At 42.4% G+C, this 487,587-nt stretch overlaps 7 protein-coding genes and 1 pseudogene across 29 annotated transcripts; 5 read left to right on the top strand and 3 right to left on the bottom strand.

Annotated features, from left to right (window-relative positions):
* The first annotated feature begins 15,147 nt into the window (after positions 1-15,147).
* On the top strand, positions 15,148-251,562 carry PRKAG2 (protein kinase AMP-activated non-catalytic subunit gamma 2). Of its 14 annotated transcripts, none has more exons than XM_074574045.1 (16): positions 15,148-15,504; positions 91,424-91,495; positions 102,846-103,125; positions 176,225-176,439; positions 198,069-198,153; positions 218,350-218,459; positions 234,675-234,756; positions 236,274-236,332; positions 238,730-238,775; positions 239,572-239,626; positions 240,753-240,879; positions 241,641-241,806; positions 242,132-242,169; positions 244,914-245,060; positions 247,470-247,563; positions 250,435-251,562. In XM_074574045.1, exons 1-16 carry the CDS (start codon positions 15,409-15,411, stop codon positions 250,464-250,466), a joined length of 1,704 nt encoding a protein of 567 aa, XP_074430146.1. In that variant the 5' UTR covers positions 15,148-15,408; the 3' UTR covers positions 250,467-251,562. The 14 variants fall into 14 exon arrangements, with proteins under 14 accessions (XP_074430146.1, XP_074430149.1, XP_074430151.1 ...); XM_074574050.1 differs by having other exon boundaries at positions 15,345-15,504; positions 102,846-103,203; XM_074574047.1 differs by lacking the exon at positions 15,148-15,504 and adding an exon at positions 76,658-77,269.
* On the bottom strand, positions 47,798-50,191 carry LOC141738192 (acrosin-like; annotated as a pseudogene).
* A 6,448-nt stretch (positions 251,563-258,010) lies between the features above and the next one.
* On the top strand, positions 258,011-299,921 carry RHEB (Ras homolog, mTORC1 binding). 2 transcript variants are annotated; one of them, XM_074574043.1, is made up of 8 exons: positions 258,011-258,409; positions 277,592-277,663; positions 284,465-284,532; positions 287,582-287,664; positions 291,943-291,999; positions 292,100-292,147; positions 292,678-292,759; positions 299,411-299,921. In XM_074574043.1, the coding sequence occupies exons 1-8, from the start codon at positions 258,358-258,360 to the stop codon at positions 299,501-299,503; spliced, it is 555 nt and encodes a 184-aa protein (XP_074430144.1). In that variant the 5' UTR covers positions 258,011-258,357; the 3' UTR covers positions 299,504-299,921. The 2 variants fall into 2 exon arrangements, with proteins under 2 accessions (XP_074430144.1, XP_074430145.1); XM_074574044.1 differs by lacking the exon at positions 291,943-291,999 and having other exon boundaries at positions 258,043-258,409.
* An 8,293-nt stretch (positions 299,922-308,214) lies between these two features.
* CRYGN (crystallin gamma N) lies at positions 308,215-316,883 on the top strand. The gene is made up of 4 exons (XM_074573412.1): positions 308,215-308,235; positions 308,687-308,935; positions 310,536-310,681; positions 316,748-316,883. Exons 1-4 carry the CDS (start codon positions 308,215-308,217, stop codon positions 316,881-316,883), a joined length of 552 nt encoding a protein of 183 aa, XP_074429513.1.
* Positions 316,884-333,798: 16,915 nt separating this feature from the next.
* WDR86 (WD repeat domain 86) lies at positions 333,799-358,293 on the top strand. 3 transcript variants are annotated; one of them, XM_074574041.1, is made up of 7 exons: positions 333,799-334,115; positions 335,068-335,379; positions 338,165-338,306; positions 339,840-340,272; positions 349,533-349,668; positions 354,602-354,705; positions 356,692-358,293. In XM_074574041.1, the coding sequence occupies exons 2-7, from the start codon at positions 335,217-335,219 to the stop codon at positions 356,908-356,910; spliced, it is 1,197 nt and encodes a 398-aa protein (XP_074430142.1). In that variant the 5' UTR covers positions 333,799-334,115; positions 335,068-335,216; the 3' UTR covers positions 356,911-358,293. The 3 variants fall into 3 exon arrangements, with proteins under 3 accessions (XP_074430142.1, XP_074430143.1, XP_074430141.1); XM_074574042.1 differs by lacking the exon at positions 333,799-334,115 and adding an exon at positions 334,244-334,356; XM_074574040.1 differs by lacking the exon at positions 333,799-334,115 and adding an exon at positions 334,413-334,587.
* Positions 358,294-360,495: 2,202 nt separating this feature from the next.
* Positions 360,496-377,364, bottom strand: NUB1 (negative regulator of ubiquitin like proteins 1). Of its 3 annotated transcripts, none has more exons than XM_074574038.1 (15): positions 377,306-377,364; positions 373,576-373,693; positions 373,321-373,482; positions 371,243-371,301; positions 370,587-370,657; positions 369,530-369,712; positions 367,899-367,987; positions 366,372-366,478; positions 365,306-365,492; positions 364,827-364,934; positions 364,502-364,654; positions 363,398-363,544; positions 363,018-363,116; positions 362,104-362,296; positions 360,496-361,177 (listed from the first exon to the last, which is right to left on the bottom strand). In XM_074574038.1, the coding sequence occupies exons 2-15, from the start codon at positions 373,690-373,692 to the stop codon at positions 361,014-361,016; spliced, it is 1,839 nt and encodes a 612-aa protein (XP_074430139.1). In that variant the 5' UTR covers position 373,693; positions 377,306-377,364; the 3' UTR covers positions 360,496-361,013. The 3 variants fall into 3 exon arrangements, with proteins under 3 accessions (XP_074430139.1, XP_074430137.1, XP_074430140.1); XM_074574036.1 differs by having other exon boundaries at positions 377,125-377,315; XM_074574039.1 differs by lacking the exon at positions 377,306-377,364 and adding an exon at positions 376,911-377,198.
* A 5,338-nt stretch (positions 377,365-382,702) lies between these two features.
* C2H9orf152 (chromosome 2 C9orf152 homolog) lies at positions 382,703-388,540 on the bottom strand. The gene is made up of 2 exons (XM_074573411.1): positions 388,312-388,540; positions 382,703-383,701 (listed from the first exon to the last, which is right to left on the bottom strand). Exons 1-2 carry the CDS (start codon positions 388,538-388,540, stop codon positions 383,130-383,132), a joined length of 801 nt encoding a protein of 266 aa, XP_074429512.1. The 3' UTR covers positions 382,703-383,129.
* A 10,035-nt stretch (positions 388,541-398,575) lies between these two features.
* On the top strand, positions 398,576-481,231 carry XYLB (xylulokinase). Of its 5 annotated transcripts, none has more exons than XM_074574031.1 (20): positions 398,606-398,768; positions 401,254-401,336; positions 402,251-402,320; positions 403,948-404,028; positions 405,762-405,848; positions 407,046-407,174; positions 408,456-408,521; positions 410,251-410,277; positions 411,329-411,401; positions 416,490-416,608; positions 417,810-417,891; positions 418,905-418,945; positions 419,368-419,483; positions 421,522-421,637; positions 423,994-424,067; positions 425,458-425,554; positions 466,697-466,755; positions 470,611-470,698; positions 472,955-473,049; positions 480,948-481,231. In XM_074574031.1, the coding sequence occupies exons 1-20, from the start codon at positions 398,724-398,726 to the stop codon at positions 481,029-481,031; spliced, it is 1,632 nt and encodes a 543-aa protein (XP_074430132.1). In that variant the 5' UTR covers positions 398,606-398,723; the 3' UTR covers positions 481,032-481,231. The 5 variants fall into 5 exon arrangements, with proteins under 5 accessions (XP_074430133.1, XP_074430132.1, XP_074430134.1 ...); XM_074574033.1 differs by lacking the exon at positions 398,606-398,768 and adding an exon at positions 398,883-399,089; XM_074574032.1 differs by lacking the exon at positions 410,251-410,277 and having other exon boundaries at positions 398,576-398,768.
* The last annotated feature ends 6,356 nt before the right edge of the window (positions 481,232-487,587 follow it).

Here is a 487,587-nt window from a genome sequence, read left to right as displayed (position 1 = left end):
CATCAGTATAAACCGAGATGTAATTTAGATTGCCAACTTAAAAAATAGCATTGTAGTGGTGACCCTAAATCTCCAACCCCTTCACTGCTTGCCAAGGAGATGTGGACTAGAACTTGCTAAGCAAGTGTTGCTTTTCACCCCAGGAACTTGGGCGTCTGTCTGTGGCTCAGACCTTGCAGCTCAGTGGCAGATCTCCCTCGTGACTTGTGGGAGTCCCACAAGTGCTATGTGGTAAGTATTCAAGGAGTTTGCCATTTACCCACCAAGTAATAGATTCACGATGCTGAAAGGAGTGCTGTATTCATATGTCAGATATGTAGAATCTGCTTTACCACTAGAGAAGATTTAAGGATAAAACAATACTTGAGAACACACGATTTTCAATAATGGAGAAAATTACAAAAAGATACAAGATGGGTCACTAAGATTATGTTTGGCAATAAAGTCCTTTCGTATCTGCACTGACATCTCATCCAGTAAGAGGCTGAGAGACTGGTTAGTTTCTGCTGTGTGTGTCAGACTTGATTCACCTAGAAAACTTTAAAGCTCCATCTTTCATGTTCTAGTGATAAAGAGGTTACTTAGAGTGTCCTGGAACAGCTGTCTCAGTCTAAAGCAGACTGTCTTGTCACCTACCCCTGATAACACTTTCCCTTCTTATATCTTATAACAGGACACTCAGACTCATGTTAATGAAGGAGATCAGGTCATTTACGTACACTACTCTCTTTAAAGTGCCTAATTAATTCTTCTGTTGTACACTTTGATGTGAACACATTCCTGGCTTCAGTTTTGAATTGGTTTTGGTTTGTTTTTTTTTCCTTTACAAGTCCCTTCAGACAGGATGCTAAATTTTGCAAATCATAACTTATAAATATAAAATGTGCAATTCATAAATAATAGATAATTATTATAATTCCACTTGAAAGTGCAACTGAAGTGAGCTCATTTTTAGCAATTTAAATGCAATACTTGAAGATAAATGGATGGCAAAACTGGGAATTGTAGTTCCTAGAAAGAGAGTTTCAGGAACTCTTAGTTATAAGGGCCTTTTTCCTCCTGAGCTGCTCATACTTCTACAAAGAGATGGGAGAGTTTAGCCACTAGATATATTGAATGCACCACTCAAGAGTTCCGTGTGGTTTTGTGCAGGGTTGTGTATAGGAGTGTACAGTCCTCAGTCCTTTACACCTCTGGTGTAACCTTTTTCAGGTGTTTTTACCTCTGTAAGACTTTGAACTTGGTACAGAATAAACGTGGTCTCAGCAGAGTATGATGATCTCCTTGCATTAAAACTGCCTGTATCTGACACAACAGTACAAAGTTCAGGCAGTTTGTTGAAGGCTGAACTGGACTGTTCTGATACAATTTTCTTTATCTTATCAAAAGTCCTCCAATGAGCCAGGTGAGTCCAGACTACTTCTTGTTCTCTGGTTCCTTGGCTCAGTCTGTGACTTCCTGCTGCATGAGTCAGTTTGCTGTTCTCCGGCTATCATTCTCTAATTTTCTGTCTATTTTTTTCTCTGGTCATTTTTATCTGTGACTATATGTTAGGAATATTTTGGTTCACAAAACTCTGACTTGCCTTAATCTGTCTCAGAGTAAAACCTTTGTCTCTCACATTTCCCTCATTCGCTTTCTGAACATAGCCTCAAAAATTTTGATTGCTGTGTGTACTTTGCCTGACCATTTCGGGTTCCCTGCCACTTAATTTCCTGTGCACAAAATCACAGTAAACTTGTTTGCTGTTTCCCCACTTACCATTTCTACATCCTTAAAATGATGATCGTGTATTAAATAGCAATTGTATCTTCACAGGGATAGTCACAACTGTGGTGGGCACTTTTTCAGTAGCCTGAAAAAGTAGGTTGTAAATTTGGTCCACTACATTTATTACATCTGTCTGATCTGAGAAGTGTTAGAATCTGTTTAAAACCATTATGGACAGTTCATCCAGACTTAAGTGAGGCTGGTAGCTGCATGACAAATTCCAGGCTGGGACTGCAACAAAATGAAAATAATTTTCCTGTTTAGCTCCAGTTGTATTTCTCATTATGTGTAGCTAGTGGCTTATTTTTCTGAAAGACCTCTCTTTGGTCAACTGACTTTCCAGCTGACCTTATAAGATTGCAATATGCGTCTGAAAAATCAATTAAAAAAGAACTGAAATACACTTCTATTATATATTAACATGTGTCCTTGTAAAGAAAGGCCATGATCTGGGTATGCAAAGGCTAATAATTGACCAGCTTGCGGTGCCATAATATTTGTTCTATTTATTTTCTTTGCAGAAAGCATGCAAACACTTTGGAGGGACACTAAAAAAAAAAATCTGCAGAATACCCATTCTAAGTTTAAATAGGCGCATTTTAAAATGTTGAGCCATTATCAATGTTTATCACCAAGGGCTCCAAAACTCTTCTGTCTAACAAAAGAGAAAATGTAGATTTTATAGGTTAATGGTAATACATGAAAAATAGGTTTACTTTGTCTCGTTGTAAGGCTACAAAAAAAGTTGAAGATATAATGTGATAAAGGCACATGAAAAGACTGGTTTGTGGTTTTGTGTTACTCATAAGAGGCACGTTCAGCATTTGATTTCAGGAAGTTTCTGAGGGCTCCAAGAGGTGCTCAGCATTTACACAACTGTGTCTGCAAACCACTGTAAAACTGAAGCTTAACCGTGGCATTTGACTTGGAGGAGGTGGTCTCAGTGACTTGCAGTGTTTGGGGGAACAGAGAGGACAACGTATTCCTGTGTCAATACTAGCAGCAGAGGGCATGTAGTCAGTGACTCTCATGTCCAGTGGCAGCTGGGAACTGATTTGGCCGCCACCTCTGTTTGCCTTTCTTAACTTGTGTGCTTTTTTTCATTACTCACTGATTGTACTCCTTTTCCTTCAACTAGAATTGCTTTATACAACGGAAGTATTTCACTTCCACAGATTTCATACCACAGGACTATTTCTTCCCTAAAAAACTCTGAGCTGTTACCAAAAAATTTAATTTCATTACAGTAATCTTTACCAGGCTAATTGGTATTTGGTTTAGGAGTCATTTTGAGTTGCTACACTTATGAAGCCTTCTATGGCTTCAGGGTACTTCCAGGAGATGCCAGGACCTCTGAAAAAGTCTCGTAATGCTAGAACTATCTCCAGTCTGTAGGACTATGGTAAAATAAGTCACTCTTATCCTTTCCCAGTGAATTCTGGGAGAATTCACCTTTCCTTCTGGGCAAGCACATATATTCTGGGAAAACTTCAGAGACTTGGAGCATTTGACTAGTTTAGCTTCTATCCACGTGATTCTAAGGGAAAAATGGTCTTTCACTCAAATGAGTAAATTCTTTAACTTCAGTTTATAACTCAGAATGAGCTTGACAGATGAGCTAATCTGTGGTGCTTTCAATATAGCCTTTCTAGCCCGAGAGCACCAAGATTTTAGGGTTACTTTTTTTTTCTCTGAATAAGAGGTAAACTGGGGGCTATATCTGAACAATATCATGGCAGGGTAGACTCAGTTGTGGTATCCAGCTGGGAATCTGACACTAATGTCTTGCTAGTCAGATGTTGTTGGGCCTAATTCTGAGATTAATATTTACATTCTGCATGGGAACATATTCCAATCACCTGTTATTACCCATATCATATTGTATATAATGCCTTTCATTAATGTATTGCAGTTGAGGTTTTTTTGGCCCAGTTTCTTATTGAAAATCCATTCCAGAACTTGCTTGCTCTTAAATATAAAAAGCTTCTAATTCCTGGACTAAATGTATACATGCCTTTTTTTGCCCTTTTTTTTTTTTTTACATTTGTTCTTGAATCAACTTTAGATTTCAGCTTAATTGATTTGAGTTGGAGCCGAGAACACTTTCAGAGTCAGGCTGATGCTTTTTGAAAGAGCTTATAAATCTGTAATTCCAGTGCTCTCCAGATTTCTTCGAGGAGAAAGTACATGTTCCCTCCTGCCCAGCAATGCTTTGATATCAAGAGCTTTTTATTTGCTTAGAGCAATTCTTCCATTTTGGGAGTTTGTTTTAATTTGGCTTTTATGACTTGAAGTATCTGGTGTCTCGTAGTAGATATTAAAGAGAAAACCAGCATACGCTACTTGGGTTTAACTTTGTTAGTAATTGCTTACCCAGAGGATAAATAATGAAACAGCTTTACTCTGAAAAGTATTAATGAGAGACATAATTTTTTACAGATAAGAAAATGGTATCCTTGACTTAACATTACCATTGAGGCTGTAATTTTTTATGTGATTCAGTGATAAATATTTGTGTGAACTTTGGTATATACTTGCTAGGGTATTGGGATTTCCTCAGCTTCTCTTTTAGTGCTAATGAGCAGAATGTACTAAAAATATTTTTTCTGAAGTTGCCCTAATTTCATGGGGCATCTGGGTTCTGGTAGGACTAAGCCCTTTGCTAAGGGATTACTGTCAGATTCTGAAGAGATGAATGGGAAAATTTGTCCCTTCGTCTCCAAACAGCTTAAAATAAAATGTCCGAGTTTCCACTTCCAGGAGTCAAGTCTCAGTGCTGAGGTGAACGATAGCAAACCTTAGGGATTTGAAGAATAGTGTAATTGTTAGTCCAAATACCAAAACGTAAATTCTGAGTGTCAAGTGCCTAAGAGTGGCATCTGAATAACAAATCTGAATATTCCATTAAATCAAACACATTGTACCAAGTGCTTTGCATTTTATTTTGGCACTGAGATAGTATTTGTTTAATATGGATTCTGAAGTCCTGATAAAAGCAAAATTTCCGTTATGATAAGATTGCAGGATTAGCCCCAACTTTAGTAATTATTGGCCTGCTTCCAGCAAAAACTATCAACACTTTTTCCTCGCTAGAAAATATAGTTACCTTGGGGCCAATTTTGTAAGGAATGCTTGAGACCGGTTTGAGATATATATGCCACATATGCACATATGTTTATGTCTACATATTAGCAATTCTGTATCTTCACTTTGGCATTGCCTTTAATATAAAATTAGACCTGTTTATACTGATTTTTGCATATGGATGGTTCTCCTCGATTCTTAATTAATTATATATTATTTAATTACTCTTGTAGTATATGCTAGTCAAAATAACAATGCGTTACAGTTCTAATTTGGAGTCCCCAGGCACAAAATGCTTGCCATTATAATCTCCTAGATATTAAATATCAGTTCAGATATTCATAATTCTGAATAACTGGTAATTCTACTGTCAGTTCAGATAATAGAATAATGCTCAGTAGAGCTTACGACTGTGCAATAAAAAAAAATCTTCCACATGATCAGCCTCATGCCATCAGGATTAGTGTTGATGAGCAGGAAGAAATTTGACAGGAGAATGGCTGCTCTCTTCTTCCTTTCACCCAAGCTGTTGTGGTCCCATAACAGCTACCAGGACACACTGGAGTGGGGCACCTCACCTCATGATCATCTCCCAGTGGAAACAGGTCTTACGTGGACCACAGTAATGCTGGGACATAATGAAAATATTACACTCCCACATTTCCCACCCACATTTTTATGTATAGCAGAAAATAAAAGAAAATAAATTTATATTTAAAAAGAAGACCATAAGTTCCAGGTTATACATATCCTGTCATCTGGAAGCTTGCAGAGATGCTTGCAGAAACAGATGCAGAAATTGTTTGCATCTCACCTGACACAGGACTTTAATCTTCTTGTTTCTATCTTCTTGAATACTATTCATTCTTGTCCAATATGTAGGTTCGGTTCCTCTCCTACAAGTGTTTGCTGATTTTAGTCTGCTTTTTCACACTAGGAAATCCTGCTTTGTGGCAGGATTTCACTAGTTCATGACATGAAGCATTGCCAGATCTAGCTGCTCTGTGGATAGGGAAGGGTGCTGGAAGAGGAGGAGACGTGGCCCTTTGCTTGGCCTCAGCGTGATCATGTCACCACGTGCAAGTGTCTGATATTAGTGGTGCTAAGGGGATGCTACCGTCCTTTCAGCCATTTAACTTTCCACCAGTTGTCTCTTTGTCTCTAAATTATGGCTGAAGCACACACTCCCTTCTCGGGTTTGCTGTTAGTCTGTAGGTGGGGAGCTCTCAGGGCTGGCATCAGGACATTTTAGGACTTTATTATTACCCTTTACATGCTATTTTGCAAGATTTTTACCAAGAAGCTGCTTTTCTTTCAGTCTGGTTGGCACCTATCTGTCACATATGCCAGCTGGGAGAGCTTCCTGTATTGATTCTTGGCCAGTTTCCTTCCCAGCATCTGACCCTGTCGCTCTCCCTTGGAAGTGTGACTTCCTTGTAGAAGTGGATATGACCTAGACATCTGTTCTTTCCAAGCAGATCTTTTGTATCTCATCCCTTCATGATTCCTGCAGGCAATTGCACTGTATCGATACTTCCTATTGTCTCCCATGCTTTCCCAGCACTTTGTTTGAACTTCTGTCCATGCCCTCATTCGCTAAAACAAGAGGTATTTCTGCTGGTTGCTTCTGTTTGTTTGACTCTGTAAACTGATTGCCAAACAAGGAGTAAACAGCACAAATTGGGAAGTCAATTTGACTTAAAATAACATAAATTCAAGACACTGCTCTCCCTGCAGCGCTGAGTACCCAGAGAGCTGGGAAGACTGACTGCTTTCTGTTGAAAATAATTAAATTGGCCCAAAATGGGGACCTGTCAGTTACCAGTTACAAAAGCAAGAACTTCTTTTTTTTCATGTTGGTTTTCTTTTCATTTTATGGAGGACAATGAGTAGAAAATACTGTGATTGCATGGCCAGCATACCTCTGAGGGTTCATGTTAACTGTACCTTGTGCCTTTCATATGTTATTTCGTGCCCTACCTAGGACATTGCAACTATAACCTCTTCTATCAGTGACAGAACACAATCAGTTAATGACTTTTTGATTTTTTTTGGTTTTGTCTTCTATCTTCAACACCTAGAATATCTCCTTGAGCCATTCTTTTCCTTTCACTTGTTTTTTATCCTACATGTATCTACTGAGCTTTAGACATCTCTAGTGTTAGCTTTTCATTTTTCATTTGAGACTCTGAAGTCCAGGTACTTTGCAAAATAAGACATAATCAAAATTTTAATCGAGAAAAAATTAATAATCTCAATGAAGTTACACTGAATCATGCTAACTAGCATCTGTTGGGAGCTCTTTGGATCCAGGGTAGGGAGCACCTTGACATTCCAGCGTCATCTCTAGACATTTGCTGCTTCTAAAACTTCTGATAAGATTTTAGACCGTCATCTTAAGAAAAATGATGCGGTTACTTTGAGATATTTCAAAACAAAAGTTCTTCCTGACATCAAGTTATATTACCATAAATCTTCCCTTATTGTCATTTTCACCATTTTCGAATACTGTTTGAGAGATTTAAAGCCATTCTCCTGGCTTTAAAATCTCAGATAGAGATGAAAAATGAAATGTGCTAAATCTGCGCTTGCTACGTTCTAAATACATACTTCTTTTGGAATTCCATTGTTGCTATGGTAATGCGCAATCTGCAGTCTTTAACTGGATATATCCATTGCCATTCATGTGTCAGAATGATGTGCTAATAATTACGACGCTTGCTACCTTCAGCATTATACAGCTCAGTGCAACGTGAAGAGCATTCCCCCTTGTATTGCTCATTTGCTGCTGAATACAGTAGTAGTAGAGTAGGACATTGTGTTTGTCTCTTCCAATGGAAGTGCTCTGCTGACAGGCCGTGAAAAGGCTGAGAAGCAACTTCAGTTTTGTTTGCAGAGAGCCCAGGCATGCAGGGGAGCCAGGATCCAACATTGTCATTCTCCTGGCACAGCTCCAGAATACAGACCTCAGATGGCTTTCTTGCCCTGAGGCCAACTGGTACAGCAAGGCTCGTAATAGAACTCTGAGACAGAGCAGCCATATCCGAGCTTCCCACTGGGAATGATCATTGACTGGTGTTAATTCCTGAACCATGCCTTGGCAGTGTCTTGGAGAGCTGTAGCTGGCCTGAGACTGTGTGAAAAATTTGGCGATATGGACAGTTGCAGGACAGTGCTCACACCTGTGCCCTGACGCTGTTTGGGTTGCTAGTGTAGATGAAAGCGCTGTTTCTGAGCAACCTTTCTAACATGTCACCTTTTGTTCTGGGGAGGTGGCGTCTTGGATCTGCATTAATGCACACTTCACACTTGCTCATCATGCTTGCCTGTGCTCTTCATGCATGGAGAAGCACGAAAACAATCTCTGCAGCACTTCAGTTAGACAGAATTGCTATTTGGGGATTAAATAATATGTTGGCATTGTTGCAAGCAAGACTAGTTTGGAAAGACTGGGCTCTTAGTACAAGAGATATACAGTTTATTTATGAAAACAAGGAGAAGTTGCCATTCACCTCTCATGGTTTTCTAATGTTTGTATCTTGTTGGATGCATAGGTCCTGCCAAGCTGTGTAGGCAAGCAAAGTCTCAGTGTGTATTCTGATCCTCTGGAAGCCATTGTGTTGATGAGGTTTCATATCACTCTGTGGTTTCTTCCTTTTTTATTCACTCCTCTGTCTCATCCATAAATAATCATCTTCATTGGTTCTCCACACATAATGTGATTTCTGGTGCTCTGCTGTTATTAGTTAATACCATGTGAGAAAACACATTTGAATTGTTTTATGCAGAAAATACACTTGGTAAGTGCAATTTTGCTTTCCCTACACATAGCCTAGCCACTGGCCTTGGGTGGAGGTCAAGTGGAAGAGCATTGCTACAAGTATGTTCTGGGACACCTTGCCACCAATACTTCGCAGCATAATAAATTTGAATTTAAACATGCAAAAATTATTTTCTGTGTGATCTTACAGACCATCCTGGAATCGACTGCTTATGGTTGCTTTTGGAAACCTCACCTCTTTTTACATCTGCACCGCCAAGCAGTAACAGGCTGATGTTTTGGGGCAGTTGCACTTTGCTCCAGAAGGAAGGCGTTGTTACTGCCTACTGTACTGTCTGAGGCCCAACACACTCTATGCCAAGGAATAAATTCTGAGATTAGCACACAGAGAAAGCTCACAGAAAGTGCATTTGTAATTTTTCAGCTCTCTGAATTCTTTCCAGTTCAAGGGGAAGAACATGGAAATATTTTCAGATTTTTACTGCTGAAAACGCTTTTTGTTCTTGTGCCCACACATATCTGGTAGAACTATGTCTCTGCCTCCTTTAAATGCTCTTCTAGCTAATGTACTGCATTACGCATACTATTGCAAAAGAAAATGAAAAGCAAACTCCTCTTGAAGCCTATTCATAATTCTCTGTGTTAATTTGCAGGACTGACAAAAATCGCACTATATGGGAAACAAGTATCTTTCCACTATTTTTGCATATAATCTGCTATATTAAATTTTGATTGAGGTTATCTGTCTAACTTGTAGGCCTATATATGCAAATCAAAAGCACTAAGTGTTGTGTCTGGCTAACAGCCAGAAAGTCTGAATCACAATCAGTTGAAAACACAAAAGAAATTTTCCTGTATCAGTAAGGAGGAAATGAGATGCTTTACAGGCCTTTGTCTATTTCTTCTGTGATTCTTCAGTACTAAGAAAACTTGAGGCTGAACAGTATCATTTCAGTCAATGGAAATCTTTTTGTATATAGAAATCAATATAAAAACAAAATATTTATCTCAGAAGATATTTTGATCATTGAAAGGCTCTCCTGGGTCTTAGAGTCAACAGAGGTTGTATGAACCTTGAATAATCAGCTTCAAGGTCTTTTATCAAGCTGTTGTTCTTCAAAATAGAAAATGTGTTTTTCATGTTTGTATCTAATCAGGTCTCCCAGACACTTACTTTCTATGCAGAGATGACACTGAGAGCATTATTGTTATTTCACTCTTACACTATAGTGATGCAAATGAGAATCTGAATTTAGCTCTCACCATCATCTACAGCACAGTGCTGGCACTAATGTGAACCACGCAATGGAGTTCAGGTCACATCATCATGCACCCATCTGATTTACTGGGGTTGCATCTGTTCTCGTGGTGTCCATACCATGGAGTATGTGGGCAACTGCAGAAGGACTATGTCTGTGGAGCTGTGAAGATGGGAGATAGTGAGGCAAGCCTTGCAGCTGGCAAAATGGGGACCCTCCTGCCAATCCTTGCACCAGTGCCCTGGCCAAGATCTGCAGCTGAGACACTTTTAGGAAAGAAAACTAAAAAAACTGCCCCTGCCTTTGGCTGATTGGAGGGAAATGAGCAGTCAGATTACATTAGAGAAACAGCCTAGAAAGTTCCTATGACACTGCTTCTTTCTCATTTCCTCTCCTCTGCATTATGGTCCAGATGAGAAGACACCTTGCTGACTCAGTGGGTGAATGAGTGCAGCGGCTCTGGAGTGACCAGCACACCAGGAGAAGTGGTGTGAGCAAGAGGGAGTGCTGTAGGGCAGAATGTCTCCACCAGAGCATACAGCTTTAAAACAGCACCGTTACTGCTGGGCTTCAGGTGAAGAGAGAGAATTTATTTCAGTAACCACTCATGTACCAGAAGGCATCTGACAGCCTGGGGAGGAAGCACAGCCACCTGACTACACAACCTCTCTCCTTCAGCATAAACATTTGTCTTTGCTGCTGTTGTGTTCCTGGGGACCTTCTGAGGACCAGAAGTTCTTCTCTCATTAACCTCATTATCTCACCATACTTCAGCCAGTCAGGCTTTCCTGGCAGGCTTGCAATTTCCCCAGCAAATTTCCCCATGGAAGACCATTTCAATTGCAGTTTTTCTGCAAACAATGCAATTTATCTCTCTACAGGTATTTACTCATCTTGACTGTATTCTACTTGAGTTGAAAACTGCTCCCTGCACTGTGCTGAGCGTCAGCGTGTCACAGGTGAGAGTGTGAGGATGGGCAGACAGATGTAGAGGTGTGTGTCCTCTCTGGCCTCTGCAGAAAAGACTTGTGCAGGGACTACTGCATCCTGATACTGCATCGTGTTAATTACATTGTACTGGTGATTAAGTTAAGGACCCCTATGCAGCAGGATCGAATTCAATCTAATAGATGTGTTGAACAGAAACTGAACAATTGACATAATGCATGCTTAGGAAAGTGAGTGGGAGACTGGAGAAAAGAGAGAGATGGAGAACAAAAATGGAAAGATGATAAAAGGTGGAATATGAAGCAGAGCAGAACGGGAGAGGTGGAAGAGGAACTGCAGAGACCAACGTGGACAAAAGTTAGCGTGATAAGAAAATAAAGAGAAAATTAGCTATGATGAAGCATAGTAGGTGCTGGGATACCAGATACCAGTAACAGTCAGACAAGTTCGCGGGCATCCAGATTTCAAAATATATTTATTTTCAAGGATTTGTCTTTAAACCCTGGAAATATTTGAAAAAGGTTTGAGAGTCACAAATAAGAACATATGTATACACATACCTAAGAAATAATGTAGTTGATCTGAGAAATTACAGTATTTATCCTGGTGTAATATAGGCATTACTTATAGTAGGAAATCTAGTGCCCAAAAATGAGATTTCTGCAAGTTTTAGTGGCTGAAAAATAGTTATAGATTGCATGTGTGAAAAATCTACATGAAGTGCTCGCAGTAAGATTTACTGTGTAGCCTGAAGAGAAAGAACAATAGTTATTTCCACAGATTTTTTTTTTCTGTAATAAAATATATAAGTGCTTGGCAATATTACTAACAACAAACTTTAAAGCACTAGCAAAACGTACTGGTTTTAATAAAGATTTTTAAACTTCCAGCAACTCACCAAATTCTCCCCATGCACCACTTCTTTTAGACACACTTTTAAACTTAAATTTAAAGTCTTAAAAAAAATCTCTACATATTGCATGTAAAATTTCAGCACAAAAGTTAGCTGGTGACATATTATTTTACTTATGGCAACTAAAATTGATACAACCAAGGCTCAAAGCAAAATTTTATAGCCATTTTATAAACTTAGGAATGTACTCTGGGAATTCGTCATGGAAAAATTGACTCAAACTGTATTTAAGTAATAACTAGGGCAAATCCTGTGACGGAATGTAGTCCAAAATGCACGTGGTGCTTGTGCTGAGCTCCAGGTATGGCTTGGGACTGGGGACCACTGGGGTGGGACTGGGGAGAGGCAAAATGTGTCTGCTGTGTTTGAGATCCTCTTCTGCTGCCCCCAACTGCCCCCCCGCGCCGAGGGTGCATGAAACCTCTAAGTACTTTAGGGTGGTATTCACAGAAGTATTTTGATATTCATTTGTCTGTGAAATTAGTAATTTCACAGTAGCTGCTTACATGCCTCTGAAAACACATTTGTTTGTAGTCAAATTGACAGGATTGAACATGGAAAAAATAATTTTAATTCACATGAAAAGTATTTGCGATGCTCCTTGTTCATGTGATGGCTGCATTTCTCCCCAAAAGATAAAAAAAAGAAGATAAAAACATGACGCCTTACTGTCTGAAATAACTGGTGATTCCTTTATTTTATATCAGAGTCTTATTAACACTTTATGAGGAGTCAAACTCCTGAAGTCTAGCAGCTGTAGGAGGATTTTGACTTTGGTGGTTTGGGGTTTTTTTGTTTGTTTTGGTTTTTTTTTTTTAAATGTGTCTCTAATCCTCAGAGCTGCAATGAAAAGTTTAAAAATATGACTGGAGGATCAAAGGTCATATTTGTCATCTTAGAGGATCAAAGGAGAAAAATAAGAATAACCCCACATTGTGGTATTAATAAAGTTATAAATATGCTTAAGTCAATGTCATGGGGTGGGGGGTGGGGGAAGCTGATCATGGGGGTTTTTCAGGTTTGGGAGTTTGGCCATACTGCCTTTGTTACTTCCTAAAAATTATTTCACATTATCCACCATTATTCATATAAATAATCTGCAAGAAGAAAAGGAATTCATTTAGATTTAAAATACTAAATGTGGAGAATAAGAATAAATGATAATATTGTAGGAAGCAATTCTGCATAAACAAGAGAATTGATTATATCTATGGTAGATTTTATTCCACCTCAAATGTTTGTTAATTTAACAAAGAACAGCCAGGAGATCTGCTTACTTAGGATACCTAGTGCTAAAATCCTTCTAAAGAAATTCTATCTTTTTTTTTTTCATTATTTTTTAACTTTCAAGACCAATACTAGCAATGAAAAATGTCATGACAGTTTTTTGATAGACTTATTCATTAGTAATTTTCTCACTTCTTGATTCCAGCGGTCCATCATTCCCATATCCCTTGGCAGCAGCACTTCGTTAGTGGAAGAGTTTTATATAAATGTTGGGGGGAAGTGTGTTACAGACCCCACTCCTCTTTTCCGGGGGGACTCCCAGGCTACCCCAGGCACCGTTTTCTGTCTGCGGGAATTCTGCTTCTCTGTCCCTGTGCTGTTAATGTCCTTTTCTGACTTGGTGACGATGTTGCTAACTTCTGTGGTCTCATTTCTGGCTCTGTTTCCTTCCATGACATCCTATAGGAACCTATAAGACAGTTATATATAACATTAAAGAAGAGGGTTCGTATTTTTATTTGATTCTGTATGGTTTTAGGGAAGTGGCTACAGACTTTATAATTGACCTACCTTTGCGCCTGTTAAATCCTGAGAATTCCATAAAGAGGGAGATAAATCTGAATTCTTGTATTTCTTGAAGATCGCCGTCGCAATCCTATATTTTTTCAGAAGATAAGAAGATTTTCTTGGAAAACACTTCCTTCAATGCTTATAAATCATTGTTTCATAGAATCCCGTAAGATTTGATAGAGGTAATTATGGTGTAGATGGTGAATGCACACATGCACGGCTTTGAGCCCAGTGAAAAGCTGTGTTTAAGTGATGTGATCGAAGGTCTGTGGCTGTAACGGCCTTGGTCTAATTGTCAAATTCACACAGTGTAAAACAGTGCAGAGATTGTCAAGGGAAGAGTCACTTTCTAAAACAAAAACCTCACTTTTTGATCCAGAATGTATGTTTGTTTGTATGTGTATGAAAACCAAAGACATCTCTCTCTCATTGCTGTTCAAAACCCTCATCCTTGGAATCCTGCCTGGCAGCAGGGCTGGTGTTGGCGTGGCTTTGCTCTGTAGCTGCCACACAGCGTGCCCCGAAACACAGCAACCGCCGCAGCCACAGGTGGAGCGGATTCTGAAAGCTTTTCATTTTCTGATACTCTGTAACGCCAAAATCGTTTGCCCGGGGGGTGTGATCTGCCTCTGTGCTCGGCTGAATTTGCATTGGCGTTCGAAGGCTTTTTGGAGGGAGGGGGCGGAAAAAAAACCGTGTTCGAGAATGGACCGGGGCCCTCTCGGGCTTGGCGCAGGTTCCCCGGCAGCGAGGGGGTGGTTTTGCCCGGCGGGAGCGAGCCCGGCAGGGACGCCGGGCTGGTCCCCGTCGCCAGCGCCGTCCCTCGGGCCGCGGGCCCATTGCAGCAGCCGAGTGTCGCAAGGGTGCTGCGGGCCCGGGAGCGCTGCGGGGACGGCGGGGTGGAAAGGGGGCTGCCTCCCGGGGAAGTAACGCTCCTTTAGGGGCACGGGCCGGGAGAAATCCCGGGAAAAGGGAGGAATCAGGCGGTGAGGTCGGGAGGGAAAGGGACCGCGCCGCTGTTTTGCGTTTTTCTGGCAAGGTGACACCCAGCCTGTTCGCCCGCCCCCGCGCTCCCGCAGCCCGGGGGATGCGGGAACAGCCCCGGCTCCTCTCCCGGCAGGGCGGCCCGCGGCGGGGGGAGCGGTGCGCCCCGCACACGGGGAGGGCTGCGGAGCTCGCCCCGGGGGGAAAGTTGCGTTGTGCCGGTTTTGCACTTCCTGACGAGCCCGGCCGGGGCTCTCGGCAGCCCCCGGACACCTCCTCCCGCCCCGGCCGGGCTCCGCCGGGCAGCGCTCGCCCGCCGACCTGCCCCCTGGGCGCGGAGCCGGCCCGCCGCGGGACATCCGCGCTCTCTCCGCGGGCCGCCGGTCTGCCAGGAGCCTCCCCCGAGCGCCTTCCCCTTTTCGTTTTTTTGCGGCGTTTGGGTGTTTTTTGGGTTGTTTTTTTTTTTTTTTTTTTCTTTTTCTCTCTCTCGGGGAGACTGCGGCCGCGCTGGGCGAGGGGAAGGAAACTTTCTCACCCCCCCAGGATGCTCCGGATATTTTTGAAAGGGCGGAAGAGTGAGAAAGCGAACAGCGTTCGTAAAGGCATCTCATGCTCTTGAGAAGGTCCCTCCTGACACCTCGCTGCTGGGATTAAAGGCCGGAGCTGGATAAACTCCTCCCCTTCCCTCTGCTTCTCCCATCCTCCCCCCCCCCCAATCCTTTCCTAAGGCCGTTTAAAAAAAAAAAAAAAAAAGAAAAGAAAAAAGAAAATAAGGAGCCTGGAGTAACTGCGGCCGGTGGGACGGTGGGGAGAGGTGGAAGAGGAGCCTCCCTCTCCAGATCCATCGCCCAGCACCGCGCCTGGGTGAAGGGATGGGAAGCACTGCCATGGACAAGAAGAAAGACGCCTCCAGCAGCAGCAGGAAAAGCTCCAGCCAGAAGAAACTCATGTTGCGAGTGCACATCCCCGTAAGTGGCTCCTTGCTCTTCCTCCCCTTTGGCAGCTGGCGTGGCTTGGTCATGTTTTTCTCTGACATGTAGCACAGTGAAAGGCAGAGAGAGGTGTTTCCTGCCGCTGAGGTCTGGAGTTTGGTTGATGCTGGGCTGGAGGGTGCAGCCCGTGCAACAGGCAAGTCCTCCACATCTGGGGTGGGCTGGGGCATGGGGGGCTCCCCTGGTCTCTGCCCCCCGTGCGGTGCTGGGAGCTCCAGGTGCCATGTCCATGGCACAGAGGAGTGAGGATAACTCCAGCTGCACCACTGCTCCCCTGCCCTGGGCTGTGGGTTTGGTTCAGTATGTCTCATCCAGTTCACAGGCAGACTCGCAGTGTGGTTTAGTGAAAGGTGTTCACCCCAAATGCTGCTCTCAACATCCCCAGGTTTGGCTCTGGGAACTGTCCGTGCCTTGTGGCTGAATCAGAGTGTTTAATCTGACTCTTCTCTCTCTCAAGACTAATCCATATCTGAATTTCCCTGGGCTGGAGAATACAGAGCTCGCTTAGATTTGGACACAAGCAGTCTGTTTATTGCCAAAAGAGCAGGGACAGTTGTATTGCCATGGTGGAGCACACTAGTGCGTCAGGCAGTCTGTTCACTGATTCTTGTTTTGTATATTCACACTATAAAGAAAGAGGCAAGAAACTATAGCATATAGATACAGAATAACCTCAGACCAAAAGTTTCTCACTATTCCCAGTGAGTACTAAAAGGCTGGCTGTCTCTGTCTTCAGAGTTTACGTGCCTTTCAAAACTCTGGTTATTGTTTTTCTTTACTATTAGGATGTTCTTTGTTATCTATGGAACTATTTAGGTTTTCATTCTCAGTCACTATGTGCTTTTGGTTTCAGTGCTTCTGGCAAGAAATGGCAGAGTCTCTTTATCTTTTTCTGTGCAATCTGGTGGGTTGTTTTTAAAATCTCATTATATAAAAGTGGGAAACAGTCCTACACGTGTCTCTGCCAGGCCACTAGGGAGCAAAAAGATATTTCTGGTTCTAAGTTTTTCCTTTGTTTTAGGGAAGAATAAGAAGTCAAAGCAAATTTATTAGGTGTCTTGAGTGTGTGGAATAAAATGGAGGAGAAATACATGGCTCTTCTGCAGATTTCATTTTTCTCTGGAGAGGAATGCAAGCCCAGGAGCCTAAGCCAAACTTCTGGAGCTCTGAGTGCATTCAGTACTAGGATAAAAGGGTCTGTTTCTGCTAACATGGGTGTTGCCTACGCTTTTGTGACTGGAGTTTTTAGGCAATAATCTTTGCCATGTTACCAGTAGTATTTCACAGTAGGGATGTAAAATGAAAACAAAATGTACCATACCAAAGCACCACTCACCCTGTGCACCTTATTCCTTTCCACCCTGCCTGCTGCATTGTCTCTGCTGTCTCTTTCCATAGCCCCCCCACCTCTGACTCAGTCTAGCCAGGAACTTCTGTGCAGCTGGATCTCTACCTCTGCTCCAAGAAGCTGCACTTTCTGCCGGCTGAAGAGCTGCAGGTAGTATGGGAGATGCTGTGGTTGTTGCAGAATTTTACAGGATCCATCTGGTGCTTTTGAAATACCTTCTGACCAGCAGATAACTGGCCACACTGGTACTTAGAGCAATTTTCCCCATTTTATGGTTGTGAAGTTAAGGTGGAAAAAGTGCCCAAATAACTTGTTTGCACTTAAGCATTGTTGACAGAGGAAGGCTAATCCTTTTTCCTAATTGCCTCCCTTTCTTCATGAGTGTTGCCTTAGTTCTGTCTTGGATGGAAGATCATTAGTAGTGGGGCATAATTTTTTATGTTCATTAATCTCTTGGCTTCTTTGCTGTGCAGTTCATCACCTAGGTAGTGGTAGTTATTCAGATACAAGCCTGCAAATGCCTGATATTACACTGAAGTCGATATGAGTTTTATTGTTCACCCAGTTGGAAGCAATTCAAGATTTGGTAATGAGATAACACGTTCCATCCCTCCTCTCCATCCCCAAAGTATGATCCTTCTGTTCCATTCTGCATCATTCTAGCATTCCTGAAATGGACTATTGGGCCCAGGATCTTTCAGATTGTACTCACATTTTTGGTCGTTTTCTGTTATCTAGTAGAATTTAAATATGACTGTGCTGTAAGAAAGAACATTTTTCTCATTCTCCTAATTTGACAGTGGAATCTGCATTTGAAAAGATCCATTTAGACTGTTTTTTTTTCTCTTTCATAACGTTTCCTTGGCTGTTGTTTTGAAGCATCGTTCCTATTATTTCAGTGGCGCCTGTCAGTGTAGCTGTAGTTGTCAAGGGAGCTTTCACCAGACAGTAATTTTTATTTTGTTCGTCCTCTTCTTTGTTTTGCTGTGAGATCATGTTTATTGCTGAGACATGTAATTCTTGCTCATTGAGATCTTCAAATTAGGAACAAGAGAAGGACTAACAAGGTCTGAGTAGGAGGGGAGAGAGGAGTCAATTCTGAAAGAGAAAGCAGTGGGAGAGAAAGGTACTGTTGTGATGCAGGCGACCCTAAAATATATTTATTAGTCACACAGAAATGCTGACTGAAAAAGTAAGACAAATATTGTGCAAAAAAAGAATAATGCAAAATATGCTACAATTAGGTTAGAGGATTATGGAATAATAGGTATGTCTGAAAAGAAAGTTGTATGCTTTTCTTCTCTCTCCCACATATTTTTCTATTTTTGGGGTTTGCCTGTGACAGTGGGAAAAAATGGATCTATTTAAGAAAGATGGTTTTGTGTCTTGCAACACTCTAGGGCATTTCTCAGGTACATCTTTCTCAAGCAAGAACAAAACGTGATACAAAAAGTCTGGAAACACTCTTATTTTCACCTTCTTTCTGTGCTCAATCTCCTTTGGCGCAAGTGGGTGGTGCCCAACCTTTGCTTCTGGGAGTAGTGGTAGACCACTAAGTTCCTGCCAGTTGGGTTTCCTGGCTGCTCTCAACTTGTCATTGAGTAGCCAAGAGTAAAGTGAGGGCCACTGTGTTCTGTTAGCATGGCAGGGAAGTATTTGCTAAATTGCTGGACTGATTGATCAACTTTCTGCTTGGTTTGTTTGTTGTTTTCTTTGCAAATACACAACTGACTAACAAACGTAATTTAGATGAACCATAATATCATTGCAGGAGCCTTTGTGAAGCAGAGGTCAGGTCAACCTCCGTCTTTCCCAGCAGCACGTTCTGAAGTCTTGAAATTAGAGATGCCTAAATGGAAATTTCTGGTCCAAATATCTTTGAAAGCTGCTTCAGATTTGAATAGAAACCTTTGCTCTCGAGATGCATCAGATCTATAATATGAAGACATTAGCATTATAAAATTCCTTTTTAAGCCATTAGAAGTTAATGCTTGCACGCTGCTTTGAACATTTTAAAACCTCTATTCTGAGATGGTACGTAATTGTCTGCTGAGTAGGAGCTCACAGCAGTGAGATCAGTATGTTCTTTTGTCATCTTGCAAAATTGATCTGTTCTAATGTTAATGTTACTGTTGCAATCCCATGTTGCTGCAAAAACAAAAAAAAAGAAAAAAAGGGAGAGATTCTGCTCTTGCTTACTTTGAATTTCATCTGGGATAATTCAATCAGTGCCAGCAAAGTTATGTTGTACTTACGCTAGCATAACTGAGGGCAGAACCTGTCTCAAGAGCTTCACCATGGCAAGTGCCAAGCACCTGCTGCTCCCAGCAGGTGGAAATTGCAGAACCTTGGCACTTCCTTGGATTTTTCCCAAATACATCACAAGGTGACTTTTAATTCAAAAGAACAAAGAGATTTTTTCACAATAAGGACAAGAATAACATCTGCAAATGAATATAAAAACATCTTTCAGTCCAGTGAAGTGGCTGTTGCCTCTGGTACTTCAGCCCCCACAGAAGAGTTGAAGCAGTAGAAGGATGTTTTGGAGATCATGATCCTTTATTTTCAGTGTCACACAAACAAACATCTCTGCACACTTTCTCCCATTTCTTTTGTCATCCTCTATGATTTTGAACAGACTCCTCAATGTGCAAATTTATTGCTGTTTCCAGGCCTGTTGTTATGTCGGGATGCCAGGCTGAAACATCAGATGGCTTAAATATTTCTAAGCCGATAGATGACAATGATGTTCTGACAGCTAGTGTTGGCTCGGGCTCTGCCCCTCCATCTTGCTTTCCACACTTGCAAAGTCATTAATGGCTGCATGCCTGATAAATCACTGTGAAATTACTTTGTTCTGTCACAGTTTTTACAGGGTGCTTCTTGCCTCCCAGTAATTGCTGGGTGGGCTGATGACAACAGCACTTCAGTCTAGGGATCACTTTAGGAAGCTGCAGATGAGGAATAAGCTGGTCAATTGTTTCAAAGGAGATGAGGGAATCAGCTTCCAGTGTGATCTAAGAATGAAAAAAATGTTTGTTTTCTTGGGAAAATGAGGTGGGGGTAGAGGGAGACAGAGGAGAGAGAAATGTTTCCCTAAAATTAAATCTGCAACTGTCCTCCCCCTTGCTGTCATAGGGCAGACTCTGAGTTGTCCTGAGCCTCTGTGGCCTGGAAGTTTAAATTTGGATTCCTCCCTAAAGGGCTGATATATTAAGGATCTGAAAGGGCAAGAGGTATTTGCTCAGGAGTGTTGAGATTGCGCTTTGAATGTACCTGAAGGAAAAAATAAAAGGATTCATGTTTGCAGTCATAATAGCTGCCACTGTAATTAGGCAAGCTCTTAGTCTTTTTTGTTTTAAAGCTTAACACAAACTGATCATCAGCTTATTGAAAAGTACTGCTTCTTAAAAACATCACTTTTTCTGGTAGGAGATTCTGCTCCTAAATGGTCTTGTCTAACCTCCTTTATTTATACCTGTGAGCCTGTGAGGACTGTGGGCTCAGAGGAATGTGAATTTCCTTGGAGGAATAAGTCATGAAGGTGGAAAGAATGTCCCAGAAATGTGGATGGTGAGATTTTTGGCCTCAGGAAAGGTTACTCACACTGTGCTTGTATTGGGAATTACTGAAACAGAAGGAAATGTCATACTTCTAGAGGGATCAGGAGTGAAGTGGGAAGTAGTGATCTCCACCTGGAAGGTTCCAGTGCCTGTTCGCAGACCTGCAAGGTTCAGCTTATGCCCAGTTTCACATTGGCACCACATTGCATTCAAGGGAGCTGCTCAAATGTGACTGAAAGCAGAATTTGACCCTGGAGACAGGATTGAACAATCATTTTAGTGGTGATGTACAGACAACCATGGAAGTAGGTTGGTGTGCCTGTGTGCTGGCTTGGCAGGGCTAATGGCAGTAGAAAGGAGCCAACGCTGTGTCAGCATGGCTGTTGGTAGACCAAATTATGGACATCCGTGCTGAGTGAAGTAGCACATATAATCCTCATCCCATTGAAGAAGAGCTGAATTTATATCAAAAGTCATCCCAGGCCTTGGGAATAATGAAAGAGCAGAGCTGGTTACAAGACAAATGAAGCATCAAGGAAGACATCAGTAGCAGAGAGGAGATGTCACAGAATAAGTCTGTCTGGCATAGAAATAGCCTGTTTGGGGGCTATGTTACCTTAGACTGATCATCAGGCTTTGACAATTAGCCTGCTGTCAGGGCCTGATCTGGTTGCAGAGGACTGCTGTTTCAATGTTCTACTATTGTTTGCACTGTAGACACACAGGAAAACATGTTATGGCCTAACAAATAGGGAGAGTTATGCATGTCTTCAAAGGCAAAAAGAAGCAGCAGCTTGAATGTATCTTGAATGGAGTATGTTTTTCTCCTGGAAAGCAGAACTTACATATACACATGAATATAAGATGCCATCAATAAATATAAAATATTATTGGTGGTTGGGTGATATAGTGCTACGCTACTACTGAACTATTTCTAATGCTAGCAGTGAACAGAAACAGTGATGTGTGTGACAAATTCTGCTGCAGAATTACTTTTGTGTTTATTCTTTAGGTAGTTGTAGAAACTAGAATATAATGCATCAGTTTAGTGTTTGCTTCTGTAATACTGTCTCTCTTAAATTGCTTGCATATAACTACATATGAAATCTTCAAAGCATGAAAGCATTATTTACACAGTAGAGAACTAAAACAACACAGTTCTTCAGTTTTTGACATTGAGGATTCATAGAATGGTAGACAGCATCCTTTAAATTTTCATATAATTTAGCATGACAGTAAATTACATCATGTTAGCATGACTTAGTGGGATGCATGGCAAATGCATTTCAGTATGTGTTTTATGGTTGTCATTTATATCGAACATCGTGATTGTTCAGACCTTATGGTCATTATTGCAAAGGGCGACTGTGACCTTGTGCTCTAAAACCAGAACCAATGTTATAAGTTGAAGACTTAATCTATTTTTGCAATCAGGGTGATATATCTATATGCCTTTTTTAAGCTGCTGGACAACACATTCATAGATCCAGAGTTTCATTAGGAGGATGTGTGTGCATTATAAGCAATATCTACCATGTTATGGTACATTTATCATAATTTATTCAGAACAGGCATTGTGCAATTTTCAGTCATCTTTTCATGTTGGTAATGCTGCTGGGACAATGAAAATAAGAAAATATTCTGCTTCTGCAAGCTGAAAAAAGAAAAGCTATCAGAGTGGTCAGAGTGCTGGCTTATGGCACTAAAAAACACAGGATTTTCCTGCTCTGTTGCAGACTTACTAGTGGTCTTTTACAAATGACTGAAGTTTGGATCTGGTTTGTGGAAGCTACATGCCTCTTGATTCCTTTAGAAAAGTTTGGAAACATGTTTTCCATGGAATTAGAGAAATCAATAGTTGGTGTGCTAGATTAGGGGTAAAAATTGAATCCAAGCATGAAGAAACATTTCAATGAGGACAAGCTCTCCATAGAAAAGGTGTAGTTGTAAGAACGTGATGGACTAAACAGGTGCTGTTAGCATTGCCTATGGCTGTCTAGTGGAAGAAATGGATTGTTACCTTCATGCCACTTATTTTGAATGGACTCTATATGGAAATCTGGAAAGACACCTGGAATTATGCACAGAATCCTGAAGTATATCATGGTGACTCTACTTTTGACAAGTTTCAGAGTCAGGACTTGTTCTGTTCCTTTAAATAGTTGTGCATTTAATATGTTTGCTAAGCCTGTGTTGTCTTGTTTTTGGTGATGTGGCCTTTAAAAGGTGTAACTGCTAACAAGTGTTTCTACAGAATCATGGAATAGTTGAGTTTGTAAGAGGCCTCTGGAGATTGTCTAGTCCAATCCTCCTGCTGACCCTGTGGTCAGCTACAGCAGGTTACTCAGGTCTGTGTCCCATCAGATTTTGAATATCTCCAAGGGTGGAGACTGCACAACTTCATTGCTCTGAAGGAATGCATTTGGGCAAGTGAAAGTTCCTTGAGACTAAATATTGTTCAGTGACTACACAGGCACATTGAATTTAACTCCACAGTTGGTTGGATCTTGTCCCAAAAGCATAGTATCCATCTGGGGAGTGAAATTGGATTTGTCCACATAGTGTAGAGAGCATGCTCTGAGACGGGAGTTGAAACTGGAGGCACAATAGTCCCAGCAAGGTTGGTGAAAGAAAGGGACAGTAAGGAAGAGATAAAAAAAGGTGCTTAGTCAGTGTTAAACGCAGTTGTTTGGGAGTTTGCCAGCTTCTCAGTAGAGCACTGCATCTTCTGGAATGTGGTTTTCATCATGCGTTGTCATTCCTTTTGCATAATTTAATTAGAGGGGGATTTGCTGTTACTGAGTATTAATCATGGCTTCTGTGTCGGAAATGTGATCTAAACCAAGAGGCATGAGGGAAGACAGTTCAGGGATAAGAGCACTACATCATCATCTGGCTGTCGGAATCTCTGCCCGCTGTATTGCCTGAGGTTGGGCAGAGGAGAGTCCTTGAAGTAAGCTTCGTATTGCTGAATGGCTAAAGCTTGAGGTCTGCAAAGAATAAACTTTTAAAGTATCAGTGTGCCACACTGAAACACTGAAACATTGAAACACCTTATGGGATGTTCTTTCCATCCATGACTGAATGCTGTTGAGCTACATGTCTATGGTTGGACTCGATGATCTCAAAGGTCCTTTCCAGCCATGAAGGTTCTATGATTCTATGCATGCATAAGGATACATATGTCAGTACAGACGAACTCACTGAAGAATTTAAAGCCTTAATAGATGTTATAGACTTGAGGCACATGAGAGGGAATGATGTCCATGCAGTACTGATATTCAAGTAGTTGGTTGGAGTTTAAGCAACTTGCCCCATGTTGTACCAGAGTGTTGGACTCAAAGTCTTGAGGCCTAGTTCACTTATCTTATCCATAACCCCAACCTTCTTCCTATGGTATTTGTCCCATCAGGATCCCACCTAAGTCAGCAGAGATGGAAAGTATTTTTCCTTTTGCTTTTCGGAAGTACATGTGAAGCGAAAGGCTTCCAGTCTAATGTCTCTGGACAGTCATGCTGTGTCATAAAATAGCACTGTTAGGACTCTGGTGGTCTGATCAGGAAAACCAAGGATTGAGGATATTAGATAAATTAGAGAAGACTATATTAAGTTCCAGCATCAAAAGTAGTACTTCAATGAGTGTGCCTAATTATCACATCCTCCATGTGGTTCATGTGGTTGTTGAAAGTTGTGAAATGTTAGTCTTTTTTTTTTTTTTCTGAATACCTGGTGGCACATCAGTTGCAGAGTTCTTCAAACAAGGCACCTGCAGTTGTCTAGCAAGTAGTCACCTATACACTCAGGCAGATGGGGTTTGGGACACCCGAATCAGCACTTTACTAGCCATGTTCAACCTACAGCACCCTCCAAAGAGTCTGCAGGCATCCTGTCTCCATTCCTGCAGTCCTCTGACTTGTCCTTCCAGTTGCTGAAGCTGGGCATTCCCCAATACTACTGCCAGCTAGTGCAGGAGAGAGAATACCGGCATGGTCTCAATGCTGTTCTTCTTGGATACTCCTTCCACTAATGCTAGATCAACTCCACATTTTCATAGGAAAATGGAGAGCTTCTGCCGTCAGAAAAGTTGAGCCAACATTATTCATAAACATAAGATTTATAGCCTGAAATGAATGGGAGGTAGAAGATGTTATTCAGCTATTCTCTTTGTCCTTTTGTTTAGCTAGTTGATGTTTAAGGTAAATACTAATTTAATAGACTCCTTTTAGTTGGGTGACAATTAATTATACATTTTCCTTACATTTTTTATGTTTTTGAGAATGACTACATGCTCTAAGCTATGCAGAGGCAGGAGGGTACATGCCAGCATTTTTCTTTTGAAAGTAATACCAGTAATTAAAAAACTGCAGTTACTTCAATTCTTTTTTCTGTATTGTGTACTTAGAGATATAGCTCCTTTCACGGTAGCAGACCTGTGGAGGCATCATCAGTTGGCATGCAAAAGTTACTGATTTTCAGCTGTAAAGCACTGAAGTTAGTAAAAGAGGAAACATGCCTTACTTAACCATGTACAGTAGCAGGCTAGTCTCCATTACTTAGTAAGACAAAAATGTTCTTCACACAGTATTCAGCTGTCCCGGTGGACCTCAACCAATAGTTACCAAGGCAAAGCAAGCTGCTGTTCACCAGTTGGCTTCATTAACAAACTATGTGCATCCTCCTGTCCCACCGCAACGCTGAATAAAACATGTTTGCCTTACGATGCCTTCTTAGTTAGCCAACGTGTTTTATTTTCATGGTGTACGTTGTCGGATAAAACAAGTGAATGGTAACTTGGTAAGCCTTGGTAACTCATTCACTTTTGATGTCCATCTGTCTATAATCTGAGATACAAAAATCCGAGAACAACAGTTGACTCAAGTTTACTTGAAATGCCATTCACAAGATTAATCCCTGGGGGGAAAAAAAATAAAATTGCTAAGAAGCCTAGTAGTTCAGAGAGATGTGATTTTCAAAAGAATTGAGGCAAATTAGGTCCCTTTGCAGTATTTGAAGGTGTTACTAGTCCACTTGCATTAAGATGTCCTTAAATACATTTGAAAATCAAGCTTTACATCTTTCAAGCTTTCAAGATGCCATCCTTCCCCTTCGGCTATTTATATCTGTATGACGAAACAGAAGCTGATTTTCCTACTTTTCCACTCTTGTACAACATTCTCTTGTACCTGATAGCTAAAATGGAAAAAAACCAAAGCCCCAAAACCCGTCAGAAGCTTGTTTTTTATGGAACAGAATTTGAAAGTAATACTAGGAAGTAATTTGGGAAGAGATAAATATCAGCTGTTCTCTTGATGATGAAGACTGAAACTAATACTGATACTTGGTGCAATGCAATCCATTGTGACACAATGTCTGTGTACGACCTTATGCTGAACTGAGAGTAACCAAGTATTACGTACGATAAAGACTTCAGAAAGAAACTACTTTTCTGTTCCCTTCAATTTTTCAATGTAACTTGAGAAAAAGCTGCAATCATTTAACATTTGAGAGGATTTTTTATTTATATGTTTTTTACCTGTGTAAACTTTTAAAGTTTTGTGAACTACTGTAGCCATTTAATCTGTTTAGACTCACTGTGGATAGTAATTTCAAAATTACTTTCAAATATAAATGGTTTAAAAGAAAAAATGTATTTCACTGCCATAATCTGCATATACTTTTTGTCAAGATGTTTATGAAGCAGAGCCGCTTGGGTTTAAAGGTATTTGGAGTTCTGCAAGTCAGTGGCAATAGTGCTTTGTGGGCTGCTGCTGGTTGAGGTCACTGGAGACAGACAGGAGGACACAGGTGAGCTCCTCAGGTTGTGAGAAGCTGATGGGGTAACCAACTTAGACTCTGAAATGTAGCTATACATATCAGTTGTAAAGCAAGCTTTTAGCCTTGACTGTATTTGGGTTGAAGTAAAGCGAAGGCTGGTAGTATCAACGGTAGTGATCAGTATATGCACTTTAATGGACGTGAGTTGGAACACACAGGCTGAACATTTGGGGGATCACCCAGATGTTCATCACAGAACGTATGTCTGGGGATCACCTTGTCTTGGAGGAATGATAAAATTTAATGTCTCTGGACTTTAGCAACAAAATGAGAGGTAATATTAAATATACACTCTAAAGAAACATCTATTTTCAGAGAAGATATTTTTAAGAGTTCATTTCCAGAGAGCAATAGGTACCTTTGATTATGTTTTATGGTCTTGAATGTTCTGTGCACTTGACTAGGTTAATTTAAAAAACATGTGAGGACACAAGTGCAGAGGCTGTGTGTTTGAAGAGAAGCTGCCCTGTGTGCAGCTGTTTACTATAAACCGAATACCTTCAGTGTGTAGGTACAAGCTGGCAAATTGCTTGTGTTGCAGAGAAATGAGCTGTGATGGAAAATGCAATAGATATTTAATTATTTCAGAAAAAACCACATTATGAATATGCTTCTGCCTGATGTTAAACATCTGGATTTAGTTTCTAGCTGTGCTAAGATTATTTTCAATTTCATATCCTGTGTTTTAATGTCGCAAAACAAATAAAACAACGAGCTGACTTTGTATCTTGACCTTTAGGCTGTTTATATTTCTGGTGGCGTTTGGGTTTTTGTGGTTTACAAGACTAAGGCTAAGTAATTTAAAGTCCAGTCACCTGGGGTATTGTGCTAAGAGATTGACGTGTGTTAATTTGAGTCCTACTGTCCCAGATAGTGTAACCGGGAGTAACTTTCTTCTTCCTTGTCTCTGTCTGCTTCCCTGCATGCGGCCGTTGCTGTAGAAGGCCTCCAAGTCATGTCATGTCAGATAATACATGGTCTTCAGAGCTCACTGGGGGAGAGAAAAGTCTGGGAACAATGTGAACAGGCACAGCCAGGCACTTCCACTAATTGTTGATGTGGACGATGGAATACAAAAGCAGAAGGAGGGAGGGGGGAATGGAAATGCGTCTTGGTGTGGAAACGACTGTGTAAAAACAAATATGCCTGGGCTTGCTCATTGGGAATGTGCATGTTGCACAGGAGAACTCCCACAACAGGAATCCTCTGCTTTAGTCTGCCCCTGCCAGATAATTTTAGAAGGTTTCGGGTTTTTTATTTATTTACCTCTAGGGGCTTTCTTGGCTATGTGGAGGTGTGGACTTCAGCAACCATGAATTGTAACATGTAGTGGCAATTTACTGCTGAGCTGTCTTGAAATTCCCTGTTAATTTTTGGTTCTAGTTATGTGGTATTGCCTAAATATTGGGAATGGGAAATTTAACTGGATTAATTATTAATGTAACATGCCAGTGGCATTTCAAAATATATTCTGCTGAAGTGGAGTTATAGATCCAAGTGACTGTCTTCCATACTGTGTCCTCTGACCCAGAGCAGACTGAAATGCTTTGCAGATCAATTATATAGGATGAATAAAACAGAATAAAATGACATATTTGGGGTTTTTATTCATAATGAAATACAGAATTTCCTCTCAAGAACTGTTGTGCTGAAATATCTACACTGTATTTTGCTTAAACGCTGAAAAAAATCAGGTAAAGACAGTGATGAATGGATGATTATTTGGTATGATGAGCCTGAAAATGGAATGTTTATCCTATAGGAGGTGAGCTATATGAAATTACAAGCAATTGAAAATGAAGTTAGTAAAATTAGTGAGATTCATAAAGTAAAATGAGTAGATTTATACTTTATTACACAGTGGAACTTTAGCTACACAAGGAAGCTACCAGCCCACGCTGGGATTCATCATCCCCTGGAGATGAAAAGACTTTTTACATCAAGGAAACAGAAAACACAAGTTATACATGGGACGCTTGCGTATTCACCTATGCCTGAAAAATCATCATACTTATGCTGAAAAGTAGATATTGCTGCAGTGAAATGCAACAGCTGCAATTAGTAATCAGCATGACACAACACAATTGGTAAAAATTCAAATACTTGCTTTATCCATTTACTAAATTAATCACAAATGTCTAATTGAACCAAGAGCTATTATGGAGGCAAGAGGAAAAGAAATAGCCAGCAGAAACACCAATTTGTTGATTATATAATGGACCTGTCATTAGTAACTTGATTATGCCAATGCAATCGCTTTGTCTCCAAGACAGATATTTGTTCCTACCAGGGCTGACTGATCTTGAGAAGCAGTCTGATTATGCCAGAGTGTGTTTTAAATGGAAAACAATAATAGAGTTAAGGAAGATGGAAAACTATTTGCTGGTAGAAATACGATTGCTGATAGTATTGCAGAAAAGTGAGAATGCAGAAAGATAGGATGGTTTATCCAAGGAGTTAGATTTATCCCTTTTTAGTTAAAATATGTCAATTCAGTACTGTGAAAGTTATCATGAGGACAGCGCTGAGGATTGATTGTGACTCAGAGCGCAAATCAAGTTCATCGTATAAAATTCCTCACAACAGTCCATTATGGCGCTTCTGTTTTGACAGGCAGGACTGGCCTTCCAGCAATTACCACTGCAGATATTTATCATTGTAGTGTGGAAATCCGACTTCCTGGCACTAGGTTGGGAACTTCATTTCACAGCGATATTTCCTAAACATCTTTGCTAACTGAGACTGATTTTCAGCATGTTGCCAAAAGATCTTAGTTTCTCTGTGTTCTTCCCAGTCTTCCAGTTTTCACATCAGATTTCTCTTTATTATGTGTTCCTATTTTTGTAATCCCGTGATTTCTGAAAGCCACTGTAACCTCCACGCAAATAATATTCTCTTAGCAGTTTTCCCCCAGGCAAAAGCACTAGCTGCTATCTCTAGATAGTTTCTAAAACCCACCACAATCACAAAATACGAAGACCACAAAAATCAGTCTCACAGAATTCCATGTTGTGTCTTTATGGAAAGGATTTTTAGTTTTGTTTACATCCCTGAGATGTGGCCAAACTTTAGGGATGAATATCAGGTTTTTCAGAAATTTTGATGACTTTGGCTGCCCAAGGGTGGGATACTTCATGCTAATGGGAGCCACAAGGCTCCTGCTGTTTCATGGAGGATACCCACAATTTGCATTTTAGGGGATTTAAACAATATTCTTTTGGCTTTAGTGACCTCTTCAGTGCAGAGCAGGGAGCAGCTGAACCTGTTGGAAGAAGATTTCCAGCTGTGTGAGCTGCTCAGCACTAGATATGCTGGGTGTGATTCTGGTGTTACTGGGTTTAACAGGAATATTCTCCCTGTCATCACTGAAACCGCTGTCGTCAGTGGGGTTGGAGCTGGAGGCACTAGTTCTGCATGAGATGAAAATGTTAAGATTTTGTTATGGCTTTCTGCAGATGAGAGAGATGGGAGAAGGAAACACCTAAAGCTTGTAAGTGTATAAAGCATAAATGAGCAAAGTATGGTGTACTGGTAAATACCTCGTCAATGGATACCAAAATATCAGGGTTTTTTTTTTTCAATTTTGCAATAATTCAATTTGATGAACGTCTAAGTTTCTTCTGCATGTTCTGCTGAGAGCTTTCTCTCCTTGCAGACTTTTACAGTGCTGCTTACCACAAATCTGACCACATTTAACAGGTCTGTGCAAAATGCCTGATAGAAGAGATCTGCGATGGAGATGGGAGAGTGAAACCAGAGTAGAGTGGTAATATATGGCTAATGCTATGATTCACCCTCTCTGCTATTCTGGTTGTGTTACAGATGTAATTCTGTAGCTGTGGTTCCTTCCAGCGGTCTAAACAGGGAGGCAGGTAAACGGCTGAACTCACTGTGAGCCAGAAAACCTAAAATATCTCTGTGGGTATTGGCAAGGTGCCCAGACCAGAATAAATACGTTCAGCCTTTCTCTTTCACATCCCCCTTGTAGAGACAAAATACAAAAAAGCCAAACAGAATTCTGACAGGCTATATTTTGTTTAAATAGAGGCCTGGTAACTATATGAGATCAAGAGACAGTTATAAGGCTAAATCCTGTACTTTATATGGATTTATAACAGTAATTTAAATAAAGTATGCCTTTGTGCACAGGCTGAGGATTTGTAAATTCAAACAGTTTTATGTATGTTTGCATAACATATGAGGGTTTTTATGTGCAGTACATACACTTGGCTAGATTTTTTTTTGTTGGAATCATCATGGTGATTTAGTTAATGTTGTTTTCTTTTCTGAGCATAGTGTCAGAATTTATCACGATCTGTTTAATAGTAAAAAACCTTCTTTCATCTGTCCCAGTTTACACATAAGGCTAGTTCTGAGGAAAGCTTGACTTTTCCGAGAAGCTTCCAGAATTTCCAAGAAAGGTTCATTTCCATCTGGTAATTAATTAAAAATAGGTCTTAAGAAGTTCATATTTTCCTTTCTAGGATATTCTGTTATATCAGGCTTTTCAGCACTGCTGTCCATGAGTCTGACTGTGTGTCATAAAATCATAGAATGGTTCAGGTTGGAAGGGACCTTAAAGATCATCTAGTTCCAACCCCCCTGCCATGGGCAGGGACACCTCCCACTAGACCAGGCTGCTCAAAGCCCCATCCAGCCTGGCCTTGAACACCTCCAGGGATGGGGCATTGACAACTTCCCTGGGCAACCTGTGCCAGTGCCTCACCACCCTCACAGGAAAGAATTTCTTTCTAATAGCCAATCTAAATCTACCTTCCTTCAGTTTGAAATGGTTACCCCTCGTCCTATCATTACACTCCCTGATAAAAGAGTCCCTCCCCATCTTTCCTGTAGGTCCCCTTTAGGTACTGGAAGGCTGCTATAAGGTCTCTCCAGAGCCTTCTCTTCTCCAGGCTGAACAACCCCGACTCTCTCAGCCTGTCTTAGTAGGAGAGGTGCTCCAGCCCTCTGATCATCTTCGTGGCCCTCCACTGGCCCTGCTCCAACAGGTCCATGTCCTTCTTGTGCTGAGGACTCCAGAACTGGACACGGTACTCCAGGTGGGGTCTCACCAGAGTGGAGTAGAGGGGCAGAACTGCGCAGAAAAGGATCTGTGATACCAATGGAGGGATAGGACTTGCCTCCAATGGCTGGAGCTGGAGTTCTTGGTCTTGCACATTGATTGGGCTGCACAGGAGGTTATAACTTTGGGAAGGAAGTTTAATTATGTGTTTTGTCAATAGCCTTAACATTTTCTTGCTCTTGACTTTTTATTGTTGGAAAATTACATGTAAAGCAACTGCAACTACTGCAACAAATTTGTATATTTTATGTATAACTTCAAAGCAGAGTGACTATGAATGTTCATCTTGATTAGGTCTTTTCCAAGTATATGTATTCATTAAACTGACAATAGAAATGCAGTCAAACATAATCTCAACTATTGCTGGCAATTCATTAACAGATTCGTCTAAAACTTTGTCCAAAGCTTTAGTTTCTGAATCAGGTCATGAATGTCTCATTTCCTCAGCAGTCCAAAAATACACAGGCAATTTGGTGGTTAAAGCCAAGTCTAGCCAGACTGCGAGCAACAGCATAACCTCCTAACCACAAGCTTGCTTTATCTTGGATCCAGCTGTGCTTCTCCTTCCATGTGTCAGGGCTGTAGAGGAAGAGGATATCCTTGAAGTATGAAACATGGCAGTCTCGACCTTAACACCCTGGTGGCTTTGTTCTTGATCTTGAAGGCAGTATGTAGCCCAAACCAAGCGCTTGCTCCATTGATCTTCTTGCAGTTAGTTACTTGCCTGGGTACAGAGTATGCAGGGTAAACTCTGGAACCGATACAAACCTTCTCATATGTAAAGCTCTGAAGTGCTTTAGAAGTTATGTTTTTCCATATATGGCTGATGTAGATAGATCTGGGACAGCGATCACTAGGTGTTTCGCTGGTGCTTAGCAGTACTAGGAAAATGTATGCAGGAATCCAAGAAAATTACTTCATCTGGAATATCTGATAGGGAGGACTGACAAAAAATAAAATGTGCGGAACAGAGTTTGGAGTCAAAATTCATTTTCTGAAGGAAAGTGTTGTGAGAACATGAATGGACACAAGTGGTTTACTTCTCTTTGTCTGGAGAAAAACATGTTTTTGTTCATTCCATGTAAACTCAAGTGCCTCTGTAGCACTTTGCCTGCCTGCATTGACCCTGGTTTGGAGGGATTCCTAGTGAGCAAAATGATATCAATGCCCTAATTACTATGAATCTGAAATGTAAAATGTCACCAATCATCAGACTGTCGATTCTCAGTTAATTGCAAGATCCTGATATTCCCCAGTCTCATCTTGTTATCCATATGCTATTGAGTTTATCCTCTGTAGATCACAGCTCTTATCAGGCAAGTGTACCCTCTAATGTCAACCTTCTGTTCATTCAAGTTTGCACTTACACCTTAAACACAGGGAGACCTGCTTTATTTGAACTTGCCAAAGAAGTGGACTCTTGGAGGATATCCAGGATTTTATTGATGGGGTATTTGATCCAAGTATTTGCTTTAAAACTCTCCTCAAAAGGAAGCCTGGTGAGAGAGCCAACATAACATAATAACCCTAACGCACTGCCCTCCTCCATCTCCTTCCTTGTGCAAATTTCAAAATGTTTAGGAGGAATGGTTGAGTTAATCATACCCATCTTGCCCTGAAAGCATCATTATTTCTGATTTAAATCTTGGAAAGCAAAAATATAACAAGTTACTTGCCCAAGTCTATAGCAAGATGGAAAATAGAGCTCAATGGCTCCCTGGTCTTTTACATAAGCTAAAAACCCCATTATGCTTAAAGCCGGACCGTTCTAGGTAATTCAGCACTGGCAGAGGTCTTGGCCCACTCTACTCCTGATTCTGCACCTGGAGCTTTTCATATACAAGATCAACTCTAATGAGGCTCCCTTTGGCCTCAGGAGCTTACCTGGGATGAGGTCTGTTGCCAGACTCCAGTGTCAATAGATTTACTGCCTTCAGTTGTGGATGAAGTCACTTTGACCCAGTTGAGGCAGAATCAGATAGCACCATGAGCCTATAGTTCCCCATAAAACATCCCTTCTCTGCCATTCGTTGTTGTTAAGGCTGATGGAAACAAGCCAATGTTAAATAAGGGGTGGGAAAGTATAGCCTTGCCTTAAACTGAGTACAGCTGGTCTTTTGTCACTCGAGCTGTATGCAAGGGCAAGCAGTGTTTTGGCATGCTCTTGGCTCCATAAAAGCACTGCTGAGGGAGCAACGGAAGTTACTCCCACTATTTTAAAAGACAGGTCACCAGACTTCCAAAGTTCCAGCAGCTGATGCCTCTGGAGAGCCGGCTGTTCCCTAAGCCCTGGGGAGAGCTGAGGAAGAGCATATGCTGCGAAGGACGCCCTCACCGTGGGAACTGTGGTTTGAACCTGGAAAGAGGGTGACAAATCAGTTCAGCATTCTCCCAGTGGGGGTCTGGTTTTTCTAGATGTCATAGAAGTAGTCTTCTAGGCAGCTGAGACAGGTGAAAGTAGGGACCATCGTGGTGGCTGGCCAAATGCTTGAAATACCAGTGCTGTATATTTCTATGTTCCCTTTCCCGTCCATTTTCAGGAAGTTTTTTTTCTTTCCTTTTCTTTCTCTGTCTTGTTTTACCTGTAATTTCACTTTTAAAGCATTTCTTTCCTCTTTCTGAGCTTCGCTTTTAAATCTCTTAAAAAGAAATTTCTTTCAGATTCACAGAAATAGTGTTTGCTTGCTTGTTTGTTTTTCCAGGCTGTTCAGTAGATTATGGAGATAATTTCTGCTTGAGGTTAGTTTACATAGGTAGGATTATCTTGATTCCCCTTTGGAGTCATTATACAGCTCTTCCTCAAATCTTGGGGCATTTGAAACTCTTGTATAAGCAGATGATATGTTTTTATGAGTATTATCCCATGTTTGCATGTATATATGTATATGGGTGTGCCTGCATACACTCATATTTCCATGTGTATTTTTGCATATAAGCCTTCAAGCAGATTTGACGTGAGGTTTTCAAGAAGGACCAGAAGCATGGCATTAGGAAGCAAGGACTTCTTATAACAAGTTTAGCATGTTTTGATGCAGGTTTAGCAAAATACCATGGTTGGCATACTCTGAACACTGAGAAGGTCGCTCTCTGACATGTAGCTACATGTTGTGGACCAGTCTCTTTCCAAATTTGGAAAACAGTTCAGAATTAACCTTTCTGAATCATCCTATATTTTTATGCCAACCTTCACTTTATACATAGAATGACTCCTTTCCAGATGTCCACAGCCATTCCTGATCTTCCAGTCATTAGACAGCTGAACCGTTTCTGTTCTGCAGATCTGTCAGCTATTGGGTCTCCACAATAGGAGCAGAACTTCTTCAGCCTAGAAGAAAATGTTAGAAATAATTATTTTTCCTTTCCTTTCTTGCTCTAGAAGATGCATAAAGCAAGAAGGAGCCTTCTTTAACCTGCCATTTATTTCCATTTCCTGCTCCTGTAGTAAAATTCTGTAGGTAGCCCCATTGTATCTTCCCTTCATCAGTCTGAAAAGAAGTGATATTTCTTGTTCTTATTAGAGCTTTCCTCCAGAATTTCACTCTTTTTGCTTCCTAATTTCCAACCTAAATTTATGCACAATCAGTTTCCATTTTCTAATTGCACCCACAAAGTGTCCCTTGTCCCTCTGTTCTCCCTTGTTGGTGTTTATCCACCTTACGTAACTTTGGAGAAGGATCGCATCCGCTCTCAGCTGTCAACTGTGAAACGACACGAGCCAAGCCCTTTCAGTCACATCCCGCAAAAGAGACTCTGTGTTCCTCTCATCAGCAAAATAGTCTTTTGGTGCACCTGTTCCCAGCTGAATTAACCTTTCCTGAGAACAGATGACCAGAACTGTACACGTTATTCCAGATGAGTTTTCACAGTGCTAATATATATATGGTATTAAAGCTTTTTATCTGCTCTGGAGGCTTCCTGACGCATGCTTTAATCACACGTGCTTTACTCATAGAAGCATTACAATGATATCTCCCAGTTAACCTTTCGAGACAGGTACACTTTGGTTCATCTCTATCTAGCTATTGAATGCTTGTTTTAGACAAAATTATAATCCATAAGTACGTAATTTAGGGAATAAACTAAATTCATTGAATTAAATTGATTAAATAAACCTGATTTCTGTTTCTCCGCTCATTGATGTTATCCAGTCCTTCCTGTGAGATATCCTGGTGCTTCTGTTAAGGAGTGAGCCCAGTAGCTTGGTATCATCACCAACGTGCCTGGTTTAGCTTAAACATATTAAGGTTGTTTACCTAGGTTTCAGTAAACTATTTCATGGAAAGATTATTGCTTCTCTTTGCACTGAGGACTTGAAATTCCTAGTTGTCCTCTGTGCTGCCAGGCATGCCGGCAAGAGAGAGCATTCTCAATTCTCGTAGCTGGCACTTGAGTGGCCCAATGTGGCAAAGAGAAACAGAAGGAGGATGTACGGTGGGTAACAGAGGGTTTGCTGTGTACAAACTAAATCTTGGATGAATTTACTAAGAAATTGAGATCTCTCCCACAGCTGTCTGGCTTATCACTAGGCCTGAGTTGGGCAGTGTCTCACAGAGATGGCACAAGACAGACCTGTGTTACCCCAAGACTTCACGGTATTAGCAACAGTGATAGCTCTTTTCAATTAAATGGTATAAATATTTTTTTATTTGACAAAAAATTTCTTTTTCTAACTTTGCCATTTTTATCCTGATTTTAGCTAAAACCTAGCTTGAAAAAATGTTTATCTGAGGGGAACATCTGCCGAAGTTTATCAAATTATAGCCCACTAAAACAGGGGTTGTGTTTGCTAAGTATTTGCGTTGTGTTTGCTATAGGTTTTATAGCCTATAGACCTCTTGTTGCAGAACTATGAGTGAAAATAGATCAGTTTAGTGCAGGAAGACAAACTAATTATTTGACCAAATTTTTAGGACAGAATTAAACGTCATCTGTTTATCTGTCATCCTTGTAGCAGTTGTAGCTGTCTAGAGCTTTACATTTACAGTAGAGAGAGTGATTAGGGGAAGCAGATGGGGTAGCTGTTTGGGGGTTTGGCTAAAACAACACGACCTTTGGAGCTAAGCCTGCTTACACTTTGGTCTTCCTCTGTTTAGGGTGACCTGCTTTTCACACTTCTTTTATTGGCGGGGTATGTAGTTCTTGAGAGAAGCTGAGTTCATTTGAAGTAGAAGTTGCTCAGATTCTTCTACAGTGTCTTCTCCAGCTGGCTTGAGAGGCTGATAATGCTTGGAATAATTTTTAAAGCTTTGTTTCTTTTTTCTTCTGCTACATTTTATAAACTTTTCTAATCTTTTTTTTTTTCCCCTCCTCTTTTTCTATCTGTTTTCTCTGGTCTCTTTGCAGAATGTGAGCTGTGCTTTTTTCAGTGGTGATATTAAAGGGAAATAAAAGGTTAATACAAGACCTGGGCAAATAATGAGTCCTTTCCAGCAGCGCTACCAGCCGAATTGGCTTTCAGCTGCATTGTGTGCTGAAAACTGATGACTTACAATTGGCTAAAGCTGACGGTGGGGCTGGAGCAGCTGTGGTATAGCAGGGTGGCAGAAAGTTGCAGAAACAACTGTTTTCATTAAAGCTGAAAAAGAATGTCGTTTTCCCCCCTTCTTGTGTGAGTAGGTGCTCTGAAGGTTTTCTTGTGCTGTTAGATACCTGATGAGGAGCAGCAAGATTTCAAGAGGAAAGCTGTTTGCATGTATGTAAACTAATGTTGTGAAGTGTTTAAGTAATTTATTTGGTAATGCTTATGCTTTAGTAAGGATTTTGTTTTTCTTTTCCTGTGGATTTAGTGCTTCTGGAAATGTTGCTGGATTAACAGTCCTGTAGTAGTCCATTTATCCAGAAAGCAGGTACTGCCTAGCCCCTGGCCTGGCATTGCCTTTGGCTCACCTGCCAATCTGGATCCCCTTGAGAAGGTGCTGGTGTCCATTTTGGTGTCTGTTCCCCCAGCCACCATCCTGTGGAGGTCTGAGAAGTTATGCTTTGCTGAAAGCTGTGATAGTTTTTTGTTGCGGACTGTGGACCATTTGAAATTCCACCAAGTACAAATTCATCTTGTGGCAGTGAAGCTGATTTATGAGGGCACTGCCTGGGAGGGCTGCATGGCATTTGCTGTGCCAAGGGAACTGTGTCTCTGTGGCTGGTGATTCTGGAGAGAAATCAGCTGCTGCTCTCTCCACTACTATTCCTACTAGCTCCTCTTTCTGCTCTGCTGCTATTGGGACCAACGTAGTTCCTCCAGAGAGGATCTTTTTCTGGGCAAATGTGTTTTCATACTATTACCTAGAGTCTTTTCATCTGTCCTAGCAATGTTACTGCTGCTTCCCCTGGGGCTGCGGCGCATACCCTGAAATGCGTCAATGTGTTGCCGTAAATGCTGAGCGCTTCGTTGTTTCCTTAATCCGTGCTGACTCCATCATTTCTGGGTATTACCAGAAAAGTGCTCACATAGTAATTGCATATGGTCCACTAGACTTCGTGTTCTTGCCTGCATCATCACATGAAGTGGCATTAGAACTGGGTAGATCTTCCCTCCAAAGCGAGGGGAAAACAAAGGGGAAGGAAGAGCCTAAGTGTCTCTTCTTATCAGCAAAAAAGAGGATTTGTTTTCGCAGACTAAGCTGCTAATGCTGAATGACATAAAGAAAGAGATAAGAGAGCTGCTAAGTCTTTGAGGAGCGTTGTGGGGACAAACTATGCTCTCCAAGGAGAATACAAAAGACAAAAAAAAGCAAAACCAGTGCAATTATGGAAAGGAAAAATAAGCCCCTCCAAGAAGAAGCTTAGCAGAGAAAAGGGGCAGCAGGCAGCAAAGTTATGATGTCTATGTCAAGGAAGCCACGGCCAATAGAGGCTGGTGAAGATCATCTTCCAAGTAACAGAGATCCATAAGCAACAGAAGAGAAATGTAAAAGGGTAAGGGGCCTAATTTGCTTTACCTTCCTCTAAAATAATTTACCATAGCTGCACTGCTTCAAAGAGTTACTGCATCAGGATGGGGTTTTCCTGTATAAACTCCCCCTTCTTCCATTGATTGGTAAAAAATAAGCTTCCAAGGCCAAAGGTGAAAAATGACTTCTACTTATGTTGTAGTTATTTCCGGAAAGAGAAGTATATGAAATACCAGAGAAAGATATCCAAGGGAGAGTGTCTTTCTCAAAGAAAGGTACTGAAGGACCAATAAGTGGGTTTGAGTTTTTAGCTGGGAAGCCTAAATCACCTTCACAAAACATTGAAAGCAAGAAAAAATTTTGCAGTGTGATGAGATTAGGTGAACAGACTGCAACAGAGGTGGCAGAAAATCTGACCTTTGCTTTTGTTTAAGTACTCAGCGGATTACCTATGGAAAGAGAAGCTCCCAGTAAAAGGTGTGATGAGATACCTTTGTGTTCTTGACAAATTTGAGAACTTCATAAGAGTCAAACAGGATGTCCTGAGTATTGTGCAGATCTTTGATGTAGTCATGAGTGGGACGTGGTGGAAAAAAAGTTATCGAAAATGCAAGACCAGCTTGCTTTAGGCATTCAGCAGGCTTTCAGGCATTGGTGATGTCTGTTAATAAGCCATTTTACCTGGTTTCTTAACTTTACCTAGTAATAGTGGAAATGGAGATCCGAAACAGCACAGCCGTACACAGCCTTGTGTATTTTGGTATTTCCCCCAAATTAAGCTTATTTTAGTGAACTGAAATTTTAGCATTTTAGAGAAATAGAAGTGCCACTGATTCCTGGCATGATCTACCCTTACTTCTTGCCACGGGTTTTGCTATATTTGCCATCCGAGTGTCTCGTGTGCTGGACAACACAAAGCAGGGCTGCTTCAAAACAGAACAGTCGACTTCTTATTAGTAGTTTGTTTGTTTGTCCTCAGGCCTATTTATAAAAACAGCCCCAGGCAGGGAATTCTGCCAGCAGCCCAACCGCTAAACAATTACAGATCTTTTCTCAGAGCAGTGTGTTCAAATCTATGCAATAATTCAGCAGCAAACGATAGCCCCTGCTCACATGTGTATGAAAGTAGCTATTTTTGTGTGACACCTTTTTTTTTTTTTTTAAATAAAAACAGTCTCAAAAAGTATCCATGTTAATGCATATAAAATTAAAAAATCTAACTTACAGGGATCACTGACAGTTTAGTGAAACCAGGCCCACAATGATATGCAGAACTCAGAATGAAGTCAAAATGGTCAAATAAATATTAATCAAAAACTATACATAGGCTGCACACTCAGACAAGCAATTCAAGGGACTGGTGCTCACAAAGGGCCAGGCTTTCCAGCTCCCTCCAGTTAGGTTTAAGCAAAAAATAAAAGGAAACCCCTTGTAAGGGAGAAGATTCATCTTATTTTGAAAGGACTCGGTAAAATATGGTTTTATTGGTGGTATGGTACTTCACAGATTTCAGTTTATGAGTGTGATAGATGGTTGGTTGGTTTTGCATCACAGATGAGATGCCGTCTTTTATTAGCGGATGTAGAACTAAAGGGACCAAATATGCCAGAAGTAGAAGGAGGCTTAAACGTTTGGATCTGACTTTTGGTTTTGTTCAGACTGCTGTAACAGCATAGCAAGAGGATTTTGTGAGAGTAGCATGTTAAACCACAGACAGCAAACAAGTCTAGTAAATCTTATGAAAGGAGTGAGCATCCAAATGAGACTCTGGGGGGAAGTCCTCTCCAATGGAGGCTGCAAGCTGCACAAGGCTGGATCACTTCTCAGTATGAAGTACAGAAGTAATGAACCATCTCTGCTTGGAGAACGTGTGTTTGTTAAGCAGCGTGGTTGTATTTCAAGGGTTTGAAATGTTCTTTCTGAACTTGAAATATGTGTCTGTGTTTGCTAGGTGTGACGCAAGCTTTTGACAGTTTTGCATTTGATTTATAACTTAAGCCTTAAGGAAGACTTGGAATTTGGGATTTAACTCCAAATTGCTATGGAACTTGTTAGGTATTGTTTAGATATTGGGCTTTTACAAACTGTTATTTTATTATTATTTAATTTTATTCTTTCTTGGAGGGAATACAAAGCAAACCTGCCTGGCTGCTGCCCATGGAGAGGTGTGGCAGGGACAATCTATTCCTCAAATAGCTTAGGCCCGGATTATATAAATACACCCTTGAAACATTTAATCCCTCCATTGATGTCTGAAGATTGAGGTATATCCTGAAGTAGCTCAACTGCTGTGCACAGGACAAGAGTTGGAAACTCAGAATCCTCGTCTCCTTTTCCTGTGTACGCATATTGCTGGAAAACATGCTCTATTAAAGGTATGACGAGGCCAAGTCGCTGCATCTCCAGCACATACAGCAAATTGGAGGGATATGGCACATGGATGGAGGATGCCCACAGCATTGTCTGCTTTTCCTCCTACACAGCAGCCTGGTAATGTGAATGAGAAAGATTGTATTTCAGGATGCATGCTCTGTCCCTCTTTGCTTTTCAGGTTAATGACAAAAGACTAAAGATGTCAAACTTTGGATGCCATGGTTCAAAAATGAAGTCATACAGTATTAAAAGTGTGTATACCTCTTGAACTAGGAGGGGAGGGAGTTGGAAGGAGTCTTGTAGAATTTGTATAAGCTTTTTTCTTATCATTTGTTTACTTTGTCATGTGCAACCTAATATGTAATATTGGATTAAGGAGCAGATGCAGACTTTAAAGTGTTGAGTTCTGCAAAGTTAGTGACTTATTGTTTCTTTTATCTTTTTTTCTTTTACTGTTTTCCTATTTCTTCTTTGTCATTACAGTTTAAAAAAGGGGAGCTGAGCAGAAATGTAATTCTCAGTTTCTGTTCCTCCTTTTTGCCCAGAGCCCGTGTTGGATTGCCCTGGTCTCCCTGCCCTGCAGATCATTCAGCCACTGTTCTTTATATAAAGGGTTAAGATCTGATGATGTTGAAACCAGTCTCCTGTTTACAATCATTGCAGAACTGTAGTATGGAAATTTCCATCTGCAGCAAGATTTAAAAAAAAAAAAAAAAATCCCTGCTGATTTTGTGAACACTTAGATCCAAATAAAGAAATAGTGGCTGAATCAAGCATATTAATTCTGATTAGCACATACAGTGTGTTCAGCCAAAGAGGTCTAAGCTAATAGCTTGCTGTTAGCTTGCTCTGCTACTGCAGCCGGCAAAAGTTTTTCACTTGCAGAGGTACCTAAACTGCTCAACTCTGATAGTCTCTGTATTGAGGTCTTCTAAAGTGCAGTGCTTCCTTCTTTACTGAGATATGATCAAGGTAAAAAATTACTGACTTTGTAATTATTGCTAGCAGTGGTTTAACTTCTCGTTATTTAGCTCTTTCATCTGTTTGGTCAATGACGAGTACAAGGATGTTGATACTTGTGGAGAGTAGAGTTCATAGTGCAAGATGTCTGTGATAGATTTAAGTCTATGATATGATTATTTTTGGCAGGAAAAAAAAAATTGTGGATCCTACAGGCCTTTTGAAGAAACTAGACAGTTGTTTAGCTTCTCTAAAAGCAAGAGCAGTGCTGCCTCTGTTTCACGTGTTGTGTTTTACACATTTCCAGGCTTACCAGGGGTGTAATTTTACATAGAAATTGTGTTGGACTTTCCATATCAGTTCTGAGCACACATTAATAAAGCACCTGTCTCCCTGCATCCACAGCTGCCTCTCCTGCTCCTTCCACAGCCCAGCGCTGTAACAGTCACATGGTGTTTGCAATGTGCACAGAAGAGTACACTGCTTGTATTTAAAGCACTGAAAACTTTAAAACTTGCATTGAAGACTCTGATATTTTCTACTAACCACAAAATTGAAATTATTATTGCTGTGTTAAGTTTCTGACAGTAGCAGATTACAAAAAGCAAACTTTATGACAGAATGCACAGCTGGGCTTTTGGGAAGAGGTTCTTTCCCAAGTTGATGCTTTTCAGTTGTGTCCGTGTTAAGGTTTGTCACTGGGCCAGACTGAGAAAGAGCATTTGATGTTTATGAAACTGTATTGCTGGTCTGTGTGCCGCTGAGAGGCAGGAATCAACCGATCTCTTTCTTGTGGGCTGTGTGCTTAGTGCTCACTTGAGCACTCTTGTGCGCTGGCTAATGAGCTTGGTGATCTCAGCATCTTCAGGCTGCTCTAAGTGACTGTGTTTTTTCATGAGAGCAAAATTAAGGGTGTTCCACTTCCTCCTATTTTGCTTTTAGGACAAGTTATAATTAATCTTCTCTTGCCTTTGTAAACCCCAACCCAAAGTTCTGCATAAGCAATAATAAGCAAGGTTAATAATTGAACAGTATAGTGATTTATATTTTCAGAGGCCTTTACAAGCATTATACAGTTAACTGTCACAACACTTTTGCTGTAAATGAGCATTATGCTCATTTTGTAGCTGGGGAAACCTCTTGCTGAACTGCAGAGCTGTGTTGAAAGCACGAGTGAAACAAATGGTAGCATTGGGATGGATTCCCAGCAATGGAAGGTGGGATACCTTGGGTTTACCTGACAGGGCAGAATATATGATAATGCAAAACCCCTATGCTTGCTGGGGAGAGCAAGTATCCCCAGACAGCATCCGAGGGGGCTATACCATGCGTGTTTTTAACTGTGCACTGACAGCTGCGGGTGATCTCCTGTTGGATAGCACGGAAGGTGGCTGGGCCTCTCTCTGTTGCTGTATTGGTTACGTGTAGAGTTGTTGGCCTCGTGCTTGCTGGTGCAGGGCACGCTGGAACAGTCAAGTGGGATTTGCCCCAGGGAATGAGGAAACACTGTAAGAATCAGGATCTGAATTTTTTTTTTTATTCTGTTTGCCTTTTGGCTGCCAGTCTCCACATGAAACATCATCTATAGCACAAGGAACACTTCAGTGATTGCTTTTAGGCTGTTTTTTCAGTCACGGTCCCTGGTAGTGTCCTTGTGGTTAAAGCAGGTGGACATTAAAAAGGAGAACATGGATGAGCAGATGAAATGCTGATGTGAACAGTATTCCCAACCTCAGTGCTCAGCTGGGTCTCTCAGGCACTGCCCTGATCTCAGGGTGCTTTTCTAAAGGATGCTCTGCAAGCTACTGTGTGTCAGGATAACACCCTTGGGCCATTACTGAAGATGGAGCATGGTCTCCCCAGCATCACCAGAGGTGGGAAAGGCTGTGAAATGGAAGGCTTCTGTGCTCCTTTTCCTAAAGCCATGGCTTGAAAGAACAGAAAAATCTGTTTTATAGCTTTTTTTGCCCAGACAGTTCCATTGTTTTTGCTTGCATACACAGCCTTCCTAATTTGTATAGAAAGAAAAATCTGCAGTGGAAGAGAGAATATCTTAAAAATGAGACAAAACCCACATACAGCTCTGGGGGAGATCACAAAAAGTTGTCCAGGCTTTATTGTTGCAGAGAGATGCACTCGTAGGATACATCTTGGGTGGGTGGGTTTTCATAGTAAAACATGGGCACTTCAGATTAGAGGTGAAATCCTGGCAGTGGTCAAGCCAGTGGGATTTTTGCCAGTGATTTTAATCAGAGCCAGAATTTCACCCTAGGTCTATAATCTTGTGTAATCTCCCTTTGAAGTCACATGGATTTTTAACCAATGTCTTATATAACACCAAAACAATTCACTATCCACCCAATATTGTCTGTTTTCCTGCGTAACCGAAACTGAATGTTCTAAATGTGTTTTCCAAAAAACTGAGATGATGCTGAATTAAAAATATGATTTTTTTTTTTTCCTTTTTTGAAATATGGAGTGTTTGTAGAGTCACTTTGATGGTGTGGCAATATTTTTCTTTTGAACCCCTGGTCTGACCTCATGGCTGACCATGCTTTAAGCTTGAGGTTGGGATAAAGATTTATGTAGGACTCTTCCAACCTGAACTATCCTCTGATCTTATGGTCCTGTTTTGGATCTTAGAAAAATGCCTTTTAGACTCATCTGCTGGTTAAGAAACTGATAGGCTGCTGAAAATGCAGTTTGTCTCCTTAAAATTAATGTAATAATCAACCATCATTCAGAGCAAGAATTTCTGAGTTTAGGTTCACATCTCTGCATATCTGGGGCGCTGTAGCCACGGACTTGCTCTACTGAAACCTGAGGAAATTCCATCTCGCTTACATTTTTCATTCAGAATTTCACTCTATGGTCAATGCAACTTCTGGTGTTTTTAGGGCTGCAGATGTCTTTTGAGCCTTCTGGGCTAAAAGAGAGAAGGTGAGATGGAAACACCTTCAGTACGATAGTAAAATGCTTCCGTGTCAGAATGAATTAGAAGAGCATCACACAAAAAATTATTTTGAGGCCAGAACTCCTGTGTTGTTTTGAAAGGGGTGGTTTATTTCAGATCATCAAAGATTATGAATCTTTGGAGGTTTTCAAGACAAGACTGACTAAAGCCCTGTGCAACCTGGTTGGAGTTCACTGTTGACCCTGCTTTCAGCAGGAGATGGGACTAGAGACGTGGAAGTCCCTTCCACTTTGAATAATGAACTTGAATCATGCACAAATCTCCTTGAATCAGCGTTAGTAGATCCTTGTCAAACACAGACTACAAATTATCAGGTGACAGTACATCAGACTGTCTTTCTTGTGCAGATTGTTTTTAACTTCTGTACTCATGGGAGGACTGAAAGCTGGATTTTTGCTTTACATTTAAATTCCTCATCAGATGTTCTACCTGTAATTAACTTATTTGAGGCTTCAGTGACAGTTATGTTCTGAACCGGAGATCACCAGTGGAAGGGATACACCAGGCCAAACACAAGTGCTTGGATTAATGGAGAAATTTCTGTTTAACATTCCTTGGCCTCTGCTGCAATCGAACTATGTGGGAAGAACAGCCTTTGAGGGATTTACAAATCTCTTTGTTACTGCTTGCTTTAAGGTAAAATCCTGGTTCCTCTGGGTGCTAGACCCTATATAGACATACAGTGAAAGAAAAATTTTGCTATGAGAAGTTTATATTATTTATAGTAAACGCTGAGGAGGGCTTCAACAGAACCAAACACAGGAGAAATGACTTACTAGAAGTCAGAAAGTATGTCAGCGACAGAGATGGCTCTTAATTCAGTGTTCTGTTGTTTCCTAAATCTTCCAGGATTTAGGAATTCTAATCTACATCTGAGAAGATTTTATACTCCCCAACAACAGCATCTTAATTCAGGAATAAAATTGCTGTTGACCTGGACAGGTTTATATACACATATTTTAATTTACAAACAGTTAAGGAAAACTTTCTGCTATATTAATTCATTTATATTGTCAGTTTAATGAGTTACCTTTTTCAACCTCCTCGTTATACCTTGGTATTTTGGGTTTTGTTAAAAATTATTCACCTTGTAGTTCCTGTTTCTTTGTGGCTTCTTCATTTGCATTATTTTTATCTTAATCCATTTTAACCTTTAATTTCCTTTCAGTTCTTCCCATCGTAAAAGATAAACCTCTGCCTCTACAGATCACTCAGCTTTGAATGAACTTGCACGCATCTGACTCAGGCTAAATTTGTTGTAGAGCACATCTTTTTAAAGCTATGAGTTTTCTTTGGTGAGGGTTAACTTCATATTATTTTGAGTTGAATGTTCCAGCCTGGGAATTGTTTCAAGTGGCAGATTAAGGGATTTATGAAGAGGTTTGTCTAAAGTACTTAGGAATGCAGGATTTGCAATAGCAGGTGAAATAATTTGTCAGTTAAGTCTGGTAACCTGCCTCCAGCAGTTGTCATCTCTAATGCCATGGTGAAAATGTCTTTTCTTAGCCTCCCTTGTACAATTGAGCTGGTTACTTGTATAATGCAGTATAGGATAACTGTGGGAAAACATAGATTGTGTTTTAAAAGAATAATTAAGCTCCTTACACTACAAATTTGACCCATATTTAAAAATTTTGAAGGTGATACAGAAAGTTTCAGACTGTAAATCTGGTTTCTGTTCTCCAAAAAAACCAAAACAAACAAACAAACAAAACCAAACCAAACCCAACCAAAACAAAAAAAAAGGGACAGAAAGCTTTACCCGGGGCCTGTTCTCTAATTTCTCTGAAGTAACATTTGTTTTTCTATGGAGGTCAATATAGTTCAGAGCAAAAGAATGAATTGGGCTTGGTGATGTCCCCAAGGACTACTTTAAGACAATAATTGCAAACAAGAGATGACTAGAATTAGAAATTGGGGATCAAAATTTGTTTGGTGGAAATAAGGTCCTATTTCTAAATGAGAAGAAGACCACTACCACTTCCTGGCATCTGTCATTGGTCACCAGAGATTTTAACAATCTGCATCTGATATCTGGGGAGTTGGGGGCCAAAGGAAGCATGTCCTGCTTTTGTGACTGCCAGCCGCCTGTCCTCCACCTGCCCAACCTGTCACCACAGCGGGCCTTTCTTGTTGTCATCCCAAGGAATGTCTTTATCCATCTGGGACAGAAAGATGGACATAACGTAACAGTATATTCTCTTTGTCTAATTCTTAAACTCCACCTAAACAGGAAGGTTTGGGGTTTTTTTCCCCCCATCTCTCTTTTATTTTGTATTTCCAGAGAGAGAGCATGTCATCAGTCATGTGGCTTTTCTTTTGCATCATGACTGTCAGCACCTGAAGGAAAACCTTAAATTGCCAAGCACTGCTGTAAATTGGACAGGTTGCTGCATGGCTGGTTGGGCATTGTACCATGCCTGTGTTTCTCCAGCTAAAAGCAAAAGGAATAAAGAAAGAACTGTGTTGAAATAAAAGCTTTACATTTTTGTCTGCTTTAAATTCTCCTTCCTCACTTCTGTACTCATAATAGAACACCTTTAAAGATGGTTGCTGTCCTTGCCCAAACCGTTTTGGATCTTCCCAAAATGACCCCAACTCTTCCTTCAATTATCTGTGAAGTGTGGCCACCTCCCACGTCAATCCCCCTTAACTACCTGTGAAATCTGGGTATTCCTTATGGCGCTGTAACTCCTGTCAGCTTCTCACTCTGTTTGCTATGACCAGCAATTTCTCTTGTCACGCTGGGGAGTTTCCATGGTCTGTCCAGTTAGCTAAGGTTTACACCAGGCCCTGGTCATCAGCTTGTGTGCCTTAATGCAGACCCCCAAAGTTGTCTGCATGTCACATCACATCAATTTTCCTATCCTCTTTCTAGCTTAATGTGCCAGTCTTCTCCATCGTGTGGTGGCCCTGAGCACCCTCCTCTCTGACCAGGCACGATTTCAGCCCTTTTGAGTGACTCTTTCCCTTTGTGCCCTACTTTTCTGCCTGTAGCCTCATTTTGCGGGTGCCGGGCATGGAAGCTCTTGCCTTGCACAGGAGACTGAATTGAGCTGAAGCATGGTTAGCTGTGAAAATTGGCAACTTTATTTCAAGAACTAAGTCAGCTTCAGCATTTGTGTGCATTCAGAGGAGTGTGGGCAGGACAGAGCAGACCTTTGACACTGAAGGTGCCTTTGGATCAGCAGGCATTGCCCCAGAAGGAAATGGTTGTGGAACACTGCAGCCTGTACTGGATCCTGTTCATCCTGCTGCTCCAGCCTTTTTTCCCCTTAGGACCTGCAAGAGCTCCTGCAGCTGAGTAAAGAATTCCACCAGCTTCTGGAGCGGAAATGGGCAGGAGCTAAACCTGCTCAATTGTGTTGATATTGTCCTTGGCGTCTGAAAGGTGGTTGAAGCGGTGAGAAAATGACTCCATGCCCGTGATGCTGGGAGTAGCCCTTACTGCTGGGTGCAGTCCCACCTGTACCAGGATCCAGTCATAGAAGTGCTGAGTGGAGGTGTAGACTCTGGGCTGGTTTGCTCTGGCACAGCCTTTCCCCCAGCTGGTCACTCCAGCCAGCCAGAATTGGTCAGCGTTGTTGTGTTTGCACACAAGAGGACCACCGCTGTCACCCTGCAGCAGAGGAGAGAAGACTGAGGTGGTGTTGGGTGGCCACTGTCGCGCTATGGCTGGCTCCTTCTCTCTCACAGCACCTGCCAGAGCTCTATTCACTGCACAGAAAGGCTCTGCTCAGGTGCTGAAGCCTACAGAACCTTGTCTGGGGGGGGTTATGGGCCTGCAAGGTAGATCTTTCTCTCCTTTCTGCCCAGTGATTGTGATGTGTGGAAGAGGGATGTTCTGGGATTGGGATCTGGACCTATGGGCTGCCAAGAGCACTGGATGGGCTTTCTGTGCAGAGTTCCCAGCCTCTGGGACAAGGGGGACACTGGGCAAGGACCTGCAGTTGGGGAAGGGGAGGTGAGCCCCAACAGCAGTGAGGACTCAGCAGTGGGAGGGTGACTTGCCAGGCAAAGCATGCACCAGGGTGTGTTTGGGTGGTTGTGGTGGGACTGCCTGTGCTGCTGGGGCTTGACTTGTAGCAGGCTCGTACCTGGCAGGTGTTGATGCCACCCTGCGGACAGCCAGCACACAAGTTGTGGGTATGGATGGCCCCTCTGTACCATCGGCTGCAGTTACAGAGGTTGACATCAATGAGGTGAACCTTGGCCTTCTGCAGAAGATCAGTTGATCCTCCAGCTGTGAGCACAGAAAGGAATTAAAACCTAGCAGCTTGTTGCCAGTTCTCCTCCCCTGTCTGGGTGAACCCGTTCCCTAGGGCTTGGCTTTGCATCTTGAAGGCATTGTACTGGTGTTTCCCTTCTGTCTTGCTTTGGGTAATGGGTCAGGCCCATCTCTGAGGTCCCTCCAGCCTGACTCTGCTGTCAGGAAGCCCAACATATCTCCCCAGTGTGCCAAGCTGGCACTCAGGACTTTTTGGGAACTCACATCTTGCAGTCGTGGAGCCCCAACCACTGATGTGGCAGGTTCTCAGCTCTGACACTCTCAGTGGGGCATCAGGCACGTAGGTGAGCTGTGTGTAGTAGCTTACTGGACAGGCTGGTCCAATTCCAGCAATGCAATGTCGTTCCTCTCTGAGATATTACTGTAGTGTTCATGAACCTGCTTAATATTGCGCACTTGGGCCTCAGGGCCTAGCTGAGTCAACTGGCCGACCCTGATCACCACCCACCACATCGCGACATGCCTGGAAGATGGAGAGAGGGGTCAGAGGGAGCAGAGCCACGTGCTGCGGTAGCCCAGCAGTTCCCTGCCTTCTGCTTCACAGGGGAGAGAGGAAAGCAGCACTGTGGAGGGTGCGACTGCCCTAGCATGCCTTAGGCACAAGGATTATTGAGCTGGGGGCTGCTAGGAAGCAGGGGCATGAGCCCAGCCTTCTCCTGAGCAGTCTCTATGCTGGGCACTGAGCATACGGCAAAGAACCGAGATAGGAGCGGCACATGGTGCTGCAGACAGGGCACCTGCTGGTGTTGTGGGACTATCCCCATTCCCTGATCCTCCTTACCTGGCCTCGATGAAGCAGTGGGCTGCTGTGAGTCCACCACTGTGAGCTGATGAGGGACCCTCCACATATACGCCTTGTGCCTGTTTCCCAGGGATCCTGGATGCTGACAATCCAGGGCCAGGCCCCCAGCTGGGCATCTGTGCCACCTGCAATGCATGAGGTGCTGCAGTAAGAAGCCATGGGCCGGAGCCTACAGGTCCCTCCGTAACCAGAAACTCATTACTGTCCTGTTCAGGCTGAAGGCCAGCCTTTTTCCTTCCCCACAAGGCATTGCATGGACAACAGGGCCAGGGAAGCCCATGGGGTGTGCGTATGTACGGCCCTGTTTCTGCTTTAGCCCAGTAGATGAGTTGTAGCAGCCACTTGGCTGCTGGCAAGGAACTGAGGCTACCACAAAGGGTTTGGGAAGATGTGGCACAGCCACGGGGGACAAGCGGACACCCTCCAGTGAACCCCATAAGGGTTGCCCAAGCTCCCTCCCAGAGCCTTGGGCTGCTTACCCACAGTTGTCCCATGTGCCGTGCATGGGCCAGCACATGGCCAGCAGGAAGAGGAGGGGAAGAAAATTCATCGCTACCAGTGGCATGTGGCAGCTGCAAGAACCAAGGGTTCATCATCACCAATGCAGCAGCCAGCGCAGTGCCTGCAGTACTCGTGGTGCCCTTGTTCCTGGGGCTGATGTCACAGAGTTGCTGGTTCCAGGTGCTGGGCACGGTGGCCTCCTGAGAGGGAGGCAACATGGGAGGTTCCAAGCAGGAGGGGAGGCAGAAGCTGTGAGTGGACACCCCCAGCAGACCCCTGGCTGAAGGCTCTGCTTGCAGGATGAGGATGTGTAGACCCCGTGGCAGGGAGCAGCACTTGGCTCCAGCACTGCCTGCTAACAGCTAGCAGGAAAAAGCAAGTGTGGCATCACAGCCTCTTTGGGAAGTTCACTGCCACCCTGTTGTCTGCAGCTGTTTGCCACCAGGTCCTTCCCAAAAAATGTACGCCAGAGAACAGAACTACTGTTTGGGTGTTGAAGAACCCATCAGGTTACAGCCGCAGCAGGCAAGCAGTGATGTGCAAGCCAAATAAGCCAAGCACACCCAAGCAGTGTCAACCGTCCTGCACAAAGCATGGTGAAAGGCACAGCAACACCCTCCGCCAGGCTTCATGTCCTTGCTGTCTATGAGTTATAGTGCCATTCTGGGCCAACACCAACAAGGGCAGTTGTGCCGCGTGCTATGCGTGGCCAAAGACATGCAATTTTAAGCTCTAGGCAGAGAAGGATGCTCCTGCGCTCAGCCCTACATGCCGTTCTCCATGGCTTTGGGAAATCCTGTATCAGCCTCATCTCATTGGTTTGCCTTCTGCAGCTGTATGGGGGAGCCTTGCCTACATGCTGGAGTGCAGAGCAGTCATGAGCGAGAAGCAGGAGCCAGCCACGTGCGTTGCATTTGCTGAGCAGAGCTTGGTCCCTGGAGTGTCGAGAACAGTGGCTTGAAGAATGGCAGCCTCAAAGCTCATGAAAGGTGTGGGAGCAACCTGGTCCCTTGGATGACACGGCTGCTTCAAATTCCCTTTCCTCGCTTCTGCGCTTGTACTAAACCACTCTCAAATATAGTATTTACTGCTTTGACACTAATCAGTCCAATGTTTCTGTACCTTGAAGCTCCAAAACTTGATTAATTATTAAATGTCGTACCATGCCTGGGTCATATTTCACCCGTGCACTCTCAGCACTTACGTATTATATAAATATTATCACAGCAAGCCCACTATGGTGGAACAGGGCTTTCATCAGTGTTTCTGGTTTCATCAGTGTTACCCAGACCGCGTATGAAGAAACATCCATAAGCAGCAAAGCAAACAAGGACAATGGTGTGACTCGGTGTTACAGAAGAGTGACAACCAGTTCACCTTTCCCAACTCCAGTCTTCATCTTCTCATGGGTTATGGAGCTGATTGCAGAAAGGTGTGTTGGCTGAGGAACATTAATGAGTCAGGACGCTTTTTGCTCTTGAATCTGTGATTGACTTTATGGGCAGTCTTTGTACTGCGTTCTCACCATAAGCAAAAGGGAAGGTACTCGTGTATTTTGCAAGAATGCTGAGATGTAGCTAAAGTGTTTGGTGGACAGCTTGGGAGGAATTTTAGCCTGGTTGGAGCATTTTGCAATGTAAAAATAGAATAAAAAAAGACCTGGTCAGAAAATCTACTTGGCCTGTTTGTGAGTTAAACTTTGTACTTTTTCTGGAGCTCTCTTTTCCCAAAAGTGATCCCTGGGTTTTGCTGGAGGGAAGGGGCAGTTTCCGCCAAAATAATGCCATGTTTCTGGCGCCAAAGAATAGGGGACTGTGCAGACAAGAGAACTTGAGAGACAAAGAGGCTGGCACCTACAGGACCTTGGCCATTCACTGTGGGAGTAGAGGACTGGCTAAAATCCACTGTCCACCAATCTCGGTTAAAGTTCTGAGTGCACAGGGAAAATGGAGTTGATGTGGTTGAAGGGAGAAACAAGAATGGGTATCAGTATCTGCGTGTTTGTTCCTGTGCTTCAGGGGTTGTTTTCTCTGTTAATTATGTAATTTGTTGAAAACTATAGAATTTGCATAGAATCCTGTTTGTGGAAAGTTGTTCTCTAGCATGAATAATTTGGACACATAGGCACTGAATGAAAGGGAAAAAAATGATTATAAATTTTGTGATTGTAAGACTGTAGCATGTGAGAGAGCTATTAGAGCCACGTAAGACTGGGACTATTCAAATATACGTTTCTCTTTCCATTTGTGATGTGTGGTGAAGGGAGCCAGGTCTGATGTTAGGAAAACTATATTTAATCCCTGGTGTGTATCATCAGACAGCTCATAATTATATTGTCTGTTGTGGTAGAAAACAATTGAAACTAAAATGGATTCAGCCTTTATGAAATCAAAGCCAAGGTCTTAAGCCCCATCTCTGTGACACACCTTCTGGAAGCGCTGGCTTCCCATTCTAGACCTTAGGAGACGACTCAGTTCAGCCTCTTGCACTAAAGCAGGATGGGTGTAGCTGGACTGGATTGAGGTCCTGGATGGCCAATGGGTCACCCAGAGCTGGCAGGACCGATGAAAAGAGGGACCACCTGCTTAAGCAACATATGGTGCTCCCACAACCAACTCTCTCTTCCTGGTCCTGCATACAGACAGATGTACAGGTTGAAGAGCTGCCTCTGCTGAATCCACATGGGAGGAGGAGATGATACTACGGCCTTCCTCATCCAAGACCACCCTTTCCATGAAAGTGGAGTTTGTGGGATGTTACAAAACTCGGATCCAGCCTCTAAAGCTAACGAAATCAGGCCGCCTCTAGCTAAACTGTTTTTGATAGATGTTCTTACTAGTAGGGTATGCCACCTTCCAAAGCAGTAGGTTCTGCAGCATCCCCTGGTAGTCTCTTAAATTATGTTGTCATCCTGACAGGAAAGTATCCCTAGTGTCTAACCTAAAACTTATTTCCTGAAATTTAAGTTAATTTATTTTTTGTTCTTGGCTTAGTGACCATGGAGACTATTTGAGCATTGACGTGTTATTTCTTTTCTTCTCTTTCCTAGTCTTGAAACCCCAGTTCTATCAACATACAGGCCATATTTGATAATCTTCCTCTTGTTCTCTGGACTGTTCCATTTTGGGGCACTGTGGCAAAAAAGATACAGAAGGGGACTCATAAAAGTCTTATGAAGTGGAAAAATTGCCTCTAATGCTGTCTGACAGCTCTCCTAGTGTACCCATTGTGACGTTTGTCCTTTTTTGCAGTAGTTTCTTGTCACTGACTCATCCTCAAGTAGTTATCCCTTTCAGCAGCCCGGCTAATGGCCAGCTGTTCCCTGCTTCATATTTAGGCATTTCCTTCCTCCTTTCTCTAGCACTTTGTAGTTTACAGAGTTTCATTTCACGGATGAGGATCATTTCCCAGTTTGCAAGATCATAGTGGTTACTCTTGCTGTCCCTAAGAAAGCTCAGAAACTTCATGCAGTCTAAATGAAATAATTTCATAATTATTATGAAGTATCTTCTCTAATCTCTTACGCAGGTAATAAATAAAAGCACTGCCTATAACCAGGCCAACAGTAATGCTATGCAGGAGTCTTCCGACCTTAGTGGCAAGCCCTCTTGAGGGCTTTTTGAGTGACAATGTAAGAAGCTTTACAGAATTCAAGGCATATTGTATCTGCAGTTTCTTTTTGACTCAGAGGCTGTTCACTGCTTCAGATATTAGATTAGTTTGTGATTTATTCTTAACTTACCCATGTAAGATGTTTATCTTATCCTCATCTGGGTAGTTGCCGTAATTAATCGATCCCCAGAAGAATCTTAAATTGTAGAATAGAGTTATGCCTCCTGCTCTGTTATTCCCTCATTTGGATGATGAAAAGTACTAGATAGAGAGAAAAAACACTCCAATGCAGTCATATTTTTTTATATATATATATATATATATATAAAAATACGTATTTTTGGATGTTTTTGTTTACTACCTGTATACAAATTAAGAGAAAAGAGTTAAAGATTTCCTCTGCAGACCTTGGTGGTCACATAGGTGACAGTATGGCTATTATTTGAGTGGGTAAAAAGTGCTTCTTGTGCCGTTGGAGAGCAGTGTTATTTCCTTTGGCGACAGGAATGTTTCAGAAGCTACTCTACACAATTTTTTTTCTCTGTCTGTGCTTAAAAATGACTGAGCTTTGTATTATTGCCAATCTTAAGACTGTCCTATCATGTAACACATCGTACATCTCTAGAAATATTCCCTAATTTATGTCAGCTCTGGCATCTTACAGCATCTGTGTGCAAACCATGTTTTCTTGGCTCACTTTATTTTTTAATTCTTGTGTAATACACATATGCCATTTATAAGCTTTCACTGGGCCCAGGTAAGCAGCGAAGGGTCTCGAAAAGACAGCCTTGTCTGTTGATTTGGGGTCTGGAGGTCTGGGATGTGGGAGCAAACCTGGCGAGGGGCCGTGGTGGGCGGCGGGGAGGAGAGCAGCCTTGTGCTAAGCAGGTAGGCAGAGTGGGGTTTGCGGAGTCAAAATGCCAAGGTGTAGTCCTTCCCTGGCTTGATTCTAGCTGGTTTTGGTAAAAAACCAAACACAGCTCTTGGTTGTTAGTTTGAACACTAGTTTAACTGTATATGTTTGTGTGTGTGAGATATGAACTGCTGAGCTATCCTGGCTCTGAAAATAGAGTCCTGCTGCTCAGGAAGAAAGTTGCCATTTCCCAAAATCTCCTGGTGCGCTTTTGCCATGTTGAACGGAGAAATAAGGAACATAAGTACATCTTCATGCCTCTGGGCATTTCTCAGCCTTCACTGAATTACGAGCTTTCCTCATAGTTTTGTTTGAAGTCCTTAATTCTGTAGCAGTCCCTAATCCTCGCCTTCCCAATTATCCAGGTGTGACAATTTCTACTCATAGAGGCAGCCCTCTTAGCGATGCCAAACACAGAATATTTGCATTTCTCTAAGAAAAATCGTTGCAGAAAGAAGAATACAAGTACAAATAAACTTCCTTGGGAAAGCAGCATCAGTGTAGGCAGTAAAGAAGTTGTTGAAGTGGAACAATGTAGTAAACCCGACTTTGATTGGATTTAAGGCTCTAATCGCTTTGTCTTGTACATGAGTCTCATATCTGTTGTTAGCTTTAATGAGACTTATGTGCCAAGCCTGCAAGGAGAAGTGGTCCTTAATTCATCTCGCTGCTGAACTGTTTCATTAGAAAGTATTCCCGTGTCTTTCTGTTGAAATTTCGGTTGACAATATTGACACAGGCACAGACCTTGCAATGAGGAATTCGCCTCAGATCTGGTAGCTGTGGTGAGAAACGGTGCCCGGGTAGATCCGAGACATGCGCCGACTAGTGCGTGACTAAAGATCAAAAGCTCGTTAGCTCCTGCTCACCCCTGTAGTGGCTCTGGGTAAATGACTTTCTCTGTTTTTCTCTCCTTAATTTCTAAAAAGGGGGATAATTTGTCCTTATCTCCTCGATAGAGCTATTGTGAAGATGAATTAGAACGTGTTTGTAGAGCTCTCTAGGCTGAGGAGTTTTGTTTACATGCTATTGTAAACTCCACTCCTTATTAACCCGATCAGTGTTTCTCTGAACTTTGGTGTTAAACTTTGGCCTACAAATGCCGTATGCGATTCCATAAAAACGAATACCAGGTGAGCAGCTTCAACAAATATTTGCAGTGGCTTAATGAGTATATTTATAGTAACAATCCTATAAACCCAGAATAACTGACGAACAACCCACAAATCAGTCACAGGTTGGAAAATCCTAATTTGTGACCACTTTCTGCCTTCATCTTCATAGCATTTTTAATTTGTTGCACTTCTTTTTCATGCTAATTTGCCCTGTGTGTTGCAAAAGTTACTTCAGCCTGTTGGCAGCTCAGGAATGGGTGCAGACCTGTTGCTGCTTGGCAGCAGGTGAATGCTTTGTCCCTTGAAGAGCCGTCCAGATTCACGTTTCCCCGGCAGCCAGCAATTCAGCCAGGCCTGGCTGCAGAGCCTTTTTGGGGGAAATTCACAACTTATTTTCAAACTTCTGAATAGCATTTTGGCTTCAGAATTTCTTTCTGCTCTCGGCACCCTGAGGGTTTGCCTGCTGGGCTGCCTTCCTCTAGAATTTAGACTTCTTTGGCTTGAAGGCGGCATTATTTAGGAACTGCTCAAAAACCTTACAACCATGTAGGACAGGCAACAAAGAGAACCAAATTACCACTTTAGGGTGTTGAGGTACTTGAAGAGGTTCGGATGTTTTTCCTGGAGTCATTCTTAATTGCTATAATTGATGTAAGTACTTCCTAAGTTTTATGTAATATGTATTTGTGGTCAAAAATATTCACGGAAATCAGCAGGGAAACATGACCTGTGGAGACTGCTGTTGTTAGCAATGTAATGCACATTCTGGACTGTTGTTAGTATTAATATATGATATTTGTTAACAGTACTTGAGAGTCATCAGACATTGGAAGGTCTGCTGTGGGTTGTTTTGGGCTGGTTTGGCTCTTTCACTAGCAAAGCTTAGGAGCGTTATCATTTGGGACAACATTAAATTCCATTCTCTAAACTAACCCTGCACTCTTTCAACTGAAACTACAGTTATTTTGAGTTGAATTGGTGATAGCTCTTTGGGAAAAAAAAATAATTTATTTTTCACTGATTACAAGGCTCTGAGATCTCCTAAGTGAAATTAGATTGAATTATATATGGACTATCAATCATGTTTTCTCTTTCCTGTACTCTTGCTGTATTCCTACTTAGAAAAATAAAGTAAATTATAGATTGTCACTTCCTTTTGTAGATCTTACAAGAAATGTCTTCAGTCAGTAGTGCAAATTTCAGTTGCTTGTCCTCTGGCCAGTAATGATGCCTGTAAAGGACTACGTGGGTGCTTGGAGTGTTTCTCTCAGCTCAGATTGATTTTGTGTATGTGGATGACAAGATGGGGGTTTTGCCTTGTTCTTCTCATATACAACTTTACTGGGGTGTTTGGTTTAAACAGCCATCAAGAGGCAGGGAAATTCTGAGAGCATTTCTGTGCTAGCTGTTGGCACGTACATATTGGAGAAAATGATAAATGTGGTCATTTCTGAATGGTTTTGCTCTCTTGGCTTACATCAGAGTAAATGGTAGATGGGGATATGTCTCTATGAAGACAAATTCAACTGGTTGGGTTAGTTTTTCATCAGGATGCAGAAGGAACCCCTAGAATCACTGGGAGATATTCTAGAACTGCTCTAGCACTCCCTGGAGTCCCCAAGAAGACTCTGAAGGCAGGAGCACCTGGGATGCCACCAGCAAGGCCTGGCACACGGCTTCCATGGGAGCCACGTAGGGTTTTGTGCTGTTGGCAGGCACTAACTGGACGTGAGTCTGGCTTAAGTAGCTGATGACTCCCTGAGCTTTTTTTGGTCCAGTCGGATGTGCGGACTTCCAGTGTCCTTTCGGCTTTTCTGTAGGTGGGTCTAAGAGATGGACTGGGGACATGTGCTTGTTTGGGAATGCTCTGTGTGGGCTCACACTGGTGTGTTGGGCCAGGTCGCAATTATCTTCAAAGCTTTTCTTTTGCTAGACCTGTGTCTGGGGAGCAGCATGTTTCAGCTGATCGTGTTCTCTCCTCATAGTCCTCTAGAAGTAGGTGTGTGAACCTGAGATTTTTAGCAGAGGTGATGGAAGCAGAGGATGAGAAAGACTGAGATTAAGCAGGATAATCCTAACTTTCAGCCCCTCAAGGGCAAAATGCAAAATTTACTTCATAGGCCCAACCTTCTGCACTGAAAGAACGCTGAAACTGATAAAGGATGTAACCAAGTTGAAATACGTGTATTTTAGGATGTGTTTGGGAGAAATTGTATCCTATATGTGAAACTAGAGAGCCTAAGAGATAGGGAAGTGATATGTAGTGAGGACAAAACTTAAATACTTTGTATTTTATATGTGTGTTATCTGTCAGAACAAAATGATGAAAGGACAGAAATAAGAGGGAGCAAAAGAAGTGATAATAAGAAATGCAGGCAAATGTGTTAATACCAAAATCAGCCAGCTGAATTGATAGCAGCGTATCAGTAGATTAGCTAGATAAAATGAAGTACTCCTTAAGGTTACATGGTTTAATAAGCTGCAGTGCACCATAATCAGACGAAGGGCATCTGTGCATTCCCTCTTAGGGGATCTGGCATGGAGCTATGAACTTCTTATTGAAATGTTGTACAGTTAGTTACAAAATTGCACCTAAAAAGCTGAGGTTGTTAGGATGGCTTTGATTTAACCATTCTGTATGTATGATACCTATAGCAGAAACTTAAAACTGTGTTATTTGTGAAACCTGCTTGTTTCTGACTCTTCTCCTTTTGTTCTCCATCCCCTATATCTTGTCTCATATTTTCTCTGCTTTCTGTCCATTTCTGTGGACATTCTCCTAGACACAGTGCCATTTTTATGTATCTCTGTGTTCTCCTGTTCTCTTGCCTGTATTCCTGTCCACTCTTTTCTTCTGTCTCTCTACACTGTTCTGCTATTTGCTCATCTGTCCCCTTCCCTTGCCCTTACTCTTTGACTCTTATGATATCTCGGTGCCTCTTTTTCACTCCTATGCTTTCCAGTCAGGCTTTATCTTCCTCCTCTTTGTCTGGGATCAGCAAGGGAAACATAGAGAAAAGATCTTTTTGACCTCAGTTTCTATGTCTGGGACTCCACTGATGACAAGAGATGCAAAGAGCAATTTAGAAGTAAGTCCTGGCTGAGTTTTGTGTTCCTAGGCTGGGATATGCAGAGTAAACCAAATGTTAAGGTATTTTTCTCTTGCAGTTTTCTAATGAGTATGTGTGAGCTATGTTTTTTTCTCATTGGAGATTTTTAGCTTCTCCTTTTCTGAAATGTATGATTTATTCTAGCTTTGGGTAGATCACCAACATAAAGCATCTCAAGTATTTTCTACGGTTCAGGCCAGAGGTGGCAAAAATACAGTTGGGTACAGTCTGGCAGAACATTTTACCTGCTGCTTTTCTTAAGGGCTTCTTCAGCCTAGATGTGTGCTGTGTCAGATCCCCTGAGCGTGGAGAAGGTCATTTTGGTGCTCATTGTGTGAGCATGGTATGTCTGATGATGTGAAGAAGTGCACAGATACGTGCCCCTTAGTGTGATGGGGCTGCCTATGTGTTGGTCATCTGACAGGAGAGGGACTGGGACAGACTGCCCTTTACTGGCTCTTCGAAGGTCTACGTAGCCCATCCCTGCTGAAAAACATACAGTGTCCCCTTGCAGGGGAGAAATTTTAGCTTCTGTTCCCTTTCACGATTAGTTTCATAGACTCTTAGGGGGCTTCTTTTTGCCAAAGTAAACTGGTAAGCGATAAATCATCTCCATCTTTTTTCCTTCTTTTTTTAAAGCTAGCTGACAGTTGATTTCCTTCCTCTTTCTCTTTGAAGATCTGAGCTCTTCTTTTGTAGCTGTTTGTTGAACCGTTGGCCCGAGGTCTAGTAAAGTTCTCAAACCTTTGCAGTTCTGTGGTTACAGAGTGTATTATAAGATCTCAGGAACTGCGAACTCATGCCAGAAAGTAAACAGCTGTAACACCAGTACAAAGAGCAGGGTTTATTCTTTTGCACACAGATTGGTGATTGCCAAGTATCCACATCAGGTTTGGGGCCTTGCTTGATCTTATGTTTGAGATTTCAAACAAAAATTGTTTGTGGTTAACATAGTGTGAAACATGTATGTGTTTCCAGTTGTTCTCTTCACTAAGCTTTTTGCGGTGCTTTGAGCTTCCTCTTTGGTCTTCACAAGTTACATAAAGAATTTTCAGTGAGTTTGAATTCCTCAAGCAGAGAGAATCAGGAGGCAGAGAAATCGTGCTAGTCTGGCCTTGCTCTCAGTGGCAACCTTGCCTTGCTATTGGCTTTCAGAAACCATTTGTTTGACCATATTTGTCTTTAGTGCTTGGGAGAACTAGCTCTGGGGTTGCTTTAGTCGGCAAAGGTGCCTATCAGTAGGGAACACGCTGTGTATCATGTATGCATGGTGCTGTTTTATTGACTGTTACAAATCAAAGAGGGTTTGTATCAATTTCATTAGACGCTTCTCACTATCCCAGTCCAAATTAATATATAAGGGCTGTATATAAGCATACGCAAGAAGTGTTGAAAGACTACTGGTAAGGTTACAAAGTCAGCACCTCAAAAGTTAGGAAATGTTTGGATACAAGTAACTTGTCCAACTTAAATTTCTTTCTTTTCTACAAGTGCATTAAGATGTCCATGTATAAGCCTGTAATATACCATTGGAGTTGTGCTAAGGTACCCTGACAGGCCTTCAGCTTCCTTGTTGCACGTGTATTGACATTGGGCTACCAGCTATCCTCTCTTTGGAGAGGATATCATGTCAATCACAAAGAAGAATAACATATTTCTTGCAAATGGATGCCAGGCAAATTGGTGAAGTGTTCTCCTAAAGAGTGCTAGATGCATGTGTAGATGCTGTGGCAGGTGTCAGCCCTGTGTCTTGTTCTCTGTTGTCTCAGATAGCAATCGGGATTTCTGCTTAGGCAACTGAATGCCACCCTTCATATCCGTTTACTGTCCTATGAGTTTAAACACTAAGTAATATGTAGACACCTGTGGTGAGACACCTCAGCTTAGGTGTCCTAATCTTAGCTGACTCCTGCCCATAATGTCAGATAACCCAGTCCTGTATCTTTACTTTCCTCAGGACAAATCAATTCTATTTAATGTTTTTGGAGGTGGGCAATAGTGAACAGACTCTTCTGCTCATTCCCAACAAAGCTGTCTCACTCCCATCCTATGCCTTCAGCCTGTCCCCCACTGAGCACTGCCTCTACCTCATGATTGCTTCTTAATCACAGTTTTTATTCTGTGGGCCTCTGAACTCAATTTCAGTCCTTTGCCCAGTAAGTGTTAGATTCTGTCCTCTACCTCAGTCCCTTGCTCCTTTTGAGATATTTCCAGACACCGTAGCTACTTACTAGCTAGTCTGGCCAAATTCTTTCCCATACTCCTTCCCCTCTTCAGTCTTTTGAGGATGTCAGTTGTTCAGTCCCATTGCTGCCATTGCTTGTCCAGTGTCAAAGTTCCTGTATAAAGTAGCTGAATTTAGGTGTATTTTTGTAAGAACAGAAATGTTTGCCTGATGCAGTTTGCCCTGCCAAATCAAAACTCTTTGACCCAAACCAGGGAGCTAGAAAACTCCCTCTAAAATTCATCAGAAAATTGTTTCTTAATCAGAAATGACATATCTTCTGCAACATTTTTTGGAAATGTCTTAAATATTTTGGCTGAAGTTTTCCCAGCCAGTTCCTGTTTGGGGCAGACGCAGCTTGGAAAAATTCTGCCCTTTCTCACTACAGTTTGGCAAGGCTTAAAGGCAACTTAAAACAGGTTGTTAAAATAGGAATTGCCAAATAGTAGATTCAGATGTAATCCGTCTTTTGAGCACGTGGCCGTAGCTGAAGCCATATATCAAATTTATGACTTTACAACTAGTTTTGTAAGGTATTAGAGCCGCTGACTTGCTGTGCAGCTTTCTGAGTAGCTGACACAAGAACTGCCTCCTAGTGATTTATATAAACTGAAGAAATTTAGTAAGGGGGTAAGATCACTATGGACTGCTCTGTATTGTCCTGTTACCTCATTTCCTCAATGAAAAAAAGAGATGAATTTGGCCTGAGAGCTTAGTTCAAGCAGCTGCATGTTTGTGGTTACATCTGGAGGAACAAGCTGATCTGGTGGTTGCTTAGAACAACAAATTGAGTTTCTTAAAAAGATCTGTGTGCAATGGCACTTGTGGCCAGTGAGTATATTGTTGTGGGTATTGTTGAGTATATATGTGTGTGAGAGATGGAAACTTGAAGATACATTCCCAAAGTGCTGTGCTTGCTTTCTGTTCAATGTGAATGACTCCAGTTCTTTCCAAGATGTGCTCATCTGTCAGCATTGGTACTGGACGTCTCCAGAGGTTTCATGCTAGAAGGATCTACAGAATATTTATTACATCCTGTACACAGAGACAAACAACCGTCCACAGCACATTTCACAGCTTCCAGTAGCAGGGCTTAGACCTGTCATGAAAACCAAAAGCCACCACCATAATGTGCTACAGGAAACGGACTGAAGTAACCAAGAGTGCTACCAGCTTTTTACTTTGAAACTTACTTTTCCGGCAGAAAGAATTTGTTAGATAAATTTCCCAGGCAGCCCTGGAAAAGGGACCACACATAAAAAAGATGAAAACAAACCAAACAAAGCACTTTCACACTGGGACAGGAAGGAAGGAAGAAGAGGAAATCCCTCCTGTCCCAAAGCCCTCCATTTGTTTTAACCTTGAGTGCATGAATCACCTCTTCTTCTCCCAGTCATCCAATATTGAGTCCATGGAGGAACATAATGTTTGTCCTTACAGTACAAGAACCTCAAACTCTAGCACTAAGTTAGATAAACCTATTTAGTTTTGTAAAATTGAAGTGAGAAATGGATCCAGGAAGAAGGTTGGCCATGTAGTAAATTAGTGGATGTTGCTGGTGTTCAGTTTTCCCTGGATGGCTCTGAATCACTTGTCTGGGCAAGCCATGGCTTTGAAGACCACAGCTGAAGTTATCACAGAGAGATAAGTAGAGGCTAGGAGATTTTGGGGATACTGGCTGGGCTGGCTTTCAGCTGGGTTGTAATCTAAAGTCTGACATGATACCCGAATCATCGACTGGACTAGCTGTTGGTCTTGGCCCTGGGGAAGGAAATCACGTTGGAAATGCACTGCTAACATCTCTGTGGTGGTAGGAAAAAAATAACAGATCTTGACATTCCTGTAGACGGCCATATAGCACCATAGTGCGCCCCTGTCGATGTTAGAAGTTGCCCTGGATCGCTCTTTGTACAGGATGCCTGTTAGGAACAAGTTTGTCCAGAAGAAAGGGGAAAAATTATTATTCTTGCCTAAAAATAAGCACTGTATTAAGCTTCATATTACATTTAAATATAGTCCCAGTCAGTGGCCACTTCCTTCCACGACCTTGAAATCTAGCATTTGAAATGGTATTTTCCAGGCAGTTATAGGGGTTTAATTTTCTTCTCACAGTTTCTTTCTGCTTCCCTCCTTCCTGCCCTAGAGAAAATAAACCAAGATAGCTCTGTATCTACCGATGTTTGAGATGTTGTCACTGTATTACACAAAAATCTGACTTCACAGTCTAGCTTCCAAAAGCAATGAAAGATTATGCTGCAAAGTTCAAGTTAGAGATATTTCTCTTATTCCTTTCCCAGAAATAGTGTCTGCTGATAACATTTCAGTGGAAATCTGTACTGAGGGTCCTAAGAGAGGTAATCGGGCTCTAACACTAGGGAGTGAATTCTGTAGGGAAAAACCTTGCATAAAAAAGCATTAGCTGAGGTGCAAGACAGTTTATTACACATGCCTGTGTGCTGTCAGTTTCAGCAGGAGGTCCCCGAGGACCTCCTGCAACTTGTTAAACATGGGTATTTCAGGAGCATTAGAGTGGAAGGCTGAAGGACAGGGAAATTTGTTTTCAAAAGCTGCTTTGCAGTCAAGAAGAGAGGCAATGGTCCTGGAGAAACAAATATCTCAAGCTGTACGTGGATGGGAAGGTTTATTCTGTTTCGGGACATCATAACTGGTATATTATGCCACGCTCATAATGTTTTCACTTCAAGTGCTAGGAGAGAGCAATGCAGGAGTATTTTGTAGCTGTGATTCCTCCTTTCTTTTTTTTTTCCAAAATAGCTGAAACCTTGTGCATTCTTGAAAAAAGTGCTGCTAGTAATACATACATACAGCAATTAATATATTCTTAAGTAAATAAAATTCTCTCTTCAGAATATGTTAATGAACTGTAGGGGAGAATTATCTTTGGCAGGAGCACTGCAGAGGTATCCAACAGCCAGGGCAAGGTTGAAAGACTTTCTGGAGTGGTTTGCATAGCCCTCAACCACAAGCTGTTTGTTGATCAAGATCCAAAGGTGCTCTTTGTCACACTTACCCCTGGTGTCCTAGCCAAATGCTTCCTTAGGTTTCTTGAGTCTGCTTATTTAATGCCATATTATTATCTTTATACCATAATCACACTAAACAATACTTGTTACTGTATAACATTCTGTAAAAAGGAGGTATGTGTGAATAGCATTGAGTCTAAAGAAGCAGCACAGAACAACCAGGAGGGGAGAAATGAGAGAGGTAAGGAAAAAGATCCAATATAAAGAAAAGTTGTGAGAACAGCCCTCAATGATTTTTCCTTTTTCATGATAAATACAAATAAAGAAGAGTTGTGGTCACGCTGCCTTGTTCTAAATTGATACTCCTGCCTTTTGCAAAAGTGGCTGTGCAGCCTGGTGTGGAAAAGTGATTCTTGCTGATAAATCAGTGGAAGCAAATAAGATCTGCCCGACTGAAGGACGCTTTTTTCCCATGGTCATGGAGGCAGGCAGCTTAGAGATTGGGACTGGGACCCACGTCCAGCACCAGCTGCCTGCTGCAGTTGGAGAATCTGTATAGACTCATAAATACTAGAAAAGGAAGGAAAAGACATTTTATCAAAGACATAAGAATGTGCTTTAAATTACTGAATGTTGCCCAAGAATCAAGATTTCAGTCTCCAACCTTCAAAACAGATGATCCTGCTGTGTATGGGACTTGTTCCTGTTCAGAAGCTGATCTAGTGCTGACAGCTGGAAGGAAGTGGTTGGGTGCTTGCAGGGTGATTTCTGTGAGCTCGGCAAGCTCTTAGACCTATGTTATCCAGCACAGCACTGTAACATAGTGATTAAAACAGACATGATACAACAAAGTGATATTTTGAGCTATGGAAATGGTCTTGCCAGGAGGTTTTCAAAATGCGATTGGACAGGGCGCTAGTTAATCTCATCTAGGCTCCCCTTCCCTGAAAGGTTGGACCAGATCATCTTTTGAGGTCCCTTCCAGCTTGGACTATTCTATGACATGGGCATTGTTGGATCAAATTGGTTAATCTTTTTAATTGATATGACATAATTTAGTGTTCTGATTGCAGCCTTCAGTATTTTTGCGGCATAATTATAGAGGTTGGTTTTGTTAAAAGTGATGATAGATATGAAAGTGGGACATCTCTGCTAACTTCTGGTTTTCTTCAGGGCTGGTTCTTCAGCTGTACTGCTTGATTTCACTGAGGTGAGGTGCAGCTGGAAATTAATCTCAGATGTCTACAACTTAACAATGTCAATGAAAATATTCTTGGTGGGATTTTAATATCAGCACACCTTGTAATCACAAGTGCTATCCTGGGAGAATTAAAATAAATGCCAGGAATCTTCAGTCAAGTAGGTTGGCTGGATTATGTCTGCAGGTAATCAGAAGTAACTGTTGAGTTGTAAATTGAAAATAGTGAAGCCTGAAAGTCAGTAGATCTTATGAGCAGAAAATGAAAGGGCCAGACGACTCAGTAATGTTGGTTATTTGCCAGTTCACATAAACTGATAGAGATGTCCCAAATTTGTTGCAGTAAACAATAAATGATAGATAAATAATGAACAAGAATGTTGAAATAGAATTTTGAAGGGAAAAGGCTCAACTAGATAGCCAGGCTCTGAAGCCAGTGGATTCGAAATGCTGCTGGTACCCTGTCAGCCTCCATGCCCCTGCTAATTTGAAAGGTTTTAACATTGTGTTTTCTTCTTCACACATAAGCTCCGCCCCCCAAGAAGACACTGACAGTACAATTATTAATATCATGGTGTATCCCTTCCTTAGGTAGGAGGATGGGGTTTGAGCTAGGAGAGGAATTTAGTAACATTTACTGAATTGAGGCCTGCCAGTGCAATAATGAATGATGCGTTGGGCCAGTTTGCTGAACGCTGTGGGTTTGGGGCTTGTAGTGCTGCCCCCAGTTGAGACTGGGGGGTGTTTGGGGCGTGTCTAGAAGCCCAGGGGCCTGTGGAAAAGGACTTCAGTGTGAGGAGTTAAACAAGCCATGCTTCATTTGTGGTTGTAGCTGTCGCTGCTATTTGATTTGCAGGTTTAGGCCAATACCGTGTCGAATGTACAAGGTTTTAAAAAAATACATTCCGTTTTCTTCCAATTCTATGTAAATGCTCAAAGTATGTTAAAAAGAAAAATAAAATTGAACTCTTCCTAGCCAAGGAAGCCAAGATTCGATTGAGAAGAGAGACCCATCAGCGTTTTGCTGGCTCCAGCCTTCGGGGCTTGCCGGAGTTTATCCAAGTGGTGGCTGGGAATAGAACATGGATACCCTGCCAACCTCAACCACAAAGGCATCTTTCATCGCTCTGAAATATAGATCTAAGAGGGAGTATGGACCATGGGAGGTGGGAACACCTAAAAATATTCACATGCAACACTAGCTTTTGTATATGTATCTGTATCTATATATAAATGTGTATATTTTCAGGTAGGTATATGTATTCACACAGATTATTACTCCTATTGATCAGGATCAGAGTATGAGTAAGGTGAATCCAGTGAGAGTTTACACCCTTTTCTTTGTAGGGTGCAAAGGTTACAGCCTTTAAAAGGCTTCCCCTTTTAAATTATTTCATGAGCCTTTTAAGTGAAAAAAAACCTTTTTTGTATATGCCTTAGTTAGTGCTTTGTGTACAATGGTGTCTTACCTTTAAAAAACCAACCAAATAAACAAAAAACCAAATGAAAACAAAACCAGAATACTAAAAAAACAGACACAAGCTTTTCTTCTGCAATGATCGTTTGTACTTTTATTTGATTTTTAAATTTTTTTTGCTGGTTGTTTATTTGTTGGGTTCTTTAAAATAAAATTGTATTCACTTTTCTTTAGGTAAATTTTGTTTCCAGGATGTATTCAAAGTGCTGTTGCCTGTGGTCAGAGAGTTAGAGAGCATACTTTTCTTTCCGGTGTGGGTAGATTATTTTAAATTATTATTGACATGGTAAAATTAGGAAGTAAAACCTAAACTCTGTATGTGCTCTTATTTGGGGTGGGTTTTTGTTTTATTTTTTGTAAATAAGTCCCTGTGTTGGAAATCAAATATTTAATCTTAAAATAACTGCACTCTCACTGGGTGAGAATATATCCAGAATTTCTGTTTGCAAGGTTCTGCCCATTAAATAAACACAGAACTTTTATCATAAATGGCATCTATTTCAGAGCTCGTTACCACGTGGCTTCCACCGAGCTAGCAGATGCCACAGTAAAACAGCGGGGCTTTGCCTCTAAGCCTCTTGCATCCTTCTGGGGAGGGAACATGGCTCCAGTGAGGGGTCCCTGAGCTCCAGCATCATCAGAGAGGAGCTGGGCACCCCGACCGCTGGCCCTTTCCCTTGCGGCTGCTCTGCCGGCAGCCCCAGCCCACACTGGAGCATCCTTCCTGCAGAGCTGGGGAACGCGCGGGTGTTGTGGCGGCAGGTGAAACAGCCTGGCTCTCAGGTAGATGGTCCATCTGTATTCCAAAAACCCCTGTGATCATCTGCGGTTACAGTCTAAAAGTCTGAGTGCTCTTTCCAACGTGAACTAGCATAATATTGTGGATGTAGCTATTCCTAAAGTGTTCATGCCAGTCTACAAACTTCCGTGTTGCTCGTACCCATTACATTCAGCCCCAAACCGCAGCACGCCTCTGTAAATGAAAATGAGTAGAATCATAGAATCATAGAATCATAGAATTGCTGAGGTTGGAAGGGACCTTTAAGATCATCAAGTCCAACCTTTAACCTACCCTGACAAAAGCCACTTCTAAACCATGTCCCTAAGTGCCCCATCTACCCTTTTTGTAAACACCTCCAGGGATGGTGAATCCACCACCTCCCTGGGCAGCCTATTCCAATGTTTAATAACCCTTTCAGTGAAAAAATGTTTCCTAATATCTAATCTAAACCTCCCCTGACATAACTTGAACCCGTTTCTTCTCGTCCTATCACTTGTCACCAGGGAGAAGAGGTCAGCCCCCATCTCTCTACAACCTCCTTTCAGGTAGTTGTAGAGGGTGATAAGGTCTCCCCTCAGCCTCCTCTTCTCCAGGCTAAACAACCCCAGCTCCCTCAGTCGTTCTTCATAAGGTTTGTCCTCCAGACCCCTCGCCAGCTTTGTAGCCCTTCTCTGGACACGCTCCAACACCTCAATGTCCCTCTTGTAGTGAGGGGCCCAAAACTGAACGCAGTACTCGAGGTGGAGCCTCACCAGTGCCGAGTACAGGGGGATGATCACTTCCCTAGTCCGGCTCACCACACTATTCCTGATACAGGCTAGGATGCTGTTGGCCTTCTTGGCCACCTGGGCACACTGCTGGCTCATATTCAGCCGGCTGTCAACCAACACCCCCAGGTCCTTTTCTGTCGAGCTGCTTTCAAGCCACTCTGCCCCAATCCTGTAGCGCTGCATGGGGTTGTTGTGACCCAAGTGCAGGACCCGGCACTTGGCCTTGTTGAACCTCATACCATTGGTCTCAGCCCATCGGTCCAGCCTGTCCAGATCCCTCTGCAGAGCCAACCTACCCTCAAGCAGATCAACACGCCCACCCAGTTTAGTGTCATCTGCGAACTTACTGAGGGTGCATTCGATCCCTTCATCCAGATCATTGATAAAGATATTAAAGAGAACCAGCCCCAGCACCGAGCCCTGGGGGATACCACTTGTGACGGGACACCAACTGGATTTAACTCCATTTACCACCACTCTCTGGGCACGGCCATCCAGCCAGTTTTTTACCCAGCGAAGAGTACACCTGTCCAGGCCATGAGCAGCCAGTTTCTCCAGGAGAATGCTGTGGGAAACAGTGTCAAAAGCTTTGCAAAAATCCAAGTAGATAACATCCACAGCTTTTCCCTCATCCACTAAGTGGGTCACCTTATCATAGAAGGATATTAGGTTTGATAGGCATGACCTGCCCTTCACAAACCCATGCTGACTGGGCCTGATCACCCTGTTCTCCTGCATGTGCCGTGTAATGGCACTGAGGAGGATCTGTTCCATGACCTTCCCAGGCACCGAGGTCAGACTGACTGGCCTGTAGCTCCCCGGATCCTCCTTCCGGCCCTTCTTGTGGATGGGTGTCACATTTGCTAACCTCCAGTCAGCTGGGACCTCCCCGGTTGTCCAGGACTGTTCATAAATGATGCAAAGTGGCCTGGCGAGCACTTCCGCCAGCTCTTTCAATACCCTTGGGTGGATCCCATCCGGCCCCATAGATTTGTGCACCTCCAGGTGCTGAAGCAGGTCCCTCACCGTTTCCCTTTGGATTAGAGGGGCTTCATTCTGCTCCCCATCCCTGTCTTCTAGCTCAGGGGTCTGGGTACTCAGGGAACAACTGGTCCTACTGCTGAAGACTGAGGCAAAGACTGCATTAAGTACCTCAGACTTTTCCTCATCCTTGGTCACTATGTTGCCGGCCCCATCTTCTAGAGGACAGAGATAATCCTTAGTCCTCTTCTTATTGCTAATATATTTATAGAAACTTTTTTTGTTGTTCTTGACAACAGAAGCCAGGTTTAGCTCTAGCTGGGCTTTGGCCCTCCTGATTTTTTCCCTACATAGCTTCACTACCTCTTTGTAGTCCTCTTGAGTGGCCTGCCCTTCCTTCCAGAGGCCATAGATCCTCTTTTTTTCCCTAAGTTGCAACACTAGCTCCCTGTTTAGCCAGGCCGGTCTTTTTCCCCGATGGCTTGTCTTCTGGCACATGGGGACAGCCTGCTCCTGCGCCTTTAAGACTTCCTTCTTGAAAATCATCCAGGCTTCCTGGGCTCCTTTGCCCTGGAGGACTGCCTCCCAGGGGACTTTGTCAACCAGGCTCCTGAAAAGCCCAAAGTCCGCTCTCCGGAAGTCCAAGGTAGCAGTTCTGCTGACCCCTCTCCTTGCTTCTCGCAGAATCAAAAACTCTATCATTTCATGGTCACTGTTCCCAAGACAGCCTCCAACCTTCACATCCCCCACAAGACCTTCCCTGTTTACAAACAACAGATCCAGCAGGGCACCTTCCCTAGTTGGCTCTCTCACTAGCTGTGTCAGGAAGTTATCCCCAGTACATTCCAGGAACCTTCTAGACTGTTCCCTCCCTGCTGTATTGTATTCCCAGCAGATGTCCGGCAAATTGAAGTCCCCCACGAGGACAAGAGCTCACGATCTTGAGACTTCTCCCAGCCGTTTATAGAATATTTCATCTGCCTCCTCATCCTGATTGGGCGGTCTATAACAGACTCCTGCTATGATATCTGCCTTGTTGGCCCTGCCCCTGATTCTTACCCATAAACACTCAGTCTCATTATCACCATCATTTAGTTCAAAGCATTCAGAACACTCCTTAACATACAGGGCCACACCCCCGCCTCTCCTTGCTTGCCTATCCTTCCTGAAGAGCCTATAGGCATCCATGGCAGCACTGGAGCTATGTGAGTCATCCCACCACGTTTCTGTGATGGTGACTACATCATAATTATCCTGCTGCACAATAGCTTCCAGCTCCTCCTGTTCGTTGCCCATGCTACGTGCATTAGTGTATAAGCACTTCAGCTGGGCTATAGGTCCTGTCTCCTTTTTACCGGCGGGAGCCGAAATTCTGCCACCCCCAGACTTATTCCTAAGGAGCCTGGTTATGCCCCCTATCTTTTCCAAGTCTAGAGTAGATAAACTGGTTTACTTCAGTAAGCTGACAAATACATTTACCACATTCTTTATGGCGAATTTGTGACTCTGTGTCATTCTGCATCGCAATATATTTATTTAAAAGTATTTATTTTCTGGCAATGCTGACCTACTTTAAATGCTGTGGGGTGCTGTTACCTCCATTTTTTTTCAGCAGCCAGCAGAGATCTTTATACTTCAGCTTCTAAACCTTTGACGACATTTTAACTGCTCATTACTGTATGTAGGCAGCCACTTTATCCTTTTCTAGGTGGGCTCTTGCTTCAACTCAGAGTTAATGGTTACTATTTATTGCATACTTTAAACCTGCATGCAGCAAAGTTGCTACGTGCACGTAGTGCCTTGGAAAACCCAACATGAAGAACATGCCGTCCCTAGCCAGGCTGCGCAACAGTGTGAGTACGTGGGTAATTCACCTGTGCCCTGGAGTCATGGGGACAGCTGAGATGAAATAACTCAACGTCCAGCATGACTGAATCCTAAGATGGGTGACAAATAGTCGTGAGGTTCAAAGAAAAAGAAAACATGCTGTGCAACATGCAAGAGCATCTTAATTCCTGGATAGCTTTGCTGTGCTGTTATTGTAGTGGGATGTTTTCTTTTGGGTAAATAATTAGTGCTCTCTGGAGAGCTGCAGATGTGCTGTAGCATTATATGTACTCAGCCAGAAACTCTAAGTCAGGCTTGAAGTATTATAGACAGTTCAGGTGTGGCTGGTTTTATGTGGAGCTAATTGCCATCACCTTTTTCTCCTGGCTGCCTCGTTTTTCCACCCCATTTCCCTGGCTTTTTTGGCACTGCTTCCCCCATCCCTGTTGCTGCTGCAGCCCCCCAGAGCAGTGCACGTTGCCGAGGGAGGGAGCACGAAGCAGCCTGAAGGCAGAGGGATCAAGGAGGCAGCAGCAGAGCTAAGGCATCTCCATTCATCCATGCTGCCATTGCCGAGTCCTCATGGAAGTGCTGGTCCTTAGAGGTCCCACTCTGAGTCCAGTGAAGCTGAAAGGTCATATTGCAGAGTACACGGCTTCATAGATCCCAATAAAGAGTCTTGGGTACGCACACAGATATACAAGAATTTTATGCTGAAGCCTGTAGTTGGAGCTTTTATTCTCTACCCACCAGTTCCTACTCCTGTGTGATTTTCTCCCATTTCTAGATGCTGCAGTATCATCCTCCTCCTCTTGTTTTGTGGGACTATTTCTGTTCCACAAAGGGTGTTTCTCAGACAAGCCCTTAAGGGGTATGTTAGAAACAGGGTAAGACCCGTCTCCTGTCTTTCAGGACTTTTAAAATTCAGTGCCTTTGTTAGAGAAGGAAAGTGCTGGGCTCTCTGCGCTGGCCTACAGGGTGTAAATCAGGTCATACTGAGATCGCTACCCCTGAGTTTTGCGCAATTCTGATGCAAAACTTCCCGGAGCATCGCTGATACCAATGTTGCAGCCCCTCTGAATGCCTCAGGCAAGGCTGAATGGGGGACCACCGAGTCACTGACATTAATTTTGCTCTCTGATTTATTCATCCCCTGAGATCAGGACATCTCTGAGGGACTTCACCCCCATCATGGAGATTACAGTCCAAAAGTGTCAGTCCTTTGCTCCGTGAGTTATTGAACACCATGTCCTAGCCCAACCCTCATAATTCTCCCCCGTCGCTCAGAGACCTTCGCTGACCCCAGACACAGCACAGCTCTGCGCTGGCACCTCTCCAGGAGCGTCTCCAGCCTCCTCCTCCTCGCCATGATACAAGAGAGAGGCTGCATCCCTCCATCTGCATAGCTCTTGACAGGGGGACAAGGTGGGAAAGGCGGTGGGAAAGGCCAGTGTGGAGCAGGGCACAAGGCTGCTATTGTGCAGCCTCCAATACTGTTATTGTATGAACACCTAATCATTTCAATATCATTTGCATTTGGGTATATATGTAAATACAGAGAAAAAACCCACCCCTCTGCTTTAGTCCTGCTGAAGCACTAGACGTATTAATTCGATCATGCAGCTATCCTGCTTTTGGTACCCGGGTGGCCAAGGCACCTCTGGTGCTGCAGTGTGATCCAAGTGGCTGAGTCACCATCCCTGGAGGTATTTAAAAGACGGGTAGACATAGTGCTTAGAGATATGGTTTAGTGATGTTTTTTGTCAGTGTTACGATGATGGTTGGACTAGATGGTCTGAAAGGTCACTTCCAACCTAGGCGATTCGATGATTCTATGATTCATCCCTACCTCTTATTCTTGGGTCTTAATGCTTTTTTTTCTTGTATTTCCTTTTCCAACCCTTGCAGATCACAGCTGTTCTTTGCCAAAAATGAACTCGAGAGACTCCTTTGTGCGTCCTACTAAGAGCTGGTATAGTTTATGGTTCAGTTCAGGAATTTTTCCTCCCCATTTCATCTTTCCATTGGCCTCTGCTGGTCTTCCAGCTACTGCTGTTGCTTTTCCTGCCCTTCAAGGAGTCACTTCTCTCACCTGTGCATCCCCCAAGTGCATTGGCTTCTTGGCTGCAGGCTGCTGTGGTGCACATCTGTATTGTGCATCGCTTTTGGTTGCTGCTCCCTGTGCTCAGTAGAGGGCCAGGGATAGGGCAACTGTGAACATGACGACTGCGTTCCTCATCAAAATATGAAAAATCTTTCTCATTTATGTACTGAACAAAATCTCTGCCCGGCCATGCAAAGCTCTGGCTCACCAGGTGCTTCAGTAATCACTATATGCTGCCATGTTTCTAAGTGGTATCTTCACAGAGAGTAGCTCCATTGATTTCATGCCACTGCTTGCTTAGTAAGGAGGAGGAAATTATAATGGAAACAGACCCCGTGAACTCATCTAATTTTACTTACACAACCACCAGATCTTTGTGGAAAATTATAGAATATAAATAACACCAACCCATAGCCAGGCATTTTTAGTCTCCTCTGGAAAATTGTGGAAGGTTGCTGTACTACCAGTTTGAGATTTATGATACTTTAGGCTTGTTCTTGGACCAAAAAGATGAAATAGAGTTGGTGTTTTGGAACAGCTCGAGGGAGTTGTGCAGGAATTTTGTGCAACCAAATCTGAAGCTGTTTGAGGGTCTGTCTCTGAATTTTTGCAAACCAGAATTGTTAAACTCTTCAAATGGAAAAACAAGAGACAGCTGGTACAACACTGACTGTTTCAGTTGGGCAAGTAGTTTTGTAGCTTTCCACGGTCAAAGATGTGATAGTTATGAATGTGCCTTCCTCATAGTTTGGTCTTTGGACCATAAGTGAGTGTTTGATTCACTATCAAAGGCACAAGTGGGTTTTGGTGATTTTTCTCCCTCAGTGTTACTGAAAGTGTGAAAATCATACGCTCAGTCCAAGTATGTGAATGACCTAGAAGTGCCCCAAAATTAAATCTTTTTTAATGACATGTATTTATAAAATGAATAATGACTGCTAAGCTTGAAATGCAAAGACTTAAGAATTTGAAGAAAAAAAAAAGATAAGAAATCTGAAAAAGCTATTTGCATGGAAAGTTGATTATATAAAGCGTTTCCTGGAGGCTTATAAATTGTCCTTAATATATAAGGAAACTGCTAGAATTCTGGATCATTTTTCATACGGACTCCTAGAACTTGTCAATAAGGGACAGTTGAAAATATAATTTAATAACTTTCTTTGGGTGATTTCACATGTCACACCATCTTGTGCAAGATGATGTACAGTAACTCACTGCTGCTTTTTGTCACCGAGGCTGCTGCATTTCAGTCCTGAGCCTCAGCATCTCTGATAGAGAACGTGCACTTGAAATCCCAATTTGAAACAAGGTATTTATTCAGAAATCAGTTTGGTTTTTCTCAGATCTTCACTAGTTGCCTAGCCAGCCACATCTGAGCACAAGTATTTGGTCTGGGAATATTTCTGTCATAAGAGAGTTTTTAATTAATTAATAAGGAATACATAAATATTTACATCAATGTGATTTGGACACCTCAGGCCTGTAGATCTGAGAATAGCTTGGGCTTCTTTGGCAGGATGCATCAACATAAATGCGAGTAGTCATTAAATAATGGTATGAAATCATAACAATAAAACCTCCCTGCCTATTTTTCATCCCAGAAGGGTGAAAGAAAATGGCAAATTATTCAATGTTTTTCATGGATGTCAGAAACTGGACAGAATCCAAGAACTAGTTCAGCAAATATTTATGAAACGGTATCTAAACCATTAACTGTTCTGCTTATCTGAGATGTAGTTGTGCAATCTGTTTCTCCTGATTCGTACTCCTTATCCAAAGGTGGGGGAGGAAAAGGCATGTTTTCGAGGTAGAATTTGTGCCAAATGAGACTTTGAGATGAGAACCAGTTTTGAAGATTAATTAAAAAAACCCACACCTTAATAGATCTGTGTGATTCTTGACATTGGCTGCATCAAACTGAGCCCATTGAGTGATTTGAAAGGGATGATTCAGGCATACGGGACATTTTCCTGGCTGTTAATACCCCTTTTATTTGATCTGATCTCTAATCAGAATAATCCTTTTAAGTTAGCTGTAGGGGAAGCATTTGAGCTGAACCTTGCTTTGCAGTCTGGCTTGTAGGAGAACCTCTTTTATTCCAAGATTAATCCAGTCTTCCCTTTTGCCCTCTCTAGGTCAGCCACAGATGCCTACCTTTGTCCTACAGCTCAAGGAAGAGAGATACAAATATGTTTTGCTTGCTCCAGCTGGTTGACTGGTTTCTCTGGTACCCTTGAAACAGAATTTAAGAGGAAGCTTATTTGTTTTCCTAAACTGTTTGTATATTCTGCATGCATAAAATACTTATTTAGCTGGGGAAAAAACTTCTAAATATTTGTTCATTTTTGTGTTAAAAAGGGCTGCCACTGAGCTTGTCTTAAAATGGTTCAAGTAATAGCTGCCATTTGTCAGTGAACAGTATGTACTTTTTCCAGCTTTTTTGCTCCAAAGGGACTTGTTTTATCAGATGCACTTAGCACGGCCAGGGAATGGACGGCAGCGGCCGTTTCCCAGGACATGCTCTCAGCCTGGCACAGGAGGGGCATCAGCTGAACCTCACCCCTGTTGCTGCTGAAAAAGAACATACTGCCTGGCTTCAGTGATATTTATCATTTTATTTAGACAGAATTAAGGGCAGTGTTGGTTGTACCCAGTTGCAAAGAGCGCAGGGTCCTGCAATGAATAGGATAAATAGATTGAGAGTGATGTGTAAGTCAAGCCCACCTCACTGTAATGATTTACTGACCGGTAGCCATTAATTAAAGCAAACCCTCCATGTTAAAGAGTATTTCAATACATCATCACAAATGTTATTTCGAAATGGCCAAGAAAGGGCTGGCAATGCTTCATGGCTTGGGATGCGGCCACCTGTTTCTCCAGAGAGGTGTCAGTTCATCGCATGAGTATTTTGATGCCTTTTGTTTAAAATACTGGAAGCTGCAGAGGTGATCTGTCTGGCTTCATGTTAGCTTTGTTCTACCAGAGGTGACTTCATCTGTGGTAGCCTTTGATAGCATCTTGGCCAAGGATATGGCCCCATGGTCTGGTGAGTTATTTCTTTGCCAGCAAAGGACACGGTGAGATTTGTTTGGTGGAATAATCAAAGCTGAATGTGGTTATAAACAGGGATTTTTTTAAATAATTCTGGATGAAGAAGAAAACTCAGATCCTCACCATTCTTCAGCTCCTACCGGGAGAGTTTGCATTGCTCTGCTGACACTTGTTCACATTATACCCTTTCAAAATCTCTATTATCTTTATTTTTAATTGTGATGTTATACTTTGTGCTTGGACACTGTTTTTTCCCAGTGAGGTCTTTATAATAAATTACAAAGTCAATTAAGTCTTCCTCTTAAGTCAAGAGGGAGAAGTTAAGCCTGGAGAAATAATGTGACTTTGTACAGCTAGAAAGTGAACTTGTGGTGAAGCGGGGAACAGGGCTGTTATGGTGCAGCGGATACTCCAGCAGTTGAAAATGCATCCGCTGCTCTGTGCTGCCTTCCCCCAAGTATTCGACACTGATGCAGACGCAGCCTCAGTGATCTGAAACTTCTGCTATTGAAAACAGGATCTTTTTTTCCTTCTGATCACGTTAAAAACATCTGCGGTTATTCGAACTCTCAAACTTCCCCGGTGTACCCGTGACATTTAGCTAATGCACCCAAGACGGCGCTTAATTACCTGCTTGTACCATCCGTGCATGTCGCCGGCCCCCGTCAGAGTTAATGTGGCAGGTTGCTGCAGTCGCGTAATCGAATCTTGCGATGCCTAAAGCAGTTTTGGCAGGGAGCCTGCAGCAAGGGAGAAAACCATCATCGCCTGCCTTCTCCCGCGTTACCTACCGCTCCTGCCATCCTCTCGCAGCGCCGCGATGGGAAGGAGGAACACACCCAGCCCTGGTCCCCATCTGTTGCAGCATCGGCTTCAGTAGCAGAGCCCAAGATGTTTAAATGCGCTTGCCTTTAGGGAAAAGCTTTGAATGCAGTTCTTCAATGGACGTTTCCAGCCAGACTGCAGGATTTTTCAGAGCTGTAAGTCAGAACGGGGCTTGATTGTCTGTGGGTTTCTTTGGATTTGATTCTTTTTCTTTTTCTTTTTTTTAAATTCATTTATCTTAGCAGGGGGAATAGGTTTCGCATTCATTTAGGTGGACACCCGAGTGCACTGCAGGACTCTGCCGAGAGGCAGGCATTCTTCAGGCTGTGTAAGAAATGCGTGTGTTGGAAGAAATTTTGGTGTTGTTTTTTTTCATCGTGTTTTGTCTCTTTTGTATGCATGGCTGGCACAGGGCTGTTGTCCTGTTTTTAGAGCATTTAATTACAATAGATACTCCAAGGCTGAACAAAATGTTCTTTATCTAGTTAAAGAATGTAGCTTGGAGGGTTTTTTTTTCCCTTGCATAACTTTTCCTTAGTGTTTTGGAAAGAGAGATTATCTTTTTGGGGGGTGTTTATTAATTTCAGCCTAAAGCCATCTGCTCTTTGCATCCTGCAATGCCTTGTTTCTCATACTGCTCATCTCAGAGCAGCCTGAACTGCTGGGCAACTAATTGCCATGGCTAGTCATTGCAACCCCCAAACCGCAGGTTTTTGGGAACTCCTCTTCGCTTATTGATTTTAACTTGATATTTGACGAGATTTGCCAGGATAAAGAGGCGTATTTCAGGCTTCATGCATTCTTTTTGCGTTTTTTCCTTTCTGCTACCAGACTTAATGCTGAGCACGCGTAGTTTGTGCTGCAATTAATGGACCTGTGAGATAATGAATGTCCAATAATGACGAGGCTGACTCTTTCCTGGGATCAGACCTGAAGCCAGAAGGGCTTAAAGGTGCTCCTTTAGTGGGGTGATGGGAGGGGTTTGGTGAATAGCAAATGAAATTTATTCTAGTATAAGATGCAGGGTATTTTGCCAGCATCTTGTGTGTTTTGCTTGTTGATCGGTGTGTTTTAGCTGCTGGTACAGGCCACAGGAGAGATTGGGGCGTCTGCCTTTGGGGAAGAGATTTCTCTCTCAGCTACATCCCCCATACGGGCTGAGGAATCGGGAGGCTAGCAGAGGCTGGAAAGCAGAGACTGCGCTGACTTCCAGCAGCCCCGGGAGGTGAGAGAAACCTCAGGTTGCTGAAACTGGGAGTCTGAGGGGCAGGAGCATCTGTCAGAAGAGGGAACGTCGGGCTGCAGGATGAAAGGATCCTGCTGACATGGGGCCAACCCTCAATCCAAAGGGGGAAACCCAGCAAAAGAGGACTCTCTTGCGCTTCAATTTAGTTCATTTTTATTACTGGTAGTGGAATAAAAATATATTTATTTTTAAAAGTGCCACAGTTTGAAATAAACACCAAAAAAAAACCCCTCAGACCCCACCTCTTCAATCTGTGCTAGGATGTCTTACAGTCATGAAGAAGAAATTAGGAGAATTAAAAGAAATATTGTACCTTTAAAGGCAAACCACAGAGTTGGTGGAAATCACCTGTAGCCAGAGTTTGCTTCAGGCAGCAAACAGCCACTGGTTTTCCACCCGGAGCAGAAAATCCCTGTGTCATTTCAGCATGTTTGGCCACTCAAATAAGTCCAGTGATGAACTGATTCAGAGCCAAGAAATACGTAATCATCTCAAATTTAAAAGAAATGACAGTTAAAAGACTGAGAGCTTTTTATCATGTCTGTATACACACAGTATATGTTTATTTAAACTTCTGGCATATATATTGTCCTATATGAGACCATGTTTTATATATAATTATAGATATAATTATATCTATTAAATTATATATAATTTTTTAATAAAAAAAATTATGCCCTGTGAGATAAGCTCTAGCATGTCACATGTGGGAGGACATAGTCACCAGTGACAGTCTCTTTCTCACTGTAGGTGCTAAAATGCTTTTGCTTTTACAACTGATAAAATGGATGTGTTTTGATAAACTTATCCTCTTGCTCTGATGTAAAAGACAGTTTTCTAATAGGTTATTTAATGACCTTTAGTGCCTGATTGCAGTTCTAAGTCCAATATCTATTCCTAATAGAGCTCAAAATACATATGAATAAAACTTCAATTTAAATGCATACCAATAGTTGTACAGCTATTTAATACATATAGGTAGAAATTAACATTCATGATGAAAAAAACACAACATTTTTTAGGGACATATTACTTGCATGAACTTAATTTTCAGCAGTGAGGAAAAATCAGTATTTTTCTGTGAAAACAAAAAGAGAAAGCAAAGCAACACTTTAAAAATGTTATTCTGAATCAAGATTTCCTGCTTGTGGATTTAATTCACCCTGAGGAAAAAAAAAAAAAAAGGCTTGGTTGTCTTTTGCTTAGCTTTGTTTCCTGCTTGTGTGCTTGTTTCTTTTGCAGGAGGTTTTTGGTGATGCTCCTTGGCAGGGCGGGTGTCCGTACTGGGGTGAACCGCAGGCAGAGGCTCTCCCTGTGCCTTGGTTTGGTGATTCCAGTGTGAGCTTTATTTTTTTGGTGACAAATGGGTTTGGACTGTCTGCCACATGGCTTGGAGCAACAGCCAGTTATAAAATGGCCTCTCCCGCGCCAGGCTTGTACTCTGCCCATCTGTCACTGTGTCCAGGGTGTCCTGCTAATTTGGAAATGTTTCCCACACTCTCTGAGCAGGATCAAATCCTTCTTGACGCATTTTGATGCACAAAGTGCCAGCCAAATCAAATGCGGATTTGCCTGTTTCGGTTCACCAGTGTCTGCTGGGTTTCAGAACCGTTGCATAGGGCAGAAGTGACTTTTGGCGTCACGCGTATGTAGATGTCAAGCTTAAGTTTTCAATTGGATTTACCTAAATGTAAGTGTGTTTGCTTGTCTTTTCTCCACAGTCTATTCGGATAGGTCCTATGTAATCATGATGCTTACATGGGCACATGAAGAATAAGATGGTTAAAATCAGAAGGAGACAGAAATTAATATGGCTCATTTGGAAGGGTTTTTTCCCCTGCACTGTATCTGAAGTAGGAACAATTACTGGGAAAAAAAATAGTCGATACCAATGAAAGCTGTAGCCCTTGAAAGAAGCCTGCAGTTTATTTGGGGAAATATCTGCCTTAAAATTTTAGCATTGCATGTACAGTAATTAGAAAAAAACCTCAGTGTGTGTTATTTCTGTCCTTCCCTTTCCATATGAGGATTATTTCCAAACTGGACTCACTGCGAAAACTTATTTTCAGTGATGGCTATTTCAAGTAAGAGTGAGTAATCCTTTGTTGTGCTCTTCCATTTGTCTCATTGTTCACAAGATTTTCCAGGTGGGTAAATATTTTATCCATCTTTCTTCCAGAGATGGTCATTGGTGTCTTCTAAAAACCTTTTCCGAGCAGAGCTGTGGTGCTTTTTGAAACACATCCCATGAGAGAGCCTTAACGAGTGGTCAGGGCTTGGTGTGAGGAGGCCTGGAAGTGCGAGATAAATTATCCCTCGGACTTTTCCCTTAGATCATTCCAATTCTTTTAACAAACATGCTTTTCTCAGAGGTTGTATAGTTGGTCTGTTTTCTTAAAATTTAAATTCTAGTTGTTTCAATTGGACACAGTGGCTCTTTCGTTCTCACTCCCATGGGCACTCACCCTGTCAAAGAGTTAACAGTGTTTTCTACATAGCAGCCCAAGCCCTGTAAAGAAAACGTACATTTTAGTAACACTTAGAAATGCCAACAGAGATTAGGACCTCATTGTGCTACCCTTTGTATGGATGCTTATAGTGTGTCTAGACTGCAAGTAAAGACGTGATTGAAGCTGGGCTTAAATTAGCCCAGCTGAGTCCTGAGAGCCGTACAACAGCAGGATCAAGGAGCTTGAAGTGAGCTAAATTGCCGGAGTATTTACTCAGCCTCCCGCGGGGATTTTGCAGCCTACGCTAACCCGGGTGTTGTCATGGCTACACTTTTATCAGTGCTGTGCAGAGCTGGGTGAAAGCGAGCTGGTGTAAACCACACTCACCATTGCTGTGTAGACATGCCCTTAGTAAGATGCAATCCCTTGTCTGGACAGCTTGCTTTCTAAATAGAGGGGAGAAAAGGGAAAATATGTGATTTTATTCCCTTTAGAGGCAGTAAAGTGGGAGAGGTAAGAGGCAGGGTTCGTTTATCCTGTGTTGGATCATGCAAAGTTTAAGCAAATTGTCTAGCCTCTCCCATACCAGGGGGAGAGGAAGGTGGTGCCATTGGAGATGCTGGCTTTTTCCAGCTCTCTAGGATGGACAAAAAAGTGTGAGGCAGACGAATAGTGTTTTGGATGGCTGAAGTTAGGTGCCACATGCCTTGATACCTTCCCAGAGGTAAACCAGAAAGCCAGAGGAGGCAGTGAAAGTCGCATCACTTAAGTCCATCCGTGAAGCTATTCTGGACTGGATATGCAGTTTGTAAAGCAGTTTGGGTTCCCACAGGGTGAAAGATGTAATGTAATTACATGTTCAGCCTGGAGGAGAGAAGGCTCTGGAGAGACCTTATAGCGGCCTTCCAGTACCTAAAGGGGGCCTACAGGAAAGATGGGGAGGGACTCTTTATCAGGGAGTGGAATGATATGACAAGGGGTAATGGTCTTAAACTGAAAGAGGGGAGATTTAGATCGGATATCAGGAAGAAATTCTTTACTGTGAGGGCGGTGAGGCACTGGAACAGGTTGCCCAGAGGAGCTGTGGATGCCCCATCCCTGGAGATGTTCAAGGCCAGGCTGGATGGGGCTCTGAGCAGCCTGGTCTAGTGGGAGGTGTCCCTGCCCAGGGCAGGGGGGTTGGAACTAGATGATCTTTAAGGTCCCTTCCAACCCGAACCATTCTATGACTCTATGATTCTAATTTATTAGTATTGCATGGCATTGCTAACTGGAAAAAATAATAATGGTACCAAATTTCAGCATCTCTCAGCTCAAAGCCAAGGGTGGAACCTGAAGGACATACAAACTGGATTTAGGGCGGAGTGCTGTACTATGAATGTGATAGTGGTTTATCTCTGAGAAACTGAGCTTTCTTCTGTCCTTGAGGGCTTTTTATGTTGCCAGCTTCAGCAAAATGCACCTTTAAATAAGGAGTTCAGAGGGTGGAGAATGAAGTCATCCATTCATTTGGGAAAAGAAAAAAAGTAGTTTAGCCTATGAAATAAAGCATGTTGTATATATTGGTCTCTTTTTACATGTGGTGCTAAAACTGTAAGAAAAGCTATAGCAAAGTGACTAAATTTTGTAGACATGAAATTGTTCTCTGCAGCTGCAGAGTGACGTAGGAAAATGCAGCAGGAAAGCATCAAGAAGGGAATCTTCCCACGTCTGGGCTCCATGTGTTGTCCCCTTTGACCTCCCCATTCAGGTCTTCAGCACACCAAGCACAGAGCCATCCTCTTCTTCCTTTCCTTGCCTAATTTCCTCTTTGCTTCTACTTTTTTTTTTTTCTTTCTTTTTCAGTTGAGAGACTACTTGATCAGAGCAAGTCCCTCACTTGCCTGGCTTTCCAGCTATAAGCTTGCTTCTAATTGTTAAGATTATTCGCGGTTATTAACTGACGAGAATGTAAAGAAGTGGCAACAGGCAGCTGTCTTCCTAAAAGCAGTGAACTGGAAAAAATAGTGGCAGTTCAAGTATTTATGGCAGAGATTTTCTGCCTGGTGTGAATGTCACCTTTTTTAGTCTTATACATGCTAGAGAAAACCCTGCAAGTCCTTCTCAGACGAGGACATCAGCTGGACGTTTTCAGTTCTGATTTTGTTTTGTTTTACTCTTCCTTGAGGAAATGGTTTCCGAAGACATTTGGCCTATAGAGAGTGGGGAAAAACATAAAAAATGCAAAGCACGGTGACTTTTAAAGTAGCTGAAGTGCGGAGATGATTTAGAAAGCCTCACGATGATCCTTGCTTTGAATCCCCTTCGGATTGCCCCCATGCTGCAGTCTCTCAAGTGTTTTCATTACATTATGGCAAAATGATCTTTTGTTTCCTGCGGTTCTGCTATTTCACTGTGGCTGAAGTTATGCTTTATACCAAATGCGTGCTTTTCTCTGCAAATACATTGGGATCCTGTGTCTCTTTTATGTAAGACAACCGTGTAACTATTGGAAAGCAATTCTGTTGGCACTGAGTATGTGCCATCTGAAGGGTTACTTTTCCAGCCTCCTGTAGTCCCTCCCTGTAGTCATGTCTCTTGGTTGTTTCTTAATTCCCTCATCACTCATCTGACCACATTTCCCAGGCCTGAGGTATGTTATCTTCTGCTTTCACCTTGTGTCTCTTAACTTCGGGTGCTTCTTTAAGGAAATGTCTCATCAGAGAAAGGTTGTCTCCAGCTGAGCACCCAGGAATAGCACTTAATGATGAGTTTGTGTGTGGATTGTGGTGTCACAGGGAGTATTGAGAATTTTCTTTTCCTCCCTGACTTGCTTTCTCTGCTGTTCTCTCACTTTCTCCGTCTTTTTTTTTTTTCCAATGACATTTTGTTATTTACACTTTTGCTAGGTTGTCCATCTGCCGTTGTAATAAACATGCTGCCAGTCACTGTGCTGTGTGGTTCGTGGTGTGAAGGAGCTGACAAACCAGGCTGTCGTGTGCATGGGGATCGTATTCAGGCTTCGTCAGAGAGCCCCTAATGATGTTCTGGGATTTACTGCTGAGTGGAGAGCAGTTACCTTCATCACAGCATTTCTGTACACCCCTGAGCTCTCTGCACGTTGTAAATATTCTGGGACTCTGGGCAGAACTGATTGCATCCCACCCCAGGCTCTCTGTGCTCAGCTCATCTGCAAAGGCTGAATCACCAAGAAGATATGGTGGTGTTTCCTGGCAGGAGAGCACAAGACTTGAAAGAAAATGGCATTTATTTTTTTTTTCCATGAACAGCATAGGAATGTGTTCTAGTGGTTTAAGTCTGAAATTGAGAACAAAACAAAAAAACAATCCACAGTCTCTTGGCAGTTTTTGTTGATGAACCGTGTCTACAGCCTCAGAAGAAAAAAGGTGAATTCCCTGTACGCTGCTGGAGATTAATGGCTGTCAGCATCAGTCAAGAGGTTTAGAAATGAAGAAGGGTGTGCTGAAGGCTGACAGTATCCCATGATCAGGATAACTCGGGAAGAACAGCTTGGAAGATAGCCGTTTTTAGGGAAATATCAAGGCCTTATTGGTTTTATGGCTGTCTTTATCCCCGTCCCCTTGAAATACTCAGCTTTAGTAGTTCTTTCTGACCAAGTGGTGGCAAACCAAACCAGGTGACACATGGGTAAGACCAGGGGAGAAGTGGCTTCAGTAGCTCTTCTGTACGTTGCCTGTTTGTTGTTGCAGCTGAAAGAAATGCCTTGAAATTACATGAGGGATGATTTTCTTATGCAAAGTTTTTGCATGCAATTTTTTGGATAAAGGTCATTGAATAATCACCAGAAGGATGGTGATTTTCACATACCAAGATCTGGGTTAGATCTCAGACAGCCATAACCCCCTAACTTTTTAGATTGTGCCTCTTGGGACTAAATATTTCCCATTTCTTCCAGGCATGTCATTTAGGTGATTTACCCTGTTATTTCAAATCTGATGCTGTATCCACCTTGACATCAAAGTGCACACAGCTGGTCCTGCACGGTCACCGGGCTGACTCCTGGACCACGCTGCCTCTGGCATCTTCATGCCGCAGACAAAATAAAGCCTCTGTATCTAATTTCTACCATCTCAAACTCTCCAGACCCACTCAATTGTTCTTTTTTAATATGAATAGCCTTAAAAGTAATAGCAGACAACTAAATTGGAATAGCCTTGTGCAGTACAAAGCTGGCTCGCACAAATCTAACCAGCTTTGTACATCTGTTACTGCCCACTCCCATTGAGTCATACTGAGACTTAGTCACCCGCATCCTCAGTCTCTCGGTACGACTTATATATCTGCCTCCAAAACACATGCTGCAGTCTAGATGGCATGGGGGAGGGAGGAAAGCAAAGCAATGAGCAACCTACTCCTAAAGGAATAAAGCGATGTAGCAAGTCTTATGATACTATACTACCACTAATATATCAAAACAACAAAAACAAAAGGACAGAAATTCCTGTGTATGTCGGTTTCGAATCTTTCCTTGTGCAATAACGGAGTGATTTGATATAAATCCTCAAAGACTTCTAGATAGGATTGTTCTCAAAAAAAAGGAATTTTTCTGTTCAATCAGAGCTACTGAGCTATGCCCTCTATTCCACAGAGTTCAGCCTTTGGATTCTCCTTGCAGGCTATTAGCATATGTAGCATATTTGCTATTCAGAGTTTTACATAGGCTTGTAATAGGTACAAATCCAAGGCTGATCTAAAAAAAATCTGCTGGTGTGCAGACTGAGCTGAAAAACCGTTCACAGCTAACGTTAATAAAAATCCTGTCTTTCTTTGTCCTTGGTAGGATAGTTGAAGTGCTCATAGCTCAGTAACGTTAGTGGAGGAGGAGACCCCGAGAGCCCTGTTAAGGTGTGATGCTGAGGAGTGCAGCTTTTAGCAATTTTTTGTGAGCTCAGGGCTCTTGTCAGCACTCGGCTTAGTTTCTCTGTATCTTGTTTTCTTTGTTTATTTTATTAAAGGAGCTGTCTCCCCATATTGAAAAGCTGTCTTAGTAAAGTGTCACCTCTTGCTTGAGTTATGTTGTAAAAAGAAACTGTAATGTCTGGCAGGCATTTCACATCCTTAAATTTGGTGCAATCCTAGCACATATATAGAACTTAGTGAAACAGAAAAATACTGTCTCATAGGTGACACCATCAGTAGTCGGGCCTGTGTGATGCTACCTACGCTAGGACTCTGAAGTTGCTTATAGCTGAGGAACGCAGCCTTTCAGCAGAGGTGGGCCATGGGACTGCCATGAAGTCACTGTGACCTGAGTCACCTTGGAAACACTGCCAAAGAGTTGGCCACATCTGGAGTACTGTGTCAAATTCTGGGTTCCCTAGTTCAAGGCAGACAGGGAACTGCTGGAGAGAGTCCGGTGGCGACTATGAAGATGATCAGGGGACTGGAGCGCCTCTCTGATGGGGAAAGGCTGAGAGACTTGGGTCTGTTTAGCCTGGGGAAGAGAAGACTGAGGTGGGATCTCATCAATGCTTATCAATATCTAAAGGGTGGGTGTCAAGAAGATGGGGCCAGACTCTCTTCAATGGTGCCCAGTGACAGGACAAGTGGCAACAGACACGAAATGGAACATGGGAAATTCTGTCTGAACATAACGAAACACTTCTTTACTTTGAGGGTGCCAGAGCACTGAAACAGGCTTCCCAGAAAGGTTGTGGAGTCTCCTTCTCTGGAGATATTCAAAACCCACCTGCACGCATTACTGTTCAGACTGCTCTAGGTGAACCTGCTTTGGCATGGGGGTTGGACTAGATGATCTCCAAAGGTCCCTTCCAACCCCTACCATTCTGTGATTCTGTGATCCTGTGATCCTGTGACCATGTTCATGGGTCATTGACACACCACCATGGGCACAGGACTTCACCCAGCCATGTTGTTCATGGCCATGTCTTGCATTTGAAGGGACAGTTGCAAAGCATGGCAGCAGGGAGCATTTTGTGAAACATTCTTTTGATACCCAGCCCTGAAGTTTTGGACCAGTGTTAAGCGGGGCCATAAAAAGGTCCTACTTCCATCCAAAATACCTTGGAAATTGGTCTCTGACCTGTCAATCGCAGCGTGCCCCAGCGTGCCTTGTTGGCTTCTTGGCTTCAGCCATTGCAGAGAAGCTTTATCAGCCTGGCTGCCAAAGTAGCCTTGAAACAAAACAATAATAAAAAAAGAATCCTTTTTATTCTGTGTTGTTTACTGGATTCAAGGCTTTAGTGCTCTATTATTTAAGCTTGCAGCCTCCACAGCAGAATTGCTGGAAACCCTCTTCTGACACCAAGGTCTCCAACTACAGCAGCATCCAGACCAGCGTGTCTGGGCAAGTCTTTTTGGCAGAAATCCTCCCCAGTAAGGAAAGGAACAGTGAAACTGGCTTGAAAAGGTGAAAAATGGCTTGGCTAACCATATCTCGCTCCTGTTGCTATTTGGCTATGCTATGCCAGCCAATATATCCTAAAATGTGGTTTTCTTTCCTATTCTCCAAAACAGTTCTGAGAATTGGTTCTTTGTTTTCCCAAAATATCAAAGAACAAGAATTTTATTCTTCCTTCTTTTCACATAATCCCAAGTATTCTGGTATAAGGACTGTCAAAGAAGAAAGAGCTGGCATTAGGAAGGATCACCCTCTAGATGTAGGGGTAACCCAGACAAGAATCACCTTGGAGTTAGTCTCACCTTTGGAGGAGAAATTAGCGTGAAGAATCTGTAACCTTCCAGGTATCTGTTTTCCCTCTGGAGGAAATAGGGAAAGAAGTGGTAGAGAAGGCAGGAGTGCTTGCAGACAGAATCCTCCTGACTTACACCCTGCAAAAGCCAAAAAGCACTGTTGACAAGCCTGTTAAAAACAATAAAGTCGACTTAGTTGCTTTTTTAGATCTATTAACCCCCTGTGCTATCAAGAAGAAAAGTCGTGGAAAACTGCCTGTTGAGTCACTGTTGTGGGAGATTGCCCTCCCCAGGAGGGAGCCTGGCTGGTAGCAGGAGCACCGAGCTGTGGCTCTGCTGTGTCACAGCTCTGCTGTCCTCTGGAAAAGGCTTTGGTATCCCTGGGGCCGTATTCTTCAGTGAATATAACAGGAGCTGCCATGACAACCTCTTGTAAATAAAAGTGGATTGAAATCAAAATAAATCTGAAGCAGCTTTGTGGCTGTAAAGTAAATCTAAACTGCTCAAGAGGTCATTTTTTCTAATTGGGGATGACAGGAGTGATGTCTGGCTGTCAGATGGCACTGGGTGATGTGAAACACTGACTGAGGATCAGGAGCACAGCAGGGAAGCTAACAAAATTTTACAAAACAGACTTTGCATACTGTTATTCCAGGTTAGCAGCACTAGGAGCTGCAGTTTCTGGTGGCCTTTCTTCCTTACAGCGATGGTCATAGACTGGGGTATTCACAGAAGTTGTCTGTCTGAGGATGGAATGCAGGACGGGTGGATACAGGGAGTGATGCCATTCGTTCTTTAGCCAGGGCTCTGCAGTCTCAAATGAGAAGGACTCTTTCTCGTACCGAGATGTTACTGAATGCCTTTGACAGAAGTTTTTTAATCGTCTCTCCAGAACCACGTGATTTTCCAGGGCACTTATTCCAAGCACAGTAAAGCAGAGCTGTGGAGCAAGAAAACTGTTTTAAGAATGGTTTCAATCCCAGGTTAATGGCAGGGCGAGCCTTCAATGTGTATCTGTTGGCATAAGATCAGAGCAGTCAGGTATGTGAATAAGGGCTAGGGTTGCAATGTTGGCCTGTCAAGAGTAGTGTGCTGTTTTGCAACACTTTTGGAGCTGTTTTGTTTTGTTTTGTTTTGTTTTTTTTAAAGAGTTACTGTATCATCAACCGCATCAACACGTGCTTCTGGAAGAGGAACACAAGAAATAAATAGCTATCTAGTCTGTATTCTAGAGAGATACACGCAAAGAGAAAATAAGCATCTAATATTTCCTTGTTTAACCAACAGGTTGGAATTGAGAGGGAAGTATTTGCGGCCTGGCATTTGATATATGTATTTTTTCCTTCTGTAAATGGATGCCTTCACATACAGAATCCTGTGAAGAAGTGAAAGATGAAAAAATTGTTAGGTAGCAGCTGCAATTACAGGCTTTGTCACAGAACTACAAGCACAATTATTACCTGTTTGAAATGCTCTCCAGCACTGTATTAACAAAGAAAGGTCTCATGCTGTCCAGAGAGATATAGCTCCAGTTATTTCTGCTTACAAGTAGAGATCTCCTCTTCTGCACGTTAGATGAAGTTAGCGTACCACCATATCTCAAAGTTACATAGAATAGAGTCATCAGCTGGGTTTCATGATACTTTTAGACTTTAGAATTTAATACATATATGTTTTTAAGCTTGGCATTGTGACTGGGAACCGAAATTTAGCTCCTAGAAAAATAGCTTTACCTACCTACCCACTCCTCTTTTTGAAGGTTTCTGATCAAAAAAAGAAGTTATGGTTTCATTCTCAGCTGTTCCAGATTTTCTGAACTGTTTTTTTTTAATCTGATTACTAGATATGGGTCCCCTTAAACCCAGTTTCTTCCATCCAGTCTCCAGCTTTCTTAAACAGCAGGTTTTCTCCCTGTGGATTACAACAAGCAGTAATATAGGGACGCTAATATGTGGAGCTCAGAAGAGGTTATTTCCTTGATTTATTCCATGGAAAATAACTTAGCACACATCAGATCCCAGCCTCTGGGAGGGTAGATGGGTAGAGGAAAATATCGGTAAATCCTTTGGCTAATTTAAAGTAAACACAAGGGGATATGTTTTTGTGTAACTTTCCATTAGGCTTTTAAACTTCTTCACAGAGATTCTTCACTTAAGTCCTGCAGTAACATATGAAGTAGGAGTAACAATAATAATGATAATCTATTTATTTACAGTGTTTATAAATGCCACTTATGGATGAATAATTGTTATATGGAGTGTGTAAGTCATTTTGAACTTAAATATTTATAAGAATAAGCAAATTAACACAGAAGCTTTTCTTTAAGGTCCTGCAGTGCCTGGTTCAGCCTCCGTCCAATCTTGCTAACAGTCGAAATCTAAACCAAACAAATTGCCTCTTCTTTTCGTTTTGAGATGTTTGCTTACATTTTCATTTACAAACAAAGGCGATATGAAACAGAGCCGTCAAGGCATAGCGAAGAGGGTGACATTGTATAGCTGGGTTGGTGCTTTGTCATTTGGGCCTTTGTAGGTAGTTCCCATTGAATGTGCATAGATAGAGCCGGGAGCATACTAATGGGTCATGAATACTTTGGTTTGTGGCCTAATGATTTGGGGCCAGCTTGGCCAAGCCTGGCTGCTGATGCTTTTTTTTTTCTCCCTTTCCAACTTGGCATGAATTACTCCCATGTGCTTCAGTTCCAGTAATTCAATATTTTGTTCCTTATTTTTGTTGTTCGTTATGTAACCAGAATATTTTCAAACACTTGTAAGGATTATGCCTGAGTTATACACATTTTTGAGCATATTTTGGATTTAGTATGATTACACAATGTGATGTGATTAGACCTGTGGCTGCTCTGAATTCTGAAGGCAAGCAAACCTTGCAGACTTCCCGGATGGTGCTAATTTTTAATTAAGCTCTATTTAATCTCAAATTAAGTTTATGTGAAATTGCTATTTATTTATGTTTTGAACTATTTTAAATGGGATGCAGATGTGGTGGTAGAGAAGCACTGAATCATTACATGGAAAAGGTGATGCCTTGCATCTGGGAGATTCTGCATTGGGGAGGTATTCCTGACATTTAGATCAAGGTTTGGGATCCAAGCCTCAGTTCTTCACCACACGGCATTAGGCAACTCCTTGCTTTTGGTCATAGAATTACTCATAATCTACTTTTCTGATCAAACAGATGCTAAACTTGACACTAACATAATTTCCTTATGCATGTAGAAAGGAGCTCTAAAACCCCTGTGGCTGGAACACGAAGTAGCATAAACAGAACAGATGGCAGGAGGTAGAATATAATTGCAGTTTGTTTTTATTAGTTAAAGATGAGCATGTGTGCTTTTCTTATGGCTTTATTGTCTTTAGTCACACAGAATTGGGTGCTCCTCTCCAATCTGTGCAAGCGAATTGGTTATTTCCTCCCTGAGCACCGTGTCACAGTTTTCTCCCTCTTTGTTATATATATTACATATTTTTCAGAACATCGACATATTCTCATTCAGGGTTTGTTTATTGCCATAAATACTCTTTTAACCAAGATTATACACCTCGCTAAAGACAAGGTAGACCATTTGCTGAGCAAGTGGCTATATTTAAAATGTAATTTCCTACAATTTTTTCTGTGGGATTTGAGTACCTCCCCTTGAAAGTTTTAGCACAGGACTTCTGACTTTGTGTCTGCAGGTGCTTTTTCATGGTGAGGTAGTGTAAGCGCTGCTAAGGGCTCCCTATTCACTTGGTACATCTGCCATTGGTTTCGTAGCTAAGGAGAGCGATCAGAGCCTGTGTTACTGCTTACCAGCAATCGCTATGTGTAAAGCAGTGGGCACTTTGGAAATAAAATCATGGGCTACAATCATGGGATGCTCTGGTGGAAGGAAGAAGATATTAATATAGGACATCAATTTTTCTTCTCTGTCCTGGCAGGATCTCAGCTCATTTGCCATGCCCTTCTTGGACGGTGATGTGGAGAGCACAGACAAAAATGCTGCTCGCAAGGTAGGATATTTCCAAAGCTTCAACTTCGCTGTGGTGGCTGAGTCCCTCGGTGGTAAACACAATTTATTAGGTTTAAAAAAGCCTGAGGTTTTAGTCTTTCCTGGTGTACCATTAGCCTGTTGAGGGTGATCCACTAGGGCAAATATAAAACTTTTGCAGACCGTACCATGACGATGCTTATGTGGTATAACCTGTAAATGATGCTGACCTTTGGTGGTATTGCTATAAATACTGCAGATGTTGTAATTCAACGAAGTGACATTGCATAACTTTATTCTCAGGAATATAGTTAGCTAAGAAAATTTGTGGTGTTGCTACAGAAATACAGTGCCCAAACAGGCATTTGTGGCTGTTGGTATGTTTTCCTGGAATTCCCTCCTGATGGTTGCCCTCTGGCTATGGACGTTTTAACTGTTCAGTGTCATTGATCTATCTGTCCTTGGCACTGGAAAAGTGCACTGCCTTCATTTGCTGAAGCCATAGTGATAGGGTCTTCCTTTAGACAAGGTGGAAAGGTTCTTCCTTGGAGGATGCTCATGTGGGATGAACTCAAGGTTATCCTTCTGGAGGCATTGCTGCAATTTGTTTTTCCGATGGCCTGCTGTTAAATTATACTAATATATTCACAGAGTTTTCTTGCTTCAAAATGATCAGGTGGGCATATTCAATGGATGACATTAGGGATAGTTGTACAGTGCCTACACAATCTTCAAAGCAATAAAAATTGTGGGTGGGTTCTGCTGTCTTCAGGTCCTGGCCTCATCATTTTCACAAAGCGTTGAAGTACAAGCTGGTCTGCTAAATGTAATCCTCCTACCAGCCAAGTTACGGGCTTGGTGAAAAGAGTTAGATAGATACTCCTCCGAACAGTAGATAACCCCAAAAGCTGATCTACAGCTACACAGCGGACCAGTTTGACTTGTCACAGTATTTACAAGGCTATGTACCTCTGTGAAGATTAAACCTGCTACAGACCATTTGTCAAAGAGTCTGCAGTTATAGTTCAAGGCAGGTGAAGCAATAAATATCTCCTTAGTGAAGCTAATCTGCATCTAGAACAATAATAATTTAGCTCTGTTGACAGCACGAGTTTCTAGTCCTTTGCACCTCGCAGGAAGGGACAGTTGTTTAAAAAAATTCTGCAGTCCTTCAGCAACCGAATATGTTTATAACGTTGGCCTTGTTCCTTTCTGCATTGGACCTTTTAAGACTGACGTAGGAGTCACTGACGCAGAGGAACTCTTGTAGATGCCAGGGAAGCTAAAATATACAGTGTTACCAAAAGGTGCTTGTTTGGCGGGTTTGAATAAAGTGAACAATGTGATGTTTTTGAAAAGGGTTGTCATGCTGCATGAAGGCAGAGGTTTCTAGCCAAAACTTGATTTTTCCATTTATCACCTCGTTTCCTCAAAGAAAGGTGAGAAAGCTGCATGAATCTGTCCTGAAGAAAAAAATATACCGAAGCTAATCTTGCTCATGTGTAGTATTACATGATATCATTTAATGACTTCCACTTTACCATTTATGAGGCCCTTGTTTTTCCTCTTACTGGTCTTGGGACTCTCTTTTGATGAGTGCTTGTCTTAGGGACAACTGCAAGAACATTTCAGTAGTTGCCCCTTTTTACAGCTTCAGTAAATGCTGGGTTTTTTTTTCCCCAGACTTGGGTCAAAGTGGAAGTCCAATTAAATTTGGAATAACCATGCAACTGGGACTTAACGTCTGAAATTGCTTTTTTAACTGACCTCTTTGATTGAGTGTATAAGAGCCAGATTTTTTTCTAACATCATACTTGGAGCTCTGTTCAACATGTGCAACAAAGTGGTAGGAAACCAACCAGAAGTGGCCAACTTCTGGTAAGAAGGAGATGGACTAGGAAAATCCATTGCCACACATCTCATCCTAAATATTGTTTTCCTCAATGTGAAGGGTGTGATCTTTGCTGCAACTGAACGATGGGTAGCATCAGACTGCAGTATTTTATTTAATTCTAACATTTGCCAGTCCCTGCTGGTGCTACATAAAGAAGTTCCCAAGCTGCTGTTCACTTTCAAGTGAGATGGGTTTTTTTCTTTGTTCAAGTTCAAAATCGTAGTATGATGTGTAACTTTTGTATATTAAAAGTCAGTATTTCATCAGTAGGATGGCTTTTCCATTCACCCGTCATATTGGAGACTGGCAATTCATCAGAGATGTCTCTTCCTGCACTTAACTCTTCTGTCGCCTGGGCTAGAGATCAAGGTAGAAAAGAGTATTTCACAACCTGTTGTTCCAATCTGCCATTAATTTAATTTTCTTGTTCTTTGTGAAACGCTTTCAGAAATGGAATTAACATTTTTCACAGAGATCCTCAGCACTTTACCATGCAAGTGTCTCTCAGTCATTATCCTGTGACAACAATCCTCATTCCACAGCTAGGAAACTCAAGTGCAGAATTATTTGTTAAAGTTCACATAGGAATTTTTTGGCAGTGCTGAGAATGTGACACTCATTTCCTGAAGTTTAGCCTTAATCACTTCTCATTAACATGCCTACTGTTATAAATGAGGTATTCTTTCCTCTATGACCGATGGCAGGAAGGGGATAGGGATAGTTTTCACCTTCCTCTCCTGAAGATGGAGAATATAATATTCTGAAGACTTGTGTAGGAGTTTTTTGTGTGATGCGATGGAGAAAGGTACCTCTTGTGCCTGTGGCAGGTATTCCGTCCCTTCTTGTTGCCTGACAAAGTGCCTTAATACTTGTACTGGTATTGCTGGTCTAAAACAATTGGTATTGCTGGTCTAAAACAATTGGTATTGCTGGTCACCCCATGCTCAAAGCTAGGACTCTCCAGAAATGGCTTGAGTCCTTCTTGCAGAGAGGCCTTAGAGGACCATTAAATACAGCAGTATAGACACAGATAACTGGGAGCTGAGAAGCAGTGAGATTTACTGGACTTCTCAGTCTGGGAAAAGCCAGTGGAAGAGGGGCAATTTAGAGGCCTGGAAAATCATGAATGATGTGGAGCATCATTCAGAAAATAATTCTGGTATGGTGTGGCAGGGCAGCGGTCAGGGATGAGTGCCTCTCTGCACCCAAGCGTCTCTATCAATTTTAGAGGTCTTAGCACCTTGAATGCTTATAGATCCTTCATCTAAAATGTAGGTTAAAGCATAAGGTGTGGAAATTATAGAAAACCGATAGCCATTGCTTTCAGCTGAAAGCACAGGATTGTGAATGATCAGAGAGAAGAAAATGCCACGGGAAGAAAATTGTCCATAGGGAGGCAGCTACCAAATTATAGATGGAGGGAAGAGGAGGAAGAAGAGAAGTTTGAAGAATAATATCGATCCATTCCTTTATGGAAATAATAGAATTGTCATAAAAATTTAACAGAAAGATTGGAAAAGAAATGTGCTTTAGATGTTCTTTTCTGTACGTGGGGAAAAAGCTGGTGAGATGTTTATCCTAGGTGATAATAGTGACTGTCGTATTAATGAGTGAAGTGTATTTAAAGCAGAAGATGCTAAAGCTAGGCATTTTAAAATTAAATCCAAGCAACTCTGATAAAACACCCTTGAATGAATTGGCACAGCATCCTCTGACTAGTGCTGATTTTGAATAAATCTTGGAGCAGAGATGAATTTCCAGAAGACTGCAAAAAAGGCAATTACTGTGTTAATATTTGCAATGTTTGCAATTAGGATAATTTACAGGTTTGTCAGTCTAACATTAGTCCTGGGCAAAACAATGAAGTATCTAATATTGGATAGTTAATGATGCTATTATAATAGACTCATTTGGATTGGAAATAATGATAAACAGTTTTTATTGAACAAACGTGGGGGTTTAAGTGAATTATAAATTTGATTGGAAAATGTCACAGTGTTGGTGTCATGTATATAAAAAAGTAGCACAAGACATTTTGATTTAAGAAACCGGAGTGATAGTGAATAAACATGGAGCCTATTAAATGAGTAGAAACCTGTCTGATAAAATAAATTGAGACTCATCAGTGGAAAGTTCTGTTTCTAGGCAGACAAAACATTCTGTTACTGTACTATATCATACTTTATCAGTGACTTGAAAGAAATACAGACTTATTACTGATATAATTTGTAGTTCATGCAAAAATGAGGGGGAAGAGAGGGGTAAATTGTGACCAGGAAACTCTCCAATGCAGAATGACGTGAATCATTTAAAACACATTTTGCAAACAAATAGCCCATCTCAGTTTGGCCAAATTGTGATCGGTTATACCTAGGAGCAAATAACACAGACTTTGTTTTTGGGAAGTCTTTCACTTTGATTAGATTTTGAGAATAGCTGTAGATAATCAGCTGTACATGGCCCCTAGATGTGACGTGGTGGTTACAGGATTAGTTTGGTTCTTTGGTGTGTGAACAAAGGAATAGGGTGAAAAGTAGAGGGTTTGTTATGACTGCATTTGGCACCAACTCACAGTTCTGCTCTCAGTGATGCAGGAGGACGTTGATGAACTAGGATCAGAAGACACCGGAGGAGTGACTCCATTATTGAAGGACTTCAAGGAGCGCTTTGTCCTGCTTCTGGTCCCAGCATTGTTTTTGTTTTGTTGAGTGACTCATGGGAACTGCATGAGCAACCCCTGGAACAGGGAGGAGAAATAAAAAATATGCCATTTTTGCCCCTGCCCCCCCAAAGAAATCTCCTCTTGATTCATTTTTTCCTGGTCTTTTAATTGTCCGTTTCTTTATGAGCAGTGAAGTGGCCTCAGCAAGGAGGATGGGGAGCGTGTCCTGGATGGTGTCACAGCCTTGGCACAAGGCACCTGCAGTGGATGCAGTGAGCCTCAGGGCAAGGATACGTGTGCCAACCACTGCACTGCTGTGTGCATGGCTCCTTCTCATCCGCTGCTGTAAAATAAATGCAGTTAAGGGTTAGGAAGTGGACTGGGAGGCAGCCCTGCTTTCACCCTTCCTCAAGCCTGCTTCTGCCTTTGAGCAGCCCGGCTCGCTGCTGGAAACCTAACCCCGACCATCCGTACAGCAATGCCGGGCTCTCGGAGCCTGCCAGAGCAGCCAGCCGCATCCCATTGTATTTTCATTTGGGAAAGTGTCATTGTACTTTAGTTTTGGGAAGTGACATCTCTGATCCTGTAAAATATGTTGTCGTCTCAATTGTTACTGCTCATGCAGAACCAAGGGAACTGGTGGTGGTGAATGTAACCATGTGGTGCCTGGGAGAGTGAGTCCTTCATTACCTTTCAGCCTAATGAAGTCAGCTCTTGTGTTTCTGTGAGCTCTTTTATTCCAGCAGAATGAGAGAATCATCCAATTAACTTTATCAAAGGGCTTTTTTATTAAGATTCAGTGGAAGGGCAGGAAACAAGTGCAGACGTCTATCTGGTGCATCATCTCTAATTGTGTTTGCTGTCCCTTTCTGTTATTTGCCTTTCAAAATTTTTTCTAAGTGAAGAGGCAAAATAAAGGTCAAATAACTCACAGTTGTAAAAGCAAACAGAACGCAAATGCTCCATAAATGTCCTAAATATTTGGAGTTGTAGAAAAAAGGAATGGAGCTTAGGAGTGTTTAATGACTTTCACTTAAATTCAGAAGCATTTTGAAAGGCTGTTTAGCTTGAGCCCATTCATATTCTAGACAGATTGTTTTTTCAGACTGTTCTGAGAAATTAATCTAAATTCACCAGAAAGTGAACCAGAGCCAGAGATCTTTCAGGGAGGGCATCCTCTGGGGAAGGCTGCGTGCCCAAGAAAGGACCTGTTGAGGGAGCACCCTGGCAGGGGACCAGCGAAGATGGCTGCAACAAGGTGCTGTGGCAGGGACACGGGCAGCGCCTGGGTTCCCCCGGCTCCGACACAGCCTCTGCCTGTTCATGGGCAGGGTCTTCTCAGCAGAACTCCTTCATTTTTCTGGGCACGTCACTTTGGCAGGACACTTCTCTTCCCCGCAGTTCAGTGGTCCTTAAATTCTAGGTTGGGAGCAGAAATGGCTTCTTAGGGAGGACTTTATATTATGGTAAAAGGGAGGGATCATATTTTCAATACAAAGCATGGGAAAGAAAACAAAAAGATTGAGAAAATTTCTGCCTGTGAGTGAGAAGAGACAGGACTGAGATGGATGGTGTGTGGATGACGAGAGACTAGTTTGTGGTGACGTATGAATAGTTTGATCTCTTAGCACGTTGTGATGGGTATTATCATATAGTAGTGATTAAATCTTTAATCTTTCTTTTAAAGTAAGATGAAGAATTGCAAGTTGGGTAAGAAAATAGTTGAAGGGAAAGATGGTGGGCTGGTATTGAAAGGACAGCTATTGGATGGAGGGACAGAACTGGCAGGGTTTCCCCAAGCCCAGTCCTTGGACTGATCTTTGCTAGTAAGGCTGAGATGAAAAATAGAAGCAGACTAGCCAAATTTGTTGATGATGCAAAGAGAGGTGTTTTTTTCATCATAGGGAAGGACCTTATACAGGAAGACCTGGATGACCTTCAAGATGGATAATTCTTAACAGCAGAAGATACAAGGTTGTTCACTTGGGATATGTTAATAGGAGCAATAGGAGCAATAAATAAGAGGTTAAGGACTGTTCTCTTGGCCCAGGGCTTGAGCACAGTCCTGTAGCGGATCCAAACTCTTGCACACAGTAGAGCAGCGTGGCCACATGCAGCCTGGGACTGTCCTTGGCTTGTGCTCCCCCCGAGCCCAGGCGGCACCTGGGGGTGCTCATGGCACAGACTAAATCCCCATCAGATGGTGAGTGAGCAGGGAAGCCGTATGGATTCAATGGTTTGAGCCTGTGTCCAGCTGTTTCATTCACTGGCGTGGGGTAGGCTGGGACTGGTGATAGTTTATGTTGGGATTTTTCATTTCATTTTTGAAAATGAAGGTGTGGGTCTACTGGTCTGTCACAGGATGGCTCTGAGCCATTAGTGTGTGTAGCTGGAAGAAAGGAAGAAGAGCTTAGGAAGAGCCCTGTATCTAGGTGAAATGACAAGGGGAGCTTTGAGGATGCTATTTCTTGATTTGAAATCTTCTAGAGCTGCCCAGCTCAGGACAAGTACCAAGACAGTACTTTATGTTTAATTCAAAAAATTTAAAGAAAGTCTGCTAGATGCCAAGCATTGTAAGGCATATCTCATTTTGTTGATTTTAGTGACCAGTTCTGGATGTATTTTAGGAGCCTGCCTGAGATCATTTGGTGTATACAACAGGGCAAAGTCTCTCCCTGGTCCCCAGCTGAGGATTCTTTTGTGCTCTGAAGCATGAAAACTGATAGTGTCTTACAGCATTTTAGGATATATTTACTCAGTGCTATGTAAGGTAACCGGTTTAGCCTTGAACAAGTGAAGTCAGACACTAGAAACAGCACATCTGATGTAGCACGGGGCTCTGCTTGGTTGCTTAACCTCACTGGGAGCACATTGCCGTAGGCTGAGGGTAGGGTTGCACTGGCACTATTACCAAGCTGCTAATTTAGCCGTGTTCCTTTGCAGACATAGGGTCAGGAGCTGAGATTCCTCTCCAGCATAACCAGTTTTAAGGCTTAGGGAGTCCAAGCTTAGGTGTAGAGCTCAAAGATCCCATATATGCTCTGCGCAAAGCCAACCCAGGGAATGTTTTGTTGTTGGTTGGTGTTTTTTTTTTAATTAAGTGGACAGTCTTCGTACTTAGAGGAAATTTTTAATTTGTTTGATTAGACCTTATTTGTACATTGATTTGTATTGTACTTGCATTGTGTGTTTGGACTTTTTATCTCCAAAAGGCCAATTAACCAGTCCGGGTCAAACGAGCCGTATCAACATGTGCGTTTATTAGGTGCATTTCATATTTCTGCCCATTCTTACTTCACTGCTTCTCCTGGACTAACACAAACTGATGTTATTAATGTGAGGTTAATAAATAATAAACTGAGGTTATTAATGTGAGAAACCAGGGTGCGCAGTACTTTTTTTTTTTTTTTTGCCGCTACAGCTCAGCTGGAGGAATAGTTATTTTTCCAAAGCACATGTGGGAGTTTTGCACCCACCTGCCTGTCATAGCTTCAGGAAACGAGTCCAAAAAGCATGAAGAACAGGCTGATGATCCATCTAGCTGTGTAACCTGCCTCTAGCACCACTGCCGGAGTCGTCACACCGAGTCTGCAGAGGATGGTGGGGTTTATTCCACAGCAGAGATTCTTCCGCATTCCCAGCCAAAGCATGAAAATTAGCATCACCTTGTGACTTTTATATATGCTGTGATAACTGTTGTTGCTGATGATTTTACTCGTAGAAGTGCCTAATCATCTTTTAAATCTTGCTATTCATTAGCCTGAAATAATATTCTAAGAAAGCAATCCTGTTGTAATTCCCAAAGCAAAATCACAGGTATTTATCTGCTTTGATAGTAGGTGTAACCTGTATATAATTAACATGTGGAGTGGCGGAGGAAGAATTCAATGTAGTAATTTCCTTTAATTTAGTAGCACGCACATGTGTATTTAGCAGTGTGCCCCTGGTGCTCCAACAATTAGCTAATTCATCTGCCTGGCACGATGGAGAGAAAGCAACCGGTTGTGATTGCAATAAATAAAAACATCCCACTGCTTCTGCTCGGAATTCGAGAACAATTTGCTTTCGTGTCTGACTCGTGCATAGAAGGGAATACTGACGTTATTTGACAAATTGTTGCTTGACATTTTACATTTCTAGAATTGCTTTAGTGCATGAGGATACCATAGTCTTTTAAAAGTGTCTCCTATCAGTGTGTCGTTATAACCGAATAAGCATGCAGAAAAGATAACAAGAAATATTAAGGGAGGCACCAGAATGACGTCCTTCTCTTAGCTTTACAAATGTCATGGTTTGTCGCTTCAGAAAAAATTATAGTAAAATTACCATTCTGGAAACAGTCCTAAATTACAGTCGTAGTGGCAGATTTGTATTATGATTAGAATGAAATGGAAAATACTCTTATTCCCCACTTGCAGGCAGTAGATTTGGCAACAGAACTCTTTAAATTGCAATGCAAAAGGAGGTGCCGTTGTGCTACTTGGTTGTTTCCTGGACCAGGTAGTTGTGAAGAGAACAATGTATAAGTAGTCTCAGATGATTTACAGATGATATTTTAGTAAAGTTAATTAGCTTTTATGAAAAAGCTGCCACTTTGGGTCTGTTTACCCGTGAGAAAAATGCTATTTGTTTATTAATTTACTTATAGCGTGGTTATTATACCAGTTCTCAGTTGAGGGATTGTGCCTTATTGTTCTTGATAAATACTCACTGGGAGACGGTCTGTGTGCCAGGGGACTTAGACTGGGAATAAAGGAGATATGGCAGAATAGATGTGTAATGTCAAATGAGTTTCCAAGGTTGCACACAGAATCTGTGACAGAACTGGCAAGTAAACCTGAGGCTCAAGCCACTGCATTAAGCATGAAACACTACTTTTTTCTTCTCTGATGGATACTGCCAAGAGTGTTTGGTACCCAGTGCTTCAGTTAGGATTGATTTATCCTTTCCAAAAATTTCCCCGTGAGGGCAACTGCTCCCCTAATTCATCTGCAAAAGGACAGGTATATTTTTGAGATATTTTTGTCCACGCTGTCAAAAATAAGTGTACAGGTATAAAAAGCAGTTGTGCCTCTTGTCAGACATCTCTGTGCTGCACAGCAGAACACAGAGCAGAATTCATCAGCTGTCCAGGGCTGTGCCAGCGTGGCTCCATGCCCCTCCTAGTGACCCATGCTGTTTGTGTCCGTCTCACAGATCAAGTGCCTTTTAGGTTAGAAACCTTCCCAAATGTGGGACCACACTCTTTCCAGTTCCTTCTGCAATTCTCATGGAGCAAGACCCATTCCAGCTCTGTCCCACCCCAAGTGGAAAGAGGAGCTGGTCCAAAGTGCATGTGCAGGAGACAGAAAGGATTATGAGAAGTGGGATCCTGTCTTATGGAGGGAGCAGCTAGTTGGCCATCATGCTGCTCATGCATATTTATACAAGTATTTTGGAGCTGTAGCTGAGCATTATTTTGAAAAGGGAGTTAATTGCATAAGTGTTTTAAACTCAGCTGACCAGTTTTAGCTGGATTCATGTACACAAGCCCTTTACTGACCTGAAAGAAGGCATAGCTACCAATGAGGCTTTATTCTTTCATTTAAGTCATTCTAATAAAAGATATTTTTCTCTACAGTGACTCCTGTGGCAACAAACCCCATACCTAACTAGACTGGCACATATCAGGTGTACCTGGCATCTTCACAGGTAGAAGTTGCTGTCTGCTGTGTACTTCCCTGTTTGTTTTGCATAGCTGGGAAGAGAGAAGCAGGCGTGCAAGAGGCTTGAAACTCAGCAGCACACCATGGCCATGGGCACATACACCGTGGCCTTTGCTTGTGTGTCCCCTGGAGACCTGAAACCCACCGCTGCCTTTTGCCAGGAACAAGGCCCTTCATTCATGAGAATTGCCCCCAGCTAAAAAAGCAGCCTCGTACCCACAGAAGTGCTTTGTGCATCCAGAAGGAAATAAACTCTATGTATACCCAGGCGCAGGCAAATCCCACAGAGTTTTTGAGTCAGCTTCTATTAATTTTATGTGGGAAGAATTTCATCTTTGCTCCTTTTTTTTTTGTTTTTCTGGATTTTTATCCCCCTTCGCTGGGTGAGCCTGCACAGTGCAGGGCTGTGTTGTGCACAGATATTCACGCTAGCTGGAGAGCCAGCACAGGTCCCAAAAGAGGTACAGCTGCTAGAAAGGTCATAGTCAAGCTCAAGGCTGGGGTAATTAGCAGGAACGTCACCACTCTAAAAGGGTTCCTCTATTTTGGGACTCCAGTCCCACAGTTGTGGCTGTGTCTGGTGTTGTAGAGACCTGTCAGGCACTTGGGAACTTGTGCACTGTGCTGGGTCGTGCGATGTCTCCATTGCGCATTGGAGATTTAAGTACCGTAGGTGGGTGCTTAAATTTGGGAGGAAGACTTTGGGGAGCTCTGTTTCCTCAATGGCAGTCATTCATTGCCTTAAATAAATTCATTGCCAGTCATCTTTCAGTTGTCCAGGGCAGGAAGATGGATGCGTGGCAAATAAAAGTAGTAAAAAAAATCCCACACTATATGTGTAATAATAAAATGTAAGCACACATGTTGATTTTTTTTTGGTGAAATTCAGCGCGTCTTTAAGTGCAAGGGGCAGCACGGAGCCCAGAGCGGTGGCACACACGCATCTGCGTGTCAGTGCAGGCAGGCACTGGGAAAGGTGAGGTCTGGCTAATCCACCAGCCGAATAAACAGGAGTTGACTGTGTTGAGACAAGTTCAGAGATCCTGATGGCCCAAACTGAACTGAATTAATGGTGATTTTTCTTTTTTCTTCCTTTTTCTCTCCTCCTCAGGTGGAAGAAAGCTACTCTGCCGGCAGCCCTTCAAAAGGCCTTTTCTCAAAAGGGCTTCAGAACCGACCTTCCAGCCCCGTTTCTGCCCCTGTGAGATCCAAACATAGCCCCGGCTCACCCAAAACAGTGTTTCCCTTCCCCTACCAGGAGTCTCCCCCACGCTCTCCACGCCGAATGAGCTTCAGTGGGATCTTCAGGTCCTCCTCCAAAGAGTCCTCCCCCAGTTCTAACCCGTCTACCTCTCCTGGGGGCATCAAGTTTTTCTCCAGATCAAGAAAAAGTAAGAAATTGCTCATGTTATTTCAGGAAGATACACGGTACCTCTGGGCTTGGCCCATTCTTTACCTGCGGTAGTGAAGTAAGTGCAGATGAGGCATGTGCTAATTGTTCGTTATCGCTTTCACTGACCATGTGTTTTGGGTTTCTGACATGCTGGATATTAGGGTATGACCTCTGCAGGGCCACGGACACCTATGCAGGGTTGAGGAGGGAAATCACGCTTCAAAGCTTTGCATACAAATCCTGCGTCCACATTAGTGGGAATTTTCTGGGTGATGTCACCAAGGCTGGTTGGACATTAGTGCCGGGGCTCGAGAGCAGTTGGAGATGTTTGTGGGGTTTGTGGTGGAGGTGGGCACAGAAAGGACATCATCTCGGGAGCTAAGGGAGACTCACTTTTGTAGGCTCCATAGAGAATTTCAGCCGTTTTTTTTATTTGATATTTCTTTGCCCTATTGTAGGAGGGGAAAGAGACCTTTACTGGATAGAAGTAAATGATATGTGTTTCCAATCAAATGACCATTAAGGGAGTGTTTGAGCTCCTCTGCCAGAATATGAAAGGCATCGTAGACCTCCATGGTTCCGAGCACTTGCCTGCTTTATATCAGGCACGAATTACCTCTTTAGCAGCCCATGGGCTAACACACCATTAAGACTCAGAAATGAGCAGCATTGAGAAGAGGCTTCAGTTTTAAAACTTACTTGCTGAACAAAGGTTCCCAGTGCTGGTCTATAAACCCAAGGGCTTAGTGGCTATAGGATGGGGACAGAGTTACAGGGGAAAGAGAGGAATAATATCTTGCCACTGGGAATGCTGGATTGTGAGACCACAGTGAGTTTTCCTTCTGTGAACAGGAGAAATAACTCAATGATAAATTGTTGTCAGATCTTCTGTGACAACATAGGTACAGAATTAGTGGTGCGTATACCTATGTTTGGCTATATGTTTCCTGCAACATACTGATAGCTTTCCGTGACTTTTAAATAGTATAGAGGGACCTTCTTGTTTCTCTTCATCAGAATTTCCCTTAAACGTGTTGGTTTTAATCAGAACAAGTACATTCATAGTGACTTTTGTGCACAAGAACAGAGCTATACAAACCCATATAGCATTTTCTTTATGTTTATCAGAAGTTCTGCTGCAGCTTAATTAAAATGGCATCTTTTTCAGTCCTTGCCTCTCTCTAAAACACCTTCAGGAGAATGATAATAGGAGACTCAGTGTTTCTGAAGGACTCCAAGTAGACTCCAAGCATCATTTCTATTCAAGGACATTTGTTCTCTCCTTAAAGTTCAAGTATGCTTTTTACGCTTCTCTCTTTTTCAAGCCTCACAATAGTCAAAGTCCGTTTAGGTCCATAGGTTTAAATATTGCATAGGCAAAATGCTGCTGATTGAGCACACAATGAAGGGCTCACTGCTGCGTGAATAACAGCAATATACACTGCATAGCAAAACCATCTTGTGACTTTTTAAGCAAGTTACCCAAGAAAACAGCACTGTTTAAGTCCTAGCTAGGTACAACAGAATATTAAAAAAAGGAATCTTCCAGTAGTCAGCAAAATCCTGTTGATAAGGTCACATCACTGTCACAGGAACAGGCTTGGAGCGGGGCCACGCTATTTTTGAGCTAACAGAAGATACCCATGACCCTGCTGCTCCAGAGATGGTTGCAGGAATTGCTCTGGGCTTGGGTGTTTGTGGTCTTTTGTTTTTCAGGGAGGAGGGACAGCCTTTTGGAAAGGGCGTGATGATTAAATTTGGTTCTTAAGTTGATAACTCTTCCCATTCTGCAGCTTTCTGCAAAACAGAGCATTTCTTACCAGGTGCTTTCCCATCGTTTAACTCTCTTACAGAGAGACTAATGCAGATACATACCCTTCACTACCATGTTAAAGTTGTTTTTATTCAGAATGTGCTAAACAGGGGTCAGTAATGAATTACACTCTTGGGGTTTACTATATTTAACTAAACTTTATTGGATTTTATTTAATAAAACCTTTTCAGGACTTCAGGAAATGTGTGGATAACCATTTCTGTTGTATTATGTAGTTTTTCACAAGCAAAAGTTTTGCATTCTGCTACTTTTCAAATAAAGAATGACCCCATGTATTACAAAACACTAAGTTAATTGGTTACATCCCACTCAAAACAAAGTCTCTGTGGCTTGAACAGCATATCCTGAGTGACAAGACTTCTCAGAGGCTCCTCAGACCAGATATCTCAGACCTTTGCGCAGATGCTGCGCTGAAGAACTCTGAGAAGAGCTAAAGCAGCACGTGGCTCCCCGTTTCTGGAGGTGCATAAATGCTTCACTGCTCAAAATTGTCACAGCCTACGTGATTAAAATCCCATTTTCTCAAGGAGCTTGGGATAAAAGTGAATGGGACTTAAGTTACTTTATCAGTTCTGAAACTGTGAGTGCATCGAAATCAGATGGACTTGCCATGCTTGCCTGCCTTTACAGCCCTGCTGGTGCTGGGTTAGTAGTATTAAAATGATAATTAACTGTGTGCTGGGCTGCATTAGGAGGATCATCACCAGCAGGTCAAGGGAAGTCATCCTCCCCCTCTGCTCAGCACCTGTGAGACACATCTGCAGTGCTGGGTCCAGTTCTGGGCTCCCCGGTACAAGAGAGATGGGGACATACTGGTCCAGCGAAGGGCCACTACATTGGTGAAGGGCTGGGGCATCTGGTGCAGGGGGATGAAGAAGGAGGAGAAGATCTTTTTGCTGTCTTCAGTTACCTAACAGGGTTATGGAGAAGGCAGTGCTGGGCATCTCAGAGATGCCCAGCAAAAGGGCAGGAGGCTGTGAGGGAAACTCCAGGCAGATGCAAGAAACGTGTTCTTGATGGGGGTGACACAGCATTGGAGCAGAGGTCCTGAGGGACTGTGAAATTGCTGCCCGTGCAGATTTTAATAAATCGATTGGGCAAGGCTCTGAGCAGCCCCGTTTAAAGTTGAAGCCCTGCTTTGAGGAGAGGTTGGACCAGGGAGCTCCAGAGGTCCCTCTCAGCCTCGGCTCTTCTGGGAAACTGCACTGGAGCCTTCCCTTTGAGTTTATAGCTAATCTGTATTTTATCCAGGCAATCTGCAATTTAAAAAAAGGGCCAGGTAAAAGTTGACAGGATTTGGGGGGTGGGTGGGGGGTTATACCCCCTGTTTACCTGAAATGAGGCTGTGCTGCACTCATTTCCCTATCATCATGGAGCAATATGTGGGGGAATTACATGCAGTCTTTGTTTTAAATAACATACCCCATCTTCCCTCCACTTCCTCCTCCCACGCATTGTTGAAAACACAGACTAACCTGTTACTCCGCATATTCCTTGTTTTTCTTGGAAGCAACTTCTTTCTAGCTTGTTTTCATTTTAAAGGCTATGTGTGGTATTCGCAGCGCTTTCTTTCCCATGTAGTTGCTGTTTTCCCAGCTCAGTTATTTTGCCTTTTGAATATATGCAGTTTAGGAAGGGCATTAATGGTTCGGGTAGGACGATATTAAAGCAGAAAGTGATTTGCAGACAAGAGGCTTAAAACATTTTCCACTTAAGGCTGGGAGTTTAAAGCTCTTTCTCATTTTTAATATTGTATCACTTGTTTTGGCAATAGCCAAAAGCTTGTCTTTGTGTCTTTTCCCTTTGGTTACCCCAGTTCAGCATCTGGTCACAACCCCAAGGCTCTGATCTGACAAAAGATTTGCCTTTAAAGGAAAAATACCTTCCCACAACGTGTACTTGGCTGCCAGCCACTTCAGGTATTTTGTAAGTACAGCTTCAAAACAGTGAACTGCTGGCTGGGGCTCCATGTCCAGTGTCCCACCTTTGAAAAGGCAACAAATCCACCTTGGGCCCCTCCTGACAGAGGCTCTGCAGGGACTTTTTCAACTCCTTCAGTTTGGGAAATTCACCGCAGAAAAGTCCAAGACAGCTCTTTGTGTGTTGGGTTTCTGTACAAGTGTTTTTACATTTAATTCTCAGCTTTCGATTTCTTTTTTGCCTGAGAATTTCTTTACAACAGCACCGTTAGAAGGATAATTGAAAACTGAGTATGGATTTAGGATGAATTAAGCTTGGCTTTGAGCTGGTGCAGATGACTTGCTAATGCTGATCCCCCGTGCTATGAAGCTTGGTAGATGCAGTCCCACCCAGCACTGCCCACTTTACACCTCCCAATGCCAGGCGCCTTCTGCAAGCAGAGACGTGGCTCTATGAGATGTAGAGCTCGGTACCTGGGTTTACCCGTCATCGTGGGCAAGTGAGTGGCTGTGGAATATTGAGCAATTACATTTTAATTGTTTGTAGATGATTGAATATGAAAAAATGAGTAAATTGCAGTGACCTGTAGCTAACAGGAGGCTTCTACAGAGCTGACACTGATTTCCTAGACGTTTTGCAGGGACAACAGGAATGAAGGATGAGTGAAGAGGTACAAGTTGAAGTTTGAGGTGCTGTGAAAAGTGACTTCAAAATTGACATTGTGGAACTGTTTCTTAGGTTTGCTCAAAACTACAGGAACTGCTGTCATGAGGAACAACTTGGGACCTGGTGCTCTAAAACGTTTTTGAGTCTTAGCTATGACGGGAATGCCTGTCTCTTGTGTGTCAGTTTGCATGAGCAGGTATGATGCTAAGAGAAAGAAGAAGTGGCACAAATTTACTCTCAGTAAAGCAAACTAAGGTGATCCAAAGTAAACATGGGAGACATTCACTGGGGGAAAACACAATTCAGATTGCACTTTTCCATGGTCTTGCAAGAGCTCTCCCTTCAGAGCCAATACATACGCAAATAAATGAGGAGACCTTTATTTTAGTGAGTGGGAATTACAGAGCTACCCCTGCAGATAGGCTAAAATCAAGTACCCTGAATATTTTATTCAAAGTACATGGTTGTATGAAATTTAAGTCATTAAAATGTAGTTTTTTCCATGGCGCTGAATGCCCTGTTTGAAGGGCAGCAGGGCATTTTCCAGTCCTGCTTCCCCTTCCAAAAACATCAGTTCAAGTAACAGCAATACTCAGGACACATTGATGGTGCTGCCAGTTTTAACAGCAAAGGAAATCAATTAAAAGGCTTCCATTGACTTAAAGCTTTGGGTTGCAGTGAATGGGATCAAAAGATAAATTTAGCTCAGAATTAAAGGTTGTTTACAGAACTTTGAATCAAAAATTAGGCAGGTTTCAAATTGCTTGAAGCTGGTGATCAGATTTGAATCACAGTGAACTTGCGCTATATTTGAGGAAAGAGATGATTTTCAATGTAAGGTTTTAATTTTCTGCCCTCTCTTAGTAATTTTTCTCCTTCTGAAATTCAATACTACTAACTGTGGTGCCTAAAATAATGCAAAAGGAGGGCTCCTGGTCCTCTAATAATAAAGACCCAGATTGTAGTTTTTCAGAAGACTGTGAGAAGCAATACAGAAAGGTTGTTATATTTTATTCATTCTAATAATTTATTTTCTTGGAGAAGATTTTGTGGTTAGGCTATGCCCTCTATAAGAAAAGCTTATGACTGTACTAGTTTTTACCCATAGATGGAGCAAGCAGCTCTCATTTCCAATACCTCAGGGAAGAAATGGGGAAAACCCTGACGGGTTTCATGTTGCCACATTCAGCCCTGCTCCCCTGAAGGCCTCCTGACTGTGGCTGATCAGTGCTAAGGCTTTTCTTCAAGCTTTAAACAAAAATTAATTTCCTCTCGGATTTTAATACGTATTCATGTCATTTAGGTAACAACTTGCAGTGACGTGGGGTTTAGTCCGAGACAGGCTGTTGTGGAGGGTCGGCAGCTGAGTGCACACATTTCATGTACCATTGGCTCAAACTATCGCCCACCGTTACTCTTGAGGAATACCTTCCTGTGACACTTGGAGCCATGTGATGGGCTGTCCTCCCTCATGCCAGCTGCTGGAGTCTGTGTTTGGATTTTTCTTTGGTAAAGTCTTGGACTCTCCCAGCCTTTGGACCACAGCTGTAGAGAATCATCAGTTATAACCTGCATTGGGATCCTGGATAGCTGAGGCCACTTTCATAATCATTTTTCCATCCATGCTCACAGTTCCCCTGCCTTCTGAATGGACGGGCAGGTGGGATGCCGGAGGGAAAGGCTGTGGGGCAGCTTTGATTTCTGGCTGTGACTACTCTCGCCATGCAGGACAAGTGGAGCAGGTTGCGGAAGGACAGGGCTGCTCGGTCCAGTTACACCTTGGGAGGGTGGTGTAGGTTCTTCCACCGTCATCCCATGAAAGCTAGGAAAGCAGCAGAGCCATTTGTCTTGCTTTCTTTTCCAGTGCTGCTGCACAAAACCATCTAATCATAATTTTTCAAGCTTGCATTGCCTGGAGAGACAGACAGGGGGACCAACACTCTTCATTTTGGTCTCGTCTACACTAGAAAAATGACTTTTTGCAGGCAACATGTGTCAGCACGGCTGCAGCTGAGCTGGTGCCATAGACAGCTTTGCATAGCCAAAGACCAGCCACATTCAGGACCGTTTCTCCTGCCAGTTACTGACATCTGCTATTAGCAGCAGATGATTTTTCCGGTTAAAATGTGCCCATGGTGATTGGTCTTAGTTTATTTGGAGATATCTTTCAATGCGCTTGCCATTTCACCTTAGTTCCCCATGGTCAGTGTTATCTGCATAGGTGGAGTACATCCGGTGTGCTTTTATATTCCTTACCACTATTTCTAGGCAAGAAGGATTTTTCAGACTCTCTTCAAATTGCTAATGATTTAGATGCAATGATGCAAAGAAAAAGGGAAGATTTTCAGTCTCTAATTTTCATCTGTAGGGTATGGGACAGAGCTGTGACCGGATTCATTCCCATCTTCTATCTCATTCCTGGGGTTTAAACTATGGAACGTGCTATAAATGATCATAATTTTAAATAACAACCAAGTTACTATTCCTTGTGATCTATAGACAAGACCTCAGTCTCTTTTAGAGACTGCTGCTGGCAAGCAGAGGAAATAGAAACTGCAGTTTGAACATCTCCAAGGGTTGATGAACCCTGGTGGCCTTTTGCTGCGTGTCTTCTTTGTGTCCTTTGATAAGAGAGGTCTGCAGAGCGGTGCTCATGTGCAGGTGACTTTGTTCCCCCACAGGTAGTAACGTAAGCAACAGTAAAGTTAAAGAGATAGTTTTGAAGTCTCAAGCTGTCTAACCACAGCAAACCATTTGGAAATAAGTTGGGGGGGATTTTTTTGTGGCTGTGGGTTGTTATGTTTTTTTAAATTACCTGTAGTTTAAAAATCCAGGAATACACGTAGGAGCAGATTTTCAAACATATTTAGGTGTCTATTTTCCATTTAGATCAATCATTTCAGAATTTGGTCCCTAAGTATTTGGTTAGAAGTGCTGGAGAAATCTTGTTGATTTTAGTAGGTTTGTTCACACATTTAAAGTACATTGTTTTATCTGAATCTTGGTGAATACTTGTCGTCATCCCATTGAAAATGCGTTGTGCATCTGAGCTCTTTTGATACGTGGTTAGAGTCTGAAGTATTATTAATCACTTAAGGTATCAGATCCAAGCTTTCTCAATATCATGGGTTGTCACTTTCTTAGATAAAGTCCATGGAAAATACCTCAAAAATGGGCTGAATAAATGTGATAAATGTTGAGTCAATCAGTTTTCTGATCTGCAAAAATACAGAATGAAAGGACCTGACTACGATGCAGAAAAATGCGTAGGGTTGGGAATATGGTATGTGTAGTATTTTAAGTATAGTTAAATGCCAGGCTCGATCCAGCAGCCTGTAGTTCTTTTGTAGCCCTTGTTGGATCAGTGTGAGTTTTGGCTGAGCTGGGACCAAATAAAACCATTGTTTTTAAAAAGGAAATAAAACCATAATAATGATGGTAAATCGCTGTGAATTGTGAGAGTCAATAGGGCGAGGTGCTGATCGCTCCCATGTCTCACGTTTGCAGGGCTTAATGGAAATGAGCTTTGCTTTATGCAACCTTTGGGGCTGTGAAAGCATCTCGAAGGAGAGCCCTGGTGATAATCAGTGATTAAACTGAGGGGGTTTTAAAGACTTCACACGGACTCTGCTACTTGCCTGCATGGATGATTAGATTTGTTCCCTGCTTTCACTTGTGTATTTTGTTGTCCCATTGACCTTAAAGCCAGCCGAAGGCAACAGCCCTCTTTTGGGCCGCAGGGCTGTGAATGTGGGTGGATGGGGAGGGACTCGGGAGCCAGCAAGGCTCCTTGGCGGGTTGAGCAGGGCACTGGCCACCTCCAAGCAAGGCAGAGGGCTCTGCAGCCTCTTCTGGGAGAGCTCACGTGCACTAATTATCACCTCACCTGGTAGTGACTGAGTAGTTTGAGGAGATGAGATAGGACTTTTAATGGACCGTAATGAATTTAAGGACTCTAATGCCTTCAGAGACCCTTGTAGTCTTCTGTACTAGCCCAGGAGTATGAGAAGGGCTGTTCACATTTGATTCATTCCATTCTAATTCGGTCAGTTGTCAGGGCACTTCACAGCAACTTTGGAGTTGTCGTTGGCCTATTTGATGTGCACAGCAAACTTAAATGCAGGTTGGTTGTTACTGGGAAGAGGGGATGTAGAAAAGCACAGATCTCTCCTAGTACAAAGCTGTGCATGGGACCAGGTTTAGGATTTGTTTTCCTCACTGCCATAGTAAGTCAGATAAATATCAGGCTGGATTAGGAGATCTAGGAAGAATCCTTTTGTACTTGCAGTTTGACAGAAGTGAAAGGAAATTGTGTAATACCAAGGTTACATTAACTTCACTGATGTGACTAATTCCCATACTCCTGAATCTGTGTAGCAGAGCTAAGTCCTTCCATGCTGCTCTCTATTTGACTAAAGTCAGATCACGTTTCCTTTGTCAAAGCAGAGGAGAACAAAGATGCCACTTTTTAAAATTAATTGGTTTAGGATTTTCTAGCCCAGTGAGTTAATTGGTTTGGATTTTATTGTGCTTAAAATAATCAACACGTCAGCTGGAGGAGGCTAGAAGTCATGTTCTTAGTTTAAAATAAAAAGAGGACAGGCAAGGTCTTCTACTCATGTCATAAAATGAGTCTCAGGTCTAATTTTTGGACATTGACCCATTTGTTCCCAACCATCAGAACCTTTACAGAAATTTGTTTGAGTAATGTATCCTGAATGGATAATATGTGTATTGGGAGGGAGTAACTGTCATTGCAGATGCTTTGATAGTCCAGCAAAACTTCTGACAAGGTTCCCTGGCGCAACGTGAGACATACTGAATGAAGGATGACACCATGCAGAGGACCCAAGTCAGGTTCGGGAAAGCATTTTATTACTCACAAGCACACATATGCACATTAGCTGGAGGACCATGCTCCCCAAGGTTTGCACCCTTTTTGGACTTGCAGGATGAGGGTTGTAAAATGCTTGGAAGCCCTGGCTGTGCTTTGCCAGCTGGCACATGAGGTGGTTTGTGCTGCAAAGTGGGCGTGTGTGGATGCTCTACAAATTAAAGTGCAAAGGATGGGGCAGAGAGGTGAGGATTCGTGGTGGGTAGAGTGAGGAGCTGTGATAAGTAAAAATGTGGTAGTGAATGTAAATTTGAGAGTAATGTCCTGAATAGCGACCTTTATGAAGGGGAGATTTTAGTCTCTAGAGTCAGCTGTATACCACAAGCAATAATCTGTAGCTGGTTTTCTCCCTGGGTTGTTTCTCTTTGGTCCATTTTCTGGATGTCAGAATTTGTTATCCAGCTAAACAGCTAAACCAGCGCATCTACAGAGCATTGCTGGAAAGGTTCAAATGTCAGGAACTAAGTGATTTATGACAATCCTAAAACCACTGAGCCAGCAATGAGCTTACAAAGGTCCCTGTGCCTGGGATCTCTGGGGTGGATCAATAGACTAACTGCCCGCTCCAGGGCTGGCTGGTTCTGACATGGAGCGCTAAGTGTTTAATAAAATCTAAACAGGATCTTTCTTAGTTTATTTTTTAAAAAATAAAGGGGGGCTGTGGATTGTTTGGGAGTTGTGGGTTGTTTTTTTTTTAAAAAAAGAAATTATTTTCTTTCTTCATGAGTTTTCTGCTATGTTCATCTATGTCACAGTTCATCCAGAAGACCCTTCTCCATCTTTAATAAATTCGTATCTTAGATTATGGAAAAATATTAATCTGTGTGTACTTGATATGCGAAACAATTACCTAGCATCTTTGATGATCAGCCATCAAAACACCTCGATTTCTTAGTTAAACTATTTTGAAGCTTGCCTCGGTGTTTCTATAAGCACATTTTATTGATAGGCAACTCCAGTGGTTTCCAACAGGGTTTCTTTGTAGTTTGCTTCTTGCAGCATCGCCTGCCGCTTGCGACTCTCAGAGCCTGAAATGTAAGTGCAGCTTCGAAAGCCCCCACGTAGGTGTGTGACACAGGACTGCGGTGACAAGTGCGTGTGGGTAGCTACGCCAGACAGAGCCGCACTGTGTGAACCCAAACTGCATCTCCCTGGGAGCTCCTACACGACTGTGAAACATAGGTGCCCTCCTGTGGGCATCCTGCTGCTCCTCCTGGCTGTATGGAGGTGCCTTGCCTGCCTGGAGATGCATTGATTTAGGTTTTGAGCAGGATGCTAAGGACCTTTTATTATGCCTTTTTTTTTTTTAGTGCTTCTAAACCCATTCAAACTGCAGGGGCTAAAAACATCCCTCCCTCCGACATGTGTAAGAACAATAATTTCAGCAGTTGTTCAGGAAACCAACTTCTGCCCTCATCCCAGGAGGGTTTGCCATTGCCCCCGGGTGAGGATATGGCCCTCAATATGATGATAGACATTTAATTGTGTTGACAAATACATGGACCCTCATGCAACTAATTTCTGCTGGGGAAGGCATGTGGAGATTAGCCGTTAATGATATGTTCTTCAACAGATGCCATTATTTGGGAATCCTGAGCGTTTTGTTGCAGGGTCACTGTGAACGTATCTGCTTTATCGCCTGCCTGAGCTGGGCGGAAGGTTTGGTGTCAGATTTGTTTGCTTAACCTCAGTATAAGGTTTCCATAGCTCTTCATGTTCACGGTCTTTCCATGGATCTGTTTAATGGTGAGTGAACTGCACTTGGCAACCTGAGCCGTAACTCCAACAGGATGATGCTGTTTGCAGTTATGCGGCCGCTCCAATTCCTCTTGCGTGCCGATGTGCCCCCCATAGCACCAAGCAGCCAGAGGCCAAAACTGGCTTTAATCCATGCAAAATAAAAAATGCATATCTAAATGCTATGAAGGTCAAAACTTTCTGGAGAGGAAGTGACAGAATTGCAGATGGACTAATGCTTAATAGTGAAATGAGAGTAGCTACACATGACAAATAGTGGCCATGTTATTTTTTCTGTGTTTAGCATTTATATTAAACGCTTGACTCTTTCATGTGTCATGCAATCCTAGAATCATAGAATAGTTTCAGTTGGAAGAGACCTTTAAAGGTCATGTAGTCCAACCCCCCTGCAATGAGGAGGGACATCTTCAACTAGATCAGGTTGCTCAAAGCCCTGTCCAACCTGACCTGGAATGTTTCTAGGGATGGGGCATCTACCACCTCTCTGGGCAACCTGTAAAAAGTAGAGTTTGCTAGAGAAATGCTGAGCTTGGCCATATTCAGTGCACCTTGAAGAATTTCTGAAAGACAAGAAGCACGAACGGCAGATAAAACACGTAGCCAGGTAATAAAAATGGGGTTTTGGCAGAGGAGTCTTCAGCAGCAGCGCTTGATTGCAATGGAGCACTGGCCTAAACTTGTTCAGGAGAGCGAACCTCAAAAATGAATTGACGTGAACATTAAGATGAGCGGGTAGCTGAATTTTTTCATCTTTTAGAAGAAAGTACTGCTCCTTCCAGCAAAGCTAATTAAAATGTGGCTTCTGCCCACACAAAGATCAAATTCTGCTATATTATGTGTATTTAAACACATCTGATTTACTACATCTGAGTTTTTCAGCATGACACCAGGGAAGATTTGACCATTGGGCTCTGAATGCAGTGAACAATTTCCAGACTTGAATGCCTGAAGTTAATCCTTGCTGAGACACCTAAGACAGTTGACTTGGGGAAAAAAAAGGACATTCTTAACTAAAAGAAAAGAAAAAGAGAAGAAAAAAAGAAATATTTTGGCTAAGTTCAGCAATATTTGCTAGTCACCCCTATGAAGGTGGTGAGCATTAAGGAATAGTTTCCTGCCTGGGCTTCTAAGTGTTGGGTTTTGTCCTTCAAAGCCAGAGGAAAGCCCTTACTTCCAATGCGATCAAAGGCACTCTCGTTGACAAAAGCCTAATTATGACCCTTCCCTCCTTAAAAACGTAAATAGTAAGTAATGAGGATTATTGCCGATCTGACATCTCGTATGTTCGCTGGCGTTCACAGAAAGCTTTCAAGCAAATGGTGGGGATTAGTGCAAACCAGTTTGTACAGCTGTCTAGATTTTGTTGCATCAGAAGCCCAGTCTGCAGAAAAAATACGTGGATTATCAGCAAATACTTACCTAGTGGTAAGGGAAGACAGGCAGGGACAGATGTTCTGAATTTAGAGAAATGGTCAAAGTCATGGCTATGAGGTAACAGATAAGGGCTTCGTTGCAGTAGTTAGGAACATTTTTCTTTTTCCCTGGTTTTCTTTATTGTAGAAACAAAGGCCAAAAAAGAAACTGAGATTTAGAATTTTTCTTAATTGCATTAATGTATTTAATTAATAGCCATCTCTTTGGTATTCCTTTGTGATGGGCCATAATTCCTTCAGATTTGCTTAACAGAAGTGGATTTATGTGCTCATATTATCCAGGCCATTGGGGCAAAGACTGTGTAAATGAAAATGCAAAAAAAAATAACAACGTCTTATTTCCGCATGTTCTGTGGAACATCTCCATGTAACATATCCATGTAACATGCAGTCAGATAAACCCTGAAAGACAAGATCCCCCCAGATTTGGGGTTGTGGTGGTGATGGTGGGCTGGGGTGGAGTTTCTGTGTGGAGGAGATGTCAGGGTGGTTTCTGTCCCTGGCCCCAAGCTCATGTTTTGCTTTTTCCTTTAACCAGAGAGTTTAGAGGTGATGAAAGGAGGTGAAATCTCAGAATTTTTTTTTAGAGAGTAAGCCCTGGTGACGACTTGAGGATGGTGGCTCCTCTGGGATTGTCCCCAACCTTGGAGGATGGTGCTGGAGGAGCATGCGGCCATCACAGAGGGTGAAATTCAGAGTAAGGCACCTCGTTATGTGTGGAGGAGATCTGGGTGGCTGCAGCCACCTCAGTGACCCAGGAGAATTTGTGTAGCACCAGGGGATCCACAAGTTAGAGGAGGGGGAGAGTGAGAACCCTTGGGAAACTGGCCTTAGGTCAGCTCTTTCTCCAGCTGTAGTTTCTTGGCATGGGTTTTGTTAAGGCATGTCACTGCAATTAAATCACATTAAAGTCAAACAAGCTGCTGATGAGCACTGGTCAGAAGTCACACTGCTGTTAAACTGACCCATCATTTCGGGATGAACTTTGAGGCAGCGTGGCTGGAACTCAGTTTGGAGTAGCTGGAAGCCACTGTGGCAATCACAGGAAGCCCCCATCGCCTCTCCACTTGGAAAGCCGGGATATGGAGAGAGTGAATATTGTTGGTGGAGGATTTTACAAAGCAGACAGCTGTGCTGCAGAACGGGAAACTTAAATCTGCTGCATGCAGCTGCTTCCCTGGGGAGCCCAGCTACAAAGCAAGAGAGCGGGAACGCCGACAGAGCACGGACCTGCACCAGCTGTGCTGCACCTTTAGCCATAGTTTGGCTCTAGTGCAGCCGAGAGAACCAAGAGAGGGTCCAGCTGCCATGGGCTGGGCTCAGGGTCTTGCCTGCGCTTGGAAAAATGACCTGGAGAGCATGATCTTCAGGATTCACACCATCATTTTCACTCTTTTATTGGATTTTGTGTTTAAGAAGAGGTGTGCAGTTGGGAACTGGTGAGTCTCTCTCATACAGTTGTGCGTGTTCAATGTGAGCATCCTCGCACTGCCTCCATGCACCAGCTTTTGCATCTTCAGACCATCCAAACGCTCTTACGGTTCCCAGCCACAAGAGGCTAGGGGAAGGCAACAGCAAAAGGCATCGCCACAAGACAAGACTGTTGGGTCATCTCCATCTTTCTTTCCACTGTGTATCACTTTGTCCAGTCCAGTTTTAAAGCTGAAAAGAAGAGACGTGGTATTTTTAAGGGCTTGTTTCTGCTTCAAGCTTTCCATCTGTTTTTTGACAGCGTCCATAGAGTTCCCATGTAAATTTTTTACCAGTCGTTAAATTGCAGGATTGGGAGTGCCATGGCAGAAAGGTGTCTCCTCTCTGCAGAGCTGTCAAAGTTGGCACAGTGTCTAAAATCTCATCACATCATGCTGTGATGAAAGGGGAAGCAGAATTATGCTGCACAGATGAACCTCACGTGTTCACCACTTTGTGGTTGACATCCCTTGGAAGGAGTTACGAGGCTGTGTTCCATGTTCTTGTTGTGTTCAAACTTTATTTGCTCTCTTGAAGTGATGTTGTCATGATGTTTAGCGTATCGATAGGTGGATTTTTTTTCGGAGGAGCAATTGCAAGGAGCAGGAGAGTATGCCCTTTGCTTCAGTGTGGCTAATCCGAGTCATTCCCCAGTGCAGAAGGGCTCTGCGGAATGGGGCAACAATCTTTATGATGGGATTGTTAAAAAGAGAGTTGGCTGCTTGCGTATTCAAAGCCTGTGACATTATTAAGTAAATAAAACAAGCGGCAGTGAAGAAAGTATCTGAACAGCACGTCATTTCCTTTGGAAAATAACCCCGCAGGGTGCTGTAACCTGCTGCTGTGGAGCACCAGGATAACTGTGCATTGTTCCTCACTTAGGAACAGTGTCAGGGACCAGACTGGAAAAATGATCTGTAATGGATTTTTTAATTCTCTGTCATCCAGCTGCCAGGAAGGGAGTTCTGTGCTGTATTTTGTATATTCACTTTGGTCCTGTTTCTGTTTCTGCCCGAAGCTCTCTCTCAAGTCCTTCCAAATTCTTTACCATAAAAGATAATAAAACACTACAGCCCTTCACTAACTGGCAGCCAGAACTGTTTCTTCAAACACTGAGGCACAAGTCAGACTGGGAGCACGACAGCAATAAGAGGAAAGACCGGGGAAAATTCGCTTCCCTTCAGAGTAGCTGCATTTTTGCCATCAGTGAAAAGCTGGAACCCACCCACTGGAATGAAAAATTAGCAGGTACTTAATAATGCTCTTTTTTTTCCCAAGACTCCGTGGACACCTACCAGGAATGATTTACTGTAAGCACCCCATGAAAGCAATGTTAAATCTTGCTGCCTTCTGCTTTGGAGGTCACGGAGAGATGGCTGAGCAAACCTCAGCAGGGGCAAATGAAAAGCATAAAATACTGTCACAGGCCACAGTAAAGAAGGAGCCAAGTCTTAATCACATAAACAGATTCTCATATACTTTCCCCATGCTATTTTATAAAGTGCTTATATAACTGAAAAGATTAACCTTGGAAAAAGAAGGCTACAAAAATATTTTTACGGCTTCTTATTTATGGCTTTACTATGGTTGAGGAATTAGTTTGCATTTTACAAAGCCAAAAAGTGGGGGAGGAGAGAGGAGGAGGGATCTGAATAAGGAGAGATATTTGCACGGCTCTCAGAATATTAAAGAAAAACTAAAATCCCAAGGAGTTACCGCTGTCAAATGCAGACACGCAGGCAAATCCTAGACTGGAGCGGGACTCAGTATCCAGGCAACGTCAACATTTTTTGCTAAGCTACTGCCAGCGCTGCTGACAGCTTTTGCCACTTTATGGTCACATTAAAAAAAGAAAATGCCTGACATCACTGAAGTTCTTTCTTAGAAATTAATTTCTCATCCGTCCAGCAGATGCAAGGCTCAGCAACACGGGGCACATGCACGTCTTGCAAAAATTCCAAGGGAAAAAACCTTTGATGAGTTCACGGCTGGGAGGGTGTGTGGTTCCTTGTTTCTCTCTAAACCTGGCACTTCGTTCCCCCCAAATTTTCTTATCCTCTCCTTTGGACACAGTTACTTACTGTGCATTAGGGAATGGATCACGTTTGATTAAGCCATTTGTAGGCAACTTCTGCCACTGCACTATGGGTTGCAGGATTAGAGGAGCCCTTTGCTGTGCTAAGAAAGCCTCCACCTCTTCTTTCCTAGTTCCCTTTGCATGATGCAAAAGCCAAGTGGGTAAATGAGGCTAGGAAGTTCATTAGTATGCTACTAATGTTAATATGTGAAGGGGAAAAGCTCTTGCATTTGCAAGGGGTGCAAAGATGCACCCAATCTTACAGGGGTAAGGTGGGATAGATGGGGGCAGAACACACACAGCCCGATGGGCTCAGTGCCACCAGGCTCTGGGGACCATGCTGCACGGTAGGTAAAGAAAGGACACCAGTTCGCTGTGTCCACTTACCGAAATGCAAGTATTTTCTCTCTGGAAGTGTTAAAGCTGAACCTTTTCTTGGAGCTGAGAAATTAAAACTGTGTTGAGGAGCCAGCCTCGTTGTTTGCAGTGGACCAACACAGGGAGCACTGCGCACTCCCCAGGCACGGCGGCACGTTTTGTGCTTTTGGAGTAGAAACAAAACCATCGTTCACCTTGGGAAGCGCCTTGTGATGGCAACCAAGAAAAGGTTGGTAAGACATACAGAGCTTCCTGATCATTTCATTAAGGTCAAGTAACACAAAACCCCAGTAAAACTTGTTGCTAAACATGAAGATGTTTAGCTCGCTGCTCGCTAAGTAGCTAAGCATATTAGGGGGAGGTGCAAGGGGAGCTGCTAAGCTGCAGAAAGTCTTTCAGACTCTGCTGGTGCCTCACTCCATCCCTCCCATGCCCGATTTGTGTGGGCTGTGATGTGGCATGTTTGTGCGGGCAGGGAGGGTAAAGGCTGGGGCAGGAGCATCCCCCTCTGCTCCCGGCTCCCCCAGAGCTCCGTGTGTGACTCTGAGCGGATCTGCTCCAGGTTTTGGTGAAGTTCTTTTAATTACTGTAGTTTAAGAATGTGGATTTTGTAGCAGGTGACTGTAAATAGGGAGGGCTGAAGGGTGCAGGGGGAATGTGAACGACCTGATTCAGGCTGGCGCTGCTGAGGGCTGTGACTCAAAATAAAGACCAGCAGGACCTTCCTTGTTAGTGCTGTGCTTGACACAGGAGCTTGTGTTACGTCTTTTAACATGTGCAGGGAAAAAAAAAACTTGGAAATTGATATAAAGAGTTCTTGAGAAGCTCAGTTTTGCTGGTGATGAGCCCGATTTTTGCTACTGAGGCTGGTGGGAGTTTGGTCTCTGGGGCTGGGGGTTGATGCTCTCTGCCCTGCGTTTGCATTGCCCCACTCCGAGCAATTCCTGAAGGCACGGGGATTTTGCCATTTGCCTTTGAACGCATTGTCTTGTAATGGATGTAGGCAGCAAATAAACAGGAAGGAAAGCGAGAAACCTGTGGTCACTGTTAAGTATTTACTTCATCTGCTGTAGGTCTTTGTTTAAGATTTTTAGTTATCTTTCTGGTTAATAGGGGCAGAAAAGGGATTGGTCTAAGCATGAGACTCTTGCAGTGCAGTAATGCACGGCATCTGAAGATGGCATTTCATGTGAAGCTCTTGCAGAGACGATGGGAGTTATCCCTGGTTGTGCAGTGGCCCAGCAGCAGAGCTGAGAATAAAAGCGAAGTCTCTGAACTCCTTACTCAGCCCCTCCTCTGCCCTATCAGTATTTTACTATGGCTAGAAACAACCTACCTGGTTTTCAGCAATACGTAGTTTGGAGCAGTAGTTTCTGTTCATGTCTATTAGCACAGATGTTTTAATATTTTTTGCTGCAGTGACGCACTTGCAAATACGATGACTGTCAGACTTGCCAGGCCTTATTGCTAGCTGCCAAGGTGATGACGGAGGATTTTTTTTCCACAAATATGTACTATGTAATAATAACAAAAGTATTCAGTTGGTACCACTGATGGGTTTCTACAGGCTGTTTCAGGCAACCTTGACTCTGAGAGCCAGAATTGCAACAGGCTGCATTATGGAAAGCTCACAGGACTGTGTTAGGAATGTGCCCCTGAAAATGAAGGACTAAGGGTGCAGGATGCTTTTGGGGCAGACCAAGAAATTCAAGAGTTGGGCTTTGTGCTGTTGGATATATCCAGAGCTCTGTAAACATAACGCTGAGTCTCTGCTTTGATTCTTGATGTGGAATTTAAACTGATTCATGATGTTAGAGCTACTTGGCAGAGTGCGTTCTAGGGTAAGCACTGAAGCCACTACAAGGTGCCAACCTTTGACAAGATTTGGGAATCTTGTTCAACAAGTTCTGCTCAGCCTTGGTATTAGTTTAGATCATTTTCGAATGACTTTACAAGATACAAATAGTAGTGTGATTGGCCCGATGCATTGCTAAGCTAAATCACCACTAAAAGAGATTTCCTGGTTCCAGAAGTCTCTCCTCAATTTGAGGCTTGATGTGTTTTGATGAAGTGAACAGGGAAAGATGCTGGCTGCAAATTAAGTGTCAGCCTGAGAACTGTGTCAAGCTGGGATGTGCGTGATCATTGGCACTTGCCTTCTGATTCACAAGGGTATCCTAAAACCTAAATAACCAAGGAGGTGTTGTGCAAGGAGTTACCGTGAGGTGCCTCTTCCCCACTCCGTCTCTGGCTTTCAGGCAGTCCCCCCAAGCACACGGTTGACAGCCTTTTCAGTCTCTTCCTCTATCATTAGCTGTTGTGAAAAGGTTTCAGAGTATTTTTTCTACTGCCAGGTATTGTGTGTTCAGGCTGGCAGGGTTGGCTTTTCCAGGAATATTCTCTTACTGCCTTGGAGCTCCCAGGTTTCCAGCTCTTCTGTCATCTAGGCATAAAGACTCAAAAAGCTTTCTTGGGTTCGTGTCTGCATCGGTCCCAACCAACCCACTGTGATTTTTCACACAATCCTAAATATAACAGCTCTGAACTTTACAGTGTTTAGTGTTTTCACTTGCGCAGTGAATGAACAGGGAAGTTTTTATCACTCAAGCCGTCCCACACAGTCCCTTGATTCACTCCCATCATAGGCTTGTGGCTCCTGCAGTCGCAGCAGCTTCCCAGCTGGATGCCATGGATGTGTCGGATGCTTTTTTCTAAGTTAGCTGTCTGCCAGTTACATGAATTGGTGGAATCATCAAGAAATGGGAAATATTTGGGCTTGGGTGGCTTCTAGCTGATTGCAGATATTAAAACAATGCCAGTTTTCCCCTACATGTCCACTGTCTCCGTCTTTGTCCCGTCTGTACCCTGGCAGATTGCTAAGGTACCTCTGTCACCATCTCAGTAAGCTGCAGGGTCTGTCTTTCTCACTGTGCTTTCATCTCTCTTAAAAAGTCAGTAAAGTTTCTTTTGCTAACAACATTGCCATGTTTGATCTGGGTGCAAAAATCTCAAAAAAAAAAATCCCCCAAAACAACAACCCAAAAAACCAACCTGGAAAGAGAAAACAGAGAGGTTTTGAATGATTTCTCTTCCAGACTTCATGTATGTGATAACGAATGTTTCCTCCTCTATACTCTCGTCTGCTCTGGCAGATCTTCCGTAATCTGGGTGACTAATTCTGGTAATCTCTTTGGAGCTGGGGCATGTGAGACAGCCACCTCACGCACACAGTGGTTTAACACAGTGTGAACAATATGTCATGTTCTTGCAAAGGAAGGAGCGGAGCCGTGGAATCCAACAGATTTCCATCTCGTTCTGTTCCTCACTGGGCTCGTGCCAGCCTGACGCACTTCTCCCTGTGCAAGAAAGCTACAAACCATGGTATTTACTTCCCTTCTGCTGAAGATGAAAAGGTGCTATATGAGATCTAGCGGGTGGTGGTTCCCGAGGTGTTTATCTTGGGAAGTTAACAGAGCTGGTTTGCTAGATGTTTGATTATTATGACATTAAAGTATGCAATGTACTTGGGTTTATTCCTTTGCTTACAACTAATGATGCTTCAGAATTATTAATTCATAGGAAAAGTAAGGGTGGAAAATAAAGATAGATCTTGGGGGGGGGGTTGTGCATTTATTTTTTTTAATCCCTTGCATTTTTTCTTAACCAGCAGATGAAGGTCTAGTGCATTTGCTGGGGGTGGCTTTAACAAGTAGCCTGAGAGAGCTGGCCGCAATGCAAAGAGGTTGTGCAGCGGGCTGGATTTCAGTGCAGTCCCTGTCTGCGCGGGGTGGATTCCTCCCTTTCTATTGCCATCCCCTTGCTGGAGCAATCCCACTTGTAATGACAATGCCGTGTTGGGTGATCCTTTAGGAATTTTCCCCCTTGGCATTACGCCTGTGTTTAGTTCATCAGATTGGGATCCAGTCCTGTGCGATGTCCTTAGTCATTCGTGTAAACGTACTGTCAGTGGCTGTATAATAAGGAGTTAAAGCCCTTCCTATAGATACGCCGGCTAGGCATCGGGATTTTGTGAGCTTTGAGTTTGAGTTCAATGAGCAATTCGGCTCACCGCTGGTCTAATGCTACAAGACGCTGCTTTCCCTGTCAACAAAACATTTGCAATAGTTCATGGAACATGTCCATTCTGTGTAAATGCCTGCATTAGATACCCCTATAGGTAACCTGAACATAGGCCTCACGTTCTCCTGCACCATCACAGCAGCTAAGAGCAGCAGAAGCACGTGTAGGCAAACTCCTTCATCCTTGAGCTTTGGGAGACTTGGGTTAGAGTTCACAGGGAATGATTCATTCTTCTGGAAGTTGCAGTTGAACCAAATGAGGTCCCTCTTTCATCACTGAAGAACTTCGTCAGTGAAGTTGCTGGAGCCAGGAATGAGAAAAGCTTCTTCACCGTTAGCTAAGCATTTAGCTTTTCAAAGTGTGGTTCAATTTTATCTTCTGCCAGCATTTCTGCATTGGCTCACATGTCTAATAGGATGCTGCTGACCACTGTCTCTAATTTTCTATTTATAATATATATAGCATATATGTCTTTATTATATCCACTGGTGCATAAGAGTAGGTCATTTGTGGGATGACCGTCAACCCCAAAATTGCACTGTTGGCATTTTTTATTGTTAAGGAACACTTAAGATTATTTTCAACCAAAAGTAGCAGATAATAATAATACTGAGTCAGGAGAAGAGTCTCTTTGTCGTCTTATTTTGTGTGTAAGCAAATTTCTTGGCTTTAGCTGTCAGATGCATCTGCTCGTTGTGGGGAGCAGTGGGATACAGAACCTGAAATTACTTTGAAATCTCATCATCCCATCTAGGATGAGGGCATTGCTTCCAATGTGCACGTTGGTCACTAGGGTTGTATTTTATGATAACTGTGCCAGTGTGAATGTTAAAACTGCAGTAAATGTGTGTGAAGCTGGTTTACTGCTAATGCTCTTACTAGCTTCTGAATTGCAAATGTGGTGGCTGTGGCTGTGCAACAAAGGGATGCTGGCTGGGTTTGTGTAGGGCTGACATCTGAGGACAGCTGAGGATTGGTGCAAACCGTTGCTAATTCAGTGAGTTTTCATCATCTCTCCAAATAAATCTGCTAAGGCAGAATCAATGGAAGACTATGTTTCTGTGGAGCCATGGTGCTCTGATTCTTAGTCTCTTGTATTTTGGGGTGTTCACTATGGGGCAATTATATGAATTTCGCTCTTCAGGTACTGGCCGTCCCTAATGTATCACTTTCTTGGAATAATTTCGGGCTTCATTCATTTGCTGTCATTCAGTTTGCAACCCATTCAGTGCTGGTTGAAAGACTTTTTTCTTTAATTTAAACTGAAGGGGATATTTTGTTCAGCCCTACAATGCCCATCACAATTTTAACATCACTGAATCTCTTCCAATCCTGCATGAGAAGTGAGGAAGAGGGAAAGAAAGAACAAGAAGAGGATGGAAAAGAGATACGTCATGTTCCAGTGAATCCTGTCTCCTTCTCAAGGTTTTGTGGATGGATACGGTTGAAAGACTTGATAGAAGCAAGAAGAAAGAGAAGGCAGAAGAGATGAGAAAAGCACAAGTGGAAAAATACTTGGAAGTATTTCTAGGAGGAACTTTATTGCCTTTACTATTTTTTTGTAAAAGTTACGGCTGAGATGTTTTCCTTAACTGAGAACTTATTAAATTTTAGGAGTTGTGTTGTCACACCAGACATCCTGTACTTGCTGGATCAAATACCGTTTTGCTGTTTTGAGCACAGCCAGATTGCGGCATACATAAGAAGGGCTCCATTTTTCACATTGTGAACTGAAATTGCTAAAGAAGTGAGTGCTGGAAACATATGCACCACAGTTTATTAGGAGGATGTGGGGAAATGATAAAATTATCATTTGGATAGGATCATAGTCATCAGTCCCAGCTTATCAGTCTTTTGGGGTAGGTGCTCTGAGCCTGAAGGATAGTGTTTTTCTTACCAGAAATCACCAATATGCCAACACTGCCATCGCCGTTACTCCTATTCCTGCTGGTTCATATTATAAGCTCTGGAAAGGTAGGATAGAAAAACATCACAAAGACGCCAGGATGTAATTTATAAGTAATTTACCAAGAGTTCTGGGGAATCTAGTGCGCACCTTTGGGAATGCTAAAAAGATGTAAAATTAAACTTTCAGATTTTTCAAAACCAATTTAGTGTAAGCCTGACAGCTTCAGAGATTGAAATCTTTCTTAATGCACAGTGAAAGCAGCATGAAGCAGTATAAAAAAGGGGGATAAAGACAAAAACTCATTGCAGTGAAACACTTGGTTATGATTATGGGAAGTAATTCAGCCCAGCTTGGAGTCATAAACTTGCAATTCTTTTATGGGGTGTGAGCTGGACTTGGACCAGATGGAGAAAGTGGTAGTTTGTATTTCCCTTTGAAAACGCAGGCTGCGTGCTCTGCTCAACCAGCCTGCAAATGGTGCTCAGGCAAAACGGGCTTTTTGTTGTTGTGCATTGCATCACTTGTAGTCTCGAGCGTTTTCTTTTTAAAGCAAAGACCACTTTTACATATTTATTTGCGTGTTACTCCAAAATATTTTCCAAGTTTGCTGTTTATATGAAATACAGTTGCAGTTAAAATCAGTCTGGTATTGTGAGGCTTGTAAACATGTCCCAGCAGCACTGACAATGATAGAAAACGTTTAATTTTGCCAACATCAGTCTGTAGAATCGAGAAGAGAAATTTAGAAAAATTCCAATTTAGGGAAATTTTTAGGGAGAACAAGGCAGAGAAACATGATCCATACAGAAATGCAAACGTGATTCATGCTTGACCCTTCTAAGGGTGGATCTGAACTTTACTTCTTTGAGTAATGGCAAATATAGAGGGAATTTTGAACAAGCAAATTCTTAGCAATGAGGAAAAGGAAATACTTGATTTTGCTGATTTGCAGTCTGAAGCCAGTTGAAGCATTAATTGTTGCTAGGGGGATACATATTCATTTTAGCCTTCCTGTTTGGTGCTAAAAAAGCTCTTAAATTTGAAGGAGGAAAGTGTTTGTTTTCTCCATTTTCACACCAGAATAAAACCAGATAGGACTAACTGGTCACTGTTGCTTGCCCCACACTCTGCTGCTCATTTGTACATCAGGTTAAATCTCCTATTAAAAAGGCAAGTGAGGAAATGGTTCAAAATGGCAGCATTTGAAGTATTTTCACCACAGCACAGAATTTACACCTCTGTGAGATGGATGAATCAGTTTGTGTTTCAAAACTCTGACAGCTGGGTCAGGCACCCTGTGATCACTGTGATGGCATCTTCCAAATTTCCTATCTGGAGACCAAATCTGAACACTCAACCCCCAATTCTGCCTTGTAGAACAAATCTTCACATCGCATCCAGAGAAAGGAAGATTTTTTCTTATATTTGTGCCTGAAGAGTCCTGTTAAATCACTGACGGGAGGTACAAAAGGTGCTTTTATCCTGAGAGGTGGAGAACTGAAAAGCAAGAAGCATCGAGAAGAGGGAGCCCGACGACAGATGGGGCTTTTTGGGGTTGGATTGGAGATGACTCCTGCCACGAGACTCTTCTCCTTACATGGCCTTATGAATTAGTGAAAAATATAGCAGAAGGAGGTTTATCTTTTCTACTTCGTGTGCTCCAGCCTCCCTTTTAAAAAAAACCAACAGGTGACTTAGGGGGATGGAGGGCTGGGATGAGCAGGGGAGGACATTGCTGGGTGGGCTGGGCACACAGACAGCTGATGGGATAAAGGCAAGAATTGGTGTAAGGGAGATTTCCAGGAGATGTGGGTCTTTTTTTTTTGCTCTAGAGCCTTTTTAGGCTCCTTTTTGGACTTGACACTAGGCCATCAAAATAAAACTGTCAGAGGAACAGCTGACTTGGGGCAAGAGGGTGCTGGGGCTGGAGGCAGGTTGGTGAGTTGTCAGTGTAGAGGCTGCTCCAAGGCCATGAAATGGCTCAGGTCCGTCCAGCTCAGCAGATACAGCGGGACTAGGGAAGCTTTTCACACACATGCACAAGTGTTTGTTTGCTTCTTCCTCCCAAATAATTTTATTAAGCTGTCCAGTGCTTGGTACCTCTCAGAGCAAGCCTGCATATAGCTTTTGGAAGGGGATGGTGTTATCCTTATGCAGCTCTAGAAACATAATATGCTATAACTAATTTGGGAGACTTTAAAGTAATCTGACAAGAGTCCATTTCACGGTTGTTTGGAAGGGATTTGTGTTTTCAATCTCCAGAACATAGATGGCCCTGAAGGAGCTCTTTGAAGCTCAGCTTTTTATTAGTAGTTTTATAAGATCCTTCCACTGGAATCATTAAGAAGATGTAGTATCAGGTGTAAATGTGCTAGTATCTGTTAGACCATTAGCTGTGGGAGACAAAATGATTATATTGAAAACACTTAGTGCTTTTATTAACAAATCACTGTGAAAGTCAGTTTTTAAACAGTGTTGTTTCGATTTCTGGTAGCTCTGCGCAGAAACAGTAGGGTCTTGCTGCTTTCCTTAATAAGGGGAAATGAGCCCTCCTGGTGCAATGGCCCTGCTTGAAAAGGTCATCTGCTATTATTTATCCTTGGCCTCTGTCAAAAAGGGGGCTGTTTCCGTCCTGAAGTAATACCAATTTTTATCTCATTAAAAAGGGATTTAAATTTTTTGCTTTCCGATGACATTAAGTCATTCTCAGGAGTCCGTTGGCCACTGAAGAATGAGGAATGCTTCTCTAAGGAGGGGAAACCTGAGGTCCAGATTGCATTGGTGGTGTAGGCAGCAATTCTTGTGTCTTTGGCCAAGTAAAGACTGGAAAGGGAACTGGATAACTCAAATATGTCAAGGGCTGCTCTGGGGCAGAAGGAAACAATCTGTTCTCCATGTGCATGGTGAATAAGACAAGAAGCAGTAGGCTTAAACTGCAGCAAGTGAGATTCGGTTTTGCTGTTGGGGAGCTGTTTTTCAAATGGGAAGGACTGTGAAGGTTGTGGGTCTCATGGAAGTAGGTTGAGAGCTGGCTCCTGACACGTGCTTATGGGGAGAGCCACAGCTTGTCCCACTACAGCTACTGTCTCAGTCGCAGTGGCATGAGCATGGCAGAATAACGGGAAGGGACAGTGAAGATGAAGCTTGCAGAGGTAGATGTGGTGGTCACACAAGGCCAGATGGGGTGTGAAGAGCTTGACACTTCCTACAACTATGTTAAAACAAATGTTTAAGTAACACTGACACTTTCCCCTGTCAATCGCTCAACATTTCTTATTGCTCCACCTGCTTCTCCTCTGCGCTGCGTGAACAGTGAGCCTCAAGGGACGGGTTGGAGAAGGGGCTTTCTACGAGCACTGTGCTGACAGGCTGCTTTATGCCAAAGATTGTTATTTGTTGGAAAGCACTGGAATCTTCACTTGCAGAACTGAAACAGGGCCACAAAGATGGGGATAAAAGAAACTAGGAGGACAAGTCAGGAGGGGAAAGGCTGGGAATAGCCTTAAATGAATCATTGTTGTTCCTCACTTGGATCTCGTGAGAGCCCTGTCTGGAAGGTAATTAAATATCTTGTTAATAATTTGATTATTTTGGTCACTGGGTGGAAGAACAAAGGTGCCCTCTGTATTGTCTTCTTCCATGTTCTCCATAGTAGTAGCTCAGGATGGCAGAGGAACCTGCTGTCATCTCTGCATCTTTACTCGGGGTCCCGGAGGTCCTGGGACATCCTTGCGTTGATGCTCTGGTGACAGCAATCTTTCTCAGAGACCACAGCTTGCAAGAAATCTGTGTTGATAAATGTCTTTTCTGCAGTATTCATGACCTTTTTCTTTTCTTTTCTCATGACATTAAGTCCCAGGAGAAATCATGGGCACAGAGAAAAAGACATGCTTCTTTGGAGGGCAAAAAGGTGATATGACCTTTAATTCCTCCTAGGAATTAAAAAGATAAGACTTTCGTTACTCATGTAGGGTTTGATTTTTGAAAGATCTGAGCCTCAGGTTCCAGCGGTGTCCAGAGAAAAGGCTGGTGCTTTGTGACTTTAAAAAAAGCTTTTGATTTAACAGAACATTTACTGTAATCTCAGGAAGGTTGACTACGATACTTTGACCATGCCTTGGTTTGTGCTTGCACCCCTTTCCATCCGCTCAAGATCTAGCCCACGCTAGATCCTAAAATAAACAGCTCTAAATGTACAGACTCAGAGCCTAACATAATACACCCCGGCTGGTCGGGATGAGCAACAGTCCTGTGAATGTTTGTCTCATCGAAAAGACCACGAGGTGGATTTCAATTGTGTTACAAACAGCTGTCCCGGGTGCCTTTTGTTTTGCAGACAGCAAATTTGAATGGAGCAATCTATGCAGAGCATATAGATATACATAGCATGGGGAGGGCACGTGCTAGGGCAAGTCCAGCCCATCGCCCCGGCTAGGGTTTCCAGAAAGTATCAGCCTTCTTTTTATGAATTGGCAGAAGCTCGTTGCCATTAATCCATTAGTCATTAGTCGCAGAGGGCCAGGCGTTTCGGAGCTCGTCGATAGGCAGCTGGACTATGCTGTCGCTGCGAAGACCCAGCACACATGAATCAAAATAGTTGGGTGATGTCATGTCACGGTGCGAGTGTGCCCAGGACACTCGCTGCCAGGAATTGTCTGTCCAGGGGTGGTTTCCTTTTACAGCCTTTTTAAAGAGTCATCATGCCAAGCTGCACATGACGATTCCCTTCAAGAGGACTTGTGGCTCCTTTGCATAGTTAGTATTTTTTAAACGAGGGAGCTTATCAGGCGGTTCCTGACCTTTTTCCGCATGAGCTGATCCGCTGGGAAACGTTGCTTTGGTCTCCGAGGCTTCTGACGGCTGACGGATAAGAGCTCTGCAGCTGCAAGCTGGGCAGACTTTGAACTTCTCTCCGTGTCCACAGATACTTGCAGGCAAGTTACTGTATGCTGGAATTAAGGCTGGAAGCACCCAGCGTGCGAGGTTTGGCAGCCTGCTGTGGAGCCGCTCTTCACGAAGACCACAACCAAACACCTCAGAGCTGAACTGCCAGCGAGCTGGACTTACTTGCAGCCACACGGTCTTTCTGGAGCTTTATTTTCTTGCACCTGGGCAGTTGATGTAAGCAACACCTTTCCTTGCCCCTCGTGCTGCTTTTTTTCTTCAGTCCTGGGCATGACCGACAGCTGCTGCCGCGTGAGCGCATGTTGCAGCTCATGAAGCGTTTTGGTAGCTTTAGAGGGAGCAAGAAGAGAAAGGAGCAGTGCAAAAGCTCGGAGAGACGCCAGTCTGATCCTCGTGGCCTGTTCGGTAGGGACCCTCTGTGTTACCCATCCAAAAAGGAGGGACACTGGTCTTTGGGAGAGGGCAGTGAGTGGGGGATAACGAATAATCGAGTAACAGTGTTGTGCTTCCCAATTTCATTGACTGAACCGGGCAGTTGTTGTGTGGAGTGTTGTGTGTTCTGTGTTGGTTTGCACCAGAGATGAACATCAGCTGACACCTGTAACACACGTCAGATATAACCTTTAGGAAAAGGGTGCTGTTACGGGAAGGTTTACAGTAAACGCTATCGAATAGATTCAAAAGGGACTGTTGACTAATGTTGCTTTAATTGAAGTATGGTAACTAAATGCTAAGTTAGGGCTAACATCGTATATGGAAAGATGAATTTTAAGTAGAGAAAAATTGCATATCGATCAGGTAAGTAATGCATTTAAAAATATATCTTTCTGATACTGCAGTTGTCATTATAATTGTGGTTGAGTTGCAATTAAGGACCTTTCTCTGTTAATCAAAAGCTTTTCCTGGTCAGGGAGTGTTAACTCTCATCCAGTTGCTGAGCTGTGTGTGTCAGAGAGTCTGTGTATCATGTAAGGATCAGCTGGCCAAGAGACAAGGGTTATTCCAACAAGATCTGGACTTATTTCTCAAGAATAGTGAAGAAATGTAATGTTTAATCCATTTCCTATATGGACTAATGGTAGCTGTTTTACAACTCTGTGGTTCCCCGAAGACCACGAGTGCTGCTGAGAGATTCTGTCCTGTGACTAAGAGGTTTGAAAGTGGTCTTACACTGAATCAGCCGGATAAGGCACAGTTTAGAGAGGCTGACTCGTACAGCTGGTGGGCTAGGCTCTTTTTTACTCTCCATCAGTCAGGAGTCACTGCGTTAAATCCAGCAGAGTGACGAAGGTATGAGTAGTGTTGAACCATATGGATGGTGCGGAGAGGTACATACAGATTGAGTGATGGAGACTTGCTATTGATGGGTGGGTGGTTACCTGGAAAGCTTGTTTTTCTATTATTTAAGGTTTTGCAATTTATTTAGTGGTCAGTTGTGTTGTTTTTAAGGTGTCTTTCTTGCAAATGCTTCTTCTTTTTTTCCTGTTTTGTACAGTTAAGTGTTTTTAAATCTAAGATACTGTGCCTTGTTCTGCATTCCCCTAAACCCATCTGAGGGTTTCTGCTGGAGTGGTAGTGTAAGGTCAAGGTGATGTGAATGAGATATGACCCAGGTCTTTGGAGTTTCACACTGTCAGCAAGATGCACAAAGACGGTAACAGAGTTTATGCAAGAAGAGGGGAAAATTTATATTATAGATTGCCCAGTGGGAAAATTTGTTCCAAATTTCTAATTAAAACCCCTAAATTCTCACCTAGGCAGAAACACGTGTGATTTGTTGATTGAGTGATTAATGGCACTTTGAACCACGAATGCACTCTCTTCTTGAGGTTTCATCAAAGAGATGGGAATAGCCAACAGAAGGATTTGCTGCTGGAAGAACCACACATAGTGTTGCAAGTCTTCCTCGGCACCTAACTCTGAACCCCATCCCTACCTTCCTCCCCAGAGAAAATAATTTGTCTTCCACCAAGATTACTGGCTATATGAAGCGTAATGTTTGTGACAGAGTTATAAAATGCCAAAAATATTATTCTCATTCCCGTTAATCCACCTCTGTAGCCCTCGCCGGTGGCGCACAGCGATCATTAAGCAGAGTTTTCTGCCCAGTATTTACTCTACAGACTTTGCAGATGCCATTCTTGTAAGAGTGTGGCCTGCTCAGCTCCCTGCATCACGTTTTCATTGTCAACAGAGAGCTACCAAGTCACAAGAGTGAGAAAAAGCAAACAGGATGTGTCTGTGTTACTGCCTTCCTCGGATGTGCTCCGGGGATTGTCTCTGCCATCCCAGTGGAGTCTGGATTCCTTCTGGGAAACAGGTCAACACTTGCAAATGCTGCTGCTTCCCCCCCCCCGAAATGGCCTTTACCATTTGCAGGGAAATGTCAAAACAAAAGCTTTGCATTATTTGCTGGATTTAATCTGTATCTTGTAGCTCTTACGCCTTACTAAACACTTTCTGAGCAGCTCTCAAGGGAACCGCCGGCGCTCATCAGGTTCTATGATCAGTATTAGTGGCGTGTAGGAGTGATGGTAGCAACCGGGCTTGGTGGCTTATCAGGTTTGGTCACGCACTGGTGCATCCTCTTTAGTTGCTGTCTGTCATCAGGGGTGAAAAATGAATGAGGACAATCCAACATGAGCTTTCCCACCCCCTTCTCCCGGGGTGGCTGTGCTGCCATGGTGACCTCCCTATTGCTAAATGTGCTTGGATTGTATTCAGAAAGGGGTGGAAAAGGAAAGAAGAGGGAAAAAAATCCCCTGATGCCTTGCAAAGGGGTGCTCTGTCACCTGGACTGGTTGAATCTGGAATTTCTGTTTTTTCTTGGCCATCTCTGTAAGTCTTTTTAAGGAAGAATCCTCTTGCATTTGTAAATAGGATTGGGCCAGTGCAGCTTTTCATCTTTCCAGGGGAGATACCATCAGGCTACTGCAACTAAAGTTATCAAGAAGTACTTTCTTTTGTGTATTAGTTGAGCTAAACCCCATCCTTCCTTTCACCGATGAAGAGGTTCGCATCCTGGTAGAGAAGTGCAGAGTGGCATTGCCAAGGATGGGCATAGCTGTAGCTCCCTGGTTTTGGAGCCTTACAGTCCTTTTATGTCAAGTGAACAGCAAGAGGAGACCTTAGTAAGGCCAAACAGAAGGAGAGAGCACACAGAGAGGGGAAGGAGAAAAGTGTGAACAAGCACCAGGAGCAAACGAGAGCAGGGAGGGCTGCAGGGCAGAGGCAGAGAGCCCGCAGCTTTGCTCCGGGAGAGGAGCAGCCAACAGAGGGACCCCAAAGCTTCAGCTATCCTCCAAACAGCAGGGACGCTGATTTATGCAACGTGATTTTGGCAGGGCTGAGGACTGGGATTATCCAAAATTTCTCCAATATCTGGATCACCACTGCGGAGTTTCCTCCTTCTGCTTGCAGTTGGTGCTTGCCCGTGAGGGCTGCTGCCAGCTTCTCTGCCTGCTGGGTCCTGCTGCGGCCCGGTGTCTTGTAAACGGATAGCCTCTGTGGCATTTCTGAAGGAGACAACATTTTGGCCCCAGCGAGGGTAATTGCTCTGCCCTTTAAAGGACACCATCCATTCTGTGAAGGATTGAATGACACATGCAAAAGGTATAAAGTTAAAAGCATTTCTTCCCCACCCGAGCCATGAGCGCCCAGCGAAGGAGCCACTCTGCAGCACACATGGCTTCCATGACCCCCGGCACTGCCTCGTGCCCAAGCATTTAGCCTTGAACCGCTCATTTTGGAGGCTTTTAGCCACATGGAAATGCCCAGGAGCTTCTCCTTGCCCACACTGCCCCTCTTGGGATTTGTTGCTGTGGGTTTTAATCAGCAGTGGCCAAAGCGGAGCCCCAACAAGCTGAGTCCAAGGGGCTCCAAGCAAACCTCAGTGCTGCCCCTCAGCCCCTGACCTGTCCCCCTTCAATAACACTCTCAAGAACAATTTACCTACCAGCTGTTATAATTAGCTGCAAATTAGGACTACATTAGCAGTAAACCTGCTGAATGACTCAGACCCCAATACATACACGTGCAAACATGCTTTGTCCCCCGATGTACACGAATCAGGCGGTGCTCGTGCACAGGGCAAGGGCTTGTCACCGGGTTGTTCCGTAACTTGCTGTATCTAGACTGGTGGCACTGAGTGCACGTGTTTTATCTCATGTCCCTGCTAACTGCCATGGGATGGAGGGCTGCTGAGGCGCTAGAGCAGATCTGGGAGGTGCCGTATTTTAGAGTATCTTTAAATAATCAACCCAAGGGGAAATGTCTTCCCCTCTCAGTGAAAAGGGCTTCTTCCACAGCTTGCCATTATCCTTCCCAGACCGCTGGAGCTGGGAGTAAGTGTGGATTGTGTGTCAAGCAGAGAAATTATACTCTTCCTTCCCGATAGCAGAGATGTGGTGGCTCCATCAGTGATCACCACGATGAGTTAAAGTGCCATGGGATGTGACCAGCTCAGACAGCAGTCCACAGGCAGGGACTTACACCAAACCGAAGAGCAGGTGGTTCACAACCTCTCCAAGTACAAATGGAAATCCAGGGCATACTTCAGCCTGGCTCACACCATTGTTTATCACCACAAGCAGGGTTGCGGATAGTTGCACTGAGAAGGAGGGACAGAAAATGTGTGGGAGGACAGAATCATAGAATCATAGAATGGTTCGGGTTGGAAGGGACCTTAAAGATCATCTATTTCCAACCCCCTGCCATGGGCAGGGACACCTCCCGCTAAACCAGGCTGCTCAAAGCCCCATCCAGCCTGGCCTCGAACACTTCCAGGTACGGCGCATTGACAACTTCCCTGGGCAACCTGTTCCAGTATCTCACCACCCTCACAATAAAGAATTTCTTCCTAATATCTAATCTAAATCTCCCCTCCTTCAGTTTAAAACCGTTACCCCTCGTCCTATCATTACAGTCCCTGATAAAGAGTCCCTCCCCATCCTTCCTGTAGCCCCCTTTAGGTACTGGAAGGGGCTGTAAGGTCTCCAGTCTTCTCTTCTCCAGGCTGAACAACCCCAACTCTCTCAGCCTGTCTTCATAGCACAGGTGCTCCAGCCCTCGGATCATCTTCATGGCCCTCTGCTGGACCCGTGGCTGCAAAAGGAGACAGGACTTGATCTCCTGCTCCGCAAGCCTGGGGAGCTGCAGCTCATCTGGTGCTTCGCCCCAAAGTGGGTAACGCTGCTTGTGGGAGGACCAGAGCTATTTATTTTTTTTCATTCTGGTGGGATGTTTCTGTTACGAGGCAGTGGGGGAGAAACCATGGTGAACATTTCTGGAGAAAAAAAATGAAAGTGAGGAAGTCGCTGCATATTCCAGCAGCTGCCATAAACCGACGGAAAGATCAAAATCCTGTTGCTTCTGAAAAGCAGCTTAAAACCACCAGCATCAGAGAGTGGGCATGAGAAACTGAGACCGCTTTGGTTTGTTAATGATTTTCTCTACTGGTTTTCATGCTCTGGTGAGCTGACAGTGATTTTAGAAAATGTGCAGCCCTGGCTGATCAGTACCGATTAATCTTGTACTACAGAGAGCTCTGAGACCTGAAAGCTGTGAAATTTCTATGGATGGTTGTGAGGAAGAAGAAAACCAGTGATGAGCCTGATAAAATGTTTGAGACTTTATTTTGCTATTTTCTGCTTCCTTATAGTCTCTGCTCCCTGCTGCTGTTTTCTGGCACATCCCAGCTTTGCACACAGCTTTGAAGCATTCTGAATGGGGGGAAAAGGACGGCGACTGTGAAACAATAAAATCGGCGAGGTATTTTCAAGCAGATAGCGGTAAATTCAGATAGTAATAAACCCCAGAAAACCTCCAGTGATGTGGTGGAAATTGAAATGGAGGTACATTGAGCAGAGTGTTTTGCCCCAGACTCTTCCTTCGCTCCCTCGCTGGTGCAGAGCCCAGCAGCATCCTTCCTCTGCAGCCCTCTGGGGGCTTAAAGAAGATGTAGACTCTTTGCTCTCGCGGTGAGTTGTCCGAGAATGCAAATTCTCCAAATAATTGCTTTTCAAAGACAGTTATTTTTGTCTGAAATATTTTTGTCTGTATTTTATACACATAAAAATACAGTGCGTTCTCTTGAGGCACAAATTTACAGATCGGTGCTGCAAACGAATCTGCCCACTGATGCTTCTTCCTGGTCCTGCTCCAGGCAGCTCCATGCATCTCATCGCAAAGTTTGATTAAAAATACCCGTATTACTATAAATGACTGAATTACTCAGCATTGACGTGCTGTTGTCAACAACGTGGCGGGTGAGACCAACAGGGCCAGTCTCCCTTTTGGAACGCTATTTTACAAACTGTACAGGTTTGGGGCAGGGAGAGCTCCCATCTGGGAGGAGTCCATGTGGTTACGGTCCTTGCTGGTGTTTGGGTGCAGGTATTCGTCCCCCAGGCCCAGCAGCATCATAGACGCTTCATTTTTTCACCATCTTAAGGTTACTTTAATTCTGCTGCTATTCAAATAGTGTCATTTGGAACAGTAGGATGCATTCCTGAGAGACAGAGAGAAAACAAAAGCAAATCTTGGGATTGATTCTAGGCAGAGCTGTGAAATGCAAATATGAGGAGGGGCTCATTGAGGTAGAAAAGGAGAAACTGAGGCAGGAAGAAGCTGGGCACTGACTGCCAGCAAAAGCGGACACTGCCTGTTTCTGAAAGCAGACAATGCGTATGGATTTATCAGGATTTCCTTTTTCCGTCCTTCACTTCTGTTACCTTCAGGTACCAGGTCACTTCTGATGTGTAAATAAAGCTGGAAAACCATCTCAGTTACCTTCTGATATAATATATTACTATCATCTGATTCATTTTTGAGGTGAAAAGAAAATAACGTAGATAAGACTTCCATATATGACATCTCAGTTTAAAGAATGCAGCTTGGAGTATCTTCATGCTGTATGCTGGAGGCTTACAACCTACATGCCAAAAATCACTGGAATTACTGATTTCCATGTATGATCACAACTGCGCTCTCAGCCTTATTGCACCAGGGTTTCTTCCTCCTTTCACTTGTACTTCTCAAGGGCTCTGACATTCAGAAGAGTGTCTGTGTAAGTAATTGTTGTCCTAGTCTGACTTTCTGCTTGATTTGAATGTGCTAAGCTAGACCGCAATTTATTTATATTTGCATGCATCTATATTACAAATGCTGCTGCCAGGCTTTAAAAGCAAATTTCAAGCCCAGAACTGTTTTCACAGCCTAAAATTCCACTCGACAGTAGCATTTCGGTAGGTGTGTACTTTTGTTTAATTAGAAATCAATGTTTTGGACTATTGACTCCTTGCTCAAAGTTTCAGTGAATTGCCCAAGGGTGCAATTTCAAAGGCAGTTAAGGCAGTTTGTTTGTCAGGTTTATTGGATCAGCAAATCCCAGGAATTACCAGGATTCAGCTGTTTTCTACTTTCACCTTTATTCTTGTCCAACCTAAAAGCAATTCAAGGACTTAAAAGTGCTCAGAGCGGTGGGGTTTTAACGCCTCAACATTGTTTTAGCCATTTTATTGTCATTACAGGGCCGTACTGAAATGCGAAGGCTTAGGTCTCGAGAGATGCAGGGCTGCTCTCTGAGATATCATTGTGTGGCTGGCAGGCTTGGCTTAGAGGCTAGAATTCTCCATGCCGGAAAGGTCACGCAGCCTTACTGGGCTTTAGGACAGAGCCTCATCACCCACTTGCACTAAAGAGTTCCCCATCCTGTCCTTTTTCTGCTCCTCCTTTGATAAAGTTGGGGCGATTTAACTGGAGGAGGGATGATAGGATTAGCTGACATTAATTAAGAGCATCCTGTTGTTTCTTCAGAGATTTTTCCAGGCATTGGAAAACAGCTGCTTCCCAGTGCTGTGTTCTCCATGGGGTAACAAGGACCCTTTTGACACGCTCGGAGCTACAGTCACCGGATTGTTTAACAGATCCTGCCCATCTGGCCCCATGGTTTTATTTCAGTCAGTTCAAGAATTACGACAGCATACGCAGGATTCTTGTGACAATCCCGCCTTTCCTGGCGGGCGATGCTCCTGGAGAGGAACAGATGATTTGTGATATCTCCGCTGCTTGTACACAGTATAATTAGAGATAATAAATAAGAATAGGGCAAGAAATCAATGTAAGAAATATAGAGGAGGGAGAAATGAGATGGAAAATCAACCAGAGACATGAATGAGATGAAGCGTTTGCAATGGAGACGTTCTTGTGGCAACAAATGTTGGGTGGCTGTTCAGAGGTGACGATTGTAGCAGCCGCCTCGAGAGAAGGAGAGTTGAATGGATGAGAGGCTGGAATAATGTTGACATTTCCTGAGGGACATACTTGAACTTAGGGATGGTCAACACCCAGGGATCAGTATGGGGACTGATGATGTTCGTTAGTGACGTGGATGGTGGGTGAGATGAGCCCCTGCAGCAGTACGCACTTAGCACTGATGACAGACTCTCAGTGAGAAGGACTTGGGGGTTGTGGTGGATATCATCTGGAAAATGATCCAAAAATGTGCTGTCGTTGCCAATAGGGTGAACCACATACGGGGTACATTGGAAGGAATGGAGCAATCCAGTCAAGGGAGGTTGTTATTCCCCTCTACCTGGGGCTGGTGGGGCTGTGCCTGGAATAGGGTGTCCTCTTTCTGGTCCTCCCGTCAGGAAAATGCTGGGGAACTGGAGAGGGTTTCCCCAAAGGACTGCCAAGATGCTTTGAGACCTAGAGCAGATGTTTTGGGATCTGTGAGGAGAGGTTGAGGAAACTGGTTTGGATTTTTGTCCAGCAGGGAGAAGGCTAAGGGGCAATTTCATAGCAGCCTGCAACTACCTGAAGGACAGTTTCAAAGGTGATAGAGCCAAACTCTTCTTGGTAGGGGCAGATGGTAAAAGAAGGAGTAAAAGATAAGAGGTTTTGCCAATAAGGGTCAGGCTGGATGTTAGCAAAAACTCCCTCAAGAGGGTGGTGCAGCACTTGGCACAGGCGACTTAGAGAGGCTGTGCCTCTCCATCCTTGGAGGTTTTCAGGACTCAGCTAGCCAAAGCCACGGCTGACCTGGCCTTAGTTGATACCAGGCCTACTTTGAGTGTGAGATTTGAGAAGAGGCCTCCAGACGTCCTTTCCAACCAACATTTCTGTGATGCTCAGCTGTTCAGTTGCAAGGAAAGCTGAAGCTGCAATATCCTGATTGTGCATCTTTTCCCACCCAGTTCTCATCGCTGGCATACAACTGTTCTGATTTTCAATAACAGAGTGACTTCTCAGGTAGAGGCAGCTGGAGCTGCGTGTACAGCTGATTTGTATCAGTGGACCAGTCGAAGGAGACCACTGCAAAGCCCAGGACAAACACCAAAGTATTTATTGGGCCAACAAAGGCAGCGAGATGTGTGTTTCATACAAAAGGCACCCAGGCTGCCTTCTGGCTATTTCATATACATGAAGCGTGACCTTGAGAGTCCCGGGCAGTTATTACGGCAGCCCTGAGCTGAGCGGTGTCGGGGCACCCCCGGCCGCTGCCCCACTTTGGGTAGTGTTCATTTACCAGCCGGAGGAATTGCAGTGGGACTGGGTTTGTATCAGCTATCTGTCACTATAGCAACTCTTCACTTAACCAGTCCCTGCACTAAAAATAGATCACCTTGATCTCAAGGAAAGAAAACCAAAGGAAATCAAAAGGGGCAATGACAGCAAGAGCTGTAGAGTCAGCTATTCACTGCAGGCTGGAGCATTTGAAACCTCTTATAAATAATCTATCATGTAAAATAAATATTTGAGGGGAATTTATTTAATCCAGAAACGTACCATGTCAGTGGGTTTGAAGCTTTAGCAAAGGGCATGCATTACTTTTTTTCAGAGGGATGTGTTTGCAGTCATCACCCAGCACAAAGGGGATGCTGAAAACCATGTGGGATGTTGCTTAGATTGGTTAAGACGTGTCAGGGATCTTATCTTCCGAGTAAGCAGATCTGCAGCTCTGTCATTAGACCTGATAGCCCTCGATGCTCTTGTATGTAAATTACCAAAATCCCTGCTCATTAATGAATTTGTTATTGGTATCTGCAGAAATCTGTGAGGGACCCAAGCCTGAAAAAAAAGCTGAATGCTGTTAGCGAAGTTGCCGCTATCTCACGTTGAAGTTAATGAGAGCTGAGTGTCTTGGCACCTGATAGGGACAGGGTCCTCTGTAGGGGATGTGCAAATGATACTTGATCTTATTTTTCCTCCAAACCCAGCTATTGCTTACATCTGAAGGGAACGGAATAAATCCTTGTGAAGGTAGGGCAGTAGGTGTGAAGGCAAAATAGCAACAAGATGAAAAACTTGTTAAAGAGCTACAGAATTAACTGACAACGCCTTTGATGCAAAAAGAACCAAATTTGCACAAAGATAGCTCATAGATCACAGGCAGCATGTGTGATGCTTAGGAAAGGGTTAAATTAGCTTCCCGAGTGGCTGGAATTAGCATCGTGTTTTCAGCATTATCAGTCAGCAAGAGTTTGCTCTTGATAAAAGGCCAGATTATTTTAATGACCTTTTTGGGCTGGCAGTTTGCAGACAGAGCTGATATTGAAATGTGTAGGCACTTAACTGCCCCTGCCCTGTATATTCTAATTCTTATTTTTATTTAGTATTGTGAATTGTATTTTTGACGTTTAGTACATCTTCCTAAAACTCAGATAAACAGGTTTCGGTGGTGACATGCACTGTGCAGAGGGGGAGTGGTGGGAGACAGTGCTGACCCCCAACTCCCACCATTCTTTTCAAGCTTGAAGCACGTTACTACAAGGAAAAATGTTAAAGTAGAATTAGTTCTTATTACGTTTTTTTACCTCACTTGAGATCCACTGCTTTTGTGCCATCCAGGGATCTGACCCATATTCTTCACCTCTTCACTGGGTGCTCTTTTTAATCAGCTTTGGAGCTATGAAGGAACTGGAATGCAAAGTAATTAGAAATCCTAAGTGTATTCCCAAACAGGAGGCATGGAGATGTGAAAATAGAAATGTAGGGTTTTTAAACCTTCATGTCAGATACTTTCTTAAATGGAAGAAAATGACTCGTTGAAAAGGTCCAGTGATGCAAAGCCCATAAGCCTACCCTGGACATGAATCTGGCCCACTGTGACTGTTGCCTGGGGAGTGAGGACTTCATCAACGTGCGTGTTTGGATGAATGTCTCTAATACACAGACATTAATGAGAAGGAGATGAGAGAAAATGAACTGTGGTCACTGCACATGCTCATTCAAAGACTTGTGCATTCATAGTCAGCCAAGTCTCCTGGAAATGTTAGTTGCCATTACTGGAGGTGATAGTGCTATATACACCAAAAGGCAAAAATTCCCCCAAATTGCAGGAGTTATTGCCAGCAAATGCCCTTTTTAGTGCTTTTACTCCCAGCTTCAACCTGGCATGGATTTGGCAGATTTGCTCCCAGCTTCATCAGATTTGGCACGGATACGACATTTGCTGTTGGAATGAGCAGAGTTCCCACGACTGGTATTCTCCCCATACGATATTTTCATGACAGTAAACTGGTTTTGTTCCTCAGTTAGCTGGCAAGGCGGTTAGAAGTGCTGCTTCCATCTCTATAGAGACTGCTGCTTCCACTGAGCTACAATGAAAATCTCCTTCTTACCCCAGAGCGGGTGACAACTCTCTATTGCTGTCAGATTTGGGTTTATTTTCTTCCTTCCTAAAAGGATAACAGGGTTTTCTTTTCTATCAGCCAGGTCCTTCTTTAAAACTTTATGGAGATCCTTCCTGGCAGCGGTAATAGGAAAACTGGAGTCTATTTGAACTTAAAACTGAAGGGCTGTAAAACAAGGCTCTTATTGTAAATCATTACAGATCTTTCCCAAAATAAACACCAGTCTAACACAGAGCACAAAACGAAGAAGCAAGTTCCCTACAAGAAATCCCAACAGCGTAAACTAACCTTGAGATGCAGGAGACTAATAGAGAAAAACTGTAATACTCAAGATTGACAAAACGAATCCCAACTGAGGAGACTCGTAGAGAAACGATTATGTTATGGGAGTGAGCCACCGGCTGAAATGAAAGCCTACTACAAAAAACATGAGTGAGCAGCACTCTTTAAAATTTAATTACAAAACTGTCTGGGAGATCGAGAGATGCTGCTTCTGTTGGAGGGAGCTGGTGGCTGGTCAGGACCTGGAACGATACACTTGGTGCTTGCTCTCAGCTGAAAATTAGAGCTGTGAGGCTACACACATGGAGGAAAAGCCAGTTTAAACTTGAGAAGAATTAGACTGAAGAAATCATAGTAGCGGAGGTTTTTTCTCTGTGCAGGGATGGGTAATAGCGTGAGTCTCATCGCAGCTGAACAGCTGCCAAGGCAGGTTCACAGCACTGCCCCACCTCTCGGTGACCACGTAGACGTGAGAGTGCCTCTACGGCAGTCCCTGCTCTGCAAAATAACCCTACAGAAGGCAACTTTAAATTAGCTAATAACTAATTTAAAGGAGAATAGTAGCTTCCTAATTGCCCTGTAATGGAGTTCGTAATTTTCCTTGCTTCCCAGGCGAGTTTTGCAGCGGTGCTGACACGGCTTATCCAAGTGTTGTGTTTAAAGGTGACTTGGATAAACCTTCTCTCCATCTCAGGCAGTGCAATTCCAGCTTGCTGTTTCCTCCCCACCTTCTTTCCTGACAGGACTCAGGAATCCACCGTGTTTGATCCTCTCATGGGTGTTGCAACATCTCATAACCATAAACAGGCCACGTAGGTTTGGACTTGACTCTTCACGCTTCTGAAAACAGCAGCCCGAGCCCCCCTGTTCTAGATTCCAAAATCAACACAAAAAGGAGAATTTGACCTCAAAAGGCATTAAATACTCAGCAACAGTTGGTGCTTCTGAATATCAAATTTAATGCCTGATGTCTTTTTACATCTTGTTTTAAGGGTCACAGACCCTTGACTTTTTGGACTTGAGCACCAGCACACGCTCAGGTGGCTGAGAGGTTTTTGTTAATAGCGTGGGTAACTCCTGTCATTGTATCATTTGCTCAGTTGTAGATCTTGGAGTATCTTTAAAAGATTGACACCATTAGTATCATTTTATAAATGGTAAGTTTAGGATATAGAAAATTAAGTGTTTTATCATAATCATAGTGTGGATGGCACTAGAATAAAGGCACGTTCTGCTCAGGTGCAAGGTTACATTACTGTTTTTACAGCTTTGAAATTCTTTTCTAGTTAGCACACAACAACAAATGTACCAGGTCAGGCCAATTATCCATCCACATCAGACTCCTTTTGTGCCATCAGCCAGTAACACAGGTACAGGGAGGAGTATAAGAACAGGACAAGAATGTGACGATGTTTCCCATTACGCTCTCCCAGCCTCATGTCCTGAGCTAAAGCTAGTGTTTGGTAGACCTTGACTAGTTTTTCTTCCATGATCTCATCCAATTGCCTTTCACAATGAAACCTCTAGCGCCTACAACAGCACCTGTTCTGCTGTTTAAGAACGTAATATATCAGAAGTATTTCCTTGTATTTGTTCTGAGCCTCCCACCTGCTGCATTCATCTGATTCTCTCTTCCCTGTTTCCCATCTCCATCCCACGCCTGATTTTACAGACCTCTGTCATATCCTTTCCCTGCAGTCATCTTTTCCTAAACCAAAAAATTACTCCATTCCTTTGATCAACCTTGTCAGCCTTTTCTGCATCTTTTCTAGTTTTATTGAGTCCTCTTTGAGGTTGGTCAGTAGAAACCCATGGTCACCTATTGCAGTGTGTCGCCTGGACTCAGTCTGCACCTCCGCATTATGAAGCTGCCTTTCAGCACAGCCCATAAGTGACCAGTTAGACAGGACAATGCAACCACTGATGCCACTCTGGGGCCTGACCAGTATAGCTCACTCCAAGACCAGGCTACTTTTATTCTGCAACCCATCCATTTACCTGTGTAGACTGTCCACTCATAGCCAGACCCCTCTGGCATGTAACCAGAAGACTTCTCTTGGCCACCCAAGTGGCTGCTTACCTGAAAAGAAGCGTGCTTTGCCTTGGTGGTGGAGTTTTCTCCTACACTGATTACAAGGAATGGCTACATTGGCAAGGTGGGACATGTGTGTAAGGTGCAGAGCATTTCTTTGCCCACTGATAAGGTTAGGTAGGTAGCTTTGTAAGAGCTGTAATAAGGATAGTCCAGTTCACTGTCTAACAGATGGGAAAATGATAAACCTGAAGAATATTATGATGTGATTTATCTATCTGGAAGATTTAACTCAATAACTGGAATTTTTTTTTGCTAAGAAAGGGCAGAGATCAAACTCTGAAGACGAATTCAACTGTGCACACAAGAGCCTATAGTAAAACAATTCTCTGAAAAGTGGAGTTGCACATTTATTATTTCCTTGGCTTGTGTCTAACTATCTAATCAGTCTTTGTACATGTCAGCAGCACATCCATAATAAGAAAGTGCTGTGGGGATTGTGTGAACTGGAATTAGAGATGCGATAATCAGCCAAACCGTTGGAGATAATGTAAAGGCTGCATGGCATTTGCATTCCTCTAGCTGAGGAAAAAAACCTTATATGTGCAAATGAGCTGTTGGGTTGGGTTTTTTTTCTCCTTCCTGGTATGTTATAACCATGGGCAAATTACTCTCAGAGCAGCGCTTCCCTGACAGCATGCCAGTTCACTCTGGGGTGCCTCCATGCCTGATTAGACCTGTTCCAGTATGGTGGTGACAGCCGTACTATATTCATTTATTAAGCGAGGTGATGTGGCAAATGCAGGCATATAGATGCATATATGCTATGGAGAAAATTGCTGATGTATGGTAGGCCCCCGTAGTCCCCAGACAGAACAAAGGACAGTTTTATGATGAAGGGACCATAATTGAGATAGATAACCTATTTTCCCACCTGCACAATTCTGATAATATTGATCCATCTCATCAAGATGTTGTGAAAGTAACTAGTAACTACAAAGGGAGCCTCACTTCGTGATCCTCATACTGCCTCAATGTTCTAAATTGGTATCGATTCCTTAAGTAAGCAATCTGCCTGTCGCCTGGTTATTCTTCTGGCCAGCCTCACGGTTTTCTGTCTAAATCCTCCTTGACTCTTATCTTCCCATATTCTGATTAGCATCGCAGTTATCAAGGTATAAGGAGAGACTGAAAGCAAAAGGCTGATGTTGCAGAGGGAAGGCGTGAAGTGCTGAGCAGATAAAAGCAAGGTCAGGAGTGATGAGTAGGACAAGTTCAGCAAAGTCTGATCCTAAATTTAATCGCAGCCCTGTATGGCTGCCGTGCCTTTCCTGCCTGGAGGAGGAGAAAGGCATGGGTAAGCCACTGGTGTGTTGCAGTTCAGTCCCTGTGTTCAGCCCCTGCCCATACCCAGTGTCCCTTCTTGCTGTGGCAAGAAAATGAGGCAGAAATAGGTGAGACTTGAAATAGAGAGCTTGTTCATGTTAAAGGTTTTTGTGGACAAGAGCTGTCCTGATATACACCCTAGGGCAGACATTAGCTAATCGAAACTATTCTTTAATGTATATAGCTTTAAGCTGTTCCTGGAAAATAATTATCTATATTTTAAAAATATATTACTCTATACATTAAGAGCATTCTCCTCCCAAAAGCCATTAATCAGCTAAATGGAGGTGGTAGAAGTTCTGCCTGCTTTAGCGTTTCAGATAACTAGAAGTTAGGTTAAGTGCCAGCTCACCTGCAATGAGCAGACTTCTGTCCCGTGTTGGGTTGCATGACCCAACACCTAGACCCTCCTGCCACGACAAGATGGATGTTTAAGTTGTCAGGCCTACAACTTGAGAGAGGGACATGGAAAAAAAAAAGTCCTATATGCAGGTCTAAAGGCACGTGGGACAGTTCTGTATCCCTTTTCCTAAAACCGAGGCTCGTTATCCCAGACCAAGCCTACTCACCGCTTAGACCGTACCAAATGCTGCGTTTAAGTGGCAGGTGTCAGAGCTCATCCCAGCTCAACTGGCATCTCGAAGAGCAGGGAACATGAAGGGAGCCTCAACGCCTGCAATTTAGGAGACAGCTTGAAGAGCACGTAGTTAAGACACGAGAACACACTGTTCGCCAATGGACTGAAAACAGGAACTCGCATGGAAATCTTGGATTTATTCCATTATCCAGCAGCAAAAGGAATGTTTCAGGACAAGAAGGTGCAGGGGAAGCTGATTATGTTCTTTGCAATAATATTCTTCATCAAAGGCATGGAGGAGATGCCTTCTTGTTAAACAGAAATATGAGATGAGAAATGTAGTAATACATGGAAAAAATCAGCAAGTCTCGGCTCTGTGTTGCTTACTCGGGCATTGTGAAGGATGTGAGAACAAAACAGCTGAATTGTATTCAAGTGCAGTATTTTGCATTTGATGATGCAGGCTGACTCCCTCCTTGCCCTCAGTCTCCTGGACCTCTTTTGAACCTTGAGAAAAGACTTGACAAAAGAAACCTGACTGGTGCAATTTTAAAACCCCTTACGGGAGGCTGTTCAGGAAAAGGAGTTGTTCCAAGAAGAGGAGTTATTGCAGCAGATGAAAATCGGAGTTGTCCTTGCTGCACCGGTAGCTCGAGTGTCACCCCGGCTGACTCGCTCTCGCACGCAGGGGTTTCTAACTTAGATTAAGAGGTGCTTTAAAGCTGAGCTGCTTTGCTCAGCGGGGAGGGGGGGTTGACATTCAAACTGTAGCAGGGAGGGTGCAGCTCAGTCACAGGGGTGCTGCTGCTGCTGAAGTCAGTAGGTCTTTTTTTTTTTTTTCTTTTTTTGCTCTCATTCACAGGGAAGAAATCAAACATAGTAAATCCTGGCTACCAGTGAAGACAGCCCCCGTGAGAAAGGGCAAGGAGCACAAATAGTCCATTTTCAATAGGGTAAGATGGTAACAAAGGGGGTTACGGGGGACTGTAGCAGGACTGGTGTTAATAATAGGAGAGGTTGAAAAAGGCTAATTGCATCTACACGTAACATTTTTAGTGTTAGTTACCCTAAACAAGTTTTGCATAATATATTTCAATGTTGAGGTTTTATTGTAGCAGTTCTAACGAGTCTTTATGATCCATTTTCTCTACTGCCGTACAGTACCATGATCTGGGATAGCTATAGCATGTTCCGTCTTCATTCCACCTTTTTCCAGAAGATGAGCCTGAGATGCAGAGAGACGAAGGAATTCAGATGGGATGGATTCAGTATCAAAACCAGAAGTGAAATTTTAAATTTGCTATTTCAAATTGCACTTCTCTGCTCAGCTGAAGGGGACCTTTCTCCTGGCTGGCTCACCTTCGACAGTGCAGTTTATGTGGAATAAATGCTCCTATTTAAGTTACCATTGCTGATCTCCCGCTTTCTCTTGTGCGCGTTTGCATCGTGTAACTCATTTGCCCTACTTGTTGCTCGAGAAGACTTTTGAGGGTAGGCCAGACGAACTGTATCTCCTTACAAAGCAAGTAACCCAGGGGCTGATTTGCTCTAGGATGCCTTCAGCTGTATCAGTGTCAGTTTTCTGTCTGTGTATCTAAAGACGGTGTTTTGTGCTCAGTTATCTTTACCCACGCGGCTACCTTCAGGTCTCCCATCAGGATGGTTTCACGGGGGCAGGTGCATTTGCAGAGGTCTTTGCTCATTTTTCCAGCTGAAATAGTTTTATGAAGGGTCAAGGGACAAACTCTGACTTCCTGCTGAACAGTGATTTAGTTACTAGTGGTAATATTTTGATAATTAAAAGATTCTTTTTATTAATTTACAGAATCTTTAATAACTACGTGCTTTTGTAAGTAATCTTTTTAGCTTTACCCACTTGTGGAAATGACATTATTTCAAATAATGACTAACTATAGCATTAAATGGAGAGTATCTTAGTTGGTTCATTTACTTTGTTCAGATTATTGTTATCTTCCAACAACACTATATGGGTTTGGCTCTGTAAAACATCACACACTCTGACTCATTTGGTCCCGTTCACCATAGTGGGATTATGTTCATGTGATTGGTCTGGTCCCAGGAGTGCTCAGCACCTTGAATGAGAATGGGAACATATATATCCAGCTGTCCTATAGCTCCAGAAAATTCACTGGGGGTATCCACAGTTGAATTTAGATGAAGCTTTTCATTTCTGTGCAGATCTTTTCTAGAAATATTGAACACGTTCGGCATTTGTGCAAGCCCAAGGCTGTTTCAATCTGTCTCTGCATATTCATAAGCTAGTGATCTGTCATGGCCGTACCTGGCGTGTGTGTGTACACACACATCCTCACACATGGACTGCAGCTTGCGTGCAGAAAGAGTTACGCATATGGGAACTTCTCATCGTTGATCAGCAGCTGCGAAAATGATGACTATTTCTGACCATGCTGCTTTTTAGAAGATAGACATGAACACATACGAGAAATGAGATAAACAGTGTAACTGACTTGGATGGTAGTAGTTCATGTGTAAAATATTTTAGAATCATAGAATCATAGAATGTGTGGGGTTGGAAGGGACCTTTAAAGGCCATCTAGTCCAACGCCCCTGCAGTGAGCAGGGACATCTTTAACTAGATCAGGTTGCTCAGAGCCCCATCAAGCCTGGCCTTGAATGTCTCCAGGGATGGGGCCTCCACCACCTCTCTGGGCAACCTGTTCCAGTGTCTCACCACCCTCGTTGTAAAGAACTTCTTCCTAATGTCTAATCTAAACCTGCCCTGCTCTAGTTTAAAACCATCGCCCCTCATCCTATCGCTACATGCCCTTGCAAACAGCCCCTCCCCAGCTTTCTTGTAGGCCCCCTTCGGGTACTGGAAGGCCGCTATTTTGTATGTGAAGGGTCAGTGCCTCATCTCCATAAACGCAAACCCGTTACAGATTCACATCCAGTGGATTCACATTTGGGTCCCTTATTGTTAGGCTCTTTTTCTCAATTGTCTCTTGAGACCTTCATCCAGGATATTCAGAGTAGAGATTTTTTATAAATTTGAAAAGACTGAAACATCTGGATGTTCTAGATGCTCACCCAAATGCTTTGCCTGTGTTGTGCTCCCGGCTGTATGGGTGTCTCCACAATCTGTTACTGAAAAGGGCTTATTTTTATTTCTAGGACCTTATCCACAGTCCTTGCCCCTGGTCTGAGGAGCTCAGTGGGAAGGACTGGAGAGCCAAATGCCTTCCCAGGGCAAGCAGCCTAATAACTACAGTCCCACCTGCAGCCTCTGTAAGGGATCTAAAACCTCGGAGAAGTACTTGGAGACACTCCGTCCCCTACACAGCTCCTGGTGTGTCACAACACCTTCCTCCAGCTGCCCTGTGAGGACACAGGCAGGACGACCTGGCAGCCACTCTTTGGCCAGCCAGGATTTCAGCCAGCTTTCCTTGTTGCTGTTAAAACCTCATCAGTCGTAGCTATGAAAATTGCATTTATTTTTTGCTCATCTGTTTCAGGAAGAGATTTTGAGCAGCAGAGTGGAAGCACTGCAATTAGCATCTGCGAGAAAGATAAAGCCAAGAAATAATGAGGCCTCCCTTGAAACGAGAGCACATGACTAACTCCAAGATGAGCTCGCACTTCTCTCATCCCCATAAAGGCCACCCCTACTTGACCAGCCACTGCTGCTCTCTCGTAGAACGTGTGTCTAGGACGGAAAGCATTAGCAGAAAGCCCATCTGCCCCTTGTGATTCCATTGCAGTCACCCGTCTTTCACAGAGGGGTGCAGTGATTTCTGTGTGTTTCACAATTAAAGGGACAGCCTGGAGTCTAGATACTCAGGACAGAAATGATGTCTCTGTTTTTGGAATGGTTTCAAATCTTCCAGGTAATTTTTGGGGGGGGTTTCCCACTTTAAAGCTCTTTCTGTTTCTGAGTCCACACAATCAAAGGGGAAAACCAGCAGGATTATACTGGGGAAAGGGGAAGAAAGTCCAGAATAAGTAAACTGAGAAGGCGTGTTTCTCTGTACTGGCTTCTGGTTGTGTCAGAAGGGAGAAGGGTGAGTAAGAAAAATTCAGGCAGAATGGGATTTTTGTGGGTGCTGTATCCCTTTAAATGTGAGATTATATTTTGTGTTTGAGAAAACCAAACGGACACGTAGAACAATCCTTGATTTTACAATGATTCCAGATATTGCTGAGCATACAGAGAGGAAGCCAGCACAATTTTCATTTGGTTAGGTGGCCCGCTCAGAGGAAATCTGATGGACTGTGTGAGCGTGTCTGCCTCTGACGCGGTGTGGTTACATACAGCCACCTTGCAGCTGCGCAGAGGAACTTCGTTAAAGCAGGTAACCCTGTGGCAGGGAGCTTTCAGCCAGCCACCTGCATAAATACCCCAAGGTGTTTGCAGGCTGGGTGGCCGTACGGTTCCAGTTTCACGTCTCTAGGTTGTGGTACAGGCATGCTCTTTATTGCAGTCAGCATGTTGTTTGCCCAGATTTTTCTTTTCTATTGTGAGTTTTAAAAGGATGCTCAAGAAAGTGCGCGGCTGAATTTCAGATGACTAGGGTTGCCATATCAGATTGGGGTGTTAATGTGTATAATGCTTAGAAGGAGAGAGATTTTAGATTTTGTTCTTTGATCAGAGCGTGCTGAGTGATCCTGGATAAAACAGATAAAAACATTCCCATTCAGGTGCTGGCATTCCACTTCCTAAAGCCCTGCAAAGACACCGGAACAATTTGCAGTGCTACAGGGTGTTCTCAACGACCTGTGAATCCAGTGGGTGCTCAGTGCCTTAGCTAAGCCAGTGGAACAACTATTTAAATTACTTCTACGGATTTGGATGTCAGGTCCAAGTTTACAATTCTTCTCTTAACCTGTCTGTTTTCCCAGCTGGCAAAACCCGTGGAAGTCAGAGCTCCCTACTGCACCGCTGCGTTTGGCGAAAGCGCTAAATCTGGAGGGAGAGTCTCATTTTGCAAGAATCTCACTATATTCACCATTACCACCAATCTTCCCTAATTTAATTTATCTAAATCATCACCATCTGATGCGCATTAACATAGGACGATGATTTGAAGATTCATTGATCTGAGATGAATAGGAAATGCTGGTCGATGCATTGTAAGGCTTTCAGAAAAGCAGCTCTGTATTTGCTCTGGTATTTGCTCTCCCACGTAAATCTTTGCTGCATCCCCAGTGAGTTTCGGATCATCTTGCGGTTCTGGGAATGAGTCTGGAAACACAGTGTCCTCTGCCGTAGGTATTTCCTTAGGTGGGGGCAGCTGTGCTGGAGCTCGTGGACTTTATTTTACCAATGGAGTCACTGAGGGAGAAGCAGGGTGCACAGCCTAGAGTCCAGAAGTCAAAGGTGTACTGATACTTACGGAAAGGAGGTGTTGGTAGCACAAGTAGTAATGCAATGTGTCACCAAACAAGAAAAAAACCACCAAGAACAGGTTATCTCTCCTAGAAAACAGGTTTCTGAGTGTTTTCTGAAAAGGAGGAGGACGTGTAAGGCTCTTAGAACCGGAAATAAAGGAGCAGAGACTTTGAAAGTTGGGTTTTTTTTTTGCTTTCTATTTCCGTGTATTTCATCCTAGTGATTTAATGGGTTGTGGAAGGTACGTGGGTGAGTTCTCACATCTAATCCACCTGTAAAAATCTTAACTGGTCCTGTCAGAGCTCATTAGCTGACATACAGCTTCCTTCATTGCAGCTTTTCATCTCCAGATAGAAGATGTTTCCAGGTGGGGCCTCTGGGTTGGTTTCCTGTCCTGCCTCCTCTGGCACATGCCGAGCGTGACTATTCCAAAGCAGTGGAACTGTCTGGATCCAGAGACAACATGATTCAAGCTCAAATGATGCTTGAGCACTGGTGGGAACCTGAAATACATGAGCTATGGATCACAAACTTGTAGGCTTTCAAGCTCCTATGGTTTTATTTTATGCATAAAATATATGCAGCTACTCTTTCCTGTTTTCTCATGATTTAAACACAAATAATATGCCAGGTTAGGTACGTAATCTCAGAAGTGTTCAAGAAATGGTGCTTTAACTTGTCATACACACTAGTCTAAAGCAATGTGGCTGTACACAAGTTACTGGTGATGGTCTACACCACCTAATGATGTGACCCGTTGTGCTTTTCGATGAGTTCTTCTGCATCCATGTGTTATTAATGCTGTAAGTATATGTAGGTTTTCATTGTATTAAAAATCAAAGCAGAATTTCTGGGCTTGGCTTTTAATGCCCTGTAAGTGCTTCCTCATGTGAATAACTCACTGAGGGACTATTCATAGCAATAAGTGCTTTTATCAGCTCTAAGCATTTCTGTTTTATTTGGCATAAACCTTGCCATACAGACAGGACAGGGAGCAAAGCATCCCTCCTGCTAACATTACAGAATTCAACTTTTTATAGGGGATAATACTGAAATACAGGCGTGGGGGCAGGTGAGCCCAGCGGTGGCAACTGGCAGAGAGACTTCAGGTCAGAAATGTACGGCTATTTCTTACTTACTTACCAGAATCACATTTGCCTGGGATTGCTGTTACACGTTTTTCCCCACAGAAGATATAACAGGAGCTGAATTTAATTCCCTGCTTGCAAAGCATTAAACCACACTTTTCCTCCCACATTCCCTGTGTTTAAAACCAGCAGAGTTACTTTAACCTTCTTTTTTTTCCAACCCTTGCTAAAAGCACAGGGGCTGGCAGACAGACAGGCTGGGTTTCAGCATTTTGTCTGACCAAACATTAAATTATTGGTACTGTTTGGAGTACTCGAGCCTGGCAGTTATCTGTAGATGTCTGACAAACACTAGCTCGTCTTCAGCTGCTCTCACAAGCAGTTTTGCGTGATTTCCATGAGGGGTTTTTTGGCAGCCATTTAGATCTAAGAATACACTATCAGTCTCTGTCCAGATCCCCGTAACTGTTAAACCAGCCTTGCACCCAAGCTATCTGGAGGGAGTAAAGGGGAGAATCTCCTCTGCGGGCTGTGGAGCAGAAGCAGCAGTGATGATCCAGGGCCGTGGTGAGCATTTTGGTGTCTGTGGTTGTCTTCACCCCTTCATGAGAGCATCTGCAGCCCACCAGCATGGACCCAATGCATCCATAAAGTTGATGGAAGGAAAAAAAGATTTGCCAAGGGAAAGCTGCTCCTCTGTCCCGGGAGCATGAGCACCCAAGGCTGGCGCTGGGGAAGAGAAAGGTTTGCCCTGGCCTTCAGCCATGCTTTGGCTGGTTTAGCCCATCTCTGCCCCTTGTCCTCGCTGCTGCAGAGGGCAGCGATGTCCCTCGCAGAGCTGCTCTGTGGCCTGCCCTCCCCATGCTGCATTTGCCCGGTTTTATGGAGACCTTTCACCTCCGTGTTCGGTGTGTTTGGTCGTGGCATGAAAGTATGTGCTAAGTTCTCAGTGTAGAGCAAGAAATGTAAAACTCAGACATTTAACCTCAGGGTGCTTCACCTGGGCTTGCTCTAAGCCCAGGTGTCTCTTTGCTATTGAATGGCATATTTGTCCTGCTACAGCAAGGCTGCTAAGCCATGTGGCTTGGTGATCAGGCACGCACGTGGATTATTCTTTGCCATATTTAGAGAGGCAGACCTACCAGGCATCGTGTTTGCCCACGTTTGAAATAATCTTGATTTAAACAAGAGGGATTACAACATTCAGTTTTCAGTCTCAGGCTGCAGGAGTGATTTCAATTAATTAAATGGCATCGGGACAAGTTTGGGCATTGTGTGAGTGTGTAAAATCAAATATAAAGCAATCATGGAAAGGCATCTCAATGCAGCTGTGAATTGAGTGAGGCACCTTCACAGCCTCATTCTTTTATGCATTTGGTGGTAAGGATTTAGAGCAGTGCAGTTATATGTAGTGGCAATCAATTAGATACAGATTGTATGAATTTAAAAGTTGTTTTTAGATGAATTTAAAAGATGTTTTAGATTAATTTCTGTTGTTTATAGGATTCCTCTTGCTGACTTCTTATGGAGCTGAATTCCATAGACCTTCCACTAACGCACACAGATATTCTGTTTACTGGCTGGTGGGTCTGTGAGTGTGTCTTCTTGTTTGCCAGTAACGGTGTATAAATGCTTCTGTTTCCACTGGTGATGGCTGGGGTTTTTTTTAATATCATTTCTACTTCAGTTTCTTTAATACAGCTTATGGGACATCAGAGAGAATGGCTTTGTTTTTCTCTTTTTCTTGGACGTGGCTTTATACTAAAGTCCCCCAAACTAACTCTTCTAGGACGCAGTATAGTTTTACTCATATGAAGTCTGGAAGGTGTCAAGCCTGGGTTTTTACATGTAATGGTTGCAAATCTGGGCTTTAAAAAGCCAAGTCATGTTTTTTTTCCCCTAATTTGCTTATGTCCGTGTGTATACATGTACAAATACACACAGGTACAAACAGCTGGAAGTTGGCCTGTAAGTCTAGTAATTAATCAAATGTCACAGCCAAATGAAAATACTATCCCTGGCCATAAGCTAGGTAACAACACGCATTGCTATAGAAACCTAATGCATGCATGGAAAAGACCAACTGTACTTACGGAGAGGAAAAAAAAAACCCAACCCTGAATACAGTAGTTCTTTTGAATTTTAAAATATTGGGGAGTAAAAGTGGCAAAGGCTGTGCAAGTCAGATACGAACAACACTCTTTAGACGTTACTCTAAGGCAAGGACGCATAGAATAAGTTGCTAACTTATTTGGAGTCAAGGCAAGGTTCACTGGAAGTCTCTCTATTGATTTTTATTGGGAATTACATCGAGGCCTTTGCTTGTGGGTGAAATGAGACGAGGAATCAATCACAAACCATTTCCCCTCTCCCGAAGTACAGCTTCACTTATGAACAACAATGATTAAACATATTAGCCTATTGCCACTTGTTCCATCAATTTTGTAGACATGGAGCGCATATTTCAATGTTGCTAAGGTGATTTAATAGTCTATTTTACATTTCCCCAATATTTTTTGTGTAAAATTCAAGAGGCTTCATATACATTCATAGCGTCACATAGCAAGTCATAAATCACTGCTGCGTAGTAGGCAAGAAACGTCCCTAGCACTAGCAGAAAAGGAAGTGGAAACAGAGGAACCAACTTCTTTGCTTGAGGAGCTGGTATCCTCTTTAATTTCCCTTCTTTTTATCACCTATGCCATTATTTCAATTAAACATTTACAGGTATTTGTGATCAATGACTTTTGTGATCATAACTCATAAATACTTGCTGGTTTTATGATTGTATTATGTACAATATGAGTCTGATTCTTGCTTTGTAAATAGGTACAGATCAGGAGTAAGTTGAGATATTTCTTTTTCATACGCATGTATAAATGAGAAAAGAAGTCAAAAGCAATTCATGAATCAGAATTGCCAAGTCTAAATTTATTGCAACTTACTGAACCTGTAGTCTCTAACATCCTGGGCTTCTGGAATCATGTTACTTTATAAAAGAATTCATTTTCTTCCTTTAAAAAAAAAAAGGAAAAGAAAAAAGAAAAGCTTTTCTTTTTTCCTTCCTTGGAATTTTATAGCCCCTTCTGGGTGCAGAGAAATATTGGGAAGACTTAATGTCTCAAAAAAGAAAATGCAGAGAGGACGTGTGTAGGTTTAAATACCGTGACACTTTGAGGGTTTAGCTGGTGATTTTTTGTGGCATTTGGAACCAGTATTACTGATGAATACAATATGTACATACAAATGTTGTGTTCATTATGGTAGGACCACATGCATTAAAATAGCTGTGTAGGTACAGTGTAATTTTGTTTGTTTAATCCTGGGACACATCAATGGAAAATCAAGCACCTAAACCAGAAGTTAGCTTCATTACCAGGGTTGCATTACATTGAATTTCACATGCATGGCTTTAGGCACGGTACTTTGAAAATATTGGCTCTTGTTCTTGGTTGTGCAACATTCAAGCAAGGCAGCTGAACTGTGTGTGATGCCAATAAATGAATGAGTTAAAATTGGATCGGCTTGTAAAACATCTACGTCTAATCCAGTGTTTTGGTTGCTGTGCTGTGGCCATATCAAGACCACTTATAATAACACGGCTATTGAAATGCTGGGTTATATTTACATTCTAGAGAAGGAAGGGTTTGTTCGTGTTGCTATACCGCACTCGGAGCGCGAGATGCAGCCTGCAGATCTGAACATACCCTGAGCAAAACAAGGCATTAGGGAGCAAGGTCAGACTGGCCACTCTATGGTGTTACGGCCAGCAGAAGCTAAAGTATTCGGGCACGATGGGCTTCCCTTCTGCGTGTAGTAGATCCACACAGCCTAAGAATCCGAGCCCACATTAGTTGCATTGCCTTATTAACATATAAATGACCCCCTGTGAATTCCAGAGGGAGTTTTTTTGGAGAAGCGTTGAAAAAGGGCAGCAGCTCAGTTTGGTAATGAGAGAAAAACCCATCCTTATCTGGAGCAGAGTGGCTGGGGAGATTTTTAGTCCTCCTCACAGAAGTGGAGATGGACCCCAGCATCCTCAGCCAGAAAGGATAAGGTCTACATTAGAGGCAAGGCATAAAAATCCCCTGGAGGTAGGACTGGAGCAGGGAGAAATGAAAATAGCGTACGCGCTTTATTTTTGAAATGTGTATGTTTTACAGATGCTAACGTAAGGAAGAAAGTTTCAGGACATCTCAATAAAATTCAGACCATCTGTTTCTGTCTGCAATGCCGACCTGTGCGCTGCGGCTTCGCGCTCATGTGGGAGAACTGGGAAGCCAGGCTGCCACTTGGAGTAAGGAGGAATCAAATCAGAATCTGTTTCATTATCCACGTGGGACAAAATTTATGGATGGAGAGCAGATCAGATTTGAAAGTTCCCTGAAGTGAGAAAGCTTGTCCGTAGGGGAAAAAAAAAACAAACAACAAAGCCATGATTAGCCACATTGCAGGCTAGAGACATCCCATGTGCTACCATCATGATAAGCACGTGCTTTTCCCATGAATTTCTGTGCTACGTTCTGTTTTACACCTTATCTCCAAGTTGGCCTCTCGTGAAGCTAAACATCTGAGCGGGAGTCACCTCCATGGTGTTAGAGGGGTCCCATTAGCAACCGAAGTGCAAGCGGGAGCAGCTGAGTCAATGGCAGAGGCTGACCCCAGCAGCCTGCCAGGAAGGGGCAGCTTCGCATTCCAGCTTGGCGCGGTGGGAACTCGGCCAGCTCTGGCTGCCCAGGAAAAGTCATTAATTAATGCATGTCTCTGCCGAGGAACGGGGATGTGCTGACGGCATTGCTGGGGCCTCTCGGAAAAGGGAGGTGATGGACCAGTTTGTGCTTTTGCTCCCTATTTGAAGAGCAATTTTTAACCATTGGGAGCATATAAATCACAGTTTAATAAACCGAAATGTGTAGGTTGTTATTTTGGTCTGCATCTTATTGCAGGTAATGGTCTACATATTTGATGTAAATGATACAGTGGGTCTGACTCTAAAGGCGAGGGTGTAGCTCAAGGGATAAATTGCATCAGTGTTCTCAGGGGAATGAGAGATGCTGTTCTGATTAAGTCTAATGGAAGCTAATTTCTGCAGAGCCCCATATACTCTGCTGCTGATGTCTTGCCTTTGTTGGGTTTTGTTTTACATTATTAATTAACCATACTGCTGCTTCCAAGCACTTGAGACCCCTTTGAAGTCGCAGTTTGATCAATTGATATGCAGTGTGCTACAGGTATAAACACCTTATTGCATTAAATTGACACTTTAAGTAGTTCTGTGGCCGGAGAACTTGCTTAGGAAGAACTTCTCAGTGCCGAATCATGACTCCATGTTGCTTTAGCAAAGCCTCCACCACCAAATGTTGGTCTTTAAAAATGCCTGTTGTTCTGAGCAAACGTATTATCACTTTCAAGTGATAAAACATGCATTGCCAAATGTTTTAAGGCTGTTGTATTGGCAAATAACTTTCTCCACACAGAACAAGTAAACTGCAGCCTGGAAAGGATCTATAGAGTGGTTAATAATCTGCTGTAGAAGAGCTCTATCCTGAGGTTTTTGGCTTTTTTTTTTCTGCAAAGTGCTCAGTAGTTTGGGATGGCGTAGCTGATCCGTGGTGATACTGCAGAGCTGAATGGACATACTTGTATTTCATGACAATTCTTCTGGGATTTGCAGAAATCTGGCTCTGTGCTTTGAGCCACCTGACCTTCCCATGCTTTGGCAAGGCGAGCTCACGCGTAGGCACTGGGACCAGTTGCAGGGAGGGCGATGATGATAACACACGGTGCTCCTTCATCCTCTTCCCCAGCAAATCATGGGAGCAGAAGCCCCAGGAGTGCGGGGACGGTCCCAGCAGAGGAGAAGGAGGAGGTTTGTTAGTAGAGTCCTGTAATCCCCACAGGGATATAGGAGGAGAGAGCAAAGTCAGCATTTTCAGCACAAATCGGCCCTGTAATCTTCACGAGGGAATGAAATCCCCCCAAGGACAGCACCTGGCTCCCAGCAAGGTCCCCGTCTCTGCTACTGATGTTGTCAAAGATGCCTGTTTCCTGCCGGTGCAATTGCATGATTATTTCCAAACTCAGTCCTGAATTTGGGTCCTGTTTATTGGGTTGCTGGAGGAGGGATCGACAGATGAGGAGGAGGGGCAGGAGAAGAGAAGAACTGGGCAGAGTGCTACTCCTGAGAGAGTGGGAAGAGAAAAGAAAAGCCTGCAAGCAGCAGGAAAGGAGACCCTCGCCCTCCTCAGCATCATTGCTCAGTGAAGAAGAAGGAAAACTTTCTGGGGAGCCAGAGATTTTAGATCTGCCTGAAAGGTCTCTGGGAGAGCCCGGAGCTGAGTAAAGCAGGGATGAAGTGGCCATGGATGGCTGTGAATGTTGAGGCGTTTCCTGCGCCCTTCCCTTCATATATGTTGCTGGCAGATAGTTTCCTTGTGTTCAGTGTGCATTTCTCCTGTCTTGGTTTAATTTAATTGAGGGAAATCCCCAGTATCAGCCAAACCAAATGGCTCCAAGAGAGGAAAGCCGACAGCTCCTTAAGGATGGGGGGGAGGAGAGGAAAGAGATTGAGGGAAAGGACTGAGCCAGTTTTCCTTGATCACGTTGTGGCACGTGACCGGGAATCACAGGGTCCCTGGTTGCGTGTCCCCGCATCTACAGCAGCCGTCCACATGTCTGTCACACTCTGACACTGGATCTGCAGCAACTGTTGCTTCAGCTGGCTGCTGGCATGTATTTATCATCAGTGGTGTTGAAAACAGAGCCAGAGCAAAATGTCATTAAAACTTCAGCTCTAGATGTCAACAAGGAAAAAACGGAAAAGGGTTTATCAATGCGAATGAAAGCAATGTGATACATACCTCTTAGGCACAGGTTTGGGATATTTTATTTTTGATTTTGACTGATTTCAAGTGACAGATCAAAGGAATGAAACAAAATGTAGTTAGCAATGTGTCCTGGTTTTCCTGCATGGATTTATTTCTACCCGTTTCTTGCACGCTGCCGTAGAACACAGGCGTGCAGTGGCCGGGAGCACCTTCATCACTGGTAAGACACGGTTCATGTGGAAGCAAGGTCATTGATTAGCGCCATCGTGTCTCAGCAATGACAAAGTTATGTAATTATGCGATCCTTTTTCTAATTGCATATTGCTGAGGGACTAGCACAGATTGTGCCTTGTTTACCTTGGCCGTTTTAGTGGCTAAGCCCGCTCTGGTTGATATCCTTTTTGTTGCTGTAGCACTCACCTCCTCCTGCGGCCAGCTGTGCCCGAGCCCCCTGCCCAGGTCTGATTATTTTCCTTCACACTAGATAGTTTTGATTCACTGTCAGAGCCCTTTAATTTCATTGCGGCTTTGTTTACTGAGATGAAGCAATGCACTCAGAGCACACAATAACACAAAAAATTGTAATTTTGGTGAAACTGACACCCCAGCTCCTGAGCTCTCAAACCTTCCTGTTCTGCCTGCGCGGTACCAGTGCTACCAGCACACCCAGCTCCCTTCTTGTCTTGGTTTAGACCTTCTACCACTCTTGCTGCTCCCACAGTTGGATGGAAGTCAGTGCCTTCTCCAAAAACTGTGTTTGCTGGTCTTAACCCTGTAAAGTTTCAAGTCTGTGGTAGGAAGTTCCTTTCACCCAAACTCCAGGACTTTGTGTGGTGGCAGAAACTGGTGCAATCTGTGCTTGGAATAGGGCTGAGCTCTCCTTTTGCATCACTGGGGTGGACGGGGCTATGGCAAACACTGTCAGAGATCCTGCGCTTGGCTCCACGCAGAGTGAATACCTTGGACGTACGCTCTGTAAGGCTAGTGGCCAGCCATGTGATGGTCCGGAGGCCTCAGCTGGCCTGGGCTGGTGTTCAGCTTGTACCGACCGTGGTCTAACACCGATAGGGCTGAGTTGCTCCAAGGTGGATCGTGTTCAAGTTCAACCAAACTTCGGGGTGATCCTTCATGTTCACTAGCAACCTGATCTAGTTAAAGATGTCCCTGCTTACTGCAGGGGGGTTGGACTAGATGACCTTTAAAGGTCCCTTCCAACCCAACACATTCTATGACTCTATGATTGATTCTATGTTTCACTTCTGCATCAAGAAAAAAGTGTCTGCTAAATACCATCTATTTTCCACAAAACAGTGATTGGGTTGATTTTACAGTAGTGAAACTTTGGCAGCTTGTATCTGTTTAATCAATGCAATAGTTAAAAAATAAAAAAAGCTTCTTGGGGCCACAACTTTACAGTGTGATGGAGCGAGTGGTGCAAATGAACTGCTGAAGTTCCCTGATGTGACAAGAGCCTGTAAGGATAAATCTTAGGGAAAAATCTGGAGAGCCATGAGCATTATTAAGTAATAAACTGTCCTCTCTTGAAAGGAGAACATTGCAGAACTTCCTGATGTTCTTTGCAGCCAATCTGTAAGCTCTTGGTTGGTAGGAGTTAAGGATCGTACGTTCATGCTGTCTCTGCAGTGTCATCTTCTATTTTTCTGGAGGTGGCAGGAACGTAATCAGCTGTCAGAAAAAATAGAGGCTCAGGAAAGCAAAGGATGTGGTGTTCTTGGCAGGTAGAATCTCTGCATCCTACGTCCTCTGAATCTGGACTGGAAGGATTAGACACCAGTCCCCTTTCTAGACTGGTTTTTGCAAGAACTGGCTCAGCTAATGAGCTGTCAGCCATGAACGCTTGTCTAGATGGCTCTTTAATGCCAGCTGGTCTTTCACCATCTGACTGATTCATTTGTGTTGAGTGGCAGCAGATGACTCTCAGCATCAAATACAGTTTCACCAACGTTCAGTAAACCGGGGTAACGTATAGTGGTTTTCAACTTGCAGAAGTGCCCCAAAACTTGTCACGGTCTGTTTGTGATTCAATTTTTAATTCAATCTAAATGGCTTTCTGCATGGGAGTCCTGGGTATGTAGGGGATATCAGGGTAGTCCAGCTCTTGTCCTGAGCTGCCCGTGCTTCGAGGAACAGGTTGCAGCACTGCCTTGCTTTTAACAACTGAAAACAACCAGCTTTCCAGTGCAATAGTTGCTTGTTACAAGGAGAAAACAGCTCATAATTTATTTTCAGAAATGAGGTTAAAATAGTGCAGCTGGGGAGGGAAGTGACTGGCGCAGCGGGTTGGTAATAAGATACAAAGCCTTTCCCTGCTAGGTTTAAGTCCAGCTTCAGTCAGCAGTGACTGAAATCTTTTATCGTTTGACAGTTGTTCACCGCGGCCTTTGCAGTGTTGGCTTTGCTCCGTGACATCTGAGTCAGTACTTGCATAACCGGCCCCCTGCTCGGCCGCCTGTGCATCCCACCCACCTGCACAGGGGCCGGGCCAGGTTAGCAACGAAGCATCCTCTCTTCTTGCCGGGATCACACTTGTCCTGTGGAGAGGCCTCCTGCTCCTCAGAAGGTTTTAGGTTGAACATACTTTCTTCCTGGTTTGAAGCCCCGAACCCTGTCTGTTTCCAGCTGTGTTGGTGGACAGGGCGGTGGGGTGGAGGTTGTAGTAATCACCTATTCCGAGCTGAAGAGCAGCATTAGAAGGGCTCTGCCAGGGCTGTTGCAGCAGACTCACTGATTGCTCGATCTGGTCCTGGCTGGTGGAGCCATTCCTTCCCCAGAAGGTCTAGTCCTGCCCTTGGGTTCCCACCCTGCAGCCTCTTCTTTAGGCCCTCTCCACTTCTGCTCCTGTGTGCACAGATTCTTGAGGGGTTAAAACTTTAAATAAAAGGGCATAGGTGTCTTCTGTACATTTCCTTTCCTTGACCATTGTAGAATCACAGAAGACAATAGGGCAGACAGTCAGATCACTGCCCACAAATTGATCTCTAATGCAGATCTTCTAGTAATTGATGTAGCTTTCTTACTGTTCCATCTAGGGAAGGAGATACTGAGATCAGGTATTTAAAACCTGTCCATGCTTTTCTTCTCTTCTGGGGCCAGTTTTGTTTAATATCTTTATCAGTGATCTGGGTGAGGGGATTGAGTGCGCCCTCAGTAAGTTTGCAGATGACACCAAACTAGGTGGGAGTGTTGATCTGCTTGAGGGTAGGAAGGCTCCACAGAGGGACCTGGACAGGCTGGATCGATGGGCCAAGGCCAATGGGATGAGGTTTAATAAGGCCAAGTGCCGGGTCCTGCATTTCGGTCACAACAGCCCCAAGCAGTGCTACAGGCTTTGGGAAGAGTGGCTGGAAAGCTGCCTGGGAGAAAAGGACCTGGGGGTGCTGGTGGATGGGCAGCTTAACATGAGCCAGCAGTGTGCCCAGGTGGCCAAGAAGGCCAACAGCATTCTGGCTTGTACCAGGAATAGCGTGGCCAGCAGGAGCAGGGAAGTGATGGTGCCTCTGTACTCGGCACTGGTGAGGCCTCACCTCGAGTACTGTGTTCAGTTCTGGGCCCCTCTGTACAAGAGGGACATTGAGGTGCTGGAGCGTGTCCAGAGGAGAGCTATGAGGCTGGTGAGGGGTCTGGAGACCAGGGCATATGAGGAGAGGCTGAGGGAGCTGGGCATGTTTAGCTTGGAGAAGAGGAGGCTGAGGGGAGACCTCATTGCCCTCTATAACTACCTGAAAGGAGGCTGTAGAGAGGTGGGTGTTGGCCTCTTCTCCCAGGTGAATAGTGACAGGACCAGAGGAAATGGTCTGAAGTTGCAGCAGGGGACGTTTAGATTAGATATTAGGAGGAATTCCTTTACTGAAAGAGTGGTCAGGCACTGGAACAGCCTGTCCAGGGAGGTGGTTGAGTCACCATCCCTAGAGGTGTTTAAGAAACGTCTAGATGTGGCACTTCAGGGCATGCTCTGAAGGGCAGAGATTGTAGGTTGTTGGGTTTTTTTTGTTTGTTTGCTTTTGGTTTTGTGTGTGTGTGTGTATGGTTGGACTCGATGATCTCAAAGGTCCTTTCCAACCACGAAGATTCTATGATTCTATGATTCTCTGGCACATTAGCCAGTAGGAGTTGTTTCTGCGTTTTCCTCTTGTAGTATATTAAGTTCATATCATAGACTTTGGCTGCATCTCTGATGTCTGAACTTTCAGATGCTGCCTTGTCCTAGTCAGCAAGGGAGCAAACTTGGAGGAAGGGCCTCTGCGAACGTGCCTGCTTGGAGATGCACTGTGCTTTTGCCTGATGCAATGGAAGCACCAAGCACTCTGTTCGCCTTATGTGATTTTTATGGCTGCGGGATTTGCCTGGCTTCTTCAGTTTAGGGTGTGCTATTCCTCTGCGTCTGTCACTCAGCTGCCTTGTAGGTCAGTAGACATGGCTCAGTCTTCCTGCGTCTGAGGCTGTGAAATCCCCGCCCTGCTGCAGAGTATGAACTGGAGTATGAGGGTAGTTGGAGCACCAGTGTGAACTGCCTGTCCACAGTTGATGCCGATGGGCAGGAATGAGACCTGCCTAAGTCTCCAGGGATTTAGGGAGATACCTGCAAAAGGATGAGGACTGGTGCAATGGGGGGAATGGTGGAGTGAAAGGGCGAAGGTAGATCTGCTTAAATAGATCAGCTTTCCACACTGAGTGGGCGAAATCTCTGTCATGAAGGTGTCCCCTGCTCCAAAGAGTCTGCTGTTGAGGTACCCGCTCTCAAAATGCTGAGTCCTTTTGGCTCCTATGTTTTCATATGCTTTATAGCAGGATGACAGCTCTGAGGAGTAGAACAAGCCAGGAATGTGACTGCTGTCATGTGCTGGAGGCATGCTGTAATAGTGACCTGGGATGGGCTGTGGGGTGAAGCTGGGGTTGGATGACAAGGGAGGGGAAGGATTTCCTGGAGAGGAAAATTGCCTGGCCAGCCCTTTGGAAAAATGTAAGCGCGCTCTGCTGAAGGGCACTTGCGGTCTTTCCTGACAGAAGCTTGCAGCACCGCAGAGCTGGGTGTTGAGAGGAGATATCAGCTGCAACCTGTTGTGCAGCCAAGCAAAGGAAGGTACCCTGCAGTGTGCTTTTGGGGACTGGTCTTGCAGGTGAGTAGGCAAGTGGATGAGGAAGGTTTAAATCAGCCAGCAAACAGGAGGTGAAGTAACAAGAAAAAAGGAAATGTGTGAGGAATTCCTCTAACTTAATTCTAATAGCATCTGTCTCTAGTGGACCTGAAGTGAAGTGTTAGGTGTAACATTTCAGCGGAAGCGTAGAGAGGAGAGGAGATGCTTCATCTGCAGAAGAAAGAGGTAGATCAAGAGTCAAGAAAGTGTATGTGGACGGGAAGGCACAGACCAACCTTGTGTCATGTAGTTGGCACAGAAATACCAGACATGTGTGTGGTCAATATAAACACTTGGCAATATAGTTATAAAATCAGACCAAGTGTTGGTTGATCCAATGCCATGGACATCACTGAAGTCTAGTCCCCTCCCATGAGTCTGAATTTTACTCATGAGCAAGCAAGAAGAATAAGATGAAGGAGTTTAAGGGGACCTCCAAAATGACAGGATCACTGAATATCCCAAGGTGAGTGCTTGTTCATTCCATGTGACTGTTATTTAGCCAGGTATGTGTTTAAAGTTCCCTTTAGGCTTATGTTAACAAAGTAGGGATTCATTTGTGGTTGAACTCTTTCTTTAAGTAGGAGGGACCCAAATGTTCATGGCTCTCTTGAGCATGTAGTGTGCTTGCTAAGTGTGTTCGACTTCCATAGTTGTGGCAACACCAGCATCTAAAAACTTTGTAGACATACCTTTTAGTACAGCTCAGATAGATAGCCTCTTCGGGTAACTCCATCCTGAAGGTTTAACGTACAGATGTGATGTCGCTGCTTTTCAGCCTCATTTCATTGCTGGGTGTCATGGCAGTACTTACTTTACTGCCAAGAGTGTGGAGAATCAAGAGGACAGGGCTTCATTTGATTCTAAGCTTACCCAGCTTCTGTGCTGGGAGAAGAAAATAAGATGGTAACTGATTCCTCATATATGGGAAGCACGGACTTGCCATTGGTAGAGAAGTACATCCCAATTCAGGGCACATTTTAAGTCTTCTGATATAGTTGTGGTTTTGGTACATGGCTGTGCAGCTGCCTTCCCTTTTTTCTCCCTTGTGCCCTCAACCAGACCCTAGATGGACAACTCTGTTCATAGTAATTGTTAGAAGAACTTGGGCTGTTGTTTTCTGTACACTTCAAGTGGTACAATCCAGCAATGCCACCGTAGAAAGTGGTTCTGCTTTCTTCCTGGCCCCTTTCCTGCTGCCTTCATACTTGTGCCAGGACGAGTGTTTGTACTGCATCGGGAAACCAGTCCAGATGAGAACTAACCAGAAGGACAGAGATCTAGCGTTAATTGTAATCTACCTCGCTTCGTGACCTAATTGTGAAAGGCAGAAGAAAGATGGTGCTGGGTGGAACATTTCATGGGAAGGAGAGGGTTAGCCTCTGAGCAGGGTACTGTCTGGAGAAAGCACTCATTTACTGCACTAATGTTCAACTAAAAGCATGGTCCAGTACCAATGAAGGAATGGAAATTATACTACCAGGTGGCATAAGGAGCAGGAGCGGGCCCATAGCAATTTATTTTCAATCAAACCAGAGCCATGAAGTCATTAGTTATTTCTTCAGAAGGCTTTGGTAGGTGTGCTAGAGAGCACTGTGCCGTCTCCGCCGTGCCATATGTGCACAAAAAGATTAATTCCCAGGTTAGCGAGATGGGAATTATGATGAGACAGAAGTCTGAGTCAGGCACAGTGGGGAGAGGCAAATGCAGTGCTTGGACTCCTGCTGAATTTTGAAAAGAGCTGGAACGAGGGAGATTTTTTGTTCTTTTAATAAGAGAAGAACAGAGGGTTTGAAAAACATGGATTTCAGAAGCAAAGAAATTGCAAATTACGACTTCATTCTCTAGCTACAGCTTTCCTGAGGATTTGGAGTACTTCGCAAATGTTTAATTACTCTCACCCCAGTGCCCTTGTAAGCATTGCAGAAAATAAACAAAAGTAAACTGTGCTGGGAGACTTGCAATCCAGCTGTAACTCTGATGCCTTTGCTAGCACCTCTAGGGCTGTTCTCTTCCTTGTAAGAGTAGGAGAGTGAGGCTCATATAAGCTGATAAATTAGAGAGTAAGTCCCAGCACCCGACTCTTGAAGAGTCTGCTCCGACAGCCTTATAACCTGCTATTCCGAGCCTCAGAACGTGGCACAGTCTAAACTCTCGCCTTCTTGCTGCGTGCGGCATTCCAGTGTGCATTCCCCTGGCGCCAGCCCGGGAGCCCTCATGCGTACGCTGTAAATGGATATCCCACTGGTCTTTATGTGCATTAATATTCTGTCTCTGGGTTACACAGAGAGTAGATGTACTGCGCAGATGAAATCACCCACAGCGACTTCAGTGGGGTTCTGCAGGCTCGGATTTAGACTGTTCTCTTCATTAACTTGGGCCTCTAATGACATATTTGTAAAATGTTTGGCTTGTTTTTGAGTTTCTGCAGGGTGTTCCTCTGCTTTAGCGTGTTACGGAAATGAAGGTACATGGTCAAGGCACTAATTTAGAGCAAGCAAGCTAAGAAAATCTTTGCCTCAGTTCCCTCGTTTTTTAAATTTACATCAATGAGCACATCATAAACCATAGGAGAAGCAACACCTTCCCTTGTTCCGCAACCCCCCCAAGCAGCTGCTTTTGAAAAGCTGACATTTAGTGCAGTGATTAAGTATGAAATCGGTAAGTGTGAAATTAAGCATCAGAACAAGCAAGTAATTACTTCCAAACTTGTCTTTATATGTTGTGCATACAACACTCCCCCTCCCACCTTTCCACCCCGCTTAATTTTCCTCCTCTTTTCCTTTGCCTGTCAAAATGCAAACCCTGCAGGTGGGGGCCCCTGTGATCTGTTATGTGTGTGAAGCATGTTGCACGCAGTGGGTGCTACCAGAAGCAAAAAGGCGAAGGATGATGATGTGGTTTGGAAGCTTTGCTGTGCAAAAGCAGGGAGAGGGGGGCAGAAAGCAGTTACTGCAGCCTCTGGCAGAGGACAGGGTGATGGAGAGACAGGCAGTGCTGGCCACTCAAGTGCCACCAAAGACAGGCAGTTTGCGGCTTTCTCTAATAGCAGGGGAGCATTTAGCTCAGTTTGGCTCAAAACAGCAAAGAGCCTAGACAGGACAAGTGAGGTTAACGTGGAAAGAGCCGTTAAATGCTAGCTTTAGCAGCCAGATGTCTTTGCTAGCATAGAAAACAAAAGTTATTTCATTAAAGCCTCTGAACACAAAGTACTCTGTGAAAGTTTAAATGCCAGGTGGTGTATTAAGTAAATAAAGTAGCCCCGCTGTAGGCATCGTTTCTCACAGCAGCCGGCTATAACCAGCGCATAGTATAAGCGACCATGTGAATCTCTGCCATGTGATGTAGAGCTATGCCTGGCTAACGTGCCGATACGGGGCTGGGAAGCCAGAGGAGAATTTTCTTTCAGCGGTTATCAGTATGTTGATAAGGGCCAAGTGTTGCACGTGGCTTATTTGCATGGATTGGCTTACGCTCATTAGTCATCTGGTTTGGATCAGAAAAAGAAACTCGGGGTTTGCACAGATGTCATGTGTCTTTCTAGCGCAGTTTGAATGAAGAGGGGTGATTGATTTTCATTTTGGTGACTTTTTTTAGATTGGTATCGTGGTAGCGCACAGTTAGCTTTTGTTGTAACCCAGCAGTTGCCCCCAGGCAGCGGCTGCAGAATGTCATATCCCGTTATCGGCAGTCCTGGGCTTGTGTACAGCAGGAGCCATTTGGAAGGTGGCACTCTTAAACTCCTCTTGCTCTGCTGTCAGTGGCAGGATTGGAAAGTTAGCCAGGTGATTCCCAAAGTGAAAAGCTGGTATTTGCAAGCTTCTTGACCCCATGCTCTGTGGCAGATGGATGCACGGAGGATAAAGCATTCCTTGCTCACATCTGCTTCTCATAGAGGTGCCTGCCCAAACCTCCTCCTTCTGCTTCTCGTGGTTCTACAGGATGTTTCCCCATCGTGCTGTTACCTGCTGAGCATCACTCTTAATACTCTACCCCCACCGCTGGCACTCAGGTGACAAGGTACATGTTGCCTGTGTTTTTGACAGCGCGTGCTGGCCACAGCCGTGTGGCCGTGTGTCTGCTGGCCACAGCCATGTGTCTGCTGAAGTCTTGGTTCTGAGTCCCTCAATGTAATTGCCATGCTGAGCTAATTGCTCCTGCCTGGCTCAGGCACTTATTCAGTGGCTACTTCAACCATTACCAGGACCTCTTCATTTATCACACATCAGGCTGTCAAACAGCAGTGGCATTTGGCTGTCTCAAAAAAAACCAAAACCAAAACCCACCATTCTTCGCCATCAAGCTCATGGCTGATCTCTGTTTCTTTGCTATGAATCATTTGCCCGTAGTATTCTTTCCAGTATTTTGCAAGACAAAGGAGAAAGGGTGGCAGAAAATTGGGAGTTAGAAACCAGGCTGGAACCTTCCTGCCAACGAGAACTAGAAAAGACCTATTGAGAGGGATGCTCTACGCCAGGATTTCTGTCTACACCAGACACAGCAAGGTCTCTGCTTGCTGTGTTTGGATCCCATGTATTTGTTGCTTTAAAAGCAACAAATTCATAATTGTCTACATCTCTGGATCCTATATACTACTCCTAGCTTGCCTGTAGGTGGCCCTTGACGGCCACCTCTTTCCTGACAGTCAAGCGCCCTGGTCAACTCTTGTACTCTGATAGAAATTTGTCTGCTGGATAAGGGAAAAATGCAAGTCTGTTGAAAACAGGCAATGCAAAACCAAAAGTGATGAAACTCATCTAGTTTCATCTAGGCTCATTGTGGAGGTTTGGATCTCTAAAAGGTGCTAAGCTTGGGAGAAGGCGAGGGTAGAATGCAGCGGTGAGGGTGGTTGCGCAGTGGGAGCGGGGCTCTGCAGGGTGGATCCCCCGCGTGTGACGGTGGAGCCCGTCACACAGATCCAGCCTGACACTGCAGAGGTGCTGACTGCTTTGGTGACGTATCCAGAACCTCGCGGCACACTCCGAAATGGCAAAACAAGACAAAGCCCAAGCCTCCCAAGGTCTGCAAAGCCCCCTTCACCTGAGGCTGGAGGTGTAGCCTGCTTGCAGTTCCCAGATGGTGGGTATTTGAAAAGCTGCTCTAAGGAAATGAAATACTATTTCAGTCATGTTCTGTAAGCCAGGCCGACATCACACGTGAAGCCTTCCCAGATTTGTCAGGTACGTTTAACTGAGGTAAGATAACCAATGTACCAGTCTGGGCAAGGCGGAAGATCCTCTGTCTAATCAGCAGGGCAGGAGAAACCTGCAGAAAACCCTTTAAAGGATACAGCGTTGGGAAAGTGTTTCTCCTCATCAGCCTTTCCTCATAAAGGGGCCTTGAGATCTTCAGAAAGAACAATTCTCACAACTTTACTAATTAAACTCTTCAGCTTCTGATTTTCTCAGTTTTATGAGGAAAAGGTGTTATGTTGCAGATTCCACAGATACGAGCGTTGTTTAGGCATGTAAATAGACCACAAGTGGAGCAGAACAGGCTGAATCCTGGAAACTGATACGGTTTTGTCTTCAGTTTTACAAAGTGAAATAGCTTCTAAAGCAAAAGTTGGAGCTTTCAGGTTCAGGTATTTCTGTGGCTGAGACCCCTTAAGGAGCGGTTTCCTTTACTGTGTTTGAACCAATGTAAAGAAATCAGATTTTTACTGCAAAAAAATATACGTTTCCCTGTGAAACTTTTCGGACAATAAGATTTTCAATAATAATATACGATTGAAGATGTGCTTACTAATGCAGCTAGGAGAGATGCTGCTCAGCTGGAAGCAGGGAGCTTAGATGAAGGACTGGAGGGCTGGCTGTTACGGGAGTGACGCGCTGCTGATCACAGATACGGGCCCTGTGGTTGAAGAGTAGAAGCTGTAGTTCTGGTAGGGTGGGAGGCATCCTGAATAATTGGTGTGTAAGTGAAAGTGATAGCCAGGAAATTTCCTGGGCAGGATCTACTGTATTTTTGGGTACAATAACTCTTCAGACTTAATTTTATTTCATTTTTTTGACTAGCAGGTATTTTACAACATTTAGTGTCAATATCACCAGTACTATTTGAATAGAAACAGCCAGTAGCCATTTACCTGCTTATGGATTCATAGTTTTACTGTCATTAAGTGGCATTAAACTTAATTTCACATAATTTGCATCAATTTTGTTATGTGTCAAAATTAACATAGTATTGTGTCTGAAGAGTGAATCAGCTTAATGAAGAGCTGGCTCGACTCAGCTTCGCTTGTGCTGCTAACTACTTAAAATTCAGCAGCCACAGCCGGCTGCCTTCTCTGTTTCACGGCCAGCTGAAGAATGGAACTGAAAGGACAGTATTGTCCTGGGAAGGAATCAGACAAAAAGTGTCACATGGAGCCACTGCAAATGGAAATTCCTTTTGGTTTCTTTTTCCTGGGAAGTTTCAGTCTAAATGGTATATGACCATATCCCTATATATAAACTTGGAAAGCTATTTTGGCAATAGGTTTATATGTTAGCAACGACATTATCTGCTTGATCAGGTACAGGACAAGAGAATACTGAAGTGTGATTCCTCGGAGGAGGTAAACTGCAGAAGTGATTTATTTTTCATGGCCAGTAACTCTCATCGGTTTTAGCAACTTCATCTTAAGCGCACAAATACAAAAGTAGTTTGAGAGCAGGCTGCTGGCTATAGCGTCTGGGCCCTTGCGAGGAGGGCGCGACTCTATTCCAAGCCACCCGAGGACAACCTTTTGTACTGGAGCATTCCCAAAATCCCCAGCAGCACCATCTGTGGGCAGGTGGCTCCAAAGGTTGATGGGGGCAGGGGCTGTTTTCCTTTCTGAAAAGGGGTTAATTTGAGCTCCGGGCAGAACTACATGTAGCGGAGCTGATGAATAAAAGGGAGGCTTTGGCAGGAACCGCGGGGCTGTGAGCATCCTTCCTCCCAGACACCAACAGATGCATCCTGCCAGGTCAGGTGTGAAATGTAGGTGACAGAACTAATTGTGGGTGTCACCCGGGGAACGTAGGACATTTAGGAGGGCAGCAATCCTTCTTCCCTTGGGAGTACGCGAATGACAACGTGGCGCTTTATCTTTTCCTGTTATGTATCAGTAGAGGGCTGGTTTGGATCAGAATGGCCAAGTCAGTGGGTGGAGAACTTAACGCCGTGCAAAATAAGGGCTTTGTTTAAAAGAAATAGTTGCAAACACCTAGAGAAACAAGCAAAGGTAGCAACGTTATTTTTGTATGTTTGTGACCAAGTAAATACCAGCTAGAGTTGCGTGCTAGCGTGGGTCAAAGCTGTGGGCTCTGCTTGTGCAGCAGTACTTTCTCGGGGCTCTTGCATCCAGCCTGCGATGGGCAGCTGGATCCCAGCTGAAGCGGCTCGAATACAGGCCCAGAACTGAATGCTGGGCCATCGCTGCGTGCCATCGGAGACAGCACTGGCACGGGAGAAGGGCACTGGAATGTCATGGTTTGGGCAGGATTGGCCAGTGAGATAATCCTGTTTTGCTCGAAATGAAGCCTGGTGCTATTTAGTTCTGTTAGGATCTCACACACAGGTTTTGAGTAAAGAAACGCTATAATACAAAAGTTGCTGCTTTACATTAAAGCAATTTTTCACCACATATTCATATATTCTTAGGAGTATTTTTATTCATATGCATATTCAATTATGCAAATGTAAGGACTTATGATTCGTCAGTACGGGGACCACAAAGTTATCGTCTTTGTTTGCTCTTGTTTTGCCCCCAGAAAGGAAATGTCAGGATGAATCAGAACAGAGCACAACTCTTGGAGGGTTTTAAAACTGGACAGGGATGATCAACAGAAAACAGAGGACAAAACCTTGAGTTAGCCAATGACACAGTGACTGATCTGCTGGATTTTTTCTCTCTTTTTTATTTTTTTTTGGTCTAAAATTCTTGTTTTATATTATGGAAAAAGGAAGAGCTATTTAGTTTCTTAACATGAAAATATCGCATTTCATTATGCATTTCACTGTCTGATGAAAGAAACGGTAGCATAAGAGATAATTACTTGCCATATCAGTTTACCTTGTTACCAGAACCAGTAGAGTTTGCAGCCAATCTCAAAGATTGTTTCTTCTCCAAAATCCCACGTACATACTGAATTTTTGCAGCTTCAGTATAGAAGACTTTAGCATTGTTGGCTAGTTTTCACTGCTTAATTGTTTTCTGTGTACTTTCTCCAAAATGAACTGTTTTCAGCCTTGGGATATAGCTGTATCTTGCCTCTTCGATGGACTTCTTTTGTAGTAGACCAGGGAAACTACTGCGCATGTATGTAACTATTTATTTACACCAGTGCTGCCTGTTCAGATGGCAGTCCAACAGGATTAAAGTTAATACAAAATTCTGTTACCCCTGAACTGATTTTGGTTTGGGGCTGTATTACAGATTTTTATTCTTTTATGTGGCAGTTTTTTATAAAATCCTTTGTCAGGTTTAGGATGTTGAGCTGTATCACAGCAGCCAAAAGTCTTTTGTTTTAATAATCATAAAAATATTTAACATTTCCTACGGGGTTACACCTTCAGTCTCAGTATTGTACAAATGTAGATAACACAGATATCATAATAATGCTATGAGGTAAGCTTTTAATTACCAAAGACTGAAAAACTTAATTGCATAATTTAATCAAATTCCCTGCAAAATAATTATAATTTTCCCTCCACCTCTGTGTGGAAACTGAGTCACAGAAAAAAACTGAGTCACTTTATGTTTTAAGTGCCTCGTTGAAACACACAGTTCTAAGGCTCAGAGTGCTCCCCGTAAAGTGGCTGGAGTCACAGATTCTCGTCAGCCATAAAAACTCAGGCCAAGCATCCAAAGCTGGCATCCAAAAGGAGACTCGCCACCAGTCAATGTTCTTATAAAATGGAAACGGCGCTGTCTGTCCTGGCTGTGCTGTTACACATCTGTAATGAGGTGGCAATAGTTTTCATAGGATGTAAGAGATGTTGCTTCCTTGGTCTCCTTTGATCCACATCTTTCTGTGTCCTACAGATGTCCTCTACACTTGGCAGGCCGGCCTTGTTAGGACGGTGAATATGTGGTTTCCTTATGTCTGGTAATAGCTCTTTTGGCAGAGCTTGTTGATACTGGAAATGGTTTTTGTAGACTTGCTGAATATATTAGCGCACAATGAACACATCCCAGCAGCAAGACTTGAAGACCTAATGGTGTTCTTCTCCCTTTTAGTGGTTTTACATTTGCATCAATTACAGCTGCCATCCACCTCAAACCCCAATCGGAGTGCTCAGGAAACATTTGTACGTCCATAAAAACACAGAAGATAAGAGCATTTTCCCCAGAACTGTTTACTTAAATTTGTCTGTAAGCAAAAACTGAACAGGCAAGTCAGGTGTCCTTTTAATCCTTCAGGATGTGGAACACTCTCTGGTCCCACTGGAATCAGCAGAAGTTGAGGACATTCAAAACGCCAGGGTTATTCTTCTTGCTTCACCCTGTGGCATGTCACATTAGCCAACATTTACATCTGCCTACAACACCCGGTCTCCACTGGGTCTGTGGTTATTGCTGCTTAATTGGCAGAGCCGCAGGTCTCTTTATGAAATGAAATGGAATGGAATGGAATGGAATGGAATGGAATGGAATGGAATGGAATGGATCCTTGGAGGACAGCTGCAATTCTGGAAAAGGACTGAAGAGAGGGACTGAGTCAGGGGTCCTTTTTGATTCCAGCAAAGCTAAATTTTTTGAGAGTTAGGATTTTCTTAGAAAGAAAGAAATACATTACACTGCACCACTAAACCCACTACAAATAAGACACATTAGAGCTAATTATTTTGCAGGTTTTTTGATGAGTGATTCTATATTCTTAAAATTAAGTCTCTTCATATGTAAAAGCCATCAAGAAAGGTTGTTTTCGATGAACAATGACAGCTAAAGAACAGTTACCTAAATTCCTCATTAATTCCTCTATCATAAGATATGGTAACTCTTCCCCAGGTATGTAGGAGTAACAGTTTCTTCAAGTAATAGATCTCTCCCCAACTTGTTGGATTTCTAGTCTTCTGAGTCCAGCATCTTCATTATTACCGAGTTTTATACTTACTTTCCATCAATACAAAGTCTTACTTAGAAATGGCGTCTGTGAGGTAAAACGGGGCACTGAGAGGTAATGAAAAGTGAGTTGTACTAATGCACTTTACGCAGGATTGAAAGGAAGGAGCAGTGGAGGCTGCGTGTCCACCAGTGCAAAGCTGTTGAATGGGAAAAAAATCTCTGGTGCAAAAATCTCTGGTGGAGCCATGAAAGCTCACACCAAGAAGATGAGCTAGATTTATCATGAAGATGCCTTATCATGGTCTCAAACACTGTTTGAATTGCTTGGGATTTTAGTCTTATTAAATGCTATCTTATCTGCACCCTTTTGGTGGACTTCAGTCCCCTCTGGACAAACTGATTATCTACACAAATCTCTGGAAATTGAAGAAACGAACCAAATTCAGACATCATAGAGGTGCCAGCAGCCCACTTAAAAATATGTAGCTCTGTTCAGCCTCACAGTTTTTCTGCATTTAAGTCTGTCCTGATTTATGTTGGCATAAAAGAATCATCCTTTGTTTGCTGACGTACATATAGATGTAACAAGAAACACAGATGTTGTAACTTGAATTTTCTAATTGGATGTGAATGTCTGCTGGTTCTTAAATGGGTAATAAATAATAGCCTCAATGATCTGTTTGATCACAATTCAGAACTGCCCTAAGAACGTAACCTAAAATACAGCTGGGGTAGATACATGTGTCAAATAAAAACAGGATGCTCACAAGAGAAAAGATCTGCTGCTGATATAGATTTTCAGCACAAGATAGGAATAAACTTTCTCCTCAAAGGCTGCTGAAAACAATTCGAGTTTGTATAAAGGCATTGCCAAGAGCCTTATAGAAAGCAGACTGAGGCTCGTGGGAAATATGCCCTGTTTCTTTTTGCCTCTGCGCCTAATTTTATTCTATCTGCTGGCCAAGATACTGTTAAAACAATGAAAAAGAAGAAAAAGCAGCCATTCAAGCTCTTGAGCCATTTGCCATGAGATAGAGGTGATCCTGAGACTCACAGGAGTATTAAAATTAAAACAATAAATTAATACCACTGCTGGGGATCATTTTAGAAATAAGCAATCAGACAGGAGGTTAACACAGCACAAACCTCTAGTGCTCTCGTCTCGCCACTATGCCTCCCTGTAAATGGATCAGACGCTTCAACCAGTTGACTGATTAAAAGAGATCTAACGGCAAGGTGGAGCAATTCCCCTTCATAAACGAGGAGGTGAGATACCTACTTTTAGCCTGGGGAAATGTGAAGAAAAATACAGGTTCACTGTAAAGCTGAGATTTCTGTTCTGCTTTTCTTCTGAACTGATCCTTGGTAATTATTCTTGTTTACAGCCTCTGGCCTCTCCTCTTCTCCATCCACCCCAACACAAGTGACCAAGCAGCCCACGTTTCCTCTTGAATCCTATAAGCATGAGCCTGAGAGACTAGAAACACGGATTCACTGTTCTTCACCTCCGGACACAGGGCAGAGATTTTCTTTGCCTCCATCTCAAAGCGCAGCCAAGCCTCCTATTATGACACCAGCTCCCTGTGCTACCTCAAAACCAGTAAGTAAAGCGTGGACAGGGTGGTGCGTAATGGTTTCTTGTATTGCAACCGATGGGCTGGAGCATGCGTGTCCATACCGTGGAACAGAACGACAACAATTTCATTTGCCTTTTACTTCAGACTTGTCTCAGCTTCTCCCAGTGTTCAGCTGACGAGGCACTAGGAATCCAAAGGTGGTAGCTCCCCTTCTCATTTACCCAAAGAGCAACCAATTTTTGCACTATTCTCAAGCGAGTTTTTCAGTGGCTACAGATGCCAGCATACATTGCTGAGGAGGTGCCCTTTAGAGAAGGATAAAATTTTATTTAGGATTTGTCTTTGATCTCCCTTAGGAAGAGCTGATGAGAGAGCCAGCAGCCAAGGAGAGCATATCAAAAAGAAATTCGCAGTATGAGCTGCAGGGGTTTTGAGTTCCTGCTGCCCCTGGAGTCTGAGATGACTGGGACAGCTGGTGACTGATGGCACTAGTTGCCGCCATGCCTCCTGCCCCAGCTCAGAGAGCAGAGTAAGAAGGGCAGCACGACCAGGGTATTTATCCAGCCCCCCACATAGCAGAGGTATCCTCAGGAGAGTGTTTTTTTCAGCTCCTGGGAATGCATGAACTCAGCGGTTGCTGGGAATGCAGGAATTCCAGCCTCTGATATTCGCCACCACATCATCCGCACTGCATGCCATTGTGCCTCCTCCCCTCTCCCTTGGCCAGCCTCCGCGGCATCCGCGGCATCGCTGCTCTCTCTTTTTGTGCTCCTCTGCCTTTTTGCTCCGTCTTTCTTTTTCATGCTAATTCCTTCGCAGTAACTATCTTTCCCTTCACAGTTCCCCTGTGTCACAGAACTAGCAGACTGTGATCTGTCACCAGAGTTAACTGCCCTGCCTCTGTCTCATTTGTCTTTCACGGCTTTTCTTCTTCTTTTTTTTTTTTTCCCCCCCTCAGAATATAAAATCTTTGACGTTTTCTGTATCTAGAAATATAGAAGTGTAAAGGACATAAAGGTTCATGAGGTCTGCTTCCCTGTTGAACAACTAGAAGTTCTGTTCCATTCCAGTTCCCAGTGGTTTATTTAAAAGCAGGAAGTCTCCTCCCACTCGCCCATGGAAAGCTGTTCCAGGATCTGCGTACACTGAGGCAGCGATCCCAAACCCGTCTGTGTTAGGTCCCTCCACAGCAGCAGCAGCCCTTGTTACGCTGAAAGTGTTTAGGTACTGCATCAGTATTCACGTACTACTTCCAAGTCGTTGTCCATGCAACATCCAGTAAAACACGTGCCCTGTTTTGGGGACCCCTTCTGTAATGGTTAGGAAGTCTCTGATTTTCGACCTGATTTTTTTCATGGACGTGTTACGACCATTTGCTCGTATAATTAACAGCCATTTTCATTCATTGTGTGTTACATCCTGTTGTACCTGTAGCCAGCCTTTGTTTCTCCAGATTAAGCAAGCCAAACTCTCCCTACAAAACACAAACTTTCTGTTCTGCTGCTATGCAAAAGTGAATAACTAAAGTATTAAATAGCATAAATCCTACATTTATAGTTAGGGAACTCCAGCAGTAACTTTTCTCCAGGCTGCCTTGCCATGTAAATAGTAATCTTGGGATACATAAATTATGAAACTCAAAGGCTTGTAGGACAGAAAAATACTTTTGGTAGGTTTCAGTCCATCAGTCATATTATTTGCATATGAATGTGCTTATTTGTGTTATGCAGCTACAGAGGAGTATTTTGTACCTGTTAGATTAGAAACGGGGAGACAACATAATCTTAGCACGTTCCACTGACAGAAAGACTGAAAGGTTTGTTTTGGTTTTAATTATATGTTGATTTGGATAATATGAAGTTGAGTAGAAGATGCCAGAATAAAAAGCCAAAATTCTCTGTGCGTATTTATCAACTGTTGTGGCTGTAGATACGTACAAGAGAGGGTCCGGATGGAAACTCAGTATGCTGGACTCAATTATCTCCTGTTCAGAAGATAGAGAAATACATATATATATATAAATGCATATGTAGAGCTCCTGATTATCTTTGGTTTGTACCCTCTGTACTCATTTATATCTGAGTGCAGTGAGCATGCAGGGCTGCCAGTGAATCATTAGTTTTTTGGTTGACTTGGGAACAAATGGCAGCAGCTACCAATCTGTGAGGAACAAAGCCCTGGATATTTAATTTTCAACAGAAACCAGAGAGAGAGGTTTGCCAGGCTCTTCTAGCAGGAGAAACTGTTAGAGGAGAGAAAGGGTAAGTTTCTGCAGAAGGGTGTGAATCTGAAGCTGATGGGTGTTCACTCAGGACCATTGTGTCTTTCGATCCCTCTAAGTTATTCCTTTACAAATACGGCAGCATGAGACCAACATTCTTGATTTGAGTACTGTATTTCAAACATTTCATTTATTCCGAGCTGTGTGTTAATAAATGCATGTTTTCACAATGCACATGCCATAGACAAATCTGTAAAAGGCAAACTCATTTTCTTGTTTATTGACATCACCATTTCTTGGCATAACAATTCCAATTATCTTAAAAACACACTATAAATTATATGATAAATGGTTTCATAGTGGCCGTGCTGTTAGATGATCCATTTAATGACAGGGAAGCTTCTATGTTGACATCTGAAACGAGAAGTTGACTCTTATCTACAGGGCTCTGTCAGCTTACATCTCATTTACTTATTACATTGTTTAACTAGTGATGATAATGTGTGAGATCCCAGAACTATTACAAATGATTCGTGATCGCTATATATATATATTGCAGTAGCCAAGAGGGACCCTTGGACCCAGAGAAGGAAGTATTATTAAAAAAAAACACAGAACAGTAGATAACTATAGGAAGGCGCAGTGTCAGGACTTGGAACTAATCTTAGTCCGTTTTTATAATTAACTGCCTTTGAAGCTGATTGTGTACTTGGCTTTTATCTGTTTGAGACTATGACACAGATTGGTTAAATCTGTTCAGTGAGAGTGAAGGCATGGAGGAAAAAATAAAAATATTTATCTGCCAGCAGATGTAATCAAAACCTTTCATGTTTTAGTAGCACTTGGAAGAGTGTATATTTTAATGTGATTTTTCAGCCATAGATTCTGGCGAGGGGAATAAAAAGTGGGAGACAGTTCCTGACAGAGGAAGATCCTGCTGCAGCGAGTATCATCTCAACACAGTATACAAACCTAAGCAGTTAACCCCCTGCTAAATGGGTGTCTGTGATAATCACTAAGGTCTGGATTTATCCCACCTAACTTTAGAAACCTATCTGAGCTGCTTACGTCGGGAGTGCAGTCGCTCTAGTTGTCTCTGTATCCCACGGAGAGGCATTTGCAGGGGATGAATCCGATCTTCGGTGGGCTGCGCAGCCTCTTGCACTGATTAGAAAGGAAGTGACTCCGGGAGTTGCATTTCTAACCCGGGCACCTCTGTTAGGTGCCCAAAGCTGGATGCGATGGGGCTGTGACACACCATGGCAGCAGCTCTTGCAGACTTTCCCCTGGGTGCGTAGCTGTTCCTACTGGTTGTGTTAGAAGGTTATAACGAGCAATTCAGCTGATAAGAGATCAAAGCTGTACCAAAAGATTACTGTGCGCTGCATTAAATGGGGAAGGAGCAATCTGATTTTTCACAGTACAGTTCATGACTCTGTACTTTGGCCTTGTGTTGTTTGGACTGTGTAACCTTCAGGCAGTAAGTGGTAAATGATAACTCTTCTCTAATGTGACATTACTAATCATGAAAGGAATGTAGAGAGGTTGCAAATTCAATAACGAACATGTTCGCTCTGTTTCCGCTTTGCCCGTATTTTAAAGTGGAATGTAGTATGTTGAGCTTAATGTGGTTGTATCCTTTCCGTTTCATCCTTTCTTCTTCCAGTGATGCATAAGACACTGTGAAAACAGCAGTATTCCCTGTCTCCTGCAAACACAAGCATTTTTGTGGTACATCGTTTCCTGGCCTTTGTGGCTTTCCCCTTTCCCGGCATGAGAGGAGTCCGGGCCAGAGAAAGAAGAGGCTAGCTCCAAACTGAGGAGTTGCCTTTGAGTTCTCTTTTGGTGAAAAACAGGGTTAAGGCTTCCTCTGCTCAGAAGAAGTGATAAAGGCAGAACATGATAAATGGACTTTTCCATATGATGGTGTAGTTAACCACCATTCTCCAAATAATTCCCAGAATGTTCTTAAAAAGAGGGCATCTCAGCCAGAAGGTAGTCTGAGGCTTACTCTAAGCTTCTGTGCGCAAGGCCTGTTAAAACTGCAGATACAGCACACAAGAAGGACTCAAAGAGTCCGGTCTGCATCCATTTTACGCAGTCCTGGCCACTCCAGCACGTGGAAGAGGAGAGATGCAACGTGCAGCTGGGATTCTCTCTTCCAATCCTAGATACAGAGGGGAACACAAGTTTGTTTCTGCAGCTACCTGCTCGTTAAACAGTCGCACTTCCCGCAAGGCTATTCATGCTCTTTCTTAGCCAACATGTAATAAGCTCCAAACCAGGGCTGTTAACTTGTTCGGCGTGAAAGGCTATTGCATCACAGCCTGCCGCTGGCAAGGAGCCTGGGAACCAGGACATGTGCAGCAGGTCCTTCGGTTTGGCTCTCTCCAAAAAACCATGCCACCTACCAGAGCTCCATAATCTAGCTGGCTGATGAAAGAGATTTACATCTGATGAAGCAAACAGAAAAGTGTTCTTGGATTCTGATGTTGTCTCAGAAAAAAAAAAAAAATAGTACAGGCTGGGAAAAAAAAAGGAATCCAGCCTGCAAATGTACAAGAACTCCCTGTTTCAGCATTCATGTGGTTTAAGGCAATATATTAGAGTGCCAAGACATTACTGTGATTCAGCTTTGACTTACACCACAGTAAGCTGATCAAGAAATTAGAGCCAGAAAGGCTGTCATTTACCAGTGAAGAAAGCTCTTGCAGTGTTGTTGTGTCCGGGCTAGTCTGAAGTGCCTTAATTCCAGCACTCCTTTTGGGCAATGATTCTGTTCTCTAACAGATCCTATGGGCTGTAACAACCCATCATTGTTAAACGTTTCCCCTACTGGAACTGTTGCTGTCCACGTGACAGTGTGTTTAATTTGAAAATCATAGAATCATCGAATCGCCTAGGTTGGAAGGACCTTTCAGATCATCTAGTCCAACCATCAACCTAACTCTGACAAAAAACATCACTAAACTGTATCTCTAAGCACTACGTCTACACGGCTTTTAAATACCTCCAGGGATGGTGCCTCAGCCACTTCCCTGGACAGCCTGTCCCAATGCTTGACAACCCTTTCAATGTAAAAATTTCTCCTAATATCCAATCTAAACCTCCCCTGGTACAACTTGAGGCCATTTCCTCGGGCCCTATCACCTGTCACTTGGGAGAAGAGACCAACCCGCACCTCTCCACCCCCTCCTTTCAGGCAGTTGTAGAGACCGAGAAGGTCTCCCTCAGCCTCCTGTTCTCCAGGCTGAACACCCCCAGCTCCCTCAGCCGCTCCTCATCAGACTTGTTCTCCAGACCCCTCAATCAGCTTCGCTGCCCTTCTCTGGACATGCTGCAGCACCTCAATGTCTTTTTTGTGGTGAGGGGCCCAAAACTGGACGCAGCCCTCGAGGTGGGGCCTCACCAGTGCTGAGAACAGGGGGACGGTCACTGCGCCAGTCCTGCTCACCACGCTGCTCCTGATGCTCTCCAACAGTCAGCATGCAACTGACTAGTTGCAAACCTAGTAAAACAATAACTTTTTGATGAACTATGTAACAATTCCATACAATATTAATGGCAAAATGTTTTGAGCCCACCAGATTTGATTTCAGTCTCCTTTGGCAGAGCATCATGGTAGCTCCGCTGAGTTTGAATATGGGCTCACAGGAGAATTATTTAATATGGTTAGAACGTCTGTAATGAGATTCAGTGGGACATAAAGAAGAAATGAACCAGTAAACTCACTTGGAACTGAACGGTATAAAGATTAGAAAGTTTCAGCTATACCACACTACTTCTTTTTAATTACAACTCCCATTTAATTAATATTGTTTTCCCACTTCACCTTCTCCCTATTAGTCATATCTTTTGTATCATATTTGGTGTTTTCCTCCCCTTTTAGTATTTAAAATATGCATCAAACACCCTGCTATCTATTTTCTACTGGTTAATTTGCCTTTTTTTAAAGCTACTTATTTGGTTTAGAAGTGTCCAGTCACGACCTCCCGAAACACTGGTTTCCTAATGTATTTGTATTCTGGTTGCCGTGTTCAGATTCATGGCAAGCAATCTTAGGATGCAGAGAAATTGTATTGCATAAAGATGATTTTTTCTGCCCTAAGGAAATGTGTGTCTGTGTCAGCTTGTGGCTTTTTCTGCAGCCACAGAGATAATTTAATCAACTATCTATGGATTCACTCAGTGGAGAATTTATTTTAATGGCATAAAGTCCTACAATTCCTGTTCCTCCTGGTCCTAGATCAAAAGGAGAAAGGCTAGGTGGAAAGTATGAATAGCCAGAATGCTGAGTCCAATCAATTCCCAGCTGCTTTGACAGCTCTTATAAGGCTATAAGTAGCTAAGGCAATTAAAACTAGAGCATCTATGAGTCTTTTTTAAGATACACATAGGTACGAAAATCATGACCCCAGCATCCTGAAGACAGAGTTAGTGGCTTAAAGCTAAGTTACTTTTATCAGCCTAAGTGCAGCACTAGGCATGGTATAAAAAGGCTAAACCTAAGGATCCGGCCTCACGTGTCCATATAAATAGATATCTTTGGAGTAAGTAACATGACCTAAGAGGGTGCTTTAATATTGGCAGCCTGGTTTTACCCATTGAACTGATTTCTCACGGCACAGCTTATTTCTGAATTTTAGACTTGTTAATTTAATACACATCCTGTTATTTTGCTAGATTGTAACTTCTCGTAAGAGCAAGCTCTGTTAGCGATTGGAAGCCAGATACATACTCTCTGATTTAATGTAATGCTGCAGCTTAATATAGGATCACTGAGGGTTTCTTACCGGCCTTATTGGGGCAATTTTGGAACGCAAAAATTATTTACTGTGTAGGCTGTTTATTCACAAAGCAGTGGGGATTATAGGCCAAAGTCTTTCCATGAGAATGGAGGAGAGATGCACAGTTTTGAACCTGTTCTGTCGCACCACGCCTGCTTATGTATTGGACTAGAGGGGGAATACACCTAAGAATAAGCAAAACATGTTTACAGGGTGGAACTCTATGAATTCCTCACCATCTTCATCTCTCTTAGCCCGGTTTTGTCTATATTGTATTTTTCGATAGACTGTCTTTAATGGCCAACAGATCTTTAAAGACTGTAAAAAGCTGGTTGATACCAAAAGCACACGGACTACATAAAGCAGTGCTATTCCTTTCTCACTTCCTCGCAACGTTCCCCCGTCCCTTCCTCAGACTGGACGAAAGAAAGTGTTGAAGTCGGGAGAAATAAGGGGGACATCACAAACAACCCTCACTTCTGTACGGTGTATTTTCCCCAGCTTTCATATTTTATAGTGTCACTACCTGCTTGTGCATGAGGAGAGCAATACAGCTCTTTAAAAATACAGCTTGTGCCTGTGTTTTTTTCTTTTAAGATTACAATCAAGCAAGTTGGGCCATTTGAAAGTCAGCTGCATGGGCTGCTGACTCAGAAGAGGACTAGATACCATCTTGGCAGCAGCCTGGAAAAATGTTTCCATTGTGCTGGTGAAATGAATGCAAAATATTTATTCTTTGAGCTTGTTCACAACAGCGTTCTCAGCTGGAACTGAGGGTGGGGCCATGTGGAAGACATTCGCAGGAAGACAATGGTGATTTGTACAGTGCCCAAGGTGCGCAGTGTCTTATTTTATGATTAACAAAGGACAAGGCTCCTACCATACGGGGCTGAAGTGTAAACCGGTGAAGTAATCAACAGCAAATAAAAGAGAAAAGGTAACGGAGGCAGAAGGTCAGCAAAAGGGAAGGGAGCAGAATTCCAGGGCGGAGGTTTTAATTTAGTCTTTTTGCATGTTTAGTGTTGCAGTAAATTGCCAGTGATAAGGTTAAAGCCTTAAACTTTTGAAATTTTTATACATCATACTTTTTCACTTACAAGTGCACAAGCCAGGGCATCTGTGGCATATAGAAAGTCTTCTTCCTTGTACCTCAGAACAAAAAGTTACTAATTGCTATTTTGTGGTATTTGAGCACATATGATTCAAGCAGAAAAATAAACATGATTCTTGCCCTGAGGACCTCATTGTCCAAGAGCCTGATCTAGCAAAACAGGCCAGGCAAATTCTAAAACCGTAAGAAAGCATTGGCTTAAACAGGATTGTTCCTAAGCGCCACTTCCAGTATATGCTTGCAGAAGAGATGTTAAGTGTAGCCATGACACAGCTGGCAACGACAGAAGGCACTGAAGAAAGGTAACCTGAAGGTTACAGCCCTGAGTCTGGTTGAGGTTGCTACGTATTTATGTTGCTGAATCTCAGGTGCTGTTTTGTTTTGGTTAATGTCAGTGCGGTGATGGCCTTGATCCAGGAAAGCACTTAAATTTAATTTTAAGTATATTGGTAATCCTGTTGGAGTCAACAGTACCAGAGCACTTAAAGCGATGTGCATGCCAAGTCACTCTGCTGGGTCAGGGTCTTTGTACAGTTTTTATTGTCTACTAAAACACTTAAAAATGACTAGCACAAGTACCGAAGATGAGGAGGGAAGCTGATGGGCACACAGAGTTGGGGAAAGCATTAAAGGTTCAGAAAAGATTAAGTGAGGGAAAGAGCTTGGGGAATCAGAGAAGAGAGCTCCTGGTGACAATGGAAAATAGCTGATCCCTGAGGGGCAGGGAGAGCAGCAGCTGCAAGATTGCTGTCTGCCTGCTGGGGTGTGTTTGGCCTTTCAAGCTTTGGGTGTTGGGATTGTATTTACTTGGAAACATTCGTGGTGTGTACTACCTCAGGATCCAGCTCGTTACATAAATGGAAACAGCTATCGATGAAAGCTTATGAAAAAAGACAACAGATTCCTCTCCCTTGGGCGTGCTGATAATGACTCCCAACAGACCTGTTCCACACAGGGACAGGCTGCTGCCAAAACCGATTTCTTAGGGAGCACTGTGAGGAACAGTTTCCACGGAGAATGCACAACTTTCTTTCCTGGAATATGTCTTCAGAAAGAGAGAGCAAGATGCCACTGAGCACCACTTTGGTACAAAAGGACATAATACAAACCGGTCACCAAGTAGTTTCTTCCATTATCCAAGATTTTACAGGTACAGAGGTTACATTCTGGAGAAAAGGATGCCTTCCTCAACCTTCCTTCTTTTCCTGATGGCCTCAAGCATTTGGCTGTTGCTGTTTTAGAGAATAAATCTTGGAATTCAAAGAGCATTTCAGTTGCAGAGTCATTAAGGAAAACAAGAGTTTAGAAGGGAGAAAAATATAGTGCCAGTAGCTAGAGATCAGAGAGAGCTGGCTGCTACCATCTACCCTTTCGGAGATCACTTGTGCGACTCTAAGTCTCCCAGTGCCTCAGTTTCCCATATATAAAAAAAAGGGGGTAACCCTTCTCTAAGTCAAAGAGATGTTGTGATGATAAATACACAGAAAAGTTCTACAGAGCTCAGATATTTCTAGAACAGGAGCTGCAAGTGATTTAAGATAAGTTAACCATAGATAGCGTGTGTTGTGTTTAAAGTTTATAGCAACAGGCTTTTACACGGCAGACTGGAATAACGTATAGGAAGCTAGCGTGTTTTCAGAGCACATCAAGATTTACACAAAAGATCACTGTAAAGTTGGCCACTCTTCTGAGTTGTATGTTTATTTTAGAGCTTCCTTTAAAACAGTTCAGACATTCTCAAGAACTGTTAATTTTCAGAGAATTACCATAGGACATTGTCCTGCACATTACATAAGGATTAGTATATATATAAACATTCCCAAAAATTGATGTTATGTAATGTAGACTTGCTCATTTTAATTGTTTTTACCACAACTAGACATGAAATTACTTTAAAACCATGAATCAATGTAATGTCTACCTAAGCCTAGTAATGACCTTAAATAAATACTTAATGTTTTTCTAGAGGTCCATAGCCAAGGCATTTATTCCGAACTCGGTGTGCCTTTCCCAAGAGCTTAAAATACCATCAAAACAAACTAAAAATGAATGTAACAGCCCCTGAAATGTCAAAGCCAAATCAGCTCTCCTTGCAGGAATGTCCCATACTGTCCCTCACAAGGCCTTACTTGGTCATCTCCTGAAAACAACCCAGCTGAAACGCCAATGGCCAAGGTTAGAGAGCGCTCTTGGGATTGCCCGGCCAGCAGCAGTTTCCCTTCTGTGCTGCCACTGCTCCTCCATGAGCCCTTTCACTGGCTCCCTCTCTGGCAGACGCCACAGGACACGTAAAGTCTCCCTGAGACAAAGGTCCAAAGCTCTGAGAACTCTTAACCTCAAAAGATGACGCTCCTTGTCTCAAAAGTTGATTAACTTTGATATATGACCACTTGGGCAGGAACAACCACTTTAATCTCCAACTACTGACTGCATTATTTAATTTAACATTCAACTGTTTTGCTTTTTTTTTTTTCCATTTAAGTTAAGCTGACACTGAATTTCCATTCTGCTACTTGAGCGTGCTTCAGAAGCAAAGAGGCATCTCCGTAGGGCTTATACACAACCTAATGTGCAGTAAATAGAATTTAATCCTGACTCTACTGAAATCAGTACCAATTTTTCTATTTACTTCAGAAAGGCTACATTCTCTAATGACTCAACTGTTACCTTACCTTGTAATGACAATTTAAACAGTCCATTTTCATACCGGTGTTAACTAGGAGGTACCACTCTATGTTAATACAGATGTCTCCTCAAACAGGCTGTTGAATATGGAATGCAATGTTTTATTTCCGTATTTTGAGAGCCTGTGGTAAGCTACAACAAAAAGCCCTAGGGAGGCACGTCAAGACATAATTTCAGCCCTTTGTGGACATTTAGCTACAGACTGAATCTCCATCTAAGTTTATGTGCTTGTGAACCCAGTCTTTGCCCTATCCCCACTATAAGCATCCGCTGCCCAGGAATACACTTTGGTATCGGCATCTCCACAAGCTCTGCAGTAACATGAGCGTGGTGGCAGGCTTGCTGGAGCTGCGTCCCTGGTCCTTAGCATGGAACTAATTTGAAATTTTTTCAATTCTGGTTCCTGGAGTATAGGGAAAATCCTTACCAGTATTCCCATGTCTCTTTACGATATTGTTTGTAGTCATAAAACATTTAACTTAGACACTTGATATGCTTCTTGCTTAGCACAGTCCTTGCTTCATTCCTCCCGGAGGGTGTCAGACCACAGAACCAGTACAGAGGATGATCTGGTTTCACCTGCAGTGTACCTGAAATGAAGGAAGGATATAGTTAGAGGCTATCAAAAGGGAAAGCACACGTGACAGAAGGAAGGTATCCATTGCATGTTGTTGTCATTGCAGATTTCTTTTGTTCATAACAATAAAAAAGAAGCAGTCCACAAAAATTAGGCCTATGGTGATCAGCAGTAGATCTGGAAGTAATTCAGGAAGAGGGTTATGTTCCTCAAGCTATGCAGATCCAGTGCCATCTGAAAAACAGCTTTTTGTCAGGAAGTAATTTATTTGCAGATTACAGGTCAACCATAGGCTCTGTGTTGAAGGAAGTTTATTAATATATTGGTTTGTCTACACATAACAGTCGCTACTCTGAGATAACAGACTTCTCAAGCCTGAGCGGGGCCACTGATGGCACTCATGCCTGGAGGTTGTCAGGCTTGAAATCTAATGCAAACATACAACCCCCCAGTGCTACGAGGAAGTCCTTCTTAGGACGAGGAAGTCCTTCTCGAACTGCACTGAAAAACACTTCATTACCTTCCCCTGCCTCTTTGAGATAGCCTTCAAATACTCCTTCTGGAGCCCTACTCCCTGTTGAGACCTCAGTCACGATAAACTCTGCAGAAAGTGGTCGCCTGTAGCGCAGCCCGTTTGCTCGGCGTTTAGCCTGCCGTTACCTGCTTCTTAGTGCAGCTTGTGCCACCGAGTGAATTATTTGTTCAGTCCAGGTCTGTGTAAATTTCTCACAGACGTTTTGTTGAGACCGTGGGTGATTCAGCTCTGAGCTGAAGGTTGTCTCTATTTTTCAGTAAACCCCCCCTTGTAACTCTGACCTGCATCATCCTGCTCATGTCTGGGCTCAGCGGATCTGCTGCCAGCCTTTCAAAACTGATGATGATCACAAAAATTACATTTTAATGGTAAACTACTAATAGGTTACTAGAATTTTGCATAGGTTACTCAAGCCTGAAGTGTGGTGTCAATTAACTTCAGTCTTTGTTAGGCGAAAGGTGCTTCATTTTAAGTTTAAAAAGTATCATCATTGAAAGCTGGTGTAATAAGAGTTTGCACAGTGAAGTCACTATCCATGACCGAGGCTTTGAAATATAACACTTAGATGAGGAAAGCGAAACAGTGTATCATAAACGTGTTTATTTAAATCAGAATTGGCTCTGAGCGGGTTTTTTTTTTTCAAATTTGTTCTTCTCGGTGGCTTCTGTTCTGCAGATTATTCCTCAGTACTCTGGCCTCAATCCAGCTAAAGTATTTAAGTAAGCGCTTTACTTTAACTAACACAAATAATCCTCTGTTCAATGCCGGTGAATGAAGACCCATGTAAACGTGGGCTCACGCTTATTCTTCTTTTCCATTCACTTTAAATTAGTGGACGCTTACCTGTTTTTTACCACTAGTATTATCTTAATCTGTTCTTTGGGGTTTTTTTAATGTACCTTTGTCACAACAAAATACCTGCTGTCACCAGGCTCATTACCTGAACGCTGCAGCTTTCTCCAGCAGTAATTTCCCCTTGCCCTTAACCGTGCCCCTCGGTGTGATAAGAGATAGGTTCTATTTCAAAGAGACTAAGGAGCACTCAAGCATATGTGTGAAAACAGCTAAAGCATAGCTTTTTGAGCATATACGATAACAAACATTTAAGACAAGAACACTTAAAAACTCCGGAACAGATTAAGTGGCATCCCTGTGTTTGCAGAATCAGGTAGTGCGCTTGTAACATCAGTATTCTTAACAAATACAGGTTAGTTCCTCGCAAGCACTTAACTTTTTTGAACTTTGCATTCAAAAGGTCAGAATTCAAACTGTTGGGCTGTTTGATTAATAATGTGCCACGCTGGTAATATTGATTTGGACTCCACCTGTATTCTACAGGAGTAATCTGAGGAATGAATGTTGGCCACAGAGGCTTATATAGAGAATGCCTCTGATATTCCGGACTCAAAGCTCTGCCTCCTCTGCGGTGCAGCGATAGAGGCTCAGACACACGGCTAGAGATGAGGCGTTACATGAACGAATCCTGCCTCTTCTCCACTTGACTTCTCTCTACGTCTAAGAATTTAGCTGGGGATCTAGACTATTCCTTGGTCTTTTACTTCCTTTGAAGTTTATTTTTTAGAAGTGCTTAACTCTTCTGCTACTGGTACCATTTTATTTTTTTTTTGAAGTGAGGTGCTGCAGGCCACCGTGTAAAAGAGAAGTTCTTTGTTTCTGGTGTTAGATCAGAGGGAGTTTTGTAAATCTCTTCTGTTTCTCAGTTAAGTCAGTGTCAGAACTCACTGGGATTAAACTGCAAGTTCATTTCCATACAGAAATATTTAGGAAGGACTAGGACTCTCCACTGAAAATGCGACACCACTCTGCGCATTCAGTTCCCAGGTCTTCAGGGTAAACAGATCTCACGCTCAGTACTGTCACCGCAGGGAGGATTTAGTAGAAATGCAAGTTGTCCATTTCATCATCTTTCCTACTGCTGAATGCACTCCTATATTCCTTTTTTTTTTTTTTTAGGATTTGGCTAAAATTGACTATTGTTCCATTTATGTTATCCATTTAACCTACTAAAGATCCCCAACTGTGACTGCTTATCACTAATAATTAACTCTGCAAAGTAATTAATATTGTAGCTACTGTTATGTGGGAGGATACCTGCAGTGGGAGACTAGTTACTAGCTATAAAATGTAAAAGCAATATAGAGGTGTTCTGTTTTCCATCTCAAAAGGCTCCTGCTTAGGACCACTGGGCGAGTCATATTCTGATGATACTGGGATGAAGAAAAAAAAACCCTTTCAGGGTAGAGTTCTTAGCCGATGGCAAACTCTGTTCCAGCTGTTTTAAAATTAAACCATTAGAGCCATCTTCAACCTCACCACACAGTATTAGAGATACATATAGGATAAATACACTGGCTCCATCACTTTCATACCTGCTGCAGGACAGTTGTGTGTAATTCATGGAGGGCTTTGGATTAGAGACAGGGCACTGACCTGACACCAGTAAGGATCCAGTGGAGAACATACAGTGCCAATAGAGTGCATTGTCAATGCCAGGTTTTGTTATGGATTTGGTTACTGTGTTCTAAACAAACTGTTATTTCTGCGTTGTCACCACCTTCATTTTTACATGCTACACACTGACACAATTATAGCATTTCATATTTCAAAAGCCTTTTAGGACTAGAGCAAATTTTATTGCGTTCCTTCCAGGTACAGGAAGAAAAAACTTGAGTCCAGGGAGGCCGTGGCTGCCCCATCCCTGGAGGTGTTCAAGGCCAGGCTGGATGGGGCTCTGAGCAGCCTGGTCTAGTGGGAGGTGTCCCTGCCCAGGGCAGGGGCTTGGAACTAGATGATCTTTAAGGTCCTTCCAATCTGAACTATTCTATGATTCTATGATTCTATTTTGTATGAGACCTCCCCTTCCTTCCTGGTTTGTTTGGTGCTGGAACAGGGGGTTCCGCAGAATAAATGGTAGAAACTACAACTGCACAGCTGCTCTGTTCACTCCAGCTTTTCGAGGTAAGGACTTTGCAGCAGAACCAGGCCCAGAGCTCTTCACTGGGACTGACCATGTTCTCTGGCCACGCCACAGCAGCCTTTTCACCACACAGTTACCTTTTACATCCAGAGGGATCCAAGGTGGGATCCTAACCTCAGCCTCGCCGATTCTACTGTTCTCGGCTGCTGTGAACCACTGCTATCAGTTATCACACTCCAGCAGAAAACAAGTAGGAGTTTAATTTACAGTTTAACCAGCAGATGAAACCTTTTTTTCCGGTAACTTCTGTCTTTTTCCACTTCATGAACCACACTGAATTAAACCAGAAATAAGCAGTAAGTAACCAAAAATAAGCAGTTTTTAATTTTGCATAAACAGATTGCAACAGAATAAGCGTATCTATGACATACATTTGGAAAAATTCTGAGTTGTTCATTGACTGCTCATCAGGAGAAGAGCTGTTACCTACTGGCGTTGTATAGAACTCTAATTGTAGTAAGGAGCACTAGCAAATGGTGGGAAAATTACCATTTGTAGTTTACTCTTGCATTCAAAATGGGTTTGCCTTGATTTGCATTTAGATGGGAATTCCTTCTTGTTGCTCTTCAATCCATTAGCTTTTATAAGGTGAGTAGCTTTTTTTTTTTCCTTCTGAAGTACTTGGAAGGACATTCAGTTTTACTGCTGAGCTGTGAGCGGTGCAGGTGGCACCCCCGGCATATCAGTATTGAGCCATCATTGATCAGGATGAAAGGAGGGGTAGAAAAGTCAGGAAAAGCTCTGAGAAAGGTAGCCTGGAATTTACCTGGAAATGCCTACTTCTAAATAAAGCACAGGTAACGTTTTTGATGCAATGCCTGAGTAAGTCTGTTCCGCGCAGACTGTGATTTGCAGCAGCATTTCTTTTTTTAGGTTGTTCTTGCTATTCCTACCCAGTCATCAAAGACTAATACCTCATCTTTATTATTACTCAAAACAATATTTGCTTTAGAATTTTTCTAATTTAGAATTAAGGTTATTTGTTGGGGGGAGGGGCAAAGCAAATTTACGTTTGTATTTGATTGTTAGTCAACTGGCTTTTGTACAAAACATACATGTACTTTTCACTGAGTTATCATACCAAGACTAAATATATTTTTCTAAAGATTGGACAAAAATAGAAACAAAGGAGAGTCTGGAAAGGACATTAAAAATTCATTTTCCCTCACAGCACAATCAACTATATGTAAATAATTTCCAACAAATGGGGTTTTTTCAACCTGTGGCTAAAAACCTCCTGCGACAGATTTTACAGTTTCTTTTCAGCAAAGCTTGCTGGTGCTTCACTGCTGTGTTCAGAAAGTTCTCCCAAAGTCCAACCTAAGGCTTCCTTGCTAAAGGCTAAGTAGATAACTTCTTATCCCATAACCAGTGGACCCAGAAGATAGTTTATCACTTTCCTTCTTGCAAACACACATTATATTTGGAGACTGTTATTTTATGTTCCTTCAGTCCTTTTTTTTTTTTTTTTCTTTCTAGACTAAGAAACTGGGAGGTTTTAAAGTCCTTCTTTACAGATTATGTTTGCTGAACCCCTGGATCATTGTTTTGCTTTTCTTTGGGCTCGCTTTGTTCATTCCTGAGTTCAGTGCTCAAAGCTGAATGCAGTATCCCAGCTGGCATCTAACCAGGCAATGCGTAGAACAGATACTCCATGTCTTACCTATAACACATTTGTAATGTGATTTTTTTCCAAGAATCTGACATTGTTGTCTGACATTTAGTTTCATTCTCAGGTCTTTTCCTTGCATGACTGCTGCAAGCCAATCCTTTCCCATTTTACTTTTGCATTTGATTATTGTGTAACATGCTCTACTTACCCATATCAAAGTGCATCCTGTTTTTCAAAGCATTACGGCAATTCTCAAGATTATTTTAAGTTCAAAGGCTATCCCTAAAAAAGCAGTATCTTTTAGCATTGAGTCATCTGAAAATGCGATCGGGTTATTCATTATTCCTTCATCATCAGTGAAAACACTGAATGGTATTAAATAGAACACAGACTTTTGTGGAACCCTCTCTTAAACCCTTCCAGTTAGATACAGAAATCTTACCACCTTCCTTGTGAATATTGTTGTGACCTTTAGCAGTCATTTCATCTTGACTATCTGGCTTGCTTGCGTGAGTGTCATGCAAGATAGTGTCAAAAGTCCTGTTAACTCTTGCTGCATCTGCTGACCACATTTACAGCCTATTATTAAAGTGACTGAAATTGGCGTGGCATTGCTTATACACGTTGGCTGTTACTGATGATCCTTCTTTCCTCCAACTACTTAAAATGGGTGTATTTGTTCTCTTATCCATCTTGGAATCAAAGTTACACTGGTTAGTTTATAGTTTCTTGGCTCCCTCCCCCCACCTTCCCTTACAGACAGCTATGCTGAGCAGAATGAACCTGACCAAGTGGAGATGTGGAGATCTGGTGACTGCAAATCATTTTATCCCAAGTAGTTGTCTAAAACAGGCTATGTGAATAATGTCTTAGAAACGTTTGTTTCTCCTGCTGCAGAAGCAGCAGCAGCCGCCTAGGGTAACCCGTTAAATATGAAAAGCTACACAGTAGGTGTTGTTCAAAGCATTTTGATGTAGCTGGTCTGATGACTGCCACTGATAGATCCCTATCCCAATGGATGCATTCCTGCTAATTCAGGGAGGCAAGATGTCAGGAAACAACATCAAAAATAATCTTCTGCGGATGTTAATTGCTGTTCACATCGCTGGACCATCCCTACAATTTAAATACTTAGCGTGTTCTTATGAAAATAGGACATAGGACTAAAAGGACTCCTAGATTATCAGATAGGTTTTAACATATTAATTATAAGTGCATATATAATTTACAGTACTGATTTTACTTCTACAGAGTATTAGTAACTCTGTTTACCCTTGAAAGCTAAAAAACCCAAAAAACCACACAGCGACAAAGCAAGCAGTTACCTATGAAAATTTATGTTCTAGCCTTCCCAGAAGTCCTAAAGCCTCTTTTGTTTACATCCACGTTTTTATGACTTTTGCTGTCGTATCAACCTTGAGTTGTTTTACGTTGCCTCTACAAAGATTGCTGGCACTGCTGTATTACGCTTCTGTATTGGCGTTACGTCATAGCTTCATGTTTTTTGGCGTAAGTAATGCTCCTGTAAAAACCGAACTGAAACCTGGCAAAGAAGAAATGTATTCAGGCAGTTTTGGTTTTGCATATATTTCTCTTCTAAACTTTTACATGTAAAATTTATTTTGCTTAGCAGTATTAATTATACGAAGTATATATACTGTCTTGTCGCATTGGGTATCTCAAACAGTTAAAATGGGTTACCTGACATGCTCTGATAGCAAATATTTAAACCATAATCTAGACAAATCCCTCAGTTATAGTCTTGTGGCAGTAAACAAATTGTCACAATAGACAGATACTGTAATGTTACAATATAGGATATCATCTTGGTGGGAATTACAGGTCCTTTGAAAGACAAATCTTTCCCCTGTTTTTAACCAGTTATCTTTTTGTAAAATGGCAGGTGGAGTTTGTAGGAGAGAAGCAATACCTACGATGGTTGAAAATATCTGCTAATTTGTCTAATGCTGTAGTAGTTCACAATGAACATGGCAGTGTTTTCACAATTTGCTGTGATTTAAGCAGACTTGAGAGGGTTGTTTCCAGAAGGTGTGGTCCCACTGTCACTCTGTCCCTTGGCACTCCTCATGCCAGTGCTAGCTGGTACAACGGCACAGTGAGTTGGATCAGGAACTGATCTGGACAAAATACAATCTTTTCTTTTGGTCCATTTGGTTTTCGGCGGCATCAGTTTCCTGTTCTGACTCACTGCGTTGCCTACAAGCCAAAAGGAGCTAGAATGCAAAGCGAGGAGCAAAATGAACACCGTGATCAGCAGCTTGTTCCAAAATTGGTTTAAACAAATTGTAAGACTGCAGGCAGAGTGAGGCATGGAGTATCAGCCTTTATTTCTCAATTTCCTTTGGGGTTTTTTGAACAATACGGATGTTACAACATAGCTATAATCTCTGTTATATACTAAATTACTGCCTTTGTATTACCTTGTGTTTCTCATAGTACTCTTGGTCTGGATGTAGATTCTGCCGCTGTAAAACCTGGATCTTGCCATAAGCTCTGACGTTCACAGTGCAGTGTAGCTCATTGCATGAAATAGGCTTAACTGACTTCTTATAAACATATCTGTATGGTGACATATCTAGCAGGTGAAATGCAATGCACACCTTTGAAGACTCGGTGTCACTTCCAGCTACAAACAACCTGAGAGTTGTATTTCCTCGTGGCTCGTGCTTACTACTTAATTATGGGGAGTAAATACTTGTTGTTTTAAAAAAAGAAACAAAATCAGGACAGTTCTTTCCAATCAGATATGCCATCTTATTCTTTTATTTTGGGGAGCAAAAGAGGTTAAAAACTCTTATCAGTATCAAGGTACCTGGCAGGGATGGTATATTATTTAGAGCTTTTAAAGATAGCCCCCAGAGATAATTAAAAGCTTCCAAAGCATTTTAATTAGTAGACTGAAAATATTATAAATTAATATGAATCACTTTGGTATCTTCTCTGGCTGGTCAGTTAGAGTATTTATTGAAATCCTTGAAGTCTTTAAAAATACAACTAAAAATGAAATATTTCGGGATTTTCTTTCCAAAGGATTTTACATTAAAGAAGAACTGGATATTGTTAACATCCCAGTCTATCCTTAAAAGCGTCCCTGGAAAGAGGCAGCTTGGGAAAAAGGAGCTGTTACCAGTGGTTAGCTTCCTGGCTTGAAATGTCTCTGGACTTGAGAAATAAGTCAGCTTTCTGTTTTCCCGTAATTTTTGGCGCTCTCCTCCCACCATAGCTTTAATTCTAATTATCTTTCATACTTCCCTATGTTCTGTGCACATTACTGTGCTATGCTAGATCTATTCAACCTTCCCTCCTTGAAGGACTTGCTGAACTTTTGAAGCTTGAGCCTCTCCTTAGGGACCAATACATTTTAAATGTTCTCTAATGGCTTCTGTGACTCGTTTGGGGCAGCATGCATGTGTGTCTGCCCACAAGATCTGTTGCCATTGCCAAAGAAATTATCTTTTTATCTACCTCTACAGCATCCATGTCTGAACAGGTCCTGCTGGGCTTTCTGAACAATCGGGAGAGAACTATTCATTATAGTAAAGGAAGCCTAGATATAGTTTACCACATCTCACTGTCCAAATAGATCTACATGATGAATCTATTTTAAATACTTCGTTATTATCATTGATTCTTCTGTAGCCTGGTTTACAAGCCCAGATGCGGACTTGTAAAGCTGGGGTACAATAAATCTCACTCTTGCTGAGCAGAAGCCTCCCATGGTGTCACCTCCATCCTTCAGGCACTGCAGGCAGTTTGGGCTGTCAGCATTAGGGCTCAGGGGCTTGAGGGCAAGCTCGGGGCCTTCAAGCACCTCACACCCAGCGCGGCTGAGGAGAGTTCTGAAACACTGCTCTGTAGTGACAGCCATGGTGGGGCAGTCTATTTTCAAGAGTGATTTTTAAAGTAGGATCATCTAGTCTGATCTGCTACACAATGTAAACCAGAATTTCACTCACTAATCCCCGGGTCCCGTCCTCCCGCCCAGCTGGCCGAGCCGAAGGGCGTTACGAGGAGGGGGCTCCGCCGCCAGGCCGCCTCCCTCCTCCTCAGCACACCGCTCCGGCGGTCGGGCACCAGCTCTGAGACAGGCGGGCGACTTACAGGGAAGACGCCGACATTCGGCTAATCCTGACTTGTAACTTCCCGAACGCTTTAAATGGAAACGAGCGCGTCTGTTCCCAGAGCGGGTACACCGGGATGGCGGCTCGGCGCAGCGCGGGAGCTCCCTGTCACACACGGGGCAACCCCCAGCTCCCTCGCCCCCCTCGCCCCCCCCCCCCCGCAGGGCAGTGGAACTGTCGGCTTCCCAGCCGCTGCCTTGCAGGTGAACGTGCGGGACCATACCAACCCCGCCTCGCGGGGGGGAGCGGAGGGCTTTCCCCTCCTCCGCCTCCTCTTGCACCGCTCCACTCAAGGCAGCGAGGCGAAGGGCCGAGCCGGCGGACCGGCTGCGAGCGGCGGTTGGCCTGGCGGAGCTCCCGGGGCAGTGAGCCTCTCCCTCCTCCCCCTCCCTTTTGCGCGGGGAAGTGGTAGTTACCTTCCCCTCCCGCTGCCGGCCAACGGGCTCGACTGCAGCAAAATGGAACGTACCAATCCCCCCGCCGGGGGAGGGGGGGGGACGGGCGAGAGGCGGCGGCGAGGTGTGGCGGGAAGCGCCGTCCGGCGAAGGGGCGCCCGGCCTCCCCGTCCGTCCAGCGGCTGCCGGCGGCTGCTCCCTCCGTGCGGGACGGAGAGGCGGCACCGGCCGGAGGCACGGCGGCGGGCAGCCCGGGGGCCGCAGGGTTAATGGGCTGGGCGCAGCCGCCGGGAGCGGGGGAGGAAGGGCGAGTCCCGGTTCCTCCCCCCGCGGTGTGAGTGAGTGAGTGTGTGAGGGGCAGCGCACGGCCAGCCGCGCCTCTGCCTGTGTGGGAGGCCGAGGGGCAGCCGCCGCCCGGCCTCAGCGCCGTCCCGCCCTCCCTCCACTCAGCGCTCGGCGGGAAGCGCGGCCAGCCGCCCCCTTAGCGCCGCCGCTCCCCTCCGCCGCGCCGCGCTGCTCCGATGCCGCCGCGGGGCCGGTGAGTCCGTGCCTGGATGCTCATCTCCTTCTCCTCTCTTCCCTCCCGCAGGCGGCGGCGGCAGCGGCTCCGGCTCCCTCGCAGCTCCCGGCCGCCTCCGAAGGGATGCTGGAGAAACTAGAGCTCGAAGATGAAGGTAAAAATTCAAGGAAAGGGGGGTGGAGGGTGTCGGTACGCACCCGCACAGCTAGCGGGGTCTGGGCGAAGGGAAGGGAGCGGGGTGTCCCCCGAGGAGGTGCCCGCCCGGGGGAGGGGCGCTGCGCCGTGCCCGGGCCGGGCGGGTGGCGACCTTCCCCCGCCCCGGCCCCTCGGCGGTGCCTTTGTCCCGGTGGTTGCAGCCCCTCTCGCCCGCCGTCCCGTAGCCGGTGGAGAGCACATGCCTGCGCCCGCCGGGCCGGCGGTGCCCGCTTTTAATCGGCCGTTCAGTCAGATGGGGTCCCCGGCGCTGGGGGGAAGGAGCCTTCATGGCATCCCCTCCTCCTCCCCCTAAACCACTCATTCTCCTCGAATACGTCTGCCATACCAAATATAGACTTTGAGAGTGAGGTGCGAGCAGCGATGGAGAGCTTTTTCAACTAAAGCTTCTCCTCCTTACAGATATGCATGCATCTGTTTAAAGCGGACAGCTGTAAACTACGTTTTCCTTATGTGGCTGCTCTCTCGGTTCTTCGCTGCCCTATTACGAGCTGCAGTTTTAACAGAATGTGCTGTTCCTGATAGGAAAACTTGCCAGGAGTTCCCCTGTCTTGCAAGCACTAAACCGTGCTGTGGAGAAGCATGAATGTGTTTTCTCGAATTTGCCCAAAGCATTCGCTTACCTCTGAAAGATCCGTATTGAAGATCCTGAGTTTTTATTTTCAGAAAGGATTAGATTAGTAGATGCAAATGTGGATGCATAGCTAATCTCTCTGTGTGGTATTGTGAAGTGGCTAAGACTTTATGGGATTTGTTTTTCTGTAGTTGGTAACTGCTATTGTAAAATGTAGGACAAATATTTAAGGAAAACTTTGAAAATAGTAGGCTGAGTCATTCTGTGAGAAGAAATACCTAAGCTGATATGCTCATAAACCGGCTTCTTGGTTACTAGCCTGCTGCCTACAGTTGTGGGACTGGTCTGAAAAAGTAACACCTTTTATTTTAAGCTTTCTGTGTGTGGAAAAAGGAAGCTCTTAACAATTGGATTCTTGGAGCTTTTTTTTGGGAGTCCAGACAGAGTTTGAATTGCAATGAAATACTTGCGCCTTTGTGAATCTTGGAACGTGATTAAATATCAATATTTGGTGCAAGGGATTTGTTGCTAACCTATAGTGTTTTTTTTCTCGCACTGTTTAACTGTTTTTAGTTAGGCCTTCATTTTATGCTTACGAAGAGTCAGAAAGTTACCGACTTATGTATTTCTTCTTACAGAAAGCATCTTACTGCCAGATAGGAGATTCTAAAACCTGCTGAATCACTAAAGGTTAAGCCATTTTAAAAGGTATCCTAATATAAAATTATAAATTTAGATATCTGAAAAGGATGTCTAGGTTAAAAAAAGAAATCAGTTTTGAAAACCCTTTGTAATTTTAACAGTGTAACATTATTTGGAGTCTCTCAGTGAGGCTGAATCTCTGCATATGTCCTCTAAAACACTGCAATAAGATAACCCGAGTTCTTCAGAAAGTTTGGTAATTTTTTTAAATTGTTTTTTTCTGGTTTTCAAGCTTCTGTTTCGCTTTGTCTCTTGATTCATTTAGCTTTAAAACTAAAGCTTTGTCTGTGGGTACTCAGGCTGAGTGGGTGAGAGCAGTTCAGGGATCTGTCAAAAGGTAACGCCCAATAGCAAACCTGTGACCAGTTTAAAGTAGTATATGAATTTTCAAAGGAAGCAGTCGCCTTACTAGCCTTTCAGACTTAATGAAAACCTAGTTTTATGCCTAATTTTAAAGCCAAGTGGAAAGGATGTAGAGTACTGTATTCAGAAGGGAAGGTGTAAGTAAAATTAACAGTGAATGTCAGACCAAAACTTAACTGTATGGAATGCTTCCATATGAGGAGACCTATAGAAGGAGAATTACAGAAAATTAAGATGCAGATGGAAATGCAGCAGCTTAGTGGCAGTACGTGTTTTATGACCTAAATTTTTGCACTAGTTGCTGTAGTTGTATTTGTGCTAATATTGGGGGTGGGGGAGTAAAATGACATCTGACGGTGTTCACTTTTTTGTTGGACGGCAAGTAGTAAGTGCTCAGAAGTTGAGAAACTCCGTTGAAACCTCGATAAGATTTCATTAAGTGGCTGTAGCCACGCTGTAACTGATGATATTTTGTCAAACTTAAAATCTCTCCACTGACACCTGAAACTGTGAGTTAAATGAGAAATTTGGAGCTTATTTTGAAACTGCTTTTCTGACTGCCTCTACTTTTGAGTATTTGCTCTTGTTAGCTTTCCAGTTTCCGTGTCTGTCAACAGTTGCTAACTATCTTGTGTATCAAATTATGCTGCAGTTTTCTTGAAACAGAGACCTTAATAAAAAGAGCTGAAAAATGAGGTTCAGTGTGTGCACTGAATGCCATCCAGTATGCTGAAACAGATTTTTGTTTGTCATTCTCCTCAAAGGTTACACAAATGAGAATTTGAAAGCACAGAAGGCATTAATTTAATTTGGATTCTAATTAAGGGGGCTAAATTGAAAAAATAGTATTAGAAAGATTTATAGTCTTGGTACTGTAATGAAGTATGTAAAATCTAGCCTGGTGATGTGATTTTTAAATAAAATGGTACTGTCAACTAAAGGGCATGTTCTTTTATTTATATGCATTATATACAAAGAATGTACATAAACTATTTTGTGCATAGTTAATGTGGATGGTGTTGCAGAAAGAAGTGCTGGTCATCTTTTTGCTTTAAAATGTCTTTACTTCATATATCTGTCTGGATTCTCTAGGATCAGTGCAACTTCTTGGTGGGTCACTGGTTCTGTCTAGCATTGACTTATTAATACTGCTCTTGTGATGTGTAAGGGGAAATCTTAGTGAGATGCTGTTAAACAGCATCAACTTCACTACAGCCGAAATAGGATGGGCTGGAGGCTGATTATGTGCACAGAGGAGAAGCACTGGATCGGCCAGTGGATATTTATTTTATTTAGGACTCCCTAAAGGACCTTTTTCCTAACAGGAATTAGAGCAGGAAAGTAACAACTCTCATGAAAGACATCCAGAGCCTCTTTTTAACTGAGGGATGCTCCAGAATAAAATATTCTGAACTCATCCTGCTCAGTATTCCTTGGGTGGCAATGACCTACGTACGTCTCCTCAAAAAGTATGAAAGCTACCTGTTGATGGGTGTGGAGTTTCTCATTGTAGCTTGAAATAGATAGTGCTGAGGGACCTCTCATGAATATATATAAACAACCAAAAACTGGTGGTCTTCATACATATTGTGGGTTTGCTGTTCAGCTCTAGTGTTTGTGCTGTCATGTTTCTATATTAAGGTTGGTTTTACTTCTGATCAATGTCAAGAGTAGTTCTGGGTTTTATTTTATGGAGGATACGATGAGCTTGGAAAAGAGCAAGGAGAAATTATTGTGAAGATCTAATATGAAAAAGGGCTTGAGTTAACGATTTAGACTTACTAACTTTAATTTGTTAAGCTGTAATTCCAGAAGTGGTTGTGTTCCAACAGCTACCTGTGCTGTGAGAGGAGAAACTGGATTAGAGTAGCAAATGAGCGGCAAATGTGTGCCTATCAATTGTACTGATTTAATTGGTATAGTTTTAGCATGTTATTTTGGAAACTAGTTTTGTTGCAATGTTGGCTCTCATCCATGCTGATCTCTTCCATTTGCTCAGCGCTGGTAATAAAGTAGTAGTTACTGGAAGCAGAATTAACTACTTTTCGGTAGCATCTGCTAACTCGGGGAGTCTTTCCAAAGTATTTTCTGCAGACAGAGTTAAGTTAATTGCAGGGTTCTCCTGTATCTCTGCTCAATTCCTAGTCTGGAAAAAAGAATTCTGTAAAGTGCGTGCAGCAATTGTAGCATCAGCGTCATGGGACTGATGCGCTCGCTCTTGAATGCTCTACTTCTCTGGATTGTTGCACAAAGCAGCATTTAGACAGTTATTTGATAAACAGTTTGCATTAGAGTGGAATCTCTCCTAGTAATGCTCTGGCCTTCATCTCGCTCCTCCTATATCATCCATCTCTTCTGTCACATGCTTGTTTCTGGCCGTCTGCTGAAACACACTTTCACCAGCAATTGCATCTCCTCGTAACTAATTGTTCTGTCTGGGGTCATTCCTTCCTTGCTCTGCAGATCTTATTGTTTCTTATTAAAAGTAGTTTCTTATTGAGCTCTTCCTGTCTGTCAGCCTCCCACTGTCAAGTGAATATCTGAATCAAGGTATGAAAACAGATGTCACTTTGGGGATAAAAGTAGTCAAAAGAAGCTTGTAATAAAATGCATGTTAATGTGCATACTAGATTTTTCTTAATTCTTAAGACCGAAGGATCATGTGCTCAGGTTAGGACATAGTGAAGTTAAAGCATTCTTTTGCAACTGCAGTTAATTTCTAATAAACATTCATTATGTGACTGTTAAAGCTGATGCTCTCTGGAGTACAGAACAGCCCACAAGATGTGCTTTGAGATATCAGCATACATGGTGATGGTGATAGGGGGTGTTTTACATGAACTTTTCTGCAGATAAAAAATTGTAAGTGGACACAGCACGAACTTACTAAGCAGAGATGGTAATTGGTGTTAATAGACGTCATATGGCCTTAGAGTTTCAGATTATTTTCCCTTCCTGCTTTGGAGTTACTTTGTGGTGTAACATAAGGGTCATAATGAGAGATTCTAAAAAATCTTAGTGCTTTTTCTCCTGGCTAATCTGAGATGATACTGAACACTTGCATCTCAAAGTATAGACAATAGCTAATTCCACTGAATTTACTCAGCTTATATTTTCTGTCATCTTGCAAGAAAGAATATCAAGGAGACGATGGGTTTTTCTGTGATGTACTTTCCAGAGTTGTTAAAGAATAACATATCTGGAGTATTCAAATGTTCAGCTTCATAAGTTTATGCAAGAAATTACGACTGTCCGGGGCAATCTCATGTCCTTTGTCTGCTGGTTTGCTATATAGTAGCATCATAGATTTATTTTTTTTTCCTCCTGGAAATTTCCATCTTCAAAGTTGAAAATTATGTTTAAATGATAGGTAACTTAAAGTACAAAACTTTAATTGAGCAGTGCAAAAGAAGCTATTGGGAGTTTTGTTGTCTTAGATGAAGACTGTTCCTGCAGTCCACACGTATATCTTGACATTGTGCAAGTATTGCACATGGTTCTTGCCAGCCCAGCGTTCACTGTCTCCAAACAATCCTAACTCTTTTCCTGCTCCTACGTAAGATACGACTGTCTTATTCTTAACATGGTATTTATTCTTACAATGAGGAAAGTCCTGCTCTGTCTTGACTAGGAAATAACCAGTTTGTAGCAGCTAAAGCATGCAGTCTTTCTCAGGAAACAAAATTTTTCAAGCCTTACCGTCTGGGAAGTGATATTTTAGTAAGCAAATGATACAGCCCTGTTACACAGGGTGTGCTCTGAAACTTTCTGTGTTGGGTCTTGGGGGATGCAGGAGCTTCTTGATGGAAAAGCTTCATAAAATTTTAATGTCGTCAAAACGTTTTCCCTAATTTGTTCTTGGAAACAGTGAGACTACTCTGGCTGAGACTTCCTAGAGAAAAATCTATGGAAAAACGCTTACCATGGCAATGAGTCCATGTAATTGCTTTGGCAAAGCTGTAAGCAACTGAAAACAGTTCTACAGGAAGTGTTGGGGCTGATAGTGGCCAGGTAGTGTTGCACCTGCATGATTTGCAAACATTATCTTCTGAGTGAAAGGCATTATTGGCCAGCAGCTTTCTTGAGGAACATTAAGACAACGTGGTATTCTTCTACACTTGAAAGGCATTACTGCTTCATGTGTATGTATACATGTTAGTATCGGGTGGCCAGTGTGAAGTACTGTTTTGCAATAACCTTTACTGGCCACTCTTGCTCGTGCTGTCACTTTCATCTGCATCAGATGAGGGATGATGTCAACTCTGTTAATAACTTCAGTGGAGAACTTCCTTGATCCAGAAGCTCTTTGGTTTGGTAGTGGGCTATCACAGTTGTTAAGCAATTGCTTGATATAAGGTCAAAGGCTTTGGACAATATCATCTCAACTTCCAAGTGTCCCAAGAACTCCCTGATTTAGAGATCCTGAGTTTACAGTGTTGTGTGCTTGAGTGATGATAGACATAGATGATGTGATGATATCAGTGTTGCCTTATAGATGACTACAAGATGATGTTACTTGCCTGTGTCTGCTTTCCCGAGCATTACCAGGATTGAGTAGGGTGCCTATACAGTCCTTTCCTCAAGAAACTTCCTAGGTAGTGGTCTGCAGTGGTCTATCTGATAGACCTCTACGATGCCCTGCATATACAGGGAAGGACAGTATAGATGAAACAATATTATTGTTGGTGGTTTGATAACCTCAACTGTTAAATTTGTCTATCGTGGTCAAATCAGTGCTCTTGGAAAACTTGGTGCCTTGGGGCATGACTGCGTACTAAATGAAGGTGAGTTGCTTTGAGATGAAGTAATGCCAATGTGACAAGAATTATAGACTAATATCTGCATAAGTTGGCTCAATGTAGCTGTTGCTAAACAATCATAAGAAATGTCTCTGCTTACTAGTCTGCAACAGATGTGACTGTCCTTTAAGATAGGAGGTTTTGTAATGTATACTATGTTTTTCGAGAACTTGAGGATGGAAGATCACAGGGCTTTGTCTGTGGAACATTTCTTCAAGTCAGGTCACTTACATCAGCACTGCTTTTTGTTAGGAGCTTGCTCTTTGGGTAGCACTTAAGCTGTCTGCAGTTACTTTATTGATTTGAATATTTTGACTTCCAGAACTTAAAACAACACTAGCATTGCATGGGTTTGGGGGAAGTAGATAAGTCTGAAACATCTTAAGGACTGTAGCATTTCCAGCATAAGTACAGGAGTTGATGGTACTGTTTTTCATAACAGTTCTTGCATCTGAAACAAAATGTACCTCTCCATACAGTTTGCCTTTGGATGCAAGCTGTGGTGGGCTTTACCGTGGCTCTTCTGTGAGTAGAGCAAGCTGACAAAAGGAAAATCTGGGAGTGTAGGGGAAAATCCTTCTGTGGAAGAGTTGCGCCAAGGGCTAGGATTAACACATAGCCAAAGCAGTTTAATACAAACACAAGCATAATTAGGTTAGACCAAAGCTGAATTTGACTTTTAGGTGTCCAGCTTGGCATCTAGATGGAGCTCTGGAAAGCCTAAATAACCCTATCCTTCTAAGAGCGAACCACATCTAAGAGGTTTTTGGATGTGATGTGGCTATCTTCAAGGTAGCTTTCAAATACTATTTGAATAAATCTAGCTTGTTTTTAGATTCTTTCCTTCTCTGCTGAATTTTATATGAATTTTGCTGTTTTATGTGAACCATTTTGGTGAATTTGACAATATTGAAGTTAAATGGCACTCCTGCATTTTGTCTAAAAGCAATTTTCATACGCTACAGACAAGCGGTTTTATTTGTGATGTGAATTTTTTTTTTGCTTTTAAGGTTGTTTTTTTAATTTTTTTTTTTACAAGATTATTTTGCTTTTCTCTGTGTATTGTGATGGGGTATTTAGTTCCAACAATGGACATTTTAAGAAACAGAATCAAATTTTCTTTTTTTTTTTTTTTTCCCCCTACCATTCCTTTATACTATGGTATTCTTTTCTGGTGCTTTGTTTGTTTGATGAATTTCTTCTGAGCTAAGACACGGAGGAAGAAGATATCTGAGGTGCTGGAGAAGGGACCAAACTGAGATAAGCATAGAAAAGGGCCGTTTATGACACCAGGAATACAGAACTTGCATTAAAGGAGGAAACTAAAAGGCTTTGCTCATTTAGCTTAGTAAAAGGAAAGCCAAGAAGGGATGCGATAACACTGTATGTATGAAAACATCCTGTAAAGGGTGGGAAGGGGGTAAACACCAAGGAGGAAAATTAACTGAAGAACAACATTGGCACAAGAACAAATGGATATAAACTCTTCCTGTATAAGCTTTGAAAAAGTATTCTGGCTTCCAGCATAGTTACTATAGGAGTGAGTTTGTAGGACAGACTTAGAATGCTTTCAGTCACTTCAGGATGGAGCGGAATCGCTCAGTGAAAGGGGTTATGTGGCTGCCTTTAATAGAAGACTCTGAATGCCATAGTGCAAAAGGTGAATGCTCTGCTCTGTACAAGCAGGTGCACGTATATCTCCTGCCATAGTCTTGCTTGAACTCCCTAGTATTTTTTGAGTCAGTTCCTTAAAAAAACCTCAAACAAAAAAACCACTAATGGTGCTCTCTATGGGCATCATATGAGTTCAGAGGAAGATCACCTTTGGGTGAAGTTGCAGTTTGCCTGTGATAGAGAGAATGGATCAATAGAACTTCTAAACTAGGTTCCAGAAAACTGTATCTGAGTACAGTGTATTGAATGTGTGTTGGATCTCATCTGCTTTAGTTAGAAAACTGCTAATTCTTTTTCTGTATAGCTTCAAGCTACACCTGCGATTTGATAAATCTCTTAAGTGGTATATTGAAACAGAACACTTCATAATCTATTAGCGTGCATACAGATTCATATAATAGCAATAGTAGCTATTTAGAAAATGTTGGCATGCATAGGGAGGGAAGGAGAAGAAATTTGTAAGGGGAAACTGGAGAGAAATGAAAATGTAAATACTGAATTGTTAAGTTATTGTAAGTAGTCATTCAGGGTTTGAGACCAACAATTTATTAGACCTGACAAAACTTCTTCTCCAGCAAACATAGTCCAAAGTCATTAAGACTTAAACCTAAAAATTTGTTTCTTCCTTAAAGCATTATATAAATGAAGCTTTGTGTCTTCAGTGGCAGTTCTCCTAAAGGTTAGGTGCTTGCCCTGTTCAGGAAGGGTATGCGGCTTGTGAAGATGCTGTGTACTCATTTTGCAAATGGCTTGTCTTGTGAATAATACTTTGCTTAAGCTCCTTGTTTAGGTTTGATCTTAAACTAATTCCTAAGAGACTTAAATAGCTATCTGTTTTCTGAAGTGTGTGCTAACTGTGTGTAGCAGGACTTATGCTTGCTTTGAAGAAATAGCAAAAGTTCGAATTGTTTACCAATCTTCTAGTATAAATATTAAGGATACGGGCCTTGTTTATTCTTTCATTAATCGCATACCTTAAACCTTCCTGGAATTCAACTCCAGCGTATGTTTACTGATATTAATATTCAGAGGCTTAAAACCATTTTTAGTGTCTTGTGTTTTGTGGCCTGCATCTTGCAATCTTGAAGAGCATGCCTGCATTCCAGACAGGCGACATCTTAAATTAGATCTTTGTTTGGGATGCTTAGGGAAAAATCATAGTGCTTGTTGTCAAGGGAAGATCTTGAACATGTTTTAGAAAATTCTTCAGGTCAACTTAGTCTTTATTGTGGTGAAAATCTTAGAAGCATGATTAGGTTGCAGGCTGAAGTTCCTACCTTTATTCAGAAAACCGCAATGATGTAGTGTTCCTCTAAGTACAAATCTTTAACTTTGACCGAAAGTTGATTTAAGTGATAGTGGGCTGTTTCAAAAGCATGGTTGGACTTCTGACACTGTTTACCAGTTAGTCGCTAAACAAGGCAGGTCTTGCTTGTAAACAAATAAGTTTCTCTGCCTGCCTGGGCAAGAAACTTAAGAGTTACTATGATTAGCTCTGGAATGTGAAGTTTCTTAAGCAGCTCATCACTTTTTTTTTTTTTTTTGTCTGCCTCAAATCTCATGTAATCATTTGCTTATCCACATTGCCAGTGGAGCGCTGCACTAAAAAAGAAGTGTTAACTTCTCAGCCCATTTTCCAGGACTTACTTACTCCAAAAATGAGAAACAAAATTCAGTGCAGGATTTTGAAGTGTGCTATGAATACAAGGAAGATTGAAAAAACAATCTGAATCTGTTTCAGGCAGCTATTTGTTTTAATTTTCTCTTACAAGTCTTCACTACTACTGAAGTTTGAAGAAGTGGAGATATTTAAGCCTTCAAACCAGAAGAGTGGATCTTTTGAAGCATATTCAGGAGCTAATAACCTTTTTTGTTCTTTGCTAAAGCAGGATATACTTATGCAGTTGCAGACACTTGTCCCATTCCATGTTTAGGACCTTTAAGGAAGGAGACTGTACAATGTCCTGAGATTGCTTTGTTCTGTCTAACCAGCTTCTGGAATGCATTAATAGCTCTTTAACAGCTGGGGTGGTTTTTGGTTTGCTTGTTACTGCGCTTAAGCAAACTGTGCTTTTTCTTCCCTATTTCTGCTATAGCAAATCAAATTAATAGCAGGGTAGTTCTCTCACAGTATTAGTGATATTTAGTCACTCCCCTGATTTGCACTCATCCAATTGAGTATTCCTTTCAGATTCCGGTATTCTATGACAGATCACATTAACTGCAAACCACTTATGAATTCAGTTTGAAGATATCATGAGGTTTAAAGTATTGCAACCATTTCTCACTCTTACTGCAAACTCTTTGAAATGTGTTCTGTTCCTGCTTTAAAGATCACTAAGGAGAATGATGAATAAAATGAAGCCCCGATTCTCTGAGACTCTTGCAGTGTTTTCTCTGTGAAATACCAAGCTATTGATAAAAGCTCTTTCACAGTGACTTGTAGAAAACTAAAAGACATGTAGCATGAACCTGCATGCCATTCTGTACTAGCTGATTCGCATAACACGGACCATGAAAATGTTTCAACTTTGAGAGGAGTTTGGACTGGAGTTCATATCTTCTGCAAAACACAGTTGTCATCCAGTCTTGCAAATCCACTGGAAAAAAAAGAAGTCATCTTACTAGTTTTGCTGAGTTATGCAGCTACCTTGTGGTGATTCTACCATATCTTTTCTACATGTAGTAATATCCAAGCTTGCTTTGAAATCAGTGTCTCAAGCGTAGTATGATTTTTTTCATTTTGTGTCCACCCTCTTTTTTTTCTTTTTTTCTTCATCCAGTTGATCATTTTATCCCGAGTAAAAACTGATTAGACTGAACTGTTCTTGACACAACCGTATTGGCTTTCTTCTTTGCATCTGATGAGCATCTCTTGTAGGTACTTTCAAATAGAAACAGGTTTTAATAACTTGCTCAATACATACCTAAGAATTCTGACTGGTTTTGAATTTGTTTGTCTCTCCTTTTGACTGGTACTGAACTAGCAGAGTTTGGAAATGGTTGCTTTTATCTAGATCGACTCCTGTTTACACATCTAATAACCTGCTGTCTCTGCATGAGGCAACTCCTTGTGACAAGGAGAGAAAACATCTCAATTACCTTAATGATCTAAAGTGACTGAACAGTTGCACGAGCTCTGTAATTCAAAAGACATACTAAAACATGTGCAAAAAAAAAAAAAGGGGGGGAGTAGATGCAAGCAATCCTGAATGTTATGTTTGAAAGCGTCTTAAGCAGTTGCAAACAATTCTTGAACTGAAATGTTTTACAGTGTGTTAGGTTTCTTTTAGCTTGTCACTGTTACCAGAAGTGATTAATCTTTTCCTGAAGACTTGAGCAACAAGACAGTGTGGACTTAGTTCTCTTCATTTTTATTTACCTGTTAATGTACCTATTGTCTGCTCTTATTTTGTGTACCTCGACCCTCTTCCTGTTTGTAGGATAAGGTACAGTTTGCAGGGTAGAGCTTGCTTACTCTAATGTCCCTGTGTGCTCATGCTTCTTTAAAATCCTGTTCTTCCTGTCATGTCATGTATTCATGCTGTAATATGTAATTGAATTAATCTTGGATCACTGAAGAAGCTTCTGATACTGATCTCTAGATACACTTCCCATCGCTTCTTTGTATCAGAGTATCTTACATCTGTAAACTTACTATGATCTTTCTTTAGCTGCCAGCTCCTGCATTCCTTTAGGTCGGGGTGGGAAATGTTCAATCTGCAACATCCATATTAAATAGCCTGTGGCTGCATGAATAATACTGCAGTGTGACTTTAATGTGTGGTCTACCAGGATGTTTTAAAGCTCTTCACCGCTTTCCAAAAGAAAAAACAACAAATTTGTCTGTGTCTCTACATCCTCTCTTTTTGGTTCCTTGCATTTGAAATCCTTTCAGCTTGTGATGGAATAGTCAGCTCCTATCACTGTCATCATATTACTTCCTATGTATTAGACTTTAAACCTGTTTGGGTTTTTTCCCCTCTCTAAAGTTGGAAGTAGTCCTTTGCTAGTCTTGGTTGCCATCTCTGCAGCAAAGTTGGGCTGAGCATGTTCTAAAAACTTAATGATGATTTATCTCCTGCTGCTTAGAGTAGGCATCCTTGTAACCATCTCTTCCCACTTTTTACATCCTTTTTTTACCACTCAGTTTTATCCTGTGACTGGTGACATGGGTGGTTATTTTGGTGGAGTATTTTTTCTTTTTCTGAGAAAAGTTTCCTCTTGAATAAACAGAAATCAAATGATACAGTACAACATAACTTCTTTTTTTCTGTGCTTGTCCTTCTTAAACTATGTTAGTATTCTTCCCTACCAAGTCTGACGTTGGTTCAGCTTTTGGTGTCTTGTTTCTTGTCCGCTGTTTCCAGTGTTCTTGGCTTTTTAGCAGACAGCGCAGCAGACTGAAAAGTCATGCCCTCTTACTGCATTATTCTGTGACAAAATTGCAGTTTCTTGTTCTTCTCTCCCAGTCCCTCAGTTCCCATGCTTTTCATGGGATATACCATGTATGTTTTGTCTGTGTATCCTTCAAACCCATCTAACAAATTAGTCATATTTCTCTTAGAGAAAGTAGGTTGAAGTCAAGCTGTTGCTCGTGATCACAGCAACACACTGTACACAGCGTAGGACTGGATTCCTTTTCAGAATCTGTTCCTGTCTGTCCCTTAGCTGAGGAATACTGATAAAATCCTACCTGAACATTTGATTCCTGAAATGTTGTTCTTGAAACTCACTTCTTCATTCAGATGCCTCCATTTCCCTTAAAAGTCATGTTTCGGGGGTTGTTGGTGGGCTTGTAGAAACATCTGAGGAATAGTTTGTGGTTCTTACTGTGTAGTGTCACTGTTGCTCTTGGAGTGGATTAACTATATCCATTCTGGATGTTTTTTCAGCTCTATTAGAGGTGTTGGGTTAATGACTTACACTAGAACTACTACCATCTCCTGCACTGTGAAAGTTGTGGGAGAGGTTATCAAGCATATTAAGGAAATCATTCAGTAAGTTCAGACTGGAGGGGAACTGAAACTTTATAGCCAATTTTGGTGACAACTTTGGGTAAAAATGCAGGCAAAAGAACAATTTGCAAGGTTAATGATGTCTTTTACCTATTGTGTACTCTGCCAAGGGTTATCTATAACAGTAGGGAGAGAGGGTAACTCGTGCTGGCTTATTCAAGTGATCAGTCACCCTGGTGTCTTCTGGCACGATTTGACATAGCTAAGCTGATCTGATGGCTAGCTGCCACAGCAAGGATGGTGTCCTTGTACTGTATAGCTTCTAGTGTAAGCAAAGGGCAGGAATCTGCTTGCCACAGGGCTAGATATGGGAGCTGAATAGCCTTAAAACTGGCACTATTGGGAAGTCGATAACTTCTGACAAATTCAGCTTTTCCAGCCAACTTGGGGATTTTGTTTTGTATAAATCCAGAAGCAGTGTGACAGAGGGAATGGAGCCACAGAGCCCATGCAGAGGGATCAGTGGCTGACACTACTATGCAGTGCTGCTGCTTATGCTGCTGTGGAGCCACATTTTAGAACTGGCCTTTGAAAAGGTGGAGTTATTCTGTATTTGCTGACAAAGGAGTGTTGGCTAGGGATGTGAAAAATTACTCTGTTAAATGGCAGCTTAAGCTAGATGTATGTGAACAGTTCTCCAATTCCTGTTTTCACTGTAATGATATATGTTTGTTGAAGTTGTGGGTTTTTTTTTTATTTCTATGTTAACAAAAGACTTAATTATTTTACTCGATTAAGTGATATAAAAGAGAGTAGTACAGGGTGCTTTTGTTGGTCTAACATCCCCTTCAGTAAAGTTTATCAGTGTAATTGTACCAATAAATTTCACCTAATACATTGCTGTTGGATCAGTTCTGTAGTAAACACTGGGATGAAAAATATCTTTTGTCTCTCACATTTTAATTCTCTAGCATCTGAAATGTGATACTCAACATATTACTTGACTTTTTTTAAAGTAGGAGTGTGACTTGGAGTAACCTAAAGTACAGATATGTATGTGTGCAGTAACTGAAAGGAAGATGTTTTTTCCAGTAACTAGATTTAGTACACGTGAGAATATCACAAAGTCCGTTTCTATTCCCTTCCGCATTTTCTTTTATCCACCGTCTGAACTGGCTGAGGTGGTTATGCTAATAGTAGTCAGGCTGAAGTGTCTGGTGCTGGGAGCGCTTAGCTCCTGCTGCTGTAAGAAAACTCCAAGGTTTTAAAGTTGCACAGTTTCCCAGACTGATGCTAATTAAAAATCAGGGAGGATGGTGGAATTCTTGTGTATATGTGGTTTCTGTCTTTCTCTAAGTTGTTCACCTAGCTAGACAATTAGCTAAGTATATCTTTTACATACTGCTATCGGCTGTTTTTTCCCTTCTTTTTAAAGGGCTTTTAAAATTTGGTAGCTAATTTCATAGTAAACTTAGAAATGTCCGTTATACAAACAGTTGTTTAGGTCCCTAAGAAGGGTTTTTTGTGTTCCTCAAATGTTTGAGAATTACTAGAGCTACTAGCTCTCAATCTAACCACGAGGAGCAGGGGTTCTACAGAGAGCTGCAGAGGCATGATTGTGGTCTGTGGTGGAATTAATGCTTTAAAGCAGATAAGGGAAAGCAGTCTCTGTGGAACTCTGTCTTCCTTTCAAAAGCTCCTCGAACCACAGACTAAACTTGAAATGTGACTGGATACCAGTGCAGAAATACAAGGACCCTAATATAGCTGTAATATAATATATAATAGGAAAGGCCATGATTTTGTATTGTTGAAATTGGGAAGCATGTATGGTCCAGGATCTTGTTGTTGGGTCAGCCCAGTATGAATATAGCACAGAAATAAGGTCTGTGGTTTGCAGTAAACACTTCTGGGGAACTTTCTGTAGGCTTTTGTGCCACAGGATTTGGAAGCTTTTCAGTATGTGTAGACTATATGTGTTACTGCATGTTGCTGTTGTCCGTCTGCAGGCGCTTTTTTTTTTTCTCTTTTTTCTTCATTTGAAGGCCTTGAAATTCTGAGGGGGAAGCTACAGCAGAAAAGCACCCTGCGTGGTGGCAAAAGGATGAGTGGAACTGAAGGTATCTGTAGATCTCTGAGGAAGTTTCCCTTTCATTTATGAGGAATATTCAGATGATAGTTCTACCTTAGAGCTCTCTAAATAGACAGTTATACTTAGTACCAAGTCCCACTGCAATCTCTGAGTCAGTATCACTGAATAGTTAATCTGTTAAAAAAAAACGCTGTGATGTTTTTGTTAAATAATATTAACTGCCTGAAATAAAAAATTAAAGCGTATCTCATGGTACAGTGAAGGGTGGGAGAAAGGAAAGGAGTAAGAATCGCTTGGTCTTAAGTGAATAAGACTGGGGAGTAGAGTGACAGAAATACAAATAGATTGATCTTCCACTCTGTAAAGGATCTCCACCGGTAGGAATAAATAAAATGCCGATGCAGACAGGGAATTTACTCTGTAAAAGGCTATATGAGACACTTTCAACTTCAGGTGTTAAACTGTCAAAAAATCCTGTAACATTTCAGGTGACTTCTGTTGTGCTCTACTAAAAATTGCAGAAAACAGCACTGGGAATTTGGGGGGTTTTGCCTTCACCTTTCTGTTTTTTGCCAAGAAAGGTTTGACCAGATGATCCTTGAGGTCTCTTCCAATCTGGGATTCTATAATTTGGGGAGAGGGGCTGCATGTGGAGAATGTTCACTTGTAAAATAACTTTCAGATAAATCTTAAAGATAGAAGCTTTCATGAGTGAACACCCACATGGAAATACACATTTAACCACTTATTAGTGGACTCTTCTCTTCCCCTGATCCTGCACTAGATTAAGATGTCTCTTGCTGTGAATCTGCTCTGTCTGTGAGCCAAATAACTTCCAGATCATGAGGTGAGAGTTCGAGGTTTGAAAGCTGAGGTTTGGCTGGAGGCAGTGTCCTAAGTCTTGGTCTAGGCCTAAGCTAAGGTGCAGCAAATGTACTCCATAAGGCTTATCTGCAATTGCCTTTGCCATGCCAGGGCAGTCGTCTAGTGCCTTTCCATCTTTCCACTCCTTACAAGAGTTGGTGCAGAAGCGATTTGAGAAAGGCATACATGGGGCATCTGACCAAGGGAGAAGGAATACTATAGACAGGAATGTCAAGGACGGATGGTGCTTAGCACAGCTGCAGCTCTGGTTCAGCTTCCAAGGAGGAGGACTTGCTTAGGAAGTCCGTGATCTAAGAAGCTGAGCTGTAGCATGTAGTTCTTCTAATCTGTGGCCCATCAGTGTGACATGGCTTAGGACATTTTAAGCATTAAGTTAGTGTAACTGGGACTTCTGCAGATGAGGCTTCTTATGCAAATCTAATTTTGGATACCTCAGTCACTTCCTCAAGCAGGAGCAGAGATTTTATGTCACCTCTTGTTCATGTAGTACACCATTGCCATATCAACATCTGAATAAGTTACTGACTTTATGGTGAAAGAACAGCCAGTTGGGCAGGTGATCTCCTATGCGTATCAGAGAAGACAAGCAGAGACTGAGTGAAATTTTAAGTCAAGCTGAAAGGTATCTGTTCTTGTCCATCCGAAGGGAGTACTACTTTGCAGGTACTGGATAAAACTGCAGAAGGTTAATAGTAGCCAGAAAGGATGAGCATTTATCGAAAAAACAAAGGTGACTGGAACTAGAAAATAAATAGGTAATAAAGTAGTAATATCCTAATGGAGATTAGGGTCTTTATATTTGATTGATTGTATTTGCAGCACAGTGGTGGTTGGATACAAACGAAAGCAGCAAGTTTGTCCTCTGGAAGGTGAGAGGAACTATAAAGAAGACTGTGGCCTGTCCACTTGTGCCATGCAGGAAAGACGGGTGTGAGCACGCTCCTGGGATGTCCTAAACCTTCAGCTTGAGAGACCTTTTCTTCTTCTTTGAGCAGCTGTATATACATAATGGACATACAATACCTGTACAATGTACAGAGAATTTGGTTACGGCATCTGTTCAGTAATCCCAAGTAGTTGAAGGCGTTAGAAGGTCTTAAATTTCCTTTCCAACAGACATTTGATGAAGTCATGTAGGCCATATGAGTTAAATCAGTGCTGCTTATGTTTTGCATGTTTAGTTAGTAACTAATAAAGCAGTGCATTATATTTACAGTATAAGGATCTTCTGTAGAAATAAACTTCAGTTCCAGCTGGACAATTGAATCCCTTGTTCAGGTCCTGCTAGAGTTTCCTAGCTTTTTATATGAGTGTTAAACAGTGCTTACAGATAGCTGTCTCATGCTTGTGAACACGTGTAACTTTCCATTGTCAGTTTGGGAAGCAGTTTTGTGGTGCCACCTCTGAGTTGGAAGACAATGTAGGGTGAGATAGCACCTAACAAACCCATGTACCCTGAGAGGGTGAGGATTGTTGAGGTCCAGCTGAAATTGTGTTTGGAGAGTGGGAGTGTATGGCAAGTGAGAGGAGGGCTTATAGGCGCACCTTCGCTGTGCAGGTCAATACAGAGTTCTTGACTGTGGCTGCCATTAACATCCTCACCTGATTACATCTGGCAACATGTCCTGCTTTATAGCTACTGCCCTTGCTATTGTGATACGTTAAATTTACATAATTGTTGGTAAGTTGGCACGATGGTATTGATCACTGATGTGCTCTGCTAAGAGTGTAAATTTTTTTCAGCTACAAATAGTTGCTTGTTTTCTAGTTTATCAACTTTTTGAGGTGTTTCTATGCTTGTTTCTACCTGTGGTATACTTAATTGTATATAAAGTCACATTGTTAAGACTACAGAGTCAATAGGAAGTACAGATGTGGAATTAGAATAGTAACTTCCCTGGGTACATATGCTTGTAGTTTCTGGGTATGTGGGGAAGGTTTTGGAGAACCTGTGTTTCAGTCAGTGTGGGGAATAGCCTTGGTCTGCTGGTGGTTCAGAACTGTTGGACGACTGTCTTGCTTGCTGCGGTAATTTGAATGTATCTAATGAAAGAGGCAGGGGACTAAAATTTGAAGAAATCGGTTTCGTCCTGTTCTGTGGACTGATTGTTGTTGTTTTTGTAGTGCGGAGGAAAGACATGATAGTGCAGTGTCTCTCTAATGGTTACTGATCATGTTAGTAGCCAGTCTTATTTCCTGATGATTTGACTTAGCATTTCAAGTGCAGTTCTCATTGTGTACTGTCCCATGGAAAAAGTAGAAGTTAAAGTAAATAAGGCCTCCAATACTGCACAAAGGGACTGCATTTATGGTTGTAGAAGCAACCTTAACTTCCTGAAGACCGGAGTTCTTCAAGTATCATCTAAATGTTCTTATAATAATGTTTTTAATGCTTAGTGTCTTGTCCCCTCCCTGCTTCCAGTTTGTGTATTTTAAAAAAAAAACAACAAAACCAAAAAACCCAACAAAAATCCCCAACAGCTCACTCTGTCGCAGGGTCATTAAATTAATTTTGTACAGACAGTAGCTGCTTATGCTATTGCAGAAGTTAAAGGATGATAAGATGTTAGTATATTACAGAGTTATATAAAGGTTTTTCTGTCCCAAACTACCCTTTTTAATGTCCTCTATACATGCCCTTGATGAGCCAGTACCAGTTCCCTTTTGGGATCATCTCATAAAGATTGCTTCCCACCAGCATTGTCAAAGTCTGACTGCCTAGTCCTTTCCTTATCAGTTTGCTCACATGGTTTCCTAATCTCTTATCAGTTTTTCCTAGCTCCTGCTATTTTCACTTCTGGACCTGACCTTTATAGGAATATTAATGCAACAAATTATTATTATGTTTTTCTTCTGCTTCCTCCCTGTTGGATTCTCTCGTCTGTATTCCTATGGAACTTCTATTTCACATTGCTTGCATTTCAGTGGGGAAAAGGCTTTTTTTCTTTTTTTCATTTAAGAGTAGCGAGAGTTGGAGATGAAGGACTTGCTTAATACATAGAAGAGACTGCCTGTGTCCTAGAGTAGCCACTTGCAGGGGAGGTCCAGCTTTGATGCTGTAGAAATGGACTAAAGAAGCTGTGTTGAGCCACTTTGTTAAAGTGACAAATAATTTGTCCAATGCTGGGTGATTGATTTTGAGCAAACCTAGCAAACTAGGATTTTGAGTTTTTTACCTTCCTAATATGAAGTTTTTCAATGATCAGTAGGTATTTCAAGGGGGTTTGTTTTTCTTTTTTCTCCACTCTTCGAATGTTTAACACATGGCCAAGTTTCTGTGCATTATTACAGGGTCTAAAGTCTGATGTCTGATGGAGGGGTTAACCTTGACTAAGTTCTAGGTACCTCCTGTAAAGAGTGGAGGGCCAAACTTTTTTTAAAAAAAAAAAAAAACAAGCCAAAAAGTAAACATAGCTGAGTAGATCAGAAGGATGTATGCGTATGCATCTAAATTCAGACAAATGCAAAGTAAATTTAAGTTAATATGGACTGGATTGCATGTCCTTGCTACAGATATGCCGCGCTAAAACCATTCCAGCCAAGTGCATCCTTTTTTTATAAATAAATTGTTGGGTTCATGATGTCGTGTGTGAAGTAGCCTGAAGAGAACAGAACTGATTATGTAACTTGTCTGCTGCCTCTTTAGAAAATAAAAAAATTACTATATGAAAAGTGGACTGGACAGAGATTGGAGAAATATTAATTTAAGGAGTTTGAGTTAGTTGAGCCTGACACTACATAAGTTTCAAACTGGCTTCCTCCATACATAACTAGAGTTCAGGTGCATATTCCGATAGTGTGCTGTTAGAAAAACAAGATTATTTTTTTTTTAAATATAACTCTTCAGTACAGAAGTCCTTTCGCATCAAGGAAGAACAGTGCGTTTTGTCTTTGTTGTGTTTAATTTGAAAGGAAAGATGAGTCTGAAATGTAAAGTGCAAAACTATGACTGTCTGTCCAGATCGGAAAGTGTGAATTTGAGTTTTCCTGAAGGGTTGTCCTTCTGCAGTGGTGTTCAGTTGATTTGGCATGCTTTTTATTTTTTTTTTAAGTTTACTTAAATAAAACAACATAATATTTTTACTTACAGCACTTGAAGAATCGGAAAGTGACATTTATGTGCGATTCATGAGGTCACACAAGTGTTACGACATTGTTCCAACAAGCTCTAAGCTTGTTGTTTTCGACACTACGCTACAAGTGAGTATTCTCCTTTCAGTCTGCCTTTGCTTGCAGTTCTTGTTTTTTTTTTTTTCTTCTTAATGAGTGTTTCCTGAGTGTTAAATGAAAAAAACTTTCAGATGAACCCAAATTTACATTGGCTTCTTCATGACTGTCAGAATTTACATAAAGATGCTTTGTGTAAGGATGCCTGTGCAATAGCTAATGAGTATCCAGGTGTTTCCTGTTCCTGCTGTATTGGTAGGACAATTTAGGACTAAAATGGATGGCTTAACTATGCAAATTATTACATTCTCCAGAAAATTTTTGTTTTCAGTTTCTCATTTTGCTTTTAATCAGTAAATCATCTGCTAGACTCTTGGCTGTGTCTGAAGAGTTTTTTTGCCAAAAGAAGGCATTAGCTGCCTGCTATAGAAACTGACTAATCTGTTCTGCAGTGTGGTAGAACACTGTGGCTTTCTTTTGTTTCCTGGATTTTGCAATTGGTGTTTTTTGGCTTGCTTTGGTTTTTGTTTGCTTCGGTGTGTTTTTTCTTTTAAAGATGCTCCAATTCTGGCTTATCTAAGCCCATTAAGTAATTTTGGTCTGGAATGTACTGCTCAATTAGACTTTAGCTTTCCACAGTCAGAGGCAACCATGCAATAGATACGTAGTCCCAAAATGTTCACAGAACCGTCTTGTGTGTCAGATAATAATATATAATGCTAGACTGAGTGCTGTGATCTTTTAGATGGTGGAAAGCCTGCATTGCACAACAAGGCAAGTAATGGCGTGGATCAAGAGCGCTGCACGCACATTAGTCTATTCGTACAATGACCAACAGCATCTTTCTTGGGTTCTGCAGCATGGCTAAAAGCACTGAAGCTTCAGTTACTGCTAAGTACAAAACACAACTTTTAAACTTCAGCACTTGACTTTTTTTATTACTTAGGCATCTCCCCAGTGAGGGAGTTTCCTTCATTTCTTGACTCAGTTTAGACTTTGAGCACACTGAGGCTTCAATGCGTTGCCTCTGATACCTTGGCTGAGTCCTTACAGGTAAGTACCCTGTGCAGAAGTTGAGCAGGGCTGTGGTTAAGGCTCTGCCTGTGTGCTAAAGGACCTCCTGCTGCTAGCTGATATGGTAGCCAAGAAGGGAACACTGAATGTAACGGTTGATCACCAGTGTCTCATGTCAGATTATTTCCTCCTTTACCCAGAAGGCCAGACTTCTGTAAATTTTCGATCCCTAAGCACCTTGTTATCAATGGAACAGTCATTTTTATTTCCTTAGGGTTTTTCCATCTGCTTTACTGGACACTGGATTTTGTAGTGAAAAGACACCCAATCTGTGATAAGTGTTGGAAAAAGGTAGCCTGTAGTCTTAGAGGAAGAGCTTTCAAGCACACAGACATTAGTCCTACAGAGTTTAAACGTTCACGTTGATTTTTTTTGTATGTTCCACTTCTTGACTGTTTTGATACAGTCTTTCAACTGCATGTGCCCTTCCATTTCACCAGTCACATGGACTCGATTGTGCAAGCACTGTAAGCTCTAATGAAGAGTATCTGTTACATTTAGGTATAATACTAATGAATAGTTTTTGCCACATTCCTTTCCAGAGATTTCTTTCTCTGTCTCTCAGAAGCTGTCTTCTTTGGGAGGTTGATTGTGTTGGCGACTTCACCAGCTCATTGGTAAAAAGTCCTGCAATTTTTCCTTTCTTCTGCCCAAAAGAGAATGACTGTCAACTCCGGACTAAAGAATTCAGACTCCTTTGACTAGAAAGGTCAAATTTGGGATAGTAATCTTTACTGTTGCTCTTTCAGCTCTTCTCAAGGACTATTAGCTTCCTTTCGATTCCAGGGAATATTTATGCTCACACTGAGATAATCTGTTGGGAGTTGGTACCTGCAGCTTGTTGGCATGACCCACAACCTGTTGAGTTGTCAGCTGTCAGTGGTCACCTGGGTCAAAGGCTTGAGCTCGGTCACTGTTGCAATTGGAGAGATGAATTTTCTTTATTCCATGAACTAGTTAATCTTGGAGCCATTAGGGCAGGTCATCCATTCATTTTGGATTTCCCAGATCTCTTGATGAATTAAATAAAATCATGCCAGATACCAGTTTTCATTGCTGGAGGCATGTGGAGATAATGCTGTTAACATAAAGAAGTTAGAGTTTCATCTCCAGTTGTTGAGCCTGTGTGAGGTAATACTTGGAGAAGCAGAGTGCGAGTGAATAAACCTTGTGAATATTCACCATAAGGAAAACAGGTGACTTAATGGTGATGGAAAAAAATTTCACCAACACCACCAAAATCCCTGTCTTACTTGTAATCCATGACCATCGTTAGGGTTCCCAACTAAAGAAGAACAAGGCATGCCTTGGTCTATGATCCTGGTGTCATATTTTCAGTCTGCTTCTCCAGGTATTTGAAAGCAGTGGTGCTAGAAGAGGAGCCTGTAGTTATTCATGCAGACTCTGATATAGGAGAAATGTAGACCATATCTTGAACCTGGATTACTGGTGAGGGGGCTGTTTGATTTTACTTTTCTTTTTTTTTCTCCAAACTGCAGGTTTTGTACCATTACATTTAATCCCAGTTGCCTTACTCTTAATTTGTAAAGTCATAATATTATTGTAAAGCTGTAGTCCTCATCCAGCGTTGACACTGTCTTCCAACTTTGCAGGTTTCACAAAACTAGTAAATTAAAGGGTTATTTAAGAAAACATTAAACAGGTTGATTTGAATGCTCATCCTGGGCTACACTGCTGGGAGGTTTTCTGAATACTTCTCTTCAGTATTCCCCTTTGTAGTTCTTTACCTAGCATCTTGTATTAATGTTTCACCTTCAGTATCTTCAAAACACACTATGTCAGGTTGATCAGTGTGCCTGGTGCACATACATGTGTCTGGAATATGAAAACAGAATAGTTTGTTGTTTTTTTTTAAACAGCAGAGTAAGTAAATGGTGGAGACCTAACAACAACCTCCTCTGAGTAGACCCAGATGGAGGACCTTGCACTTGGTCTTGTTGAACTTCATGAGGCTGGCCTGGGCCCACCTCTCCAGCCTGTCAAGGTCCCTCTGGATGGCATCCCTTCCCTCCAACATGTCAGCTGCCCCACACAGCTTGGTGTCATCGGCAAACCTGCTGAGGGTGCACTCAATGCCACTGCCCATGTTGCTGACGAAGATATTGAACAGGGCTGAGCCCAGTACTGATCCTTGAGGGACTCCACTTGTCACTGGCCTCCACCTGGACATGAACCCATTGACAGCCACTCTTTGGGTGCAGCCATCAAGCCAGTTCTTTATCCACTGAATTGTCCATCCATCAAACCCATATTTTATCAGCTTGGAGACCAGGATGTCACGTGGGACGGTGTCAAAGGCTTTGTTCGGGTCCAGGTAAATGATGTCAGTTGCTCTCCCCTTGTCTCTTGATGTTGTGATCTTCTCATATGGCCTCCCTCAACATGCTGGCCATGCTTCTTCTGATGCAACCCAGGATGTGGTTGGCTTTCTGGGCTGCAGGTACATGTTGCTGGCTCATGTTGAGCTTCTCATCAACCAAGACCTCCAAGTCCTTCTCCTCAGGGCTGCTCTCAATCCATTCTCCACCCAGCCTGGATTTGTGCTTGGGATTGCACCGACGTATGTGCACTTGGTCTTGTTGAACTTCATGAGGTTTGCATGGGCCCACCTCTCAAGCCTGTCAGGGTCCCTCTGAATGGCATCGCTTCCCTCCAGTGTGTCGACCGCACCACTCAGCTTGCTGAGGCAAACTTGCTGAGGGTGCACTGAGTCCCATCCAGCAGATGGGGTGTTAAACAGCACCAGTCCCAGTACTGACCCCTGAGGAACTCCACTCATCACTGGTCTCCGCTTGGACATTGATTCATTGACCGCAACTCTTGAGTGTGGCCAGTTCCTTATCCACTGAGTTGTCCATCCGTCAAATCCATGTCTCTCCAGTTTAGAGACAGGGATGTTGTGTGGGACAGTGTCAAATGCTTTGCACAGATCCAGGTAGATGGTCAGTTGCTCATCTCTTATCCACTAATGCTGTAACACCATTGTAGAATGCCACCGAATTTATCAGGCATTATTTGCCTTTAGTGAAGCCATGTTTGCTGTCACCAATGTTCTTCGTGTTTTAATTTTTAATATATATAAAACTTACGTATTTTTTTAGTATATAAATTACTTATCTTCCAGTACTTCAGGACTTTCTGTCAGTTCTTGTGTTTAAAATGTAGTACACAGCTTTGAAACATTGACTGTCTGTGAATCCTCTCGAGCTGAGAGGATTTTGCAGGTATTTGTCTTTCCTGGATCTGTTTCACCCCTACCCACATCAGTGTTTCTCTTAATTTAAAACAAAAAAAAAAGCCTGGTTCCTTGAAAAAGTTCTCCAGAGATTTGAATTCAAGTTTTTAATAATGCTAGAGCTAAAGCAGAATATCTAAGGGCTCACTTTTTGCCTCCCTTAGTATAAGCTGCATTGTGTTCTAACAGCATCCTTTGAAAGATTCTGCTGTTGGATTTTTTTCTATTTGACTACAGTATCCTGTCTCCCTCTACTGGTCAGCAGTCACAGCACACATGACATGTTTGCACCTGGAAAATTATTCATGAGATACTGTGGAAAGTATTCTAAAACTGTTGTTAGCTGTGGGAAAACTGGAGTTGTTAACTTCAATAACGCGGCACAAGTCATACCACTGAAGCAACATCTGTTAATAAAAGTAAATGTTTAGTCTCAATGTCTTTGAGAGATTTAGTGTAAAGATTTGTAAGGAATCTTGTTTTAACCCTGAATAAGAGAGGAGACAGTAAGGTACCATTATATTGGAAACAGAAAGAAGGCCTTAAATAGCAGAAGGAGCAGCTAATAAAGAGCAGGAATGGGCTGATGCTCTCTTCAGTCCTGCTTATTTGTCAGTCAGAAGGTATGAGGGCCTCTCGATTCCAGCATCTACCAAACATCTTGCTTCTAGTGCTAGCACTTCAGTCTGGTTTTGTGTGTCAAGAGTACACCTGTGCAACTGGCACCTACGCTTGGCTGCTGTGAAAGCAGTGGTGGATCTCAGGCACTTCCGTTAGGCATCAGATCATATGGTAAGGGAGAGATGTGCTGTGCTTCAGCTGGAGAATGTGTCGCTTGGCACAGACTTGAGCAACATCTATACTAAATAAATAAAATGTACCGAGCCAAGGTCTGTTTACCTGCCTGAGGCCAACTGGCACAGCTCAGTTTGCTGTAATATAGCTTAGTTTATATTTTCCCCAAAACAGAGAATCTGCATTTAGTCTGCCTACCTGAAATGGTCCCTAGCCTGTACTGAACCCCGAGAAGTGACAGATATTGTCTGGGAGAGTGCTAGCTGGCACAGTTCCCTTGATTCAGACTGACGGTGGACTGTTTTTTCACCTTTTTAATCTACTAATACAAATGTTACCTGTAAGTATTTGGTCCTCATGAACATTTATTGAATCGTATTGAAGTCCACTTCAGTGCTGTGGCTTTCCCTTGCCTGTGACCCGCGAATGCTCCTTGTTTGTGACAAGCCTCAGCCTTTTGCTTTTCCTAGAGAAGATGCTATCTTTGCTTGACGCACATTAAAAGCTTCTTAAAGTCAGATCTGACCAGGAAGGGAGTCCAGAGACAATTAGATGTTATGAGCTATCCTCTGAAGTTTGGGAACTTGACTCTGTGGATGGTGGGGAAACTGGGCAAGTTGCAACAGTGTGCAGCTCACAGTGGATGAACTGTCTTTCTAAACTCTTGCGCATCTCCCAAGATGTAAACAACAGGAGAACAAGCACTTCACAGCCCCTCTGAGGGGGTTAGAAGGGTTGTCCCCTGCAGAGCTACTCTGGGAATGAGTGTTCGCTTATTGCTCTTCCTCATTCTAATTATTCAATAAATTGACTGGATTACCTTTATAGTAGACTCCAGGAAAACACCGAGCTGAATGCAGATTTACTGGTTACCAGCTTGTGTGCTCAGCACAGTACTTGGGTACTCTACAAGTGTTAATGCATTTAGTGTGGCAGTGATCTGGGGAAATAGTGACATCCAGTTCTGTCTTTACTTTCTTTTTGTTGGTTTTAACTTGTATCAGGTACACAGAGTGACACACTCTCTGGTCTTTTCCTTTGAAACTGGTATTAATGGCTTGAAGGAAAATAGGAATTTTAGTAATTCCTGTATTAAATTCATGTATCAACAAAATGTAGCACTTTGTTCACATTCTGTCAGTCGTTATTACTTTTGTCTTAACTAGCATCATCTACTAATGTGGTTTCGTTTTTTTCCTTGTTACTGCATATGTTTGACTTTGATGTTTTCTGTAGAGACCAATGCGTTCCCCCCCTGTCATCCTGAACTCTTTGAATTTTTAAAGGAAATGAGTCTTACCTAGCTTACAGCAGTCTGAAGCTTAGCTCTCTAAGCTTACTTAAGGCCAGATTTTTGTCTGGCCTTCAAACAAATTTATTACTTAATTTGTTTTGACTTTGCCCAGCCTACGTAAAGATGAGAAGCATTAGCTTATTTTGTAGCACAGAGCAATTAACCCTCCAAGAGGAATGTAAAAGGTAACTATAAGACAGGGACTTCACTGCTCCGTATCAAGCAGCAGTCCCAAGAATGGTATGTTAGCAAATGTAGTGTACAAAAGCCTTGTAAAGTTTGTACAAGCTCTTGCAGGGTGAAAAGCTCTACCTAACCTTTGGCCAAATGATATTTTTACCTGTTAAAAGTAAACTTAAGTTTTAATACTAAAACATATGTAGCTTTTGCTCCCCATGACTTTGAAGCTGTTCTTAAAGTATTTGTGCAGCACTACTTCATAAACTAATAAAAATCATGTTTATGTGGAAACAGTCATCAAAATAAGCTTTCGGAATTCTAAAGACTTTTATATTCTGAAGAAATCTTGGACAGTTGCGTCGCTTGAAGATTAGATTATTTAAGCTTTCTATTTAATGAATTATCTGAGTTGGTAATGGACCAGATGTTGTTATCACTAATGTAGGCTTTTCTCAGTAACTGTCACATGCTAGTAAGAGCTCAAATACTTATTTTTCTACCACGTAGCTAGAAAAATACTTGGAACAATCTTCTGGAAACTTCTTTAGTGGTTTAACAATCTGGAATAAAGTGTAACTTCTGCAGAGCATGCAGTGGTTTCCACATTAGAAGAGTGGAAGAGGATTTGGATTTCTCTTCCTTATGCTGACTCTATTCAGTAAATGGATTTATTATTCTTGTTCCCTCCAGGTCATTCTTGACAGGGGTGTTGCCTCTCTCCAAGGTAATGAGATAGACCAGGCTTCCAGGAAGAATGCTCTAGAATCTCTTGCTTCCAGAAAGACACAGCAGACTCTGGGTCTGCTGTCGCAACCGAGTTCTCACAGCTTTACAAAAGGATTGACTGTCTGTTCCTTAATTGGCTTTGAGGTTTTCCCTCTTCAAAGTTGCTAAATTTAAACTAATGTACTCTCTGCATTTCTGAGGAGTGTGAACGCCCCTCCTTGCTTACCCATCCGACAGAACTTGAGAGAATAATGTAATTTAGCTTCTAACTGGCATGTGGGCTGAGGCAGTTGAGCAGGCCACATAAAAGCTCCTTTCATTGAGATCAGGCTGAAATCAGTAGCATAATACAGGAAGACTTCTGTTTTTTTTAGAGCTGCTGCTGTTGCTTGTATACAACAGGCATAGGAGCGTAATTCCTGCAGCTCTCAAAACCAATACGAAGCACTTATTCCTGGATCTTGAAGGAAGATAATGCCAGTTCATTGTTGCAATTAAGCAGAAACTTTTTAGTCTACACAGGGTGTAGGGAAGGTATTTGTGCTTGGCTGAGTGAAAGTCATGCATCATTCTTCTTGCCTTCCCCACCCCACCACCACTGTTTCTGCAGAGATCTTTAAGATCTGTGAAGGAATTTCTGTACCCTTCCCAATCCAGCTGGTCCCAGTGGCTCTGCCTGTGAGGCTTACCTGATGTCTTACCCATAGCCCATTGTGGCGTGAAATCTAGCAGAAGAAATTCTAGCTTGGAGTGATTTTAATTTTTTTTTCCCCACAGAAGACAGAGCTTTGCCTTTTTTCTCCTTTTTTTTTTTTTTTTTTTTTTGTGTGTGTGTGTATCCTAAATGCTTAGGCTCAAACAGCAGGTGGACGTAACTATCAGCAGAGTACCTTATTGAGACGGAATAATAGAGTTGACTGTAATCATGGACCAGTAGCTATCTAGAAGAGGTCCTGATTAAATCAGCACACGTGGTGTTAGAGGGAGGAGGAGAGCCCTTAATTACCATCTACAATATGGGCATATTGATGTGTAGTATCAGTCCAGGTCTCATTTTGGTGTCTTCGGTTGGATTGGGACCTTTTCATGTGGATGTGCTGTGGGGAAGACTTCTGCATGTGGACATAGTACCTGCTCTCTGGGGAAAAGTCTAGAACACGATTCTACTTTAACCTAAGACACTACCTATTATTTCTGGGGTTTGGCTTGGATCTGAAGGGCAGTACTCAGTCAGCTCTTAAGTTTTACTAAGTACTCTATGGCTGTTAGTAGTGCATCATCTCCCAGGAGTGTTCCCTTTCCATCTCTTGTGAATGGAGAAGAGACCTGAATTTTTATCTTGTTTCATGCAAGCTTTCGGAAATTCAGCATGAGCTAGAGGAGCTGCTTGTGGATGGTTGTTGGTTGGTGCTTTTCAGATGTTAAAGCAAATGTAACCTCTCAGTTAATAACAGGTTTGTCCAATTTTTATGTACTTTACTTGAGGGTGTGAGAAGGAAATTCTTCTCTTCAAGATTTGCTTGGCCCTCGCCCTAGGCAAAAGTCTTTATTGTTAAGTCCTTAAGTAGCCTTTTCTTTCTTTTTTTTTTTTTTTAAGGCATAGTCCTTCAAGGTGGAAATGCTTCTACAGAATTCATAGACCAAAGAAGAAAATAATTGGAAAATAAATTTGAATGCATCAGTCATCCCGCTGAGTTGGTTGGTTGTAGTCTTGCATGCTGGTTTAGTCTCTCCAGACAAGCCAATTTATAAAAACGCTGAACTGTATATATGCACTACAAAAGAGGTTTTTAACTTTTCAACGGTATATATGTACTACAAAAGAGGTTTTTGACTTTTCAAAATAACTCCTTTACAGGACTGTAGTTTTCTATAACTTAAAAAGGTGTCTGGATTGGACATTACAGCTTTATTTGAAGAAAAAAAAAAAAAGAAATTGCAAGTTAATGTTTAATATCCTTCCAAATGTTTTGGTGGCCCCTCTTTAGGAAACTTAAAGACAAAGCAATTAATGATCCCCTAAAAAAGAGAGCAGTTCCTGTGAGAACTTCAACGGATTCCTTATAGTAGGCGTCATCCCTAGATTACAAGTTAGGAGAAGTGTTTTTCAGTTTCCTCTTGACTGCTTGGAAAGTTGGTGTGGAGAGTCTCTGGAAAATTGGTCCAGCTCTGTAAAATGTCGTTACTTCAAATCTTGCATTTGGGAAGAATTACCTTCTCCTAAATTGAAGGTGTTTAAATGTCATTGCCATCTGGGTGTGAATTGCTGCAAAGCAAAAGTGCATGACGTATTTGGAGAATATTTAGCTTGTACTGCTCTTGTATTATCAAGGTGATGATTGCTGGAGTCCTTGCTTTTGATTTAGTTCATAAAAATTTTCAGGTCGTGGAAATAAATCCTTTGAAGGTCATGCTGACTGTGTGGAAGAGGAGGATTGCCCAAAGAGCTTTCTGTGGCAAAGTAGTATTTTGAATTTAGGATTGTGTTTTTCCTATGTTCTCCAATTGTTCAGGTGAAAATTGGGTGCTTAGCCTTCTCCAGGGGACTGTATTGCATTACCTGGGATCTGAGGACTTTCAGTAGCAGCTGAGAGTAAATACGGAGGAGAAAACGCAGTGTGAGCACCTCCAGTTGTTGTTGAAGAGTACTTTTCACATAAAAAGAGACTATAACTTGCTGGATGTGAGAGTGGGCTTGCACCCTATTTGACACTGTTAGTATGACTCGAGTAGTTTGTTACCTTGTTTTGCCTCTTCTCTGTCTGGGTTATCAAACAAGTACACAAACGCTGTCATGAATTCCTTGTATGAGATTTGCCTTACAGCCCCTGATACAGAAGAAGCACTACCTGAAATGTGAGGGAGTAGCAGGGGAGACGTGTTACAAACCTGTCTTATTGCAGCTAGACTGTCAGGCTTGCCTTTCCCTTGTACACAGTAGTTGGGATTCTTCATTTTTTTTTTTTTTTCCTCTTTTGGAGATCTGCCAAGACTTGGGCAGCCAGAGAACTTGCCATGCTACTTAAAGAAATGTAGTCCTGTTTATGTTGGGCTAGAAACTGTTGCCTCATTCCTCACATCTTCACATCAAAAGCGTTTGAGGGTCAGTCGGCTCATAAACACATTTTCGTCCCAGGGTGTAAAGTGGAGGTTGCCCAGTTTTCATGCAGTACAAAGGTCACAGCAGAGGCCTGATGGTTTTCCTTTTACAACAAAGACCAGTTGTACTACTCTTGGTTGTCTTTCTTGGTAAGAACTGGTGAAATGCAAGTGTTTAGCGTCTAAAAGAGAAGTCTCGGGGTAACTTTTTCTTGTACCTTCTTATTCTAACAGTGAGAACAAAGACTGTATTCTAGAGTGACTTTGTCGTATTTGCTTATATTGTGAAGATATATACGCTGTTACCCCTTGAAAACGGAAAACTTTTTCCCCTTTACAAGGGACCCATTGAGAAGGTACTCCATGCCTTGCTGTTTCATACTTAGAGCATATGAGCTTATGAGTTTAACCTTCAGCTGTTCTTACCCAATTTGCTGAGTGCCTTCCTCTTGCAAATTTCTTTCAACTACGTATCACACTCTATTTTGTCATGCCAGGAAGGGTTATTGTTTCTCAGTGATTGCCTGAAAGATTTGGTTTTGATACTGCTGTCCACATGTGAATTTTCTGAGGCATGTGTTCCCTCTACATTTTGTAGCCCTTAAAAATCATCAAGAGACAAGACTGGGAATTTGTCAACTTTTTCAGTGAAAATCATGATGAATGTTCTAGCTCAGCTTTTGAGCATCCATCCATCAGGAATCAGAGATGATAAAAGTGTCAATGATCAGCTGGGTCTGGTGCTGCTTTTATGGGAGCTGTGTGCCAGAAAATAAAAGAAGGTGCTTCTTCCTTTCTATTCTGATCTGATTAAATAGACATTTCTTGGGGTTACATTAGAGGCCTTTCAGGCAAGTAAAGCTAATGCCCTGGTATTGGTTTATACAGTGAAAGATGAGTCAAGAGAGGTACACGTTTATCATCTTGCCCTTGGATGGCAGCCTTACCGACAGAAGTTCTGGCAGATCTTTTAACACTGTCTATGCTACTAGTCGTTTGCATCATCCTCTTGCTTGGTACTGGCATGTCTGAAGGTGTTCCATAACTATGTTTCTTACTTCTGTTACCTTCCAGCTTTTCCAAGTTAACTTTGGCATTGAGACACTAGTGCTGCATTGTGTGTCTTTCAACACAGCAGCATTCTCTGTTCTGCGCAGCACCGACCTTTCAGTGCCAAGAACTGTGATCACAACAGTAGCGGTCACCCTCCTTACCTTACGGGACAGTCCTAGAAGACAAGTTTGAAACTCACTGGTCGCTTATGCATGTAGTTATAGTTTTTATAACATAGTGTGAGGTAAAACAAGATACAAGCGTGTGTGTATGCACACGCTGAATTTTTGGAAACAAGCTGATCCTTAGTTTTCCTTTCAGATGCTTCCCTCATTCACAGATATTTACTTGAGAGAGCATTTCCACAAGGGCTCGTGAGATTACTTGCCTGATAGATCATAATGAGGAGTGTCCCTTTCAGTATTTTACATCACTGAAGAAAAGCTTTTTCTGTACTCGGGTGAAATTTTCTGTCTGCTACTGCCATTCCTGGTGTCACTGCCTGATAGTCAAGCTATTTTGGAGCTTACTAAGCATAGGGGACAAGGTTTTCCAAACATTCCAGTACCTGAAGAACAGGGCTTCCTATGTATGGGTTTAACTCAGTCGTTCTTGGTAATGACTGTTACATTGGAGGAGGCTACATCCTCCTTAAGGCTTACAGTGGAAGTATATGGATGGCCTACAGAAACGATGACCTCCAGAAGTCCTGTCTAACCTAAATTAGCCTGTTCTCTTATTCAGCACATTCACAGTTGGTGTAATGAGTTCCTGTAGTAGGAAAAGCTTGTTCCTGTTCTGCTCACGGTGGTATAATAGCACCTATTGTTGATGTGATCTATGAAGCATCTAGGATTTCAGTCACTGTGTCCCTTTGCTATAACATGACCCTTCTACTTACGGGGCAGAATGTTGGAGAAGACAAGTAGTCACATAAAGTAGGATTCCTCATCTAATTGTAAATGCCTAGACATCTTACAGTCAGTGAGAGGGGAAATGGCGTCTGTGGGATACAACTTAATCTCCGTTTAAGGCTGGTGAGTCATGCCACAGAAATGACTGTTTCCCCTGGGTGGCTATGAAGAGACACAGTGAATGTGCAAAGTCAGGATATATGTCAGAACAACCTCTAAATTTGGGTAGATGAATCCCATTCTTAATGGTTCATTGTGTTTGTTAGGACCACTACATGGTTAATAAGAACAAAAGTGCTTTGTTTGAGGAATGTTTGTACATGGTGTTGAACAGCAACAATCTATGGGATCTGGCTGACGAACAATGGTTTCGTGAAGGTCAACTCAGTCCAACACTCGAGATCAGAGAAGGAGCAACAGTGGTGGGGTCGAGAATTAACAACGCTGTTGGAGACCCAGAGATGGGACATGGTAGAAATCTTCAAAGGCCGCAAACTATATGTAATCTGAAAGGAAGGTCCTTGTGGGTATTTTCTGCATGAACATCACTGAAACATCTAAATGTGCTGGACGGAAGCCGAGCTCCACACCCCAGTGCTTTGGCTGGCCACCAAGTAGTACTTTGGGCAACTGGAATTGGTAAACCACAGAAACTAAAGGAAAGTGTGAGTGGATGAGTGTATGTTTGTGCTTGCAAGCAGTTTTTGCAAATAAGAATTAAGTTGTTTTTTTTCCTTTGTAATTACCTTACTTAAATAAGAGACAAGTATTAACAGTAAGAACTGACGGTATTGTTATTTTATTTAAAGGTAAGTGTATAACACTTTCTACTATAACACTGAATAAAACAATAGGAATGTCACTTAAACTGTGGTTTAGGAGGACAGCCCAGAGGGATGCGTTTGAGTATTTCTTCGCTAAATTTTAGTAATTTATTACATCAAATGTTTAATATTGTAATACCCAAGCTGAACTCATTGTCTTTTGTGAAGGATTTAACTCTGAGCTATCTTAGTAGCTGTATCTGTTCAGCAGCCCTCAGTGCCTCCAAAATCTGTCTTTTAAAGCTAGACAAGATGGCATCTAACTGAAGATTCTTGAGATTCTTGGAGACGAATAACTTGCAAATAAATCAAACAGATTCAGTGCAGGAACTGATCCTATGAGGAAACTCTCTTTTCCTTCTGGATTGTCTGCAAGCTCAGCTTCTTCCCTAGTATATCTTTGGAATTGTCTTTGTTGAAGTGTCATTTCTGAATCTTAAAAATACGTATATTTTACCATCTTGCCCATCTGAACATTGTGTTAGTTGGTGTTCTTTGCTGCTGCTGCGTCTGAGGGAGAAGTAGTAGCAAGGATTTAGAGGTTGCCTGAAGTCCTGTAGTTGCTGTCCTTATCTGTTGTGGGCATGCTTCTTTTCCAGGTTACCAATTACAGAGTTTATAAACTTGCTTGAGGAGTTTTGTTGCATGACTATTACCTGGAAGAAAGTAATTTTCCTCCTGTTTTTAATGGATTAGCTGTTGCCTTATTGCTCTGATACAGCTTGAACATCTTACTCTTGTGGAAGGTTTGGGACGTGAATTGCCAGTGACCGTTGACTCCTGTGATAGCTGTTCTTAGAAAGATACCAAAGCTGAAAGCTCTCAGTTTCAGGCAGTTTGAGTGTACTTTCCTCTTTTTTGATGAAGAATGGTTAGAACTAACTGACTTTGCCCCCAGATGGAGTTAGTCTGTGTGAACTCACTTCTGTCTCATATCTGCTCCCCAAATAGCTCCCTGCTGTTAGCTTTCACTGCGTTAGCTGTAAGCGTGATGCTGTTATGTGGGAAGACTTCATGTGTCTGCCTGGAGGGTTTCTTTGCGGTTTCAGTCTTCCTCATGAGTTAATACGCCCCTGTGGTGGATTTGGCAATGTTTGTTTTACCTGACTCCTCCCTGTGTCAGTGAAGTGGCCGAATACCTCTGGGACCTTTCCGTTTAACCGTTTTCTAGGTAAATACTACGTGGTGTGTATCTTACAGTCTTATTTATGGTCCTGGGTATTTTTTTTCCCCACATGGCTTCTTCAGTTCTGATGCAGTTCAGGGGTGGTGGTTGTTAAGCAGATCAGAGAAGCTGTGGATGCCCCATCCCTGGAGGTGTTCAAGGCCAGGCTGGATGGGGCTTTGAGCAGCCTGGTCTAGTGGGAGGTGTCCCTGCCCATGGCAGGGGGGTTGGAACTAGATGATCTTTAAGGTCCCTTCTAACCCAAACCATTCTATGATTATTGCTGTTCATTGACAATATGGCAGAAGCGTCTGTGAAATCCGGAGGCAGCTTTGAGAACTGTCATCTGCTGAGGTCAGGGGAGTAGATTTGCTTTTCTGGTCAGAGAGAAAGCAGTGGGGCTGCAGAGAGGTCATAAGAAATATGATTTGCTTTAAAAAATCTAATCTTAAAGACTGGAATTCATGTAGAGTAGGATAACACCAGGTATCTGAAACACTCGCTGCAAATCACTGAAGTAAAGACAGAGGTGATGTGTTCTGGTGCAGAGTAGAAGTCTTACTAACTTTTAGAAATTTAAGCTGCTACATCATAACACTAAGCAGAGCCTAAATGGAGGTTCTGTCAAATGTCAGAGGACACTGGCTATCATATGGATAGCTTTGCAGGCTCTTCCAAGGTTGTAGCTAACAATGGCTCCTTTTTCTTTTTTTCTTCTTACCTGTACTTTTTGTTTACTCCCACTTTTTTGGATGCTGATTCCATCGACTGTGAAACCCTTTTTTATTCCTGACTCTGCTGTGGGGAGGAGCCCCTTGGCACACAATTTAAAGTAGACACTTAAGATACCACTGCGTAATGGCGGTCTGTTCAGATTGCAATTGCCAAACAGTTGCTGCTTCTGTGTTATTTGGACCGAGGGCCAGTTTCATGGATGTAGAGATACAGCTTGGCTATGTCCGAGTTTTGTACCAGGTCAAGACCTGGACAAGAACCGTCAATTCTGTATCGTGTTTTCCGTGTGAATGCGCTTTAGGGGTGTGGGCAGGACAGGAATGATGACGTGCTCAAGTGTATCGCCAAGGGATCAGGATTTTGAGGTGCACTAGAGCCCAACTGGTTCATGCTTCAGAGAACTAGTGTTCACAGGGAACCTTTTCTTTTCTTTTGAGAATGACACTCTAACCTTGTAACCTCTGATTCAGAGACTGGGGAGGGCTAATTAATTAAAAAATGAAAGGATTTGGTTACATTTCTTAAGCAGCAAAACAGGCTAGCTAGTCCTTTCAACTTTCAGTCATATTTAAAGTAATCAAACAACACCTTTTAATTTGTATAAATCCTGAGTCTAAAATCTGCAGAGGAAATGAGACTTTTATTGTTTCAGTCTTTTTTTTTATACAACTTGTTACAGTGAGCATTAATTAGAATATAGCACAATCTTCAAATGTTAAGCTATATCCGTAAACTGGACATCTGTGAGAATTATGTTCATTACATATTTATTCAATGTCATGATTTAGGGTGGTATAACTTCTGTGGGTAACGTCAAATGGGAATAAATTTGAGTTTAGTTGAGCGTGTCTTTTCATCTGTATCAGCTTACCTCCTTCATCAGAGGGTTTCACATAAAACACATAATAAAACAAAAACAGGTCTGGTTTTGCTAAGCTTTTTTCTAAGCTTTTTAACTATTTTAGAAGTAAAAGGCTGAAGGTTTTTGTTTGTGTGTGGGTTTTGTTCTGTTTTGCGTACCAGCTACCTGTTTATACTGCATTTTTTCCTAATAACTGGGGAAACCCTTCTGTTGATGTTTGGTGTGTTAAATTAAGAGCAAAGGTTTGTTAAGTTGTGCATTTTTTTTGCAGGTGAAGAAAGCCTTTTTTGCCTTGGTGGCAAATGGTGTGAGAGCAGCTCCACTGTGGGAGAGTAAAAAACAGAGTTTTGTAGGTGAGTAGTTCAACATTATTCAGGATTACTTGAATTTCCAGGGTGCTTTACTGTTGCAGAAGGCGGTCTGGGGCCATGGTCTAACATCCTTAAGAGATTCTGGCAAAGAGGGTTTCTTTTTCTCCTTGTCAGGAGTGAAATGTTGCCAGCTTTCATGGTGTTGCTCTGATTTGAGAATTATGATTCTTTTAGGTCCCGACTTTCTGAAATGTATTCTCTAATATGTGCACTTCACTGTGTATTTAAAAATAAACATAATGGTCACAAAAAGAAAATTTGAAAATAGGAACTATAAGAAGAATGTAATATTACAGTATCCTAATATACATGTGATGTCTTTCTTTGCGCGTTCTCACTAAGGTGCACTGAGAAATCTTTACATACCAGAACTAATGTTGAATGCTACAGATATGTCCCATATTGGGAGACAAACATTAGATCATGTATTGCTTTTGTAAAAATCATGTAATCAATTGCCACAACCATACTCTTCCAAAATTAGATCTCCGTTGCAGTTAAAAAACAGGGTTATAGTGACAGTTAGAAATATTATTATATGTACTTCTTGTGATCTGGAATGTAGATTGAGAATTCTTGGAAATTAATGGTAGATACTTTATAAAGCATTTGTTAAAATATTTTAAATCCAAGGGGGGGGGAGCAGTAGTTTCATGCAATACATAATAAGAATGCTGTGTGTCTTTTATACTTCATTTTCTGTCTGTAACTAAGCTCTAGTAATTTAAAGCTGACCTCCGGATTAATTTTTCCCTTCCCCGTGTCTTAGTTTCTTCAGTTTAGATGTAAGAGTAGTAAACAGTGGAGCAATTACATCTTCTCAAATTTAGAACTTGAGAGCTCAAAAAAAATTAATCTTTTCAGGTAACTAAAATAATCATCAGCATTACATTACATAGTTTGGTGTTGGTGGTTTAAATGCATATACTATGGATGTACTGTCTCTTTAAAAAAAACGAAAAAACCAACACATTTCAATACAGACATTGAGGGTTACCGTAGAAATGACTGAATGAAGTTCTTTAAGTAATAGCCAAGAAAATGGATTATACTGTTCCCTCATTTGAGTCAGAGTCTGCGGGACTTGGCAGGTGCCTAATGAGAGCGTGTCTTATTTGAAAAGAAAACAAAAGGCAAGGATAGATCTCCAACCTTTAAAGATGCTCTAAACTCTTTTCTTTCTGTGCTTTTGGGGGTAGATGCAGTCTGGATTCAAGGTTTTCTTTGAGTCAGGTTGAAAGAAGAGGAGAAGCACATAGGTTATCATTTCGAATATTAATTCGGACATGTGTCTTTATTCTGAAGTGTTGTATCAATGTGAAAGTGAATATACATAGTTTGGAATTCCACTGTTGATTAGTCCAGTACAAGTAGTACGTTACATGGATTTAATGTTTATTAAATTATATATTGTGAATATAAATAGAGAAAATAACTGGAAGTTCTATGTGTTAAGTATCTTATCTGAAGAACTTTTTTTTATGTATTATTTGTTACAGGAATGTTAACAATTACAGATTTCATTAACATACTGCATAGATACTATAAGTCTCCAATGGTAAGTATGTTGTTAAGCTATACTTTCATACAGTACAGAGACTGAAATGTCAAACTGAAAGATTGATGATGATTGTTACTGTTATTTAAGTCTTTGGAAGCTTAGATACGTCATGGGTATACTCGCTGCAGGAGGCTTTTTTTGAATGGAAAGATGGCTTGGTGAGCAAGGTAGTAGAATGGTATCTGGATACCTGGGTTCAGTTCCCAGCTTCAGCCATGAAGGTCCTTGGGCAGGTAACCTCGTCTGTCTGCTTCAGTTATACGTGTATAAACATGAGGAATTTCCTTAATGAGTACTACCGTGTATTATGTTTTGTGTGGTGCTTACCATAATGATAGCCTTCGTTTTGGATACAAGGCTCCACTTAGTGTTGCAACTAATGAATTTGGGATGAAGGACCTGACTTAACGTACTTACTAAAAACTAGATGTGATATAAAAAGTATGAAGGAAAATACTTGATTATGGATCACTGTATTTATTTGTGTTCAGGTTGTTTCAAAGCACACATTTCAATAGTAATCACAGCTCTATATAAATGGCAAATATCAACCAACAAGCATTTGTGGAGGATGTCTTTAAGTTAACATGAAAAAGTTAATTGTATTTAAAAATCAAGTATGTAGCTATGCGTGGTTCCCATGTTTATATGATCATCTTTGTCTCCTAACTGTGACAGAGCTATTCCGAAAGAATAGTGCAGAGTTAAGCGAGATGCTAACTTACAGAGGCTTGGATGCGTTAAAAGGTTACTCGGTTCTTGGAGTGATTGTGTAGAATAAACAATTTAAACTAGTTAAATATATGCAAATATTCTAGTTACATGGCTGAGTTGCACAATCAGTTGGAGATCTGTTGGCTTCAATTAACTGTAATTTAAAATTCCCATTGGCAGTCAGTTGATTAAATTCTCTAGCTTGCATGTTCATACAAACATTTACATCCCTTTCTTGTTCCTGTCAAGTCACAATTCCCCCTCTACCATTTAAAAGACACGTACTATGTTTTACTAGCTAAAGAAATCAAGCACAGTTGGATGAAGCAGAGATCTGATGTACTGGGCTTCTCAAAGCTCATGTTAATTTCTTAAATTTATAGTGAAATTCTTGTCAGATGCCAATACTGTTGTGTCCTCTCTTCTTGTTAAAGAATTATTTTCCTCCCCTGGGGATTTACAGGGGGTGGGGGGAGAAGCAAATGAAAAGTGATTGTGCACTGGTAACTTCCTTAAAACGGTTTCCATATTGTAATGACCCTCAACCTCAATAGTTTCTCCATGTAACTTTACGTAAGGTCTGACTGTTGTCACTCTGTTTGCATCGTCTAACATCCTACTCCATAGGTTGTGCTTAAAATGGCAGCAATAAGGAGAAATAGCTGAGAAGTGGCAACATTTGACTTAATAGAAGACAGCATCAATCACTAAAAAAAAAAAATAAAAATTACAATAATGTCCCAACAGGGAGCTACTGTAGGAAGGTTATACATTCTTTTGATAATGAACTTTGTGAAATAGCTGCTGAACAGCAGGAAGTTGGTGATGTGACTGTGTCTTTTTTTGGTTTTGGCCTTTTTTAAACTTCAAAGACTGGACTCTTGAGGGTGATTTGATGTTATTGCTGATCTGATCTAATGATAAGCTGCCATCAAAAGGTGCAGACTTGCCACATCCTTTGTCCAGTGTCATTTGCTTGTCCTTCTTGAGAGCCAGTTAAGGAAGCTAAATCAGCAGAAAACTAACAACATTTTTGTAACTTTTTTTGCCTGTTTGGTTCCCGGGCCCAGCTGAACTCAGGTCAGATGAGCAACATTGCTGGCACAGGAGAAATGCTGAGAGCCTGCATGGCTTAGATGCAGTCTCTGAAAACATTTGAAGAATGTAACAGTAAAAGATTAAACTTGAGGGTGGGAGGAAATACAATGTTGGTTCTTCTGATTGAACTGAGCACAAAACCAAGTGCTTCTGCTTGTTTGTAATCAAGTAGCAGTAAAATTCATCTCTGTTAGCATTATGAAGTCAAGTGATCAGGGTAAGCTTTTTACTGGTTTGGGGGTGTGAGGAATCATTGTAGGGTTTACTCTGGCGTATTGTTTTAAGGTGAGATAAATTACCGAGGTGATGCCTTTGAGTTTATGAGATGTAGACTAGAAACCTAGGCAGGTAAAAGATCTTTCCTGTCCCCTGAAATGATAGGTCCAGTATGGTACGCTGCACTGAGCAGGATTCCCCCCCTTCTTCTTGCTATTGCCAAGAAGTGTTACTCTGGACTGTTGTTACTCTGTTAGATTGCCTGCAATGAAACATTAGGAAATTATTCAGATATTTATAATACTGTTAATGATATTGGGTTTGAAATCAATACCTCAAGCTAAACTTTCCATCTACCCATTATAGGTTCAGATTTATGAATTGGAGGAGCACAAGATAGAAACCTGGAGGGGTAAGAATATTTACTACTTGGTTGATAATTTAAAATATTCTAATGTTTTTCAGCAGAGTGGACTTTTAATTAATCATTGACATAGCTTGCCTCTGTCCATATACTTTTTAACGAAAGCAGAAATAGTAAAAGCTTGTCTTTTACCTCCTGCTGCTTATTTTGCTACTTGAAACTGTACATGGACTAGAGTGATCTGGGCTATGTACTACTTTACCACTTGTTCGTGATTAGTACTTGCTTTTCAAGAAAGAAAAAAAGAAACTGGAGTATGTATGGCTGTAGAGTTGATGAGGATATGTGGAATGGAAATGTATCTGAGCCAGGATGCAGAATGAATAGACAACCCAACGTATTGAGTGAACCGATGGACGAGCAACAAGCTGTGCCCGAGTGAATGGCGTGATGCGACTAGAAATTCATAGAACTTTCTGGGTGTGGACAGAAGTGCTGAATGCCAGGAGGAACTGTTATGTCAAAAATAGACCGTATGCCATGAAATAATATATAGAAGTACTCTGTGCGGCAGACCCTCTCAGAAGAGGAACTGGTATAGAATTATTTGCTGTTGTTGCAGTGACCCCTGCTGGTAATCAGTTTAGTCCCATTTTTTTAAACTTCTGTCCTTTTAATGTCAATACAGAGGAATGTGCATAAGTGGTAGACTCTCTAAAGTAACTGTATATATTGCTGTCTGTCTTCCACTTAATTTTGTACAAATGACTTCATAAAATGCTTTCATAAAAAAGCTAATGTTTTCCTATAAATTGGTAATGGTCTATTCATTTTCTATACGCAGAGCTTTATTTACAAGAGACGTTTAAACCTTTAGTGAACATCTCCCCAGATGCAAGGTAGGATTTTGCTTATCGGTCTGCTTAACTTGAAATAAGCTAACTCCATCTCAACACTGAACTTAGGACTTCTTTGTGTAATAGGAAACAATTTACATTGTAAACTAGAGTACAGTAATGAAGGACTGTCTTTTAATATAATCAACAAGATGTAGGAGCTTTTTATTGTGAGTGAGGACTTGTTTTAATTATCCAAAAAGGGGAATTTCTGGTAGATGAAATAGACATGGAGCAAAATTAATTGCCAAAAAATATGCAAAAAGGCAACATGATGACCCTTCAGGCTAGCCTGCAAGGTGTATTTATTTCATGAAAATCAAAAACTATACAGAGCCTTTCAGCTGTCTCGTTATCAGGAATCAGAGTAAATGAAAACTTACAGTATTTTCCAATGAAGTAACTTTCCTTAACTAAAGGACAGTATCTGTGTGTTTTGTTCTGCTCTACTCCTAGGTTGTGTTCCTTAAAATATAAATGACTGTAAAATATAAATGACTTTTTTATTCTTGATGGAATTTGAAAGAAATGGTTTTAAAACTGTCATTATACCTTATTTACCAAAGGTAACTTGAGAGGGAGCTCTAGTTCATCACGTAACAGCTTGAGTACTACTGAACTTTTTGACAATCCCTAATAACTAAATGATTAGATAATTGTTTAGGCTTAATAGCATATATGCACTTAGCCATAAAAATGCTCTTCCTAGAAAATGTTATAGAAGTTTGGGATTGAGATGTATTATGGGCAAGAACACTCTTGTTTTCCACTGTGTGTCTGTCTCTGAACTCTGAGCGCAGGGATACCGTGAGCACAGCACTCGCTGGAAAAACAATTTTCACTTGTGCAGAAATATTCTGCTATTCTTTCTACCACAGTCACTTTCTATCACATTTTCTTACCGGTTTTAGATGTTATGGGCATATTGTTGCTGATCTGTTTTACCAGCTGCACAAGTTATTTGAAATTCCTTAACTTCTTTTTTTCTATAACATTAAAGATCATACAAATAATTTCTTGTGATATGTACTTCATGGGTGTTTGTAAATATATGTATATATCACTTGACTTTACTCACTGTCAGCTAAAACTAATTTTAAATAAAAAAAATAAATGTTTTTCTCCTCAGCCTTTTTGATGCTGTATATTCATTGATCAAAAACAAAATCCACAGATTGCCAGTTATAGATCCCGTCAGTGGAAATGCACTTTATATACTTACCCATAAAAGAATCCTCAAGTTCCTCCAGCTTTTTGTAAGTATTTAAAGCTATGCTTTGCTTAACTGATTTTTCTTTTTTTCCCCAGTAGACATGTTAAATTAAAGACTTAATATAGGAATTTGCACGTTCTTTGTATCTGTGCATATCTCTTCTTGATAACAGAGAGGTTAAAGCTTGATATAGGACCTGTACATTACCTTTACTTTATTTCAGTCATTTAAAGAAACCTGAACACCTCAAACGGCCAAGGCATGTCCTTGTAGTTTGCTGTCCTTTCTGGAAGATCTGCTCAGCTTCAGAAGTTCATTTACATGACTAGAAAAACGAATTGTCTCCCAGAGACGAGGTTATCATTGCTCACTGTAGCTTATGTTAGTCACAGGAATGAATAGGAGGCCAAACAAAGCAACAAGAGTTCAAAATGAGCATTCATCGTATAGTATGTTCTGCTGTCTTCTCTCTCCAGTTTCAGCGGAAATCATATAGCTTAGGATCAAAAGCTTTTAGTGATGAGTTACTACAAAGATAAATAACTGAGCAAAAAACTTAGTTATATAGTCTTAATTTAGAGCTTCTTTGAACAGAAGTAATGTCTCTAGATCTGAGCTTGTTTTGGCTTTAGATTAATCTAGTAGCAGATTACTGTAACGATCATTTGGAGTCTGTAGGTGGATGAGTGAATACAGATTTCCTAATGTATATATTCCTAATTTCCTAATGTATGTACCAATCGTATGGAAACATGGCAGGTGTAGAAAACTGCGCTGTAAATACATCCGTTCTGACTTTCCTAGATGTCAGAGATGCCAAAGCCTGCCTTTATGAAGAAGAATCTGGATGAACTTGGAATAGGAACTTACCACAACATTGCCTTCATACATCCAGACACTCCTATCATTAAAGCCTTGAATATATTTGTAGAGAGAAGGATATCGGCATTACCTGTTGTGGATGAGTCAGGTGCGTGTTGGCTCTTCTGTATATAAAAGTGTGGTGAGAGAAATTGTGCTGAACCCTGGATTGATGGGGGGAGGGAGGGGAAAGAATAAAAAAATAAAAAAAGGCGGGGGAGAAAGGGAATAGAAAAACATATTTATGCAGATGTAGGTTGATAGGCTTGGAAGAACACGGTTTGGTAGGTTGGGTGGGTTATTTTTTCCGTGTTTCCTTCTTGACCTTGTCTGTTTTCTTTCTGTGTAATTTATAAGACAACAAATGAAAGCATGAAGCAAGAAAACTAATTTTGCATTTTAAGTACTTGATTAACTTTTGTTTTTCTCTTTAGGAAAAGTTGTAGATATTTATTCCAAATTTGATGTAATAGTAAGTATATCTCTTAAATTCTATTAAATATTTTATATTCAGTAAGCATTTGCAAATTCATTTGTTTATATGTCAATTTTGGCGATGATGTTCCATAGGCATTAGTTAACAAACTGAATAAAACAGATTCAATTCACCCTGCACAGCATTTTTTTATTTAAGCTATCCTTAGTAATACTACTTGCACACAGGCGTCTACTGCTCTGGATGTCACCCAAAATTGGATCTGGCTGTACTCTTAGAAAAAGAGAGCGTAGGCTTTTTATGTTTGTTTCTATTTTTGAGATAGGATTTTATTTTTGCAGCTGCTGCTATTCCAGGGGCTGTTTTCAAAGAGAATGCAGATTTCTCCATGCAGTCTGGGTACTTTGTATGACTTGACCTTCTCAGTGAGTTAAAACTACTTGGCCCATTCTTCTGTGTGAGTCTCTGACTCCAGAGCATTCCATCTGTTTCCTTCTGGTTTAGATCTAATTCAGGCTGCTGTTCCTGGTTTTCCCTCAGGAGTGCAACAGCATAGTCAGATTCATGCCATGATTTGCCAGCCTCGGAGAGCTAGGGCTCTTCTACTCTTGTGGTCTTCAGAAACGTGAAAAATAAGTTTAAAGGTTTTTGTCCCTGTCCCCTCCCAGCTGTACGCACCTGCTTCCCAATTGGAACTTCTGATAGCTATGTTATTTATTATTTTTTAGAGATTTAAGTGCCCAAGTTGCTTATTCCACCAGGCTGCAAGTGCTAATGAAGAATCCAGATGTCTGAAACACCACGTAGAATCCTTTCAGAAATGTGGAGAATAATCCCAAATGGAAATACTTTAAGCTTATAAATATCTCTGGCTCCAAATCTGAAAGTTTCATGATGTCACTGTTCTTGCCAGTTTTTTCTAGGCGTTTGTCTCTTTGGAATTCTCCGCTGTTTTAAGATCCTGTTCTGCCATAAAAGCTGGTCAGGGAATAGGTAATAGCTGTAGCGAGAGTGATCTAATATATCAAAGACAATGAAATTTCACAGTTGGTGGGTTCAGTGTTTCGATTTATTTTGTAACTGCATTAGGCTTTGAGGCAGGACATGTTTCCTTTTCAGAAAGACACCAGAAGGTGCTTTATGTTTTTCACACCTTTTATCATTTTAAGTTATAGGGCAACTGAAATTACAGGATTTTAAGAGATGCTGGATCATTTTTTTTGAAAAATTATGTATTGGGATCAGGGGGGAAAAAAAACAACCAGAACACCACAAAAGCCCTAGGATAGAATTGTTTGCTTCCAGTTAGTAACGTGGGAAAGAGTTAGGGCGTCCATTAATTATTTGAGATTTTCTTCACATGCACTAGTTTGCTTATTAAACGGGGGAAAAAAGATTCTTTTCTTAAAAGATAATCACCTCTGAGGCTTCCAGTTTTTCATCAGTCTGTGTCAGCCTGATCTTTAAGACTTAAAAGAGGAGGAAAAATGAAATCTGAAATGTATAATCTGATCTTCCAATATATGTAGAATTTGCAATATTCAACTGGTGATTTTTAACTTTAAACCATGTGGCTAATATGATTAGTTAAATCAATGTTTTAAGCCATGCCTGTATATACAGCTGGCTAAGTTGATAGATTTCTTTCATTATAGTAGAGTTCTGAATTCATTTTGAGATTCTTGATGGGAGAAACCTCGGAATGGTGTGATGGTATAGAAATAACTTTGTATTGCTCTAGTTATTGTGTGTAGGGTGACTTCGGTTTGCAGAGGCTTTTTATGTTCTCCTAATGTCCTTCATTAGGAATTAGTTAAATGGGTTAACTAAAACTGCTTGTATCTTCGTGATCATCTCAAACCTCTTGTCACGTTCAGTGTAATTCAATCGAAAGACTTGACGAATCACAGTATATTCTAGCCAAAAATTAATTTCATTTTATTGCTTGGTCCAGTGTTTTCATTTTAAAGGTCTGTCTGTCTGGACACAAAATCAATACCAGGATGTGCCAACACTATCCAAATGTCACTATGGTCTCACCTACAAATAAAGCTTTTGCTGGTCAGGACAAAATCATCTTGCATGGTCCTGTTCTTAAAATGAAAGTTGAGAATGTCAGCTTTCAAACTCTTAATCTTCTTACTTTTAGTGATGATGATGGGTTTTCATTTATATTATTTTTATAGCACTTATTAAAATACATAAACACACACAAAAAAATTGTTGTCAAGTGGCAGTGCCAGCACAGTCCAGGAGAGGGAGTGTGAGCCCACAAATACGAAAGGTGAAGAAAACCTTTAATTTGCTCTCTGCTTAGATCTCCACTAAGATCTACTCCATGAGTGGTGTTCAGGGCAGTTGGTGTTCTCCCTTATCCTATGAAAAACAAACAACAAAAACCTGTATATTCCTAAAATATATTTTGTATGTTCTAAAATCTGTAGAACTTCATCTTTACATTTTCTGTTCATGGCAAAAGCAGGATGAGTCACATCACGCCAAATATCAGCTAGCAAAGTAAGAGATTTTCATTGGCCCAATGCATATCACAAAACAGTTTTATCACTTAACCCACTCTGTCATATGGTGTTTAACATAATTGCATGCTCGACTGTTCCCAAAAGATGAAGAGCATCTGCTTTGCTTAATATATGACTTAGAACAGACTCAATTTACACCAGAAATGTGTATCTACTTGATGCCAAAGAGGACTTTATTACCAAGTACTGAGATGTGTTATGTGCCTTGGGGCTTTTCTTTTCTTTTTTTTTTCCCCTCAGAATCTTGCTGCTGAAAAAACATATAATAACCTAGATATCACGGTGACGCAAGCCCTACAGCACCGTTCTCAGTATTTTGAAGGTGTTGTAAAGTGTAGTATGCTGGAAACACTGGAGACCATTGTGGATAGAATAGTGAAGGCTGAGGTGAGTTTGATTTTTGTTTTTTCCTTTCACTGTGAGTGAAAAGTTGTATTAACAAACAAAGAAATAATACAAATTTGTCCTTTCTGAAGTTAAGTTGGTTACTTAGTTGAAAGTATTTTTTTTAATTACATGTGTTAGCTATCAGTTTGCTTTATAGACTTATATAGATGCTTATAGGGATGTGCAAAATAGTGTACAGTATATCTGTAATAATACTCGGTTATTTGCATTTGTTTTATGACATCAACTGAACTGAATGCAAAGATTTTTTTGAAAGAATCGTGTTTCTTCCAAGCCTGCCATAAGTTTTGCAGACAAGTAATTCTTTAAACTCCAGCTTATAGCTGGGTTGATTGGCCTATCGTTCAGGATGTGTAATGGGTACAATTTAATGCACATGGAGCTCTGCACTGCTCTCGTACAAATACTGTGAAACAGGGGCAGAAAATAAACTCTTGTGAATAAGGCTTCACCACCTGCTTTTATAAATGATTTATCTGTGAGCTTTCCATTCTTTTGGTGCCATTTATCTTGTTTGTTAGTACCAGGAACTTCCTTATACACGGATGTGAATGAGTATGTAGGTCGCCCTCCCCTGTTAGCCTCTCTGCAGAAGAAAATCAGTATTACCAGTATCAGTTGTCTCTGAGGTGCAATCAGCTCCATTTAGATGCTCTAACTTCTTCAGTTACAAGATTTTAATTTTCTCATCTTTAGGGCTGTAACTGTACATATACTTGATATAAGTAAAACTACCACTTTGTTAATATCCCCTTAGAACTTCCATTAGGCAATTTTTACTTGTAACTTTCTGCATCTGCTTGAGCTTCTTCCTGAAATGGAATAATTTTAGCATTGCTGATATACACATTTCAAATTTGAATAATTTTACTACTATCTTAAGAAGCTTTAGACACTCGTGTTTTAAGAACAACTCCTACCCTTTGGTTCAGTCTAAACATAGTGAGATTGTATGTAAAAATGAGTCAGTCAAAACTACAGGCTATTTATAGCTGCCAGCCGAGTGCTTGATCTTCCTGGAAATGAAACAATTGAATTGTCCATTTTTCTTGAATGCATTACATTGAGAGAAGAATAACATGATTAAACGTGTGTATATACAAAAACTAACAACCCCATCTAAAATACCACTGATGTAGTTTCATCAAAAAGAAAATGCAACATTTTTTTCTCTCTCTTCCCCCCCCTCTTTTTCTTTCTTCCCTGTGTCAGGTAGGTGTGACTGTTCAAGTAATTCAGAGCTCCTCTTTTCTTGTATCTGACTAGCGACGAAGTGGTTGACCTCAGCCATATTAACACATCTTAAATCAAGACTGATGCGGCTTTTTTGCTGTCACCTCTGTGAGAAGATGAGAAAAATTCTTCTCGCTTTTTTCACCGTTATATCTGATTATTTGAACTTAAAATAGTGAAGAGAGCATTCACTTGGGTAAAAAGTAAACACATAGCAGGCTCTCAACTTTTGACAAACACCCTTTTTAGGATCGCTTACTCACGAGCTTGTTCAGCTGCGATGTTCAGGTAATACAACTCTGTACCCACTTGCAGTGGAGTCTGGTGCCAGGAGAGACGGGAGGACGCTCTCCTGGTTCCACCATTGGTCTTTCGCTGCTGGAGCCTGCTCGGGCCGATCAGCCTCGGCATATAGGAGCACCCACACTTAGCACAAAGGTTTTGTAGTATATAAATGTTTCCTAGCATAGATATGTAATGATAAAATCATTATTTACAAATACAATCTTACTGTTGATAAATCTTTCTTCCAAGTTGTGTTCTTATGTTTAACGACTCTACAGTGAGTTTGCACAAAGTTGAATCGTTTTTTTTTCTTTTTTCTGTCTTCACGCAAAATGAGGATTTTAAAACCAGTCTGGCACTCGTTTCAATTGTATAACCCTATGAGAAAAGTTAGGCTAAAACCAACTCGAACATCTCAAGATACCACAAGTTTTAGTGCCTCTCTCTGTTGAGAAAGTGTTTTTCAGAAGGAAGCTTTGTTTTATACTGCATCTTATTTTTTGAGATCGCAGGCTGAGTTGGGCAGAGCCTGTAAGTTGGGGAAAAGTGTTTGATTGTTTGATGTGAGTGCCGCCTTTTGAGAGCAGAAGTATTTTAAAGACCTAGATCTTGGCTTAGCTGTCACTTCAAATCTGATTTTGTTGCCCTGTCAGATAGCTGTTTGCTTTTTAAACGTGCGCTGGTTTTCATTTAGGTAGGGTAGGTGTGTTTGTACTGCTGTGTGGGACTGGTATTACTAACGCTTTGAACCATTCTTTTTTTCTTCTACGTGTCTTCATACTGCATTACTTTAAGATGTTTTTGGTTTTCTGTGCTTTAGTTATTACTTTAAATCCGGCAAATATCTCAAAATGTTTTCCCTGCTTGCAGGTTCATCGTTTGGTGGTAGTGAATGAAGCAGATAGCATTGTGGGTATCATCTCCCTTTCTGACATTCTACAAGCTTTGGTACTCACACCAGCAGGTACGGATGGTGCCTTCGGAGCTTTGCCATAAGTCTTTTGGTAGTGTGTACACCCTGCTGGTTTTCATTTATTTCACAAAGACGAACTTTAGATTTTTCAACTTTTGTAACTGTTTGGTCATAGTTCTTAAATACACTTTTAATTTCTCTTTGGGAAAAAGCTGACAAAGGATTAACTGTCAGTTTTGGTTGGCACAACTGTGTCAGAGACGTCACCCCACACCACCAGATTTATTCCAGTATAAATCTCTAGTGTATTACTAAACACGATCCAGTTCCTTTTAACAAGAGTGTCCAACAATAGGTTTATTTCTGCTGGTTTGGGGGGGGTGGGGGTTGGGTTGGTTTTCTTGGGTTTTTTATGTTTTGCCCAAGTTACTAACCTGATTTATGTTCTTAATTGTAACTTCACTTTGACCACATAAATGACTTAATTGTCACAACAACTACAGCAAAGTCCTCTCTTCTGGCTTTGTGAGGAAGACACAAAATGTCTCAAGGATAACAATTTTGCCTCAAAAAAAAAAACAAACAAAAAAAAAACCAAAACAACAACAACAAAAAAAAAAAAACAACCAAAAAAACCCAACAACAGACTAAGCAAACAGAGCTGAATAAATCCTGTCCTTCAAAAAAGAAATTGTAAATGTGAGCTTAACTGGGATCTCTTACTTACACTGATAGATGACATAGAATCATAGAACAGTTCGGGTTGGAAGGGACCTTAATGATCACCCAGTCCCACCCCCCTGCCCTGGGCAGGGACACCTCCCACTAGACCAGGCTGCTCAAAGCCCCATCCAGCCTGGCTTTGAACACCTCCAGGGATGGGGCATCCACAACCTCCCTGGGCAACATGTGCCAGTGTCTCACCACCCTCACAGTAAAGAATTTCTTCCTGATACCCAATCTAAATCTCCCCTCCTTCAGTTTGAAACTGTTACCCCTTGTTCTGTCGCAACACTCCCTGATAAAGAGCCCCTCCCCATCTCTCCTGTAGCCCCCTTCAGGTACTGGAAGGCTGTTATAAGATCTCCCCGGAGCTTTCTCTTCTCCAGGCTGAACAACCCCAGCTCTCTCAGCCTGTCCTCATAGCACAGGTGCTCCAGCCCTCTCATCATCTTCATGGCCCTAGTGACATGATAATGTAGAAGTCTTTATCCTCTGTAGATTTAAAAAAAAAAGTTAATGTAGCTTTTTAAACTAGTAAGATTTCTCCTCTGAGTAGAAGTAATCAGTGGTACTGCTGGAAGTATTATGTCAGTGCATCTAGTTCCTTTTTAATGACCTGGAAGAGCAAGTAACTCAGCTTTCTGTGAAAGGTGCGGATGAGGATGAGGAATCAGCCAAAAGGCCTTGGTCAAACGGGCCCATTGCCCAGAAAGAGAACAGAGGGGTGTGTGTCCCCCCTAAGAGGGAGATGTCAGGACAGACAGACGGTGTCTCTCCAGGCAGAGGAGGTCATTTCCCTCATGACTGGAGGGTCGAAGGATACAAGGAGGGTAGGTCTTACTATTAATGGAGCAAAGTTTAGACAGAATAGATGAATCCGGATACTGACAAACCAAGAGCTTTGTTATACTGGAATTACACGGATGCTTAAGTTACAACTCCGCGAGCTGATATAACAGTGCTCTGTGATTAGAAAGGGCATTTCCTGCTCCCATACTCTGGGCCACGTGATTGTGGCGGTTAGCGTGTGGCAGCACCCTGACTCAGGAGATCCCTCCGAGCTGCTTTAACTCATGGATCTAACAGGGAACTGAACCAGCAAAAAAGCTGCGGAGTTTTGTCAGTTTGGCACACAAAACTGGCTCGCTGAAGAGTCTAGTACTGAGTACAGGAGGTAGAGCAACAAAGGGGGCAGGAGTATGCCACTGGAAGAGAGGAGGTGAGGCAATGCTTTTTTTAGGAGCAGTGAGGTGTTAGATGGCAGTTCCGCAGGCAACTGTCCCATTTTAGATTGGGATTTGTCTCATGAAATGAGGGTGTCTGCAATGTAGATCTAGTCTGTAAAGTCCGGAGTGCAATTTATCTTTTGAAGTGGATGCGTAAGAACGACCAGATAAATCATACCCTAAAAGTGTCCACTTCTCCTCACAGACTGGAAAGGAAAATGTATTGACTGGCAGGAATTAAGCCCAGCCTGTGCTGGGGACGGAAAAAAGTACCAGTTGTGATGTGTGAAAAGCAGATGTATTTAATGACTCTTTCAGTGTTTGATTATACGTTACAAATAGTAACTCCAGGTTGCTGGCAAGAGATTCTTGCTGTCTGGAGTTGGATGCTGAAGCCAAACTCACCATAGGGTTCAGTCGTTGCCCAGCATGTGGCTCGTCTGAGTACTTGGAGAAGAGGCAAGATGCTCTGCAGTCCTGCTGAACAGGTCTCTCGGATCCCTGCTGTGAGCAAATCCTGCCTCTGAGCCAGGAAAAATGGGCCCATCACACACTGAATTCTAATACCGTTTGTTCTCAAGCAGGACTTCATTTTTTGAGACTATTACAATGATTACGCTTGGCCTCTAAGCCGATGGACGGGTTTGGGATGTGGCTTTTTGGTTGGGGCTTTTTAAAATAAATGTTTGTGCTGGGGAGAATCTTCAAAGCCACTTCCAGTAACTTCCAGAAGAGTTACTTGGACTACTTTGCCAATGAAATTAGCAGCAGTAATGGTCTGAAGGCCTTCCTCACGCAGTTCACGTTAGCATTTAGCAATCCTGGGGTATCTTCTTTATAAATGGTATCTGGTAGCAAGACTCTGATAACGTGGTCAGACGAAGTCGCTGCATTCGGAAGGAGCCGTGCTTTTCCAGGAGCTGAGTGCCGTGGGCGTAAGGAAATCACGTTTGCTTTCCTCTTCTGTTAACAGGTGCCAAACAAAAGGAGAATGAAAGTGAATGACTGCTGTGAATGTACACGCGTTTGTAGGAGAACTTGAACAAAGTTTCTGGGTCAAGTTTGTCTCAAGAACAGTGACTGCAATAGAAACAGAGCAGGATGGCTGAGAATGTGTATTGGGACTTAGTGATGGATGATGAGTCTATTCCCCCCAGTGATGTCGCAAAAAAAAAAAGCAGCATGACAAAAGCTTATGTTAAAATGTAGGCTTGTATTTCAAAACGTCTTCAAAACATTTGCTGGAAGACTTCACATGATGTCCTTCATTAAAATGCACTGTATTCGGAAACTTTTTCATTTTGTATTTGACAGAAGTCACTGGTCAGCAATGGATATATGTGACATAAGGCAAGTGTATGGCATATTCATATCATAGTGCCTTATGTCAAAATACAGCAATATGTCATCACTGTTGCCCATCACTGTCAAAGGAAGTATTGTGCTAAACGAGACACTGTATTTGAATGTGAAAGTCTTTAAACCTAAAACCAAATCAGTTTCAGTTCTCATTAGATTTGTCATAAAAGCTGTAATTTGAATATCAGTAGACTTCTTTAAAACTTTAATGACAGTTTTGTGTTAAATGTTGCATTCTGAACTGAGATGTAAAACAAGACTGATTTTAAAAACAGCTTTATTTATTTTTACTTTCATGACAATTTTTTACACATCTTTGGTGGATAGCTAAAATTTCACCATATCCATTAATAAACTGTTGATTGTTATACAAACAAGTGGCAGATTTTCTCATTATTTAAAACTTTGCAGTTGCGGTAGCTGTGGCCTGTTGATCAGTCCATATTACTTGAGCTGAAGATTCCAGAAGCACGGATGGGAAGTGCTCCATACTGTAATACACGGGCACCAGGGAGGAAATGAGGTGCCAGAGAACAATATTTTTGTCTGTATTAAAGTGTAAAATGATGTTTGTACGACAGAAATGCAACTTTTTATTGTGTATGATCTGTACAGAAGTGGAGGAGTGAGGAAAGCTGTGGGGTATCTGCTAATGTAAATGTACTGTAAAGTTTGAAGATGAGACTTTTATAATTGTAGATTCTTGTAGATGGAAGAAATTAAACCCTACAACATGAGTTGCTTTTAGCGGTTCTTGCCAAGTTCTTTTGCCTCTATAACTGTACGTGCATTCTGATTGCTGCAGAGCAGGTGGAGACGCATTCTGACTTTAAGGCGGCTTACGCTAATGGGATAACGCAGGCACTACTTCTTACTGTGTTTCCAGCCTGAACACTGTACTCAACTAATGGCAGTAGATGGATCAGGTGTTTTTCCATTTATAAACATTGAAGTAAAAGGCCTAACAGTTTTCTGTTTGCTTATAAAATGTGGGGGGGTTAATAGTAATGAAAAGCCCTTTCTTCAGAACTTCTTCCACTGTCTATAAGAATTTAAATTGCATGAAAATTTTCTTCTTACTGGTGTCCTTCACGTATAAAAATGTTCCTGTAGGACACAATGGAAACTGTTCTCTTAGGCTGTCACTTTCTTACTCTGTGAAAAACATCAAGTCTTCTCCAGCACCGTTTCTGACTAGGTGAATATCGCCTGTTCCCTGCTCTTCCCGATGGTGTTGAACTGAAATGGCTGTTGTGGCCGAACAGCAGCGACCCCGGGGTCTGGTGCCCATTGCTGCCGTCAGAGATGACATCAGCACAGCTCGATTATCTTTGCTGGGGAGATGGAGTGATAGAAGCTAAAAACGGTGCCTCTCCTCCTTTGCGGGGTGTGCAGGGGAGTAATTTGTGGTAGCTGAGAACCTTGTGGTCGGCAGTACTACCTGCAAGCGCCACCCAGGCCCCAGAGGTGCAGCTTGGTGGCAGCCCAGCTGTTGCTGCGGCACCTGCCGGGTGGGCTCCTCTGGGAGGTGGGATGCCAGGGAGCTGCCGAAATGCACGGCTGGACCTCTCCCCGCCTGTCACCCGTCTGCATGAGCGTGTTCTTCAGCCCTGCATTCAGGGTGTTTTTGAGGATGATGAATTGAGCCAATGATACTCTCTCTAATATTTTTTTTTCCTACTTTATTTCTTAGCACAAAGTCTTTTGGCCCTGTTCCAGGCAGACGGCTTCAGGCCTGTCTGCATAGATTAGTATGCAGAAAGCCAGAATGAATGTGCAGTTTTCGAGCAACCCTGCCCAGGCTTCCTATTTTAACATTATTACAAGTGCTGTTGATGTGTTGTGGACGCAGGACTAGCAGAATTATGGAAAGCAGCCTCCTCAGTGATGTAAAATTGTCTTTAGGGAATTTCCATCCTTACCTTCTGGAATTCAGTTCTGAATTTTGGATTAGCGAGAGGTAGAATCGCAGTGTAACTCCATGAGCATGAATAAACAGCAGTGCTACCAAAAAGGCGCTCTGCTTGTACCGGCACAAGCACCGGCGCTGATGCAGTACACAAAACTAAAGAAATCGTGTCATTTTTAATACAGATCACTTCACTACAAAGCTGGAAAAATGCTTGTTCCAGCATAAGGGAGGGACAGGAGTAAGTGAATGAGGGTAGAGCAAGGAGGGGTGACTCGGCAGCAGCGCCGCGTGTAGCAGATTGAAGTGACGGTGCAACTAAAGCTTCGCCCTAGGGCTCTTCACGTGGCTCATGAGAGGCCTCAGCCACAGAAAAGGATGAATAAAATGTCATTAAACTGGAGTTCTTGCACATTGGTTTCCTCTGGACAGGCAGCACCTGCGGGTCTGAGACCATGGCCACGGCTCTAGGGCTCCCTTTCTGTCCTCAGACAGGACGGTGCTGTAGATGGAGGTGGCAGGAAGCTTCCCTGGGGATTCTGCTGAGAGCCTGTTCACCGACACGGACCATCTTCCGTCCTGAGGATGTGACGTGCTGTGGAAATGGATGCTGTTTTAACCGGCAGGACTGTAAAACGTGATGGATTCCTGTGCTTCCCCGTGCATTTCCTTGCCCAGCAAGAGAGGTCTGTCAACAGTGATTATTCTTCTTGGTCTTGGGGGCAAATAAGGTTTGGGTTTTATCTACTCTGGATATTTTTAGCCATTTAGGTGAAAGAAAATGTTTCCTAGTAGACTTCAGCCCTCTAGAGATACTGAACTAACTTAGGAAAATCACACTTGACTGATGAAAATGTTTTCCTGTTTTACTTCTGGAATCCGTTCGGTTATAAGGTCTGAGATCTTGAATCCTCCACAGACAGTATTTGCTGTTTACTAGGAACTGGACTGCAGTTGTTGCGGATCTGAGGCCTATTCATCATCTTTTACTAAGGAATATTATTGTGCTGTGAATTTTGAGTAACACGGAAAGAACCCGCCTCGCTTCCCAAGGCCTGGGCTCTCACCCTCCCCGCAGAGCAGAGGACTCTGACTGCAGCGGTTCCAAGACAGCGCGTTTCCTTTGCGAACGCTCCTTGCCAGCTTTTGAGAGAGCGGGGGGCAAGTTGGAGTCTTTCGGCTCTGGTCCAACCAGGAGAGAAAGCACCCGTGCTTCCTGCTGTCACACAGCAGGCTGTTTCACTGGTCGTACTGAGCTCCCCAGTTAGAAATAACGGGTTTAGTTCAGAAGTTTCTATGAACTTTCACCCCTTCTGCTCCCATATTGAACGCTTATTAGGGGTAATTTCTAGAGGAAAATGTCATTCCAAATAATTTAATACTACCCTTTTACCCACATAATGCATTTATGCAACAAGAATGTTCTGCAGATGCTGCTCTTTTAACTTCGGGTCTTAATTTAAACGTGGTTTTTAAAGTCCCTTTCTGAGTCCCCATGTGTTTTATGACGATTGCAGCCAGACCTGTTCCCACTGCGGTGAATGGGAACAGGAGGTGACCTGTACTCGTACATCAAACCTTCCTTTAGGAAAAAAATTATCTACAGAGCACGTCCCTGCCAGCTGTGTACCAGCACCTGCGTGGCAGGAGCCTGGGATGTCAATAGCCCCTGTGAGCTGAATTAGTTCCTTAATTTGTTCCTTCTACTAACATTTTGCCAGTGTTTCTAACTGAATATGGGAAAATACGGTCGTTGCGAGAATGCAGGAGGGAGTAGGAACAAGTGCAAGGCTGAACTGGATGTACTTTGTAACCTCTGTGGGCAGCAGAGGCTGTGCCGTCCACGTGGAAGCGCGCGCAAGGCAAACACCGGACACGCTGCAGGAAAGTCCTGGGCACGGCCCTGATTTGCCCCAGGACAGAGGAGGTGATTGTATCGGCAACGGCTGTTACAGGAGCAGAATGTACAAGCCGGAGCGGTTCTGCCTTTGGACTCAGTAGCAGTGTGTTCGTGGGTTTGCAGGTACTGCGTTACCATTAAAATACTTGACTGTTACGTTTACTGCATTAAATTCGTCACTGGTTTTCCTCCAGCACCGCAAAGCAGACAGAGGCAATGAAAGAAAGTCATGTCCCCTTTCCCCCGCCCCCCTCCGCCTCTGCTCCCCATCTCCCTGATCCCCATCCTCTGCTGGGGCTTGCAGTTCTCCCTTTTGGAATTTTCTCTTTTTCAGAACCCAGGCCACACCTACTGTGTTGCATTCGTTGATCATGTCTGCTGTTAACTCATTTACAATAAAATTAATGTAATTTATCATCTGAGCTGATACAAAGGCTACATTTGATTTGAAGGAGTATCTGGAGAAGCGAGATATAAGGCAGGCTTGGAATACAGCCAGCGCATAAGTTCATGGTGTACGTCACTTGTCCCAAAGTTCTCCAACCTCCTCTGTAGCTCACAGCACAATTTGCAAACCCTGTAGGAATGAAGAAGTTGGAGTAGGACCAGGGAATGGGCAGGCAGAGCCCTAATGCCCAATCCTACCAACGCTGAGCATCACACTTTGGTTGTTAGAGGGGGAGAGAATTCCAGCGAAGGGCCGCTTGGTGAGAGTGTGAAGCTGTGCAGCCCCGAACGTACAAACAGTAAGAATTCAAATAAAGTGTGATGCCCCGATTAGACGGGTATGACATAGGCTTCACAGCCAAAGGTGGGCTCTCCCTCAGCCCCGGAGCGCTCCAGGAAGCGTTTAAGATTAACCGGGGCAGGAGAAATGCAACGACAGCCTCATCACCATCCAGATCAGCTCATCCCTGCTTAAGCTGCCACCGCTTGAGTAGCAGTGTCCCAGCGCGCGCCTAAGGGCCACCCAGGGCTATTGCCAAGTCCTAGAGCGTGGAGAAACGACCATTTCCTGAAAGCTCTCTATTTGCCTGTATTTCAAGTGTCCCAAACAAGACAGAATGAAGTGCTTAGGTGATCCTGATGGAAAAAGGATTGTTAGTCAATTCTTCCCAAAGAACCAGTGGAAGAAAAGAAAGCCATACGTTTTTCCTGCAAGTTTAAAACACACCCGTGCTCAAGAAGAACGAGTTCTGTGTTTCTGCTGAGCAAGTGTGGAGGGTATCCTGAGGTGAGACAACTCTACTGCAATTAAGAGCAGTAAATAAAGCAGCTGAAGCTGGGGAGCAGAAAGCCTGCAGTGGTGAGCTCTCCTAAACGAGTAGAAAATGAACAGAAGTTCATACGCAAGTTAACAGAAACAAGATAAATAGACAAGGGTGCAAGAGGTGAGTGGGATAAGAAAAACAGCGTAAAGGAAAAGACCTAATCAAGAGAAGCGGGGCGTCAAGGAGGGAGCGAAACCAAAAACTCTCACAAATGAAAAAATGCTGATACTTACCACTTTGAGCAGGTGGAAGGGTATATTTTTGAAAGTGCAGAGTAGGTTTCAGCAGAGTGAAAAGCACTGTCTAAATATGACAGGCAAGCAATAAGAATTGCAAGACTATGGAAGTTGAAAGTGTAACTACCACAAACTTCACCTGTGTTTCCAAATCCGTCTGTGTCATTGGTAGGTAGCTCCCATCTCAGTTCAGTCCTCTGGCTCAGTAAATGGACCAAATTTTGGACCATGGCGTGGTTCCAGAGGGAGCAGATGCAAAGATGACAGCACAGCTGCAGAGCTACTCGAGGGATGGTCGTGCAGGATTATGGCTATGGCAATAGACAGTTTTTTAAAACACGCAAAGCAAAAAGGAATGCTGTGATCTACATGAGGCAGGTCTGGCCCTCCACACCTCTTGGAGAGCTTTGAACAGTATCACTGTTCACAAAGGCAGGATTTCCTCACGCTACTCTTTCCCCAGCCCCACCAAATCCATCCGTGTGGTAGGATCACACCAATCCCTGCAGTGTGGCACTCTAGAGCTGTGACAAAGTGGGAATCCGTACTGTAGTGAATGGAAAAGAGAGAGGCTGGACATGGAGATGGCGCATGCAGAATGACATTCACCACAGCCATCACTGACAAAGTACATAACCCCTCATTTTCTCATGAAACAACTATCTTTTCATCATGTACCTATTCACTAAAGGCTCTCATACCTGCTGTTTCACAGTTACCAGTGCTTAGCCCTCAACACCCTATAACCCTGAAGATGAAGGGTACAATCAGACTACGCCAAACAGTGCAGATACCTCTTTAAAGCTTGTCTGCTTCTTCATAAGCAAATCGCTTTTGTGTATAAATAGTTTTGCCTTAGTTCCCTGCCCTCTTACCAGCTTAGATGAGTAGCTAGTACATGGGAATGAATGGTTGAGATCAGGGAGAAGAAAACCCATCTCCCTTAACACCATCGAGCTGTTAGGTTGGTTTAGTTTCTGTATCAGTCAATTGTACCCTAGCATAGTTGCATGTTAGATATGAGCGTACCCCCAAAAAAAGACAAGATGTGCATAGAAAACATGCTTTTTACTTCTATACAATGTTCTTTTTTCAATAAAATGCGGAATGAGTAAATGTTACAAAAGAATGTTTACAAATTAAGTAGCAGTAAACGTGGAAAAATGCAAGTTTCTGTTCTTCATGCCTTTCTCCTTTGAACTCTGCATCCATTAGGTGCTGAAGTCACCTTTAGCACCCGCAGCCCTCACTTTTTCCGAAGTCTAAACCGCACGGATCCCACCGCTAACACTCTCCTTCCTCCCCTCACCCTTCCCCCTCCGTGGGCTCGCCAGCACTTCACAGATGCTCAGACCCAACGCTTCCCCACCGCAACCAAATTTATCTGCGTGCAACGGGAACGCTCTGAAGAGGCACCGAGAGGATTTTAAATAAGCGTCGCAGCCCGGCGGAGCTACCCCTTTCGGGCCAGCCGGCCCGGCGAGCGCTGTCCTTGCAACCTCCGGCTCTACCGCCTGCCCCGCCGCGCTGACAGGGGAAACCGGCCGCCGCCAACCGCCTGCAGCGCTCCGCCTCACCGAGCGACACCTCCCACACCGAGGGGCAGCGCCGGATCCGGCTGCCGGGCCCGTCGCGCCGCCGCCTTCCCGCTGAGGAGCCGCCGGGGCCCCGGGGCGGGCTCAGGGCTCCCTCAGGCGCGCGCCGGCCGTTGGACGGCACCAACCGCCCTCCCCGCGCGCGCGGCCGCCGAGCACCCTCCGCCCAATCCGCGTCCCCGCTCGCCCTCGCCGGTCGGCCCCGCCCCTTCCTTCGAATGCCGTCCGTTACCGCGGCCGCCGCTCATTCAGCCAATCGCTGCCCGCCCTTGCGGCGGCGCCGCCCAATCGGCGCGCGGCGGGGAAGGCATGACGCAGCGAGTTTTCCCTCCCCCCTCGCGGCGCCTGGCGCCGGCTCGCGGCGGCGGCGAGGTCGCCCGCTCCGGCCTGTGACGCGGTGACGCACAGGTACGTGAGGGGCTGGCGAGCCCGGCGGTCACGTGGGGCGGGCGCCGCCGCTGCTGCCAGGCGCCGCGGCTCCCGCGCGCTCGGACCCGCCGCTCCGCCGCCCTCCCCTCGCCGCCGCATGCGGCTGGCGGCGCGGCCCGCTCTCCCTCGGCCCACGCACCGCCGCCGCTGCTTCCGCCGCCGCCCTTGATGTGGTTCGGGACCGGGCGGGGGAGAAGATGCCGCCGTCCAAGTCCCGCAAGATCGCGATCCTGGGCTACCGGAGCGTGGGTGAGCGCGGGGCGCCGCCGTGACGGGGGGAAGGGGGGCGGTGGAAGGGGGGTGGCCTTCCCCCGGGGCGGGCGGGCCCGGGCTCCGCAGCGCCCTCGCTGCTGGCGGGGGGGGGGTTGGGAGGGAGGGAGGGGGGGCGGGAAGCGCGGCCCGTCCCGGCGGCCCCCGCCGCATCGCCCTCCCCCGCGGCAGCAGGTGCAGGGGAGGGGAGGGAGTGCCGCCCCGCTTCCCGCCGCCGGCAGCGCGCAGCCGCGGCGGGCGGGCGGGCCCCGCCATGGCGGCGCCGCAGAGTGCTGCGGGGCCCGGGGCTGCGGGGCCGCCGTGCCCTTAATAGGAAGTTTCACACACGCCCCCCCCCACCCCGCCCGGCCTTCGCCTCCCTCCGCCGAGGTCGCCGCCCGAGCGGCCCTGCGGAGCCGGGAGTGGCGGGGTGGTGGTGGGTGAGGGGGTGCCGCCTCCCCCTCCCACCGTCGGCCGCTGCCGGGGGGCGATGCGGGACGCGGTGGGCAGCGGGAGCGCTCCCGCCCCGCCGGCTCGGGGAGGCGCCGGCCTAACTTCCTCTTAACGCGCCCCTGGGAAGGACTTACAGCCCGATTTTAAATTACCGAAGGGAAACCAGGTTGGTCTGTTCCCACTTCTGGCTTTTGTTTTGTTCATTCCCTTCGTATCAGCAGCGCAGTGAAGCCGGTTGTGCCCGTTCAGGCCGTGGGGTTGCGTTGACTCTGTGGCGTGTTGCCCTCGCAGGGCGTTGCGGGCTCCGTCCAGCACAGGCTCATCTGCTTGGAGGAACTGCCTGGAATCGCCCAGCACAAAGTCTGTAGTAGCTGATTTTGTTCTGTAACTGCCACCACCTGTGATCCTTCCTCCTCCTGCATTCACCATCTTTGATGGAAAACGGTTTCGGTTGTTTCGACGTTCAGGCTCTCAAAGCAGAGGGGAATAAGCCATCGTACAGCTACCCTGATCGATCAAGCTTAAAAGCGTAGATCAATGTTGAAGATAATGTGCGGTTGGAAAAAAAAAATGCTACAGAGAGATACTATGCCGCTATAAAAGGGGTTTTTACACTAAAGTAGTGGCTAAATCAGTAATCTATCTTTTGTTGTACACTCAGCAGAAAGAACCCTTGAAACAAAGCTCTGTTTTTTTTTTTTTCGCCAAGATCAAAAAAAGGCTAAATAAGCCCTTCTTAATTGTTTTGTATGTATCTGCAGCCAGGATTTGAGATGGGGTGATGTAAAAAGGATGCTGAATTTATCTAGTCCTTAAGAGGAACAGCAAGTAGTAGATTGATCAGTTTGCACGGTATATTTGACATCACTTGTTCCAGTCTGTTTCCGTTGTCTGTTTCGCGTGTTATGTTGTCTTTTCTCTATCTTCTTTGAGCACTGGCAAATACAAGCAATGGGCAGTACAAGTGGGAAGGAAGAATGCTTGAAGTTCTGTCCTTTAGAAGTTTGCGATGGCGACTGGGTGTACTGTTGAGCTGTGGGTTTTCATCTGTTGACAATGACAGGCAGCAGTCAAAAAATCGGGTGGCAGTAGGGTGTATACTCAGTTGAGGAAAAACAGAAGAAATAGTGTGCTACTGTTAATCTGGTTGGTGATGTTTTGAACAATAGTACTCATACGGAAAGGAGGGGCAAAGAGTTATCTAACGTCTATTAAGACCTACTGCTGAACTTCAAGTAAAGTTTTCTAAGACTAGTGCAGTATGAGGTTGATGGGAACGTAGAACTAAGCGGGGGGGGGAAGTCTGTTTTACTGTAGTTTTCCTTTTGTTGTCCTTGACAATTCTGTGTTACCTCTTAGGTAAAAATCTCACACATTAAAACTGCAAAGTTACTCTCTGTAAATATGAGAGCGTTAAATTTCTAGGCAAATACTTATGTAAAAAGTTCAAGCAGTAGAAGCAGGTCACTGGGGTCTTTCTTCGTCTTGTAAAGCTGTTAGAAAAACAAGAAAGTTAAACTGTGAGGTTTAGGTTGGGTCCTCTGCTGATCCAATATGCCTCCTGAAGTCTGGGAGGATAGCTACGGAGTTTGGCTTCAGCAAAGCTTTTAAGTAAATCTGGCTTTGTGTCATGATGGCAAGAATATTACTTGAACCCTAGGTAAGAAAGGATCCGATCTCTTTAGGACAAGCTTTTGGGTGGTAGAAAATGAAGAGCGCTTCTTCTGGGGAAAATGCGATATTTGAATAGAGCTAATGTTCATTAAGATGGGAAATAGTTCCAAAATCTGAAGGACTGGAAGGAAACGTGTTCTAAATTTCCTTTTATAATTAGGGAGCTACATTGCTTTGCCATTAACATTAATCTTGACCCTGGAATGAGGGAGGCCAACTCTGGTGAGTTGTAAAATGTTTACAGTTTTATAGGTTAGCGTAAACGCTGAGGTGACCTGCTCCATCAAGTTGCTTGCTCTCCTTGTAATTTGTGTGGTGTTTGAGATGAAGCTAATCAGAAAATGGCGAGCTTTTTTTCCCCTCTGTCTCTTTCAGTTACGTGTTGAAATAGCCAGGTTTTGGTGACATATTTCAAGCAGTGAGCTGTTCCCTACAGTTGATGATTCAACAATTTTGCGGATCTTTCAGGTTATGAGCATGCATAGTAATGGACAAGCATGTCCTCCACGGGGATTTGTGAAACGCAGTCTGAATCTTGTGCTGGCTCCATGCTAAGCCCTTGTTCTTTTTACTTACATTAAATTTCATTCTTATCCCAGTGCTGTTGTCAGATAGACTAGAGGTTGGGAGTGGTATTCTGGTATAATAGTTCTCGGAATAGAAAATTCAGGAGTCTGCTTGTTTGAATACACTCCCTCTATCTTTCAACACCACCATCAACCCTTTCATATGTGAAACGAGTGTTCTGTGCTGATGGGAGAGATCACAGCGGAAGCCTCATGAATTCGCAGGCAGACATGCTTTCCGAGATGCAGACAGAGTATTTGCCAGGAACTTTGGGACTTGTTTTTTGGTGAGGAAGGCCAATTACGTGTGGGTATAGCATACAGGTTGTGGCATGACGCTAGACAAAATCACTCCTTTGGGAGTCTCCTTTGGGTTTCGCTCAGGCTAAAATCGGTCTAAGAAAGTTAAATTCCATTATGTAAGCGTGCTATTCTCAGTGAGGTTCTGAGTAGAAATCAGATGGATTTCGTCCCAAAAATCTGAGTTTCACAATGGGAGGAACTTGACTTTGGTTACTGTTTTTTTTTGATAAATTACCACAGCGGACCAGCTACTTGAGACTTGATTCTGGAAAAAATCAGTCTTGCGCATGATGAAGCATAAAATTTTATAAAGTTACTCCGCTAAAAAGAATCTTCATACTTGTATTTTGTGTATAATTTAATATATCCTAAATATAATTGGAAGTAAAGGATTTGCATGGAAATAAATCAAGCAAGACTAAGGTTTTCTGAATCTCTTCAGAGTATCAGCCACTCTAAAAAGCAGCGTATAGTTGTCCAAAATGCTTTGTGCTCAGTTTGCTTCTCTTTGTTTATAGAAGAAATAAGTAAATTCAGATACATACAAAATGCCTGTACCAAAGAAGAGGTTTTTTAGACCATCTTGTAAAGTAGCTTGTTACTGGGATTCTCTGTACTGTATTGAACTGATGGATTTGAGATAAGCAAGGAGGTGTTTGGATCAACTGCTTCAGTCATAGGTCACTATCTCAGCCTGATTTGGTTTTTGCTGTTCATATAACTCGGGCTGCTGGTATTTACAGATATACTTGCAGGAGCTGGAATTCTATTTCTGAATTTTCCGTGCATGGACTGGTGATCTGAAAATGCTCTCCTGGTCAGTTTATAGCTCTGATGGGGGAAATGCAGTTAAGTTAGTGGTGACTTACCTATTTTCTTCCCCAGCCAAATAAATCAACTTTTTTGTGTGGGTGGAGAGCAGCCCATACTGCAGGCAGAAGTAGTCACGGTCTGTGACTGCGGCATGCAGGTAGCAAAAAAAAAAAACAACTCACTGATGGAACAAAATTATCTGCCAATGTTAGATTTATGTGGAAAGGCTTCCAGGTGGCTGTATTAGGCTAAAAACCACTTCCCCCCCACCTTGCCTGAAAGCAAGAAAGGCAGAAAAAGCAATACCTTTAATAAGTACCGGTAAATAGTAAGAATAATTCTTAGGACAAAACATACTTACAGGTTTTGAAAATGTGAGTTATTTGAATGTTCGGAGGTTTGTATTGTAAAATGGAGTTGAGGCTTTGCTTGTTGCTTCTGAAAGATGGCATCTGTTCGCACAGTAGTATACTGCCCTGAGGAGGTATCCCTTTGATATTGGACGGAGGGAAGTGGTAATTTTAGCAGGCAATAAATTGCCCGTGTAAATGTCAAAAGAGAAGGAACGGAGAAATTACTGCTGTCGTGAGCTGTAATTTGGTTTACAGAATTGGTTGTGTCCGCAACATGCGAAAGCCTGAGATTTAACAGGAAAATTGAGCGCTTCAGGATCCAGCTGATACCTAAGGTTAAGATTTTGCCGAGTCCCTAGTAAGTGCCAAGATTATTTTCATAGCGCTTCCCTCGTGAGGACCGCGTTCTCTCTGCCAGGGCACAGCAATGCTGCTAAAAGGAAAGGTTGCAGCTACCAGGGGACTGAATTGAGGCTGGAAATGCCAGCTTTAATTGCATTTTGGTGTGGCTGACTACGCTGTTCAGCAGTGAGAGCTGCTACAGTGCATTTGATAGCAGTAGCTGGAAGCACTAGAGGCAGCATGTTCAGCTGTAATATCAAGCCACGGTAGGGTTATTTGAGGACATCGTTCCAGGATTAACTCTTAAATTGCCTACTCCGATCTCTTCTAATAGTACGACTTGCAGATTTTGCTTGTAGGTTTGAGTGTTTTGGTATTTGATTACTCAATTTAGAGTTAATGTCGATGGGAGAAACCAAATGAAACGTAGATCCTCTAATTTATAAGCTATATAAGTTGAAGCTCTTCATTTAGATACACTACACTGCCTTAAGTGTAGGTTCTGGGTAAACCAACCACCTCTGCGGCGCGCGCGCTGCTGCGGAAATGTAGCGTAACCACACATTTGGGATTAGAAGAGCAGGCTAAAATGTGATAAACTAACGATTATGATTAACTTCCTGTAGCTCTCCTGGAGGTGACATTCAAGGGCATATTGTAAAAACTGCTTGACTGAATTGTGTATTCAATCCAAAACTGAAACAGCTTCTCTGTGGGATGTTCATAATGCACTCGAGCTCTGCGAATCCTGTGTGAGTCAAAATCTCTTGGTGTCAATGCAAATTACCCTCAATCGGAAGCTGCAGCCATGAAACACGGTATGGAAAAACACGAAGCTGCCCTTGTTGGTCATGGATCTGTCTCCTTAAGGACTCGATAGGTCTCCTTTTGTTTTCCAAGGTCTATATCTGAAATGAATGGCAAACTTGTGAATTTGATAACATTAGAAACTGAAATGTGCTTCCTGCGATTGGGAGGTGGTTGTTGCTTAGAATTTCTCTCTTCCAATCCTGGTCAGGAAATTTGCTTTCCTAGATGGTTCTTGCTCACTGATGGCAGATACCCTGCAAATGAAGGTATATGGGATGGGGGGGGAAGGGAAGAACGTGGAGAAAAATCCATGCTACATGTTGCTTAGCAGACCTCTTAACAAGGTTTAAGTTTATTAAGTTTACCAAAAGCACATCAATGTGGGCCATTAAAGATTGTATTTTCTGCTTGAGAAATACAAAGTACAGTGGATGCTGAACTGGTTTTTTTTGGGGAAAAGATGCTTGTATTGAACTTGTAAGAAGTAAACAGAGGCAGGTTTTGAACAAAGTGCTGAAACAGGCTTTAAGGTGCAGCTTTTCTCAAGAGACATCCCTGCCACTTTCTTTTTTTAATTGCCATGTAATGATGGCAGATGCAAATGAACTGTGTAGGGTGGAGCTTCCCTTGGCACAAGTTGAGCTAATCCTGCGCTGTGGCTGGAAGTTGCACCTTCCTGCCTCCAGCTGGGAGCTGGCACTGGCACGCTGGGAGCCTGGTCACCAGCTCAGGGAACTGATTTCTTTCAAAAGTGTGGCCACAAGAAGGAAAAGTTTTCCTGTCGCCCAGCTGGTCGGCTCTGTAAGTGCAACCCTGACAGAGGGAAGGAGGAGCGTGAGCTGTTTGGGGAGGGTGGAGTAGACTCTTTGTGGCCTTGCAGACTTTGATTCGCTCAGACCTCTTATGAAACCACATCTGTAAGTATTTTCCTCCACCACTCCAGATAAGCGTGAATGCTTTTTCATAAACTTTCAGCAGCGGGCCTTTTGAACTTTCTCTCGGTGGAAAAAGATAGCCTTGTAAAGGTGGTGGACTGTGCATTAGGGAACCATGAAGAAATCAAGTTTTTCAAGATTGTTGTTTAAATAACCTTCTGCAGTCAAATCTAATCCTTTGATGCAGAATGAAGGAAAAGATGTTTGAGCTGCAGTAAATCTAAACCTCATTCTGAAGTGTTCAAATTCAGATGATGCTTCAAGTGATTATGATCTGCTGGAAGTTTCTGGAAGTGCTTAGTAGTAAAGATGCTGCAGTGGAGCAAAGCCAAAGGTCCAGACTGCAATGTGCAAGGCATTCAGAATCACTGATTGCCTCCCTACTTCAAAAACGAATGGAAACAAATCTAAGGGCTCTGTTGCTTTTCAGAGTAATCTTCAGTCTTTGCTAAGATATCCTACAGAATACCTGTCGCCAGCAAATACCGGTTGGCTCCTCCTTTAGTTGTCAGTATTTACTGACACTTTTGCACCATAGAGATGGTTCACAACTACTTAATCTGTTCAGGTGCACTGATTCTTCCTCAGTTTACCATATGCACTTTGATCGCTGTAGGTGCAAATTTTAAGTATAGTTGTTTGAAAGATGCAGGATGAGACAATGGTGAAAAAGGTAGTGGTGTAAACAGATGATACAAGTTCTCGGAGTGCAGATTTTGGGTTATCAAGCACGGTATACCAGTCAAGACGAAGATGGGACAAAGAACAGCTTGTGAGCCCTGGGGGCTCCTGCAAAAGGGAAGGCTACTTGGAATTTCTGATGAGACTTCTTATGTGAATTGGAGAAGTTATGACAAAAATATGGGGAGGAAATTTATGGCAGTTTAATTTGGATGAGATCTTTAAGACTCAGTGGATAATGGCCAAAGATTAATCTTTTGAGGCCTAAGAAGCACTGAATGATTTCTGAAGGCCTTTTAAGGAACGAAAGACCCTAATGTGTAACACTCAGACTTGTTCAGAAAAGTTGCAGTGCTTCTATATTAAATAGATATGAACTGAAGAAATCACGATTTCCTGTTAGATTATAAACAGTGAGGTTTCCTTTCTGCTCTCTTTTTTACTATTACCCTGAATTGTTAAAGAATGAGGAGTTAATACTTCCAGAATGGTTATCTGTATTCTTCAGTATTTTAGATTACAGGAACCAGAACAGCATGCCTGACAAATTTTAGCTAGTTATTTGTATTCTGTAGAGTACTGAGTTAAGTGAATTTTTATTTGGAAAAAGAGGGAATACGTAAGTGGTCTTCACTGTGTGGGTGTGAACATGTGCAAGTGTAATATGAAATTATGATACGAAAATGTCTCTTGACAACATTGTCTCCTGAGTTAGTGGGATACATCTGTCTAGCTTCAACAACTTGTCAGATTGTATTGCCAAAACTTCATTCAATGTGTATGACCTCCTTTAAAGGTACTCTTGCTATATGCCAAAGAGCTGGGGTGCATAATATGTAGGAAAACTCCATTAAATCTGTCCTACAAACTGTCAAAACAAGCACTTGACATCAATGCAGTGAAGTGTATTTTGCTTTAAGGCTTGGTCCTCCATTTATAACAAACTTTTGTTGTTCTAAAATCTGTTTCAGAATTAGATATTTTTTTTTTTAATTAGAACTGGAAGTTTCTGCTCTGAAACGTGCATATACACAAGCACTGTGTTTTTTGCAGTACCTTCTTCTGCATTGCTTTCTTGGAAGTGTATGTTTCTAATAGATGTTCTGCTTCATCTGTATGGTTTGACGCTGGTGAATAAATTCTAAAGAAAGGGCTTGGTTGTAGTGGTACTGTTTTAACTTTTCATGCTTGGAGAAAAAGGTTGTCAAAATTCTTGATAAACCTTTTATGGTTGCTAAACGTAAGTCTAAAAACTGTTTAAGGTAACTCAAGTTTTTCTGAGCAGTGAAGCTAAGAAGAATAAGAAGCTGTCTGAATGTTTCAAAATCATGTTCTTTATACAGAGTGTATCAAGCAGTCTTACGACACCTAAACTGTTTTTCTGCTTGTCCTTCCTCAACTGCAAAATATCTTTTGTCTCTAAGTGTGATGGTAGGACAGAGGAAGAGTTAAAGTGAAACTTCCAGAAGTGTTTCAATGACAAGCTTGCTGAAATTTCTGCTGGATGGATGTCTTGGATGGTGTTCCTCAGCCTAGCATTTGGTTCTGCTTTTGTCACTACAAACCGCTATGAACAAGTGTAAGTTAATGGTAGTACAGAAAAATAAGATGATGTCTTCTCTCTTTGCATTTCCAGGCAAAAAGGCTGTGATCTTAAAAAGTCATTACCTCGTATACAATTTATAGCTAATGACGAGGCTGTAAGATATATGCTTCTTTTTTTTTTCTGAAGATGGTCATATGAGCATCCCGTTAATTTGGTGTCCAGCTGCTTATGTGGGCATGGGCTGTACCTCCCAAAGGTTGAAAGGGTTTAAAGGTGGAGGTTGGTATGGAGAAAAAGGGACAGTATGAGAAGGGGTGCATGGACCCAAGTTTTAAGGTCACCTTACTGTGGGGAAAGTTGGGCCGTGCCTCTCCAATTCTTACAGTGTGAAAACCAAAAATGAAGATATGGGTTATTTCCCAAATAGCCAGGCTAAGGAAGTAAGCAACTTCTGAAGGGCTTTGCTCTATCCTTCTATAGAAGATCTTGGCCCTTGACCTATTTGCCTGTAATAGTTAATACTTTATCCGTTTCTGCCAAGTAGGTGCGATGTACTTAATTTCTTAGATACTGTTTAAAATAGACTTGAATTTAAGATTAGCTAGATTAATTTATGATTTAACTAGATAATAACAGTAATAATCACTACTGCACTTTGAGAATTTTCTTTGTATTGATATGCAAAGACTTGTATAGCAGACAGATACAATGCACTGCTCTGTCTCTTGAAGATCAGCCTGAAGTTGGGTTGCCTTAAACTGTAACTTGATACTCAACTCCTTGTCCAAGTTGTGTGGTTGTGCTAGCGGAGTGCTGGGAAGGGGAGAATCCAGCTCCTGTTGGCAAGTGCTTGCTCAGGTGTGAAGCTGGACTGGCTGGAAGACACTTCACTTGTGAAAGACAGTCTAAATGGAAAAGTAGTTTAATGTCTGGTGGCAAGTGTCATCCTTAGTTATCTCCCTGGGCTGTTTTCAAGTGGTTGGGGGAGGGTAAAGGTTGGGGGGGGTGGTGTCTGATTTGTTCTGTGGTGGTGATGTTCTTCCTTGCAAAGATCAGAGTTCTGTATTGTGACCTATTGAACTAGATAGTTTTAAACCTGAAAATAGAGAAATATGATTCCTACTCGAAAATTCTTAATTTGAAGTACCTTGCGAGCCAGCAGATGGATGCACACTGGCTAGGAAGGTAAGAACGCCAGCTGGCTGTCATGACAGGCAAGAAATTTATAGTATGCTGTAGCAAACAAGGGTTACTTATGCTATCTTCTCTGCCCTATGGCAAAATCAACTATGTCACGTCGTATCTCACAGATCTTTGGCTTAAATTCCCTTAAAATTTCCCAAGGTTGGAGGCTCTCATGATTCTTCTTGTACTCTGCATGGCGTTATCCTTACCCTAGAGTCTTTTTACTTGGTCTCTTACCCATGTCTGTCATGTCTGTGATTTTGGTATATTACTACTTTGAACCTTCCTTACTGTTAACAGATTTTCCTCTGTATTCAGAGGCTACTCTGTTATGTTGATCTGGTCATTGCGTAAACGAAGAAGGCTTGCAATCGGAGTTAGTGGGGAGGGGTTAATGAGTAACTCCAGCTGTGTAAAGTATGGTATGGAGATGGCATTTAACAGATTGTGGTTTTCTTCAACCCTCATTAATAAAGGGGAGGAACTTCACATGTTAGGCAGAAGGAACATGGAAAATGCCTATAAAGTTAATTTAAAGAAGAAAGATCTAGAATTGAATTGGAGGAGAGACAACAGTAACTTACCAAAGTTGATCTGAATCTGATGGGAGGAGGCAGGTTTTGTACAGGAAGGTACGGTTCAGGAATACTGTTTTTATGTTGGCATGGTTATGTATAGATCCACAGCAGCCTTGTGCTAGCACAGGAGAATGAAAGTGGTTCAAGGCTCAACCATATGATCATTCATCAAGACTATCTCAGTTCTACCTATGCGTCTGGTGACGGAGGTATGATGGAGTTGACCATGGTGGAAGAGAGAATCAACAGTAACCTTTGTCAGTATCCCTAAAGACCACCTTCTCTGTTTTGTGCTAAGAGATGTTGGTGTTACCAGGGTTGGTACTGCAGCTCCTGATACTTCATGCAGCTTTGGGAACTTCCATCAGTGTAGGTCATAGCAGGTAAATAGTGCTGTGTGCCGATGCTGAGTGCCAGTAGCACCGTGCTTTCCATGGAAGTCAGGTTTTGGCTAGCTTTTGTTGACATTGGGTTGATCAGACTTTGCACCATCAGTGGAGACATGAGGAGCCTGTAACACTGACTGCTTCATAGTTGTGCCTAGTGCTGCAGGCTGAAGCTGCCTTTTGTTGCTAAGATCTTCTAGTGATTATTATGCAGTTAGATTTATATATATGTTGTAAAAGTAGCCTGCATTTGTTGGGACAAATCAGTAGTATTTTCAGGTTCTGCTACAGGTCGGCAAAGAACTCCGTGGACCTCCCTCCAGAATAAGGCTGAAATTTCTTAGCTGTAGTTGCTGGATATGTATCACATTATTTGCTTGTGTGGTGTTACTGGGACAGGGGATATTACCATTACAATTTTGTCACGTACTTGCCTTCTGTCATTCTACAAAAAAGACGAGAGAAATACATCTCTTACTATTGTTCTTGCAATTCCAAGAAGATCCTTGAGGCCCTCAGTGATACGCATCAGTAGTATTGCAGAGAGGGTCCATTCCTCGCCATTTCAGATACATTTCTGACAGCTTACTTGGCATTACAATACGCTCTGGGTCAAGCTCCTAGACTTGCCTTTTTATAATGACGCCAGGAAAATTTCACTGACGTTTTCAGAGACTTAGCCCTCTGCTCGGTGGTGGTTGTAAGCAGCAATGAGGTATGTGGCTGCAGTGTTTGGCAACAGTGAATGCTATGGCTTCAATCCTTATAAAGATCCTTATAAAGGAAGAGGAGAGAAGAGTTTATCCTGTTTCCGTATCGAAATGTTATGTTTAAAATCCTGATGTGTACCTGTGCGCTCTGGCTGTTCAATGGCACACTGCTTTGCCAGGTGGTCGGTAGTAGCACATAACTTAACACGGCTGGTGTTAAGTTCAGCCAGTTGTGTAGAAATTAAAAAAAGGAAAATGATGGCTGCAAACCCACAGTAAACCTGAACAGCTGCTTTATCCCACGTGCTGTGCATAGAGTGGAGTTCACCAGCTTTTGCCGTTAAATTCATCTGTGCTCCAAGTGCAGTTACGGCAGTGTCTGTGCAGCGGATGGAGAGCTGGTGCTGGTAACCACAGCTGGAAAGATCCACTTCTTGAATAAGTGTTTAAAACCTGCCAGTCCTGGTATTTCTGGCTTGCAGAAAGGTAATTTAAGCTGTACACACCAGTGATCTTCAGCATCAAGAAAGAACTGACTGGAAGTTGGGAGTTCATTCCCTTGTGTTGAAACTGAAACCGTAAAGATGGAGAATGCATGGAATGCATTTAAAGCAAGAGATGCACGTTTTTATTTCTAATGACATAGCATTTTAAAACTGATTTAGTGACGAAACAATGACAGTTACTACAAATATCTTTCAAAGACATTTCCTGTTGTACATAGCCAATGATCCAAAGAAAGGTCAAGTCTATTCAGATACCTAATTAGCTGCTTGAAGTGTGTGCATAGGGAGAGAGGACTTGGCTTTTACCCAGCAGTATGACTTGAATTTTGCCTCTTCGGGGGAAAATCAGTACAGAGTTCAGACTCTTTCCTTCTAAGTGTGTCATAAACTGAAACATTAGGGTCTGATCTTTAAGCTTAATAAGCTTCCCTTTAGAAGTCCAGTATGTCAAGTAGTACTGCCTGATTTTTAGTTTAGGAATACATTTGCTAATTATGCTAGCAGACGTGTCTGATAAGTGAAGTTGCCTCTGAATTTCTACAGCCACCTGCGATATTTTAGGCACGGTGCTGTGGGCAGGGAGCTGGGAAGGTGCTGCAGGGATGCACGGTTTCTGCAGGAGGTCCAAAGGGAATACAGAGGATGGTGTTTATCTGAGCAAATACTGATTGACCATCTTGGGTGTGAATGTCTGGATTTCCTTTGTAATTAGGAGAGCCCATGATGCATTGCCATGACCTGTTTAAAGCATCTTGGGTGCTGCCATCTGTGCATGTATACCCTGGCCAGGTGAGGTGCATGCCACAGGTTTTCTGGATTCCTTTAAGCCATGTAACAGCTTTTCCATCTTTGACAACTGATAGTAAACATGTGGAATTAAAATTGGTTTACCTCATTAAAAAAGAAATAATCAGGCAAACTGTGGCACACGCTTTTCTGCCAGCAAGGGTAACAAGCAGTGGTAATTGGTCTGTGCACTAACCAAAACACTTCTTCTGACATGCCTTCATTAAGGTTTTACTGACTTAAATGGAGACAAAATAGACACCTGGAAGTGTCAACTAAGCTGTTGCAGCAAAACGATGGAATTTTTCTGTACATACTTGCCTGGACATCTAATACGTTGCAACAAAGCAGAAGCGAGTGTTGAGGGGTGAGCACTGCAGCAGGATGGAGCAAGCTTGCTGTTACACATCAGGGAATAAAGCACGTGCTCTCTTCTTGCTTTCCTTACAGAAAATATGATCTAGAGAGCATCATTAGGACTTTCTGGTTTGTGTTTTGAAGACTCATTGCTGCCAACTTTGCAGAGGCCTGCAAATATGCTTGTGAGTGTGACTGACTGCTTTGAAATCTGAAGAAAATAAAGGAAGCCATCTGACTTCCTTTCTAAATGACTGCCTCTCAGATTTCTTCTGGCTTTCAGAGGAATACCTTTGATAAACCTCAAGAAGATTGTGTAATGCAGAAGGAGGGGAAACCAGCACCAGTATGTGTCCTTTTCTCCCTGCAGGCTTGTGTTCTTGGAGTTGCGGACCATCATGTGCACCACCTCCTCTACAGCAGGAGCGGTTCTTGCTAAAATACCTGGCCCTGTCAAATATATTTCCTTATATCCTAATATAAAAACAGATCAGGAGAACGCAGGGAACAGCTGTAGCAATGGGATAAGAGTGCCACAGAAGTTGAAAAAGGGCTTGTGTTGTCCTGAAATGCTGATCTGCTGTTTTGTTTGTCATGAAGGTCTCTTCTGCTCTTGAGGTCCCTCGCTACAAAAAGGTGCCTCATTGGGGTCCTCAGACTTTCGTTCTTACAGGATTATAAGGGCAGATCCTTCCGTCTGTCCTTTAGAAAGCTCAGACAGCACTTTGAGAGCAGAGGAGTGCCACTGCTCTGTATTGCAAATCAAACATGAGTATCATGTGAGCAAGTGCACCAGTTGAGCTCTCTGTGTTGGCAAGAGTTTTCTCTGTAACCATCAGAAAATCATTTTTTAATCCCGGTATCATAATGTTTACGTCGCAAGGAAATCACTACAAAATGGATAAAACTGCAGCTCAAAGTAGATGTTTATAAGTGATAATTCCTCATGATTAAAAGTCTAAAGGTAGAATTAAGCTGCATCTAAGTAAAACACAGACTACTCATTTTATCACTGTCTCCAGAGGTTTAGAAACATAATTCTTTATCAACCCAGATGTATTGTTTTTGTAGTCATTAGAGTGATTCACCAAACTACATACCAGTGGACTGCAAAACGGCAACTACATGGCCATAATTAATACCTGGGGGGAAAAAAATCTTAATTAACCATAGAAAGTTGCTAATGATGAAGCCTGAGATGAATGATGAGCTAGTGATGGATTCTGAGATCATCTGCTATCTTGTGAAAAGATTTTTGTCAGAGCGATGCTATGGTTTCCTTTGCTCCCCAGTTAAACCTCCGTCTGCTCCAACAACTTGTTCTGTCCCTTTCTGTTCTTGCAGCATGGAGGTATGGAAATAGGACAAATAGCTAATCTGCACCGTGCAAATGCTGGTTTCTCCATTTTGTGCAATTTGGTATTCTGAATTAAAGCAGATAAAGATCCCAACATTCAAGTTAAATGGAGTGTAACTCACGGTATGAAAACTTCGGCTCTGTGAAGGGTAGTAGGCTGAGCAGAGCCGTGCGTGACATATTGAAGGTTGGGTACGCAGTAGGTCTTAATCTAATTTGATATGACTGACAGCATTTCGTTATGAAATTTCTTGAACCCTTTTGTGACAAAACCTGAACTACTTTGTTCTGTAGGTAATGCTGAGTAGTTCTACATAGAGACTAACTTAGGTAAGGTGCTAGGCTTGTGGTAGGAGTGGATTAGATGCTGCCAGCTGTTAAGTGTTTCATAATTAAGCGAAGCACATAAGCAGATGTTTTAATGGAAATAAATGGGTTAAAGTATGTATCTAAAATTCTAACAGAACGGAGAATTGCAGCTCTTCAGTAGCTGTTGCTCTTGACCCCGTCAAACTGTTTACTGATAGCTTGTGCAGACGATCTCGAGTATTGAGAAATTCTTCCTGTGGAGATAAAGTGCGTTGTACTGCCGGTGGCCGTCATCGTGGGGGTGCCACGTCCCAGGGCAGCTGCAGAGCAGAGCTTGCACAATGCCTTGCTTGTGGAGCTGTTGTTTGACTTGCTCGCTGGCCAGTTGCATCATTTCTATCTCCTGGGTTTGGGGGGAAGTTGGCTGCGGATGAGAATTTTCATCTGGGCTTTCCCTCTTGCCTATTGCAAGGAGAATGAGGATGTGGGACAGGGACGGCGGGCATGTGGTGGTGCACCGAGGAGAGGGCATGGTCTCTCTTGGGGGGGAGGTGGGGCAACTGTCTGGGAGCCCATCCATGCTCGGTTACTCATCTTCTTGGTAAACTGCCTGGTGTTGTAAAGTGTGAATTTTAAGGCTAGATTAAATACCATAGCTCTTGTCCAAGCAGTAAAAGGATAAGTAAAAACTCAATTTGGCAATTGTTTGGCCTTGACAATTGTGATGGCATTTGAAACCGATGTGCGATGACTGCACTGCGCAGAGTGTTTATGGACGTTCTGCTTTATGTACTGAGTGGTCTATTGTATGAGCAGAAATACGACAGCTTTATTTTTTGAAATGGCTTTCTGTCTGAAAACCTGTTCCTTTTCTGTTTTGACAGTGCAAAACTTTTCTTTACCACTCCTGCTGCATGTCATAAATAACAAATTGTGTTTGCAAATACCCTTTGGGTAGTTTTGGACAACTTAAGTTTTGGCCACCTGGGACTTGTATTCTAAACACTTGTAAAACCCATTGGTCCCAGCCCTTACCTTCTGTCTTGTTCTTCCAGGGAGAGGCAGAGTTAGTAAACTTGCAGGATTTTGCTTACAACTCCTCTGCTGCAGAGTATCTGGTGCTTTGAGTTACTATAGCAAGTACAGCTGGAGGAGTCGCCCTGTTGCCCTGCCCCAGTGTTGCCCTTATTTGATTTATTTATTTCTTCGTAATCTTTTGGAACTCTCTGATTCTGAACAGAGTCAAAAGGTGAAACCATAATCTCCTTCAGTAAGATTTTGCAAATGTTTTTTCATCTTGAAATCACAAGTCTCCATCAGTTTAGTGAACTGCTTCTAGCAGACTTCGTCTTGCTTGTGCTCGTGACACTTCTCCTTTCGGTCTCAACAGATGTTGATTTTCTTAAAACTTGAGGGCAGTGGATACACTAAAAGTACCAGCATGGAGGATGCTACAAGGAAAAGTTTAGCAAACTAAAAAAACCCCAAACATTTGGCGTTTGTTCCAAATGAGGGCATACTAGAGCTGATCCTTTTTTGAGGTACGCACCCCTGAGTAATCAATTAATCAAGTTTTTGCTGCTGGTGTCAGGGTCTCTCATCCTTTTAGGCTGACACGCGCTAGCAGCGGGTGCGTGTTGAGGCTGCAGTGTCTCCCCGCGGCCTCCTCCCTGCCAGGCTCCGAGAGGGAGTCAGCACGTGCAAATGCAGTTGCCTGCGGTTCCTTGGCCCCTGCGCTGCGGACGTTGCATTTGTGCTGTAATTCTCTCTGAAAATGTTGCCTGCACTTTCTGGGGAAAGAGGAGATAGGAGCTAAATTGTCAGCTTAATTTTCCTCTCCGTCCGCGAGCATAGGTCAAAGGCCTGGAATAAAACCTGTGGGACAAAGTTCAAGCCAAGCTGTTGTTTACATGCTCCTGCGTGCTTCTTGGGCATGGGCTGAGACAGGGCACGGGGGTGATAATGGCTCTGGTTTTAAATTTCCTGCATCCCCTTTGGTTTAGTTGGATACTGTTGCCTGCGCTTATCCCAAGGGGTGCCTGGCTGAATCCAAGACTGGAGAGCTTCCCTGTGTCTCATCTAGGAAAGCAGGCATCCTCTTCTGGAAGACTTGATACAAAGCTTGGAGGAATTCAGGGGGAGAGTGTTGGAACACTGGTTTTGTCTATTTTTGTTTCCTCCTCTTTCACTGTTAAGAGGAAAGCAGTGATTAATACAGCTGGATGTCAAAAGCGGCATTTTCTGTTGGCTCCGACTTCTTTCTAGTATTCAGTTTCCAGACTTAGCACAGACAGATGCTAGCAGTCAAGACTTTCAGTTAGTTTAGGGTTTTTCTTAGGAGGAAAAATGTTCCGTGGTGATCTCTGCTTAACTTAGCTCTTATCTTGAAGATATATAACACCCTAATATAGGAATAGTTCACTTTGTTTTAAAATGGAGTGCTTAATGTGCTGGTGTTGGCAAAGACCCTGGAAGCATGAGCTCTGGGTAGCAACTTCCTAAGCTTATAGCTGAAGAATAAATAGCCTGAAAGTTCATCTCACTCTCTTAAGTGGTGTCCAAAATACACGCTTTTAGAAAGTTGCTGGGATGCGCAGTCTCACTTCTAAGTCTGTCCTTATTAGGATGATTTCAGATGTGTGTGGTTGCTTTGCGCCCCCCCCCCGCTGGAGCAACAATTTAAAGTGCAGTGTTCTCTGTAAACTCATGCACAGCGGGTATGACACCTTTAATTACGGTGTTAGATGTATCAGAAAGTGGTTTCCAGGAGCTTGATTTGAGGAAAAAGCAACTCTTAACGGGTTGTGCGTTGATTGGTCCTTTTGGCATTTGTCTGCTTTTTTTAGCATTGTATGTTGAATAAACAAGCATGATTGATCTGAGACGGCAAAGGGGTAAGCATGGCAGAGCTGGGCAATGATGTTAAAATAAACCAAAGAAGAGTTGATGAAGGTTATGGGTGTTGGAAAATCCCAAATGATGGTGCTTGGTGTAATGTTTTCTTCCTTCCTCCTGAGAAGTAAGTCCTGGAAGTGCTGCAGTTAATGAAGGAATGGACTGCACATGTAATATAAATATTAAGCCAAAGTTCCTTTGCATCACTTTGATCCTTGTACTTTGTCTGACTTGCAATTTTTTAGAATGTCTCTAGCAAAATGACTTGCTACATATGCTGATAATAATAAAAAGTCAAATGTGAACAGATCAAGAGCCTTGTATGATGAAGCAAGAGTGGGGGGGGGTTGAAGTGGAAAACTGTTTTTTAATATCTTCTGAAGAATTGCCTAGGAAATAACACTTTCTACAGCGAAGTATAAACATAGCATGGTCTGAACACTGCAAGCGGGCAATCTTTATCCAAAGCAATTAATTCTTGAAAATAGGTTTACTACATACTTCAACCACAACGTTGGTTACTTACAATGTCATTGAAAGGCTTCCACTCAGTAGGATGATCTGGAGTCTAAATTTTAACTTGAGGTCATATTTTGTTTGTGCTTCCTGCTGATGAGAAGAGTATAAAGGAGCATGAAGAATATGCTCATGTGCAAAAAGCAGCTAATGCACTTGGCAATCTTTAGAAGAGTGTATTTATCCAGTAAACATAATGTAATAGGATCTAGTAGATTCCCAAATGTAGAAGATGTGCTGTAATGGAAATTGTGTTAAGACTTCAGTAATGCTTTGAGAAGTCTTGAGTTGCAGAGCTCTAAAGGTGCTTTTTATGGTTATTGTATGCAATTTGCTTTTACCATCTTGCAAAATCTTTTAAGACTAAATTAGTTTTCATTTTTTCAGTCTGCTACTAAGTGCAACGTTTTGTGTTACTCTTTATTGGGGAGTGTATGATCAGATCAGCATAACTGAAATTGGGAATGTTGTCTGCAAAAGTAGCAGTTAAATTGCTTTCAAAAGAAAGAAATCCAATGATGCCTCCTCAATCACTCTGCTTAAAATACAGGGTCCACCAATCTGTTGTAGTGTGGCATTAAGAGGATTAATAGGAGAGTATACTGATGTCAAGAATTTTGAGATCATCCTTTTGTCATGAGAAATATGTCCAATCTCCTAATCAAACCAAATTTGGCTAATTCTGTCCAAGTTCCTAGTTTTCTGTGCAATGACTGAACATTATTTCTATTTTTCCTTGCTTCTCAACAGAAAAACCTCCCAAGTATAGCAGTTTGTTAAATTTAGTTTTATGAGGATTGGACACTGTTACTTTTAGATTTGTTGTAAACTGGAGGAGGCGCTTCAATTATGCTATGCTAAAACAAAAGCAGAACGCATGCGGAGTAGCTTTTGCGCTATTCTTTATATGTTCAGGAGACCCAGTTACTAGGAGTAGGCACTTAATTTAAAAATAGGTCAGTTGTCAGGTATAGATAGTTTAAATGAACCATACAAAGCTCATATTGCCTCTTATAAAAAATTAGTGTATCTACTAGTGAGTGTAAAGTGGTAACAGCCTGAAGACTTGTTTTAATACAAGATTATCTTTTTAACACAAGATTCTTTTCCTTGCTTTACAGGAAAGTCTTCACTGACGATTCAGTTTGTGGAAGGACAGTTTGTTGATTCATATGATCCAACCATAGAGAACAGTAAGTAAATAACTGACAAGCTGCTCTTCTGTACCTAACTAAATGCTATCAGAAGTCTTTGTAGTTATTACTTATATAGGCATTTACCTGTTAACATTAAAGCTCATTAATTAACTGTTAAATTTTATTACTCTTTTAAACCAGTGCTTAGCCAGCTACAGTATTGCAACGTGGAAATAATTGTGTGTGTATTTAACACTAACTGAAGGAAAATGTAATCAATTTGGCTAAAATGTATCTCCTTTTTATATTATATGTATGTATGATGTCCAGCACTTCAAATTAAGTGTGTCATACCTATATGAAAATGTGCCACTACATACAAATATTCCAAAGTCTCAAGTGTCTTATTTGATCATTATATCCAGATGAACACAAAGCCAGCAATACCAGTCAGGGGTAAATGACTACCTTAGAAGGTAGACACGCTGTGGCCAGGATAAAAGGATAATCTTTTAAATTACTTGTTTCCAACTGGTTGATAAAAATCAGCTTGCTGCAAATACCGGCTAACTGACTTCTCAAGTGTCTTTTTTTCTCTTGGCAGTTTTTTTAATATTAGTGCCTTTGTGAATAGCTAGCATAGCGGGTGAGTAAAGATACTAATGCTAAAAATGCTGCCAAGAGCAACAAGTTACTTCAGAGGCGAGTTAGACCCGGTATTCGTTACAATCCAGCCACCCCTTTCTGAGCTAGTGGTTGTCATAAAGTACTCGAGCAGCTGTGGTGCTAGGCTGAGTAACTTGATCGTATTGGCTCACTTTAATCATGTGGCAAATAAAACTTTGATTTCATGATCGTAACCCTGGAGTTCTTGTATTTTAATGACTTCTGAAATGCAGTGGTAGCACATGTTTTTACTGTTTTGAACTTGTGCGGTAGGATGTTAAGCCTGTGTGATACTCTGGTAATTTGAATGAAATAATTAGCAGAACAGTGCTTCTTTTTGGTATATATGGTGATAATTACAGATCAGTAGCTATCAGGATAGTTTACTCAGGACTACTTTATTGCTTAGAACTACAAGTCAAATGCTACTTCTTGAAGAAGCTCTAAATTTGCTTTAGCGAGTCAGTGTGGATAATTTGCCCCTTGACCTGAATGATCTGTTAGTGCTTATACAGGTGTCATTAACATTAACACTTTCTATCATCCCTTCTTACTTTGTTAGAATTATAAATAAGGGGTTTTTTTGAATTAAAGTTGCTAACAAAGTATTGGGGATCGGTTTCTGTATTTTAAATCTTATTATCAGTTGGGACAGGTTATTTTTCACTGTCTGTGCTATATAAATGCAAAATACTTGAAGTAATCTTTTAGTTTCTGCAGGTATATGGGAATGAATAAAGCCTGAGAGACGGGTCAAAGTCGCTCCAAAATACTGACTCTGCATCTTCTTTTAGGATTTTCACACTTTGATACCAGGGTGGCTTGTTTATCCTTTACAGGCTCTCGTCCACAGAAACCTATTGTCTGTAACTGCTGTTAGTAACTCTGTAGTCGTATGTCTTGCTCTGGTAGTGTTTCTTAACCATATGAAAATACACTCTGGATGAATTCTACACTTACTTGACTCTTGTAGTCTGCACTGCTTGCTAGATTTAGACTCTAAATGTTGAGCATGTCATGGCCATGAAAACTTTGTTGGGAGTGGGCGTCTTGAAAAGGCTTAATGTTCACTTGATTTCTTATTTGTTTGGAAAACAAACAGCATTATTCATTTGGTGAAAGTCTTGTGATCTGCGGCATGGCTGGAGGAGTTTCCTTTCTGAAAGGTAGAGAATTGAAGGGCCCTTCTTGCATCAGAACATGTTGCTGGGAAAGTAAGGGTTGAACACGTAAAAGATGTGCACTGCGGTTCAGAACAGTAGGAGTCTGTCCCATCCTTCAGCCCCGTTAAGGCCTGACAGAGAGAATGTTTTTAAAATGCTTCTGTGAGGAACGGAAGAGATAACACTCAAATTTACCACTAAAATTTAAACTATGTTGAAGGTATCTTTTTTTTTTTTTTTAAGGCCTGTGAAACTAGTTTTGGTGGGGTTAGTACAAAATCACTCTTTTGACTTAGGTTCTTCGTCTTTTTAAAATGCTTTTTCTAAATACAAATCTTTGATCAGTCCAGTCTTCCGACATTCCCAGTTGTATGTTTCTGATTCTGTGCAGGGTCACAAGACACAAAGTATGTAATCAACTCTTTTGTTGTTTTCCTGGCTTGTAATTTCAAACCTGGTTGACCGTGCTGGCGAAAGGGGTTGAGAAGTTCCTATGCTGGGGCGGTGTTGGAGAATGATGCATTCTTCCAGTGCTTTATAGCAGGTTATAAAACCTTTTCAGTTTCATCTAGTGATTGGGTCTACATTAGTGTCAGAAACTTGGAAATGAAAAAAATACAGGCTAAAGAATTGTCTGGCCTGTGTGATTTCCTGTTTTGTCTCCAGAAAATTGTTACGGAGAATTCATTACAGTATTCTACCAGCACTGATGAAAGGTTAGAAAGCCGCCATACTGCTGGTAGCTTAATCTCTATAATTTTTGTCTTCACATAATAAAACTTGCACAAAAAATTGAGTGTAAAGCTAAATGGTATAGAAGGCAAGCTATAGTTAAGCTCTTACAGGAACAAGCTGCATAGCGTATACGCTTTGAACAATAGGAATAAGACCTAATATTGTAGTAGATCCATTTTTTCGATGTGAAAATCCCTGCTGCCTTTGGAAGTGGTAAAGGGAAAATAAGCTGCATCAGGTTTCACTTAATGTTTGTTAAAGTCAGCACTGCTTCACTGCTGCATTTTCCTTTGCTTATATTACATGAGAACCAGAAAAGTTGGTTTATTTAAGCTAACGAGCGTGTTGAATTCAGTTGCTTCTACTAAACTTGTGTATCAGGAAATGTAACTTGTAGAGTTTTTTTAGCAGCAACAGAGCAAAAAGTTAATTGTTTAGCAAGATAGATTTTTCCCTTTCTGAATGTCCCAACTGGAGTGACACTGCGATGGGTGGCTATTCTTGAGAGCGCCAGGTTGAGAAACTAGTGGAACGATGACTTGTGGGAGTGTTGGGAAGGGAAGGAAGATGCCTGCAGAGCAGGAGTGTGTGGAGGGAGTCTGTGCGGACACTGAGCCAGATGGGGCTCTGAAGGCAGGTTAGCTCAGATGAGCGAAGATCAGAACAATATAAAGCTACAATTTTACTGGAATAAAAACTAGAATCTTAATTTGGAACTCCAAGCAAATAGGTCAGAAGGACTAGCTGATGAAGATGTGCACATAACTCTCCCCACCCCCATCTTTGCAGGGATGGCTTTGGTTATCATTAATTCAGTGACTTTGTGTTGCAGGAAAGCTGACTTGACTGCCTGAGTCTTAAAAATGTCTTCTCCAGCTCCTCTGAGGCCTGCCTGGCTGCTCTCTGCTTTTCTTTTCAGTGTCGGAGAGGCTTCTGGAACTGTGCCGCAGCTCTGTGGTCTTCCTTTCTCCCCTAAACAGGCTCAGTAGCTACCCAGGGAAAGGAACAGTCTTCCCCCAGGGGCTTCCTACCTCCATCCCATGTTTTTTAATACAATTGCGAGTAAAAGCATAGTAGAAATGGAGGGTGGGCTGGAGGCACCCTAGTAGTTTTGGAGGGGGATACCTATAGGTTTAGATGGGTCTGCTAGAAGTATCTTTAAGGCTAAACTTCTTCCATGCATGTCATGGCAGCTGCGCTGGAGGGGTGAAGTATGCTTCTTCCCAGGAGCTGCCGATGAGCAGCCTTCTCAAGGGGTGCAAACGAAGCTTCTGAGAAAAATTAAAAATAGCTCTGTTGCATTGCATATCTCAGTGGTGTAAAAGATGTCCTGACAGATTAGTGACAGGCATTGACTTTGGAATGAAGACAAGTGGAAAGGGATGCAGAAGGTAGTAACCAAGGAGCCCTTACGAGGGGGTTGTATTTAGCTACCAGGCAGCAGCTATGGGAATAATGTTACACCACACTCATACCTTTACTCAGTAGCCTGCATTCGGATGCTTGGTACTGATTTTTTTTAATCATAATGTCTTGTTTTCGCAGCAGCTGTCATTTCAGTTGCACATGCAAATCATTTCATTCATGTCGGCCTAATTGAAATATACTTGATATTAGGGTAATGATGATCAGCAGCTGATGGAGTTGCCCCGTGTTACACTTCTGCTAAGCTGTAGCAGCATTCAGGGCCGCGCTTTTTGTGTAATTTTACCAGAATCTTCCCTGATGGCAAAGTGGCTTTAGTTTTGTTGCAGCGCAGCTGTTGCGTGCTGCGCTCTGAACTGTACGCATATATCTGGTGCTGTGCTGTGCACTGCAGCACCAAATCCTTCAAGTTTCAGCAGTGCATCAGAACTAGAAACAATTGTAGGTGAGGGTGGGGATTGCAGCTTTCTTCATATAGCTACACTTGAGTGAAGTGTTGCAGGGTGTAAGTGTGTCTTGTTCCAAGATCTGTGTGCTTCATGGAGCTGAAACAGTCTTTACCCATCCTTCAGCTCCTGAGCAGCGTTTCACAGATGCTCACGTCATGACTAGGACTGCAGAGATTGTTCAGGCCTGCTGAAATCTGTCCTTGGCGTACCAGGAAGATCACTGTGCTGCGATGGTATTATCGGTTGTTTGTCTCACTCACAGGCACAGCAGAAGGCAGTATGTCCCAGGATGGTAGGTGATGGAATTGGAAGTGAAGACTTCCTCTGGATCGAGGGGACCTGTGGATCACTAATCACATTTAATACAGCTGCAGGTTTTTCCCAAGATGAAATTCTTACCAGGAATTTTTTTAAAAAGCTTCAGCAAAGAAACGGGAGTCATTAATTATGACTGCAGCAAAGCAGGCTTGTGTTCATGCAGTGGGCTGATCCTAGTGCTACAAGCCTCTGCGCAGAGCTAACAGTTCTCCTCACCCAGTCTGTGGTGACTCCTCCACTGTTTCCCTTCCCCTGGCTCTGTCACACTCTGCTTCCAGTACCGATGATGACGATGTCTTCGCTGGGTCTATTCTAGGCTTCTAGAATAGTCTGAAAAAGCTACCATCTGTCTCAGTTCCTTTTTAAATATTAACTTCACGAGGCTCTTGAAGCTACTTTGATTGCAGGGTGCTTTGATGTGTATGTGAAGTGTCAAGAGACTAGAGACTGTTATTTTTCATATACCTGCTAATGCTGTACCTCTCCGGATGAGTCTGTTTTCCCTCTGACTTGAAGCAGTGATACTGTATATAGCAATGCTGCCTGTTAACATCTGTTCCAACAAACGGTTGCTTCTGTCCCCACCACAGTATTCATCCAGGGCAAAGCGCTGTTGTGGATTCTTGCTTCATAACCCTAAAATTTTGTGCAGTGATGGCAAGTGTCCAGACAGTGACTTGCGAGTGGCTTGTGCGCATGTGTGCTAAGGCGGCTTGCTTAGGGGACGGAGAGGGTGAGGTAGGAGATCTCTCTTTGAGGCTCTGTTTCAAATTGCACTTGTTGGTATTGTAATGGCAACTGTATGTACACTTTATTTAGGCACTCTGTAAGTTTGACTTTGCTGTTTGAATTGCTTCTTTTTCTTAAAAAGGGTCCTTTGATTTACTAGGTGGGTTGAAACTCCCAGTTTCAGATATTTCAGCCCACTTACTCAAGAGAATACTCACATTGTGGAGACTTGACAGGGCAACGAGCATTGACGGGGAGGAGGAAAGTTTGCGAACTTCAGCTTCTAGGAGACCCTGTACGAAACCCAGAAGGCGTAGGCTGGAGACTGCACAGCGGGATCAAGAACATTCAACTTTGCAGCTTCGGGAAGCTGTTGGACAACTTAGAGCATGATGAACAGGTCGCTGCAGTGTTAGCTATTTCCCTGATCATCCCTGCAAGGAAAGATGAAGCTTCGTAGGACTGTTGGTATTTGGGAAAACCACCTCAACCAGAGGACAACACAAACTTTACTCAGTTTATCCGTACTGTCCAGTAATTGTGTCTCGAGTGCAACATGAAGGCCAGGGTGAAGCTCTGGAGCCGGGTCTGTGAGCTCTGGTTGGTACACGTAGTGCTCGGTAGTACATTATTCCTGCGGGAGCTGTGGCACTGTTTGCTTTTGCAGTTGCATAATACAAACACTGAGTGAGATTCCTCCGCTCACAGTGCGTTGGCATTTCATGAATCCGAGGAAGAGAAGCAATTCTCATTGCTTCTAGGGACTGAATGTACTTCCTGGCCGAGGAACAGATAGGCTGGTAGCTACAGTGAATATGAAAGCAACATGGTGTATTTTTAGCTAAATTCTTCTTATTGGGGTTTAGTATATTCATAAGTTAGGCTCTGTGTGTTTTAGCCCCCTAAGATTTTTATTTATTTTTAATCCAGATCATTTACCTCATGGTGTTTACATTTAGGAAATTTATATGCTAAACTGTTTGGAAACTGGGGAAATATCCTATAATAAGTTCAAACTTAGCTTTGATGCTGATAGTGTCTTGTGTTACCACAAATTACAGCTGCCTGGAAGTCTCTTAGAAATACATGTAAGAACCCTTTTTACCCTTTCCTTTTAAGTAAGTAAAGGAGAAACTGCTGCATACAATGTGAGAGTCTTCTGAAATTTGAAATCTTAAAGCAAATTTGAGTTTCGTTATCTGCAATGCAATAGTTAAAAGTACAGCCACCCGATCTCGCCTTTTACTGCTACGTTAAAGCCTATAACTAAAGTTCTTTTTCTTAGTGTCTTGGTTGACAGTGGCGTAGGTGAGTGACTTCTGATCCCTTCCTCGTGTAGAATTCTGACATGTTTATGTATTTGTTTGTTCTAGCTTTTACAAAACTGATCACAGTAAATGGCCAAGAATATCATCTTCAGCTGGTTGACACCGCTGGCCAAGTAAGTTATCTTTCTTTCTTTAAACTTTCTTCAGAGTTAAGAGAGCAGGTATTCACGCTCTGTAGAGCTAAGTTGGTAGCGACCATACATCCAAAGGTGAAGGTTCACTTAAATGATTCTGCCTTGTCCTTTAGTCACTAAGGAGCAATGTTTCTGTAGTGTTTATTTAAAGGCTTTGTTCTGGTTTTGTTTGTTGTTTGTTTTGGTTTTTTTTCCCCTGACTATTGAATGTATGCCTACAAAAGTAAGGAGGGAACTGCCTTAACTCTGTACCAAAAGTTCATGAGTAGCTTGCTTGACACCTACAGACTAAACTAGCAGTCTTGCTTTAGATGGAAAATGTCACTTCAATAAACCATGGAGAAGTTTTTAATGACTTCTTACTGTTTGTGTGCTCCAGCTGCACCACTGTGACTTGGATCCATGAAATAGTCATGGGGAACAGACAGACATGCATATATAGGTCGTACTGACTGGGCTACCAATAAACTACTGCAGTTTGTTGACATTTTTAGGTGATGGTTCATGCATGCTTCTGAGCCTTCGTGTAATGACAGGGAGCACAGGACACAGTGCACGCGTGTCCTGTAGCGTGGTCGGTAGCTCCGTGCGGTGCAGGTGTTCATTATATAGTGCTGCTTGCCTCAACTCGCACCGCACGTTCCATGCACAGCAGTGCTCTGCCTTTTGAAAGACTCTATATTAAGAAAAAAAGCAGAGTAGGGACTGTTAAACCCTGTATTTTTATCCTAAACTTTTTATTGCTTAGATGTTCTTACCTTCTGTGATTTCTGATACTACGCCTTTGGGTTTTTCCAAAATACGAGTACTGTTAAACGATGTTAAGTGTTGTAAAATACGCTGCCAGCACTTAAGACTTTAAAGCTGCAGGACGCTTGTTCATAGCTGGGAGACTATTCAGAAGGGTTGTAACCTTCTAGGTATGTTTGATCGCTTTCTTTGAAGTGACTTAAGAATAACCATGCTGTATTTATACGGTGTCAGCTTGTGGTGCTAATCAGCAGCGCTATATCCACGTATAATCTGTCAGAGGTGTCTGAAGTGATCAGAAATCCGATGCTGGCGACAGGTTTTGGGGCAAGATTGTTTGATGGGGAATGTTCTGCAGAGGAGAGCAAGGTAATTTGTCTTTGAGGAGGAAATGGCCTTCTGGGAAGGCAGGGTAACTTCACTGGTAACATACCTCTATTGCTGAGGTTTATTTTAGGGTCGGTTTAATGTTATACGGTATTGTAAAACCAAAATAACTTCTTTCCCAGCCTGTGGTTATTTTCAGATTTGATTCTTCCTGTAAATGACTTGAACTTTGAGTTCTGGCTCACAGTGTCAGAGGGGAGAGATGATGTTGGGTTATGGAGGGTGTGACTTGGACAGATTGCTTTTATAAGTCTGTCTTGCTTAATGATCCATAGGGAGTCCTCACGTGTATGCAGCATAGCAAGGATTATATTGTAGGTTTGTTATATACTTGAAAAGTTACAGCTATGTTGTTTAATCGCTTGGCAAAGTTCTTAATTTGGCCCACAAATTCCAGGAAGCATTGCAGCTTTTCTTCCTTCTCCTAACAAGCTAAAAATTAAGTAATGAACTAAAAAGAGTTGAGGTTATGGCACTTATTTTTCTTGGTACTCCTCTTCTGTCCTGTGTCTCTTTACCTTTCACAGTTATCTATTCATATTTGTGTAGTTCAGTTAAACAGGAGTCTTGGTACAGGATCAGAGGAGTGCCAAAGGAAATCTTACCTAACACCAAATTCCAGCTGGAGCAATCCTGAGAAATTCCGGGTAAAGTCAAACGACTACAGAGTTGCACTTTCACCTGTTCTGCACACAAACTAGCTCAGAGCCCTTCTGTATTGACTTTGGGATTACAGGGCCAACTGAAGTGGCAGTTTGGCATTTCAGTGAAGGTGGGGGAGGGCTGCCCTCGGTGAGTAGCAATAAAGGCGAATAAGGGCATCTTTTGTCAAGTGTTATTCTTTCCAACTTTTTTGGCTGAATTTGTGAAGTTGATTTCTAAAGGGTTTTTCCTCATTTGCCAGTTCAGGAAGTTTGATTCCTTTTGGCTGTCTAGACTTAAGCTGCGTAATTGCATTGCTCCATCTGTTCAGTCATGACAATACACAGAGAGGTTATGTGATCTTAAGCTAAAATTAACATCTTGAGAAGCATAGGTTTAAAAATTTGAGAACTCGTACATTAAGTAGTATGGCTCTCATCAAGATGGAAACGTTTCCTGGAAATATCCGTTAGAGCAATTTAGGTTTTAACATGGGTTTCATAGTATTTATGTTGCGTTTCCTGCAATATGTCAGTTTGTTTCATTTGCCAATCTAGCTAGTTCCCTTTTCTACAGGGGTAATAAATTCAAGGATTAAGTTTCTGGTGTTCTCTTTGGTGGGTTTGTTGTGGTTTTTGTTTGGTTTGTTTGGGGTTTTTTTAATTAAACACTTGTATAATGTAAACTCCTAGTCATGAAGCAACTAATAACCATATTTTTTGCATCTGTAGTTGATAAGCATTAGTTAGTAAGACACGGTTATTCAGTTCCTCAAAGATCCCTTAGGTAATTTAGATGTGATCAGCACCACTTGAAATTATGAACTGCTAGATCCTGTTGTCAGCTGTTGAAATTACGAATTTAAAATGTAACACCAGCAAGATAAGAGGCGTAATTGCTAATTAGTGGTAGGACAGAGTGGATGTTTTGTACTAATACAAACTGATAATTAAGCAGGATAAGAGGATTGGGAGTAGCTTTAGCTGATCCATAGTCTTAGAGGGAATAAACCAAAAAAGCTGTGGATTAAATTTTAGAGTATACAGGGTGACTCAGCCTTCTATTAATTTGGTAAAGATTCCCCATCTGACACTACGATGAAAAAACTTAATTCTGAAAGTACTTCCTATACAAAATGGCCCCGCACCTCATGTCTTACAAATGTGACCAGCTTACAGATGGTGTTCTGCTAGCATCAAGTTCTGAACTGTGGCAGTAACTAATTTTAAATGCAACGTTCCTTCTACAGGATGAATACTCCATATTTCCTCAGACGTACTCCATAGACATCAATGGCTACATTCTTGTTTATTCAGTCACGTCAATAAAAAGGTAATAAAATCTGTTGTAATCTTCCGGTTCAGATGTTAATGAGATATATTCTGGGTTCAGCTCCTGCCTCTGCTATATTTTCTTTACATGTGTTTAATTCATTTAACCTCTCTTTCCCTTAGAAGTATAATGGAAGTTTAAATTAATGTTTCTTCAGAAATTTCCCCTCAGATCCAAATGTCACAGACACATTGCAGACTAATGTGCAGGTGCCATGTAAGAATTGAGACAGTGCTGAACTACATTGTTTTGAGGTGTAAGTAAAAGTACATAGAATGATTTCAGGTGTAAGTAGAGTCCATTGCTCTAACATCAGAGACAAAGGCAGACTGAAGTATGAACCTAAAGGGCATTGTACATCTATGTGATGTACCCAAGTAGTTGCTAGATCAGTCCCTCAGCCTTGTAGCTTGTACTGAGACTTCTGTGACTTCTTGTCTTGGATCGTTCTGGTTAACAATCAGAAATTTTCATATAAATAGCAATATATGATTTTTGGCCCGTTGACACACTCTTGATGTGCTGCAGTAAATAATCTTATTTGAAAATTTTCCTAGAGTATCTATTTTATCCTTGCTGTTAGCTGTGCATTCTGATGTGAGGACAGAGTCCATCACAGCTGGAGTCATTTACTTGCAAGATGCATCTCAGCCTTTGTGAGGCTTTGTCATCTTCTGTTGTTTTGTCCCTTCCTCTGGTCGTCTTGCTTTGTTTAAATATCGGTCATTCTTGAATAGGTCTTAATTTTGTAATATTACACAGCATGTTTGTAATGACAGTCAAAATAATGCTATTTTCTTAAATTTTTGTTTGAGTCAACTGATTAAGACGTTAGACCTTTCACTCTGATCAGGTAGAAGAGAAGTTGATGCTTCCCTCCTACTTGCAAGGAAGCCGATCAGCTTTTTCTAAGTTCTGAAGCGTTCCACATCTTTTCCTCTGAATCAAACAAAACTGGTCATCTTGAGTGCTTTTTAGTAGGTCATCATAAAATATTGGTAAAACAACTTGCCCTTTGGCTCTTCTGTGCTTCTCAAAGAAAGGATATGGTCTGGTTACAGACTTCCATTGCTTGCGAGGTCTTTAATGTTGAACAGATTTTCACAGCCTTTTCTTGTTTTTTATTCTTGGTTTTTATCGTTAGTTCTGAAGTAGTGAGGGGCGAGCACATGTGATCTGGAGGAAATGCAACAGATGTTAGGCTTTCATGTCTGTCTAGAGATTACCTAAGTTCTTTCCCCACCCCCCCACCCCCCCTTTTTTTTTTAATGAGACGTTCAGTGTTGATGCTGAGTAGCTTGTATGAAATAGGAGGTAGTATTTTCAGCCTTAAGTAGACAATCCTCCGCTCCTAAAGTGAATGGAAAAATGTTCATTGCTAAGTCGTGTTGTGAGGACAGCAATGTCTTTGACTAAAATCAACGTGGATCGCTTGGAGGCTTCTGCAGCTTCTGCTGTTTCCTGCTTGGCAGCTAAAGGACGTGTTCTTTTTCAGCTGCTCCAGTTGTTGCTCCGTGATGTCTTGAGCTTAGCAACACAGATGAAGAAATGAAAATCTGTTTTCTGTGGTAGCATTCAGTCAGTTAAAACAAAAACCAAATCCTGATGAAAATACTAACAGAACGAGTTATGTTAAACTGTAGGTAGATGGTCTTTTCATCAGTATTTTAGTCTTGATGAGTTTATTCCGAGGTTTTTGGTTCTTCCTTTATATTTCAAAATATCAATGATCCTGTCTTGTTCAATTCCTTATGCTCTGTATCAAGACAGTGTTTAGGCAGTAGGAAAGATCTTCCGCCATACTTAGCATAGATGACTTGCCCAGGCAATCAAATTGCAGTCACCATCTGTCTTGACTTCTGTCAAAGTGTGTGTATTGATCCAAGTATTGATCCAGCAGGGGTGAGAGCTTTGACAGCAAACTTACTAGAAATGCCCTTTTAAAACTATCGTCTTCCCTCCTAGCCTCCGGTGGGAAGTTTAAGTGGGACTACTTGAGTAAAAGCTAACGCCCTACATTTTTCATATTCCCAGGCTCTCAGCAGCAAGGTTACTGGAAGGCTTTTGTTCTAATTCAGCTTAATTAAATTCCAATTTTGTATCTTGCTAGGTTACATGATTTTGTATAACACATTTCTCTGACAGCTAGTAATTTTTTTTTTGTTGTATTTCACGCATTGAGCTGTTTGCTGTAACCCTATTTGCTTGACAGAACTGGAAAGAACTTCTTATAGTCTCCAGATCTCGTGCTGTTCCACGACTTGATGTGATGATGCTCTGTTTGGATTGGTCAATGTCTGTCTTGAAGTGTGTCCCTGCTCCTTCTAGACTTCTTAATTTGGAAAGCTTTCTAGAACATTAAGTTGATCTGGTCAAGCCAATTTCATTCCTGGCAGTAGCAGCTTGTTTCTGTGTCAGAATTGTCTTTTGAATTTAAATAGCGCTTCTCTTTTGGTTTCCACCTTGATCTGCTAACAAAGATCAGTTGTTTATTGGTAGTATTTTTACTGAAAAAGGAGCTTGTGAACTATCGTAGGCAAGCAGATAGGTACACAGAGTTGGTAAACGGAAGAGCCCAAGTTGAACACGAACATTTTGCACTGGAGCCTCAGGTGAGGACTCGCTGGGGTGCTGTGCTGTGGCATGGTGGCTTTGATGGAAACAACACGCCTAATAGTGGCAAGGAAACAGTGATTGTACCGTCTTAGTGATTCAGTTATCCTGTGGCTAGCACGCTAGATCTTTCCTGTTGCTTCAGACTGAGAAACAGTTTTGTGGTCTGTAGCAAAGGGGGTTTTGTAGTATTTTTATTCTTCTTTCAGTTCGCAGGGCCACCTAGTTCTATGTATAGCAACGCCTCTTTGACACAACCAGGCTCCATTTAACTCTTATTTTTGAAATAATTATAAGAATGGAAGTCGAAGACAAGTTCTCAAGACCAGAATTTCACTAATACCTTTTCAGCATAACCTATTTGTAACCCTAAAGTTCTTTCATTGATTCCACATTTTAATGTAATATGTAGTATTGTACTTGAGTTAATAACAATAAGTTGTGCCAGACTAAGTCATGCTTTTGTTTGCAAAGAACTAATTTTCTTAGTAGGATATACTAAAGCTATTAGCTGAACATGGAGAAGTATTGTGTTCTACTCAGTCTCAAAAATTATTGCTGAAGTCCAGACAAATTGACCTACTTGACAGAAAATCCTTCTTAAATATGGTAGCATTTATTGTTCCAGAAGTGAGAAGTTTTAATGATAGCTCAAATAGTGTTTTTAGGCACCAGCTCTTTGAGAGCTCTGAGTTGGAAGTGTGTTTGAGCGCTGCTCTATTTTTTAAGAGTTTCGATGCTAATTGAAATGCAGTGCAAGTCAAGACACTGCCTGTAGCTAACAGCCTTGGAAGTTGGAAAAGTTCGGGTCACTTTTTTGTTGTCTAGTTGCGTGTCTCCTCTGTGAGCCTGTGCCTCTCTCTTAAAACAAATCTGAATTGTGCGCTTCATGTCCCAGCATTTTTTCCATAATGTGATTAGAGGAGCACAACATCTGCTCTTCAACCCCATTTATAGCTTGTTCTCAAAAGTACTAAATGTCAAATGCAGTGGATTTTGTTAGTGAGGGTTTCAGCTTCTTGGTATTTCACAGTACTGCTTCTTATCTGCCGTCATCCAACCTTCATGTACACGGTAGGTGGACAGACAACAAGTATTTGAACAACCACTGTCTCGATAACATCTTACAGATCAGTTTGCTCACTTTCCATAGAAAATTAGAATTTAGGCTTCTTTTGGCTTTCACGTAAATAAAACTAAAGAATTCTATATGAACTAAGTGTTCTTAAAAAAAAAAAATAATGAAATGTATTCTTTTAAGGTGCAGTGTGCTTAACTAAATACTTTTTCTTTGAAACATGCTCATCCAGGATCGTTGAACTCGCGCAGTTAAATTTCTTTCTGCAGATACAGACCAGATGAGAGGTGGGAGGGGCTTTTAAGTGATTGTTAGATGCATCTGTCCTGGGTAATGTAATTTATTTCTGCAAATACCGTAACTGGGGAGGCTATCCTGGTAGGCATAGACTAGTCTTTGCTGCTTCTGGGACCATTTTGTCTGTTGTACGCGAATCGGTAAGACGTTCAGCATCTTTGTAGTTCTGCCACTATACATAAAGTTAAGTTTTAAACACAGCAACCTACATATGCATTTAATTGCTTGTGTATTGGGTATTAAGGATAAACATCGGAGTGCATGTGTGACTTCATCCCTTTATTTTGCAGTTTTGAAGTGATAAAAGTTATCCATGGCAAGTTATTGGATATGGTGGGAAAAGTCCAGTAAGTAGTGACACTTTCATCTCATTTCATTGCAGGCATGTTACTAGTACTTTGTTCAGTATACTGTAACTGTTCTGAAGTTCTGAACTTTCTTTCACAGAATACCCATTATGCTGGTTGGAAATAAAAAAGACCTGCATATGGAACGGTATGTGAACTCCAGTATGTGTGAAATGCAAGACAGCAGCCGGCATTCCTGTGGCTGCAATGCGCTAGTTTTGTTCTTGGCTTTCCGTAACTAAAATCAAATTGTAGGTTAAAATAAGGTACTGGCAAAGGCATTGTGTCCAGAATGTGAACTAGGAGCCATGAACTTCTGTTGTAATGTTGACTTTTGCTATAAGCTTCCAGGGATGGTCATTCAATACTTTGGGTTTTTTTCAAAACAAGTAACAGAAGTGTAATTTCACAACTGTGAAATACCAGATGATATTACAGATTACGAAAACAAAGCAATACTTTGGGACAACTGCTCTTCTGGGTCGCATAGCAGTTTTACCTGGCCCAGTAGTGTATTTGACAGCAGCCAAAAGCAAATGCTCTGGATCAGACTTCACAGAACATTCTTACTACATGCATTTATGTGCTTCAGTACTTGGGTCTTTCCTGACGTATCAAATTCCAATTCTTTTGCAAGGTACAAAGAAACATACTTTTTTTCTTTTCCCCTTTGGTTAGGGTGATCAGCTATGAAGAAGGGAAAGCTTTAGCAGAATCCTGGAATGCAGCTTTCTTGGAATCTTCTGCTAAAGAAAATCAGGTAACGGATTTAAGATGCATTTTATTCAAATAGCAATGTAATGGAATGACTCATAGTTTCATAGTTTCACTTAATAAAGGAAGCTAAAGTATTTGCTTGTACTGTACAGATATTTTGTGTAGATGGTTGGAAACAAAATGGCTGTCTGCATTCAGGTTTATGTGTACAAGTTTCTTCCATCCAACTGTAAATGGAAGGAGGAAGTGAAAAACTGAAAGTTACGCTTCACTGAAGACAGCAGAACACTTAGTGACAAACTAAAACTCAAATCCATGTGGTGGGTGGAACAGGGTCTGTGATCTGCTGCAGTTACCTTAAATAGGAGGTCATTGCGGTTGCGGAGGAGCGAGTGGGTATAGGAGGGTGAACCTCACACTTTAAGGTGCCGGGCAAGGCTCGGTTTCTCTGATGTGGGGAATAATCATTTTCTGGGCCCACGGTGGGGGCAAACAGAAAAACGTGAGAATACAGCAGAGGCTGCCCGACACTGCTGTGATACAGCTGTGGGGAAGCTGCACGATCTGACACAATATAACCCACACACATTTACATTCATGGGTTTCCTATCACAGAAATAGTGTTTGATTACATATTAAATAACATCTTATTTTTCATTGCTCTAACTTTCTTTAAAATGCGTCCTAAATATATTGTGGTATTTGAATTTGTTCCTGTGGCTGTTAATAATACTTAGTCATGATTTGATACTTCACGTGTCTAAGCTATGAGAGCATCCTAGTTTGGGCTTGAGGTAATGGATAACTGCTGTGGACTGTGGGGGGAAGGTGTCCTTTTTCCCCCTCCCTCCAAATTCCTATTTTTTTCTCTATAGGTCTCAACAGCATCAAAGCTTTGCTCTTTGAAAATACAGACATACAAGGTCAAAAGGTCATTGTCAGGCTCATTTTAAACAAATGAGTCCTTATGCAGAAGAAACGCTTATGTTGTCTCATATTTAACCTAACGTACCGCATCCTTGTCCTGCTTGATAACATCAGCACAATCAAAAGGGCAATCCTTCAGCTGGGACAGGGCTTGTTTAAGCAGCCTTTCTTCCCCAGTCCCCCGCCCCAAAAGCAAAACAAATAGCTTTTGTCTGGTGTCTGTTGTCAGTGATTCCGCAAGTTACTTGAGTAAAGTTGGATTTTCCCTGGAAGAAAAACTTGGGAATTTTTTTTTTTCCCCCCGTCCAGATATGGAACACTTGGAGTTAGTTTATCTGTACTTCTGTTTCTGGCTAAGATTTGCGTTAACCTTGTCAAAATTGGGCATGATGAAAGCATGGAATTTCTCAATATCTTCTCTGTACTGCTGGAGAGCTTCCAATGCATACCCAAGGAAACTAATTTGACAGTGTAAAGAATAAACCAATTGAAAGCACCTGATTTTTTCCCTCCCTTTATTTTAAATGACTTAATGCTTCTAGGTTATGCAGAGCTATTGCCTGTACTCTTTTTCTTTTGGCATATATTTGCAACGCGTAACAGCGTAGCAATTCCTATCTAGCAGAATTATCTTTTCTGAAGTTTGTATTATTCTTAGTTCAAGAAAAAAAGGTTGAGTTTATTTATGCAAAGAAGCTGAAAGCTCTATGTGATGCTTGGCATGTCTTACATCTGAAATTGCTGCATTAACAAAGTCCCATTGACTGCCATGTATTTGTGTCTGTCCCTTAGTCTCAGACTGTCCGTATTAAGATACGCTGCAGCTGAAATTTATATAGCAAACTTCATAGCCTCCAGGGAAATCAGAATGGCAATTGTATGTCAGATATTCAAAATTATGTACAGTCCTGTATAAATCCCACAAAAAGTCAGAAGTGGTGTTCGTTCTTGCTGTCAAAGGTGTTCTTACCAAGCCTTCCTTCCAGCAGGATCCTTCAGAACGGCGATCACAGGTCGCTGTAAATTCTGTCCCTCTGGATTTAGACACAGGTTGTTAGAAACAGGTACTCGAACACAGTTCCCCCTTCATGCCTCTTACATAATACACTGTAAATTTGTCTGGCTTCAGAAGTTTGGGAGATCATATCTCAATTCTGAGATGCGTGCCCACAGCATGTGACCATCTTGCAGGCTCTCTGGCAAGCTTCCTTTGGAGGCTTGGGATGTATGAAAGAAAGTGGGAAGGAGCCCAAAACTGGCTTTTCACAAGCAGTGGCAGAGGAATGCTTACCTCAGGATTGAGCTTTGAGAGCGAAGTGTGGAGTCTGGACCTGTGAGGCATTAAGGAGGCATCAGGCATTGTAGGATCCATCCCTTCCTATGAGATAGACAAGGAGCAGTTCTGAACTCATGGGGTTTTCTTCCTCCAAATCCTAATTTTACAGGATCAAAACAACTGATACATAGACCTGTATCAAGACAGGGTATCTTCTCTTACTCTGAAACTGTCTCTGGTTTTGGGGGGTGGAAAGGGTTTATTTTGAACTTAGTAACAAGGTGTGTTGTCATTCTCCTGGTACTGAATGTTCACCTTGCCTAAGTAAACGTTACTGGAAGAAGTAGTCTGTCGCCACTTCTTGCTTGGAGGTTCATCCAGATCACCACCTCTACTGGCTTGGTACAGCAAATGTAACTTGCCTATCAAGATTAAGTCCAAACTCTTTCCAAAACTGCTTCAGATTCTGTTTGCTGTAAAGAAAGCTGATTTGATAGTTAAAGGGATGAGTGGGACTGGATTAGGAATTTAGAGTTTAAGAACTTCAGCAGAGAGCTCAGACCTTCCTGACTGTGGTGAAGTCTGCTAATCCTTTCTCTCTGAAGCCTAGCCGTCTGTATTTGGTGGATGTGGAGCAAAAGCATGACAATTTCTGGTATGCTGGTCTGAAATGGGTTTGGTACGTGATGCTCTTCACAGCAGCAAAGAGGGAAGGTCTTCTTGCTATGGGTGTTAGACCAGACTTGATCAGCTATGTAGTCTATGCTTTATAACAGCTCTGTTTGCAAGGAACTGCTGAAACCAGAGAACATATTCCCTGTAACAGGTTCCAAGAGCAAAGGCTCCTTCCCCTACAAGGGAGTGGGAGAGCATTGACTCTTCTCCCTTCCTACTTTGGGCAAAAATAAAATCCTTTGTGGAGCATCTGTGAGAGTCCTAGGAGCATAGTCCTACTATATTGGGCAACTGAAATGGTTCTATAGATTAACTTCAGCAAACTAGACCTGTTCTGCCAGGAGTTATCAAAAGATACTACATTCCAGAAATGGCATGACTTTGAATAGATGGAAAGCAGAGACGCGCAAAGATCAAAGCTGTGGTGATGACAAATGGTAGCGGCTGGCAAGACTTCTCAAGGTCAAATATATTTGAGGCTGTGTATCAGCTCCTCCAGCCCAGGGTGACCTGGTAGGACTTTTGGAGGAGCCTGCATATCAGCAACACATCAGTCGTCCAGGGAAATCCCTGGGCTTTGAGAAGGCAATTCTGAGACTTAATGGAAAAGATCTCTTTTAGATTGCTGCTGGGCAGCAATTGACGTACCTTCTCAAGCTGCTTAATTATTGCCAGATACGTTGAACTGCTTTGACTAACTTCAGGAGCTTTGAGCCTTTCCTGTGGAATTCCCTACTTTGTTTCACCTAAACCATAGTAGAGTGCTTCATCTTAATCCCAGTACAATAAATTGGTAACTGTTTGAAATACACCCAGAATCCAAAGTGGTCTTAAACCCAGTTGAAACTAGGAGCTGACTTGAAGAATTCGGGGACTAATCAGCAGCCAAATTGTGTTCATCCAGTTCTGCAAAATTCATTAGATAAACTTGTTTTAGAAGGGGCAAGGTAGTAGTAAAAAGTTTACTTCTCACCAAAACGAAGCTCTCTTAAAAAGCAATTGCTTGGGCATTGCTTCTTTTTCAAGAGCAACTTCATCTTCAAGCTCAGAAGATGGAGTGCTCGGTAAATGCTTCAGAGTGGTTTGGGATCTTAGCCCCTCTCCAGGGATCTGGTGTGCTCACCTGGGAGAGAGTGTTTGGGCTGGCAAAGGATGGGGGGAGAAAGCTCTCTTCCTTTACCTGACTATTGCTCAAGTTCCTTTGCCCAGTTCTGTGCCAAGATAAACTGGTAGTATGAACAGCTGAGAGTTTCCTCTTTGAAATAATACAAGAGTTGCATAGTTGAAAAATATGGTGTACCAGAGGGTGACTCCAGTGGCTGTGGGCTGGGGTTGGGGGTTGGCACCTTCCTGCGGTGGCTCCCAGCAGCCGCTTCCCGACTTGTGCAAGGAGAACTGCGCCTCCCGAGCTGTTGGTCCCATGGCACCAAGGGGCACATCTGCAGGAGCAGTCGAGCCTCTGGTGTCTCCTGCAGAGTGCTAATCCCTCTCAGCAGCGTGCGTTGCCCAGGCTGACATCTGTTTTTTTCCTGGGGAGAGAAAGGCAGAAGAAATCCAGATGGCTTTCTGTAGGGTAGGTGTGACCCACGTTCTGTAACTGGACCGCATGGAGACAGATGTATATAAAGTCTGGCTGCGTTCTTTATTCCTTGTCACAAAACACAACTTTCTGCGTTGTTTAAAAGCTCATTCTAAAATTCTTCAGCATATTTGGCCTCAATGACAAATTCCTAAGAGTTACCTGTGGGACAGTGCTTAAACCTTCTCAGTGAATACGTATTTTCTGTGCGATGAATTAACAAGCCCTGTGAACTCCTACATCTTAGCGTTTCAAACAGCACGTCTTTGACAGAGAATGTACAGCATCTTGGTTGACAGAACAAGTTGTGGAGGTTTTTTTTTAAATAGCTGCTTTGAAGCAGGGGAATAAGAACTTCTGCATTAAAATGAAACCATTGGCAATGTCGATTCTAAGACGGGAAGCACTGGTGCAGTCTATTTATAAATCAGTATATCACCAAGTTTTGATTAAGGGAAACTCTTCATTAGTCGCACCGGTTTGATACCGGTTGCAGTCCTGACCATGCTTCTAGAGTCTAATTTGCCCCGGAAATGTGTTGTATAGCGCTGGACCAATGAGCCACTCTGTCGGAGTCAGTTGGGATTGCAGGGAATCTTCGTTATATGGAGGAATACTCTATTTCCAGCTGATGAAGTATTTTAAATAGTTCCAGAGATAGTACTGTGCACAAATGGTATAAATACAGGAAACTTCTAACATTCAGTCTAATCTTGTTAAGATTGCTTGAAGATTGTTAGGGCTGCTTTAGTCAATGGGATTAATTTGGAAGTGATCCAATTAAGAATTATACCTTGTGGAGGCAGAAGAACATCTGTTAGGTCAGCACACAGCCATATATCATTGGGTGCTCTTCAGCCTACTGATTAAAACCAACAAAACTCCCTTTTTACCTTCTTTCATAAAGTGCCTGCTTTTATATAATGAATATACTCTCCTCCTGCAGGAGCGTGTGCTTGGCATTCTTGAAACGGGTGGCTAGAGGTTAGATAAAATGGCACGTCTGAGATGATCAGGAGACCATTTCCAAGCTGAAGATTCAACATGCTGAAGTACTGATTGGGTGGTGAATCTTCAACATGAAAATACTCTAGAGAAGAAAAGTACTTCAGAATTGTCCTTGACCGTAGTATAGATTGCCTAGAAGTAACTTAGGAATAAAACAATTTCAGATGCTGCATGTCGTTGTTTCTGCATATCCTGATGGAGGCTAGCATACAGTTTTGAAACCCTTAAAACTGAGTGAATCCTGAAAATTGCAGATTAACAGCATAAGGTATTTACTACAAGTAGCGTTGATGATGATGTCCCAGACGCCTTATTCTCCCCATCTTTCAGTATCCTTAAAAACAAACCAAACCCCATCGAAAACCTAGCTACACATAATCAAATTCTTCTGTAAAATCTGCTGAATCACTCGAGTGGATACTCGGAGAGTACTTACTGCCTTCCCTCTGAAGGGGCGAAGGGATCCACGGTGCTCGTGTGGCTCCTGATTCTGCAGAGGAACTCTGTATAATGCTGTTCCATACAGTAAGCTGGGACGGTTGCGTGAGCCTGACCGCGTTGGCAATAGCTATCCTGTAGTTGAAGCTGTTTAAAATATAAAATCTCTTTCTCTCAGAAGGGCTTTATCACTGGATGCTGCTTAATATTAGACGGTGGCTCATTTGGATCGCGTTTTTCCCTTGTGTTCTTTCTTGCGCCATGTCTAATACTGGTCTTACCTATAGGGAAGATGAGAAGATCAAGAATATTCAAGTAACCCTCGTACGGGGCTGTGCAAAGTCAGTGTTGAGAGCTGAAACGTCTGCTGCCTTCTGTAATTACTTATAATCTTAAAGGTTACTTAGAGGAAATGAATTGGTTTATCAAAATCTTCAATGGTGTCAGTCACTCGGCACAAGCTTACTACTTAAAATAAAGCCGAATTACGGTTATTAGCTCTGTTGTGAGTATGGCTCCGTTTAAACGTGCCCTCCCTGCAGCGACAGAGAGGATGGTTGAGGATGGCTGTGGAGAAGGGGTTACGCTTTTCTTCCAAAGGTTGCGTTCAAAACTGAAATTCCTGTATTTTCCCTCTTTGATTTTGGAATAAGCGTTGGACGTGCATTTACCTGCTGGTGTAGCCAGTAAAACTGCTAATTTTGGGGGGGGAGTTTTGTTTCTGTGTTGGTTTTTTTTCGGTAAGTGGGCAGTTTCTTCTCACCTACTAACCTTGTGCTCTCTCTTTGCAGACTGCCGTTGATGTTTTTAAGAGGATAATTTTGGAGGCAGAAAAAATCGATGGGGCAGCTTCACAAGGGAAGTCTTCATGCTCAGTAATGTAATTCCACTGCAAAACCTGAAAACACTGGGAATACATTCTACCTGAAGAAGCAAAACTGCCCATTATCTTTAAGGATAAACTATGCTTCTTTTTTTTTATTTTTTTTTTCCTTCTGTTAACCTGAAAGATAAACAGTTGGTTTGGAGCCTTTCCCTTCAGATTATGTTAAACTCTGACTCCTGTGCAAATGGCTTCACTTCCATTTTCAAATTTTAAGCAATCATATTTTCAATTTATATATTGTATTTCTTAATATTATGACCAAGAATTTTACTGGCATTAATTTTTCAGTGTAGTTTGTTGGTTAGAATAATCATCAAAATGATGCATATTGTTACACTACTATTAACTAGGCTTGGATATCAGTGTTTCTTTGTGTTAAATGTATACTTGTAAATAAAATAGCTGCAAACCTTAAATGTTCTGCTTATAATTTTTTTGTTGATTACTCCGTATCAACTCTTTTGTTGTTGTGAAAAATGTTCACCTGCTGACCTTAAGAGGAGGCGCGAGATCCTTGGAGCCGGTGGATTGTTTGACTATTGCTTGGGAAGTGGTTTGGGAGCAATCCCAACTGTTTGTGAGTAGAACCGCAGGCCGGCCGAGCGGCTCGGTGTGCGTCGTGCCAGCTCAGGGAAGGAAGGCACAAGTGACGCCTCTGGTTTGGAAGGGACGGCTTGGGTTTGCGCTCAGGCAACCTGCGCTGCTCTTCCCTCTGCAGCTGCTGAGAGTCCAGGGCTGTCCCAAGCAAGGGGCCGTCGCACGCCCCCGCCGCAGACTGTTCGCCTGGGCTTGTCACTAGGAACGCTGTCGGGACGGAGTGGATTTATCCGGGTCACAAGCGCAAACTTGCCAAGAAAACAACAATGTCACTTAAAATAAATCGCACGTCCTGAACAAATTGCTGTGGGTTGTTTATCGTGCAATTCTGTGTTTTTGCGTCTGGCCGGCCCTGGTGATGGTGAGTCGTCTCCTGGCACCTGGGCGGTCGCGGTGGTGGGGGCGCAGCGCGGCTCTGGGCACCTTCCCCGCACCACTTGCAGGTTTTTGCTTGGCTTTTGGCCTAAAGGCTTAGCAAGCCTTAATCTCTTCAGTCTGGAAACAAACTACTTCAGCTATATGTTTAAAAAATTGTGCGATTGACCTACTTTGTATTTAAAAACAAAACCCAAAACAACAACAAACGAGGCTGATGTGGGGAACAGTTAATTAAATGAAGTGTTTCTCATGTGTTTTTGTGTCCATTTGAAAACTTAATTTGTGGCAGGAGTAAAATGGCAGGGAAACTTGCAGTGTTCTTGCAGCCAGAGTTAGCTTTTGCTAAGAATAGAATTTTAGCTTGTCTCATCTCTGCGTTTCTTGTACAGAGGTTCCCTCGTATTATATAGAACATTGTCTGAACCTCCTCAATTAACAAGGTTAATTGAGAAAATTGTAGAAAAACTTAATATTTTCCTTGGTCACCATGAGATTAACACCCGCCTTGGCAAAAAAGTTGGCTGGATAGTTGTCACACGGGATCAGCACAATGGGAGTGCTCGGTCTGGGAAACTGGTACACGCTTTCATTTCGGAACCAGCCCGACTGGGGCTGGGCAGCAGGTTTCCTTCACGAGAACCGGCAACGCTGGAACGAGGGTGGTTTGGCTGATAATGAAGCTGCTGAGGACTCGGAAAATGATCTTCTGTGGAATGTGGGGCCATACGCATCTGCTTGGTAGTGTCCTTCATTGCCTAATCGTGAGGTGGTAGATGATGTTGCATGGCCAGAGTCCTTGGTGGCACATCCTGGACGCAAGGTCATGTGGTCTACATCAAAAGGTAGAAGTTATAGAATATCAGAAACCTCAAAGACCGCATTTACTCAACTTTTTTTGTAAAATAGTGGCATGGCATACTGGGGATCAATGTCAAGCCTGAAGTGGCTGCTGCGTTGGTGCCTGCTGTGTGCCAGCTGCCAAGGCTTTACAGGGGATGGATGAGGAAACCTGCAACTGGATAGTCCTGGGATAATCAAGGTCCAGCTTTCCTGGCATGAGACTTTTTGGGGGGCCTAAAGGCAAGTGTGGGTTCTCTGGGTGATTTGCAAAGTCACTTCTAAAAGACTTGGTGCACTCAGCACTGTGACGTGTGTACTGCTCTTGTGTTTTCTGTAACAGCTGAAGAATGGAAGTCATCACCGTGTGTTGAGTTCTCCTGTCACCGGCTCATCCAGTAAGAAATGTAAATTATTCCACTCCATCCAAGCCTTTCTCCGCTAATAAGATCCAAAGACCAGCCATGTACGATAGTCTTGCAGTTTTAAGGAAACGTGAGGTCAAGCGTGGTCAGTGAACGACTCGTCCTTTGCCGTACAGAGATTTCAGTTGGCTCCTGGGGATGGCACCTTCCCGCAGCTGGAGTCTCTGGAGGCCGGGGCAGCCTCGTGCTTCCGTGAACTGTTAGCAGCTGGCACGGCTGAGGCTCTTCACCGCGAGAGCCCTGAAGTGGGGTGGTGGGCAATCTTGGAAGCCCTGTGTTATGTACAGAAGCAAGAAACTGGTATCTGGCAAACTTGCTTCTTGCCTGGAATTGATGAATTTATACAGCCTTGTCTGGCAGCCGCCCTGATCCTCTGGAGGCTCCTGGAGGATTGTGATAAATGGTGCACGGATTAAAAGGTAAGTCGCGAAGGAAATAAGTTCTCTGGCCCAGGCTAGAAAAAGTTTGATACGCACTTCATGGGGCTCAGCCTTATTCTGAGGGGATGGTCATTGGCAAAGGTGAAAGTGCAAAGATCCTTTTCCTGATGAGGAAATGAACAATACGTAACTACCGTAAGTCAAGTTAAATTCCCGTTGACTTACGTGGATTTAAAATGTGCCGTTCTGGAAACGACTCGTGCCTTGTGCTCCTGTCCAGCTCTGTGCTTTGCTGTGTGAATACTGAGAAAACCTCGAGACCGAGCCACCCCTCTCCCAGCACATCTCCCAGCCCCTCTCCCACCTGCCGGCCATGGAAACACCGAGGACTGGTGGGGCAGGTGCAGCTCAACAGCCAGAGGCGGGAGGGTGGGCAGAAGGTGGATACGTCATCTTTCTTTTTCCTGCTGTGCTTGTTTCTGTGCATGAGAAAGTTCATCCCTGCTTGATGACTGCAATGGAGAAGCTTTGGTGGCAGTGGAGCCTGCTTTGGGTCTGTGGAGTCTTCTGCCTGATGTTTCTTCCCAGCTTCTGTAAAGGGTTGGTGAATGCAGGCTGGAGAAGGAAAAAAAAAGCTGGAAAAGTGTTTTTACTGCTCCCTTATGTCTGCAGTAGCTGTATTCTAGTATCAGGACCAGGCAGATGTATGTTGTTCATCAACCAAGGGCAGAGAACCCTGGGCTGAAATTGGACTTTGAGGAAGTTCTCACAGCGTTGGAGACGATGGTGAAGACTTGGGGCTTCCTGTTCTCTACCTTCTTTCAACAGAGAAGTTTCTACATCCAAACTTGCACCCTGGAAGTGATCGACAGCTCTTGCGGTTCCCCTTGTTTCTGGCACGGGTGAGGGTAAGGCATCCATCCGGGTCTCTCCCTGCTCCCAGCAGTTCCCTTTGAAGCGCGACAGGGGCAGCAGCCCGAAACGAGCAGGGTAGCCCATGTCACGGTGCTTATTTTGGGTTTTCACCTTCTTTAAAAGAAATGTGCAATCTTACGCCTTCGTTGCTAAAGAATTTGTGCTGCTGCTGGGTGCAGATGCCACGGGCTGCCGTGGCGCGCGGTGGGGATGCACCCGGGCGTGCTGGGCTTATCCTGCTAATGAGTGCTGCTGTGCTGTAGCCTCTCCAGAAGGAGAAATCAACAGGTTCTAATCAGTCCTTTTGTAATCGGTGCTGCTCATCTTCAGAGCATTTCGCTAATACTGACTAATCTTCACAACCTCATCTAATAAGGTCAAAATTACTCCTCTTCAACTCCCGGGGGAGTGGGAACCTTTGCACAGATGTCTTCAACTCCGTACAGTCGGGGCAGAAACGTGGCTAAACTGCATCCGAGTGAGGGGTGTCCTCAGCATCCAGCTTTTTCTTAGGCGTCCTTGGGTTTCCCTACTGGAACCTTTCCTTTTTGAAATGAAATGAAAACTGAAAGGATTTCACCCAAAACCCCAGGCTTTCTGATGTTTTCCAAAAATGAGAAATGCGAGCCCCATCTCACTCAGGTGCTGTGTGAGGAGCTGCACTAATGCTGGTCCCTGGACGGAATACTACTGAAAAGCTTTTGCAGACTTTTTTTTCAATATCCATCTCTGCAATGCTGCAAATAAATATTTGGCTAAGCCTGACCAGCTGCTCCCAACTCCAAGGTGAGGAGCTATTTTTCCTAGCAGGAACCTGGCCCGGTCTGACCCGTCATTCTGTGACAGGCTTTGCTCAGGCACGGGGAGGTTTTTTGGAGTCTGTTCTCCACGTGCGGCCATGTAAGGTCTCACATGGCAGGGGACGGGGTGGTGGGTCAGGGCGCGGGATGGCCACCCTTGATAGAGATGTTGTGTAAACTCTTTGTCTTGGTGGATCTGAGATCAAGACAATGCGTTGAGCCCAAGCCCATCCATCGCCCGGCAGCTGATCCCTGTTTCCAGCAACAGGCGATGTATTGGTTGGAAGGCTGAGTTGCAAGATCCTTTCTCTGCTTGAATGGTTTGCAGAGATGTCCTGCAGTCAGTGTAACCAGCCTCCCCAGCAGCGCTGGCAGGCGGCGTGTGGCATACCCAGGCACTGGGAATGGGTTAATCACCAGCGGAAATTAGTGCTTTGGCAACTGGTGTGAGGTGGGCTGGGTCTTAATTGAGCAAAGTGGATTTAATATAGAAACTCTCCCTTGAGTCATAAGGATGGTTTCTCACTCCGAGGTCTCTTGCTGCTCCCAAGTGGCCCACAAGATGTGCTCATCCTATCCAGCAGTGAGCCAAAAAATTTTCCATGGGAAGGAGCTGGACCCACGGTTGTTCCATAGCTGACCAGCTAGAAATGTCTCGTACATGATACGTGAAGAAATCTGTGAGCTTTTTCAAGCAAGATGGCCTTTTCAAAGCCCTGAGAGATGGACGTTTCCTGTGCCGGGTCTTATGTTACTTTGCAAATATTAAAAGCTCCTCCAGAAGCTGGAGCGTGGCCCTTCCAGAGGCTGCAGTGCAACTCCTTGGCTCTTGCTCACTTGATTATTATTTGCACGGGGTTGTACTGGCCGTAGCAGGTACCTGTGAGCAGAATGCGAATCCTGCTCAGCCTCTGCGAAGAAATATTCCTGTTGGCATTAGCAAAGTCACTCCCAAAGATTCCCCTCCAGGAGTCACGCCCCGCTCTCTTGAGGAAATCTCCGCATCAGAGAAGGAGTGAGTTTGGTGTCTTCCTTCTGTAACTCAGGTAGTTCGGCAGCTCCTTCTGCCAGCAGCACCTAACACTGCAGATCATTGCGGGGTGAATTACTGTGCTGGATACGTGTGACGGCCAGTGTGTGCTGAGCTGCACGGAAAAACCACCCCCGTAAATCCTATATAACACCCTGTGGAACGAGGTGGTGGCATCTGACAGCTGCATTTTGAAGGCCACCCAGCCTGGGCTTGTTTATGCCGACACAACCTTGCTCTCAACCCCATGGCATATAACGGAAATTGCTTTGTAAGAGGGCAAGAGCTGTGCCCGGATCCTGCGTGTGGGTGGGATGCGGGGAGGAGAGCAGGATGGTGGCTGGAGCCACCACGTTTATCCAGGCAGGGTGTGCTGGTCCTGGATGGGTGAGTTATGGTTTCTAGCATGGCTGGGTCTATCTCTGTGACTGGTGTTGGCACCAACGGTGTCCTGCAGCAGAGTCCTTTCCACCCTGGCTTAGTTGGGGGTGTAACCGCAGGGTTACAATGGACTTGAAATCAACCTCGGCCATCTTGCGTGGTTGAGGTGTTTGGTTTTCTCACCCCGGGTTCTGGCCTGGACCTCAAGCAAAACGGCTCCAACCGCTTCGTTTCGCAGCACCCAGGGCAGGCAGGGACAGCACAGCCCAGAGCCCTCTGGCTGTCAAGCCCGATTTCTCACTCCCTTTAAACCAAGATGTACAAAAAAATCTCAGACTTTGGGGTTTTGTCTGTTAAAGCCAAACACTCAGACTTGTGAGTGCGCGTCTCCGATGCTCCATCCTCTAACCAGCCGCAGCAGAGGATGGCTGCCCACGATCCTGTTAGTTTGGGGCACCACAGTCGGGTGCAATCCTGCACCTGGGCATGAGCAGGAGGCGAGGTCTGCCCAGCATCGTGTGCCTGAAAGGTTGAGAGTGGCCACAGGCTCCTCAGGCTGCTCTTTTATCTCCTCCATGGGCAGCCATTCCACCATTTGCAAGGAAGGAATGAAAGGGTTTTTTTCCCTAGGGATTAGGGTTTGCAGTTCTTCAGTATTTTTTTCCCATCATGTTCCTTTTTTTCTAGAGATGGGCTCTTTGTTGTTTCTTTAACATGGTTTCTCAAGGGAATGAGAATAAAGTTGTCGCACCCTCTTTCCATCTCTCCTAAAGTAGCTTTCAAACCTGCTGGAAAACTTCTAACAAATCTAGCAGCCGAGCACCAGTCTCAGATACTTCAGGTTACACCTGAAGGTCTCACCCCCGAGGAGAAACAGGTAACTCCCATCATGGGCCAGAGCTGGAGGAAACCAGGCTTTTGTGGTTCCACAAAAACTTCCTCCTGTGGTAACATTTGCTTTACTGGGTACTTTAGGGCCAGTTTGTTGTGGATGTTGTGGGTCTTCCTCTCCAGGCACCAAACAGCTCATGGCCAAAGCAAAGAGCATGTGGACAATTACGACCCCGGTGGCTGGGAGTGTTGGGTCCCAACACAAAGATGGTGCCACCTCCTCACCCTGGTGCTCCCAGGCATGACTCAGAGGAGGGACACATCTCCTCCTTCCCTCCCAGGGCACCAAGTGCAAGGCCATGGGGAAGGACTGGTTTTGGGGATGCCATTAATGTCCCCTACTGTGGCTGCTGCTCTTCCAAGTGGGACTTCCCATGCGCTGTTACTTTTCTGACACCATCTGGTGACTAATTTAGCACCTAGAAAATAACACCAGCATTTCTATGAGGGTTTGGGTAGGATTTCTTTAATCAGATGGCTTTTCTTCATCATTTCCTTCCTCCCATCTGAACATGTAAATGTAAACAGCGTTTCTGTGATGCTGGGGCAGTTTACTTTGCATCAGCTGAAGGATGCGTTTCTTCTCCAAAGGCCATGTGCCACCTCCCTCCTTCCTTCTGCGTATCCCAGTCAACGTGACGTCTTCCAGCTCAGCCTACGTGTGCGCGCACACGCGCTTACTAACTTTTACATCTTAATTGAAAGGGCGGCGTACATTTAAGCCTTAATAATGACATCCTGTCTTCCCAAACGGTTTTTAATCTTGAAACGAAGCAGTGAACAAAGGCAGCAGTGCGGGGTTGCCGAGTGAGGCTGCTGGCACACGTGGGGATGGGAGCGACCTGCCAAGAAATGAGTTTTTAGGGTTCAGATCCAAAGCGTGTGCCTGATGGTCTGCGGGTGATGAAGAGGAGGATTTGATGAGTAGGAGCTGGGTGCGAGGTTTCTTCCAGAGCTATTAAATAGGATAAAAGACAAATCTCCGTTTAACATGGTGCCCTGGTATGTCTCTGTGCACTGGCCCATGGGCCACCCCTGCATTTGCCTTTACCTCTTCCTAGCCTGGCTCGTTAGTATAAACTGCTGGGGGTTATGGGCTGGGGCTTTCCCTTGCTGTTTGTCCTGAGAATAAGAGAGTTAAAGTCTCTGGATGCTCTTATAACACAGACGAGGGGAATATGAAGCAGCTTTTCCTTGCGCTGGAGTTTGAGATGCCAGACTCTGAAGCCATAATTGCAGCTATATGGGAAATACTACTTTATGGCCAATGGTATGGCTTAAAAATCCCTCAAATCCTGACTTATATCTGTCTCTCGGTGCTTCAATGCTGAAAGATCAAACCATTCATAAAAATGATGCTCGTGAATAACATTGATGCGAGCCCAACCTTTGCGCTTCGGAGGGGATCAGGTCCTTGGCCGTTGGAGATGCCATTTAAAGACGTTCGAAGACTGAATGAGAAACCGTCGCTTTGAGGGATGGAGTTCAATTGTTACTGGTGAGGACTCTTCCAAGGACAGTCGCTTTGGGCTGCCACACCGCAATAGGCAAGAAGCCGGGGAAAAACAGTAAAAAGAAGTGAACGCAATACAGAGAAACTGTGTGCCGTGCCTAGAGATGCTGCTGTTTCTTTATTTACTTCTTGTCTGTTCTAAAAAGAGGGGATTAAAAGAGAGAAAAAAGAGAGAGAAGAAGAAAAACAGGAAAAAAGAAGTGGGAAGGAAAAAAGTGGGGGGGGGGAGGAAAAAAAAAAGGGAAAAAAGAGAAGTCCTTCAAAAAGGAGCAATCAATATGCACGGCTAATTGACCAAAGCCCTGCCAAGCAAATCTTTTGTCAGATCATCTGCCCAAAATGAAAACCCCGGACTCAGCAGGCCCCGTTACCGGCGGTTCTGCCTACGAAGCAGGAAAGCGTAAAGCCCCCGGTTCCCGCTGCTTTGTGAAAAAGCCCTCGCGACACCAGCCCCGTCTCCCCCCGCCGCCGGCTGCTATAAAGCGGGGTGTCCAACCTTGCTGTCCATCGCGGCTTTTGGTTTGGCTCCCGCTTTTTGGTCTTGGAGAGCAGCCAGCAGAAAATGTCTCAATACTCAGGAAAAGTAAGTAACGACCCGACCGCTTCCCTTCCAGCCTGGGGCCGGAGAGCCTGCGCATCCTCCGGGTTGAAGGAGTAGGTTAGGATAATATCCCGGAGGATGCAACGTGAGCGATGGTACCGGGTGTAAACTCAGTAGCAAGGGACGGGGAGGGTGCAGCAGAAGGAGCTGCGTTTTGGGAGTGGAGTTTCCTGTTTAAACATTCCTCCTGGAAATATGTGTGAGCGAGCAGGAGGCAGCGAGAAGTGTCGTAAATGCGGGATGCGCTGCGTTCCCAGAAAAACAAATACAGTTCTTAGGAAAAAATGCCAATGATGCCGTGCTCCTCTTGCTGGAAAGCAGCTAAAAAACCTAAACCAAACCATCCTAAAATGAAGCATCTGCAAGAGATTCCCATCTGCTCCAAAGTGGGGTCTGCTCCTCACCGTGGGCCCGTTCTCCTCCCTCCCCTCAGATCACGTTTTACGAAGGCAAATGCTTCACGGGCAGAAAGCTGGAGGTCTGCGGCAGCTGCAGCAGCTTCCAGGACCGAGGTTTCCTCAACCGGGTCAACTCCATCTGCGTCCAGAGCGGGGCTTGGGTCTGCTTCGATCACCCCGACTTCCGAGGGCAGCAGTACGTCCTGGAGCACGGCGAGTATCCCAATTTCTACCGCTGGAACGGCCGCAGCGACCACCTGGGCTCCTGCCGGCCCATCGGGATGGTGAGTGGATCCCAGCCGGAGCATCGGTGGGATGGAGCTGTCGTCGGGCTTTGTTTCTCCTGGTCACAGGAGCAACATGAATAAGTGTCATAAAAATCTATGCTCTTTAGAAATAATACGTCCCATTGAGATTTTTCCGTGGTTTTTCAGTTGAGGTGGCAAGGTCCTGCCAGCGTCACGTGTTTTTGCTTTTTAATGTGAGTCGCTCACGGGGGCATTAGGAAGGAGGGTCGTTGCCCAAGGCAAGTTTGAGCCATGTTAGCCTGGTCTCCCCGGGCAGCCCCAGGGCTTTCTGAACCAGCCCCCTGGGGCAGCTGGGCTGCTCCTAGCCAATTTTAGCCAAATTCTCCACGGTTGCAAAAAAACCCAAACCAGTAATCCCAGACTAAACCCATTCTTTCCCCCATACTAGGTAGTCCCCTCATGAAGTTTTTAAAAGCACCACCCAGAGGAAGGTTTAATTGGGAAGATTGAAAAGTAGCAAAGAAAAACGAATCTGGGTTAGGTCTTTCCATTCACCTCTTCTATCACTCATGACCCCTGGGGCAACGATGAGCCCCCATGCGGCTGGTGGGATTTCTTACTGGCCCCGAAGCTGCTTTTTGGCAGGGCAAGGGCTTTGTTTCATGTCCATAATGTCCTTCCCAAAGCACCTCCATGGTCCGTACAGGGAGGGATGCTCTGCTCTGGAGCCTGGCCGGCGTGAGGACGTGCTCCTCCTTCGCTGGCCCACGATTCTCCCCATGAGATGCCAGCGAGTGCTTCGAGGCATTTCTGCAGCGCAGATTCCCGGAGGAATGTTTGCTCAGGCTCGGTATCCACTCGGCTGCTGCCGGCAGCCGCCTGCTGTGGGGTTTGGCATCGCAGCCCGGCCTTCTTGTGCGTTGACGTGGTTTATTTAAAAAATGCATTTAGGTATTCCTTGAATTTGGCTTAAAAATATCCTTTCAGCTCGCTCTGTCCCACATACCTATGCCGCAGGCTGCAGAAATCTCCCTGGAGGAACTTACGTCGTGTCGCCCTCAAGGGCCCACGCAGCAAAGACAATGCTGGGACAGTTTCTTTTGGTTTTTGCTTAATTTTTTCCTTAAAGAAAGGCACAACAGCTCCCATCAGGACCCGCAGCTACACGTGGAACTGGAGGCAATGTAGATTAGTTTAGGGAAACTGTCGAACATGTTTGTACGCTCTGGATATCTCTCTTTTTTTGCTGTGTGAGTGCACGGAGAGCAGGGGCTGTAGCTGATGCTGTATTTGGGATGGAGGGTTTGTGGGGCCGGTGGGGGGAGATCTGTGGGTGGACGAGGGGCTATGTGTGCCTGAGCTCAGCGCGTCCCTCGAGCGCTGTGTGCCCATGTGGATGGCAGCTGCAGGAAGGTGCAGAGACGAGGGGTTTCTGGCTGGTTTTCTGGTGGTGTGGTGGGCTGGGAGGTGGCATGAGTTTGTGCGTGCTCTGTGCGTGCTGGTGTTGGCTGCTTTTCACATTCCCCTTCCAAAGACCCTTCCGTCTTCCTCTTTGTCTTATAAAAGCCAGGGAAAAAATTTGCTGGATCTCTTTTTTTTTTATTTTTTTGGTTGACTCGAATGCCTTTGTCCCCAGCACGGCGAGCACTACAGGATCGAAATATTTGAGGGGAGCCACTTTAGAGGTCCCAGCCTGGAGCTGACGGAAGATTGCTCCTTCCTGCAGGGACAAGGCTGGGACAAGACCTGCATCAATGCCCTCAAAGTGTACGGCGACGGCGCGTAAGTAACCGCACGCAGCCACCACGTGCTCCCTGCCCCGCACCCCTTGTACCCAGCACCGCAGGGCAGCCAGGCGGCTGCAGAGACTCCCCCCCGCATCATGGAAAAACCTGTCAATGCCAGGGGAGCTCGGAGAAAGCCTCAAAATGTGACTTAAGCCTATGGCTTAAAGGTAAATTTTGGTGCCTGCCCATCGAGAGTTGCTTCAAAGGGGTATGATTTTTGGAAGGTGGCGTCTAAGCATAAGCTACGAGAGTTCTGTCACACCTTTTTTAAGGCATGTGAAACAAGAAGCCCCAAAACATCTATCTATCTTTCTTTCTTTCTTTCTTTCTTTCTTTCTTTCTTTCTTTCTTTCTTTCTTTCTTTCTTTCTTTCTTTCTTTCTTTCTTTCTTTCTTTCTTTCTTTCTTTCTTTCTTTCTTTCTTTCTTTCTTTCTTTCTTTCTTTCTTTCTTTCTTTCTTTCTTTCTTTCTTTCTTTCCTTCCTTCCTTCTTTCCTTCCTTCCTTCTTTCCTTCCTTCCTTCTTTCCTTCCTTCCTTCTTTCCTTCCTTCCTTCTTTCCTTCCTTCCTTCCTTCTTTCCTTCCTTCCTTCCTTCTTTCCTTCCTTCCTTCCTTCTTTCCTTCCTTCCTTCTTTCCTTCTTTCTTTCCTTCCTTCTTTCTTTCCTTCCTTCTTTCTTTCCTTCCTTCTTTCTTTCCTCTCTTTCTCTCTCTTTCTCTCTTTCTCTCTCTTTCTCTCTCTTTCTCTCTCTTTCTCTCTCTTTCTCTCTCTTTCTCTCTCTTTCTCTCTAGTACTTCTGAGCATGCTTCCAAACATCTCTTTAAAATCCATGCAGAGGCCTTTGGGGAGGGTGGATGGATGGATGGATGGCTCCGGGTGATGCAAGTCAGGGCTTTTGCTTTGCAAGTGGCTTCACCAGGGCTTGCTGCAACACCAGAGACCTCCTCCTTGGGCAGCACAAATGAGGCAGCGGCGTCCCACCTTGAAATTCAATCCTGCCTCTGAAAGACAGGGGCGACTGTGGCAGTGATGCGTGGCCACCCCGCTGGGTGTTTTTGGTCAGCCTTGGTGCCTCGGGAACTCGCTTTGCGGATGCGTTACTGATGTTCAGCCCCATCCTCCTGCGCCTGCAGATGCTCCCGAAGCCACGGCGGGACGGCAGCTTTGCCCTTTTCTTGCTGTTGGGTGGCAATTTGCATTTTCTCAATGGTGTCAGTGCTTTTTATGTTTTTTTTTCTTCTTGTTTTGAGATGGGTTGTTTTCTGGCGGTCTCCCCTTTCACTGCAAGTGTGCTGGGAGCCAGGAAATGCCATAAAATCCTCCCGCAGCTGGGCAGAGGGTGGCTGGAGCGAGGGGAGCCCCTGCAGAGGAGGAAGCACAGAAACGCTCTTCTCTGCCTGTCCTGGACTGGACATTGCGCATCTCCCCGGCTCCCAGCATGGGGGGTTGGACCCCTTTTGTCCAACAGCAATTTTTCCCTAGAATAGGAAAGACGTTGTTGCCATCCAAGCTCGAGACATCCTGACAGTGAGTGTCCTGCTGGACTCTTTCTAATTCAAGCGAGACCTCTCCTCTTCCAAAAAAACCCCAGGCTTATGATCAGGCAGTGGTGGTTCATTAAAACGAAGGAGCAGAGCTACCAGCTCCTGATGGGAAGAAATGGCTGGAGCCCACCAGGGAGTCCATTAGTGCTGAGCCTTTGAGGCAAAAGGCATTTGAGTACCAACACTGTAAAGCCAAGAGAGAGCCTGTGAGCACTCTGGCAAGAGCTTTAGGGACAATTATTTACCACACGTGTCCCCGCAGCAGAGCCTGGAGCTTGAGAAATTGGGAAGCTGCCCAGAAACTTTCAAGCACTTACTTTTTTCAGATTGATTTTCCCCCCTCCCCTGCAAAATATATAAGGGGCACAAAGCTTGCTTTCCCTCGCATGGGAGCCTAGACTGTTTATGTTAGCATTGCGTGACTTCTCAAAGGCTTCAAGTAGCGATAAAAAAAATCAGGGAAAAAAAAAATACTGAGAGGAGCATGGTGAGGAACTCGCTGCGTTTTGTAGCATTCCGTTCAGACCCTGGGAAGATGGTTGTTGCAAATGCGTGGAAAGATCTGTAAAGGCCATTAAAAGGCAGGACAGTGCTGAGGGACCTGCTGGCCCCGGGCTGCAGGAGGAGGGAGGGAAAGAGGAGATACCGCAGCAGAGAGGTGAGGCCAGGGAGGAGAAAGGGACCTTATGGCACTGCTTTTCTCCTTTGGATGGACCATATAATCCCAGTTGACCCCAGAGGTGTTGCAGGTGTAGCTGGTGCTGGGCTCAGCCTGGCAGAACCCTCCCAAGACCCATCCTCGATCATTTGGGGAGCGGAGGAGATGGGGTCACCGGAGATGAGGGGACCTGAAAGCGGGTCTGTTTTACCCTGTGCATACTGAAAGCAGGCGTAAAGCAGGGTCCTCCTGAGTTCCCTGCCCACCAAAGTCTTGCCCTGCAATTTTCCCCCTTAATTCCCGCAATGCGACATCCGTTGGACACTGAAATATTTGCTTCCTCTTCAAAATTGGAGGACAGTGTCACGTGCTGTTAAAAAGCTGCTGCCTGCGATCATGGGGGTGGCCATGCCTGCGGGAAGTGATGATGGATGAGCTGCAAACACGGGAATGGAGAGAAGTGGCTGCCTTTGGCATGGTGTGTGGTGGGGCTGAGAGTGTCCCGCACCTTCCCCGCTGCCCTTTTGGGGCTGGCGACTGCTACCCTCCCCACACAGCCAGAAAGCCTGACGATAAAGCTGTTAAAACCATGCTGGAAATGAGATTGCTATTTTGAAGCAGTTTCGAGATGTTACCGCCTCCTCGGAAGCTGTTGCGGTTTGCGCAGTGAGCGGCTGTGCCTGTCCCACGAGCAGAGCCAGCTCCAGTATCACATATGGTGTCATCTGGTGTTAGACGAAGACGTGTGCGTCTTGTCCTCCTTTGTGCCTCAGCCGCTCCACAGAGGACTGCTTAGCAATAACAACTTTAAAAACCTGAATTTGTTTTACAGTCCGGGAGAGAATACCCTAAAAAAGGGTTTTTCTATGCTACAGTGATGTAACTTGAAGGAACCAGACCAACCGCTTAATCTGCTGAAGCATTTATGAGCGTTGGGTCGATGTCCTACAGTCAGGCTGCGAAATATCAACCAGAACAGGTACCCAAACATTGCTGCGCAATAAATGTTACCTGTTTCTTGGCAGAGGCAATAGCTGCCCATGGCACTGCTCGAGTCCTGCGAGGAGAATGAGTGACCTCGAGCCCTACTGAAAGCATCCTGCTTGGGTCAGGCTGAAGCTGCAGCACTCCCCTGCTAGTTTTTTCAGTGCGAGCAGCCAGTTTTGGCTTATAGGGCTTGCGCTGGTTCCATGCAAGTTTTATTCCCTTGTCCTCTGGGTTTATGTGCTAATGAAACACAGCACCGAGATGTTTGAGGGCTGCGTGCTATGTGCCGGGATCAGCTCTCCCATGCTGGGCTTGAGGACAGGATCATCTATTTTTTTGTTTTCTGCACTCCTGACTGACTTGATTTCCTCTCTCACTGATGGCCTCGGAGAACGTAAATTTTCGGCAATAAAGGAACAGCTAAGTAAGCCATACAAGTCTTCACTCATCACCTTGCACTGCCAATACACTTCACTCCCATCTTTCTGCTATTCCTTTTATTTGTCTTTTTTGCAGCCTTTCCCTAAGCAGGGACAAGCCGGTGACTTCTTAACACCACACCAGGTCACGCAGTCCGCTTCCATCTACCCCAAGGCCTGTCCCATTCCCTCCCTGTGACTGTGCAGACACATCAACTGTGTGTCTGGAGAGAAATGCAGAGGTCTTGGGAAAGACAGTGACTATGAGGGGTTGCTCCACCCTTTGCATTATTCCCCAGAGTCCAGCAGTTGTTGAAAGATGCCCTAGAGCAGAGAGAGCTGGAAGAACTGCTACGTCCTGGTGGGCCAGCAATGCCTTGTGAACATCCCTGTCCTACCACCATGCAGTATTTTCAATAACGTTAGGTATTCTCCGCAGGAGGGAGTGATCGGAAGGTGCTGAAAGTAGGATCGGGAGCTCTCTCCAGGAGTGCTTGAGGAAGGGATGGTCAGCTGATGGAGAAACAGGGCCATGATCATCCAAAAATATGGAGAGGTGCATAGAGGATGTAGGGATGGGGTAGAAAAAGAAAAAAAAACGTGGCTTTATGAATAAGGCTGGGGTGTATCTAGAGGAGGAGGATAATTTTATAAATTGTTCTTAATTAAGCTGAAGAGCTAAGTACTCTCTCCGACAGTGGATATGTGATGGGGGGACATGGCTTTGGGGAAATCTGCCATTACACTCACATGAGCAGCAGGCAGACTTCTCCACGCGCTGCAAAGCAAGCCTCAAAGGAAAAGTCTGAGGATGGCTTTGTAATTCCGGTTTGGATATAAACTGGCTGCAAGAAGTGCCAAAGAATGAACTTGTTTGTTTGCAGGAAACACTCGGGATCCAAATGTCTTGGCTGAGCAGATTGCAGCGATGCTGCAGAAAAGGGTTGTGCAAGGGCGGGCAGCTGGGGGGAGAGGGGCACCAGGCAGGCGTCTGCTCAACGTGCTGGCTGGATCAATGCACAGGCAGATGGGAGAAGGGACCCACCACAGTCCCGCCTGGTGTCCTCTCAGAAACACAAAATAAACCCAAACATGTCACGGAATCTGTAAGGTGGCTCGACTAAATACCCTAACCTTTTGCTTTTTTTTTTTTTTTAAATAATGCCCGTGGGTGGTTGGTTTTATAAACAACTTTTTTTCCTAAGTTTCCAGCTTTTTGCTCTGGGTCAGACTGATCTGAGTTCACCAGCTGTCGTCTGACCCTGGAGGCCCAGCAGTCTTTGACCCATCCAGTACTTAAAGGAGTTTCTGCCTGGAAATTCCACATATAGTAGGTCCCAACCCCGATGTCGCAGCTGGATTCCTGGGAAGAGACAGACCACAGAAACCAAATGATTTGGAAGATTGCATTTGTGCTCTGTTGTCATTGCTGAGCAAATGGATGGGACAAGAAACAGAGATCCTTATAAAAGCCTTAAAATGCTGAGAAGACTGAGGCAGACATAAGCAGGTCGGCAATGATGGGGTGGAAACCCAACAGTAAAACTACCAGAGCAATGGCAAAACTTGGTTAAAAAGCAGGGGAAATGTAAATAGAGGAAAGAGGTGTCACACGTGGCCACATTAAGATCATGGCACAGTGTGTACCAAAGGGATGGAGGGAAAGAAGAGCAGCAAAATTTGTCCCTCTTGACTATCAGAATTGCTCCTCACTTGAAGACCTTCAAATGGAGAAAGACACACTAAAGAAACGTAGACAAGTTAGGTGAAGAAGTCAGGCATGCCAAAGTCACCAAGATTGTTGAGCGTTTTATCTACTTGACTATATTCCAAGGGAAAGTTGTAGTTAACTCTGGATGTAGAGATAAAGTAAAGGTAAGCGAGCCAAGGCCTGCTCTGTTGGAAAGTATCAAAGAAAGGCCATTGAGAATTACTAGCAAAGAGAGAAATTATTAACTATGGTTCCCATCGTAGCTAATGAGTCAGTTCAAAGAGGTAAAACATCCTCAAGCGTTGCACGTTTCTCCTTACAGTCTAAAATGGGTTTATCAGGGGCTGAGAGGACTCACGTCCTTCTTTAGTGCTATCAAACGCTATCAAACTGTTTCTGTTGCGCATGGTGAAGCTCAGAGAGATCCATTCCTACATAACTGTGAAGCGGGGAGCCCCTGGTCCTAGGCTTCGTTGCTGGTGTAACCCAAACCAACTTCTTCTAAAGGCAAGGTCCAGCCTGGTTGTGGATAATTGCCAGGCTACACTGGAAATAGGCAGAGGCCCAGCAGATAACTCCACTGGGGGCATTTCGGTGTGCAGGATGGGACCAGGACTGCAGAGGGACTATTGGGCCCTGGTAGTTTGCAATACTGCAGTGCCTAAATGCAGCCACTCAACGTGGGCATGAGGCCACCTCGTGTGACCATATTGTTGGGGCCAAAGTAACCTTCCCTTTTTGCTCAGGTGGGTGCTGTACGAGGAGCCCAACTACCGAGGCCGTATGTACGTGGTGGAGCGGGGTGAGTTCAGCAGCTTCAATGCATGGCAGGCACGCAGCGCAAATGTGCAGTCCATCAGAAGAGTCATCAACTACTTCTAGCTGAGCTTTCATCCTACCAGCGATGGCCTGCTGAGACCGGGCATCACCCTCCTTCCCACTCACTGACCTGTGGAATAAATTGTTAAAGACCAGCTTTTGGCTCTAAGTACCTTTTTTCTGTCACTTGTATGAGTTCAAGAAGGAATGGACTTGCAACCTTTCTAAGCTTCTTTCACGTGCTATGAATTTGCTTTTTTATTCATCAGTGATTTACAAGGAGGACATGAGGGTGATGGGCTACAACCGGTGGTGGTGACAAGCAGATCCAGAAACATGCTTCCTGGTGTGGTTGTGGTCACTCACGTGTTCACTCTGGCCCATCTAAGGCCACCATGCAACGGAGCCAGCTGACTCCTGATGCCTGGAAGGGGTCACGCTGCTGCACATGTGCATTTCGAGCACGGGTGCAGAGCCGTCGGAGGTTCTGCTCGAGCCATATGAGGACACGCATGAGGATCACGTCAGGATCTGACTGACTTGCGGGGTCTGTCTGAGCACGACATGCTGGTCCTGATGCGGATGTGATAGAAATCCTGATTTACTTTGACCTTAGATCACCACACATTAAAAAACATATTAAAAAAATTCCCTGAAGGCACAAAACTGGAGCAATCTTCTCTTTGCTCCCTGAGTCATAAGCCCTTCAGCTGATGACAACATTTGGAGGGGGTGACAACAAAAAAACCCCAGCCACAGCACGGTTACTTTCTGCACAACCCTCTTCACATCTTTCTACCCCTTCAGTGCTCCCAGTCCATCCCAGTTGTTTCGGTGTCCCCGAACCCCATTTGGTGCTTGGCAGCCGGGATGGGAACAGCTCTGCCCGTTCAGCAACGGACCATCCACTACAGCCTGGGCGCTTCCCCTTACGTTCAGTGCCCAAAAGTCAGATTGCCTCCTTTCTGTAAAACCCTAACTGCATTCAGTACTAGTTAAGAGCGTTTCTGGCTATTTCAGAAAGGGATAATTTTATTCTTTTTCACTCAGTTATTCTATTAGCTGCTAAGGCTGGGCTGTCTGATGGATCCTGACAGGCATGGGCATGGTGCCGGCAGAGCTGCAAAGCTCTGTGTTAATCCAGTGGGAAGGCTGCTGCTCTAATGACTGTCCCCAGCCCTTGGAGGGGACGTGAGCAAGGCTGACAGGTCCCCAGCACACTGGAGCACGAGGCGCGTGTGCCTTCAGGGCTGCTCTGCTTTGCGGGCTCCTGCCCTTTGCAGAGCCATCGGGAGGAGCAGGGGTCCATGCTCTGTGCCAGGGCAGGGGGCTGGCTGGTCCCATACTGCACCCTGCTCTGACACTGGATCCGGCTGCCATTTGATCAATTCACACTCATACGGCTTATAGTTCATCTTTCCAGTTAGAGCTTCTTGGCTCCCTGTGGCTCTCTACCAGTAAAAGGACTGGGGCAACTGGTAACAACTGGGCCTGGGCCTGTGTGAGAAGGCCACGTGCTGTTGCCGTAGTGAAGTGGTACCATTGGTAGAGTTACGTCGGTTGAGATTTGCCCCAAATGCACACATGCCATATACGTCTTATGGGGGGGGGTGTATGAAAATATGAAACAAATCTACTTTGTGAATTGAACAATAGTTTGGGTGACATTTGCCTCAGCAGTGATACAAGCAATTACGTCCTTTTGTGGACAGCCTACGGTCTGGATGGCATCCTCCACTCAAATCATTGCAGAAGCACTATAGTTACACCAGATCAGCTCTGGACTTCAATTGCCACGTCCTGGGTGGCTTGTGGTGACATGTGGTCCATTGGGGCTGTAAAAACATTTAAGGATCTCTAATGGATTGCAAGGTATTTCTGTGTCAGAGAAGAAGGCAGGGAAATGATTCATTCATTGAGTGGGATGCACAAATGTACAACTCGTGCATCAACTCTTGCGTATTTCATTTTCTTTTAATTAAATGCAGCTTACGAAAGATTTTAGGAGTCCTTCCAGGATTAGCGTTGCTCTTGCTTCATGAAGGCTCTAATCAGCTCCTGAGCTCAATGCACTCTATTAAAAGTTAATATTCAGTCATATGCCTTGCCCTCTGTTGTGACCTTCTGGACATTAATCTGTTAAAACTCCCAAATGTGGGCCCAAAGACAGACAGGCATTGAATTGTGAGTAGCTTTAAAGGAGGATTTTCATTCATTTGAAGCACATTCAATGTCACGGTGCAGCATGAAGGATAAAGAAACAAAGGCTTTAAAATATACACTAACTGGAATCCCAGATGCTCTAAGCAGTTGGAGGACAAAAGAAAAGAAAATAAAGAACGACCATCCACCCAGATTCCCTTGAGAACAATGGCGTAAGCCCAGAAATCCCCACACCTGGGTTTCTCGACACTTGGTGCAGCCAGCCGGGGAGGTGACTGTCCCACTGATGCTGGGGTCAGACCTGCGATGTCGCAGATATTCTGCTGTACTCCCAGTGTTCAGTGGTTCAACCTCCCTCCGTGCAGACCAGACCTTAGAGGGACCCACGGACACCCCTCCCCATCCTTAATGGGATACGTGCGACTGCGCACGTACACACAGATGTACAGGCTGGCTCCAACATACAGCTACTGTGTGCAAGCCCGCTTCGTCTATGTGCTTTGAACGCATCGTTTGTTTATATGTTCTAGTAGATTAATATTTGTTATTTAAATTGTGGAAGTGCTTAGGAGCCCCAGCCCTGGACTGAACCCTGCTGTGTGCTAGGAGTTAAAAGCACGAAAAAGGCAGGCTGGTTCATCCCTGCTGTTGGCTGGAACCCTGTTTGTAACTAGATAGCGTTTAGCCACCTATAGCACATTTTATGCAGGTCCGTAATATGCCTACGGACTAAATACTCACCATCTATTAACATCTGATATACCATTTATGAACACGCCCTCAATGCAAACAGCTAGCCTCATGTGAGCACTATTAAAAAACCCTCCTCTCTATGCAGAAGTCTAATATTGCTAAAAATTGGCAGCAGGGAATTGAGTTACATCTATTTTTTCTTGATTTGAAACCTAAGTAGGGTGGCCATGGGCCTAATCCAAGCACTGATGCTGCAGGAACATGCATTGCGTTGGCAGCGGGGGGATGTGGCTCTCCCTCTTCCCTTTTCCCTCCCCCTCCTTGCTAAATCTGCACTTGTTTAAAGGACAGAACGTACAGATCCCATATGTTTGCTAGTGGTTAGGGTTGGGTTTTTTTTTTTTCAAAGATTATTGACATTGCTCTGGTATGAAACGGTACGATTTGTGAGTTTATAGCATATAAAATATAAATGGCAAAAACGCCAGCTTGATGTGAAGTGGATGTGAGATTGTGCAGCAGAGATTTGAGCTGCACGTCATTAAACTGTATGGCTGAATGAGTTCTGCTACGTGCACCGAGGAAGCAAGCAATGGATTAAGTAAATTGGAAACTATTCTACAAAATGCTAGAGATAAAACAAAGATTCAAAAATGAACAAAAGGGACAAGTTATTAATTACAAGAGAGAGAAGCAAATGAAATCAGCTCCATCTGGAAAACCAGGAAAGCCCTAATAATCAGCATTACTGGGCTTGGCCAGGCTGCTGCAGTGTAATATTCGGAATAACTTTGAATTACATCTGGCCCCAAAGCAAATAGCTCCTGCCAGAATGCCTGCATACACGAATGGCCTTTCTCTATAGCTGGATAATGTGGGAATTTGACAGAATATCTCTTTCAAATGAATCCTTGAAAGATGTGTCTGAGCAACTGCAGTACTTTTGCATTGCTATATTACGCCGTACATGTATATATAGTGATGGTAAGGAGGAAACTGCCTACTGGTCCACTGTTGGCATGTTTGATGTTGTCATGGCTCAAATGAATCTCTACTAACTGCTTACGCAGGCGAAAGGGCTGCCCAGCCACCTCCCTGCCCCGGGGGATTCAAGGGGTGTTATCCTGCTATTGAGGCTGCCCAACGCTCACACTTTCCTGTGCTTTCTTGTCTCCTCCTCCAGAGAGAGGACCTGGTGAAAATGAATTCACTCCTTGGTGTCTCCTAGAGCTGTTTTATTAGTTCTTTAAGTAGAAAGTCTTGCTCAACAGTGACCTCTTTGACCGATTGCAGAAAGGAAATGAACAGCTTCAAAGGACATCTCCGACCTCTGGCACCAGGAGGAGAGCCGTGGTCATTGTCAAAGCCTAAGCAATGATGGGGTAAAAATGTAGAGGGAACACGTCTTAGTACTCTGGGAGCATTGACAAATATCCTGGCTCCTATGCTTCATCTGGTTTGTTTTTAGCTTTCTTTTCCCTGTTGTATTGAAGTCAAGGGAAAATTAACTTGGGTGAAAACAGAACTGGCTTTGAAAGTTTTACTATTCATGGGATAGTAAAACTCTTGTCCAGGAGTAAATCTGATATAGCCAACAAGTCCTTGAATCAGATGACATCTGCTCGATGCAATCTGCATCTTCAGCATTGCAAATGGTGATTTGTTTGGATTTTTTTAATTTTAAATCATCTGGTTTATTGCAGAGGTTAAATTCAGTTAAATCAACCTCCAGTGTATGGGACTCATGTAGCTTTGTGTCCTCTTGTTTCAAGAGTAACCATTCAAGCAGCAGAGGAGGTGCAACAACATCTCACACAATTGGAGGTGTTCCCATATTTACTGGTGGCTATGAAGGAAACCAAACACGCATGGAAGCAGGTGGAAAAGGAAAAAAATAAAACATGTATGAATTTTCCATGGTGCAACAGAAACACTGAAGAAAGAGCAAAGGGGTGCACCATGTTTTCCATGGACAGCTGACCATCTTTATGTAGTTCGGCATGAGCCGGTTTGTAATCAAGTCAAGCTGTCCTGGTTTAAGCATGTTAACATATGGAGGAATGTACCAGTGTATTCAGTCAAATTGTGCGTGAAGCAAACATGAAATCATATTGAAATTGTTAACGCAAATTCCTTCTTTAAATATGATGTTCTCTAGTGGATTGCGGTCAATCCGCACTTTGTGTAGGCATTCACACCTGCATTCACAGAGTCCAAAATGCACTAAATGCTTCCTCTCAGTCAGAATGGTTTCATGTGCTCCTGCCAGGATACTCCAACGTCTGGGATGGCGAAGGATCAGTCCCTGCTATTCCATGGAAAAAAGGCATTTTTAAAAATTTTGTTTAGCTCATTGCAGCAGTTCTGGGATGCTGCCACTCGGTTTGTTTAGCCTGATATAAACTAAGATATCTGTTTTCTCATGTGAGTAGTTCTTGGTGGTCACCAGCATTGCTCATCATCTGTGATGGGGTAAGAGAGCAGTGCAACTCCCTCCCCGCAAGACACCACACCAGGCAAGACAACCCACTCATGGTCAGCACAGGTTTATTCATGTTTTGGGAGAGGTGCTTTTAAGCTTTGACGTTGCTTCCCCATGATCATGGTGGTGGGAAGGTGGGTGAATGATCCTGACTCATAAATGGGCAAGACTCTGTGGTTTCAGCTGATTTTCCCCTTGCGTCTTTTGTGCTGTTGGAAACGAACAGCTTAGAGAGAACAAGAGCAAAAGACTGTCCGTGGAACGGACCTCTTCCTTGCATACCTTACTGAAGGTAGCCACCACCAAAACAAGTCTTACCTGTACATGAAGCAGTGCTATGTGTTGTACATGCCATAAGGTACTAGCGCATTACTGAGCCTAATATTATAAGTTTAGTTTAGTTCTGCAGGGTAGGTTGTACAAGAATCTTGCTCTTAAATCAAGCTGAAGTTTTCAAGAAGACAAAGAACAGTGTGGGCCAGTCCACACGCAGAGCTGACCTGCTAAACTATGCGAGTGCAACAGCTGCTCCAGCAATGTAAGTGGGAATCAAAACTGCTGAGATTTGCAGAGCTTTATGTGGTTGTCATTGGTTTTCTTGGCTGGTAATGCAAGAAGAAAATAATAACATTTGAGTCATCTGAACCTACAATAATAATAATAATAATAACAGGATTCCAAAGGTTTTATTTTGTGTGTATCCTGCTATTATTGACTTGCCCTTTGAAATTATTTTTCTGAAAATAATAGAGCTTCTTTTTTTTTTGCTGGCGTTTGGGGCCAGATTCATTTGTCATCTACCTTTTAAAAAGAGAGAAGAAAAAAAGCAGGCAAACACCATTTTGACTTCTGGAATTTATCATTTTAGTTCAGGTGTAGCTATGGAGCTGACAATCTCTATTTCAAAGGTTTCAGACTTCTCTTCTTAAAGTTTATTAATAAATGATATTTAGCAATCAGGTTCCTTGACAATTAAGGATCCCACCTCCTATCAGAAACAGGGACTGCCACAATACTGGAAAAACTTCTGATTGCACTGAATGATTCTTCTTTTCAGCTGCATTCAGACCATACCGGTTTGGAGACACAAAAAAAATTCTGGTAGGAATCCAAAACCTCTGTAACAACCTCCCCCCCCCGGCCTGGGATTTGTCTAATAATTTGCTATTAAAGAGTTCTTTGGCTGGAAATAAGTACCAGACAGAGTTTCCCTTGTTCCACTTCTTGTGATATTTTTTTTTCCCTTTTTCTTTAGAATTGGCATTTGACTCTAGCACAAACTTGCTGTCAAGATGACAGAAGCTCCAGGGGAGGGCATAAGTTACCCCAGGTTCTCAAAGCTGGCACTGATTTCTTGCAGAAGGTGTTCTTTCCCTAGCACCTTCCCAGCAGGGACAGAACAACAATAGTAAAGATAACAGTAATAACAACAATAAGAAAAACATTCAAATCAGTGATTTTTCCATTTGGGGCCAAATCACCACTTGAAAGAAGCAGCGGAGCACTTTAGCTTGTATGGAAAGGACCCAAAACTGTGTCAGGTGATGTCAGTCTCAGTCCTCTGCTGTTCTTGACTTCTGCTGGGTGCAGCAATGACAGGGAAGCTCTGATTTCCCAGCTGCAAAGTGTGATTACCCAGCGTCAGAGGCAGGCAGTGCCAATTAGCGTGAATTAGGGCAGGCCCGGAGCTGTGCGTTGGCTACTGCAGCCTGTCCCAGAGGGACACGGGCTGGATTAGGAGCCTAGTGCAGAACTAGCTCATCAAGCCAGCCAGGTAGTTCAATTAAGTTTGTTTAGCCTGACTGCACCAATTTACTGCAGCCAAATAGCTGGCCCACAGCGTGTATGTGTTCCTGTACGGTTAAAAGTCATTCTTCACATTTCCGTTCCTGTCGAAGAGCTCCAAGAATGCATATTTCAGTAGCGTCTCTGCAAAGTAGCTATTGTTTTTATCATTTCAGTGGTTTAGTTGTGAAATTCATGCTTGAGGAGGAGGGGAGAAAAGGCCCAAAGCAGCCAACCAAGGTAAACAGCATTTTCTCTGTCCTGATTCTTTCCTCCTGTCGCTTCTGTGCCACTGTAACTCCCTGGGAATCCACCTCCATGCCTTAAACATCAGATATTCAGTAACACCCTTGTAGGGTGCTGATTAGATGAAAATAGTATATCAAATTTAAGTCTGGAAGTGAATCAAGGCCACCGGTTTGATCAGCTTCTGCTTTCCTTCACCAACACAGAAATCAGGAGAACGAGCACCTTTCTCATTAGCAAATGGACCATAGCCAAATATAGAGAGCAGAGAGGAAAAGTATATTCCCTAAGGTTAATAACCTTAGCTAATGTAACTGATTTGGCTTTATCAAAGTCAGTTGTAGGTAAAACTGGGCTCTGAATCTTTTGCTTCCTCACCGCACAGCTAGGCCTAATGGGGATCTGAAGGGTTAACAGCACAACTGCTAGTCCCCTTTGTATTTATCTGTATGACCATAAGTAATGCATATTTTGAGCAATTGCATCCAAAATGAACAGATCTGTGAGAGAAGATGGATCGCTTACAGAGCAGAACAGGAAGAGTCCGCAGCTGTCTTCCAAAAGCACGGCGTGGTTATTTTCTAGGTCCTAGTGCCGTTCCCAGCATATCCTGAGGCTCGAACACTTAATCAGCATGATTATCATCACACAAATGCTGCCAGAGAGTTTGATTTGCACACTTGCTTTTTTTTTACTAAATGAATAACCTTTCTAAAACCCCGTGATGTTCGAGCCTCTGTCATAATTCTTCTGCATTTTGGACGGCTCTCCTGCCTGCTTGGGGTTTGGCGCTTGTGTAAAGAGGTGTAATAAGAAAAGTTATTCACAGGAGAGTGTCAGATAAAGCAGGCAGCTCAGCCTGATTTAGCAAAGGCCTCATCCTCCTGGGGCTGAAGCCTGGCCATGGTGTGAGCAGATGCAGCAGCTCCTCTTGCTATTTCAGGGGGAACTGTATCTGCTTAGAACAGGGGAGGGATTTTTTTTTTTTTTTTTTCTGGGTGAGCAGATGTTTTGTTAAAGTGGCGTAAGCTGCAAGGAACTGTGCTGGGTCTGTATATTTTCATTGTCCTTGGATCTCAGTGGGTGCATCGCTGCTGCCTTGCGACAGCTTTCCTTGTTGGCATGCTCAAGGCCAAATTCTCTGGGAGCCCGCCCTGCCTTGGCCCCAGAAGTTCCCTCCTGGTGTGACAACAGCCCAGGCTGAGATTTATGGGGGTATCTCAGAAGCACCCTGCCTTTCATCACTCTCAAAGCACCTCTTTGGACATGGTGAACAACTAACAACCAGTGGGTGACTCGGCTAAGCCTCCTGGTCTCGGGTTTGTAGCACAGGCTGTCTTTGCCCCTCTCTGGAAGTCAGATGGGGAAGACCAGCTGCCCTGCGCCGCCAGAAGCAGTGCCGAGCCCCAGCTCACTCTGGTGCTTTATGCTCACCCCCTCCTAGAGCTCCATCTCAGCCGTTAGGGCTCCACAAGGCATGTGTGAGTGCCTGTGCCTTTTTTCTTTGCCTCAGCTTTCAATATATGCTTGAATGCCACCAGAATATAGCACTAAGCCTTCTACGGAGCCCAGGGTCCTCTCCCTCCCTTTACAGCCTTGGTTCTTGGCTTCTCCTCTGAATCACAAAATGTCCCTTTCCCTGCAGCCAACTCAACTGCTCTTTCTCCTGTTTCTTCTCCATTTCTCTCCCTCTTTCTCTTAAATAGTTGGCAGGAGGCCCTTTCTTTCATAACTTCCAGTCATTTTTGCCAGGTGACCCTGTGAGTAATCTCCCCCAACAAATAAGCAAAAGCCTGCTTAAAAGACCACTTCTGGCAGAAAGAATATTCTTCTTTTGAACCCCCTCATTATTCTCTCCAGTGGGTCTCTCAGGCAAACAGCACGAAATCCAGATCACCCGCGTACCCAGACCAGACACAGCTCTGTGGCACACGCACTCTGTTCTCATTTCCCACCCCAGTGCACAGCTCTGGGAAGAAGTTAACCTCTTGAGGCCAGGAAGAAGGCAGCAGAAGACTTAATAGCTTCAGTGATTCACACACGATATTCCATAAAGTGGCACAGCAATTGCCTTTACTACCCAGAGCTGTGCACACCAATTATTATTATTTTTTTGGTCAAGTTTCACCCAACAGGCATTTTAAACGTCACAGTTTATATCCTAGATGAATTTCACTTGCGAGTGTTGTTGCTAAGACAGACCATATTGTGGCATCAATTTTTAATCAGGCTGTTGCCTCGAACTCAACAGGGAGTTCTGCCTGAGATCTGCTGGTGGTATAAATCAAGAAGTTGTGCTGTTAGCATTTTTTATTACTCACTTCATGCCTCTCCATGAAAAAGAAGGAAGATAAAAGAAGAGAGAGAGAGTTTAACAGAACAACGAACTAAATATTGCATCCTTTCTGATGAAATCTGTCTACTTTACATCCGTGAAAGCACAGCATCAGCCCCCTTTGGAATTCAGTTTGTTTTTCCTCCTTAGATGCTCAAGTTTGGTACTCCTGACATTTACCCAGCAAGGAGCTGGATGTTTGACCCCAAAGTCTGGTACGTGGGCCATGCGTGAGCTGGGGAATCAGCATACTGCTCCTCTGCCATCGTCTTTCTGACTGCATCGTGCCGGTATCCACTCCGTTTTCCAGGACAAAGAACACTCCCCGAATCTCCCGGCCCCACCTAACCCTTTGCTCTGGACGTGGTTCAAGTCCGCACAGAGTGTATCAGTGCATTGTTTTCGTGGGCAGCTGGAAAACCTCAGGAATGAATGGAAACAGACGGTTACAGACCAGCACTCTCTCCTCCCAACAGAAGAGGACTCCAGTTGGGGTGCCTTCCTCAAACAAGAATGGGACGAACACTACTGCAAACTCGGTGGGGGAGGGAAAGAGGAGAACAGAGATGAGGAAAGATTTATTCACCAAACAAGCTGTGGGATATGCTGCTTGGGAAGTGAAAGCAGACTGGCATCTCATTACCTTATCTGTAATGCTGGTATTGGAGTGTGGCGTCAGGCTTCCCCACACTACTTCACAGCTGCCATTTTGTGCCTCCCCAACAGAGCATCGGTCACCACCAGGTTTTTCACACATTTCAGTAGGATTTTGCTTGGCAACGGCACTGTGGGCCTGATGAGGCTGCTGCAGCACGTTCCAGCCCTATTCAGCCCAACAGCGACACATGAGAGAGACAAACTGTGCCCACTGGTGAGCCCAAACTCATGCAAATAGAGGTGGAGGTTGTTACAGCACACAGCTTCCCTGAGAAAACCTATGTTAGGTCAGGTAGAAGTAAAATCTAGTCTAAGGGCCAGCATATTTAAGAAAGCAAAGCCACTATCTTGTGAGGTGCATGAGAAATGCACCTTTTAAATAACAAAGTACAAAAAAAAAGGAAAAAAATTAGTGCGCCACGTGAATATTTTCCATATGAATCCAACCTGGGATGCTGCATTTGCGCAGCTCAAGCTTCAGAGGTGCTTGTAATCCTCATGGTAGGCTGAATGTTTACCCTGGTGTCCTCTTTACCAACGATCTCTGGGGTATTTGGTGAAGAAAATTATGAACAAGCTCTGGCAGAGGCACATAAGAGGGCAGAAGCTTTGACATCCCTTGGGATGGTACTGTTTGCTCCCGCCACCAGCAACACCCATCTAAGCCTTTCCCTGCCCTTCTCAGACCTCCTGGAACAGCTCTGCAATTCCTGCAGTAGCTGTGTCAGGAGCAGGGGCATTCTGGCCCTGAAAGCTTGGTACAAAGCTCCGTCAAGGCTTAGAAGATTCTTCTGTTTTGGTCAGCCAGTTTTTTTATGAGTTGTTCGTGTAACTCTCCTAGCAGCGATGAGCTGTAGGAGATCATGAACATTCTACCCTTACCTAAGGTAGCAGAGCAATTTGGCTCTGCTAACAACGAGGCAGACAAACAACTGAGAAATCTTCCAGAGGCCAGATGTGAATGCAATTGTTAGAATACTGCCTAGGTCACCAGTTGCAACTTCAGCATTTTTAGAAATTTGTTTTTGTACCAATGTCAAAGGCACTGGGGCTCTCTGCTTGCATCAGTACAAATCTGGATTAATGCAGTTAAAGCCAGCAGAGTTGTATCAGTGCAAAATCAGTTAAAACAGGCTCAGAATCAGACTCAGAAAGTTACCCTTGTGTCACTTAGCAAGACATATTTCTTTTGGCTTCCATTTAGATTTGGTCCTTAAGGAGCCTGTCATAAGAGATATATGGTCTGGGCAAGAGGCCAACTTACCGTCTGGAAGAAACAGCAGGGCTCCCATCGAAGCAGGAAACAGGGTAAAATGAGCTTTTGACTATTATTTTGTAATTTTGTAAATATTTGTGATTTTGAATTATGCAGTAAAGTTCCCACTTTACAGTGACATGATGGAAGGGACTTGCCATCTACAGACTATTTGAAGGGGGAAGCTGTTTACAGTAATCTTTGAAACAGCTGCCGTGAGATCTTACACTTCCTGGCATGTAGCATCTTAAAAATTTCTAGGAAATTGCATCTGCTTTCTTAGCCAAAGAGATAAGATGCCTTCACAGCAGTGGTTTTTAAGCCATCGGTTCATCACAACAAAAAGTTAATGCAATCCCTCCTCCACCCTCTCCGAGTTCATGGCTAAACTTCCATTGCCACCAGGGACTGACATTGGGGTTAGGTACGAAGACCCCCACTTGTATCAACCAGCAATATTACCATCACCTAACCATCATTAGGTCATCGAATACCACTTGATTTTTCCAGATGCCAGACTTTCAGACTCCTGACACTGATTAGGAGTAGCCCATCTGGCTAGGTAAAGCAGCAGCGGACAGCAGAGATGTACGTGGCGTTTGCAGACAGGTACACTTGTTACAGCAGTATAGGAAACCTCAAAAACCAAATATTTTCAGAAAGAACTGGTTTGGAAACACTGCTTCAGATCTGATTAAAAACCAAAAGAACTTTGTAGACGTTTACAGGAAATCCTTAGGGTACGTGACAGTTTCCAACCATCTTTTCTCCTGTAGGGGAAATTGGCTAAATGTTTACATGCAAGCTAGACTTTGGAGCACTCCAGGACATTTTAAACTGCAAACGATCCATACTTATTTGAGGAAAGGAAGAACTGTGTTGCCTGTAAAAAAGGCCACTTGCAGAGGGGTCAAAAGGAACTGCAATGTTGACTTAAGTCGTGAGGCTTGGGTCTGAAGTCTGAAAGGATAACGTCAGGTGGTGTGCAGAACTGCACATACAGGCACTCTGCCCAGAGCCTCTGAAGGCTTTTGGATGACCCTGGGAGAAAGCATGAAATTCCAGAGTGGGCAGATGAGGAGGGTCTATACACTTTCCAAAACAGTTTTTGCTACAGATTTCTGTGTACCTCCACATGTCCTTCCCAAGTTCTATTCCCAGTGGGGCCTCCCACATGGGTGCTCTATGGGTTAGGGTTTTGTGAAGCCTGGCTCTGCGCTCCAGCTGCGAACCGACACTGTGTTAGGCATCACGGTGAGTGGTGCAGGCACACACCATCCCTCCTGCACTGCCTACGTGGGAAGAGAGCCGCAGCACACAGCCTGGAAGGGAACATGGTGTACTGGAACAGCTCTTCTCATCTGGGTGGCAAGAGGACTGCTCTAAAGAGCATGTAGTTCCACATGTAGACGCTACTATCCAAGCAGACTGCAGCTGGTCTGTGGGTCAAACCAAGCCTTGCTTTCAAAGAGGCCCCAAGGAATATTACACACAACCTAGACATAATGCATGGTCACAGCCTTTCCCTGCACCGTGACCAGGGTGCAAAGCCCCGCATGGATCTAGAGCTCCACGATGGTCTACGATAAATTTTGAGGGCTGGCAAGGTCCCATTGGTATGAATTGTTGGGGAATTTCTTTGTTAAACGCTTAGCTACAACAGCATCCTGTGGCAGTGAGTTCCACAGGCTGATTACACATTGCCTAAAAGGTATTATTTCCTTTCAGAATTGCAAATTCTCTGTCTACCATTGACTTTCCCTCATACTTGTGGCATCGGGCTGGGAAATCAAGACATTTTATCCTACAAAGCTATGCTGGGGCGTTTTAACACAAAGCTCTGTGCCCACCTTTTAGCTGAAGCATGGCTCTGCCAGGGAAAGTTGAATGTTGCTGTTACTGTACTTACGGAAGGATGGAGGGAAGAGGAGGGGGCAGCTTCTCCCCCCACTTTGAGCATTAGCACTTGCTGGGTCTGTGGAGCAGAGCCTGGTCACCTGCCAGTCAAGAAACTGTGGTGCTCCCCCATCTTCACTTCAGAGTGAGGCTGTATCTGCTCGAGTTTTGATAATTAAATCCATGTAAAATCAATCTGCCTTCACCAATGCCAACTCTTAATGCAAGCGAAGCTACTTAGACGTTGATAATGCTTTGAATTAAATCAAACCAGTAGAAGCTACATTTAAATCTATTTAACCTTAAATTTTATTTACATTGTACCAGCGTAACTGGATCACTTTTAAAATCAAATTTAACTCTACCAAGGCAATTTTCTAAGCGTAGACTAGATTTGCTTAGTGAGGAACCTTGCCTCTGGAGACGCCGTGTAACACACTTTTGAGGCTAACAGTTCTCATTGACTACAACGATGTGGTTGATTTAGAAAAACCCCCAAGGCTAGATGTCAATGCAGGATATGCCACTATCGATCTTCTGGGCCCCTGACAGTAGTCTTAAGAGGTAGTTGGCTTTTGCAATTTTCTGAGGTGAAGAAAGAGGAGGCAATACTTAATTATCATCAATTCTGACAGTGACTGGGGTTCACAGCCTGAAGCACAGCGATAGGATGAAAGTGAAAAGATGCTGGCAGCCAGAAAGGTTCTTCTGCAGGAATGCGGAGGGGTTTGGATGGCGGAAGGGGTTAATTCTCTAAGAAAGATAATTTGCATTGCTGCACACTTTATTCTTTTGGTTTTGGTTGGGTGAGTGGAGCTCTCCATGCTAACTTCTTTGGGGCGTTATTGGCTCTGCTTCTTTGACAGAACAAAAGAGCTTTTGTTGTCCATCAAAGACCGTTGCAATCCATCGAGATACCCAAGGCCCCAGAAGGGGGAGGTGGACATGGAGGAGCTGCCTGTGTTCCTTCCCCCACAAACAGCATCAATAAAGTTATTGAAATTGTTTGCATCATTATTGAAATCTTATCAAGGGAAACGTTCTTCAGCATTTGCATCAGTGCAGCTACTGATGTAAATGCTGACATTAAAGAGACTTAGAGCAGGGCTGGGAGTCTTTGCTGTATACCTGAAGGTCTGTCAGGTGAGTCTAAACACAAATAATTTGGGAAGAATTTGCTTCTAGAGACTTTTGCACCTGACCATTGCTGTCTTGAGGAGCGATTTAAGGAGTGTCCCTGCACTGTGCTGTCTCTGGATCAGAGATGTGAGAACGGGCTGAACCTCTGGTGGGATAAAGGTACGTTTTAAAGACAAAGGTCCCAATTCCTCCTACTTAATGGAAGAGAGTTAGGAACCTGCTGATGTTGGACCACTGGCATAGTCCATGCTGAAGGACAGAGCACTCCCCTTCCAGAAGACAGTGTAGCTGATCTAAACTCCACATCCTTCGTTTACTCGTGATGACTGCCAAAAGAGTTTAAAGTTGGCTCCAAACTTAGTAACGGCCACTGGAGCCCACAAATCATGTACTATGAATCTAGCCATAAACATCTACATGCCTTCTCAAGGTTTTATGTTTTTCTGGATATTATAGGAGCAGCTCCTGTATCTATGTATGAACATATATGTATTTATGTAAATAGCTAATAGAAAATAGTTGGAGAATGACCAGTGAAACGTATACCAGAAGCCCTGAGTTTTGTGCTTGCACATCCTCCAGTGTCTGCATGAAGGAGGATTCATTGCAGGATTTGGGCCCTGAGGAGCAAAATCAAACAGCAGATTAACTTTTGCTTTCCTCATGGCACTACAATTTAAAAAAGGATAATACTAACATAATAAAGAAAAATTATCTAAAACTCAGGCAGGTAAAACCAATAGAAAAAGAATATAATAAACCTCAAGAAAATGAATAAATATTAATGAAAATATTCAAAAGCTCAATGCTTTCAGCAGTCACCACAGGAGGGAAATATTAATTTGAAATAATAATACAAAACCTTGAAAAGGCTTTAAAAAAGGGGGGAAGGAACAGCACACCCCCTGCTCCCATGGGCTCCCGCAGCCTGTGCATGGGTGAGTTGTGGCCAAGGGCTTCCCTTCTAGCTCAGCCTCCCCTGGAAATTTAAACTGCCCGTGTTTAAAACACGCATACCTGCCTCAAACCTAACAAAATACCCCTTCCGTCTAAATTTTCCCTTGCATTCACATCACAGCAGCATAGGAAAATAAAAAAGGAGTGCTAATCTATCCTACAGTTTCCCGAACAAGGACTCTGGGCAGGGGTTTGTGAGTGGATTTGACAGATGTACGAGCAGATGGTGAGGGACACTCCCTGAGAGCGGCCGATTCCCAGGCCTCCGTGTCCAAAAAAATAGCTTTCCACGGCTAATGTGATTTTCAGAGGGAAGAAATCCAGCGCTCACGTCTCACACCAAAACTTCTCGAGTATTTCTTGAATGCGCGGGGGGTTGTGTGAAAATGCCCGTCTTCAGAAAAGAGCTGGCTGGTGACAATATGCCACAGGGCTCGACCTGACCCTCGCAAAACCCGAATTTGCAGCCCATCTCTCACGCTCCTCCACGGCTGGGTGGCTACAACCAGCAGCCGAATCGGGACCACCTCATGTTTGCGTTGGGTGGGACATATTAGGCCTGTTTCGCCGCTGCCAGAACACACTGTGCAAAATAACATATCCCGTGGAGTATCAGTTTTAACGCATGCATTTCTGTATGTCCCACGCGCTGAGATACACCATGCGGGAGCAGGGCTGGTGCCTCCTGAAATGTCGGCGAGCGCCTGGTGAACCCCTCTATCGAACACGACGGTGTGAAATGGAGTCCACGGGCCTGTTTTGAGGCCGGTGATTTGACACAAAAAGGTGCTTTTCTGATCAAATGGGGCAGGAGCCGGGAGAATTGGGTTTTGTGGTTTATCCTACCACTGCCAGCATGATTTTAGCAGCAAATTAGCCCCAGCTGACCATTTCTTATAGAGGGGGAACCCATGTCAGACTCTGCCACTGCCTTGCTCAGTGCTCTCAGTCTCCCCATATTGCTTTTCTCTGCCTGGTGGATTTATCTTTTGTACATTTAATTATGCCACGGTGGGACAGGACCCTTTTTGGCCCATGTTCCCCACAGCTCCTGAGGCAGCAGAGCCCCCCTTTGGAGCAGCTCCATCCCGCCATGTCGGAGCCCTTGGACAGGGGGTTTAGGGCAGCATGAAGCCAGGAGCCCTGCTACCAGCCCAAGTACTGGGAGTGCATGGGACAAGGAGCTGTATTAACAAGAAATGGCCCAAAAAGCTTTGGGAAGGCTCGGAGCAAGAGAGGGGGTTGGGGGCTCCCATGGATGGCGGGGTGCTCCTGAGAAGAAGTTTGTCCGGAGCTCGGGGGGGGGGGGGGGGGGCGAGAGGAGGAACAAAAGGCAATGGCTTCCCTCAAAGCCAGCCCCCAGCTCGGCGGCACAAGCCTCTGCGTCCCCTCGCCGGGAGGAACCAGCCTGAGAAGCCGGGGAAGAAACGCGGCTTCCCGCCGCGGGGCCGGTGCCCCCGGGGGGTGCCCTGAGGCGGCGGGGCCGGCGGGCGGCCTGAGGGGGCGAAACGTGCGGCTGGAAGCGCTGCCTCCCCCTGAGGAGAAGCCCGGGGACTCCGCTGAGGGGGTGGTGAGAGCGTTGTCGGGTTGTTTTGGTCGCAGCGCGGTTATTAAAGGGTGCCCAGCCGGGAAAGACCCTCCGGCCCCTCAACTCTTCCCCCCTCACCGCCGGGTGACTGAAAGGAGGTAAGGGGCGGCTTCAGCCCTGGGGAGGCAGGGGGTGGGGGAATGCCTCTTTTCCCCTGAAAAGGGGGTTTGCTGCCGGGGGAGGCCGTCCCGGAGAGGCAGAGCCGCCGGGCACCTCCTGGGAGGACGAGGCGGGGAGCGGTAGCCCCAAGGAAGCAGCGCGGGCGGGGGCAGGGAGCGGCTGCCCGCCCCGGGGAGAGGGGCTGCCGCGCTTGGAAGCGGCTCTGCCATGGAGGGGGAGGTAACGGAGGGAGGGCTGGCGCTGGGGGTGGGGAACCGCCCCGAGGTGGCCTGAGGGGGGCACGGCGGGGGCGGAGGGGAGCCCTTCCCGCCTCCCCGCAGGGCGGCGGCGGGGGGGATCCCACGTTCGGCCCGGCGCCGGCTCCGGCCCCTCCGGCGGGAGGAGGTTCCCTCCGCCCGGAGGGTGAGTGCGGGATCGTTCCGCCGGAGACGAGCCCGGGGCCGTGTCCGAGTAAGTGTCGAGGGCGGAGATGCCGGGGGGGCCGTGTGGGGGGGATGGCGGCAGCCGGGGGCCGCTGAGGTGATCCCGCGGCGGCCGGGAGAGGGGGCAGGCGGCCCTCGGGGCGGTGGGGGCCGCCTGAGGCCGGGATTCCCTCGCTCGGAGGCGTCGCCTCCTCAGCGTGCCCCAAGTCAGCCTTGAAATTGCTTGAAAAGAATCGGTGTGCCAGCAGCCTCAGAGCAGGGCACCAGGTAGCGGTTCCGCCGCCATCCAGGCTGGGTCCCCTCCGAGGGGCTGGACGTACCTCTGTGCCCATGGAGGAGGCGCACCAGTGGGGTTGAAGGGCCAACTTACGACAGTGGGGCTTCGGTTCCTGCGGAGAAAGGGGCACTCAATGGCTTCAGCACACCCTGAGTGGGAAAGTGATGTATCCACGGGGGAGATAAAGTGATTTGACGTGCCCTCCTCTTCCTCCTTTTTGTCCCTCTGCAGCTGTCCGGACCACCCCGATGATTTTTCGGGGTTGAGGTAATGGCTGAGGTTGGTCGGTGGGAGTCGGCTGGAGGCCCAGAGCACAGTCTGCGGGTTGCGCAGTGCCCATGATCTGACCCGCAGCCTCTGCCTTGTCTGGGACTGGCGGGATGGGGAACAGTGGCTCAGCAGTGAAGGTCTGTACAGATCACCAAGGAGGCATCAACTGGCTGAGCCTGAGCCCGGACGGGCAGCGCCTGCTCACGGGTAGCGAGGATGGCACTGCGCGGCTCTGGAGCACTGCCGACAGCCAGTGCCATGGCCACTTCCAAGGTACAGTAGCTCCTTTTCGCCTAGTTTTTGAGCCATGGCACAGGCCACACATCATGTTCTGGTCTCTTTCAGTCCCCGAAGTCTGCTGGGCAGCCAAAATAATGCTTATTTTGTTTTGTGTTTTTTTTTGAGTATTGGTTACAGTAATGTTAAGCAGAAGCTGTTCCACCCAGAGCAGGTTACCAGTGCTACTGAATGCATGGATCCTTTTATCTCAGGCTGTGGAACTTAGCAGTTGTTTAACTTATGTCTCGTTCTGGAAGTCCTCTGTTTTACACCCTGATGAAATCTGGACTTTTTGTTTTTCTCTTTCTCTCTCTCTTTTCTTTTTTTTTTTTTTATTTTTTTTTATTTTTCCTTTTAATCATTTCATTTTTCAGACAATTTTTATTTAGAACCTCTTGACCCAGAAGTCTGGAAAGAAACCTTACTAAATAGGCTAATTTTTTCTCCACATTTGACGCACAGAAATGTTAATTGCTAGGCTTTCTCATTGTAAATTGTTTTTGCATTTTAAACAAAATTTATTACCCTTAGACTAGCATCTCAATAATTAAAAGGCAAAGAAAAACTCTGTAGGAAGTACAGTCATGCAGGAGTCAGATGTGGACTAAAGATTTTTGTATTGTCACTCACTTATGTTCTTTTTTTCCTCAATACAGAAAAAAGTGCTCTTAAATTTAGAATTTCTAATCCCTTTTTCTTCCAAAGAAGAAATTACATTGCTGTGATTTTTTTTTTTTTGTAGATGTTTGTTTGCTTGCTTGCTTGTTTTTAGCTATGGAGTATTGTCTTTTTTCCCCACATCCTGCCATGGTTCTAACTCCTGGAAAACTCACTGCCTTCGCTTTGGGCTTAGAAATCCCTGTAAACAACCAATTAGCTTTTAACTAGAAAGAGAAATACATTGGATGATGTTCAGAATCTGGCCTATGTACTCCTAGTGTTTGGGGTGAACCCTAAAGAAGGCTGTCTAGATAGTTTGTGAACAGTCAGTCGAGTCAGATAACTGTATTTTATATTTACGTACACACAGAGTTCTTGTGTAAATTTGTATCATTCAAGCTATAATTGCTGATAAACCTGTATCTATAACACAGCTTCAAGCTTCCACGGCGGCATAACCAACAGACTTTTGTGTAGGCTGCTTTTGACTACACCAGCACCAGACCTTGTCTGCCCCAGGGGGTTTTGGCATCCTTTGTGTGGCTTGAGTGTTATTGATGGTTAAAATCTAACTGACAGACTTTGGCGCAGTAACCAAGATCTTTTTTGGTCTTCCCAGAGCAGAATTACATGAGAAAAATGCTGCTGGTTGAAACCTGTCCCATTTAAGCTGCTTTGCAAAAATTTTACATGAAAATGTGAGGATGGGTATAGTTTTTGCCTGTAGCCCTGCTGATCTGTTTCATTTTTGACATCTGGTGAATTTGCTTAAGAGGAAACAAGATGCATGTTTATAATGTGGATTCTGGTTCGCTTTTGAACTACAACAAGGCTTTTGAACTACAGGAGCTGTAGTAAAATCTGTTTCTTGCAGTCAGTGAAACAAAGTGTTTTACTAGGCAGTCTGCTTTCCCTCAGTTTTTTTTACCATCTCTTTATTCTACAACATGATTCCGTTTTTCTAATATCTTTGTCCATCTCTCTCTCTTTAATTGTGTTTGTCCTTCTTATATTTTTTTCTTTTCTCCTCAAAGAATAGTGCTATTTAAATCACAGTACGGCCCACGAGCTTCAACTAATGTCTGTGACTCTTTTGTAGTAGTTACTTAAGAGGAAACAGTTCTGATCTTGAAAGCTTACAGTCTAAATAATTAAAACAAAAGAGTGCAAGATAAAACTATCCCAACAATTAGGTAGTTGACAACAATTTCACACAAGAGATCTTGGAAAAATCTGGGACTTGAATCCTAAGGTGATTTTTTAAATGCGGTGGATTTAACAATACAATAGAAAAATGACACATCTTGCTAAGCAACAACAAAATCTTAAGGTCGTAATGTTGACTCCTTTTTGCTAGTATTACCCTGTTTTTCAGCATGACATTTTTAGAGTAGCGGTTGTGTCTATTTTTATTGTTATCTGTAGAATCTCAACATACTCTGAATAGTGAATAAATAATTGTTCTCTTATTCTTTCTTTCTGTGTCATTTCCTTAAAGATATGCTGATATTTTGAAAATTGTGGGATTTATTTATGTTATTAGTCATAATGGGAAAAGTATTGGTTGACCTGTTACCCAGATAGGTGTTTTTGTTTGTGTTTCATTCTGCTTGGACAATGAAACTAAACTTGCTGGTGAGTTTCATGTCGTTTCGTTTTCTCATAGTTTGGTGCTTTAATTTAGGGCTGGTTTTGTCCTGACAATCAATGGGCTGGGTCAAAATGCAGCCTCTTTTTTCTGACTTCAGAAGAAGGAAGCAAAAGCATTTCTTTATTAAAAAATAAGCCAGTTTTTTACTGGTTTTAAACTTCATTAGTCTGAGATTTATTATACTGATACTAATTTAGCTCATGTTTTTATAATACTGTTCAGTCTGCTTGATTGGTAGAACTGTACTGTTTTCCACTTAATTTGTGTATCAATGGAGTTTTCTGCTGTTAATTAAAAATGTTATGTTTTATACAGATCCTTAAATGCGAAGAACGTGGTGGTGCATTTAAAACTAGAGCTTCGGTCCACTTGTTTGTTGTATTTTTCTTTTAGTTAAGGTAAAGAGCTCAAGTAGTCTGTCCTGCTTGCATGCACAGTGATTTAATTTATTTCCTTTGTTATTCCTAGGACATGAAAGTTACATCACCTTTTGCCACTTGGAAAATGAGGCTGCCTTCACATGTAGCGCAGATCATACCATTCGAAAGTGGGATGTGATGACAGGTCAGTGCCTGGCCATTTACCGAGGACACACATCAATTGTGAACAGGTTGGTTCCGTGGAGTTCTTCCCTTGTGTTCCTGTAATCTATTATTGTATATATTGTCATTTTCCTGCAGTTCTCTGTTACTACACTAATAAAATGGGTTGTGTAAACCTTTGAGTTCATGCTACACATGTTCTGTGCTGTAATGATTAGTTTTCCTAGCAACAGTGCTGACACATCCATAGGCAGCAGATAGGAGAGAAATGAAAGGCACACAGCAGGGGAGTTGAATCCAGGGCTAGGAATGAAATTCCAGAAGAAATTATTCAATTGATAACAGATGCTTCTGATAAATAGATTTAAAAACATCACGTCAAGCCTTTGTGTCAGTAAGAGGGATAAAGTCAGGACTTTTTCTGGAATTACTATTCCTGTTTGTGCAAATGAAGTTTAATATTAAACTGATTATGCGTGACTGATTGGCCCGTCAATTTAAAATGCCTCTTTAATAGTTGGGCTGGATTTAATTAATGATAAAGAGAACAGTCAAATGCTGGTATCCTTTTCTTACTTTTTTTTTTGGTGGGTGTGTTTTTTTATTCCTTACTAAACTCAAAACACATATGATGTGTAGCTAGATTCTGTAAATAGTTACAAAGGCTGGCTCTGTCTGTATTTTGGCACTGGCCTGATTTTTGCTTGAATCAGTAAATGGGAAATGTGTTCCCTATTCATATGACTTTATTGCCAGTTTGAAAGGTTCCAGAGGGCCAAACTCAGCTGACAAAGAAGACAGGTTATGATGTTCCCCATCTCTGGTTTGTAAATACAAACTGTAGAGATTTTTCTGTTGTTATATGTTTGTGCAGCTACTAGTTATTATTTTGGAGGCCCAGTAAGTTGAATTCTTGAGCTGTAATCTCTGATTCGCTCTTCAGTTATGTAGTAAGTGGGGTGCTTTTGCTCTACGTCTTATGAGATCCTGGGCTAAGAGAAATTAGGTGTGTATTTTCTTGCCCTGCACACTCTCTATTTGATGATGGAAAGATGATTATCTTTGCATACTGCCAGTTACAGTTCAGGTTCCTGGATTTTTGGTTTTTAATTGTATTTTAATTCCAAGATATTTTCACAGGTCGGTTTATAGATAATTATTTGTAAAGAAATACTGATAAATAATTATCAAAAATGAGTTCCTTAAAAAAAAACACCACAAACTCTTAGTTAGCACGTGTAAGTTATGAAAAGTACATAATAATGCTGCTGGAAAAGATTTTAGAAAAACACAAATGCCCAAAGTGACAATGCTATAGTGCTAAAATGTCTGCATTGATATTCCTGAATAAGAGGTCTCAATCCTAAAAGCAGAAACAGGGAAGTGTTTGCTGTTTGTGGATTTTTTATTTTTTTATTTAAAAAAAACCCAACAAAAAAGTTGATAAACAATGTCTCTTAGGGATGCTGAATCAGGGTTCTATACGTTGTGTTCATGCTACTGTTTCTAACTTCAGTGTACTTGGCATTGAAATTGTGACCAAAAAATAGTTAAGTAAAAATAATGATACCGTTCATATATGCAAACTTTATTTTTTGCAGGATCCTGGTTGCCAAAGACTATCTCTTTAGTGGCTCCTATGACAGGACGGCCCGTTGTTGGAGTGTGGACAAGGAGAAACAAATCCAGGAATTCCGGGGCCATCGGAACTGTGTCCTGACTCTAGCTCACTATTCCTCCAGGGATGTTCTTGAAGAAGAGGAGGAGGAAGAGGAAGAGGAGGAGAAAGTGAGCAGAGACCTCCTAGTGACAGGTAGCACAGACTGCACTGTTAAGGTCTGGTGGGTGTCCAGTGGGCGCTGTTACCAGACTCTGCTGGGACACACTGGGGCTGTCTTATGCCTTATACTTGACGCACCAAACAGGGAGCTGTTTTCTGGCAGCACAGATTATACCATTCGAACGTGGAATATTGTCACTGGTGAGCAGCTGAAAGTGTTCAAAGAGCATCAAGGATCAGTAATTTGCCTAGAGGTAAGAACAGAGGTTTCTTCAAGAGCTGTTCAAAGGGGGTATCCATATCCTAACTCATGTGGGTCTGCACTGTCTTTTCATTCATAAAGAAGCTCTTCTGAGACAGGTTATAAATGGTAAGCTTAAGCATTCATCTAATAACAAAATAATAGTGCTCTGTGGTCTTGAGTGCTCTAAAACCGTTTCTGGTATCCTGTTGGCTTCTAGTGGCTATTCTGGTCTAGCTTCTAGCTCAGTTATCTATTTAAATCCTCTTAGGTCTTGAAACAGATGAGCAGCATGGCTGGAAGGACTGTTCTTCTGAGTAGAATTGTGTACATAGGATCACCAGACTTGGAAGAAAAATAACTTGAGCTGTTGATTGTGCAAGTAAACAGAGAGAGGGTCAGATATCTGGTTTACTCTGCTTTTTAAGTTACCTTAACAAAAAATAAATCGCCATAACCAAAACGCCACCAAAACCCAACTCAAAATTGTGGGGCAAAAGATAATAGGAAAGCATAAAGCTGAAAAAAATCCTGCTTTAAAACCCCCACAGACATAATTAGAAAAAAGAAAGGGAGAAAGAGATGGCCAAGATGAGAGAATGGGCAAGGGAAAGAAAAGAGAAGTAGAGCATGGGGGAGGGAAATCAGGAAATGATGAAGGGGGTGTGTGGGGGGGAAATTAATGTGACCTGAAGGACTATATTGTGGTTTTCTATTCGCAGTATTTTTCTGGTGAATGCTGCCAGGTTTGTTAATGTTGCAGAGGAGAGAACGAGGTTAGGCAGATGAAGGCAAAGGGGAACTATTGCACAAGTACTTGTCCTGTACACTCCATTGTCCACCAGAAAATGCTAATGGTACATTTAAAGAAGGTAAATGATGGTCTGTAACTTAGCTTCAGGTCAGCTAACCTTAAATGTTTTTAAATGTGTGTGTCTGACTGAAGTTAATGACAATAGTTTTTCTCACTACCTTCCGTGTTTGTCATCCTTAAGTGCTTTTCCTTTACAAAGGCTGCAGTATGTATTTTTAATAGATGTTTGATAAATAAATGTTGCCTTTGTTTCTAAAGAAGGTAGTCACTGCTGACGCTAGCAGACTAAAAACCCGGTAGTACTGAAGGAATTCTATTTTCCTTCAGTTTTAGAGAGGAAGAAAAACCACACAAAATCATGTTGCCCTGCAGTAATGTTTGTCTTGCTCGGGTAAATTCTCAGTGTTAAAGCTTGTTTTTATGATATTGTGGTAATGTATTTTGAGAATGCTTAAGTAAATCTGTTGCTGTTCTTAGTGTCACGCTATGTTTTGCTGTTTAATTGTAACCCTTCTCCAAGGCACAGATTGGCAACAGCAGAGCTTGCTTTAATTTAATTGGGTTCTTGCTAAAACTGTTACACAAAACTGGCTTGACCCTCTCCCAGAAGCCTGGGAAATTCAATTACACTCTTTGAATGCTCAAGAATGAGCAATGCTTCTCCGCTTGTGAGCACAGAGTTAAACAATGGTTTTAAACAAACAGAACTTCTTGTAGGGGAGAAGAAAAGCAAAACCAATACATCTATTTGGAAAACCTGAACAATTCAAAGTACACAAGACTACTGCTGCCAAGACTTGGCTGGCAACAGTCCTGGCCAAATCCTCTTCTAGCTGTGAGTAACTGGTAGCCTCTCATTTCTCTCATCCCCAGTTATGTCTGAGGCTAGAAGAGTCCAGCTGAGGTACATACTGTCCCCACAGAGAGCATTTAGTACCTAGGCCTCTCAAACTTATCCCAGCTTAAGCAGTCGCTATACTGCTGTTGAATAGCTTTAGGCTGTCGATCTTTCCTAATTCCTCCCTCTTCCTTACTGGGTTCAACACTAGCCCTTCTGTTCCACTTGGCTGCCTCTCAGCACAGCCCACATGGTATTTTCATTCTTTTAGGAAGGGGTCAATCACCAGAATCCATACAAAGATGTTACAACAGAAGAGAAACTTCCTGAATAGAGGTGTTTGGTTTTGGGGTTTTTTTTATATTTTTGTTTTCTTCTCAAAAAGCTCTTAGAGCCTTTTTTGCCTGGGGCTTCTAAGTGACTGTTGCAATCTGTGGCAGGGAGTTGGGATAGTATTTGAAAAAACCATGGGTCAGGACGGACTTGGAGGTAGTTGTGGGTTGCTCACAGTAGCCAGCAGACAGGTTTAATTGTTGAGAATAGTTAATTTTCTTCAGGGCAGAAGCGAGCTCTAATTACACCAGATTTTCACTCCCCTGTCCTGGAGGAGCTGAGTTGGTAACAGCAATTAAATGTAGTTACCTGTTCCCTGGGTGGTATAGTGCTTGTGTGAGAATAAAGGGAAAAAATAAAGACTTATTTTCATTTTATTTATTCAAGTAAAGATCCCTAAGGGAGGGTGACCTTTCAAAAAGTTTGAGAAATGCTTAGTGTGATCTCTCATCCTGGACACAGATCAGGAAAAATTTGGATATTGAGACCATATTTTCCCCAACTTTAAAAAGTACTGCTATTAACGGGAATGCCCCAGGATGTTCTAAACGGCTGCAAATTAGGTCTCGACTGTTCCAGTTGTCTCCCATTACTTTCCAGTAAATACTAATAGAGTTGCCGTAGCAGTGAATGGAAATTCCTGGAGCTTCTTGAAGGAGTGTTTCTGGGTAGATATATCCATAAAGCACACCCACGTTTTCCACCTTGCTTCCTGCAGTGTTGGCGTGTGAAAAGCTACAGGTGATGCCACAGGCATGTTCAGATTTTAAATATTCCTCAGTTGCTCTGAGATATTTTAGGTGTTGTTGCCAGCTAGCATAAGTTAGAGCAGCCTGAAAGCAACTCTTAATTTAGTATGGCAGAACGGAAAACACTGGTGAGTGTTTAGCTTTCCCTTTTCCACCATCCTTGGTGGTCCTGGGCAGTGAAGAGGGTGAGCTGCTCAGATATTCCCTGGGGCTTGCCCTGCTTGTCTCGGCAGCAGTCTGTTGAAGGTGATTTACCAGCTGAACTGACTGCATGTGCTTTACTGTCAAAGTAGTTCTGCTGCAGGTACCAGCTTATTCTAATGCCACTCTTCGTGTCCTTCCACTGTCTAAATTAGACTGACAAAAGTTTTGCCCCGAGACTTTATCTGCAGTGGGAATTGTGTCATGGTAGGTGCTTTGGCAGCCTTGCCTACTTCACTCTCATAGTCAGGCAAGGTAACTAGCAGTGGAGCAGCCAGAACTCTTCACTCTTTCTCCTGCAGTGCATTGATAGCTTGGCAGGCAAGGGACAGCAGCTGTTTTGAGTGCTCCCTCTTCATATAGGAGCCAGTGATGAGATTTTATAGGAAGTGATGGGGAAAGGCAGGGGTGGGCTGAGTATAGTTATGCAGCTCATGCAAGTTCTTCCACTTAAAACTTTCAAGCCTGGCTAAAGCCCAGTATTTGCAATTAATAATCAAACATGCATTTTCATTAACGTGACTGCCTGCGAGAGGCTGAATAACCCTGACTTAAATATTTACTTGCGTGTTTTTTTTCTAAATGTCTCCAAAGTAGCTTTGCAGACTGTTCACAAGGATTGCTTTGTCCTTTGCTGATTGTTCTGCCTCTGAGTATTTATCAAAATTGTGCTGCCAAAAGCTGGCAGAGAGAAATGCTCCAGCTTGGAATTTAGCTTGGATCCTATAGCAAACATTCTTCCAAGAAAACTCCATTCTTGCAAAAGGAGTTTTAAATGAACATGAGTGGGCAAGGACTTGCTTCTTGTTTTCCTGCAAAAGATCCTTTGTTTGGAGCATTCCCTTTAGTTGCCTTTTAAATCTGAGTAGAAGAAAAGAATGCTTTGAACAAAGCCATTGCCTCGGCTCTGTTTATATGCTTAACTGTTGTGATCATGGGGACAGATTTTTTTTTTCTTGTCACACCAATTAAATTAAGTGCACATATTTTTTGTAATTTGTGTTTGTATTTGTTGCATAATTCATCAGAGGATGAAGATGTGAATTAGAGGAATATGAACAACACCTGTAGAAAAGAAACATGTTTCTAGGACCATTACTTTGCACTGCAGTAAAGAAGTTGAAAAATGTTCTCTAACAGCCAGACCAGAGAGCTCATTCTAGATGGATTCTCAGGAAAAAAAACAATTTCTTGCCCACAGGGAGTTTGTTAGCATGTTAAAATGAATGTGGTTTGAATGGGATCCTGAAAGTCTAACTCGGCTGAAGGCTTACATAGTTGTAACTTGAGATTGGTCCAAGTTGGTGATTTTTAACTTAGAAGTGGCTGTGAACAGAAGACCCAGCTGGCAGATTGTAGGAATACTGAGCCCCATGTGAAGGGTAAGACGGCAACGGGAAATGTGGTTCCTGATGTGAACTCATCATGAATTTCCTGGGAGCCAGGCTGAGTGCAGTGACCTTCAGGAAAAAATGTATGTCCAAATCTGTTTGCAGAGCCAATAGCCTTTCCTTGGATGAGGGTTAAATTGCTTTTTATAGCAAAGGTTAATTGGGAGAGCAAAATCCACTCCTATAAGGTTGAAATACCTGCTGAACAGCTCTTTTGCAGATATTTTTGGCATTCATACAGGTGGAAATTTTCTTAAGCTGCTACATATATTCAGTTCAGCCAAGCTTGTGGAGCGATAGGGTTGTGACTGTCTTGAGACACCAACCCTAGATGTGAGTTTGTTTTTATTGGGTTTTTTTTTGGTTTTTTTGTTTTTAATTCAAACTGTAGTGTGTCTAGGCGCTACAACCAAGGTCAGGGTTGCATAAAGCTGTCATTTTTTAATAGGGAAAGCTGTAACTACTCCAGTGTTTTCAACCTGTATTTTGCTATTGCTGTTACTTTGCTACTCACAAGCAAAGTCTGAACTTTTTCATGGAATGGTACATCTATGGTACTTTGGCCTGAGGATTAAGACATTGCTCCGTTCATGTGTCTCAGTGTTTCATTTCATTTTTAATTCTTTTGAAGCTACTTGGGTTTGAAATGTCCACTCAGCTCGTTAGTGTCTGAGCTGCAAATTTGTTCTGTGTTGTCTGCTCTGCTACAGGTGTCCTTGCCTTGCCATGCTTTTTCTTGTCAGGAGAGCTTTGTTGGGCAGTTAGCCGAAGTGAAGAAAGAGTTCAAAAGCCAGCCAAGGAAAATACAGCTCTGAAAATATCACCGCTTCTCCAGGCATTTGCAGATTAGAATATGTAACTGTTTCTACTGATCATTTTTAAACCAAGAGTTGACAGACTTGGGTATATCTGGAAAAATCTATTGAGTGAAATTTTACATTTTTCCTTCTAAATCATAAGAAAATTAGATTCTTTAATAAGAATAGGACTGGGACCTAGGGAATTGGGTATGGCTTTGAAGACTTTAGGCTAGAAAAGCCCAGTAGTTATGGACCTGGGGACCTAACCCACAAGTATTTGCTGAAAATAACTGTGCCTGGATGCCCATATGTAAAAATGGGTGCCAGTCTTGGCTGTGGGGAGGCTTAGCTCCCACCGAAGCTGCAGCTTGATCTCACGTTGTGGTGAAGAAGTCAGTATACTTTGTCCAGCTCCTGAGAGGGGACTGGTATGCTGAGCCAAACATGTCAGTGGGGATATTTAACCCAAGGAACAGCACCTGTGGACACGTTCATTCAGGAATATGACAAGGAGGAGGGCAATGTACTATTTTGCCCAGTAGTCTAACAACTGGTGGATCTGGGTTAAATGGCCTCTGTGGGTCAGGAGATTGGAACCCATTCGGAGAGTCCCATAACTGCTGGACAGGAGAAGCCAAGCTGGTGTAAGGAGGTTAGCAAGAGTCCTAGAGGGAGAGCCAGCAGAAGGTGACCTAACTGGAAATCAGTGCTTTAGGCACCTGGCTGGAAGTCAGCAGGGGAACTGTGTTACATTCCTCTTTCTTGGGCTGTTTAGATAGTTTTCAATACGGTCATGACTTAAGAAAAAGGATTACAGGAGCCAAGGATCCGTACTGCTGGCTGACCCTAAGACCTCCACTGCTTCCACAGCAAAGGTGGCTTGTGCCCAGCCAGCATGTGGGCATTTGCACAGTGTGTCCAACCTAGCTGAGTTAGAGCCAGGGCTGCTGTGTCTGCACTGGGGGATAGCCACACCTTTTGAATGCAAACTCTGAAAGAAGGCTCTTGAGTAAAAATACCACTTTGGCGTGGGTCAGGTTGGATCGGTGCCTCTGTCTTGCACTTCTCAGACAGAATCCCATCTGTTTTCATATCCTCTCTCGACCAGTTTCAGGGATGCTGTGCACTGTTGCTTCCTGTGTGTTGCAGAAAGGGACGATTGCAGCCTGGATCAGCCTCCCAAATCGGGGCTGCACTCTGGCATTTAGGCAGTCAAAAGTTAGGATGCTCTAAATTTCAAGTCCTTTCTTGGACGGACTCCGGTTGCATTATATCATGGTTTCCCATCTGTGAAGTAGGGAAAGTATTTATTTTATATTACATAGAGTGTGGGGCCTGCTTATAAGGTGCTTTGACTAGGGGAACAGTGTGTGATGATTATGATTATTTTGATTAAATATAGATATGTGAAGTGTTGTACCTTAGCCTGGAGTTGTAAACTAGACCTGTCTTTAGTCAAGTGAAGAAGGGAGTCATCTCACCGAAACTGGTGTAGATGGCTACAACTGAGAAGTCCATCCTTGTCAGGGGGAAGAAAATGAGTTTTAAGTTGCGATCTGCTTCAGGATGAGATGAATCGTGCCCTAGACTGCAGTGACTGTAAGGAGACTTATCTTAGCTGTAGATATCTGCATCAATTAAATGAGATGATGCCTGATCACTAAAGGTAGATCTGATTTGCAGCTTCAGCCTGAGCTGATGGCTCTTGATGGCTTTCTCCACTAACAGCTATTTTGTGCTCTGTGTTTTAAAAATGCCATGGAAATGAGAGGCTGTGTGACAGTCAGAGCCTGCACTGGGTTTTGCTGTTGGCTGTGCTGCAGGCTTAGTCTGTGACATCTGATAGACTGTTTAACTTGTTAGTATTTCTGTTTCCATGCATGGCTGAGAATCCTTTGCTACTGTGCTCACCTGCTTAAACTGGTAAGGGGAGGAAGGTGCCTAAAAGCCTATCATGCAGCAGCCTGGGTAGCACAGAGGCCTTGAATTTACTGAAGGTGGTTGGTGCGTCAGCCAGCTTTCCAGATCTCTGACTGGGCATTGGAAGCTTTTATGGCTCTTATGATCCTGGTGCCTTAAATTACCTGTGTAAACCCACACCATTTAACACATTTTTATATCTAGAAAATTAGTAAATGTAGGCAAGTTGCAGCTTTTCTGTTTCGCTTCAGCATTTATACACCCACCTAAATGTAGAAATGAAGCAGCGTAAGGTAATGTACCATTAAGGCAGAGTGGCCCTATGTGCAGGAGTCTGTAACTTAGTGTTTTCTCTTGTTCAGTGGGTGGGTTGATGCTGCTACTGAGATGTCTGAAAAAGAAATGCAATGACTTGGCCAAGAGCCGTGCAGCAGGATCTCAGCTCAAAGCAGCCTCTTCCATTTAGCAGGTGCAACGTGACAGTGCTCTTCATGCCTTTTCATGTTGGGCCTGGAAATTAAAAGTCAGATTAACTGTATAGCTCTCAGTTTTTGTTAGTGCTGCTGGTCATTCCTTCTCTTTCCTCATTGAGGTGTAGTTTTAATGCCATTGCTGAAACAGCTTAAAAGTAATAGGATGTGACATTTCAAAGTACTGCTGGCTTTTAATAGTGGTATGTGTTTAGCTATGAAAACTGTCCCGTGGGCCAAGTTCCGCTGGTAGGAAGCGTGGCATGCACTGCTCCAACTGGGCTGGTGGGACCTGCAGCCAGTGATCATCTTCGTCTGCCTGCGTTACAGTTCTTACATGTGTTAGCATCGTCTCGTCACTGTAGTGCTTTGTATCTTAAAAACCTTAAAAACCTTTTGTTTCATGTTCTTGTAGCACAGCGCAAATGTTCTTTTGCGCAGAGCTCACTGCAGTTGGTTTCCTGGAGATACCTGAGAAGTGTAAAGGGTTAGTGCTCTGCTGGTCGCTTGAGCCTTCTGATCTGTGTGTTTAGAGAGGAAGCACAGTATTATTAGTCCTTATGCTAATTTTGTTTCTTTGTGGGGGGTCAGGGTTCTCCCTCCTGTCTCTCCATCCTTTTGATACAGAGATTACTGCAAGTCTATGAAAGCAAACTTGGATGTTCAGGCGAACTGAAGCCTGTGGATTGCTGTGAGAGAGTACAATGACTGGCTGCCTTCATTACACTGACTTCAGATGGCAGGTCTTGGGCCAGTGCTCTGCTTGGAGCATTATGCCATCAGAGCTGTACGTAATGATGGCTGTTAAAAGCTTTCGTTTGACACATATAGAATGCAAGGCTTTTCTTTGCTCTGTGGAGGGTTTCCTTGCTGAGCTGCCAGGCCTTGCATAGTTTGTTTCTGTGTACTGGCTAGTTTTATAGTCTTGCACAGGCCAGTTACATTCTTTCTGTCTCAGTTTCCCATTTGCAATCCTTCCCTTCGCCATTCTCTGTTGTATCTGTGTGGAATAAAACCAACCTCCACCACCTGTGAGTTCACACAGTGTGCAGGATAACTAGCGTAAAGAGGCACTGTTCTTTGGGATTTATAGGCAGAGTTGCTCTAACACACAGCAGAAGACACTCTGGTTGAAGATGTTTAGAAACCTGTGTAAGGATAGTTAATTATTTGATAACACAGTCTAAAAAGACTTGTGGAAATGCAGATACAAAACAGTTTCAAGGAAGAGTTAGCGTTTCCAAATATTGACCTTGTGCAGAGTGAACATATTAAGCCCTGGTTTATGTTGCATAGGATTTTATTTTTAATTTACTCTTTTTTGTTACTCGAAATTGTTCTGAAGGTTTTTTGTAATTAAAATTTACAATCTGATGAGAGTTCTTGTCAAATATGCTTTTCAGAAACTACACTGCAGGGTCTTTTTTGAGGCTGTATTAATGTAACTAATTATGGAAGTAGGGTTAGCATTGTTAAGCTTACTAAAATCCTGCCTGCTTGCACCAGCAGATGGGCTAAGTTTTTCATCTTCTGAAATGTGGGAGCTGTTTTTAAGGCCCAGAGGTCAATGGGAGAGGTGATCATGACGAATACAAGGTTGGTTTTGCTCACCATCCCTCTGTTTCAAGGTGTAGCTGTTGCTCTTTGTAACAGGCTGTTGAGTTGGAAACCGTGACTTTGTATGAGTCACTTCAGTGCAGTTCTCTCATGAATGTGCCTGAGAGACTATTGCTGATGTTTTTTTCTCTTCCCTTCAGCTAGTGAATCGGCATTTGTATTCAGGAAGCGCGGACAGGACAGTGAAGTGCTGGTTAGTAGACACTGGGGAGCGAATCCAAACGTACAAGGCTCACAAACACAGCGTTAGCACTTTGAAATACCACGCTGGGATCTGTAAGTTGCCTTTCCTATGTTCAGCAGTCCCTTGCCTCCTTTTTGATGTTTGATCAAAGATTGTTAATAGACAATACTATAATTTTGAAGGCTTGCAAAATTGTTGCTTCTCTCAACTCCAGCATGTTTATGTTCAGTATCAAACTTCACTGCGCTACTCCATGTGGGAAGCTTAGATCTTCCCTACATTTTCCACCTCCCTCTTCTGGCAAATGCAGAGGCAGTTCCTTTATTTCTGTTACCAAGGGAAGTGGCTTAAATCCTGAGCTGTCTGTGGGTTGTTTGTATAGTCGTGGTTTAACCTTGCTAGTCTGATGTCTGTCAGTCTGCTTCTGCTGCATACTCGGGGACAGCAAGTGCTGCTGCTGGATATGCAGCCCTGTGCCGGCCTCTGCTGCCTTGTAGGTACTGTGTGATGGAGCGTCCTAGAGCAGAATCACATCTCAGACGCTCACTGCTGCTTCCTAACAGTTAGGCTTCCTGTTCACACTCTGACCATCTCCTAGACTAGACTCATTTTCCACAAGTTTTCCCTTTATCTGTCCTCTTTCTTGTATTTGTTCCCCAAACAACCTTTCTGCAGTAGCTAAGTGTTGCTTGCCTTACTAGTGCTTGGGACTCAGTTCCCCTACTTTCAATACTCCTGTTAATATCTTTATGGTACTGTCTGTTGTTGATGTATCTGTATATTTTGACTGTGAAACCTCCCTTTTTTAAATCATTCTCTTGTCTGGTTTTCCTTCTGCACGTCATCTGTGTGTTTCTGGGTTTAGGTTACAAGACCGTGCCTCTCTTTATCAGCCTAAACCTCTCTATGTGTCATCCTGGTCTTATTCTGCCACTGATGTTAGACGTGGTGTGCCTTAATTTGCTTCCTAAAAAAGTACTTCTCTCCTTCAGGGTAACTGGGATGGCAATGCCTGTCTTAAGATAATCTAGAAATTTGCAGTGCTTTTCTGATTTTGATTTCTGTGCTTCAGCTATGAAACAAACACGTAACACCAAATGAATGGTTGCTGGTTGGGCCTTGGTATCTCTTTTGGCAGAGAAATGGTGAGAAATGGCTGACAAATGCAAGATGGCACACATTAGAAGAGAGTCCTACCTGCACAGGCAGATTACAGTTTAATGGCAGTTGTCTAGCACCATGCTAGACGTGGCTGACTGACTACGTTTATAACCCAGTAACTGAATTGATTTGTTAATTATGTTTCGAAATTTAACGTGTAACCAAGACCATAGGTAGATTTTAATTTTAATTGGGAAGCCTTTTTTTGGTTTTCTTTTCAGGATTAGACCTACAGCACTACTTTTCTCCATTAAAATATTTAATCATAATTTATGGTTAACTTCAGCTCTCCTCACCTATACTGCAGAAATAACCCACTGTCCTCTACCTGCAGGTTATAATTTCTGCTTATTTCAGCTTTTGCAGTTCGTTTAGAAAGCTGAAATGGAAGGGGAAAGGGTCTGAGCTTACGCTGCACCCTGAAGTTGTTACTGCTCAAAGATGTAGGCAGGTAGGGCAGGGGAAATGAACCAGAAATTTTAATTGAGGATGAACACTGGCAAACAAAACACTGATTATTTTTTGTGCGTATGTGTGTTTTCCCCCTTTTAATTATAAAGATACAAACCAAAACATTGAATTCATCAAGACTGCCCAAAGGCTACCCAAAGGATGACTGTGCTAAGCTCATGTTGGCCTGATGCAGTGAGGAATCTTCGTGTCTGGGTGGGACGTGGAGAGACTGTCTCTCCCTCATTAATGAGACCTCCAGAGCTGCATTTTTTCAGTGTTGATCCTGCTTTTCTTGCAACCGGTGTAGACTTGACCAGACTCTCTAAAACAATCATAAAGAAAACTTAAAGTTTTGTTATTTGATGCCACCCCCATCAGCTCTGCATTTTTCTCTCTTTCCCCCTCATCCTGCCACCTTGTCCCTGCCGTACACATACATTATTTTTCCATAACACTCCTTTTTTTTTTTTTTTTTTTTTTCTTAAAATGCAGGCAATATTTCTGCATTTAGTCAGACCTGTGAAGAACATCCTGATAGTGTGATGGAAGTGTTCACAGAGTTATTTAAGATCTTGTTTTAAATCAAACGCAAAAATACTAGAAGTGTCACACAGGGAGAATCGAATTGCTCCACTTGAAGGGTAGAAAAAATTTAACGGGGAAAATATTAGGGACTTGTTTGAATAGAATTTAGACACCTTTTAATTCTTGAAAGATGAAATTTCCCCTTAAAAATTAATTTATATACTATGATTGCTTGCATTATTGTAACACATTGATCGTGTATTTGCACGGTATCTAATAGTGGTTTTTTTCAATTAGAATTACAAAGACATGTTTACTGGATACCAAATGTTGGAGCTAGTGTAGCTTAAAATTCTAGCCGTTCACCTGGGACAGATCAGCATTGTGTGTTCATTCTCTGTCTGTTAATAATGTGGAGAAAATACTTCAATATAAATGAAGCTTGTTATGGTTTGTTGCATTTGCACCAGCACAGGAACATGGAAATAATCTTGTCTGAGAAGTGGTAACTTTCTGCTAGAAGATCTTCAGTCTCTTGCTTGCTATCTGATCCGTACCCAAAGGCTCGTTGCCCCAAAGAGTTTACAGTCTAAATAAGAAAACATAATAGAAGAATGAGAGGAAAAATACACATGTGTTTCCAAAATGGCTTTGTAGTGTACAGGGAGTCCAGACACATCTGAGATCTAAACTTTAAATCATCAGAATGTGTTTCTGGTGGCGTTCCTCAGTCTAGTTGTGTAATTAGTAGCATGGGGAATATTAAAGCTGGTTCTCAGTCTAATTTACTTAATGATATTATGTTGGTTATTTCTCTCCTACAATATGTGCGTAGTCATTTAAAATTTAATGCCGTTTATATATTTTCATGTTGCAAAAACTCCAAGGGAACATTTAAAGCCTGTTCTCCCTCCCAAGGGTCTATGAAATTTAAGTAAAAAATAAAATTGAATTGTTGATTTATTTTTTTGTTTGTTTGTTTCACAGGTGCTATGTAAGTGCATAGATTTAAGTGTTAAATCTGGGTTAGATCAACAGCTCTCCTTTGAGACACAGAGGTGCAAAGAGACTTCCTAAATCTAGAGTGACAGTTCAAAAGACATAAAGGATGTCTGTCAAAAGCAAAATCATGACAGCGATATTGCTAAAGTAAACTGACAGCTGCATAGTGAAAACAGCTCTTAATTGGTTCCTACTCTCTGCCTGTGTGTAATAGTATTAAGTGATTTCCATTCACTGGAAAAAAAATAACGTACCTTGTTCCCTGCTTTACATCATTACTACTCATTTGCAGAATGGGACGCAATGCTTTTTCAGGATTTTGTTGGTAATTGAATTTATAGTGGCCCATATAAAATGACATTGATTTTTCTGCATCCGGATGTTTCTTGAAGGTGTACCCAGCCTCCTGCTGTTTAATTTGAAGTTGAATAGCTGATGGCAGTAGGTAGCCTGTTCTCTCGTCTGTTGTTGTGTAGTCCTGAATTTACTGCTGTGGTAATTTCTTCACCTCCCTTTAGGAATCCAGTGCCTGAATTCTCCCAAACAATAAGGTATCTATTGTCTTCAGGCACTTCAGTTTTGTAAAAATCTTCCCATGGTGGTGGCTTTTGCAAAGACATGAAATGCAGGGACCGGTGAATATATTGCTTTTTGCAGTTCTAAAATATTTATCTCTAGATAAACTTGAGGAGTTTGGGTTAAGTGAAGGAAAGCGAGTGTTTACGAAGACAGTTTGTAACCCTTAAAGCACACAATTATGCTCCTTTTGTGCATATTACTAAGTATAAAATCTAAATATTCAACACTGCCTTACAGTTCCTGGATGCAGAACTTCTGGGGTTCTGATGTGAAGATCCGAAGTGTTGAGGAATTGTTCTTTGAACGTGTTAAGATACCCTAAGGAAACCTTATGAACAGTGAAAATCTCTGGTCATGCTGAGTTTACTTTAAAAAAAAAAAAAAACCAACAAAAACCCCAACCAAACATCCCTCCCAGCCCCACTCTTGTAGCACAGGTACAACAGACCACGTAGAATACAAGAGTTAAAGCCAAAACCCTCCAAAAGTTCAGTGCCGTACTGAAAGACAGATTATAGCCTGGGTGTTGAATCACTTAAAGGCTCTACTGCTTGCAAAGATCCTAAGCTACAGGATTTAGCTGAAGAAATCCACCACACCGAAAGAATTTATAAAGCTGCTTTGTAAAGCTGCCTACACATGCCACTCACCTCTGAGGACAGAAGGTTTAACTGCGGTATTTCAACAGAGACGGCCCCACCTACTGATAGTAAGCTTTTATAGAAAAAGGGGGTAAAAAACACGGCATGTTTTAATGAAGCTAAGGGCAAATTCCTGTCATTAGTATGGGTAGCGCAGGTCCTGTGGTTTGCAGCTTCCCTGTACAGACACTTTCGCTGCGTGATGCTGCAGCAGAAGTGATGAAGGTACTGTAGTACTGAGTGGAAACCCGGAAATAGCTATGGTAAAACAAATGGAAGGCTTAGCGGAAATCCTTAAAACCAGACTTGAGATAAATTGCCTGCTTAGAACTATTGAGGCATGTTTAGGCAAGGAAGTACACGTAGAAGAGAAGAGCAAAAATAGATGTTTGAAGTGTGTGTGGAGTGAAGTGCTGGTGTACGCAGGAACTTCAGGCTTAAGACAGTTCAGCATCTAGAAAAATACAAATGAAAACAAGCATGCTGGGGTCAGGGAAATGTAAATGATCTGAACCTGCTAAAACTGAGAAGAGAATCAAGCCTAAAAATGATACACCGTGCTCCTTTGTGAACTAGTTATAGGTACATTTTTGAACTTGCATGAACTGACCTTACGTGGCTGCTGACATCTGGCCCTGCGCTGTGTTGTGTGGTTGCGTTGCAGTGTTCACAGGAAGCGGTGATGCCTGCGCAAGAGCTTTCAATTCCAAGAGTGGTGTCCTGCAGAAGATCTTCCGAGGACACAAGTTCATCATCAACTGCATCCAGGTCAGGAAGGGGTTTCTTTGCTGGGATTTCTTGCTTCTGTTTGCTCCCTAATTTGTTTTGTGGGAATTGCTGTGGCTAGCTGTTCTGTGTGTCTTGGGTTGGACGTTGTTCTAGGGTAAGATGAAAAGTAACAGGCTTCAATTTTCCTTTTGTAATTTTAGACAAACTCGATAATATAAATAAGGATAAATAAAACCACAGAATGAGACCCCAGAGACAGTTCTACGTCTGTGATTGGAGGTTTTTCAGGTCAGGTCAGACAAGCAACCATAAGAAATGAAGCAAATGTAACTGATCCTGTGCAGGGGCAGGGAATGGACTTCGGGACTTCCGTTACTCTGATGATAAGTGTTTGCAGTGCTCTAGGCGGAAAAGAAGTTTCTGCCTTATCCGAGCAGAATAATATATAGCATTATACCCCTAACCCGCCGGGGGTGGCATCCCTCAACAATCTCGCAGCTGCTTGCCATTTTTTCTGATCCTAGTGAAGAGCTAGTGGTGCTGCCCTGTATGTAAACGTTTATAGCACCATCAGGATCTATTTTTCTGAAGGTGTAAAGATGACAAAGAAGCTCTGTATTCGTGTCTGACCCACATCCTACCAGACAAATGGAAGAGTCTCTGACACTGGCTTAAAAATTTTCTAAAAGTTAATTAAGTCCCTGAAAAGTTGCTTGCATGTTGTCTAGGTTAAAAGGGGAAGAATTCCTAATCCCTGGTGTCAATGCAAAGACCAGGATCATGCAAGGAATCCTGGGGGGAAGGTTTGAATCCTTGGATGCTTTTTGTATTTAAGAATCTGCGTCTTCCTGCATCAGGATCTCAGTAAATGCTGTATGCAGGATAAGGATTTTGATTAAGAACGTGAGACACTGTAAGTATTTCTGGCAGAACAGTTGAAAGAAAAAAGAGTGGAGATAGATAAAACTCCTATTGGAGTTGATCCCAAGTGTACGGAGTTGTAAATATGGTTGTCTTTTGTATATTTTTCCGAACTGGCAAGTGTCTAGTTGGTCTTCAACTGTGAACTCTTGGTATTGAGCAATTGGTTATGTGGCAGACGGTCACCTGGATGTATTTGGGTGATAATTGATATAATCACTCTGGGCAGCCCTAAGTATTGACAAGATCAAAGCTTGGCTTTGTATTTTTTTTGTAATTTCATTTCCAAGGACACAGGGCAAAAAATCCTGGGAGGGCAGAGGACTGAAGTGGTGACATGAATATGATTTTAGGTATATTAATGAGGGATGGGGTAGCTGTGGTTCTGTGGTGCTTCACGCCGCTGTAAGCCAGACTGCCGGGGGACGCTCGCTATCACGGCCCGTCTCTGGAGACTGCGAGCGCCGGTGGTGGACAGACTGGCGCGGGAAGAGGAAGATGATCAGGACTGAGGGCTGTCTTCTAGGGCAGGGGGAGGACGGTTGGAAACATTACCAACAGCAGCAAATGTTTCATGAAGGAAATGAAACTACAGGAGGGAATCAAGCTTAAATTAGGGCAGGTTTGGAAGAAAACAAATTTTGAAGGAGGAATCGTACCTATAACTTACTGCAAAGGAAGAAGTGAGAAGGAAAGCATTCCTGAACACCACACCCCCCCCCCCCCCCCCACTGATGCTGATTTTGGTGCCTCCTTAAGCTTCATCTTCAAAACCAACCGTCTGAAAACAGCACAGAAATTCCCAGCTACAGCCTACTCTGACATTGAGTTTCGTTCCCCATTGCTTTTCTAGTGGGTTTAGGTTATAAATAACTCTTGCTGTTTATATTTTATGGCTCTGTGAAGTGGCTGAGAAATGAGTTCTGACTTGGTAATGTCTCATCCCACTTCAGCAGCTTTTGTGATAATTTATACCGGCTCTTGCAGTGAGCTATCAGGCCTTAAGTGTTAGGATCAAGCTGTGTTCGCTCTGATGTTTGACAGTTGGATTGTGCCGATTCCGAGCTGTACGGTTTGGAATTAAGTGTGACCCTGTTGTTCCAGATCCACAATGAGTTGCTCTACACAGCTTCCCACGACGGCACGCTAAGGATTTGGGACATCCGGGGAATATGCAAGAGAAACAAGCGGCGTTTGAAGAAGGAGAGGTCTGCCCAGGGCAGGAGCTCTCAGAAGGGAAGTCTGTCTCGTCTCTTCAACAATAAAGTCGGCTGTATGGTACAGCAAGAAAATGGGGAACACGAGACCGTTGAATTAATGTGACCATCCAGAACAGACTTTCCATCAGTGACCAAAGCTGAACCTTTTGTTTTCTGCACCACTGTGTCCATGTAAACCAGAACTTGGAAAGAGATGGGAAATGGCTTTGCTTGAACCTCTTTTTCAGGAGCCAGGATTCTCTGTGACTGTCAGATGGACTCAAGTCAGATCTTGTCCCTGCAGATGACGCTCAGCTGAGCAGTGCTGGGGTCAGGAGGGACTGCAGCGTGCTTCAGGTGATGTACCTCTCTGTGTGTAATTAAGAACTTACAACTGCGTATTTTCATTTCCCGCTGGCACAGAGGCATTGCACCCTCCTGCCTGTCTAGTACCCAACGAGAAATGTTTTCTGCTGTTGCCTGCTCACGTGCCCCCTGTGTGGCTGAATGTAGAAATGAAAGGCGCCCTATTGTACGTACAACTACGAATTCAGTTTTCACAGCTGACCTTCGAGTCAGTTTTTTTTTTTTTTTTGCTCATGAGCCCAACTAATGCAGGATGGTACGGCTCAGCAGAAGGAGTTTAAAGCAGACTGGACACTTCTCTGGGAAGTTGGGAGTAGTAGGACAGAAATTTAATTATTTTTTTTTAAACAAAACATAAGCTAGAGAACAATCTAAACCTCAGACCTTTTGTACCAAGGTCAGCTGTTGGCCAAGGCACAGCAGTTGCCCTCCTCCCAACGGCCTAGCGGGTTCTTTTTTTACCTTTTACGATCTCACACTTCAGCAAAGGAAGCAGCAAGGGCTTCACATGCCTTTTGTCTCCACACTGCCAGGGCTGTGTGCCTCCAGCCACCCGCTTACCCCCAGGCACGGTTCCCCACATGGGAGGCTCCCACGGGGCTCCTCTGAAGGGCCTGGTCTCAGCGCAGCAGGAGTCAGAAGCTGTTCCCTGGGCACCACGTCTACGGTGGCGACTGCACCATGTCTCTGGGCAACCTGGCCCATGGCTTGACTGTCCTCACGGGGAAAGGCTTTCCTTATATCCACTGGGAATGTCAAATTGCATTTTTTTTTTCAGGGGAGAGGAGAGCAAAATGGGAAGATTTATCGGGTGCTCTAGATTTGTTCTCCTTCCTCCTTAGGAGGCTGCGTCTGCCCTTGGTTTGCGAGGTCGTTAGTTGCATGGGATAAGCAGTGAAACTCCAGCGAAGTTCTCCTGGTCTTTTTCCAGGTTCATCCCCCTCTGATAACCACTGAGCCATGAATAAACAAGGGTTCTTATATTTTTCTATTTGCAGATATAACTCTTTGTAGAACCAGTATGAAACTATCTAACCACATGTTTTTATTTTTATGGCTTTATTTATTCTGTACTGCAGCAAGACAAAAATGCTGTAATCCTTTTTTTAGAATGGACTAATAAACATGTGGCATCTACAGACAAGTGACTGGCGAGGTTGTATTTTCTTCTCATTTAGAAGGGATGTGGTGGCTGGGGATGCACAGCGGTTAAGAATGGATGGAATATGGAAAAAAGTTACATACTTTTGGAAACATTTCTTGCCTTTCCCTCAGGGCTGGGGCTGGAGTGGGGCATGCTGTGGAGCTGTCCTGCCTCCCACCGGGCACCTGCCTCCCAGAGCTCAGTTTCCCTACTCAGGGGAGGGAGTGACCAGCCACAAACCAAAGCCCAGTCTTGAGGGAGAGCCTGGAGGATGATGAGCCACATGCGCTGGCTCAGCCCTCACAGTGACCATAACATTGCCAGCTCTGTCCTTGCTGCTACGTACCTGCCTGCCTCTCCTGCTGAGCAGCTTTGTTAGCTCTTACCTGGCAGGAAACAGCATTTATTATGTTAAATGCCTACCAAGAGAGATTAATTTGGGAGGTCATCTGCATAGGATAGATTTAATTCTACCGTAACGTCTCTGTCCCAGCATCATCGCTCAGTACTGGCCCTGTGGGAAATGTTTATGAGCTGGTGGCTCATGGTTGCTGGGGCGATGGCCTGCTCCGCAGCTAATTTTATTTGTATTTTGCTTATGAGGTCAATGCTAAGCAGGAGGCCTTTAGGAGGATGGAGCTGTACAGATGGCCTGGGCTATACTTTTTTGTTTAAAACTTTAGCCACACTATGTTAGAGGCAAGAGCTTATCGCTTATCTGGCCATACAGCAGCTCCACATGGAGTTAGCAAATGGATTTAATAGACATAGATCTTGTAAAGAGTGGAATTAATGAGTCATTACCACTTCTGCCTGTTGCTAAAGATATCAGTGTCTTCAAATACACGGTCAAAATTAACTTACAACTTTTAGCCAAGGCCTCCTGCCCTTCCGATCCCTTAGCTCTGCACGCACAGTTACTGGGGGGAGCGCTGGCAGCATTACATCATTGAGGAATGGCTTCTCTGACAAGCACTGCATGTTATGATGCTAATTTTAAATTCCCCAAGGACAAACATTCGCTTCTTAAGTTGTCACTGCCAGTTTGCTATGCAAGCCACTTCAAAGAGGGGAAACAGTGCCTGTACAGCCCCACGCTGCCATCAGTGCCTGCCTACGGGCTAGCATACGGTAATGCCAGGCTTGGGAACACCTCTGGCTGAAGGAAGGAATAAATTTGTGCTTTCCTGCCTACTTCTTATTAAAAGAACATCCATCACTTTGCATATTTTTCTCATTTTCAGTTCTCGCATATATTCTAGTTTGCTCTGCATTTTGTCCAGTGCTCTCCTATAGAGACACAGGATGTAACGGGCGCTGGGGCTGGTTTTTTCTCCTCAGAAGCTTTTGTCTCCTCCCAGAAGTTTGAAGCCATGCAAAACTAAACTGTTGCAGGACTTGATGCAGAAGTATGAAATACAATTAATTCCTTAACAGTACAATCACTCCCTGCCTTTTGCTGTCCTTGGCTAAGGTAGCCAGGGGAAAAAAAAAAAAAAAAAAAAAATCCACTTCTGCAGCTTACGAAGTCCAGCCACTGGAACGGAGCAGTCATTTTGCAGGCCAAAGCTCTGCTTCCTCCATTATCATGCTCGCCCTAGCAGAAGTTCAAGCCCTCATTTCCCCACTGATAAACGCTGGGTATGAACAAACTCACCAGAGGGAAGGTTCCTTTTCCAGCGGCTGCGGTTGGCCTGGCTCCGAGGGGAGATTCTCTGCCCGTTCCCCTGCGCCCACCAGCTCCAGCACCGCGCCTGGAGCACACGGGGCTTGAGCTCCCTCTACCGTGAGACCGACGCTATGGAAAGTAAACACACTTTAAAGAAAAGCTGACAAGCAGGGGACCTTCTGTTCCCAGCGGAGAGGAGTGCTTACGTAGCAGAAAATGCGATGTTATAAAACACGTTAAGAAAACCCCAAATATTTCTCCAGAATACTGAAGCTGGGGACAACTACCCAGACGGCATCTGAGCCAAGATTTGTTCAACAGCGGATTAAAGAAAATCTTGTAGTTCCTATGAAATCCATCAATCTTAAGCCCCACACCTGCAGGAGGTTAAGAGGAGCTGCTGGGGGAAACTGGTTATTTAGTTACTAAAGGAAATACCTTTTTTCACTGGGGGCTGAGAGGAGACGGCCCTGCCAGGTCGTTCCTACTGGTTTTTAAAGCCAAAGAAAGCACAGAAGACAGACTCGTACTAAGAGGAGAAGCGGCACACAGTTACCTTTATTGCCTGTGTAACACCTGCATGAAGGGACAAGCAGAACACGGTATAAATCCATGCACAACGGATACATAGATGTCTCAGAAATATTTCAGAAGAAAAGGAGAAGGGTTTGTAAGGTGATACCTCTATAACCTAGTGAGCTAGGTTTCTGACTTACAAACTCACTTTTTTTAAAGCTGGTATTCTAAAATGGTATAGAAATGCTTCTTTACTTGAATACTAAATGAATTAACTTATTTCACAATAAAAATATAGTTTAGTTCTATTAAATTTTCTTCTGAAAATAAATGTTTCTATTTTTCTGCTATGACAATAAATTACAATGTATCACAAATGTAGGCTTTAAGCAGATTTATAAATAAGCAGGAATTAAGTGTTCCACCTATAGTTTATCAAGGCATTTAGTAAGAGATAAGCTGAAGGTGCGTTTATAATCCAAACTCAATTTGTCAAGGTAAGGACATATAACTGAAGTAGATGTAATGGGATTTAATGCTGCGGTACTTGTATATAGGATAAGTATTCATGAATGATCTGTTCCTCTTCCTCCAGTGTTAAATCCAGATAATCCTCTTCATGTTCAGGAATATCCTCTAGGATTTCATTGACTGCATCAGTCTCCATGTCTTCATCTGTTGGTGAACTAGAAGAACCTTCCAACAAAGAAAAGCAGCAGTGAATTCAAAGATGTTGGGACTTCCCTCCTTCACCAGCACGGCTGCTCTGCGAGCCTGGTACTGTGAAACTACCTCGGTTAGAACAGCTCTGCAAAGGAGACTGCAGGGTGGCAAGTTTTTCCTATTATTTAAAGCTGCAGGAAAGCCCGTAGTTGTATAATAGGGATCAGTACCTCTGATAAATAATGGAAGAGAGAGAGAGAGAGAGAGAGAGAGTTATCTGCAGGTCTCCTCTTTGCTGAATGGCGAGCATCAATTACAGTCCTACCACATGAGGGACAGGAGGAAGGAGTATGTGGTCGAATCAGCCGACTGTATAGCACAGATTGGGAATAAACTTCTTAGCAGTCAGAATCCAGATATTAGCAAGCCAAAAAATCGTTATCAGTGGAGGTCCAGCAAAGATGCTGCAGCAGCTTGGTACTTGCTCTCTGAAGAGGACAGGCAGGGAGGGCTGGTTTGGTTTTAAAGAGAACTGGTGTGAGTGCGTACAATTAGTCAGGAGAAGCCAGAATCGCTCATGGGCTAGAGAGGGCCACGTGTTCCCCACTGGGGAAGTGAAGGTGCAGACACCCGAGGCCTCCAGCCTCGCGTGCCAAAGCCACAGCCCGCTCAGCTGCTGTTTCCTCTTTGCCCTTCCCAGGACCCCTCCAAAGGTTACCCCTTCTGGGCTGCATCCCTCTGATGCATATCCCTTATGGTTCCCTACATAGCCATCACGGACTGCAGGGGCTACGGCTTCTCTGGGCTAATGGATGCCTTGCCTGTACCCATGTTACTCACAGCAGTCATCTGGGGCATTACTCGGGGCCCTCTACCAGTATTTAATTGTTTTGTACAGGAGCCAGAAGAACAACCTTCCCCCTTCCCTCTCCTCTGCCTGCTGTATGCAACGTCCTTACCTGCGGACTCTGTAGGCGAGTCTTTTGATGAAGCCGATTCTTCCGATGGGCTGGACCCTTCTGGAGACAGCTGCAGCGAAGCAGGAAGAACTCCCCCATAATGAGCAAGGGTTTGGGAAGCCAAGTGGATGTTGCCTTTGAAGACCTTTAAAGCTTGCTCTGCTGACTCACGGCTGAAACCCATATACATCAGCTACAGGAGGGGGGGAAAAATACAAATAAGAGAATCTGGAGAAATCCAAGCTCATTCAGCACCAGGGTCTGACAGGAATCTGACTCTGCATCTGACAGTCATTGCTCTCGCATGCAGGAAAGCGCTGCATGCCAGGAATTCCAGGACACTGACTCTGGTTTACTGGAACAGTTAACAACAGGGCAGTGACCTATTAAAGGAATGGAGACGTTGAGCAGAATCAAGAGCCTCTTGTTTAATATCAGACCAATTCTTTTTCTGTTTTTTCAAAAGGAAACCTCAAGGCACTCCAGCACATCAGGAGTGTGCACGTGCTATTTACTTCTTCTAGGCAATATAGTTTTCTTGCCTTTCTGACATGGATTACGTAGCCACACTAACTACTGAAGAGCTTTCCAGATGGCCTGTGACAAGACACATTCCAACCCTTTCCCTTGAGCACTGCAATGTTCAGACGCTTGAATGAATTTCTTATCTGCTCTCTTTTTTGGGATGGAGCATTGGAGTGCACAGACTTCCCTCCACAGCTGGGCATGACAGGCTGGTGTCAAGGGCAGGAAATACCCACGGATTACATTTTATCTTGAAGAGCAGATGCCAGACAGGGGACGTGTGACAGCTTGAGTGACGTGGGTCAAAAAAATTGTACAGCTTTGCTTAAGGCAGGCACAAATCAGAAACAAGACAACCAACTCCTAAAAAAGCAAAAGTTCTAACTTACTTGATCAATACTTTCCTGGGAAACCTGAAACTGGTCCAGGGCCACAGAATCATCATCATCATCGTCTTCCAACAACAACTCAGGATTGTCAAGAATAAACTACAGTAAAACAGAGAGGGATCAGAATAGAGCAATAGAAATATAGCAGTCCTCGGTATGGATATGTATCTAGCCCAATAGTTAATAAAAGCAAACCTCAGCTAACTTAAATGATATCTGATTCATTGGGTCAGGAAGTGGAAGTTCAGTCATTACACTTCAGAAAAGGTAGCTATGAACTAACAAATACAGACTACAGAAAGTAAGAATCTGCTACACAATAAATACAGTAAGCAAACAATTTTTTTTGTACAGAAGCACTACTCTTGAAAATCACTTACCTGAAAGGCTTGGTCCAGGTTTCCGTGTGTATTACGAAGAGCTACTTGAGCAGCTCGCTCTGAATAGCCCATACTTTTCAAAGTGTTTATGTCTTCCAGTCGCTGCCTTCTTTTAGCTCTCTCCTCCCTCCTTATCTGTGCCTTTTCCTGCAAGAACACAGCCATTACAAAGCTCGCTACGCATGGGAATGCTTCAGCGTTCCCCTGTGCATATAGGGTTTCTTGGATTTACTTCTTGGAGTTTGGATCTCTTGAGGAAAAGGGATTTTTTTTTTTTTTTTTTTAAATACAGACTGGGCTGCCAGACACTCGTTACTAAGTAAAGTTACATTTCCATGAGCTAGCACTGTTGCCATACTTCCGCTCTATAGTCCCTGCAGATCGGATCTTACACTATCACAGCTATTATAGGCCCTGTGTGGTAAGTGATAAACCAGTTTGGCAGATGGGCCTGTAGACAAGACTTGCCAAGGACACACAGTCAGGACTGGGCATGTAGCCAAGGAGTTCTGTTCAGACCTTCTCTCAGCCGTTTGACTCTTCCGCCCACATTTCACTGTCAGAAGTCTGGAAGCGCCACCTCAGCTTACCAAACGTAACTTTAGGCATTTCAGATCTGGACAACACTGTCTTCACTTCACTTTAGCACAAAAAAATCCTTCTCCCCTCCTGTATCTTCCATGTCCAAAGCCATAATATGGCGTAGCTTGATGGTTACCCTCCTAGCCCTTTATTGTGCAGCCTCTTGCCTTTCAGGCCAGCCAAGCCCGGGAGTGACAGCTTGATCATGGTGTTTTTGTTCCCATGCCGAGCATTGCTGACTAGCAAACACTGGTGCAAAATCTTCCTGTGCGCTTCTGTGGTACAACCACAGGGCTTTGGCTCTCTCATCCCTTGTTTTGGGACAGAGGTTCCCTTGTTGGATTAAGTTTTGGTTTCAGACTTGTGGCAACAGCTGTCAAACCATTAGTTACGCTAAGGGTGCCAAAGCAAGATAATCAAAGTCCTTAATTTAGCACCATGTTGCACTAGTCACACAAAATATGATCTTACAGACACCCCAACTAATATGATCCTTCGTTTAATACTTTCACTGCACCATACCTCTCTCCTGTTGGTGATAAGATTGGCAGCGTGCTCCACATTCCCATGGCAGGCTCGCAGGGCAAGGCGAGCTTCCTGTTCAGAGAATCCCAGAAGCAAGAGGCGAGAAACTTTATCAGGATCTATGGACAGCTCTTCATATAAATGAGATGCCTGTATATAGAAAGGACACAATGATACTACTTACACTGTTGCCAACATACAAACAAAAGAAACGTCTCCCCATTTTTCTAAGTAAGCAAAGAACAGGGAGAAGGTGCAAGACGGAGCCAAAACACAGGAGCTAGAGTGAACAACTTGAAAGTTTTACCTAATGGCGTCTTACCTTCTGAATATACTCAGCAGCCTCCTTTTCTCTGCCACTGTGATAGTGTCCAATCCCTTGAAGGAGGTAAAGCCGGAGAAATAAAACCTTCTCACGACCATAGCTTCCCTAAAGAATTGTTTAAACAAGAGGGAGTGGGGGAGCACGTGGGTAGAAGCATATGGTAGAACATCAATTCATTATCAATAGAACACGTTACACTTTTAAAGAAGACATAGTCACTAATACGTGACACTTAATGTGCAAATAAAGTATCACATTTGAAACACTGATGATGTCTGTGCATCTAAACACACGTTTGCCACGACCTTTGTGCGAGGTCCAATGCGTTCACTAGGCTGACAATTACACAACAGGATTACAGGCTAAGGAGACAAGAGAGAACTTTGAACTTCTACAAATCAGTCTTGTAATATGTGAACAATAACTGAATACACACAGAAAAAAAAGTCACCCTAATTAAATCAAAACTGGCATACTTTGATATCAATAAGTCTTTCATGGTTCTCCCCGTAGCACCTCTGGAAGCATCTGTGTGCTGTGGACAGCTTTTTCTCTGCATCATCCAGGCAGTCCAGCTGCTCCAGGCGGAAGTAGCACCACACTATATCCAGCTGCAGTACTGCATAATTATCAACGGTATTCAGCAGTTCTGTGCTGCACTCACTGGAAAATAAAACAATTATTGGTTTTCTAGGAGGGGCTGTTTATTTTTTCCACGCACTTTTTAACACTAATGGAACAACATGCTGGAGGTATCCGTACTCACATATTTGATATAGCACACACTTCCTATTTGAGGTAGCAAACTGAAGTCAGTGGAACTTTAATACAACACTGATCTCCCATCACATTCACTAATAGATGGGGCAATAATGATAACACTACATCTGAAAGAATTACAGTAATAACAATTCATTTTGGTGCTATTTAAGACAGCATCTCTTTAAAGCAGAATGAAATTAAACCTTGTGTAATCTTTGAGAGGACAGAGGTCAACTGTCTTCCTTAGGGCACTGGAACATGCTGAGGTCTGTGCCAGTCTCCTTGCACACGCACGCAGATGAGAAACAGATGGGGACAGCATTACTTTTGGGGATCTCAAAAGAGAAACGCAGGGCTCTGATTGCTGACAGGAAACTAGTTTACCTGCATACACCCTGGTATGGTTACTGACCTCCGGTATCTGCTCCACCTTTTACAAGAAATTATTACTTCGCAGGAGCAATTGCAAACAAGTATCTGTAACTGTCTCTCAAGCTAATGCAATTTATAGCCCAGTACATGAATATTGACAGTTTCTGTTTATGTTGGTATGAAAGATTAAATTGCCCAGTGGCAGTATCTGTTTCAGCTGTTTTACATGAAGCCACCTGTCACTGCAAGTCAGAGCATTTGTCTGCTGTTTCCCGTCTGCAGAGGGGATGTGAAGTAACCCCTGGCAGAACAGGCCCTGATTTATATGCACAGGTAGAGCTAATGCTGTTCCTGTCTTTGGCTGACAGTAAAGAGAAGAGAGACACAAGGGCTCAAAAATGTTCTTACCAGAAGTGTTTATCAGCATCCAACAAATATGGCAGTGCTATTTCATATTCTTTCTTCTTCATTAATGCTCTGCCCTTCTCATGATAACCCATGGCCAGCACAAGTGCCTAGAAAAACAGATTGAGACTTTTTTTTTGCATCTCCCCAACACACTTCTATAACTAAAAAAAAATAATCTAGATAATCCATTAAGAGCCCTTATTCTTCCTAGAAAGATACCATTGTATCGGTTCTGTATGAGCAATACTATTTCATGTTGCTTCGTATTTTTCTCTCATCCGCTAATGTTAAAATATTGTCTAATTAAAAGCAATGAATGTTACTGACACATGCACCAAGTTGCACTGATGTTGCACCAAGTTTATTTTAAGAATCCAATCCCGAATAGATTTCCAATTATGAGTGACAAAGAGCTAAGCATTTTTCTGGGTGCTAAGCTTCTGAACAGCATCAAATCTGTTTTGCTTTGCTATTACAACTATCTCATAAAACCTAACAATTCACCTCCTTCAAAACCTCAGAACCGAAAATTAAATTTTGAGTGTGGCCAGAAAACACTCTTGTTCCTGCAGTATGACAAATGGAAATAATATTTCTATATAGAAACAACCTGCAGTACTTCCTTTCATCCACGTTCAATACTGATGAAGTCTTGGGCACTTGAATGTTTGATGCTTTAACTTTTCAGGTGAATTACTACTCTCAGCACTTCATCAGAACAGCACATGTTGTGAGAATGGACAGTTGTTATTCCAATCATCCAGAAACTCCAGATGATGCAGAAAACACAGTAAGCCGCCGAAGAGGCTAGGGCAGCAGTTAGCACACGCTGGGGCCAGCTCATTTCTTCCTGAGGTATTTTTTCTTTTTGTTACTGGGTGCAATTCCAAGTATTTGTAAAGCTTTTTATTTATCTTCAGAAAATCCGTCAATCTTAAGAGATAGCATCTATCACTATTCTTCTGCTTCAGCAGCCAACATCAGGTGTGTCACTCCTACTGTAATTCAATCCATGCACCCAACCGAAGATATTTTCGGTTGAGAATGTAGAACTTTCTTGAATGGTGAACAAATGTAAGTTTGAGAGGGGTCACAATGCAAACAATCTCAAAAGTATTTTAAAAGAGTCCGATTTTGAGAGACTCATTGAGTTTCCAACTGAAACTGAGCCTTAATGAACAAGTTATTTCCACGTTGTTCTAGGGCACCCAAAATTTAAAATAGGTCCTAGGATATAACAAAGTTAAAACTTATCTTAAAACACAAAAATAAAATATGGACCACACAGGGTTAAGTGCAAGATCAGATCTGCGATGAGATCAGCAATCACAGGTCTGTTTCCAGATGACTGAAGTATTCACAGGTGTTCAATTTTATTTCAAAATTATTTCTATTAAGCAAACATCTACTGGACCCAGGGTTACATCCCAAAAAAATATGACTGTGTTTCAATCCCGTATTTGAAATGCTTCACAAATCCAGCTTTAAAAAGCCACCTTAGTAGACTTATAAGATACTTTTACCTACTTTTTTAGCTTGAGGAGGAATCTCGATTGACCTTCCAGTCTGATTAGCTATATCTAGATATGGAACAGAATCTGGATCCAAGTACTCCTCTGAAAGGTAAGAAAAAATAATTGAAACTGTAAGTACAACATTCAACAGAATAACTCTGATGTTGTAAGATTATGTCAGTAAGCACACAGTTAAACAAAAAAGCAAACAAACAACAACAACAAAAAAATCAGAATTACACAGAAAGGCTGCGTCTGTGTTTTTTGGACATACCTACCAACAATGGCCCTGATCAGACAGACAAGAGGAACTTTGAAAAAGGTCACTAAAGAAAAAGGCCCTGTTCATCCAGAGATTTAGATGCAACATTAAAAGTTGCATGAATTTTAAAGAATTTTTTGCAGAAGACAACACCCCTGCATTTTACATGCTATAACATTCAAAATGCTTTATCAAATAAAGCATAGAATATAAAAAAAACACCACAATGGAGCACAGCTGATAAAACTGAAAAAAAATACAGCTCAGTATTTTCCTTTTCCCACGTCTTTAATGCTTACAACCAAACCATCAATTTTGTTTTCACTTCCATCTTATTTAAAATGAAAAGATGCTTTTCTTGTAAACAAAAGACAGTTAAGCAGGAGTTTGCTGAGATTAAAAGCTTCTGCCCTGCAATTTTTCTCAGATGAAACAAAAGGGTGATTAATCCTGTCTACACTTCACACAGAACCTCCAGCCTGTGAGCCCATTATGGGCTCCACTCTATAATCCGGCATTGTGTATAACTGACACGTAGTGGTAAATACCTTAAAGAGGCCCTATACAGGATTCAAGGGCTGGGGTTTAAATTACCCCTTAAATCCATAAAAGGAATCACTTTTTTCATTTGTTCAAAATCTGATATTATACTAAGAAACAGGCTGTCACTGACCGTCAAAAGAAGCTTTGTTCAGGTATTTTTGCATTTGGCAGGAATTCATTACATACTCAGTTTCTTGTTTGGGGATTTTTGAAACAATAAAACAGAGGAGTGTTTTAAACTCGCCAACTAGCAATGCAATTCACAAACACAACCTCATTTTGAAAAATTATTACTGTTAAATTGACTATATCCCTTTAACTTAATCCACAGTTGCCAGCAATCAACATCAAACGCAATAAGAACAGAACAGTCACGTTACAGATGAGAACGACAAGCGAGCTGTTCTGCACAATGAAACCATGGCTACCAACAGCCATATCTGAGATAAACTACAAAAAAAAGTGTGTAATGACTTACATTATTCCACTGTACTTATATCTACAATAAATTTAAAGCCTATTCTCAGAAGTCATCAGTCCCTTAACTGTCAAGTGCCAATTAAATAATTGATTCATATTATATCCCTCTCAAAGTGTTTTCTAGCATTTTCTAGTTGTATAAGAAGAGTTGAAGAGGAAATTTTAGTCAACTTAAAATTCAGTTCTAAAATAGCTAGAAACCTAGAAAAGAATAAACTGAAACCTAGCCATGGCACAGGCACTCTTCTATGTTGAAAGTCCACTGAGAAGCTAATTTTTGATGCACAAGAACTAATGAACACCCATCAACCCACAAAAAAAAAGCCAAACCCAAAACCAAACACAACAACCCGCTTTACCTCTCTCTGCTAGAATTTCCAAACCCTTCTTAGTTCTTTGCATCTTGTCATTTATTTCTTTTTCTTTCTTGCATTGAAGTTCTTCTTCCTGAACTTTTCTTTTAGTTTCCTCATCGCTCTGTTCCAGTTGAAGGACCATCACTTTTGCATTGTGTGTTACACCCTGGTCTCCAAGGGTTTTGCCTGCAAAATAGAGTATGATAAATACAATCCAAATACTTGACTTGTGAAGGGACACCATTTTACATTGTATTGCCATTGTGGGGAAAACACCACCCACAAACAAAACAACCTGAACAGCCCCTTGCCTTATTCGTACTGTACTGAAGAACTACAGTAATTACTAGACTCAAGAACTCAATCAAAACCACTGCCAATTACTGACATACTCAGCAGAAACTCAGAAATTAGAATCAGACTTGCATCTCAAAAGTGCTTTTTAAGTGATTGGTATATGTCTTTGCTTGCTTGTTTCAAAACTTTCAAAAAATACGAGTTTCTATTTCAGTTAATTGATCTTCAGGCAAAAACTGGAATAACAACATGTCCAGGACCATACACCACAACAGTAACAGGACAGAGGAACTTGGAACTGAATCCAGCTTCCTATTGTCAATTCCGTGGCTCTAATTCTGACATATTCTAAGGGAAATAAATATGTCAGATGGATGTTTAGGCCATCAAACAGAGAGAAACCTGTTGTCATCACTTCCTACAACGTGTCTGACAAGTTGAACACGTGTAAAACGTTACAAAAAAGTTTTGGATGTGCTGTTATACAATATGGTTTTTGAGGAAATGTAGGGTTTCTCTTAAATGTGCATTTTCAGTGTTTCAACACATAAAAAAAAATGTTTTGCAACATTTACTACAGGATTCCAATAATTGCTCTAATTCTATCTAACAATTTTGATCATTATAATATATTACATTTCCTGTAGGGCGGAACCTTACAAATATAACTGCTATTCCTTGGGAATTAACAGAATTGCAAGAAATTTTTCTTTCTTCTGAGAATCAGTAGCTAGAATATTATCATACAACTAGAGATACATACCCAGGTCCAGCTGCTTCTTATTTATGATTATTTTGATAGCATTTTCTTTTAATGCATGTTCTTGTGCTATCCTGTGAAATAAATTATTTCATCTGTGAATATAAATTTGTAAGGCTATATAATATTTCTGTTAGAATAGCAATAAAACTTAAAAATAAGTATGCTTGTAACTGGCTTAAAACTTTTGCTATAAAAGGCTGCTAGAAGTAAAATAACATCAAGCTTTGTATACCGTATAGGGAAAATCTGGGATACAGAAAGGGGAAAATGCAAAACAGACAGAAAAGATTCTGATTTTATTAGTCTTAAAACCACAAAAGGAATAGAAGCTAACGTTCACTGTTCAGAAGACCTGTCTAGTTACAGATTTGGAACATTGGTCACTCACTAGTGCCTTCTCAGGTACTTGCTGGGGATTTAGAGAGAACTATGTTTGTCCACAGTTACAACTTTCCTATTTTCTTTCTGTTAAACCACAGCTTCTTACATGAACAACTGCCCTAGAGGGACACTGGACATCCTACTAAGACATATTAAACAAATACACATGCTAAGAAAAAGCTTAATCGGACAAACAGTGCTTTGTTTGTCTTTTTTTAGTACTGTACAACATTATGCTATCTCATTAGAGAAGAACCAAGGGTGATTACACTTACTGTGATCTGAGCTCCTTGCCTGTGATGAGCAGGTTAGTTTCCAGTGGGATTTTTCTGCTCTGTTGTAATTATATTGGGTGGGGGAAAGGAGGAGAGAAGGAAAAGAGTATGATATGAAGATAGTCTGGACATTTTCTTAATTAATTGTTTTACAACAACTACAATTTCTTTTTCAAATAATTATCATGTTATCAGGGTTATGGTTCGGCATACATATTAGTAATTTCTGTGTAGGGAGTCTTGTATTTGCTATACAGTCCTAAAAATAAGCATTTAACATCAGAAGATTCATAATTCGATAAATCTAAATTCAGAACCAAACAATTTAAACTGACTAATTTAATTATGTACTTCCAACCTTAACTCTGCTTTGTAATTATGCCAGTCACCTGTGACTGGCTAAGTTATGATTAATTCCTACTAGTGTCTCTGGTCCCAGATTAGATAAACTGGAATTTTAAATTAATTAATTCCCCTATGCCCAGTAGCATTGTAAAGAGGAATTATGAAACTGTTTAACTGCATGGCAACCACTTAACACCTTCTACCCTTTAGCCCATCACATTCCCTGGTAATTATTTTTCACTACAAGAGAAAGAACAACTATGATTGTGTGCTGTATTTTTATAAGCATTCAGTAGAAAAATAAATAAAAAAAAAAAAATCTTTCTGAAGCATAAGTTACCATCTAAGATCTTCAGAAAAAACCCCACCATCGCCCTTTTCCAGAGTGAACATTCACTTCTGTTCCTGATATGAAGTCTACAACCCTTAAGCGCCCCTAAATAAAGAAGTTCTCCTTCATTGTTATCGGCGTGGATGGAGACACATAGCATTGGGGAAGATGCTGCTCCTGCACATCATCAAAACTAGGAAGTGATTGAAGACAGCTGTTGTGCTTTCTAGAGGCTGTTTTTGAGGGGGAAATATTCCCAGTAAAGAGGCTTTGTATTAGTAAAAAACCTAACCAAGGGCCTGCTCTACCTGCACAGCACCCTTCACATCCGTATGGTTGGATCCTCTCAACCCCCAGAGCAGCTGTATCCAAAGTGCCATTTGAGATGGGTCCCTGGCCCACGACAGCCCGCACACGGTGCCTGGGCATTGCTTGGCAGGATACCAGGCATGGGCTAAACTGCATCAGAGCCAATGCTAACAGCTTGGCAGTCCATCAAACACTGGCCAGTCTGTCCCCCACCTGCGTTTAGCTGACTAGGGTAGATGTAGCCACAGAAACCGGTATGGTGACCAGTCTGACACTCATTTAATTAGATTCACATCATTATTCTGGCATATTTTATACATTAAACTAGAGGTTGAAGCCTGGCTTTAAAAGGGCAAAACTTAATTTAGTTCTGTCTTTGTGAAGTTTTTAAGAGCCTGACTTAGAAGAGAACAGATGAGTACCACCACAACAGAAACTCCTGCTTCTCAATTCCAAGTTCAAACACTGGACATACCTATTTTAAAGTAAGTTTAGTTAGCTGCCTGGGGTGGATAATGTCATCACTGCAAGAACATTGCCAGATGTCACGGTTAAAAGCTAAAGGAGTTCTTTTCAATATCAGCTATACATGGCCTAAGATGACACCAAGTTCAAGTTGCTTATTGCACTTAAAGGTATTTTTTTTTTAAATTAAAGCTGTCATTTAAACAAAAGCTGTGGTAATATAGTGATATGCTAATTCAGCTTTAGGTATTCTGCTGCTGAAAAAAATACAACCGTTCTTTACCGCTAATGTGAACAGTCATGTCAGATGGAATCAAACTGAACTAGACAGACACTTAAATCTAATTTACTTTTCTTAATTGAAAGAAAATTTCTCATTACATCCTAAAGGGAAGACAATTACTGATCTCCCAATATTATATTCCTTTGCCATGATATTCCCACATACCTGGGAAGCTGAAATATACCTCACTAACCCCCCCTATTTTATATACCTAATAGAGATCTCTCACACAAAACACCTGAAAATGTTGAATAAGTGAAAATATTTGCGTTAGATACATATCTAGAACTCAAAAGGCCATCAAAGTAAAGGTACTTATCTTGACTTTTCTGCAACGTCACTTACTTTTCTACGAGGCAGATAGATATCAAGTCTCGCAATCCCAGTCACTTTAAAATTTTCATTTCCTGTTCCACGCTCAATTGCTTTACACCTTATTTCTTCAAGCATATTCTCTGTATCATTCTCATTGATATTCAGCTTGGAAGAATATTTTTGTACAAGCTCCTAAAAAAAAAAAAAACAGCAAGAAAGACTGGGAAAATGCACCAGCAGTATGACATGGAAGATGCACGACATCAACTTAGAGACAATATTTACCTTCATCTCTTTACCAGCTTCTTTTTTTTCATTTGTATATGGTGGTTTCCATAGCTGAATTTTGTCCTCTCTTAAGCAACTTGTCAGTTTTGCTATTAAATACTTCTTTTGTGCCATTCTTTTGTTAAAAAAAGCAAAATTGGAACGGAAAAGAAAGAAAAATAATCAATCTTTTAATACAGCTTTTCTGTAGTAAGATACTGCACTTTTTCAAGAAATCTAAGTGATATTTCAGAATTCTGAAAAAAAAGTTTAATATAAAAACCATTCTATGCATTTTGGTGGCAACGGGAAGCAGAGTCCAAACTATTATAAAAAATTGGAAAGGGAGTGAAACCTGGATCACAGCAGGTATGATTCAGAAGTCCCCTGCATTGGACCTCCCCATTTTAAGAGAAATTAAACCTCTTCCTAACCCCCCATGTGAGTTGAAATTGCAGAAGGTGCCAATTCATCAAAATCCATGCCCTGGAAAGGATGGCTCTACTCAACCCCCCTCTGAAACATGCCCTTGCTGTACCTCTGCCTTCCTGCTTCTCCTACTTCCCTACTTTAACAGCCTTTCTACACCAGCGGATGGTTGAACATGAATTATCACCCTATTTGTGAGGACAGAAAAGAGGTGTCAAGAGAGAACATCTCAGAGCCACAAGCTCCACCATGAGAAAAGCCTAAGGTAAAGTTCACATTCCTCCAGCAAAGTGAGATCACCTAGAGCACAAAAAGACAAGACTGGACAATAGAATCATAGAATCGTTTAGGTTGGAAAAGACTTTAAGATCATCAAGTCCAACCATTAACCTAACACTGCCAAGTTGCCACTAAACCATGTCCCTCAGCACCACATCTACATGGCTTTTAAATACTTCCAGGGATGGCAACTCAACCACTTCCCTCGGCAACCTGTTCCAATGCTTGATAACCCTTTCTGTGAAGAAATTTTTCCTAATATCCAATCTAAACCTCCCCTGGTACAACTTGAGGCCAGTTCCTCGGGCCCTATCACCTGTCACTTGGGAGAAGAGACCAACCCGCACCTCTCCACCCCCTCCTTTCAGGCAGTTGTAGAGAGCCAGAAGGTCTCCCCTCAGCCTCCTGTTCTCCAGGCTGAACACCCCCAGCTCCCTCAGCCGCTCCTCATCAGACTTGTTCTCCAGACCCCTCAATCAGCTTCGCTGCCCTTCTCTGGACATGCTGCAGCACCTCAATGTCTTTCCTGTAGTGAGGAGCCCAAAACTGGACACAGTACTCGACATGGGGCCTCACAAGTGCTGAGAACAGGGGGATGATCACTTCCCTAGTCCTGCTGGTCACACTATTCCTAATACAGGCCAGGATGCTGTTGGCCTTCTTGGCCACCTGGGCACACTGCTGGCTCATATTCAGCCGGCTGTCAACCACCACCCCCAAGTCCTTTTCCGCCAGGCAGCTCTCCAGCCACTCTTCCCCCAGCCTGTAGCATTGCGTGGGGTTGTTGTGATCTATGCCTCCCCCCTCCCAGTCTCAACCATTTGTGAAGCAAACAAGTTTAATAGTATCACGAAATGCTATTGTAAAATTCTAGTATCACAACAATTACATCATAGGGTGTCACTTTTCATAGCCCACGAGACACCCTTCCCACTCCTACTGCAAAGCTAGAAAAGACACATGGAGCACAGGCAACAGGAGGCAAAGAGAGGGCAAGTGATCTCAACAGAAGAAAAATCAAATAGAATCTATGTGCATATTAAAGTATGGGAGACTTCTGGCTCTTGGATACTGGGAATCATATGGGAGATGATGTCCTTCAATTTTTACAGAAAAACATTTAAAATGTTGGCACATATGCACTAAGGTTGGCACAGAGTTTTGATTAATCGGTTTCACTTTTCTTTCAGAGTGGTTTCATTTTCTTATTCTTGTTTATTACCACATTGCCCTCAGCAGAAAAGGGGACAGAAAAGAAGAATCAAACATTTCTATCAATTTTTCCAGTTTCAAAGACTGTTCCTTGCTCAGAAAAACACTGTTTGAGAACAAAAAACCATAGGCAAACATCCAATGTGTGGTAAGTTTACCGGTTAATCTTTCCTCAACCCCAGCTTTAGCAAGCTACAACGAATTTTTGAACACTGCAAAGACAATAGTCTCTTCTAAAGAGGAGTCAGAAGGATTAACTGAGCAAGTGGATGGTTTAACAATCCTGATTGATTGCTGAAATTTGCCTAGTGCCTGTCCAAACTAAGAGAGATAACCATACATTCTTTTTCTTGCTGGGATGACATTGTTCGTGTTATTATTTTAGGCGTCTACATGGCATTTACAAAGCAAAAAGCAACAAACTTGCTCAAGTTTCAAAAGATTGCATTGAAGTTATTAATGCAGCTTTTCCAAAACATGCCAGACAATTCATGTGAACAACCTGTAACCAGCATAATCTAAAGGTGGGGAAATGATGAAGAACCATTTAATAGCGCTAATTCTACTTAATATTAACTTAAGAAACAAAAAGGTATCTGTGGCTTTGAGGCATCCAGATGAAGTCTAAAATTGCAACCTATGCTTAAAAATATAAATTGTAAATACAAGTGGCATTTATAAACTGGCCACTCATCTTTTCATCAGTAACGTTTTATAGTTTTATAAGTTTGTGATTTCTTACTAAGCTATTTAAACAGCAAACATCACTGTGGTCTCCAATTAAACTTATTATTTTATCCCTCTATTAAAAAAAAAATTTTGCTTTCACAAAGAAAAAAGTTTATCATTTTATATATAACACTTCTAATACTTATCATAAATTCCTACTTCACAATACCTAAATTGCAAAAGAATCCTTAGCAAAAACATTTATGACTTACTTCTCCATCAGCCAACACCACAAGTGCTCCTGACACACTTTCACTAAGAGTTTAAAGGGACTTTCTCAAAACTAATTTGAGTAAACAACCAGGGGTATTTCCCAAAGGCCATTTTGAATGCGAGGCTGAGTTTTTGGTAACTAGAATGTCATCCTCTAAAGCCAGTCAGTCTTATATATGACGCAAAAGAAAACAATCACAGAAATAAGGTTAAAAGCTAGATTTTTGAGAGAAGGAACAGAGGATTCTCAGAGTGGTTTACTAATAAAGCAGTATACATTAACTTTTCCCAAAGAAAAGGAGGAAAGCTGCTTGGTACGACCATGGTACATCGCCCCATGGCTAAAAGTGCGGTAAGAGGCCACGGCAGCGTAATGTGCAAATAAACCACGAGCCAGAAGCTCAACGAAGGGATGGAGACCCCAAACGCTGCCAGTCCGAGCCCGGGGCGTCCTCAGGCCTCCCCAAGCGCACATCCAGCCTCTCCCCTACCTCAACAGCACCGACACCACCAGAGGATTTTAAAGCAGGGCCACGAAGCCGCCGCCCTTTCTAGGTGCCTCCAAAACACGGCAGCCACGGCAGGAGCCTCCCCGTGGCGGCAGCCGAGCTGATGCAACCAGCCCCGGGGGCAACCAGGAGGACAGCCGGGCCCATCGGGGAGCCGGGAGGGAGCTCCCGCCGCCTCGGCCCTCGGGCAACCCACCTGCGCCTGGCGGCGGAGGCCAGGCCCGGGAGCCCGGGCAGCCTCTGAGGGGAGCTCGGGCCCGGCGCTCTCCCTGAGACGGCGGCAGCGGCGGCCGGGGCGGCTCCTCCTCACTCCGAGCAACCGCCGAGGGCGGGACTTACTCGTGACCCCACCCCCCCGGGCGCCGTCTCGCGCTTACCTGCGCACCCGCCGCTCGCCTCGCGGTGGTGGTGGTGGGCGGGGCGGGCGTGAGGGGCGGGGCCCACGCGTACGTCACGGCCGCCGCTGATTGGCGGGGGGGGAGGCGGGGTCCTAGGGAAGGGCGGAAGGCGCAGGGTAAAGAGGAGCGAGGTGGGGGCTCGTCACGTAGGTGAAGCCGCGCGCCGGTCGCCATCTTAGAGTCCCGCCCGTACTCGGAGGCGGGGTGTTCATAGAGTCATAGAATGTGTTGGGTTGGAAGGGACCTTTAAAGGTCATCTAGTCCAACCCCCCCGCAGTGAGCAGGGACATCTTTAACTAGATCAGGTTGCTCAGAGCCGCATCAAGCCTGGCCTTGAATGTCTCCAGGGATGGGGCCTCCACCACCTCTCTGGGCAACCTGTTCCAGTGTCTCACCACCCTCGTTGTAAAGAACTTCTTCCTAATGTCTAATCTAAACCTGCCCTGCTCTAGTTTAAAACCATCGTCCCTCCTCCTATTGCTACGTGCCCTTGCAAACAGCCCCTCCCCAGCTTTCTTACAGGCCCCCTTCAGGTACTGGAAGGCCACTATAAGGTCTCCCCGGAGCCTTCTCTTCTCCAGGCTGAACAACCCCACCTCTCTCAGCCTGTCCTTGTAGAAAAGGTGCTCCAGCCCTCTGATCATCTTCATGGCCTTCCTCTGGACCCACTCCAACAGGTCCATGTCCTTCTTGTGTTGAGGTTCCAGAGCTGGACACAGTACTCCAGGTGGGGTCTCACCAGAGCAGAGTAGAGGGGCAGAATCACTTCTCTGGATCTGCTGGCCACGATTCTTTTGATGCAGCCCAGGACGCTATTGGCCTTGTGGGCTGCAAGCGCACATTGTTGGCTCATGTCCGGCTTTTCATCCACCAGTACCCCCAAGTCCTTTTCCGCAGGGCTGCTCTCAGTAACTCTCAGCGGTTCTCCCAGTGTTGGCTGGGTTTGTGGCACTCGGGAGCAGGTCCCGCTGTCCCCATACTGCCTTATGGACCAGCCCCATTTGCTTGTCCCCTGGGACGTGGTGGTGTTGTCCCAAAAGTGGGGTCATTTACCCAACATACACACAGAGCAGACATATTTTATTATGCATACTTGTGCAGATCTGGGTGCTAGGTGGTATTCCACAAAGCTGGCACACCAGCCTACAAGCTCCTTGGAATATTGATACAGTTCAAAACACAGAAGTACACACCCTTAATTATAATTATTTAGTGCTTTATCTTAACAATTTCTATTCGTTAGTACAGTCTCTCGCTTTCATTTAAAGCTACAATGTCCTTTAATTGATGTGTGTGTGCTCCAGTACAGTGTACGGGGGTGCTAGTTTTGTTCAATCTGTAATTGAGTCGGTGGTTGTGATCTCCCACTGCTCCCTTTACCTTTCTACCTATTATTGCCAATCTTTGTTGCTTTTAGCAGTTGTCTGGTGCTCAGCCAGTTTCCGTGCCTCCTGTGGAAGGATGTTCCCTTGTTACGAGCCTTCTGTTCCTCTTCAAGGGTATATTCATCAGCAAGGCATGCATTGTTATACAAAGTGTCCCATTTCACAAGGCCTTGTAACCTTTTTACAGCTCTTTGCTCTTGCTCAGTGAGAGATTCTACCTTCGAAAGTTCTTTCTACCTTCTGAAGCAGATCATTCGGGGTCCCCAAGGCGCTTGGCTACCCGACTGAGTCTCCCCTCAGGAGGGGCAGGGGCCTGGAGGAGGCCGAGTGCTCTGCAGCCACCCCCCAGCTGCCGCCTCCCCGTTTCTGAGGCAAAAGGGGCTGAAATTCCTCTCAGCGCTGGGAGGGAGCATTTCCCAAAAGGCCGAGATGCTGTGAAAGGTGCCGGGGAGGGGATCAATGTGTGGGGTTTTTTCGCTGTGCTCTTTGAGGGCAGCAGTGCTCAGGGTGAGCTTCTGTTTCTCCTTCAGGAGAGGTGGGCAGGTTCTTGCCTGGTTGTGGTGCTGTTTAAAGTCAACCTGGGTTCAGAGATTGTGCTGGAAGAATATATGGGGTGTATGTGGAAAATCTGGTACTAAACACCACCCCAAGCTGAGGTGGTGCTGGAGTGTCACTTCTAGTCCCCGTAATGCCCCAGAGTGGGAGAAGGGTACATGGCTACATGGATATTTGACTACACAACGTAGGCTGCTCAATGTTATATTTGTATGTGAGGCCCTCAAAGGGTTGGGGCTTGTTCCTGGAGTATTTTTGGTGTCTGTAAAAGACGTAAGTGTTCTTTTAATGGGTTGCACCAGAACTAATTAACTCACATGGGTTAATTCTTTCGTGTTCCCAGCTGCCCCAGCAGCAAAGGGATTTTATTCTGCCTGCTCTGATGTGTGACTGAAAACATTGTACTGGAGTATTTTTTATTGCAGAATGCATGGGCCTGCAGGACTGTCATTCTGTAAAACATTTCTTTAGGCCGTCGTGCAGACTGAGTGGGGGTGCTGCATACTGCAGCTTTGGAAATGGGAACCCCGCAGGTGTCATGAGCTTGTGAACTAGACACTGAACTAGAATTTCAGGATTCCAGGCTCCCCTACGTGCATAATTCAGTCGAGTTTGCCTACAGATAAAATAAGGGTAAACTTGCTTTTATGTCAGTCTCAAGTTCAGTCCTTGAAACTTAGCTAAAGCTATAGTAACAGAGTGCTTAAAGTTCCTGTCCCATGATCTCCAAACATGAAGCTAACAGTAAAGGGTTTTGAAAATCAGGTGCACTTAAGAATTGGGACTTGCTGTATTTGAAGTTTTCACTTTTTCTCATATTTCCCTGTTTCATTTTTACTACAGTTGCTTTAGGAAAAAAATAATTTCCTTATTAGACAATGTGTCTGTGTGACATTTCAGTCTCTTGAAACGTATGGTATAGCAGCTTTTCTTATAACTAAAGCTACTCCACTAACAAATCAAAATTTACTGAAATAGTTCTTCTATAATGTCCTTGGAAATTAAATTGAAAGACTTCTCCGAAGGCAAAATACCTTTTCTAAACAAGTTCCAGTCAGTACAAAGCACAGTAATGTGCTAGAGAAGCCTCGGGAAAGGACAAAATATTTTTATGAAAGTTCTTACAAAGGAGTTAGTTACTTACTCTGTGCATAAACCTGCACTGAGTTTTAAATCAAGGTATTCAAGGTCTGTGTTTAATTAAGATAACTAATTCAAAGCACTTTAAAATCAATTTAAAAGTGTTTGCAGAAAATAGTATCACTAATTTAGTTCAAATGGGTTTATAGAGTAGGTAAGTGGCTAGGTAAGGTTATAGACTTTCTGTGATACTGATTTAAAAGATTTAAAAGTTTAAGTTGCATTTGCTGAAATGTTCTCAAGTGTATCATTGCAAGTATCTAGGCAAAATGATCTTGAATTAATCTTTCCGTAGTTTTAGTAGTGGCCTCTTGCTAACATAGGATTTTTCTTTCAGTTATTCCTTTAGATTTATGCCGTCTACAGACTTGGAAATATAACAAAAATAACACTCCAGTATAACGATAGGCAGGAGTACAAATCAGTATACTCTCTAATCAGCAAGACAAATAAATAGAAAGCTAATGTATACCACACACTTAAAAAACATTCATTGACATTTAATGATATTTCCCTCCAGGTAGTTTCTTGTTTCATATGGGCTGGGTGTTATCTAGTATTTTCTCCCTATTATAGCTATGCCTATTATGCATATCTGTTTTATCTATTTTTTTCCTTTCTAATCTTTCTTTAAATACTGTAGCCACTGTGAAGAAAAAAAAAAGTATAATTCTTTATTGTCGCATGCCTACCCAGAAATAGAAATCAGCATCTGAGGTGGAAAATGATCTGGGCAGGCCAGTTAATTGAAAACACTACAAAATCCGTGAACACTGAAAAATCATGATGAACACCTCTTCCCAAACCTATGTCTTCATTCTGCTGCTTTTACTGAGGATGAGTGGAAAATTCCTTAGGAGTTACCGTGGGTACTCATTGCTATTAGCAATAGCTGGTGCTTTTCAGCACTATTTTAAGAACTGTCACTTAAGGAGCAGGTGCCTATCTGCCTGCTGGTGGTGGCTGGATCGGTGCGGGGACACTACAGAGTTTGGGTCTGAAACTGTTGAGTGGCATAGAGGAAAATGGTGTTTAGCCAGAGGGAGTGAAATAGCATTATATTTCATGATATTTTTTCTATTTCTGCGGACTTAACAAAGTACTGTGATACATGTAGAGCTGTGAATCTCCTGCAGTGGAAGCGGCGGCTCTGACCGATCTGTGCAAACATCTCCAGATGTAGTATCCTCCATCAAACACAACAGAAGTCAGTGGACTTGTATGAAGCATTAATGGTTTGAAGTGGCATTGAATGCAAAGAAAACGGTAGCTTCTCTTAGAAATGGATAACACTGCTCTCTCTTGGACAATAGGATTTTATTTGCACAGTGGTATTAACTCTGTTCCCAAGATACCTTGTGAGGGGATGGTTTATCTTTCTTGCTGGGAACACCTTGTGTCTAGAAGGACATAAACCACAGCTGAGCATCTTTTTTTTCTTTCTCGGTTTTTTTTTTGTGTGTGAATAGTGTGATTTTGAGACAGCAGTGGTAACTGGGGATGTGTGCTTGCAGACTGTTTGCAGGGATCATGAAGAGCTTTGTAGGCCATCCACCTGATCCTCATTTTGCTGTCCTTTCAGGGCTCAGGTAGATATGGAACGGTTCAGAAGAGCCAGTGGCTGCCAGGTGTATAGCTTGGAATTAATGCTGTCACGAAATGGGGAGACATTTCAAGTTTCCAATTTTTCTGAAGCCTGCATTTGAGAAAGAGACCTATCTGAATGCTTGCAGCCAGAAGCGGGTGATACTTAGCTCGTGTTCTTGTCATTGAAAAGCACCTGCAAAAGAGGGTCTCCTTCCTTTAAAGGTCTTGTAGGAGGGAAGATCAAAAATAGCTACTTACTTTTAAAAACTTGCACAGGTTTGTAGTGCAGTTGTGCCACCAGAAAAAATGTTAAACCCTATTTATAAAAAATAGTTGTACTACTACAGTTATATTTGTGTAGTTGGAATGGTTATATCCCCTTTGTGTGCATACAATTGTAACAGCAGAAAGTTGCATTATACATCTGGTAAGGAAGGTACGTTGATATAGGGTATCAAGGAGCTAACTAATTATTTCAGACTTTTGTTTTCTAATGAAATGCTGGGAATAGATAGGAACTAACAATATTTAATTTAGAATTTATGTATAAGAAAAAGATGATAATTTACTAAGTCCCATTGAAACAACAATAGAAATGGTCAGAGATTTTATTAATTGATTTTAAAATTACACACATCAGAGTATCTTGAATATCTTTTTTCAAGGGAAGTGAATGATGAAATCATACGTTAAGTGTACCAATCACCTTCAATACTGTTTTGTTATTTGTTTATTGTCTAATTAAATCATATCATACTGAAAATTAGCCTACTTGCTTCATCAGTAGTTCTGCTAGTCTCTGCTAGAGCTTCTTCAGATATTTCAAATATTGTTGTGATAAAATCTTAGTTTCTAACATCAGTAACATGAACATAGGAAAAACAAAATAAAACATAAAATTGCTCTTATATTTCAAATGACAGAAGTGAGTATCTGTCACTGCAGCCCAGCATCTTCATGAGAACATCTCATTTTACAGTGTACTGTAAAACAACAGATTACATAGTAAGGATCTTCCTTGGCTAATAAAAGTAGTAGACCTTCGGCAGGTTGATCAGTGTAACTAGGAAGACTATTTTGCTATTTTAAGTTTTAGTCAAGTTTTTGACTTAAGTTTTATGTATTACTGAATGTCTTCATTGTGAGACATATAATCCAAGCCTCCTTGCTGCTTCAGAAATTCTGGGCCCTTTTTTATTAGGGAAAGGGTAAAAGTTTAGTTTGTTGCAGGCTGGCATGCATTTTGTAGAAGTAGTATGCTGATGTGTCCAAACTGCTGAAGTGGCTGATTTCAGCAGAGGCTTTTGGCAGGTGCTTGCAATGTTGCTGCCATTCTCTTTGCTGAAACTGTTCAACGTGCTTGAACTTCCCAGTTGACTGGGAGCGGATAGTTCACTTGCTCCTTCTAATTCCATGGGTTGCAGTATGCCGTTTCCCTTTGAAATCAGTCTCTGATTGTCAAAACTGCATGGTCTGTTCTTGCAGTGGGAATGATCCCAGGGAACTCCGTAACAAGGGGCTTGCACCAGGCGGTGAATTCCCAGGTGGGTACGCCATGGGGAGTTGTCTTGTATGTTGCCACTGTTGCTCATCTCCAGTCTGACCTTTCTGACAGGAACACATTCGGTAAATGACTTTGATCTTCTAACTTTTTTATTAATTAAAACAGCATTGACCATTGATTCTGGGAAAACAGATTCATGTTCACCTACAAAAAAAAATTGCATATACTCACATTACAACAGTGGCAAAAATTAAGGGTGTAAATTCTGTTGTGCAAACTCAACTGAAGAGCTTTAACAGATGAGTTTATGTGTACTCTTTCTAACTGTGGCTGAGAGGAGTGCAAGTTCTTTTGATGCCAGGTTATGGAGTAGAAATATTTCATGCTTGATTTTGCAGTTTTGAGGACATAAATGGTACCCTAGGGTTAGTCAAATGAAAATGGAGGTTTATCAAGTCAATATTGATCTAACCAGTACTCTAAGACTCATTAACAACACAGACTGAAAATTGACTTTCAGTAATAAATTGCTTGTAAGCAAAAATTTGTAAGGTGAGCAGGGACTTTGTCTGTGCCTTGGTAGGTGCTGTGATTTGAAAGACAAAAATGTTCTGTTTGATACTGTTTGAAGTTCGTATTCACAACCTAAAAACACTGTGACTGCTTCTAGATGAAACAAATTGTGAATATCTTTCTTCTTCTTCTTAATGATGGATCATTTATATTTAAATATTTTTAATAGGGCTTTTATTTCAATATTTTACTGCAATTTTACTATTGTGGTCAGTATAAATGGTGTAAAGTAAATAGCTTAGCACACGAGTGTTGCCTGAATGATCCCTTAGAGGAAAAATCTGCTTGCTCCCTGAATGGTAGCTGCAACAGTGGGAGAGAATCTGGTCAGTATAAAAGTTACTGTTAGAAATGTGTAAGACATTAGAGGTAGAAATGCTAATGCTACTTTAATTACACATAGCAGCTGTTGACATTGCAAGTACTAATGAAATATACTTCAGTTAGTATAAATATAGTTTAAAGTAGGAGTTGCGCAGAATGCTGACCTTATTTACAGGGTTGAGTTATAGGAACTGTGTCTCTTGCAGTATGAGTTATGAAGCATATTGAAGTGAGAAAAGTAGACATAGAAAAGTGCTGATTATATTCTGAAACTGAGTATCTCAATAGCTACTTTAAAAGAATTGTAACCCTGAATTTGAAATGAAGCTAGTTTGAACGGGATGCTGCATTTAAAAAGACCCAACAGCACAACCCCCCTTTATAACTGTCTTTCATACCATTGTTACAAGGAGATATTTGAAGATGTCAGACCCAGCTGATTTACTGGCAGTAAATGAACCTGTACAACAGGGCTTTGGCTAAGGAGGGGCTTTCACTGCTGTCTTTGGCTGCCGCTGCTGAAGCAACACCACCAGCATAATATCACTGAATTTTTTCTGCTCCCTGGGTTGGCCGTGTAGGGTTGATCTGATAAGAGCGGCTTTGCATCACAGTTCTGGGAGGAAGAACCATGTCAGCCCACGTCTTCCACTCTCCTGCAGTGTTACCAGGAGAAAGGAGTCTAAAACACACGCAGAGCTTAGAGATATATATGTGTTTGTGCATATGTCTATACAGTGAAGTATCCTAACAGAATTTGCTAGGGTGAAACCATTCATAGAGATAAGAACACACAGTCCTCTGTCATGGAACAGTGAGAATCAAACTTATGAAATAGGAAAAGGAAATAAAGCTGAGCTTGGGTGGCTACAAAAAGTCCACTTGCAAAATAGTCCTGTGTGTTCTGCAGAACAGCACAACACAGCATCAAGTAGCAAAAATTAGGTCTCGTTCTCCATATGTGAGAGAAAATACAAGTGAAAGACTTAAGAGACCGAGGTGATGCAGCTTTGCATGTTCTTGTGGATGTAACTGCACTCTTGGCTGAACTGCCATGGATAGACAACATCAGGTTTTATCTTGAACTTTATGAAGATGGTCATCAGAAGAATTATGATCTGGCTTGAGTTGATTAGAGAGTTCAAAGTAAGGTATCTTGTCCAATTTTAACAATCTGGACTGGTTTTGAGTTCAGGTTTGATTTGATTCCTTGGTTCCAGGTGCAGCACGTGAAATTGAGCAATCACCTCTGATAGAAATGTGAGAGTCCTCAACCACTATGTGTTGAATTGTGACAATGTGACACATTCATCACTCTCTAAACTTGTAAAGAAAGCTTTAATTAGACAGATCTTTGGTCTTTTTCTTTTAATCTTTTTTTTTTAATTGTGCATAATAGCCTTGTTGCAGGGTTGTTTACCATTTGGCCTTTTTCATATGCTGTCATCATAATAGATACTTTTAAGGTACTGGAGTGACAAAAGTTAATCTTATTTCAAGTTAGCTTGTGAAATTCTTGGAAGAGATTTCTGCAGTCAGAGCCCCAGTGTTTATTCTGTTGTGACTGCATACGCTGAATGCTCCCATTTAATTCCTAAAGTAAATACTGTTTTTCAGCTTCTTAGCCAATAAATAATGAATACACTCTGAATTATCCCCTAGCTGGTGACTTTCAAATCTTGTCATGCTCTTTGCTCTCAGATAATCAGGAACAGGCAGAAACAAGAATGTGGCTGTGTGTATTGGGAAGGAACAGAAGAAAGTTGTTTTCAGGTGACTTCTCAGTTACTAACCCACCAGTTAAAAATCTAGAAAAGTTAGAGAATCTTAAGTTCTGTTTAAAGGTCCACAATTTCATGACTCTGGCAAAGCGGCAGTGACATACAAAACTAGAAGTCCTCAAGGAAACTTGGAGTTACCATTCCAACTGTGGTGCAATAAACCTGAAATGCTCAAAACCCCTGTGGTATCATGGACTGTCAACTGGTCTGTCAGGCAGGAATAATTTAGGGTTTTACTGGTTTGAACAAAGACATTTGGCAGGGATTTTTAAGGCCATGAGGGACCGACGGTGCTTCCCTTTCATGAGGTTTGAATCTCATGAGGTTTTTGTGCCTGGCCTCTGAGGTTTGTGTGTATGTGTGGGGTGGTGGTGGTGCTGTCATTGTCCCCTTCCCAGCCCAGCCATAATCTTACCCTCTAGGTAAGGAAACCATTTGCTGCTAGTACAAAATATTGATTGTTATGTGGACTGCCTTTTGGTACTACCTGGAATTTCTGCATAGTTTAAGCTTGTAAATTAAGGAGTGTAGGGCAGCAGGCTATCCCGATATGGCAGCGTTCATTTCTGCTTGACATGCTCTTGGACACTGATGCATATAACAGGTTCAAAGTGCCGAGCTACGTAAGCTTTCCCAGCTTCCAAACCACAGGAATGTATAAGATCAACTTTCAGGACACTGAGAACTCAATAACAAAAAAACCCCAAACTTCAGCTGCTTGTAACAGTAACATTAATCCTTGTTTAAAGACAGAAGTTCAGTGCAGTAGGTTATGTGGTTTTGTGAAGGTTTTAGATTATGTGTATGTATATGAAAATATTTCTATGTGACCTTCCAGCCCTTTTAAAACTGTGCAGAAACTGTGCAGTCCTACTTTCTTATGTCTTTTCTTTAATCTTCAAATGGTGTCCTTCCAAAAAATCTGCTCTGATTACATTCGTTATATCTGAAGCTTCATTTGAATTTAATCTGAATACAGAGTTCTGCGTCCATTCTTTAACTGACTTACGTTTTTGCTATAGCTGATTAGATGGGCTGTTTTGTCTGCAAGTTAGTTGCCTTTTCATACCTGATAAAATAAGCTTGTATATATATCTATATCTATCTTTTTCTTCCTCACAGAGATGTAGATTCTTTTAACATAAGAATTTCTAGACATTTGTATGAAACAATATTGAAGTGAATCTGTTGTATAGTTCATAATTATGTGTTTTTTCAATTGTTTCGATGTTATAATCTGACACAGCCAAAATCTAGAACTGCTGAAAAATGAAGTGTAAAGAAGGAATTGTTGAGCTAAATACTAATATGAGAGGTGAATGAAGCACGTTTTTCAGAACACAGCTTCATCTATTGACTTAGTATTCTCAAAATCACTTTAGCTTGGAAAGTAAATGAAAATATATCATTGTAATATTGTAAGCAGTAGTCTAACTAAAATATTTGAAAGTTTCTTATATAAAATCTGCCTGACATAGCAGGTAGATGAGTGATACATATTGTTACTTGTTTTTCTATTTATGTACTTTTCAAGCAATATGCAGTGAAAACACTTTTGAAATAAGACCTTTTGTTCAAAGCTTGTGTCTTAGTTACCCACTATGACTCTCAATATAAGTTATTTTTTAACAAAAGCTCAACTGGTGGTAGTCACTTAATATTTGCTATTGCTTCCTGTAGTCTTGTGGGACGCATTTCTTTACACAGATAAAGAAGGGAAAAATAGACAGAAGACCCGAAATTGCATGTTCTGATGGAAGCATTCAAGAGAGCAAAAATGTTACAGAGTACATTGCACAAATATACTGATGATAGACAAAAAGTACCTGGCTCCTCTAAGAGTTGCCGTTTATGTTTATAATTTTACTTTACTGACACAAAACCTGTAAAACCTTAGCTCAAATATGTTCATCTGTTTCAAATTCATGTTAGTGTTTCACTGCTGTGAAGCTAATTGATAGGAACATAAAACCACCTTTCAGTGAAACGAATAAAAACCCAAATGACAGAAAAGGAATTAACTTTGTACCTCTCTTGAAGCTGAGCATTAAAAAAACAAAGCTAGGAGTTATTCAAGATTTAAAGCAAAAGTCTTTACATCTACATTTGCATTGTGTCCTATAAATATAAGCATACCTGTTTTAAATACAATAATGTGCGATTGCAGTTTTTGCTTCTGTTTTATATGGTCATACTGCTCCTCAAGTACGCTTACATCCATCTTGGTTGGTGGCTTATCGCGATCTGAAGCCTGTTGCTCTGAGGTATGAGTCACTGAAAAAATACCAGTCATGTATTTGTAAGCCTTCACCATCTGTTCCAACAAGGAAGAAAAAGTCATGCAGAAGCAGGACATTTCCTTCATTGTGTTGGTAAAAAAGCAAATCAAGTATGAAGCACCTGAAATCTTCCTAAATGAAGAGGTAACTTTTTTCTAAGTATTGTAACTTCTTTCAGAAGTTGCGTGGTCTACTCTGAAGTTGTGGATTTCAGTCAGCCTGTTTTCCTGTGGTGCATCTGGAGCTACTGCATACAGAGTTCATGATTATAACTGGATAGTTGGATTTAATGTTGACTTAAGGTTGTGAGCATACAAAGCTTTGCCAAAAAAAACAGTGAAATACAAAACCTCATTGAACACAGTCAGGTGCGCAAAGGGCTGGCTAATACTGGTTTATGTAGTGATGTTAATTCTTAAAGGGATGCTGTCATGGTGACCTCCCCTGGACAGTAGTTCCACCAGGAAAATCTTTCTTCAGGTTTCCTTCCATGTATTTTGCGTCTTTTCCCCTCCACTCTTGCTTCATTAACTCTCCTGTGCTCATTGCTCCCTTTTAAGAATGTGTTAAAAGTATTCAGGCCTGGGTGCAGAGTCAAAACAGTATGTGCCAACGGCACTCGGAATTGAGGGACTGGAGATGGGAGTGCCTTACTCTGACTCATTCAGTTCTTATGCCTTTCTGTAAAATAAAATAAACTATAGAAGCAATAATTTCCTTACCATGAGATGAACAAACTCTTCAAATGCATGGTAAGCCACATTTTAAAACTTACCATGCATGTTATAGCATTATCTAATAATGAGGCAAAAAATTTAAAAATACATGACTTTTGATCACATGAAATAAGGTACAAGGCTATGAACTGCAGGTTTCTGCCCCTGAAATAGTTCCATCTGATAGTGTTGCAAGGGCCCAAGAGAGTAGTATGTGAAAAAAACAATGCAGTTAAACAGTAGTTTTAATGTAATTGTGCATTTGCTAGGTTCCTTGCAGTGAAAAACATTGCATAAAAACTGTGTGAAAGGGCAGTGTGTGGAAAGAATGCTGGTGTGCTGTATTTTTCCAGTTACTGCTAGAAATTATGCGACAATTTACATCATAAATGATTTACTGAATCAGGCTCAAATCCTGCAGATCTTGGGAATCCCTTTGGAAGCTGTTTGTACGCAGGTGACAAGACTCTAGTTGTGCAGTGCACAGAGTTCTGGTAAGGCTCAGCAGGCTCATGTGTAAGTCTGCTGTAATTTGCTTTCATTAATAAGCTCTTTTGCCTTCCCCATATGCTTGTGTCTTGCAAATCATGTTGCCTACCTCAACTGCAGTCTTTTTCTGCCTTAGCCACAGAAAGAACAGTAAACACAACACTTTGTCAGATACTTGATACTCTTCAAGCTAGCTCTTGACCCTGGAAAAAGCACGTGTCATGTTAAGGATGTTCTGATGCATCATGGCTTTGGCAGATCCGCTTTGATATTCTGCCTTCAGTACCGACAAACACCTAGTGCTCTGTAGAAAGTACCTCGATTGCCTTGTTTGTTCAGTGTTCTGAGTTGTTGGCACATGGAGTCCTCCTTTGGACCTTCAGGCAGTTGGTTTATACATTGGGGCAGGAGATTTAATTAACCTCATTACAGTTTGAGCTGGCATTCAATACAAACATTATTAATGGTCATAAAAGTTACCCAACCTTTTTAAAATTCCAGTCACACTATTTGACTCTCTGACCTCCTGTGAAAGTGACTTCTGCAACCTGACTGTGTGTTGCAGAAAGAATTACCAGGATAGCATCCTTGAACACGAAATGTAGGCTCTGTTTTAAAAGATGTGCACTTCACTTCTCATTAGAAGAGCATTTAAAGTGTATTGAGTTTGTATCTGGTCAGAAATTATGATTATTATTAATCATTTGTACTGTACCATTCCCTCAGGATCATGGAAAAGCCATCATACTTAGTTACTCAAATGGATTATACAAGGCAGTCTCTTCCCAAACAGTTGCACGGGTAAGGAGCAAAACCAGAAGCAGGGAAAAGAATCCAGATGCCCAGTGAAATGAAGTGAAGGGGTCCAGGTGGTACAGCAGATCGCTGGAATCAGGAACGGGATTAGCTTGTTTTGCCGAGCCAATCCCGTATACATTGCAGTTTGTTTTCTTTTCAGGGAAAGCTTGTGAACAGTGCATTTTAAATCAGTCTCAAGGGGTGCGTATATATGTGTTTGTGTGTATATATGTGTTTGTGTGTATATATGTGTTTGTGTGCCTATGCTTTGCTATCAAGGCGTGCATGTAGCACAGCCCCACCCTCACCCACCTGTGTGTGTTTGTGAAAATTTGCAACCAGGATATGATTCACAAAATGAGCTGCAGGTCTAATCTACATGATATCACAAAGCACATAGGGTTAATTGTGGTTTTGGTGTGTAGTGAGCTGATGTAACTAATCCTTGTTATGCCGCTCACATAAATTTGGATTACCCGTGGGTTCTGTTCTTATACCATAGTGGAACAGCTTCCTTTGTACCCCTAGCCTGTTTAGGTATTACTAATAAAAAAAAATATTAATTTTCATATTGTCATACATACACACAAAATTTTGACTTCTATTTAAATCAGTCAATCGTTCAGTCTTCTTTAAATTGACTTACTTGGATCAGCAGACCACTGTATACTTTTAAAACCCACAGCAGGTGGCACTATTGGAGTGGTCTGACTATCTTTGCCTTAGTCCTAAAATGTTAGAGTCCCCCATTTGGCTTGTAGCTTGCTGAGGAATATAAGCAGTCAAGCCATTTCCTAGCACTGGTACATATATTTCCTAACACTTGTGTAGGTTCGGAAAATTTATTGCCATGATTAGGTTTGTGTAAAAACTTGTCTAATTGAACAAACTCCTGTCAAAAACATCATCCATGAGTGATTTTTGTTTGATTACCCACTGGAGTATGAAGTGCCATATTTCCCTTAAGTCTGTTCTTCTATCACACAATGGAAGCAATTTTTCATTTCCTTGAGGCAAAAAAAAATTGAGAATACTTCATAATCCAAAAGCAGTGGCTTTTATAACTTGAAGTAGATGTTTACTGCCCTTGACCTTGGTTGCAAAATCTCATTTAAAAAGATGCAACTAATTTTATCTCATACTAATTAATTTGTGAGTAGTAAATTAGTTTTTTGTTAAAAAATTGTTTGGAGGACCTTCTAGGAATAATTGTTGATTTAAAGATAATTAAAAGTGCTCATAATGGTTAACAGACTGAAGGCACTTTGTGTAACACTGGATTTTACTGCGCACCTGGGACCAGAGGTATACATGATTATTCATGTTATTCATGTGCAGAATTATAGACATGTCCAACACTGCTCACTGCCAAAGACGGAATACAAATATCCATAGATTTTAACTGGCACTGAGAAGGAAAATAAAAGTTACTGTGATAATCCTCTTTCTCTATCTCTCTATAGTGTGGGGTTTTTTTTAAATTTAATTTAAATGCAGTCTTGAACTATTAGAAAGTTAACATTTTATTGTTAGAAAATGTAATAACAAGAAGAGAAGTAGAAACAGGGTGGCAGCTATTATTTGGGTTCCGGGCACTATTAGTAGAATCAATAGTAATAGTTTACTATTTAATGAGATTTTTGATAAGAGCACGTATATTTCTATTTGAAAGCCCAACCTTAAAGCATGCCACATCTTTGGTTGGGATTGGGATTGGTTAAGTAGTTAGAGCACAGGACTTTCTGATGATGCAAGATTATTTTTTGAGCTCTCTGCATGTCCATGTTAGTGAGATGAAGGAGCCTACGATGCAAGTTTTCAGTGTGGTCTCGAGATATTTCTCCTGATGTGACCTTTCATGTGCTTTCAGACATAAAGGGTTCAAGTGTGTCAAAGGGAGGGTGGCCCAGCTGTCCTTCAAGTCCCTCTGAAGGTTTGGTGAGCTTGGGTTGTAGGTATTCCACCTTTACACTTCCTTCATAGTATTCTGTTTTCCCCTTTTTTTCTTTGGGATATTTACATAAATATAATTCAGTAGTGTGTGTCTATGTAGGTATATGTCAATGTATCTGTGTATCAAAAATGAATCAGGAATGTTATTTTTTTAGCTGGTCTGAGAAGGGTGATTTGTTAGTACAGACTGTAAAATGGCTCGCCAAATTTCCATTTCATAGATGCCTGAGGCTCCCAAATGACCGAATCCAGTACCACCGATCCAGCCTGAGTGATGGAGAGGGGCTTTGCAAAATACCGGTGTGCCCAGAATGAGATAGAAGCTGTAAGAAGCTTCAAATTGCTACAGTCCAGTAGCGAGCTCTGGCATCTCTGATCCTGTGCTCTGTCTTAGTGGCTGTCAAGGCTTGAATCAAGGACACCAAGTTAGCACTGAGGATTTCACACCAATCATCCTGTGCTTCACCTTTAATACTCGTGTATCTGGCTTTGCATGTGTTGAGAACTTGGTGCTATGCAGTTCCCTTTGCAGAACCACATTCTGTTTTTTATTTTGGGGACGGTAAATGTAGTCACACTGAAATCACTGGATTCATCTGAATCAACTTGAATTGTGCTGGTTGTGAGGAGTTAAATGCAGCAGATGTTTTGTATAGGTCTTTTGTGCCTGGCATAACCATGTTGGTGTTGAGGATTAAGTAACCTTCCTTTGGAGTGTTACTTGCTGTGGAAAATAAACTAAAATGCTGAAATTTGCTCTGTTAGAGGGCCACTCACTCTGTTGCTTGTCTGCATTACTACTCCCTCTGTGTAAATAATCAGCATCCAATACTTAGGGTCGGGAGTTGTTCATTTTGTAGTTGTGCTGTTCTTGCCGACTGAGAACTTCTGAGATTTCCTTTTAGAAGTGACAGTGTGCAGAGGCAAGTCTAAGAAGAAACTGAAGTCATTTACCAGTTAGAGATTTTAAACAAATGAACCCTGACATCCTCCTTTACCATTTCCCTTGCTTCCTTCTTAGTTATAGTGTTTCTTAAATTAGGGTGACAAACAAGAGGGTTAGATTTACTCAATTTTGACCTCTTAAAACTGTTGATGAGAAGAGGGTGAGAGGGAATTGAGTGGCCTTCATGGATAGTCCCATTCAGAGAATTTTGGAAATTTATTGATGCTTCCTTGAGACTACAGATGCCTTGAATTCCAGTTACTGATAACCAGAGTTCACGTTTCTGGTACTGCTACCTAAATATCTTTTCTACACCATCTGCTTCTCAGAGTGTTTCCTTTCCGTAGCACTATGATGGCTACAGCTCTGGGCGGTGATAGCAGCCTGTGTTCATTTGTTCTCCCAACAGACATAATACACATGTAGGAACTTTGGGAGAATTTCAAGCAGGGTCTTAAATGAATTGGATAAGCTATATAAATTTTTTGCCTTGATTTTTCCACCTGTAAACTACATGATTTTGCTTCATTCTTGATTGCAAAATGATTTTTGATCCTGGCAGGATGGTGCTGAAAAGTGCAAGGCTTGGCCCTCATTAGTTTCCACTTCAGGCATTGTTTGAGTAGGAATGAGTTTATCTTTGATTGTTTTTAATCAATAAAATGTACTTATCTGTAAGTGGAGTTTGATAAGAATCAAGTACAGCATGAAAGAACTGGTTAATCTGTTGTTAATGAAAAGTTTTATCTGGATGACAACATCTTGCTTCTGAGATGTTTGCTTTTGAGCATCAGGACAGAAACCACTTCGGTATTCATCTTCAAGGAAATCTGCCGGGTGTGTAAGTTAACTTTAATAAGCCTTGCAAATGACTCCAGTTAAGATAGTCCTCCAAAGAGGATGGTTAAGTACTATTACTATTGTGAGAATGAATATGGACTTGAAATCTGTGCAGGGGAGGAAAGCATCCTAAAAATAATTTGCTATTCAGAAACATTCTTCGCTTCACTTCCATGCAGCGATCTCATGAGGAATTTGTACTGCACTTCATAATCACTAGTAGCCTAATTGAGTCAATGAAATTACATCTGTAAAACTAGAGTATGAAAAACCAGATACAATTCCACAGTGCCTGATTCAGTGCCCACTGAAGTCAACACATGTTCTGCTGAATTCAGTAGAGGTGAAATTGGAGGATTTTATGTAGGTGATTAAATAAAAGCTGCAAATTGACCAATACTATGAAACTGACAATATAATTGAGCTTGTGTAGTTGAGCCATCATTTAAATTCCTTTCTTGTACCCATTGTTCGTGTGCATGTATATGCTTTTATACGGAATCCTGCGCCAGTTCTTCATGAGGTCTCTGTAAAGGGCCTTAAGTGGTTAATGCAGTACCACACCCGGGATTTTGAATACGCACATGTCAAGAATTAAATCAACCAATAAATTTGCGGAGTAATTATTATACCTAAATAAACTATGTCTTCCGTCTGCATCTAACAACTGTGGTCTGGGCTTCCTCTTGTGGAACTCACGCGCAGGGCTTTTGCTGGATCTTTATACATACTTTCATCCATTCACAGTGCAGCCAGTAAAATTACAGTGGAGAACAGCCACCTCGATCCATTGCTTTCAAACATCAAGTAGTTTTATTTTTACAGAGTGAATAATGAGACTCCACACAGCATTTGGAGGTATGAACAAACACAACGGTTACCACAAAATCGTGTGCAAAAATAACTTCAACAGATAAATGCATATTTAGGGAAAGGAAAAATAAATTGGTGTTATAATGCCATCTTAATAAAATGAACAACAACTTAATCTTTTAATTGATGGTACTGTGGTATTTTATATTATCCATACTTGGTTAAACATTGCTGGCGATTTTGTGATAACGGAGTACCTGCAATGCTAAGTAGAAAGGGAATGACCTTTAGAGCATTGTCATTGTTCAGATACCTTTCCAGCAGGTAGGACTAGTGCTCGAGCTGAGATTTTTTTTGTTTATTTTATTTTAGCTAATGTGTTATTGTTGTGTTACTTGGAGCTTAACATTGTAAACATCTCCCACCTAATTAGCAGCATTGCATGTGACTGTTGGGTTACTTGGCCAATAGGTTGGCACTTATCTGACCCAGTTCACTATGTTTAACGTTTCTGAGGCTAATTAAAAACCCACAAGATTTCTTGTTAGGAAAAGGATAATTGTGCCAGCAGGCCAGCAGTGCTAGGTCTAATACAGGCTGCCGCAGTGGTATTGTATGTGCGTAACTGATGTCTGTGACCCTCTGCAGTGACTCTTACCTCTCCCATTGCTTCTGCCATGCCAACCTATGCTCATGTACAAAGGTGAAACATCTGTTTGGGGCTTAGAAATATTTGGCTACCGTGCTACTCAAAATAACTAGTTAGATGCCCAAAATCTACTGCTGGAAGCAAAAGGATTGGTAGCTTTGTAGTTGCCCGTGGCCTTCTACTCACCTGTGAGTGCTGCCACGTCTCATTAAATTGTGCAGCCAGTATAAATCAGGATAGCTGGACTGCTGTCAATACAGTAATCCTAATTTATATCAAAGGTCTGGTCTATCTGTTCTCTAGCTTGTTGGCACGTCTAAGGTGATGTGATGATAATGAAGCGTGGTAGTTAGGCTGTCACTGGTTTTGAAGGAGTTCACCTGTGTAAAGCTGAAGAAGGCAGTTAAATCTAAGTTTATATCAGGGTGCAACTGAGATGAGAGGCAGATTTTGATACTCAATGGGAGAATAAAAAGTGAAAAATCTCAGTATGTAGGAATACAGAATACAGTTAAAATAATTTATGTTTTGCAGTTAATTGAAATGAATGTGCAGTTGAAGTTAACTTGACAGCGGGGGAAGAAAAAAACGCATTAATTGTCATACTAGTTATAACTTATCAAAACAGCCAAGGGCCTAGCAGAGCATGGAAGTATTGCTTCTCCATCAGGTCAGAAACTAGTTAATAGGAAAAGGGGAATAAACTCGCTTTTCCCTTTACCCTGCTCTGTGTGTCTCGAGTGATTAATCTGTGCTCTGCCTCAAGCTGTTAATCTGCAGTGGTGACATTTCAATTATAAACGGCATTTTGTCCATCCCCTCTGGAAATTCTGGATTTGTCAGTGCTAAAGCATCACTAGTACGTGACAGCAGCTTCCCTGATAACTGCACAGCTAAACCTTGTTTGCTTTCAAGAAACAATTTTGGAGGTTATGGTAGTATCTACCAGCATAAACTTTAATGGAGAAAAACCAGCAGCAATGCATATTTTTGATATACAAAACAATTAAATTTGAGAGAACACTGCCTTGATGGAAGGATGGGCAACACAGTGACTGGGTGAGGCTATGATTCTCCCAAACTTCCCTATTTTCTCTAGAAAAACATGAAGAGTGAAAGCAGCAACATTAACATGGCCATTCTGTCCTTGACTGGATTCTCCTAAACTATTGTTTTGTACCCTTGTTCCTAATTTAAGGAGATCCGATAACAAGAGGCTGGTTATTCCAGCCTCAACTTTTCTGTGCTACTTAAGGCAAGGCATTTCTTGCTATTTAGGGTTATTCTTCCGCTCTGATTGCTGAGGAATATAATTGATTCTTACATCCTCATAAGAATGCTTTATTTATTTATAAACTGTAGTTTCCTTTCTACTAACCAATACCCCCTTTTAAAAAAAAAATTAAAATCCACTAATGTCTCTTTTTCCAAAGTAATTTATTATTCTTATGGCTTTCTTCAGAACTGACTTCAGTTTCTCTTCACTTTTGCAAGTAGTTATATTTTGAAAATTGCAGCATTTCAAGCTTCACCCTCCGTATCTGTTACTTTTTTATAGGGAATATGCAGCACATGAAAGGGCTGAGCAAACCTCTCCTCCCTGGCTCACCAGTCACATTCTGAATTAATGGCAAAGCAGCCTCTGTGGGTTATTTGATCCTTTGTTGGCTGGTAAGAGTTACACTAAAGAAACAGTTCTTGGTAATGTTTTAAAAACTTTATTTCCTTTCACAGCCTCTTCTTGGTTAAGTGAAGTGAGACCTTTGTTCAGGACAGCTCCATCCAGCATGAGCTCCTTTGGGACAGGGAAATTCCACCACTACCTGGTGGCCATCTGTTTTAAAGAAGACAAACTACAAACTGGGTGACAATTCTACATACCTTTATTTTTAAAAGGACTGGTTCTTCCACTTACTTCATTGGGTTGTTTCCTGATTGCAAACTATTCAGATGAACTTGCAGGATTAGACTCTAAAATGCAGGCCAACACCACTATGCATTTGAAGAGATTGTAAATATTTTTCAGGCAACTTTAATTTAAACTCTGTCTTATTTAAAGATTTTGTGATCACATTTCTAATACAGGTACTCTCGGTACAGAATATTCAAAGGTGATATGATAGAATACAATTGGTATGAAAGTCAGTACATTAGAATGTTTGCCTTGTAGGTCGAGAGTCTTCAGGATTTATGTTTTAAAGGTTTTTCTTTGTAATAGTAACTAGAAATCTTAAAAGTATACCCATGGGAGTTAGGGCTTTGAGAAATCACTGGGAATATGGCAAAATGTATTTGAAACGTACAGTATATGACAAAATTTAGGAATATTTTATAGTTTAAAGGGCATGTCAAATTAAGTATTTGTACTGTTAAACCAGTTTAAGATCCTGGGCATGCAAAACCTATTTGACTTCATTAAGGCTCTGCTGAGATACCGCCTTGATTGCAGAAGGAAGGCGTATTTTAGATGAGCCTTCTTTTGATTAAGCAATTCCACTTTGCTTGTCACATGCTATGGCAGGTAATGCAAAATCGTAGAGCTTCCCCAAACCCTCCCAATTAAAAAAAAAAAAAAAGCAAACCACAAAACAAAACTTCAGCCAGAGTAACAATCCTGCATATTTTTCTTTTTTTTGTGGAATACTGTGTGTTTGTGCAAAATCCTGCTTTTTTTGTGTGTGTTTGTGCAAAGCTAGGATGCGATACCACAACAGGGCTGCTACATATTAATGGAATATTTAAAATCTGGTGAATTTCTTTGGACTGGAAGTTTGAAGTGTTTGAAGTTGCCTTTTTTTTTTTTTTTTTTTTTGGTTTTGCTTCTGTTAACCGGGCGGTGCGTTAATTACCACATAATTACTGGTGTTTAAGAGCAACCCCCCTTTTCCCTCCCCTACACCTCTCCCCCCTTTCCATCACAGGGAAGGGACGAGGTGCTTAGTCCCATCTCCCGTTAATTAACGAGCCCCAGCACTCATTAACTCCGCTGCCGCCAGCCCGGGGGAGGCCGGGCTTGCAACACCCCCCCCCCCAGGCCGTGGGCTAAGGGCGGGCTCCGCCGCGCCATGGCCGCTCCCTGCTACTTGGGCTGGGATTTCAGCACTCAGCAGGTACCGGAGCCCCTTCCCGACCCTCCTCTCCCCTCCTTCGGTCGCCGGGGGCTGCCCCCCCGGGTCCCCCGGCCCCGCTGCCCTTCCCCCCTGTGGCGGCTGCGCGAAGGGCAGCGGGGCCGGGGGACCCGGGGGAGCAGCCCCCGGCGCTTGCCCCGCACCGGGCTCGTTTGTGCACCCGGTGGCTCCCCCCAGCCGGGCCTCGGGGGTGTTCCACTCGCGCAGACGGGGGAACAGGCCTTCCTTCCTCTCCGTCAGCTTTTCTCGCCTCTTTTCCTCCACCCAGCGACCGTTTTGTTTTGCAGGGTTTCCTCCTTTACGGTAAGCGGGATGCTGGGCTTGCGCTCCGGCGTCCTCGCCAGCGGCCTGCCGACAGCTGGGGCAAAACAATTCGTGGAATCGTTGAACGGTTTGGGTTGGAAGGGACCTTAAAAGATCGTCTTGTTCCAACCCCCCTGTCGTGGGCAGGGACACCTCCCGGCGCTTGATGTGTTCGGAGGCTTTTGTGGGCCATGGGCACTGCGTGTGCCCGGCTCTTGGCATGCTTCCTTCCCTTTGCCCGCATAAGTGCATCCTTCGTCTCTTTCTATTTGTCCCGCCTTGTCCCGCCCCATCTCTTGTCTGAAGCCGTGTCCCCCCCTTGTCCCGCCCCATCTCTTGTCCGAAGCCGTGTCCCCCCCTTGTCCCGCCCCATCTCTTGTCCGAAGCCGTGTCCCCCCCTTGTCCCGCCCCATCTCTTGTCCGAAGCCGTGTCCCCCCCTTGTCCCGCCCCATCTCTTGTCCGAAGCCGTGTCCCCCCCTTGTCCCGCCCCATCTCTTGTCCGAAGCCGTGTCCCCCCCTTGTCCCGCCCCATCTCTTGTCCGAAGCCGTGTCCCCCCCTTGTCCCGCCCCATCTCTTGTCCGAAGCCGTGTCCCCCCCTTGTCCCGCCCCATCTCTTGTCCGAAGCCGTGTCCCCCCCTTGTCCCGCCCCATCTCTTGTCCGAAGCCGTGTCCCCCCTTGTCCCGCCCCATCTCTTGTCCCATCCCATCTCGTCTGAAGCTGTCCTTCCCTTTGTCCCATCTCCCCCTTGTCCTGTCTCGTGTCTGAAGCTGTTTCCTCCCTTGTCCCATCTTCCCCCAACATGTCGTGCTTCCCCATCCTGCTAGGGATGAGCTTAATCCTAGAAAAAGGAGCGCTGTGGCCCTTCCCTACGTGCAGGCTGCAGGGAGACACGTCTGCCAGCAGGATATGGCAGGCTGGGAACTGGGGTTTGCACCTGAATCCAGTGTGTGTCCAGTGACACACACAAGTGTCCTTGTGTGAATCAAGATTAGTAGGATTATGAACCTGGATGCTCAGATTGCTTAAAATCTTGATTTGTCAGCACAGTTGGGTGTTACTACACTGCAAATAGAAACTCTGCCCAAGTTGTGCATAGGCCTGAGTATGTTTGAAATAGGCATATGAGCATAAATCACTTTATTACGGCTGTGCTGAAGTTTGGGAGCTTGAAAAGACGCATCCAGGTTAAGTTGATGAAGTGTTTTTTAAGGGGGCATGCTGCAAGCAGAAAGCCAATTAAGCTGCGGTGGGTCAGGGCCATTTTTAAGCTAGCACAGGCCATCAGAGTGGTAATGAGTTGTGCCAGTGCATAAATAATGGCCCTATGTTAGTATGGCTAAAATGGGGATGGCCTTGTTTTTTGGTCTCTTTCTTTAGCAGCAGTTTGCACTTTCTCCCTTGTTGAAATATGTGCAGAATGTGAGCTACCTTCTCACTTTTCTTCTAGGCTGTTAGTGTTTTTCTTGTGTACTAGGTGAACTTGAGTGAAGCTAGAGAAGGAAAGGTTGTGGTACTCTTCTAGTTTGTGCTTAAGAGAAAGTTCAGCTTAAAGGAGTTGCCTGTTTGTGATGTTGCTTTCTGTGTGCCACAGAAGCTCATAAGACACTTGTGTAATGCCCTCTGAGCTTTGCCAGACTGGTAGAGTTTGATTTACTCAGCGTTTGGGGAGCAGAGAAGGTCCTCAAGGTATCTGAAGGGACTGTTAAGTTCCTTGGTAAGATGGGGCAAAAAAAAAAAAAAAAAAAAAAAGGAGGGGGGGGAAAAAAGCACATCTGGCATCTTTAATCTAAGATACTATATTCTTTGGAGAAATTGGAAAAACTGGTTACCATAATGCAAGCTACGAACCTGGGAACTTGTTTGCTGTTCTTTAGCATATGCCCGCATCTTGATCTTGTGCTATTAAGGAGAGAGAAAATGGGGGGGGGGGGGGGCGGAAATGCAAGCAAACAAATATACATGTTGCTGAATAGATGACATGCTGGAAATTCACATAACAACTTGTTTCATGTAAAATCGTTCCTATGCTTTCAGCGAGTTATATGGATTGGGGTGATCTTCTTTCTCATTTAATTTATGAGAATCGAGTTATTATAAATGAGCTATCAGTGCTATTTAATTATTGTTAGTTTTTGTTAACATGCTGTTTTATATCTTCTAGCTGAAAGTCATCGCTATTGATGAACAGCTGAGAGTAATTTATGAGGATAATGTTCATTTTGATAAAGACCTTCCAGAATTTAAGTAAGGCTTTTTGTATTTTACTTGGATAATATAATTTAGAACTTTGGAGATCGGGAAGGGGGGGGGGGGGGCGGGCTCTTGCCCTATTTGGTCTCATTGATATGCGTGGAGGCATGGAAAAAGTTCATGCCATGTTCACTTTTCATATTTGGCAAGGGTAGTATATGCCTTTGCCTTCCTTGGTTTGTAAATGTGGCAAGGACTCCCAACAGGAAATAAATTAGAAAAATCTACCCTAAAGTGTTATGTATAAACAAACCAATTTTTTACTCTTTTGGGACTTCAGACTTGTGGACATGACTGTTTCGTTTTGGGACATAGAAGTAAGAGCTGCCCTTTGCATCAGGGTGGAATGCTATGGTAACAGCAAGTAAATTGCATGAAGGGAACTTCTAAAAGGCATTTGGAGACAAAACTGAGTGGTTCCAAATCTCATAACAGGATGTAGGAAGCCAGTATTTGTTTACTTCAGTTAGTAGACTAGAATTTACAAATGTCATCCTCCATGGTCACAAGTTTCAATGAAATACATTTATTTACTTGATGGTTAACAGCAAAAATTGAATTTCATCTTCCAGATGCAAGCCACTAATGGTGACAGTTAGGAAACTTAGAAATAACTATGAATTATGTGGAGCCAATGAGCAGTATCAGCATTGGAGTCTATCACAGATCTTACTTTCAGGATCAGAGCCTTTCCTTGCAAATTATTTACTTTGCAATTGGGTCAAACATCTCTTATGTCACCTCCTAGGAGCTGGCTTTTACTTTTCAGGTTTCAAACACTGATAGTATCCTTGCTCTTAAGCAAAGAGAGTTTGCAGTGCTTTTATGTTATTAATAAACTTCAAGAACTTTGCTTAGCTGGGAAAAAATTGCTGAATTTACCAAGAGAAAATACTGTTTTTCTGTAGGACGCAAGGTGGAGTCTATATTCACAGTGACAGACTGACAGTCACTTCTCCCGTGCTAATGTGGGTCAAGGTATGAACAAGCTTTATATAGTTCGACTTCTGCCTTGCTGTTATTGAAATGGAAATGTATTCCAGACGATAGTGAAACTCATCATTCAAGTCAACATAATCCTTTTGCTTGTATTCCGTTTCTTTTAAGTGTTATTCTGTGTCTTTGGTATGCAAATATTAATGTTATCAACAAACATAGTGGAAATTGCTAATATTTTGAGGTTTTTTGTTTGTTTTTTTTTTCGCTCTCCACCATTATAGCATCGTATGTGTGATTAATCCTTTCCTGACTTTGCCTCCTTTGAAAAAAGACTATTCCTTTTTTCCTCATCTTCTTTTTTCATATGCAAAAGGGGCAGGTGTTGCTTTCACGGAATCACGGAATCTTCAGAGTTGGAAGGGACCTCTAGAGATCATCTAGTCCAACTCCCCTGCTAGAGCAGGATTGCCTAAAGCACATCCCTCAGGGCTGCATCCAGGCGGGTCTTGAAAATCTCCAGAGAAGGGGACTCCACAACCTCCCTGGGCAGCCTGTTCCAGTGCTCTGTCACCCTCACCTTTGCCTAGCTTAAATCTGTGGTTTTGTAGCATCCAGGTTACTTGCGCTATTTTTTTTTCTTTTTAAATAAGCTTTGCTAGCCAATTGATGTCTCAAATGGGAAGTGGTTAAAGAGCAATTTATTCAGTGATTCCCAGTCACTTTCGTGTTTATTTTGAAATACAACATTCTTTTCTATTTTAAAAGAGGGCCTCCCTTGCTTCTGTGCAGATTCTGCAACACTTGCTCTTACATGGTACTATGTAAATTTGTCTTAGTAGTGTGATTTGAATAGTTAAGGTATTTGAAAGGTCACAAAACCCCCAGCTGTGATCCACAGCAGTTGACAAAGGTTTGGTAAATTTGCTTGCAGTTGGTCTTTTGAATTGTGATGAACAGGAACAGTTGTAATTATTAAATTAATAATATGATGATATAAGTATATGATGTTTCTTGGGAAATTTTGAAGTCTTGCAGTGGTCCATTTGTCAAGATAGTCTGGGAAATGCTGATCTGAATGAGAATATGTAAAGATTAATTAAGTTTTGGTTTTAAACTTAAGGAAAATGTGGCAAGAACAAAATTAACCTAGGTGCTTAAAGTGCTGAAATTCACTTGAATTAGCCTTATTATAGCGACTCTGAGTTTTCAGCTGACACTGAGGTCAATGGTATTGAGGATACCTAACATCTTGTAGGATGGGGTGCAGGGCGTACCCCAATAAGATTTCATAGATTTCCAACAGTAAGAACAGACAGAGATAGTCCTGCTTTCTGTCTGGCACTCTTAAAAGTGGCTTTGTAATGAATTGGAATTATTTAACTCTTGCCTCTTACTTAGGTTTCAAAGAATGAATCTTTGTGATTCAGCTTGTTTAAAGATCTTTTATTTTCCCCTGTGTGATTCAACTTTTCTTTTATGGACTCTTACTTAATAAATTAATTTATGCAGCTTCTTGAGAAGTCCATAGTCATTAGCTAATTTTTCATTATCTGCCAATGAACTCTTATCAGTGATGACATGAATTTACTGTTTAATTCCAGAGATTGTGAGTATGCATAATTTGATAGCTCGTTACAGTCATTCCTGATTCTGTTTGTTCTTGCAGGCTCTGGATATGATTTTGGAAAAGATGAAGTCTTCAGGCTTTAACTTCTCTCACGTCAGAGCTTTGTCCGGTGCTGGCCAGGTTAGTTTATAAAGAAAAAAAATCAGTCTTACTATATTTCTTCAATAGAGCATAAGGCATAGTGATAAATTTCATTTAAATAATTGCATTTACAGACCATAATGACATCGAGTAAGACCAAAACTTCCATGTAAGCATCCATTCCTCAGGGGAACTTAAAACCTGAAGCACGCAAAGCAGTCACTAGTAGGTAGTGGGAGTGGTGGATAATGTTTACAGTGCAGTTGCTTATATCGGTATAGTGTGTAACTGTTTGGTTTCCTGTTGTTTAAATTCTTTGTACGTACAGATTCTGAAATGACTGGGATCACTTTGAATTTCAGCGTATCCAGGCGCTTGTGGAAAAGGGGTATTAAAAATAGTGAGGAGCACAGTTTGCTAAAGGCAGAGGAACATCCTGTTGAGCACAGGTTTTGTTAGTTAGGATAGAGATTTGCCCAAGAACAACGAAAACTAAATTTTGATAGTCTTTGATGCAGAAATGACAAAGATGCTGCCATGATTTAGCCTGTAGTGCATAATGCCTTTTTTTCTGAGACTTATAAATCCCATCCTGGCATTTAGTCAGTTAGCCAGCCTCCTACTCTGGTGAAACAAGGAAGTCTTTTTTAACTTTCACAGGTGATGTTCAGGGTGAGGACAGCACCAAAGCTATAGTTAATTCTGATGCGTGAGGTTTAGGTTATTCATCTTGATATATCTGGGACTAATTAATCAAAACTCTTACTTTGATCTCCATGTTTCATTGACTTCAGTTGAAAGTCTGAGCAAAGTGTCTGAAAATCATAGCTGGTATCAAGGCTCTGTTATGAATTCTGCAGTGGAACAGAAGTTAGGGACTGCCAGGTAACCCCAGTTTACTCAACTGAAGAAAGGAAGTGCATTTCCAGATTACCGGTATTCCCTTTATTTTACCTGTCCTCCAGCAAGTTGGGGGTATCAGCTTGGTGCTAGATTCAGATTCTTTTGGGTAGAACAGATTTAATTTACTTGTCCCCTTCAAACTCACATTCTCTCCCTTTTCTCTTTGAAGAGCCTTGTCTTTATGCTGCAGATCACTGTGGAGGTGCGCTGATGTGCCAGTGTTTGTCTCAAAGAAGGGACAAACTTGGTTTCAGTTGTTTGCAGAAATGGTAGAGGGATGCGAAATACAATCTGGGTGACAGGGTGGTCGAATACTCTGTGCCCAGGGGGTTCTGTGCACATTTGGTGTCATCAGAACTGTCAGTGGGTCCCTGGGTGGTGCTTTGCAGTTTGCATAGGGTGACCTACAGGTGCGTAACTAGAGATGCCTGCCTTGAGATGCTGCCTGAGAGATGGAGCTTAAATAACCTTCTCAATATTATGCTGTCTGTTAGCGGTGACTGGGGCAGGCCTGTAACTGAAGAATCTGGGGGCTGTGCTGAACTAGCACAGAACTAACAGTCTTGACAGTGGAGCCCTGGCTCCAGCTCAAAGAGACCTCGAAGTGTCTAACGCAATGGATTAGCAGTATAATAATAGTTCCCACTAGAAGCTGCTATAGTTCAAATTCATCATTGTCTCCTGACTCCTACATTTTCTGGTTGCTCTCTTAGGGAGTCTTTTAATGAGGCACTTGATTTGAAAAGGTGCGTTTTTTGGTCTTAGTTTGGAGAGAGTTTTCTGTTCCTTAAAGTTTGAAATTCAGATCAGGATATGATCTTTGTGGCTTGGGAGGACATCTTCAGCTTCTGTTTCTGTACTTTCTACAGCAACATGGGAGTGTGTACTGGAAGAAAGGAAGCATACAAATTTTAAAGAATGCGTCATCCGAACTGCCTTTACATCAGTCACTAAAGGTAACGTGCATAAAAGAGCTCTGAAGGGAGAGCTGCACTGTCCTTCTTCTGATAATTACACATTGCTTTTCTCCTTGCAAACCTTTCCTCTTGTTTGGCTGCGTTGCATTCCCCTGCAGCATAAAGTGAAATGTACTGTTATTCCTTCATCTCCAGGGCTTTTGACATTTCGTTTTCTCCTGAGTGACAGTATATACTGCTTTAAAAGCTTACAGTGGGCATCCCAGAATCTTTCTGTGTCAGAGTAACAGCCTGTTTGTTCTTTTACAAAACATAATACTGTTGTAAACAACCTGTAAATATTTTACATTTTTTATAGATTTGTATTAACAAAAAATAGTGCTTAAAAATACTATTGTACCTGAGTTTCCTTGCAGTGCTTGCAATTTCATTAGAAAATATTAAAAAACGAAAGACCAGTTTACACTTCTCTTTGAAAGGGTGGAAGCATAATGCTGTGTGGACACAAACTCCTAACAAGTATATTGTTGAATCTCAACGTTTCGTGTGTGTGTGTATGTGATTCGTAAGGTTTTTAAATAAAAGTTTGTCAAGTCTATGTTAAAAAGAAAAGCAGAGAGGAATCATCTTTCCTTTTGAAGACCCTGACCTTCCTTACTTCAAGATCAGAAAGGACAATTATATGTTGAAAGGGAGACATTTGTGTAACTCATCTATTAAATGATTAATTTTGGAAATATCTCATCTGTGCAAAACTCATGGAAATGGAATTAAAATGCTTTCTGGTGATGTACTAAGCCTCAGTTACATTTCCAAATGGTTATGCCAGTCATTAAAGAGAAATCTGTTAGTAGAGCTGCGGAAAGATAATCTGATTGTTTAGAGAGGAGTTCTAAAAAGGAGTTCTAAACGTATAAAAGGGCTCAGGGCTTTGGCTACCAAAGGAGTGTACTGAGACATCAGATAGTATGTGAAGTACCCATCGTGCTGCAGGTTACGTCAAGTAGCAGCAGAAAAAGCCTGTAGCTTCCCTCTGGTGTGAAGTTTGGTTTAAGCTTTTCACTACTGACCAACATCCTGCCCGATATGTGCTTCCCTGTAATTATCAAGAGGAGACCAGGAGGCAGGTCAGAGAACTGAACTGCGAGCTGATACGTAGGTCTGCTGTACTGCTACTGCTCTAGCAGAGAGTTCTTAGAGATGAGACTTCCTAATGAAGGATATTGTTCATTGCAGGATTGTTTTTCTGTCAGTAACAGCCCCATCTGGATGGATTCTAGCACAACTTCCCAGTGCAGCACTCTGGAGAAAGCCGTGGGGGGAGCGCAGCACCTAGCGAGCATCACTGGCTCTCGAGCCTATGAGGTAAGGAGTGGATGGGAGGAAAGTCCTCAGCACTTTCCTGACAGAAACAATTCTGCCGTTATGGTGGTACCACAGCAGGTAGTGGTCAGCTGTTAACTATGAAGGAGAGACTTTTTGACGAAATGCCAACAATGCTATGCTTTGCAGTGGTCTCACAAAGGAAGATGTGGAGATTTTGAAGTGAAATTAGGCAAACACTGGAAATTTTGCTGCAGGAAGCAGTTGGGCTGAGCAGTTGCATTTGGCCAATGGTTCCAAGATACAGTCTTTCGTAGCCATGCTTACAGTCTCAGGGCTTGGTTCTCCCCTGGGAGCTTCGGTGCAGTCAGATTTCCATTGGGATGGCAGTCCAGTTTGTGTTACAGAATTACTTGGGGTTATCAGCCCCCTATTTGTGGATCACTGCCCTAGGTTACTTCTGCAATTAAAAGATGGGCCTTTTAATGTTCCCTGAAGGCTAACAAGTAGCTGCTGACCTAGGAGAAGTGAGTTTCAAAAGTTCAGGACGCTATCAGAGAATATTCTGTCACTCGTCTCCTCTTCCTGGCACTTCCCTCTCTTCTAACTGTGACAATGAGTTATGGAGTGGGAGCAGGGCAGCCCTCCAGGCGTCTCAGCACCTGGCTACTCTTGCTGTTGGTTCAACAGAATAAGGCTCTAACCTCCTAAATTGCTGATTCTGTTTCTGAATTGTCATGTGAGGTTTATGGCCAGTGTTGAAATCAGGCTTTGCATACCACTAACAGTTTATTTTTAACTTGCTAAAGGTTAAGGCTTCAGTGTTAGAAGTTTTCTGTTATTTGATATAATGCATGGATGAAAAATAATTCTTCTTACGGTTATTATTAGCCTGTGCTGGAGTTGCTTCTTTGAATATGAAGCTTCCTGCTTTGCTCCCAAATCACCTGCCTCAGAGAGGTGCATAGGTTGGGTAGCCTAAACCTTTTCAAGGATTTGAAGGCAGCGTTTGAATTGTGCTGGTTCCTGTGTATAGAATAAGTGTGATTCATTCCATTGAACTGTCATTTCTGAAATGTAAATTATGGATCATAATGCTTTTTCACATGCTTTTTTTTTTTTTCAAAAGGTGAGCAAAATTCCCATAATGAGACTATGCGTTATAGCCTGTTTAGTGCAGATTGCCTGCTGTGCACTGACTTTCATCATGCATCAGGCAAATTAAATATCCAAAGTGCAATGTACTGAACTCATTACACAGAGTTAATGATTATTGACTCCATTTAGGGTTTGTGTTTCTAAGCATTTGCATTTCTTTCTCAGCGTTTTACAGGAAACCAGATAGCAAAGATTTACAGCCAGAATCCTGAGGTCTACATGCAAACTGAGGTTGGCTCAACTTCAATACGCTTATTGGAAAACAGTTAAAAATCTTTTAAAATTAATTTTGTGGGGATGTCAGACTTTTTTGGGAAAGAGTATTTTAATTCTTGTGTTTGATTGTAAGATTAAAATTGAAAACTTGATTGTTTTATTTCTGGTTTTGTTAAATTATTAGTCATTGGGCAGATAAAAGTTGGGCACCAGTTTGATTTTGGATGTTACATTTAACATAGTAGACTCCATTGGATCTCACCTTTGTGGAAGAAGTTTTAAAAAACAGACTTTCATTTGGGGGGGTAATAAATTGTATGTTCTGACACAAATGGGTAATTAGGCACACAGTTGAAATGTTCGCACTTAGAACTGGCCGTTTGCATGTAGAAATGTGATTGCTCTACCATACGAAGCTGGCGTCCATGCGGATGTGTGTAGGCAATTGATTCTAGACTTTTTTCATGGTTTTTCCCTTGAGGAGGTACTTTGATTCTGTTATTACAAATGAATTGCATTGTGTAGTTGGTTTCCCTCTGATTTTTAATTTTTAGAAATCAGCTTGCAATTCCATTGTTGTTTCAGTTGAGTCTGCATCTAGCTGTGACAGAAATGCCAATGGCCCCGCTGTACAAGAGGGACACTGAAGTGCTGGAGCGTGTCCAGCGGAGAGCTACCAGGCTGGTGAAGGGTCATATGAGGAGAGGCTGAGGGAGCTGGGCATGTTTAGCTTGGAGAAGACAAGGCTGAGGGGAGACCTCATTGCCCTCCACAACTACCTGAAAGGAGGCTGTAGAGAGGTGGGTGTTGGCCTCTTCTCCCAGGTGAATAATGACAGGACCAGAGGAAATGGTCTGAAGTTGTGGCAGGGAAGGTTTAGGCTAGATATTAGGAGGAATTCCTTTACTGGAAGAGTGGTCAGGCACGGGAACAGCCTGCCCAGGGAGGTGGCTAAGTCACCATCCCTAGAGGTGTTTAAGAAACATCTAGATGTGGCACTTCAGGGCATGCTCCAGTGGCAGAGATTGTAGGTTGTTTGGTTGGACTCGATGATCTTAAGGGTCCTTTCCAACCATGAAGATTCTGTGATTCTGTTTGAAGCAAGGTGAAAACTCTATGCAAAGATGATGTAAATGAGGGAAAGGCTCCTGTCTTGTGATTAGAATAGGCCGAACATGCAGACCAGTGAAGTCAGGCTGCTCGTGTTTTTATATTACTGCAGTTCTTGATAGTATTGATCATAATTATTTTTGTGGCTTTTAAAATTGGACCCTGTGAGGACTTCACAGGGAAGTGAGTTGCAAAGTTGACTCTGTATTTTGTGGGACAATCCTTTTTTTTTTTTTTGAATTTTTTCTTTCTAAGTACGTGTTCTAGAACTTTATGCTAGTAAGCGGTGGGGTGAAACAATACTATTACAGTCTGATCATAAGCATAAGACTAAACTTGTAGAAAAATGCATTAGTGGAGGGGAAATGGAACTGAGAACTAATCAGACAAAGCTCAGACTTTGAGGACTGGTTGCATTGATGGCACCTTTTAGCAGTACAGGATACACAAGCTGTTGTGTTCAAGCACAAAATATCTCTATGCCAGAATTGTTCTTGGGAAACCTCAGGAAATACTTAGCAGCTTGGCAGTCTCAATGACATGTGGAAGGTGGATGTTTTTCCTTCTCTAGGTCAGCTTGCTAAACTGGCTGATTCACAGTTTAACTTCATCCTTTTCCTTCCATTTCAGGCAGCTAGTGCCCGTTGGGGCACCACAGAAGGTAGGCCTTCGTTATCTAAGCACAATGTGATGTATTCTTGGGGAGAGACGCATGAAAAGCAAGTGCATCATTAAGTTTCCTGGCCATTATAACCACGTCTTAGAGCTCTGGTTATAGTCTGTCTTTGAATGCTGTGTGAAGCAGTGGTTTTGTGATCATTAACAAAAAAGTTGTCACTGCTGGCTCGCAAGACTGGTAGAGATTTGATTCTGATTAGTTACTGGGTGGCAATCATATTTCCTCTGAATTAGAGCACACAATAAGAAATTTGTCAGCTTTTATGCCAGCTTCTTGGGAACAGATAATATTTGATTCTGCAGAAAGCTTGGTAGTTTGTCCAGCAGATCTGAAGTGGAAGCAAGTTCGCGTTGGATCAGTGTGTTGTGTCATGTGGCCGGGGCATTTTTGCGCCAGTATTAGCAGCCCTACCGCTGAATTTAATCCATTGTTGGAACATACCCTGAGGCAGAGCTGCAGGTAGTGGTTCAGTTCAAAGCTAATTATTACCAGCTCCTGGGAGTAACTCCTGGGAGGTCTGAGGTCTCAGCTGGGAGGGAGGTAAGAGTTCACCTAAAGGAGCTGGCAGAGCCTTGCCAGAGCTGCTAAAAAGCTTACAGACTTGTGCTCTGGGTTGCCCAGTGCGTGGTTTCTGGGCATTTCCCCTGCTGTCAACATGCAGGTGGTGGTTTGGTTTTTTGTGGCTTCCCCTCCCTTTTAGTAAGTGTTTTTTCTTGAAATGAGGTTCTGTGATACAACGAAGCTGTGAATTAACTTGTGGTAACGTAGACTATGCTAGTATGCTAGGTGTATTTTGCATGTTTCAGAATGCAAAGCCATTAACAGCTTTTATCATGGGGTTACTTTTAGGTTGATATCTGCAGTATTACTTAGGCAATAAGATAGAACTGAGTAATCCTTCTAAGGGTATTTTTTTTTTTGTGCTTTCTGTGCCTAACATTAAGCATCTATTAACATTTGCTGCTTCCAATTACTTATTTACTTACTTTGAAGTGAATACTGATGTGACTCACTATTTCATGCTTCCTTTCAGAGAATCTCTTTGGTTAGTAGTTTTGCAGCTTCCCTTTTCCTAGGATCTTATGCACCCATTGATTACAGTGATGGTAAGTGTGGCGGCTTTTCTCGTGGTAACAAGTCAATAAGGAAATTTTCCTTTCCGTCCCCACCTTACATAAAACCGGAACAGGGTCTCTGCTACTTATTTTCAGTCTTTAAACTTTAGTGACAAGTATATTAGATTTTAAACTAAGTTACTCCTTTCCATTTGTTGATACTCTTGGTGGTGCTGTCAGCTGTGCTTATTTATCCCTGTCGTACTATGATTCCAATTTCTGCAAAATGGGTTTAAGAAAATATTCTTAAATTAAATTGTACTTTTTTTCATTGCTTTATGATGTATAAAGGAATGTTGAAATATCTATTTAAAAGCATGAAGAAGTTGTGGACTTTTTAGCTAGACTCCATAGTTCTGATCTTTGTTTTTTAGTTTTGCTGGCTTAGCTCCGTGTTGCACAGGATGTGAACAAGATGTATATTGTGATTATTTTCCCACCCACCTAACTGGAGTATGGATCTGCAACAGAAATATCTTTCCAAAATGAGCCAGAGGGAAAAAAAAGCTTAAACCAAGCAAAAAAAAAATCCTAAACTCAGTCAAAAAAATAATTTAACCTTCCATTATCTCTCTATTCATCATAAGAAAGACAAAAAAGTGACAAGGCTAGTGTCTCTCTCTTCTGTTGTGTGTTATCTCAGTTATCCAGCTTTTAAATGGCAATTTTAAGTGGCAATTACAAAGGAAACCATTTTCCTGGGAGCTGTGCTGTTATTTCTGAATAGCATTTTTGATTCCTGCTCTGAAACTTAGAGAAGATATATTTCAGAGCTGAAAGGTTAGACAGCAAGGCTCTCTAAGGAAATTTTGCATTATAGAGCCATAGTTGACACCCATCTGTTAAGACCAACTCATTTTTCTTCTCCTTTGTTGTTCAATCAAAGCTCGTAGGGGAAGGCATGACACCTCAATTTTAGCTAATGGACAACTTATTCAATATCAGATCTCCCAGTTATACTTGAGACCTTAAAAACTGCAAGGCAATCCATGCTTATTTTGTGGCAGTTGTGAGATTATTACATATATCTTCTGGTCCGGTTCAGTTAGCTGTGTATTTTCACAGCTAAATTTTATTTTTTTTGTCTATTATTGGCAACAATAACTCTTTGGAGACTTGCACTTTACTCCTCAGTAGGCCCAAATACTGAGCACTTCAGGTACTTAACAACAACCCGCAGAACTCGCTCATGTCCCGCATGTGAAATAGAGATAGTGAGATCTCCAGGGTACTCTTTCTGATAAAGAATTAAGTTTATCTTTTAGTGACAGTGAATTGTTAATTTTGATTCAAATGTTTAAAAACATAAGCATTAAAAAAAAAAATTGGGTTTGCAGATGGTGTTTGTTGCTTTTTTTGTAATGTTACCTCTGCCTTTTCTACCTGGAAGCAAGTGGGGGAAATCCATGTTTCTTCAGTTTCGGAGCATGAAAAATTCTGTGTTTGGTTGAAAACCAAAATGTTTTAAACTAAAGAAAATGAAAATTTGCTTCATTGGAAAATTTTCATTTTTTCAAATGGCTCTAGGAGAGCCTGTTCTGTTACACCTCTGGATATTTATGGAGCTTGAATAAATGTTATCTACTGTTCAGAGCATGTAAAATTATTAAATCTTCGTGTGAAAAAAGATAAGAGAACTAAGCAGGATGTTATAATTCTCTCTACAAGACAAAAGATTTTTCGGCATTGTAAGCTATATTTTGTCTTGTTCATTCTTTTCTTATGCTAACATAACAAGAGAGAATTCTAATTCCAGTAATAAAATATAATTATAATGTATGCAGTAGTTATTTGGATCCAGCTGAAAAACTTGTTTTCTTGTCATTTACGATTTCTTGCAATTCACTTGATCTTTTACATTGCACCTGTATATTGTAGTTTAAAATGCATCTCAAAATAATGTTCAGATAATAGACCTATTCTTCATTTCTGTAGGTTTAACTTCAGGTCATATTGTCTTTAAAAGACCCTGTCAAATTGTTTAGCTCTGCGCAATAACTTATCTCTTTAAATTTGCAGGTTATTGTAGGAAATGTGCTATTCAGTTTCAGGATTTATTTTTTTTTTTTTTCCTTTTTAAAGGTCCAATCTCCTAAGGTTCAAATCACTCCTTGTGAATGGCTGAGCACCCTGGGTGATTGATTTAAAAAAAAATCAAATTACATTCTAGTGGAATGAAGAATGATTTTCATTTATATTGTGCAGATGTTAAAAGTAAGATACATTTGGGACCAAAACAACTTGAACACTTGAGGCATTGTTTCTTTTAGAAGACACCTTAAAGAACAGCTATTCAGCTCTTGACCTAGAGAAGCTTTATCTTTTGAAATGCTTTTCTAAGAGCCTTAGGCAAATCGTAGCTTAGCATACTTGTTTTTGTTGTTCTAGCAAACGAGGATGCTTTGAACTGAAGCCTTTTCGAAAGGACGCGTGGTGGGCTTTTTTTTTTTTTAGGAGAATTTACTCCTAATGTAGCTTGGGTGGTGTCAGCAGTTACACTGCTGATGATTTTAGCTCCCTGAAAAGGCAATCCAGAGTGCTGTCATAAGATGCCCTTAACTGTTTATAAATGTATAAGTGTGTTGATTAATAAAACCGGTTGGTCTGCATCATTTTGTCTTTGTGATGAAATTGTTTTGTTTTGTTTTCCCAGCATTGAAGCACTTTATGCTTTTGTATATGTAGTAGATATTAGTGAGTCCTGATTGTGCTCCTGGTCATTCTGTGTTAAAAGTCAATGATGCTTGCAGTGGAATAAATACTCAATCCTGTTCATCCCCTTCCTCAGTCCTTACTAGACCATGGCCTTGGCCATTGTCAGGTCAAAGGGCTGCCTTTGGTTTTGGTCGTCCCGTCCCCCCCCCCCCCCTTAGTTCTCAGATTATTATTTACTTGATATTTTAAATTTAGCATTGTAGATCATGACCACAGATGTTTGAGTTAGGAACTCACTGTGCATCACTCCCTGTATAATCAAAGGAGAAAGAGAAGCGGTTCCGGGGAGCATTCAGCTCTGGTGTTTATTTTCCGCTGACCGGAGAATCTCATGCAAGTACCCACAGTTGGATGGGATGAATCCAGGCCAACAGATTAATAGTTCTTGTAGAATAGTTGTTTCCCACTCTTCAAATGAGTTTCTGAGGGTGGGGTAAATTAGCTCATCTTTCTTTTCTCAGGGCATATTAAAGTCTTTGTGGAACTATATCCACCAGTCAATAAACTGAAGAGTTATTTCCATATAATATAAACTTACACCTTTTCAGTTATAAAAGTTAGTGTTTTTCCTGTTTTATGCAGAAAACATTGGAGGCTGTCCTTATGTCTTGCAAAATTGTATTGGAGGATAGTTGTTAAATGTTCCTCTAGGCTTCAAGGAGGGAAAATGATTTAGAAAAAACCCACAAACAAAACAACAAACCCCAGAAAACAACTAACCTTTCTCTAGTAAAACTCCTATTTATTTAATGTTTCTGTTGCTCACTGGTTAATTTAGCAAAGCGGTTCTTGGCTTTTTAAATTAGGGACTTTTCCAGGAAAATTTGTAGTTGTATGTGTTGCCTCACAGAAAGCCTTGTGATGCCTGAGAGCCTGGGACAGGAGGCTGCTCACACCCTCTGCTCGGGGAAGTGCAGGCAGCGATGCTGGACTCAGTTTGCCCCTGGAAGGACTCAGTTTGCCCCTGGAAGCAGGGGATGGCTAGATTTAAGAGTGGTATCACGTAGAGAACTGAGAGAAGCTGGAGCAAATCTTTCCATCTTTCCTTTTTTGTGGGCGGTAGAGATTGTTGACCGCAGAAAAGGGAAATGCACCTTTTGCCTGTGGGAGGTGTGTTGCACTTTGTGCTCTGTCAAATTCCTGCTGTTGCATCATAGGCCACATAAACCAGTGCATAAGTGTTTTTAATTTGCCTGAAATGGGATTGATTAATATATTTAATGCAATTTTATATGTTAAGTGTAATCCAAATATCCTACTGTTTGGCTTGGTTATTCCTCAGAATAAGAGGGGTGCTCGAGCCTTGTGATGTGCTGAGATGTGGGTTGCGTTCCTTCTCTTCCTCAGTGTCCCAGCATCCCAAGCATACTCTTATTCCATAGACACTGCAAGTTGGGTCAGCTTCACTGTCTTTGTGTTTTAGAAAGTTTAAAAATGGATTGAATTTGAGTAAATTTGAGGTTTTCCACTGTGCTCAGCTGAGAATGTGGCTATGTTTCTGGGATAAGTAAGTCGTGGCCTAAACAGCCTTTGAAATGAAAATGTTAATCTAGAATAAGCCTGATACGTCCCTGAACAGTACTAAGCAGAAACACATAGAGATTTTCAAGTTTAATGAAATGGGCAATTAGAGGAATTGTAGAAACACAAGCAAGGGATGTGGAGTGCTCAGTATGTTATATAGATTTCAGTTGGTCTGTTCATCATTTCTGAAAATCATGACTTCGGAATGCAAAGCTGGACTTTCCAAACTAGCCTGAAAATTACAGGTTACATTTGGAAACTTGACTTCTTGCCTTTTTTTTTTTTTGTTGTTGTTTTGACTTCTAGGCTTTTATTTTGTCATCTCTGAAGAAGGAAAAATTGATATGGAGGAAGATTAGTCAGCATGGATTTAGATGCTTATATGATACTCTGGGAGTAGTGTAAAGCCATAACACCCAGGGAGGAATTTCTTCATTGTTAGGTCTTATGTGAGCATGACACACCTTCAAGTGACATTGTTCCAACACCTTGAGATAGTTGTAGTGAAGTCTCTGTCTAACGTGGAAGACTTGGTGTGGAGGTGATGGGGAGGCATCCATCCAGTTGATGGGGAGACCATCCTTTTGTTCTTAATTTTGGGATAACTGAATTGTCTAGCGCGTTGTGCACCAGAGAAGCCTTTTCTGCTACCTTTACAAGTGAAAGCTATCCAGAGACTGAATCATCAGTATCCTTTATGCTTAGAAGAGCTGTAACCGTTCCCTTTGAATGTAAAATACGCATCCATAAATTTTCTGTTGCCTGTAACAAAGTGGATTTTTCTGATACAGTACCGTCTTCTGTTTAATGATATACCTCTTGTTTTGATCTGTCTTGTAGGTTCTGGTATGAACTTGCTGCAGATTTGGGAAAAGGTATGGTCAGTGTCCTGCCTTGATGCTTGTGCACCTGGATTGGAGGAGAAACTAGGATGCCCTGTACCATCCCATTCAGTCCTGGTACGTGCCTGTCTAGAAGAGTTGTAAGCAAAAAATAGAGCTTTGTGCTGACAGGTTTTCTAATAGTACTTTCTTGGAGTGTAATTGTGTGTGTGCGCAAGCGTGCATGCACGGTTATCCTCAGAGCTATGCTGTGTGATTTAATATTTCCAGGTGTCTTGTGAATGTCTATGCCAGAGCAGAAACAGACATCTCTGAAAACTGAGTAGTAGCGGGTGTCTGTCGTAGCTTTCATCATTGATCACCTTTGGATTCTTGCATGCCCTGGGCTATGATGAAAAAAGTTTTAGTAGATGCTCCAGTGAAAAAATCTTTGGGGTCCCCCTTCATGCCCACAAACACCTGGTCACTGCAGAACTGTGCACAGTATTTGTTACTGCAGAAACAGAGCTCAACATTTGCATTTCCTGACAGGGACCTTGTTTTAAACTGTTTGTAGAGTTAATGAGGTAATCTTTGTGAATAATTTGGGATATTTAAAGCTCCTCAGTTCATGTAGCATAATGGTGAAATCAAATCAGGCCACATATCTCTAAGAGTAAATGAATTTAGTCTTACCACCCAGCACAAAAAGAGCTATTGCTTTAGCTGGTGCATGTGTAAGAGGGTGTAGATACCTGTCATCTGATCCATCTGAATGCCGTGCTGATCTTCTGTGATGGAGAGGAACATATAAAAAATTCTTATAGATGTCCTTGTATTTTTTACACATAGTTTTCTTCTGTTTTTTCTCTATGGCTATCAAATGTGGCTTAAAAGAATACAGTTTTTGACCCTTAAAGTAATAGGGGTCATATTCCAGCATTTGCTGTTATGATGTGTATTAATGTTGTGTTCCCTCTTATGTTTGCATTGAATTTCTAATTTCTATGTATTAATATTCATGTATGTGTGCAAAACAGATGGATGCATTTATGTTACTTGATGTGAATAACTTTAGAGAGACCCAAAGCTAAAATGCTACTATTTGCTTAACCTGTTTCAAAATTTAATCTGAGGGTATTTCTGTGAGGTTCTCAAAACAAAAAAAAATGGGTTCAAAACCTTGAAAATATTCATTCATACCTTAAATGCACAGAAGCGATTATTACAGCTGCTTTGGGGTGTTTCACTTTTGTGTTACAACACATTGTGTCGTACACTGCAAGATTACTTTCAATTTTTTGAGCTTTTTTTCCTCTCTCTGTCTTTCTTTCCTTAGGGACCCATTTCTCCATATTATAGTCAGCGTTATGGGTTTAGCCCAGACTGTAAAATAGTAGCATTTACAGGAGACAATCCAGGTGAGATGATTATAAGATTCAGTGAATATGATTATGTATGTACGAAGATTCTAAATCAATCTCATTGATTCTCAGATGTTCCCTATACAGTGAAAGAAGCTCATGTTTATCGGCATTAATACCTTTTTCCAACAGCCTTCCATCACTGGTTCTTCTGAGGTATAGACATCTTGGGTAAGCTGGGTATGACAAATGAGTTCTCTTTCGCTTAGTAATTAGAGGGGACTTCGTTTGCCTCTTGGTAACTTCAGTTTTGGTTTGCCTGCCCCTAAGAAGCTATTCGTACTATGAACTGCTCACATTTTAGCTTAGAAAATATAAATTAAAAAATTGCTGTTGTACCTTTTCAAGCAAAAAAAGGTGGAGAAAGCTTTCTCTAAGTATTAGAGCTGTCCTTTTGTCAGACTGATAGATGTCAGCGTAAGGGAAGGTGTTAAATTAGGGTCAGTATTTTGAATCCTGGAGACTGTTTCAGTTTAGAGCAAAGTTGTCTGATTCTTAAGACTGTGAAAATAAAATACTTATCTGTATTACAGTAGCATATGCAGGTTTGAATTAAGATGGAGACTTCATCATGATTTATTTTACATTCATATTCTGGGAGATGGTTACGCTTTGCATTTCCCAAAAGTCCAGTTTTTCTTCTAGAGATTAAAATCCAGCTTAGTCCAATAAATATGTGAGTAGTCTGATGTAAGTGGGAGCGTTTCTTCTTTGAAGTGTGGTGTTAATTAAGGGTCCACTGTATTTAAAACCTGAATACGTAAAACATCAGAAAATCATGCAGTTCCGTAGTCTTTTGTCTTGAGCATTTTGATTTTGTTAAAAATCACTCCCTCACCCAAATGCTTTGCCCATTTTTTACAGTGTATAGGCCAAGGCCATCATGAGTATTTGCTATTTATATTGTACTTCTGGATGGTGAATGTGATGTATTACGATGTTTATACAATGTGCTATAGTTGAGTCAAACGAGTAACTCTTAATCTGGTATTCTGACTCTCTTCTTTCAGCGTCATTGGCAGGGATGAGACTTCAAGAAGGAGATATTGCAGTAAGTCAAAACGCACTCCCGGAAACTGTCTGTATTCCCTAATAAATGAAATACATGAAATGTAAAATAGCTGTAGGTTAGCAGTTAAACTTATCTGCTAGTGTTGATTTTCTGTATATTGGATTCACACTGTTTTATTTCTATCAATTTGTAAGCTGCCTGAAAGATTTTAAGTAAACTTTTGTGACTATTTTTAACTAATGCTCCAGACATTAAAACCTAAGTCTCCATCTACTATGTATTTCGCTGGCGTGACAACCTAAGTCAGAGCTAGCTTCAACACGAATCCAATTGACTTAATGTGTAATTTAAAAACAATTAGTGGTAATAACAAATGGTTTTAATTTAATTTCTGTATTGCTTTCCATGCACATTGTGATAACGCTTCAATTATTTTTTTTTTTTTTTTTTTCCCCCTCCAGATTAGCCTTGGCACAAGTGACACATTGTTTCTGTGGATCCAAGAACCAACTCCTGCCCTAGAAGGTCATATCCTCTGCAATCCTGTTGATTCTCGAACATATATGGCACTTCTATGGTAATATTTATTTTTTTGTACATCTGGGATCAATAACATCTATTTCTTTCTCTGTGTTAGTGTTTTTTAATTTCTTTTGCAAAATGATAATGAATAGAACGTTCAGCATTCTGTACGGTATATGGCAATCTGTTGCTGAAACATTTGCATCAACATTATAGCACTCCTATAGTTTAATTTGGGTAACTGAAACTGCAGAGTTGTGGAGGATAAATTCTCAGGGCAATAAAAAGCTGAAATTATTTTTACGTATACACAGAGCAAGTTCACTGTGAATCTAAGGTAATACATTTAATGTACAGGAATAACAATCTTCTGAAACATAATAATGTGAAATGTCAGAAGCTTGACCAGGCTCTATAACTTCTGTGCTCTTCTAGTGGTCCAGAGGGGACATAACGGGGCAGGTGAATATTCCCTTTTCATAGAGGACTGTAATCAGTGCCGTTCAGGGATGTATTAGGCTGTGCATGTGGAAAATACTGAGATCTCAGGAAGCCCAGCTGAGAGAATGATCCTCGTGGTAGCTTTTTGGCTGGTGTGATTCGGGAATTGTTTGGCCCCTCGCCAGCCAAGTAGGTGTTAAGATGACTTGAAGCTACATTTTCCCTCACTGAGTCACTGTATTGGGGGGGGGGGGAAGCTTCCAAAACAGGTCATAGTATTTAGGCAAATATTTACAAGTAATATGCAGGTAAATTTTGTGTCTAAATCCCCTGGATTGCAGGTGCTTGTAACTCAGAACTTCAGCAAAGCTCAAATCTGCCCTTTAACTGTAACGTTGAGTCTTATCAGTACAGTAATAGGATGCTGTAGATGACAATGGGAAGAGCATTTGTGAAGTTGCGTTCAAAAGCATGTAAATTGCAAGTTACTGAGTTTCATACTATGATTTCCCAGCAGTTTTTTTTAAAGTTTTGCATTCAAGTTCCTCATTTTCCCCAATATTTTTGCCACTGTTGCTCTGTGAAAGAGCTGTGTAAACGAACTGTTTCTAATAGAAAAGGAGATGCTGAGGCATCTTTCTGAATGACTGTTATACTCTTACTGCAGGTTAGTATGCGCAGAAGGCCAAACCTGCCTTTCAGAAAAGAAGATGTTTCTGTAGCCATGCAGATATAAAGAGTTCCTGTTCCCTCTGCCTAGCCATTTCTGCCCTGACGCTGCCCCTTTTGCACCAATACCCCTTTTTTAATAAAATAATGGAGTTAATAGGGGACTTACCTGCCTTAGTAGAAAAAGAGTGCCTGAGCTACCAGGCAGCATACATTGAGTAATTCAGCTGCTGCTACCAACTAAGTTCAATAATTTCCTTGCCCTATTTCTGGGTATTATTCCTGCTGAGTTGCTCTAATAACTGTGTGCTGGAGAGTATTCAAACTGCTTTCTTCTGAGTCCAATGCTGTGGGTTTTTTTGCAGGAGTGTTATATTCCCAGAGGAGGCAAAGGAAGGGAATGCATAAAGGGTGCAAAGACCATAAGCACTGAACAGATATGTATTTTGCAGCATGGCATGCTGGCTCTGGACCAGAACCATGCAGATGCAGTTATGGTGCTTTCCTTTGCCAGATTGTGGCACACAGCTAGACCTCACAAGTCATACTGGACCCAAGCTGGCTCCGTGCTGGTACCACGCTCCTGAAATGATAAATGCAATGTAGAGATGCTCTTGCTCCTCCTTGCAGAGTCATCTCAGAGCGATCTTTTTAGCTCTGAGATGTCTTAGCTGTTCAGAGGTAGCCGGGGTTTAGCGTGGCCTGCCAGCCTGGAACTAACCTGACTCGTTGGAGAGATGTATACCAGCATCTCTGCACTGTGTTCCCCAACACCTCCTGGAATATTTGTTTTCTCTCTTATCTAGGTTTCTTCTCCGTCTCCTTCCATAATGAAGAAATGATTGTATCTTTCAGCTTGCCCAGCTGTATTCAGCTAATACAATAAATACCAATATTGAGTAAAACAACGAATTCTTTAAATCCTTTAAAAATCTAGAGCCAAATGTTTTGGAAAATGTGTATGATATGGTTGTGTGTTTCAGTTTTAAGAATGGCTCTCTGATGAGAGAGAGGATCAGAGATGACTGTGCTTCAGGCTCCTGGGATGAATTCTCCAAAGCCTTATCATCTACTGCTGCTGGAAACAATGGAAACTTGGGTATGAGCCTTAGCAGGACTGGGTTTGCTTAGAAACATACTTGAGTGGAAGTTGTACCTGCTATTTCCTTGGGTCATGATAAGCTACAGCAAGGGAAATTCCTAATGTATATTTAGAAGTGCTCTGTTGGCAGGCTAAGTGTCATGATAATGTTTTCTTTCAACATTCACTAAATAAGAAAATTGTATTTATGGGGCTGTTTTGGCCATTGAAAGGGTGTTGGTATCATCTTAGCTGTAGAATATTTGATTTCTGAAGGAGGCTTCCATTGAAGATTGTTTCTTTTTCTGAAGACTCAAACCAAGTGGATGAAGTAGCTCCATACTGTTTCTTTCGCAGTCTTCAATGGTTTTGATCTCTAACATGACTCTAGAATCTCGTTCGTGCGTGTGAACAAAGCAGTAATGTTAAATGATACCCAGATTTCCTGTGTTTTCCCCAATGCTTGTCCTGAGTAATTTCATCCCTGTTTTTTCAGGCTTTATGGTAAGTGAATGAAATGAAACAAGACGATGATGATGGAAATATTTTAAAAATATTAATAAACCCACATACTTAAAGTTCTATGTATTTTTTCCCTATAGTTTAACATTTTACAAGTGCAGTATATAGCTCCGAAATAAGTTGTTCAAAGGTGAGCATATGTGTAATCAAGAGTAAAATTTAACCACTGGATGCTGGGTTTGAAATCATCACCATCATCCTAGATCTGAATTGATATGAGTAAAATTAATTTAAAAACTGTAGGTAGCAAAGTTTTAAAATGTAGATATTTAAGCTATAGAAGACTTCACTCTTTAGGAAAGTGAATTTAAGATACAGTTTTTTGACACTGTGAGGTTAGCACTGATTTCATTTTTAGAAGCTCTGTTACGTGGTCTGTCAAATCCAGTCTCTGTGGGATGTTAAAATGACCAGGAATCTCTTTTCACTAGAAGACAAGTCAATTCAGGTGTTTCAGAAAACGCGAAGAAGTTATTCCAAAACCCCAAACTCAGCCATTTTAGACAGTATTAAAAAAAATGGGAAGTTGATGAAAATATTGTTACCGATTTCAAGGATACCAGGACACTGCCTTAAAGTTTTAAAATTTGTATGATAGGATATTCACTTGGATATCTCAATCCCCTATAAAATGGGTGTTTCATGAAAGTCATCCTCAATAACCTTGGATAACCTCTGGGTGTACATGTAAAAATGCAGTAATCGCCATAATCTGAGTTCTTGAGGGCAGCTGAGGAGAGTAGCTGGTTAGGCACCCTCCTTTTTCTCACTTGTTCCCCGCCTTCCCTCTTGTGTGAGAAGACGCCTCTGTGGAGGTTTGGAGATGGGGAGAGGCAGCTGCCAGGGTGAGGTTGGGAAAATGAGTGTTAACAGGGGTAGAAAATAGGAAGGAGGGGTGGTGAACAGATGTTGTATTTGAGAAGGCTAATAAAACCAGCGAGTTTACTTGAAGACCTCTTCTTCTGGATTTCAGGTGGCAGCAGTGTCGGAAAGGAAATTTTGGGATATATTTTGGGTATCTTGCAGGGCCTGCAAGATCTCTAACCCACAGTGTTGCTTAATGGCAGCTTTTCAGAATGCTTTAACAAAAAGGTTACGTGTGCTAAAGCACAGTACTATTTTAAGGTTTTTTTTGGATAATAATCATAGGTCTGCTGGGGCAGCATACTGCTGTTCCAAGGTCTGAACCTTAGAAACTCACCTTAGTTTCTTAGCTATTCTGTTCAGTTTTTCTGTCCTCATTTTCTTTCCTGTCTCCTTTCTTGAATATCTTTTCTGACCAGCCCTACTTGCCATCAACACAAAAGAAATCTTTTTCACGCTTTTTGTCTAGCTGTCTACAAAGCATTACTGCATTTCTTCAGATCTCATCAAAACTATTCCGAGACCAGCTCTGCTTCATGACTTAAAATATCTGATGTTCCCTAATAAGCTCATGAAATCTAATCCAGTGCATGAAGTGTCCCAGTATTCCTGTACTCTTCTTACTAACTTACCTTTTTTTTTCCACCCTGGCATATGACCTACTGAAACTATTTCTAAGGTGTGTTAATCTTATCTACTTTACTTGCATGTGGATGTGTTCTGGTGGATGTGTGCTCTTTTGTCGGCTTGTTTATTGTTTGGATGCCTAGAGCCAGACATGCTTAAGATCCACATTTCTGTAAACTGAAAGTAGTTAAATTCGATAAATGTCTGGGCTGAAATTAGTTAAGGAGCAGGCTGTGTGGTGACTCAAATGTCTTTCCAAATATGTGATAAACATTTATTATCATTTTAGCTGTGTGCTGAAATAGTATTCCAGCTTTGGGCTAGGAGCAAACGTGACACTCTTTAATGTTCCTTGATGCAGGTTTCTACTTTGATGTGATGGAAATAACTCCTGAAGCAGTTGGGATTCACAGATTCAACAAAGACAACCAAAAGGTAGTAATCATGTAGTTAATGTCTCAAACCTTGAAGGAGTACTGTCAAGGCTCAAAATCTTTGAATCTTTGCCGTTATCTTCTTTTTTTTGGTCATCTGAGGTACTTGCTTTCAAGTTTCATTTATTGATGCGAGTCCTTGGGTTGATTTTTATAAGGAAGTATTTGATTTGTAGCTTGAAAGAACCTGCAGTGCTAAGTCTGAACTAGAACTTACAGTATTTTTTTGAGGAAATATTTCCTTCACTGGAAAATGTGGATTTACTGAAACCAACACTGTTTTTGAAACAGGATTAAGTTTAACCTTATTGAGAGTTTAGTATGCTTACATGACTTAGTCCCCATCTTCTATGTTTCAGACACACAGATAAGGATGGGTTGAAACTTTGGGCTATAGTATTTTGTCTTTTATCTTGCTCTAAATGTGTATGTAAAGTAAAGACCTCATTCTGCTGTCCTGCATGTCTTGGAGTAACCCACAAGCTCCATAGTGGTATGTAAGTAAACACAGACTCAAGTCCAATTGGAATTAAAATAGAAATTATGTTATAGAAATAAAAGTTCTTTGTATCTTTTCTCGTTTTTTCTGAGGAATGGACGTTGTTTAAATGTTTGTCTTCCTGGGTGGTACTGAAACTCAACAGATGTCTTTGATCAATCATGACTCCCAGTCGATTAGACCTCACCTAGGTGAACAGAGATTGATACTATCTTGTGTTTGCAGTGTAGCACTAGTCTCTTAAATGCTTGCTGTTTAAATGAATGCTTAATCGCTTCTAGCTGTTAGACAAGTTGTAGGCACTTACTGTAGTGAATGGAAAAACTCCACTTTTTCTGAAAGATTCTTTGCATTTGTTTGTAGTTCAGTATTTTTGTATTTCCGTTGCCTTTCTCATTCAGGTTGATGAAAGGACAGAAAAATGTTATGTATAGCAACTAAGTAAATTAATAAAAAGATTACATGGTGTCATTTTTGTACAGACAGAAATAAATTTAAACTCTTGTGACATTGCTTAATGTATCTGAATTTTATCTACTTACTTTAGTTCTATATTTTTGAGATATTGATTCTTAAGTAGCTTTTGGTGCTGAGAAATGCACAGAGTTGAGTTTTACAACTTGCACTAGAATTTCTTCCCGTGGTGCATTGATTTCAAATTTGATGGATTTGCCAACGGCACCAAGGTTATGGGTTGTGTTCTCTGTTGTGAGTCTTCAGGTCCATCTTGTGTGTATGAGTGAAGAACTGGGCCTAGTTGAAAGCAGACTTCAGGGTGAAGACAAGGCTAATCAACTGTAAATCCATCTTGTGTTTTTTAACCAGTCTCCAGCTTGGCATTGTATACCGTGTAAGGTGCTTGTTAACTTAATGCATTCCCTCTTTGATACAGGTTTCAGACTTTCCAAAGGAGGTGGAAATACGAGCATTGATTGAAGGTCAGTTCATGGCCAAGAGGATTCATGCTGAAAAGCTGGGATATAAAGTCAGTAAGTATGATGAAAAAGCTGCAGAACTAATGGCAGTATAGAGATCAACCACAAAGATAGGAGTCCCAACAGTAATGTCAGTATTGTGATTCTTGTCCTGCCTGATGGATAGAGAAACTGGTATGAATTCTAAATTAGCCTCCTGGAAAAACTTGTGATGGTGTGTTGGGGGCAAGTTTGCAGATGTTAACTTTAGAAGCTCCAATGGTTTAACTTAGGCTTCTTTTTCAAGTATTCTTGCTGTTTCATTGTTACTGAGCTGCATTGTCAATTTTTAAATAAGAGCTTGGGCTCCAATAGCTTGTTAAGTGAAAAGAAGATCAGCCTTCTGCCTAAAGCACAAGACCGTAACTCAGAAAATCTGAAATCTATGTTCCGTTCCTGGATCTGCTATAAGCTGGTCACTTAACTCTTTACTTCAGTTTTCTGTTAATAAAGCAGAAGCCCTTTCCCTGTCTTGTGATTTAGAAAGCAAGGGATTCTGTTCCCTAGGACTTACAAGTAGTTTCTAGTGCATTGGAACAACGAAATCAGCCAGTATTTTCCGTATAGAATTGGGATCAGATCATTACCAACTGTGTAATTCTACAAAAAGAATATAGGCAGGTTGGTAAAGACGCTTTATTGGCATTTTCTGTCACTGTATCAGCCAGTGGCATCTTAAAAAATACTGAATTAACTCATCTTGAGGGTTTTTAACCAATGTTTTATTTTTTTAAAGTTATATGATTTTTATCTACATGCTGACCTCCTCCTTTACAAGCCATTGCCTGACTCCTACCTCCAGGCTCTTATCTGTAATCATGAAGGATAGAATTTTTTTATTTTTCATTTTTAAGAGAACTCCAGGAGCTGAAAGTTGAGAAAATATAGAGATTCTGGAACAAATCACAGGGCTTGGTCACACTACCTCATAAATTTACGCTGTAAAGGTTTTCCTGTTATATATTTTCTTATGGACTTGAAACTGTATTTGTTTGGGGAGGTTACTTATGGAGAGAGGGAGAGATCCGCATAGATTGTGTTTAAAACACCTGTTTATCCTTCATTCTTAGATTCTGCTGCACCAAAAGCTTGGCTTAAATAGCCTAGAAAGCTCATGGCTGAAGAGGATACTTTTGCACTCTGTAAATGTCAGAGGTTAGACAAACACCAGAGTGTGAGGAGAACCATTTAAGATACCAGGCAACTCTGACACAGAAAGAAATGGGTAGAAATTATCTGTAAATACATCTAGGCTAACTAGGACAGCCAAAAACCTAACTAGTTTTAGGATGTGGCTCAAAAAGCTTTAAAAACTCGTATTTTTTTTTTTTTTTTAATGCTGTAGATGTCAACAATAAAAAGGAGATGGGTGTGATTGCATTGTGTTCCTGTAGGTTCCTTGGAACCTAGCGTGCTTTTGTTTTGTTGCATCCCAAGGGTCTTTTAGCTATTTGGTAACTAACAGATGAGTTGCTTTAAAAAAGAGCTGCTGTAGGTAGTGTAGGCTGTATGCATCCCCCACTTCTCCTTAGTAGTAGTATTTAAATGTCATATTCTGTTATTTCTGTAGTGATGGCAGGTTTACATCTGCATTTGTTGTGTGACAGCTCTGAAAACATGGTGTGTTCTGAATGCATTTCAGGGTATAGATGAGCATTGTGGGAATTACTCTGGTATTGCCAGACTTTCTTTTGTTTAATAGCTGCTGTTTTTCAGGCTGCTTTTTTGTTTTTAATGTGATTTAAAAGCTTATTTATCTTTTGGATGAAATATACAGTCAGGACCCTTGTGTTTATTCAGTTCCTTCTAGGCCTTCTCTACATGGGGAATTTACTTTGATTTTTCTGGGAATCCAGCTGATTTACATTCAGAAATATAATCACAGCAGTGTAAATCTTGGCTTTTTGTTGTTGTTGTTTACACCAATGGGAGAATACAGTAATAGCTGCTCACAAGATCTGGAAAGTTATATGATGACACGTATTACATTGATCCATAACAGATACGGAAGCGACATGGTCAGTCACAACAATTGCTTTTGCTATGGTGTCCTGAGGTTTGTGGGGTGCCATCTCAGTGGTGCAGATGAGTCGGAAACCTGGCTAAGAATTTCCCTAGCTCTGGCACCAAGGCACTGGAAAATTGTTTTGGCAGAGTCATGAACCTGCCTCTCTATTCTTGGGCCAAATGCAGTTTGGATGACTGTAATCTGAAAAGCAACAACGTACAATGGAAGAGAATTTTGTAAAAATAAATAAATAAAAATCTGTCATATAGAGTTATTGGTTATGCACTGTGAACATGACAAACATTAGATAATCCCTTAGAATTTACTTTCAGTTAATGAATATATTATCTTGCTGGGAGCAGTATTTTGAATTCTCAGTCTATCTAGCACCGCTAGATAGGAAGAAGTGCAATGATGCTGAAAGTGTGTTTTGTATGTGAGGTTTTGTTCCCAGTTTTATGTGTCCAGTACATTATAGATCTTCTATAAATTACAAATAATACTTTAAAAAAAAACCCCACCCTTAAAACAGCTCTTCAGCTGCTGTTGGTGCTTGTGCACAGGTTTCAGTGCGGCTCGTGTGCCAGTAGAGGGCAGGGGATTCTGTCTCATGAATTTTTTTCTTGGAGGCTGGGCTGTGTGTGTCAGCCTTGTTTTGAAAATGGCACGGAGTCACCAGATGATCCTTAGGAGAAAATTTAAACCTTACATTAATCGTGATTTAAGGGTTTTAAAAGTGCGTGTCACTCTGTTGTAATTGCTCTAATCTTTCTCAATCAGATTTCAGGGGAAATCATTCAGTAACACCCTGTATCCTGTTTTGCTTATGTGCTTGAGGGGTGGATAGAGCGTCGTGATCTAGAAACAAACAAGTGAAGTTTGGTCTATCTCTGTTGTTTACATCCTCCGATTCAGAGATTCATGTAGATAAGGTGGAGTTTTGCTGTTCTGCCTTTATTTTCCTGGATTTTGATTGTATCATAAACACCTTCTGTTTTGTCACTTCCTTTTTCTGCTTGCAGCCATCCCCTTTTGAAAGCCAAACTTACAGCTGGAGTTCAGAGGCTGGTCATACAGACATGCTTGCTGCGTGGTTTGGGGACTCTCTGAAGTCAAACCCATAGCAACTTCATAGAGAAATGACAGTCTCTGCGGCTCAGTGACACAGGTGATCACAGCAGCTATAAAGCTGTCAGTGGTTCAGACTGATCTGCCAGTATATACTTTAATAATCTTGATGGTCGCTTCAGAGTTTCTTGTATTCCTGACCAAGCGATCCTAAAATTCACATTGTCGCTGACTGGAGAGTGGTGCAATGGTCCTTGCTTGGACCTAGTGAAGCTGTCACAGTGAAGATCCACAGAACTGATTATTCTTGGGAGCAAAGTCTATCCCCCTGCCCACGGATGGGTGAAGTAAATATTGCTGCAATGTATGTTATGTATGCTGAAGGAAAACAGCACATAGGCAGGGATTCCGGTGTTGATCACATATGTAGTCATGGCCTGGTTTGACAAGTCAATAGGTATTTAAATAATGTGCTGGTCTACGGTGTAGAAACCTTTGTGTCAATGGTAATCTGAGCACTAAGTCTATGTGTACAGGGTCAGGCGTGTGCTAGAGTTGTGTTAAATAAGCTTTTGTGGGACTGCAGCAGCAATTAATAAATCCTGCCTTGTAGGTAGGCTGATTATCTGGGGTGGGGTCTGTGGTGAAGCTGTTAGCTTTGGACAGGGTTTTCCGCTTTCACGTTGTTGCGCCTGTCAGTGTGTTCATAGCACTACGGTTGCCTGATGTGCCGTTCGTGTCACATTTATACCTTTAAGAATCTGATTCTGCCACCTAACTGTCATCAGCAGGGGGAGATGGATAGAAGGTGCCACGTTTTACAAGCACAAGCTTTGTCCATAAAATCGTGCGTCTGTGTTTATGATATAATTTACAGTTTCTTACATACACAAATCCATCATTTACAAATAATCCTGGTGCCCTGAATTCTACTGACTGTACTCAGTGCTGAAGTACTGGCTGGGGTGACACAGACATGCCCATGGCTTTGCACTGGTGTAAGAATGAACCATATTTTTTTTTTTTTTTTCCCTTAAGTGCTACACATTACTGGTGTTTCAAATATGTGAAAGCACGTCTTTCTGACGGGATATAAAACAGGATACGTTCTTAAACAAAACAGCAGCCCTGCGGTGCTAGGGGGAAAAAAGGGAAATGTCAGAGTGTGCTGGGCCTGACTTAGTGGTCAGAGGGGGAACGTACGCTTTCTAAAGAACTCAGTCTAAGATTACATGAGGGCAAGCTCCAAGGTGCCAAATTTCTTTTTTCTTCAGGTGGTGTTTTCTTCTGGTGCTCCTTTTAGCACGTTGAATGTAATAATCACGTGTGGTAATTTGTCCACAGGGAAGGCAGTCTGATGGAGTGCGGGGAGCTCAGAAAATATCAGTTAGTATAACATGGAGTGGTTGTGTTTCATCGTTAATGTTGTCTTGAGGTGTGAGGCTGTCACTTCACAGCAAAGTGTTGGTCCATCGGAGGATGAAGTGGCTCTCCGATTTGGCAAGGCTAGATATCACAGACATCACTGGTCCTCAGGACACTCTGGGGATGGCTTTGTGTCACGTAATGAGGCAGGTTTTTCTGCTGGTGGTTGTCTCTGGCTTCTGTGATTGTAGTCTCCAAAACTCTCACGGATTCTCAGGAATGTTGGGGTACTTGTTCTGTCCGTTGCCTTTGTCTTCACCGCTAAGTGTATTTCTGCTTTAGTTGTAGCAGTGTTTTGGCTGAAATGAGGAATACTGTGAGTGAGGCCATTTTGTAGTTGCATACAGATTAAATTGATGTTTATGCCCTGCGGGATTTAAATTTCTTAGAGAAATCAATACTGAAACGTTGTGTTGGCTTCGTGCTTGTCTCTTGCTGTTTGCTGCTAAGAGTGCTGATGGTATTTCAGCAGCACGAGGGTGACGGCTTTGTTAGAGGCCTTGTGCTTCAGCAAGTGAGTGAGAATAGTTTAAAAATAATTAGAAGACAGTGCCCTTGATGGGAGGTTGGAGTCCTCTGTTTAAAATAACAGTGAACAGTGGCAACGGTCAGATTGGAACATATATGAAGAAGGATGGGGCAGAGCATACTGCTCGGCATGCAGGACAAACAGATCATAAATACCACCCTTGTCGTTAGATCTTGAGCCTATATTTTTGAGGGAGTAGTGTTGGCTCAAGAAGTACTTTCGAATTCATCAAAGGCAGGATCTTCCTCCCAGATAAGCCAGTGATTCTGCTGCAGAGGATATTTGTATTTTCTGATGAAACTTCTGGCTGATAAGAGTGCCAGTGTGAGGCGGGCACTACTATGCCAAGAACTTGACTCTGTCCCCTCTTATTTCCCACAGAGCATCAGACTTTTATCACGTAGCAGAGTCTTCTAGGCACGATCAAGCAAGGCTTGGTTTTAAGCCAGTGATCTGGAGTGAAAGGTTGGTTAGCTTATTACCAATTCCCTGACCAAGTATTTTACAAAAAGGGCTTTTTATTAGTACTTGGCTCAGGAGAGTACAGTATTAGTTTAACTAATTTTTAAAAGGGTTGGATAAAATGTCTCTGAAGGAAATGACCTAATGTGCTATAAGGAAGCTGCTTACGTGCTCTAGAATTTTTCATGCGGTGGCTATTGTCTTGCTTTTATTTTGTTTTATTGTTGTTATACATACACAGGAAACACAATGAAGACAGAAAATCTGAAGAGTTAATAAAAAGATTGGAAGGGGTACTATCTGTCTCTCTTGCCTGACACAATGATAAAATGTTGTCATTGTTTGAACAATCGCTTTTAATGTTTGGTCAGCAAAAGACCAAGTATGTAAATGGTTCAATTCCTGTGCCCTGATGTTAGGAGCGATTGTTTATGACTGTTTCGGTGGATGTACTGTTCAAGCAGTGTTCAGAAAAATGGTCAAGCTGTCAGCTGGCTGGTTTTGTTAGAGCTTCGTGGATCTCTAGAAGCTGGGGACTTGGAGATCAGTTGGGTTATCTAATAAGTCTCCTTTTATCGCTTGTTTTTTGAGACTGATCTATAGTTTTAAATCCGTTTAGATTAGCAAGGGAATGATGTGATTGCAGTCTATAAGTACCTTCTTGGAGAAAGGAAACTTGATAGTATAGGACTCTTGAGCCTTACAGACAGAAACATTATGGTTCAATAAATGGGAGTTGAAGGTGGGCAAACCTCAAATGACAGGCAAGGTGCAGATTTTTAACAGAAACTGAAATCAAACAGTGCAGCAATTGACAGTAGTGTAGTGAATTCTTTAGCACTGGCAGTTTTACAAACAAGGTGGGTTTTTTTGGTTTTGGGTTTTTTTGGTTTTGTTTTGGTGTTTTTTGGGTTTGTTTTTTTTTTTGTGAAAACAGATGCGCTGGTCCAAAGGGATCATTTATGTCATAGAAGGGTGAGTTCAAAGGATCAGCATGGTTCATTCTGTCTCAGACACATGGGAATCTGTAAGAGATGCCATATAACTGCACTTGTCAATCTTTATCCGAAGCATTACTATGGTGTGGCTTAACTCTTAGTATTTCACCTCCTTGTGTGCCTGTCGCGGTTGATTCTTATGAAATGCATAATTATTAGAAGTTTTCAGAAGTTATAGTGGATGAAAGTTCAGTTATTCCCTATTTGTAGAAATCAGCTAGCATCTCTCTAAAACATAAATTTTTGTGCTTTTTATATTTCCACTTTTGCAGTTACATTAAGTGAAAGGAAAGGCAGCATAGGAATTTGAAGGAGCTGAATGCTCTGTCTGAAAAACTCGACTCGAAGGTGTTTGGTGTGTCCAAGCACTTAATATCGAATTCTTTCTTTTTACACAGCAACAATATTACCAAAGGTAACAATACTAAACAATGTACATGCATTATATCAAATGCCAGTATTATTTTGGACAACAGATGAACTGACTTGGAAATACATTTCATTTCCTTAGCCTAAAGTTGGTGGCCAAAGTTTCAGTGTCCTTACCTATCTAGTCAATGTACTGCATTGTTGATGGCTGCTTTCTTCAGGGTGTTCTCATGTCTTGTTTTCAACAGCTTAAGCTCACTCTCGTTACATTTCAAACATGGGCTTTGTTGTTAGAGGACTTTGGCTCCTAGAGGTATCCACGTGCTGAAGAAGGGCTTCTAAGGGCTCTATTCCAGCACATCCTTGGCTGCTTCCTCTGCATTTCCAGGACTGAGTCACTTGGTTCCTTCCCTCTCCATTGCTGGTATCTATTACTGAACAGGTAAATGTCAATATTTATCTGTACATAGCAATTTCCACGTATGCGTCTCAAGAAGTAATTATGGAAAGCTGGAGGGCGCTCATCGTTGTTACAAATCAGCAAAGTATTTTGGTCCTCTCAGTGGCCAACTTAAAACATACAAACCAGCAGAAAATAAAGTCCTGTATTATTCTGTGTAGCAATAGCCCTGTGACTAGCATTGGAATGAAGGTGGTCACTGGGCACAGAGCTGGAGGGATTTTAAAGGATATTTTCAAAAGCATTTCCCCTCTTCACTCAAGGTGCTCTTGATCTTTTTCCTCTGTGTTTATTCTGGTCAAAAATGAACTTATTGTTGTTTTGAAGTAGTTCTAATTATGATGGCAATACAAGTGTTCAAGTGGAGAGCTGCTTGAGTAATCTCTTCAAATTAAGTGCACTTCTACTTAAATGACTTAAGTTTACCTGCAAGTGAACACTTGTGCTGTAGAGAAAGTGATACAAAGCTTTGTATTTCATACTTAATTTTGTCTGTGAACATAGAAGCCTGGTACCCACTGAAGTGCAGGTGAACATCTGAAGCCATTGTTTTTAAGTGTGACACATTACAATACAAAAATTGCTGGAAATATCTGTTTGAAAAGGTGGAATTGTGTTTTAAAGTAGATTGCAAGTACTCAGGATGTAGTGGCTTCTTAGTTATTTTTGTGTTCTAAATTCCCTTTCTATTCATTACCTAAAGGTATTAATAAATTCTTTCACCTACAGTAGCTGCTATGAGCTGTGGAAAAGGTCAGTGCAAATTCTAAATATTATCTGGGCTGTTACTTGCAAGCGTTGCGCTGCAAGGGCATTCCTGTTGATTTCAGTCTTGCCATTTGCATGAATAAAGGGTTAATCGTGAGAACCAGGACAGTGCAGGACTGCAACCCTACTTTCCAACCCTTGCTATATGCTTGAAAATGAGCTAAATAGTTCCTCGGAGGCCTGACTGTTTGAGTGTTTTTCACTTTAACCAAGTGAATTGGTATGCCTGTATCATACAAATAAATTCTTTTTTGTATCGTTTAGAGGACGGGAGGCAAGATTGGAGACTTGCAGAAAGCTTTTAGTAATTATAAGTGGCATATTTCTGAAACGAATTCTTTTGTCTGAGTAGTCACTCGTGCAAGTGACTGCTGCATGTGGCGATGCAGAAAATGTCTTGTGAAACTACTGTGGTTTGGGTAACTCACGTGCATCTGATGCTTGGGAGCGATACCACAAACGTATGGGAAATGTGATCTAATGGATAGTATATACCTAAGAGCTGCACATAAAAGGCTCAAAGAACAATTATCTAAGTTGAATGCAGTGTTTTAAAAACAGCTTCATCCATTTTCCTGCCATTTTTGTGCTTTTCCTCTGAACAACTCTAATGTATATTAATTAATTGCTTGAAATAATACCAATAAATCTAACAAGGTTTGTCTAAAGCTTGACTGCACAGAGGAAACTTCATGTTTGTTTCAGTGGTGAGAGAAAAAAATCATTTACTGAAAATATTAAGAAAGCTAATATTAATTTAGATGGAACTTAATGAAATCTTTAATGGCTTTTTAAAATTGTTTTATTTTCCTTAGATTTTAATTTGAATTAAATCATTACTATTGTTAAATTAGTTAAACACTAAATTAAGAAATGCAAATGAAGTGAGCCCAAAATCCAATGTGGTTATTGTTTTTATTGATATATGTAGGCTAGTGGTGTGGAACAAATTCCAATTATATCTGATCTGTTATTTGCAGTACAAGTTCCTGACTCTTCATTAAGTGTAATACATTAGATTAAATGCTTTGCTCGATAAGAGCTCAGAAAATACCAGTATTACAATAAACCTCTTGCTGCTTTTGCCTCTTTGTTTGGGCTGTTAGCACTGTGTATAATGCAGGCTGCAAGGCTTTCTAGTTTAAAGTTTTAAAATCCTGCCCAGCTGTGGGCATCATCAGAGGAAGATAAATGTAAACTTTAGGTAGCAGAGTCACAGGAGGCCCAGGAGCGAGGGAGAGTTGCTAAAGGCAACTCCATTACATACATGAGTTCACCTGAATAAATGTTCAGTGGCTTCTGCTGTGCTAACTTGAAATACTTGTACCTAGTGAGGAAAATGCTAGTTTCAGATGATATATCTCCCTATATGATTAAAACATCCAAAATAAATGAAGCGTGCCTCCAAATATCAGAACTCAATTATTCCAAGTTGTTCTTTATTCTTTGGTTTGTATTTTTATAAAATGCTCTATCCTAAACTGACTGCAATCAGTAGAAATCTAGGCAGGAAAGAGGAGAATGTGTGTGCCATTTTGGGCTTGTCTTTGTGCACAGCCAACATATTCTTCTGCATAAAATCTTCTTTCTAAGCTATTGTTTTCCTCGGAAGCCTTTCAGGAAGGCAAAATTGAGCAAACTGACTGCCAAAGCTGCCCGTAGCTACCCTGTGACAGTCCCAGGTGGAGAGGGGACACCGTATCGAGGGTACACCTTGCTGCCTGAGTGGCCCAGCGCACTCTCGGCAAGCCAGGCATGTGTGGGGTTACCACGTTCCCGAGCTGTGGCTGCTTTGTGCCTGTGCTGCTGCATCCGTCCCGGTGCTGCATAGCTCTGGTTAAGATGGTAGGGTTTCTCTGGTGCCTTCCAGAGCTCCTGTTTGAGCTGCTAGAGGAATCGTATTATTATATAGTGTGGAAGAACTTGCCTGTCCTGTTAAGCCCCCATGCAGAAGTGTTCTTAGCTTGCCAGTACAGTAGTATAAAATACTTCCAGCTCAGCGTGTTCTTCACTTCAGTTTATTCTAGCAGTGTCAAGGCACGTGTCCAGCACGAGTGGATGAGCTGTCTCTGCTCTGGCTGCACTGCATTGACAGCAGGGTGTAGAGAGAAAACATGAGATCACATCACCATTTTACAACCTTCTGGAAGGCCCTGTTGGAATTTGGTGAGGAATCCACGCAAGGGGGATGCTGACGGAGCAGTGGCGACAGCTGATGTTTCCAGCAGTTGGTCTGGTTTCACTGTGTGTACATACTTTTTTCTTTTTTTTTCTCCCCGTGTGTGAGGTAAGCAGCCCTAGTAGCTTCATAATCATCTGTGTGAGTAAAACTGATCTGGCTTCAGTCAATGGTTAACCTTTTCCTGACAGGAGAACTGTTGGAGTTGATATGATGGAGGCTTGCGAGGTAGCTACTGTTCTGTTTTACCCTAATGTGGTGGCCATAGCCAGTGTATCCAAAGTGCTAATTGGCTTTAGGAGGTGGGATTCCAATGCTGGCGTTAAGTCTCTTGTGATGTCTATGTCTACAGGGGGAGCATGTGGCAGAGTTAGGACAAGACATTGAGCACTGAGCATGGGTGTCAGCCTTCTCACCCTGTGCCCAGAGAAACTTCTGCCCATTCTACTCCAAGTATTGGAAACCAGCCCTTTCCCTCTACTCTCTCTCTGTCCCCCTCCTCCTCTTTCAGTTTCTCTGAGTTCTGGATCAGCCTACATCCAGAGACATTCAAAATGGTTCTGGGAAGGCACTGAAAGAGACTGGAATGTTTTGTTACTGGAATGAATGAAAAAAACCCCACCCACTTTTCTGCATCATGATGAGGACCTCATGACATTACCAAGTTGCTTTGTTTCATGTGTTTGTCTGCTCGGGAACTGCTACCGTGCGTTTAGCAAAATGCTACTTCTCTTTCTTGATGCTTTCCTCCCATGCCCATCGTTGCACGAATCCTTGGAGTGTGGCTCCAGAATGTCCCCCTAGAAGACTTTTGTCTGTCAGTGTAGTCTGTTTGTACTACTCCATTCCTGTGGTCATCAGAATCCCTGTTCTGTGCCTGGACTAAAACTGAGACCATTCTAGCTCAAAAACCTCACGTTTGTTATGCTGGATTTGTTAATGCCTACCGAGTGCCTCCTTGCAGTGGCGGCGTGTTGGTGAGGAGCTTCTGGGTGGCAGAGATCTTTACCTTGCAGGAGATGTCTTGTGGTTTTGAGGCTGACACTGCTTGGGCTTCTCTTCTATGTACGAGCATTTTCAAAAGCCTCCCCAGATGTTTTCAGGTGCTTCTTCCAAATATATGGGTCTTCTTGTCACACTGTCGTCGGAGGATAGTTAGACTTCCAGAATGATCCTCTGGCCTCCACCACCATGTTGCAATGGCACCATCTTGTATTTGCTTAACTGAGTTGGGTGGTGTGGCACTGCAGCAATCTGCAGAAAGTGGGGATCTCTGCATCCAGGAAGAGCAAGCAGTGGTCTGTTTTCAGTGCATACTAGTTAAATGGAAGTCAATTATGGAGAAGTCCTGGAAGCACTGGCATGGAGGAAAGGTGGGTTGGTGTTGAACTTTAAGCTTTGACCATGCTGCACAGTAGGAGCCTGTGTTGCTTCCTCCTGCAAAACAGACTGGTCTCAGGTGACCGAAGTGGTTTGCAGGCTGTGACCCGGGCCAGGCAGTCAAGCCCAGTATCGAGGAAAGAACAGGGGTTATGAATAGTGAGGATAAGTAGTGCTGGATTAGAATATAAATTTTAATCAGGAAATATGTACCTATGGAGCAGAACGTGCTGTATGAATAGGAAATAAGCTAGGTAAACACATTCCATAATTTCAGGGGCAGCTCTGCTTCAGTCTGTAAGGGCTTGTGTCCTTTTACGCTCCAAGGGGAATTCTCATTGCACTGAGGACGAAGCTTTTCTTTGAAATCAAATTTGTTTGTTGGCCCACAACTAGGAAAAACTTGCTGCAGGATTGGTGCGGGATTCACTCACCCCGACTTAAATTCTGTCAGGGCTGAAATGAAATGTGAGCAAGAGGAAGAACCATGTAATCGTACAGGCTCATTTGTTTTCACATGAATACATTAGAGCAAAATCTCACTTTCATGAATCAGCATTTCCTTTGTCAATAACTTTCAATATTAAACAGTAAGGTGACACCAGGATTACATTGGAGGAAAAGTAAATTAAACTGCAACAAAAGATTCTTGAGGGTAAATTGACACCTCGGGTCTTGATTCATGGTTCAGCTATGGAACAGGATGAGAATAACTGTTTCCTTCCCAGCGTGTTTAAAATTGTTTTCTAACTGAGAGATAAAAAGGACATTTTACAGATCCTTAGTGGATACCAGCTCATCCAAATCCCACACTGTATTGAGAAATGATTCCCTTATTCCCTTCCGTGTTTTCTTAAAATCGTAATGCTCGTTTAGTTTGCCAAGATATGGAGCATATAGTAGTGCTCTTCCCTTGTTGCCTAGAAAGAAAATAGCTGATGGTTTAGTATCCTCATGTGCTGAAATGTCATATTCTTCAGCTGAAGTGCAGGGTTTCCTCCTCTTCCTTCTTGCCAAATACACTTTGTGTCTCCACACGTTAACCTCTTCCTGACCCAGTGCCATTCATGCATGGAAAGCCGGAGTGCTTCTAGGTTGCAAGTGTAGCAGTTGTCTAATGTGTTAGTCTTGACAAGGATTCAAAGGAAATACGCAGATTTATGAATGTTATTAATAATTTTAATAAAAAATCCTGGGGAAGTTATTTTAGAATACTTATTTTTGCGAAAAGGCCGTCTTTAAAGCTTCTGAAACTAATGTTTAAATTACATAGGTGTCCTGCTATTCTGATCTTAGCGGCAGAAATTATTTTACCTTGAGACGCACTTGGTTCATATCCATAAGTATCCATGGGTTTACATAAATAATAATGTATGCACTTCCTTGACTTGTCAGTTCAGTGGCACCTCCTCCCTCACGCTTACTTGTGTAAGTTTTTTAGACTCTTTAAAAACCAAAAAAGGTTCCGGTATTCTCTCACTTGACATTACCAGTTCAGACAGCTAGTTCTGAAATGCTTCTGTCTGCTTTAAAACTTCACAGAAAATTTAGAAGCCAAACAAAAACCAGGAGAGAACATGCTTTCTGCAGGATCGACAGTGGAAATTGCAATTGCTTCTTTAGTTGCAGAATAGGTTCTGCACAGTCAGCAGCTGTGAAAGCTTCCCTGCCCTTCAGTCCCAGCTCTGACTTAAGAAAGCACCTTTAGAAGAAAATGGATGTGTTTTTATACAAATGAGGTTTATCTCTAGTCTGGTAGTCCAGCCAAATTTTTTTGTGTCTAGATTTAAATCCAGGCATTGTCATCTCCTTGACTTGTTGATGCTAGTGATGCTGCTCATGTTTAAGCATGCTCTGAAACAGTTTCCTAGGTTCCTACCTTTAATTTTTCACCTCCTGCTGCGAGCCAGCAGGAAAACTGAGTCGTGTCATTTGTGACCTAGTGTGCGCTTAGCAATTCCTGGCAGAAATCCCTTAAACAGGGACATGTGGCTTGGGCCAAGTTTCTGAGAACAGAGGACTATTAGCGGAGAGACCTCCAGTGTGTTAGTCACTGCGAATATAAACATTGAGAAAGGTCTTATTTTATAATGAGAAAAGGCCAAAGAGGTGAGCTGTGCATCACACTACTTCATCCAATGTACACCTAATCCTGTGTTACACATTCAGCTCTATCTCCCGGCTTATCCTCTGATATGATGATGAGAAGCTCATGCTTGTGACTTGAATAAATCATGTAAGTTGCATGTTAAACAGAGGAATGGTCTGTCGGGAGCCTCAACAAATTCAACAAGGAAAAATGTCAAGTCTTGCACCTGGGGCACATCGACTTCCTGCGTTGATAAGAACCTGGGGGGAAGCTCTGCTGAAAGGGACGTGGGAGGTCTAGCTAAAACTGAGCCGGCAGCGCGTCCTTGCAGCAAGGAAGGCTGACAGCATACAGGCTGTACCAACAGGAGCACAGCCAGGCGATTGCATTATGGCCCATTAGATCGCATCTGGCGCCCGGTTTGGGGCCCCTTAATGTAAGAAATACATTGATAAATGGGACCAAGTGCAGTGGAGGGTCACCAAGATGCTGTGGGGCTGGAGGACCTGCCCTGAGCTGATAGGCTGGGGGAGCTGGGTTTTTCAGCCTGGAGAAGAGGAGGCTATGGGGGACCTAATGGAAGCCTGTCAAGGCTGCCAAGAGCATCTCAAGGTGCTCTTTGCTGAGGTGCACAGTAGAAGAACGTGAGACAATGCCCGTAAATCAATAGATGAGAGTTTCTAATGAGATATACAAAAGAAAATTTTCACAGGGAGGAATATAAATATAAAGCATTTTATTAGTGGGCTCTTGGTAACTGGAGGTCTGAGGTCTTGAAACCTTGTGTCAGAAATGGAACAAGACAAGGCTAATTTTATGTTGTTCCACTTCTGAATAAAGTTGGTATATTGACCTAGTTCTGTCACTCTGCAGCCACGAGCCAGTTGGATCCCTCAGCTGCCACCCCATCTCACTTTGCCTAGGTTGGACAGATAGAGCTAATTACAGTAGGTACTCTATCCAAATTTTTACGGATTAATTTACAGCATGATGAACAGAGTCAGTGATGGAGATGCAACCAAGGAAGTGAGGGATGCTCCGACCTTGTCACTCAGATGGATGTGGAGACATACTGCTCTTTTCCCAGATGGCTCTTGAGTTTTACAGAAAGTCAGTGACATGTTTAATTACTTCTGACAAATAGAAAATGCTTTCTCTTTTAACTGTATTATGTTATGCCCTTCATGACAGTGAAAAAAGGCAAAGCAGCATCTTGACCAGCCACCCTTTGAGTAGGATCTTATGGACTGAAAGTCTCGGGGTTGAGGTACAGGCTTTCAGCTCCCATTGATGCTTGGTGCTGTCAGGATTAGAAATGTCCTGATGCAAGAAAGTGCTTAGGTACCTGTGAGGTCACTGAAACTTAAATGCATGCCTAAATAATGTTCTGCAAAGAGATGTTTTCTCAGCAATCAAGATGTCGTTCACACACTATATGGCATTTGATAACTCCTGTTAAATAGAGAAGATTAATTTGAAATTGCATTAGGATGTGGAAAAAAAGGTCAAGAATGTTGCAATCTCCAGAATTATGATAAATATAATTAAGGTTGTAAGACTTTTGTCTTCTTATAACTTTTAAAATGAACATGTTGAGGGGGAGAAGTGGCTATACTTGGAAATTTAGAGCTGGGACGATCAAATGCGTGCTTGCAATATTTGAAGGTGTCTTATTTGTTGGCTTGATGGTGACCTTTTAAACACTCGGTGTAAAATACTTTAATGTATTTTTGTAATAGGGAAAGGAAAAATGTGCAAGGCGTGTCTTGCCCATTGAGAATACTTTTGGACCACCTCTGGTTTGACCTGAGGTTAAAGTTTGCAGGCTTTCATTCAAAAGTGGCAGAGAATTAAGAGCGCTTAAGGCTGAAATAGTTTTGCTGCTGTCGGTGAAGGTAAGAATGGCTGTCCTGAGTCAGGCCGAAGGACCAGCTAGGCTAGAGTCTTCCTGTGACAGTGGCCAGTCTCTAATGCACGAGGAAGGCTTGAACAGGTATTCTCTCCCCCCACCTTCCACCGGTCTGCAGTTTAGCAACTTCCTGAGTTTTTTTTGTTACAGTTGTTGACGGACTTTTTCCCATGAACTTCTCTAATCACTCTTTAAAAACATGTATGTTTTTGGCACCCGTGGTATCCTGTAGCACTGAGTATTTCAGCTGAGCTGTGCATCGTGTGAGAAGTCCCTATTTTTTTTGTTTGTGTTGAGCATGTCGCCTGATAATTTCATTTGCTCCTCGGTGGGTTTTGTACTATGAGAAACAGTGAGTAGTTATTCTGTATTTATCACCTCCTTGACTGCCTGTGCTCTGCTGGCCTCCCCCTCGTATCCCCTTAGCCATTTCTTTTCTTGGCCGAAGACTTGTAATCAGGACTTACTCGTGTCTTGTTGGAAACTGTCCCATAACTTTGATCAGCCTTGTTGTGCTTCTCTGTATTATTTCCATTTTTACTATGTTCTTTTTGATAGGTAGGACCGGCACTGCACTGAGTATTCAAACAGAGAAGAATGTTTTATTTAAAAGGTGGCATAATACTCTTTCTGGTTTTATTCCTTTTATAAAAATTATAATGTACTTGCATTTTAATTTTTGAGTATTGATCTGATATTTTCATGTAATTATCAAAATTTACGACACTTAAGATAATACTTTCAAGCCTGTTGCGTGTACAAATTTAGGTCTGTTCTTTCCAAGTGCATTACTTCGTGCTAGTCAACATTGAATTTGATCTACCACTTTGTTTCTTATCCTGTTTCTATCATGAGAAAATTCAATAACTCCTTGGAGATGGCTTTGTTGTCTCATTCTCTGCCCTTTCTCACGTCACTTGTGATCACTAGTGACTGTGAAAGCTGATTGCTTACTCCTAGTTTCATGTCTTTTTTCAAAAATGATCATTAAGTTGTAAGACCGTTTCCATTCTTGTCTTGTGGCAGCTGTCTTTGTACAAGAAACTTTGGCAAAGGACCTTGTCAAGAAACCTGTTGGAAATGTTTATGCTTGTGTCAAGCAATTGAGTCAGAGACTCCTTTTCAGACCTGTCTGGCAGGACTTTACCCTTACAAAAGGCACCCTGTCTTCTCCAGTAAATCACGCTTGTTAAAAATATCTAATGATTCTATTTTTGCAGTGCTTCCTGCTAATTAGCTTAGTATGGATCTCAGTTATTGAAAGCTCCCCGTGTCCAGCCGGGAACCCATTTTGGTAACTGTCATCACATTTGTCACCAACATGCCTCTGGTACAAAGGCAGTTTTAAGCAAGTGGTTATATTTTCCACAGGTAACATTATAACAATTTGGCACTTCATTTATATGCAACTTTTGCATGGGTAACGTATGATTTGTTCTAAAACATCCCTTGTTGACCCCTCCGTCTGGGACAGGCCCTCCAACACATCCCAGATGAAGACCTTCATACGTTGTCCTTCAACAGTCTCAGTGTTAATTGAGACTATTCTAGGCTTTTGGCTGCTGCCTTTAATTTCTTTTTAATGTGCTTTCTCCTTTTTATGTTATTCTACTTTGCTGAAATTATGGATTTTCACTGTGGTTTGATTATTTATTGTGATTGATCGTCCCTTCATAGACTGATTTATCTTAATGTAATCATAGAATGATGGAATAGTTTGGGTTGGAAGGGACCTCTAAGGATCATCTTGTCCAACCTCCCCGGCCATGCACAGGGACATCTTCAACTAGATCAGGTTGCTCAGAGCCCCATCCAACCTGACCTTGAATGTTTCCAGGGACGGGGCATCTACCACCTCTCTGGGCAACCTGGGCCAGGGTTTCACCACCCTCAGCGTAAAAAACATCTTCCTTAAATCTAGTCTGACTCTTCCCTCTTTTAGTTTAAAACCATTACCCTTGTCCTGTCACAACAGGCCCTGCTGAAAAGTCAATCCCCATCTTCCTTATAAGCCCTTTGAGTACTGAAAGGCTGTAATAAGGTCTCCTCAGAGCCTTCTCCTCTCCAGGCTGAATGACCTCAACTCAGTACTTCATGGTAACTGTTAGAGTGGTTCTTCAGTAGTAACTTTCTGAACTTGTATGTTTTCTGCTTAAGATACGACAGGTCAGGAGTTGCTGCTTTTTTTTCTAGGGTTCTTGAGAAGTTGCAGCATAAAGCATACCCGAGTATGACGTTTACCCTAACTCATATAGGAATAAATGTCATGTCTCATCGTTACTGTATTGTCTGTCCAGGCGGTCTCTCTGATCTCTTTGTGTGTATTTTAGTCATCATCGTCATTCTGGGCAAGTGGTCTGTTGTATGGTGCCAGTATTGGTGTGGTATTCAGACTATACGGATTATGTTACAAGTTGGTACAATTAACTTGTTTGTCTGTTCTGAGTTCAGGTTTTCATTAGTGTGTAGCAACGCTCACTGCTGTGGTTTTCCTAAATCTTTGCAATGATGTGATTTGTTTTTTTTATTTTACAGCATGTAATGATTGTCTGCCTTTCACCGGTATGCTGCTTCTGTCAATATGCTCATTGAAAACTAAGCATTTTAAGGTTTTCTGTCTTATTTTTTAGATTTCTAGTTATCAGCATAGCAGCACTTCCATGCTTGGCTCAGTAGCTTATTTTTTTTTTGTGCTATGATTAAAATGGAATTATTTCTTCTCTGTGGTTTCTTGTTCAGATTTATTAATGTCTGCCCTATCTTTTATTTATAGATACAAAGTTTTAATGATTTCAGACCTAGAAAATGTCGTGTCCATTTGTGCCAGCCTTGCTGCACTTTTTAGTTTAAAGATTCTCCTGTAACGTTATTAATTGTAAATACAGGCTTGATTTAGATGAAAACCATCTTTCCTGTATAAGCAGCCTTTCTTCCAAAAGCTTCTGCAGTTCCTACTGAATCAAAATTTAATAGTAAAAGCTCACATTTGTGAGAAGACAGTTAAGCCACTGTGAAGTTTTTTTTGAAAAGTATAGCTGAAATATTTAATACACTTTATTGACGGAAAGAGATTTGTTAGTATAGATAAAATGTTCGATTTGCAGTAAATCTGTGTATACTGAAAATGCAGAGTGGTAGTTGCCAAAGCAATAGGCATTCAGGTACTGGCTATGACTTTGGAAGGACTAAGCTATAAAAGATCATTTTGTTCTGCCGTTGACTTGGCACAAGACATTTGGAGTCCTCAGCAGAGGGGAGAATCAGGCTAATAAAGGCGGATGCATGGTGTACGGGTAGGATTTGGTTGTGGGAATTTGAAAGTTGAAGACAGTAAGCTAAGCAGCTTAACATCTTCAGAATAAGGGGGAGTGAAGCTTGTAAGTGCGTCAAGCTGTTTGCTTAGATCTAGACTAAGGAGCTTAAGTAGCTTATAACACCACAAGCTCACTAGCTCCAGAGGAAGGGACTTACAAGCTGTGCAACAGCTACACTTCAAAGACCTTACAAGTACCGCTGATGAAGCCTGCAGGGCTTCTAGAGAGCATGTCAAGTAAATCTGTCCGTCTGTCTGTTTCTCTGCAGTATCCAAGTGCTTCCTTTTGTTTTCTCCTTATAAAGTTATGGGCAGCTCACCTCCCTGGAATTATCACAATGTTAAATACCAGGCACTTTAAAATCGTGAGGTTCTCAAAATTAATTTAGTCATGTCCTCTATACGTATTCTGTCCTTTTCCTCACTAAACACACCATGCTAGTATGCATGCTAGGGTGTACCACTTTTTTTTCTGATGAAATGTTGTATGAGGAACTTGAAAAGAATGAAGAGTCCCCTGCATTTATAGTGGGGGATAGAAAATTATTTCAGTTGTGTAGTTGTAAATTAGCTATCTTTAGGGTCTTCAGCCTTAAACGTATGTGTTTCTTGTTGAAGTCTTTAGGACTAGATCATCACTAGTTGCAAAGCTGCGCTGTATTGCTATGGTCCCATCCAATTCACATTGAAACCAGTTGGCTTACTTGGGGTCAAAGGCTCCTGCAAAGCAGAGAGGGCTACATTTACAATTTTTTGCTCTCCAAAATAACTGTCATGTCCTCAAGAGTGTCATTACTTGTCAAAAAATTACCTTCGTAATGGTGCTTTCTTGAGTAATTTTGTCATCTGGAGCTTGTTCTGACCTGACTTCATTAAGTCTACTGAAGATGCACTTTAAATTACAGGCATGTGACCAGTTTTCTGTTTTGCTCTGAGTCCCTTGCTCCCTAGGTATTTAGTTTCTATATTTCAAAGTAGATTCTTACATGCGGCTCAGTATTTTTGTCTGTATAGACTGAAACATATGATGTTGAAAAATGGATCTTTGTAAATTAATATTTCACACAGTTTAGGCAGATTTTTGCAAAGTAATCTTTCAGAGTATTCTACACTGTTTACAGTTACATGCCATAAGTTATACCAAGAGCAGTTAAAAATCACAGTATGGGTGAGGATGGAAAGGGCTTCTGAAGTTCGTCTAGTCAGAGTAGGGCCAGCTGGAGGAGGTGGCCCAGGACTGTGTCCAGTTGAGTTTTGAACATCTCCAAGGATGGAGGTTCCACAACCTCTCTGGGAAACCTGCTGCAGTGCAATCACCTGTATGGGTTAAAAAAGGAATTTTTTTGCATGTCAGCTTGTGCCCTTTGCCTCTTGTTCTGTCAGTGGACGACACTGAGCAGAATTTGGCTTTGCTGTCTTACTGTCCCTCATTAAGTATTTATGCACACTGATAAGATCTCCTGCGATCCTTCTCTTCTGCAGGCTGAACAGTCCCGGCTCTCTTAGCCTTTCATTGTTTGCCAGGTGTTCCAATCCCTTAATAATCTTCATGGCCCTTCACTGGACTCAATCCACTATGTCCATGTCTGTCTTCTACTTTCTTGCCCAGAGCTGGACCCAGCACTACCAATGTGTATCACATGTGCTGAGCAGTGCTCCCTCGACCTGCTAGTAATGTTCTTTTTAATGCAACCCAGGCTGCTGTTTCCCGCCTCTGCTGCAAGGACACGTGGCTGGATCATGTTTACCTTGCTGTACACCAAGATCCTCAGGTCTTTTTCTGCTAAGCTGCTTTCCAGCTGATGGCCTCCAGCCAGTCTACCCTCAGCCTGTACTGGTACATGAGGTGTTTCCTCCCCAGGTGCAGGACTTTGCATTTCTGTTTATTGAACTCAATGAGGTTCCTGTTGGTCCATTCTTCCAGCCTGTTGAGGTCCTGCTGATGGCAGCACAACCCTCTTGTGTATCACCACTCCTCTCAGTTTTGTATCATCTGCACACTTGCTGAGGATACGCTCCGTCCCATCATCTAGGTCATTAATGTTAAACAGTTTCAGACCAGTATTGACCCTTGGGATACACCACTAGTGAGTTGCCCCCAGCTGGACTTTTTACCACCAATCACAACCTTTAAGTCCAGCAGTTCAGCCAATTTTCAGTTCACGTATCTAATCTGTACTTCATCAGTTTGTCAGTGAAGATACTGTGGGAGGCAGTGTTGAAAGGCTTGCTAAAATTGAGATAAACAACATCCACTGCTTTCTCCTTATCCACCAAACCATTCGTCTCATCTTAGAAAGCTGGGATGACTGATGACAATCACCTTTCTATCTTTCATGTGTTTGGAAATGGTTTCCAGGAGGTTTTGCTCCGTCTTCCCAAGGATCAAGGTGAGCCTGACTGGCCTGTAGTTCCCAGTATCCTCCTCCTTGCCATTGTTGAAGATAAGAGTGACATTTGCTGTCTTCTGGTGCTTGGGAGCCTCTCCAGATCACCATGACCTTTCAAAGATAATGAAGACCGGGTTTGCCATGATATCAGCCAACTGCCTCAGCACTCATGAGTGCATCCCATGGACTTCTGTATGTCCAGTTCATATAAATGTTCCCTAACCTGGTCTGTTCCATGGAGCATAAGCCTTCCCCCCTCTGGACTTTCTCCCTGGCCTCAGGGACCTGGCATTCCTGAAATCGAATCTTAGCAGTAAAGACTGAGGCGAAGACAGCATCAAGAACTTTGGTCCTGTATCACCAGGTCCTGTTAGTTTGCAGTCACGTGCTATAGACCTTGGTCTGTGGGGGGGTGTGTGGGTGTGTGTGTGTGTAAGCATGTTTATGTGTGGGCTTATTTCCAAACAAACAAGCCTGAGGTTTGTGCTGATTTCCCAGACAAACTCTTCCTGTTCATGGCTCAGGAGATCAGCCAGCTGCCCCAGTGTGCCAGCGATTCAATTCCAGGGGAAGTTCAGCTTGGGTGAAAACAAAGACAGCAGTACACATTTTTCTTTTGGTTTTTAATTGCTTCCGTCTCTGTATCTGAAGCATTTTTCTTAAAAATACTTCACTTTGCAGGTGTAGCCTCACGGACTTTCTCCCATCATAGCTTTTCTTATCATTGGTATCCATTACAGAGTTCAAAATACTTTTGGCAGGGGAGTTAACACAGGTGCCTTGGAGCAACTCCCATTGGGATAACTGCATTATTTTTAGTTAAAGTCCCCTTTTTTCAGCCATTACGTTAGGGTTCATTTCATGTCATGGGTTGTTGTGTTGTGCTGTGCTGTCTGCCAGAGAAGGTTGTAGTTCACTGTGAACTTTTGTAGGGCTGAAACTTTTGTATGCAAAGTAATTTTTTTTTTTTATACTGAAAGGACAATCCAATAAACCATTTTCTTTATTATTGGAAATTGAAGTAATGTTGCTTTTTTTGGATGGAAAGAAGTGTAGAGGCTGGATTTTGATGTCTCATTGATTTTAAAGCAAAGCTTTGGCTGTAGTTCACAATGAAAAGATGGTATGATTTAGGTGCTGCTTTGACACTTCGGGGACTTGGCCTGCAGTCCTAGTTCATCTAGATGAGTGTCTTCGCTGTATCTTTTTCTCATATCTGAAATCGGGATGATGATAATTCCTATCTGTTAAGGGTTTTCTGAGGATGAATTGACTCTTATTGGTTTGGGGTTGTAAATTTACTCAGTCGTTATATGGGAAGTGAGATTCAGGTCCAGAGATTTCTGTTTTATGGTTAATTGTCAGATGAAAGATCTGCTAAGGACCCTGTACACCAACACGTACAGGGGTCTAGACCAGGGTCACTGAAGTCTTCAGGGTGGCAGTGGTTTATTTGCACCTTGGATAAGATGCTTGTATACAAGTAGAGAAGAATAAACCAGTTTGACGCTGAATTCTGGAGAGCAGCAATTGTTGCTCCTGCTGAAAACATTTGTAGCATAGGGTTTGGATTTCTGCGTGGTAGGAAAATGGAAGATGTAGGGTAGGGATCCTATTCTTTCTTCTGGGAATTTGTGGAAGGAAATAGTAGCTGATAGGCCATGTAGCCTTCTCATGGTGAACATGATGGCTCTGGTATGTCAGCTCTGTCACGTGTAGTGCACAGGAGGCCAGGGCACGTACGGTAAATCTTGATGCATTTTGTATTCCCCGCTTTTCAGCCAGGCAAAACTTGAGCTCAAAAAAGAAAACACGAAAGCAGAAATCTGAACATATGGTAACCCTAATTAAGGGGGTGATGCTATTTTTTTTTTTTTTAACCTTCAAACTCATTGCAGTCATACTGACCTTAGTGCTCTTTGCTTTCCTATGGTGCATTAAGCCATTCCCGTGAAAAGTTTGCTTTCCTGAGCAGGGAGACTGAGTAAGCATGGGCGATCAAATACCTGTATTTTCGTTTCATAAGAAATGATGTACTTTCAAAATTTCTTTTCATACTGTCTCATAATTAAAGTCACGTTTCAGGGGGCTTTTGTGAAGAAACATGAAGGGTGCATCTCCTTTTAGAGACTGAGATCCCTTTTCTGACTGATAACAGAAATGAGTCTTGAACCTAGATTTGACATAAATCAAGCCAGTGTCTTTGCTGTTGGGTTTAGAGTCTGTTTGTCTTCTGCTTGGGGCTATTCTGCTTCTTATGAAATATTCAGTGGTGCAGGGAGACAGTGTGACTTTGTCTAGCTTGATGGTGAAGGAAAATGTGTGGGATAAAGCAGACCCCGGTTCAGGTTCCGTCCCTGCTCTAAGTCAGATGATTTACGTCCTACGTGAGTCCATAGGCAGCGAGGTGGTAGTGTTCCATCTGCTCTCTTTCTGATCTTTCTTCTGTTGCACATTTTCTGCCATGGCCCTGAAAAACTCTTTGATTAGCTGTCGTGGTCCAACAAAAAATATCTTGCAGAAAATTCTCGAGCAGCTCTTAGAATTACTTAGTAAGTTATGAATTATAGAACAAGGGTGCCAATATGTTCTAGGTAATAGTACATAGGGTTTCTCATTTTACTTAATAAGTCTTTGCTAAAGTCAGCATCTCTATTTAGATCCTTGGCTTGTTTGCAGCTGCTGTATTCCTACTTTGCATATGACAATATAAGAAGAAGGTCTTACACTGTCTTCCTCGTGTCCAGAGCTTTGTTTTTCCCTTTTTGTGTGATTCTCCATAATTTAGATAGCTTGACAGCGTGTCTTAGTGGATTTTTAATTTTGCAGAACTTGAGTTGATTTGCTTTTGAAAAATTAACCAGTCCGTGCCCTTGAAAAGTCATTGCATCTGTTATTACCTCCACATGTGATAAGTTTAAGAAAATGATTAGCAAAGGTGTCACTCATTTCTGCATGCCGTATATCAGATCGGACTTGCTGTGAAGTAGTGAACCATATTAAAGCTGTGAAATCAGCCCCGCTCTACAGGGACTACAACCAGCTGCACCAATTTTACTACTTTTTTCCCTTGCAGATCCAGGAATGATTGGAATGGAGTTTGACAGTTTATTTACAGATTTGCTGTGACTGACAGGATGCCAGAGGGGAAATGTTTGTACTCCCTGAAGATAGTTTTTGGTAACTAAGGCTAAATATCTGACAGGACTTCTGTTACAAAACAGAGTGTGATCAACAGTTGTGTTACTGCAGAATTCATTGCATCTTTTCATTTAAAGTACAGCTAAAAATACAGAATTAAAGCCACAGTTGCCTTGACGTAAAGCGTCTGTAGGGAAGAGAAAATGTGTGGCACTGGTGAATTCATGCCTTCCAGTCCAATTCTGATCTCTCATCCCTGTAAGAAATTAGGGAAGGGAGGATGAAAACCACTCACATGCCACCTTCTTTCCTTTTGGTCACTGATTTTCAAACTTAAAATTTGTAGGTTACATAAATTATTCAGTATGGGACTGGACCTCTTACGTGGTAAATTCAAGTCTCCTTGACAACCAACCTGTTTCTCTTGCCTTATGGGCTGCCAAGAGTTCGCGGACCATGCATTGAAAACTTACGTCCATGTGTGTGATGTTAAGGTTCCTTGCAGTTTAACCTTGAAGTGAATAAAATAAAATTAATCTTGTTTTCCTCTTACTTTTGTCCCTTGGCATTGAAACTAGGGCAAATGGGCTTTTTCATGATCATGTCATTCTGTTTCTGATCGTCAGTGTAAATCTGCAGTAACCTGACTAAAGTATCCTCGTGGTGTATAAAAATCAGTCTTATACAATGATACTTTGAAAACAGAAACCTTTTGGAAGAAGATGCATGAGCTATATACTGTATTATTTATACAATATATGGGTAGTAATATTATACTCTGTATTCCCAGAAATAGTATTAAACACTTGATCAGGAAAGTATTTTGTGTTCATTAATAGCTCTTTGTTCATTTAAGAGGCACAGAAGCTTTTGTACATTGAAAAGGTTAATTATACTCAGAGTAAAGGTACTTGAATAAATTGTGTGTTTTATGGGTAGCAGAGGTTGAAGGTGGGCAGATTTGTCTAGCGCAGAGAAAAAATATATTTTTATTAGATTGTTAGGTGTGAAGAAGTGCTGCCAACTACCCAAATGTAATCTGAGTATTCATGAGAGCAAGAGGTACTGATATATTGCAGTGGACAGAAAGACGCACCCGAGTGCTTCTGTCCTTACTTGCATTTCAGCCAGTCCTACTGGTTATGCCCGGTATCACAGATTTTAGAAGGGTTAATTTTTTTCTTAATTTTTGTTATTGTTCTGGCTGGATTGGTAATCTACTGTAGACTGGATTCTTTGCCGTATATTTTGTTATAATGAGACTAGGCATAGAGAGATGTAGCACACAATTGGCAAAGAATAAATGAGAAAAGGTAAAATGAGCCTTTCTCAGTCAGGATCCTCTAGTGGAGTATGTCCATTTTTGATACTGGTGTGCAAGGTATGACTTACAGAAAGACCTGAATACGCTGTGTTGTACCACAACTCTAAGGAACTCTGGCGCTCTCATTATTAGATCCTCAGGCTGAGCCCACCTCCCCAGTGATGGGGTTCTTCCAACACAATCTTTACTGTGGATACAACAGGGTTGACAGGTGAGTTCTTATTTGCGTTTTTTAACTGTTGTGAATTAGACATACTTCTGGGAACAGACTGGCATCCAGCTCAGCCCTTTCCCGAGTGAATTCTCTTTTCGTTAGACTATATGGCCACAGTTATTCTGGATCCGTGGCTCTGGCAGCCCTCAGTAACTTTCATGTAATGGAAGAGCGATGGCTGTTTCTATTTCCGCCATGGCTATCCATGCAGTCAAGCAGTTCCTCAGGGAATGGGAGTGGTGGTTAACCTATTCCTATGTCTTTCTGTCTTGACTATTGAAAGCTTTTCTTGCAGTAAATCGTAACTTTGGCATGTCAGAGCTTAATACTGTCAGGCTTTGTTCTGGCTGTCCTGGCTATGGAGAAGAGAGTTTATTCCCTTTCTCCTTGTGGATGCTTTTTTTATTGTGTTTCCAATAGGTTTAATGTTAGGGCTACCTGTTTATGAAAGTAGAAGCTCTACCCTTAAGGGTGAAGGAAGGTTGCCCAAGGTAATGCAAAAAGTCATTGATGGTGTAAGGCAGAAACACAATCCAACAGTCCTGAATCCTGCTTTCCAGCTGTGGTTCTACTCTAATGCTTTTTAACAGATAGAAGACAAAAGTAGGTATAGTGTACTTTCGTTAGAGTTCAGACAAGCCTGAATGTGGATCATAAAATCCTTAGCTTCCAGGTTCTCCTTGTTGCTGTAAAAAGTTGTTAGGTGTCCACCGAGCTGCTGTATTCCTGGCTGATGGCGTCATTCCTGCCTTGATTAGTGCATCCCACTGCAGTTTCTATGGCTCATGCCCGTGTGTGGGTTGTGACTCTGTGAGCTGTGTTAAAAGACACTCTCATGCTTTTTAGGACCCAAGAAAAGTGACCAAAATAGTTAAAGAACAGTCGGTGACCAGAGTGCCTAATATTATAGTTGAAGTTCTTCAGCATTTGGATTATCTTATTAAAAAAATATTAGATGATATAGCAGGAGTGGAGTGCTTTGAGGTCAGCAACAGAGCTGTGAACTGGAATCACGAGTATTACTGAGACTGTCACCCAGTGCCTAAAGACAAAAGCATAATTACCAGGAGAAGGTCATTTTTCTAAGCAAAGGACAGTTGTAAACTGCCTTTACCAGGAAAAAAATCAGTATTTGTTGCATTGCATCATTGAATTATTCATCAAGATCAGACACTTTCTTGTTCAATTTACTTTGTCATTTTCTTCTAGCTTATTCTCAGCAGTTTGGATGAAAATATAACACAGTAGCACCTGCTTACAAGAGACATTCAATTCACTAGATGTCTTGATTGGAAAGACATTTGCTTTGGTCCAAGCTAGAATTCAAATGCTCTTTGTTTTAATGGGATATTCATGTTTTATGGACAAATAACTAGAATTGGTGTTACAATGTCTTTCTGTTGACCTGTTCCTGTTATTCTAGTGAGCTATTTCAGGGCCTTAATTTAGAATAAACAAGATATACTTGTGGATCAGATCCTGCATCTTTTCTTTTCTATACAGCCTCTGTTGAAACAAGTTAAGTGTTTTCCCAGCAGTAAGATTTGATGTCTAGAAAGGTGTAAACATTCCTTTTTTTCTGAAATTGCTTCATGTATATAGGTGAAAATAACACTCTCTTAGGAAATTCTAGGCATGGTTAGATTGTTTCAAGACCCTAGTCAGAGTACTGAAACGAGTAAATAATTTCTCTGTCACTTCACAACATTTTCTTCTTACACACGACTACATAGAGAAACTCGGGTACACAAGGAGGTCAGAATCTGCCCCATATGTTCCTCTCACCATGATCCCTTTTTTTTTCCTCTTTTGTTGCTTTCCCCCATAATTTACTTCGTTTGCATATTTTAGTGTTTCATACCATGGTGCCTGAGTCAATTTTCTTTTGAATAATTAAACAGGTACATGCCCTTGGAAAGTCATTGCACCCTTTATTGCCACTTAATGTGTTAACTGTGAGGAATTGGGAAAAGATGTTGTGCATTTTTGTTGACTGCTGTTTTATGCACGGGTTGGGTGTAATGTAGTGAATGGGATCAGAGAATAGCTGTATTTTCTAGCTGTGTTTTGGTGTGTGTAATGAACCACATCTTGGGTACCCAGCGGATGTACCCAAACTGGAAAACCTTGTCCTTTTGCTAGTTCAAAGGAAGATGTCAGCAGGTCTTACTTAAAAAAAAAAAAAAAAGATAGTGTTAGTGGCTATTCAGTGATGTCCAGTACTTAGATTGGGCTGGACTTTTGGTAGCGGAAGGTTTTGGCCTCTGCAGAAGAAAATGTAAAGAAAATAAATGGTTATGAGTCCTCTATGCTATGGGTTTGGGAGAAGGGGAAGAGAGGGAGGATGGACGTGAGGAGTTTTGCAGCTTTTTAATAAAGGTAGCTGAGAAGTCTCTGGAGGCACAGTCACCCCTCTGGCAGAGATGGGGGATTGGGGTGGGTGACACGCTCTGAGCCGCTCTGGGGGTGGCTGGCGTAGCAGGGAGGTCTCTGCAGGCAGCGCAGAGCTCCAGGTTCTCATTAAAATCCCAAGGCAGGTGAGCTTGAGCTACAGATGCAGCTTCATCAGCGATATTACAGGGTTTTCTTGAGATTGTGTTGGCTTGGATAACTGAGTCACTGTTCCCATTGTAGGAACAATGGGTGTGCACCAGGGTGGGCCAATGACAAAACGTGCTTTGCTAAATTGCCCTTTATTTTACTATTGTCTGGTAGTCACGCTTTACTTTCCCCCTTCCTTTTGCTAGTGGGTACTCTTAATTGTAAACATATTTCAGTGTCTTTGGTCACTCTGAATGACATTAAAATGTCGGTTTGCCTTCATTGCTCATTCAGTTACTCTTTGCAATTAAGATGCTACTAGAAATTTATACTGATTTCTAGGTGGGTGCTTTCCTTAGGATAGGACATATCTCTGCTTAAATGTTACAAAATAAGCCAAGGCGATTTGTGTTCTTTAATGCCAACAAATAGGCTGCTGGGGTTGTTTGACTGGTTACTCGACATGCGGTGAGTGCCGGGGAGAGATCCCGGCTGATCCCTGCCGCCAGGGCAGCTCCTGACTCCAGCTCCGTGGCAGGGAGGTGAAATCTCCGCTCCAGCTGTCGAAGGCAGAGAATTCCTTTAAAAAGCAAAGCTTCTGCTCGGTCAAGCTTGAGGAGAAAGTGCAGACTGCAGCTTATGCTTCTGATGTTTGAGTTGATTAATAAACGTAGAAATAGAAGGAAAAGGTTATGACAGGGTGGTTTTGGATTCAGTGCAATCAATAGTGATTTATTCAGAGAAAAGGGACTCCGCCCATTGATACGGTTCTCTTCTCTTCGCCTTTGGAAGAGCTTGCTGTAGAACTACCCAGCTGCAATTAAAATTTCCCTGTGCCAGTATGCTGATGTGTTCAGCCGAATGCTAAATGAAATGAGCCCGGTTTTAGGGTTCGTTGGTGGGAGAAAACATGGGAAGTATGACAGCAGTTTATGAAAGAGCAGCCTCTAGAATTGAAGAGATTAACATCTCAAGGAAGGCTACAGGAGCAAAGCATACCTAAATAATGATCATTTGTTAAAAGGCAACAGTGCATTGGAGATAAAGTACTTTGTTATAGATTGTAAAAGAGATTATCAGAATCCCTCAAACCAGACAGTCTTAATGATGCAGATCGCAAAACGCGTGGTGACTGAGATTTAAATGTGTGTTTTGATACGGATTGTATGATCGCTCATCAAAAGCTTCAGACCTGTTGTTTTTTTTAAAGAGTGTTTGCTTTACTATCCGCATCAAATATGTCAGCTCTGCAATCTGTGGCAGGTTAATTGAAATGCAGTGAGAGTGCAAAACCTGAATCAAGCATGAGGTTGGCAAACTTTGTTCATCCTTTTATTTATGCAGTTCTCTAAAAGTAACCGCTTAGCTTGAGAACTGTTGATGAAATTAGTGTGTGATTTTCCATCCTTCCTTAGATGGGAAGGATATGGGCCATATGGAGTCTAAAGGAACAATTTCAAAGATGTGATATTTGACTGGATTGAGTGAATTTAGAGCAGGAATTTGAGGAATGTCTTCTTATAGTAGTATTGTAGTTACTTTTCAGTGTCCAGTGGTGGACTTCATCTCACTTGAGCGAAACTCTGCAAGTGGCATGCCAAAAATGCCCCAGGGTAGTTTTTGCTGTCTCCCTTTTCCTCATAAACTGTTAAATTTTATGTGATTGAATTTGGTGACATTTAGCGCACATTAAAGGAAGGAATTTATAATGCTAGCTAAAGCAAAGGGTATTTCAGGCTTGTTCTTTGTGAGCTGTTCTTGCTGTTCTGCCAAATCCAGGTGCACCCCTGCCTGTTAGAAACCTGTGCCATACCATGCCAGGGCTTCTGATTGGCTCCTGCCTTAAGATCAAATGATATCTGCAGAGACTGTAGGAGGAGGAAAAACCCCCACCAAACATGAATTTGTAAAAGCCTTTGACCTGCGGTGTTGAGGGGTTGAAGACTTTCTTTTCTTCTCCTTAGCAGGTCCCATTGCTGTGGGCTCTTGGTGGCTTTAACTTTTATTGATTGGACAGGAACATGATGGTAACTAAGGATGGTTCAGGTAGTAGGATGATCCACCAGGTCCATGTACCCACACCACATCTGGAGGGGACTGTGATAAGGGCAGGCAGTGAAAAAAAACAAAACCCAAACCTTTGCCATCAGAAAATGGCCCCACTTTCCAGTGGCATGAAGTTATTAGGGTGTTGGGGAGTGGATGTTTGTACCAAGGGCTTGTATTGTTCAGTACCCAACAGCATACCCTTCCTGGGTCTAATCTTTCATTTAAAAGCAATTTGCCTGAATAAAATAAAATATGCATGATGGGTGAACACAGATGAGCTCTGTTAATGTATTCTAATTAACTTGCTAAAAATATTTTAAAATCTTAATAAGCTTAAAGAGAATTTCTGATGATCAGATGCAATGTTAATGAGCATGGTATAAAAACATAAGAAGGTAAAGTAGATAGCTGATTGGCAGTTGCAGTGCTGTCTGTATAGCTAACATCTTTCTTGTGCACAAGAAAGATCTTTGGGTTAAATTTTAGCTTTTGTCTCGGTAGCTAATTTCTCAAGATCTATTTCTAGAAGGCTTAATGAACAAAACATTAAAAAAAAAATTTACCTGTTTGATTTGGGGTGGAGTGGGGATTTTATTGCTTAATTATGCCTTAGAAAAACACGCTAAGGACATTTATTATAAAGTATCTGTGTTCTTTGTGTGTGGGAGAATGACTCTTTTCCTTTTATATATGCCATAAATCTCAGATTGTAGTTCTTTTTCTCTCCAGGCTATTAGGTTTCTGCAGACTGTATTTCATTCCTTAGCACCTATAGTTGCTTGGCAACAGCATCCGATTTACATGAACCCAGCCCTGTGAATGAACCTGGAACCTTTCTGCGCAGAAACTCTGAGAAACATAGCGGTTGTCCCATTCAGTACGACAATTATTAGGAAATATTAATTGCTTCTCTCTATTCATCTTTCTGTAGCCTTTATTTTTCAGTTAAAGGGGGGAAAAAACTGTATTCTCTGTTTAGTTCTAGCCTGCCAGAGGTCACAAAATTCATTTATAAATAATCCACTTGGAAAGCAGGAGTCTTATTAATAACAGAAGACTTTAGTAGTGCTCAGAGCCTCAACTGGTACAAGCGGTCCCCAGTGCTGCATTCTGTAAGCACAGAAAGAAGGAGGTTCGGAGGAGTGAAGTAACCCACCACAGTCACATACAGAAGGTCAGCCGGGTTTTTTTTTCTGCTAATAAGTTCGGTATAGTTTTCAGAGAGGAAAAAGGAGCAAATGTTTCCTGCTCAGTATATTTGCTTCCCTTTTTTGGTATGTGGAACTTGATCGAAGAAACAAAATAACCAGATTTTCTGCTACCTCAGCCTAGTGTTTTGCAAGCAGGTACCCCCTCCTATCAATTCGTTTTATTCTTGTGAAGTACTTTACAACCTGTAGGTTATTTCTATTGAGAGGAGTATTAAAAAGAAAAATCAAGATGAAAAACTCTTCACCGGCGCCAAACACAAAAAAAAAACTCTTACAGGACTAGAAGAGCTCCAGGTGATATTTGTGGATGCCAAAATAGTTGTAATAATTCTTTTGAAAAATCTTGTAAAGAAAACACCCAAACTGCCTTGTTTTGTAAGTTGGTTTTTTTCCCCCCTTGTTTTTCAGCTGGCTTATCCTTTGCAAAAATAAAATGATACTTGGGCCTTGACTCTTTTCTGTTGCGTTTCTAGAGGCTGTTGTTGATAAGATGCAAAGCCCAGCGCGGAGGGAAGCAGAGTAGTCCTGAGACCTGGTAGAGCAAATCTGGTTTGCAAATCTAGATCCCAAACTCATCCCCCACACCGCGCCCCCCCCTCCCCCCCGCCCCGCGAGGTTGTGGTGGTTTGGGTTTGTCTAAAATCAAAATATCTGGTAGGATTCTTTCCTCTCATCATTCAAGTGTCATTCAAGGTACAGGCACCTTGTACCTTTTAATTATATCCTGTGGCTTTAGGTAATGCTGAACTCGCAGCTGATGATTATTATATTTTCTCCTGTGGACATGTCTTGCTACTGATGCACAGACTCTGCAGATTAACTAATGCAGAATCGAATGCATTTGTGATCTAAGTAATGAAGAGGCCTTTGTTCTATTCTTGGTTGTTCTACTGATTTTGTGCGACCTTGGGCAGCTCATTTATCTCCTTCCTTCCTTTTCTCATTTTAACCTTCGATGGATGGTGTTGTGTGTTGATTTGACAATGTAACTTTCTATTTCCCTTTCTGCAAGGCTGAATATTGCTGAATACGAGGACAAATAGTTTTTAAAAATGAAACAATGGTTTTTGTGTTTCTAAACTCAGCAGCAAGCATTATTTACTGATGTGCGATCTGTACAGCCACATGTGGTAATTACACACATCAGAGTTGTGATAGGCATGGGAGAGAGTATATTTCGCCAAGTTTCAAGCACGAGTTTCTCATGTGTCAGAATATTTTGAGGAAATACTGAGCTGTGCTGCAATGCTAGCAATGGAGCACATTTAAAAAAAAAAAAAAAAAAGTCGTGGGTTTCAGTAAATGGAAGATGCCTAAGGTAGCAGTGACTTTTTTTTTAAAAAAACAAAAAACAAACAAAACAAACAAAACCACAAAACCAATACCAAACCTATTTCTGGAAACATCTTGCATGCTCCTGACTTTGGGTGAATGTCTCACCTCCAGTCCTGGGAACTGGGCAGCAGGAACTGTAAGTTTGCGTTTCCCAGGTTCCCAGAGGCACTGATGTGTATCTCAGTGCAGAGCCCTCCTGAACTCTGGGGCTTCCTGTGATGGGGAACTGTAGGACACCTGACCTCCTACCACAGGACTCGGCAGAGCATGCGTCTGTTGGAGCTACAGACCTTCAAAGCCAGAACGTTCTCCCAAGAAGCCAGACAGTTTTCTATCGCAAGGTTCTCTGTGATTTATCAGGAGTTCTTATAAACTGGCACTTTCCTACTAAATATTTGGATAGGCAAACTAACAACAGGCAGTGTCAGGTATTTCTGGGGTAGACATTTTTAGTGCTGTTACCAACTCTGCTCTTTTTTGATAGTGGTTTCAGTGGTGAAGATATTTCTGCTAGGTGCTGGTAGTATAGCAGCAGCACTAAGCATCAGTGGTTTGTGGTCTTGAAATTATGCCTTTTAATGAGTACCAGAACTTAATATCCTTAGCTTTATCAAAAAGAAAGACAAGATGCAATTTAATTGTGGTCTGTAAGTGCCAACATGTGAAGGGGAAACCCAATTCTACAGTAATGTTTTAACTGGAAGGCTAAAGCCACAAAGATCAAGTGACTAGAAGTTTAAAGAATAAAAATCTAAATTACGGGAAAAGTGCAAATATTTAACTTCAAAGGTATTAAACATGAAAACTGCCAGTAGACACAGTAGATTCACTGTCCCTTTGAGTCTTTCAGCTGAGGTTCTGTATCTTATTCAGATTCCTGTAGTTCGGTGAATACAGAGCTGGGCTGGACGGTGGGATCGCTCTGAAGGTTGTGTGACCTCGTTTAAGCAGATGGTCCGCTCTGAGCTTTTACATTTTTGGAGCTCTCTGCAGGTAGGTTATTAAATAGCTGGACGTGATGGCTAGAGTTCAAATGCTCAGTTTGGATCTTCTCTGGGTTTTGTTTTCAGTCTGGTACCTCCTGCTTCAGAATATTTTTTGAGAATTGGTTAATTTGTCACATTGGTTCCCCATTTCACGTTTATTTGCTGAACAACAGGAATTCTGAAGTGGAAGGTGAAGGTAAAGATGTTGCCAAGAGTCTATGAATAATTGTGGAAGCATGGGGTAAATGAAAGCAGGTTGTGCTTTATGTTAAGCCTTTAATTGGAGCCTTGACTACTTTACAGATGTTTGGACAACTGCTGAATAGTTTTTGTGGTGATTAGTATTTTTCCTCAACGCACACTATTTTTAAGTTTCACAGTTCTTGCCATATCCAAACTTTGGGTAACAAAAGAGGAGAACTTTGAGTGTCCAAAAAAGTAAAAAAAATTAAACAAGATAAACCATTCCATTGGCACATGAACTCATTTTACCTTACTAATTCATGAAATATATTACTTTTTCTTTTAAGAGGTTAATTCAGAACCAAAAACTTACAAAAGTTAGAGACTGCAAGGGTTTATTAAATTATTTCTAGTAATAATGTCTCCAGGAGAGGACTCTTCCCCAAATATATTTTTAGTCTTGACCAAACAGATTTTAGCTGGTCCTTCTAATTTGTCTTCCATCTCTTTCCTTGAAATCTTTCAGAGAAATATTTTTCCGAAATATTCAGCCTATATCTACAAAAATGTTTGGTCTGAATCTGCTGCCTTTTTTTTCTCCTTGCTGTAAACTCTAGTGCTGAGTTGTGGATTTTTTTTTTTTTAATACATTACCGTTGGAATTTATCCCAGGCTTCATCAAAATATTCTGTCAGATGGCGATCTGCGGCCCCCCCAAAAATAAATCACAGCAAATTGATAAGCAATTGCAGGTCTGCAGTAATTGATAAGCAATTGCAGGTCTGCAGTATTTCTACAAGAAGTGCAAGTGTTTCAGAGGTCTTGTTGCGAGCGTGTCAATGTATACGTTATAACAGTGTTATGACTATTGATCTGCTTGTTCCCAAATAAGTCTTTAATGTTCATGTACCAAAGTTTTCCTTGCTGTGTAACTCCGCTGAAGTCAATGAAGTTGAATCATCAGTGGGGTTGCATCTTGAGTAGATTTTGTTTCCTATAGTACATCTTAGACTGTGTGTATTTTTGGGTGCTCTGCAATAATTTAAGGTGCTGTTCAGAGAGAATTTATGTACGTGTTTTTCTATGTTTATTTTTTCTGAAATCCATCAAAAAGGGGAAGGCTTTGAGTCAACGTTAAATTTTAAATTCATATCTGAAGTGAGCTAGACTAAGAGGATTTTCAGTTAGGTGATCTGGGTTCTTTGAACTTCAGGTTGTGAAATACAAAGTTGCATCTTTATTGAAGCAAGGTCTTAGGAAAGCCGAATTTGGCATCGTCATGAAGAACAATTTCTGCTCTTAGAAGCTGTTTGAGACCATAAGGTGACCTAGATTATCAGTAGCGTATAAGTCTTGATGAGAGATACCATTCCTACTCTATTGTACTTGGGCGTGTGAGCATCTGCTCATGTTAGTGGTATTATTTTTGCCTTACAGCAGCGTGAGCAGGAAGAATCATGCCTGTTCTCCCCTGCATCATTGTAGAGACTTTATCTATGTAATAGCGTGAATGTGGAGAGTATTAGCCATACTTGTCCCTGCTGCTGAGAAAATCGAGGCATTTTTCCCCTGTTGAATTACAGCTGGCGTGATAGTAGCTGTAGCCTTAGAGACTGATGATCAATTCTATCCTTAAAAGTTGTTTTTTCTTCCCCAGGCACTGCATTTAAAAAATAAGAATAAATTCTATGTCTGGAAAATTTCCGATGTACATTTGAGCAATTGAAACCCTCAGTGAAATTAAAGCACGTTGTGAAATATGAAAAATCCTTTGCTTATAAGTAAGAAAACAGCCAACCTGTATGGCAAATATGGCTTTTCTCTGTAATAAATTAACTGATGCCTCAAAGTGAAAGTCAGAGACACTAGTAAAAATAGGTTTCGTGAATAGCTCTTATGAATTACTGTATTGCTTTTAGAATTGCAAAGGTGGCTGAATTTTTTTGAATATTCGTCTTCAAGCTTGTAATTTATTCCCTTGGGCAGTTGTATTGGTCTCAATTAGAAAGAAAAAAGAGTACGTTCCAGTTTACATTACTTTCGCCTCAATCAGGTAGATATCGTCTACTACGCTGAGGGCTGGTTTGTGGCAGCCTTTTTTTTTCTCTGTTATGGAATACTTGGAGGTGTCAGAAGTGATGCAGCACAACGAGGCAGAGAAGCAAGTGCCTTTGGACCCGGTCCTAGAACTCGCCGGGACAAAAAGGGCGCTCAGTACCTTGTACATTTTCATATTTAAAAGGGTATAGACAAGAGAAACCTTTTAGCGTAGCAGGAGTTTAACTCCACAGTCTTTATATGAATAAGAAAGATTAGCATGGATTTTGGAAGCATTAATATGCAAGGAGGATGATTTTGGAACATTAGTTTTATAAATGGGACAAAATAATCATGTATTTTTGCTTTGTTTTTCTTGAATGAAAAGCTAGAAAATACTTTTTTTGAAATTACAGTGTTTGGAGTTAATCAGAGAAATAAAGGAGGGGCTGATACTTTTCTCGTTGCTTGCAAATTGTAAATTGCAGTTATTCGCTCGCAATCATGCTTATAGCTGGCGTGGGTTCATGTGCATAATCAGCTGCTTTTTGAATGCATGTTCTATTGTTCTGTTTTATTTATGGATTCAGTTGTGATGAGAAAGAGGTTATGAAGTTGTTTGGATGAAGCCTTGGAAATGTCTTTTAGGAGTTGTGAAAGTCAGTGAGTGCCTGGAGTTTGGGCTACAAACCGGGGCTGCGTGTGGCACTGGAGATTTCGATTAAAAAGTTTTCAGCCTCAAAATGGAAGTTCAAATTCTGTTTTTGGACTTTGTGGTGCATGAGCCAGCAAAATTCTGGACTGACACAGGCACATTGTTACCGTCCTGCTGAAATATAGCCAGATCCAAAAGCCCTGAGGTCAGGAGTCATCCCATCGATTTCAGCATCCGGACCCGTGAGCAGTCTGACCTGACCCCGCTCCTGGTGGAACAGGAGGCTGAATTGCTACCTCTAGTCTCCTTGCACAAATGATGCGGCCGCGGACTTTCGGTTATAATTATCAGCACTAACCTTCTGATTGATGAGAGTTTGCTTATGTGATTATTTTTCTTAATGGCTCTGGTTATGTGCCAAGACCATTAGGGGGTTGTTGGACCGCTCGGGAGCGACTTGCCCTGTGTTACTGGTTCCACTGTCTCACTTGCTGAATCCACTTGGGCAGTGCTCTTTGAGTCTGCATTTTCGAAAATCTTTGTTTTTTCACCTCCACTTTTTGTCTTAATCTGCTTGAACTGCGTGCTTTTCTGGGAAGGCATCAGTTCTGTGTTTGTAAATACACAGTGATGCAGGACTTCAGTCTTTTTGGGACCACTGACAACGGTTGAACAGAAATAACAGTAATTTCTCTCTATTCTCAGTGACGGATTTTTTTTTTTTCTCCCTATGTGCCTTTCAGCGAAAGCAGTGTTTTGGCTGAAAACAAGAGCCAGGAGGTGAACTTTAACAATCACTCGAATCTTGCTGGGCCTCTGTGAAGGGCAGAATGGGGGTTGTTGTGTGAGTAGTAACACACGTAGTGGGCTGACTTCTCGGCCTCGTGTGGGAAAGTGCCTTATGCTCAGTCTTCCCACATAAGTGAACTTCTTTACTTGGGTCTTTCCCCCTCCTCCTATCCGGTAGGAATTATTATTTTCATAGAACTTCGTCGGATCGGTTCCCACGTTCCACAGCAGATGACAGATTAACAGATCTGTAGATGCGCATATTGCAGGACGACACCATGTCATGTGCAGCTGCAAACGCTTTCTAGACTGGGTTAAAATTCTGTATCAGCTCTCTAAAAAATCATTAATTTTTAAATAGGAAGGAAATAAACTGGTTGGTTAGGTACTATGCAGGGAGCTTTTAATTAAAAGATGTTTAAATCTGATTCTCTCAACTGTCAAAGAATTGAATTCATGAATTACGTTTGCTACAGTCGGTGGTTTTTTTTCTTTTTGTAACGCTTCTTTCTGTGCGCTGTAGGGGATAGATGGTAGATGGTAGCTTCTGACAGATTCAAACACAGCTGTCTGAGAATGCTGCTAGTGATGAATGAACGATGTCTTTGTTAATGCCCCTATATACATAAATGATGGTCTTGCTTGCTTTATTTATAAGATATATCATATTATGCATCTCGGAGCAAATGTCCACTGTTCAGTAAAGCACACAATATTGGCATTAAAAAGACAATCCTGAAATCAGTGATCAATCCATTTTCCTCACTCTCCGGAGAGAGACTGAAATAAGAGGTAAACCTAAAATTCAACAAATTCCATAAGTTATTTTGGGACCTACTCCTCATCTGTAAGAAGTGTCTTAAACTCAGCCAGGGAAGCTGCTGTCTCTGCTCTGGCCATACGCAGAGCTGCCGCTGGAAACGCAGCGCACTGGGTTCACCAAAGATCACTCTTCCACGTGGCCTGGATGGATCAGTCCCACCATTACAGCGGGGCAGATTGTGTTGTCAGACTGTGATGGCTGAGGTTCACTGGGCTGTTATCTGCTGGGGTATGTTTCGCTGAAGTGAGCCATCCTAATTTGAAGTGAAGGAGAATGAATACTTTTGCCCTTCATGTAGCTTCAGCCTAGGGTTTGGGTTTGGTTTTGTTTTTACTGTGTATCTGTGCATTTTCATACTCACAAGTTGATCCAATTTAGAACTTGAGATGTCCAACCAACGTTAGAAACTTCACAGTGTAAATTAAGTTAGTTTCTTGTATCAAGTAGGCTAACTATATGCTGGAATAATTCTCAGTGTTTTGCTATGAAAGAATTAGTCTGGATTAAGATGGGTGTGCAGATCATCAGTGTGTTAAACACTTCTAGACTTGAGAGCTGTTGGCCCTCTTGGTAGATACCGAACTCAACTGATAGTGGGGCAAATGCATAGTTTGTATTGAATAGCTAACGCACTGTAAATTCAGCCCTGCTTTTCTTATGGTGATTTATTTACATAAAGCATCTTGAATTACAATTATGGCATAAATTGATGATGTAGCCAAAACTTGAATCTTCTGACCTGGCAAGGAGTAAGTCTCCTGTCCAGTCCTGGATTCCTGATGCAAAAATGTTATCTGTTCCAGGGGCACTGGAGTCAGCTAGAAGGCACAAATCAGCCCTACCTGGCCTATCAGTTACGGTGCAATGTATCGCAGCCAGCAATATATACTGACAGAGCTCCGAAACATTTGGGAAGATGTGGAGCAGAAGCCCTAAGACAGAGAGCTGGCATGCAGATGGAAGTGCAAGAAGCAGTTGAGTGAACATATGTTCGCAGTTTTCACAGGAGTGGTTGCTGTTTGGCTTGACCACTTTTATATCGTCCACCATTCTTTCCTTTTTTTGGTTTATTAAGCCCCTTTGCAGAGGCAGTGGGGAGCATGCACGCCGCCGCCTTTGGTTTTAGCTGCCGTGCAGTGTAACAAAAGTGTTTGTTTCTCATTCTGTCTCTGCTGACTGTCTCTGAAATGTGGTGTTTTCGTGTTGGATGTGGTAGTTCTGCAAGAATTTATATTCACTACAAGGTTTAGCAAGACAGAATTGCGAGCACTAGGCAAATCATTTAGTTCAGTTTGGTTTCTAGGAACAGATTCTTACTAGTTATTTTTCACTGGTTTCTGGGCTATTATGTTGTTGTGATAATCTTGGCAGGGATCTGTCACTCTGTGTTGGTATAATTGAAACTTGTTTTCCCTGAGGAATCACTCTGCTGTTTGTTTTATTTGTTTACTGACATTGACAGAGATCCTAATGGCTTTTAAAACCCAATTTGTGCATCACTGAATATCCTCCAAAGAGGAAAATAAAATTAAATTTATCAGTAAAATAGGGTCCCCCATGCAATGCTTTGTCTGGGTCTTAGACTCCACCTGAGCACCTAGCTGTGTATCTAGATATTGCATGGCGAGCTGCATCTTCTCTTTATTTCTAATTCTGTCTCCAGGGCTTTTGTCATTAAGATACTCGAAAGGATAAATGACAATAAGTTATTTAGGGCACCAGTAAAGTTGACCAGCTTTGTCTTGTGAGAAATAAATTATCTTTAGCTTTTATTAAAAAGGAGGTTAAGATAACAGAACAATAACCACAGTAAAATTCCCCTTTTGGGAGGGTATACATGATGGTATAACTTATTATTGTCATAAATCAGGGTAATTGTTTAGATTTTTTAAAAAGTACAATACCAGAGTATTTATGCGCTTATTTTGTTTTAAGACTTTGAAGAATTTCAGTGAGATCATTTGGACTACTCATGTTTGTAATACCTTGCTGAATTGTGGTTATGGATAGATGTATGGCTTGTTGCATCTCTAATTACCTTTTGACACACTTCGTTGTCATTCAAGCATATAGGGATTGCCCAGGTTTCAGTGAACGCTGACTGCGAACGTCAGGAGGAGATAAGTTTGCAAAATACTGCTGATTTTAAAGGTTACCTGTCACTTTGTATATATACAGCTATGAGCCAAACCAATCTGACCTCAAACCAGAGCTGTAGTGTAATAACACTCTGCCTTTCTTGCTGTATATCTCTTTTGCAAATCTCCCTGACTTTGATAGCGCTATAATAATAATAGGTCTGCAATATTTATGTTGCCTCTTCTAAGTAAGTGTTCTAATGTGCCTTGGAAAGGTGGGTAATTAGTCTTATCTCCTTTTTTACAGAAGGTAAATTAGAGGTACAGAGAGAGAGAGCCCAGACCATCTGACTTCCACCTCCTTGTTCTCATTGCTTGGTTCAGTAGTGCAGATCTTGGCAGCACGCGCTTTCAGTCTGATCTGTATGTTGTATTGCATTGCAGTGTCCAGAACAAGGATTTTGGCTACTGGTGGTGCATCCCACAATAAAAAGATCTTACAGGTAAGTGGAAAACTAAATCCTTTGAACTGAACTTGCAGTTACATCGGCATTTTTATTTTGATGTACTGAATCCCCCGCCAAAGAGGGGGATATGGGACTGTGAATCTGCTGCAAGTCTTCAGGGCTCTTCTTCAGGTTTAGTGTGGAAACCTTTAGCCCAATGCTAATTTTGTATTGAACTTTAAAGGTTTTTTTTTTTTTTACACTTGACTAATTTTATGAATGTGTATCTGAAGGACCGGTGATTTCCAGGTCTCATGATTTACATCAAATCAATCAGCAAAGAAGTCAAGAAGAGACTTGATACGATATCTGAGATTTTTGCAGTTTTTGTCATTCAGATCAAAGCTGCACCATAGATTTAAACTAGAGGGTGATTTTGCTGGTGCTGAACACTCAAAAAAACCCCACCCCAAACAAAGAACCCCAGACAACCCCCAAATCCTGCCCTTGTTGTTCTGAGTTTCTGTTACTTAGGAGCATTGTGTCATATACTGGGGGGGAGGCTATGCTTCTGTATAGTCCGTCCTCCCCCTTCCCACCTTCCTCTTCAGCTGCTGTTGCTGCACATCCAGCCCTGGTTAAGACCCTTTGTCTGCCTTCTTGAGGACAGAGTACTGCATCCTCTCTGTTTCTGCCTGGTGAGATATGGCAAAGACTTGCTCACGGATGGTGAGAGGCCTCTCACCTGGCTTTTGCTATCACAGAACTAGACATCTGGGTTGGGATTCATCTTGCCCGAATCCAGTCATCTGTGATGTGATGTCCGTATACAATCTGTCAATCCTGTAATAGTCAGGGGAGTTCCAGTCAGCTACGGTGCAAAGGAAACCAGATGGTGTTTTAACGTATCAAATGTAGATGTCTCCCTTCAGGTGAGCCAAGGAGCTTTCTGTATTCCACTGACTGCCTTGACAAGCTCCCCTTTGACAGAGGGGCAGACACTGAGCCTGGAGCTAGATGTTTACACCAAAAGGCACCTGTCTTCGGCTAAGTCCTGGCACTGAACTTAGTGAACGCAGGGTGAATTATTTTCTGGAGATGCTAATCCCTTTCCATACTCTAGAGAGAATCTAGAGGCCAGCCTCAACTATGCACCATCCTGCTTGGCAGTTGCAATCACGTGAAAGGAAACTCGTCCGCTCTGCGGAACCTGATCTGGAATAAATGGAAGTTGAAGAGCAAAGAGCAAAAAGCTCTCTCTCTCTCCTAAGGCATCTAAAACACATGTTTGTATAACCATTGGTTGTACAGCTGATTGGGACACATAAAATTTGGCATGTTTTGCCTGCAGATGTCATTTCTCCTCCTCATCTGCTTTGGTTATTTTGCTTAGGAACTTGACGTTGGAAAATTAACTGATAGGTTAATTGCTTAAAACATTGGTCCCTACTGGAGTAATTCTACTAAGAATATGTCAGGAAAGAGACTGGATTAATAGATGAGTTTGTTTTTAAAGCAGTATTTGCAATTTAGGTGCCAGGAGGATTTGCTTGCTGTGGAATGAAGGCAGAGAACTGAATATTCTTATAACATGTAATTCTGCAACATACACAGCTGAAAAATTGTGGGGATGGGAGAGTGGTGGCTGTGGTGCTTGCTCTTAATGTGTAACAATACAGCTGCTTTTAAAACTCATTAGAAGTGTCTTAAAAATAATATGATCAATACAGTGTCATCCACTTAATTCAATCACTGGTTAATTGGATCCTCCTTTTTAATTTAATCAAAACCTCAGAAACCATATCAGTTGCATGAAGAGTAACAGCTTCCACCGTTATCATGGTCGATTTTGGATAATTTGTTCCAGGGCTACAAAAGACTATCATTTAATTAATCAACATTCAGTAACTCCTATATTTTATACCACAAAGGAGGCAACTTTGGAAAATCTCTTCAAAAAAACATAGGAGGGCAGCTTTCTCCACAGTTCTGGGAAGCTTTTTATAACATACGTGGTGCTTGATTAATGACCAGTGAAACAGAGTGAAATATTTTTAACAGTAAAACCTCGAACAGCTTCTTTTAAAATTATTCATGAGAGACCACAGTTTCAAATGACTTGCTAAATATATGAACTTTGAATAATTTTAATTTTATAATCACGTGGCACAAAAGGTAGTTATTATTTGTAGTATTACAGCACTTACTAGCATTCAGTAAAAAAAAAAAAAAAAAAAAACAAAAAAACAAAACAAAAAAAAAAAAACCTCTGTTGGCCGAAGGAATGTGGAATTCAAGCTTAAGACAAGAAATACCTATTAGAGATGAGATGAAGAAGCAGATGGGGAATATGCTGAAACAATACGGTAGTATTGGCTGGCAGGATGGGCAGTGGAACCAGCACTGTGTGACCTTATTGCCAGAGGCCTTTTTAATAGATACCATGATTAATTTTCCATTTGTCCCCTAGTATTGAAGCTCGTGTATTGCTCAGTGCTTGCTTGCAAGTGAAGTTAGGCAATACTGACTTGGCTATCTTACCAGAAGAGAGTGTTTTAAGTGTATAAGCTCAGGCTTTCATTGGATTCTAGTTAGCAACCACCCACTTTTGTTTAAAGTTATGAAAACTGGTGTTTTTCAAAGGTCTTGTTTTGCAGACTCACCACAAACTTTCAGAGAGAGAGACAAAATCCTTTAGAAGTGTCACATACTATTTTTTTTCTATAGCATATATGGATTGAATTTCTTAGTCATCTTTCATGAAGCCCTGGGGCCCATAATCAGTGTGGCTGTAAATTCCTGGACTGAGGTTGCAGATCACTAATCCAGATCAAATGGTTTGGATTCCTGGGCACTCTGGCCTTATTTTAGTCTCGATGGTATGGATGTAAATCAGGTGGTACGCTGTTCCCTTTGGCAAAAGTAATAAAACCAGCACAAGTGAAATCTGAATTGTTACCTGCTTTGTGCATTGCTCAGCCTGAGGGGCACCTGCAGCCCTAAACGTGATGAAACCAAAATGGAAAGAGTTTGTTGACAATGTTTTTGGAAAAGAGTTATTGAACCTTCCACATTCCTAGCCAAATATGTCTTCATTTTTCCCCTTTTTTATCTGTTTTCCTGAACGTACACTGTGGGGAAGAGCACATGTACTCAGTGAATGTGAGATTCCTGGTGTCAATTGCAATGCCAAACGATGTGTTGTTGAATAACTTCAGTATCTGTTGGATACTGTAACAAATTCTTCGCCTGTAAATTTTTCTTTGTATTGCTCAAGCAAAGCTGAGAAGTGTCTTGGTATATCTTCATAGCTAAGGATCCCTCAAGGACAGGAAAATTCTTGGTAAATGTGGAGACTCTGTAACCAGCTCCTGTGTCATTCTTCCTGCTAACCCCAATATGATGGGAATGGTGGAGGTGAAGACAGACTTAGCAAGTCTTCATACTGCTGAAGCTTTTATTTTATCAAAGTTGAGAACTGAGGAGCCATGACTGGTTCCTCTCTCCTTCCTTCCTACTTGGCTCAGCCATAAACATGATGGAAGAAAACAGGCAGCAGTTGTGGGTTCCTGAGCAGACCACCTTGCCCTGATGTAAGCCTTTGGCATGGGCTAATTGTGTGGGCTTATGAGGGAGATGATACTTGAACCCAGACTCCTCTGAACCCGTGATAAAGAGATCTGGTGAGAAATGGGACTGTTTCCTGGCTGCAGTTACATCTCTAGCTCAGATTTACCAATACCCTGTTGTGTGACAAGTTCAGGACTCGTTGCCTGCAGTGCTTCTTTCCATGGGTACCCAAATGCTTGGCTGGGGTGTGCGGTAGTTATTTGTTTTCCTAAGGAGCGATAGGGGATTGCTTATCCCTTGTCTTTCATGGATATGCGTAACCAATGCTTTGATCCTTCTCAGGTCCTATCTGATGTGTTCAACGCACCGGTGTACACTATCGATACTGCCAACTCCGCTTGTTTAGGAAGTGCTTACAGAGCAATTCACGGTAAGACTGTGTAAGGAGACACTTCTGAGCAGTCTGGGCATTTAATTTCAGTTGGTTAATACTTGGGATTAACATTACTGAAAATGAGGGGGAGAATAAAGCTGTGTGGATCTGACTGGAAGGTCACTCAGGTCAAAGAGGGTTTTTTGCTCTTAGTACGCTTGGATCAGGACCAAGAATAATATTTATATTCTAATTCAAGCCTGGTGGCTGCTTCTCAACCAAGGGATGGGGCCTGGAAACTGTTGATACTGACAGGGGAAGGCCTGGGACCTTAATGTGTTGAGCTGCTACCTTCATGTGCTGTTCTTGGAAGAATACAGCCAACTGAAGGTGTTGGTGTAGCCTACTGGCCTGGTTTGTGGACCGGGCTGTAAACTGGATTGCTGAAGTGGTCAAACCAAACAAAAGATCAGTCCTAGCAAAGAAGATCAGAGAGGGTGGGGATGATACGACCTGTTGGCTAAGTAAATGTTATTAAACCTGTATGTATCTTCCAGCTTTTAAACATCAAGATGAAGGATATGCAAGGTTTCCTGGCCTCCGTGCTTGAGTGTGCGCTTTCTCTTGTAAAAGCATAAATCTTGGGATATTCTTAGGTTGACCAGTCATTTTACTTGCTGTACTATGTCACTCACTGTAACACAACAGCCCAAGTTCCAGATATAAAGTGTTAATTAAATTATATCTATTAATGCATGCAGGTGTATGTTAAAGGTGGTCCATCAACCATTTCAGAGTTGAATCCCAGGCAGGAAATTTTATTCATGTTGTTTTAAAACAGTTTCTAATATCTTACAGTTAAACAAATCAAGGAATGTGCATCAGATTCTGAAGTCTTCATTTAGGACAACTCTTGTTAGCCTCAGTTTTTCTGATTAGAAGCTTTAGTATTTGGACCTTAAGACATGGATAATGTCTGTACAAGTTTACATAAGACCATGGGATTGCAACAAGCATGGAAAAGATAACATCAGCCATCAGAAGAAATCAGCCAAGCTTTAATTTTAGAAGCAAATTCTGCTGTCACATTATAGCTTCTGAAGACTACATGCTCTCTTGCATTTGAAAACAGCCCAGAAAACTGAACAGACAAAACTTGAGTTGACGTGTTTAACGCGCACAGCGTGCTCTCGTCTTTATTTCCAGAAAAGACACAAGGGTTCTGTAAGGCAAAGTACGTTTTTGCAGGACAGTGGAAACAGAACTGTTAGAGTATCAGTATGTTTGAAGCCATGATGGGACCATTTTTCCGTCTTGGAGGCCAAGTTTCCATACTGGTTTTCTCAGTACTCAAACTTTGCCTACTGCTTCAGAAGCCACCAGAAGTTTCCCAGCATCTAATACGGCAGGCAAATTCCTTGTCCGTGAATGCACGTGAGATGTGGAACCGTCATTAAAGTTTGTGCAGATATCTTGTATGTATAGAAGGTCTGTATTTCCTCTGCCAGTTTGGCATATGAAGTCTTGAGGCTTGGTCAACAGAGCATTTGAGTGAAGATTTCAGATGCCATGCTGATGGAGGGACTCCTTAGCTCAGATACTCTGCCAGCCGAGCCCCAGGGGCATGCTGTGTGTGTTTCTAAATGGCATTTTTGATTGATGCTTTCAGCTGACTCACTCTTGGCCAGGCAAAGGAATTGAATAAAAGAGAAGACTTGCTAATAGAAATGAAATATGGATGGCACGGGCTCCTTAATAATATTACAGTGTACCTCTACAAGTAGGGTGTTCTGCAGTTAGCCTGGTGTTCTTCGCAGGTGTAACAAGGAACTCCTGAAATGCTGTGATTCACTTGCAAAGCAAGATTCTGTAGTAGCAGATCTCCCCTATTATTTTGCTTCCTTATATATAAACATATTTAATAATTTGTAGCATATTTTCTTGACAGTGCTTTCATTTCTCTTCCTTTTTTGTTCAGTCACATTTTGCCCTTGTGTCCCTTGCTTCCACATATTTTCATTGCTGTTTACTGTATTGTTATAGCCATAAATAATTACTGATATTGTTGAGTAGCATTTCTGCTGCTTACCTATTCTCCAGGGTACGAATTGAGTGATTGGCAAAAACTCAATCACAGAGTCTCCACTTCCCGGGCTCGCGCATTGGAACGCAAGATCTTTTGCCATTTATCCTTCAATCCTGAATGCTGACCTGACCAGGGAAGATCAATATAATGTATTAATTTGCCAGGGAGTCAAGGCATATCCCTCATTGTGCTTTTTGCATTGATCAGGATTGTGATTCTCATTGCAGGGCTCGTAGCTGAGAAGAATGTGTCCTTGGCTGATGTTGTGAAATCAGCACCAGAGCCTAGGTTGGCTGTTACACCAACAGCTGGGGCTGAGGAGGTAAGCAAACTTGGGAGTACCTCTTTTCTTTTTATTTCCTGTCTGCTTCAAAATGTAGTGGTTTACTACTACTTCTGGTAAAATAGATTCATTTAGAGAAACGTTTTGTTACACAACTCTTTTTGTAAAGATTGATTTGATTTTTGGGAGATCTCTAGTGTTGTAGTGATGGAATAATCTGACTGATCGCTCCATCCAGGTCTGCGAGAGTGTGGGGTTTTTTTTATTTTTTTTTTTTTTCTGAGTGTGATCAGAGAGCAAAATCTATTCTTTAAGGGACAGAAAAAGGTTATGAAATAGGTTATATTAGATACAGGTCAGTCAAGTTGTAAGTGATAATAGTGACAAAATAGTCTTGACTCGTTTGCAGCAAGCAGCATGGGAAAAGATGTGGTGACAGTGCTTTCTGGCCTCTTGGAAAACACCCCCCCCAAATCCTTCCTGTCTGATCTTAAACAGTGGTCAGCAAGTTTGTGTCTTTACTTGTAGCTCTGAGTTGGAAAGCGTGCCAACTGGGAAGATTCATTAGGCACAGGGCTTCGGTACCATGCCCATCCTGGGAATTTCAGCATATCTGAAGGTGAAGCTTGTGCTTTATGAGGCCACGTAGATAAAGCAAAAGAAATAGTCATTGTTGCTAACAACGTGGTTCCAGCCCCTGTAAAACCAAGGAAGGAGTTGTTGTCTCAGGCTCTCCAGTGACAACCCTGCAGCTCTCGCTATCAGGTGCAAAAGGCCTTAGTTTACAACAGCTTCCAGTAATAAATAAACAAATAGCAAGTTAGAATGCAAGTTTGAATAAACAAAGGTGAATGTAACTCTGTCTTCAGCTGTACTGAAACTTCTCTTACATCAACACAGCCTTATGTTCTCCATTTATGAGAGTTGGATGTGCCCTAACTGCAGGCAACAAGATTTTAAAGCTTTTATTTAAACTGGGAAATTAATGATCTGCCAAAACTACTAACTCCCAGCTACATGTGTAGAGGAGCACCAGATATCATCATGAGTAATAATAGAAATGATCATGCCGCATTGTGCCTGCCAGCATATTATTTAATTATTAACTGAGATGGAGGACCTCAGTAATCGAATAGAAGTCCCCTTCAGAAATATTAAGACATTGAATAATTTAAACTTGATTGATCTGATCTCATTTACTCAACCTTCCCCCCTCATTTTAAAAGATAAAATAATTAACAGCAATGGCCCGTGTTGTGTGTGTGTGTGTGTGTTGTAGCTGAAGCCTTCTGCAGGGAATACACTGCAGGAGCAGATCCCCGGTGTCTTGATTCGACCTCACGTCACTGCCCTGTTCCCCCCAAAAATGCTGTCTGTTGAAAAGCTGCCCGGCTGGCTCGTGTGGAGGTGGAGAGGGCTCAGAGACCTGCTTCTGACCCCCTGGTGCTGCTTCAGCTATAAAGCTCAAGGGCAGGGAATACAGCTGTCACTCACAGGGGCCTTGCAAGAGCAGCAAGCACCTTGTACCCCTGCAGGGGCCAAGCTAACCTAACTGGAAAGATCAGTGGAAAATTCATTTACCTCTTTCTATTTTACTGTCTGCATAAAATGGCCTGGAAGCTAAAAGAGTTAATTATCTCCCTCTCGATACTTTTCTTCTCCTTTTCCACTTGGTTAGACCTGGCTCTCATAGCACATCTTTTTATTAGTTTTAAATGATGTACAGCAGTGAATTATTGCCCCAGTAGATAGGAGTGAATGGTAGAGAAGGTAGTGGCCAAACAGCATGCAAAGGAATAAGTGTTCCTGCTCTTTAGCTTAGCTTGCCAGCTTCATTCCATTAAAAGCAGCTTCTTGCAATTGCATATTCCACACCATTTTTTTTTTTCTTCCTGTCTTATAATTTTGCAGTTGAGGGTGGATTCCCTGGCTAGTTTCATGGCTGTGAAACTGCAGAAAGCCAGAGGGCCTGTCAGTAATACAGTGTGTTAGCATGAACAGTGCAGTAAAAATTCATAATGTGATGAGTCACTTTGATTCTGTTTTTTACACAGCTGCATCTCCCTGTCCGTCCAATTTCATTCTGTTGAGGTTAGAGGCTTTCACTTAAATGACGGTTCTTTTTATAAACTTCAAAGTCATCCCGAGGTTAAGTTCTGTCTCACTGAGGAGCTCTTCTGAAAGAGCCTGGCTAACCAATGCGAAATTCCCCGGACCGCTTCCCTACATTTTTTTTGGACAGCTACAGCTGAATCTTGGCAGGATGGAATAAAAACAGGTCGTAACACAGCAATCTGCTCTGGTTTCATTCTTTCCTCCTGGTATAGGTCGGAGGCAACATGTGTTAGATCATTGGAGGGAGAAAAACCTCTTACAGACAGAGGTCAAAGAACAGTTTGATGTAGCTTCCTTGCCAAGGCTTTTGCACGCAGTAGGGCTTTCCAGGAACCAAAAATGCAAAATGTGTTTCTTTGGTTGCTGAAGGATTGTTTGTGATAATGAGTGTGACTTCAAAAAGGAAAAGCGGGGCACACAAAAGAGCTCTTCTGATGGGCAGGTAACATAAAGTTACAAGGTGGGAGACAGCTTGTGAGGGGTGATGAGTTAGTTGTTAGTGGAAACTGAGGTCTTGTAAGTTCCAATTTGCCTGTCAAATATGTGACTGTATCCTGTAGCAGACCATCCTGCCTGGAAGAGGCCATTTCAAAGAGGATAAATCGTCTCTGTGGCTATGACCCTAAGTCTCTTAGTTGAACCTGCTTTCGCAGTGCATTTGTAGGGCGTGGGGGTTCACCCAACTTGAGCTTGTTTCTAATTCGGTCAAGACCCAAACAGATCATAAGGTATACTGGCGGTTACCTTCATGGTGGTAGTCTTTGGTCACTTAACTCAACCAGGCTAGATGAAGTCAGTCATCTGTGGGTTAACCCGATGAATCCTTCTCCCCTCTTTTCAGGATAGCAAGAATTGAAGGGTCATCTCACCTCTTTGGAGCCTCCTCCCTCCTGCGAGGAAAAAGATTAATCAGAACCACTAAGCATGACAGAAATAACCAGGAGATTCTAGAGCAATAAATACATGTTATCAGACAGAAAGAATCTATTATTCCGGCATTAGAATTCAGCTCTATTTTAGTAATCTATTAAAACAGAGATGGTTGGCTAGTTGGTTAATTAAGCAAGAAAGCATGAGAGAGAACATGATTATCTGGAGTTGATCACTGGTGTTTATACAAGCCGTGCGCCTATGATGTACTGTCAGACTTACTGTAATATTAGCACGTAGAGTTTTGTAGGGAGAAGGTAGAGCGCAGTTCACTACCTCTGGATGTTTAATTTTTGATTGCATTATTGACTCTACTGAGATGTATTAATCCTGCAAAAATTCAAGAAGGGAAAATGTAGACCTAACAGGTTTTCTTGACTTTGGTGAATTGCCTTGTAAGTAGGTGGATTTATAGAAGTGAACCTTCTGCCCAGGGAGGTTATAATGACCTATTTATTGATTTAAAATAATGATATTTTTGTTGAGTTAGATTTTGCAGGGAGGAGGTTGTTTTCTAGAGTTGGTTTAGGTTGGTAATTTAGTGCAAAGTAGGTAATAATAATACAACCACAAAAATGTAATAGGTATTGATGGGAGTTTGATTAAGGTGATTTGTGTAGCCAATATTTTTTTTTAACCTATTAAACTGATTAAGATAGGCTTGCAGAATTAATATCCAAAGTAAATAAAGTGACAGTTTGAGGTGTGGTTCTTTGGAGGAGTCTTCAGAGTATTTCGGGACACTGTCATATTCGTTCTGCTTTAAGAGTATTCTTTCTGTGTTAAGAAAGGTGAGGAACTGCTATGATGTAAAAATAAAACATCTGTATCTCTTGATTTCTTAAGCAAATCTCTTTAAATAATTAGAGTTTGGTTTAAAAATAAAGGAGCCTATCAAAAGTAGTAAGTGTTTGTGAAAGGCTGATTAATTTTAATCTATTCAGGGTAGATTAAATGTACTTGGGTAGATTAAAATTAGATAATCATCAGCATCATCTTTGTAACGTGTAAATTTTGAACTGGCTAACATAGCATTGCAGGAGATAGACAGATCCATGCGGATTGTCACTTGTAGTAATAATTTGTAGCTGGTTTTGCTTTTGGAGGGCGGCAGATGTCCCATGGGACAATGGGACATTGTCCCAGACATTGTACAAGGAAACAGTAAAAGCCCTGTTGAGTTCATAGGCTGGTACTATGGTGAGATATAGTCTGAGGATGACATATTTGATTTAGACTAGATAGCAAGGTAACACTATTTGAATGCGTTTTCCAGGGAGGGCAGGTTAAGTTTTTCTCTGTTATAATGCAATATTTATCATCAGCATTTTCTTGGGACTGTCAGAGTGTGGCCAAATTGTCCCAGGAGAGAAGTTTGGGATTTGTAAATGAAGCCATCAGAGTACAGCTAATGTTGTGGAGTAGGCTGTAGAGATAAGCAGGAGAAAAGGCCGTAATATAGCAAGGACAATTAAATTATGGACAATAATAAGGTTCATGTTGTGATACATGTAATTACTTTTGTTAAATATCTTGGTCTGATATATTAGGTTTGAGGCTATGACAGAGAGGGAATTTATGTTCTTGAGTTTTTATGCATCATTGAGAGTTCTTTATTCCCTTTGGACCTTGATTATAAAAATAAATCTATATAATTGCCTCAGGAAAAAGGCTCCTGGAATCACTTAGGAGGAGTTGCCCAAGGTTCTGTGGAGGCAGTTCAGTCACAGCAGACATGGAGAAGCATCTTTCACAGCCACATCTGTGTGTGTGCTTGGGCCAGGTTCTTGGTTGGTGCAGTTTGGCTTTTCTTCTCCGTACTTCATGGGGGCTGCACTGCTTTGGCCCCAAACTTCAGCTGGTGTCAAGCTGGCGTGTAAAATACCGCTTGTGAAAAGCTTGTGGTACTGCTGCGCTTATCAGCCATGATGTACTGGTGGTATTACAGCCAGATTCCCTGAGGAAGAAGAATTTAAAAATTTGGCTTAGCTCTCCTGAACTGCGCTGCTTTTTACCCCAAATGAACAGGAAGAGAGTAAAAGGAATATTCTTAATTTTTTGTTTGCATTTTATCAGGTGGTCTATAATGCAGCATTCATTTACAGTAATGGCTGGAAAGCTTATTGCAAATGCCTGAATTTTCTCAATTAGCAAGCTAAGTGCTTAAGTCCAATAAACAGGAAAAGAAACTGTATCAGTAAATGTGGTTGTTCATTTATTTTGACACATTTTAATTTAGAGTGATTTATTAACAATAATACTTCCCAGCCTTCTAGTAAATGTGCTGTTGTGTATTTTGTAAAAATACTGCTGGGTAAGTAATAGGGACCTGCTTTCTCAGTGGCTGAGCTCGCTTACCAGTGCAGCTCTGTTGTGCTGAATCTTTGTTGAGAAGCGCCTAGGGTTTATCAAATTTACAGAATAGCAGCGTAAGAAATAGCGAGGCTTGATTATAGATGCTTCGGTGAATAAAGGAGCTGGTTTTGTTTCACAGACCGATACTCCCAGTATAGCCATAGTTGCCTTCTCAATATTTTGTTTACTCTGATGTGCATATTTAGCAGAAATGGGAGCAATAATATTCTTTGGGAACATGAAAAGTATATATATATATATATACATACTTCACTGAACCCCCAAGGCCCTCATGTAGTCAGTTAAAAAGCCCATGCCGAGTCATGTGGCGTTTCATAGTAGCGGTGCATTTTATTTTCTAACCTCATAAATCTGCATAAATCTTTATGGGTCTCAGTATCACTGTCCTATGCAGAAGAGAAGTTGGGGCACATACATGTTAAACGACTTGCCCCAGGTCACCGAACGAGTCTGTTGCAGAGGTAAGAGTGAGTAGGTTTCTCTGTTTTAATTGGTGTAAGTTCAAGACACAGTAAGACTTGGTGAATCACTGGGGGATGGGTTTAAAAACTTTTTTGGTGAGGTCTTGGCTGGCAAATGGTGTCTCCTTCCATTTGCTGTAGATGCTTCTTCTCTTCTTCCCCTTGATATACTTAATCTGTTGGAGAAATGTGCTTTAGCTTCTGTAATATCTGGTTGGTAAAAGGGACCAGTTGATCAAAACAGGCTCCTTCTGCAGAATTTGTCCATTAAGTTGCTCTCACCTGCCATTGTGGAAGGTGTAACGAAGAGATAAATCCAGGTTTCACTGGTCAGACTGAAACTATTGTTAGGAAGAGGGAAACATAGGAACCAGATATTTTGCTGACAACTGAAACACAAGAACAAAACATGCTCTTTATTACCTAAGTGAGAAAACTGCAAACTTTTGATTATTATTTTTTCTTTCATCTGAGAAAGTGTGACTGTTAGAGACACTGAGGGTGCTGCAGGACTGTACATAAAACTGCATAAGAACAACCGTGTCTCTTCCTATGGCTTCATGGTTTATACTTGAAACATCTCCCTCCTGAATTTTTCATGCATATCCAGTTGTTGGCTGTGGCTCTTATCTGGAAAAGGATAAAATGCATTTAAATGCTGGATCTCACTTATTGATGAGAGCAGTAATTCAGTTTACTGGGCATGATTCATTATGGCTCTATAACCTCTCTGAACCTGGAGCCAGGAGCGAGACTGCCCTGATTATGAATAACATCAGTGCAGAGGGCTTGTAGACCAGACTGGCGGCCCCTAGGATTCATTGCAGCAGGGATATGACCTTATGGCATCCTCCTAAGGGCTGCTCAAGCCTGTACCAGACCCTGTGCTGGCTCCCGGTAGTCCCTTCTTTGTGTTTGAGCTAGCAAATGAGTGAAGCTGTCCTGGTATGGCTTGTCAAACTACTGATTTTACTAGATGGACAGTTAAAACCAGTAAGAGGAGATAAGGAAGAAGGTGTATCTCCAAGGTCTAGATGAAGTTCGGTTTTGGGTGGGAGCCAGCAGTAGGGTTAGGCTCTAGTCAGGGTTTCTGCTATGTAACCTTGCATACAAGCAGCTCATCATCTGTGATATGTCATGTGATGGGCTTGAAGCAAAAGGGGAAAAAAATAAAAAGGTAATGAATGAAACGAATCCCAACATGGATCTCACCCATATCCAAAAGCACAGGGCGTGTCTGAATGTGGGGTTTTGAATACATTTCAGTGTTGATTCTGCTTTTTACAGTTGTCACAGTTCCTGGATAATTGTAGCTAGGGAAATAGAAAAAAAGCCACTCAGATACTCGATCTAACTGTGGAAAGAAGTTGGGTCTCTGTTTGTCCCCCTGGGCCTGGGATGAGGGAGCAAGGAGCCTGGCCATGGAGCAGAGTGTAGACAGGAAAAGTCGTGGCTGTGAAAGATGTGAAGGAGAGAAGCAGCTCGGATAGATACGTGAGTATGATAGGGGCGGGAGAGGGAGTGGGAAGTGTATTTTAGAAGGCCCTGGTCAGCACATTGGCCAAGGAGGACCTTTCTGACGGTGGTGTTTGACTGTGCTAGGGGGTAGCCGTGTGCTTATTAGCCCGGCAGAGGAGGAGGGGACAGAGGCGGTGATCCGTCCTGAGGCAGCGGAGGGAGGCAAGGACAGGAGTTCTGCCTGGGTGATTAGGACAGCTATTACGGAGGGGGCATGTCAGGCGGGGAGAGGTGACTTGAACAGAGCTGCTTCCTCTGGAAGTAATGACTTCTGCTTATAGCAAGAATGCAGCCACAATAAGAACAACCTGTGCATGTCATAAAATTAAGCTGTAAAAGAGATGATAAAAAGGACTGTGACATTTGAAGAAGGAAGACTCTTCAGCATTGTCTTGAACAAACCGGGGAGAAAAAACCCCAAACCGTGAGGTACCTACGAAGATGCTGTATTTTTCAGGTCTGAAGATGTTTAACTGCAGCGTGATTTAAAAATCTAATTTTTCAACCTAGACATATTTATTTCTTTTTCCTTTTTAGCTCTATCGTCCACTTCTGAAAAGATATGCTGAGCTTGAACAGAAGGTTATCTACAACCCAACCTCTTCTTGTCTTGTGAAATAGAAGCAAAACAAAATTTACAAGTCGTCTGAAGAGTGGACTCCCAAGGAGAAGATCGGAAAAGATTTTCTCAGAATTTACTGGAGTTGTTTAAATCATTTTGTTCTTCTTTGTAGACAAATAATTTTTAAATGTCTGTGAGTGTGTTGGTGGAAAAATTTACTTTGTGATTGAAAGCCTGATTAAAAACGCATCATACTGTTCTGTGTGTTTGTGACTTCAATTTTTCTTGGGTACTTTTCAGATCATGCTTGCTGTTTGGGAATAGCTGGATGACAAAGTCAAGTCCCTTGTATATGAATCACTCTACCCATCTCTATCAGCTTTGATTCCATGTGTTCAGCGTGCCAGCCTCTCTGCATACCTATCTAGTACAGTATCTTAATTCCACAACTTACCCTGCTTAAATCTTTTGAAACTATCTTTCTGTACATCTGTAAGTTGTCTATGTTTATATCTTTGCCTACGTGAAACCAACAGAAAGCCTGAGCACCCTTACTTAATCCCATCTTTCTTTAATATGTGGAGATTTGTGGTGTGAAGGCTGATTAAAGTCTTTTAAAGACTCTGTAGGATCTTCAGAGAAGGGGAATTCTTGTTACATGACACCATGGAAAGTCTGTTGTGTGATAAAACGTGATGTGGTTGGATTTTATAAATTGTGGAAAGCACAGAGGCCTTATGTGATACAGGCACTGTTGCACAATGTTTTACTTGACATCAGTTTTGTAAAAAAGAAAATAAGGGAACAAACATGGGAAGTTTCTTTCTGTTTCAGAAAGCAGAGCTGGTTCCATCTGCACACGGATTTAGGGTTATACTGTTTTCCTTTTCTCCTTTAGGTGTCATGGCTATGAAATTCTTTGTGTCGTGCTGAGTGCGACTGCAGAAGTAGAGCTCTGCTTCCAACAAGGCATGTAGGTAATTCTTTTGTACTACCACTATGCCATTTCTTTCTTGGAGATCCGGAGCAGAACTGGTCTTCCTCTGTTGCTACACTTCCACTTCAAATGTTTTAGTCTGGATTAAGTAGACTCTAGCTGACAAAATCTTAGAGAAAATACAAGCCAGGAGATCTTTCTACAGAGATGCGTGGAAGTCGCAGAATTTGAATGAACATCCTAAATCACCCTGTGCAAGTGGGAACACTTTATTGCACCGTTCTGCACTGCCAGTATGTTTCCCTTAGGATAAAATTTCTTTTGGGAATGAAGCAGACTTGTTTAATGACAGTGACTGAAGCCTTTCTTCGCTTCTTGTAGAAGTTGTAACATGCCTAGGGAGGAAGCCAGGGAACTGGGTGACTCCAATTCATATTCTTCCCATTACAGTGGCTGAGGAGCACTCTCTCTGTCCCTGCTGCATCTGTGTGGTGAGGGTCAGACCCCCTTGCTGTGACTCACCTCCGGAGTGGCAGGGGAATGGACACGTTCCTCCTTTGCTCTCCTTTTTATATTTAAGTGCTTCATTTGCGAGTACGAACAGTGCCTTCTTTTTGTTCACAACTGAATAATTATAACTTCTCTTGATATTAGCATGATTACTCAGGAAGGTCAAGAATTACATTTCCGCGTTTCTAAAGCAGGCTTCTTTTAAGCAATTGCTTTAAAAGGTGGCATTACAAATACACATCTATCTCTTTTATGTGCTTATTATTCTGGCTCCCAAGGTACAGTGCTAAAACGTATAATACTTCTCACAGGCCTCCACCGTCAGCAGTTGCTTTGTCATTGAGCAGGGCTGTAGAGGTACAGAAGGATTCATCAGTGCAAGTTCATATTCCAAGCTTACGACCGTGGACTTTAGGCACGCAGACTTTGATCGCTTCAGGGATCTGCTGTCCAAAGGGCCGTGGGACAAAGCTCTAGAGGGAAGGGGGGCCCAGGACAGCTGGTCAGTGTTCAAGGATCACCTTCTCCGTGTCCAGGAGCAAACTACACCGACAAAGAGGACAGCAGGAAAGAATGCTAGGACACCTGCCTGGATGAACAGGGAGCTCCTGGACACACTGTCACACAAAAAGAAACTTTATAAGGAGTGGAAGAAAGGACAGCTAGAATGGGGGCATATAAGGAAGCTGTCCGAACAGCAAGAGATCTGGTGAGAAAAGCTAAAGCTCAGTTAGAATTAAATCTAGCCAAGGAGATCAAGGGAAACAGCAAAAATTTCTATAGGTACATTAATGGTAAGAAGAAGACTAGGGAGGCTGTGGGCCCCGTCAGAAAGGAAATGCGGGAGCTGGTGACAGGCGATATGGAGAAGGCAGAGGTTCTCAATGACTTCTTTTTCTCAGTCTTCCCTGGCAAGGGCTCCAGCCCCACTCACGGAGTCACAAAAGACAATGGTAGGGGTTGGAAAGAGCTGCCCATCTTAAGCAAAGATCAGGTTCGTGACTATCTGATGAACCTGAAAGTGAACAAGTCCATGGGACCTGATGGGATACACCCATGGGTACTGAAGGAACTGGCGGATGAGGTTGCTAAACCGCTCTCTATTATATTCCAAAAGTCATGTCAGTCTGGTGAAGTCCCCATTGACTGGAAAAGGGGAAACATAATCCCCATTTCCAAAAAGGGAAAGAAGGAGGAACCAGGGAACTATAGGCCAGTCAGTCTCACCTCTGTGCCTGGTAAGATTATGGAGCAGATCCTCCTGGAGGCACTGCTGAGGCAGAAGAATAATGAAGAGATGATTGGGTACAGTCAACACGGCTTCACCAAAGGCAAATTGTGCCTGACAAACCTGGTGGCCTTCTATGAGAAGGCCACAACATCAGTAGACAAGAGGAGAGCAACTTATGTCATTTACCTGGACCTGGGCAAAGCCTTTGACACTGTCCCACATGACATCCTGATCTCCAAGCTGATAAAATATGGGTTTGATGGATGGACAATTCAGTGGATAAAGAACTGGCCTGACGGCTGCATCCAAAGAGCGGCTGTCAGTGGGTCCATGTCCAGGTGGAGTCCTTCAAGGATCAGTACTGGGACCGGTCTTGTTTAACATCTTCGTCAGCAATATGGGCAGTGGCACAGAGTGCACCCTCAGCAAGTTTGCTGATGACACCAAGCTGTGTGGGGCGGCTGACACACTGGAGGGAAGGGATGCCATCCAGAGGGACCTTGACAGGCTGGAGAGGTGGGCCCATGCCAACCTCATGAAGTTCAACCAGACCAAGCGCAAGGTCCTCCATCTGGGTCGGGGCAATCCCAAGCACCGATATAGGCTGGGCAGCGACTGGCTTGAGAGCAGCCCTGAAGAAAAGGACTTGGTGGTGCTGGTGGACAAGAGGCTCAACATGAGCAATCAGTGTGCACTAGCAGCCCAGAAAGCCAATCGTATCCTGGGCTGCCTCAGGAGAAGCATGGCCAGCAGGTCGAGCAAAGTGATTCTCCCCCTCTACTGCACTCTCATGAGACCCCACCTGGAGTACTGCATCCAATTCTGGAGCCCCTACTACAAGAGAGATACGGATGTGCTGGAATGTGTCCAGAGAAGGGCCACGAGGATGATCAGAGGGCTGGAGCACCTCTCCTACTAAGACAGACTGAGAGAGTTGGGGCTGTTCAGTCTGGAGAAAAGGCTCCGAGGAGACCTTACAGTGGCCCTACAGTGGCCCCCTTAAGGGGGCCTACAAGAAAGCTGGTGAGGGACTTTTTAGGATGTCGGGTGATGGTAGGACTAGAGGGAATGGATTAAAACTAGAGATGGATCAGTTCAGACTGGACATTAGGAATAAGTTCTTCACCATGAGGGTGGTGAGACACTGGAACAGGTTGCCCAGAGAGGTGGTGGAAGCCCCATCCCTGGAAGCTTTTAAGGCCAGGCTGAATGGGGCTTTGAGCAACCTGATCTAGTGGGAGGTGTCCCTGCCCATGGCAGGGGGGTTGGAACTAGATGATCTTTAAGGTCCCTTCCAACCCAAACCATTCTATGATTCTAAGTTAAACAATACCTACTAGTTTAAGCAGTGTTACCATCATCATTAGTCTTTAGTTCTGCCTGGTTACTAGTATCTTGATTATTGGACGTTACTTGACATCAAGGTTAACCACTCAGGGAAGGGATTCAGAGAGGTGTTTTAGCTTTGTGCAGTTTTGGTTACAGTTTCTTGAGTAGCTCGTTTGGCTTATCAGAGAGAAAAGAGCGATGTCTCTTGTAGCTTTGTGGCTTTATTTGCCTGTGAAATGGGAGACTCAGGGGTCAATTTCTTAATTGGCTGAAGAGGGTTAAAGCTTATGCTTCCCAGCTCACAGCACGTTAGGACATTTCTAGATGATATATTGGCTCCTAACAGTGTTACGTGGTGCTAGTAGGATATCACCTAGGTGGTTTAAGTACTTTCTGGGCCTGAGCTCTTCTCTGAGTAGGGAGAAGGAAACACTTCCTTCTCTGTTGGGCTGGGTTGGGGTGCTCCGATGTCTCCCACTTTAACGTTAAAACAGTTTCCTCAGAGCACTGTGTGCTTGCTGCAGGAGTCCCTGAGAAAAGACTCGGATGCAAGGCTCTGAAGGGCCAGGAGTTGAGCACCACTGAATTATAGTATTGCTGTGGTGATGGGTTTATTAGGGCTGGCCTCTGAGGAATGGTGTCTGGAGTATAAGAATTTATAGACAAGCTCTTTTTTTTCTAGCTCACCAAAGTTGCACATGTTCACTGACTAGTGTCAGATAGAATAAGACTCAATAAATCTCCCCGTAGAAAGGTCCTTTGAAGAAATGCTGTTGTAAGTCTTCTACCACTCTCTCCTTTTTGTCTTTCCAGGAATGCACATTGGCCTGCTGAGGAACCACAGGCTTCTTGCTCTCACAGGCACTGTGATGGAAGGATCTGGTGCCCTTTGGTTTCCAGAATCACATGTTTTTTTTGCCAGTTTGTCTACCTTATGTTATTCTGGTTGTCTGGAGTAGAGAGGTTACTGACTTAATTAACATCTTAGCTAACAGAAATCTAAAGGCAAGCCAATGTCTTCTAGCTCAACATATTTGATGGAGGTTGATTCCCTCCCTCCCCCATAAGTGACCTTCCTGTTCTTCAAGGTGAGCAACGTGGCATCCCCATCTTGTGTAGATGAAAGGTTAGCTTCTGCGTTTAAAGACATGCTGAGCTATTCCCAGTCTAGACTAATCTGCTGGAAAATTAATCTCATCTCCTGGAATAAAACCCTTGATTGCCACAAGGAGGTTGTTCATCGCTACCTGACCTGCAGCTCCTGCATAAGCAAAGCCACTCTAGGTTGGAGGTGGGTCACGGAGTTACATGGAAAAATCCAAGCAGCTTCCTTAGCTCGATGGCCCTGTGCCCTCACCAGTCAATCAGAGCTGTACTGGATTCACCCACAAGCTCTTGGTGTACCATGACCCAAAGACAAACAGTTTTCTTTGCAGCCTGAAGTCTTTAAAGTCTTTTGTGATGCAGCTAGAAACAAACAGGGAAAGATGTTTGCTTTTTCTTAAGGGATCAGTCTGAGAGAGCTGGAGCTCTGATTGAATAAGTAATGTACTGAAAAAAGTCTATGCTCTGTCAGTGCTTTAATAAGTAATTGAGCTGAATACTGCCGTGTGCGATCCCACTGGGACCTTTTTGTTTTTCAGCTTTCTTTTCCTTTGGAGTTGCGGCTACCACTACAGATCACAGAGCAGTGCAGTGAAGGATGTGTATCTAAAGCCACAAAAAGCCAAAGCAGAACTTTCAACAAATCATTTGTTTCATCTGTATTTCTATTGCCTTGGTCCCCAGAGTTCTGTGTGCAGGTTAGGGGGTGGGGGAGAAAAACATAACATTTTAGAGAACTAAACTGTCTGCTGTTGGTGCTTGTCATGAAGATATAACTCCTTCCCTAGCTAATTTGGATTTTTCATCTCCGCAGATGCCGATTTCATGTAACCTTTAAGATTTTGATTTTGGTGAGATCTCAATCCTCATGTTTAATTGGGTCGAAATTGGAAATATACGGCTAAGGATGATTAGAAGGTGGGTGGACATTCACTCAGCCATCAGGGGATCGCTATCCCATGAGGAGCATTTGCTTAAGAAGCTTCCCTGAAGGTCACTGTAGTCTTGATTCCATGTAGCTTGAAATTTTAGTACAGTGTTTTACACTTGTGCAAGTTGGGTACAAAATCATATCCACACCAAAGGAATTTCTCTTGTTATTACTCTACACTTGTTTTGTGCAGGTCAAAATCACGATGTGATGTGCGAGGCAAAAGAACTTGGTGTGAATTTTTTTGGTAACCAGCTTTTTTCTGAGCACGTTTCTGAGGTGTGCGAGTAGGACGTCTTTGATTGGTATATTCAGAGTAATTACAGCCCCTGCTCACCTGTGCTTTGATACAGCCTAGGTCAAGCCTCTTTGGTTAGCCAGTTCAAGTGGTTTAGCTTTCAGTCATCAAAGCTTGCATCACCAGACTCTTAAGATTTTTAGGTTTTATTTTTTTTCCCCCTTGAACCTTTTTTCCTCTCCTGCAGCAGATACAACCTTTTCTTGTACGTGGCTTGCCTTGTTAGCTGTTCCCGCTTCTGCGGGATGCTAAGCACTTCTCTTACGTGACACTTT

The sequence above is a fragment of the Larus michahellis genome, chromosome 2 (assembly GCF_964199755.1).
Source record: "Larus michahellis chromosome 2, bLarMic1.1, whole genome shotgun sequence".
NCBI lineage: Eukaryota > Metazoa > Chordata > Aves > Charadriiformes > Laridae > Larus > Larus michahellis.
Note: the sequence above shows the minus strand (reverse complement) of the source record. Positions and strands in the feature narration are given on the sequence as shown.

What these genes read in the sequence shown, in the direction of transcription:
- CRYGN (XM_074573412.1), top strand. Translation starts at nt 308,215, where the DNA reads ATGTCTCAATACTCAGGAAAA. An exon ending in CCTGCCGGCCCATCGGGATG is followed by an intron (nt 308,936 to 310,535) that starts GTGAGTGGATCC and finishes CTTTGTCCCCAG; the next exon opens with CACGGCGAGCACTACAGGAT. An exon ending in AAAGTGTACGGCGACGGCGC is followed by an intron (nt 310,682 to 316,747) that starts GTAAGTAACCGC and finishes CTTTTTGCTCAG; the next exon opens with GTGGGTGCTGTACGAGGAGC.
- RHEB (XM_074574043.1), top strand. Translation starts at nt 258,358, where the DNA reads ATGCCGCCGTCCAAGTCCCGCAAGATCGCGATCCTGGGCTACCGGAGC. An exon ending in TCAGTCACGTCAATAAAAAG is followed by an intron (nt 287,665 to 291,942) that starts GTAATAAAATCT and finishes TTTATTTTGCAG; the next exon opens with TTTTGAAGTGATAAAAGTTA. An exon ending in GATATGGTGGGAAAAGTCCA is followed by an intron (nt 292,000 to 292,099) that starts GTAAGTAGTGAC and finishes TTTCTTTCACAG; the next exon opens with AATACCCATTATGCTGGTTG.
- PRKAG2 (XM_074574045.1), top strand. Translation starts at nt 15,409, where the DNA reads ATGGGAAGCACTGCCATGGACAAGAAGAAAGACGCCTCCAGCAGCAGC. An exon ending in TAAAAAACAGAGTTTTGTAG is followed by an intron (nt 234,757 to 236,273) that starts GTGAGTAGTTCA and finishes TATTTGTTACAG; the next exon opens with GAATGTTAACAATTACAGAT. An exon ending in ATAGAATAGTGAAGGCTGAG is followed by an intron (nt 245,061 to 247,469) that starts GTGAGTTTGATT and finishes CCCTGCTTGCAG; the next exon opens with GTTCATCGTTTGGTGGTAGT.
- C2H9orf152 (XM_074573411.1), bottom strand. Translation starts at nt 388,540, where the DNA reads ATGAAGGAAATGTCCTGCTTCTGCATGACTTTTTCTTCCTTGTTGGAA. An exon ending in CATTATTGTATTTAAAACAG is followed by an intron (nt 383,702 to 388,311) that starts GTATGCTTATAT and finishes TTTTTTTTGTAG; the next exon opens with GTGAACATGAATCTGTTTTC.
- NUB1 (XM_074574038.1), bottom strand. Translation starts at nt 373,692, where the DNA reads ATGGCACAAAAGAAGTATTTAATAGCAAAACTGACAAGTTGCTTAAGA. An exon ending in GGAAATTCTAGCAGAGAGAG is followed by an intron (nt 367,988 to 369,529) that starts GTAAAGCGGGTT and finishes CTTACCTTTCAG; the next exon opens with AGGAGTACTTGGATCCAGAT. An exon ending in CCCAGGAAAGTATTGATCAA is followed by an intron (nt 362,297 to 363,017) that starts GTAAGTTAGAAC and finishes CCCCTCCTGTAG; the next exon opens with CTGATGTATATGGGTTTCAG.
- XYLB (XM_074574031.1), top strand. Translation starts at nt 398,724, where the DNA reads ATGGCCGCTCCCTGCTACTTGGGCTGGGATTTCAGCACTCAGCAG. An exon ending in GGGATTTCAGCACTCAGCAG is followed by an intron (nt 398,769 to 401,253) that starts GTACCGGAGCCC and finishes TATATCTTCTAG; the next exon opens with CTGAAAGTCATCGCTATTGA. An exon ending in ACCCATTGATTACAGTGATG is followed by an intron (nt 411,402 to 416,489) that starts GTAAGTGTGGCG and finishes TCTGTCTTGTAG; the next exon opens with GTTCTGGTATGAACTTGCTG.
- WDR86 (XM_074574041.1), top strand. Translation starts at nt 335,217, where the DNA reads ATGGGGAACAGTGGCTCAGCAGTGAAGGTCTGTACAGATCACCAAGGA. An exon ending in CACACATCAATTGTGAACAG is followed by an intron (nt 338,307 to 339,839) that starts GTTGGTTCCGTG and finishes TATTTTTTGCAG; the next exon opens with GATCCTGGTTGCCAAAGACT. An exon ending in TCATCATCAACTGCATCCAG is followed by an intron (nt 354,706 to 356,691) that starts GTCAGGAAGGGG and finishes CTGTTGTTCCAG; the next exon opens with ATCCACAATGAGTTGCTCTA.